Below are 576,716 nucleotides of genomic sequence, written 5' to 3'. Positions count from 1 at the left end.
GTGAAGTAGAGAACAAGGTGTAAACACATGGCTAGGAGCCCAGAAAAATATGATAAAGGAGACATTCGGGTAGCTGTTGACTATGATCTTCCAATTGCAAAGGAAGATCATTCAGTAAATGGAATGTAAAAAAAAGAGTTTATGTTAAGCTTAAAAGCAAGCTAGGTAGACTAATGGATAAATCCTGGAATTAAACAAAAGGCTGCTTATGTTCAATTTTGTGACACATTTACAGTATTATGCTATGTCAGATTATGCATTAAAGTGAGAAAGACATAGCCTTTGGATACAGAAGAACCATGTCTTAGTCTCTTACTGACGTTGAAGTTAATTATCTTCTTGGAGACTTTGTTAGCTTATTTATCAAATAGGGAAATTCCCCACTCATGAAGTTATAATAAAAAGCAAATGATATCATGCATGTTAAAACACTTCCTAAAATGTTGAGCACATATTAATTATTATCTTTTGGAAATAATCCAAAGATTTTCTAATTTTTACAATTGAGAAAACATATATTTAATGAATCTATTGAGCATTTTGGACTCAGAATTGTATACAGATCTAAAAGTACACATTTATTTTAACACACACAAAAAAGTGTTTCTTAGGGAAATGCAAGACTTATTCAATAATATCCTCATCAAACCAGATGACAATTTTGAATACTGAAGAAAGCGTTAATTAGGAATAATATAGCATATTTCAACAATTTGTTTAAAATTTTAGAATTCTTAAATTTAATTTAAAAAACGTTGAGTGATCATCATGTTTAAAGAATTGTTTTTTCCCTTAAGAAGAAAGATGCAAATTTATTTAATACTATGATCGTGGAGGTTGGGCTGCTTTTTAATACTCTTTCCTGATGTATTACATAATTTAGGCAGAACTTATTTACCAAGCAGTTACTGATTGCTATAATGAAAGAATTCATTTTCGTTGTGTTTTTAGGGTAACAAATGTAACGGATATATCTTACCTCACCTTGGAGTATATAGCATTTGAATTGAATGACTGTGAGCACCAAGTCTACCCATAAGAGAATGTCCAACCTTTGTTCCAGGGTTCTTCTTCTAGTGATAACTCTGAGATCCATCCTGGGAGTTTTACACAGTCCAATGGGATTGTGCTACTTACTGTTGTTCCAAGGAGAGAACAGGAGACCTCAGGAGTCCTATTTCTATGACTGCTACGGAAACTCAGATATTTTGATCTTTCCAGTGATATCCTCATTGCTTACTGAAGAAAAATCCTTCAGTGGTGGTTAGTCATCACTACCATGGCTAGCTCACTCATGGCTTCTCTAGCTTTAAGGGAAATTTAGGAAATCTGGCTCCCCTGTGCTACTCTCACCTGCTCTAACTTCACACTCACATGGTCATTGTCTCTTGGGCAGACCTAGGAGGCCAAGAACACTGGGTCTGAAGGGCTATCCAGCCTCCGTGACATGTTGTGTCAGTGCTCTCTCAAACCTTCACATCCCAGCACCAGAATGAGTGGCATTTACTACAGAAGAAAAACTCGATTTTGTCACACAGAATAGAGAAGACACTTAATTTCTTAAAGGCAATTTGGAAGACATTTAATATTATGCAGTATACTTTAAAGCTAAAATAACTGCCCCGTCTTGTTTACAATGAACAAAACTTGTGCTATACAAACTATTATTCTTTATTGCTACTCATCTTTCCTTACTCTCTGCAACTGTGACCATATAGTTGGGACAGCTTGGTTACACGAAAATGATAACAGATTCAATGAAGAAACTCAGAAACGGAAAACTGACAAATAGAATAAACAAGTTTATCATATTTCCAAAGGGAGAACATGAAGAGTTTGCCAAGGGGACTGTAGTTTTACTAACTTTAGGCTCTGTGAATGTGTAAAATATCTTTTAGGAATTTTGGTCATTTCCTCATATAACACTGCTAAGTTACAGAGGAATCAGACAAATAAACAAAATATCTACAAATAACTCAGAACACATTTATGGGCCTTTGGTTTTCTCCACCATCTTCATGATTGCCCCTCACCTCAATTTGTTCTTTATTTCCTAACAAAAGTCTATTATATCTGTTCGTTATTGAAATCAAGTAGATTTTCTCTAAAGACTATATTCTCATGTATCTTCATTGACATATACTGTTTTATTTCAAAAACTGCCAAAACTAAACACAAGTGAATGGATGTAAAAGATATTAATCACATTATTTATATCTTAGACTCTCTTGCATGAACTGTCTCTGTGTAAAAACTTATTTTGATTCTAACTAAATTTGGTATAGTTACAACTGCATTACAACTCTTTGAGAAGCCCCCCCAAAGCTCAAAAAACATAGTACTGAGGTTTAAGCTGGAGTTCCTTAAATTGTTCTAAGTGCATTTTCTTTTTAACAATAATGTCGACAGCTGGAAATAAAATAGTGCTCCGTTAGTGCAACTTTCCTCATAATTGAGAAACTAAAATTATGAGAAATAAAAATCTAAGGAACTGGTGTCACTGTCAAAGAAGTTGTTTCATTTATCTATTTCATATCCCTAGTCAATTCTATACAGAAAGAGAAAAATATTTCTCCTACAGATAATGTATTTGGTTTATCTTACCTTGCTTTGAACATATAGAATACAATTATACTCTGTTATTATTTGTATTATCAGTCTACCTTTTCATGAGATAAGAAGGAACAAGTTTTCTATGCACATGATACAGATGAATGAATTGAGACCTATGGTTACACAAAGCACATCTCAGTTTTGAACAATAATTCAAAGATTTTCTTTAACAATCATGCTTTTTGTGTGTGTGCGTGTGGGGGGGTGGTGGTTGTGGGGAGGGAGTGGATAGTCTGTATCCAGGATTGGCCATGAGCAATAGAAGGAAGTAGGAAAAGTGATCTTAATGAAGACTTCTGCATTTCCCAGTGTGTTTGCTTTCCTCATCTTTGAGAAAGCAAATTTATATCATCTCTCCTGTCACAGAAATTTCAACTCCACCTTCCCATTCTGCACTATCAGCTGGTGACCTCACTTATTATTTCACTAAGTAAATAGAAGCATTCAGAAGAGAATGACTTCATCTTCCCATAACCAAATTGACCAACCTTTACATATGCTTGTACATCAACTTCCCTCTTGTTACAATGATGAGCTTTGTGCCCCTGTAAGGTCTCTGGTCCATCCCTTCTCCAGCAACTATCATCTCCTCTCTCCAGAACCATTATTTTATCTCTCTCAACTAGATTATACCCACAGACTTCAAGGATTATAGCCCTCATCTTAAATAAGAACCTTTCCTTGACCCCACACAAATTCTAGTCCATTTTTTTGTTCTTTTTAAGAAAAACCTTTGGAATAATTTGTGTATGCTCGATATATCCTTACTACTTTGATATTTTCATGTCCACCACTCCACAGAAACTGCTCTTGTCAATGGAACCACTGGCTTCCAACTTGCCAAGCAAATGGTCAGTTCTCTGCACTACTCCCTCTACCCTCCTTGCTTGTGCTTTAACCAGCATTTGACACTGTCGATGGCTCTGTCCTAGGAATATTTGTTTTTTTCACACCCGAATATTTGCAACCTCACTGCTATTTTTTGTCTACTAGCTTTTCTTCCCCAGCCGGACATCTACATGGTGGCCTGTCTTAGGTTTCAAGCCTTGGCCCTCTTCTTATTTCTATTTACACACTTTTCCTGGCTAATCTTATTTCGTATAATCATTTAAAACATCTTCAGTATGCTCGAATTTATGTTCTTCATACAACTTCTCTCCTGAGATTCTGACTTGTATATGTAACTGGGTGTTTTAAGTTTCCACTTGGATGTCTTATAGGCATCTCAAATGTAACATGTTCGAAATAGATTTTTTTTCTTTTCCCACCTGAAACAAATCTTATCCCAAGCTTCTCCAACTGAATAAGCGGTACTGTATTTTGCTCAGTTCCTCAAACTAGGAATCATGATAGATTATATATTCCTCCCACTCAATACCCAAACCATTAGCAAGTGCTGCTGGGTCTGCCTTCCTAATATATCTTGAATTTGACCACTTCTCAACATTGTCACTGCTCCCACATTTTCTGGAACAGCTGACTGTCACACCATGTCTGGACTCCCATAGGACTCCCATAATAGCTTTTTAACTGGGCTTCCTGCCTCCTCTGTGCTACCCCTACAAGTTAATTTCCCATCGGTCCCCATTTGGAATAAAATCTAATATTCTATATTATTTAGCCCTTGTAAAACTTTTCTACCACTTTTTCCCTGACTCCTTCCATTCGAGCCATACTTGGCTTCTTGACATTATTCAAACCATCTGAGCCTTGGCCCAGCTAATCCCTCAGTGTGGAATGCTCTTCTCTCACTCTTCATATAATCCAGGACACTGCTCAGATATCACCCCTTCAAAGAGCACTTCTCTGACCGCATGATTAAAAATATCCACATTCTTCTGTCATTCTCTTTACCCTTACTGGTTTTATTTTCTTCACAACCCTTAGCAACATTTGACCTTATGTTATTTATTTAATTTTGGTTGTTTATTTCTTGACTCTTTTAATAAAATGTTCATTCATTGTTATGCTTCAGTACTGTCTCTTTTTTAAAACACATTCTTTTTTTGGCATCTGGGACATCACTCTCGGTATTTCTTACTTCTTCCTCAACTTGATTTCAGATCCTATTGAATAACTTTAACAGGGTGGCACCGGGCCAGGAAAAAGGAAGATGCTAGGCTGGAAGGACTGGGAGAATATTTAGGCTGCTCAGGGGAAGTCTGGGTACATATCAGAAAAGCTCAAGTTATGGACAGCTAGTCTGGAGCCAACTGTAGATAAGAGTTGCTGTTGAGAATTCTGCTAGGGGAAATAACAAAACTGGATGTTCAGTGCTGACTTTAAAATGGAGTGGCTCAGGCTTTCCCAGCTGTGCTCCAGAACAATCTTTCTTGATCTTAAAAGCAACTTGCTGTAGTGCTAGATGAGGTTCTAAGATGAAGCCCGGCACTTTTATTTACCTATCTCTTCTACCACTTTCTCCCATTCTGTTTTCTGTCTTTTTATTTTATAAGGTTTAATCTTAGTAAATAGTGGCAGTAATACATCAGGTACCTACAGATAAAGAAAGAGGAGCTTAGTCTGCATAGGACCAGGAGTATTGGGTGGGATTCCAAGGGCTCTCTATACAGCAGTGTTGAGAATTTCCCTTTTTATAAAGGAGCAGCCCTTATCAGGGAAGATCTTATTGAAGGTTCTTTATACCCTAAATATAAATAGGAGTTTGTCTTCATTGTTGCTTCCCTCTCTCCTCTGAAGCCATCACCATCTTCAGCCATTTAAGATTGTTCTGACTTGGAAAACATACAGTAAGGTGGCTATACAAAATTGGGATTATCTTGGAACTTCAACTTTTGATAGATTCAAAAGCAAGGGTAATTCAGCAAGGACATGGCCCCACACACCTGGTTCACAAAGGCTTTCCTGGGGTGATTCACCAGGTGGGCTTTATCCCAGTGCAATAAGATAACATCCTCTAAGACTGAACTGTGGCCCCACAACAATTGTTAAATCCTTCTATTTAAGGATTTCGAACACATCTCTCTCTTTCTCTCTCTTTCTCTCTCTCTCTCTCTCTCTGTGTGTGTGTGTGTGTGTGTGTGTGTGTGTGTGTGTGAGTGTGTGTGTGTGTTTAGCCAAAGGGAGTGCCTGTACTGCAACTTAATAGAAAGGTCATAAATTTTGAAATAACCAGAATTGAAAACTTGTGCATTTAAGCTCTGATTCTCTTTGATGGGTGTTGGGGAGTCCTGCTCTCTTATGGGGTCCAGGGAGCAGCCATAAATTCTCCATCCAGTAATGCTAGTGTTGAGCAAGTAGCCTGCATTGGACAGTAATTGCCTGATAGGTGCTTCTGGTAAAGGATACCACCTATATGATGGGATTGGAGTGGAAGAAAGAGATAAGGAGGTTGTTGCTAATGATGAACCAATAATGGGAATAAAGTTTTTCTTTCCCCAGATAAACAGGCTCTTATGGAGAAACTTGGAGATGAATGGTATGGCAAGTAGACAGGAAACAGATTCCCAAAACATGATGGAATCATGGTAAAATATTGGGGAAGTCATGTGAGTAGTGAAGGAAGCGCTGAAGCACAGCCAAGAGGAATAGCTGGTGTCTTTTGTTTGTAGGCAAGGTGCCTCAGCACAGCCTGCTCCAGAATCAGATTTCTTTGTTTAACCAAATGGCTCAGCATTTCCCAGGCAGCTTCTTGGATATTTCTGCACTTGGTTTTAAATGGGCCATTTCTTGGAGGACTCAAGGTTCTCCAGCTCTTGAGACCTCTGAAATTGATGCAAAAGGAGCTGCCTAGAGCAAGAAACACTCTTGGACGTATACTTAAGGAACTGAAGAGAGAGGTGAGAAAGCAAACTGCAAGCTACTGAAACTCCATCTAAAGCAAGTTAAAAGGTTTTAGGCTTTGAAGGAAGGGAGAGGAGAGGAAGAATGTAAGTTTAAAGTGAAAAGAATAAAGAATCAACATTTGTAATACTAAAGGTTAGTCAGTTAGGTGCTTATATAGAATTCTTTGAATTGTGATATACAAAATCCGTTTTCAATGAAAAATGGATTTAATTTTTTTTAAAGCTTTACTTTTTAGTAAAATCATGTTTCCAACAAGAAAACATAACTTGAGGGAAAAGAGGTCATTTTCTGTGTCACTTACGGAAAATTCTATTTGTTTGGAGCAAAATCACTTAGGCACCACCATCTACTTGGTGGCAATGTGCCTTAATTTCGTAACAACCTGCCTTTTTAAGGAAGCAAACCTGGAAATGGTGTTTTTCAACTTTCAATATACCCACTCCCTTTTGTTGAAACTCTTTTGCCCGCATGGTTAGCTAGATCATTTTTGGGGCCTGCTGTACAATGAAAATGCCTGGCTCCTTGTTCATACAACAATAACAAAATATTTTCTTTTTTTCCCACGGTCTCTCTCAATCTGTCATGTTTTCTTTGTTATTTAACACGAGCTTCATCACACTGGAATACTCACTGAACAAATGCAGACCCTTCGAGGCATTCAAGGCCCTGCCTTCTCAGCTTCTTTTGTGGTGAGGGTGGCTGCAGATGCTGGGCAGAAGGACACAGGTAGCTGACAGCTCTTCCTGGGGAGGAACAGGTGGGAGGAAGCAGGATTACCTGGAAGCAGAGGCTCTAAACCTCGGGCTTATCCTCCATTGTCCCATTGGACTTCATTTACAAAACACAACTTCAAAAATGAAATTAATAAGATAGCAACTACAGAGCCTTGAGCCCTAAGTGTGTCAAGGCAGGGCGGGGGGTCCCTTCTGAGCCAGCCCTGTGCAACTGCGCTGGTCAAATGCTCATGAAGTTGACCCTGCCTCTCATGCCATCCAAAATTCTGATACATTCTCCTTAGTTGAGAATTACTTTGTCATAAACCAGTGTAGTGTCTTTAATGGGTTGATCATCAAAACCGTCTCTGAAATTTTTTACAAGTAAAGATTCCTGGGTTACCGTACAAAAATGTCTGCTGGTTTACTTATTCATTTCTTCACATATTTACTGAATACTTGCTAGCTTTGAGGCCTTGGGGAGGGGTAATGAACAGAATGGAGAAGATAACAGTCAACATCTCTGTCCACATAGGCCTCAAAGTCCAGTGGGGAAGATTGGACTTAAAGAAATAGCAAACAAAAGTCTAACTACAGATTGTGGAAACGGTGGTGAAGAAATTAATAAAGTGAGAGTCACTGGGGAGGGTCCAGCCTGGAGTAAAGGACAGATGATATTTAAAGTCTAGAGGAAGATTCATTCCAGATTTATTTTTAAGAACTTCCTCAGGTAATTAAGATTTTTAATCAGATTTGAATTTAACTAAAAATCTAACTGCTGTCTATCCTCATCATGCTAGAGGAACTTGGCAAAGTCACCTTTTGTAGTTCGTATTATGATAGAAATATGAAATGATATAATAATAAATAATAATAATGAATAATTATAAATGTTTTTCTATATTATAAATTCCCCCTAGAGATTTTTCCGTCTTATCTCTTAGTTGTGAGTCTGCAGCTATAGCCTTCCAAATACAAGGATGGCACATTTCACGGGCACCAAGAAAGTATATTATAGGCCCAAGCAAGGTTGTAGTATGTGACAGAAACATGACCTAAAAAGCCACATCTCTTATATCTCAGTCTGTGACAGACCACAGATGTCATCACATGTCCCTAACACTTAATACTGAACAAGAAGCATCCTTGTTTCCTCCATAAGATCACTTAAATCTGTCACAGTATAATTAATGGTGATTGTACAAATCGGTCAGTTTGAGAGTAGTGATTTTTTTTCTTTTAATACAAAAAAGCTGTGGGAGACAGTGTAGTTCTTTAAAATGTCTGCCAAAACCTAAACACATGTCTCAATTGATTTTTTCTTCTGTTTTATGACTTTTCTCATTACAGGTCCATGACTGGACTAGAACATGAGTAATCAGGCCGAAAGCTTTCACCCATGAAAGCTAGGGTTGATGGACTTGCTGTTCCACGGTAAGAAAGAAGAATATTTCAGGGCTACGACAATGTTTTCCTTCTTCAGAGAGGATTTACGTTTGTTTCTCCAGATTAGCTAGGCTAGGCACTTACCATCTAAAACCACTGCAATTTAAGCATATGAATTTAGATAATTTTAAGCTATAGTAGAAAGTCAGCTTGCACACATTTCCTCCAAGGGGATAGGCCCTGATAGTTCTAATGCCAGATCTCAAGGATTTACCAGTGTTCTCCCTATTTAGTAACCCCGAACTTCAATTTTTTATACCACATTCTGTGAATTTGTTAAGACATCTGTTCTGCTCCTGAGACTTCTTTGGTTGTCTCATGTCAGTTTTCTAATGTTCCTAGAGCAACACTTAAGTTCTGGGCTCTACTCTCTGAGTTTCTTTTTTCTTTTCTTTTCTTTTTTTTAATAGTAGAGATTGAATTAGTAAAATAAAAGATAGATTGGAAGAAATAACCTAGACAAAATACTCATAGGAAATATAAAGTTTGCTTAAAATTCTTGGAATATAGGAGAGGAAGTTCTAACAGATGTCTTATTAGAGTTCCAGAAATAGAGAGAATGGCAGAAAGGCAATATTCAAGCAGAACGCACTCAGAAATTTCCTAAGTTAATGAAAGATGTGCATCATTAAAGTATTCCCAGAAGGATACATCAAAAATAAATCCAACATCTAGATATGTTGTGTTGGAGCACTGAAGCAAAGAGAAAAAAATTAATCAGACCAAAAGATAGCACACACATACAAAAAAAACTATATTGTAAACTCCAGAGATGTAGCACAAAATGAAATTGTAGAAATAAATTCAGATTTGTCTGCAATAGTAATTACTGTAAATTCAATAGATTTGACAGTTAAGTTATATATTACAAAATGGATTAAACAGAAACACCCAGAATATGAGTACATAAAAAGGTCAAAAGTAAAAAAAAAAATAAAATAAAAATAAGAAAACATATACTAAGCCAATAACTACCAAAATAATGGTAGATGATAGATAGATAGACAGACAGACAGATAATATGCCAGTCAAATAGTTTTGAGGTAAAAAAAAGTTGTCAGATATAAAGAGAATTGCTACATGACTATAAAAATTTAATTCGCCAGATATACTCTGTGTAAACTTTGTAACAGAACCTCAAAATGTGTAGGCAATAATGGAAAAATCTACAATAAGAGTATAAGAATTGAAAAACTTCTCTCACTATCTGATTAGCTGAGCAACAAAATTTTTTTGTAAGTATATGAAAAATTTGGATAACATCATTAATAAGCTTGACATAAAAGGTAAATAACCCCAAATAAGAGATTACATCTTATTCTCAATTCCACAAAGAACAATTGTCAAAACTGACACTGTCCTAAGACATAATTTCATCTAAACCATGTTCTAATAAGTTAGTAATTAATAACAAATAGATATGCAGAAAGTCACATCTTTGAAAATTAATCTTTAAAAGGCTTTCTAAATGACTCATAATTAAAGATGAATAATAAGAAATATATGTCCAAATTGTGAGATATAATTGAAGCTTACTTTATAGTGAATTTATAGCTTTAAATGCTTATACTAGAAAAGAAGAAAGCTGAAAATAAATGAGCTAAGCAACTTAAGAAGTTAGAAGAACAACAAAATAAACAAAAAGTAGAAGGAAGGAAACTATAAAGATAAGAGTGGAAATTAATCAAATGGAAAACAAATATACAGTAGAGAGAAACAACTAAGGCAAAAGTTCATTTTGGAAAAAAACTAATAAAGTAGACATTTTTAGGCTCTAAGAAAAAATGAAACAGTACAAATAAACAATATCCTAAAAGAAAATGAAGACATCTATAATACTGCTGAGACTAAAAAGATAAAACTATGAAATAAATGTTTTCAAAACACAAAAATTTACATAAAATGGAAATTTCTTAGAGAATAAACCACAATTTAACTTATTTAAAAAGAATTTTCTCTTATCCATTAAATAAATTAATCAAGATTAGAAATTTACTCAAAAAAAGTGAGTTCTTAATGGTCATAGTGGTAATTTAATTGAATCAAGACACATAATTTTATTTTTATTTCAATTTTTCTGGAGAATCAAATAGGAACACCTTCCAACTGTTTTATTATGAAACTAGTTTAACCATGTTACTTAAATAAGACAAGAAAAATATTAGAAAGGAAAATTATGGGCTAATTTTACTTATGATCATAGATGTAAAATACTAAGTAAAATAAATTAAAAATTAGATTGTTTAGACTTGGTTTTCACAGGAATAAAGGATTATTGACATTAAAGAATCTCAATTTAATTCCTCATATTAAAAAATAAAAGAACACCTCAAAAGACTTAGAAGTTTTCAAATATTAATGATAAAAATGGGAACAACTTTTGAATCACTGAGGCTAGAAGGTGTCCTAGTTTGGTTTCCTCTAGCAGCGGACACTGAGGCAGAGATGCCAGTGAAGGACATTTGGAAGTGATCCTAGGAAACATGGATGAATTCCACGAGCAAAAGGTTTAGCAAAACAAACATTTATCTATCTATCTATCTATCTATCTATCTATCTATCTATCTATCTATCATCTATCATCTATCTATATTATCTATCTATCTATCATCTATCACCTATCTATCACCTACCAATCATCTATCTTTTTGCATATGTGCCAATTATACAAACTTAACAAGAAGACAAAACAGCACTATATGGTGCTTAGGAATATCTGCATATATAGTAATAGTATAAAACAATGCAAGGGAATGATGCACCATGATATTCAGAATAGTATTTAGCTCTAGTTTTGGGTGCATAGGCGATATTCTTAAGGAGGAATAAATCAGGGTCTGAACTCTAATTAGTAAAGCTTACTTTCTTAAGCTAGGTGGTAATATAAACTTGTTCACATTATTATTCTTCATGCTTTCCAAAATAATGCCTTTAAAAAGTAAACAAGAAAGAAAAATACATTAAAGATACATGTCAATATCAAGGAAATAGTGAACAAGACTATCAATAAACAACAGAGTAATATACCTAATATAACCAAAAGATTACTAAAATAGGCAAGAGTGGGAAAAATATTGGACATGTTATTAAATACAGAACAAATAACTAAAGATAAACGTGAAAATATAATTGAGAAGTTATAAACATGATACACTTATAAATTTGAAAAGTTGTAGAAATATTAAATGCCAAAATTGACACTGGAGGACATTTTTAATAACGTGAATACATTAATAACCATTAAAGAAACCAAAGTAGTAGAAAAATATTCAGCAATCCCCAATTATAAGCCCCATACCCAGAAAGTTTCTAGGTGAGATTTACTAAACTTCTCAAGTTGTTCTAGAAAACAGAAAAATAGCTGCCTTTTGAAATGAGATTAATATACACCAACTTAAAAATTGGAATGGTAGGATAGTGCATAAAAGGTAAATTATAGGCCTATGAAGTTATGAACATGGATATAAAGTTTCTGATTAAAATATTAGGTAACCAAATCCAAGAAAGTTTTTAAAACAATACATTATAATCAAGTGGGAGCTGTCATTGGAATGAAAGAAGAATTTAATATTAGCAAAGCTATAATTTGCTCATCAATCATTTGATTACATCAAAATTAAAAGTTGCTTTATGCCAAAAGGTAAGAAGTTACAATGGAGAATATATTTGTAATGTATATAGTAGAAAAGGATAATTATGCAGACCATTATAAGGACTAAAGAAAAAAAGTTGAAATAAAAAAAACAGTAAATACTAATATGTAATATCTTGAATTCAGACATTTTATTTAGTAATTAAAATAAATAACATTGGTCTATATATACCAGTATGACAAACTCAAAACGTAATGTCGCATAACAAAGAAATTATTCAAATGATAATAGGTATGTTATCAGTATGATGAAATAAATCACAAGCATAAAATTCCAGAGTGCGCTAAAAGGACACACACTAAAGTCATAATACTGTGGCGGAGGATCTTGGGAGGTGGGCTGACGATTGTGGTCAAAGGGCCCTTTAATTTTATCTATAATTCTTCAACATTATCTCTTTCATTCATTTTGGCTTTTTTCTGGCACCACCACCTACTTGTCTTTTTCCCTCCTTTTTTCTTCCCTCTTCTCTTTTGCCTTTCTTTTTTTCCTTCTTCCCCTTTCTCAAATCCTTTGAGGATATAAACACAACTTTAATTTTTATTTATTAATAGCTAAAGTTTCCTGTCTTAGATCCCCTGTGAACAAGAGTGAATATGAACAAATTAAGTAATTCAATTTATCATGAATATATGTGCTCCTTTCCCAAATAGAAGTAGAGTGTTTTGAAGGAAAGAATCATATCTTTGACATCTTACAATATCCTACAGTGCACATAGTAGTTAGTGGTTTGATACACTACAAATTCTGTCATTTGGCAACCCCAAACAAATTGTATTTAATTGTTTTAGTGATAAAACATATTGGTCTTAAATCAGTACTTTCCTGTATTATGCTTCATAAAAAAATGTGTGATCTATTTCTAAATATTTCTATCAGGCATTACTATTTTTTTCCTTCTAGGGTTTAAACTTGTGTTTTTATCTCCAACATAGTCTTTCATTATCCTGGACACAGGCTTTAGGATACTACAGGTAAAAAGTAAAATAAAAATAAATATATGTTAAACTTTAGCCCTGCATTTGAGGTAGAGAAGCAGTGTCAAAATCCAAACAATGATTTTTATTACTCAGTTTAAGTGGTATTGTGAAAACACTTAACTGTATAAATATGTGCTTGATATTATGGCAAACACTAGTCAGAGCTAATATAGATACCGTTTTCAGACACTTTTCACTTGAATAATGGTCTTTATCTGGCTACATGTCACTTCATATTAGTAGAAGGCAAATTATGAGGAAACTCTGGGTCAAATATACAAATCTGTTTGAGTTTAAAGGGAATGAAAATGTAACTTGTTTATGAACCAATTTAATAGCTAAAAAAGGTAGTTTTATATCGTGTATGGGCTTGAGAGGTCTTCAATGTGCTCATATTTTTAAATTAAGTATAAACCGTTAAGATTTGCCAAGATTGAAAATTCAGAGTCTTGTAAGGCCCTGGACATTTGAATGTTTTTCTCACCCTGTCTGAGTCATGCTAGTTCACATATCCAAGTTTGAAATAGCTTTGAATTACTGACTTTCCCCCACTCTCTTTCAGACTTTAGTTTAGTCCAAATTGGCTTAAAATCTAACTTGGTGCAGTTGAAAAACAGATTTAAAAATAAATTCTACAGAGATAAAATATATTTTGTACTTTCAATAATTTTTTAAGCACTGAAATGTAAACTTTGAGTTTTGAATTTTTTTAATTTGAATTTTGAGTTTAGACATCCAAATTTTGACATGAATGTCTACATATAGTCTCTAATTTCTTTCATGAACAGTTCATAATAGAAGAAAATCCATAATAAGTGTTAAAAACATATTTCAATGAAAATAATTGACCTAAATTTTTCCATTAAAAATACATTCAAGAGCATGAAGAGAACATTAATCTTAAATAAGGAAAAAGACCTGTGACAGGTGATTTTAGCATGTTTTAAATGCATTTGAAGAGCTGTCATTTCGATGAATGGTATGCCTTGATAGCAAGACCTCATATTGCAAAGCTGAAAACCAAGGTGTGACAATGAATACATCACTGAATACTGACTGAAGATTATAGGCTATTGATATATTATTAATATAATTTCACTGCTAACAATTTTAAATTTTTCGTGGACCAGTAATTCAGAAAGGGCTTGGAGGGGTACGTCTTGCTTGGGATCTCTCATGAGGTCACTACCAGATATCAGCTGGGGATATAGTATAGTAGTCTGAAAGCTCAAATGGGTGGGATGTTCAAGATGCCTCACTCACGTGGCTGGCAACTGATGTCGCCTGTTTCACAGGGAGGGCATCTGGGGCTTTTAACTTATATGGCCTTTCCAGCATGGCAGTTGTAGGATAGTCAGACTTATTTCATGGTGTCCGGCTTCTTCCAGAGAGTGTCCCAAGAGGACGAGACAGAAGCTATGCAGCTTTTTCTGATTTAGCTTTGGAGGTGATATCACTGTACCTTACTCTATTGGCTGGAGGAACCATATAATTCTTTCTAGTTTGAAGGAGATATTACATAGACTCTACCTTTTGATAGGGCTGTTCGGGAATTTTGGGACCATATGTTAAATCGACCACACTAGGGTAAACATATCAACAAATTACCTTGGCAATTTGTTTATTTACTAATTTGACAGCAGAATAAACAGCTCCTTGAACAATGTCTTTCATGCTAGGTTGATTACATTATTTCTGCAGCTAGTCCAAATGTGGTCGATACAGCTGACCATCTTTTCTTACAACCATATGACTGCTGAAAAAGCTGGCTGTAAAATATTAGATTCGGCATCTTGGCAAAAGAAAACAGGGCTCTCAACAAGGCATATCTAATGACAACAACAATTTTCAGAACTTTATCTTTCAATTTAGACATGTGGTTTACCCAATCACTTTTTTTCTTAGTTTATTGAATAACCACAAAAGACACACCTAGACTCTGCCAGCTTTTCTTGTGCAGTGATGATGGGGTTTCAGGCGGCTCCTACAGGATAATGTATTGACTTGACTAGCAAGTAACAGCTCTATAAGTGTTTTACAAAGATAAGCAGCTAAATCAGAAGAATGCAGATTTGAGTTTTTCTTGCTGGGAAAAATGACTGGAGTCTACCATAAACAGCTATCTGTGTAACATATCAAGACTGTCGTTAAATCTAGAGGTGACACTTGACAAGCTTACAGGGGAACTAGTGGCTTTCAACCTGAATGAAAAAAATGTTTGCAATTTTGCAGCAACTATATGTGCTTTCTTATTAGGGTGGTTGGCATCACTGTTGCTTAGATTGGCATAGTGCCTTCGCATACAGGGTAGAATTGCAGAACATCTAGAGTATTAAATTATGAAGTTAATGTGATATCAGAGAGGAATTTGAAGTGCTGAAAATTATTTCGCTTAAGATAAAGATAAAAAGAAATCAGAGTCCCCTCATCATTAATCCTCCCATATTCTTATCTCTATCTAGGTCGGTCTCGTCCTTTCCTGGTGGTCTGGTGACTTCTCCCTCCTCTGCCTGCTGGCTTTCCTCCCAATCATTTTCATTGGGAGACTAGATATCCTAATTCTTCCCCACTTTGTTAAACTTTCTATGGCACTCCCCTCGCCTTCTCAACTTAACTGAAACATTAATTTGCTCTGTTGACTCTCCTTTCTTCAAACCCATCAGGAGGGGAGACTACATTCCCTCTCTCCCCTAATCTCCCCTAGCCCTGGGGTTAAAAGATTGAACTAGATTTCTCCTAGCTCTCTTACCTAATTTCTCTACAATATTGGCATACATACTTAATTCCTTCTTCTTGAAACTCTCTGTTCTCTTGGCTCCCAATGCATTATTCTCTCTGATTATACCACCCTTCCTCCACCCCTTTTTTTTCCCACAGACTTTATATACTGTTTTTTTTCGCCTTGTTCTACTCTCTTGGAGGTGTAGTATTCTAAGTTTTTTTCTTGTCTAAAACCATGTCCATAAGCTCCATCTTTCTACATCTCTTCACTCCTGTTTCCCCACTACACTTACTGTTTTTCTATAATCCTTATTTTAATTATAGGTTTATCTATCCACTTGGCCACCAAACTGAAAACCTCAGGTCAACCTTCATTCTAAGGTTGTTAACGACCACATAAGGAAGATGGTGCCTCTGATATATTTCTTGATTCAGCCTCCGTCACTCAACGACTGCCATTGTTAGAGTTCAGATATCACCTTCTCTAATCTATCTGATCTCAGGAGTCCCTTATTCGATTTCACTTTCTTCAGGCACTTGTACCATCAACCCATTCTCCATATTGAAGCTAGACCGATTTTTCTACTACATGAGTAGAATAGTGCTATTTTCTTTTTCTAAACTCCCTGTCAGTTCTCTGTTTTCTGCAGGATTAAATCTATCACACCAGCCTAGCTTTCTGTTTTCACTACTTTAAAATAGAACACGATGTGCTCTTTTACGCTGCCCATGTGCAGACTGTATATTCACAATATCCGGAATATTTTCCATGTTTCTTCCTCTGGGTACAACCCTTTTCATAACGTGGTTCAAACATTATCTCTTCTGTGACTTTTTTTCTACTGTCATACCTGAGGAACAGAATGGAATAGAAAGTATTTATCAAGTGGTAGGTATTACCAAAACATTTTGCCAAGGATTTAAAAATTGTTATTTCATTTCATTCTCAAAATAGCTTATGTGGTAATCACCGTTACTATAGATGAAGAAACTAGGCCTCATAGGGGATAGGAATCTGAGTTTGCTGAGGCAGGGATTGTGTCCATTTAGTTCTGCGGTCTTCAGCACTTAACTCACTGGCCAAAAACACTGAACATTTGCTAAATATTTATTGAAGGAAGAAGAATGGAAGGCTATTCCATAGAGCATGAGCTAAAAGTCTGTAGTCGAAATTCTTAGAATAATGGGACTTACTGTAACATGGGATGGAAAACAGGAATAGAGACAGAGAGGAGAGGAAATTTTTTTCCAAAAGGAAATGCAATATTTTGATAGAGCCCAACGCAATAACACTTTAATGATGATATCCATGGGAATATATGTTCATAAAGATTAGAAAAGGATTGCTCTCTGCATATAATAATTTGTGGAATGTGACATCTGATAATGTACCACATGAGATCTAGATAAAAATGAAAACAATAAGATACTTAACAATTTATATTTTTTCAAGCTGACATTATTTCTCAGTATATTAAAAAATAAAATTCTATGATTTTTTTTGCCTCTTTAGTTTGCCTTACCACATTTCTCACAACTCAGTCAAACTCTTCAAAGTCTTATTAATAGGAATATTTATTCTAATGTATTTCTGTAAATTAAAAATTTAAAAGGAATTTCAAAGCTCTAAAGTTTTAAAGATTTTTAGGTAGGTTTATATTAACATTCACTCAACTAAGTTTGGGGTTTATGTAATTTTGCTTTGTATTACATCGTAACATTTACAAAATTCCAAGTGGATCAACATTTAAAAAAATAGAATATAAAAGCATTAAAATATAGGTGAATACATTTTTAAAATGCAAAGTAAACATGAAACTTGAAGGCAAACCAGTAATATTTGTCATGTAGGACAAATTATATTTTTTATAGGATACTTCCAAAATAAGTTAAGAACTCTTGGAATTTTAGAGAGAGGTTTTGAGAACATTCTCGGACCAACCCCTATTTGTTAAGTGAACAAGTAAGACAGAGAAGGGTAAGTCATTAACTACAGTCAAGGACAAAGCAAAATTAGAGCCAGTGACTATTGCTCGACACATTTTCAAGTCCTTGATTTCTCTTTACTTTCACTATTGTCTATAAAATGAAATGAATGGTTGATTTTCAATGGAGGAACGAAACCATCTAACTGATAAACTCAGAGTATTGGGAGCTGGTGCGGTTTGTTAAAGGAGAAGGGATTCATTTAAATCGTATCTCTATTACTTTCCTTAGAACAGGCCCCTTGAGGTCTAACACTGTAGAATTTGAGGCATAAAATGTGATAAATACCCTAAAAATATAGTTTGAACCTCTAACATGAGGAGTTACAAGAAACATAACTTAGAAAGAGGCAATTAGGAAGGATGTGCTTATCTTAGGCTTTCCCAGATTATATATAACCTTGCATTTTAGTATAAAACTGCCAAAGCCAGTAATAGTTTGGTTTATTCTAGGGGGTAGGGAGGGTGAACATTCAGAAAAGTTAATTAACGAAGAAATTCTTGTTTAAGAATTATCTTTATGACTCGTAATTGTAAACCGTTCTCTATTTTCTATTTATTAACTAAAAATTATTATTCATGGACTATTCACTCCTTTTCATGCTCCAGCCTTAAGTTTTACTCCAAAGGGTGGAAGAATCTGCTTTAACTCAGAAGATTTTTGAAGATTTCCAGAGCCAGGGTCCTTGCATTTCTCCCACTAGCACTTACCCAAAGTTGAGGTATCCGGCTCAGGGCTTTTTGAGAGAAAGCCCTTTGATTGTCCTGCATTTGGCCAGCTTCCAGCTTTGCTGCATGATGATTAAGTGTGCTTTTACCCAAAAAAGTTCAGAAAAGCTTAAATTATTCTCGAAAAACAGAAAGTGTTATCAGACTTTATATACAATTGAAAGCCCAGATAATGAGCAGCTTTTCTTACCTCTCCATAGACGCTGCTGCAAAGCGACCAATCACTCAAAGCACGCAAAAGATACAGATCTAAAACACAGACATGCAGCATGCATTACTGATACTTCGGCAGGTACTATTGCACCCCTTTATCTAGTGTCATTTCCTGCCCTTCCTCGGACATTTCCATATACCTAGATATTTATTTGAATTTTCATTAAGCCAAATCTGGGGCCTTATACTTTTCTTAGAAAGGGAAGGTAGCTACGGTGCATTTGTTATTGCTGTCCACTTTATTCAAACCAGGACAAGGACGCTGATAAACATCGGGAAAGATTAGCACAGTGAAAAAATTAAATAAAGTTCAGGTGCAAAGTAGAGAATAGAGAAAAAAGAGACTATTTCAATTTAGGAGATGATAAAAGTAGGTTATTATACTTCTTTGAAATACATTTTATTTTACAAAGTAAATTAGAAGTTGCTATCTATTGTAATAGGATGTGCCATATTTTAGGTATTTTCATACAGTAGGAAACTAAAAACCAATTCTGATATTTCTTCAATCTGCCAAATCAGATTATTTCTCTGATGCTTTCTTGACTCTCTTACCCCAGCTTGGCCCAACCACTTTTTATTTATTTTTATTATTATTTTTTTAGAACTCTTACATTCTGGACCCCAACTGTGAAGAGAACGTTCCCCAGTTCTGAATGGACACTCAGTTTCTTGGCTTCCACTAAACTACTCAGCCAGATTTAGGCAGACACAACACCTGAGAAGCCCCAAGCCTCATTTTGCTAGGAATTTGCATGATCAATACTTACTAAACCTAGGCTGCCCTAGTGGTTTGCTCACGTAGAGGGTAGCTGAACCCCATTTGAGTCATTCACTGTTTTGTACGAGCCATTTATCCCCTTTCTGTATTGGTTCAGAGTCAGTAAGACTCATTCCGTCATTCATTTACTGGCCTAATATACACTTTCTGCTAAGAGACATAAAATTAATGCAATGGAATGCGGTCCTGCTCTTTGGAACCAAAGGTCTTTTTGGGAATACGGATAAGTAAACAGATGATTATGCCTCTCTAAGTGCTGGGAAAGAGAAAAAACAGGTGGTCACCAACAAAGGATGCTGAATCCGGCTGTGATGATCAGGGAAGACTTCCCAGAAAAGGTGGCGTGTAAGTAATGATACACAGGATGACTTGGATTAAGCCAAGTGAAACTTGGAACAAGTGCTTTTGAAAGAGAAAATTGCAGGGATAAAAGTCTGGAGAAGAGAAGACATGATGTAGCTCAGGAGAGGAAAGTAATTTGACATTAGTGAATCATAGAGTGTGTTTTATAGGGGGCAATGGAGCTGGGAGGAGGTGTAGGACTCAATAAGTAGAGGCTAAGGGGGCTTTGTGAAGGACAAGAATCAGTATGAACTTTGCCTAAAGGGTATTGAGAACCCCCTGGAAGAGTGACATGCTTGGATTTGTGTTTCTAAATGAGGCGTGGTAAGGGGGCTGTTGCAGCAGCCCAGGAAAGAGAGCACAGAGACCTGTCCTGGGTAAGTCAGCATTGAGGGTGCAGAGAAATGAGTGGATAAAAGAGAGGTTTGGGAGGCAGAACTGATGAACTTAGTGACTGAAGAAATGCAGGGAATGAGGGACTGGAAGGAGGCATACAAGATACCACAGTTTCTGGGTTGAAACACTGGATGAACTATGATGCCCTTTTCCGAGCTAGAAAAGGAGAAGCATTTGGTTTTCCCAGTTCTCTATGATCAGTCATAATTTTATAACAATTCTCTTTGCCCAAACAGATCTTGTCTTTCTCCCATTTCCTTATATTCCTGAGGGCTATGGTCAAGATTTCCTTAAATAGCTCCAGGTTTGTTCTATTTTAGAGGTGCTTAACATTTTCCATACAGAAAACCTGGCCTCATAAAGTTAACGCATTTGTACCTACCTTCTTCTCTGTCAGAAATGTCCCCTGCCCTTTGTTTTTAGGCGAGCTTTGCCAATCTATTTAGGCCTAGCTCAGTGAAGCCATTCCCAGCTCCCACAGGTGGCCTGTGAGGCTCCACCCCTGTTCCTCCACATTCGTATCTCCATAATGGGACTTAGCACCCATTCGGGTTGTCTGTTTCCTTCCTCTTCTCCTTCCCACCATCCTATCACCTCACACAGGATTATTATTAGTTCCTTGAAGGCAGCTAATTACATCTCTTATTTATATTCCTATTATTATCATCAAAGGGCGAGACTTATAATAATTGATGTTTAATAAGAGTTTCATGACAAAATATGAATGAACAATCCATAAGCTTTTCTTTATAAGTTGCTTCCAAGGCCCATTTCCTTCAAAAAAATTTCTCAGGTAATCCTAATCCTATTTATTAGCCAATTTGCCAATACATACTTGTGTCTTTCTTGTAATAATTGTCATTTTATATGTTTTATATGAATAATTAAGATGACTCTATGGCATTCCTGAGTCTATTTGAAACACTAAGTTCCCTAGGAACTGACTCGTGTTGTATACGTACAATGCTGACCACAATTCTCTAACATGTTACCAAAGGTTTTAGGAACAGGGGGTTAGTGTGACATCTTAAACAGATTTCTTAAACCTTTTTAAGTCTTGGTTTCCTCAGATATAAAATGGTAACAAATTTCTATTCCATTAATTTGTTGCAAGAATTAGTTGCGCAAATGCGCTTAGAGCACTTAGCACAGTACTGGGAATAGTAAAAATGCTCAGCAAATGCCATCTATTCTTAATCTCGATTCTCCCTATAATTATTTAAACTTTATATGTTTGTATAACTTCTGATTATTTTTTAAAAATTTATTCTAATGGACTGTGTGTGTGTGCACATGCATGTGTGCATGTGTGAATTTTGACAGATGTCGATAAATTCATTTTTAAAGAAAGCAATGTGTATTAAAGACGTGACACCGATCAAGAGATCTCTCACGGTCTGTACATTTGCCGTTAGAAATAATCTTGTGAAATCTCTTATTTTGCTTCCAATTTGTCAACTACTCTAATGATTCATATATTTCTTCTTGCTCCAGTGAGAATCACATCTTTCATTTCTTTGGATCTGTAGCGTGCCGACTACTATGTTTTGTGCTTGTTAGACATTCTGTAAATACCTGAGCAACTCTGGCCTTGCCTCCTTGACATGGAAATATTGGAGAAACTGTTCAATCTCTTTAGTTGTGCCGACAAAGAGGTATGAAACTCTGGAGGGAGAGAGAAAGAGGTCAGAACGATTATTTCCCATCAATGCAGAAAGGTTTGAGAATCTATGCTGTTTCTCTGAAGTCGGAGGGAGTTCTTTTTCCTCTCCAGTGTTCACGAACTAAGAGAAAGTGGAAGCTGATATGAGGTTTCTACGCTAACCTCTGTAGCTGCAGGATTCAGAGATCAAACATCTGGATTCAGAATTTGTGAAGTGATTTAGAGAGCCATATGGTTAAAGGCACTGGGTTGTGTTCCCTAGTCTTGCAATCCACAGCCTCCTTTATGAGTACCAATTCTAAAAGGCAAAGCCTGTTCCCTCCCCAGTTCTCTCTCTCTCTCTTCTTTCCTTCCTTCCTTTCTACTTTTCTTCCTTCCTTCAGTTCTTTTTTCTCTTTAAGAATGTTTTCACTGTTTTTATAAAAATGAAGCATTACAAAATGGCATTTATTGATCTGTTGGTCTTACTCTTTTGGTCTTATTACAAAAATTCAAGCAGCGTGGTAAAAATATATATTTATTTTTATTACTTTTCTGAATTTCATTAGGATCACTCTTTGATGACTAGATTGTGAGATCTTATGTTTGTTGTTCTTGCATGCAAAATAATTGATAGCACTTCTAACAGACAGTGTGGTTCAGGCTGATTTCAGAGGCTTCTTCATGCCACTGGGTATCCATGATGATTCTTCGAGGTACCCTGCTGAGATCTTCATGACTTTTATTATCTCAAGATCTTTTCCTTTCTTCATTGAAAAAAATTTACCTAGATGTGAGATGACATTTATCATGGCATTTATTGATCTGTTGGTCTTACTCTTTCTCTGTCTTGTCTCTGTGTGTGTGTCTTTGAGTCCTTGTGCTGGTAAGACTTTCTTGGGAAGAGCACAAGTCACCATTCCAGATTATATGCGTGGACGTGGTCCCCCTGCCTCAATTCTTAAGCCAACTTGAAAAAACTACTTCTAGGAAAGCACATAAATTCTATCTTTTCTTTTCTTTTAAAATCTACATACCTATCCTAACTCAAAGAAACAGCTCTCTGATTTAATAACACAAGATATCCACGTGACCCTTAGAATTTGGATCTTAAAGTATTGTTTATCTTTTCTTGGTTGGTATGGATTATGTCTCACTAAGTGTTATCAAAGAGACATTCTGGGGAAGCTTTTAAGTTTTTCATCGCATTAGGTTTATATATATATATATATTTTGTCCAGATGGAATAGTGAGAAATGTAATACAGCACAGCACATAGTAGGCGAACAACAAATATTGATGCCGGACGTTGGAACAAGGCTAGCACTAAGCATTTTAGAAACCGGGTGACTTGGATAGCCTGTTCCCTTATAGACTCTTAATATCATACAGTTTCAAGATCAGGAAGATTTTTGAAATTTTCAGTAATCCCTTTACAGTTTATAGGTATCCCCCGCTTTTGGAAACTTTGCATTATGCTACTTCTCTTTTATGAAAGACCTACATCAGTACTGGGTTTCAAAAGAAATCTGAAGAGAATTTTAGCTTTTACAAAAAAAAAAAGGTGAAAAGCGCAAATAGCGTTCAGTGTTTGTTTTGTAGCGAGGCAGTGGCACTCCAACAGCGAGAGTGGTGTCGCCAAGCTCATCCATTGATCATCCATTAGCAAGATTTGCTCTAAGACCAGAAAAGCCTAAGAGAGCTTGCAAGGGTATAGAACTGAATATAATTAAGCATATTTCATATGAATTGGTAGGATACTTTTTGGTTTTGGGAACACTCAACAAATTTTCATGTAAATTAATGATAATTGCTCTATTTTATGCCATTTTCATTTACGAAAGTTTCATAGGAACCTCTACTTTGTGATAGTGGAGGAAACCTGTTCTTTACAGAGAAGCATCACTGAGCACGTGCAGGGTCGATTAAAGGTTACTTGAGTCTTCAGGAGAAAGCAGTGTGCTCTAAAAGTTCAGATGTTCAGTGAGAGGCAGCAAAGTTCAGTGAATATTAGTATGATTATTAGATTAATTTAGGGACATTAAGCTATTAACCCCATTATACATTTAACATATTTTACTAGAACAGTCCCATTGTCATTAGGAAATTGAAGAAATAAAACTCAGAATAAGTCTTTCACAGAACTTTCCTTATAGTGTATGCTTACTAAACATTTGATGATTGAATAAATTTGCCCTACTGTATATGTATCTCTTAAGATATCTGTTAATTTATTCCAAGGTTCCATACATGTTTTTCTCAGTGGTTATTTGCAAATTAGAATAGGATATGTGTACTTCTGGGGAAGGTTATGGTAACCATTATATTTTCCTGTTATTATTACTATTTTACAGTATCTAATGAGCAATGAAATTAAATCCTATGAGACCAAAGTCAAGCAAGCCTATTTTGAAAAATGTTAACCATAAACACTAATATTTTAAGAGCTTTTTATTTTCTGCTTAAATGACATATATAAAAGAGACATTTTTAAAATGATTCACCCGTTTTACAGATAAAAAAAAGAGGTTTGGTGACTTTTCCGGGTTCTGCATAGAAAGTCAGTGTTAGATGAAGGCTAGAAACTCAGGAATTTATTTCTTCATCCTGTGCTTAACTAATTGGAGACAGGTCGTCTCCAGACTATATTTTCTTTTTAATGGCTGGAAAGTGAATGAACTCAAAGCACAGTCTAGCATCTTGCTGAGATTGATATGAAAAAGGACAGGAGAAGAAAAGATTTCTCATTAATGGATTTATATTCTAGTGATAGGACTAGAAGGTCGGAAAGGTCATTTTGGAAAGTAAAGTGAAATATAGAGCATGCAGAAAAATTATCTTCTTATCTGACTTAGAGACATGAGGCTGCACGTTATCCTCTGTTCGTTTATTTTTTCTCCTAGTTCTCCTTTTATTTTTAGATAAATGTGAGTCAGACAGATGAGACAAGAGTAATTTTTAGAAACTCTTTTCCTTTGCAAGCTTTTGGGAGGAGAGTTTTGCTTTTTCTTTGTGGTCTGATTGGAAGTGCTATTTGATTATAAAGGAAGGACATAGAGAAGCAGGCATTAAATCAAAATTTGGGGATAAGTTGGCAAAAGGACTAAAATATCTTATTTAAAATTGAGTATATTATGCCATAATTAGACAAAATTTAAAATTTAATTTGAAAATTGAAATTGAAGTTCTATTCAGATAATCAAGAAAGAAAAGGAAAGATATTGGACCTCTGAAGGGATTTCTTAGTTCAATAAGGAGAGTGGGATTAGAAGGTAACTTGTTGGATGATCTTATTCTTGGTGACAGGTCCCTTATATATAAACGATTTCATTTAATTTTCAACAGTAATGTGGCCAGAAATGTTTTATTTAAAAACATTACGTAGATCAGAATCTTTAAGCCCCGAGGGTCTAAATATTTTGTCCACAGTTTGTTACCAAGTGGCAGAGGCCAGGATTCAAATCCAGTGTTCTCTAGCTCCAACCCCTCTGCTTGCACCCCTACCTGGAAATTCTCCTGTGGTTTCTGCCATCTTCTTGCACTGAGGATGCAGATGAGCTCACAACCAGACATATACAAACGGTGAGATACAGATTATGGCTCAGTTACATTAGACTATGTACGAGGAGCAGTCTCAGAACGAAAAAGAGAATCATCAGCTCTGCTGGGTTTGAGGTGGTATAGGTCAGCCAAGATTTTATGAAGGAGGAGAAAAAACTGGTTGAGCTGGATCTTCCATGTTGACAAGGCACAGGAGGTCATCTGAGATAGAGGGGGAAAATCTGCACAAAATTGTTTGAAACAATGGCCTAAAAGATGTGTTTGTAGGATTGCCAGATGAAATACAGGATACCCCATTAAAATGAATTTGAGATAAACAACAATGTGTTAGTATAAATGTACCTCATGCAATATTTGGAACATACACTAACACAGTCTTTGTTGAAATTCAAGTTGGCCTGGGTATTCTGTAAGACTGTTTGCTAAATCAGGCCATGCTATGCATTTGGTCCTCTTCAGAGTGTAGTGTGTAAGGCTGGGAGCATTAGCAGGGATGCTGAGAGTTAGGATGAGGCTTTAAAACGAGGTTTTGGTCTGTACCATTAATGGGATGAATGGGATGAAAAACAGGACTCTTTTACTAATGAATACCTGTTTATCTTATGATTAACCATAAGATGAGGTGATTTATGTCACTTAGTTAAAAATAAGCAATTGCACAAATCATTGTCTCTAATAAAAAATACTTTTTTTATTCATTCATATAATAAAATGACTTCCAACAAAGTTTCAGATAAACTACCAGTACCTGATTATTTTTTTCCTACAGAAATGAAAAGAGAAAATGAGGAAACATTTGAATTAGAGGGGAGAAAATAAGATAAAACCAGCAGATACATTTATATACATATATGGCATATAGGTGTTTTCCATTTAATTATTAAGTGGGGGGAAAAAGCAGATGAAATTGTATTATCTCTGTGCAACTTCTGTCTAAACTAAACCAAAGGTATTCTACTCTGACTCAATAGCATAGAATTCTTCCCAGAGTCACAGAATGAGTCATATCCTTGAGGACAGCTGGAAATCACCCAGTGGATGACAAGTGGCATTTTACATTTATTTAAAAACTTTAAAACTTAAGTGTAATAGATTGTTTAAAAACCGATTTCACTACTGTACTTTTGCTCAACAGTATCCAATGTGTCTGTGGTATTGGATGATGTAGTGTATCTTCTTCATTGATGGTGTCAGCTGAAAGGAGGCATCTAAATATTTTAATATAACATTTAGAAAATAAAATGGTTTCTGAGAGCAGTGACTGCATACCAATTTAGATTTTTCTCTCCCTCCTCATTAAATATGTGACTGTGTCTTTTATTTACATTTCTTTTTGCCCCAGCAAGGATTTAAAGCAGCTCATAAATATGTGCAAAACCTATCACTCCTACACATGTGGCTGCTCAAGCATTTCAATGATTGTATATTTTAAAGTTAAATGCAAAAGCTTCTTTCTCTATGATTAGTGTTTATATGCTTCTGAGGGAAGTATGGTAATCATTGCATTTTACCAATAATGCTTTATTCCTTTTATTATTTCATAGCATCTAATGAACAATGGCATAAATCTTGTGGGAACCATAGTTAAGCAAGCATTTTTTGAAAATGGTTAAATATAAAATTTCTATTTGACTTAGAGAATTTGCATTGGTTTAATTTTTATTTAATAAATATTTCACTATCCTTTGCTTAAGCTTATCTTCTCTTTAAATAAAGTTAAAGAAAGACAGAAATCTAACTGTAATAAACACAATCTGAGTTTCATTATCAACAATTTCATATAAAGACCAGATAAATAACCAAAAGTAGATGTTGGTCATAATGAATGACTTTGATTGACTGCATTTACCTAGATTCCTTTTACTTTGGTAGACATGTTATTCTTGTTTAAAAATAATTAAGGATATGAATTGATAAACAGTCTATTTTTAAAATTTTGGCCTATTTGAGATGTTGCTTTACCTGGGAAAGGATTTAAACTTTAGCAAGAATAGTTTAGGGTCTAGAGTTTAACATATCGAAAGGGGTTGCCTTCTGGATGTGGTTTGACAGGGATCTTGTCAAATGAACTGGGGTTTTACCAAATCTGATGGTGATAACACCAGGTTCTAAGTAAGCTTGACAATGTGGTTACATGCTGAATTTCATAGAATAAAGTTTAATAGGAATAAACAATAAATAGATAGCCCTGTACCTGCATTCAGAAAACTGACTGGAGAAATAGTTTATATTGAAAATGGTGGGGGGAAAAATGGCCTAGGGCTTTTAGGTAATAGTGAATTCAATATAAGTCAGTAGACTTATATTGACTTATATTGTAGTGATTCGTTTTGCCTGTTTATATTGAGAATCACATTGAAAAAGCATGTATGTAGGTATGGTGGGGCTACCATAAGTATAGTAAGATTTAAGTCAATTTTGGAGCAAATTTTATGGGCTAAGGAGGATGTGATAACCTCACTCAACATTCCACAGTGATCACAACTTTAAAAAAAATCCTGAGTTTATATCTAGGCACCACACTTTAAGAGAGCATGCTTTCAAAAATAAAAGATGTAGTGGTGAGAGGATAGATATAAAACCATGTTTAAAGAAGAAAAATTATAGAAACATAAGATGTTTTATATGAAGGAAAGAGCTTTATTGTTACAGAGGAAAAAGTTTATTCTGTCTGTTGTCAAATGTATACGAGAACCAATTAGAAGTTTCTATATCGAAATGGACTGCTTATAGTCAATCCTGTGTAGGTAAAATGGGCTGCATTCGGGGCTAGCACCTTTGACTTGCTGGGGAAGTTGCAAAGAGATGATTTACACATTGGAGCTAGATCTAGACCTTTGTCGTCACTTCCTAGTATGATATTCAACAATTTTAAGCATGTTTAGAATATTTACATATGTTTTTCTGATAGGCATACCTTCTGAAACAGTTTGTTTGGAAAACTTAGTGACATTAAAAAACAAAAAACAAAAGCATCAAACTAAGTTTTTTTTTATCACATAGACAACACAACTAGTTGATTGACTGGAAAATTAAATTTTGATGCTCAGGTATCTAGAAGATATGATTTGTTTTTCTAGTTATTAAGTCATCTTACCTCCATACATGGTTTTTCAATGTGATTCTCAATATAAACAGGCAAAATGAATCACTACGAATACACATAAAATACTGATCAAAAGAATTTATAAAGTACATTAGCTGTAAAATTCCATTACAATTGGAAATTTTGTGTTGGTTGCATTTATGTACCATTGTGTCTTTCCAATCTTTTGTCCTTTGACATTCAATGAAAAATCTCTAGATGACAAATGCTTGTGATGTCTCAGCCAATGGTTCACTTGTTTCCAAGAATATTTGATATTATAAAATACACACATGACAAAGTAAGTCAGTCCTTTAGAGTTTGTTTCAATAAAACTCATAAAATCAATTCCATGATCCTTTTCCTCTCTATCAATATCCCCCACTCCCAGTTCATATTTGTTAGCCACCAGCTGGCTTTTTTCCCCCACCACAAATGAATTTAAACTGCAAGATAATTATACAAAAAGAGATTCTCTCCAAAAATTACATGGAGCCAAGTATGTCAGCAATGGGAAGAACTAGTACATTTTGTTTTGAAAATAAAAAAGGTCTAGATCTGGCAATTAGCCTTCTTAATCCCCAAATACTCTTGACTCCAGACTTCTAAGTGAAGACACTTACTTTTTATTTTTTATTTTTTTCATTTATTTCCAAAACTTCAGGCATCTTTAAATAACATTCCTTGTAATGGTAAATTACATGAAAATGTAAAATGTAGAATGTTAAATTATAGTAAAATAGTGTATATATTTAGTCATCTAAATAAGATGGTTAGATGGTGTTGAACTTTTTATAACTAGGAGTCGAGATCATGAATTTTGATATATTCCTTAGTTAAAAGTTTTTAGTGTTAAATGTCATCAATATTCTGCTTTCTTTCCTTTCATGATGTCTTAATATTATTACAAGATACACTTAGATACAGAATTTAGAAATCAATTACATAAGACTCAAACCAGATTTTGCATGCCAGGGGCTTTTAAGCAGGAAAGAAGGTGATATACTGCCTTCGCTCTCTTATTTCCTCAATAAATATAAGCCCATGCAATTCACTGCTTTCCAGGTAAAATACCTTGTAAGAGTCGAATGTCTGAGGATAACTGTAGTAACCTTATGCCTTAAGATATGAACTCAGGGACTTAGCAAATTCATGAGAATTGGAAAATCAGTTTGAAAAAATGTTAGACTTTTAGCTCTCCAGGAGGCTAAAAGAGAGTCTGCCTTATTATCCTGTGTTCTGATAAACTCCTATGATAGTAAGGGCTCACTCGAAAGCATTTCAGTATGTACTATGCTATCTAATCAAAGAGCAAATTTGTACATTCAAAACATACAATTTTGCAAAATGAAGCATTGCTCAAATATGAGGTCTCATGGTTACATATTATTTTAATAGAGCATGCACTAAACACCATAACTTTTAATTCATGAAAGAGCTTTGAGCCTGCATGTTGAATAGGATTGAGTTCCATCCTAATTACTTTCTCAGAAAAGCCAGTGGGAAATTAGTTGCATCCCACCAGGCAATAAATATATCAAACCAAACAAAATTTAAACTAGCACACAATCAGCCCCTTTTCTTTGTTCTTTCAAAGGATAAGCGGATTAGACCTTTAAAAAAAAGATCAAGAGCATTTTATGGGAAATTCAGAAAGCAAACTATTTGGACTAAAATCAAAATGTTATGAATAGTACTTTCTAAGTAATGACACATATCAGCAGTATTTGTAACCATAAGAACAATGCGATAAATTTTAATCACTTGGGACTCCAACTCTGTGGGAAGTGTTCACTACACAGACATCATTTATAGGTTTCCAGTTATGACCTACGTCTAAAAGACATTTTAATGATAACTGGAGAAAGTAGATAGATTGTCTTCCTAGAGTGTTGAAGTTCCTGCTTGTTGTCATCCTCAGCTCTATTAAAGAGCAGAGGCTTTCAAAGGTACTCTTTAGTCTAGCAATCAGGATGCAAGACCAAAGGAATGGAACTATCTAAGATAAAATATACCAGAAACGTACACTCCTCAGGATTTCCTGTGGGAGTCTGACTGAAATAAAGCAATATTAATAAATATAAATTCTGGAACACTGCTATTAACAGAAACAGGGTCTTGAAATATACCCTTGAAATTCTTCTAGTTTCCTCAAGCAGGTCAATTATTTCAACGAAACTGCAAAATGTTAGACCTCCCTACAGGGACAATTGCTTTAAATTATATCAAAGACTCAAAGACCGCAACAGACATGCTAAAAAGAGGAGTTTAATTTGTTAAATGCTCTAAATCATTGAGCTCACTCAGGGTCTTTTGTCCCTTGACCTTGAAAACATTTTGAGACAAGCGTGTGTGTGTGTGTGTGTGTGTGTGTGTGTGTGTAGTATCAAATATATATATATATATATATATATATATATATAGAGAGAGAGAGAGAGAGAGAGAGAGAGAGAGAGAGAGAGAGAGAGAGAGAATCAAAGCACCTCAGCATCAAATAATATGCAATTGGTCAATTTGGGCTTTTAAAAAAAATTATCTTTTCCCTTGTATTTACTGCATTTTTTGAGAGAAAGGAAGCTCAGGTGATGCAGATAGAATAAAAGAGAAAAGGACTAAGGAAGTTAAGACTCGTGTTCTTAAGCCGTGAAGAATCATCAGTCTCAGTCAGATCTCAGTGCAATAATTTGAAAAAATCCCTTTGAATGTGGCTTAAACGCAAGTAAGATTTCTTGGTCCAAGTTTTCTCATGAGACAAGACCTTACAGAACTCTCTGGGCTTCCATGCCACCCTGAGCAAGTGAATCATCTCTGTGGGAAGACATTGCTTTTACCTATTCTCTCCTTACAACATTTGGCCACCAACAATGTGGGGGAAAGAAATGGCTGCTGGCTCTTTCCTTTCTTATTGCATTCTGATTTCTAAGTAGTTTTTACTCACAAAATATAATTTTCCTTAGTAAAGTTAAAATGGCCATTATCTATAACACTCCATTCAAAACTAGCAATTTGACAAGCAGTTGACAAAAAAGCTTGTTTTACAAGGTTATTTGCCCAGTAGAACTAATCATGAATGTGCTTGACTTCTACAGCTTTTGGCAAAATTAGTAGCTAGTAAAATTGAAATCACTCCTCTTGCCTTAAAAAGTAAAAAGGTACAATAAATCTGAAGAAACTTCTATTTTCTAGTTGACAAAATTATAAAGTTTACTCTTTCAAAAATTAACTTCTTTAGAGCTTTGAATCATCAAAGTGAGAGCATATCAAAGTTAATCATCAAATGAAATCGCCAAACATACTACTACAGCCATATTTTAGACCTTCAAGGACTGTCAAATATTACTGTCTTTTTTAATGTTTCCATATTAAAACATAAGACCTAGCGTTAAGCTGACAAAATAAAGTCCTCAGAATCCAGGTTTGTTAGTGGACATGCTGCAGCACCAGGATTCACGCTATTTGTTCTTTGTTACTTCTGAAGAGGAGGCTGGGGTGCAGCTGTTTTGATTATCCCATGCTTGGCTCTGGCTCAGTGCACTAAACAACTGCTCTCAAGAAAACAAGGCCCTTCCTCAGCCAGCCTGAGCTGCAGGCATCAGTGATAACCTGGCCCCAAATGAAGGGACTTAAGTTAATCCAAGATGTTTAAGTCATAAAACTTTCCAGTTTTAATCGTAACAATCTAGAGACTTTCCCACTCCTCCCATCCCACCAATGAGTGGTTCACTGAGCTGCTTAGTCTTCCAACCCAGGTCTCCAGATTCATTAGTTTATATTTGTTCTTTTACTGTTAGAGACCCACAATCATGGCTGATTTTTATTGTTGTTATTGTTGTTTCTTTTTCTATTTTTTTCTCTGTTTTCAATTAAAAAAAAAAACTCTTTATCTTAATGGAAAGTCAGGTCAGTGGAAATGTTTTTCTAAATGCTTTTTATTTTCTTTCAATCAACTCTTTCAAGGATACTTATCTTCTGAGAAAAGACCCTATCATGAACTGAGTATCTGTAGAGCTGTTGAAAGTACTGAATAATTACAATACAGCAGAAGAATGATATCTAACACCAACTTCTTGGTTAGGTTAACTGATTACGCTTACTGTGATTAGTAAACTACCCTATGGATTAGCAGTGAGAACTAGTTCACTGTAGCCGTGGTTTCGCATTGATGTGGTAGGCTATCTACTCAAGTGTTTTGCACTATAGAATACTTTTAGTGTTTTGGTTTAAATAGAAACAGAACACTAGTTTTTTTTCTGTTCCCTATTTTATGGCTGTGGATAAAGTTTAGACAAAGGAGCACTTCAATTATGTGTTTAATTCAAAGTCTGTGAAGCAGGCAAATTCCTGTGCATGACAGATTGTGCTATTTCAGTTCACAAGACCTTTATTGCAGACCCTGGAGTTCAGGCTAACAGAGATATAACGATAATAATCAGCTATCATACAGGGTAAGAGGAAATGAGTGGAAGGAAGAAGGTATATTATAGTTTATGGATAAATGATATCTCGTAAATGATTTGTATTCGATCTTTAGAACTAGCATATTTATCAATTACTTTTGACTTTTTCATTCACAGGGATGTTTATTGTTGAACAGTCAATCTAAACTGAACTGTACTTTTGAACTTCCCATTCTAATGGGAAGGCCTTATCAGAGAGAAATTGGAATTTGCACAGATTTGAGAAGTGATGTAAGATAAGATACCGTATTCTATGTTTTACAGCCTTTGAAGCTCAAACCCTCCCCTCATATAGCACACACATCATTCCAACACTCACGAAGCTTAACTGTGATGAACAGCTCCACTGAGACTGAAATTATTTAACCAGTGTCCCAGCCCCTGCCTCACCAAAAGCCTCCTCCGTGAACAGGCCATTTTGAGGACCTCTGTGTTCAGGGAGAGATGTGGCCACATCAAGGGTCAGGAATCTATCTGATCATCTACATTATGACTGACTGGGAGCTGGACCTCCAAGTCCTGCTAAGTCCATCAGAGCACAGTGATCAGTTTTCATAAATTCATCTTTAATTAAGGGGCTTCTTTGTTTTAGTTTTCTGACTTGGTTAGGGTTCTGTGTAGCATAGATTTTCATGTGAAATAAAATTTATATTATTAAAAAAAACCCAGAAATGATCCATAAAATTTCCATCCCCAGATTTATTCAGACTGTCAAAACCAGCATGGCTTAACCAAGACTGTACAGGATTCCGCTTCAGAAATAATGTCTTTGCTTCTTCAGTATAAGGATGCCTTACTTTGTTGGCTGCTATCCTAATTTTGCATGAAGTAGACACTAACTGACCACTGATTTCAGTTTTAAAAGAATATATTAGAACATGAAGGGTCTTTCTTATTGTCAGAGTAGAAAGATTGCTATATCGAAGCACAAAATTTTGTTGTCAATTAAGACAGTTTTAGCTCTCTGTTAATGATGGGAATTTAAAACAATAACAACAACAATAAACCGCTCAAATATTTTTTCCAAGACTCACAATCTGCATCCTTCCCATTCTGCCAAACCTCCCACTAGACAAGTAGGAAAGATAAACAAAGCAACAGACCCCTGGGTTGTCCACACTGATGAGACTGCAGGCCCTGGGATTAGAATGTTTCTTCCCCATATCCAATGTCTCCCAGAAGGACATCTAGTAGGAGGAAAGAGGAAGCATGAGGTTAAGAACTTAGAAAGATTGGGCAGATAGTCAAAGTGCTGGATAGATGAGGCAGTCTGTAACTCATTAGCAGAGCATCTCCCAGAGGCCCCTGCAAACATCCTACAGTGGCAAAGAAAGCAGAAGTTTTCCGACAGTAAAGGCTTGCATCATGTCTGCACCCACGGCCGGCCAGGGTCTTGTTTAAGGTGTGCTGGGGAGAGTCCAGGACATGCTAAAAGTGTAAAAGCCTTAAATCAACATTTGCTAAACTGAAGACATAGTGAAAAATATCATTTCCATGACTTCTTTTGCACAAGAGGCAGAATTAGAATGGGAAGTGCAGGAAATATGTATTATGACATTTCAAATGTTGTTTAGATTGCTCAGATGAGTAAGTGATTGCTTAGGAGGTATAGGGTACCAGCAGCGTGCTTCAGGACAGTAAAGGGAAAAGTCCTCTGTTTCTGGTGAGAACTTTACTGAAAAATCCTAACGATTTCTTGCTTATATTTATCCCAGGGGTAGATATCTTAAGGAAAAATAGAATTCTGTTAGTAAAAGATGAATTCGTTCTGATTGCTCTTTCGCTCCATTAGGGAACCATTTGCCAATTCATGGCTATATTTGTTAAAAAAATAATAATAATGCACCGTGCTTCTGAGAGCTCACTGGACACATCTGAGCCCCAGATTCTCTGACACCAGTAGGATAACAGAAGGTTTGATTTGGAAGAGCCTTCGAGATCATCTCACGAAATAAAAGTCACAGGTAGTTTTTCTACCTGCACATATCTTTTTAAAAACTGTAACAAATACTCTATCATAAGGAGGATAATAAAATAAAAAGTAGTTTATAACAAAACAATGTGCCTTTCAAAATGTGATAATTTAGGTACGACTATATTGGAGAATGAATGAGTTTGGATGGAAATAAGGAAATATTCAAGTGCATTGACCGGCATTTTGAAATATGGACTAAATAATTACATTCTCATAAGTACTTAGACTCACCACGAACATGGCAATGTAAAATGTTGCGATACAGGTATATTTTATTGGCAACTGAAATGCCAGAAGAGTTTTATATTTCTAGGGAAAGGAATTATATTAAAATTTGATTAATATACTTTATATTTTCATGCAAAACATTATTTAGGTTCAAATAATAATATATAGGTTATTCACCTACATGTGGTGGTTATTTTCAGGTGAGACTGTTCCATGGGTAACACAGTATCAGGTATCCTTGACTAGGTCCATTAGATGCCAGGGTCACTCTTCTATCTAAAACATCTGTGGAATTCATAGCTAATCCTTCATAATTTTCCAAATATTCCTGCAGCCAGGTGTTAGGAATTGTTTTTCTATTTTAGTCTTCTCAATATGCAAATGTGAAAGTTGAGGCTCTGAGAAGTTAAATCCTTTGTTTAGTATCACACAGCTGGTTTGTGCCAGAATCGGGACTACTCATTATGCTTGTGGAATGATTGCTCCTTAATCTCATTATTTTCAAAACCTCTATGAAATCTGTATAATGATTTGAACCCGTACACCCAGGCTCCATCCTACTTTGTTTTCTAATATCCAGTGGTCTCTTCCTTGAGCCCAAACTGTATACTCGCTATGCCCAAAACATGTTGGCAATTTTTTAAATGTGCTCTATTCCATGAAGAATTCTCTCACACTCAACTTTTATATCGTGAACTTTATGGAATTCCTTGTCCGGCCGTTATCCTGTCACTCACAGACTTGCTCCACTCGGACAGTGCGATTACACAGTGCGCACCTTGACGGCAGAGTGTGGGTCTCATACATTTTTGTGTTCTGCTCACCACTTATCTCAGCAGACTAAGACAGAATAGGTGCTTAGAATCGGTTCTCAATTTTCATCGTTGAATCATCGTAGTGCACACAATCCTCAATCAAAGGAAAATTTATCATTCAAGTTAACTTATCTTGTTCATCCCTGAATGAACAAGGCAAAGCACAATGTTAAGCAACATGGCCACGCTGGGGAACATCTGGGAAAGAACAACAGAGACATCAGTCTGGCTTGCAGTGGTCAGGAAATGAAGTGGTTCATTCCTAGCAACGGCCCATTTTGTATTTTGGAGGCAGAGATATAAACAATGGCAGGCTCTGTTAAAAGCAGCTGCAGTCACGAGTTTCCCAACAAGCTTCATATGTGCAAACTACAGGAAGGAGTTCTGGTACCATATTGGACTTCTCAGTCACACACGGGGAATGGGGCAATCACTGTCAGTAGTGTCATCTTTAAATACGAAGCAGGACAACACATTCATATCCCACTTGCCATGTGAGTGAAGGTGGAAGAGAAATGGGGTAGGGTCACTGACACCAGCTGGCCATTTCTTAGGTCGTTTATTAACCCTGTACAAAATCTGAACAGACATTTCATACTTGAACAACAAAAAACTAAATATAAGTAGAAAATAGCCCTCAAATTAAATCTTCGCCCATTTTATAGGTTATATCTTACTTCAGGTTTTATTTTTCCAAGTGCCTGCTGATTCGTTGTCAGGTTGTTTGTATTATCCCCTTCTCATCTGAATGTTTTATTGTGAAAGTGCAAAACGTGAGATCTAACATGATGTATTAGGCATATAAGTAATCAAGGAAAAATGTGGCAAAGCCCATGTATTCTTTGAAAATATGAATAAATATTTACAAATTAGAAAGTTAAATCCAACTTTTTTTGGTATATGAAATATATCCTAATTTTTTTCGTAAATGAGAAACATTAAACTCTGGAAAGCAGTTGGGCTGCAAAGCAGAAACACTGGGAAAATTATTTTACAACCCCCAACAAAACAATTGCATATAAATTTCATAAATTTATCTCATTTTAATACCTTTATAGACTTACACATCTGAAATGTGGTTTTTTTTTTTGCACTTACATGCAATTTTGATTAGAATTTTGATGATTAGCTGTGAATCTGCAAGAAAGGCAATTTCAGGTCGATGTTTTCTTACATGTTAAAGACACTATTCATCATATTTCTGGCTCCTTGGGCTCGTGATTCATGGTTCATGATACCCAATTTCCAAGTAGTTTAATTTTTGACCTATTTTTTTCTTTTACTCTTTCTAGAATTTGCCTAAATATACAGAAATTAAAGTAGAGCTTGTCTATCTATTGGCAGTATTGGCAATGACAGACCTGGCAGAAGTGACCCTTTCTGGACTAGACTAGTAGTCAGAATGCTTTTATTATTCACTGCTTTGCGTGGTTTGGTTAAACATCGAATTCTATTGGAAAGATATATTTTTAATTTAGAAGAGATATATTTAAAATAATTGTATGTGTCTATTGCATAGCTGTAGTAGTGTTTTGCGTTAACTGATCAGTCATCTAAAATAGAGGTCTTCAAGCTTTTTGGCATCAGAGTCCTGCACTCCCATGAGAATCTAATGCCTGATGATCTGAGGTGGAGCTGAGGTGGTGATGCTAGTGCTGGGGAGCTGCTGAAAACACAGACGAAGCTTCGCTCACAACCACTGCTCACCTCCTGCTGTGAGGCCCAGTTCCTACAAGGCCATGGACCAATACCAGTCTGTGGCCAGAGGGTTGGGAACCCCTGATTTAAAACACTAGAGAGAGTGATACAGAAGATGAGTAAACTTAGGTTGGAGAGGGTGGGAAGAAGAAACATTATTTCAGAAGTGTAAAGGGTGATCAATATAAATAATAATAATAAAAAATGATTGTTTTGTGTTATTCTTAATAAGAAGCCAGAGTTTAAACATTATTGTTAATAGTGTTTTCCATTTTATCAGTAGACTTAGAGAAATTATTCTGAAGGGCTCATTTCTACTCTTGTGTCAGTTAGCTGGAGCGTTACACATTTAGCATTCAACGACAATTCTGTGCAGTAGTAACAAACCACCACACTTGTCTTGTAGCACAGAGCTTCCTGTAAAGTGGCGAGCACACAATGGTTTTTCTCGATGAATGGTTAAGTATTCTTTTCCAAGGTAGGTATGAACTTGTTGGATAATTTTGGTTAAATCAATTGGTTCCATGAAAACAGGCAGACGGTTATTAAAAAAAATATTTTTGACCTAAAACAATTGGTCATTTTAATGAAGAGGGGTAAATCATACATGTATGTAGACAAAGACTCATTGAACTAGCAGGGTGGGTTTTGGAGGGAGCACGTACGGGGGTGGGTGGAGATGGGTTCCCGTGGTTCTGGAGCAATATGATTTGTCTCAAGGCAGTTCAGTCCTGGACCCCTAGGTCTGGGTTTACTTTCAAGAGTGACATGTACACATTACAGATAAAAGTAACTTATAAGAATATTATGTAGAATGAAAAAAAAAGTGTCAGTTCTCACTTATTTACCAATAATGTTAGCCAGAGCAAAGGAATTTGGTAGTGCATACTCATTTGACCTAGATTATAAAAATCCATCTTCGAAAATGATTTCCGTGGCCAGAAAATATATTGAGAAGGCTTAGTGATAAGACTTTTATATTCATAAACAAATTGCCTGGGTCAATCTCTGTGACCATCTAATGTATGGAACTGTACCAAGAATTCCAGGCTCAGAGCCCTTAACAGTGCTCCAGGCACATGATCAATAATTAAAGGTCAAAGACACATTTCCCAGGCTTTGTGCCAGGTGAAATACCAATGCGTGAAGTATCCCTGTTGATAGATTTAGATTCCTCATTAGGACGCAGAGAGCTACCTACTGTTTCTGAGCCCAATCTACCTTTCAGCTTCATGTCTAACACACAATTCTACACCTGTCCCTTAGATTGAACTCATCTCTTCTCCCATGCACCCTCTGGCATTTTCTGCCTGCCCAACTCTTTCATTCATAATTCTACTCATCAACCCTACTTCTAGGTAGTTATCAAATGAGATCCAAAACACTAATTTGAAAAGATATATGCATCCCCTGGTACATTGCAGCATTATTTACAAAAGCCAAGCTATAGAAGTGACCTGTGTCCATCAGTAGACAATTAGATAAAGAAGTGGTGGATATATACAATGGAATATTTCTTGGCCATAAAAAAAGAATGAAATCTAACCATTTGTGACAACATGGATGGACTTAGAATGTTATGCTAAGTAAAATAAGTCAGACAGAGAAATACAAATGCCTTGTGATGCCAATTATATATGGAATCTAAAAAAGAAAAAATAACACAGAAATAAACTAATAGATACAGAAAACAAATTGAGGGTTGCCAGAAAGTAGGGGATTGGGGGCTGGGTAAAAAAACTGAAGGGATTAAGGCAAGTTGCCAGTTATAAAAACAGTTACATGAATATAAAGTACAGCATAGGAAATGTAATCAATAATATTGTAATAACTAAGTATGATGTCAGGTGGGTATTAGACTTATCAAGGGGATCACCTCATGAGTTATATAAATGTCTGAACACTATGCCTAAAACTAATATAATATCAAATGTCAACTATAATTGAAAAAAAATCAAACAAAAAACACATCTCAAATGTCATCTCTTTCAGGTAAACTAATAAGCATTGGATCTGTTTTTTGATAAAATTTTATAGTTGATGCCAACCAGAGTTTTTTATAGAAGGTTGGACCAATTAGTGGTTGTAATTAAAGCCAAATATAATTAACTAGCTAATATTTAGATTTTCTAATCATTTCCACTTAAATTGTGTGATGAAATCAATTTTATAAAATGGATATCATGAAACAGTGATGAAAGAGAAATATGCTTAAATGGTAACTGTAGCTGAATTTCTCCCAGGTGAGTAAAGAACTTGGTGCCTGGTCCTCCAGGGTCTGGGAGCCAAGTTATCATGCAAGAGAAGGTAAGATTGGTTCAACCTCTCTGAGGGTGAAAGGCAGAGAACTGATTTAGGATTTCTGGAGATCTAGCCGTGTGTGTGTGTGTGTGTGTGTGTGTGTGTGTGTGTGTGTGGTGTGGTATGAGTGTTGACAGTGAACAGGGGCTTGTTTTGAGTTAACTGCAAAATAGTAGATCATATTACTTGTTTCTCCTTCTCTTTCCTTTCGCTCTTTCCATGTTATGTTGCAGTCAGTGTAGGAGCAGTTTGGGTGGTAATTAGGCCATCCCTCCCTACCCACATTAAGAACTGCTATAGGGAGACCTAGCTATCGTATAACCTTTGTTTAGATCTCCCCAATGTGGGATTTGATGCTAAGCCTTCTAATAGACAAATAGTAAACTCTCTGAGGAAGTGACCTTTTTTTCCTGACACTTCTACAGCTTGAGGAGTGATTTTCATTCTGTCCTCCAAAAATGTTTGTACTCAGACACCCTCCATATTCAAAGCCATAGCTTATTGGGCTTGACCTTTATCATAAAAAAAGAATGAAAATTTTTTATCGAAGCACTTTTTCCTGCCCAAAGGCATCAATCCATGCCAAGTCGTAGTCTCGGTGTTTTTTTACTCTTAGCTTCTCTCAGCCTCAGATGATCTAGAGATGAGCAGGATTTCTTTGCATTTACTGACCAAAAGAACTTAAGAATAAATGTATTAGAGAAAATTTGGTAGGTAATTCAATTCCCTTAAATACTTAACCTATACTCATTGGTTTTGAAAACAAAATGGGTGAAATTTATTTAAAAAATATTTTAAAAATAGATTGGAAAATTATGCAAGAAAATTCTCCTGTGAGTTTGTTTTATAAAAATTGTGAAAGGCCATGTCTTGCCCTAAGTACCATTGTCAACTGGGCAAAGATTAGTACCCAAGAGTTTGGTGGCAGGAGTTAGTCCATATACTCGTATGGCATATAATTAAGTTCTTACAACACCAAAATTAGAGTTATTTTTCTCGTCTGTTTTCGTCTCACCTCCAGGAGTTTTATAGTGACCCGTGGCTTCTTCTTATCATAAAAGAAAGAAATGGAAAAAGTGATTAGAAGGTGCTGATAGGCCATGGAAATGGTTGACTGACAAATGTTAAGGTTCAGAAATTGAGGAGAGGTCAGTGTGAGACTTGTAAGGGACAGGGGCTTTTTCAGTGCTTTAAATTTGAAAGTGTGGATTGCTGCCTGCACGTGGGGCCTGCTTTGGTAATAGTAGTTCCCCATCATCTATAGTTTTGCTTTCTGTGTTTTCAGTTATCTGTGGTCAGCTGTGGTCTGAAAATATTAAAAGAAAAATTCCAGAAATAAACAATTCGTAAGTTTTAAACTGAGTGATGTTATGAGTACCATGTTGAAATCTTGCACAATTATCTCACTTCATCCCATCCCGGGCGTGAATCATCCCTCTGTCTAGTTCATCTACTCTGTAGAAACCCCTGTCCGTTAGTCACTTAGCTGTCTTGGTTTCAGATTGCACTGTTTGTGTCCAAGTAATCCTCGTTTTACTTAATGATGTTACGAAATTCAAGAGTCGTGATGCTGGCAATTTGGATATACCAAAGAGAAGCCATAAAGTGCTTCACTTAAGTGAAATTGCCTAATTCATAAATTCAATTTTTTCATAGGTATGTATGTATAGGAAAAAACATAGTATAGATAGGGTTCACTACTATCCAAAGTTTTAGGTATCCCCTGGGGGTCTTAGATACCCGCCATGGATATGTGAAGAGACTACTGTATTGAAATAAGAAATAAGAGATTAGCATTTTCTTCCATAATTATGGCACACAATTCTCATCAAGTTTTATTTTTATTTTATATTTTATATTAGTTTCAGGTATACATCACAATGGTTAGGCATTTATAAAATTTATAAAGTGATCCCCCCTATTACTCTAGCACCCCTCAGCCACTACACATAGTTATTACAACATTATTGACTATATTCTCTATGCTCTACTCCACATGCCTGAGACTATAACTACTGATTTGAACTTCTTAATCTCTTTACCTTCTTCATCCAGCCCCTCAATACCCCTCGCCTCTGGCTATCGCCAGTTTGTTCTCTGTATCTGTGAGTCTGTTTTTGTTTAGTTTGTTCATTTCTTTCGTTCCTTAGATTCTGCACATAAATGCAATTGTATGGTCTTTCTCTGTCTGACTTATTTCACTCAGCGTAATACCCTAAAGGTCCATCCATGTCACTATAAATGATAAGATTTCATTTTTTTATGGCCAAACAATATTCCATTGTATGTATGTACCATAACTTCTTTATCCAACAGTTTATTGCTGGGCACTTAGGTTGCTTGCATATCTTGGCTATTGTAAATGGCACTGCAGTGAACATAGGAGTGCATAAAACTTTATGAATCAGTGTTGTTTGTTTGTTTTGTTTTTTGTTTTTTGTTTGTTTGTTTGTTTTTGTTTTTGTTTTTGGCTAAATACCCAGAAATGGAATTGTTGGGTCAAAGTTTAGTTCTGACTTTTGTTATATTTTAGAAGTCGGTTTGTTATTACTGCTGTTCTAATCATAATAGGCATCTCAGTAAAGCCGAGCATGGAAATCGGGTCCCCATGAAAGCACCAAGTACTAGTGTGCACACCCAGCTGATGCCTGCTCATGCTCACATAACTTCGACTCCTTAAGGAGGATAAGTCAAGAAAGATCGCAGGAATAACCTGAATAGTGACCTTCAAGCAAGGGAGTCAAGGGGCCTCAACTTAAAATCACAAAGTGTCAGATCTGTAACAATTTGCTTTAAAAAGTTTGACAGATGCCCTTAGACTGCATTTCCAGTGCTCGCATGACAGAGAAGTAGAGTCCTTTGAAGAAGACAGAAATCAATATTTTCTTGCTGGAAAACCTCAGTACTTTTGCAAATGCTTATGAGAAACCATTGGGGATACCTCTCTTATTTTTTTGCATTCTTTTTTCTTTTACTTATCATTTGGATATTTCAAAATTCTAATACATGACCCCTAAACATTTTAATGTCCATTGATTAGTTCACAATGCTCATATTCAGACAAATTGAATAAAATCGTCCAATAAAAGCGCTATAGACTGAATGTTTGGGGTAAAACTGAGTTTTCAGTACAATCAGTTTTCACAGCCAGGAAATATTTTCCCTTAAAAATAATCTCATAAATAAATTATTTTTAACTTTAAATCGATGAATAGCTTAACTAAAAATGAAGCCATTTTTATTCAATGTAGAAATACCTGCAGTAGTATTTTATATTGATGAAGCAGAATTTAACTCCTCTGCACATGGTTCTAACATCAGAAAAATTCTAGAGTATTTTTAGTCCAGTCACAGTAAAGCATAAGAATGTCAATTCCCTTGGAAAGGAAGAATGCAAATATTAATAATTATTTAACAACTTCATGAAGAACAGAATCTAAAAAAGTGTTCTGGAAAAAAGGGAAAAGAGAGGAAGCCAAGTAGTAATATAGTGCAAAGAAAGATAAGGGTAGCCAGATGCAGGATGCATGCACATTCTAAGATTTGTGAAAGACAATAAAGAAAGAGTGAGCAGGGGAAGTAAGGTGGTAAATGAGGAGGAAAAAGGAAACTTCAGAGAAGTATATCCACTAAAAAAACACAGTTCAATCAAATTAACGACATTTGCAAAATAATTTTAAAACTAAAGTCATTTCCAAGGGAGTGGAAAATGATTCAAATGACTGAGAAGCAGAACAGAAACCTAGCTGATGCGGAGCCTCAAGTACTATGTAAAAGTAAAAAGAACACTGATGTGCTCGTTCCCTTTAATTTGCTTGTGCAGGAATGAAGATTCGGAAAACTAGAAATATAAAAATTGATTTAAAAAAGTATGTACTATTTATTACCCCAAAAGAAATTATATTCTTATTACAGTTGACATTTTTAGAATTTAAGAAAATATTCTAACATATGAAAGATCTTGGTTAACAAGCATTAATACACATTCGGATTATTCTTGGCTTTACTAAGTGTTCATCCTAACATATAGTAGGGGGCTTGTCACTGGATCCTGTTGATGCCTAACAGAGTCACATAGGTAACCACAATAAGCTTACTTTTTCTGATATTTTGAGAGAAATAAAATAGTAGCAAGCAAAAAGTTGTAAGAAAAATAAAAGTGTAGTTTAACTCTAGAAAGAACACAGTTTCCTAAATTAAAAATATATGAATATGAATTAAATATATGTTTTTAGATATTGAGAGATGTTCAGTTTTATTTTAAGCTTTTTAGACTCATGAGACTAATCAAAATTAATATACAGAGACTAACAATTAATCAATAACTAGCAAGAATCAAAAAAATGTGATATATAAGCAGAAATATATAAGTAGTTTAGGAGAGAATATAACAAAGAAGGAGAAAGTTATAGAGATCAAGAAAATACTATATTATGATGTTATGACATGTTTGGAGAGAAAATAAAAATATTTCATTGAGTTATGAATTAGAGAAACAAATGGCATTAACTGAAAGCATTTAATAAAAGTATATCTGAATTTAAACAAAACTTTAAAACATAAAAATTAAAGACCAATAATTGCTTTACTAAAATATTTTTCTCTTAATGAAATTTTATCATAGAACTTCTTAAAATACTCAAATTTCTTCTAGAGTATGTGAAGCAGCTTTCAATTTTTTACAAAATAACTTACTTATAATTATGTAATTAAAACTTACAATTATCAATAAAATATAGCTAAAATTAAGAAAAAAATGATGAGGTCAAAACATTAAGAAAAAATTATTTGTTCATCATTAAGTAGTCAGGAACCATCACATATATTATTTTATTTAATCATTTTAATAAATCTGTAGCCTAGGTATTATTGACACATTTTATAGAAGAGAAATTTCAAATTAGTAAGCTTAACTACCTTAACCTAATTCATCAAAACTAGTAAGTGGTAGAGTTATGATTCAAATATGAGTCTTGCTGACTCTATTAGACTTATATTCATTAGACTATAATCTATTGTCTATAACTACAATGAATTGGTTCACAAAAGAGCCAATAATTTTTCATGTAAGGAAAATACATCTGATAGTCTCTCTTTAATGCATATTCCTTAAGAGCTCCAAAATTTAGAGAAGATTCAAAAACAATTAAGAAGCATAAAAATTAACTGGCTTAACTAATGAATGAGACGAGATGCTTGTATGCCAGTATCAAATTTTAAATTACTCTAGTTTTGGAATATGTTTTAAAATCAGGAAATGTGTCTTCCAACTTTGTTCTTCTTTTTCAAAATTGTTTTGGCTATTTGGTGTTTCTTGAGATTCCGTAATAATTTTAAGATAGATGTTTCTATTTCTGAAAAAATAAAAAGTAAAAACAAACAAAAAAACCTACTATTGGTTTTTCATTGCAATTGCATTGAATCTATAGATAGCTTTGCTTAGTATTAGCATCTTAATAGTATTGTCTTCCCATTTTTGAACATGAGATGTCTTTTTCAATTTTCTTCAGCTACGTTTTGTAGTTTTTCATGCACAACATTTTCACCTCCTTGATTAAATTTGTTCCTAAATATTTTATTCTTTTCGAAGCTATTGCAAATGGAATTTTTTCCTTACCCTCTTTTTTGAGTTTTCATAGTTGGTATATAAAAATGCAACTGATTTTTGCATGTGGATTTTGTATCCTGACATTTTGCTGAATTTATTCATTAGTTATAAAAGTTTTTGTGAAATCTAGGATTTTATACATATAAGTTAATGTTATCTGGGAATGGATAATTTTATTTCTTCCTTTCCAATTTAGATGATGCTTATTTCTTTTTATTTTACCTAATTATTCTGGTTTGGACTTCCAATACTATGTTGAATAGAAATGGTAAAAGCAGGTGTCCTCATTTCCTTGCTGATCTTAGAAGAAAAGCTTTCAGTCTTTCACTATTGAGTATGATGTTATCTGTAAATCTTTTATATATATATATATATGTATGTATGTATAGCCTTCATTATGTTGAAGTACATTTCCTCTATTCCTAATTTGTTGAGGTTTTTTTTTAACGTAAAAGGGTGTTAAATATTATAAAATGCTTTTTCTGCATCAAACCTATTGAGATAATCATATGGTTTTTGTCCTTCATTCTGTTACTATAAAGTATTACGTTGATTGATTCTCATATGTTGAACTATTCTTACATTACAGAAATAAATCCCACTTGGTTAAGGTGTGCTTAATTTTAAATGTACTGTGAGATTCTATTTGCTAATATTTTGCAGAAGATTTCACATCAATATTTATTAGAGACATGGGTCTGTAGCCCTCTTTTCTTGTAGCATCTTTGTCTGGTTTTGGCATCAAGGCAATGCTGGCCTCAGAAAGAATTTGAAGTACTCCTTTCTATTTGATTTTTTTTTGAGAAGAGTTTGAGGAGGACTGGTAATTCATCTTTATATATCTGACAGAATTCTCCAGTGAAGCCATCAGGTCCCAGGCTTTTTCTTTTTTGGCATGTTTTAATTTACTGATTCAATCACCTTATTAATTATTGGTCTGGTCAAGAATAATTTTTTAAATGTACTTCGGGGGGATATAATTTACATGCAATAAAATGTACCTGAAGTTCAATGAATTTACTGACACTAGTGTTCTGTTTACTATACCTTTTTGAAAACTATTCTCTTTATTAAGGGTATCTTATTCCATTGGACCTCACTAAGAGGAAATCAGCAGAATGAGTATAACCTAATGATGTAAACCACAAGATAAGGTAGGCTCTTAAATCAAGCCCATGATGTAGAGAATTTACCTTAGAAATTGAAAAATACATCTTAATACTTTACAATTTCTGTAAAAAACAGAGAACTGAAAGAACATCGATAAACTCTTAATAAATTCAATTGAGTAAATTTAAGTTTGACAACCATTTATCAAATATTTACCATGTCTGAGGCATGATGTTAGGTGTTGGCAGGATCCAAGTAGAAGAAATTGTCTCTATTTTGAAGAAGCTTAAGTGGAAAGTGGGAGACAAGCATGTGAACAGTCAGCTATAATGCAAGAGAGAATATTCACTAAAGGAGAAACAGTGGGCAATGGTGGGGAAGAGGACTGATTAACCATGTCTGTCTGCATGCGTGCATGTGTGTGTTTGTGTATGTGTGTGTAAGTGTAAGGAGGTGAGGATTTGTCTCTCGGTGACATCTCTTTTAAGGGCACTATAACTAATAAACTTTTTAAAATGGTTGAATCTTCCTCCTTGGTAGCAACCTTGAGGCAAGTAATTCTGCTGTTAGGTTATAAAAGTAAGGCCCATAGGGATGTGATTTTAGGATAATGCAGAAGATAAGTTGCAGTAGAAGATAAATGGAGTGTCTGAACAGTGGGACTGTTTGCTTGATGTTGCCGATTTCTTCTACTTATAAGGTCTTTTTCAACCTGTACATTTAAGACTCTATAGTATTGAATTCTCATGAAAAGAAGAAAATCAAGGGAGGCGGAACAGAAGGAGGGAAAACAATTGACAAAAGAAAGGATTTATTTATTTGTTTATTGTAGCCATAGGTGAGATCATTGTAAATGTCTGATGCTGAGAAGTTGCACACACGTTTTAGTGTTTGCGAATGTAACTGCGAAGCAAGCAGTTAGCACTGAAATCTCTGAGATGATTAAACAGTTCACAGAGAAGTATTAAAAACAGCTTACAATTGTCTCTTGGTATCTGTGAGGGATTAGTTCCAGGGACCCTGTGAGTACCAAAATCCATGGATACTCAAGTCCTTTATACAAAATGGTGTAGTATTTGCATATAACCTGTGCACATCTTCCCTTGTATTTTAATTCATCTCTAGATCATTTATAATGCCTAATATAATGTAAAGCTATGTAAATAGTTATTATACTGTATTGTTTAGGGAATAATGACAAGGAAAAAAAAGTCTGCATGTTCAGCATAGATGCAACCATTGTGGGTCTAACTACATAGTATATATTAACAACAATATAACATTTTAAAAAACATTTTCAATCCACATTTAGTTGAATCTCTTGTTGGGAAACTCTCAGATACAGAGGCCTGATTGTATTTCTTTTCTATAAGGAAAAATCTGGTACTCTGCAATCCAAGGCAGCTATTTTTCTATGACTGTTACTAAATTTAAAGAATATTCTATATTTTATTTGTCCTCTCAGTAGCATTCAGCGTTGTTGAACACTTCTTTGTTCCCACAAATGCTCCTTTTTTTTGCTTCCATGATAAGACCATTTCCTGCTTTTCTGTTTCTTTTGACATTTCTTAGTCTCCTTTGTCAGATCATCTCTTTCTCCTCATCTCTGAAATGTCATTTTACATCAGGTATCTATTTTGGGCTCTTTTTTATGGTATATATTCTTTCTGATAGGTTCCATCTATTTCTACACTTTCTCTCTCATTCATTCATCCATCCATCCATCCATCCACCCACCCACCCACCTATCCATTCATCCATTTATCATTTATTCATTTAGTCCCTAATCCACATTCTGAATTATGTATTTAACATTTCCACTTAGATGGCCGCAGATTCTGCAAACGAACATGCCTAAAATGATCCCATTATTTCTACTCCCCTATTTCAAACCTATCTTTACTTTTTCTTCATTCCATAAATGATATATTGTTTACCAATCCAAAACATCATTTTCAGCATTATGCTTCACACATCCTTCTTCTGAACTCCCAACATTCGATCAAACATCAAATCCTGGTTTCTTTATATTCTTGGTACCTCTCAAATCTGTCTACTTTCCTGTATCCTCGCTGCTTCTACTCTAAGTAAAACCATAAACCTCTCTCCAATGGCTCATTGTAAGAGTGTTCTAAGCCCCTTGCCTCAGCCTTGCCCCATCTCCATCTATTCTCCACACTGTGATGGTTCTAAAATGAAAATCTGACCATGCCTCTTCTGCTCCTCACTATTCTTAAGACAAAAACTCTCCATAACATGGTCTACAAGACTCTTTGCTAACTGAGCCCTGCTCACCTCTCCACCCATGTTTCTCACCATGTTATCCTCACATCTCCTCTTTATGCTGCATCCTTCTACACTCTTCCCTGTGTTTCTAAAACATCATTTTGGTGAAGTGTTCCTTGAATACCCTTCCTCTCAGTTTAGGCTGAGGCTCCTCCTATCTACTTCCATGGTACAGAACCGTTTCCTCTCCCTGGCATCATGTTGTATTGAGACAGTGTGTTCACTTGCTTGCATCTCCCACAGATATCCAAGCTTCAAGAGGATAGAGGCCCTATTGTATCAACCATTATTTCCTAGTACCTATCATATAATAGCACTCCATATAAATTTATTCAGTCAATGAATAAAGTGCAACGTGTTCTAGAAATGTCAGAGAAAACACTCTGTCCAAAAAGACAGTGGCCATCAGGCATGCACATACTTTATTGCCTAATTCTCTTAAATCTACTGCAAGTTTTTCTTACTGTCTCTGTCTTCTATTTTCAAAACTGGCATTGAACTAGACCAGAACATGTAGCATGTATTGGTTTGCAAAGGGATGGAAATCTAGTTCTCTTAATACTTTCACATACTCAGGAAATAGCCAAGCCTCTTTGAGACTCCATCTTTGTCTACTACTTTACCATGTATTTACTTTTAATTTATTCTTTCTTCAACTTATTTATGAAAGAGGAGCAGACAGAGTAGGAATTTCTGCTTCTTGTACATCATTTCCAGAATAATTCGACTTGTCTTCCCATTTTCATAAGCATTTCATAAAAGTGACAAATTACACATATCACTATATATTAGTAATTTTATAATTCAGAATTAAGACTCGACTACTAAGCCAGGAGGCTGAGATTTTTTTTTTTTTAAATTTGTGAGGTTAGTAGTGCTTTTAGCCGTTTGCCCTCTCTATTACATCTCTGTGCCACTTTATAATAATAAACTGCCTTAGCCTGTGTGAGGGTCCTAGACGCATGTTTAGATTTGTAAGGTAATAAGTTCAAGGAAAACTTAGCTGAGGTCTTTACACTCAAACCACTCTGCCTCAATGTTTATACTTTATACTAAACATGTCTATAATCTCATACATTTTATACTTTTACATTTTTACAAGGTTTTAATGACAAGGAATGCCACATCTGTACATGTGAAAATGGCACTTACTTCCTCACATGTAGGATAAGTAAACTTTTTATGACATCTTCACGTATTTAATTAGTTTTGGCACATCAAAATTCATCTTTCTTAATTGAACATGTAACTATTTGGAGACTGTGGGTCAAACAGTGATTCTAATTCTAATATTTTTTGTAATAAAACCTTTCCAACAAGAATAAAGAGATGTCAACCTCAGTTTATAAGCCAGGTAAATATTAACTGCTAGAAGTCTATAATGTTACAAAGCATTGCCATTATATTAGAAAAAAATATTGCATACTGCATATTTATTTTACATTTATGGTTCTCTGCATTGGCATTGATTTTCCTTATTCATATATAAGTTAAGTAGAGATTACTTCATTATTTTCTGTTTTTTATGAACTAAGTAGTTCAGTTGATCTATAAGAACATGGTTCTTTTAGTTTACATGTACAATCTAGACTGAAATGCAACAAATCTCATCTGGATTTATTATCATAAAGAGTAGCTTTTAAGGTAGCCTTCAGGTAATAGTAAGTGTTTTCCAGGGCACTGCCTCCCAACTTCTCCGGACTGGAGCTTGTAAACAATTCTGGGATGCCCTCCTTGTCCCATTATGCCGTCAGCCCCTCGAAGATTCCTTTTTTGATTTGTAGAACTGTCCCTCACAGGTGACCATTGTTGCTACTAACACTCAAGCATGGAAGTGGGTGGAGTAGGAGAGATGGCTTTTTTAAAAAATAGTATTTTATAGTTAATGATCTCAGATTTCTACTTCTAGTATGACCAAGTGATTGCCTTTATACTAAACTATAATCTATCTGGCTTTAGCCTGGACCCAATCTTCTCACAGATAGCAAATTTTAAACTCTGAACAAACTACATTCAACAAGAAGAACAATAACCCGAAGGCCCTGATGAGTAATCAAAAGTAGAAACATTCTGGAGGGGAGTCCACACTAGAAAGAAGAGAACAGCATGAGGTGAGTTGCCCACTTTCTATGGCTTTTAGCCTGAAGGCAGACCAAAGTTAGTATACTAGGTGGCTAAAATTCCAATACATGAAACTTAAAAGCTTCTGCATAGCAAAGAAAATAATCAATAGAGTGAAAAAGCAACCTAAGGGAAAGGAGAAAATCTTTGCAAACCATACATCTGATAAAGTGTTAGTTTCCAAAAATATATAAAGAACTCCTACAATTCAGTAGTTAAAAAAAAAAAAAAACCCTAGTAGTTTGATTTAAAAAATGGACAAAGGACTTGACTAGACATTTCTCTAAAAAAGACAGATGGTCAATAGATTAAGGAAAAGATGTTCAACATCACTAATTATCAGGAAAATGCAAATCAAAACTACAATGAAATACCAGCTCACACCTGTTAGGATGGCTGCTACCAAAAAAACAAAAGACAAGTATTGGTGAGAATGTGGAGAAATTTGAACACTGTACAAACTTAGTGGGAATGCAAAATCATGAAACTGCTATAAAAAAACAATAGCAATTCTTTAAAAAATAAAAATATAACTACCATATGATTTAGCAATCCCACTTCTGGGTATCTATTCAAAAGAATTGAATCAGGATCTTGAAGAAATTTAGTTCATTGCAGAACTGTTCACAATTGCCAAGATGTGGAAATGATCTAAAGTTCATCAGTGGCTGAATGGATAAAGAAAATGTAGTACATACATAACAATAAAACATTATTTAGCCTTAAAGAAAAAAGAAATCTTGCAACATGTGACCACATGGATGAACCTTGAGAATATTATGCTAAATTAAATAAGGCAGTAACAAAAGGACAAATACCACATGATTCAAACTCATAGAAACATAGAGTAGAATGTGGAAGGAGGGGGAAATGGGGAGTTGCTGGTCAAGTGAGTTTGAAGGTTTAGTTATGTGAGATAAAAAAAAGTTCTAGAGACGTGCCATACAATATTGTGTTCATAACAGTGTCGTTTTGTACGTTTAAAAATTTGTTGAGAGGTGGATCTCATGTTAAGTGTTCTTAATACACACACACACACACACACACACACACACACACACACACGCATGCACACAAAACTCCAACAGAAAACCCATAAGTCTGTTATAGTTTCCTGGTATAGCTCAGCCCTTGAATAACTGTGTGTATCTTTAAGTAGAAGGAAATATTATTTCACACATTCCTTTAATTCTTTTATGGTGAAGGAAACTCTTCATCTTCTGAAATCTACTCCAACTTAGCAGAACCACCTTCACCCATTCATCTCTGTGTCCTTAGAAAATAGCAGAAGTACATTCATTAGAAACACTTAATTTTTTTTTCTTTTAGTTCTCAAGGAGTAGATAATTGCATTAAACGTATTTCTCAGTTCATGGCACGCTCTCAATTTCAGGTCATGTGAGTTTCTATGTTAATTTATTTCATTTTTCCTTTTCCATAGACTAGCAATTTGTGTATGAAATATACCTTTGGATGGATATGTATGTATGTATGTATGTGTGTATGTATGTACATGTTCTTATAAAACATATTCTTTTAGTATGCATGAGTTGAACTTATTTATTTTTTTCAGAATAGTTTCAACACAATATTTTTAAAGATCTATCCATATGTCATATATACATTTAGTGACAATATTTCTAATTGCTGCATAACATTACACAGTATACATGTACAAATCTACGATATTTACTTTTAATTTCCTTAGCTATGAACACTTAGGATGCTCCTGAATAGCATTTAATGAATGTTTTGGTTCAGTTCTTTTAGTTGTGTACCCCAGAGGGGCATTCTTGGGTCATGACTTCAACGAGAATTGTTCTCAGGTAGGTGCTCACCAGTGGTCCATGAAATTTCCAGTTTCCAAATTTTGAAATTTTATAATCGGTTGGCATAAAATGGTTATTATTATTTTGATTTACTCATTATTATTTTGATTTACTTTTCTCTGATATCTAATGAGGTTAAGGATCTCTACCTACTGAATGTTTATCTTTTCCCTCTGTGAATTGCCAGTTTATATCATTTGTTTATTCATTTTTTTTTTTTTTTGCGTTTGTTTCTTTTTTTTTAACTTCTTTGTAGGGGTTCCTTGTATATTCTGGATACTAATCCCTTTTAAGTTTTAGATATTTGCAAATATTTTCTACTAACTTGTCATTTACATATTAAAACTTTGCACAAGGTATGTTTTGTTGAATTGAAAAAATTACAATGAATTTGATAAATGTTTTTTTTTTTAGCTTAGAGTCTATGTGTTTTGAGTCTTTTTAAATAAGTTCAAATATCAAAGTTACAAAGATATTATCTATTTTTTAGATCACCTCCAAATCAAGTCCTAATCCCTGGGACCTTAAATGTTACCTTATTTGGCAGAAGAGCCTTTGGAGATGTGATTAAGTTAAGAACTTGAAAATGGGGTGATTATCCTGGATTATCCTGATGGACCAAATATAATCTCAAGGATCCTTATAAAGAAAAGAAGGCAAAGATCAGAGAAAGAGATATGGCTATAAAAGTAGAATTTGGAGGGATACAATTGTTGGCTTTTTAAGACAAAAGGGGGGCATGAGTAGAGAAATGTAGGCAGCCTCTAGAAGCTAGAAAAGGCAAGGAACTGATTTTTCCCTAAAGCCTCCAAAAGGAATAAAGGCTTGCCACCAACATATTGATGTTGGCCTAGTAAGAATTCTGACCTCAAGAACTGTCAGATAATAAGTTTGGATTAATATTGTGATTTGTGGAATTTATTATCTAAGTTTGTGGTACTTTGTTATAGCAGCAATAAGAACTTAATACATATGAGCTTTGTGATTGTTTTTAATAAATGATAATTCTTATTGTCTCTTCAAAATTACAAAAGAGAGGTTAATAATTATCTACCTTATCGAATAGTTTTGAGAATTAAGGGAAGTCATAAATAAGGAAAAAATAGCCCACAGCCTAATGCCTGCTACACAGTAACTGTTCTGCAAATATGGATTCCCTTTGCTCTCCTCACATGTTGAAATATAGCATCTTCAGGGAGTTCTAATTGAACAATACCTTATAACAATAAACCTTGCACCAGGCACAGAGGGTGAGCAACCAGGAGCTGCAGCAATTATCTGGGTATGGACTAGGGGGATAACAATGAGAATAGAAAGAAAAGAAAAAGTCCAAGATATATTTCAGAGAAGTTGGTGAAATATTGTATGTGGAGTAAGTTACAAAGGAGAGGCAAGAGCCAAAGATTACTCTTAGCAAATTTGTACCTGCCAAGGTAAAATTCAAAAGCCTTTTTTAAAACTTTAGTATCTAGGAAGTAGATTAGCACTAGTTAAACCCACTGCATTCTCTGATTCTGAAATAATGAATGAAGTCAGTATTGCTGGTGCTCTGGAATATCATCCTCTAAATTGCTCCATTGTTCTCTGATAAACTCTTGACTGTATTAATGAATTTTAGATATGGTACAGGACAGTGTTTTCCAAACTATAATCCATGACCTATTAGATGCCTTGAAATCAACTTGGTCATGTAAATACAGCATTTTAAAAATGTAATAGAACAGGATAAAAGAATGTAAAAAATATAAAATGTATACTATGTGTATATCATGTGGTAATGGTAGAAATTCTTGTGTGTGTGTGTGTGTGTGTGTGTGTGTGTGTGTGGTGGACTGCAATTCAAACTATATTTCTTGTGGGTCACTGTCAAACATGTTTGAAAAATCTAACGTTAGAGGCATCAATCCATTCATACCTTTTTCAAGCCGGGAAGGTCAGACTCCAGGGCAATTGTGGAGGGCAATTCCTTCCATTCTCCACTGCCAGAGATTGATGTCAGGCTGGAAGAAGAGTAATAATCATTTAAACTTACCATTAATTGACTTTTATAAGCCATATTCACTAAGATTATGTGTTTATGAGGTAAGCCCTCAGATAACCTATCAGTCACTTCGTAAATAACCAGTTATTTAATACCCATGGATAATTTGGTTAGTTCATCTTTTATGGTGTCTCAAGCTTTTCACATACATCTTTAAATCACTAGTAATCCCCAAATTAACAAATTCTGACAGTATCCAAACTTCAGACATGGTTTTACGGTGGGTAGTCTAGACTTCACTTATGATGAACTTTGATAAAGACCTCAATAACCAAAATCACAAGAATTTTGGTAAGGCTTTTAATTCATTAAAGGGTAGAAAATTTCTATGAGTCATTAAGAATTAACACCCAAAATAAGCATTTGGAGGGATAAAATATTTGTAAAGTATACTAAGCTTCAGAGTGCTTAATATCTACACAAATCATTTGTTCTTTGTGGAAAGAGATAAAGTTATTTGAAATTAACAACTAAAGATGTTAATTAAAATCATTTGAGAAATTAATGATAGTATAAAGATTTATTTTATAAATTGAGGCCAAATAATATAAAATTAAAATTGAAATGAGTAGTTGATAATATGCTATTTGAATAAGGATTGGAACATTTTGGGGGTGCTCACAAACAAAATGATTGATGAAGTGTTAAATTTAGTTTCTAAAGCAGCAAGATAAATCTTAATAAGATAAAATAAGATCTCAATTAAAAATTTGTCACTACTTATTCAAACAAACTGCAAATAATCTTGATAGTAAAACAATGCTAGGTGATCCTCTGATCAACTTTTATTTATTTTACATTCATATTTCTGAATAAGATCCAGGAGATAATTTGTTACTTTATAAATTATGTTTCCCTTGTACCTAGAGAGAATTTTCCTGTGGAAGACATTGGGTAAACTCTTGGTCATACATGTTGTGGGATTGTACTCATTTTATAGGACTTAGTGTTACCAGTCTCTAACTTTTCAGTTTTGAACAGATTTCAAAACAAATCAATAGACACATTGAAACTCTGGGTATTTTGGGCTAATGTCAGGTAAATAAATATTCTAGGAGATTGTGACATTGTGCCAAATGTCTTTAAGTCTAAGTTGTAGAATCATGTTTTTTTATGAAACTTTGAGATTTGCCAAGAGGTCTCTTTTTATGTCGTTACCCATTACTGTATTCAAAGGGCTTGTCTACAGAGAGGTTTGATAGAGGGCAGTCAAGTCTTTTGCACTGCATAAATTTTATCATTAGGTGTCTGAATATGAATTGAATTGTTCTCAGACCTGAAAACTAAACACAGCTGAGAGCTAAATCCCATGACAAATGAAAGTTCTGAGCAAAGATCACAGGCAGCATATAGCGAATGGAATTTCTGAAAACCACACTGTTCTCTAATATACACCTGATAAATGGCCATCTAAAGCTGTGTTTTGGGGAAAAGAATAAGAATTTAATGTTACTTTTTTAGGATAGTAAAAATCAAAGAAGAAAATTTAACATATTATTAGAAGCAGAAAAGATTAATGCATACAATTTAGCATTTAGTATAAATAAATTTGGGGCGAGGGGGATAAATGATGAAACCAGATTAAAGTTAATGCATTAGGCTATTCCTCTCGAGATTTTTGTTGGGAAAAAAAAAAGACCTTTTTGTATTATATGAGATAACATATTTAATACTACCTTTAAGGTAAAACCAAATTGCCGTGGATTAAATATGGAGAAGTCCAACCGTAGTGCTCCTTTACTTCTCTTACCCTCCAAAAGGTACTTGCAATTCTATTTTTTAAAAATAATGTATTTTAGAATAATAATAATTTCTATTATACAAATAGTATATTAAATAAGATTTACATTTTTGAGTGGTAATTTATATAAACCATGCTGGTCTATTTTAAAGACATCATTATGACTAACTGCTAAAAAATTAAATCAGTGATCCAGCTGAAATGGTATTGTTATTAGGTAGTTTATTAGTCCACAGTCCGTTTTTCTGCTGCAGAGTGTGAAGAGAATCTGTTTTCCTTTCTCTTCGCCCTGCCCCAAGGCCACCACCGGATGTGAAACTATACAGTTGTAGAAATAGGAATGTCAATTTCCATCAGAAATCCCTTCTCTAGATAAAAGAGACTGAGAAAACAATCTTCTGTTCTGATTCTAAAATTTACATGGAAAAGGAGAGAAACTAGAATAGCCAAAACGATTTTGAATAAAAAGGAAAAACATGAGAGAACTCAAAATTCCTGATTTTAAAATTTACCATTAAGTGACAATAAGGAAGGCAGTGCGAAGTTTATAAAACAATATACACATCACTCGATGAAGCAGAATAAAAGTAAAAAGTCCAGAAATAACCCATATAAATAACTCACATAAGTGATGGATCAATTTTGAATGCCAAGCTGGGAGATTCGAACTTAGAAGTCTGGAGGTTTTGAGCCCAGCTGAAAAGTACCTGACTATACTATGTGATCTGAGATGAATTATTTATCTTTCGGGACCTCAATTTCATCACTGTAAAAATAATTATCTTTAAGAGTCGCTTTTCAGTCTATGATAAAACTAAAGTTCCAGGATGATTTTTCTGTGGCAGGGGGAACAGGAGACATAAGCAGACAGTTCAGTTTGGAGGCATTGTAATTATTTGTTTTAGAGGCCCAGGAGAAAATATCAGGCATTTGTTTTGTGGAAGAAATGAAAGATAAAAGTAACATATAACACAAAAGTTCTCAAACTCATTGGTTTCAGGACATCTTTACAATTTTGCTTCTAATTGTTGAGGATCTAATAGAACTTTTGTTTATTTGGGTCATATCGATCAATACTTACTGTATTAAAATAAAGCACAAATGTACACAGTCCCACATAATTTTGCATTTCATTTCAGAGGACTCTTGGACTCCCCTTGTGGCTCATCCACAGATTACAGGTTGAAAACCTCCGATAATATAAAGTGAGGTTAGAATAAATGTGCAAGGCTAATCTGATTTTGCCAGGATAAATTGGGTCGGTTCTAAGAAACAAAATACATAAAGGTTTTATGTTGCCAAGCCAAAACTTTTTGGTGTAAATCATTTTATTGTACTAGATGACCTTTAAAATCCCTTCAAACCAGGATTATATTATTCTATGATTCATCTTTACTGGCTAGTTAGACTGTCCTGATTTCATTTCTCTGTCGTACCACCCTTACTTCACTAGAGTTATGTCCAATTGACCTCATGCTTATTCCCCAGAAAATAGTCATAAATTTATCTTCCAATTTCCTTTGCTTAATTTGGAAAATGTCTAATGAATTAAAAAGTCCATTTTCAGAGAATAAAAAGCAATGGCAAATAGCTTATTTATTATACACAAAAATACTTCTCATGACAAGAAACAAAGGAGGAAGTGTTCTTTGGCCAAAGCATTGCATTTTGACAATCCGGAATCTTTTTTAGCTAGTAAATTCCATTATTTTCTCTTACACCACTTTTACAATAGAAAAAGAGTTCCATTAAAAAAAAAAAAAAAGACATCTTTATCCAAGCGTACATACCAATTGAGCAAGGTCCTCTCTACTTGGGAAGGGCTACTATGCCATGAATCAGCATGCATAGATACTTTCAACAATGCCAAAAGCAAATTGCGACCTTGAACATATCATGCATTTTCCAGGACTTTAGAAAAATAATTATGTTTATGTAACACAAAATATCCAGCTGATCACTAAAAAATGCAGTCTTAAATGTGGATTTTCCAAATATAGAAATGTTTGAAATTGGAAAGAAAAAGTTCAGACTTTATTTTAAAATTCAAAGTTTATTATAGAGACAGAATCCAAATAACTGAAGAGGGTGAAAGGTAAAGTTTGTAGGTTTGCTGGGAAGAAAATTAAATTCATATAAATGCATAACAGAGCTGAATATCTGCCTAAACTTTCCCCAAATGAGAGTTAATTTAACCTCAAGCTTAAGTTAACTAACTGGCATGTTACCATCTTTCCAGCTGCCCTTCTGTCTTGTCATCTTTCCCACTTTGCTTGCAATTTTCACCATGTGAAATTCCTGGTGCAGTACCCCTTTATAACCTAGACTGGAATGCTAGCCCTCTCTCCTTAATGCAGAGTACATGAGGGCGTTAGTGCATCAATGCCCTGTTTCCGAAGGTAACACACATACTTGAATGCCCGTAAGAAGAGAGAGTCAGAACCTATATTATTCCATCTCCTCTTCCACACATACTCTACCTCTGCTCACAAAAAGCAAGCCTGAATGCTTCAAGTGGGAGAATTAGGCTCAGGAGCATTTAGCATGGAGCTATCATCAACATCCGAGCACGGGGGATGCTCAGGACAGACATTACCTTCTTTTTATGTCTTTTCTGTCACCAGTGTAAGGGGTGAGGAGCCCAAGAATCACTGTCTGTCTTCCACAGAAAGGGAGTCCTGGTTTGGAACATGGGAGAAGGAGACCCATGTTCTCTGTGACTGAGGTTATTTGTGCTTTCTTCTCTGAAGGGCGTTGTCAGCCCTACTCCTAAGCAATGGCTGAACTGACAGATATGAATAAAGCATATTAAAGGAACAGGAGTGATGTACTCAGAAGTGTGAGTCTGGTAGCTAAGAGCATCTTTCCCATCTTAGATGTCATTACTTAGCTCATCTACTCAAATTAGGGAAAATTCTTCTCTCACACGAAATAAGGCTTCTGAGAAGTTAAATAGACCAAATGTTGAGAGAATGTGGATCGATGGAAACTCATAATTGCTATAAAGTAGAACAATGGCTTTGGAAAAACAATTTGACACTGTCATGTGAGGTGAAACATGCTAACAACCAATAATTTAATTCTAAGGTCGTCATGCTAGATGAAGTGTTGCCCCAGTGCTCCAGAAGCCACAGGCAAGAATGTTCAGAGCAGCTTCATTCAGACTTCTATAAAGCTGGAAACAACCCAAATGTCAGCAGGAATACAAATAGACACTCTCGTCCAGTCATTCAAAGGCCTAGTATATAGCAGGAATCTTACTCCACAGAGCAGCGTGAATGAACCTTAGGAACATGATATTAAGTGAAAAAAAAAAGGTAAGTTCTAGAAAACTATATAGTATGATATCATTTTTTATAATACTCATAAACTAAACACTATGTTGTTTAATTGTATAAGCATATGTGATAGAATTATTTTCAAAAGCAAGGAAACGATAAACAAAATTCTGGATGCTGCTTAAATTGGGGCACAGTGGGGAAGGCAGAACTGCAAGACTAGAAAGAGCCCACAAGTAGAGGCCAATTAGTCGTCATGTCGCAATTCTTGAATTTCAGATGCTTCATAAATTACGAAGAGTTAAAGGAGAAAGAAAGAACGTAAGGGATATCTTCTCCCATTTCTTCCTGCTCCTAACCAAGGAAAAATAAATAAATAACAAAGAGGTCCAGAGAAATTCTGATTTTTAGAGAAATTGTGGTAGGTCACTCTTGAACCTCTTGCTCTCTCCGACAATGCTTTCTTCGTGAGACGTGTCCATGGTCAAGCTTACTATCAGCTCCAAACTTGAAGCCTGTATACAAGGGCACATGGGAGGCTTTTCGGCTGCCATGAGCTACCCCCCAGAGAATCCGGTCACTCTGTGTGCTTGTCGACTGTCATAGCTCAGCTCGAGCCTCAACAAGATAAGCTCTTTGAGGCAGAACATTTCCAGCTGTTGTGGTCAGACAGCAGCAGGTTCTTATCTGAGGACAGCAGGGCCATGTGGCACACCGCAGCCGGGGCTGTGTCGGGAAGCATGTGGTCTCTGTACACAGTAGCAAGGTCCAATAGACAGCAATTAGCACCATGAGAATGAAGATGAACGGGACATATACATAACCTTCATAAAAATGTCACAGGAAAAAGACTCACAAACCATATGGATCCACGCTGGACTCTCCCAGGGATGGCCTTTTATAGTTCACTAGGCCAAGTGATGGCTTTTAAAAAGAGATGTCTTTTCACTGCTGTCTTTCTGGCCAGCCTTACCGAAGGAGGTGAAAAAATAGGCTGCCTATGTGATGTTGGATGAAATGGGAAGAGCACCTACTTCAGTCTTGACATTTCATGGCTTTCTCTGCTCTGAGTTTCTGGATGAGTTGTCTCATCTCAGATGCTGATAGCTAATTAAGTGAGCTGCCTCCTCTTGCAATATAGTCTCTTCTACTTTTAGCAATGGTGTTCTAACCTATGGGTATTCCAGAAATTTTCTCATCCATTTTCAAAAGACCAATTCTACGTGTTCTTCATTCTTAGCAAAGAAATAAGCTCCCTCTGGCTGATTTAAGGGGAAAAATTATTCAAAGGATTTTGCATCGCTTACAAGATCACTGAGGTGACTGCAGTGATCAGTTCCAAGAAATAGGGAGGCACTAAGGAAAAGATTGAGTAAAATCTCAGCCAAACTCCAGCCGCCCTATGGTCAGGAGGGCAGTACTGATACTGCAAGTGGCAATAAGATCACAGGGTGCTGGGCATGCTGGCTTTACTGCTGCCTTATATGTCTCCTCTTGGGACACCGTGCATGGGGCTAACACCACCTCAACCAGGATGAAAAATTATTTTGACTCTACTTTAGAGACATTAACTTCTGATTCAAAAACCAGAGATCATTGCTCAGTTAATATATTCTGAACACTCAAAATGTGCCTGGTGCCACTCTAGGTGTTTGGGATATCTCCCTGAAGAAACAAACAAATGCCTCTATCTAAGAGGATATCCGATTTGGGGGAGAATGGGGCACTGGGACACTGACCATAAACAATAGATAAAGTACACAAGTAAATTATGTAAAATGATGGTAGGTGATAAGTGCTTTAGGTAAGAAAGAGAGCAGAGTAAGGAGGATAAGGAGTGTGGAGGGGGAACTTGCAGGCGGCATTTTAAAAATATAGTGGTCTGGGAAAGAGTGAAACTCTAGCAAAGATTACAGGAGCATAAGGATGGGAGATCTTGTGGTCATTGTGGAAAATACAATCTGCCACATGGACCATAGTTTCAGTGGACGCAGACACAAAGAAATGGCTTGTGAGACTGGAGAGGGTGGAGGAGGGAGACAGTACAGGAGTGTGTTGAGCCTTCTGGGGAATAAAAGCAGGAGATAAGATGCTGACTGAAAGCCAGGGGGCTTTTTGTGGTTATTGATATAAACAGGAATGGGCTAAATGAGAGTGTTTTCTGGGTGAATTCAAGGAAGAGACTGTGTATTAGGAAACTGAGAGGGGGTACCTGCAGCTCCTTCTCAGCAGAGGTAAGAACATTTGGGGTAACCGGTCTTAGTGGCAGGTCGTATGCCATTTGCGGCTCCTGAAAATGGTAGTAGAAGGCCTGGGGGAGAAGTGGTCACAGACCTACTGCATTTATTGAAAGAGATGGAAAATTATATTAGGTGTTTGGTCTCTGCCTTGACACCTGTTAACTGAGCTGCTGTTGACTGTATCTGTATGTGCACCACCTCCCAGTATTCATAAGTTAAATCCTAACACTCTAAGTGACATTATTTGGAGGAGGGGCCTTTGGGAGGTGATTAGGTCATGAGGGTGGAGCCCTCGTGAATAGAATTAATGTCTTTATAGGAGAAAACCCAGAGACATGGCTGTCTGTAAACCAGGAAGTAAGCTCTCATCAAACATTGACTCTTCTGGCACCTTGATCTTGGACTTCCCAGCTTCCAGAACTGTGAGAAATAAAAAGTTTGCTATTTATAAGCCACCTTCTCTATGGTATTTTGTCATAGCATCTTGCACAGACTAAGAGAGGAACTGAGCTTTTGAAGAAGCTGGTGGTTACTTCCAGTATGTGAGCGTTGTCTCAGCTCTTGATGATGGGGTAGAAAATGATGTGAACTTTGCGGAGTCATCTGATCAGCTGCACTGAGGCCAGGTACCTACCCCTATTCACAAAGAAGGTTGGTAAATAGAATATCTGACTCATATGATGGACCATTTGCTCTGTAGTTTCTATCCTCTAGATTTTGCTGACTGCACACTTTGGTCCTTTCAACATGTTCTTCTGTTCTCTACATTTCCTGCAAACTGGGAGTGTTTCTGTATTAGAAAGCAAATGATGTCTAGTTATCTCTTTTGGGGAGATATTAACTGCTATTGATGCTAAATGCCTAGTTCAGTTAATTCATTCAGGTTGGAAAAAGAAAATTTTTAAAATTCCAAAATCTGTTTTGTATATATTACTTTTTAATAGTTTTTTTTTTAGTAAATTTTATTTTTTAGAATAGTTTTAGATTTACAGAAAAGCTGAACGGACAGTACACAGTATTCACAAGTGCTCCTCTCCCCAGTGTTTCTTGTTATCATCTCACACTGGTATGCAATGGTACATGTACAATTAGTGTGTATGGGACATTTTTATGATTAATTAACTAACATTGATACATTATTATTAGAGTCCATACATTAATCAGATATCCTGAGCTTGTATCTACTGTCCTTTTTCTCTTCTAGGATCCTCTGTAATGTACTACATTACATTGAGTCATCCATCATGTCTCCTTAAGCACCACTTGGCTGTGAGAATTTCTCACTTTCCTTGTTTTTAGTGACTTTGACGGTTTTGGAGAGCACTGGTTAGGTATTTTGTAAAATGCCCCTCCTTAGGGTTAGGCCTAATGTATTCTTCATGGTGAGACTGAGGTTACAGGTTTAGGGGAGGAGATCAATTTTTCCCTCTGCCCTCCATAGTGTTGTGTGTAGGGGTGGTCTTTCTCACATATTCACCATGAGAACTCAGTAGGGTTTCTTCAGCTAGGATCCATGAGAGTGTGGGGTTCTCATAGGATTGCAGCTCCTGGGAGTTTCTCAGTCTCAAGCTAGTGTACACCCAGCCTCCAGCAATCTGTCAATATTACCATTTAATGGTTCATATCAGTTTGTAGCTCCGTTGGCCTCTGCTTCATGTGAACAGATCTTGTCTGGCACTCTGGATCAATACACATGTTCTGACTATTGTAAATTATGCTGCGGTTAGCATAGGGGTGCATATATCTTTTGAATTAATGTTTTCATTTTCTTTGGATAAATACCCAAAAGTGGAATTGCTCAATCATGTGGCTGTTCTATTTTTAATGTTTTGAGGCACCTCCATACTGTTTTCCATGGTGGCTGCACCAATTTACATTCCTATCAAAAATGCACAAGAGTCCCTTTCTCTCTACATCCTCACCAACACTTGTTATTTATTAATTATTTTTTATAATAGTCATCCCAACAGGTTTGAGGCAATATTTCATTTCTTATGTGATCCTTTAAGTATGGAGCTAGAGAAAGTTAGCTGTCTGAAAGAGATGAGGTCATTATTACCCTCCAGATGACTGAAAATACAGTGAGGTTCTAGTGGTCTACACATCTCAGTCCACTTCTCATGGACCCCCTCAAGCCGTTGTTTTTGTAGTTACATTACATAGAAACTATATCTGTAGCCAGACTAAATCTTATGCTCACCTTATCAACATTATAAAACAGTTTCCCCTGTATTTGACAAGCATAATATCAATAAATCAATTTTAGTGTTTTAACATTAAAACCTTGTTTCTTCTTTTGCTGGCTCTGAAAGTGATAGCACATCATTTATAATGCACCCTGAACCAAGAATGCCCTCTTATAAAAGTCCTCAGTTTGTTTTCCCTCCGTAGAACAATGTCCCTATAAACTGCAGATAATCCATTGGTGAAACATGGAAACTGTCTTTGATGATTTTAACTACGCTAAGTAATATAGTAATTTTGGTCCAAATGTAAGAGAAAACTCTATACTCTCCAATTTCTGTCTGTCTCATTAAAAAAAGGGTCTGAGTATTAATTTAGAAAATCATCAACTTTAAATGATAAAGGAGATGAGTGTTTAGGTAACAATAATTCCTAAATCTGTCTTGAATATGTCAGCAATTGATAAAAAGAAAGAATGATGAAGCTATTAATAATTATACTTTTCTGTTACCAAAAATTGTTTTAAACCAAGGCGGTGTTTGGGGGTTTAATTTAAATTAATCTAAGAGAAAGATAGTTCCTTAAGAAGGATTGGAAAATCCACTTGACTCTGTAATCTCTCTACACCCTCCTCCATCACCTAGGTCCACTTAAAAAGTATGTAAAGACCAAAGATATGCAACATGTCAGCTTTACCATACAAACTCAATTCTAAAGAATTTCTTCACTTAAAAATACAACCGAGCCTAATGTGACTAGGTCTGTTATTTTTTTAGTCACAAAAATGTTAATCAAATTTTCCACTTGGAGGTAATTAACAATTGTACATCAACCAGAATTAGTCTGGAAAATTTTTAGATGAAGGGGAAAGATGTTTTGAAAATATAAGACAATGAGAAACATAGAAAATTTCATAATTTATATGAGAAAAATTGTTCTTATATATGATTGTTGTGAGAATTGAAAGTGAACTTTGAATCCTAAGTCAACCAAATAAGCCAACACGCATAGGCTGATTATATTTTCTAGATAAAAAATCAAAATAATGATTTTTTTATGAGTTTTATGTGTGAAAAGTAGTCTGAAAGATATTGATGTTTCTGAAATATATTGATAGTTTACAGAAAACAGAAAGAGTAATTTATATCAAAATTACCCCAAAAATACATATCATACAGTCATTGCATTTAAAAAGAAAATTTAGATACCATTAATAACTTTTAAAAACATTAAAAACACAGATATTATTGAATATCTAACACTAAATACTGTTAATATTTTGCCACATTTGATATATTTGTGAGAATTTTTTCCGTGGATATGCTATACTTTTTCTATATATATATTCAATTCAGTCATAAAAATACGTTATTTTTATTTTTTGAATATTATGCAAATAACATCACATTGTATGTATTCTTTCTGAAAAATTCTTTTACTCAGCTTTATATTCTTGAGATTTTCCCATATTAAAATTTGGTTTTAATAGTAGTGAAGTTTCCATTGCATGTTGTTTTTCGTTAAGTTTGTTTGTTGTTTTAACAATCAATCAGTGCTGCAGTGAACATCCCAGGACATGTCTCTTTATGCATACGGCTAGAACAGCTGGGCCAGGGGTATACATCTTTAAGTTTATTAGGTGCAGAGAAGTGGTGCATCATACATTAGATATGTCATTTGTGTGAGTTCAAATCTTGACTCTGTCATTTCCTCTGTATGTAACCTCACCTTCTTTGATTTCTAATCTCTTAAATGATGATAGCAGTAATAACTGCCTATGACAGACTGCTTGTTGTACTCCAATAGCTTTTGTACTCCCTTTTGCCAATAGAAGAGTTTCAGGTGCATACATGACCAGATGCAGGTTATATTTCTCACATTCTTTCAGCTGTGTGTGGCCATGTGACTACTTAATGGAATGTCATGGGGGCGAGGTATACCCACCTCTGCTGTGTTTGTCTGGCTCTCTCTTCTTCCTTCTATCTAGGCAGTGGTGGGAGATAGAGCAGCCTTATTCCTAGAAATAAAATCTCCATACTGAACCTGGTGAAGTTGCTCTGTTAATTATCTGCTGCTAGACTGTTAGTAGTCTAGTCCATACTGTAAGAATATGCAATTTGTAGCAGTATCATATTAAATGACAACTTTTAGAACAGTGGTCAACAAGTATTGATTATTATTTTATTCAATATTACGACAATTGCCAAATTGTTCTTGGGTGTTTCGCTAGTTTAAAAACTTACCAATGATGTTAAAATTTCACACTTCAATGCTTATTTTATATTTTGGCAATCTGATGAATGTAAATATCTTTTTGCTAATTCACAGTTTCTTATTAAACTTTTAAAAAAATGAAGAACAACAAACATTTAGAAAGTTATGCAGGTCATCAGTGTATAGCTTAATGACTATTAATAAAGAGAGCATATGTATATTATTAGAACCCAGAACACCAGAACTCTTCATGTCTCCTCCCAATTATTACTACCATCCTCCTCAAAGGTAACCGCTAACCTGAATTTTATCCACGTAAAAATATTATGGGCTAAATTGTGCTTCCCAACAATTCATATGTTGGAATCCTAACACCTTGGTAATTCAGAATATGACCATATTTAAAGATAGGGTCTTTAAAAAGGCAATTAAGTTAAAATAAGATCATGAGGGTTCACCCTAATTCAATCCGACCTGTGTTCTTATAAGAAGAGGAGATTAGAACACAGACATGTTCAGAGGGAAGACAATGTGAAAACACAAGGAAAAAATGGCCATCTACAAACAAAAGAAAGAGGCCTCAGAAGAAATCAACATGGCTGACACCTTGATCTTGAACTTCTAGCCTTTAGAATTATAAGAAAATAAATGTCTGTTATTTAAATCATGTAGTCTGTCATACTTTGTTATGAAACACCTGAAAAACATTGTAGGTTAGTTTTGCCCTCAATGATTCAGTATTAGAATTGACATCAGATCCAGCATCTTTTGTTAGATTCTTTCATTCAACATTATTTTTATTGAGATTTACTGTATTTTTAAACATGGCAGTAGTTTGTCCATTCTTGCTGCTCTATGGCATTGCATTACGTGATTATATGATAATTTATTTGTCATTTAATGTTGATAATAATCATTTAAGTCATTTCTGGCATTTGTCTTCAAGGTCCATTTATGTTGTCCACAAATGGCAAAAATCTTTCTTTTTTATGGCTGAATGGTATTCCATTGTACACATAGACCACACAATTTCTTTATCCATTCATCAATTGATGGACACTTAGGGTTGCTTCTATGTTTTGGCTATAGTAATGCTGCAATAAATGTAGGGGTACATATATATTTTCAAATTAGTGTTTTTGTTTCCTTTGGCTAAATACCCAGAAGTGGAATTGCTGAGTCATATGGTAGTTTTATTTTAGTTTTTTCCATAGCAGTTGTACCAATTTATATTCTCACTGACAGTGCACAAGTGTTTCTTTTTCTTTATATCCTCAATAACACTTATTCCTTGTCTTTTTGATAGCCATTCTAGCAGATGTGAGGTAATATCTCATTGTAGTATTGATTTGCTTTTCTCTGAAGATTTCTGGTTGAGCACCTTTTTATGTTCCTGTTCACTATCTATATGTCTTCTTTGGAAATGTTTGCTATTAAGTTGTACGATTTCTTTATATATTCTAGATATTAATCCCTTATCAGATAAATAATTTGCAAATATTTTTCCTCATTCAGTAGGTTGTCTTTTTCATTTTCTTGAGGATTTCCTTTGCTGTTCAGAGTTTTTTCGGTGTGATGTAGTCCTTATTTACAGCACTTCCTTTTCAGCACTAGGTATTTTCTGTATTTCTCATTTTGGCCATTCTGATGAGTAAAAACGGAAATTTATTGTGATTTTAATTTGTATTCCCCTAATTACTCATGGGATTGAGCACTTGCTTTAAGGACTAGCATGCAGCCAATTTTCAAACATGTTCCAAGTATACTTAAAAATATATGTTTTCTATAACAGTTTATACAGTATACTATATTATTTTAATTCAGTAATACTGGTTATTTATGATGCCGAAATCTTTCATATCCATATCAATTTTTGTAATTAAATGTCCTAATGATAGTAGGTTTGTCAATTTTTCCTTAAGATTCTGCCAAATATTGATTTGAGGCTTTATGAATTGTTATATGTGCCAGGTAGTTTAGAATTGTTCTGCTTTAAGTCTAATAATATTTCTTGCAGTAAAGCCTAGTCTTTCTAATAGAATTATATCAATTTTAGGGGGTTAATATTTGTGAGTATACATATGTATATATATATTTCTTTTCCATTTTTACATTTCTACAACCTTATATTTAAATTTAAGATATATTTCTTGTATATCATACATGACTGACTTTACCAACTCCAATTTTGCAAACATTATCCTTTAATCACAATAAATATTCAGGCTGCTTACATTTAATTAAGTGGATAATAAACTTGGATTTAAATCTACTATCTTACTACTTACTTTCTATTTTTTTTCTTTTATTACTTCTTGTCTCCATTAGATTAATTAAATAATTTTTATTATTTCCTACCGACTCATTGTTGCTTTGTTATTCATTATTTTACAATTCTTTTACTTATTACATCGAAGGTTAAAACATGAATCCTTGATTTATTACACTTTAATATAAACTACTACTTTTAGCATTTCCCCAAAAGTACGCATACTCTTTTCCCACCTTTCGTTGTTATGTGTTTTACTTTTTAAAATATTTTAAACCACTCATGTGCTAGACAATATATTAGGCATTTATTCATATGTACTTTTATATATTTATCCTTTTTGGTGTTCTTTTTTCCTTCCTAAATTTCTATGTAGTCTCATTTTTTTTTTTTTTACCTGAAGAACTTAATTTTTTTAGTTTTTTTTTCAAAAACTGTGTGTCTGCATGTGACCAACTGACAGTTTTTATATATCTTAAAACATATTTATTTTACCATAGATCTGATGGTTATTTTTGCTATGTGTAGAATTTGATATTGGCAGTATTTTCTTTCAGCAATTAAAAAGTCATGCCATTTTCTTCTAGTTTCTAATGTTTGTGTTGAGCAGTTAACCATTAGTTTTTTTCTTGCTTTTTTGAAAGTAGCATACTTTCTCTCTGATGCATTTGATATTTTCTCCGTATCTGTATCTGTATTTCTGAATCTTTGGTGTCAATTGTTTTGCTATGATATATGTCTGTGTAAATTTACTTTGTATTTATCTTTCGTGGTTCATAAAACTACTTGAGTGTGTGGCTTGATATTTTCTACAGATTTATGAAAACTCTTAGTCATATTTCTTCAAATATTGTTTCTGTCCTACATTGTACTTTCTCTCTTTTTACACACATTAGACCTTTTTACATGCTAGACATTTTTATAATCAATATTTTTCTTATATTCTGTACTTTCCTTCTTTTTTATCACTGTGCTTTATTCAAGCTATTTCCTATGAAATAGCTTTCCTATTTATCTTTCAGCTTACTAATTCTCTCTTTAGCAATGTCAAGTCTTCTGTTAAACCAATCTACTGAGTTCTTAATTTTGATTTTTATATCTTTCCAAATTAAAAATTTTATTTGATTTTTTTCTCGGAATTCTAGTTCTCTATTAAAGGTCTCTGTCTTGTTATGCATTTTTTCTTGACGATATTAACCATTGTAATTTTAAAATTCATATCTGATAATGCTAATATTTGGCTCTTTTAGGGATCTGTTTCTATTTTTCCCATTTCTATTTTTATTTTAAGTATTTGTTTCTGTTTCTGGTATAACTAGTCATTTTTAATGGATCTCAGTCATTGCATGTGAAAAAGTTTAAAGATAATTTGAGCCTCATAATGTGAATTTTCTACAGAGAAGACTTAATTTTGCTTCTGACAGACAGAAGTAGGTCATTTTAATCTATCATGGGTTGAACCAATTTCAGATATTTTTCAGTAATAGTGAGAGGTAGTCTAATTTCCTTAGTCCAAGACTGTAGCTTTCCTGGGTCTCAACTGAATGTCTGGGACATTTTACCAGGACCTTCTATGATGAGGCTTGAACTCTAGTTTTCATCTCCTTAGCCCTAGGGACTGCTAGAAACTTTGAAGATACAAATTTCTTAGCTATCTGTTTTCATTTGGCTTTTAGTCTCTTGGCTAAAAGTAACATATTGGCAAATATTTCAACAGGACAGGCAACAGTGAATGTTGAGCTTACTTTTCGGTCTTCCTTTCTCTTTGGAATCTTGGCTCCACAAGTCCTAATTGTTTTGATTGCTTTCTGAAATTTTAAACAGATTTTTAATCTTCCAGATTTTTTTGTTTTATATTAAAAGATTCGGTCTCATGCAGTAGCCAGAAACACACACCCTCTGCCTATTTTAATTTGTATACACATATATCATAGTGGGATTAAGGATATTTTATATATTTACTGGTCATTGTGTTTTCTTCTTTGTGAATCCTTTGCTCACTTTTTATTGGGTTGTCTTTTTGTTTACAACACATGAAGAACTCCAGATACTATTTGAAGGAAAGGAGATTTTAGCATGTTTGCAAATATCTCCCTCTAATCTGTGACTTGTCTTAATATTTTTATCTTTTGGCACACAGAAATTTTAAATTTTAATAGATACATTTCAAACATTTTTTCCCTTTATAGTTTGTGGGTTTTGTGTCTAGTTTAATAAATTCTTCTGTATCCTGATGTCATAAAGATATCCTCTCAGGTTTTCTCCCCAAATTTTGCAGTTCTAATTTTCATATCGAGGTCTTTACCAGACATTTACCTTTTCTTTGTTATGTTATGTAGGGGTAACTAAATGTTGTAGCTCTATGTATCAGAAATCATTCCTCAACCATTTGATAACATTACCATCAATGTTTTCTTTTAAAAATTAATTTCTGTACTTTGTATATATTAATATTATTAATGTATTTCTGTTCACATCACTATTTAATGACAGTGATCACGTATTTCTTTGACTCTCAGCTTTTCAATGTTCATAAAAATTAAACACAAGAAAATGTTTGTTAATAGACACATTGATCTAGCTAGATTGGTTAATGCTATTTATTGATAGATAATTTTCTATCTAGCACAGAATTTAACCTCATGATTTCTATCGTATCTCAGAAAAAAATCAACATGTACAACAAAGTCTTAACTTTTGGTGACTTTAAATTGAAGTTCTAGAAAAATAATAGCAGTATTAGCTAACATTTATTGATTACTAATTATATACTTGGCGATGTTCTAAGAACTTTATATGTGTTTGTTAACTCATTTATAAGAAACTATGAGTCAGGTTACTACTATTATGAATGTTTTTCAGATGAGAAAAGTAAAGCACACTGTAGTAAATTATTACTTAAGTTTATAAAGATAGGCAATACAGAACTACTTTAAGTTCCTTTTATTTTAACTCATAAAATAAATGAAGTATTGCTATTATATAACTGTCAGGTAAACATTAAATTATGAATTTATATCTAAAGGTATTTATACTCTTTTCTATGATCTATGCCCACATTTATATTCATTTATGAATGCTGTTATAATCATTAATAATCATTTATTAGAAGCTTACCAGGTTTGAAGAGTTGTACAAGGTGTTCAAATTAACTATAATTGGCTTTAATCTACATGAAACATTTGGTATGCCTGACTTTCACTATTTGCTTGATAATGGCTGCATTTCAAGGGACAATGTGCTTTATGTGCTGCTCTGGTGCTTAAAAACACATTTCATATAAATGAAGTAAAGACCATTTAATGAACTAAACTCTTTGCATGTGAAAGCCAACAGCAATATTAGAAATAGTGTTTATTTTATAGTGCAGAAACTGAATTTTAAATGCCAGTATATGTTTATATGACAGTTCTATTAAATATAAAAGAGTCCCATTACAAGGGAAGTCCTTTACATAGGCTTTTTATATGGTCTAAATAGCGTACACAGACCTGCAACTCCTCATGTGAGACATTTTTAGATCCTTATTTATGTTAAAGCCATAACAAGCTAGCAACTAGAAAACTATAATGGGCACAAACGGCTAATAAAAATGAGATTGTTGAAAATACTTCTTAATAGCAACTTAGAAAGAATCCTGATAAAACAAAGTCCAGCCTCGGTGTCTCTGGAAGCCTGCCACCCCAGGAATCACGGACTACAGGTACTCCCCCTTTTCCATCTTTGTTGCTTTCTTGGCTGGAAACTAGACAGCCAATGCAAGTTAAGGTTGGTATTTGCCCCATTTTTTATTCCAGTGCCTACTGAACAAGAGATGCCATGAAAAATATCCTGGGATTAGTCTCCCTCCCTACAGTGATTATTTACTGGATGATTCCTCGGGAGAAGTAGGGCAGAAGCTCTGAAATTGGTCAAATGTCATGTGTGTGCACACAAGTGCATATGTGTGTAAACATGTACATGTGTGTTATATACATGAGGTCTGGACACTTGAAATCTGGATCACTTCTCTGCTAAACTTCTATGTTTGGACAAGCTGGTTAAAATGAACAGGTCAAACTTTATTTATAGAGTAAAAACTATTTGATCTGGGGTAGATATCAGTTCTACAGTCAAACATGTGGGCCAAAGTAATTTTTATTGCTGCATCTTGCAGAATTCTGAAATGGTTTGTGTGGCCATCTGTGTCAGCAAAGGAAAAATGGAAGAGTGGGCTAGTGAAATGCTGCTTGAGTCACCCAAAATCTAGTATGTGTTTATATAAGTGACAGTGTAACACAATGGAGGAAGAAAGACTTTAATTTCTGAACTGGTAGGAACCTACTAACAAATTTTCTCATGCAGGCTTTTGTGGTACACTTTTAAGGCAATCGCTCAGATAGACACCAAAACAATACTATTCCTTTCTGTACATAAGGATGATAGAACTCTGTGGTATATAGTTTGAAAACTATTCACATGCTGTAGTTATTTATGCCATATGATGAATGGTTCAAAAACCATCAGTTTTTGGAGTTGGATGCTACTTTTGAAGTCAGTGACATTTGCCTGTCACCCAGTGTAGAAATTCACTCCCCAACACCCCCTGAAGAAGGGCCTCCAGTCTAGTCTCAAATTCAGTGTTGGGAAGCTCATGACCTTAAAATTTGTCCAGCTTTACTTGTAAGGAAATTCTTTATAAGACAGTTCCCTTCCCATGTATGCTTAATTTATGTAAGCTTGTCACTTAAATGAAAATGGCCACCCAAGAACAGCTGGCTCATCTTATAAGTTCCCACTGCCATTCGTGGAATTTCCCTTTGTGACAGGGAAAAATTATACATGTACATATGTATATAAATATATACTGTATTTGCAGCTTGTGTCATCCTGCTCAACTTCTGAGTTTTTCTTGTGCTGAGCAAAAGAAAGTGCCTTAAAGATAACTTCTCAAAGTCGTTCCAGGGCCCTGAATATAATGTGTGTAGACTTGGAATATGAATAAAATTAAAGGAATTAAAATATTCTCTTATTTTTTTATTTTCCATCTCAAGCTTTCATTTTCTCTTATCCATGTTGGATCTTCCAGTTTTGAATCTGTTCTCCTTAATAGGGTTCTTTTCATAATACAATCTCTAGATATGGGATAGCAAGACACTGATATATGGATAACATTAATTTGTATGCTTCTAGTTCCTTTCTAAATTTTATTTTTGATTAAGCGTTCTAGCATCATAATTTCTTTTTTGGGGGGGCGCTATGTTAAATTTTGACTTTTGTAGATTTTAAGATCTGAGTCTACTAAAATATTTAAAATAACCTTGAAAGCAGAAAATAAAGTTAAAGGACTAAAACTATATAATTTTAAGACTCATTATAAAGCTATAGAAATTAAGAGTGTGATATTGTTACTAGAATAGGAAAATAAAAGAATGAAAAAAATAGTTTAGAAAATGACCTACATATAATAGACAACTAATTTTCAACAAAGTGAAAAGTTAATTCAATGGTGAAAAGAGTCTTTTCAAAACATGCTTAGGCAATTGGATAACTAGATATAAAAATAAATAAACAAAACTTCGATCCATGCTACATGCTATGTGCAAAAAGTAGCTCAAAATATGCTATAAACCTAAATGTAAAACCTAAAACTATACAATTTCTAGAAGAAAACAGGAAGAATCCTTCATGATCTTAGGTCAGGCAAAGATTTCTTTGATGCAATACTAAAAACTCTATCCATAAAAGGACAAATTAGTAAACTGGACTTCATAAAAATTAAAATTGTTTTTTGAAAATTGTTAAAAAAATGGAAAGGTAAACCAAGACTGAGAGAAAATTTTTGCTAAGTATACATCTAATAAAAGGCCAGTGCCTAGAATATATAAAAACACTCATAACTCAATAATAGAAAACGAATAATTTATTTTTAGTTAAAATTGTTGGGATGACATTGGTTAATAAAATCAAATAATTTTCAAGTGTACAATTCAATAATACCTCATATGTTTATTACACTGTGTTCACCACCCAAAGTTAAATTTCCTTCCATAACCAAATATTTGACCCTCTTTCCTCATATCTACCTTTCCCTCCCCACCTCTCTCTGTTAACCACTAATCTATGTCCATGTCTATGAGTCTCTATTTGTCATGTTTGTTGCTTTCAGTTTGTTGCTTTAAGAGTCCACATATAAGTGAAATCAATGGTTCCCACTTTTTCTGTCTGACTTATTTTAATTAGCATGTTAATCTCAAGATCCATCCATGTTGTTGTAAAGGGCAGTATTTCATCTTTTCTTATGGCTAAATAATATTTCACTGTATATATGTACCACATCTTCTTTATCCAATCATCTATCGAAGAATACCTCAGTTGTTTCTATGTTTTGGTCACTGTGAATAATGAGGCAAGAATCTATTTTTTAAATAAACAAAAGTTTTGTACAGACACTTCACTTAAGAAGATACATGAATGGCGAATAAACACAAAAAAAGATATTCAATATTATTAGAGAAATGCAAATTAAAACTCCAATGCAACAAGGCAGAGCTTCTTCACCAAATATCACTGTAGCTTTCTGTTTCAAGAGTTATTCCATGGAACCCAGCTCTCCCCCAATCCCAAACCCCATTCAAGCTGGTCAGCCCTCTGACACCATCTCATAGACCCCTCAGCCTGTCCCTAGGCCCCTGGTGCCTGCCACGATGATGAGCCCCACCATGCAGATGCAACAGAATTACCACAAAAACTCAAAGGTCACCATCAGCTGCTAGATTGACCTGGTGATGGTGATGCATATGTTCATCTTGCAGGAGTGATTCAAATTCTAAACTTTTAATGTGTGCGGTTTGTATATGTCAACTATACCTCAATAAATCTATTCAAAAAAAATCTCCAAATAGCATAAACAGTACAGGTTTATCTTTAAATACATATTTTCAATGAGGCTTTAAAGTATTAGGTCTAGCCCAAGGGTGCAAACATTGTAAGCAGAAGTGACTGCCACTCTTACTTGCCCATTCAAGTCAGCGTCCCTTTCGGTGTCTGGCTGCTCTCTCTAGGCTGTGCGGGGTTCCTACTGCTATTGGTGTGTTCTTTTACTACATAACTTTTTTCTCCCTGGAATATTTTTCTCAGGGCTTAGATTCTCAGTGAGTTCCCTTAAAAAAATATGTGTAAAACTGGTAAACACTCTTACTTGTTTCCTCCTTAAAAACCTACACAATTTCTTAGAGTAGATAGCATGTTTTTTTTTTTTTTTTTTGTCTTTAGATTTTGTTTTTTCTTTGGGAGGGTCAAATAAAAGTATTAACTTGGCTTTCCATTTGACATTTTAGAAATGAGATAATTAGCAGATGTTAGCATTCTTTCTAATGCAAATTGGTGCAAGTAGATAGAGTTTGTTAATTTGACCAAACAGAAGGTGGGAGGGCTGGTCCGTTGATCCCCCATCTAGTTCGTGACTAAAGTTTAGGCCACAGTCAAGCAGCCCCGAGTGACAAGGCCGGTTGTCATTTCTGGGGAAAGCATTCATTAGATTCATAGGTTTCAAGGTCCAAAAAATCAAAGACCACAAAATGAAGGTATTTCTCCGTGAAAATCTGTCCTGTTTCTGTTTCTGTGTTAGTGGCCGTGTCTCTTCCTTCATAGGGCCCCTTTCTTTATCTCTTTCCGTGTGACTGTGTGTGGTCTCCTTGCATGTCTATTTCTCCTCCCTCATCTTTGACTCTCTTAACGATATCATGAAGTTAAAATTTATTTTTATTATTTTGTTTATTGAGTGAGATGTGTGAATTGCCTTCTTTAAAAGTAGATGGGTGGTATATTTTATTCTTTTCTAAAACTACCCCAATTACAGTGAACCAAATAAGATTTAGTTGCTTTATGTTTCTTATTTATATGGCCTATAATTTGCTTTATTCTCAGCTAGGGGCACTACTCTACCCCATCCTCTTCCCTGACAGCTATAATGCTCTTGTCAAGTAACAATTTAGTGAATTATTGTGGTTCATAGACTTATTCATAGGCTGTGTCACAAAAGTACATTACCATAAGGTTGACAGTATATTACAGTATTTCTTATTTTTCCTTTTAAGATTTTTTTTGCCTATTTTGATTGCTAATAAAATATGAACATTAAAATAAAACCAATGAAGTATGTGGGTTTTTAAAAAAACTTGTTTATTTAACAAAATTGTTGTAAGTTTCTAAAAATAACTTGGCAAAATTTTGAATTCAGTAATTCTAAATGAGAAACAGCAATTTTCTTCCGTTGGCTTTGGCCACTTTCCTCGCCTTTGGATGAAAGGGCGGTTGCAACCACACCATATGCACTGAGAGAACATTAAAGACATTGGCTGTAGATTTTCAGTTTTACACAATATAAGACCCCTAAATTTCTAAGAAAGTTTATTTTATAAAATTACCCTTGAGTCTGGTATCCTACCAAATAAAACATAAAGTCATGAATAATGGACTTTATCAACAATTAAAGTGCAACATGAAATAATAATAGAGCATTACAAAAGAGTTTTGGAAACTAAGCAAAAATTATTCTCAATTGATTTAATTGATTCAGCAAAGAGATTAGGGAGAGAGAAAACACTGGTTGGAATCCTGTGGCTCTGATTCTATGTTACATTTTATTATTTTAATCACAGAAAATAAACAGTACAAGACAGGGGAAGTTCTTTTGAAATACAAGTTGGAGAGAACTTCTTTTGCAGTTCCTTTATTGTATCATCATCTCTTTCCAACTCTGCTCTTACTCTGTGACTTCCTGATAAAGAACAGTTATAAAATTTCCAGAATTACACCCACCTGCAGCAGCAAGATTTAAAGATGGGAGTATTTCCAGAAGGAGAGTTCAGCCACATTCCCACTGCCCTGTGGAGACATAAAACAGTCTCTTAGTGACAAAGAGAAGCAAGGATCATGGTCAACTATGTAGACGGAACTCTCACTTGCAAACCTTCTTAACCCATGGGCTTTCCTGTCCGTGTGAGAAAACAATGTTTTTTTGAGCAATTAACACTCCTCTATGAACAGAACAAGTGGCCAATAACATGTTACATCAAATTTGGAACAAGAAGTGGTCACCAGTAACATAAGGAAAAATCACAACACTTCAAGTCGGAACAGATGTTGGCCTTGGTGGTTTCCCAACTATAGCACACATGCAATCTGCTTGGCAGGAATGGCCAACAGGCATGGCACGCTTTGCCTTCAGTAGCAGTGGGCTCTCCAAGTGAAACTCATTCCTCACGCCTTCCTGGGAAGGGGACTTGGAGGCTGCAAGCTAACCCGGGATTCTTAAAAGACAACCCCTGGCAACCGGGGCTGATGTGTTTCTCTTCTTTTGCTGCCTAAAGTCAGCACTAGGCTGAGGAGGCTGGTGCAGAAACATCCAGGCCTTGCACTCTTCGGTTGAGAATCAGCTCCAGAATTATCTTCTGTATAGTCTTGTTTGTCTTTATAAAGTTAAGGGAGCAGCCCCTACCTGTGGTACTATTATCTGTTCTGCCCCACCCTCAGTAAAGGTCAACTGCAAACAGGAAATATCCTTGCCAACCCCATTTCCTGGGAATGGTCTGAGCTCATGGTCAAATGGTCACCAATCTAGGAAGATACAGGGATCAGATGATCTGGAAGGAGGAGCTGGTATTAAGAGTAAGTACTGATTTATATACCAGGTGGATCACGCTGAGGATTAAGATGGCTGGGGTTGAGACAATCATGGCATCATTGGGTGATAACAATTCATTAGGTCGTGTTCGGGCTTAAAGTGTCATCCAAGATTAAAGAAGGAAGAAAGACTCAAGGCTAGGGGGCTCTAATACTATATTTGTTATCAGTTGAAAGCTTTCTATATTCCATACTAGGTAGATAGCAGGTGGATATGTATTCATTCTCAATATATATAGAGAGACCTACTCTGTGCTAGGTTAAATGCTTAATTATATATAGCTGAGAACAAATCAGAAATAATCCTTGCCCTCTTGGAACTACATTCCATCCAAACATTTTCTTCATGTTTAACCAGTGCTCAGAGATTTTAAGTAACATACTCCCAAAACACACAGCTTATAAATAGTGGAACTGGGGAATTCACCCTCTGACTAAAATATCTTTTTTTTAAGATTCATACTAACAATTTTAAACTTTTTTTCCTATAATACGCATCATATTTGGGATCCACTGTATAAAATATGCTTCCAAAGACTGGGCAATGTCACTGATGAAACAGACTTTAGTTTGTCTCTCTCATTCATCTTTAGGACAATGAAGGAGAAAGTGAATGTTAGGAACAATTGAGAATCTATTTTCATTTATTTTATTTTAAATAAATCTTTCAAAAACATCATTGATTTAATAACCACCATTACACGTCTCTCATTTGTGTTAGACACCAATTATTCCACAGTTGATGAGCTATTTGTTAAGCCTTGGGTCTGTGAGACCAGCCTATGCTCTGCCTAGTGGATCAGGCATGGGGCACAGAGAAGATATGACTGCTGGCCCCAGATGAGGGCTCTTCACCTTATAATTACAGAGCTATTTGGCATTCTGGCAACCTCTTTTGCTCTATGTCTGGCAACTTATGGTGTCAGATTTGCTAGAATCCATTTGACTTGTTTCTCATTTCAGAGCCCTGGAGAAATTCCACATTTTATGATTGAGGAGAAGCTTCAGTATGGAAGGTCCACTTGTGATACATTCATGTCAGTGTCTAATTGAGTCAATGAGGCCTCCTCCACTGGACACGGCAGTGCTGGGGGCAGAGTCACAGGTATAGGATCACGAGATTCTTATCTCAGATGATAGAACTGAATATTTTGGGTTTGGTTGTATTTTCTTAGAAAATTTTTATTCTGAACCCAAAGTTCTTAGCAGGACCTTCTCAGAAAAAAATATTGAAACATGCACCCAAAAGTGATTTGACAGAGAATGCCTTTTTACATAACAAATAAGGGGAGTAAATTATTATATATGTACTTATTTACTCATTTCTGCTAACAGAAATAGTTACAATGTAAATAAAACCAAGTTGAAATTTTTTAGGTAGGAAAATGTTGCATAAGTCAGGTTTTGGTAAAGGAGAAAAACGCCAGTGTAGACAGTTCTAGTATGTGGGGTTTAGCACATGGAACTAGGTGTTTAATCTGATGTGTCAAGTTTTTATAAAAATGTCTTGAATCAGAAGCAGCCTAGTTTTATTTGCACTATTAACCAAACACTGCTATCAACAATTAAAAAATAAAATGAGAACACTGGAATTGCCTTGAAAAATTAGCTTTGGGAGTCAAAAGAATATTCATTATAGAGATGAATTATATGCATTGTGGACTTTTTATTGGCTGTCAATGTTCTTTCAGTGACCCAGCAAGACTCACTGCATAAAATCAAGTTATACCATGAGTGACAATGAAGAAACAGCATTATCACTAAAGAACTTTACCATCCAAACCATACCCACGATTTCTCCAGACCGAATATTGAATCTAGTTGAACTGGTATGCTCAGTGTTTCCCAGCACATCATGGACCTCTGGTTTCCCATATCAACATCCCCATGGCCCACCCCTGAAGTTAGCCACCGCTGCACTATACAGTTCCAGGCAGCTTCAGGCTCACCTCAGCTGACAATATCCTATTTCTAGGTATATGCTCTCTGCTTATGGCCTTCTACACTCAAGGGTAGTCCATGTATATGGGGGTATTTCAGGGCCAAGAGGCTATCCTCAAACAAAGAGGGATAGGAATTGGTGAGTAAATGCTCCACTTTCCTCCCATCCTTCAGAGGAACAATTCTATAATGCATTCTGCACATTTCCAGATAGTTCCAAAGGAATTAAGCCTGTAGCCCAAAGCAACAGCCTCAGTGATATACCCCTAGGTTGATTTTCCTCTTTTCTTGTCTAATTTCCTCTCCCTCATCTCTCCCAGGGACTATTCTCCAAATTAGCTGTAGCCAAGTTCTTGGCTCAAATTTCTTTTTCCTTGACCAACACATTTCTGATTATCATTACTATTATAATTAACATTATGCTATTAATCTCTTCTCAAAAAATGACTCATCTCCAAATCCATCCTGCATAAACTTGGAAAATGGTATGTTTGTGTGTATACTTGGGTCTATTTGTGGACTCTGTTTTATTTCACCAATAAATTTACATATTGTTCAGAATTGTGTTTGCATTATGATACATGAATATATGTTAAAGTATGTTTTATCTATCATCATTCCTGATTTTCAAAATAATTATGGCTCTTCTCAATAATTTATTTTCATGAGAATTTTAAATTAATTTAATCCAGGTCTAAGATAAACCATATTATAATTGCAGTAGATTATTTCTGGAACTGCATCAAATTTGCATACTAATTTAGAAAGAATTGCATTTCAAATATTATGTTTCATTGGGAGATAAAATATATTTCCCTAAGTGTCTTAGTCCTTTTACGCTGTTATAACAAAATATCATGGACTGGGTGGCTTATAAACAACAAGAATTTATTTCTCACGTTCTAGAAGCTGAAAAGGCCAAAATCAAGGGCGCACGAGGTTTAGTGTCTGGTGAGGGCTCACTTCTTGATTTATAGATGTTCATCTTTCTCCTGTAACCTTACCTAGTAGAAGAGACTAGAGAGTCTTGTGTTTTCTCCTTCATAAGGGCACTAATGCTGTTCATGAGAGCTGAGCCCTCAAAAGCTAATCACCTCTCAAAGGGCCACCACCTAATATCATTACATTGAGGATTAGGTCTCAATACATGGATTTTAGGGAGACACAACATTCAGTCTATAGTACCATGTGTTCAGATATTACTATTATATAATTTTCTTTAAGTTCTGTGCCTTTCTTACATATTTCTAGGTATTTTTTTGTTTGAGTTGCTATCATTAATTGTTATTTGTTTTTCACTTTGGATATCTTAATTAGCTGCTAATATAAAGAAAGTCTGCTTTTGTGATTTTTTTCCCCCTCTTTATCTGGTTACTTAACTAAATTTTGTATAGTCCTCTATGTATTCTGGGCATATAATCATCCATAGAGATATATAGATAACTACCTCTTCTTCTTTAAATTAGTTATTTCTATTTATTTTCTCATTGCATTTGCTAAAGCCTTCCAAATGATATCGAATTATAATAGTAGAAGCAGGCATCTCTTCCATAATTCTGTTTTTTAGTGAAAATTTTCTCAGTATTTATTTCATATGCTAGTTTTTGTAACTAGTTTTTATCCTACTTAAGAAGTTATCTTCTATTTCTGTTTTATGTATTTATTATGAGATTTAACAAATTCTAGGAATTGAATGAATGCAATATATTGAGGAGAGAATTTCTCATGTTTGTAAGAAAAGAGAAAGGAGCCACTAAAGTGGAAGAACTTGATAGAAATAAAAGAGATAAATTATTTAGCAAGGTTGTGCATATGGAGAATTATATATGAAGCTTATAGGCAGAGAGAGATTGGCCAGAGGAATAGAAAGAGCCATCCTTTCCCAAGGCAGAAGAGAAGAAAGACAAGACTCTTGAAGACACAGATAAACTATGACTTGGAGGAGGGTGTGGTTCTTTGTAAACTCTCTCATTCTCTTTTATGAAAGAGACTGGATATAAACTAAAATAGACAGACATAGAGAGCTTATCTTAGGTTTGAGGTTGACAGGTGTGAATGACAGGATTATGTCAGAAGGATATATAAATCAAAACAGTGAATATGGACTGGGATACAGGGAAACTTGAAAGAAAAAAGAAGTGCAGGCTAATGAGAGTGAGTTCGAGGGAGCTGATGGAAGTAAAGAGGTTATGCTCATAGGAGGTGATATCAAAATTCTACTTGAAGCAGAGTGTCCTAAGTGCTGAAAGAGGATATGATTTAGGAGAGTAATTGTGAGTAGAATTAAAATCAGAAGACTCCAAGACAAAGGTTATGAAAGTGCCATTAACATAGAGGTTGAATTAAATCTAAATTGAAGATAAAGATTTTTGAAAGAAAGAGCAAAAATAGAGCAGGGCCTGAACCAAAGCTGAGATCTGAAGATGGCAGTAATAAGTTTGCTCACAGTAATGCCGGTGATAAGCTCGACTAAATGCCAATAGTGGCCTTGACTAAAGTGGTAGGAAGAAAGGGATACTTTGAGAATGCTGGAAGATTAGAAAGAGAATCCAATGGGCTGATAAATGCACAGGTAGATAGTAGGGTATTGCTGAATAAAGGATGTTCAGGAGTCTGCACATGGGCAAAGCAAGAGAGGATGAGAAGAAAGAGGAAGTAGAAAATCACGTTAGTTTGGAGTCGCATGTTATTTGTGTGGTAGAGAGCTTGTAATTATGCTATATCTTATCAATGGAGGACTGTGTAGAACATTCAGACCCAAAAGTTCAATTAGAACTTCGTGGTGAGTAGCTTTCCAGAACCTTTTTTTAACAGTAGGCATAATGGGTTAAAAGATTCTTTTACTTATTGTGTGTGTGTGTGTGTATGTGTGTGTGTGTGTCTAGGTGTGTTAGGGTTGCTATAATATAAAATACAGACCATCCAGCTAAATTTAAATTTCATAAAATGGATTAATTTTTTTTTTTTAGTTTAAATATCTCTTATGCAATTGAGCGTATTTCACAGCAAATACGCTAACTTCTCTTTTTTGTTGTTATTTTTCTGACATTTTAATTTGAGTGATGTGTGTGTGTCTATGTGCATTCATGAGCAGGTTTCAAGGATATGAACTGATGAGATATTCTTTCATACTTAATTTTTTAAAAAGAGCAACTCATAGTATGCCATAAGAAATCTTATTACTGTTTTCCTAATTATTATAATTTTAAAATGCAATGGAATTTATACATTTGGAGACCACTTCAATTTTTAATGAAGGTTTCCAAGGTTTTATCTAAAATAGAGGAATTTGCTCTTTAATAAAAGCGTACATAATTAATGCTTTTATGTACTTTCTCACCTTTTTAAGCTAAAGAATTATTCACTTAGATTCTACTTTTTAAAACATCGAAGCAGTCAAAAATGATGTGGGCCTTGACTTTGCTTTGTGGCAATAATTTCTGGTTCCTTTACAAGATACTAATCATCTCTACTCAAAAAAGAATGTGGCTATGATGGGCATAGTAGACTGGGGTATCTTCTGGAGCTAGTTTTAGCATTCCCAACATGTGAGTAGCTGAGGTTAAATCCAGTGGTGCTAAGAACTGGGTTTTGTATATTTACAAAGAATTTCCCAGTGACATTCATCTTTCTCACACTGGATAGACTTGCCTATTGAGGTAGCATCTCTGTATCACGAGATCTAATAGTCTTTACTGGAGGCGTTCTCTGTTACAAGGTCCTGCCTTGTCTCCGCAGCCCCCTCTCTTCAGAGATGATCCACTTGGTATCTATATGTATCACCACCTTCACTCAATGATTTCCCCTTCCTATGGAGACCTAGAGTATGTCCTAACTCCAACCGTAAGCAAGAAAGTGACAGGCACTCAAGCTTAGTACTTTGCGTTGCTGCAACTAGGCAGCCTGCAGACAATTTATCTTCAGCATCTACTACATGAGTGTAAAGTTCTTTATGGTTTCACGTCTATTAAAAAATGACACAAAACCTCCCAAGGTAAATGATATCATTCACAGATTACAGGTAAGAGGACTGAAAATAAGAAAAGAGAAGACAAAGGAGGTAACATTTACTGAACATCTGCTTTGTGCCTAGCACTGTCAAACATTTTACATTGTCTCATTTAATTCTGACCACATACCTAAGAATTAGATTTTATAAGAGGGAGGAGTTATAAACATATTTACCGATGAAGACACAAGCACAGAAAAGTTAAGAAACTTAGAAGAATTTAAATGAGGCCTTACCTTTCGAAAGCCTGTGTGTGTCCCATGTCACAATGGTTCTCCATTGATATTGGTTACCTTGTCTAAGTTTACCCAGCTAGAAAATGGGAAATAGAGGGTTCAAACTTAGGTACATCTGACTCCAAAGCACATGGAAATTAACATTTAATGGGGCTGATTAGACCATTCCAAAACTTGGATGTCTATGGCATGTTCCGAAAGCACCACAGCTCTTCTCATAAATAAGTTTTAATAATCTGTGTGTTTTGGCCTTTAAAAAGATGTTGTAAGATCTAGAAGTATGGTCTACCACTAGCCTATTCCTTCCCCCAGACTTAGTGCTGAAAGTTCTTCCCCTATTTACTTCATCCTGGCCTTGAGCGCACAGCCAATGGCATGTGCCTTGCCTTCTTTTATCATCTCCCTTGGATCTGCAACTTCACAGGCAGTTTTTCATCTACAGATTTTCCTAATGGTCTCTTGCTTGCTTCTTATGGTCCCTCTAAACCCATCTGTCCTGGGCTTCATCCTGGGTCCCATATGGCCTTAGTATCACAGTGGTTCTAGCCCTGAGGTAAGACTATCTGGGTTTTTAATCTTGGCCTTATCATCTCTTAGCTGTGTGACATTACATTTATGTGCTCTGGTTTTCTTATCTGGAAAATAAGGATGATGATGGTACTTACCTCATTAGCATGTTGTGTGCCCTAAATGCATCAAGGTAAAACAAATTGGGACAGTGCTTAGAATATAGTAAATGAACAATTATATAAAAGATAGGATTGAATACTTCTTAGGTGACTAATATAATCTATGAATTAGTACTAATGTACTCGTGGATGTCTATCACTATACATTTTTCTTATCAAATGTGCTTTTTCTTATTTTTGTATATTAATTAAATGAATGGCTTCATGGAAATTCCTAGCACTGTGGCTTATTATTGAGGCAGATGTTTTGGGTAAGTATTCTTTCAGCAGTCCTCATATCACACCCCATAAGCTCCCTCTGAATCATGGAGCTGGCACGCTGAGTGCACAGTTGACAGTACTGGGCAGAAAGCTGCCCACGCTTGCCAGCACTCCTGACAAGAGTGATCAAGAATTACTATAATAACCACCAGAGCCACATTTTTAATCGCTCCCTTTAAACGGTGTTGGAGTGGTAACTAGACGCATTCTCTCTCTCTCTCTCTCCCTTTCTCACACACACACACACACACACACACACACACACACACACACACACACTATTAGAGTCTTTACTAGGCTCTTGTCTGAACGAGCTATGAAAGCATCATAGGGCATCTATAATGCAAGTAATTTCCCCTGTATCAATCTTCAATATCCATCTGTTGGACTCTACACTGCACTTTATGTTTTCATTGACTTGAAATGGAGGGTAAAAAACTGTAGACTGGTGTAATTTTTTGCTCTCAAATCATATTCTGTATTTCAGAAATGTATTATATAACTGTTCAATGGAATTGCCACCCAAGTGTGAGGGGAAAGCCTGGATTTCTTTTTCAACTGTCATAGATTTCCTTTTTTATAAAATTTTAGGACAATGTTTTTTTTCTGGTTAGGATCAGAAAATCACAGTGAATGCAAACAAAGGAAATAAATAGAAAAACAAATTAAAAGGAATTAATATTTTACCAATGTCTTGCTTTGTTCCATTAAGTTTGACATTCAGAAATTTGTAAAAAGTTTGGCATTATGTCTACAATAATTTTTCTACATGACACAGGCATTTCCTACTGAGTCCATTTGGCATCTTTAAGCAACATTACCCAGTGAGTGCCAATTCCAGTGTGATTAAGCTCAGCCTTCTTAATAGTTTGGTTGAATAACCAACAGAGATTTTTATTATAAAATCCAGCCAGTCAGGAATTGGTTTCAAAAGAAACCATGTACTTTGTTGATTAGAATTTTTTTTTTAATAAAAAACTTACAATAAATATTTTGAAAATCAAAATAAGAGAAGGTCGTATGAAGTCACCAAGAACAGCTGCAATGTGTAGTAGATTTGGACAAGTATTGGGAGCTATCTGGTGTTGCTTTTCCTTACAAGCTTGGTATTCTGTATTATCCTTTTACCAAAGGCAAAAGGTCCTAGCTAATATTGTTTTGTGAACTGAATGAATGACTAGAACCTCTATGAATCTTCATTAGGCTACTAACCATGAACATAACCACATCTCTTCTACAATAGAAAAAATCTCCTCATTATTTACACACATTTGCCAGGTATTTCTCTATTCTATTTTCTTTGACATATATACATATATTTTTGTATCCTTTACTTACTTACAATAATCATCTCTTTTAAACAACCTCAAGAACAAAAAGCACAAGGTAAGATATCTACATTTGAAAAGAGACATTAAAACATCAACTTCAATAAGCACAAGAAAAAAAACAGTATATTTTTATTTATTTCCAAAACAAAGAAAGTAAGACATTCTTTCATAATTTTTATTTGTTTTTCAAACCACATTGTCTTCAACTTTTGAAATAGTAATCTTCCTTGACAGTCATTTAATAATTGTGAATGATCTATGACTTTATTATAAAGTTCTCATCTAATGATCTATTTCCTTTAACCCAGAGGCCAAGTACAAAGCTAGGGAATTATCTCGGTGATACTTTTAATAACTTCCTGTGGGATTGTAAACCCTAACCGAAGCAGACTCTGCAAAGGAGTTAATCATGTAATTTCACAGATTAGACACCACAGGGTTACTAATGAGAAACTTCAGTTTAGTGATAAACTTTTTTTCCAGGAATATTTTGAGAGGCCTGTAACCTTTGGCTGACACCCAGCAAGGCTATTAGTTTAACCATGGGATGTACTACCAAATGCATAAGAGTCAGCAGAACTTTTTTTTTTTTTTGGAAAGTTGATTGTAAGAATAGTTTTGTTAAAGAGACTTTAGAAACAGATGGAATAGGCAAAGGGAGAGAAAAAAAAAGATAAGCGAAAGAAAACTATCAACTTCTGTTGGCTGGCATAATTTCAGCTTCTAGTGTCTTTTCAACCATATGTTCAAGATGGAAACCACAGTTCACATTTAAATGTCATGCTGCCCTCTGTTCCATAAACATGTATCATCCATCACTAAATATTTAGATCTGAATTGTTGGAACTGAGTTCTGTGCCAGGGGTAAGGGGATTAATTCCTTTCAAGGTCCTCACATGATGGATTTTCCACTGAAGTAAACATCCGAGAAGAGCTCACACTAAAGTCATAAAATATATAAATAAAGTTTAAAGTTTAATTAAGTCAACATTATTTAAAGTGGTTGTCATATTTTATGGCAAACTTTTCATGTTTATTTTGTATGACTCCTAATAAATAGCCCCTCCTTATTAGACAAAAAACTCAGCTAAACTTAGGGCCGGAAGAAGAATATTCCCGAATTGAAAATAATGAAACCTTCCTCATTATGCTTTTGTTTCAAAAACTAGCCTGGACACTGAGTCAATATCCAACATAGCAGAACCTTTGAAAATATTTTAAGGCCTTATCAACTGGGCTTTAGGGGGACAATATACCTACTTTGGTAGGAACACAGAATAACAGATGAAAGAGATTATTGTGATAAAATAACTTTCATTTTAATTTTTAGTTCTTATAATAATAGAAAGCATAAAAAGGAAAATAACTAATCCACATTAAGTTCACAATGGATTGTTATCTTTTTAAAATAATTTTTCTTAAAAGGTAAATCATTTAAATGAGTGTAACCCTTCCCTCCTCCCATAAATCAGTACCTAGGGCACCTGATTTTCTCTCTTAACACTAAATAAGGAAATTAATACTCATACACTCTTTTAAGTCTGATGGATATAGTATTTAAGGAGAAAGAGCAAGCAAAGAACAGAGACCAGATAAAGTGAATTCCTTATTGCAAAGAGTTGAAGCACAGTTGCCACTCAGTATAGACTTTCTCTTTTTGAAGCTAAGTCTTCCTTAATAATGACAATAAGAGTCCTAGTTCCACTTACACACTCATGTGCATGCGCGCACGCGCACACACACACACACATGCATGCACACACACAAAACAAACAAACAAACAAGAAAAAACTCTGTCCAAAGAAGTGTTTAAGCCTGTAAGGAAATGTTTAGAGTTGTCAAAAAACTTTAGCATGCTTGTCCAACCTGATGTTTTGTGAGGAAAAAAACAAAGCTAGAGAAGTTAATTGTCCTGTTCACATAGCGAACTGGTGGCCAAGTAGATCTAGATAGAACACGTCTTCCAATGTCCACCTTCCTTCTTTCCTATTCAGCATCCTGATATAATATTGCGGATATCTGCAGAGGAAAAGCATGGTAAGTATAAGTGATAGTTTTTGTTTGAGAAGATGAAGATTATAGTCATACCTTCAATGGTTCTCGAATTACATATTTTCAGGAACCAGGTGATTTGATCCAAAATACTAACCACTGAGTTTCTATTTCCTTGTGTGTGAAATGCAACTACTGTGAGGATTAGAGATACTATTTGTAACAGCACATCCTGCATATACACAGTAAACACCCCATCAGTGGTATTAATTTTTATTGGTTTCAGAAGCTACATATTCAGTTCATAATGTCTTTCTAAATTACCAAATTCTTGATGTAGCTAAGGATGATTTTGCTTCTTTCCCATGGTCTTACATCTATATTTTGACAAGCCCCAATCTTTCATGGATAGAAAAAAAGAATTTAGAAAGATATTTTTCCCCTGGAATAAAAATATTTATCAAGTGAAAGAATACATACTATCAAAGTAGCTTATAATCATTTGGACTAGAGTTTGCGGTTTTAATGAACTGAAAAAATTTTTTAAACATGACTGAAATTCGACAAGCAAAATACTAAGTTAATCTCATTCTTTTCTGCTGAAGGAATGTCTCTTTATAAGGTCGCACATAGCATATTTAAATGTGATGTTTAATCATACAGAAATGAATTAAGAAATAGGCAAACATTCAGTTACATATGTATATTTTAGTTAAGTCCTCAAAGAAGATTAAAGGAAAAAAATACCTACCAATATTATAAACCTAAGGTGATTTCAAGGATTGAAACTACTATCTACAAATTCTTTACCCTTTTTTGATTTTATTTAGATTTTCTCAAATCCATACATTATTTTTATGTAAATTTTTTGTTCCAGGTCATTTTCTCTCCATATTTCTATAGTTCTCTTTGTTACACACAATGAAACCATTGTATTTTATCCTTGAATATATCATAGTCTGCTAAATCGTTCCTCTGGACATTGTTCCAAGAAATAAATATGTGATTGAAGGGAAAAGAAATGGAAATGAAATTTTACTTTTTCACTAAAAGAGAACTTCTGATTGATTGTTATTACAGAACACAAACCATTATGCCAAATACAATCAATTTTGTAAGAAGCTGGCATGCAAAAAATAACCTTAATGGAGTTGCTCACTATTTAATCGTGCATAAGAGACCTATTTAAAATTCACTACAGTGAAAATGGTAAAGTAAAACTACTCACCTAATGGATGCTATAATGTTTATCTCATGTAAAAAATAATTTTGTTGAATGATTTTAATGGTTAAAAGTTTGTTATTAATTCTCACATTCTAAAATTATATTTGAATGTTTCTGCTGACTTTGAGTAATATATATGTAAAAACATACCTATATGTCCAGACTGAAAAATTATTGCTATTTATTAGTGGTATGTTGAAGAAATCAACTTGGATGAGGTAAATTTGTAGATATTAGTATTTTCAATATGTAGCTGACCAAACTGTATATATAAAGAAAATATAAAGCCAAACTCCAAATACTGCTTTCTTTTCATTGTTTTGCTTTGTAAAACTTCTCTCTGAATCACGCCTAATTGCACCAAACTAGTCCTTCAGGAGCACGGCTTCCGATGTTCATAAACTGGCGACTCAGAAGGCACACCAGAGTGTAAGTGTATTTCAGTAACGTACTCTTAGGGTAAGCACACGTGCAGCTGGTGTTTTCAAACCATTTATTTTGCCAGAACATTTCCCCTCCCCGAGTTATTTATACACTGTGTAGTAGAACTAGAGTGCGCGCCAGATGAAAACCTTTCTAGATATCTCTCTGGTAGTTTCCATTAGGTGAGTAATTTTACTTCTTCAGCAAGTAGAAGGTCCATGCTGAAGGAAAGGCTTTTCGAAGAGAATAATTTAGATAATGAAGACGTACACTTTTAAGTGTTAGCTGTTTGTTTTCCAAAATATATGAATTTTTTCCATAATATTTGTTGAGTACCTTTTCTACACTGTTGACTACTTCCTGTGCAGTGAATGAGACTTAACTGAAAAGTGGGCTTTCTTTACCTTCAACCTGGGATGAAAAATCACTTTAGGATTCCTGCATTTCTATCAATTAAAACCAAGTGCGTACATGTACACATACAGATTTTTTTTTAAATGTGTGTTGTGCACGTGTCTAAATATATATGCACATATTTAGTCTTAATATAAGATTTATATTATGTTTTTATAAATTACACACATATTTGCAGTCTATACAAACACATATCATTCCATGTCTTTTGGCATTATTCTAATTTTAAAAAGTGGTGAATTAAAGTAAATTCATAAAACCTAATTAATCCAGAAATGTCATCGACTTCCCAAGTTTACATATGCTATCCAAAGATAGGGGTTTTGTTTTAGATAGGGCTGAATGAATGAGGATGGTAAGAGATTACCTTTCTTTCCTTTAATTGGGATGCCTCACACAGAAAGTCCAAGGGAAAGTCTGTAAAGTAATATAAATAAGGATGTCATTTGATATATATCACACAATCAGTGACTTAATAGCCTACTCTCAGGTAGTACAGGCATTATTCATTTCATATATGTTCCATTGAAACTATAAATTATGAATTTCTATCTCATTATAATGTAAACATCAGTAGAAAGCCACTATGTTTCCTGATAAAATACCTTTTAACTTAGTTGTGTTTTGACATTACTTTCACATTTAGTATATAATTTCTATTTAACTTTACTATTAATAAACTCATACCCCATGTGATAACAAAGTCCAAGGCCTTCATTCAGGTGTCATGTTGAAAGCTTGGTGATGTCCTAAGGCTATATATTGTTTAAATATAAAACAAGCAAATGCATTTTGATATGAGTCAAGTAGAAAACATGAAGGTGGAAATTTTGTCTTTTAAGATTTTGAAACAAGGAGGCAATTACTTAGAATATGAATCTATCCATTGAAAAATTAAGAAAATAACTTGAGGTAATAAGTCATTAATATTATGAAAGTGGAAAAGATTAAATAAAAAATAAGTTTAACTGAAAAAGTACAGTCATTCAACTTGAAAGAGATAGGCATGACATTTTCATCAGTAACTCCAAAAATGAAAAGAAAAAAAACCTGACTGAAGTCCAAAATATGAATATAAGAAATAAAGTTTCAAATTTTAGTAGCTAGTATGACATTACAGTATGATTGGTTAGATTTAATTATAAAACATCCCTTTAAAGTTGTATTGGTTTTTAGAAGATGCCCTCATTCTACTTCAGAATTGTCTGAACATTAACAATGAGAGAAGTAATGTCACCAGAACATATAATCGTTAAAAATATAAAATTCACACAAGTACATGAAAATGAAGATAAGATGTGGAGAGTTTATTTGTACACAGAATGTACACCATAGTTGTTCGTTGAATTAGTTTTATTTAATTAGCGACTTACCAGCTATAATCATTATTATTCCAATAGTGACAACTATTAGGTACCTACCAATACTTGTTAGACTTCTCTCCCATTCTCCAACAATCCTGAGTGGGAGGTTTATTGTCTGTTTCACAGAGGAGATCGATGCCCAGAGTGAATAAGCAACTTTCTCATGGTCATACAGTATGTAGCAAAGCTATAATATGAACTCAGATAGGTCTGATACATAATATGTTTATTTTATCATACTATTCTGTAAATACTGAAAATATAATATAAAACATGGTTTTAAAGAAAATATTGGGTTAGTTTGTATTGTATCTCCATTTCCTCCCATTCCAGAAACCAAACTAAGCTTTAGCTTAAACTGTAAAACTAATATGAACATAAAAATTCAAAAAGAAGAGGACATTGCAGAAGTATCAATAGGAGGATTTTGAAGGAAAAGGTGTGGTAGATTGGAAAATATGGCCACGGATTCCTCGCATCCCTGTATGCATGCTCCTTACAAAGTGACTTTGTGGTTATTCCCACCAAGAAGCAAAGTTTATTTTTCCATTCTTTGAATTTGTTCTTGAAAATGTGACTTGCTTTGGCTATGGACTTGGTAAATGTGACAGAAGCAGAGTTTGCTTCCACCATGGCGGCCCCGTCTAGCTGGCAGGAGAGGCTACTTTGGAGAAGACCCAAGTGCCCCATCTCACAGCTTGATGATGACCAGTGTGAGTGAAGACTGTTGCCCCAGCCAATGGGCCAATTGACTGCAGTGAGCTCAAGTGACACCAGCAAAAGTCCTGCCCTGCTGTAGTGCTACTCAAATTCCTGACCTGAAGAATTGTAAGCTAAGAAATGTTGGTTTTTCTTCAAACCCCAGAGTTTCATATTGTTTGTTTACATAGTAAATGCTACAAAAAGTTAATTTTAAAATACATGGAATTCCTAATCATTTTCCCAAGTAATGTCAGTGAGTTTACACTGAACCATATAAGTTTTTTCATGTCCACTCTCACTTTGTGACAAATAATGGTAGATGGCTTGGATGCTATGCAATATTTTTTTCTCTGAAGAAAGTTAACTGAATTATTTAGTCATGAAACCCAAGATTCTAGCTTTATTAGCATCCTACTTCTGCAACTGAGAGGCTTGGCTCAGATACTGTCTTCAAAAGTGTCTCTATAGCCAACTGAATGGAGCACAGATATAAAGGCCATACTATGGTTTTCAAGAGCCCTGCCCCTTTGCCCTTCTAGACTGCTTCTTCTAAAAAAAGTAGATAATTGCAGTGTATTACTGCATTGGTATAAAGATGAATGTATTACATAATATGTTAAAATATTTCCTTTGATCTAAAGGCTCATTGTTTTCTTCTGATTTTAACAGAAACTAAAATAATGTTGTGCATTCCTAAAACTATTGTGGGTCCTTGGCACTATCTTCATCAGACTTAATGAATAAGTCCCCCTACATAGACATTATAAAGACTAAACTTAATTTATTTTCTTCTTCCTTCTCGTTCTCTGGAACTATTTTATAACCAGGATTGAGACATGTGTTGTGTGTTGTGTGTGTGTGTGTGTGTGTGTGTGTGTAAGTGTAAGAACATTTAGCCTCCTTTTATGACTAAAGTAGGTAAGCTACCTCTCCATCCTCTTCCACATCCATGTCGCAAGCTAAGGGTACCCTGCCTAGAAGCAACTACATACGGATTGCAGAGGACATAACCATTCATATCCTACAGTGACCAAAAGAAAAAAAAAAAAGAAAAAAGAAAGAAAACCAACACTAGGGAATCTTCAATATAAACATTAATAGTTTCCCACATCTTTGTTTAGAGAATAGCCTGAGGATTTCTAAACTTTTAGATCTTATTCATTCCAGAAGAACTGTTTCACTTATGGCCACATAAATCTTGGCCTTTTAGAAGTTCCAAGATTAAGACTCTATGAAAACTGGAGTCACAGAGAACTCACAGGTGATCTGTACAGAGCGAATATGATTCAGGCCAGTCAGGAGACATAACATTTGCTGACAATTTGAGTCTAGCTCTGACATCAGTTATAGAGAACAGAGGCTTGGTAATGAAACACGGGAAGGAGAGTTTAGTAGCAATGATAGAGTTCTTGTGTTTTAAACAGGTCATATTGTTTTTTATGATTACAAAAGAAAGATACATTAAATGTGGAAAATTTAAAGAACATTTCCCTTTCAAAAAAATTAAAAATGGACACCATGATAAGTTGTATCCAGGGCTGCCTGGTCAGATATCACTGAGATAATTATGGTTTTGTTTATATATTTTTCTCTACCGGTAAGAATAATTTACTGATATTTCATTTTTAAAAAATTATTTCATTTTGACTCTAGTTATTTAAAAATTCCACCCACCAAAATATTCCAAAGTGAAAAAGTAGCTGTTTAAAAGAAAGTTAAAACGAGAGCTCTGGAAGCCTATGACTTACACTTACTTCAAAGCTTCGGATCTCCATATCCTCTCACATTTACACAGCATTTTTCCATCACCTCATCTTTGCTCAAACACTGGTTCCTTGGGGCTGCAAAAATGTTGCTCCAACATGCAAAGCTGAGAAGTTGGAAGGAGAGTAGCGGCAGGAACCACTTTTGACCATATGACCTCTCTCTCTCTTCCCCTGGAGTACTTGGGACAGAGAACTTGGGAAAATCCCATACAAATAGAAGGGCGGGGCAGGCTTAATTTTATATATTGTGTTTTATTGTGCCTAGAAGCTATAAAAATGTCCTAGAAATTAAAAAAATATATATATTACATCCAAACTATATGTTCAAGACTTTTCTTTCTACGTGGGAGTAGCTCAAAACTCCAATAGGTTTGGGAAGTATCACCAAGCTGCTGTACAAGCTGGCATGTGTGAGGCCTCTGGGCGGAGAGGGACTGGGCTGCTTGGGATGCTTTCCAGTTGCTATAGCAAAGCAGGATCAATCTGATAATACAGAGAATAGCCTCATCTCACCGCTCATAGTGCGAGCTCAGGAATTTCACATATTCAATTATATAGTCTTCATGTCTTCTGAGTTCTTATATATAGGTTGTCCCAAGGGCTAAAAAAGGCATCATTATTGTTTTTCCAGGCAGGTGTAGATGGTTTTGTAATTGGACAAGGTGAAACAACAAAGAAGGTATGGCTTGTGGCTGTGGTTCCCAGTTTAATATAATGGTGTAAACTAGGCTCTGAGTTCAGCAATGTATCTCGCTGGTATTCTTTTCCTGGTGCACATTGTTATTTTACGTTCTGTTGAAACTGATTTATCAGGCTTGCTCGTTAGTAGTTTTGTTTATCATTTCCAAATCATTTCTCCAACTACTTTATAAACTCTAAGGCATTGTGTCAGGGTGGCCTTCTCAACTCACATCACTTTAACTTCCACCTGGATACTGATCATTTATACATATGTCTAAATGTAGGTTGGTTATCAGTACATGGATGTCCCACAGGAACTTCAAATTCAATGTCCGGAACAAAACTCACCATTTCTTCTAATCTTGAGGCCCTGGCTCCACTCCTCTATTTACCATCTTAGGGAATGGCATTTGATACAGAATTCTGACAGCCATGTTAACACTTTCTCACTCGTCACAGCCTAATTCACTGAAATTCTGATTGTTCTAAAAATCTTTGACTTACCCCCTCTTTCTACTCCTACTGGTAGAACTAAGGAACTCATCTTGTCTAGGTTATTGCAGCAGCCTCCCAACTGCTTTTCTTGTCCCTAGTCTTCTTTCCCAAATCATACAACACATCATTGCCAGTTTAGTTTTCTAAAGCAGAAATTTATTCATGCAACAGTCTTGCTTAAAATAATTCAATGATTTCTTATTTACCTACATCTAAAATTTATAGACAGGAAGCTCCAGAGGGAATATCACACATCTTCCTGAATATTAATTTATTGAAGATGGAAAAATTCGAGGTATATTAAAATTAATATAGAGTAGATTATAAAATTCATATTTGTTTTTAAACAAGGGACCTTGGAGAATTTTAACGTGAGCAACAACCATTTCAGATTATGCTATTATATCCCTGGAGAATAAATACCTGCTCGCTTTTGATGTTATGTGTACTTGCCAAAAAAAAAAAAAAAAAAAAAAAGTTGAGGAGGGTGGAGAATTAAGGATAAAATGTAAATTCCTTAGTATGGTCTGGCCCTCTTTACCTCTTCACCCTAGGTCCCAATAATCTCCTAACAGTCTAAGTTCATAAATGCTTTTCATTATGTATTCTATGTGATCACTTTGTGGCATTTGACATCATTACTGATCTCTTTTTATTGGAAACTCTTTCCCCTTGGTTTGAGTGGTTTATTGTCTTTCTTCTAATTCTGACTGCTCTTCAGGGTCTTTCTTCCTTGTGCACTTTACCCCACTGTGTGCTTTCCAAGCTTCCTTCCTCCACTATTTTTATCCCATTAATCACATTCCCTCAGCAATCCTTCTACTCTGAAGAATTTAACTGCTGTCAATGTATACGTGTTTGTTTGATCTGGGTACTCTTGATATTAGGCTTCTTAGACATCTTGACCTAGAAGTCTCATGGAGATTTCAAACTCAAGAAGAAACTAACTTTATATTATCTCCTCTCCTCTAACTCTCTTCAGTTGCTCTTCCTCTGTTTTCTCTCTGCATTTGTTGGTAATACCATCAAATTGCCCAAGTCAGAAACCTGAGAATCACTATTTTCTTCTCCTTCATGACAATGAAGTGATGAACAGCTCTTGACCATTTTTCCTCCAAACTGAAACTCAGTTTATCCCATCCTTTCTAATCCAATTGCCAACACTCTTCTCACCTTCATTAGCTCACATGTGCTGCCATACAAGAGGCTCTATCTTTGCCCATCTTCGGCCTCATCTTTTCCCAAACCACATTTCTCATGGCTGCAAGAATTGATTCTCTGAGACTGGCTAGACATGCTTTCCTGGAGAACCACTGACACCACCATCGCCTCCACAGGCAGAGGTAGCTGCCTCCTCGTGTATACACTTAAGGCCTTGCACAGCCTAAAGTCCATCTATAGTTCTTGTACACTGTTGTGTTAATTTTCTGTTTCCCTTTCCTTTTATTTTTATCTTTCAACAAATTGCGAGTTTTTTGATAGAGGAGCTATGTCTTTTTCAGCAGCTCAATAAACATTGTCTTTCCAACTAAATAAATATTTGCAAGGACAAAATGTTTATTGAATAAATTCTTCCAATTCTTTACTCTTTACCACTTCATTTTGCCATTATTGGTTTTTATTGAGAGGTAGTAAATAGAGGACAGCATTTAAAACTGCAGGTTCTAACCTGAGACTGACTGAATTCGAATCCCAGTTTCACCACTAAGAATCTGTTCTTATTGTGCAAGATACTTCATTTTTCTATATTCAAATTCCTTATCTAAAAATGGAGATAATAATAATACTTATTTGCAGGATAGTATTAAGACTAAATGAATTAATATGCAATCATCTAGAGTCTAGACTATTGCCTAACAGACATTAAGCGCTTAATAAATGTTAATCATTATTGTCATCTTCTTCCTTTCCTTTCTCTCTCCCTCTCTCTCTTTCTCTCTCTCTCCTTCCTTCCTTCCTTCCTTCCTTCCTTCCTTCCTTCCTTCCTTCCTTCCTTCCTTCCTTCCTTCCTTCTTCTTCTTTATTCTTTTTGTTTGTTTGGGATCCAATTTTCTCCTTTCCTCTTCTGTTACTTTCATATTTACTAACAACTCATAATGTCCTAGCCACAGAAAAAGCCCTGCTCTGAAGAGTCATACAAACAAATACCTCCTGTCTAAGGTCATGTTGATGTGACATTTTGAGATGGAGTAAACAGTTACAGTGTGGCAGTGGTCATGCTCTGGAATTTGGCTGCAACATAGCCCTCTACAGCATGGAATGCAGAATAATGATCTCTAGAATCTCATCCAAGGGTGGGTAGAGTAGTTCTAGGATATCGTTTGTATTATGACTTTGAATACGGCACTACTGCAGGTTTCAAGGTAGCTCTTCATGGTCAGTATCTTCTGACAGAGACCCATTTCAAAATCTTTCCTGAGCTAGTTTTGTTTTTGTTTTGTTTGTTTGTTTGTTTTGTTTTGTTTTTGTTTGTTTTTTTTTTTTTCCAGAGAAAAGAGGATTCCACACTGAATTTTAGGAGCATATGATTTAAATCTTAAAAGTTAGACTTTTTCAGAATTTTGACTGCTACCCCTCCTTCCAACATTTTGAGAAAGATAAAAATGAGAAGGCTATAACACTGGCTCTTATGCAAATGTTTGATTGCTTATGGCCAATGCTGTAACATAGGCATCCAAAATAGTCTGTCAGTGCGTGTTTGAGTTCACTTTCAGTCATATGAATTTCTAAGTAAAAGTGAAGTAGGAGCATGTATGTGTGTGTGTGTGCACGCGTGTGTGTGTGGTAAGAGGCCTTGACACACAATGAATACTTACATACAGTACATCATTGGTAACTATTTGAGGAATGAGTAGATGAGTGAGCAAATGAATTCATGAATATGAATGATGTGTTGTAAAACATAGAATTGGCTGAATATTTTCTAGAGGAAGATACCTGTGAGTATATCAGCCAAAGGAATTGGAATAAAAGAAAATAAAAAATGTAAAAGTCTAGGATAAAAAATACTTAAAGAAAAAAGTAGTTGTGGTTATACAAGCTTAGAAATTTTAGTTCAGTTACTATTGGTCTAGTGACACATGAAAACCATTTGCAAGACTATTTTTTGGTGACAATTGGTGGAGACAAAGAATAACTTGCAAAATGGAAACATGCTAGGAATTTAATAGAACTCTAGGCATGAAATACATACTTGTCCTCCACAGTCACATTCTCTCCAAGATGAAGTCCTTCATAATCATTCAAAAGCAGAAAGCAAGATAAAATTGAAAAATAAGATTTTTTTCTTATCTATTTCTATTTCTCATCAACTGGTTGTAGGAATTTCCCATAAGGCATAGGTACATGCAAGGAGAGAGAAGGCAACGTAGCAGAAACAGGAGCCATGGCATTTGGGACACTTCATGTAACTTACTTGTACCTTCAGAGCCTGCTCGGACCCAGTTGCATATATATCACCTCCATTTGAAAATAGGGTTTTTCCGTGCATGCCCACCTTTATGGCTCCATGAGTCAGACAATCCCCATTTCATGGTAGGCGCTTAGGTCTCATGGTAACTTGGTGACTTACGGTAAAGTGTTCAGTCTTTACAAAAAATCAGTAGCAAACCAAAAACTCTCTCTCAAAAGGAGAGTAAGGCTTTGCTCCAAAATCCTAAGGCATGATTCACTTATAGAAGCCTGCCAAAGGCTCCAAAAGTATCTCCTTCTGCTACTGACACTTTAAGCACCATTGGGTGTGCTGGATCATACGGTCTGAATGGTGAAGCAGTTTGCATGGCAATCTGAACACACTGAGGAATTCTCTTGTTCTACGCCCCACTCAAAACTACAGCTTTTCAAGTCGCTCAGTAAATGGGCCAGAGTAGTACACCCAAATGAAGAATATGTTTCCTCTAAAATCCAGAGAGGATGACTAGGTGTTGTGCCTCTTTTTGGTTGTAGGACGGACAAAGACATCCCTTAGAAGGGACATCTCGACTTACCCACACACTGATGCCCTGGACGTTTCATTGAGGGAGAAGGCCCCTGAATTTTTGTCAGTTTTATGTTTCACCTTCTAAGTCACAAATGTCTTACTAATATGTCTAAAATATATAAAAACTGATGAAATCTAGGGATCTCTCCTTACTGAGCTCATGTCAATAAATTCAGCCTGATCTAATTTTATGTTCCCTTTACCATTATCCTACACAGTAAGATCCATTCACACACACATGTCCTGGATTTCTGTGTGTACGAATTGGAAAAATCAAGCAGTTTTTCTGGAGTGTAGCACACCTCGTGGGTCACACTTTGTATCTTGCCTGTGAGGACTGATGGAACTTAAGATTGATTATAAGTACGAAAGCAAGGAGGCATGTTGGATGTGGTCATGAGGAGAATCGGCAATGTCTTTCAAGATAACTATCTCAGTGGAGGCTATTACAGATCCTTTACATAAAGCAGGGCTAATTTCCTTGGTCAGACATAGAAAAGCTGCTTCTACTGGCAAAGAAATTTTGACACGATTTAGGAATTCAGTGTCTTTAGCTTCATCAGGATCTACCCACATGTCTTCATTCCAATTCACAGGATTCCATTTCTTCCCAATCAATACCCTCACTTTAACACACAGAAAGATACCTGAAAATTTGGGAATTCAATATATATTATAATTCAGCCACTTACAGGATGACACTCTGGATTTGGTTTTTAGAAATGTAGGCCCTGCAATGGCAGGTGATAAGGATTGATTTCAGGGCAGGAGTAGAAGCTGTAAGTTACACAGAGCTAGAGCTGGGAATTTGAAGCCTTGAGCTCATTTTTTTGACCCCCAGCTTCCATCAGTGTATTTATAAGAACAAATAGCCAACTCCAATCATAGTCCATAGTTTGACTAGAATGTTCTGAGATATCAAATACATGGTTGTTTAGAAACTTATCTTCTATAGATATTTGATTGGGATATCCAATGGCAATATTTTGTGTATCCCAATTGTCATACCATGTCATAGACTACCAGTGCCCTGTTTACCACTAGAAATACTCATTAGTGCCATTAAATTTAATCACATTAGAAAACAGGCTTCCAAAAACCCAGAACCAATTTAGAAAACTCATCCTTAAGATCATGTCCTTGTAAAATCACCCCTCATACCAAAATTTGTATCAGTCAGTGCTCAACCACAGAAAGAGAACTACACTTTCATTACACTATAGCATCATCAAGCCACATCCTTGTCACACCACCCAACACCCCCTGAAACATGTGATTCCATCATCACCTCACATTATAATCATGTCAAACCATCTTCAGCCTATGCCCTAGTCATGCTAAACCATCATGGAAACAAATCACAGCACATCAGCTCCCCACATCACCGTCACAGTATACCATCTTCACCGGCACAGTATCATCATCTTCATGATCGTTTTTGCTGCCACGTGAGGTTAATTAAAGCATAGTAGATCATGGCTGTGCTTACCTCGAAGATTGTCATTCCGAATGAAAAGCAAAAATCAGTTCATAATTTTCTATATAACCACAATTACCACACTACTTTTGTCATTTTCATTAGTCCTAACAATATACTAAACTATTAGAGACTCAATTATTTGTACTTATATTACCCAATTTAATCCTTACAGTAATTTTCCAAGTTATTTGTTATTACCTCCGTGTCATAGACGAGGAAACCGCAGTTTACGTGGCTGGTGAATTGCAGATCCAATATTTGAATTAATGTCTTCCTCTTTCTAAATTCTATGTTTCTTAACTTATATCATGCTGTTAAATTTGTAAATACGCATTACTTTTAACAGCTTTTGACCAATAAATGGCTTTTACATCTCTGTAACCTATTGACACAAATAGGAAAATTTATACATCAAATAAATTCATCTCTACAGCTAAAGTATGTGAGATAAAACCAAAAGTATTGGTTCTGGTATACAAAAACTTTAAGATGTATTTCAAAATATTAGAATAATTGGATGACACAGTCACTCGTTTGTCCATCTAATTTGCTTTGACGTAGGACACATTGCCACATAATAAATGAATCTTGATAAAGTAAATTTATTTGTCTCAACATTCACCTATCAACACAGTACATGCAAATAAGTGGGATAGATCCTATTGGCAATTCTGAGAACAGTATTGCCCAACATGTGATAATAATCTAAGGGGCAAATGGCAAATTACAACATATTTTTATTTAACCTTCAGTAGGAAAGTAATGGAAGGAAAAATTAAACTAGACAGCTCACCATAGAAAAAGAATTTAAAAAGAGGGTAAGTAAAGTGCAATAAAATAATCTGGAAAATAACTATAAACCTTTAAAACAACTAATAATAAATAAATGTTATCTGAATTGAAATGACAGGTTTTAATGAGCCATGTATAATTTATTTTTGTCCTGATGAGGCTATAATTTTCTCCAAAGCCCATATCCAATTTTTTTTTCTTCATAATGAAGATAAAGTAGCATACATTTCTAAAATCACTTGAAAGATGCTAAATTTAATTTAAAAAGATAGTGAAGACCCATGTCCATTTTGGGGGAGTTTATATTTTATTGCAGAACATGGTTTACAACCATGTTGGCTGTGGAAAAGCAGTTTATTCCATAAGCGACCAATATATTTGCTAAAATGTTAGTTCTTTTGGTCCTAATCATATTGTAATCTTTTGGGTCTATTTCAATAACAATAATTTCAACAATTAATAATATCTAACTTGAAAAAACTCATGACAGAGTTGCACAGTAATGTTCTATAGAAACTTTATGAGGTATGTGTTCTGTGTTTTGATGTGTTTCGTGCAAAAGAGTTCACTCTCTTAATATGCTGCCTAAACAATTTGTGGGTGGTATTTAAAGACTCTTGTCAAAAGAAGATAATATCTAAGTTTCAAATACAAATCTTGCCTAATGCAAAGGAAAGGAAAATCATAAAAGATGAGAGGACAGTTTAATTTCTACACTATGTACTTCAAAAGTATGGGCCCATTGGTGACTACCTGAGCTGTACTTCCATTACAATTCATTACCACTTCAAAACAATTAGTGATATTTTATATTTGTAAATTATTCTTTTTTTTTATTCTTAACATTTTATATGCCAATAATCAAAAAGAAGAAATCTAGATGCTTTAGGTAAATGATATTTCTCCTACCTTTTTCTTGAAAAAAAATGTTAATGTGTTAATAAAATGAATGTCATTATACAAGTATTTGTGCAGGATACTTTTTCAGACACTTAAACTTCAAATATCAATCCAACGTAGTCTCTGGTATCAAAAAGCTTACTCTATTGTAGAAAAGATAAATATGCAGGTAATTAAACAAATTATAGTGTGATCAGTGCTAAAGCCGAGGCTCATGCAAGGTACAGTTATTGAACAAGAATGATAATCTCCAGAGGGAGAATGGAGATGAAAAGTTCTCTGTGCAGAACTTCCTTGAACTGGACTTAAAACATAGGTGTTCCCCAGGGAAATTAAAAGGAACAGGTATTTATTCTCAGGTAGAGAAAAGAGCTTCTATGTAGGAGCTGAGGAGGAAAACAGTGTGGCATCCCTCTTTGCAAAAGGTTTAGTCTATAAGGAGTATTGTGTTTCCTAGTTAGTCACTAGAAGATAAATATTTCTGAATAAGATGTGTCCCTAGCCATAGAATATCGGAGGATATATTACAATGTGAATGATGCTCTGACCAAGTGACATCTATGTGACACAACCTTAGAAGCTAAATCTAGTCACTTTTCAAGAGGTTACTACCTAAAAGAGGCAGAATTTTTGGAACAGATACTGATGAAGAAAAAAGATTCATGGAAGTCTCGGTTAAATTCCTGGCTTTCAATAGTGGGTTGGTAGAACTTAGTTTTGACCTGAGTTAACTAGGTAAACATTGGTTTGGAATAGAAATAAATAATGTGGAAATTTGAATGTGAGTGCTAGAATGCTTTTTCTCCTCATCATGATTATCATTACCATCATCATCATAGTTGTCATCATCATCATCACCATCATCATCACCATATCATAGCATATTCAGACCATATCATCATCAATGTTACCATTGGGGGTGATTTGAACTTTGGTGTCGCCCGAGCAGCGGAGAGGTAGATAAGGTACAGAAGTGTAATTAACATTTTTTCTCGGTTCTTCCCCACAAGTCAGTGAGATTTAGGAAAGATTTATTAAAAAGTATATTTTAGAAAGACAGAGCATGCTCCAAGGGAGAAATGAGGTGAAGAGAGCTGTAACTCCGCAGAAGTGAGAAGGTCTGTATTATATTTTGGGCCATGATGAGTGATTACAAAGGCATTCCTTGGTGATTGGCACATGAGGTTGTTTTGCTTGAATTCTAGCTGCTATATAACACTGCCTGGTGCGCATGTGCTTATCCAGAATTCAGTCTGTTATAATTAGATTCACGAACTTCCAGGCATAAGCATAGTATTATAATGATGGCATAATGAGGCTGAGTTTGTGGGCAGGTTAGTGTAGTACCTTCTGCGCACATGTCTGTGGCCAGATTAAACCAGATATAGATTGTGTCCCTTCTGCTCTTTGTTTCTGGGGATGCAGAGGGATTTTCTAATTACCAATAAAGTGTTCTCTGGGCAGTCTCTATGCTGGACCTCTATTTCTTTGTTCCGTTGCTGCTCATGTCTGACTGGTAGCTACCTCACACTCTATTCATACTATCTGCAGTAGATGGAAACAGAATTAAACTCTAGCTTCCCTCAAGAGTTGACAGGTGATCATGCTGCTGAATGAATTCCTTGAATGGCCATGGACGCGGTCATGAGAGTGGGATGCTGGAAATAACTGAATGGGACCCTGTCCCAAAAGGTTGCCTCCATTAAGATTTGTCTCAGATGTAGGGCTCCCTCTCTCTTCCCCATCTCTCTCTCTTTTTATCTCCCCTGCCTAATTATCCTTACTAGTGACTTTTTAAAAACTGACTTTTTTTTTCTTTTCGTTAGTTTACTATGCCTAAACAAAGAAGTAAAATTAAAAGAGCAGTATGAGGATTTTCATGCCAATTTGGTGATAGCGATTCAACTGATCAAAGAACATTAGATTAACAATAGGATAAAACTAGAAGAGCCCGTTAGTAATTCTTTAGTATCATTTCCTCATTTTAGGCTATTTGCTTTTCAAGAGTAATTGTGCTTTCTCAGTCAGCCATAGAATTCTGAACACTTGTTGATTTTCTTCTCCTTATTTCTCTTTTTCCAATAGAATCTTAAAGAAGTAAAACCTGCTACCAGCTGGAATGAATTTCTCTTTTTCGTTGAATACGTATAAGGTTAATTTTTACTTTAGAACAGTCTTTATTGTGTCTTAGAGTCTGGTTGGTCATTTATAAGCCTGACCTCTGTTATCCAACTGAGAAGCCTTACCTCTATATTCTTCAACTCTATCCCTAGTTAATGCATTGCATGTCATTCCACAACACTTTATTTCATATCTATTTGTAACACTAGGCACATAAATACATGAAGGGCAAGATAATGTGAGAAGTTCAACAATGAAAATATCTTCAAAACAGAGAGAAAGACCAGAGGAAGGGGAGTAATTGTGTGCATGCCTGCACTTGTGTGTGATACTTTGTTTAGTCATTTCTGTTTAAAACCGAAACTCCGGAAATTCAGAATTAACATCCTTGCCCGTGAGCTTCTTGTAGCCACCAGAAAAAGTTTCACCCTTGCGTTCCACGTTGTTCAGCTGCACCTAATCCAGATGAACCTTTATGAGCTGGCTGTCCTCCATGTTCATGTGGATTCTCTTGCTCACAATTTCACTTGGGAAAACCAAGGTCGCCAGGATTGCATGGTGCACGGCCATGAGAGTGAGGCTCCTGGGGATATTGTTGCTTGCTTGCTTGCTTGCTTGTTTGTTCGTTTGTTTGTTTGTTTGTTTTATAGCTTTTTAGAGTTGGCTTAGGCAGAATTCTTTTCTGAGCTATAAAGACAATATGCTTTCATCCCACTGAATTTTTTTTCCAAGTCAAGACAAGCTGGATTTTGATTTTCTGGATAGATTTCAGTTGAGGAACAGAAATAAAGATTAGAATAGTTTTCCATTCATCACCAACTTCAATTTCCTTGTCTGCTATTATATTCAGCTCTCATAGCTGGGCCTTGAGGTCTGAGTTCATCTGCAGCTCAAGGAGCCCCTGAGAGATGCTGGACTCAGACTTGTCCAGCTTCTCGCCATCGGGCTTCATGATTTTCCACTGGAACTGAATATGGCCTAACCCTTGTTGAGCGCTGGCCTAGGAAGAGCTACTTTTGAATTGAGATGTCTCAAGGAAGACTTCCTGAAAGAGGTGATATTAAAGGTGGGTTTTACCAGATAATACTAGATACAACAAAGGACAAGGGAAATAGTGGATAAGATGGCAAAGCACAAGCTATACAAATGCATGAAGGCCATGAAAAACCATAGGATGTTTGGCAAACAATAAGCACTTTATATTGTTGGAGCACGCATTTTTGTGGGAAGGAGAAGGGTAGAAGATGAATATGTCAGTTAAGTTACTATTTTGGTAACTTACCATAACAATTACATCTGCTACAATGAGCTTTGAGAGAAGTAACTCTTATCATAAAGGGTTTTTTTAAAATTATTATTATTATTATTATTATTATTATTATTATTATTATTATTTTACGGCAGGTTAAGGAGCTTTAATTTTACCTTGTATGGACTAAGTCCTGGTGAAAAATTTCGAGAAGTGTGATCAAAATTTTAAATTAGAATAAGCAGTGTGGCTTAATGGCTTGACAGCAGAGGCATATTAGCTCTTCCTTATAAATGTGAAAGTAGTTCAAAAGGAAGTTAATATAATGAATGATTGGGTAAATTTTGATCTTTCTGACTCTTGAGACACATATTGTCAGTAATACCATATTTGAATATGAAACATATAATCACATGCAAATGCTCACAGATGCATACATGACATACATGCACTTCCCATGCAAGTTACATATTTAGATTCTCAAATTAATTTTGTTCAGCATAGAAACTGGATTGCTATGCTCTTCCACTATTTCTAAATAATTAATTTGATCAATTTCCATATGGGCAAACACCACATTTTCCCATGGATGGCTTTGTTTCCATTCTGTTCATTTGGAAGAAGCCTTTGATTATTATACTGATTTTTAAATGAACTCTTAAAAATTAAGACTAAAATTTCCTCAGTTCCCTGGTTCAGGATAGTAGAAGCCAATCATTGCCTTGTTCCTTATTGTATTTATAATTAAAAGAAACATTTGTAACAATTACATAGGAGCAGCCTGAGTGAATAGCTTTTCTTCGTCATAGGACCAGTGAGGAAATTGGTAAGAACAAAAGGATTCTAGCATAAAATCTGGAAAAAAAAAAAAAAAGACTTTGCCTAAAACATTCTCATTTTAAAAAAATAGCCATTTCTCAGACTTAATTTCTGAAGTGTACTCATTCCACTTTCTAAAATATGAAAGAACACAGATGAGTTTAAATAGCAGAGCTGAAAACAATACACTTATTAATCAAGTGACTAGAACAGAAACAGAAAGAAAAAAAGATACTTAAATATAACTGCTTCAATCTCAAATGAAATAATTAGAATTGAAGAGTCTCTTGGAGAGTCAGAAGGTTGCCAAAAAAGGGAAAATTGAGAAAGTAGTTGGTGATGTCCCTGTAGGCATTTTCAGTAGTAGCGTTGGAGTAGGAAGGTCCTGACAAGACCACAGGCAGGTTATCTCTGCACAAAGGGTATGAGCAGAATGCGCAGCAAACTGCCAAACTGCGCAATGGGTCAAGAGGGAGTTGGACAGAGTTTTGGAAACAAAGAGAAAATACACAGCTGCTCCCAAGATTTTAAAGTTGAGGATGAGGAGTTACTGTGCAAATGAACTGATATTTCCTGGGTAAGTCTGCACTGAGTTTCTGTCTTCTCCAAGTGTCTTCTCCAAGTCCCAAGTGTTTCTATTTTGCTTTAACTCCCAAGTCTGTTTAAACCTTGTGTCTTCACTTCCTATACCTAACAATAAGTGAGGCCAAATCTTGATATTATTGAAATTTCTACTGCATTTCTTGGCTTTGTTTTCTGTGTTTCTGACCATGGTCAATCCTTGCAGAATTCTGAAGTATAATCTAGAAATAGGGATAGGAAAGGAAATTTACTTTTATTGATAGATATATCTATACCTGTATCTATATCTGTATTTTATTCTCAAAATGACAATGAGTTTATTAAGATAGCATTATCATCATCATTTGCATCTAAGCAATGATGAAACAGGTTGAGAGAGGTTAAGTAAGCCCGTGGCAAGTCTGCAGTGGAATGGATATCCTGCTTAGGACACACACTTTGTGCTAGGGAGGCTTGGCTGAGAACTGTCAATGCTTTATAGTTAGTTCTGTGATCAAGAAAGTGTTGGTTATAGATCTGCAGGAACTTAGAAAGGGTACATAGGACTTCAGTAAACCAATGATATTTAGTGAGCTCTAACTATGTGCGCAAGGAATGACTATCGATAGCTAGGGGAAGAATCAAAAGGAAAGAGAATAGAGCCCTTTCTACCCAACAGATTAATATATGAATAATGTATAAAAATATGCTTCAATAATAAAAAAAAAGGCCAAAGCTTAAACCATCTCCAAGAGAACATGGCATAGAAGAATATGCTTATAGTTCAGATGTTCTGATCATTTATGGTCCGAGGTAAATGCAAACAATGTAAGACTCTCTATAGGACTTATTTATTTATTTATTTATTTAAATTAAAAGGAATTAATAAGCTGGCATGCACAAAATCACAGAGGTGAAGGCAAAGAAATCTGGTTGGAGATGGCAAAATATCTCGAAACTCATTAGAGAGGAGACAGACTATGGGATGCTGAACTAAGAGATTAGCACAAAAGTGGACAGCTAGCCGTTAATGTGGTTGAAAAGACTGGAAATCATCTAAATAATTAAGCAAGGACTGAGGTAATAAAAACTCTTCCTATTCAAGGATGACACCTGTTGCATTGGGATGAATTCAAAGGAGGAGTTCAGAGATGGTTCCAAAGAGGAGATAACCACAGGGATTCAGGTGTGACGTGAGGAGGGCCTGAGTCATGGCAAGCCAAGTGGGGTTTTACATACAGGATTAGCAGTCTGAACAGATGATGAACTAGGGATGTCGGCAAAAGAGAGCAAAAGGTTTTAATATGTCTCAGCAACTAGGAGTCTGGTGCATCGGGTAATCGTGATGCCATGGAATGTAATAGACACTTGTAAGAGAAGGGGAGGGAGAGATGGTGATAAGAGGTGGTGAGGAGGGGACAACTCTAATGGGAAATAAAAATGAAGACATAGTTCTACTAATTCTCCTATTAACGATATAAGTTAAGCACAACATTTTTATAATCAGAATATTCAGTGTCTTACTAATCATTTAATCCTTATCTTACTGATGAGGAAACAGAGCCAGGGAGAATATGGGTTCCTTTGCCAAAGACTGTCCAGCTGATCGTTGGAGAAAAGGCACAAGAATTCAATGTCCTGACTCCGTCCATCAGGAGCCTTGCACACTGCAGCGCTATAGCTCTTGACTCCATCCCGCTGCCTCATGCTGCCTTTCCTCACTCTTTTTATTCATAAGGTTCTTTTCCCCACAGTACCAAACTTTGCATTTTATTTCTCCAGTGCATCAAAAAAAGGTTAGCTCTAAGAACCTACAATATTTAGTTTTTTTCCCCAAAAAAGGTCTATTTCACTTTTTTCATTATTTCAAAAATATTCTTTGAGTATCTACTCTGTGCCATGTAGATATAACATGTTTGTGTACTAACGGGACTTCATGTGTGTTACATGCCATTGCATTGAGTCAGCTCAAGATCCTGGCAACCCAATGAATGAGTGATTATCATGATGTCCACAATGTCCTATGCTCAACTGTCCTATGGCTTCTTTTATAGAGCTAATTCATCTCATATTCAGTCTTTCTCTTTTCCTGCTTCCTTATATTTTCCCCAGTACTATTGTCTTTTCCAAAGAATCCTGCCTTCTCATGATGTGCCTGAAATAGGACACCTTCTATTCTGTCATTTTGCCTCTAGTGATGTTTTCAGGCTTAATCTAAGACCCACTTGTTCATCTTTCTGGCAATCCAAAGTATCCTTAGAACTCTCCTCCAATATCATATTTGAAATTAATCATTTTTTTTCCTATCAGCTTTTTTTGCTGTCCAACTTTTGTATCTGTACATAGTAATTGAAAATATGAAAGTGTGGATGATCTTAGCCTGGGTTTGCAATGACACATCTTTGCTCTTAATAATCTCAATAGAGATCTCAATGACCCAAAAGAGTGATTAATTAATGATGCAGCAGAAAGGACACAGTTGCATGAGTCAGAGGGGTGAGGTGCAGGTACAAGTTCATCCATCACAGGAGGGAAACCAGACTGGGAGGAACAGCCAAGGGGCTGATAGATGTGCTGGTTTGAGCATTTGGGTGTTTTCTTCTAACCCCCTAACTGCATCTATGAAATTTTCTCAGGAAAACAAAGGAGGTCATCAGCTACATACTCTAGGAGAATGGAAGAGACTTCCCACAAATCTTTTTCCTCTTGATGTCTACCATCTTAACAAAAAGGAACCTCAGAATAGGCATAGATGACAATATGATAAGCAGTCTTTAAAATTTTAAGTGCATATATACATTTGTATAATTTTGAATAGTTTAAATTATATGGTGTGTTTATACATAGATACATATAAAATTCAGTCTTATTAAACATGATATTCATCAATTGAAAAAAATGTCAAATTCAGGAATCAAATACTCCTTAAAAATTTTTAAGAACTTATAGTTTTGGGAGTGCATGATATCTTCATGCATTTATCTTTAGATTTTTATAATTGACTACATTTTTTTCCTTTTACTCAGAGAACTTTGTAAGTTGCATCATCCAGACCAGTGGTTCTTAAATTTGAGTGTGCATCAGAATTACTCGGAGGCCTTGCCAAAACACAAATCGCTGAGTGGCTCTTCCTGAATCCTGATTTATTATGACTGGAGTTGGGCCTGAGAATCTGCATCTCTAACAAGTTCTCAGGTGATGCCGATGCTGCTGGACCAGGGACCACTCTTTGTTAGGTGCTGATTTAGAGTCACGGGGTCTTGTTGTTCTTCTGGTGTGTAAAGAGCAAAAGGGACATGGAGAGAGATTAAGGACTGGGGTAGGTCTAAACAGGGAACAAGAAAGAAAAGGACATACTTGTTATTATCTGGATGGGGACCCAAATTTTGAATAGCCTTCGATCTTCATTTTTTGCTTTATTCTCTAGGGTCTAAACTTTCTATTATTTCATAGAAGAAACAAACTCTTATTAAAGGAAACCCTAGAGACAAGATAGGATTTTATTCTGTTAGAAAATACTAAACTCTCTTAATAATAAAAACCTTTTTCTTGCTATTTGCAAGGTAGTTTCTAGCACTTATGAATGTACAGACTATTATAGAAAACGCTGTACCGTTTTAGCAGCCAACACCAGCTGCCACATGGTATATGACCTCGATTCCAGTTTCTTTACGGGGACACAGGCTGTGGTCTTACATTCCCCCACCACCTACTCTTCTCTCCTTGCTCCTGCTTGCCAACAGAGGCCTAAGAGGCCTCTCGAGGCTGTCCCATCCATTTGTCAGGCATCCATGTAGTAAATATGCCACTTAATCTCAGCCCGTTACAAGAGTTTCTGCCAAAGGGCCATCAGCACTGCAGCTCCTTGGGCTTCTTATTTAATTTCAGCTCCCTCCACATCTTTTTGTTTTATTTAGAGTCAAGTATACAGTTCTCACATAATAAATGTCTACTGATAACTTGACCAATATCTGGAGTAACACAAATAGGGATTTTTATAATTTCAACATGGAAAGTAGGACCTGAACAAAGTAGTCTATTTCATAGATAATATTAAGCATCTGTAATGTAGATCAAATCATAAAGTAGCTTATTTTATGTTTCTTACATGACAAAATTCTTAAAGATAATATATACTTATTGTATTTATCAAAGCAAAAAAGATTATAGTACCTGTACATCACTCACAAATAGATTCAGCTTTGGTTTTCAAGACTAACCTTTTTGAAACAAGTGCACACACATGCATGCACTAATGTGTGCACACATGCACAAAGGCACACATCTGTGATAAAACTAAACTTGCTTTTTTGTGAACTGTTTTTTGTTTTTTACTTAACATATTGTGAACAGCTTTCCAAATTTTAAGCGAAACAGCCTCATTTTAAATTGCTGCTGATACAGTCTTTTATCTGAATGCACCATAATTTATTTAACTGATCCTTCTATTGCTGGATATTTCCTCCGGATTTCTTACTTTTGGTTAACTCCATCTTTATTAATTTCTTTAAGATAAATTCCTAAGAATGTTATCTTAAAGTATGCATATTATCAAAGGACATTTCAAGAATCTTACATAAATTTTGTTTCCTACAGCACTGAGACTTCTCATTTCTCTAATACTTTTGTAAACTATAAGTATCATTATTTTTTCAAATACTTTTGTTCTAATTTCCATTTCTGTCTTAGTTAAGTGACACTAAGTTATTTCACCAGATATTTACTGATCTTTCATATTTTTTCTTTTGAAATTTCTTACTATTGTTCATTTTTCGACTAGTTTTTTTTCTTATTTTGAAAGCATATTTATTATACATCAATAATATTTGTTTTACATGTTGCAATTTTTTCCTGGCTTGCCCTTTACATTTTCAATTCTATTCATGAATTGCTTTTAAGCTTTAGACGTTTTAGATGTTTAGATCTGTACAAGGTCAAATATCAATGGTATTTTTTTTTGTTTTTATTTGTAGCATCACACTAAAAAAATATTTTATAACAGGGCTATCCCATAATAAAATCTAAAAAGTAGTTCGATTATTCTAAATAAACTTTTAAGGTTGTCGTTTACCGATCAGATGTTGCTCACCCCAGAGTTTACAATAGTTTTTCTCCAGCTATGGATTTTTCTCTGAGATGACCCCAGATCTTCCAAAGAAGAAATGCAAAAGACAACACACTTTTGAGTGAAGATACATATGTTAGCTCCAATTATGAGGGGGCCTTAAAACATAGGTGACCTTAAAAAATAGAGAGGACATAAAATAGAGGTTAACAGCTTAAGTTTTGAAGCCGGACAGATTAGAATTCCAAAGCTGATTCTGCTACTTACTAGTTAACATTGAGTAAACTGCGAAAGGATGATGACATTTATCTTACAGGGTTGTCGTTAGTATTCAATAAGATAATTCATGCAAAGCACCTACGGGCCTGGTAAATGGACAGAAAAATTTTTCTGAAGCTATTTCCAAATTTCAAGTGCCTTAAATATAAAAAGATCAATTCGTTTTGCCATGCCATTACACACAATGTGGAACAAAGTGAGGGTCATTCCCAGCACTTGAGTTTGAACTCTGAAAGCAGAAACTTTGTCTCATTAATATCCATCTTCCCAGCTCCTCTCACAGGGCCTGACACATAAATAGTTGTCAAATGAATTAATAAATTTAAATTGTAAATTCAAAGACCTAACTGTTCATTTATGTTTTTCTTTATGAGCTATAAATGGAATATTTTGGCTAAATATATATTTTCTTATAATTGGAAAGTTATAACCATTTGAATGGAACATTGAATCTATTATATTGAACATGGGTTGAGATATCATAGAGCCTTGGATAAAGAGATATTGAGCTACAAGCACTGTACTCAGCTACTGTTGGGAATAACAAAACAGTGAATTAGAGCACATTTAAAAGAATATCATATTGTGGGTAGTACATATTCTGTATAAATTGATTGCAGCATGGAATGATAGATTTATGGTCACAAAATGTCCAATATTAAGGATAACATGATTTTATTCTTATAAACATCAGACTGTATCTTAAGAGTCTCATTCACGTTGAGGCTAAATCAACTCTCTATCATCAATCTATCATCTATCTATCATCTATATCTATCTAACTATCTATCTATCTATCTATCATCTATCTATCTATCTATCTATCTATCTATCTATCTATCTATCTTTCTATCATATATCTATCATCTATAATCTATTTAGTACTTTAAAATTTCTCTAATATGTGATCGTTTTCTATCAGTGTCCTTATATTATGTAGAGATATAAGTTAATAGAATCTTCTCTTTCCACTGAGTGTTCAAGGTGATAGATATACGATTGATATTGCTCAAAAGAATAGGTATATCAGAGTAAATGAACTTAGATGAGAGTAATTAGTAAATATGAGATCCATATGAAATGATATCAGAATAAGAGTTCAAAAAAATAGGTCAATCATGCTGAACCACAAAATAGAAAGTTATGATAAAGTCAAAGATTAATTCAGTACTCAACATTCATCAAGACCAGCCTGTGGTCATGGCACTTGACTGAGTCCTGATGGAATATGAAGATGACTAGGAATAGGCTCCTGTATTCACAGAACTTCTAAGCCAGTAGAAAAGGAAACATTTTATAAATTGTGAACCATTTAATTACACAATTTGTTGACTAATTCTTACAGTACACAGGACATGCCTGTTCAATGTACAGACTCATGGCAAGATGAAACTTGGATTCTGAGTAAAACAGAAATAGCAAAAAAAAAAAAAAAGAAGAAAGAAAAAAAGAAAGAAAGCAAAGAAAAGAGATATTGATGGCGTAGCTGCTTTACATTGGGCGGCTGGGGGAGGTTACTCTGAGAAGGTCACTTTTCTCTTGAGCTCTGGCTCAGTTGGTGCAGATGAGATGGGGGTAATGGAAGAGAATATTTCTGGTAATAGGGAACTTAGGTATAAAATTGTGGTTTCCAAAGTGTGGCCTGAGAGTTCCAGTACATTTTAGGAGTTGCACAAGGTTACGACTATTATCAAAATAATACTAAGATATCATATAACCTTTTCACTGTCAGTATATAATGTCATTATATACCATTGTCATTGTGTTGACAATGGCACTGATGTAAAATCAAAGGTGGCAAAACCGTGAAGCCGTAGCAGTGGTAACAAACTAAACCAGTAGTCATTGTATTTTTTTTTTAACTTTAAGCATATGCAGTTTTTAAAATGCTACTTTCACTTAATGATCTTTTTTAAAGCAGGACAATGCTTAATTTTAGTATATCTCACCCCCTATAGTACACATCTTTTAAATAGTCTGAATGATGAAATGGGAAATATACATAGATCACTTCTAGTGTATATCAGATAATTGTCTTGAGGTAAAGCCGCTAACTGATCTTGTAATTTAAAAGATATAGTTTTATAAAAAAATTGCAGCTGCTATATAAGGCAGTAATGACGAAATTAGAAAATCACTATTTTGCCATCACTGATAAACTAATAAATCTAGGCATTGATCATTATCAGTGACTAACCCACAGAAAAGATATACGACCAGCTATTATGTGCAACATAAAATAAAATAAAATAAAATAAAATAAAATAAAATAAAATAAAATAAATAAAATAAAATAAAATAAAATAAAATAAAATAAAATAAAAACAAGCGCTATTGTGTATATGTACTGCATCTTCTTTATCCAATTACCTATTGAAAACCATGGTTGTTTCTGTGTCTTGGCCACCGTGAATAATGCTGCAATGAACACTGAACTGTATATATCTTTATGGATAAATGTTTTAAAATTTGGGGGGTAGATACCCAGAAGAGGGATTGTTGGGTCATGTGGTAATTCTATTTTTAACTCTTTAAGGAAACTCCATATTGTTTTCTGTAGTTCTTGTACTAATTTACATTCTCACGAGCAGTGTATGAGGATTCCTTGAGGTAATCATGCTAAGTGAAATAGGTCAGACAGAAAGAGTTGAGAAACATGTGATTTCACTCCTATGTGGGATATAAAACTGAAAGCAGCAAACAAACAAGACAAACACATAAAAACTCACAGACAACAATTCAGTGTTTATCAGAGGGAAAGAAGGGATGGAGGAGGCAGAAAAGGGTAAAAGGGGTCGAATGTATGGTGACGAAAGGAGATTTAACTTTGGGTGGTGAACACACAATGCAATATATATGGATGATGCATTATTGAATTATACACTTGAAACCTATATAATTTTATTAATCAATGTCACCCCAATAAATTTTGTAAAGTATAAAGTAGAATAAACCTTAATCTGATCAAGCTTATAGATTACACAGCCAACATAGAAGAACAACAGTGACAGAAGAACATACTAAATAATACCATGAAGATGTAATAAGCAAAACTTAGGCTATGGGAAATTCTTTAAGATGAATAATTTATTTTTTTTTTGCAATAGAAGTAGAGAATTAGAAGAGATGAAGTTTAATTAATTGTCATGTATAGATCCTTTTGGATACTACTTATTTTAAGAATTCTTTATGATATATACAAAATAATTGAAATCTGATTATTTACTGGGTAGTTGATAATGTTAAGGAATTATTTTATTATTAAACATGGTTAGTATTATTGTGGTTAGATTTTTTTTAAATAGCCTTATATTTTTTAGATATATACTAGAATTATTACGAATTGAGTAGGAGAAATAAATAAATTGAATCAAAACTAACATAGGCTTAATGGTGAAAATCTCAGCTAAATCAGAAAAAAGATAAAGGCAGTCACTATTACCATTATCATTTGATATTGTTTGAAAGTGCTAGATAATTCATTTTGACAAGAGAATTAAATAAAGAGTATAAAATTAGAAAGAGAAAGCAACATTATCATAAGTTACAAAGATATTTATAGAACGAACTGAAAACTTATTAGAAACCATTTAAAATATCAGTAAGGATACTGGTTATAATACTAATACAAAAATATTAACTTACCTCGATACAAACAACAGAAAGTTATGATACATAATGTGGGGAAGATCTCATTAAAAATAGTAACAAAATGAAAAATACATAAGCATGTGTGTAACAAGAAATGTAAAAGACTACATGAAGAAATTTTTGCAACTTTTACGAAATACTTGAAAAGGAGAAGAAATTGATATAACAAGGATATCTACTCTAAATTAATCTGTATAGCCACTCAATCTCAAACAAAAGCCAGTATTATTGGGGTAGAGAATACATTTGAAAAAAAATATGCTAAATTTCTTTTTATAAATCAACAGGTAAATATAACTAAGAAAAATGTTAATTTTTGAGTCTTCCTTTGCCACTCTTCCACTTTTTGAAAAGGAAGGAAAGCAGAAGATACTAATGATGTCCTTCCAAACGGGCTCGCTGATGGGGGCTCTGGCTCTGCGGCCCCACTGGCCCCAGCTGAGCAGGGCCGAGGACAACGTCAGCAGCTGGGAGCCCTCACACAACATCTCACTTAAAATGTCATGTGTGCTACTTGGTTTAAATTGTCACCCCTCCAGCAACCACAAACAATGCAGACACAGCAGATGTGTTTTCTATTTAGAATTAAACAGTTTATCTCAACCACTGTCATTGTTATAGGGACAAAATAAATAAATATCCATCTTAATGTAAACTTCAAAAGGTACTTTCTGGCAACAGGAGATATTTTCAAATCCAAAGTTCTCTGAGAAATCTAAGATTTGACCACAGAGTTTTTTCCCGAATCGAGATGCTGGCAGCTCCAAGAGTAGTAAAATGCAGCCTGGTCAAAAGATTTTTGGCCCGATATTGCATACAATAACTCATGTCATTGATGCTTAATGGTCTGAAACATTAAGTAAACATCATAAATGTCTTTTGTTATTAAATGTTCCATTCAAACATTTTGTTTAACTCTTGTGTAATGGAGAGAAAATAAGAAAGCTGTAGTAGAAATTGGCTCTTATGACAATCTTTGATTCACTGTTCAGAGATATTTTTAAAAATATGCCATCTTCAACATTACAGAGAGAAAATAGCATTTTTATTTCTTTGTTGTACGCATTCTATCTCTGGTAGTTAAGCTCCTTGTAAGCTTGACTTTGTTAGGTCGAGTTCAAATTACCACCCATGTATTCAGAAGGCTATAACTTTGTTTTCTCTCAAGTTGGGAAGTCAGCCTTCCTCTGTGATAACTAAAGTAGAAATATGGGTGTTTTCTTAATGAGAGGTTACAAAGACAGGGAAAATGCTACTTTTCAAAGATCATTTTGCAAGAATAACAATTTTTGTGGTAAAAGGGAAACCAAAATTAGGTTGTAAAAGAACGGCCTATCAAGACAGTGATCATCTAGTGTAGTTTACGCTCGTTCACATATCTTGACATAAGTGCATGTGTGTTTCCATAATCTGAAGATTCTGATAAGTCATTAAAACATGATTCATTTTATCCTGGATCTAAACTAAGTGTTTCTCTTGTAGTGTTTTTTGTTGTGGTTGTTGTTTCCTTGTTGATTTTTTTTTTTTAATCTGTAGCTAAAACATTAGTAAAAAATCCTACAGTGACACTAGTATTTTTCCATGGAACTTCTTTACTTTCAATTTAAGTAAAGATAGTTGCTTAGCTACTCTACTTGAATTATATATCCTCATAAACCCTAAATGCCGAAAGAGTTAGGAGGTGCTTTCTGGTTCCATTAGGGAGGAGAACATGCAAACAACATAAACCAAATGGTCATCCTTTTATATTTAATAATTTTTATGTAAAGAAAATGTAAAATCACATTTGGTATGTTGTATCCTATCCCAGTTGATTCTAACTGCATGTCTTGTAGCACGTGCAGAAAACCCTATACTTCTGGGGTAGCTATATTGTTCTAAGGTTTTCTAAATGAAATGCCTCGAGCTTCATATTTTCATAGTATATCTATGATTCATTTGTTATTCTTTTATTTACTCAATGTTTATCTAGCAATTATTAATTAAATATCTACTATGCTATAAATGAAAAAATAGTGTTCTTTCCTTAATAAAGTTAATAAAGTTGCTAGTTCGACTCCAGCTTGTCTTCCATATTTTTATTTCTGCCATAACTAATACAATTTTCTCCAGGTATAAAATTTATTCAGACTCCTTTAGAACGGTCGATCTAAATCTATTACGGAATGACCAAAGCCATTGTGTTACACTTTGAACTACATTTACATAGCATCCAGAGCCATAGGTTTTATAAATAAATGATGTACAAAGTAGCAGGGCTGCATAATTTTACAATAAGAGCAGTAACAGGAAAAGAACAGCACAAACAACAAAGATGCTGTTATATTTCTCTTCAGAGCTTGGGAAAAATGAATGTTCCTACTGATTATTCTAAGGTATTTATATTTTTACTGGCTCCTAGATTCGATATTTGAAAAGCAATTGTAGAGATGTGTTTGAAAAATACTCCATAAGCAAACATGAAGGGAATCTATAATGTGCTTTTTGTCTATCAGAAAGTCTTAAAATTTCCTGCTATTAATCAAAAATCTATTTGAGGAAAGTGGTATTTCATGGCTTACCTATCTACATCTTGATATGTCACTGCACTGTAAACGAAAGTGTGGCTAGGTTGACATTTGACATCAAAAGTCTGAAAACTATTTCAGATACTACTCATCGTGTTAAATTTTTCTCTCTGAAGAAAATGAAGAGAATAATGATGATATGCAAATAATAAAAAATAAGTTTCCTGATACTTTTTATCTACTTTTATCACAACAAAAAGTTTTTGGAGTTTTGGAAAAGAAAATATTTTAGTAATTAAATTTGTCAATCAATACCTAAAATAACTCCTTTTCCATTAAATAATAAAAATAAGTAAATAAACTGTGAAAAACGGTAAACTCCAAAAAAAAGATCGGTAAATGTTGAAGCCTGAATTCCAGAATATTAAAATCTTATATATCATCATTCTATTCTTCCTTTTTCAGTATATAAATGACATGACAGATCGAGAGAATTTTATGCATTGGCTTTATTAAAGCAGCAAAGAACATTTTTGTATTTTCTTTGGTTGAGGAGAATTTTAAAGTATAATTATCTTGAAATATTACTCTAATACTAACTGTCATAGAGCCATTAAAGCATAAAGGACTCTCTTAGAGACTTTTTCTCAGCAGTTACAGAGCATAACGTTGTATTAGAAATCCTCCAGTCTACTTCCATTAAAAAAGCACAAGATTCTTTCTATTCTTAGACTTGTTCATGATAATTGGTTGCTTCATTCACTTAGCTAAGGAGATATGCTTTGAAACAAACTTTGGGAAGCTTTGTATATTTATGTGAAAGTGTTCTTCAAAAAGAGGAAGACAATAATACAGAGGAGATTAAAAACTAAGTGGAAATAAGAGCTGCAAACCAGGCTGCCTGTGTTCAAGTCCTCAGCTGTAGCCAGCGTAGTCAATGTCTAGGGAAGACTTGTTTTCTCTACTTCTGTTTCCCTCTTTGAAGACTTAAGCGCTTTCCCTACTTACTAAACTTGGTACTTAGAATATGTAAAATATGTGAAAACTCTTTCACTGTATTCTACAAAGGAAAAAAGTAATTGCAGAAGTCTTAAGTGATGAGACTAATTATTATTTCTTCTTAATAGTACGAAGGAAGCAAACAATGGAATCAACAAACAATGCAATGAGACTTGACTTAAACTAATGATAAATATCATTATTATTAAACTAATCATTAAACTGATAATGCAATGTACTTTAGACACAATAGAACATAAAGAGCCAAGGCAGTGCCTTCATTTCAAATGGAAAGAGTAGTTAGCTATCTTAAGAATAATTCGTTCCTAAATTAACTCCAAGGTGTTTCTTTTAGCTTTCGGTGAACACTTTCAAGTATTCAGAAATAAGATATTCTTCATGACTCACAATAGTCTTGTGATTATAGGAGAATTTTAGTGTTTGTATATCTAAAGGATGGGAAGAATATGAGGCAGTGGAGAATGCTGGGCCCTCATCCTTGTGACTAATTTCTTTGCAAGAAATATCTTTTGCTGCTTTTAATGAGTAAGCCTCTATAGATAGTGGACTGGCCAGAGCTTTTTCAGTTGCAAATGACCTAAATGTAAATAAATTTGAGTTCACGTGACTAGACCAAGAAGGGTGGGGGTAGAGCGCCAAACATTCTGACAACTCACCTTAGATCCTGAATTCTGTCAGTTAATACCTCTCTGCAATCTCTCTGTCTCCCTCTCTGTCTCTCTGTCTCTCTCTTCAGTCACTATTTTCGACTTTGGGGATAGAGCAGTGAATAAATGAAGCAGATAGAATTTTTTACCTGTATGACCTTGCATTGTTTCATAAACCTTTAAGCATGAGCTTGATATAATCACTCAGAGATGGAGAAAGGACATCCCTGGCAGAAAGAAGTATGAAGTCCATATGACAGAACATTCCAGTAATAGCCAAGGATGGCTGAAGCACAGATTATGCAGACATAAAAGGGGAAATGAAAGTTAAGATGGGGTCAAATGCCAAAGGGCCTTGAGTGTTACAATAGGAGTCAACAGCTAAGACATCATTTTGAAGATTAGTCAACAGAATTTGGAAATGGTATAGGTAAAGAAGAGAGAACAGTCAAAGAAGAGTGTAGTTTCTAACTCTAGAAACTATAAAACCGCATTTAATTGATTGAATAATGCCTACCCCTTTAGGGAAAGGAATAGGCCTTATTCGGTCTATAGATTAAAATGTTAACCTCATCTGAAAATTTATTGACATACTTAGAATAATGCTTGATAAATTTCTGGCCACCCCATGGTCCATTCAAGCTAACATAAAATTAACCATCAGGTTAGGCTCAAGCACATTTTTGAGCTTTTGTTCATGGGAATTCCTCTGTTTGAAATGCTTTCTCCACCTCTTGACCCACTTCACACCCACTCCTTTTACCTACAACCATCATCTTTGGGAATATTTCCTCGTCCTTTATTAATTTCCCAAATTTCGTTATTGAAATCCTACACCTCACATAAGCAATACTGTGCGTGCTCTAGTTCACACAGCACATGCTACCAATATAACACATGTCATATTACTTTAATTATTAGCTCAAATTTCTGTCATCTAATGTTAATATGAATCCCCCAAACACATAGACCATGTTTTTTTACTATTATTTTCTAGTGTTAAAAATATATGTAAACATAAAATTTGCCATTTTAACTATATAATATAGCAATTCTACTCCTAAGTAGCTTCCCAAAATAATTGAGAAAAGGATCTAAACAGACTCTTGTATACTAATGTTTACAGCAGCACTACTCACAACAGCCTAAAGGTGAAAACAACCCAAGTGCTCATCAAAAGATGAATGGATAAACAAAATGTGGTATATTGCTACAATAGAATACTATTCGGCCATAAAAAAGACTGAAGTTCTGATATGTGCTACACCATGAATGAACTTTGAAAATATTATGTTAACTGAAGTAAGCTGACTATGTTTTATTCTTCCTTTTACATACACCATTTAATGTGGCATTTAGCATCTACCTAGTATAGTATATAGGCATAGATTTGGAGCCAGAATTCTTGGGTTCAATTTTGGAATACTTATTCCCTACTTGTTTAATCTGGACAAGTTACTTAAACTTTTATGCCTCATTTTTCTTGATCGGAGAATTGGAAGTAGTAATTGTATCTATCTTGTAGAGTTATTAGGAGGAATAAGTGAATTAATTTATAAGAAGCTTAGAACAGTATCTGAAACACACTAATACTAACAGGTATTATTATTATTATTATTGTCTATGTTATCATTTAATGAACTTATAGATCAGGTGCAGGTTGGGAAAGAATTATCAACGTTTGAGAGATAGAACCTTTAGGAAAGAACTCTTAAAGCTAAGAAGACTGATACTATTTAAAAGGGTATTTTGCATGCCATGTCACAGGGAGTGCAAGAGAATGGGCACCGAAGTTGCTTTGGCCAAATGTGAATCATGGCTTCACCACGCACTAGCTGTGTGGCCTTGAGTAAACTCTCAACTGTTGGAGCCTCGGTTTTCTAAAACTAGAAAAGGGTTACTAAAGGTCGTGATGAGGACTAAATGAAGTAATTCCAATAAAACTTTTAGCACAAATTAAGCACTCAATAAGTGTTAGTTACTATTAATAGTGTTAAAATAAGATAATCTTTATTAAGTTCTTGACATTCTTTAACTAAAAACATTAGTCTGTGATTTTTAAATATACCATTCAGTTGATGCCACTCACAACTTCCATTCAAAGACAGCCTACTTTGTATCGGAATTGGATTTTAACCAGTTTTCCAGAATGCCTACATATGCAATAATAAACATGAAATTCCTCTAAAATTAACCTCAGTCATTCATTACTGCCTAGAAATCAAGGAGCAAAAATTATCAGCTTTGTGTAATGTCGAACTCAGTGCGTGTCCTCATTTTAAAAATAAGACTGTTATGCAGATGGAGGGAACAAATGGATTGGATCAGTGAATGTTTATCATTTTTTAATATTTTGAAACCAGATGTGCTACATACACATTGCTGGTTACCTTCTAAGGGAAGCTTCATTGGTGGGTTACTAATCTTTAATAAGAAATTACAACATTTTCATCCAGCTTAAATCAACTATTTTTAATATACAATCAGACAGCCACTGCTACAATCCTTTAGAAAATAGAAAACAGATGCTTAATAGAAAGAATAGTATCAGCCAAGAAATTCCTGATGATCTTTTTATAGAATGTAAACTTACATATTTTATGGGTCTTTTAATGAACTGCTACAGAACAACTTCAGCAGTCAAAACATTTCATGAAAATAGACGTGAGCAATTTGTCACTTGTTACCTCAGTCACAGAAAATCCTTCAGTTGCAACCCTGGAAAAATGGACATATTAGTGGCTTTTACTATGTTATTAACAACATCTGTTATTTACCAGATCTGCTAAGATACATTGGAGAAAGGAGGAGTTAGGATAAACAAACCGCGATATCCCTATTTCTTTAGGTGTTTCTGCTAGACCTGGCAAAGATCTCTTGCTAGGTACAAATATTTCTGTGCTAATTGTGCTCACAGGGGAACAGCACAGTGGCATAAAGCCAAAGATTGTGTTGTTTCAGGGCTGCTTTTCGCAGAGAATTGTTCAGTGGAAACTTAGACTCTTATGAGCAGGATTGTGGCTTCGAAGAGTCTAAAGGAAGCCTTTTGTTTACCTGTTGGAGTAAAAATTTAACCAACCTTTCTTTGGCTCAGTCTAACTGTGAAATTATTGAAAAGAAGTAGCAAGCAATAGCTACCTATCTCCATTTCTGAAGTGGTCTCTGTTAGGTGTCTATTGTGCCTCTACAAGTTGGGACATAAAAGAAAGAACTGAGAGAATAGGAATTTACCCTTTCTGTATTTCTACGCTATCACCTATGCTAACCTCATGTATCTTTCACATCTTTTGTTATTTTTAATGCTGGTTTAGAGTATGAGGGAGTAGAGTGAAGAAAAGCAAAAATTAAATAAATAAACTAGGAAATCGAAAATTTAAGAAGTATAAGTACTCTGTACTTGGCATCATTCCAAAGGAGGAAGGTTTTGTTTTTTGTTTTTTTTTTTGTTTTTTTTTTTTTTTTATAAACAAAACAAAACAAAGTAATGTAGCATTTTACCTACTCTGCGATGGCCCATAGGAAAAGATGAGGGCCAATAGTCTGATGGTGCTAAAGTTAACAACATTTAGATTAGAAAGGTATTGAGACACACTTTCCTGTCCTGAAACTCTATGAAAGCTAATTCCTTTTCCTTTATTTAAGAAGCAGCATTTTGCTCTTAGGATTTTTGGTAACTAAAAAGAAAAAAAAAACATGGAAGCATTGTCACATCCAAAATTTGCTGCTGTTGAGAAAATTAGATAAATAAATATACTATCTGACCCTATAAGGAGTAAAAACATTGATTCTGAGAATATTTAGCATAAAATACAACATTTATAGCATAATGAATGTGCTAGTATGGAAAACACTTAGGATGCCCCATAAGCCTGATTACATAGCAGGAAAAGATTAAGCTCTACCTACATGGCCTTCATGAACAGTTCAAGAGTTCATGTATTAGTTCATTTATGTAACAAATATTTTCGAGTGTCCCATATGTAAAAAATCTTAGTGCTATAAAATAGTCGAGATGCACAGATAAAATTAACATGCTCTTAAGAAACTTACAGTCTCGTAGAGGTTATAAAAATAACTTAAAATGGCAGAGACTGCTATTTATCCATCAGTATTCCTTTTAGCATGCAACTGAATGTCTATATACCCCTTGCAGTTAGATGGTGCATATAATTTTTCAATTTTGGTTAATTAAATATAAGCAGAGTGCTGCTGTTGGAGACTTCTGGAAAGGCTTTCTAAGCGGAGCTTGCTCTCATCTGGGAGGTAGGCCTCTTGTCCCTTCCCTTCTCCCTTCCTCTTTCCTATTTCCTGGAAAACATATGTCTTGAGTTCAGCAGCTATCTTGAACAATCAAGTGACCTTCAGGATGGAAATATCAGACTGGGCGTATCAAAAGATAGAACAAGACCTTTTGAGCAAGGAGTCTACATACCAGACTTAAACAGCATGCTTCCCACTGATTTTACATCAGAAAACGATTAACCTCTGTCTTATTCAGATACAAGCCTAATATTAACTGACACATTAAATTACTGTAATTAATTTTGGGAAGTGATAAGTAATATTATGTATGTACAAATCAAATGCCATGGGAACAGAGATGGGGAAATGGTGATGAGAAGGTGGAATATTAGCTAGCGAGGGGTACTAGAACAAAATAGCACAGATAAGGTGGCTTAAGCAACAGAAATTTATTTTCCTACAGTTTTAGAGGGTAGAAGTTCAAGAATGAGGTACTGTCAGAGTTGGTTTCTGGTGGGAAATCTCTTCCTGGCTTGTAGAGGATTGTCTTCTTGCTGTGTTCTTGCATGGCCTTTCCTCTATGTGTAGAGAGGGAGAGAGATCTCTGTTGTCTCTTCCTCTTCTTATAAAGCCTATAGAATTAGGACCCCACCCTTATGTCCTCATTTCACCTTAATAACCTCCCTAAAGGTTCTATTCCACGTTATGGGTTGGGGCTTCAAAATATTAATTTGGAGAAGACACAATTCAGTCCATACGGGTGGTATGTGGACTAGACTTGTAAAATGGGTAGAAATTAAATATACAAAAACTGCCAGTGTTGGAAACTGCGGAACTAAATAATTAGACATAGGGATGGATATTGAGGGCATACATGTAAGACAGGAGTGGTTCCAGTTGATCAGACTCTAAGGGCCATAAAGGGAATTGAACTATAAGAACCATAAAATAGAAAGCAGAATTGGAAAGCTAGTTGGGAGATTGAATGCCCAGTTCAAGTTCAGACTTCATTGTTCAGATAATGAGGAGTCATTGAAGGTTTATGAGCTGAGTAATGACACGATCAGAGTTGAACTGCAGAAAGATCATTTGTGAGTAGTGTATGAGAGACTGGAGTGAGTGGAAACTAGAGGCAGAGAGAACAGTAAAAAAGACCATTGCAATTGTTCAGGGGAAAGACAATGACCTGAAAGTTAGATCCAATTAAGTATAATTATTAATAAGTATAAATATTAAGAATTTAAAGTACAATTCTTAATATTTTTCTTATCTCTCTTTTTCCATTTGAAATTTGGCATTTTTATCCTGCAGCTTTTGTTTTAGCATTTTGAGTTTTGAAGACTTAATCCCGCTGTTGAGAAAATCTTACAGGCAAGTACATGGAATTCACATCTAATGATTAAGGAATTTTTGGAAATTTCAAAGGGTTAAAAAAAATCACCTGTAGAGATCTGGAATATTCACTATGCAACTGGATTTGCCTACGCATAAGGAATCTTACAGTTTTGGTTTTTGAAAAACTTAAATATTTCACAATTAAAAATATAACTGTCTCTGGAAAATGCTAAACTGGGCACTTGAATTTAATTGAGCTACACAAATTGAGTACTAAATGAACACTCGTCATGTTATCCATACCATTCAAAATAAACAACAATATTTATTATGTAAATAGGAGTTAAAAACAAAATTCTCGGTAAGACCTCATATGTAGCAAAAACAACATATTTTGCTTGTGTTTTAGCTACCCAGTTGTTTAGTTTTTCATGTTTTTTTCTCAAAACAATTTCATTTCTTCTCATGCTGGAATTCAGCCCTTAGTTGTATTCAGGATAGCCAGAACTAGAGTCCATTTGGCATTGATCCAGCTGATGCTTAGTTGAAATAAATTGTTTCCAAATAGCCCCTCTCATTTTGTTGCTATTTTCTTTCCCAGACTAGAGGCTTAGTGGTTTAAAACACATCCATGTAGTTTTTCCACAATGCCAGAGTTAAAATCCACTCCTTCAGTTTGCAGGAGAGGGAAATATATCATTAATCAATAAATAGCTACTGACTTATCATCATGAGCAAGGCAGTAGGCTAGGCACTCTTGGGAATATAAATGAAAACCCTCTTTACTGACTCAGAAGACATAGTTTGAAATTAAACAAAATTTTTTCCATATTTTCTCCAACGAGAATGTTTCAGGATTTCTGGCTCATTTGAAATTACTCCGGAATAGCCTGGGTCTCCCTAGCAGGCGGCTCATGCATATTTCTTACTAGTACTTCTCCTTTACCATGTTGCCCTTCCTGTTCTACAAGCATCTTCATGCTCCTGTTCTACAGCTTGGTTGCTGAGTGATGCCTGTCACCTGTTCAGTAATTTGATGTTTCTTTTTCTCTGCTGCTAGTTTACCTTTCTCTCTTTTAATATGGTACTAGATCACAGAATCTCAGGGACTAACATGAAAGATCCTTCAGCCTACACGCTCTTATTCAACTCTTTCTTCTTTCTTTAAAATGAGTTCTTTCTGATACATTTTCTTCATCCCTCAGGCCTCCAACTCCCTAAATGTATCTGATTCCCCTGGTGAAACAGCAGAGGTAGAGAAGCTGGGATTACAACAATAAAGCAATTCTTGTAAAAGGCTCTATTTCCCTGACATTTGTAGCCTTGTACGTAGCAGGCAGTTGGTTTTGCAGCCTGTGGGAAAGTGGAGCACAGGTCAAGGTAATAGGAAAAATCCGCAACTGGAAGGAACTGGAAACAAGTTAATATATGGATTGATCACATTGTTCTAAATAATGAACTAGACTAACCTATATCTAGGAGGAGAAGAAGTCAGCAACATTCAAAAGATTATGCATTTGAACACTTCATTTTAACAATCTCAAAACAACAACAACAACAAAAAAAAACAGGGTAAATACTGCTAAAACTGATCTTTTTTTTCACAGCTGCCCTTAAGGGTAGCTGGCTTCCCTTAAACAGGACTCTAGCTTCCTCTTATCCTTTCTTCAGTCAAAGACTTCTGGACATAAATTCTGAGCTACTAGATCTTCAGCCCCAGTTCCCAACAGCTCTTGAAGCATACTCAAATCAGAATTCAACCACAGAAGTGTTTGTGTTTAAATTTTAGGGGAGATATTGTAACAATCATATTCCTAAGATAAACTCCACTTGATCATTATGCATTTTCCTTTCAGATATTACTAGATTCAATTTGCTAACATTTTGTTTCTCATAATGTTCTTGTTAAGTTTTGATACCAGAGTTATGTTGACATCATAAGCTGAGTTAGGAGGGATTTCTTCCTATTCTTTTCTCTGAAAGAGTTTCGTGTAACATTGGTCAAATGCTTCATAAAACTAACCAAAGAATCTACCTGATTGTAGAGCCTTTTTTTGTGGAAAGATTTGTGGATGAGTGGGAAAAGGATGAGTATTCAAAAAATGGTTTTGACATAATTGTTGAAGAAGGGGAAAAAATTAAAACTAAATCTCTCTCTCATACACCCATTCGCACACACACTCACACACAAATACATTCACAAACATAAAATTAAAGGTTTATGAAAAAATCTAATATAAAAAGAAAAATAATACTTAAAGACAATACATGAGAAATACATGAGAATGTGTTTATGATTTTAGGATGTAAATGTTTTTCTAAACAAAACACAATAAGCACAAATTATAGCCAAAAGAAAATTAATTGTATCAAAATTAAATTCTTTTTTTTTGTTATATAAGACCTTATAATTAGAGAAAAAAATATACACTACAGAAATGGGAAAGATAGTTTTAATGGATATATACAATAAGTATTTATATACAGAACGTACAAATTATTCTTAAAAATCAACCAATAAAGGACAAACAATTCGATGGACAAATGAACATAAATATAAACAAGTAAACTGAAAAAAGAGGGTTTATGAAATGGCCAATAAACAAATGAAAAGATACTTGCTGGAAAACTAGAATATGTAAAGGAAAATCAGAAAGATATGCAACTGCATAGTCATTGGTTGGGGAAAATAACTTTGATGCTTGATAATAAAGAAAATAAAATGGACTAAACATTGCTATGAGGGTTACTTAGAATAGCATCAGGAGGTTATTAAGGATGTGGGGCCTGTACGTCTTGGGCCTCCATTTTCAGAGCTGCTGTTAAGTTGCTACCCTGTTGATAAACGCAGGTCAAGGCTGAGCCATAAACATCTTAGAATAACTACTACATATGTGAACTTTGCTTCCTTCTTGGTAATTTTTGTCTCCTTTATTTGTATATTGGAACTAACTAATTCCTTTTAACCTAGCCATTGATCTTTTGTTTGCATGAAATAATTACATTTTGTGGTTTTTGCCTTTATAAACTGCTTTCTTATCTCTCTGGAGTGTAATCTGAGTTGCTTTCTGAATCCACGTCTCTCAGATTGCAATCCTTTTGTTCAAATAAATACCTTTTGTTCTTTGTTAGAGCCTGAATCTCTTCTTTGGTTAACATACTTATGGTCATGAAATATGTAGAACGGCATAAAAACTATACACTTCTGGTTGAAGTGTGACTTGTTAAAAACATTTTGGAGATATTTGGTAAAATATATATAGCTTAGGACTCAGAAATTCCACATGTATGTATAACCCTAAAAAAACTCTGAGACATATATATAAAGAAAATATACAAAACTGATGAAAACAGCAATATTTATGTTAAAGAAACACAGGAGGCACCTTTAAGCTGAACAACATAAGCATGACTAAAAATTGGGATATATCCATTTACTGGCTTACTATATAGCAGTGAAAATGAATGAATGAACCTTATAACTATAATGTTGAATGAAAGTAGTAAGTTGGAGAGGAATCCATACAGCAAGGCACTACTTCTATAAAGCATAAAACATACAAAAACAATACCACATATTGCTTAGAGAATGTGTGTGTGTGTGTGTGTGTGTGAGAGAGAGAGAGAGAGAGAGAGAGAAAGAGAGAGAGAGAGAGAGAGATGCATATATTCTAATTAGTAAAAGTGTAAGGAAATGATAAACCTCAAGTTAAGGTGGCAATTATCTTTGAGAAAGAGGAAAATTCAATCAAGTATATATATATAGGGCTTCAATTCTAATGCTAAATTTTTATTATGTTTGATAGTGGCCACATATATTTTTATATTTGTTTATATGCTTGAAATATTACATAATATATTTTAGGAGAAAAGGAAAATAATTTATATATTAATAGATGAAAAAGAGAAATAACATACAATTATTTCAGAGGCAAAAAAACTCTTGATATAATCCAGCTTTCATTCATTATCAAAACTCTTAGCAAAAAAGGAGTGGAAAGCAATTCCCTTAATAAGATAAAATAATAGAAAGAAACATAGTAAACATCACACACCTTGGAAATTTTTAAAGTGTTCACTTACGATTCACATTAAGACAAAGTTGCCTACTTCTATTTAACGTTATACAGTAGATCCAGCTGTCCCAACCAGCTAAGGACAAGACATAAAAACTGTGATCAGAAAAGGGGGATCAAATTGCCTCCTGTGGTTCCCCCTTCTCCTTTTTCCTTCTCCAGGTGCATGTCTCAACCTGCTCACCTCTCCATGTCAGCACTGCTCTGAGGTTCCTCTCTCCAGGAGCCCAGGCACCCAGTGGGACACAGAATCACAGCTCCCGACTTCCTAGTAATTTGCAGCTTAAATTTCTTATTGCTTTTTTCATAGAAAAAAAGAAGTAACGAAACAAACAAAAATAGAAAACAAAACTTTTGTCCTTCCTGAACTAAAATCCTATCCTTCTTTCTCAAACACTATAAAGATAGGAACTGCTCACTCCAACACACCCTCTACCTTGCACACATCTTTCTAATTTCAGATGATCTGTCTTTGCAGGAGAATTATCTAAATGGCTTTTCCTGTGTTTAGGTTCAGCCAATGTAGCACTGTGTGATGTGTGTGGATCATCCTGGGCATGATTTCTCACTGCTTACAGTTCTCATGATGTAAGAGCTTGTTTTATCAGTTATTCCCTAAATCTGTATTAAACACAATAAACCAACTGTGTCTTCACATTCCTTTGCAGAAGTCAATCTTTCTTACTCATAAAGAGAAGGAACAGAAGAAAGATTTTTCCAAGTTAAAAATCTTATTAAACCAATCCTCTTAGTATAAACACAGAAAAAAATGATGATTCAAGAAATCATTCATTATAGTAATAAAATCTTATATTTACAAAGCATTTTACAGATTTTGAAGTACTTTTTCATCCATTGGCTTGGCATTTCCATACTCATTTGATCTCAGAATATTAATAATATTAAGTAGAAGTATAATAGAAAAATATGATATATAAAGTATGCTTAGTTATCGTAAGTAGCAAAAAAAATGATATGATAGAGTAAACAATTTCCCAAAATAATCAAAATTCAATTTTAAAAAATGTATACAGAATTCTTATGAAACATTGAGAAACAGATTTTTAGAAGAATCATGTCAGACAGCAATGGCAAGTTTTATGATGTCAGTTATGGAAAAGATATTGTTTTTCTGTTATTAATGCTTTCAAATGATTATGTAAAACCACCATGACAAAAATAATGGGGAACACAATATAAAATATTGAATTCATCTAATTCTTTTATTCTGATGTTCCCTTCCAGACTTCATCCATGCATATTCGTTTTTTATATGCATGACATATTATCAATTCCTATTTCTTATTCAACAAATATATGTCGGAAACATTTTTTCTAATTTCTTATTGATAATTCTCATTTTAGTGGTTACATAGTTTTACAGAATATGGATAAGCTAAGATTTAATTACTACTTTTCCTGTTATTGGGCATTTAGATTTTGTTTAGAAAGTATCAGAGAATACACATGTGCATACATAGCTGTTTCCTTTTAATTTGAAATAATGCCAAATTGCACACAACATGAGGATAGGGCCAGGATGATACTTTAGACTAACCATTGAATTTCAGGCCAGTCCTTATATTAGGTATTGGAGGTACTCAGTGATTATTTTTTGACTCTTGTTTTTTGAACCATATTACAAAATTGCTTTTCAAAATGATTGCTGAAGTATTTATTAAAACTAAAAATGTATGACTATACTAGTTTCAACACACCCTCATTAAAACTGGATATTTTAATAATTTAAAAATATTTTGTTTCTAATATAATATGTTATAAAGTATACCTCTTTGGTAATGAAGTTGAATACATTTTTATGTTTGTTTCTTAATAATATTTGCTATTTTTCTAACTGTTGGTTCAGATTTGGAAAATGAGGTTCAGGGAAATTTGATGATAAGTAAGAAATATACACCGAATAGAAATTAGGCAAGTATCAAATCTCTAAACTTCTGATACATTAAAATATGTTCTCGATCGAAAAAAAAAAAAAAAAAAACGTAGTTAATTTTTGAAGCAGCAATTTTGATTAATTCATCTTTAGAGAGTTATATATTGATATGTTTCCCCAGGTGTAATATGTGTGCTTTGGCATCTGCAGAAACTATGAATATACTATTCTCAAATCCCAGATTGTTATAGATTTAATTTAGCTGAATCTCCAATTATTTTACTTATATTAGTAGTAACTAGTAATCACTGACTATTTGAATTTAATAAATCATTTTCTAAAATTTTAAAATGTTTTAAAATTACTTAAAATGCTTTCGGGTTTGAGAGAATTTTATATACAAGAGGTGAAAGGTTAAAAGTCTTTCACTTCTTGTATATAATAAGTCAATTATATTTTTCACATTCTCTTCACTGTTACTGTATGAAAAATCACAGAATAATTTTTTAATATTATATGTAGCTTCACAGAAAATAAAATTTTAGGGTCTGAGAAGGGAGATAATGGAAAGAAGATATTTTTCAGAGAGATTTTAAGGACATCAGGGCATCCTTCTGTGAGGAGGTAACAAAAGGCCTATAGTTAGGGAAATAAAAAAAGGTAAATGGTACTTTTCTATCCTCGTTAGTTTTATCACTGTTGAAATATCAAGGGAAAAAAATATTTTCATTACCTAATTAGATATTTGTTTTTAAGCACTTAATTTCTGATACTTGTTGACAAAATTTTATTTATGTAAAGCATAATTAAATCAGGTGTTCCAGAGTTAGGGTAGTATGACCAGGTTTTGGTGGAAGGAGAGCCAAGACGGCCGCTGGATGAGAGCTGGCTTGAAACACATTCCTCAGGACAGCCAGTGCCCCACACCCCATGTGTGACACGCACTGCAGGAGTAACTAAGGGGTGCTAAGCTTTTAGTCACTGAACTCTCATCCCCACTTCTCAGAGAAACTTCTATAAATCAATAGTCAGAGAATGGTGAAATAATAACTGTAACTTTAATATTTGAGAGAATGGTCATAGTTTTTTTTTTTTCAGGGCTCATCATTTATACAAGTCTACATAGGCACATACATATATACGCATACACATACATGTATACATATTCTTGTTTTTATATGGCAACATACGTGCTTCGTATAATTCTTTTCTCCTCGATCTTTGTAATAATATCACACTTGTCTAGTAGGTAGTTGCAGAAAAGAAATCTATTTCTGGCAGGGAAATTGAAAAGCAAACCAAAGTTTTCTAAAGCTTTAAACACTTTAGGATCTTGTGCTTTATACTTGCCCCCTTTTAGATTTCGAACAATCCTTGGTACTTGTGCAGTTTGCATGAATTTTGTGTAAAATAAAATGTTCATATCGAAGGATAATAAGTTACACCACAGCTTCTCTACAAGGCATGCTACTTCTAAATTTATTTTGTGAAGTAGTTCTTAGATAAATTTGTCCAGTCCATTGAGATTTGGTACTCTGAAATAGATGGGATTTTAGAGGGATTCCGAACAGTTAAAATGGAACGCCCTCTGGTGTCCCTTCATAGTATTGCCAGTAAAAAGACGAGTATTATTGAAAATGAGGCAAACAAAAGGTTTATGGAGTTTTCTCTTTGAACTGAATAAATTTTAAGTTATTGGGGTACTTCTAGAGAAGTACTTTCCCCCTCAAAGCTTTAGTCTGTGTCCTTTGGCCTCCAAGAACAGTAACTCCAATCAGTTAGTTAGTGAACAAAAAACTTATTAAGCTCCTACTAAGTATCACTGTGTTAATTGATAAAAGAAAGATGAAGGGGATTCTTTAAACTTTGTCACTTGCTTTCAAATCTTTTCTATCATAGTTTTGCGGATTATTTAATAAAACCTATTTTTACAGACACCACCAACTTTCAGGTAAACATAAATTAGCTTCCTCCTGCTCTTTGGGAATTTTAACCACCCTCGAATTCTTTCTCAGAATTTCTAGGAATTTTAAAAGTTGTCTCAAATGTGCTTGAGAATTATTTTCTTATACTCAGAGATTAACCAACCTTTCTTGGCAGAAATTGACTCGTGGAAGGATGAGGCATTCATTTACATGGGGATCAAAAACTGGAAAAGGAGGTTGGAGCAGTCTGGAACATTGGGCATCGTTGCACGGGAGAATGATTACGTTTGTGAAGTAGGGAGGAAACAAGCATGATGACATGGACACTTGCAATAGAAATGAGAACATGCAAAATGTAGGGAGAGATGCACAGAAAACGTGTAATAAGGCGAAAGGTAAACTCTTTGTGCGTTATAATGCCATCTAGAGCTTGGTCTAATCAGAGCAGGCGGTGACGCTGCCGTATGGTGGCATCTCCCCTTCCGCTTTGATCAGCGGTAACTCCAGGCAGGATCTTGGCAGTGGGAAATGATTAGAGTTGTGATTTTAGAGTTAATTACCAGAGGCAGTGCCCAAGAGAGGGGGGTTGGGGGATTAGCCAATATTAAAGAGCCTAAGACTAGGTTATAAATTTCAAATGGAGAAAAACAAAAGTGGGTTGAGATGTGAAACACAGTAGGTCAGGAACTGAAAGAGAAGTTACCTGAGAAATGCCTAAGAAAGTATGAACAAATTCGTGGGTCCAGGATTCCACATCTCACGTTTTATTTTTTTGTTTTGTTTTATTTTGTCTTGTTTGGAATCCTTATGGCTTATGCTACAATATAAAGAACTGACATAATGCAAACAAAAATCATGTCCCCAGTGCAAATTGGTTCAAAGCCAGAAGATCCCCAGAACTTTGGTTTGAATAATGGAGTAAAAAGTCTTTTGAAAATTAGTTTTCTTTTTTTCTGCCTACACATCCTCTTCCTCTCTGTATCTTAAAGGTCAATAAGTAGTATCTGTACAATTTCAGAATCCCGAAATTATTATTTTATAAAATTAAGATGAAGTGGGCCACAGTTGTGTTCTCTGGAACCACATCTTTTCATATCTCTACTGTTGCACTTAGCCGTTGGAGTTTCATTAATCGTTTCCATCTCAACTGTTCCCATTTGTATTAAAACCTGTAAAAGCGAAGATTATGCTTATTCATTTTCGTATTTTTAGCACCTAGCCCAGGATGTTCTTGTTTAAAAGAAAAGGCGACAGGAATATTTTGTTGAGGAAATGAAGAAATGAATGATAGAGGTACATTTTAAAAAATGGAATGTAGATAAACTGAGACCAGTTCAACCATTTATATTTGGATAAGCATATGTTGGGCCGTTAAGTTTCTGTTTGATGTGGGCTGTCAGGAGCTTAAACAAAAGAAAAATAAGAAATAAAAGCCAAATAAGCATAATAAAGTGTTTCACATTGTTTAGTTTTATATGTAAAATGGAATTCAAAAGAGGACCCCTGGCATCTCATAAAATTTAAATCATACTATGAATTTGTTTTTTTCATAAATGTGAAGTGTGACACACTTTTCAAGGAGGACCTTGGTTTGGTGGTCAGCACTGAGAATGATGATTAATTTCTGATGCCTAGTTACCCAGGTTATTAATGAGGTGAGTGAAATAGAAAATAACAGATCCCATTTGATGCCTTTTTAGGGGACCAATTCTTCTCATTTTTACTTTTAAAAATCATAATTGCACTGAACTTTGTTATCTTGAGGACATCTTTCTGATTGGGCTCACATAACAACTGTAAACTCACATTAAAAAAAAAAAGAATCTATGGTTGTTTTCTCATTTCCTTTTCTTTTTTCTCCTCCAGGAGAATTGTTTGAACATGTTTTAATTGCTTGTCTGAGTGATGGCCTCTGATCTTGCTGAGTCTGTAGCTATGGTTATTTGAAAAGAATCAATGCCAATTTTTTAAATGCACAACGTTTTACTTCCAAAAATTATAAACCATTTCTTATTGGTCACCTATTATAATTCTAAGTTGCTCTCCTTCTTGAAAAATTTGTAATCCTGGGTTTCTGAGACTAATATTTTACCTGAGGAATAAAAGAGAGTCCCATTCAGCTCTTCCACAGGGATGGTTTTTATCATCCATAATCTTCTTTGGGGGGCCCGTGAGAAACCACCCAAGACTGGTCCTTTTAAATGTTATTTTGAAATGCTTGATTCTGTGCCTGCAAATTGACCCAATATAAGCTAATATTCTTGGTAACCCGGTTACTTGGTCATGGAACCTGAACCTTGATATTACTGGAGAAGTTGCTGACAGATGAAAAAACATCCTTAAAACTGTGATAACCCTTTTAAGAAATATAAAATCAAAAGTTTTTCTCACATTTTTTTACAAAAAAATATTTGCTCTATTTTTAAAAGTTATCATTTAATAGTTGCCAAGATTTGAATATAATGACTCACTTAAACTTTTTTTAAAAAAAAATCAATGAAAAATTATAAGCATTCACAAATGTAGGATGACTAGTACAATGGAACCTTTGTATAAACATCGTCTGGATTAGACATTTTTTTTTTAACAGTTTGCTATCTTTGCTTGACTATTCCTTTTTCTTCCCTTCATTTTCTTTGCTGAAATATATCAAAACAAATCCCACATCATATTATTGTGTATATCTCAAAAAGGAACCTTCCTTGAAATGTAACCACAATACCATTATCACATCTAATGAAATTAAAAAATGTTTTTGGATCATATAATTTTCAATCCATAATCTATTTCTTCAATTGTATCAAAACATGCTTTTATTGTTGATTTGTTGTGAATGTAAGTGTCCAGAAATGTAGCTGAGTTCCCACATGATACCCACTGATTAAGAACATAATGATGACAAATCACCCACATGAACTTGGCAACACTTTTAAATGGGATTCTATTTTATTATTCTCCATATCATCTACATGTATTTGAAAAATGATAATGTCTCTGTGTGAGAGATTTTTCAGGCCACAGACAATTCTTGGTGACCATATCCATTTGCAGCATTTGTAATGATTTTGAATCTCCTTCTCAGGCTGTGAGTCCTTGATCCTTGTCGTAGTAGTTCAATGCATGTAAAATGTACTTTGATGAGAGAGACATTAGCTTTGTTTTAGAGACTATAAACACATACACACACACACACACACACACACACACACACACACACACACACGATCTTTCACAAGTTCACTTAAGGTACCAGGTATCCATCTCTTTTTCTCTTAAATTGTGGAGATTTTAGCTACATATTGCTTTACCACAGGCAGTTTCATCAATTTAACCTTCCTATTGGACATTATGTATATAAGTTAGACCTTGCTGAGTTAACAAGCCATCTTAAAATTTCATAGCTTTAAACAGCAATCATTTATTTATCTCACAAATCTGCAGATTGGTGATGTGCACTAGTCTCAGCTGGACAATCTTTCTGGTCTCAGCCAGGTTTGGCGGGTGTGTCCAAGGCCTCTCCATGTAACTCTCATCCTGCGTCAGGCTAGCTTGGGCTTGTTCGTGGTGGCTTTGTTCTAAGAGTATCAAGCTAGTGGGCCCAGTGCATAAGTAGTTTTCCTGCTTCTGCAGGAAACTGTCCCATTTGTCAAAGCAAGTCACAAGATTAGTTCAAACAAATAGACTGGAGAAAAACTTTTGATTGGAGGAGCTTCAGAGTAACTATGGATCTAAGGAAGGGAAGAATTTTTTGTGGCCAGTTTTTAAATCTGCCACAGAAATGAACCTATTGTAGATTCATAGGCAGCTGAATATATGCTAGATGTTATTTCAATATTCCCATCTTATAAGTGAGGAACTTATTCCAAAAAAAAAAAAAAAAAGTTTCCAAGATCTCAATGATAAATAATGGCACTAAAATTTGAGCCTATTTCTTCCTAACCTTGATGGTCTTACTGTTAGATTGTATTGTTTCCCAGGTGCCTTGGAGGGATAACAAGTTTGCTTTAGATTACAAAAAAACTATAACAATATACAACAGAGAAATAAATTTGCTTCTATTATTGAAGCGTTTATGACATTTTGCTCATTTAACAACTTTCTTCTGTTCAAAGTTTTAGATCATTTGCAATAGTTATTTTTTTCTGTCTTAGACTAAATTCATGTATAATTAATAAAGATTTCAAATTGTAAATGTAGTGCCATAGAATACATTCTAATTAAAATTAAAAACATGTACTAATGACTTGAATCTGTCCCAAAATCAGATGAGAGTCTATATTAGTTAACTTATGACCATAGACATAGACAATTCCTGCAATAATCAGAGCAAAATTAAACCAAAAATTTTTGAGTTTTCTATTCTTCAAAAAACAATGTGAGAGTATGAAACAAAATGTATGAAAGAGGAAGAAATAAAGAAAGGAGAGGGTGGGAGAAAAAATGAAAGGGAAATGACAGAGAACAAAAACTAGAGAAAAAGATTCAAACAAATGCAATAAAAGGTAATTCTGTCAGTGCAATTAATTAAATTCTTAGAAAGTTATTATACTTTTGCTGATTTAGAAAGATAATATTTACCTCCCCTATACGTAATAGAAATTCAGTGACTGTGTTCTGGTTTAATAGTACGCACTTCAGGTCATTTTAAAATGCTTTTTATTTTGAGATAATTTTAGATTCATATGCAATTGTCAGGAATGATACACAAATATCTCATTACTCTTTACCCAGTTTCCCCAATGGTACCATTTTGTCAGATCATTTTGAAGAGAAAAAAAAAATTATTTCATTTAAAAAATAAAGCCGTGGAATGCAAAATTTTCAACAATGAAGATCAATGTACTACATTACATTAACAGAATAAAGTACGAAAACTACATTATCATCTCAATCGATTTTAGTATATGTGCTGTGGAAGTGAGCACATCATCATCTCAACTAAAACCCTGAAGATTCCACCAAATGAGAAACCTGTTAAAAACTAATAAACAAATTCAGGAAAGCTGATTTTTCACCAACGAGCTGAAAGATTGTACATTGAAAACTATAAAAAAAAAATTGCTGAAAGCAATTTTAAAAGACACAAATGAGTGGAAAGACGTCTCATAGTCATGAATTAGAAGACCGTGTTGTTAAGATGTCAGTACTACCCCAAATTATCAATGTAACTCCTATCAAGATTCAGTAGTCTCTATCAAAATCCCAATGGTATTTTTTTTTTCAGAAATAGAAAAATCCATCCTAAAATTCATATGGAGTCTTAAGGGACCGAGAATATGCAAAAACAATTTCAAAACAATTCCCGATTTTAAAACACGTTACAAAGCTATTTCAAAATAGCATGGTACTGGCATACAGACAGACAAAATAGAATAGAGTAAGAGTAAAAGAGAACCGAATGGAACAGAGGAGAAGAGAAGAGAAGAAAAGAGAAGAGAAGAGAAGAGAAGAGAAGAGAAGAGAAGAGAAGAGAAGAGAAGAGAAGAGAAGAGAAGAGAAAGGAGTACAGCAGAATAGAGAATAGAATGGAGAGATCACAAATAAACCTTTGCATATATGGTCAAATGATTTTTTGAAGAGTGCCGAGACCATTCAGGAGGAAAAGGACAGTCTCTTCAACAATTGGGATTGGAACAACTGGATATTCACATGCAAAGGAATGAAATTGGACCCTAATCTTATACTTTCTATAAAAACTAAATCGAAATGGGTTAAAGACCTAAACATAAGACTAAAAATGATAAAAATTCTATGAGAAAACATAGAGGAACAGCTTCATGACTTGGATCTGGCAACGATTTCTTGGCTATGACACCAAAAGCCCAGACAACATAAGTAAAAATAGATGAATGAAATTATCAAATGTAAAAATGTTTTGCATCAAAGGACACAATCGACAGAGTGGAAAGGCAACTATAAAATGAGAGAAAACATTTTCAAACCATGTGTCTGGTAAGGATTAATATCCAGAATGTATTAAGGCCTACAACTCAACAACAAGAATCAAATAATCCTATTTAAAAATGGGCAAAGCACTTGAATAAACATTTCTACAAAGATGATATACAAGTGGCCAAAGAGCATATGAAAAGATGCTCATCATCGCATATTATTTGAAGAATGCAAATTGAGTTATCACTGGAGACCCATTAACATTGTTATTGTTAAATAAATAAAACAATAAAAGTTATTGACAATAAAAAGTGTTAGTGAGGATGTGGAGAGATGGGAATCCTTGTGTGTTGTTAGTGGGACTGCAAAATGGTGCAGCCACTATGGAAAACAGTATGGAGGTTCCTCAAAAAATTAAAAATAGAATTACCCTATGATTCAGCCATCCTACTTCTAGGTGTATTTCCAAAGGAATTCAAAGCAGAGCCTTGAAGAGATATTTGTACATTCGCCTTCATTGCAGCATTATTCACAATATCCAAGAGGTAGAAGCGACCTACCTTTCCATCATCAGATGAGTAGATAAAGAATATGTGATATATACATACAATGAACTATTACTTAGCTTTTAAAAAAGGAAATCATGTCACATGCTACAACATGGATAAACCTCAAGGATATTATGCTAAGGGAAATAAGCCAGTCACATGAGGAGAAATATTGCATAATTCTACTCATATAAAGTATCTGCAATAGTCCAAATCATAGAAATGTAAAGTAGACAGGTGGGTGCCAAGCTCTAGAGAAAAGGAAGTGGTGGAATTAGTATTTAATGAATATAGGGTTTCAGTTTACAAGATGAAAAAGTTCTAGAGATTTGTTGCACAACCAGATAAATAAATATATTTAACATAACTAAATCATAACATAAAAATGATAAGATGGTAAATTTAATGCTCTGTGTGTTTTTTTTTACCACAATTTAAAAAAAAAAGAGTGGTTGAAACACATTCCTTCTCTTCTCATTAATTTCCAGAGTTCAAAAGCACAGCCTTGCGCAGGGAGTTATTTAACCAATGAAGTCTCCAGTTTTACTGAAAACATTGGTGATGACAAAAATGATAGCACTTAATACCACCAAAATTTCACACTTCTCTCCATCTGCTTTTCTGAGTAAGTGAATCTTGAAGACAAATTAACATGTGACATACGAAAGAAAGGCAGGAAAATTGGGACTCTGCCCAGACCTTCAAAGACTAGCATTATCCATTCCTTTTGAAAGCAGTTTTCTTGCATATGGGCAGGTCCTTAACATTCCAGTCCAAGCTATTTCTTTAGATAAACAATCTCCTGTAGTCCGGTTCATCCCATGTTCCTCTATTATAACCATTTAGCCTCATGCCCTGCAACTTGCATGCCTGATTGCCTACCTCCTACAACACTCCTTTCAGACTGGGCTTTCACACCTGACTTATTCCTTCTGTCTGAGATATAGAATAGGTTAGTTAGAAAAAGCAATAAAATGTAAATCTTCATAGAGCCGTAGAAATTGAGTTCTTTTGTCTAGAAACCTTTAGGGCAGCAACCAAGGGCACCCTTACTTTTTAAAAACAGAATAGCTGCACTAGTAGCAGCAGGAGGACCTTGAACATGTTAGAAACGCAAATTATGCAGCCCCAGCCGAGACCTTCTGAATCAGAAATCCTGGGAGCGGGGCCCAGTGATCTGTTTTCACTACCCTGCAGGTGATTCTGATGACAGCTGGATTTGGGGAGTTGCTGCTCTAGATAGTTCACTTACTCCTATGTGACAAAGGCCAAATAAAACCTGTTTTAAAAGCAGATGTGGAAAGAGTGACAGCAGGTGGCAGTGTGTGACTATTTCTGTAAGCCTGTGTATACCATAGAACAGATCGAATTGCTAAACCTGAAAATGTATCGCAGGTTACTGGCCATTTAGTAAAACATAAATTTTGCTGCTATTTTCTTTTCCAAAAAGAAAAGACAAAACGTTTTTTTCTTTCTGAAAATACAGAACAAAAATCTAAAAAAAATAAAATGTAAAATACACATTTTTATCCTTTTGTCAACTTTTGGGAATTTTAACTTACAGGTATTTATTTTTTATTGTATTACATCAAGATAATAAAAATGCCCGTACAGGAACTTCTTAAACATATTCTCATAGAATATATTCTTTCTCCCCACCCCAGGCCATTATGTCCTATTTTTTTTTTTTTGTTTGCTATTCTATGCAGCCATGACCTTCATCTATTCAATTTACATCTGTGTCCCTCGTTTGAACACTGAATTTAAAGATAGTTTATATTTTGAAAAGGGCTCACTGTGGTGCAAGCCAGTGTTTTAATAATAGCAAACAGGATGGAGGCGGAAAAGGACAATCACTTAAGGGAAGACATGACATATACATGACTTCACAGCAAGAGAGTCAGGCCTTCCAAAACAAACGATTCCTTTTCGCACTGCTGGACTGAACACCAGCCGCTTTCCCATCATCAGTGGCTACAGAGATTCAGCCGTGATCTGCCTGGAACCTTCTCACAGCCTGGCCTCCTGACCCTTCCTAGATCAGAGACTTCGGCCCACCTCACTGAGTTTGCTCAGAGGAGCTACAAAGAGATCACGCTGAGCTCCAGCCATGGTCTAGTTCTTTTCACCACACTCTGTAAACACAAAACATTTTTCTTTTTTTCTCTTAACATTATTGTACCCTGAAGGGCTTTTCTGGAAAAACAGCCCTTTGAATGACATGTATAATTATATGCAGTATCTTCTCAAAGATAAATGACTACTGCCCTTGACAGCAAATATAGTCAAGGCTACTGCCACCTCTTCTCGAAGCTTTGTTTTCTGATGTTCTTTTACCTTCAACATCAATTTGTTCCTGTCAGCAACCGTAAGCTATGGAGGCAGATTCCATGTATGGAAGTCAGTGTTTGGGCTTCTACTGTGGTATGTTAAATGTATTTTTCCTGATGCCATGTTACATTTAATTTTGAACTGCTGGGAGAAAGAAATACATCAGTGCCTCTTCAGATCATAATTCTATCTTGTCTTGAGATCAAGTTTCATTATTCCCCAAGCCAGGAGTACATGGGGTTTGGTCTACAGCCAAATAATGTGACTGTGGGACATAGATTGAGATTACTGGAGATAGAGTGGCCTGGCCATGAGGCCTACTGTAAGAACACATGTGCTTATTCGATTGCATCCCATGTCTGCAGCAGCCGCTCTCCTGCCAAGACTGAGCACGTACCTCCTCTCAGCTCCCATGTGAGTCACAAGTTTGCTTTCACTCCAAAAGCAAAACATAACAGTGAGAGAGGCCCAGTTCTGCTTAAGATCAATAAGCTCTCAGTCTGTTCGGGGACAGAGGATGCCTTGCAGCTGATGCAGCACCCCAATAATGCCAAGTGGCGCCTTGAGCCTTCACACAGGTGCAAGCGATTTCTTCTTGAATGGATCACCAATTCTCCTGTAAGTTCTTTGTGCTGCTCACCATTGCTGACATCATAAACACTTCGTTCCAAACATCTCAGAGGAGCCTTTAGCCTAAGTATCCCTCTCCTTATATGGTAATAACCGAGTGCTGAACCACTTACAGAGCAGGGGCCTATCTTTGAAAGAAACATGGAGTCAAAGGCGTTATCAATAGTCAAAAACCTAGAGTAGCTTTTTTTTTAATGTCATTGATAAAAAATATATTTAAGGCATGTATACGGTCAACCACTTTCAAACAGAGTTATGTGTGTGGAACCACAAGGAGAAACTCATGAGCCATAGAGTCACTTCGACATTCCTGACTGAAATCCACTTGGTCCTAAGTGCAAAATCGAGGAGCCTGAAAAGATTCTTTTGTAATTTTACCCTTCCAATGTCAATCTCTCTTATACAAAGGGTCTTGTAGTTTCTTAAAGTACAGAGTTCAGGCCATCTCCATCAAAATCATCTGGAGTGAGTCTTAGCCCCCACCACAGACCTACTGAATCAGCAACACTAGAGTTTGGAACTCCAGGAATCTGCATTTTAAAGAGTTTCTGGGGTAATCTTTTTGGACACCAAATTTTGAGAACTCTTTATCCAGTCTTTTAAAAGACTTTCAGATCAGTGATAACAATGAAATTCCCTGAAGAGTTATCATGGGGTGCAGTGGGCTCCAATACCTTCCATTAAATCCTCATGCGGAATTACACAATTGGAGGTTGTTGTTCTTATTATGCATATATTGTCCACCAATATACAGATCTCTCCAGAGCAATAATTAGATCTTTTACCCCCTTTGCATTTTAGGCAGTGGCAATGACAATACTACTATAAGCAAACAAGACACATAGTCTTGTAAACTGGCACAAAGGAAAACATAGAGTTAAAAAGGCTTTAAAAATTATTTACATTTATTGTATTACATCTGAAGGCATGTCTCACTGGCATTAGGTTGGGCCCCAGAATAAGACTTCCCTGATTTCCTAACTTCACTGAAGCCCACAAGGACATGGCAAGGTTGATGAGAGGGCTTAATTGGCTGTTGGCAAAATTCTGTTAAGAGCACAGTGCTTACAAACTGAGTTGAAACCTGGATGAGCCCAAGGGGGTCTGAATGCAAGAATGTAGTAGTTGTTCAATAAGTGCTTATTGCATAAAGAAGAGAATCGTGTTTATATTGCTTCTCTCTTTTCACTAATTCCACATCTCTATGCAGTTATTTTATCCTTTCTTTCCTACATATTTGCCCTAATAATAAACTAATAAATAATAGTAGTACTTAATTTGAAATTTTTCAGTGGTATTAATTAAAAGAACTAATCAGAGTGAATTCTACCAGACAACTTCAAGCTTTAGATCTAAGCAGAAACTCTAAGGTGATCAAGTTTTAGAGACAATCAAAATGCCGGTATCTCTCTTGGAAGACTGAGAGTGTTTGCCATTTCTTCTTTCTACTCGTGGAAACTGTCTCCAATTTGTTCCTTAAAGAAAAAAAAAAAATTCACAGGCAGTTCTAATGTCTCCTTCTATGTAGAATGCAAGTTTGGTGAAAATAGGAGCTAAAAATATACTTAATAGTCTTTGTAAGCACAAATGAGTTACAGAGTTTAGGCAGCTCACAGGCAATTAATAAATACTAAATACCAGAATGAATGACAGCCAGGAGCCTGGCAAAAGAAAAAAAAAGTAACCAGGAAAAAGTGCTCATGCCAGGAGAGGGCGGCTGGATGGTGAGGAGAATACCTCTGGGAACAAGCAGCGATAAGTTCTTGCTCAAGAAAACAGATTCAGACGCGAACACTTACTTCTAAGGACTAGGCTGACTTTGGACATGCTATATTTGGAAAGGAAAAAATAAAACAAAATAAAATAAAAAACAGAACCTCTAATTGGAAACAAACAGATTTGAAGCAAAGGGATATTTACACACATTCAACCAGCTTCTCACCCTCTCTCCTATGCCTGCTGCAAGTGAATGACCCTTTCCCATCCTTCCCATGGGAAACAGGTGTCCCCTGCCAATTAGGATTTAAAAATCAACAGGGGCTTCTTGAGAGAATGATGACAAGTCTAATTGCAAGAAGCAGCTGTAGAGCCCTTGGCTACCCTGAGGCGGGGTTTATTAATCCCCGTTTTGCTTTGTGCCTGGCACAGAGCTGGGGTCAGCTCCCCTGTCACAGGGTTGAAGCTGTAAAATGTAGGGCGAGTATTTAATGATCTGAGCTCAGCAGGAGGGATTAGAGCGCCCTGCACTGATACTGGGAGTTGGGCATGTGAAAGTCAAGTGGACGCAAAGGCACTGTCCGAGCGAGCATCAGTTCAAAGGATTGCCACCATGACAGCACGTGGCCAGCGTGTGTACACAATGCTCTGTGGGTTATTCACCTTTACTGTTTTTACTGGCCTATTGTCTGGACTTCGCCCCTTGTCCAGGCTAAGAACCTGGAGGTTCTTAGAAGTGTGGCCTCAAAATGGTTAGTGACATCTGCTTTTGTAAATATTCTTATATTGCATAAACTTAGTTTGAAGAGACCAAAAAAAAAATATGGTATTATAGCACACTACAAGAATGGGATAAGCAAAGAAAACAAACAAATCTATGCATTTGAAAGGCTTGTGAAGACAGAAATATCAAAAATAAATTAACATGATGAAGTTGGAATAGCTTGCTAAGATTTCCTAGCAGCTGAGCCCTCTTAGATTCCCCAAGACCCTTCTGTGCTGTGTTTGCTAGGCAGCACGTATGCAGGTAACATGCATCAGCTATGTGCTCAGATGTCACCTCCCAGGAAGCCCTGCCCGGCCCTTCTCTGTGCTTTGGAGCACCTCCTTCATGCTGCACACCAGCTCTTCCTTCGGTGCCTTTAATAGCCGCTTGAATACCTGGCTCATTTATTATCAGAGTGCAGACTGTTTGAGGTTAGGTGTGTGTTTTAATTGTCTCTTATCCTTATTTTCTAACCCACTACCTGCCATTATAATAAGTATTCAAAAAATGTTTCTTTATACTCTCACCTCTCAGACTGGGAGGTGTGGAATCTATCTGCCAAAGCATTGCTAACAACTGCCAAGGCAAACATAATGCACTCATGCGGTTCTGTTGCCATCTAAGAAGTCATTCCTCTAAAATACCAGTGAAGACAGGAAAGTCCAAGAAACATTCCTCCGGAAACACATGCAAACATTCATTCTGGAATGCTTTGGCATTCTCTCATAAGAATAGCTCAGTGAGAGCCCAACAGAGAGGAAAATGAAACCAGAGACTAACATTTGCTCATAGAAACTTACAGACCTTAATATAGGCTGTGCTGAGAGGTCAAGGTCAAGTGATTAACAGGATGAAGAGTTTTTAGTAGGGAAATTCTGCAAGTCCTATGAACACATTAAAGTCGGCTGCAGAGGACGGGTCTCTACACCAATGAATTTTTTTTTTTTTTAACTAACATTTACTGGAATATTTCTCTATATTACCTTTTGTTGTAACCAAGGACCCAGAGAGGAATAAGATTTTGCCTTTGCCTCAGCTACTTCCAGTAGGAAAGTAAAGCACCATACAATGAGCATTAATGCGCTGGATTCTGTGCTCTGCTAACAGAATGGATTTAAAAGTATAGGGAGATGATTTCAGTATGGGTGGGATTTTGCCAGCCTGGGATACAGACATAATCATGGTGTGCAGACACACAGGAATTTAAAAAAAAAGAAGAATTAATTAGCTGGAGTAATGAGAGTCCAAGGTGTTTAGGGTAGACCAGATGAGGTCCCTGTGAGACCCAGCATCCATGTGGGCTGAGAGGAGGGTGAATTCAGAAGCACAGGTGCCATACTGTCATCATGCTAAGGAGTCTCCACTTGGTCTTTTAAGAGATCCGGGGGTCTTGTAAACAAACTTTCAAAGAGCAGAGAGTTCTATTTTTATCACCCCAGTGGGCTGGCTCACTTGGGATGTGTTAGAAGGGTGACAGCTACTTCAGGTGACAATTTTACACTGTTAATCATCTTGGCAAAAAAGAGTTGAGATCGTAATTAGAGATAGGGTCAAAGGAGTAAGGTGAGGACAGAGATTTAGAGAATATTTTAGGAATAATATTGCTAAGTCTGGAGAGGCAAGAGAAGGAAGGGTCACTACCAAGTCCACCATTTGCGGTTTGGAGAATAGGGGGGCGGGGAGGGGATGGGTATATCATAAAGAAAAATAGGGAATCCCAGCTGCATTTTGGCAGATTAAGCACAGGATTTGTAAGTAAAGATAAATTTGTAAAAAGCAGATAGTTAGATTTTTATGTAAGAGTCTAAATCTATACTTAATAAAAGATGTTTCCTAAATAAAATGTTAACACGATGGACAAGTCTGAACCAAGTGAAAAAAAAGTTAAAGATTCGCTTATAATTACAAATAATATGTATACAGTGTAGAAAAAGAAGAGACCAACACCTTTGATTCTCAAAATACAAAGTTGAATTTATTGCTTGCTTAAGGGGAGGGTAGGAGGGAGCCTTACTGAGCATGGCAAGATGGCAAGACCTTACCAAGACCTTGGGAAGAGCTTGTTTGGGGTAGCGTTGGTTACAAAAGCAAGAGAAGGTTGCTGCAGTCTTGGAAACAAGACTTTGTGTTGGCGACAGAGGCAGGAGTGAGTTGATTCAGTCTTAGAGGCACGTTCGCTTGATTGTGTGTGCCACCCAACGGCTGGATTTGACAATGTAAGGCTGAGTGGTTGAGTTTCAGAACTGTATTCACTGCAGCAAGGCCTCATTCACTGATTAGGCGAGTTTAAAGTCGACTCTGGTATTTGCTTGTTACCATGGCCCTGTAACTGAAGTTTATTTTTTAACAGGTTTAAAACTAGTTTCCAGTCTTTACTAGTTAGCAAAGCTGTAGAACACTCTTGCTTTTCCTGGGATCATAGGAACTTAAGTTTTTCTTTAATTATACTTAATAGATATGAGACCAATTCAGTAACAACCTAATAGTTTATTTCGTTGCACTAGTATTCTGAAAGTCTAAAAATAAAAAGCATCTCCAACTTTCAACTTCTTGTAACAATGGAAGAATATCAGGCAGGCAAAGATTTTCAATATTGCCAAGTGTTTTGAATTTGTGTGCTCTTATCGATTAATCTACCATCATTTGGGTAGCAACTAACATATTTTTATATTTTTCTTATTTTCATGATGTTACGTATTGTCTCACTCTAGAGATTTCAAATTCGGTACTGAAGTGAGACAGTTGAAATTCAGGATGGTTCCTTACTGAATTTAGGGCTATGTACGTCTGTGTGCTGTGAGTTTTCTTTTGTGAATTAGTGGTCGTGCCTGTCAAACTGTTTGGATACTTTGAATTCTAAGGTGATTTTTGGTAAGGCACCATTTGGTTCTCTTACAGCTGATGTCTGGAGCTAATATGTGTTTCAGCTGTGGTTCTGGTCCCGACAGGCTGACAGAATGCTTGCTAAGTAGATGTCTAAACAGATGTCTAAGCACATATGCCTTCTCTGCACCAGATTAACAGAAGGCCTGAATTTTTTGGAATCCACTACACTGTTTATATTGTGATGTAAGAATTGGAAGCTGTTTCAGTTTTTCTTTTAACATGGCTGAAAAAGGATTGCGCTTCAAAAATTATTAAACTGGAAATAGCCTTCAATTCCAAATACCATGTTATTTAGTTCTTATTACAGTACTTATCCCATTGTAGTTGTCCTTGCTCCTAACTACCCACCCCCCTCCCATCTCCAAACACTCCTTGGGGACCAGGCCTCTTGCCTTTGCTGTTTGGTCCAGTGCCTGGTAGAGAACTTGACACATAATAGTTTTTGTTGAATAAATGAATTGGTAAGTTTTTAATGTGAGATGCCAAAATATTTCTTCAATGCATATTCTTTTTATTACACATTTCAAGGAAATATAAATATTTAGTATCTCCAAACAGGTAGAATTGTTGGAAACAATCATTTCTAGTCTTCTTATTTTACTTTGAAAGTGTTCCTGAAAAATAAAGTGCAGAGGAAAAGAATTTTTTTGATGTAATTTGATGGTATTATATGAAGAGAAATAAGTCAGAGAAAGATATTGTATGATCTCAGTTACATGAGAAATTAAAAAAACAAAACAGCTAACAACAATCCAAACCAACCAACCAAACAAGCAAACAAAAACCGAACTCACAGATACAATAAACAGATTGCTGGTTGCCCGAGGTGGAGGGTGCATGGTGGATGAACTGGGTAAATGTGGTCGAGGTTCAAATTTCCAGTTATAAAATAAACAAGTCTTGAGGATACAGCATAGTGACTATGGTTAACAATAAAGTATTATATATTTGAAAGTGCTAAGAGAGTATGTCTTAAAAGTTATTATCACAAGAAAAATTTGTAACTATATGTGGTGATGCATGTTAACTAGACTTATTTTGATGATTATTTCACAATATATACAAATATCAAATCATTATGTTGCTCACCTAAAATTAATATAATATTATATGTCAATTGTTTCTCAATTTTACAAAAACTAAAACTAAGATCAGAAAACAGTTTCTCTTTTTTCTTTCTTTCTTTCTTTCTTTCTTTCTTTCTTTCTTTCTTTCTTTCTTTCTTTCTTTCTTTCTCTCTCTCTCTCTCTCTCTCTCTCTCTCTCTCTCTCTTTCTTTCTTTCTTTCTTTCTTTCTTTCTTTTTTTTAACAGCAGAAAAGAAAAGCTTTATTAGAAGGGAAAGTACACTTCTAGGTGTGGAAGCAGGCCTGAGCAAGAGAAGTGTGGCTCAAAAGGCCACACTATTATCCTATCTGGTCTTTTTTACACATATTTTTATTTTTTTTCTATCTGTCCAAATCAATTTCTAAACATCATTTTGTATCAACTTCTTTACACTAGTTAAATTTAGTCTCCTTATTTTCACTAACATCAATTCGGAGAGCAGAATTTTGTGATCAGTTCTCTGCCAATACTAAACCACTAAAATATTTCCTTAATGATTGTCTCTAGCTACTTCCAGCTACTACTCTCAACTTCTTCCCTTGTAGATATCACATAAAAGAATGTCTCCAAAAAAAGGGAATTTTAATGATAGAAAGAAAAGGGGAACAAAAGATAAATCATATAATTTAAAGTAGATTTCAGGCTTGATTGAATCTCAAGATATTTTGTAAACTCATGGTCAGATATGCTAAAGAGGCAATCTCTTGGGTTTTCTTGACTAGCTATAATCTCACATATTCATTTATTTCCTCCTTTCTCAGGTAGGAGTAAATATTACAGCTTTTGACCTAAAAACACTCTTGTCGGGGGGTGGAAAAGAGGAGAATGCCTTTAATGAGAAGGAAATAAGCTAGACAACATTGCCATATACAGACCTGACAAGGTGTTTGTGAACTGAATTGTAATTTATAGACACTGAAGAATTTCTGCTGCTAAAGAGTTGGGATAAATCTTTTTAAGTAAAAATAAAACTAAAGTACATATATAAAAATGTCCATAATACCTCTCTCTGTGTCAAAAGCAGACACTTGGCTACTGATATTAAACCAAGTGATAGACTCATGGCCTCTCTTTTTGCTTTGAAAAGGAACATTCACTCGACTTGAAAGATCTGAAGGACATCCATATTCTGTTGCTTAAACAGGCTGAATAATTGAAAATAGGCAGTGGTACTTACCTGTAGACATTAGAATCGCCCCTTCTCTGCCCAGGCTGTGCACGCTGTCCATGCCCTCTCCAGCTGGCATTCCCTTGCTTGAATGCCAAGAGCTGGTTGAGGATCCTTGTCTTTTCCAGACAGCCAGGCCCTACTTTTTCTGAGCACACACACTTCTTTCTTCAAACTTCCACCTAAGGTTAGAATCGACATGTGCCTGTCTCTTCTGCTTTCCATCTCCAGACAAGACTGGGAGCAACTTGATGTCAGGAACTGAGTTTTACCCTTTTTTATAACCCTAGTCCTCGCAGGGTCTGACACAGGGGTATTTAATAAATGCTTGGGAAGTGATTCAACAGTACTCGCAGGAAAGCCTGGCCAGTACAGCATGTAGGAGCGCTTCCTTAGTTCTCAGTAACAGAAGCGTTGCCCTTCTGGAATTATGGACACCCTCAAGCCACCCGTGGCAGCCCATGCCTGAGGATACTGTGCTCTCCAGAGTCTACAGAGGCATACTATTTTTGGATTCCTTTCTCTACCTTACCAAACTTTCCTACTGTAGAGGTTCCTCTAAAGGAAATTAACAACAGAAACAAAAAACAGACATGTTTTGTTTCTGTTGTTAATTTCCTTTAGAGGAACCTCTACAGTAGGAAAGTTCTTTAAATATTATTTCATTTAGCTCTCAAAACAACCATATGAAAAGGGTTGTTTAGAGATGGAAAATTAAAGGCTCAGGAAGGTAAGTAATTACCACAAAGTATTTAGAATTACTTTAGGATTTGGACCCATGCACATCTTACCCTGAACTGTACTCTTTTGAATTGACTATGCTGGTTTGTGTCACTTTTAAATCTGTTCTTAAGCATCAGTGCCAGCCTCTAAAATAAGCCTCCGGTGACCCCCTCACTTTCAGGTATTTACACCCTGTATAATCTCCTCTCACATTATCTCAAGGTTAATAACTGTGATGAGTACGTGGCAAAAAATTAGATGAGATTAGGTATAAAAATTGTAGCTTCCATTTCAGGAACTCTCTTGCTAGCTCATTCTATCTCTTCCTTTCGGATCTCTCACTGCGAGGCAAGCAAGCTCCCATATTGTGACTAGTTTCATGGTGAGGTTTGTGTGACACAGGGCTGAAGCCTGCAGCCAAGAGCCGGGGAAGAACTGATTCTCGTCAATGATCATTTAAGTGAGCTGAAAAGAAGATACTTCAGTTCCAGCCATGAGATGACTGTAGGCCTGCCTTACAGCTGGACTGTAATCTTGTGTGACCCTAACCAGGAGCCGCCTGGCTAGGCTGGTCCTAGATTCCCCACCTTCAGACACTATGTGAGATAATAAATGATTGATGTTTTAAGATGCTAAATTTTGGGGTAATCTGTTACACAGCAATAGATAACTAATGTACAAGATAAAAAGTCTTTCTCCATCTGCTTTTCTAGTATAATGGGATAAAGGAAATTTTAGTCTCTAAAATCTTACCATCTAGCCTACTGCCTGCCTCAGCTCATATGATATTGGATAAAGATCTTTATTAGGTTAGAGTGGTAATGTCCAAGCCTTGTTTCTAGCAGTGTATCAAATATGAAAAAAATAGACTAATAATTTTCTTTTCCACAATTTAGTAGTTGGGGAGCAAATATTCCCTCTTAAGCTCTTGACTCTTCTCAAGGCTCTGGTAGGTGGTTATTTATAGTTGATTCTGAGTTATTACTGCATAACATCCTATCATGCAGTTTGCACGGTACTTATTGAGCAGCCTTTAATGATGAATAGAGTGAGAAACACCAGGCAAAGAATATGGTAATAACAGTACATAAATTTTATTTTCATTTAGCATGAAAACACCTGATTTCCTTCAACATTGTAAACATGTCACATTATTAGGCAGTGAAAGGCTGATGAATTTAGACATTCATTTAGATATTGTTTTGAATGTAAAATGTACTTTAATTCCACTTGCCTACACTGCTGCTGATCATTTTATTTTTGCTGTATTTTACTTTTCTCTGTTTTAATTTTTTTTTTAATCCCAAGAAGACAAAGCAATGGGAAGTTTTCTGAGGATGGAATTGGTTATTTAAAAGACATTATACATTTTTTTTTCTCCTGAGAACAGAGATCAACTCAGGATAGAACACTTTAAGTCCAAAGTTGGCAAATATCTCATGTTTTGACTTAGTAAACATGATTAAAACTAAGTATGCAGAAGGAAACTGCTCTAGACCACTTTTTTAAAACAAAACACAAAAAAATGCATTAATTATGCACAATTTTGTCAGTTAAAGAAGAAATTTCAGGGAAGAGAATGTATTCCTAGACAAAACTTCAAAGAAATAAATACCTACAAGCTTGTTTCAGTAATAGCCTCATTACTTTCAAGTTCACGATGCGTTGTTTCATTAGCATAATGTGTTTTCTAGCACTAAGGTCTTTCAGTTGTTGTAATAGAAATTCCTCCTTTTAGGGCTTATCATTCAGTTGTTTTAAAAAAAAAATGCTCTGGTCCATCTAAAAGTAAAGTAAATAAGCTTTCAGTGTGGGTGCCAGTATGGATGTTTTGGGAAATAGGAAAAAAGAGAAAACCTACACACTCCTAACTACCACACTGGTTCCAATCCTACAGGATGCTGGAAACTTTATGTGACTCAGTAGTGCCCTTTTCACTGAATGCAACGCATGCCTATAAGTGGGACTGTAATGAATCAGGGCGAAAGGCCAACAATGTTTCCAAAGAAAAGCAAATTAAGGAGTGGCTACAGGATCTGGCATCTAATTGGCTAAGATAGTTCTACACTGGATTTCACAAATGATTAGGTGACGTGGTCATGAGGTGTGGATAAAGTGGGGAAGGCAGATGGAGCACTGAGATGCCAGTCCTGGAGAGCTGTGTTCTCAGGATGTACGGCCTATTTCTAGAGTCACATAGAGTGAGGTGTCAGGATTTATCCAGAGCACTGTGATTTATAGATGCAAATGCAGTCATCCCTTAGTGTCTGTGGGGGCATTGCTTCCAGGATTCCCTTGAGGATACCCAAATCCATAGATGTTCCAGCCCCTTATATAAGATGGTGCAGTATTTGCATATAACCTACACACATCTTCCTATATACTTTAAATCACCTCTAGATTACTTGCAATACCTAACACAATGCAAAAGGTATGTAAATAGTTGTTATACTGTATAATGTGGGGAATAATGAAAAGAAAATTAAGTCTGTACATTTGCAGTACGGACACACTATCATAGGCCTAACTATATAGTAGTACATGTCAGCAGCGATGTCATATTCTCCCCTGAATATTTTCAACCTGCGGTTTGTTGAATCTGTGGATGCAGAACCTGTAGATATAAACAACAGACTGTATTTGAAAGTAAAAACTTAAAACTATTATAAAATAAACTATTATAAGGCCCCTTTTTAGAAAATAAATAGTCCCATTCTTCCACACTCATGCTGACCCTGGAAAGAGCAGGAGACCTAGAGAGAGAATCAGGAGGCCCCAAACAACTCTACATGAGTGACTGACTCTAACCTCCTTTATTCTCTCAAGTATTGATGGAGGGCATGCTTTGAGCTGTTCACTCCAGGAATCGCTATATATAATGGTTATTAGTGCACACTCTCTTGACTGTAAATGATAGAAACTAAAGTCTAACAAGTTTAAGAAAAAATAGAAAATAAAAGGAAAGGGAAGAGAAGGAAAGGGAAGGAAAGAAAAAAAGAAAAGAAAAGAAGAGAAAAGAAAAGAAAAAAGAGAAAAGGAGAGAAAAAATAAAAAAAAATTGGCTAACGAAACTAAAAATCTAGGTGTAATTGTTGAGTTGAAGGTCTGGCTCTTGACATGCTGAAACTAAATGCTCCAATATCTCCAGGGCTCGATCTCTGAACTCTGTGCCCCCTGGTGTCAGCTTCATATTCAAGTTCTCTCTCAATGTGATAAGAATGATGTTCCCAGTGTTTGAAGCTGACATACCCACTGAGCTCATGATCCCAGAAAGACAGTGCTTCTCTCACAACAGCTTTGGAGGAAATCCTTGGGGTGAATTTTCAGAGGCCCAGCCTGGGTCCTATACTCATCCTCGGGCAAATAAATTATTGTGATAAACAGGATGGAATGTGCTAATTGACTAGGATTGAGCCATAGCCCTGTGGGAGAGGCTGCAGGGGCTACTGAGTACAGAAAAAAAGCTCAGGTTTACTATAGAAAAGGCAACCCACTGAATTTTAGAACACATTTGAAAATTATAAATCTGATAAGAAGTTAATACCCACAAAATATAAAAAATTCCTGCAGTTCAACAATCAAAAAAGCAAGCACCCAATTTTAAAAATGAGCAAAAGATCGAATAGAGATTTCTCCAAAGAAGACATTCAAATGCCCAATGAGCACATGCAAAGATGTTGGACATCACTAATCATCAAGGAAATGCAAATCAAAACCACAATGAGATATCACTTCGCACATGTTAAAATGGCTACAATCAAAAAACATAAAATAACCATGATGAGGATATGGAGAAATTGGAAACTTTGTGCACTGTTAATGGGAATGTAAAATGGTACAGCTGCTATGGAAAAGTGTTCCTTGAAAATTTTAAAAAGAATTACCAAATAACCCCAAAATTCTACTTCTGGATTTAGAGGAACGGAAAGCAGGGACTTACACAGGTATTTCTACACCCACGCTCTTTATCACCTTTATTTGTAAAAGCTAAAAGGTGAAGCAACTCAAGTGTTCATCAATGGATGAGTGGATGAAAAAAATGTGATGTATGCTTACAATGAAATGTAATTCAGCCTTAAAAGAAATGCCGAGACATGCTATGGCATGGATGAATCTTGAGGATGTTATGCTAAGTGAAATAAGCCGATCTCAAAAGGATAAATACTGCATGATTCCATTTATATATAGTACTGAAAATAGTCGAATTCATAGAGACAGAGAGCAGAACAGTGGTGGCCAGGGGCTGAGGGGAGGGCCACGGGGTGTTATTGTTCAATGGGTGCAGAGTTTCAGTTTTGCAAGATGTAAAGAGTTCGGTGGCTAGACGGTGATGATAGTAGTACAACATTAAGATATTCAATAAGCCTGACTGTATGCTTAAAAATGGTTAAGATGATACATGCATATGTACCACAATTTAAGAAAAGTCATGTCCAATATAGAATTTTAGAAAATACATAATATTGACCAAGTTTTTAAAAACATTTTCTCCACTTACCCTTTGGGGACTTCCTTCTGAAGATCTACCATCCAGGTACTTCTGAAATCATGCTTATTCCTCAGTGCTCTATGATACTAGGTAATTCTAGACATGTCCTAATTCTCCACTCTGGTCACATGCCTGTCCAGGGCCCTCCTCAGAGCCAGGGAGCCTATAAGTCAAGTATGCTGAGACCTAGTGATATATGTATTTTGAAAAGGAGGCACATGGAAAATATATTTTTGCCCAAATGTAAATCATTTCAACACCTTTCACTTGGTAGTTATCTCCTGGGCTTCCATATAAAACTGAATGTTCTTGTGATTGTTAAGCCAAATCATTAGCTACAGACCCTTTTAGCATTTATCTGCAAAAGTAGCATTTCCACTGCCTAAGGGCCATTTGTCACATAGGCAACACAGGATGTTACTTGGATGGCATTTATATCCAGGGGAGTGAGAAGAGTTACAGTTAACCCCATTGCTTGCAATCTCTCATGCTTGATTTTACTTTTCCTCAGATCATAACTACAAGTTCTGCACAACTCAATTACAATAAACGAACGACCAGACACAGTGCAATGGGCGTGGTCCACCTGATAGACCTAAGTTGCAGCTCTGCTCGTGCCACCTGTAAATCGTATGACCTCAGGAGGTCACTTAAACTATAGAACGGGACTAATGATACCAACTCCCAGGGATGTGATAATTAAATGAGGTAACGTCATGGCTCCTGTTTCATTTTAAGTCTCTTCAAATGTCAGTTTCCTTCTTTCTCTTTCTGGCATGCTCACTCTAGAGCTGGCTCCAAAGCTACTGATTGATCAAAGCCTGACCACTTCCTACACACGTTCCCATTCCTTACCTTGCTTCAGTGGTACCATCTGTGTCTGCTGAGCAGACACTGCTCAAATCCAATGAGTACGACTACAATACGGGTTTCCTTTCTCCTCTTTAAAACCAATTCTTGAGCTAAGCGTGGTTACAGCATATGTTGCCAAAAGTAGTAATTGTTTATGGTAGTAGATTTTGTTTAGGAAAGCAGTAGGTCATCAAAATTTGGAAAATGCACTTGTCATTTGTAAAAATTTAAATGGAAGTTTAAAAAACGACGTGTTATATACCACCTTTTTTTCAGAGCCCTCTCTAGTGTCTCCCGGATCCCACCTCTGCTGTTCCAATAACTGATGTAGAAGTAATTTAGTTTATGAGCCAAATAGGATGGTTTTATAGGTGTGTTTGGAATTAATTTTAATTTCTATTCATGTATAATTTATTACTGCATGCTCTCATGAAACAGTTTATTCCACCATAACATATATTTTAATGAAAGTCATATTTTGGGGGAATACATTAATCTGTCTAAGAATAAATGAATAAATCACCTTTCATTCTGTTGTAGAACTTTTTCTCTAATAGCTTTCATTTTTGGCAAATAAATTAGAAATGTCATTTTTGTTTCCAAGCAGACATAAGCTGACAATGACTTGTACAAGTCACTGATGAAAAGTTCATGGAAGCATTTGCATTTCTTCAGGGCTGTAAATCCAGAGACATTATTACTTTATTTTTACTGAAAATTGGGATAAGGCAGGAGATGAAGAAGCAAGATGTTAAATCGACTGGTAACCCCAAATAATTTTCTGTGGTGTTCTTTGCATATATGCATTCTACATAACGGCCATCATTCCTAGCTTTTACCCATGCTGTCTCAAAGTCACACGAATGGCTAATGCTTTTCTTGTATTATTATTATTTATTCCTACAGCACCTGGTCTTCCTAGATGGTCTCCCAACCAAGTACTAACGAGGCCCAACTCTGCTTAGCTTCTGAGATCAGATATCGGGCTTGTTCAGGGTGGCATGACGGTAGACCATGGACCACTGGGGTGCGAACCCAGGACCTTCCGCATGTAAATGCAAATGTGCTAACCGTTACACTATGGAATCACGTCCAGTAAATGCTTTTTAAATGACTTATACGAACTGATGAAATTATTTCGAATTTTATTGACTGCTCTAAGAGTAATTCAGTTATGACATGGCAAGATGTTTAACAAAGAAGTCACTACAAATTCATCTTCATACTGGACAACTCCACTTTGATATCCACCACCACTTGCAAATGAATACTTTTAAACACTGGACTCAATATCACTGCCCCTCCCCCCAATAACAAGCATCACCAACAGTAATAAAAATAGCAACTGGAATCTTTTTTTCTTTAGAGTTTCTGATTTCTGTGAGCTGATTTTATAGATATATAAATATATATATATAAATATATATATTTATATATCTATAAAATCATATATATGTGTATGTATGTGTGTGCATGTATATATCTATAAAATCATATATATGTGTATGTATGTGTGTGCATGTATATATCTATATATCGATATATAGATATATATAGAGATATATCAAATTTCTCAAGCCAGAAACCTAGAGGTTAGGCTGGATTTGACTGAGGACAGGAGGAGAAGCAGCAGCATATACTAATTCCTAATTAGTAACATCTTAATCTCTTCGAATCTGGACACTTCTCTCCATATTCATGGCCATCACCATTAGAAATCTCTTAATAACTCTCCGGGAGCCTGGGCCAGCCTCTTAGATTCCTCTTAGATTCCTGTGTGGCCAGAAGAACTGATTAAGGGCAAGTCCAGACACATAAATCCTCTGTTTACCTTTCAAACCTTTCATCTGACAACTCCTGATCCCAAGATAAAACCAAAGCTTATTAGCTTGTATTGAAAATCCTCACGATCTGGCCCTTGTTTGTTTTCTAGTCTCATTTCTTGCTAGTCCCGCTCTTTACTCTGTGCTCCAGAAACAAGATTTGCAGTTTCCTGACCACAACATTCTACTTTACTGTAGATTATTTATGTTCTCTCACATATTTTCCACTCTGTCTAGCTGGTTCCAATGACCTTTACCCTGGCCTTCTCCATTTTACCCTTGGAGTTCTAGCTTGGAAATCTTCCCTTTGAGGGCTGGTTAGGTGCCTCTTTGAGCTAGTCACCACGTGTCACGTGCTTCACATAGTATCTTCACAGTCAACCTCATCGAAGAGCAAAAGATCTGGAGGGTCAGGAGTGTGAAGAGTTCATGGTCAGCTCCACCCTGCTGTGAGACTGACTTACTTGGTGGCTCCTCTACTGCCTCCAGCATACACTCTCACTCTAGTCCATATATTTTCACTGAAGGTTCACCAGAGAGCTAGACTGACATCTTTGCAGCAGACATTGAGCCCCAAAAGCTAAGATTTCAGGACTATAAGGGACAGGCACAGTGCCTTAAAGCCACAGAGACAGTGTCCCCATAAGCCTCAAACAAAAGCATTTCATGAGGAGTGAAAATAATCATCTGGCTTTTATAGAATTATCTGCATTATCAGAGATTCCTTAGCATATTACATTTGGACATTTTTCAAATTGGGTGCTGACACAGTCCTGGCAGTTTCTCTTGATGAGGGAAAGGCACAGGAAGTCAGAACTTGGAACGCTTTCCCCTCGATGCTCTGAGGGAGCATCTTTGTTGACCACAGTCCATCCCCAGAATTGATTTTGGCCTGGTCTGATTTCAGACTGCTTTGAGTAGTGACCTGTGAATGACAATATGTGTACTTTTATACCACTACATCTAATTACTGGTTTTTAAAAATACAAACCATGCACAGATGTTAAATAATGGTTACCTTTTGCTAGCTATGGGAAATCATACACCTCTTCCTTTTTTATTATTTTTTTCTTTTTGTTTCTGGGATTCAAAATCATGAACCACAGTTAGCACACAGATCTGATTTTTGTGATATTTTGTAGCTTTAATTTAAATCGACTAAACCTACTGATGTTGCACACTCTTTTTTAAAATAAGAGTAAAAAAGGGGCATAGGTAGCAACCACTGATTCATTGTAAATTTAATTTTTTTCCAAGTAGATCATTTTCAGCTCATGTGTAACTTTTTTTTTCCCCAAATACATCTTTGCTCTTTATTTTTATAAATTATTAGGTCGGCAAACACTTCAGCTAAATTGTAAAAATTTATAATGGTCCCACTAAATTTACTTGTATGTTTTCTCCTTTTATTTTTAAAATCTAGCTCTAGCACATGAAATTCTCTTTAATTCCAGACCATGACTATATGAGTGTTTTCCCATGGTTTATGCAGTCATACAACAAATACCTACTATATGCCAGACACTTTCCTAGATACTGATGATACAGATTAGCAAAACGAAACAAACATCCCTGCCTTCATAGAGTATACGTCCTAGTGAGCGAGTCATCCAATACAAGATAAATTAAAATATGTGTCATGTTGGATACTTATAAATCTGAGTATTACATATTATTTAACAGTAAAGCAGGGAAATGATAGAAGCATTAGGGAGCATGTGAAATTTTAGAGAGAAGAGCCTACTTCAATTTGGGTGCTAACATTTAAAAAAGTTGTGAAGGAGGTTGGTCTGAAATTTGCCTTTGGTTTGCATATCCATCATATTTGCAAATAAACTAATACTATACACAGATAATAAAGGAGCTGGCGAATCTATTTCAGAAAAACGCTCTTTTATCTCTCTTGAAGGCTAGTTATAAACTGTCCCATATTCATCACAAAGGAACCTGCTTTAAATATTCTAAAAGGCAATATTTTATCATTGATAAATTGTAACTTCCTTATGCATTATACCTAAATAGTACCTTTTTGTGGAAAACTGCAAATGTCTTAATTAGTGACATTTTACTGTGTTACATGCCAGCTTGCCTTAACTGCAAATTATGCAACTTAGGCACAAAAAAGGAAAGTAGGAATACATTAAGAAACCTAAATACAAATTTCACATTATTTAGAATTGAACTTGATACACACAACAACAACGCTACAACGTGGGAGGGTGAAGAAAATGAAAACATTTCCAAAGGTATTTATTGAGAAATAGTAAAGATGTACATATTTTTACAAGCTTTTAATATTAATTTACATTTCTTTAAATTATATAGGCCCCAATAATCTATACTTTACTAATACATAACAGAAACCCTTGACTTTGACTGTGAGATCTCCATAATGCTACCAGAGTTGGGAGTCAAAATGCAACTTTGGCTCATGATGCTTAAGTCTGTTTTTAAAAGAAATACTAAATGCCATATTCACTGAGAATGTAGGCTTGTCTTAAACAAATGTGCTTAAAAAAAAATTCATACTAGAGTATGCTGTTGACACTATTTTGCATCTTAGCTTACCAGAGACTAAGGAAAAAACCTTTTGGGAGATATTATCTACTTTTTGTGCACAAACTGCATGATTCTAAAATATTTATTGTTGCCTCTGAATTTGATTCATAAACTTTCATAGGGGTATAAGTGACTTAACATTGTATGCTCTAATATTATAGCAAGGCTACATGTTTTGATGTCTTTTCAGGTGCCAATACAAGGTGATATACCATTTCTTAGTGATATACCCTGTTTGTACATAAAGTAGCCAAAAACCCATTTTAGTTGCAGAACATTTTTCATGCTGGTTTACAGTAAGGCACAATATTCTATAGGTAAATAAAATGTGGATAGTGCCAAAGGGGCTAGTTTTTTGTTTGTTGACTAATTTTTATTTTTCAGATCTGAAAAGTAAAGAGGATCTCTAAGGTGGGAAGAGACATGCTCTAGTTTGAGCGTGCTCAAAGTTGAATGATAAGCCGCGATGTGGGCTCATTGGCCTGCCCCATTGTAGTGCCAGACGAGATCTTTTCCTTAAATCTATTACTTAGGTTTTATGCTGGCAGCTTCTTCTGAACACATAAGCAGAGGAGAAGATGTGTGTGAAAAGTAGCATTGGGTGATGCAATTGGTGACCCTTCTCTTTGCCCTGTGAAGGGGTGTTCCTTTCTGCACCTGCAGTTGAGCAGCATAAGAATCCTTGCTTGTTTGATATAAAAAATAACTGCAAATTTTAGGTGTAATGTCACAACTCTGTCATTTAAAGAGACTGGCTATATAGTAAAGATAATTTTGTTTTATTTACCACAATAAATATTTAAGGGTTTAGTGCACAAAATATAATTAAGTATCGATAATCAATGCAGTTCTTTAACTTTCTAAACTGCCATTTTCATGCTAAAGGCTAACAGAAGCATAAGATGATTTTTTATTTTTATTATTGTTATTAAAAGCATTTCAACCTCAATTTGACTGCAACTGTACTTCAGGCAGAGGTAGCCAAAAGGTACAAAATTTAAAGAATAAGTTTAAGGTTTGTGTGATGAAATTTTATGTAAAATTGAATCTCAATCTCTTTCTGCCCAACATAAACATGGCCTTTGCATTTAGTAAAGAAATACAAGTTTATAGCCTGGAAACTAAAATCTTATTTCCATAGTGAATACTGTGATCATTGTGCAAAGCACTGACCACATGGGAGCCACCGAAGCCTCAGATGATGAATTATCATGCCCAGTCTCTGGTTAGGGGCACTGCCTAGTAGCTGGACTCTAGGTTCCGCATTATGACATTTTAAACACAGAACTGCAGGTGCAGACATCATTAAAACAACTCCTAGATCTTGAAGTCTTAAATTTCCACAAGGGAAATCATGTCATACAAAGTTACAGGAGAACCAGTATCATGTTCCTAACATGGGCTACACACCAAGAAAAAAAAACATGCAAACACAACAATGACAGGTTCTCCTTGCAATGAATGCAGTCCATTGTGCAATAACAGTGCAGGTAGAAACCAAGGTATGCAGGTCTGTAACGAAGAGAAACTAGATTGATGTGTTAAGACAGAGAACCAGGTACTATTTCACTGTTGTAATTTTAGTAATGCTGCCAAGATCCAGTTCACGTGATAATTTATTTTATGATAATATTCTAGGTAAAATTTTCATTGATTTACTTTTTCCTTAGAAGCCATCTGGGGCATCTACCTTACACTATTATGATATTTAATTTTTGCAATGGCATTGGGAACATACACATTTAGCTTTATTTTAAGCCATGTTTACTCAGTGTGAATTTGAAGCCATGTTCATGGCATAGTCTAAGAAAGTTTGGGCGATATTTGCTTATGATTTTCATGAGACTATTTTCCTCTAACAACTTACACTTATGCTTATCAAAATGTCAAACTCAAAAAAGTGCAAGTTGATATGAATATGGCTCTTAGTTTTCTCCAGTAAAATTGTAGAAAGGGTAATCAAGACTTCAGCGTACATTTCACTTTCTAAGTAAAGGTCCCACAGTCTTTCCCAAACCTTCTGCCTATGGTTGGATGCACAAATAGTTGCCTCATACAATTATTGGAATTATTAAGAATCCAAATAAAACACAAGCTTTCCTTTTTTTTTATTATTGTTTTCTTATTGCAACAGATACTCAGTTTCTTGCTGATGCAGTATTAAGCTTTCATAGCTTGAATTTTAAATTTGGTCATGTTAAGAATAATCACAAAGGTTTTTGTTTTTCATTATCTACAGAAATTTTAACCAAAGTTACATTGTAACACACAAACGCTGTCTTGTCTTTAAGGCACAACACATCAGTATGAACATTCTGTTTGCCAAACTTAAAAAAGAGACAATATTAGGTTCCCATTTCACCTCCCACATCCCTCCCCAGACAAATGAAAGAAAAATTGCATCCACTTTCAAAGTCAGCTGCTAATAAAGTCACAGTAAATTATTTTCATCAATAATTTACACAAATTACAGGTCTAGATAGGATTGTCCTTATACAGTCTGAGTGCATTCCAATTCAGATTTTCTGGGCTAGGTAGGCTAAAGTCAGATTCAAACCTCAGGGCTGAGAAGATCTTCCATTTTGAGGAATGTTGTTGAACACCACCTTGACAGACGAAGCGTGTGTTGGTGCTTTTCCAGGGTAAGAATTCTTTGCTAAAGCTGTTAATTCCAGTTAGGACTCATTCGGTGTGTACCAGCAACCTCCACAGATTTTTTTTTTTTTTTTAACCATTAAAGTGTTGTAAATATAAGACCATAAAGTTTTCTTTCTGTAGCACTAAAGTCTAATCCCATTCAGCAATCTGAATTCTTCATTCTGGAATTTTCATTCCAAATATGATTTCATCCTTTAAGACAATTTTATATGTGTAAAGCCAGAGGCATTGAATCACACATAAAAATTCAGTGTACTTGAAATATAAAAATCAGATCTCCAGCTAGAGAACACAGTTACAAATACTCTAATTCCAGTGCTTGATGTAGAGCCAAGAGGTCTGAGTGACTCGATATCCTCCAAAAGGGCATGTTGTGCTGTGTGGTAAAGAGCGGGAGAGATGGGAGAGAGAGGGGGAAGGAATGGAGAGAGATCATAACTATTGTCTCAGTGAAGTAGCCACACACACAAATATGTGTAGTCCACCCAAGTTCAAGGAAGGGAGTTTAAGAGAGGGATGATCATATTTAAAGACTTGGTAGCATCAATATGGCATTGTCAAAATAACAGAGAAATAGATCTGAACTGGATTTTAATGATAGGAAAAGCAAATATTGAGATTTCTTAGGTAGCTTAATATTTATTCTGGAAACTGTCATTACAAACAGCAGCATCTGGGAAAGCAAGCTGGACATCAAAATCCTATGTAGTTGATGGAAAGCAAGTTTTAATCACTACATCACTCCTGAAGGTCCATCTCTTAAGTTAAAAATAAAATTTAAAAATGATAAACTTTCCTAAACCCAAGGTCTTTTTGTCTGTTTTGAGAGAAAGGGCATGAATTCCTTTCTACATAAAAAATATTGAAGCTGGGCTACATAAGGCAGAAAATAATATGGGATATTCAACTTTCTTCCTGGTCTGGGGTCTGGGGTAACTAACTAAAGTCAGTACAGCTGACCGATTTCTTTCAGATTTAAGAGAAAGCACTCTAGTAACCACTCGCAGTGGGGGAAGATATCACATCCAAGAGCACAAAAATGTGTTCTCGTGGGGCAAAAGTTCTTAGACATTACAATGGTTTGTGGCCCTATACAAACAAACCAGTGTCTGCTCTATGTGTAGTATTAAAATTTACAGAGGGGTGTGATCAGGAAAAAAATGTCTAAAACAACCCCAGTGTAGACAATAATGAAAAAAAGAAACACTACACTAGAGTAATTAACAAAACCAAAGCATTATCTGTAAGTTTCAACTGTGGATATCTTAAAGAACATATATATATATATATATATATATAATATATACATACTTATATATATACACGCACACACGATATGTGTTCACATAATAGTCTATTTATATGCATAATGAAAATAAAACACGGAGAATGTATTTTATTAATAAAATCACTAAAATAATAATCACTGATATTATATAATTTCTTGCTGTCTAATGTGGTAGCTGCTAGTCCAATGTAGCAACTGACCACTTAAAATTTGGCTAGTCCAGTTCAAAATACATATTGAATTTCAGGCTTAGAATGTAAAAAAAATGTAAACATACTATTAATAATTTTTATATTTATTAGGTGTTGAGATAATAATATTTTGGTTATATTAGGTTAAAATATATTGCTAAAATTAATTCTGTCCCATTTTACTTGTTTTAATGTGGCTTCTAGAAACTTTAAAATGACAGATATGGCTCAAATTATATATTCCTATAGGAGAATGTGGTTATACATTCTTAACATTTGCAAAAAAATATGACTATGTTTTGAGGTAAAATTAAAGCACAGAAATTCACCTAGGTGTACATTTTTTTTTTCATTCAGCTCAGATCTATTTTTAATAACAAAATAGTACTTAATATTTATGCACATGCAATTACAGCTACATCCAAAGAAAAGCATGCATTCTGGATACTATAGACCAACCACCTGCATTTCAAAATAGAACTATAAGCCTTCACCATCACCAAAACTGTACCTACATAAACAACCATTTGGAAACAGCATTCTAACTGAGATTATTATCCTCTTGTAGTCATGCCTTTTTCTCCTAAAGTTTTAGATGTAAAGCAGAAATTATAACAACTGGCATACTAAGTCTAATTTTCATACCTTGGACAACGGGGGTAGACTTTACACATTTTAATTTTCAAAAGCATATACTGTTTCTGGTTTGGAAAAGAGAATTTTATTAGCCCTGACCCGAATATGTGTGAACTTCACGTGGGCTAAAAGACTTGGAAAACGTTTCCTGTAGTAGCTGCTTTGACTGCTATTCATTGTGTGTTATAGTTCCAAAATGAAAAATCAAAACAACAAGGACTCAAGACACTGATAAACTCCAGAAGATATTTTAATCGTGTGCAACTGGAAAGATTTCAAATAGTAGTCAGCAACAAAAGGTTTATTTCTTGAGGCTGAATCCCTGACCTCATACGAAACGTCCGAGGGGCCAGTGTGCTGTCCAGGGTCACTGACACTGCTAATTAAGACTGAGGCGCTCTGTGGGAAGCCGAGCCTGTACCAGCTCCCTTGATGTTAGAGAAAAACATAGGGAATTTCAAGTAGAGCTTCCTACATGTTACCAAACCTTCTAAAGTGGAAGCTCTTTGTCCATTTTGCTTGATTTGAATTGACTATGAACATAAATCATTTCCTTTATCTTTCTACTATAGCTTGAAACTTTTCTAGGAAACTGTTTATTTTGATTTTTTTTTTTTAAAACTAATCAGGTAAACACCCAGTACATGTATTTAGTTAAAGCTTTATTGGATAATGATTTGAAGTCTTGGGATAAAAAGAACAACTTTCTTGCTATGTTAGATGATATAAGCTGATATGTCATTGTTTCACAATACTAATTCATCATTTTGCTTTGTGTTATAAATTATATCACTTTTATCCTGGCTAGATGATATTTCGCTATCATTCAGAGGAGGAAGCGGTAACTCTCGGTGTTGTGCTGACTGATAGTCTGGTGTCTGGGCCAATCCTGATATCATTCCTCTTTTGATCTGGGACCAACCATTTAATGATTTTTAACTGCCTTGATTTCTTCTTTAAAAATGTAGGCCAGATGAAAGGCTTATTTAAATGCCTAGGGCCTGTGAGATCTTTTGAATATGTTCGAAGCCAGCTGCTTGGCTTCAATCACGTACCAATGGCTCACCAAAATAGACATCACTCTTCTAGAAGATGTGAGGCATGTTGCTTCTAAGTCTCTACCACAAATTGGCACAAAAAGATCTGCATAGTACATCCCATTCCAATAGCGTTTATTAAATTGTCTCATGACAGTTTCTCCTTCAGCTGTTAAATCTACCCTCAGCATTTAGCATCAAGGAACACACTTACTACTAGGCACTCACAGGACCATATGGTATAGAGGATGGATAAGAAAAAGGATAAGAACTGAAGTCATGATTTTCTAAGAAGCTCATTAAACTTCTTTATCTTATCAAATGTCGTGTGTTTAAATACGGTTATTTCTCCCCATTTTTCTTACAGACCATTATATCTGTGTATATTAAACACACACACACCAAACACACACCACACACAAGTAAATTTTCCTGCATTTCCTATAAAATTTCAGGTAAAAAATGCTAGACTCCAAATGGTTTATTTGAATGTAAGTATTAACCTCATGCTCTTACTGCTTTGCATTTATAAATATAAATCATTTGTCAAGCTGCCATTGGGCCAAACTACAGAAATGCAAACAAAAAAGCTTGCATTAGAAGTATCACACCAACATTGTTTGAGACAGGTTACCTTTTTTGCTGCCTGTTCTTCTTCTACACCATCCCCAATTACAACATATACTACTTTTCTGCCAAACCTTTGCATTATTCGTTCAAAGCAACTTTCTTTTCCTGGAAGATAAACAAGATAAAGTTCAGAGTGAAGTTACCTGGTTAGCGGCATGCTCCTCATCTCGGCCATCTCCAATCACAACATAAGTTATGTTAGTGCCAAATCTGGACACTATACGCTCAAAACAGCTTTCCTTGCCTGAAAAATAATGCACTGCTTATTCTTCCAGCCATTGCATTCATTAACCTAAAGATTCATAAAGTGTTAAGTTAATTTCTCTTGAACATCAATCACTTAAACTAGCTTGCAACCTCTGGGTTAATGCAATCAACAAATATTTTTGAATAATGTAAGTCTTTACTTGGGACAGATTATAAAACAAATGTGTTCCATGCTTCAAAAAAACTCTATAGGGTTATGCATTTGACCCAGAACGAATATTAGTATCTTTCACTCCACCAAAAGAATAAGCAACTTGATAAGCAACTATAAGTTCCAACATTTATTTTTAAATTCTATATATCAGTGTTATCTAGTTTATTTTAAATAGTTACACAAATCAGCTGAAAACATTTTTGCAAAAAATGGAAGGTTCACCTATAAGGAAAAAGAAGAAATACTAAGATATGGATTTACCTTGATATATAACTTTTTTCTTCAAGTGGCTGGGGGCTAGTGTGCTCAGATTAATTGTACTAAGGATGCTGTTTGATTGGACCACAGCTCTGGTGGCAGTCTTCTCTGGATACATTATGGAAATAACACTGTGGAATTTCTATAAGTTCTTTGCTGTTTTAACATTGGCATTATTCTCTGAATTTCAGTCCCAGAATTTCATGTAATCATGGCTACTTTTGCATTTATTCTTAATCTGATAGTTCCCCAAAATACTAACTTAAAAAAAAATTAAAAAAAAAATTTTTTCACATTAAACATAAAGTATAATTTGGCCAATAAGAAAAAATACTGTTGTTACCAAAAGACAAGTTTTCGCTGGTATAAACTTATTTGATTTATCAAAAAGCAAAATTGAGTTCTATATATTAATCCTGCTAGCATAAACACATATGTTTACAGGAAGACAAATGGGGTTGATATCAGGGCTTTGAACTGTAGTCCTTATGACAATACAGCATTTACTTTGTGAAAGCTTGGCTCTCTTTAACTGTCCTCCCAAAACAGCTGCGGCATCCTTTGGCCTGTGCGGGTGTCCAAACTCTGCAAGGCCCAGGGTGGGTTATTTTGGGGAGAGGATTTTAGGATTTTGAACTTCTCTTGTCAAGGTGCCAGAGCCTAAGTTTGTTGACCTTCAGGGCACATTACACAACCCATCTATTTCCCCAGGCATTTCCTTGACAGACGAATACATGAGCTGTTTTCTTTTAATTTTTTCAAGATGGCAGAAGTTGATGAAATTTTGTTTTTGAATATTTATGTGTTATGAATGTTCTAATTATGTTTTCCGATTCATTAAGTTCTTTTTTTTTTTTTCTGGAATTACAGACAAGTTCAATCCATCTGACACTCGCCTGTAATGCCAAAATAGTATTTTCATTTTAGAGCTAGATTATTGCGCATGCAAAGATGAAATGCTATATACTATACTAAATAAAATATTAAAAACCATGGCTAGAGATACTGCATATTACTCAGATAACATGTGCCATGATAAGATAGATACATTTATGTATAAGTGAAATATACATACATATATAAATATATATACATATATAAAATGTATATAAATATACACGTATAAAAATATACATACATAAATGAGTCAGAACTATCCAGAGGCTGAATTCAGAATTTTACTAGGCAGCAGTTTTCATAAAATTTGCACATATACAATGAGTTGCAGAGGCCTTTGTTATTTGAGCACTGTCCAAATTTGCTTGATAGTCTAACAGCAAAGTTGATGAAAGAAGGAATCATGCAGACACACACATTACGAAAATCCCCCAAGCACAGAAGTGAACACATTTCACACAGAGTTAGAAATAATTTTCTTACCTATTTTAGTTGCACTGTAAATATTCTCAATGGGGAAAGCACCTCCTAAACTATAGAGTAGAACCTTCGCAAGGGCTGGGATCAGCTGGGTTGTCGTTACCAAGACATTTACGCAGTTACTCCTACGACAGGGAGGAAATACACTATTTGTTTTCTAATACTAAATATCTTCTAATAGTACAGATTTTAAATTGCTGCTGTGGTCTCTCAATTCCATAATAAATAGCCCAATATGACCTAAATTTTAAATCATTTAACAGTTATTTATGGAGTGTCTACTACCTGGCAGGCACCATGACAGGTGCTAGAAATACCTCCCCAAATAGGGGAAAGAGGAGAAAATGGGCAAAAAGAAGTTGGAGATGAATGATGTTTTTCTTTCCCTCTAAATCACGAGCTAGACATGGAGAGAAACAAGTCAATATATATCTGCTAGATGAAATATCTTCTGTAATAAAGATCTTTTTAGGTCCTTGTGGGATCTCAGAGAAGAATACCTACCTCAGCCTTCAGTAATCATGGGAAGGTTATCAGAGGGGGGATGGCCTAGCTCTAAGGGTTACAAGTATCCAGAGCAGGTATTTTTAGGGTGATAGGACTCTGTGTCCCAGGGTTTTCAGAGCCTGGGAAAGTAAAGAAGGTGATAGGTTGGGTAACAGGAGTTTTTGGATTTTGTACAAGGAACAGTGCAGAGAGTCCAGTCAAGGGGCTGACAGATGAGATCCTGAAGAAGTTAAAGTGGAGAGGATCTTTATTTAGTATAGAAGGGACTGAATGTCTGAATCTCCTCTTCAGCAACAACAAAGGGCAAATTGCACTTAATTGCCCCAGTTTTAATCTGTCTATAAAGGCCCTACTATTTGAGAGTGAGACTCTCCCATTCTGCAATTTACATCTGTTGTTTTCATGATAGCACTGGGGGGAGATAAAGGAGACACCAAGAGAATGGGAATTATGAAGCAGAGATCCTAAAAGAGACTTAACCCTTCCTTCTGGATTATGGAGAAATTGATCTAACCTGTCTTGAGGGGCTCAAAACTACGCTCATGAAATTGGGAATCTGAGGGCATGTATCCATGAATCTTTATTAACTCTTTTATATCATGAGCCTTTAATACATATTCGTAAGGGCCATAAAATAGTCTCCAGAATTCTCTAGATTGATGTTCAGAAACCTGGTCTCAATGGTAACTTAGAAGAGAAACTGAATGCTAATTTTTCATGGGTATGTATATGTTTACCCCTCAGTACGCTTAATATTATGCTTTATATTCTTTAGATATATCATATGTAAGGAAAAACTATAATTTATTCAAAAACAATTATAAAACCTTTATAATTATAGCCTTTTAAAATATTTTCATTTCTAAATTATCTCCTTAGACATGATTTTATAATAGAATCTCTGGCTCCTTGAAGCTAATGATGAGGTTTATTGATTTATATGGAGTAAAGAAGTTTAATAAGTTATCATCAATACAATCCTTAACTTTACCGCTAAGGAAATAAAGACCTAGGAAGTGACTTGCTTATTACCAGACAGAAACTCCCCCAAATAAAAGCTTATTATTAATAATATACAAACTCATTACTAAATTGTGACACAGTTCTACATAATATTTTGTTAAGGTGTTATTCAATGTCACATATAGATGAAAGTTACAGAATGAAAACATGGTGGAATAAAATAAAGTACAGGCTTTTTCTTTTTAAGTTTAGTTTTTAAGTTGAGTTTTAAAATCTTGCTTCACCACTTATACAGTGTGATATTTGGAATTATTCCTTTCTTAATTACGAACATTGCATATATTTATATGCAACTTGTAATGCACGGTAATTTCTAAATTACAAACAATATATATATTTAGAAACTGCATGTATATTTGTAAAATGCAGACAAACATAAAGAAGAAAATGAAAAACATCATTTAACCATGCAGAGATGGTAGCTGTTTCCCTCATTTTGTGCATTTACTTTCATAGTTTCTGTTTGTGTACAGATTTTTTTTTACCATTAGGATCACACTATGTACATAATTTTGTATTTTCACTTTTTACATTTGCTTATATTATAAGTCTATCCATTTATGCAATATTATCTATTATTCCTCTTCTCCCAACAAAATATAATGTGTGCAATCTACTCTCTCATGTGACTGTACCATCATTTTTTAAAGTTAAGCTTGGCCACTTAAATGGTTTTAGATTTTTCAATATTACAAGTAATGCTCCCTTACATATAAATTTTTTCTGTGAATTTGATTACATCCTTTGACTATATTCACACAAGAGGATGTAGAGACAGAGGTACAAACTTTGCTAATGGCTCTGATATCTAATTAGCAATATTTTGTATAAGCATCTGTTTTTCTGCTATCGCAGACATTTTGTGAAAATCACCAATATGGTAATATATGGGGATAACTTATCAAATTTCATGGTTATGAAATCTTCAGTGCATGACTTATTTTACCCTTCATTTCTTTGTTATACTTTGTTTCCTTTAAGATTAAGTGTTTAATAATAATCTCTATGTAATACATTATATCTAATATATATAATCTTTATAATAATGTAATAACCTTTGTTTTTGAACTATCTAGGGGACCTCTTTTAGAAATAATAAAAGCTGTTGAGAACTCTTCCCCAGAGAAATTCTACTACATTCTACACACAATTCCAGGGCCTCAGGATTCCTCACTTCCCAGCTTTCTTGACCTTTGGTCTCCATGTCACCAGTTACAGAGATCACCAGGTAGGAAGTCCCATTTTAAAACAGCTTTAATTGTTAGACAATTCTTCCTTAGGTGGAGCCAGAAATTCCTTTCCTAGGATTCCTACTCATTAGTTCTAATCCTCTTCTTTACAGACACAAAGAGAAACGTAATTTATTTCTGCCTAATATCTCAAACAATTGAATCGGTAATACTGTTCCATAGACGACTCTTTAGACTAAAATCCTCAGCTCTTCTCTTCAACTGTTCCTTTTATGTGGTTTCCACAGCCTAAACCCTTCTGGCCACTTTGCTAGACACAGATGCTTCAAATATGTCATAGCCTCTGTTGGAATGTGGTACCTAGAACTGAGCAAAGTATTCTGTTCTGGCTTCCCCACCTGGACACGGGAAGCTACTACTCCCTCCCCACCCCGTTTAGGCCTTCTGCTATCAGTGCAGTTGCTGGTCATGGAGCACAGCTAGAAATCATGAGTAGAAAGATTTGACACACACCCATTTACTTCCATGTTCTGGATACTGGACTTTCCTTTTACCCTGCCGAAGTTTTTCTATAACCTGATTCAATCACAGTCCAAATAGTTTTTCTTTTAAATTCCGTGTTACCCACAAATTTGTTAAGCACGATTTTACTTACTCATCTAACTCAGAAATAAAACTAGGAATAGGATAGTGCAAAGATTCATTCCCACCCTACAAGCTATCACTTTCTAGATTTATTTTATCGATTAGGATTTATGGCACATGGTGTTCGACTAATTATAGGTCTATTCAATTCTATACACTAACAAGTCAGTGTTTCCCTTTTAGTTCAAAGAACCCAAAGGTTATAATTTTTTTCAAGAGCTTTTTAAAAACTTTTTTGATGTTTATTATCTCTAATGATCTAAACGACTTACAACATGTACTCTTTGTATAAATAGTATTGTTTTATTTTGCCATCATCTCCTTTACTTTGTCACGAACAGTGCTATCTTTTTTTTCCCCCCATTAAAAGTCACATGACCTTCCTGTAGAGATTATCAGTGGTTATGAGGAGAGAAGTTTAGAGAGATGGGATCTTCTGGTTATTTTGAGAAGCAGCAAACCCCATCTTCTACCCCAACACACACACATATGCACACATACAGATTGAAAATCACTGGACTCGGTGAATTGTTAGGTCCCTTCAAACTCTAAAATAGTCTAGGAATTAAAACATTTTTATAAATGTTGTGCTATCAGTACTATATCTTCAATACAATAAATATAGAAACTGCAACAAGACCACTTACCTCGTACTAATAATCGATAAAGATTTAAGTGCATTTGTTAGCCAGGAGTCTGTAAGACCTTCAATCTCTGCCCTTAACTGCAGCCATGCATCTCTCTTGGCAGGGCCAAGGAGTCCTGCAACACCAAAAGGCAAGGCAGAGTCAAGAGATGAACCTTTTTCAAGAATACCTAGTTTGGTCTCCCTTCTGCTGAGTATAGATAATTTTTATTCCACCCTTTATCAGAAATAGAGAGAGAGACTGATTTATATCAATACTAATACATCATTTCAGAATTGATTATCCATTTATTTCACAAATATTTATTGAACAAGTTCTAGATATCAGGTATTGGGCTAAAAACTGGGGATGTAACAATGACAAAGTGGGTCACAGTTTCTGCCTTCATTGAACCTAGAATCTGTAATTGTGGATGCCAATCCTCTGAGGAGTTTTGACCACTTCTGTGCATGGGTCCCATTCCAAGACTGTGATGCAACAACAGGCCCAGAGGAGAAGTCAGGTCTACCAGCCTCCTATGACAGTCACATACCTTACATATTTTGGCTGTCTGAAAATGTTTAGTTTCTTAAGAATCATAATTATTACCATTTTGAGAGTAATAATGGCTTTATCATATGTAGATTTTAGAGTGTTTCTAATATTAGTGCCAAAGCTATCACATATACTTTGTTTTATAAAAAGAAGTTAAAAATTGTGTTGAAAATTCTGACAGTTATAGACAATCGTTGAAAACTACTGAAGTTATGATAAGAAAAGAAGTAGGCATGCTAATTTTTTATTTCAGCCCTTGCTTATATGATAAAACAAGATTATGCAAATCTATCACAAAAGATTCTTATTTTAATCATATTTCAGAATATTGGGAGCACATATACAGCTGGATGATTTTTTAAATCAAGATTTCTAGCATCTAGCAAGTCTCATTTGTCTTTATTCAATATAGAAATGCTAACATGTCACAGAAAATCAACTCTTATGTCATTGTTTAGACATTTTAAGATATAACATCATTTATTAGTAATCTTGTTAACTTGAAATAATTTTAATACTACTTTTCAAGAGGGAAATAATAAGATACTGAATAATAAAAATTACTATTTTCCCAAAGGATATTTATTTTAAACATATTGCCTACAATTGATTTTAAGTATAATGCCTATTTGATTTTACAAAAGTGTCTTGTATAGGCCATTGAAGTAAATTAGGAAACCTGAGCTGTCGCTCCAGAACCCAGGGCAAGTCTGAAGCCTGAAGGGGCCTATTCCTCATTTGTAAATGAAGGTCTTCCATTTTAAAAGCTCTCTTTCAGTTCTAACATTATTATTGTCTATAGGTGCATATTTTTTTTTTTTTCTCTTGTAGTTACTGAGTATTTGTTGACCATTTGTTATGTGTCTTAAGGCTAGCGAGGCACTGGGCACACAAGGTGAACACACTGTCCCACCCTCATGATAAGTATGGATGTGTGTAATTTATATACTATAGGTAAACATTTTATTAACTATATTGTATTCTATGACATGTATGTGAATATACATTATGCATAGTATGCAGAAGTACATTTAGCTGTATCATTCATTTTAGATACTGGTTTATGCTCCTCAATCATCCTTTAAAAAAAAGGTAAGAAATAAACAAACAAAAATCCTGGGAGGAGAATCTTATATGATCTCATTGACTAATCTTAGGATCTTGCCCTAAAAATGATCCTAATAAGATAGATCATCAAGGTTTATTATATCAAAAAGCATATCCTGGATCTTAGCTTTGATGTTACAGGTGTTGACATCACTTGTAATATACAGATGGGTATACTACCTACAGAATATTTGAACTTTTAAAAATCATGATGATCACAGTTAACACTATGCATGGGAAAGATATACTGTGAGACAACATGCAATTTTTAAAGGTATAAAATAGACATGTTGAAGTCTTTGAAGTGACATAAAGCACTGTTTATATTTATTTCTGATAGGATTCTGAACAGGTAATGATTGCTGACAACTCTGCTTCAATGACTGGGGAGTTTATATTTTTAAACAGGTCTTCTTCCCTCTGCCCTAAACAGTTCCTCTGTCTGATTTTCACTGATAGTGTCCCAGCTGAAGGCAGGTAAACTAAACACCTTGCTGTGAATCTTGAACAAATATCTGGGGACAAAGAATTCTTGATTCTTTTGACAGAGCTGCAGATTTTATTTTGCAGTTAGATTCCCCCGCCCCCACTTTCAGACACTTAAAATTCTGGGTCAATAGAGATTGTCATGAGCTCTTGATAATTTATTTTACAGCAGGATACCCTTAATATAGAATATGGAACTACAGTTCAAGCTCTACCTCTATCTAGTGCCTGTATTCGATTTAAAAAACCGCACATACCTCCGACGTTGTTCTTGTAGGTGTTGTATAATTCTTTTACTCTTCTGTAACGAAAAGCCAACTTCCTCATCCAGTCAACCCCTCCTCTTACACCTGTTGGCAAACAAAGGTTTGCACTACTTGCAGCTGCATGGAAGCCATCAGTTGCAAAGCTGTAGGTACTGCAACACCCAAAATATATTAAAAAGAAATAAAAGAAATAATTACATGTGCAAAACTCCACAGCTGAATTTCTGTAGGAAGTAGCATACTAAAAGGCATGGCTTACCTCAAGTCCTGCCCATTATCATCAGAGGAAACATCATCTATATGAACTTGATCACACTCCTGTTAAAAACATTGGAAACGTTATTTGTTTTTCTACACCTCATCTTAGCCAAAAGGCCAGAAGTGACACGCTATTTGTTTTTCAAGTGATGCTGGTCACCCCGTTTGGTTTTTCCACCTTTCTCTTTGATCTGGCAGTAGCCAGAAGAGGGCAGCATTTGCCCGTCCATCCTCCCATCCCGCTGGGGGGAAAAAAAATAGCACCGTTTCTCCCCTGCAAGATCTAAATGCAAGAGTGCCATAAAAAGGGGCCTGAAAGCATATGGTGTGTAGATTTCTTTAGAACAATTTAAAAATAATTTTAGTCTTAAGATTATTGCTAAGACATTCTCTTTTGTATCTTTATAATAATCAATGGTGTTTACTCTTAGCCATTTCTACATTACTGTGGTGCATACCTAAGTATGGAAGCAAAACTAATCTGAAGATACACAGATACATGAAACTTGTTTGGCTGAACATCTCAGGCAGTTACTATTCCATCTTAGTTGTTGAGCAAAAACAGAAGCGCTTGATGATTATGTTGTTCTGTGAGATTTCTACGACTTCTTGCTTTTTTTGCTGTGCTAAGGACACCATGAAGGAACCATGCTGGTATTATTTTTAAAGGCCTGGTCTTTTAAAAAAGAAAAAAAAGCTAATAGCCACAGAAGCCATTGGTTTTTTATTTTATTTTATTTTTCCTCCTTTGTTCAAATTTTAAAATCTTTAAACTGAAAAGAATTCTTATAAGTAAAAGGTAAATAATGAGGATTTACCATCTCCAATGTGCTACAGACTCAGAGGAAAATAAACTTTGGGTACAAATACCCATATACTTGACAAAACTACAATGCTCAGAACAAATGCTAACTTTTCTGGACAGGAATTTAATTCTTTGCTGTTCTTAAAAGTCCTATTTTATCTTCAAATAATCTGCAAAGTTCCAGTGAAATAGAACGTAATCTGAAGGTGGAATTCGGCTAGAGTATTTAAAATACCTAGTACTTCCTAAATATGGTTTAGCCTTTGGGGCCTCTTTTCCCACTGTGAACTATTTCAGTCATTCTCACAGATTCTGACTGTGTGCATAGTCTAAACCATTAAAAACCAATTTTAAAAATCATTAACTTTGAAAGTAAAATGCCATACTAAAGAGGCTTTTCAGCTTATTCATTATAGGACTTGAAAGTATCTGGCAGTGAAATATTTAATATCTCATCTCCAGGTTTCCACATGGAGTAGATTATTAGATCCTGTCACAGGTTGAGAATGAACCAGTTGACTCAGGTGTCTTTTAAAATATAAAACTTAATGACTAGACCAATCAATAAAATTTTAGTATATAACTTGAGAATCCAGGTAAATTAATTTTAAAAGTTCGTATAACTTACATAAATTAAGTGTTTAGTAAGTTTTGAATAAGTCTCCACCTACATTCATAGGTAAGGAAGGGCACAGAAGGGGATGTTTCCGTCACCCAGATATACCCCCACCTGAGGCACAATCTGTCACAGAAATCGCTCAATGCGTCTTTGCTGAATAAATGGCAGAAGTCTAAACAAATGATAGTTCTTAACAGAATTACCACAATCATTTAAATTTTCTAATGCAAACTTATGACAAATGAAATAATATTATAGATGGTAAGGACTGTAAAAAGATATTTATATAAAGAGTGGAGAGGGTGAGAGAATTGGGTAAGAACTGGGGTCACAAGAGTCATGGCGGGACAGGTATTCAGAACGATTCTTCCCCATTTTGAGTATTTTTGAGCATTCGCTGAAAGGAGTACAGCCCGAACTTGAACCAAAGGAGGCATTATGCTTCCAGAAAAATCACAGGGAACAGTAAGTACTACAAGCAACAGTGGTAGCGGTTGGATTGGGCTCTAAAGGAAAGAGTGGAAAGATTTAACTAGTTAGCAAGAAAGTTGGAAATAAATTTCTTCTCCCAGAATATGAAGGCAGCAAAGTAGTTCTAGATGATGGGGGTTATTTCTTATTTAGAGATGGTGACATTCTTGTAAGTATGAAGAGTGAATAAATCACTACTAAAATGGCATCACATGAAGCTGCTCATTCCACTAAAGTTCTGAAATCTTTCATCATGTAAATAATTTCCATGTCTCTTACAACTAACGGTGCCTAAAAAAAAGGTGGGAGGAAATTTTTATGAAATACCCTGGTAATTAGATGTTATTTTTATTTTTAATATCCTCTCATCTTAATTTTTAGAGAAATTCCTCTAGTATTAACTCATATGATTAATTTTACCCCAAAACTCATTTTTTTTTTTTTTTATTCCTGAGGACATCAGTATATCAAACTTATTGGACCATGAGCTCCATATTTGAAGTTATGTTTGAGGTTTCTCCAAATGGAACTTCTCTTTAAATTTATGCCTAGTTAACTATGCTTATTGACTCTGGACTCCTGCCTAAGGATTACAGCCCAGTGAAAAAGCCTGAACTTCAATCACTTACATTTTTAGAAAAATCTAAATAATTGTTCTTCGATTAGTTTTCATGCAGAAGAACTTTGCAGGAATCATTTTCACCCAAATCTGAAATACTAAAAACAGTATAATGCTTTGGTTTTAACAAGTTTCAGTATAAGAACTCAAACATTTGGGATAATTCTGATACTAATCTTACATCCTTTTGTTTTGTTTCATAAGGAAACCTCAAGGTTGTCACTGATCTTTATCATTTATAACCCACAGCAGTCGTTTCTCACTTTTGCGAGCCTGAACTCCCTGGTGCCTTCTTTTTCTGGAAGTTATTCTAACTGAAATAACATTTTATTTAAACAGAGAATTCTCTTCTTTGGGGAGGAGTGTGAGCATCTGCCTTCTCTGCATTTGGGCAGGATATAGCAAAGTGTCTATCAGGAGGGTTCAAATGTGTATCTTCTAAAGAATTATGTGAAAGCAGCTGCTACTACATATGTCGCAGTATCTGTTGAAGGATTTGAGTCTCAAATTAGATTTTTAGGTTAAGAAAAGAAACCTTGAAGGATTAAATACACAAAGAAAATAGAACAATAGGCTAATGATGGAGTTATGTTCTTGAGGAAGTTCTTTGACAGAAACAGAAATAGCTTAATATTAGTTATGAAGCACATGATAATCTGTGCTTATGAGAGGTCTACTAAAATAAAAAATTGGGTGAAAATAGAGTTTCAAAATCAGATGCAGGAGGATACTGGATATGTATGTAACTGCCCTGAATGATCTTGAAAGCTATTTAGATTTTATTAGTTTTAATGTTTATCTCACTTAAGTCAATAATAAGCTTTTGAGTTTCCCTGGGCACTTCATCTGAGTGTGTGTGTGTGTGTGTGTGTGTGTGTGTGCCATGCTTGTGTGTGTGTAGATGTATGAGAATTTGATCAATTTATATGCAGAGACCCAATCATTTCTTTGATTAAGTTAGATACTAAGTTTTGTGTTTGAGTCAAATAAAATTGTTGTCACATTTGAAAACAACTAAAAAGCTATAATTATAGAAAAAGTCAATATCAATATTTTCTCAGTTGATATTTCCACCACAGATCCTGTCAGGTATTTTTTAAATTATCTTATAAAATATGTAATCCAAAATTAAAATTCTTAAAGCACCATAGCTGATCATTGTTTCTGAGATGCAAATATCCATGTCAAACTTGCTAACGGTATTTGCAAATTTATTATATATTACTTTCACCATGTCACTTTATTGTTCTGTTAAAAGTTGGGTGGTAAATTTATTCCATCTGTCTTCTAATGTGCCAGTAAAATAGCTAATAGGTCATTTATTCTATTTATTTCTAGTAAAAAATAATTAATGAAATTAAATAAAAACCGTGGAGCTTGGATAAAACCACATAAAATTTCCTTTGTCTTTTACAGGTTTAAAAAGGACTAATAATCTTAGAAGTCTCTTTAGAATGAGACTAAGCCATTTAACCAACAAAAAACCAGTGTAAGAAGTTATCACTCTACATAAAAGATTTAAGTTCCAAAAGGTTAAAAATGTGTTTCCTATTATCATGTATGTATAAAATCATTTTGTACACTAGACAGGAATAAGCAGCAAGATTAATTTAAATCAGGTTTTAGAGAGGTGATTACTACTATTATCTAAAACTAGAAAACTTGCCTGGGAATACTGATTTTTCATAATGTCCGTTAAGGAAAAAAAAATAAAACCTCTTTAAACAGACAGTAATTTTATTATCTAGTAAAAACAGTGACTCACTGAAGAGAAAAAAAAAATTACTATTACACAGATTTCCAGCACATACATTTATGGGATATGCTCAACAGCACAACTATAATGAAAAATGGATTCAAGACCTTGTCAATTAAAAAAAAAATATTGAAGACACTGACTAACTTTTCTTTCTCACACATTTGTGTTAATGTCAGCATAGTATGGGGGCTGAAATATGTGCTCTGGAGACAGAGAGATGCCAGAATTTCAAATACCAGTCTACCCACTTAGTTAGCAAGTAACTAGAAACGTGATTTCTATGCTTGTGGACTCTACCATTTCACCTGTAAAAAATAATGTGAAAAGTGTATTAATTTCAAAAGGCTGTTAATTAATAGAAAGTCCAATAGAAAATATCGAGCACAAGGTGTGGATTCAGTATAATAATCTCCCTCTTCATTCGTGATATGATTACAAACACTTTTATTTCACTACGAAACCATGAGATAAAAAATAAATTTAAATATGACATTTTTAAAAAAGAAAGAGGTATCTCTTTCATCATAGCTGCGCTTGACAGAGAAGCACTCTTGCCCAGTGCCCAAGTTACACGTTTATATCAAGTTTCATCTTCTGCACGCCTAAAAACTCAGACCATTAACACACAGATTGTATACTTTATTATAGTACGTATTCCCTATCCTGAGGCTATTTTTTCTTGGGTCTTTTCATTTTGTTGTTTTTACTTTCGCTTCATTTGAGGTTGAAAATGTAAAGATAACTTGGGGGTGGGGAGAGTGAGAGGAAATAAATGCAATCAAACCAGTCAGATGTGCTACGTAAATAGCTCCAGTACTATTTTATCTGGAAGGGGTGGAAATGAGGAATGATAATGTTGTCTAAAATTAGATGTCAGGTTCCTTGCAAAATTGAATGACCCATGTTAGCACCATGAATAGCATCTGTGACTACTGTCCAGTGATTAACCTAAATAGTATCCCGGTTAGTAATCTGGAAAAGCTAATGCTGATTCCAAAGGCTCTGAATGGGTTGTGATGGAGACATTACGAGGGCAAGAAGCAGTGTGCAGGGGTGTGCGCAGTGAGGCAGCAAGGCAGACTTGCTCCTCTTCTGAGATATTTTCGTTTTAAATATGTGCCAGTACTTATGGAAAATTCATTAACATAATTTAACTTCTGTTTACATTTGTATACACCATTTTTCCCTTGACAGGAACTTTACTATTTTCTTGAGCTAAATTTCTATCTTTCAGTTTCCTTGAGGTTATCTGCACATGTAGAAACCATCTAGGAGTTTTAAGATTTGGATATAATTATTCTTATTTTTCAAAATTCTTACCTCTAAATCATTAAAAAATAAGTGTGTATCAGCAAGATTAAAAATCATTTCCTCCATTCGGAGTCCAAGGGTTACAGCCATGGGGGGATCCTGAAAAGAAAATGCACACATAATAAGGTAAAATTTAGTACCATATTATTAATAAAAATATTTTAAATATATATTATTGTGGGGTGTTTGGATGGGGAGACTCTATGGAGTTTTACTTAAGTGTCAAAAGTTTTTTCCAATTATCTGTAAAGTGTCTTTCCAAAGGGTTATCTAAGACATACTAAATATACAGATAGATCTATGAATTTACAGGGATTTATAAGCACATAAAGATGACTTAGGATACGTTTTCACATAAAGCTATATGTTCATGAGAGGAGGAGTAAGAAAGCAAGCTATTTCATATGATCCAGTTTACATACACTCTATGGAAAGTCCTTTAGAGGACTCTATTTGGATGGGGTGGTGAAGAATGGAGCAGACTTGTTAAAAGAAAGGACATCCTTTAAGAATGATGACAAATAAAAAGTAGGAATGCGAAAAATGTAGGTCTATTGGATGTTTGCAGGACTTGAGTGGACAATGTCATCTGGAAGTGGGATAAGAGGAGCTGGTGGAGCATGATAAAAGAACCACTTAATTGTGAATTGCATTTTGATCAACAGGCAATATTTACCTGCATTTGACTAGGGATGAAGAGGGAAAGGCTGAGGATAACAAAAGGAACATTAACTCAGTAAACGTAATCTAAGTAGAAAATATTTATCTGTAGAAGTTAAATGAAAGTAAGGGATTAGTAAGGAGTCAAAGGGACTTATTTTTTGTTTACAGAAATCAAGATATTGCACAGCAGTTAGGAGTGGAGGAGAATCAAGACCAGGATTGGTACTTTACTAGGACTACAGTTGAAAGCCTGAAATAAAGAGGTATAAGACTTTAAAAAGTAAGGAGAGTTTAGGGTTAGGGAAGTAATTTACGCTCAAACATTGTGTTTAAAATGACCAAAGCTGGATGATCTCTGAGAGAACCACTATAGGTGTGACTCTGGTGATGCAGAAAGTAGAAAACCTAGAAAAAACAAATCCAGAGACTTTGAGACTAGCATAGACCTAATGTTAGTAGAGAGAAGAATATGATTTCAAATAAAGCCGACAAGTCTAGAAGGACACTATTGGTTTTGGCTGAGAAGTTATTTTGGAAGACCTCAGAGGGTGATTTGAGTTGAGTGGCTGGGCCAAGAGCCAGACTATAAGGATCCAAGGAGAGAGTACCTAACTGTGTGTTTCAATGTTCTAATAAATGGCGTTATCAAAAAATGTATTTAAACTTGGGAAAATGTAATGCTAAGTTGACTTCAATTTATGATAAGAATATGCAACCCAGGTCCAGTCCAGCAGTATTCATATACACCCTTGAACTTATTCCACTTAGCAAGTAGACGCCCCTCCTTACTCCACATCTACACTGCAATATGTCATAATACTTTGAGGAGGAAACCCTAGAGTGTAACAAGTTCGAAGTGAGTGTCAGCCTCATATTCTATAGTGATTTAAACCTAGAGAATAGGAATTGAGTGCTACACTAAGAAAAGAGGTCACTGGGGTGTGTTGAGCAAAGCTAAGACTAAAGATGAGAGAAGAGGAAGACAGGACGATAATAATATGTTGATTGTCAACATAATTTTCTAATTGTTTAAATCTCTTCTTTAGAGACTTCTGTGGATATCGCAGCTTGAGATTCTTCTCAAAAACAGATGTTTGTTGTTCACATACATGATAGTACCTGGTTTTCTGTCCTCCAGGCAGAAAGACTACTTTGATTTTGTTGCTGGGTTCATCTGTCCTCCAGTGACAGAATCATTTGGAGCAACATACCCAATCATCAACTTAATTCCATTTTATCCAATGAATAGTTTTCAAGAACAAGAACAAAAATATGAAGTGCCCATTTTGGGTCTCAAGCAGTTTTTGAACTCTTGCTCTATTTTCTTCAAGTATAAAATTCTTTTTTCTTATTTCATTTTGTTGTTATTCATGTTTTTGTTGCTATTGTTGAAAGAACATCTCCAAAAGTTGAATAAAAAAAATTTTAAATATACATTTGTCTTTTTTCTGTTAAAAAATTCCTCTCTCTCTTTGGGGGAAGGAGTTGGATAGGCTGTGGACATAGAAAACTTGTAAATATTCTGTCTAGTCATGAGACTATGAACAAAAAGTCTACAGAAATATAAAAAATCAAATGTAATTATAGCATGAAGACATATAATTCCATTAGTGACGCTCTATGCTTTTGAGGAATGTTCACTGATGCAAGACAATAAAACTGATCTCCACAGTACTCCGTATGTTTCTGATGATTACTACCCTAAAGATATGTATTTCAGATGGGGGTTCAGAAATGTCTTATTTAAAGAGTTTTCCTTCTTGAGACTAGGTCAGTTAAATCCTTATTCTTTGATTTGCCAATTTTTCTTTTTTAAGTTTTAAATAAAATCACTGACATTCTTACACTCATGCCTCATGTTCTTTGCATTTACATATCAGATTTACGGGGACGGGAGAAAACATACTGTTCCTCTTTGATAGGTACTTTCATCCATTCCAACACTTCTGAAATATATAACTCTATGCTTTCCCAACAGTGATAGGACAATCCAGGAAGAAAGTATTTTGTGCATCTGATAAGCATACAAATGAATATAATTTTTAGAAAACTAACAAGAATTCTCTAACAAGTAAGCACAGTGCATGTGTGATAAAAACTGTATTTGAGCACTCTACTGTATTGCAAGCCCAGGGCACTGGAAGGGGCTGTTCATTTGTTTTTCAAGCTGTGGGCGATTCTACATAATACACTCTACTGGAGCCAGGACTTAGGAAGCACTCTGGCAAAACGTCATTTGTGAACTGGGGTTGTTTAGGTTTGAGGTGTGCTAGAGTGTGAACAACTACATTTTACTAAGGTTTCCAAAGAGCAAGGCTTGTTGAAAGGGAGCTGTTCGTCCGCCATGCCAAAGGCTTGGCATAGATGGGCTAGGGATAGCCATTCCATGAGCCAAGGAAATCCATGCCTGTAAGAGGTAGTGATCTTGTTTCTAAGAGAATGTCTAGTGAGGGCTTACTTTCAAATATCTAATTTTACTCCCCCCACCCCCACACTCAGCTTACTAAGTCACTGGGACAGTTAATTCTAAGTAAGCAGATTACAGTATCACATTTTTCCAGCTGAAGGACCCACAGATGTAAGAATCCAGGAGAGCTCACCAGGAGTTTGGTGGGTGTGGCCTTAGCAAGGTCTCTGTAATGTTGGTCTCCCTCTGCCTTGCCAGACGACTGTGAAGGAGCTGCCAGAGCCTGCAATTTCTTGGTTTCATCATGCATTTGAGAGTTAAATATACTTCTGGATTGAACCCAAGTTTTATACAGGGATGTTTGCTCATTTTCATTAAATGTTTGTAGCATTATGGGTACCTTATGAGTTTAGTTATTGCCTTTTTTCAGTTTACCTATAGTGAGTGTTGTGTTGAGTTTAGAGTCTGAAATGAAGTGATAGTGAAAACTTGGATAGAGAAAAAAAGTAGGATAATAAAGGCGCTAACAGGGTTTTGTGGAAGCTCTGATGCATGTTTTCATATATAACAGCTCCAATAGGTTCAAAGTGTCTACAGCAGAGTTTAATATGGGGCAAACTGAACTTTTGCCAATTTACTTTATGTACTACTCTATTAAAATACTGAAACTATTCCCAGGACATGTGGTTTAAGACAGAGGGAGAGAGAGAAGAGAGAGAGAGAGAGAGAGAGAGAGAGAGAGAGAGAGAGAGAGAGAGAGAGAGAGAGAGAGAGACAAGGAAGATGAAGAAAATGAGTATCTCTTGACCTTTAAATGTGTGATTCTAAGCTGGATGTTACCAGCATATGACCAAGTCAGGTTCAAGTACAGTACTTCTCTATATCAAAAATACTAATGCCTATAAGCCATGTTAGCAGAGAACATAAATTGGAGCCAGCCTGTCTGTCTATGGGCCTCTGCCCTGTACTGAGCCATCAGCTGGAATTCCTCCTCTGGGGACACAATATAAAAATATCTCTGGAGAGACAGCCATTATGTATTTTTAAAGAAATGGGGGACAATTTTTTTTTTTTTTTAAATAACTCAAGTTCTTGGAACAGTAACTCCTTTGGGACCTGACACACATTAATAGATTTGTGCACACAAGTAGAAGACATACAAGTCCATGACAGAAGAAGGAAGACAGACTAGATCCATGAACCAAGGTGGGAATAGAGAGTGGTTTTGTTAGGATTCATGAACTCTTTTAATCAATACTAAGAGATGAAATAAAATTTGGTCATGAGTCAAAAGAGAAACTTTACAATTGAGATGTCTGTCTATGATGGATAGGCAGTGGGCTTCAGAGTTCTCAGGGGGAACTGGAGAATGGTTTCAGGAACATCCATTTATTTAGCACATATTTATTGAATGTTTACTACATGTCAGACATGTTCAAATTCTAGGTGGAGGGCAAAGAACCAAATAAGCAAAGTCTCTGCCCCAAAGGGATTTATATTATTACTGGATGAGCTATCTGATAAATAAAATACATGGACAGAAAACAAGCAAAGATAACATATTTCAGGTGGTAAAAGAAGCAGAGTCAGCAGATAGAGAAGGTTACAGGTATGAGTAGTGATGGGGCAGTGAGGGAAGACCAGCGTGTATGACCTTCTGGTTCCCCAGGAGTTAACTCTCTGGGGTACTACCAACGACTCGAACGAAGACTTGAGTCAGTCTGATAACTGAGTAGAATGGTGGCTCAATATAATTTCTTGGGAACTAGGCTTCCCTAGAAACGGCTTAAAGTTATGAGTAAGCATTCATTACCCCACCTTCACCTCCATAAGGATCACCTGTATCTTAACTTCACGGATCAAATGACCCATGGTGACTCTTTTCTTAGTCGTTTAGCCAACTCCCTGCTGGGAGCTGGTAAAGGTGAAAGACTAGGTAATTCTTGCTCTGGATTAAAAGGATCTATTCAAAATTAGCAGTTGATAGATGGTCATGGGGTTGGGAAGCATGCCATAGGGAATGCAGTTAGCATTAATGTATTGGCTAGGTAAAGAGCCAGAGGTGAGAAAGCAATCAGGAGGATGGTTTTATAAACTATATAAATGTCTAATCAATGTAGTGTATACCTGAAACCAATAATAAAATAAAATTTAGAAAAAGGATTTGTTCATAATCCAAGTGTTCATGTAACATATTTGCAATCAAACAGGAGTTCATATTAAGTAACCAGAAACCACGAAAGAGGCATTACACAACTTACCACTACCACTGCTACTGTTAGAATCAAAAGAAAACCAACTGAATAAGGCTCATCCAAATTTATCAAGCTAATAAAATAATAAATATACTTCAAGGGGAATTTTAGCAGTAATAATAGGCTATAATTATAGTTGCTATATTATTGCTATTGTTGAGCCTTTGGATTGATGGGATTTATTGAATTTTTATTATTTTTAGCCTTTCTAGCCCATCATATGTTATAAATACTTTTAAATATAAAAATAATATCATTTTTATCCTATGCAATATAAATAGTATAATATAGCAGCCAGATGGAATGGAGAGTGACCTTGGAAGGATGAGCTAGAAAGCAAAGGACTGGGAGGAGAGCTATGGCAGAGCCAGCAAACGAACACAACCAACTGGGGCAGCGTCATGAACAAAGGGGAGTGGTACATTAGAAGGCCATAGAAAAAGGTAGGTGAGACACTAATTCAGAAAAAGGAGAGTGGATGATGATTTAAGAAAATTTAAAGTAAGTTGGCTGCCCTCCCTTACCTCACAAAGATGTGACATTGATCATAAACAGAGATCATAAACTGGGACCGAAACTTCAGGGGAGCTTATAGAAAAGCCTTCTAGGAGTTTGTGTTTTCAAGAAACTCGTTTACCACTTATCTTTCTGGCGTATTAGTTTTGTTAATAAGTGTGGTACCTCTTCAAGATCCTTTCCTTTTCTAATGCATGCCCAGCAATAACTTAGTGAGGTTATTAAAGTAAAATATTTGGCCATTTATGATATCACCTGGAGCCATTATATCCAATAGAAAAAACAATTTCTCTAAAGTAAACATATACTCAGTGAAAGAGTAAAGAAGAGCTTTGAAAGAGGAGTCAGTAGGTAGCACCATCTCGCAAACTCCCTAAGATAGAGCTTGAGAAATGTTACTTAGATTTGGCTTTACTTTTATATATGTATGTACTATATTGAAGTACATACTATTTGCATATACGTGGGTGCATGCAAACACACATACTATGTACAACCTTGAAAAACACTGTAAAATGTTTGAGGCCTGTAAATTCTGTCTTCATTACTTTTTATATATCACAACCACTCTCTAGTCGCCCTGCATTTCTCTGCAACACTGAGCTGAGAATTTCACATTATGAGATAACAGATAAAAATACATGCATTTTTCTTTAGAAAATATAATTTCCTGAAAATTCAGTTTCCCAATATTTAAATTCCCTTGAAATCAAATAAAATAGGTTACACTTATAAACATTTACTCTGCGATATGCAATGTGCTGAGTTTTAATGCATTAACTCATCTAACCCTCCTAATCAAATTATTAATTGTATTATCTTCCACATTTTCTATAAAAGGTAATTTATACAAAGACTAAATAAACTATCCAAGGACACATGCATAGTAGGAGGTGGGTATGAATTTGAACTCAGGACCATTCTCCCTCTAAAGGAGAATGCTCTAACCATTGTGCTCAGAGGGGAGATTACTGTACATTGCCATTCAGGTGGCCTCAAATCTATGGCTCCAACACTCGATTAACTGTAATCACTCCCTATTAAATCATGTTGCTTTTCCTTAGTTGACATGCACTTGAGTCAGTACTTATCTTTATGACTATTCTAGAATTTAAAATTTAGCCAATGCTATTTTAGAAGTCTTCCTATATAACTGTGTATAGATTGTTTAATATAAAAGTAACCAATTGATTTATCCTGGGAAATGTACTGTTTTCCCAGCACTGCTCTCATATTAGATGTTGTCTAAAATGAGTACATAGTTTTGGGAGCTTGAATTTTAATTTCACAGTATAAGGCAACTGTTCACTTTTTCTTCCACCTTTTCGCTGGCTTGGGCTATTTTCTTTGCATCCTTATTGTGGAATAACTTTAGAGAATCATGGCTTCATAGCATTTGACATATTAATGCTCCAAAATAAATCAAATCCATAAAGCACAATTGATTTAGCTCCCTTCACCCTTTTCTTATCCAAAGAGGAATAATTGTAACTCAACAGGTAAAATAATATATACAATTAATCAGGAAATAGAAATAATCTTCGGAAACTCTAACAGATGATGGATTATTCCTGGTCTATGTCCTGGCAAATTTACAAACTCCTCTTTTATAGGTTTCAGTGCTGAAAACTCAACATGCCAACTAGTGCTCAGCTGCAAAGCCCATCATCAGCTTCATAGGCAGCAGAACTCAAATACTGACATCCCTCATTTGCCATCATGGTAAATATCCAAGAATAGTTCTGCTTGGAAAAAGAGCATGTTGTGTTGACAACTGATCAGAGTCAAAGAGTGGTAACATATTAGGAAGATCTTGGAAAACTTATGAAATTATTTATTTATAAATGGAAGTAGGATTTTCCAAAAGTTTTTTTTTTTTTAATTAAAACACAAAAAGTTCATTACACAGGGAAATGAGTAAAATGGCCTTCCTGAATTATTATGTTCCACAAATTTTATTTTACATATGGTGGGGGAAAAACTTGAGACCAAAAAAATGTAGAAATTAAAAGCATGTCAAAGAGATGTGAGTTCTGGTTGGCCGTGCCATTTACAAACTGTGCAACAAAGAACCAATCACACTGGGTGGTGGCGAAAGTTAAGGAGATAATGCATTTAACAGGGCGCCGGGAACATGGCAAGAGCTCGAAAATGGTACTTATTATTATTTAATTTATGGGGGACAGGGATGAGCAAGAGATAGGTGTGGCCATGTAAAGACATGATTTTACATCTCTGGTGCTTATATTTTCCCTTAGTAGCTCACTATATTTCAGGCCACTACACAGTACCACTTTGTGTACTGTATCTGCATCTAGGGAAGTATCTGTCTTTAGTCATTTCTCATTTGGGGAAAATAATGTATATTTTTACTTAGATTTCTCTAGCTTGGGATGTGGATGATAATTTTCAGAGCTGTGTGCTACTTTTATATATTCACATTATCTCATTTAACCCGCCCAGTAAGCCCAGGAAGGAAATGCACCATAACCATTTTTAGATGAAGAAATAGGCTAAGAGGTTAAATGGGCCTAAGGATCATTCAGGAACAGGACTTCTTTCATAAGGTCATCTAAGTTCTTTTTCATGGAATTCAATAAGGGTATTTTCATTTTAATTAGAAAAAAAATGAGCCTAAAAATATTTTCACTTTTTCTTAAATTGCCCTGAGTAAAACAATATTCAACATGGTCAAGTCTGTAGATGAAAAGAGAGGTTCTATGGAAAGTAACCTCACATGTGATCAGATCATAAATTCCTAATTGGGCAAGCTATTGTGGGTAGTCAGGTCCCAGGCATATAACTTTGTTACTAAAAAGCTTATCTTTGCCTTAAGCAAGCCCTGTCCATCTTTATGTGCATCTACATTTATACGCCTTCTAAATGCCTCTTTCAGACCTTGTTCTAAATCAGACCACTCTCAAGAGAGCACACAGTCTTAACTATCCTGTAACCTAACCCTCTCCTTGCTCTCACCTTCACGCAATCTTCCTTACAGTACTTCCTTAACCTCAGATGCATAAAAGAAACTGAAAACTGTTATTCTCCATAGTATTTAAAATTTGGCTCCCCAGTATGTCATCAGTTCGGTTCAAATGAACTCTTAACAAAAATTTCTACAGGTTTCAATGTTTCATTCATCAACAATCCCAACAGGCTCCCTTCAAGTAGCCCAGAATAGTATAAAGCACAAAGACTTGTTATTGAGACTGAACTGGTTTCTAATATGTGTATCTGTTTACTATTTTGTGACCTTGGTCAAGTTTCTTAAACCCCTGGGTTTCCTCATCCATGGAATTTAGATCATCATAAATTACAGCAGAGAAATTATGAGAATTAAGTAGGATAACATTTGTGAAAGTGATTAATAACAGTTACAATTGTTTTGAGTGCTAATTCATACCAAGTGTTCTGTTAAGTCAGTGAAACATGTTCTCTCTTTAATTCTTATGCACTATAGATAATATTGTTCCCAGTTTACAGAAATTGACTGAGGGATTAAATGATTTGCCCCATGTCAAAAAGATATACACATGAGCTCTGGGTTTTCAAAGTTAGGTTTCCCTGATTCAAAGGTTCTTGTCCTTACCATCACCCCTAATGCTTGTGAAATGCTAAACATAGGCTCCACCACACGGGAGGCGTTCTAGAATACCTTCCAAAAGTGCCCCTGATTCTTTTCCTGTGTTGCACTGATGAGGTACTGATGGTATCTGTCTGCCATACTTTAGTTCACTAAACAGTTAACATTTACCCATTGATGGAAAGTATCCCAATTGTGTGAGAGAAGATAATTAGAGTTATTCCAACTTAAAGGAGAATTCACATAATGGCCTACACAGTACCTCACTTTCTGTCCTTACTCCTTTTAGGAAAAGTCACTTATATGTCGTATTTATGGTAAATTAGTTATACCGTGTGATGTGCTGTAGTAGAAACGACAAGAGCTTTAAGGTAAAAAATCCAGGGAACCAGGACTCATCTCTGCCACCAACTAGCTGTGTGACTTTGTACCCATTTTATTCCCTCTCTGAGTATGTTTCCTATAGGTTGAGGAGAAAAAACTACCCCTTAAAATTGTGATGTTTATTGTGTGGCACATTGTGCGCATTAAATAAACATTAGTTTCCTTCTTCCCCTCACTGTGCCCTACCCTTTCAGTAAGCTCTGCCATTTCAAGCATCTGAGTGTAGAAAATGTTTCTGTTTTGTATTCAAACAACGCTTCGCACAATACTTTAAAATAATGGATCTTGTATGTGGAATAAATGCTGCATATCCAGCTGCCACACGGGGAGGCGGCAGGTTTATTTCAGTCATGCGCCACCAGGAAGTATGAGGACTTTGTTTTTGAAATTACTTGAGTCACTCCAGGGAAGCAGCTTCATTATTCAAAGATGTTTTTTATGGTTTGGTACCCCTCCTTGTTTTTAGCTTCCCTTCTTATCCCAAATGGAAGGCCATGCTCAGTTCTGGGATGAAAGAAACTTTATGGTATTTTTGACCAAAAAAAAAAAAAAAAAAAGTGATGTTTTGACTACACATACTTCTTATTTATCATTGCCTTGGATTCAGATGATCTCACTATTTCTAAAAATCAAAATTACCACAAAAGGATGAAAGGTTAAAGTCATTAACATTTTATAAATCTAAAGGTAATTCTAAAAAATTAGTTTCACCACTGATTTGGCATAATGGAAGCAAAACAGATATTTAGATAGAGCTTCTAATGGTGACTATTTTGAAGGAGACTTTATTTAGATTCATGTGTTCAAGTTAGATTGTTTATTTTAAACATTTATCTAATATGAAACTTAGCTGCACAGAATATTATAATCAGTTCAATAGGATTTGCTGTGTATTCCTCATAAACCAAAAGTATTCCAGAAGAAATGCTTTAGGTTATTGCTTGGAAACTTTTTAGATTGTGTACTCTATCGGTAATAGAATTTTGGCATGCACACCAAAAATTTCTATATAGTTAATTTACTTATGAACTGTATACATGTTTTTTAAATTATAATCATATGCATGTATTTGTAAAGTACGTCTGCTATGAAACAGGCAATAGAAACTACAAGATACAAGTGTGTGTTTGTGTATCTGTATAGGCACACATTAACATTTTCTTTCCTTATCTCAGTGGAGTATTTTGTGTGTATGTGACACATATGTATACATTCTGCTTTGAAGACCACTATTTTAGATAATGATGAATGTGACAGAGACTAAGACTTCTAAATGGTCATTGAACAAAATTGTTACTTTTCATATCTGTTTAGCAACATTCATTACTTATACTAAAAATCAAACACAGTGCAGATTCACCAAGAATGTAATTTAGGAGGGAATACATGAGAGCAATTCATCACTACTAGTCTGGAAGAAAAGCTTAACAAAATTTCTAAAAACTGCATGTTGAGCTGATATAAGACCCTATTAAATTATGTGACACAAAGAGACACTTCTGTACATGTGACATGCAAAGGAATCAAAGTGAGATTCAATTTTGAATCCAGTAATTGAAGGCAGGTTACCATGTTTTGAATTGACACTGGTTAGATTATGAGTCCTACAGAGTCAAAGACTTATACAGGAATGACCTAAACAACTGTGTTTCCAGCGGAAAAGCCTGTTGCAGTTGCATCTGTCTTCGAAACAGCACTCACACAGATATTTAGTAGCATGGTTATAAGAAGCTAACTCACTGTGAAAACAATGGCAAAAGAGAAAAGGAGTAATGAGACCATTTGTCTCTGAATTTGTGTGTGTGCACATGAGGGGGGTGCTATTTATGAGCTTACTTAAGTTACAAAAATACTTCTATTCATAAATCCAATGATCTATCAGATAAAAGATTACTTCCTTGTTTCAAATGGTATTCTATAGCAACATTTGGTACAACAGATTAATTCAAATGATTTCTTAAAGTTCCCTTATTAGAGGGTGATATATAATTTTATAATGTTTAAAGTCCATTCCAATTCACAAATTTTTTTTCCAAAATAATTATGTCAGAATAATAAGCTTGGTTTCAATGTGGAAAACTCAAATTCATGACGAAGGAAAAAGGAATCCAATTTCTAATTAGTTTTGTAAAATTCCAGTTCACATTAAAAAAACGATGGGCCACTGGAAAGAAATAATTAAGAGCAGATTTGACAAGACTACAACAAAAACACTTAAATGCATTTTTAAATGGCTTTTGATTTTTGAACAAAATCAAATTCTAACATGATTTCTTGAGGTAAAATTTCTTGATTCCTTACCTTGCCATACTTCTGGGCATAAGAACCCGTGAGCAGTGAGTGAAAAACAATGATGGTTTCATCCAAGTCCCAGACAAACACACGCTGAAGAAAAAGATAAATATCAAAGAATTATCAAGTTCTAAGGAAGCAGATATTTCTTTATAAGTAGAAAACATCTCATTTAGTTATTGGATATAATCTTAATACCATTTTAAAGAAAACTATGCTGCTCCATTAGTTCTTCCCCAAATTTGCCAGAACTAAACTCTGTAAAACCTGCAAAGAGAATGATACAGGTAACAAGCTTAAAAATCAGATGTCTTAATTTGAATGAATTCATCCAAATATTTATTTGCTGTTAATACCCATATTTGGACATATTTGGACTTCATGATACAAGTGAGCTTAAACTCTCTTTTAAAGTTTTATGCCTCAAGGATTCATGAAATTTTACATTTCATGCAAAGAATTAATTAAAAATATATTTACAAGAATCAATAAGTAATGACTAAATAAAAATTGCGAAGCGCGGATGGACTCTTGGGTCAGCTTAGGCTATCAGATGGGTTGTTTGGCCTGGACAGTGTTTTGAAAGATTTCAAATTATTGACCAGCTTTTCAAGATTAGGAGATTTCAAACAAACGTCAGGGTTCTGACTGCGGCAGAGAAACTGGAAGTGGTGGTAATGGTAGTAGACAAAGGCAGTGATGGGAAGACCGCTTTTGACTGGGTCAGTGCTCCTCCTCCTCACAGTCTCCCGTCTCCTTAACCCAGTTCACAAATTTATTATCACTCTAAGTCCTTGAAGGCATTTGAATCTGCTGCCGTTGGAAATAAATTCTTAGAAAGAGGCCCAATGACCATTACTTGACTTTATTCAATCTGGAAATGTAATTTGTTTTCTTAACTGAAGTATGCAGTTGTTTAAGAAGTAATATATTATGTCTAAAAATAGTTTCTCCTGATGCTTCATAATAAGAATCAAACTGCTTAGTATGGATAAATCTCAAAAGAGCTTTCAACACCCCCCTACCCCTCAAAAAATAGCACATGGAAACATTTACAGAATTTACAGATATAAAAATTTTAACATGTATTAAATGATTGAAAATTTTCCTATTTTTCAGAAGACAACTTTTCCTTTCCATACAGATTTTTACATTTTTAAATTAATTGACCCAATTAAACATCTTTCATTACCTTAGAACTACCAAATAGAGTGTGACTCAGAAAATTATCCCATGAATAATGACTTTATTTTTTAAATTTCTGTTTGTGTCAATTTGAACCAAAGGATGCAACTATCTCAGGCCTAGAATTTATAAAGCGTAATCATTTTTAAGTCATTATTGTCTTTAATTTGACCATTATAATAGAGGAAATCTCTAACTTTGCAGCTGCAAAATGCCTACTGCAAAGTAGATCCACTCATTTCAAGACATTTTATATATATATATACACACACACACACACACACACACACATACACACACACACATACACACACACACACATATATATATAAAGTTTGATACTTTATAGAACTGTAAGTACAGAATATGTATTCAATAAAAATAAAAGATCGTATTACACTCTTTGAGGATGAGTCAGCATACCTCTAGGTCACTGTCAGGAGGCGGGGAGGGGTTATTTTTCCGACCTCTTCCTCGGGACTTTGACCCAGAACTCCTACATGTTCTCTCATCGAGATCTTTGATGGGTGTGGAAGGGCTCTGCACAGTGTCAAACTCTCCTATAAATAACATAACTTATGTCAAGAACAGCACTTCATTTTTACATCAGCTATGAATCTTCATTGTCAATTACCTTAACAGATTCCTATATAACTGAAAGCTCCTACGACAAAAAAAAAAAAAAAAAAAAAAAAAAAAGATTTATAATCCAAATACAAAAAAATTTCGTAGGTCACACAAATCCCTTTTAGTTTCAATCTCTGTGATCCATTAAACCTGAATGTCTTTTATACTCCATATGCCTTTGACTTCCTGTTTCTACCCCCACCTACATATTTATCTAAATTTAGATCTGTTCTCACCTCCTTACATCAGAGTTCAGAGGATAAAATGTCTTCTGGATCAATCCCATGCCTCCACCTGCAAACTCGACTCCCTATCCTCACCTCTTAGGGAATATCCCTCCATTAGTCAAACCCTCTCTCATCTTCCCTCCAATCGCTTCCTTTTCTGGAGGCCACAGATAAGTTTAAAAGTCCTTCCCTTTGACCATGCACATTTGTCCAGACGCTAACTGCTTGCTATCTTCTCTTTTTACATTACACTTCTTAAAAGAATATTGCATACTAGCGCTGTCCAACAGAAATATAATGTGAGCTACAAATGTAACCACATATGTAATTTAAAAATTTCTGGCAGACTCATTAAAAAAAAAAGTAGAAAAGAAACATGTGAAAATAATTTTATTCATAAATGCTAATTGACCTAATTTATCCAAAATATTATCATTTCAGCATGCAATCAATATAAAAAGATCAGTATAAAACTATCAGTGACGTTTTACATAATCTCTTTTGTATATTGAGTCTTGTGTATAGTTTACACTTAGAACAGACCTCAATCTGTGCTAGCCACATTATGGGTGCTCAATAGTCACATGTGGCCAGCAGCATCTGACTCCACTTCCTGACATCCATTTGTCATAATTCAACTTCAGTTCACCAAAACTCTAAAACTACTCTTACCCAAAGTCTCCAGTAACCACGTAATTGTAAATGCAACAGACAGACTCAATTCTTATCTTCCTGGATCGCCTTCCTGTGTTTGATACTCTTAAACGACACCTCTTCAGAACCATATCTGGCAGCTGACACACTGTACTCTCCTAGTTCTAGAATCTCTGTCACCAGTCCTTCTCTGTCTAGGATATGTGATCTCCTTTTTCTTTTCCCATTCCTTAAGTGCTCATATTTACAAGTTCCATTTTTTATCTATGGCCATGCTACCCCAAACAAGCCCGATCCCATCTGATCTCGGAAGCTAAGCAGGGTTGAGCCTGGTTAGTATTTGGATGGGAGACCACCTAGGAAGACCAGGTGCTGTAGGTATAACAAATAAAATAAAACAAAAAAATGAGGGATTGTAAACTGATAAGGTCTTTGCAATGTGTGAGGTCAATCGAGAGTTGCTTTGCCTGAAAAAAAAAAAAAAAGTTGCATCCTTTGATAACCGTCTTTGCACTGTATCATCTGGGTGATCTAATCCTCTCATAGGTGAACCACTCTCTATCTATACCTCCACCAGGATACATCTAATTTTCGGATTTTGTACCTAATTGATTTTTACATGTCCCACAGATACTTGAAAGTCTGACATGTCTAAAGCTAGTGGCAAAGCATCTCATGAGCAATGGCCATTTCGTGGGAGGTGGTGTTAAGATAAACATGGGGCACTAAAACCCCATGAATGAGAAAAGCCAGACTTACCATATGACTATAAGCACTTTACTCAATCTCTCTGAATTTCAGTTTTCTCTTTTCTATATTTTGTATTTTAAAGTATGGGTAATAGCAGCTATCTTTTTGAATTATTGAGATAAATCTGATTTACATTTAATTTGATTTAAATCATATGCATAAAGTAAAAACTTCCATGAGAATCCAGTGGCAAACTATATTAAATTTAAATTATGCAATTTTTAAACATAAGGATGTTATGGCTATCATGCTTTATCATAAAACTAAAGTAAAATAATTATAAGGACAACTGAGCAGTTATTAACTGAATAATCAAATCTGAACAAACTAGATGATACTTACGTAATATTTTTCCTGATACATTCTAAATAAATAGTAAATTTTACATAGCTAACCTCTAATAATTTATAATGGCTGTAACATTTTCTTTGGGAAACACTGTGCATGTCAGGACAGCACCAAAAAAAAAAAAATGTCTGTGCTCCAAATATTATTTGTTCTTAAGACGCTACTAGCACCGTTCATTGCATGGGTCTCTGCTATTAACTAGGTATTTAAACACACCAACTTTTTAAAAATATCACACAAAAATTTGTCTATTTTTAGTCGTTTTTTTAAACAGTTTTCCTAAGGTTACTACATCCTACAAATCAAAAGTTCTCTTTCAAATTAAATGCTGATTTTGAATTAACCATCACTTATTAAATATGCTTATAAAAAAATTTTTGGATGACATTACATACAACCTGTCTTCCTATTCATTACAGATAAATTTGCAAATGTTAACTATCACAGGGTAGCTTTGTTCTTGAAACTCCAAGAGCCAAAAGGACAAAATCTTACTAAACCCCAAAGTTACTGCTATGTTATGGGTGGTTGACTATTGACTGAATCCATAAAGGAGTTTGGTAGGATTAACTCAGCTATTCAAATGAGCTGGGAGCCAATATTTATCACAGCAAAGAGGTGAAAAGTGCAGGAGGAGGATGGGTAAAGAAGTTGACTGGATTTCAATAAAAGTAGGACTTGATACCACTGATTCTTTCTACATTACTAGAAGATCTTAAAAGAGCTCTAAGAATTTGGACAAAATATGGACAGAAGCATTTTAAAGCAATAGCCTTTGAAAAGAACTAAGAAGAGTAGCTCCGCATTTATTAAACCCTTAGTATGTGTCACACACTGTCTTCTTTTCAACAATGTTTATTGAAATATGTGTTTGGCTTTATTCATTGCTCATTATGTCTGTGTGACTGATTCATACTGTAGCCTGGAATAGTTGTCTGTTCTTATCTTAATGTGTCTAGAACTTCATTATATATGTATACTATGCTTTATTTACCCATTCTGTTGATGGACATTTGGGTTATTCATAATTTTAGGCAATTTATAAATAAAGCTGCTATAAACAGTCCTGTTTTTCTCTTCATGGACACAAGCTCCCATTTCTCTAAGGTATATACCTAGCAGTGAAACTGCTGGGTCAGAGGGAAGGCATATGTTCATGTTCAGTAGACAATGACCACCTTTTTCCAAAGCAGTTGTATTAATCCACTCTCCTACTAGAAGTGAGAATTCCAGCTGCTGCACATCCTTGCCAATACTTGATATTGCTAGTCTTTTTTATATTAGCTATCGTGGAGGTATGTCAATATCTCATTGCAGATTTAATCAGTATTTTCTTGATGAGTAATAATGTAGAACATATTTTTATATGTCTATTTCCTATTTGGTTGGTATCTTATTTTTATGCTATAACTGTCAACATTTAAAAACTAGATTATCTTTTTATTATTGATTTGTCAGCACTCTTTATTGTGAACATTCTTTACATTATATATACACACACATTTATACACACACACACACACACATACACACACACATATAGATATACCTCACTTTGGCTCAGTGAATTTAGTCCTTCATTATCCTCCTTTAATTGCAAAACTAGAGACACGTGGCATTTAATTTACCAAGATGAAAAAGCTTGTATGTGAAATGCTCGTATAATTACAGAACTCCTGCTTTAACCACTAGGCTATACTTCCTCCTCTAAATAGTGACAGACCCTCCGGGTTACAAAGAGGTCAAATCTACATCTGTTTCTACTAATCAAAAGAGTTATATAGACTCTATACAGTTTGTGAGAATAAGGGCCAAGAAATTCATCGAAAGAATTTCATAGTAAAAGAGCAGGTCCTGAAGAAGTCAGGGCTGTATCTGGGCTCCTATAGCAACCACCTATGTGGTATTATACTGACCTCTATAACTTTTGAAGGTGCTATCCTTTTTTCCGATAAAGGGTAAAACCATGAACTTGAGCTCACTTGGTCATTAAACATTAGTTGACACTTTTCTTTTTAAAGAGAAAGTTGTCGATTCAGTGCCTCTGCCAAATTTCACTCAGGTAATTTACACTAGGGAACATTAATGCTGCAAGTAGGGAAAATGCAGATTGGCAGAGAAGTTAAATGTGCTCAGTTCTTTTTACCTAAACCCTCTTGTCAGCTTTAATGAAATGAATTAGCACTTTGCTTTTCTTCCTGTCCTTAAGTGAAATGCCATGAAGCTATGGAAAGTCTACTGAGTTCTGCCTCAGAAACTGGCTTCTTTTCAAAGAGTGAAGTGATCTTACTATATCCCTTACTTTTCTGAAGCACTTGTAAAGTTTAATTAGCTAATGCATTGTAATGTTTGCCAAGGTCTCAGAGTAAAGGATAATACTGTTACAAATCATCAATTATATCAAAATTTAAAGATGTTTAAAATATTTTAAGACAGGGAGCTATAAAAATATCTCTAATCTTAATGTGCTAATTAGTCATTGAACTTTCTGAATGAAAATCAAAAATATAATATACTTAATATAATCTTTATGTTAAAAGCAAAGAGAGATCTTTATAAAGATAATGAACTAAAATATCTGTTCTTAAAGTTTCTTTAAATACACTGTCAAAGTACCTAATAAGGTAAAGTAATAAGTGAATGCTATTTGCAATTTCCAAATAACTTCAGTCATTACCAATAACCTTATGCTTTTTCTTGGGCCAATACTGCACATGATTAAATAATTATCCTTTAATCAGTACAGTAATGAATAACTGCACCTTCTATATTTTAGATATTTAGATCCAACTTTATTTCATTAGGGTTTATCTCTAAATCATAACAATCAGCTCTCTTATGGAACATGAAGTATGTTTCTATTTTAAAAATGGGAGAAGTCAACAGTGAATGATTCATGAAAAATTGTGGATTTAACTAAATCTCTGTTTTAATTCCAGAATGGAGAGCTGGTTTGTGGGAAATAATTTTTATACCCTTAAACTAAATACTTTAGATTTCTTCAATAATAGGGAAAAATCTCACAGTTATAAACTTGTTTACTTTTTGGTTACATGCCAGATCTGAAAAGGCAAAATCAGACTTAAAGCTACCTTAACTAAAATTCTGAGGTCACAGAAGTCCTCAAAAATCCAGACATGTGTAATGTTATGATTTTGGTTGATAGAATAATATAGTTACAAGAGGAAATAATTTCTTCTTTAAATTCAACAGAAAGTCTAGTAAGAACCGAAAATTATCTACCATATCGGCAAACTCTTTTTATAATTCCAAGCCACAAAGATTTGCTCCATGTCTTCTAGAAGTTTTATAGTTTTGGTTTTCACATGCATATGATACGAGTTATGAGTCCAGATTCTGGTGTCTGTTTTTGTTATTGTTGCTGTTTGGTAGATGCATGTCCAATTTTTCTGGCACCATTTAAAAAAAATTCTCCAATTCATTTTGTACCTTTTTCAAAATCCATTTTCCAGTATATGTATATGGATATCTTTCTAGACTCGGTTCTATTCCATTGCTCCAAGTATCTGTCCTTTTGCCAATACCATATTCTTGATTACCATGCTTTATAATATGTTTTAAAATTGAGCAATGTGAATCCTCAACCTTCGTTCTTATTTTTCAAAATTATTTTGTTTATTCTTTGCCTTTCCTTGTAATTTTAGAATCATCTTGATAACTCCTCCAAAAAGTCCTGCTGGAATTTTGATTGAAATTACAATGAATCTCTACTAAACTTGATTTTAATTTTAATTTTAATTATGTGTCAGTGAATAAAATTCCAATAAAAATATAGATAAGCTTCAATGAAAAAAATTATGGATTTTAAATATGTGCTGATCAGGCAAAGATATTAGACTACCTACCAATGATCCTATGAATCCTCGGAATGTAAGAAACATTCACTAGATGGAGCTTCTGATAACTCATGCAGGTAAAGGAACTACACAATCTCTCATGCATTAAGGAAATATTATCCGTTATACCCAAAGAAGATAATACTGTAACTTTTCTATGTTGTCAAGACCTTCAGAAAATAATTAGTCTAGCAAAAGGTCCATTGACCTTTTTATATCCATTTATATTCATATATACCGTGCCATTTAAGATTAAAATTTCCTGACTGCCCCATATCTAAAAGAAGGATTTTCTGAAATGCCAAAAGAAGAACCTCATTTAATACAGTAGTATTAGCACAGATTAATTGTTTGGAAGCTTTCAGCCTTGTTTTTAAAATGTCCATTTGCTCCATATTGTTAGACACAGTAAAACATATAAAGATATTTCACCTGGATGAAGATCTGTACCTGGTTGGCTAGTCAGTCCTGGGAGAGATTCCTGCAACTGATAGGTTGATGTTGAGGATGATGTGCCGTCAGCTGTGTTATTTGATGTCATATACGCTCCATATGTCGATGCTGAGTAATACTGTGCATACTGGTTTTGGCCAAAGGCTGTGTAGGATGGATAATCCTGAAACAATAATCGAGATGTGTGTGTGTGCTTAAAAGAGAAATTACTCTGTTGTATGCTTGAAAGAAAAGCAACCACTATGCTAAAATGGAAAATCAGTATTTGGCTCCACTTGTTTCAGAGTCACAGCTTCGAGGTGATCCTGATGAACTGAAACTATTTCGCAGGTATCTTCTACACGCACATAAAAATGAACTACCCTGCTGATTTTGCAAACCTGGTCCAGTACATATATTTTAATCTGTCTAAAGGTTGCACATATTCTTCCTTTGCCTCATAATTACTTTTCCAGGGATTAGGTCTGATGCACTTGGAGAGGCGAGAGAAAGACGGAATCAGTTCATGTTCACAGCATCTGTCCCCCATCGTCTAACATCACCAGCGAGGAGGACGTGTGGTTGTCCCCTCTCAGCTTCCATGCACAGCACAGTCTGCACTATTAGGCTACCCTTGATAATTTTGTTTTCTTAGCAGGAGATAAAGAGTAAATAAAAGAAAATGAAAGACTTTCAAACATTTAATTTACCTCATGTGTTACAGAGAAAAAAAGCATTGGATCTACTCCTCTGAGCTGCTTTTCATTAAATGTTTAAATGTTTATTAAATGTTTAAAAACGCTTAAAAACCTTAAAATCTAAATAATCCTTCATAATCGTTTTACATATTTAGATAATGAAAAAGATTTGTCATAATAATTTGTGTTTAATATATCTAGCATGTTTCAGCCTAAATTGTTATCAATGATGACAAATCTTTGATCAAGATTAAAATCTCCTGATCCATGTTCCTTCCTAAGAGGAAAAAAAAACTACATTCAGTGGTTTCCAAAAAAGGAAATTTTCTGCATATATAAATATATGTATAAGCAAATATGTATATTAACAGAAAGGATTAAGCAGTATTAAGAGAGCGAAAATTCTATTTGTTCATTTTAGGATCTGATGATCCCCATTACCACCTGTGAACCAAAAGAAAATCTCTTAGCAATATTTGGACAAAGTTCCTAGCTATACAAATTTTTCAGAGTAAAAAAGTGATAGGAAACATACAGTTCTTACTTTGTATCATTAATGTTCTCAAACGTCAAATGGATTTCACCATTTGATCCTCACAAACCCTTATTCAGTATTATCATCATTCCCGTTTCACATTGAAGGGCACAAAGACACAGAGTGGTTAAGTGATTTGCCCAAGGTCAGACAGCTAGCAAGTTTCAGAGCTGGGATTAAAAGCCAGAGAGCCTGACTAGCATCTGTGTGTGGAAGCTCTCCATCAGGCCGCTAATGCCCTTAGAGGAAGATGAAATTACTTATTGGAAAGGTCCAGACTACTAGCTTCTGGTGAATGTCATTTTGTACTCAGACATATCTCAAAGATCTCTGCTTCTCTTCATTTCCACTGTTGTCACTTTGGTCCGGTCTAAGCTACCTTCACTTCCTGTCCTAGCCAATGGACGGGTTTTCTAATTTGTCTCCTCGTTTCCATTTTGGGCTTTCTTCAAAGTTCCCGAAGCCAGAGTAATCTCTTCAAAACATAAATTATATGATGCTATTCTCCCGCTCAAAATCCTTTAACAGCTTCCCACTGAGCTTGGAATAAGATTTAAATTCCCTATTATAAACCACAGGCCTGGGCCTATCTTCACAGACAGGTATGTGTTTCTGCACCAGACCCTCATGGACAAACTAAACTCTAGCCTGCTTTGAGTTCACTGGCACACCAAGTTTTTCACCCCTCAGGGGATCTGGTACATGCTGCTTTCTATGCCTGGAACACCCTTGCCCTCATTCTTCATCTAACTCCTAGAAGACATGGCCTAATTGTATTTCCATAGAAAAGCCTTCCGTGAAATCTCCGTTACTCAAATTAAATTGCTATTAATATTTGTAATAGGACCCTGTTCTCTCCCTCATGCTTTCTCTCTATTTATTTATGTGTTCACTTTCATTGACCGCTCCTCTCAGTAGTTGTAAGCTCTATGAGGCAGGAATCAGGTCCGATCCACCTCTGCCCCGCCTTCATGTCCCAGTATGCACACCAGGTCCTAATAATGAATAACTACTCAATAAGTATTTGCTAAAATAATAAACTGGTATTCATTGTATGGTCCAAAATAAAGGCTACACTGTATATTGGAGCTACTGTATTTAAATTTTCAGATAGTATTTGATTTATTTTGAAATATAAATCTTTCTTCTTCCTTATGAATCATGTTAATACACCCAAGTCGAATGGAGTAGTTCTTTCTCTCGTGCTACTACTCTGCTTAGTATATATTTCTCTTTTTATATTCATTATGTCCCACTCTCTGTCCATATTATTTTCATGTCTGTTTCTTTGAAGGATTGTATCTTTCCAGAGAGTAGGGAAATCACAAAAATGTTTTCAAAATATAATTAGGAGAGGACCAAAAGGACTTCTAGAGGCAGGTATAGTGACAAAAAGCGAAAAATTACAGCTGTCAGGAAAGTAGAAATTATTCAAAGGAATCATAAAACTACTACTACTACTACTACTACTACTACTACTACTACTACTACTACTACTAAAGCCAACAGTAGTCAAGAGGCATTTTATTTAGTAATAAATGGGATTTTGGACTAAAAATATCATATAGTCTACAGCACAATCCAATTATTGATAATAGTTCAATCTATTAATTCATAATGAAACTGTTTTATCAAGACGAATAAAATTGGTATAATTTTGTTTAGTCTTAAACTAATAGGTTTAGCTTAAGATAACAGGAACACACACATTTTGTAACTCCATGAGAAATGATTACAACGATCACAGCTTAAATGTTTAAAAGGCAAATCTTTGATAAACAGGAAACATAAACTATCCAGAATTACACATAATCCCAAAAAAGTCTGAATAGCTAATTTTTGCTACTTTGAAAAGCCATCTTAATTTTAAGAACCTTATTCTGGGAGAATATGCACTTAATTGCCTTCCTGAAACCATTCTTCAAAAATCTGAATATAGATATAAAAAGCATAAATATAAAAAATTACTATACCTGTTGTGAACCACTGAAATTCGTTGAATTGGAAACTGAATTATTTGCATAAATAGTAGATGATGGCGCAAAACTAGAACCTAGAGGTAAAAAACAAATTGAGTTTAAAAGCATTACTTATAAAAGAATAAAAATATTTCACTTTGCAGAATTTAGTGAGAGACACATATTTTTAATTGAGTTCTTAAGATAGTGAAATTTGAAGTTGAGAGATTTATAAGAAAATGTGCTTAACTCTAACCCTCTTGTAACAACAGGCAAGATTTTTCCAATAGAAAAGTCTGTTGAGCTAAACAAGAACAAGTGAGAAGAGTCTTAATAAGGGCTGCAGCTAACGTCAAAGGGCTAAGGGTCTCGAAGTGTAGACGCACTCAAAGAATAAAACATTATGCAGACGGACTACTTCCAGACTTCCGGAACTTCTAGACTACTGGAACTTTGAAATAGTCATGTCAACTGCTTTTTGCATACAATAATAACCTGAGTTAAGCATTTGGACAGGGGTAGCTTAAGAAAGAAACACACAGAACCCATTTAGACGAGGCTTGCAGCTCTGTCTTTTCATTCCCCTGTCCTTTCCTTAGAACAAACAGAGCTAGAAACTAGAAGCTAGGACTCAAACTCAATAGGGTTTATACTGTAATAATCTACAGTTTGAGGGCCTGCTAAAATTTACTGTCAGGTCAGAAATTTATTTAATGATTATTTTAAATTAGGGCAAAGACAAGTGAATTATCAATTTGCAGATGATTTTTTTAAAATATGTTTTTTTCTGGAATGTACTTGTTAAGGAGTAAAATGAAAGACTATCAAGGCAGCTGCTTATTTTATCAATGGGTTTTGAATAGCAATAGAATTATGTAATCAACCCGCAGTCACCTGATCTGGAATATCTAATATGAAAAGAACATACATAAGGGTATACATGAAAACACCTCTACGGCCTCTCACACCGTTAACTGAATCCACGTGGCTCATTATGGCTGTAGCACGTATGCAAATACGCCTCTATCTATAGTGTAGGTAAAAAGGTACTTGCCATTTCAGCTAAAAAGGTCTTAGTAATTATTTCCTTTTAGTCAATTGACTTAAATGTAAATACCAGTTGATTCAAATATGTTAATATAGCCCCAAATTTATGACTAACGATATAAGCAAAATGACAGGCAACAGCTTTTAATGTTTCTGCTATGTCACTAAGTTTTTTCTGCAAATATTACATGATGAATAAAAATAATTTTTAATTTGAGTCAAAAATAAGAGGGAAAATTTTTTTTAAATGATCGTATATGGAAGATTTGAGAGGTAGTACAAATTATATACATATTCTATTGAGATATATAGTATCAATAGGGGAGAGGTATTTTAGAAATGAACATTCAGTGATAAATGGGACTTAGAAAAGTGCTAACTTGATTTTAAATAGAATCAAACAGGATTATGTACTTAAGGAATATTAATAAGAAAATACTGAATTTTGTTGTGAATTTTCGAAATCGCTTAAGTAGATGCCAAACGTGACCGCTGGCATGGTGACTGGCTTGTAGGTTGCTTTGCTTAGACCAAGTATGCTGCCAGTCTTATGTAACTCACACTTAAGTGTTTAAATTTGATATGGGTCATGTTTCTTGATGTCTATTGAACTTTTTTTTCATCATGTTTCTTTCTAGTTATTTGCCTTTTCTGATGAAACTGTGTGAGCAGAGGTAAGGTTTAAAACTGTCTTCATGACTATATAGTCCTAGTCTGAAGCCATGGAATCACATTCAAATTCATTCTCATAACATGTCTCCTTTGTGGCTACTTACCTGGCATCTGGTAAGAATACGGTGTCTGGCCTGGCTGTGGGGTGGAGAACCCTGGGCTGTAGCTGAGGCACCCGCTCTGTAAGGGAGATTGAGTTTGTGGAAGTCCACTCTCTGTCTTGATGCCTGGCAACATCACACCCAAATCTGTTTGGAAAATGCATGTGCCAACCATTCAATTACTAAATGATCTTAATTCTGAGTTGTAAAACTTAGAAAATACAACTACTAGCCAGCAGGATTACCTGCTTATAACCAAAGAAGAGAGAAGACGTGAAATACCGTAAGTGGGCAGGCTGTAGGGCTGTCCTGTCTGTGAGTAGGCTGTGTAGACGGCTGGCTGCTGCATTCCCGAATACTGAGTCTGGCCTGCATAGGCAGACATTGTTTGAGCTGCTGGTGTAGAAAGAATGTGTGGATAGGGCCTAAATATCAGAAAAATAGCATTACTGTGGCAACAAAGACTGCATATTGGTTCAGACAGCTTAGATTCATGAAACCTTATAATTGCCAGGAAGTAATCCTCTTCTTTATCCACAATACAATTTTAATAACATAGGAAGGGACAAAAGTCTGAATGTCATGAGCCTAGGCTCTGCTACAAACCAGTCTAGTGACCTTGGACAAATCATTTAAACTGCCTAAGTCTATACTTTACCGGTAAAATAAGAAATTTGGTTTAGGTATTATATCTAAAGTCTCTTCCAGGTCTATAATTCTTACTTACATCCAAATTATATTCAAAATAACATGTTAATGAGGAAAACGGAGCACAAGCCAGTTAATATGCTCATGAGCATATCTCTAGTCACCATGAGTGACCTAATGACCTAATGCAATGACTACAAAAGTCATTAAAAGCTCTACCAAGAATTCTCTACTAATAACTAAAAATCTTAGGAAAAAAAAAAAGGAAAAGGTAGGCAGCCTCCTGAAAAGATATGGAACACCTTTCCCTTCATCATTTTACAGAATATTCCCAAGTGGACATCCATTCCCTAGCCTATACTTAAGAATAGATATTTTAGCTGATGCCCGAAAATAACATTTAAATATGTATGAATCGAGAATCCAAATTTTTGACACATCTTGCTGATTGCAACCAAATTCAGTTATACGCTCAATATAAACTTCAAATTTCTATCCCTGTTCTCAATAAGTTGGCTACATTCGTTATAAAAGCAATAGAGCATATTCTTAAAAACACATATTTATTAAAACTTGAAATCTAATAAAAATACTGTAACAATGGAACATATTATGAAGTGTTAACATTTAAATATAATATAATCTTTTTTACATTTTCTTTAAACTATCAGGACTTTGAAATTTTCACTACAAAGTCAGTATATTCTTGTTTGAACTTGATGCTCTCCTCGAGGTATATAAATATCCAGAATTAAAGGAATGGTCTAGACAAAAGTGTATCTCTGTTTCTCGATATGTATGGGATATATATCTATCTAACTAATCTCTCCAAGTATCCATACTACATTTATACATAAATATATCCCGATTTAAAGTTGTTATATTGTGTGAATACACATTAATAGAGAGAATCCTGGAAACTTATTCTAACAAGTCTGAAAGAATCTACTGACCACTTACTTGGAAGGGTAGAGCTGCGTGGAATACTGGTGTGCCGATCTGGGGCTGTAGCCACTACTTGTTATTACTGTAAGACACACACACACACAAAAACAGTGCAAAAAGGTTGCTTCATAAATATATTTCATTAGAGTTTACGAAACCAATTTGAAGAAATTACCATGTTAAAGATATGTTTCTAAAAATTCATTCATTTTCTAAAAAGGAAATGAATTCATTTTCTAAACAGAAACAGATGCTTAAATATTTTAGTCTAACTGAACTACCTCAAGTTTGTCCAAAGACAAACTTCTTGCAAATCATTCCCTTCCATCATTTGTCCATTTTCTCAAATCAGTAAAGTAGCATGCTCTCATGTATTAATATGCTATGAATAAATATCTTCGATTACAGGTAATTAACCTTTCATGATGTAAAGGTAAATTTTTTAAATTTGCAAACTTTATGTTTTAAATTCCAAATATAATGGCAATATATTGTTCTTTCTCCATATTCTAATAGAAATACAATAAAAAAATTTTTAAATGACATTACAACCTTCATTTTCAAATTGTCAAATGCTACTATTTTCTATTTTCTTTCTTTTTAACAATCAGATAAGTAGTTAAAAATATAGTAATAATAATTGGACTATACAGAGGAAGCATGGATGATAATGTGACATTTAAAACAACATAATTGTAAGCAGGAAGCATATTTACAAATATATTCTAAACTAAGAGAAATAGTAGTTTTTTTTTGAGAAAATATTAAAGGAAAAAATCAGGTCCTATTAATATTTTACTCAAACATGCAGCCCCCAATTGGAGTATATCCAAAAGTTTGGAAGTTTCTCTTTCCTTAAACCATCTGCCTTGATTAAGACAGATGTATTGCAAATATATGGACTCTAAAGTGTTGAGGCAGTCCCTTCAGAGCCAATCCATACTGGGCAAGCACACAGAGTGTCTTTATTAGGCCATCTGCTGTTCATTCACTTTTCAAAAAGATTAAAGTAGTACACAACGCAGTGCTGGAATTAGTTTCGTCTAATCAATCATAGTTATACTTCAAAGTACTATGTCCTTTCTAAGTTGTTCATAATAATTCTGGGACTAAACTTTTGGAATTGTAAAAGTGACAAATAGGTTTCGGTTGCTAACTATTTTATGAAACATGAGATTTTTCTATATCAAAATGCTATCAAGTACTCTTGTGATCTATTGCTTCATAAAAATGTAGAATTTAATGTATTTAAAATGCTATTTGGCCTGTAAGCTCTGAGTATAAAAGGTATATTACAGTTTTCATAGCAACAGTGCAGAAAGTATGTTTTCAGGAATATTATGAATTAATTTAGAAAATTATTAAATGTGACTAGAATCGTTATGTTCTAAATATTTTCAGCAACAAACTCTTAAGTGGATCACTAAATATATTAGAAAATACATAGACCAATGAACTATTAATTTCCACTTATTTATTAAAGACTTAAAGAATGTTTAAAAGTTTTAAATCAACTCAATGAGAACAGACTCCTCTACCACACCATGGGCACTAAATGTATACTATATAATAGCAATAGTGTTATTCCGCAGGAAATTCATTAATTCACAATAATGAATACTGTTTATGTAATTAAATACAATTAAATAGGCTCAATTCCATGTTTTTTTTGGTCTCTTATTTATAAAACTTCGCTTTGGCACACACAAAACTATACTAATCGGTTATTCTCAAAATTGTAAGACACAATGCTTTTCCAAAGAAACATTAAATAATGAAAAAGAACATTCACTATAGCATCTTTTATTAAATAAGCAAAAGAGCAAACTTATTTCAGAAATAAACCAACTATGTAAACACAAATCTGAATATATAGGATGCTTCTTCCCTCTGATGAATGAACCTAGACATTAGAATAATGTACCCATAACAGTATCAAGGTTCATCCTTTAAAATTTCATATTAAGGTCTACATGTGCATTTTCTAAATAGAATATAATCCTTTGGTTCAGAAAATTAGCGTGTTCACATAAAACTTGGAGAGTTTATGCTTCTTAGAACTAAAATTTATATTTTATTCTCATATGAAAACAACAAAAGTTGACTAAAGTGAGTTGAGATTATGCTGATCAAAGTAAAGACGGTTCCTACACAAGGTAGCCTAATCTCCAGAATGATTTCTGGAAAACCATGGGAGATCTTCTTTTCATTCTTCATAGTCATTTAACTAATCAAGGGACATTACCCAAAGCACTCAGCTCATTATACTCCATTATTTCTGCATACAAAAGTGAGTAAAACTGCTTGTCTTAAAAATGTCCTGAAAATTAATTAAAACAAAATTTTAAAGAAAATCAGATTTTCAGAGTGTGGTGCCAAACAATTTATTGTTTTACTATTGTGACACCTTATATCTGTGACTCTCAGTTAGGTGGGATGTCGTGGGGGTGAGTAGGAATTTTGCTTGCCAGGAGATATTTAAAATATCTAGAGATGTTTTTGGTTGTCCTAACTAGAGGGTGCTACTGTCATCTTGAGAGAGATGATAGGGATGCTGCTAAACATCTCACAGTGCAAAGGACACCTACTCCGCGATAAAAAATTAGACAATTTTTTAGAGTGCTGTTACTGAGAATTCCTGTCCTAGATCACTGTTGTCCAAAAGAACTTGGTCCATGATGTTGAAAATGTTCTATATCTAAGTTGACCAATATGGAAGCCACCAAAAAACAAAACAAAACAAAAAAAACAACAAAAAAAACAAAAACCACACACATGAAACTACTAAGCACTTGAAATGTGACTAGTGTGACTAAATAATTTCTTTTTTACTTGTATCAAGTTTTTATTAAATTAGACTTAAATAGACACATATGATTAGTGGCTACTTTATTGGACAGCACGACTCTAGATAATTCTTAAAAGAAAACTGGGAAACTATTTGTAAAGAAAATATGAGTGAATTTCAGATAAGATGATTGTTCACAGCTATTTCTTTCTCCAATTTTATATTTTACAATGGGATATTATAGAAAAGACTCCTGCACTGATCAGAACACTGCTTCCATACTACCCCAGTGGCCACCTATGAAGCTTTGACTGTATGGACTTAACTATCTTAAACTTGTCCGTGTCTCAGTGTTCTTGTCTATAAAATGGATCAGAGACCTCTAAAATTCCTTCTGGAGCTAACATTACATAATTTTGTCATTTATCTTTCAATCAACTTGTGGTATACCATTTAACTATGTCAGCATTTAATAATTCCATTCCTTCCCTTAAAATATGTTTATACATATTTACTTTCCAGACAGTTAGAAGGGTTATAGTGAGTAATAAAAAATGCTAGCATTAGTTGGTACCTATTATCTCCTGGAAGGCAAGTGAATTGCTAGAAAGTATATATATATTAGCACATATGAGTCTCTATGTAGAGTGTATAAATTATCTTTTCTTTCTGTTTGGAGTACTAATATTTATGTGAATACATGACAACTGCTCCCAGTCAATGTGAACTACTGAAACAGGATCATTTGTATCTATAAAAATTTAATATATGCTAGAATACCATTATAATCAAGGATATACCTCAACTCTTTTCACATGATGTTTACCCACACAAAGTCCTTGTACATGAGAACATGAATAAATGTAAAATAAAGTAGACTAGCAGAACCAAGATTTAATTACCACAAATGCTTTTCTAGGTTTAATGTTCATTTTTCTGTTATACACATTCCTCTTTATATTAAAAAAAAAAAAAAGAATCTTTTCACCAGATAATAAACCAAATAAAATATTGTAACATAAAAAAAAAAAATCTTTAAGTTGACTTAATGCGCGTCCTTTATGCCCACCTGGGAGTTATCAGGTACTTATATTTAAGAAGGATTGATGTTTAAAGACACGCTATTGTTCTCTTTGAAGCATCTGAATGAAAATAGTGCTTGCTCTCAGAGGCTGGGCTCTAATGCAACCAGCATGTGCTCTCCTGCAGCCCATTAACCTTTAATACTTGTCACTCAGCTGCTTACACAGGAGGATTTTTTTAAACCCAGAGAGGAAACAAGGTTATTTAGAAGGAATCAAATGGATAGTTTTACATCTCAAATGTTGGAGAGAAGGCAGTTTTTATGTCATTTTAATAGGCAAGCTGAAGGAATCAAGTCACTATTACGAACTAATTATTAAATTAAAAACTATACAATAATTATGAAGGAAGCCTGCTCTGCTAATTTCTAATAAAAAAAAAAAAGTCAGGGGATTGTTTTGCTGTCAACTGAAAATCCAGCAAAACGATTCGAAAGGTAGTTTCTAAAACTACATAGTTTTATGACAATCAGTTCTCTAAAGAGTGGATTTACTGCTAAGTTCATAAATACCCAAGTTCTAACTTGGTGTTTATGCTTCTTGTTCACTAGGAGAATTACGCATACCCCAATGTGTATGGAACAACACACGAGCTCAAGGCTTTACCTGACCCAGTAAAGGTGTCAAGCGCTCCATCTCCAGTCGTGGTTGTGGTTTCACTGCTGTTCAAAGGCTCTGTTTTGACTGCAAGGAGAGACACTACGTAGAAGAATAAGTACATGTGAGTTTTATTTCTAAATTGATATCAAAGACTGACTGTTCTACTAGTGGTTTTTCTAGCTACCATGGGCATGCAAGAAAAAACTTGAGAAGTCGATGAAGAGAGTTTTGTTAATTTAGCTTCTAAATGGACATGCATTTGTAGAGAATCTGATCTAAAAATCCTCTGGCTAAGTTGCCTTGAATCTGTCTTTTAAAGGCAGTCAACCTTGAAAAGTTGAAACAGCAGTACATATATTTGCATTTTTTAACTCACCTAAAGCACATTCTGATATTATAGCCAAAAGACAGAAAAAAAGGGATCATGAATCAGTCTTCAGCACATTTAATCCAAATCATAACCAAGAGATATACTAGCTTATATGTTAATTCTTCCCAAGAAGACATTAAAAAAAAAAAAAAGATTGCATAAGAGTACAATGGAGGCATATTCGAATACAGAAACCATGGATGTATTCATGTGATGGGTGAAAAATGAGGCACTCAATAAATTTTCTGCTCTTAAAAAAGACTAAGGAGCTATACATAAGGTGTTAGGCTTTTCATTTTAATGGCATAACAATTTTTAATGAATTATAGAGATAAGTATAGAATAACAGATGATTTCTACAGTAACATGTATATCTTTAGAAAACTCTAAGATTTATTAAACTCTTTAACATAATTATTTCTGCTTTGAAGTGGTATATTTTGGCAAGCTCCTCACTTGGCAATGATGTAGTCTGGCACACATTATTGTCATTATTAGATACAACGAGTGGGGGCGGGGTGGGCAGTGAAAAAGCCTCTACTCATTTTGTCACACCATATTTTCCCTTTGTGGGCAAAGCTCTGCTACATATATCACAGCAGCAAGGGAATAAACTAAATTATTTTCTACTTAACACCTCTTATGTTCTTGGAATGATACAATTAAATAACTTAGAAGCAAGCAGAAAACAATAAAGAAGAAAGCTGAAGACTAGCCAACCTTGAACAAATATGTAAAAAAGAATAGTGGGGTCAGAGCTTAACCACCAACCAAGCAAGTCAGCAAGGTTACTCTGTTAGAAAAGCAATTAAGTGGTGCAGAAACATGCAGTAATGATTATGCTCTCTTTCCACATGAACATAATTGACCAGACCCTCCCTCAGTGAGCTCTGGGGTTAATTTAATGTCCATCATTCAATAATGTCATGAAAATTTGCTGGAAGATTCAGACAACTGTAAAGATTGGAAAGAAGATATAAAGAAACTTGGAATACTTCTCCTAGCAAAAGGAAAATTTAAGGTTGACCTGTTTTTCGATAGCAATAATACTCTGAGAAGTAGTGTCTAATTATTTGTATAGTGATAAATAATGACACGTGATTACTACTTTTTAGTAGTGATTTGTATAGAGTCCATATTATGGTTATAGTTGACCACTAATTATATTTACCACTGCAGAATTGTTTACTATGGAGAGCTTACTGTGTGCTAGACTATTTACATTTAGCTAAACCTTAAAATAACCCTCATGTATGTGTCGCTATATCCATTTCATACGTGAGCAACCTAAGGTTTGAGTGGGCTGAGGAGCTTGCCTAAGTTCCATCACAGGAGAAGACAGAGCTAAGATCCAAACGCAGGTCTTTAGCTCTAAATCCATGATCTCTCCACCATAGTAGGCTGTTTCCAGTGATGAAAATGGCTTATGCTCATGACAGTGACTTCACAAAGGCTCAGAGAGTGATAAGAACTGGGTTACTTTCTAGACAGAATAAGTAGGCACACTTTGTTAATGATGAAAACCGCAAAATCTGGGAATAGGTTTATAAAGCATGTTTTTCATTTCTTCCTCATGACATTTTAAAAGACAATGAGAAACAGCAAGTTTGAAAGCTGATGATAATCACAGCACACACTTAAAAGGTACTTAATACATTCCAGGTGCTCTTGGTGGTCTTTACATTAATTCATTTACTCCTCATGACAAACATATGAGAGATATTATTATTATTATTCTCACTTTTCAGATGAGGAAACTGAAGCACAAAGTGGCTAAATAAGTTGCCTATAGTCACAGAGCTAATAAGAGCTAGAATTTGAGACCAGGTGGTGCAATCTCAGAATCCAGGCTCTAAATCATACTGCCTCACAGGTGGCACTCATCAAGAATTCCTTTAATCTGTGTGAAGATGATCCAGAGTGTGATTTAGATGGGTGTAAAGACTCTCTTTGATGAAACGTGTCCATTTTACTTCTGACATTTGCGACAAAGCCTTCGGCAAAACTAAGACAAGATAAAGTTTCTCAGAACATCCAAATTTTAATTGTGGCTACATTCCTACCTAAATGTGTCTAAATTTATAAAAAAAAAAAACCATGAAATATATTTAGTAATACTAATAATAATATGTATTTCACTTGTGAACTGGCGGGAGGGGAGCAGAATGGGAGCTGTGTCTAACAAAATTGCTCTACAAGCCAGACATGAAGATGAGTTTTGTTCATTCGGATCCCAACTTCGAGATTTGATTTCAAAAATGTAGTATTGATGTTGATTATAATCTCCTCAATTTGAAAGTTTCAGGTGGTCAAAAGGAGGAGGAAGAAAAGAGAAAAAAAAAGTTTGTGGTTGTATAAATTATACTGGAAATATCTCTCATTAAAATTTTAAAGGTCTGCATTTAGTCAAAGACAGACAAAGACGATTCATTTTACCAAGAAAAGGTATCCCTGGAATGTATATGAAGGAAGGCATAAATATCAAGATGTGTTCAGTGTACTAAAATGCATGCATTTTAAAGTAATAATTCAACAAATGAATGTTAACATTTGGAGGAAAAAAACTACATATTAATGCAAATTTACTTCTCATATGCAGGCAGGAATAGAACAAAAGAGAAAAGGGAAAATTAATTATGCTGCTGTAGAAAATAATTTTTTTTTCCCATTAGGTGGGCATCGATAAACATTTTTTGAGCTCCAAGTAAGATGCACAGTTATTTTGGTTTGACTTTATAAAGAAAGAAGTATTAGGTAATAATAATTGTTTCCTTTGGGAACAGAAAACTCAGGGAGAAAAGTGACATGGATGTTCTTTATATGATTAGTTGGTTTATTTAAATGGTATTAGAAAGCAAAAATATCTTAATATTTATAATTCAGGTAACTAAAATGAAGTACACATTTAATAATTACAGGTCAAATTTTAAAAAAAAAGGAAGTTATTTTCACCAAAAGTCCAAATATATTTAAAATATATTCAATTTTCTTTTGTCTTGCTTTTGTATCCATAATTTAGATATGTACTTTTAGTAGCAGAAAACTTTTTTTTAAATTAAGTGCAAGGCACTATTGTAAATATGTTCAGTAATTTAAATATGTCAGTTTTATGCATTTTACTATTTTCTAAAACTTATAAAAATCCTCATTCCAAATGATTATAAGTGTGTATTCACGGTCATGTTCAAATGTATTTTTTCTAACTGCATTTTATTTTTCTTAAATTAAAACAAGTTAAACAAGACTTTTAACTTATTTTCAGGGGAGTGTTCAACATCACTACATACTATAAAAAGGAAATGGTAACCTTCAAAAATCAAAGCATCATTTGCAAGATAAATTTACAAATGTTTTGATTTCAAAAGCAGCAATCAAATTTTAATGTCCTAGTTAATGAGTTTTGTAGTTTTACTCTTCTACATGCTCAAAATAAGAGTTTATTTCCATACAAATAAAATGAAAAAATTATATATAGCACTTCGTACAGAAGCATTACTTCAAGAAATACTTAAATTGTCTGCCCCCTACCTCCCCACTAGTTATCCATTTGTGATCTGGATGTTTTTAATGGAGTCAAATAGTTTTTTAAAGGTAAAATTAATTTTAATATATAGATGTAATTTGATTTGAGTTTTTAAAATAATCTACAGACTAAATCAAAATTGTATTATTTTCAGGTATCAGCTTTGGCTACATTAATCACTGATTTCCTCTCTTCAAATTTCAACCTTCATCCATATCCTCATACATATTTCAAAGCAAATTTAATCTTGTCCCTTCAGATTATCTTTAGAACTCAAGTACAACATTGATGTATATTTTGGAGGGAGAAATCTATTTTATTGTAACAACGACGTTCATATTTACGTGTTGCAATATCAGGCTTAATCCTTGAAAATACAAGTGACCCAAGCAATTTACATTTTATATTTCATCTTCAGAAATCTGCATTTAAACTGATGTCCACTTAAAAGAGTGTATATATATATATATATGTGTGTGTATATATATACACATATATATATATAATATATACATATTATATATATGTAATTCCAAATGCACTCCTTTCTGAACCACAAAATTACACATAGCAAGTTCTGACATTTTAGGTTCTACAAAGAATTTCAGGAGGAGTTAGATCAGGAAAAATACAATTTATAACTGTATGGGATCGAGAAGTATTGCCTGTGGGTTGGTTTTAATATTTGGTATTAGCCTATGATTTATGTTTATCTAAATCGATATATTCACTCGAAAACCAACGAGCACCAAGTATCTTTCATTCCTAGACATCCATAAAGTAGTTAATTTCTTAAAATAATTTGATGAATTTTTGGTTCTCATTCTAAAAAGCAAATTTAAAAAGTATAGAGCCACGATAGTTGGTGTCTCTACCGCATAAATATATAGCATTGAGAAAAAAAAAATATCACATGCGAGTCAACTGTCTATATATTAAATATTCTGGAAGATTCTTTTCTATGATATATAGATTTTAAATAGAGAAAACACCGTAAACCTGATCAGAATGTCTGATGTTGGTTCCCCAAATCTTCTCTTTAAAGTATTTTCATAATCTTTACATAGAATCACATATTCCCTCCCTCTACAGTGCATCCGCCTTAAACATATTAAGTATTCATTATTTTCTTGTCTCTTTCCCTCTCCTAGACTTTTGGTCCCTTACTGGCCAGTATCATGTTCTATAGGTCACTGGGTTCCCACTTCCTAGCACAGGGCCTGACATTTCATAGGAACTTGACACATTTTAAATGAAAAAATAAAAATTCAGTTTTAGATGCTATTCTAAGCACTCCCAATAGGACTCCTAATGTTCACTCTCAATATTTTTGTATATAAAGTATAGCTGATAATGAATCTTGACGCCATTAAAAAAATTAAAATATTTCCTAAATCTGAAAACAACTTTCCATATGATGGGGATGCATTTATATGTGAGAATATGAATATATATGAAGTATGTATACTTTGCATATAGCACATATATCTTTATCAGGGGTTGGCAAATTACATCCCACATGCCAAACCTGCCCTGGTCTCTTTTTTGTATAATTCATGTGCTAAGAATAGCTTTACATTTTTAAATAGTTGAAAAATATCAAAAGAAGAATAATATTTTGTGATATGCAAAAATTTTCTGAAATTCAAATTTCAGTGTTTTAGGTGAAGTTTTATTTGAAAACAGCCAAGATCATTCATTTACGTATTGTCTATGGCTGCTTTTGTGCAACAACAGAGGCCATGTGGCCAGCAAAGCCCCAAATATTTATTATTTGATCCTTTACAGAAAGTTTGTTGACCATGATTTATACTCTAAGGTATGATTGCATTTATTTTATTTTGATTAATAAATCTACATATTGATATTTCTACAATTGACAAAAATTTGAAAGAAAAAATCTAGGTTCCAATATAAATTTGCAGATGTAATTACATAATCAGGATTAAGGTGATGAAACATTTTAAAGTAACATTTAAAGACCACCAATGTACTATAGTAGAATATTAAGGTGATACTATCAACTCATTCATATTAGTAGAACTATATAATTGAAATTATCTTTCTGAAAATCTCAAAGTTAATGGAAAGATCTTGAAAAGATACTAAGTTAGCTTTTGCATTTTTTATTATAATAATTTTATAAAATGTTCTAATACCAACAATAAAACACAAGATTAAAAATAAAATATTTTACTTTCAATTAGAGAGGTCATATAACAAATGCTTAGTTTGCGCTATAAATATCTGACATAAAAAGTCATTAAAATTCATTAAAAATTCCATATCAATATGTCACCAAAGTTATATCATTAATAATAAAAGTACACATAACATTTTGTTACTAAAAGTTTGTCTTCTCTGGCCACTTTACATATTCTAAATGCAGAAGAATTTATCAGCTGACCAAACATTGGAGTCTTTTAACACAATGCATGCTTTCATTTTCCTTAAAAATTTATTTCCTAATTATAATTAAATTATTGATTAAAAAAAAAGAAATATACTGGTATCTATTACCAAGCAACTTATATACATTATCTAATTTAAGACAAAATGCCTTGCTAGGAAAGTATTATTAACCTTCTTTCATAGAAAGGATTTGAAGCTCAGACAGGTCCAGTAACTTGTCCAAAGTGACTCAGCTAGTAACTGAAATATTAAGATTCAGATCCAGGGTCTTTCTCACACGCAAGTTCTTGTTCTTCCACATGGGCACATGACTCTAACACTAAGAACCAGAAAAACTCGATGCTTAACACTCAGAAAAAGTTTCTGGTTGAGATTAGGTATAAATTATTAAATTTTCAATATAAATTTACTACTGTAAAGTTGCCTGTGTTATAGTAACTCTACTTTAGAATAGAACAACAGCCAGTGAGCTAGCAAATACTTTTTACATCTTAAATATTTTTAAAAGTGATCAAATTTAGAATATTTTGTGACATAAAATTATATGAAATTTAAATTGCAGGGCCCATAAATAAAGTTTTATTGACACCTAACAACACTAGTTCATTCATGTATTGTTTATGGTTGCTTTTGAGCTACAATATCATTGCTGAATAATAGAGACAGAGGTGTTATGTCCTATTAAGCCTAAAATAGTTACTGTACAGCTCTTTATAGAAAAAGACCTCTGAATTAGATTTAAGAGGAACTCAATTCTGACAACATATTTTTAAGTATGAAAAGTATTATTTTAGGCATGGAATTGAAAAAATGAACTTAAACTACAGTTAAAATTATGGGCGTAATGGAAGGTTCTTCATTAACTAGTTGTAAATTCTAATATAATCTTAGTTATAGCAAGGTCAAGCTAAATTGTGCCTAGTCTAACTGCTTGCTTGTAATGCACATTTCCTAGAGGTAGTGAGTTCTTATTTAATCTTAAAATTGGGTTGTTCCACCATAGTGTTACAGTTTTGTTTTTATTTTTAAATTTTGATTGTATTAACTTTTAATTTAGGAAGAATTTATTTATAGTTTTATATGTTATATATGAATACAGTAAATATCTGATGTTCAAAACATTTTGAGACAATATTAATATATAATTTTAAACATACGGCTTCAGTCATCGATAACTTTTTAAATGGTGGCATTGTACATGTTAATATTAGTTTAAATATTTTAATTGGAATATTTAACATAGTCTGTAAAATAGCAAATATCTTTTCCCATGTTAAGATGTTAATTTAAATTATGAAAAGCCTATAGGTTATAAAGATAATTGAGTTTGTATGTATGCACAATCTGGTTCAACTGCTCTGATTGACATGACTGCGGCACTCAATTAATGACTGAATAAACTGATATGCAGTTAGAGAAATAGCAGACACATCCATTGTTGTAAAATTATGAAAAATCAAAAAAAGGAATACTACTGATCCAAGGACTCTAAGATGAGAACGCCAGATGGTACAAAAAACATGGTGAACTGTTATCAAGAAACAACTCAAAGGCATGTTAATTTCTCTCTCTCTTTTTTTTATAAGTACTGAACACGGAAAAGAAAGCGTAAACAGAAATAGCAACAGAAAACAAACCAGAAGGGCAAACCCACACATCCAAACACATGCAGTGTACCATTATCTCTCATACTTGTTGCAGAAGAAGGGGTGCTGCAACTCAGCAACCAGTCTGCAGTGTTTAAAACAGTCATGTTGTCCCCTGAGAACAGGAACAGTATAGTGTTCATTGTCCGAATGCCTGCTCAGTGTACACAAATACTCTTCAATGCATGTACTGGTTTCTGACCTTTCTGCCAAAATTATAATGGCATGGCATGACATTTTAGTTTATCAGGTCTGTTTTAGTTCAGTTAAATATATATACATGATGAGATTAGTGAACTCCAAGATCTGATTCCAGAGTACATGGGTTTTCCAAAAATCTTATTTGTACCAAGCTGAAGTTTAAATATCAATGTTCCTACTCCAGAAGTCATCACTGAAAAATCTAATAAATTTGCAATCCTATAATTAATTAGCTGAAACTATAGATGCATGTTTAGAGACAAATGAATATTATAAACAAGGAAAATGTTAATCTACAAAGGGTTTGATGTAAAACATTATTAAATACAGGCAAGTCGCAATGCACACAACTTTACAAAGATAGTTTTAGACTTCACGGTTATTCTAAAATAAATGGAAAGAGGTGTATCAATTTCATAAATATTTATCGAAAAGAAATATTTACTAAAAGAAAATATGATGTGGCAAATGCTAATATCTAGTTATACGAATAGTTTATAAATTACAACAAATTTCATATTGTTTCTCACTCATTGACTAAAACAACTAGACCTACAAATCTTCAAAATGATCGCAAATGATTGAAAATTCATCTGTATGTGTATATATATGTAGCTGTGTATAGTCTGATATAAAAATCATCTCATATTTTCTGACAGCTTGAATGCATTTTATAAAAACAACAGGGCAAAATATTTGAAATAATCATTATTGTTGCCTTATTCTATGGAATAATTAAAGGTTAATCAAATGAGAAGGTATCTGGGAATATAATCTATTCCTATTTTAAAAACATGTTAGATATTATTCTCTTTGAAAAGAAAATTGCAGCAGATATGAATATTTCCTAATATTATTTTTAAGCAAAACTTTTTTAAGAAAAATTTTGGAGTAGGCTGTCTCTTAAAATTCAAAATAAAATCTCTCAAAAAGTATAATTTCGTTTCTTCTCTTCCTCTTTGTCCTCCTCTTCCTTCTCTCCTCCCCCCAGTCCTCCCCCTCATCACTACTACTTTATTATTATTATTATTATTATTAATATTATTATCTTTTTTTTAAGAAGATTCAGTGGAAATCCTTTGGCCACATTTTCTACATTTTTTAAAAGAATATTTACAAGGACAAATACAAAAAAGAAGCCTTTCTAAAGGACTCCAAAATGTTGCTCAGGGCTGTCTATTCTTTCTGAGTGTTTCCAGATCTAGAGGAAAAGCAAAATTTTCGAGAAAATAAACAGATGAATAACAATAGATTAAAAATAGATAATTAATAACAAATAATCATTAACAATATATTCATTGTATATAATGCTGATAGTTATTGCTAATAAGACTTTTATTTATTAGCAGATTTCTAACATGTGAAATTGTAGCGAACATTAAAACGTGATTCTGGGTGTCTTCGAGGTTGTACCCTTACCTCCTGTCCCATTTGTGGTGACTGACGTGCTGCTGAGATTAGCTTTCTCCAGTTTGGAGCTACCAGGAGTATCGCCACCTCCAACAAGAGGATGAGGACTTGCTAGGTCCTGCATTTCCATAGACCTGTTAGAGCATAAAGCAGCAGAGCAAAAGCTGAAAATTTAACAATAATTTCTTAATAAAGTACATGTATTATTCTGCTGAGCATGTATGTGATCTCACAATAATAAGAATTGAAACCAATAGCTGAGACTTTTTGCTTAATCAGATGAACATATCAGTCCATTAAAAATAAATAGGTTCGTAGGTATGTAGGGAGGTAGATAACTAGCTAGCTAGATAGTTGATAGTTGGATGATGATAGATGATGATATAGATAGATAGATAGATAGATAGATAGATAGATAGATAGATGATAGAAAGAAAGAAAGAAAGAAAGAAAGAAAGAAAGAAAGAAAGAAAGAAAGAAACGAAAGAGAAAGAGAAAAAGGAAGGAAGGAAGGAAGGAAGGAAGGAAGGAAGGAAGGAAGGAAGGAAGGAAGGAAGGAAGGAAGGAAGGAAGGAAGGATAGATAGATAATAGATAGATGGTAGATAGATGATAGAGAAGGCAAGCAAGCTTACACAGTTGTCAAGCCTCATAATTTGTTATTTGTAAACAAGTAAAAACTCAGATCTACAGGGAAGAATGAAGAGTGATAGAGAGATAAATATATAGGTAAATACAAAATATTTATTTTCTCTTAATTCATAAAAGACAGACAAATAAAAAAAATTAACACCATTGTTTTGTGTAATTTATAACACGGTGCAGCAGTAACATACATGACAACAGCACAATTATATTCTTTTAAGGTTCTTTCATTTGACATGAGGTGTTATAATAAACTTGGATAAGAAGCAAGTTTAAGATATATCAAGTAATAACTACCATTAATCATTAATAAGAAAAATAGAAACAAGTTTAAAAATGTTAATAGAATAATTGAAACATTTTAAAAATGTGATAAACCCAAAGAAACCAGGAAAAGGAGAGAGAGAGAGAGAGAGAGAGAGAGAGAGAGAGAGAGAGAGAGAGAGAGAACGAGCAGAAGGAAAGACCATATGTGAAAAGTGGAAACACATAGTAAGATAGCACACTCTGACCCAATGTATAAATGATTACACTAAATATTAATGGACTAAACGCTTCAGTGAAAGGCTAAAGCTTGTCATATTGAATTAAATAACCAAGACCCACTTTTTGGAGATCTACATGAGAAGGACCTTAAATATAAGCACATTGTGATACTAAGGTGTGCTGCCCAGATAGCCAACTCTAGGGCTAAAAAATTCATTCCTATAGCTGGGGGACGCATTACCACCTGACAACTCTCACCTGAATTCCTTTCCAGGATTTGCCGTCAACCAAAATGAATCACTTTAACTAAAATCACACCCTTTCTTGGAGTAGCCCTCATCTACTGACTAGTCAATGAAGGGGAAATAAAGACTTCTACCCCTACCTTCAGGGTCACCTGAGTCTACCGGCCCCATAATATCGGTGGAGACCTATTTTGCAATTACATGGAATATCAATGTCTCAGTCCAATCATGCTTCCTTCATCTTCCCAGAAGGTATTACTACTGAAAGCCAACCCAATAAACTCCTGGCACCACTTCTATCTCAGAGTCTGCTTGCTGGGAAACTAAACAGTGATAAAGACCCCCAAAATTTCAGGGTGAAGGATGTAAAATAATATAACATGCAAATAATAAACATAAGATAAATGTTTGGGCTATAATATCACACAAAATAGCCCTTAAGAAAAAGAGTATTAGCAGATATAAAGAGTGAAATAAGAAAAAAAAAAGAGAAATCCTTCAGGAAGACATAATAATCTTAAATGTGCATGAAACTACTAGCTGAACTTCAAAACACATGAAGCAAAGCTAAAAATCAAAAAAACTGACAAATCCATGACCATAGTTGGAGCTTTTATAACATGTTTCAGATAGTAACCAATAAAAAAGTAGACAAAAAATAAATTAACAAAATATATATAGAACATTGAACATTATCATTACCATGAAATATTTGACAGTAATAGTACACTAGTAGCCAATATTATTAAATACACATTATTTTCAAGCGCACACAAATGTCTATCAAAGAACTATATGATGGGACATAAAATAAGCATTATTTTAAATTAAATCTTGCAGAGTGTGGTGTCTGGGCACACTAAATTAAATTAGAAATAGAAATTAATAAGATACATAAAGTAATTCCTAATATTTAAAAATTAAACACCATACTTCTAAATCATCTATGAATCAAAGAAGAAATCAAAAGTTAATGTAGAAGATATTTAGGGCAAAATAATAATGAAAGCACATCATTATATACAGTCCATTGATTTTTTTATGAAAAAACAAAAGCAGTGGAGCAAAGATAGTCTCTAACAAATGGTGCTAGAACAACTGGACATCCACATGCAAAAAAAAAATTATATATCTAGATACGGGCCTTATAACCATAACAAAAATTAATTAGAAATTTACCATAGACCTAAATCTCAAACTCAAAATTATTAAAATCTTAACAGATAATAGGAGAAAACCAAGATGACCTTGGATATGGCCTTCAGTTTTTAGGTATGACACCAAAGACATTATTCGCAAAATAAATAATTGATAAGCTGAATTTCATTAAAATTGAAACATCTGCACTGAGAAAGACAATGTCAAGGGATTTAGAAGAAAAACCACAGATTGGAAGAAAATATTTGCAAAAGACATATGTGACAAAGAACTGTTGTCCAAAATACACAAAGAAACCTTAAAACTTAGCAATAAGAAAACAAACAACCCACTTAAAATATAGGCCAAATACCTCAACAGATACCTCACCAAAGAAGATAGGCAGATGGCAAACAAGCATATGGAGAGCTGCTCCACATCACATATCATCAGGGAAATGCAAATTAAAACAACAACGAGATACCACTGCACTACCTGTTGCAATTGCCAAAATCTGGAACATTGACAACATCGAATGCAAGGATAGGCTGTAATCTCAGCGTTGCTGGTAGGAACACAAATAGTACAGCTACTTTGGAAGGAAGTTTGACAGTTTCTTACAAAACTAAACATACTCTTAACCAGCAATCACGCTCCTCGGTATTCACCCAAAGGAGTTGAAAGCTCATATCCACACAAAACGTGCACACAGTGGTTTACAGCAGCATTATCCATAATCGTCAAAACTTTTAAGCAACCAAGATGTCTTCATAGGTAAATGAATAAATAAATTTTGGTACATCCAGGAAACAGATGGTAATTCAGTGCTAAATTGATCTATCAAGCCATGAAAAGACATGGAGGAGCCTTAAGTGCATATCACTAGGTGAAAGAAGCCAATCTGAAAAGGCTACATATTATATGATTTCAATGATATGACATCCTGGAAAAAGTAAAACTGAGGAGAAAATAAAAAGATCAGTGGACTGAGGAGGGATGAATAAGCAAAGTATAGAGAATTTTTCGGACAGTGAAAATACTCTGTAAGATATTATAATGAATGACATATGTCATTATACATTTGTCCAAATCCACAGAATGTATACCAAAAGTTAGCCCTAATGTGAACTATGAACTTTGAGATATTACAACATGTCAATGTAGGTTCATACTTGGTAGCAAATGTACCATTCAGCTGAGTGATGCTGATAACGGAAGAGATTATGCATGTGTAGGAGTAAGTGATACATGAGAATGTTCCCTTCCTCTCAATTCTGTTGTGAACCTTAAACTTTTCTAAAACTTAACAGAAAAAAATCAAAATTTGTGGTATGCAAATAAAGCAGTAGTTAGTGAGAAATTTATGCCCTTAAATCATTGTATTAGAAAAGGAGAAGGGTTTAAAATCTGTGATCTAAGTAAGTTTCCACTTTAAGAAACTAGTAAAAGAAAAGCAAATTAAACCCAAACTAAGTAGAAGGAAACAATAAGGAGATACCATTAAAATAGAAAACCTATGAATAAGAGACAATGTATAAATCCAGAAGATGATCATTAGAGAATTAAAGAGATCTAAAAAAATAATAAGGGAATATTATGAACAACATAATGCCAAATAACACAATAACTTAGATGAAATCAGTGAATTTCTTGAGACACAATTTATAAAAACTGACCCCCATAAAAAAAGAAAATCTGAAGTCCTATGTCAATTAAAGAAATTGAATTACTAATTAACACTTAAAAAACCCTCCACAGCCACATAGTTTCATTAGTGAATGCTAGAAAACATTTAAGAAAAAAATAATAATCTTTTATAAATTCTTCCAGAAAAAAATAGGAGGGAGCAATTTTCACTTCACTGTACAAGACAAGAATTACCCTGATCCAAAACCTGCCAAAGACAATATCAAGAAAAGGAAATTATGGACCGATATTTTTCAAAAGATGAAAAAAGTCAACAAAATATTATTAAAGAAAATCTAGTAATAAAAAGGATAATATATCATGACCAAGCATACTTTATCCCAAGAATGCAAGGTTAATTTAACATCTGAAAATCAATGAAGGCAATTTAACAATTAACAGAATATTTTTTCAATGCGTATACAAAAGCATTTGACAAATATATTCATTCATCATCCATTCACGGAACATTTTCAGCAAACTAGGCAAAACGTATCATTTCTCTACCTAGTAAAGCCCATTCTCGAAATATCTGCAGTTTACATAATATTTAATGACGAAATATTGATTTCTTCTAAGATTGGAACAAAAATAAGGATATCTATTTTTTCCCACTTCAATACAATATTGTACTGGCAATCTTAGTCAGTACAAGAAGACAAAAATAAGTAAATAAAAAAGGTAATGTTTAGAAAGAAAAAAATTGTATTAATTCACAGATAACACAATGATGTAAAAAATTCTGAGAAATCTTTTTAAAAAAAAAACCCTAATAGAACTAATGAGTGAATTTATCAAAGTTATAGGTACAAGGGCCTTTGCTCAGTACTAATTAAAAACATGAACCAAAAATGCCTGAAAACTTCAGTTAGTGCCTGTCTAGTTCAAACACTGAAATTTCAAAATGGTGTTTATTCTAGAGTTAGTAGGTTAGGCTATTCATAGTCCCACTATGGCTTAGTGAGTTGATATTTCTTACAATTACAAGAGGCTTTAGAGAACAGACATCTATTATTGCTATGAACTATACAGCAAGAATATTCCTGTACCTCTTTTTATATGTTTTGTAATTAATTTTGAAACATCAGATTCTTTTTTAAGTTTAGTGTATACACAATATAACATATAAAATATAAATTTTACCTTAGAGTTCAATATCAGAAAATGATTAATGGGTACCAGTTTTTACTAGTATGCATTACATGATACAGTCTATGTTTGGTGCTTCATATATATTATCACCTTTAATCTTTATAATAAACATGTTGATATGTATATTATTTTCCATATTTTATAGATGAAGAAATTGAGGCTCAGAGACATAGCACACCCAAGATCATCTAAATAGAAAGACTAGCACCAAACTTTGAACTTCTGTTTAATCTGATATCAGAGCCCAGATTCTTTCTATAATACATCGTATGTTTCCCACTTTTAAAAGTGACTTTTAGTCTTTCACTCTGTGGAACGACAATCAGGAATACATATCCCTGCAATATAACATTCTGAATGGTTTTCAAAAATTACTAAACTCAATACAAGCCACCTTACTCTGTCAAATCTATACTGGTTGTTACCATACTTAAAGGTGATCCTTCTTTCCTCCCAAGATGTCTATTCCTACTCCTTTAGACTGGTCCTTTACATCATAAGGCCATACGAATACAACATCTATTTGGACAAAAGTATAAACTTTTCCATAAACACAAAAACTCATTAAAATAAAGGGAATAAGGAAGAATTGCAGGTCACATGCAACTAGTTTCTTGGTTCCTTTCTGCAAATCATTTGTAGCACAGATGAAATTTATTTCTAACAAACTGAAATGTCCTCTTCAAACCCAAGGAAGAACAAGCTTTAGATTTGTGTGTTTAGAGACCACTCTAATTCAGAAACCATGATTCCTTCTGCACAAATCCTGGTAATGAGTCATAGCCTGTTTACTTACAGGCTGAGATTCCATCAATTCTTCATGACCCAAGAAATACAAAAGCATCCTAGAATTTCAAAGATACTCTCATGCCAGCTGTTCCTCTTTGCATAAAGTAGATGCTATGTATGCATGGCTCTCTGTCCCATGTTCTCAGAGTCCATCTAATTAGTCAATTTTCGTTTTGCCCATCAAATGAGTTTAAGGGCAAAAGTTCAGTTATTTGCTTTGCTCATGACTTCCTTTTCTCCTTAGCTGAAAAGTAGAAAAAGCACCAACTTTTACTTAAATTAGAATGTAAGCACCTATAAGGAGAGGATTATTTTTTATTTTCTTCCTTGTTCTTTCCTCTTACACTTACAGCAGCATACTTAGTGGATGCTAATAAACATGTAATAAAATAGGAATAGGAGAAATGTAGATAAAATAATTTGAGTTACTTGAAGTCAGACGTAGTCTAGAGCTTATTCTGTAACACAGATGGAATTTATTTCTAAGGAACTGAAATATCCTCTTCATTAGTGGGCTAGTGGGAGAGCAAGAAGCTAGGTGGAGAGAGAAAAGGATTAGTTCTCTGATATGAATGCATGTGGAAATGTTCCTATCTGTATGTTGTGTCAGATCTCCCTAATGAGTGAGGTAGGTAAGTATGGGGCAGGGGGAGGTGAAGAAGATGATTTATATGAGTAAAGAAAGCCATTTTGGAAAAAAAAATAATAAAGCGACTTAGTGGTCAACTTAGATAGGATGAAAGCCATGGGCATATCACTACTAAGTACCAGTTCTCACTCTCTCGAAAAAGCATGGCCTTTTTAAAACATCAGTTAACAATGCCAGGCCATCTTAAACCAATACATTTCAGATTAGGATCCAAGAAACCCTTGTCATGGACCTGAGCTAGTTTCTCCTCTGGCAGTAAGGCTGGGAGATGTGGATCTTCTCTACTGTAGAGTGTCTATGTAATGTACAGATGGACAAACAATCCCAGAAGGAGGCCCTCACTAACTCATTTCACCAAACATGGTCAGAACTGGGTTCTGCCACAGAGAAAAGAAAATGTAGGAGGAAGACCCTTGACAGCAAAAGTCAGGGAAGTGGGCCATGCCTAATGGGAGCTGTTCTTGCAATTTGCCTGTGACCTCATGCCTGCCCTGAGGCCAGCATGAATGCTTGCAGTGCAAGTGGCCCATCTGCCAGGGTGACCTCAGGTTTGGGAGTAATAGCAAATAAAGTCATGAACACACGATTCTTTGGATACTTTTAATGTCCTTTCATTCCAGGGCTTACAGTTCAACTTTAGACCCAAAACTCTGGCCTTTTCTTCTCTATAACTCAAATGATTCAAATAAAATAGTCTCCCCACTCAAGAAAGGTGAGTAAATATTTTGTTAAAAACAGAAGCATTTCTCTAAATTTAGGTTGTTAAAGCCTCTCCTTAATTTGAAAACAAAGAGAAAGACTCCAATTAATTCTCCAAGCATTAATTGAATTATCAGGACTTAAGTTTCTACACCATGGTTAATTAAGCAGGAAGTTATTTCTCTCTAGAAAGTAGTAGAGTAAGGCCACAAGGCCACAATCAAAACTTCTAATGTCATCGATTATACCAATAAATATACTGACTCTTTTTTAAAGAAAAAACTCTACCAATAAAGATGAAACATTTTACTGGAAGAATGAATGAAAATTTTTAAATACTAGAATGCTAAACTAAAATGACCAAAGAATTGACATAATGTAAATAATAAAGATGGTTCCCCATTCAATTGATGGAATTTCAGGGTCTGAAGGGACATTTGATGTCCTTAAATGCAAAAACACCATTTTGAGCTTGAGGCTATGAGTAGTCTTAAGAGCCTGGGCTCTAAACTCCTGGGCTTTAAACTCTATCTCTACCATTTATCAGTTAGTAGACCTTCGGCTCAAATATGGAAATAATAATATATATTGGAGGGCTACTGTATAAATTTGTGTTTGAAAACAGACGAATCAGGCATCTATTTCAAGAAAATCATTTTCTTAAGAGACAGGCCACTTTACTTTTAGACCACACTTATTACTAGGAAGTTTACAGTACTAACTCACACTGAAATCCAGCCAACTAAACCCTTAAGTCTTTGTCCCACGTGATGCTTTAGAGCTCTATTTCATCCCAGCTGCTATATGTTGCAATTGGCATTTGGAACCCAAGTGAACAGCTTTTTATGTGCTCCTCCAAAATATCATCTTGTTAGGCTGAGTCAATTTTTTCCGCTTTTTCTGTTAGATTCTGGTTCCACTGTTCGATGTATTCTTTTCCCGTGACATCACACCCCTACATTTTCTTAGTGTGCCCTCAATGCCAAATCATAATAGACATGTTGAATAGGTCAGTGTCAATGACAAGTGTTGAAAAGATTTATATCAACTTTTTGAGAATAGTTATTGAACTGAGAGTGGCATCATCATTTTCCATTTTTCTTTATAAATACATCAAGAGCCTTTGACACATACCTTATTGAATTCCATATCTACTAAGTATAATGCATTCTTTTGCTCCTCTCTTTTTAGTATTGCTATCACAACAGACTAAGCCTATTCTGATATGAGAATTAGCCTTCTGCTTAGAGAATTTATGCTGAATTCTTGAGATCACAGCCCTTTTTCTAATTATTTATATTTAATTACCTCAATATAATTTTTAAATTAACAATTCTAAATAAGTTCACCAGTTTATAGTTTATATATACAATGGGTATATATAAGGGAAGATCCAGTTCAAGATGGCAGTGTAGGAGACTCTGAACTCATCTCCTCCCATGAACATACTGAATATGCATATACATATAGGGCAATTTCTCCTGAGAGACAAATGAGGGCTGAGAGTGGATAACTTCTGCTATCCACTCACTTATTCCACAATAAGTGAGAGAGACCACATAGAGAAGGTGAAGGGACCACGGGAGCTCTCCGAGGACTGTTTAAGTTCCTTCTTCACCTCGATAGTGCAGGCTAGAGCTCTGTCCAGGAGCTCTGGTCGACCTGCAGGGCTACCACAACACATTCCCTACTCCACCACCCTGAGTCCATTCTAGACCTAGACAGAAAAACCTGCCAAAGCACCATCAAACAGGCATACTGAGTCACCCTACCTCAAACAGCAGAACTGCCAGGGTATCCTGCAGTCCTGTGCTCTAGGGTGCCTTGGAGCCTCATGCCCTGGGCCACCTCAGCCAGTGCCTAACTGCAGCCTTGAGCAGCTAGCATTTCAGGGGACCACACAGGCCTCCCGTGACTCCAGCCAGCCAGCACACACAGTTTACACAGAGGGTACTTCTACACAAGGCCACTTTTTCACAATTAGGAGAGATAGCTGTTTCATCCAATTCATAGAAATGAGCACAAACAAAGTAAGAAGACAGAGGAATATATTCAAAATGAAGAAACAAGGGAAAAATACCAAAATACTCCTCCTACCAGTGAAAGAGATAATTTGCCTGATAAAGAATTCAAGGTAATAGTCATAAAAATGCTTACCAGAGTTGACAGTAGAATAGAAGAACTCAGGGAGAACCTCAAGAAAGAGTTAGAAAATATAATATAGAACCAATCACAGCTGAGAATACAATAACTAAAATAAAAAAATATACTAGAGAGAATCAATATTGAAGTAGGTAACACAGAAGAATGAATTTGTGACCTGGAAGACAGAAAAGTAGAAATCACCCAATGAGACCAGCAAAAAAATAAATAAAATAAAATAAAATAGAATAGAATAAAAAATTTAAAAGAATAAAAAAATAAGCATAGTTTAATGGAGCTCTGAAATAACATTAAACACACTGACACTCTCATTATAGGGATCCTAAAAGGCAAAGAGAGAGAAAAGGAAACAAAAGGCTATTTGAAGAGATAATGGCTGAAAACTTTTCTAACCTAAAGAAGGAAACAGACATCCATATTGAGGAAACAGAGAGAGTTCCAAACATGATGAGCCCAAAGGGACCCACACCAAGACATATTGTAATTAAAACAGAAAAAGTTAAAGATTAAGGGAGTCTTGAAAGCAGCGAGAGGTAAACAACCAGTCACATACAAGAGAAACTCTATATGGCTATCAGCAGATTTCTCAGCAGAAAATTTACAGGCCTGAGAAAGTGGCAGAATATATTTCTAGTGCTAAAAGAAAGGAACAACCTAGAATATTCTAGCCAGCAGAGTTATCATTTATAATTGAAGGTGAAAGAGTTCCCCAGACAAGCAAAAACTAAAGCAGTTCATCACTACTAAACTGACTTTACAAGAAATATTAAGGAATCTTCTTCAACCAGAAAAGAAAAGGCTATAATAAGAAATAGGAAAATACATGAAAGAAAAAAAATCTCACTGGTAAAGTAAAATATATAACAAACACATTGAATCAGCTATTTATGAAGCTTATATGAAAGTTAAAACACAAAAGTAGCAAAATTAGCCACTTATAAAGCTAATGTGAAAGGTCAAAAGACGAGAGTAGCAAAATCAACTAGAATAATATTGTGTAGTTAGGGAACACACAAAACAAAAAGATCTAAAACATAACGTCAAAACAAAGTGTGTGGGGAGGAGCAAAAGTGTAGTACTTTTAGAATGTGTTCAAACTTAAAACACCTATAAGCTTAAAATACACTGCTACAGATATATATAACCTCATGGTAACCAAAAGTCAAAAGCCCACAATAGATACATGAAAAATAAACCAAAAGGAATGTAAACAAAACACTAAAGAAAAAACCCAGGAAGCCATGGGAGAACAGATTAAGAGAGGAATAGAGGAACAGGGAACTAGAAAAACAACCAAAAGTCAATTAATAAAATGGGAAAAGATCATACCTGTCAGTATTTACTTTAAATATAAATGGACTAAATGCCTAAATGGTTCAACCAAAAGACATTGGGTGGCTGAATAGATTTTTAAAAAAGCAAAAACAACAACAACAAGAAAACAAGACCTATCTATATGTTGTGTACAAGAGACTCAATTCAGTTCAGATCAAAAGACACACATACTAAAACTGAAGGGATGATAAAGATATTCCACACAAACGAAAATGAAAATGAAAAGAAAGTTGTAGCAATACTCACATCAGACAAATCAGACTTTAAAATGGAGGATAAAAAGAGACAGAGAAAGGCATTACATATTGATCGAGGAAGAGTTAATCCAAGAGTATATAATATTTGTAAATATCTATGCATCCAATATAGGATCACCTAAATATATAAGGCAAATAATAATAAACATAAAGGGAGAAATTAACACTATTACAATAAGGGTAGGGAACTTTGATGCCTCACATGCATCAATGGATAGAAAATCCAGACAAAAATTGATAAGGAAACAGTGGACTTAAACGTCATGTGAAAAGATGTTTAACATCATTAGTCATCAGGGAAAACACACATCAAAATCACAATGAAATATTGCCTCACATCTGTCAGAAAGGATATTATCAGAAAGTCAAAAAATAACAAGTGTTAATGGAGATGTGGAGAAAAGGAAACTTTCATGCACTATTGGTGGAATTATAAATTGATGGCACCACCATGGAAGAGAGTATAAAAGTTCATCAAAAAATTAAAAAAAGAACTACCACATGACTCAGAAATTCCACTTCTGGTTACTTATCTGAAGGAAAAACAAACAAACAAACAAACAAACAGTAATTCAAAAAAATATGTGCACCCCTATATTTACTGCAGCACTATTTACAATAGCCAAGATATGAACGCAACCTAGGTGTCCACCCATAGATGAATGGATAAAGAAGATGTGGTATATATACACAATGGAATATTACTTTGCCATTAAAAAAAATGCAGTCTTGCTATTTGCAACATGTATGGGCCTAAATGATATTATGTTAAGTGAAATAAGTCAGAAAAGGACAAACGCCATATAATTTCATTTATATATGGATCAAAAAAAAAAACAATTGAAGAATCAAAATGAAACAGAAACAGACTCATAGATACAGAGAACAAACTCATGGTTGCCAGAGGGGGATGGGGTGGGCAGATAGGTGAAAAAGGTGAAAGGGAACAAGAAGGACAAACTTCTAGTTATAAAATAAGCCACAGGGCTGTAGTGTACAACACAGAAAATACAGTCAACAATATCATAGTTACTATGCATGGTGATAGATGGTTAAGAGGCTTATCATGGTGATCACATTAAAAGGTATATAAATGCCAGCTTTGCTTTGGTACATTTTAAAAATATAAAAAAAATGATTTCTTTTAAAGAAATATGATAAAATACACATAAGGTGTGTGCTTTATTAGACAACAATACAGAATGGGAATCAGGGGCATGAATATATAAGTCAATGATCTACTACCTAGAAAAAAGTTAATGGGTTTGTGTGTAGATGGTTTTCCAAATACCTTCTCAGTTTACAGGACTCAGTAAATAACACTGAGAGTCTTCCATAGACAGGCATTCTGTACTCCCTTCCTTTCTATGCCAAGACATTCTGTATCTTTATGAGGTTATTCAACCCATTCACTTTGAGTGCAAGGAAGTTAGCACCTGCCACGAGGGATCAAAATGTGAAATGTGATGAGAGAGCCCTGTGATAAGTGCCTGACCTTAACAGACAAAAATAAAGCCTCCAAGAAAAAGATGAAGAAAACGCAGTGATATACAACACAGAGTACTGTGTGGCTCTTAATATAAGCAATTAAAGTTCCACTCCACAGGAAGCAGTGGTTGAAGCTGTGTGTGATTCATGAACGGCTATGTCAGGGAACTCCCCCACTGCCCCATCCTTATGACACTATAACATGATAGTCTCCATTTAAAAAAAAAAGCCAACCAGCCATCTTAGCGATAGGCACCTGGGGCCCATTTCTCATCTGGCGTAATACTTCACAGAGCAGGTCCAAACACAATGCGAGGCCCTTGAAATCAGCAGGAGCTCGGCACTCTGATCCATGCCAAAGCGCAAGACGAGAAATGGGGCTGGTATAAATATTCATTGGAAAGTTAAGGCCAACCTCCTTGTACTGTGTGTTTAGTGCAACTCAAAACGACTCCACCTGGTCCTTTCTGGCTCCCTCATGTCTACCAGGGGATGGCAGCTGGAAGGCAGGCTGAGCCTTAGAAGTCTTTTAATTGGCTGTAGCACCAGAGGAGCAGGCAGGCTGGAGGGATGACAATGCATATGCTGGGATTCAAATTACAGGGCTGTCTTTTTCCCAGGTGGGAGGCAACACTGACTGCAGAGAATTCAATGCTTATGGCTGTTAAGGGCCCTTAGGAAATAATTGGTGGTTTGCAAATACTGGGAGTGTGAAATAAGGCCCTGTGGTCAGCCCTCAGGCAGAAGTCTTGGCTAAATATCATCAAGCGAATTGAATATTTTGTTAGGCTCACATGCCATCTTTATTTTTCTCCTTTTCAAAAGTAAAAACATGCTGTAATTTCTGCCTGGATAATACAAATGGCTGCCCCTCAATTCTGAAATAAGTTGCTATTTAGCCTATAAAAATTTAGGATGAGAGAATTTTTGAGATCACTGTCCCACGAAGCTTATTGCCAAAAATGTTTCTAAATATTGCAAAAACTTAGATGTGTTCCAAACATTACCATTTAAGGGGAACACACAATGTTCTGAACTTAAAGCACTCAAACGGTTCCTAAAAGCTTGACAAAACTACTTACAATGTACACTGATTAGACTTTGAAACATTTAATTGATGATTGCAAAAAACTCTTCCTCTTAATATTTTCCCCCCTCGCTGCTATATCATTATTCTTCTTTTTAAAACCCAGAATCTTTACCCTTAAGTTAAAACTTCATATCTTCTTTCTTACCTCACAGTCACCCTATCTCCACTTCAATCAGTATCTGTGGAGCCTATCTAGAGTGACCTCCTAACTACTAATCTAATGGCCATTTTTCCTCCTTAACTCTCACTTCACTTCTCTTTAGCATTTGACAATGCTAATGACTTCTCCTCAAACTTCTCAGACTTCTCCTAGTCATCCTTAACATTTCGGTATTGGTCCTTGCTGCCTGGTTATGCGTTCTCCGTTTTCCATTTCCTTTTAACTAAAGAATCTTGATTTTTGTTCAGGTATTCATCTCTCACCAACAAAGCTCACCATCTCACTGTAAGCTAAACCCACCCTCAGCTCCAGGAAATGGAGGCCAAACCCCTCTTCTGAGTTACGGACAGTTTCAGGAATCATTAGGCAACTGTATTTGTGCCAACAGAACCCAAGGAGGACTTTGTTGGAGACATGTGGTAAGTTTTTCTTCAGTCTTTGAGGAGAGTTTTCAGATCCAACCTGCTTCTTCAGCTGGATGTGAATGAGGGAGCAAGTCGTCCCGATTTCTAGAAGTAGTCATTCTATTACCGGAGAAGAAACTGACTTAGGGCAAAACCGTGGATGGCAGAGCAAAAGGAGACAAAGGAAACTGGTTTCTTGACGAGGTTATTGAGCTCCTGAATCAAACACTCCTGATGCCATTCTATTTCTGGAATCTCAGTTATGTGAATGAATGAATTGTCTTATTGTTTAAAGCTAGGTGAGTCAGCTTCTCTATTACTAGTACTGAAACCATTTTAACTGATACAACACTCTTTCCTGGTTTCTTGACGTCACACCTGGCCATTACTTTGTACTCTGCATCATTCTTGTCCTCTTAACCTTTTGATGTCCATAATCTGTAGCTTCAGCCCTCGTCTCATCTCATCGCACTCACGTAAGCACCTTTCTGGGAATTTCCACACAGTTTTAGGTTTTCAACAACTGTTTTATTGTTGATCAATTCCAAACCCCTCCTTAGACTTCATATCTCTTCTCGGTACTAGATTTGATCTGCAATTCTATATTCATTATCTCCACAAAAAATTTTCACAGATTCTTCTGATGTTATAAGTCCACAGCTAAACTCATCATCATTTCTTTCACACCTATTCATACTCTTATCTCTAAGTGTACTCTTAAATTGGTCACACAAATCAGGGCTCAACATAAGTATTTTTAAATCAATAGAATTATTTCTCTTAAGTGCAACTATAACTATGTCACTCCCCTCCTTAAATCACCTCACATTCCTGGCAAAAATAAAAAATAAAAATTCAGTGGTTTAAGTTCAAATGTTTAACATCTACTACACTTCACATTCTAGGCTAACGGCTTTGAAAGGGTTATGACTTTCTTCCTTTAGAAATCATATAATTTAGGAAAGAGTTGGTAAATGACAGTAGCCATGGCAAAATATAGGCATTATCATACTACTCTGAATACAAGAACCTGTATATATGTTTATTCTGAACTAGAATATTCTCATATCATTTTCATGCTCCGTCTATCTAGACTTTTACTAACTTAAATTCAACTTAATTAATGCAGAAAAATTCCAGAAAACATGATTTGCTAATTGACACTGTCAGGTATAAAAATCACTACTTTTCAATAGCTGCTCTAAAATTCAGAATTTAAACACTACATTTAGATGAATGGACGCAGTGATTTGCTAGTCTTGTGATTCCACTTAAGAAATTACCCGCAAAGTTTCACACTGTTTAAAATTTAAAAATCACTCAAATCTGTTCATATTTCCTTCAAAGTTTATTTCTTGAAGAAAGGATTGTTTAAATGCTCACTATGTAGTAGACAATTTTGTACCTTTACTGATTGATTGATTGACTGATTTCGGTGCCTAAGCCCTTAATTTTCTTTTTGAACAAAACAACAAAAATTCTCTACTTTTGTGAAGCTTACATTCTAGTGTGGGATGGGAGAAAAATATACATTCCCTTATGTTGTAACCATTATTCACTTAAAAACATTTTACAAGGGGTTATTTCACCTGTTTATAAGACTATCCACATTGCAGTTAGAATCTAGACCCTATAGATGAGAAACACCAGAGGAGTCCATAGGAGAGGTGGCTCAGTCACATAGGTGCGACTTTTGCAAGACATGAATTATTACCAGAATTCAGACAGATGGAGGTGAGAGAACAGGGTAGTCTGGTGAGAGAATAAACTTGAGCCCTGGCACACAAGCTGAAATGACTATAGGTTGGCATGTGGCATGTGGAAATAATAGGCTAGTGAGAATGGAAAATGTGAGTTGAACAATAGAAAAAAGTTTGCTAATTAGAGAAGCTAGAGCTTTTTTAAAGCGAGAAAGTGGAATCTGACAAGGGAGTAATGTAATTAAAGTAGTTATTATAGAAGATTAGCTAATCTGCATTAGTATGCTTTAGAAAAGAGCGAGAAATTATTGACATATGCTGGTTAGGAAATTGATGCAACAATTCAGGCAGGAGGTTGAATAGTTTTTGACTAAGGTGATGATGACAGGATTGAAAACAAGTTAAAGACATTGAGTATATTTTAGCCGGAAAAAAATACAACTTGATCAGATATTTAAATCATATATCCATCTATTAATATGCATTGATCACCAAAATTTGAGTTATTCGTATTTATTGAGCACCCAAAATATTTACTGAGCACCTCGTTGGTAACTGCCATTTGTCTGTTACTAGATTCAAAGGTAAAAATGCTGTGGCATCCACAATCACTGACTGTGGTCACAGACTATTAAGGAAAATGTAAGACGGCGCTGTGCAAGGGCAGCGCTATGGACGTCAGTGGCACCGACGGGAAGTGACTGACTTTGCTGGATTTTGTGTGCACGTGTGTTCAGGAATAAAAGATGGTTTCAAACCTGAGTTCTCAGTCATTCGCCTCATCAGAGTTGATGAGGTATCCTGGAGGATGGGAATACAGGTTTATTAAAAGGTACACATGTGGAATCCAATATATTATGTTCGAGTATATACAAGTAGTTAACTTATTTCTGCATCACGGAGATCAAGGAACAGGTGGTGGAAAGCACAGAGCTCCTTCCGTTATGCAGAGGACTTTGAATTTGTAGCCTGCATACAGGGAGGAGCAAATGGAGAGCTGGAAGCAATGAAGAGGCATGGTCAAAATCAGGTTTTAGGAAAATATGTGATGACCGGGTGAATTAGAGAGGGGATAGCAGGAGTCAGGGAGCCAGGATGGGAGACTATGGACGCACTTCTGTAGGAGGTGAGTAGAAACTACGCGGATGCATGGAAGGGGCAATGGACGGGCAGTTACGTAGGAAGCCGAATTACCAGAACCTGGAAATTGAGATATGAAGAGAGGGAAATTCAGAGATAATGAAGGTTTTGAACTCAGTGGTTGGGAGAAAGATAGAACAAAAGAGAAACAATGGGGGGAGAGAACGTTTCCAGTGATAAATGAGCGACATGTTCTTTTGAAGGAAAGGAAAGACTTCCAAGGAAGTACTGTGGGACTTCCTGACATTTTGGTAAAAGAAAAAAATTAGTAATTTCATTTCAGTTCAACTGCTCCATGATTTTTAAATTCTTGGGTCTGATTACTGTGTATTCCTAATTAGCTTTAGATTTGCCAACAAATATCTAGTTCTTTCACCACATTATTACTGAACACATATACATGCCAGGCACTGTCCTAGGCTTTTATTAATAGGAGGGATTACTTCATGTTTATTGTTTTGCATATGAGAATACATATGTGTATGTATGTGAGTATAAGAGGTTAGATGGTCAAACAAGTCATTAACTGAAAACAACACAAATGTCCATCAGGTGGTAAATGGACTAAATGTGTTACTGCCACCCAATAGAATACTGCTCAACAATACAAAGGAGTGACCCATTGAAGATACTTACAACATGGAGGAATCTGAAAATAATTTAAAAAGGAGATCCATGGTTGTCAGGAAGTAGGGATGGGAAGAGTGCAGAGGAGAAAGAAAGAAATTATTAAGATGCAGGTGTAAACTTTTCGGGTGATGGATAAGTTGAATATCTTGATTGTGGTTATGGCTTCACCGGGATATAAATATCTCAAAACACCAAACTGAACACTTTAAATATGAATGCTAAATATACCTCAATAAAGCAATTTTTACACAAAAAAATAGGTATCTTTATGTAGTGGGTTATAGGTTCACTTTAATTCTTCTTTTGTTTTTAATTTTCACATTTTAAATATGATTACAAAAACCACTTTACTTTTGTAATAAAATTCATTTAAATATTGTAAAATAATAATAACATACTGGCCACATATTCAACTGCTCTTCTAAGAATCTAGAAACTGCAACTTTAAAGGACAATGAAATACTACTGTATCAAAGCCATCGGACTAGAGAATGTTACAAAATCAAATAAAGTCGAAAACTAGCTAGAATGTGGTAAAATGGATAATTCTCACATTTCTGTTGGGAATGTGAATTAGTACAGCCAATTAGGAAAGAAATACTGCAACAGCTAGTAAAGTTGAAGATGTGTTTATATTTCTAAAGACTGCAGAACTAGTTTTCAATTTTCCATTATTCTAGTAATTGGTGCCATTTTAAAGTTCTGGCATACATTCGTTAGTGTATATTTTGTGTAAATATTGATATTTCAGACTTCCACGGTTTAGTTCATCTCTCCTGGATTTCTCCCCAGTCCCTCTCTCCTTCCCCCTTTCCTCCTCTTTCTCCTGACAGCTTCACTGCAAACCTTACAGTCACTTTTCTATTCCTGGAAACCCCATGCCTCTTCGCCTCTCACTTTCTCTTCCCCATCTCAAATCCCACGTCCCATGCCCATTCTCCCTCCACCTCCTCCTCCCTCCTGCCTTCAAAAGGCTGAGCAGGTGCCATCTGAAGAAGAGACATCTCTTCTCTGGGATGTGGACAGTCTGACAGTGGACAAGGCGGGTAGGGAGTGTCCAAAGTATCAAATAAACACAGCCCTTACAGGGCCAGCGGGGGCAGAAGTGGCAATTCCAAGGGCATTCTGGTTGGAAGTAATTAAACACCCAGAAAGTAGCAAACCCAATATAGCAAGAGAGAGAGAGAGAGTTTACAATTTTATGATTTGCAGTTTTAACTTTTTATTGAGGTGTTAGATTAAAATTTAGTGTCACAAAATATTTTTATTGAATGCGCACATCCTAAGACTTGAAAATACCATTATTAATACTTGTATTACAAAATAAATGCCGAAGTGCTGATGTTGTCATTTGCTCTGGTATAGCACGCACCACGGACTAAGCTCTCACACTCCTCTTTTCCAGTTTCAAAGCCAGAAAAATAATTTCACAACATTGTTTGTTTGTAAGAATAGTTGAATGAATTGTTTCATCTAGAAAATGTGTAGATTACTTGGGTTATTCTGTGTATGTATAAATACAACAGAATATTATACAATGTTTATAATTAAAGACCTAGATCTCTATATATTAATATGAATAAATATAAAAAATATAAGCTTAGAGGGGAAAAAAGAGGCAGAACTATGCATACTGTTTTATATTCACATTGAGTTTAAAAATTGGCCAACAAGTATTATAAATTATTTCTGGATTCATAAATATATAGCAAAACACAATGTATTCATGGGAATGATAATTTCTAAATTCAGGATAGTACCTTTCTCAAGTACAGAGGGGACGGGTTATCTCAGAGGAATGCACAAGGATCTTCAGAAGTGTCTGTAGTGTTTATTTTTATAATATGAAGTGAACATAGATGGGAGGTGGGTACAAATGTATACAAGTAAAAAAAAAAATTAAAAAAGTTTCATTGCCTTTCAAACCAAAAGGATTAGTACCAAAACTACTGAATATTTTTTACTACAAAAAGGAGGGTAAAGACAAAAATAACCTTGTAGATATATGATACCTTAAAAACCCCACTATAATGGAAAACAGTAAACCGTTCAGTTATAACAGAAGTAATTCAGGCTGACTAGGTTTCCCCTCAGAATTCACACCCCATCTATGAATTTATGAACACTAGGAAATGTCCTGGTTAAGGTGACCGTGTAAATGTTTCAACTTTTGATGATGTGAATGTTCTTACAAGAAAATATATTCTAAAGCTTAACTGCTATTGTTCAAATTTAGCTTTAAGCAAAACAACAGTTTTCAATCCAGTCCCATAATGTGATTCTAATTTCAGGAAACTCTAAACTTTGCAATTCAATTGCTTACAATTCAATGGCACCTCAAAGTGAGGTAGAGCTCTGGGACACCCACATAAGGATCACCCCTAAATACAAAGACACTAAAGTGAAAAACCTCTACGCCACTCTTGAGAACCCATATAAAGTTAGACCTATTGTAACCATATTTTAGGTATGTGGAATAAATTAAAAACATTGTGGCTTGCCACAAGCTCATGATATTAAGTCTTATCCTAAATGAGATGTTACTTGATTTATTTAGTCTCCTTGGCATGTTTGGATTAATGTGCTGGCAGTCTGAGCGGCTCTTCTTCCTGGGTTCTTACAAGAATTCTTGGATAGAAGAGCAGAGCTAATTTGAATGACATTTCTATTGGAATATGACCCAGGTGCAATTATAATCAGCATGTGATAGGAACAGCAGTGCTTCTCTCTGCTGAGTGTCTCTGCCCAAGGGGAAAGGCAGCCGGGTCACTCTGCTGTGCCTTTTGCACGGCGGGGCCGAGTCCGGCCTTTTCTTCCCTGGAGAGGAACTATAATCTAAGAAGGAGCCAAATGGAGAGGAAAGAAAGGATGGGTGTTTTGTTTTGTTTTGTTTATTAAAGATGTTTCCCTCTTCTTTCAGCAGAGAAACTTGATTTGGAGGGCAAGCTGCAATCATTGTAGTGAGTGAGAAGAAAAGTGAGCCAGATAAAGAAGTCTGTCAAAGAGTGGCCTAATTTTGTACAAAGTGTGCAGCTCTTTCTTGACGGACTGCAGGGCCTGCTCCTTTTGCACTGAATTGAGCCTTTAAGTTTAGAGAGCTGCTTGTCAGATTGCACAGGCTTATGTCATCACTAACATTAGCTCTTGCAGATTACGCATAACTCAAAATGCAATCACGCAGCAGGGTTAGCATTTCAGCTTACAGTCACCCACAGGCACACCATGAGTTTGGCAGAGTTGATTTTTCTTGGGCTTACACAAGTGTTAAAAGTTCTCAATGTCATCAAGGTCGTCCTTCCTTCAAACATTGTTTTAACAAATGGTCAACTCAAGAACCTGCTTTGAGAGTTCGATTTTAAAAGTGTGAGTGGTCTGGCAATAAGAATGGCATGTCAGAAGGCCTGGGCTCTAGCCCTCCCCATGGGAGTGATGGTCCCTAGACTCTGCTGCTCCTCCATTTCCTCATGTATGGCATCAGGAAGACAGCTTTGTCCTGCCTAACAAGGAAGCTGGAGTAAAGACGATAGAACACAGGTTTGGGAAGATGCTTTTAAAATTGTTAGCTGTATGCAAATGCAAGGTATTATTTGTAATAAGGGAAAAAATAATCATCAGGAGACAGACCTTATACTTAAAAGCATCTCTACTTTCTATAGTCTTTACCTAATACTGGGATGTTTATCAAGATATGATCAGCTCTGCCTCTTAGGGAAGCTGAATAAATGTTCACAGACTTCATAATGAAAATAAATAATGCATCCATGAATTTATGATTTTCCCCCAAAAGAATGTCTCTTAAACTATGGCATTAGGTCTACTACTGAGTTATGAGTAATTTTTTTGGTGATGTTCCAAGGACGAGGACTACAGATTTCATTAGTTTTCTTTGCAATCACCTGCCCAAATACACCCCCACAGCTTCTCTACTATGGCAGATAATACCAGAAATGTGTTTCCCATGTTTACTACTTCTGCCCCCCCCCCAGACACAGACACCCACACTAAGCAGGACCCCAAGTAGAAATAATAACATAAACATCCCTTCTGATTTTTCAGATGTGAGGCATATCATTCATTCATATATATATATGACGCCCACTGTGTGAAGGCACTCTATATTCAAGATGGAGATGTGTTGTTTGTCCTATATAATGAGGTCACACCTACGCAGATTGTCATGGCCGATACATGGTTGGACTATCTTGCACTCTTTTCTAAATGCACAGAAATCCTTTTGGTTCTGTAGTAAGATGTTTGGGTTTGTTTAAGTCTTATTTTTCCATGGAGAAGAGTGAACTTAGAGGAAACAGTATTTTTAGTGTATCTGCATGTTGCCTTCTGTTTCAGAATTATTTTCATGCAGGATGAAATTACTTCATTCACTCACAAATATTTATCTGAAATCTATTTCATCTGAGACACATTTAGAGGATAGCATGTTTTGTGAGTGAGGTAGAATTCGCGTATATTAAGAGTTTACAGCTTAGTCACGTTGGCACACCATAACAAATACACATAAAAAAAAAATACTGGAGAGTATGTCATAAAGGTCCACTGATGACATATAGATAGTGTATGTCCTGAGGGGTCCCAAGATATAAGATCATTAATACCTTATGAAGGATAGAAATATATCACCAAACAGAAATTGCAAAAAATTTCAAATGAGTTGCAAAGGGAAATATTTGCATGCAAAATAAATATTTCCATTTTGATATATAACCAACAACTTCTGGGCAAGCATATGCCCTAACTGTCTCAGAGTGTAAAGCTGTTTGACAGACTGATTCAGAAGTTTATGTAAGTGGAAACTGAGCTACTGGACATTTCTCTCTGTCTCTATCTCTTCTCTCATTTCTGAGGCTGTGCAAAGTTTGCACTTACTGAAATCACATAACAAATTTAAAAATCTGAGGAACTGTTGGAAAGAATATCGAAATATTCTATAACAAGAGGAAAAGACCATCTCATGCCCCATGGGTGGATATAATTAGACGGCCTAACAATGGCCAAGAGATAAGAGAGAGAAAGCAGGGAAGTATATCACTCTGTACCTATCAACACAAGGTACAGAATGCCACGGCAGTAAGTCTTCAACAGTTTAAAAATTACTGTTCTTAGCTTAACTATTTTCTCTATTTTCATATACTGAAGAATGAAGTATATAATATTGTAACCTGGAAATGCCAAAATTATAAGTTTTATTAAATTATAATTTAATTTTAGATCTGTAATTATATATATTTGGTTAATCTGCTTATAGAAATATCTTAATTATCGTACTTCCCTTGCTGTAACTAATTTGTTTAAAGTAGAAAATACTCACACTGAACTAAACCTTAAGTTCATGTTTCAGACTTCACACAATTTATCTGTGTACTGTCTTATCAATTATGTGCATTCAAGATATATTAAGAATAAACATGGATAGTTTATATGTGTGTATACAATGCATGTACATATATGTATATGTGTGTATATTTATATATATATATATACACACACACACACACACACACGTATATATATATTTCGATGTTAAATGTCATTGTCAGAAAAAAAAGCCCACAGTATAATGACAATAATAGCTTCCATTAATCATGCATTCAACAAATATTGTTCTGTGATTAGTCTATGTTAGCAGTTTGCTGGGCACTGTGGGGAGAAGAGATTTATGAGACATCTAACAGTCATATACATAACAAAGCCCACAGCTGTCACATCCACGGTATGAAAAATGTGAGCAGTTACTCAAGCACCACACTGCAGGATCAAGCTCTTGCAAGCAAACTCCCAGAATGCAATCATGACATGAACTTTAAGCATTTTTGTTTGGTAGTACGTAAAGTTCAGAATATATATTGCTTTCCCTCAACTGCTGAAGGATACAAATCTAAAGTAGGAAAATTAAAGACTACAAGAAAAACTAATGCCACCTTCATGGGGTTAGTCGTCAAACACAGAGAAAAACTATAAAAGCAAAACAAATCTGGAAAATTGGGGAAGAGATGTGGGGCGTGTGTGCGCGTGCGCGCGCACACACACACACACACACACACACACACCCTTTATGCTTCAGGTAATTAAAAAGACTCCAGAAAGGTATAGATTTTAATTCTAGGAACTATTTTCTAGTCCCAGCTCAGCTACTCATATTAATTTCCAATTTTAGGCAAACATTTAACTTTCTGAAGTCTTAATTCTATCTATAAAATAGGAATAATATCTCACAATGATACTGTAAATATTAAAGAGACAAATCATTTTTGGTTGTTGTTTTGTTTGCTAGCAATATGTCTGATTATGAATATCCAATATAGAGTTTATTTCTGATATTCATGAGGGCTATGTATATACATACATTCATATGTACATAAATCCTTATTCATTCAACATTTTACTACATATATATTCTGACTGTGTACTGTGTGCAAATATGGTATATTTGCCTACTTATCACAAGTCCTATGAGTTTATCTTGAAAACAGTTCTTTTATTCTCCTTTCATCTCTTACTCCTATTTACTAACCCTAATCCACACCCTCTCAAGTCAAAATCACTACAAGTCTGTCCAGACTTTCTTGCTTCAACCTTCATTCCTGATCTACCAATAGAGCCACCTTTTTAAAAGACGTTTTTCCTTTCCATTTAGGTACCACACAGCTTACAGAGCAAAGTGGAAAGAGAAATAAAAGCCTAGTAGGCAGACAGATAAAAAGAAAATTACAATACAGTTTTTTAAGTTCTCTACAATGAGGGCAGACACACAATCATCTGGGAATATGTAAGAGCATATTCATCAACCCTTGGAGGGGACAGTTTTAAAAGAGTTTCTTAGAGAAAATCATAAGATATGTTCTAAAATCTAAACAGGCACTAAACAAAGGAAGGTTGGGCCATTCAGGCCAAGTGGGGAACACACGTAAAAGCCCAGGTGTGGGAATGAACATGGAGAGCATGAAGAATACAAGAATGAAGAAAGAGAAGGTGGTGGAGAGATCAGTGAGCCTCAGATCATGCAAAGCCCTGTATGTCTGGCTAAGAAAACTGGACTAAAACTGCAGGCAATGGAGAGACACTGATGATTTAGGCAGGGAAATTACTTAATTGTATTTGTATTTTGTATAGATCATTCTGGTGAATATGTGAAAAACAGATCGGAAGAGAATACCAGATGCAGGAAGTTATTAGCAGACTCTGCTATTTAGGTGACAGATTATGGGTACAAACTAGGATAGCAATAGCAGAGATCAATAAAAGTTAATAGATTCTAGACATTCTAGGGAGATGGATTTTTATCATAAGTTATAGTTGATTAAATATGAGGGGACAGCATGAGAAAAGAATCAAGGATGGGTAATCAGATTTCTGTAATAGAGAAGGCACTATTCACTGAGGTATGAAGCAAAGAAAGAGAAAATTTTGGAAATGCATCTGAATGTAATTTTGGACATGTTGAGATTAAGCTACCCAAGGAACATGCACGTAGGGATGTCCAGCAGTCAATAGGAAGCTTGAGGGAGAGAGCTGTGTTGGAAACAGATCTGAGATTCCTCAGCATATATGAAGTGCTCAAGATCTGTGTATGGAAGAGGTCACTCAATAAAACAGTAGTGAGAAGATAAACGTATTAAGATCCTGGGAAGCACTGTTACTTAAGGGACAGACACAAAAGAGACATCAGAAAAGAAAGAATCAAGAGATGGCAGGGAATCCAGGAGAGTATAGTCTCAGGATAGCTTTTTAAAAAATCACTGAATTAACACCAGAAGTTATTGGAAACTACCGAAATGGAAGGGCATCCAGAACATAAATAGAGGGAATTGACTTCTGACAGAATGAGGCACACTATGTCAAAAGAACAAGGGTAAGAGGCAAAGAAAGGTGAGAAAGGAACCAAAAGAAATTCCTTTGGTCTTCGTTTTTTAGTTTATCTGTGAAGTGGGAGGCAAGATCTTCACATGTGGAAATGTGAGGGTAAGATATAAAGTGGAATAAGCTTAAGGAGAGTGGAGAAGATTTTAAATAAATACTGCTAGAAATGAGAAAGAGATTTGTTTGTGAAACAGAATAATTGTCAGCCAGGATTAAGGGCCTAGTTGAGACCAAATAATAGATTGGGAAAGTTTTCCGGTATACTTCTAGTTGTCTGCCAATATTTAATGGTTCCCTTCTTTCTTCATAAAAAATGACTGTGCAGGGCCACCCAACTGTAAGTCCGCATTTCACAATCTCTCTTACATGCAGGGTTGTACACATGATTACGTTTATCTAACAGGACTGAGAATGAGAGACGTGTACCATTTCCACTTAGGGTTGTCCCCCTTGACCTTACCCGTTCCAGCTGCTGGGAGATGGTGAGAACTAGAGCAACCACTTTGGACATGGCAAAAGAAATCAAGCGAAGGAGAGAGCACAACTAGCCATCAGCCCAGATCACTTACCTATACCGACCTCTGGAGTTTGATGTGAGGAACATCTATTTTGTTTAACTTGTGTGTTTCTAGATTTCTTTGTTAGTCTGTAGTCTAATACATAAATTCTTAAAACATTCAGAAGCCTTGAGTGTATGAGCAGAGAGGGCAGACAGTTTTGATTTTGTTAAAGGGTATGATAAGTAGAAAAAGGGAAAGGAAACTAAGACTAGAGGCAGGTTAGTGGCTGAAATGATGAGCCATGAAATCTAAGCCAGATAGAAGGTGAAGATCATTCGGAGGCGACACACTGAGTCAAGAGACTGGATGCCTTAATGAGGTCTCATACAATATTATTGCTACCTAGAAATCAATGAAGACTAAAACATACACAACCATGTATAACAATACAGATAAATTTTACAATTATAAAATGAAGTCAAATACATATAATTCCACTAATACAAAGCCCAAACCAGATAACACTAACCTATGGTGTTAAAAGTCAGAAAAGAAGATTATGACTAGGAAGGGAACAGGAAAGAGGCTGCTAGGAGCTGGTCATAGTCATCATTTTTCCTGGTTGCTGATTATGTGGGTGTGTCCAGCTCCGTGAAAGCTCACAAAACTGCACATTTATAATATGTTCACATTTCTGTAGGTAGGTATATTACATTTAAAAAAACTTAAATTTAAAAATTGCCCAACTGAAAAATACATACTATTTTTACTTATAAAAAATAGCAAAAATTAGAGTTTTTTTTTAAAGGTAGTAATGCTCAATGCTGGCAAGGGTAAGACAGGAACGCCTATGCCCCGTTAGTGTGACTTTAAAATGGCAGAAACTTGGTGGGTTACTATTTGGCAAAAAGTTTCAAGAGATTTAAAATATGCATGGTCTTTGACCTAGATAGAATCCATGTCTAGAAGTTCATTATAAAAAAACTAGAAATATGAGAATAATTATACACAAATATATTCAATGAATTATTTATAAGAGGGAGAACTTTGAAAGGAACAGAAATTCCCCCAAATGGGGGAATGATCACTTAAACTGTTATATCCTGTTATGTGATAATTATGCAAATAATTTTCAATTACATGGTGAAATGTTCACAATATAATGTAGAGTTTAAAAAACAGCAAGATAGAAAAGTGAATATACAGTATTATTCCAAATATATTTTAAAAATATACCAAAGTGTATTTATCTTCGGGTAGAGTGATTTAGGTTTTCTTTTAATGAGATTTGCATTCTATAGATTTTCTAAGAAAAATATGTAATATTTTATTGATTACAGATACAAATATCATGCTGGTATTGTATCTTTATCTACTTTTTTTCATTCAGTTTCATATTTATATAATATAAGTAACAAGTGTTGTTCTGCCCCATAAAAATTGTATTAACTATTTGGCTCTGAGCTGCCTGAAGGCAGGTCAGGTATATCTTACTCATCTTAACTTTCTCCCATAGTACCTTGCAGAGAACAGAGTATATGCTCAAAAAATATTGAATCAAAGAAACATCAAGACCTTATCTGTTATCTTCTACTTATATAATCGTACTATACAATTAAATAAATATTATGTATTGCTAAACCTTATGCTGCTTGCATCAAAAAATAAAATAGTTGGAACTGCACAGTTTACGGTTTAGCCACACATGCAACTCTCTTCTGATGAGGATTTGGCTCAGGAGGGCAGAAGGGTGCTGGGGTAGGGCAGGGAAGAGGAGAAGATGGGGCCGAGGGTTCGACCTCACCTCTAATGTTCCAACTAGAGCACAGCTGCTTTGATCTTTCAACTAATTTTCCCTTCCCCCGGTGACTCAAGGCTGAAGGAGGTAAAACCCAATGCCAAGGGTGAATCAACACCTGGGGGTAATCATTTAACTGGCCCACTGGGGAACCAGAGCCCTATTTGAAGTGGACGGCAGGGAGCCCACAGAGGGGAGAAAAGCCAGGTCAACAGGCGGTACAGTCTCTGCATGAGAGAGTAGGGAGCCTTCAAGAGGAGAGGGTGAAACACATGATTGATAGAAGAAATTAAGATCTTAGCTCAGTGAAAAACTATTGAGAATTTTTTTTTCCTAGAAGAAGCTCTTTCATAGTCAAGTGGTAACCTTTGCTTTTGAACAAAGTTGCTAATTTTCATGTTAGGTACTAATTTTTTGAAAATTTATGACCCGGATAATAATTACCCGAGGTATTTAATTAAGCTGGATTTATACCAAATTAAATAATACTTTCTCAAAAGAATGCGTTTTCTCTCTCTCCTAGCCTTCATACCCTGTCATTTACTTTAAAGTTTAAATCAAATTTGGAGAAAAAGCAGCATGTAATGAATATATGTAACCAACACCAGTAATACACCTATTTTAAAAACATATATTTTATATGAGTTCATTGTACTCACATTCAATAGGAAGCTTTCTAGGATGCCAACTTTTCCATTCACTTAGGTCAAGTTCTACTATCCAAGTGACATTTCCCTATTATCTCATTAAATTAATGAAATAGATTTAACTAACAGATGTAAGTAGTGCACAGGATGCTAAGATCATGATCTAACTCTATATCCATATCCAAATTAAGTTTTGCAAATATTAGCAAATTTGCTGCTAAACTTTTAAGAGACATGCGCTGATTATAGTTGTATTTGAAGTATTTTAAAAGCTTAATAGTCCTCTTACTTTTGAAGTCCATTCAGATGATGGTGAAAGAAACGAATGTAAATTTGAATGTTTTAATTTTGGTTGGGAGAAGTAGATGCTTCCAAATGACCCTGCCAATCTACCTCTGAGTTATCTTCTTTGCCAGTCAGGATCCAAGCCTTTTCCATGTAACATGGCAGCTATGGACCCAGAACCTAAGGACCACTGACTCATTTCACTTATAATAAAATCCAGATTGGAATAGGGGTTTTGTAAGATCAAAGCATAGTTGGTGGAAGGTGAACTCCTTTTTCACTACTTAAGAAGGAATTGAAGTTACTCACCACTAAAAATGATCACACATCTCCATAAGCCCCATCAAAAATAGTCTTAAGCCACTGGACAGTTAAAGCCAAATTTAATACTAAATCTCACACAAATGAGAACCTACTTTAGTCTGATGAATACTGTAGACAGACATCACATCATGTCTAAGATTCACTGAGGGTTCAGTTTAGGTCAGTCACTGTCCCAAAAGCTTTGGGGGTTTAAACTCTTTTAATCCTCGCAGAAACATATGAGTTAGGTAATGTTGTGATCACCTCATGTTTGGATGGGAAAACTGAGGCACAAAGAGGTTAGCTAACTTATTCAAAGTCCCACAGCTAGCACTAGATAATCCCAAGTTTCAAATTAAGTCAGATTGGCTCCAGAATCTACAGTCTCTACCATTATACTAGATTACCTTTGTAAGAACAATTTAAAAAAAAAATCTTTTTTTCTGTAGTGAGATTCATTCAATCTTATGTGTAGATTCTAGAAACCAAAGTTTTTTTTTTTTTTTTTTTTTAACCTCCATACAAATCAATCAGGAGGACAAGACTGTGCAGACAGTCCATCTGCAATGTAACCACATAAAAGACTTCCGGGCAAATTCGAGCCCATTAACAAAAGCTGGCCGGGGACTGTGAGATTGCCAGGGAGCCAGATGCCGCCCTGGGAGGAGAAATATCTTCTGTAGCTGTCACCCAGACCTTCAGCTGGGCATTCACCAAGGAAAGACAGAGGAGGGATGGTCTGTTCATCACATGAAGGGCCCAACTGTAAAATGCATGATAGTTTTAGCAAGAACCCTTGAATCTTTACTAATAACTGTTCTTTGGCAAAATCCAAACTGTAGCACCAACAATAAAAGAAACTCTATAAAGGTATGCATTATAATGCTGAGAATATTTGCATAATTAAATAAATTAAAGCTTTTCTTAATCCTCTTTTCATGTTTAGCTCTTAATATAGGTCATGTTTTTGTTTTTTGGGTTTTTCATTTGTTTGTTTTTTTTTTCTCCCTACTTCAAATCCTCCAAAGAATGCTAGAGAAAATCAGGCGACCCAAACAAGTGGCTTTTGATTTTCTGGCGCTCTACCATTTGGATAATTGACTTGAACTGCATGATAGATAGTGGTCTAGGAATTTAAGAAATATGAGTGTGGTTTCAATAAGAAATACCTCTACAAGGAAGCTGAAAAATGGAAAACAGCAGCAGTGTTTCTTTTTCTTTTTTTTTCCTGAAAAAGAGAATCGGTAACAAACATAGGAGCCCTAAATTGGAGCAGAACCTACATAGAGTTCACAATTTGATTTACAAATTCCTAGTAGGCTCAACTTAATTGAATTTCGGAGACTGAAATCACTGGAGCTGAGAAGATTTACCATTGCATTTTATCTGTGGCACAGGGGGTCTTCGGATTATTCAAGAGACTGGGTTGCTGGCACCCTGTGAACTGTTTCTGTTAAGCTTGCTGTAATGTGACGCCCGTGGGGGGCTGGGGCGGGAATGCAGGCCCTTAGAGAAAGGAAGGCAGTAAGCAAAAGCAAACATCCAGTGATATGGGAGAGTTTAGGCATGTGGGTGGATCTCCTTCCACTCCCTACTGCCTCCATTCAACATCTAGACCAATCTTCTTGCAATTTAAGAAACACAAATTTCCAACAGGACTAAACAGAATGATCAAAACAAACCTCTTGTGATGAATACCTTTCTTTCAAGTGAAAAATGTGGACACTCGGTTACTTAGAAGTGTAGGTTGATAAAACCAGATGAGAACATGCAGTTAATAAAACTGAATTATCATTTAAATGATTAACTTAAATAGTCCACTTTAAGGGTTTGAATGAATCTTTTCCCTGATTAAAAAAAAAATAACAAAGTTTATTTTTCTTTCTTCCTAAATTCAAAGACATAGTGTATTGTGTATTATACTGAGATAGTATACCAACAGCTATAGGCAAAACCTACTAAAGAGAAACACAATACATCTAGAAGCTAAAAGTAAAGTCAGGGCTTTAACTTTCAACTTTTGGAAAATCCAATGACCTAGAGACAAATATTTGTCCAGTTATCTTTTCTTTATAATTGTTAGTAAGCTTAGTTTAAATTTTTCTGCTTTTCTTTCTAATTTATTTTACTCAGAAGAGTATGAAAAATACATTTCACATATTTAATTTTAAATGTGCTGAAAAAAATTCTAGAATTAAAACATCATGGGAGTGTAGCTGGAAATTATATATTTTAAGGATAAAAACAGGTTTTATTCAATTTGTTAACAGCTTTTAATTTGAAAATGTATATAGGCTATCTAGTCTAATTGATGTACACAAGCTACTTGATATATATCAAGACAACAGAAGATTTTGAAGACCAAGGCATTGAACATTACTGAGAAATATACTAGTTCAAAGGCTTTCCAAAACTAAAGCTGACCAAAGCTTTCCTTTCCAGCCTTACCTTCTACTCCTGCTTTCGCATATCTTGGACTGTGAGTTACCCAGCAGACGTTGCATATGATTCTCTGTTTGCACTGCCATTGCATGTGACGTTCTGTTTGCACTGAACACCTCTCAAGGTGCAATTAGGTACCATCTCTTCCAGAAAGCCCTGACCTTATTCTGTTTTTCCTTCTTTGATCAATTAGTAGTTATTTATTTAGGATAGTCTATAGTCTATTCTGCGTCACTATTTGTGTCTTCTCTCTCTCACTGTTTTGTAAACCTCTTTAAGGCGAGAACTACATTGAATAGATTTTAAGTTCTCTACAATACATAGAACAGAGCCTGGGCTATACCAAGTGCTGAATAACTGCCTGTTAAATTAATGAATGGAAATACTAATGAAGTTTGACAGTCTATACTACATATCTAAGATAATACTTCATATAGATAGTAACATTAGATTTCCCTTCAGTCTTTCCTCTATTTTTGTGCTATTTAATACAGTAAACATTAGCTGTATGTGGCTGCTTAAATATAAATTAATGATTTAAAATTCAATTGTTCAGTTGCACTAGCCACATCTCAAACATTCGATAGCCATATGTAACTAGTGGCTGTTACACTGGACAGCACAGATCATAGAACATTTCCATCACAGAGAGTTACATTGCATAGCACTGCTCTACGGAGAAGTCAAAATGAACCCATCAAAAACAACCCTCCAGTGGCTTTCCAGGTCAGTCAAGAGTAAAAGGTAAAACCCTTAGAATGAACCTCGATTAACTGCCTTTCTCCCTTACCCCATTCCCCATCATATCACTCTCTCTCATTCTCGCTGCTCTCCTGCTGGCTACAATGTTCCTAAAATGAAACAAACATGTTCTCACCTCAGGGCCTTTGCACATGCAGTTATCTCTGCCTGGAACTCTTCTCAGAGATCTGCATGGCCCACTCCCTCATTTCCTCTGTCTCTCACTAAGGTCTTCTCCCAGCATGCAATGAAAAGTTGTCTCTCGTCTGTCCTGACACCTTCTCTCTCTTCTTTTCCTGCTTTGTTTCTCTCCATAGCACTTGCCACCATTTAATATATTATATATTTTTATATTAGTCTTGCTTATTTTTTTGCCTCCCTCCACTACAATGTAAACCTTAAAGGGGAAACTTTTCTCTGTTTTATATCCTGATGAAGCCCAGCCTAAAATAGTACCTGACGTATTATTAGCATTCAATTAATATTTGTTGAATTTGTTAAGTAGTAAATCAAGAGTATTTACATTCTACAGATAGGCAGAATATAAAATATGAGAATGATTTTTCATGAGACCTGTGGAAAGTAGTCACCTCACTGTTACAAATGCAAGAAAATAAAATAAATTATTAGACAACCTTGAATTACTCAGAACAGTGCTTTCTAACACCAAGATAACCATTATTTTCAGTCAGAACCATTTAGACAGTGAGAAGTATATTCCATTCTGGTTTTTATTGGAGGAGAGAGGTTGCCAAAATGATGCTGATCCATTCACATCCATGTATCCAATAGATAATTTATGATACTCACTTCCATGTGCCAGCAGTTGGCTAAGATCCTAAGAACACAGATAAAAAGCACGGTCCTTACCAACTCAAAGTCCATTTAGGGTGGCAGGAAGCCAGAAGATATTCTTGCAGTGTGCTAAGGCTAGGTATGGCAGTGACAAGCATATGAGACTAAGGAAGTGAATAGAAAAAACACCCTGAACTCATGACACTAGGAAATGATTTTCAGAAAGTGGGCTCTTAGGTGAGAAAGGAAAAAGATTCTTCACAAGAAGAACCAAGAAGTATATTCAAGCAGAAAAAATGGCACATCTAAAGGCAGCTTAAGAATGATTTCACTTAAAAGTAGAAGCTAAGGAACAAAAAGAACAATCGAAAGGAAAACAGACCCACAAATATAGAAGGCACCTGGGTGATGGCCAAGGGAGAGTTTCTGGGAGAAAGTAGTGAGGGTTAAAAAGTACAAATTAATAGGCGATAGAGGGTCACAGGGATGAGGAGCACAGCATAGGGAATGTAGTCAGCAGTAAGGTAATGGCTAGGTGTAGAGCCAGAGGGAAGATAGAGTAATCAGGACATCATTTTATAAACTATATAAATGTCCAACCAATATACTATATACTTGAAACTGAAAAAAAAAACCCGCATAAATAATAATTTAGCAAAACATGTATTTTCACTATCTCACCTGCACAATATCAATACCTACTTTTTACACAAATGCACAGACACAATAGTAGTAACAGAAATAATAAAAACAGCACTCGCTGCTGCTCTAAGTGCTCAATTAGCTTACATAATTTAATCCTAATAACAACTCTAGAAGCCAAGCATTGTAATTAGCCCCATGATTAAAAGGGAAGAAACTGAGGCACTGCAAGGTTCAGAGAAGGGCCCTAGGTGGTAGAGCAAACGCCAAGGAGATGCGACTCTACCCCAGACTATCTGCAGGGTCCCTGCCCTTTACCACTGTACATTGCCATTTCTCAAGCACTCAATAAAAGGTATATGTTAGCAGTACTCTTATTTTCACAATTAGTGGAAGTAAATAAACAGTTCTAGAACTCATGCTTCTCCTTAATTCTCACTGGTCCTGTTCCTTGTTACTTTCTCTCTTTTATTTCTCTGTAGAAATAAGATTTTATTACATTTGAAAAAGGATTCATTTTATTATTTGTCGAGGTTTAAATTCTAATCTAATAAGTATCTAACATAATCCTAATTATTATTGACCAAGGTAATGCATAAAGACCGTTCTTAGTTCTTAGTGATGGCTCGGGATTTTTACACTAGGGATTAATGTAGAGGAACATCTCCTTGTCATACCTGACACATCTTTACATTGCACTGCTCCCTGAATCACTAGACCAGACAAAGAGGAAAGTGTACCATTCCCAAGTACAGTCAAAATTCCCATAGTGCTTCACTACAATGAATTTGCTCAGAGAAAAATTGACTCAGCTGTACATATTTCAACATTTGCATTAATAACTAAGTACTCTGAACTTCAGCTTCCACACACTAACTGGATTCTCACTTTGGAATTTTTTTTTTTTTAATATAATACTGTGCTATTTTGTAAATTCTACTTTTTAGAAATCCGACAGGGAATTAAAAGGATGGGTGTTATATTTGGAGAGTTAATTACTAAATAATGAGCAACTAACTAAATAATAAAGATAAGATAATAAGAGCCCACCACTCAACAATTTAACAGATGCAGGAAAGTACTTTTCCCTAATAAGGTATTTTGAAGAAGTTTTAAGAGTTGTTATTAGACAACCTTCTGTGTCATTATACAATCTGTGGTAGTACACACGTTGGGTACACAATCTCCAGTGGTATAAATAAGATGTGTGTTTGTGTCTGCGTGTGTGTGGGTGTATGCGCGCACGCGCGTGTGCGTACATACACATATGTAACCTCCTATCCCCAAAATCATGTAGACGATTTTGAAAGTAATATGTTTGGGCTGAAATTTTGGAACAAAATGGTAAAGGAACATCCTCCCATAGCCCATGAAGATGACTGCCATAATGAAGTAGTGGCAACTGTTCAGTCCTCCCTGTTTTTTGCCTTAGTTCACTGTGATTACTGCTCAAAGAATGAAAAAAGCAGTATAGTTCACCTGTGGCATTGTTGCTACCCGTCATCTTTTCTTTGCACCTGCTCAAATACTGGGTTCCTGGTAGAAAGAGGAATGCAGGAAGAGACCCTCACTTTGAGGCTGCTTATTCCTAGAAAAGCTGGACCCTGGATTCTGCCACATTTCAATCAGGTCAAGTCCTAAATCGTCAGGGTCAGTTGTGTATACCAGAGAAGGTAATAACTACCTTTCATTATAGATTTATGATGTGTCAAACATTAAATGTAGTATCGTCTAATTCAATTTTCATGAAAATAGAAGAGAAAGTTACCAGTTCTTTGGGGTAAATGGGGATATGAAACTTAGATGTTAGTAAGTAATGGAATGATATGTGAATCAGGTCTTTTTGTGCCTAAAGTCCATGTTCATTTTCGATATTCTTTTCCATGAAGAGACTGCTGGAAAAGAACTCATGCTAGAACAAAATATCCCTCATTTAATTTCAAAATGAAAGTTGCCCATATGAACCATTTCAAACTTTTTTTCTCTATTCTTATACAAATAGGTAAGAACTGATTAGAATGTATGCTAATCAAGTAAGAAAAAATGTCTACAATTTAACATAAAATAGGCGGATGCTGACTGAAGTAGATTGAAACCCAAATCACAATTTAGAACATCTCTAAGGTATTTTTAAATAATACTGTTAAAAGAGAAGGTGACTAGCAGTACTTTGTATACTATATTATTATCCTTGACACGGGTGTGATAGACTTGAACATACCAAGTCTATTTTCATGGATTTTGTGAAGTAAAAATCCTTTTATTAACACAGATTGTTTATACAAGGGAACTTGCATAAAACTTTCTAGCTTGCATCTGGATCAGTTTATATTTTAATAATGTGTATTAGGTATGTTTTATTTTTATATAAAACTCTTTAAAATAGAGAATATATAGCACACACGCAAAACTAAAAATAAGTAGAAAATATGCTGCTCTCCTGATGTGTAAATTCAGAAATCTAAAAACCAAGTAATGTCAGAGAATGAGGCAAGGAATTCTTATGAATGTTAAAAAATTTAGAAACCTTAGTTCCTATTTTTTCAACTCTAACTGCTTAATTGTTCTTTCAATGTATGTTTTTCCAGTAATTATACTAAACTTCCTCTTTGTATTTTTTCTTATTTAATTTTGGTTAAACTATGGCAGGACTTTGTACACTGACATTAAACAATTATTATCCCATCAAAATTATTTTAAAACACCTACTCTGAAAATCACATAGGCATGTTGCCAATTTATTCATGTAATGTGGAGGAGAGAAATGCTGTTAATTTTTTAAAGTTAATTTTTTTCCTACTTTTAAAGCTATAAAGATACGAAAGTACTGTCATTTAATGGGAACTTTGTTTCATGTCACAGTATAGACTCCTGCCAGAATTCAATCTCTATAACTACTTACATTTTGATTTTCAGCAGATGTAGTCAAAGTTGACAACGTTTTACTGTGAATCATTAGAAAATATTTTCACTGAAAACATATCCTTGATTTAAAACATAAGTGGCCTCATTTGATTTTTTTTATCAACCTGTTTTTAACCCCCTAACTTTTCCCACCTTTCTACACCACACACCAACTAACCCAGATAATGAATAATATTGAATATGTTTCTCATAGCAATCCTCTACTAGAAAGAGGGAGAAATATATACTAAAGTACCAGCTTAACAAAAGTAATTTCCTTCTGTCCTTAGTGCTTCATTAGAAATAATTTATATTTGCTCCAAATTAAAGGGTTTATAATCATAAAGAATAAATTATAACATAAATATGCTTGGTCTGACACTGAGAAAAATTGAGCAAGTATAAATTATGCCCAGAAAATCCAGCAGCAGAGCAAGCTGCTTCTCCTTGGACACTGACATGGCTTTAGCATGACCTGGTATGGGCAGGAGCTGACCTGACCTGGCACTGCTCTAAACAGGACAGCAAAAGACTGCTGACCTTGGAAGGCACACGTTTAGCCAAAAGATAAATAATCATGTAGTGATGTTATACCTTATACGTATTTAATCAACTTTCATCCACGTGTTTTGTGATTAATATTTAAATAAATCCAATCCTCCTGCATCATATACCAATCAGCTATAAAAACTGTTTACGTTTCTCGTCTATGTGCATTTTTCACCAGTTGCAACTGGGGACAAGATTTACTAAGTACAATTTTAACCTAAAAATGTTTTTTTTTTTTTTTTTCAAAGACGCTATATCAGGACTTTCTTCATAAAACTGGTCTTTCCCATTCTATGGTGTGGGCAATTTACCAAAGAAAATGTCTATATGTTTTGTGAAATTCTGAACTCTACTAATTTAGAATCTTTCCAAAGTTTTCAAACCAACTTTCTATAGCATGCATGCAAACGGAGCGATTTTAGGGGAGAACTTTGAAATTAGAAACACATGTTAGACTGAGAAGTCGATACTGACAGTATCGACAGAAAAGCTAACTGGGTAAAAATAACATGAAAATGTGAAGGAAAAAGTAGCCATTGAATAAATCAGACTCACTAAATAAGAAATGAAAACCTGTCTGAGTCAGTTAGGGAAAGTTCAACTAATTGATGCAGTTTCAGTGTAGATGTGAAAATTCAATTTAATAAAAGTCTATTGCATAAAATTTCCTTTCCCATAAGAAAAGGGATAAAATTATTTAGAAAGTGAAAAATACTCAAAAATACTTCAAATAAACAAGCCCTTCAGCCTTACCATACACACAGAATCAATTACATGGTTTGTAAAACCAGTTTGGTCACTCCAGGAATTGTCAAGATGGCAAACAAGCATTTTTTTTTTTTCTTGCTATTCATTTGATTCTTAGCCTGAAGACAAGGCCCACATTTTGCACCGTCCTCTCTCTCCCTCTATCTCTCTCTCTCTCTCTCTTTCTTTTTTAGCATCCATTGAGCTGCTTTAATTAAATGGATCCTCAATGCATGACCACAAGGAAAAGGACAAACAAAAGAATGCAATGTGGGAGATTTAAGAGTATATCATATATGCAAGTAAAAGAAATCTATCCCAAAGAGTTCCCAAGCCCTGTTTAGGATACGATAAATGAGAGATCTAGAAGAGCTTATCAATATTTAAAGGCCAACTATTTCTAATATTCTTCAAAGATCACTAATTCCTACTGTATGAAAAAAATTTTCCATGAATAGTTAATTTTATAAAAATTCATGTGCTGTAATATCAAGAATTCAATTGAATGTAATACATAGAGTGGAAATAAAATGGAAAGAGTGAAAAGGCATTGAACATATAGGAATTGTGGAAATGATTCTGAAACGCCACATTACTCTTCTTCCATTACCAGGAAAAGGCCCTGAATTCTGGCTATGGAGTTTGACTGTCTACATAGCACCTACAGTCAAATGATGTCATTGAGACACTGACCTTGAGTTGTACCTCTAAGGTACTGATGAGTTATGTTTTGCTGTCTACACTCTCACACTGATGTCCTTGTCCCAACGACAAGTGTCTGTGAGAGCCATTACAGGGTTCACTGTTGCCTCCCCAGCAAAGCTGAGTGGCTCAGCTTTGGACTCTGAGAAGCTTGGCTTTATTAGCATCATTTTCTAAGTCTTATTTTTCTCAGAGATTTTTTAGTTCATGAGAGACATACAAACTTTCAGGATACACAGTTGTCTCCTCTGATCATAATCAGGCATCTACTGAGTACCTTGGGAGTATGTAAAAACATGGCAGGAAGTTTGGGGTTCTTACCATTGACTGGCGCCACCACTGAGATTCAGAAGAAGTCAGATTTGAGCAGTCCTGCAATGTGTTGGCCCTGCATAACAAAGAACTAACTCTTCCGAATCTCCCTCGGAGGAACTGGAGGGTCATCCACATTTCCAGTCATGTTGTACACACACACCTCATTTTTTCTCTACACCATAGTAATCATCATTGCTCATCTTAAAGCAAACAACAAAATATAGCAAGAAAATCTAGGATAATTACACCCCAAGAGCACATATGAAACGTTATGCTTAAGGAGTTGTAAAAGTCAGTATCTGAGCTACAGCAGCCTGTTTTGTTTCCCATTTTATGTCAGACACGCTCCCTTCTAAAGCCAGCACTCTTCACCACAACAGCTGCCGCATGGAGGGTGGGGGTGTATAGCTCTTGGCGTTCTGCCAAACGACATTAATCTTATTTTTCCCAGGCATTAGCATGACATCTACCATCCCCATTAGTTGAGACTCTGGATCTTCCATCTGAAGAATAATAAAAAATGAGAGAATGAGTAACATGGAGAGGTAAATTATAAAGGATTACATCACTTCATGTATAAGACTGTGTGTGTTCTTGAAAAGATGGTATTATTTTTGAGAGGTATGAAATTTCTATAAATTAATCATATGACAACATAATAAAGGAACTTACTATTTAAGTCAAGCCTATAAAAATAGAATGATTACTTCCTCAGTGAATTTTTGTTTCAAGCAGTAGTTTCACATATTGTATTGCTTTTAAAGCAGCACCCCATTATAACAGTTGTCTTGAGAAAAAAGAGAAGATGGAGAGAAAGAGAAAGAAGAGAAGGAGAGAGGGATGGAGAAAGACAGAATGACCAAGTGTTACATTTCTGTCTCAAAAACCTTGGTAAGGGCATGATGATTTTGAACAGAGTAACCATTAAATTTATCATGCGAATTGGGATTTTTCTTGAAAGTAAAGTGTCTTTAACCAGAATGGATGCCACAATGCCAGGTATAAATTTGGAATGTACTTGGGGCAAGCTGAGATGTAGAGTCACCCTACATGGGTGGTGGTAGAGGTATCTCTTAAATTTGACCTTGTATACAAGTGACATTTAAGCCTTATTAATTATTATATGGCATATTGTAATGAGAACAGTGTAAGTAAAGACATGAAAAACCTCACGCAAAAACAAGTAAAAACTAGCTCCTTATTCATTCACTCATACATATAATAAATATTTATTGCTTTCATACAATGTGTCAAGTACTGTGCTAGATACGTAAACAATCCAGAGTTCTCTTATTAATGGGAAAAATAAATATTTCTCCAAAATCTCAGTTATCTAGAACCCTTAAGAAATGAATATTAGAATTTAGTGAATTTTTCTGTGTGGCTGAGATGTGTATTACTTTAAGCAAGAACATGTTTAAAACAGAATCATTTTGTACATAAATTATTCCAAAATGTGTTATGATGCCAAACACAATTTAACTTTTACTGAGAGAATCAAGGTAATCAACACTAATGAGAGTTATTACACTGTGGTAAAGTACGGCAATGCCCCCGGGGATCACATCGCACAGGGCTTGTGGTCTTAATGCCCAAACACCCACGTCACTAAACATTTCACATTAGTACATTTATGTTTCATTATTTTTCCATTTCCTTTTTATTCTAAGACTGTCACTTGTCAGTACTATCACTATTCCTATTTGTAATAGGGTAGCATTTAATTTCGCCTAAAATGTGACAGCTACTTCTCTAAGTGTTTCCCATGTAGTCCTCCATTTAGTCTTTCAAATAAAGGACTATGGGATAATAAAGGACATGGAATAATATAGTATTATCCCCATTTTACAGTGAGAAAATCTGGGGTACAGAGAAGTAGTTTGCACAAGGCCAAACAGCTGGGATTTGAACTCAGGTAGGCTACTGCACGAGTTCACTATGTCATATAAGCATGCCCACATCCACCTTAATAAGCTGTGAACCTGAAAACTTTAGAATTATGTGTAAGGTAAGAGAAGACACAGCATCTCAAAAAAGCAACACATGAGTTTGAGTGAATAGTGAATCAACTCTCTGACACATAGGTTTGTCATTAGGCCTTTTTCTTTCTCTGTATTTCGCAAATACATCTGTGTGGGAAAACTGTTAGAAAACTCAGTTTGTCAAGTTTGCCTTGGAAATTAGTTATAATTAAAATGAAAGCATTTTTGTAATATAAAATATAAACTTATATATTTTCCTCCAACTATTCTTATTTTGGATACTTATTAGAAATTTATTAGAAATTAGATTTTTTCTAACTTAGAAAAATTAGAGTTCAATTGTAGTTACATGGATTTTAAGAATATAAAAACAGTTATTTGGCACAGTAAGCATGCCAGAAAGACATCAAGTATCAAGTGATAGAAATTCATAAACACATGAACAAAGAATCCATTCATCCACTGGCTTATTGAAAAGCAAATGAGAATACTATGTAGGTTGTTAAGACAACTGAGATGTGACAATTTAAATGTGAGATAACGAGCATAATCTCTGTACCTTTATGAATCAAATTTTTTGACTCCTTACTAAGCCCTAATCTATATTTATAACTAAAACTTTAGGAGCACTATTTACATGCGTACATGCACACACATACACACACACACATACACACACGCACGCGCGCGTCCTGGTCTTAAAGGATGTGTGTGGTGTATCAGAGAGGTGTTCTTGGCTGGATCAACCCCATTTTGTAATAGTGATGGATGAGGTGCCTGTCAGAGGCTATTACCAATAAGTTGGAAAAAATTATTGGCAACTGAAATAATTGCTTTCTCTAGATTATTGCTATTTCAAATTTGAAACTCTGGGCTCATTCCATTTTGGCCACTGTCCTCCCTGCTGTTGCTTGAACATGCCAGGAAGACTTCCACTAAAGGGTCTGCACATTGGCTCATCCCCAAGGGAATGCACTTCCCCCAGCCCTCTTCTTGGCTTACTCCCTTATTTCCTTTAAGTCTTTGCTTAAATACCATCCAATTTAAAATCACAACCTACTCCTACTCGATACTCCTCATCTTGTTTCATTCTCTAGTATTTATCATCTCTTAACATCCTCCATCATCATGTATTTTCCTGTTTTGCTCACTGAAGTAATGCAGTCACTTAGACCGCTGCCTGATACATAGTAGTTGCCCAATAAACAGTAACTTTAACAGCGAGAGTAAGTGCACTGCTGAAAAAGTCAGTAAGATCCCTTTGTTTCATGACAAAGTAGAGTCGAGTCGATTCCTCAGGCCCTCTGGATAAAAGTCACTAAGAAATGCTACCTTAAGTAATGTGCTACTCCAACCAAATTAATTCAAAGCAGCTAAGTCTCCAGAAAGACTGTTTCATATTATTAACCATAAAGACTTCAGAGAAACTCAGTGCACTGTACAAGAGGCTGACCAGGAACATAGCCATTTTCTGGAATTCATCACTAATACATGTGGGGAAATCAAGCATTTTTCTCATCTTTAGAGAACAATGCAAGCTGTCAAAAAAAGAGGCCAGGTCCCTCACACTGCCACACTGCCACCATGCTTATTTTAAGTGATGTTTATTATGCAACACACGCGCGCACACACACACACACACACACATTTGTTCTCAATACAAAAAATATATATACAATGAAGTTATGCTGGCCAATAAAGATAAATTACCAGGAGTTCCCAATAAACTATAGAAAAAGGCTGATCAGGAATATATATGATAAGGCATTTAGGAAAACAAATAATCTATGTTAGACACTGTCTATTTAATATTCAATTATCACCAATATCAGGAATTTAGCAGATACTGTAACTATCCGAGGAAATAAGCTCAAGATATTCCAGATAATGAGGACATAATTAATAGTAACACAGAACATATCATTCACTCTTGTTCAGAATCCCAGCTGCTTCACCACCTGTAGAAATTTGTCAACGTGCACTACAGAAGGCAAAATGGATTCAGAAAACCTCCAGAGAATGCTAACCAAAATGACGAAGAGACTAGAGAGGCATTCGCATGAAGCCAGGTTTTGAAATGAGACAAAATATTCTCAAAATTGGAGGAAAAAAGATAAAGCTATGATATGACTCAGGGTAACTAAATCATTTTATATAGAGATTGAAATATCAGGGGTTTTCTCTTCAAATCCTCAAAAATGAGAATTAAATCAGACTCTTGGAATATCTACCTATTAATGACTTATCACTTTCAGGGAAAATATACCTTATAACTTGAAAAAGGTAGTTTTAAACAACTAGAAGAACTTATATTATTACTTTGTATTGTGAATAGTAACTTTCTGGTTTCTTTAGTCCAAAAGATAGCATATGCTAATAATATCACTAAGTCCAAGAAATGCTTATATAATCCCATAGACTGTACAGCTAGATTGTGTTACTGAGAGTACCTAATATTATTGGTATTACATTCTGAAATTTTCAAGTTTGAGGGCTTGCAATATGGTAGTAATAATTTTTGATGCTTCTTAGACTATTGGGCTAGATAGATCTCTGATTTGACACAGTGAAATCCTATGTATTTTCACGAAGAGGCCCTCAGCTGTCACTGGTATGAGAAAATATAATGCTTAATTTTTTGACAGATAATTATAGATAGATAAACATTTCAGAATTCTGGAAGCACTACAATAATTATTTGACTAGCAAATAAATAGGTATAACTTAATGTCAAATCTAAAATTGTTAAATCATAACTATTTCCATAAGATGACTTAGTTGCATTTTTGGAGTATTTACACATAGATGCTGAATGAACAAACTTCCTGAGGCTCACTAAAATATTAGATATTAAACTGAGATTCATTCCAATGCTTCTTGAAAAGCTGGGGAGTCATTCTGCTTCTCTCTTGATAATTTCAAAGTTAGGACAGTCTAAGACAAGAACACACAGCACATAGCCCAAACTTTGCTGATTTCAGGCAACCAGTAAGTTCTCAGCAAACCCAACTTCTTTAACCTATAAAGTGGGAAAGAGTCCACCCTCACCATTACCCAAAGAATCATTTTTTACTCTCTACATGGAAAAACTATCATTTTAGCTCGTATGCACCATACGTACTTCCTATATTTTAATATGTTCCCTTGGATTCTTTTACTGTAATCTGCTGGTGGTACAGTGGCCAGGATGAGATGAAGCAATCACAGGGAAAAAAACCAATATAATCCCTAGAAGTCACTTCGCAGCCAAATTTCGCCAAAGTTACTATTTCCGTTCACTCCTCAATTAACAGAATGAGTTTAAAACAAAACTGCCCAATTTGCGTTTTTTTCCTATGCTCTTGACCTCTCCCTGATAAAAATGCTCCATTAGTTAGTGGCTCCAAAGAAAAAGTAAAGAGTAACCAAACTTCACCAAAGACCACCAAAGAAATCATTCCAGTATCATGTGGGCTATTTTAAGATATTTTCCAAGAATGCAATTAAAGAATAAAAATTATTTTCTCACCCACTATCAGAAATAAAAAGGATTGAAAGCAGAAGAGTTTTTTTAAAATTTGAGACTTATAGAAACTTCTGCTATTAACTTCACTTGTTTAGGAGCTGCCTATTATAGTAAAATTTAAAAAAATCAATATATTTTTAGTGATGACTCAAATGAAGCACAAATCTACACAAATTCAGCATGGCTATAGAAAAAAATCAACATAAAATATTTCGGTTTATGTTTTATGATTGTCTATCTAGTAACAAACAATTTTAGGCTACAGTAAAGTCCGAAAAAATATATAGTTTAATTTTCTCATGAACTCATGTTATAGTTAACATTAGTTTTAGGAACAAAGCCCAGCGACATTATATTCAGGACATGGTAAACAATAGAGGAAAGTAAAAAAAAAAAACAATAAAAACAAGAAATGTCAATTTTTTTTCTATAAAGCACATTATATCCCTTTCTATATAACATCAAATTCAACACAGTTTATGAATCTGAGAAAATACCGTCCCTAATGTCTGACTTTTAGTATATATACGATGTTATTTCTAAGAAGTCATTTTTACTTTACTTACATTGCATGGGTTTGTAAATTCTCTTTCTCAATCTACCAGTCACATCTGCAGCCCAAGCATTTCTTTCCAAAAGAGGAATGAAGGCCAAGCAGGACAAAGAATTTGCTGATATACTTATGTCACTCCAAGAATTTTCCTGACAAAATCTCCACACCCAATTTAATTACTTCCCTACTGTAAAAATGCTTTCCATCTGCATTTATTCTAATCTTTTCGAATCCAAAACCAACACACTATAAAGCTAGCTAAATAAATGAATGACATTATCTTTAGGTTCCAAGCAAGGCAGCATTTTATAAGGCAGTGGTCTCCAACTCCTATACATTTTATGCTGATACAGCATTTCATTTGCAGCTCAGTTCTTTAGAATTGTTTAGAATGATCTAGCTCTAGGCTTTTAAATCTAAGTCTGAATCAATCTCTCTCTCTTTCTCTCATACATGCACACAGGCACATGCATGGGAGGAAGGGAGGAAGGAGAGAGAGAGGGAATATATAAATGTCATTCCAAATGAGCAAAAAATAATGTAGTTATATATGTATATGCTAAAGTAATGCCTAGTATCTAAAATATCAGCATTTTGGTGTGGGTTTTTTTTTTTTTTTTAGGTTATAAAAACTGAACCCCAGTACATGCATGTAATATTGTTTTTTGCCATTCCTTGATTCATTGACTATTCAGTAAGTTATTGTATACTTTTTTTGTCCAGAATGTTCTTTAGCATATTTTTATTGTCTTCTTGGTATTCTGTCATTGCATTAACTAAGTGCCAGTTTTGGAACTCCAATACCTAAGACCTGTGAGTAAACAGAAAATCCAAAAATAGTCACATCTTTATGTTACTGACAGAGCATGGAGATCGTCCCTTGTACCAGAAATTAGAAGAGGAGATCAGCCACTGAATAACCCAGTGGTCATTGTGAAGGTCTTTCTACCTTGGACTTTAATAAGAATTGTTTTGTTTATTTGTTTGTTTTTGATATATAAAGACTTATAGCCCTTAGAAATTGATTTGTCTAATTTACCTGTTTATATTATAGATCAGGAAACTTTTAGAAGCAGCTAATCCACAGTAACCAGCTGCTGGTTTCCAGGAAGTAAGCTATTTTTCTACTAATATATATCAATATATTATATGGATAATGTTATTAATATGATTATTTTAAATTATCTTTTTAAAATAATCATTATTTGCCTTAAATATAAAATTGTACTTTTAAGGCCAGATAAGCTGAAATTCGCTAGATAAGAGAATGAATTCTATTTTTAAAAACATTGAGCTCTAAACTCTCTGTTTTTTCTTTGACTTATTGATATCAATTGTGAATATAATGAGTTTGGTGGCTTTCTGCTTGTTTAAAATCTCTATAAGCATAACACTATCTGCGTAAAAATCCTGAGCATCCTAACGGGTAAAAATTTTTTAATGAAATTTAATAATTATGTTGATATTGTTCTGTTTTTCCTAGTAACCCTCAAGACCAGAGTTTGAAAAAAAATTATCCAATTATTTAAATAACAAGTCATAGGTACGTTATTCATAGAGGTCAGTGAAATGATTAGGAAGGACGTGACCACAAGAAATAGAAGTTGGGCCTTTCCTTCTCTCCATGCATCCTGGAATTACTCTGCTTTTTAGGAAAAAATTGAATGGTTAATCCATTTCCTAATACACCAATAAGCTAAAACTACTTGGTTCTATTTTGATACCTGATTATAAAGAAAAAACATCAAATGTCAAAAATTTTATAACATTGTATAATCTTGATGGTCCAAAAGAAAAGGCCATGTATAATCATTTTAACATGTATAGGAATATCATACTGCACAAAACAAAGGAAGAGTTACACAAACTGTAAATGGACTGCACGAATATATATTGCTGTCTAAAAAGAATATATGGTGGCCATTACCATTTTACCTACATCTATACTGTTTTATTATAGCAAGAAAATTATTACATACATCACAGGATGGAGCAAGTAGAATAAAATAGACTAAGACCCATCTCACCATTAAATAATAATGCAATAAGTTAAGGTATATCATTAATATCATATTCAGAATATGTGTTTATTATGGTAATAGTATTTATAATACTTTCTTATCCATTTAAAACGAAGCTCTGGATTTTGAACTGAAAACGTGCAGGCCTGAAAAATATATGTTGGGCGTCTGATCTAACCACAAGCAAATGAAAATTCCTGTATGTTGTGGCCTGGCTACTTTAATTCATCATTTTTATAAGCTCCAATAACTAAAAAGAGAATGTCAAGTTAATTTATATTTTCTCAGTTCGATAGCATCTGTAAAGTTTGGCAATGTTTGATTTAAAATAAAAAGAAATATTGTAGCTTTTTAAATTTTTTTTGGTAAACATGGATTTGAAAGCTATTCAGTTTGTGGCAAAATTTCATGCATGAATACATACATGATAAGAAAAGGTTAAAAAAATGAAGGCGAATATAAAATAATGAATGCTGACGGTAGACATTTTCAAGTATTTCTAGAGATGTTTCTATTATTCTTTAAAGCTGACTTTAATCATTGTCCTTTTTTATTAACATTATTACCAATGGCACCTTAGTTGTTATAATATACAGTTTCCATACAGATAAGTTCTTAAAAAAACCCAATGTTTCAAATCACAGTTGTATTTGGAATATAACATCTTACTATTGCTCTAAAATTGCAATTTTTCTTAGAAAGTCGTGGCCTCTATTTTATTGTACCTGGAATTCTGAGCTTCTGAAACATCTGATTCTGTGCACGTTTTCTTTACCTGCAAGAAAAAAGTACTAGTTATTCTCATATGAAAACACAACTTTCTCACTCAAGTTCACACACTTGTTAAACTTAAAGTGGGTACAGCTCTGCTCACCACGATCTATAAAGTACTCCCCACGCTTTACAGCAGCAGTATGCAGTACTAAATAGTGTATTTCATTATTTTCCCATGAACAGCTGCCAAACGCACTTTCCTAGACTCCATTAGTATATAAAATGTTCAGCTAAAATAGCTTGGGACTAGCTTAACTAGGAACAAAGAAACCAAAGAACCAGGTTTCCCACTTAGGAACTAGAAAGCCATACTGTTCTCAATTCACTAAGAAATGTTTTTCCAATCGATATTGCTTCTGTCTCCTACTAAAACTCATAATAATAAACACCAGGTTCTGGGGACAAAGCATAGTGTTAGCTAAAACATTCATATATTAATTTTCATTTTCTCCATCCAGTGGCTGTATGTTTTATATATTTCTCAGCATATTAATTAAGTTTCAGCATTGCTCACAGACTTCTCACATTTATTTGCAGTATATTTTGCAGACCATATATCAACTTTGTGGTTTTTAACCCACAAAAGGTAAAGAATGAAAATAACTTTTACTTCAAGGACATGTTATCCACTTCTGGACAATAGAGCGGAATACATTCTCTAAAATAAGGTAAAGCGCAAATCCATTGCCTTTCATAATTTAACTGCAAGCACAGATATTTACATTTGATTACTATGGTCTTAATGGTGTATATATGCAAAGTAGACTCAATGTCTAAAATCCCTTAGTTAATATGAAGCATTTACAAAATACATTTTCAAGTCCACTGCCATGGTCTATCTATGCAACCTACAGAATCCAAGGTGTTTTAATTTCTAATAATGTAGCTTGAAAATAAAAATAAGTATACTGAATATATATCATAGGTGTAAACTGTAATACAAGTGGCATTGCTTAAGAGTCAGTTTTAAATTTTAAAGATACAGTACTGTCTTTCTAGTGCACAAAGTAATTCTTTCCTCTTCCGACTCAGAAGAATGCTTAAAGTACAGACACATACACACAAAAATCTTATACTTTCAAAAATCTTTATCTTTTGTTATCAATTCTAAGCCCAGACATTTTTACAATCTGAGAAACCAATTATTTCCTTGATTAAATGTACTTTCTTTTACATCCTGTGTATACATTTATACAATAAGAAAATAAAACTCATTAGCAAAGAAATTATCATCTTATCCTATTTGTAACATCTTCTATGCTCTTAACATGAAACTCAGCACTATAAGATGAAAGAGTGAAGAAATATTTCCAAGAGTAATTAGTTAAAAATAAATACTTTTCTTAAAATGTCAACATAAAATTCACTACAAAACCCACAAAAGTCTTATGTCCATTAATATTTGTCCAAGAAAAATAAAAACTAAAAGAGAAGGATACCAGAATAAAATCCACTTTCCCACCAGTTTTTTCCTATGAATCATCACCAGAAACTACATGAACTGCCCAATGACTATGTAGAAATCACCTCAAAGTGAATGGTACTTTCCTTAAACTGTGATCTTTGACTTTGGGACTGAATGAAGAAACTTCACACCACACAGGTAAACTAGATATATATTACCAAGTAAGAACCAGTCAAGCTTCCTAGACAAAGCATCATTCTCCAAAAAATTACCAGAAAGTTATGATTATTTTAATTTTCTTTCAAAGTAGTAATCGTAATAGCAGAGAACACATCTATTGATTACTTACTATCTAGTACCCAGAGTCCCAGATTTATAGTTAATACACATGTGATAAAATATCGGTGTGTGAATATATATATATTCACACACCGATTATATATATATATATATATATATATATATATATATATATATTCTTTCAGATATTGTTAGAACTGTGTTATTCAAAAAGATTCTTTTTTAGAGGCTTCATTCATGTATTCATGGTTAAATGAGGGAAGAATATTATTTCAGATACTATAACTACTATAGGAGAGGGATATATAGTGTTGGGGGTGTTCAGAGGACAATCTATCCCAGCCAAAGGAAGATGGGGATGGCAACAAAGAAAGCAACTTCTGAACCAAGTCGTAAATTATATAGGCCTCAAAGACTAAATCTGGAGAAAGGGAGATATTTCAACATCACAGGGTTTGCCAGCTAAGGTCTTTATAACATGATATGAAGACCTTATAAATTGTAAAGAATTTGGAAAGTAATCTTTGGCCAATGAAGCTCATTTAAGGGTTTTAAGAACAGGCTGGGTAGAGATGGTATGGAAAATAGTGTGGAAAGAGGACAAGGTGAGGACTAAAAGACAGATAAAAGCCTAATGCAGCAGAAGAGAAAATAGAAATTCCTTAAAAACACAGATAGCATTGACCTCATACATCATTACATCCCTAGATTTACATAGGTGCTCCCTGCTATGGTCTCAAAGTTTATGTGTCCCCACAATGCATATGTTGAAATCCTAACCCCCAAAGATTAGGAAGTGGGGCCTTTGGAAGGTGCTTAGATCATGAAGGTTGAGCCTTTCCGAATGGAATTAATGCTCTTGGAAAAGAGACCCCACAGAGCTCCCTAGCCCTTCTACCGCATGAGGACACAGGGAGAAGGCCCTGGCTCTGAACCAGAAAGCTCTCACCAGACACAATCACAAAGGTGTCATGATCTTGGACTTTCCAGCCTCCAGAATTATAAGAAAAAAATTTGCATTGTTTATAAACTACCCAGTCTGTGGTATTTTATTTCAATAGCCTGAACAAACTAAGTGAACCATTCAAATCGTTGCTAAGAGATGGTAAAAACCTGAATTAAAACAAGAGCCAGGGGGGAAGAATTGAGAGGATGTTTTCGATGGATACTTATGAGACAGAATTGATAGAATATTGTTTTTGATTGAGGCATAGTATAAAGTAGAATATGACCTAAACTTTTAATCCATCCTTGCAAAGAAATTTTAGTAATACCAAAGACAAAAAAAAAATGTTAAATTATGATTTTATTTATTTATTTATTTATTTATTTATTTATTTATTTTTAGGTGGAGCAACTTTTGGTTGACCTCATAGATTGCAAGGACCTTGTCAGCTTAAAAGCCCTTATTTTTATCTTTATTTTATTTTTTTTTATGCCTATAGCACCTGGTCTTCCTAGCTGGTCTCCCATTCAAGTACTAACCAACTCTGCTTAGCTTCCAAGATCAGATGGGATCGGTCTTGTTCAGGGTAGCATGCCTGTAGACAATTTATGATTTTAACATACTTTAAAACCCTACATTATTTGTGAATTGATGGATGAAAGTTAAATGAATCATTAAGAAAATTAAATGAATCATTAAGAAAGTTATATGTTTATATATGTATTTTGAACATGGAATTAGAAGCCAAATGGAAAGTTTTACCTAAATTTGAACACACCCTCCCATTTGAGAAATCAACAACACTCCATTAAATAGTGACTGCTAAAACATATATGCTATTGAAGAAAGAACAGTATTACAAAATACATAGAAACTCCTGTCTTTAATGACTGCTAATTTAGTTGTGAATTTGTTTAGAATAAAGGTGAAACAAGCAGGCCAAGAAATGAGACAGAATTTCATGCCCACAGTTTAAATCCAAATCTTAGTTTTTATAAGACACACAAGGAGGTAGGCAAAAAATAAACCAAGAGGGAAAAGAAGATCCGATTAAATGAATTTAATTGGCTGCACTAATGTAAATTTTACCCTATTTAACGTTATGAAAACACATGTGACATCAAAGCAAAATGTAAATATTAAAAGTTTAACTATTTTAAGAAAACTATTAGTATGCAATAAACATACAAATTTCAAGACACCGATTTTTTAAAAAGATGAATGAATGAATAAATAATGCCTAATTTTTTTAAGTGTTTATCGCATGTTAGGCAAAACGCTTAGGTGAATACTATTTTTTTTTCCTCCAATTCACAGATAACAATATCTAAAACCAGAAAGATTAACTGGCAAGCAAGTTGTATAGTAAACTTCAAATCCAGATTTATGAGGACATTTTAACTAGTATATGTTAAGAACCTAAAATTCATAAACATATAAACTAAAATGTTCAAAGTGAAGATTAAAATATCTTAATATTTAAAAGTTCAATTTTTCTTACATCATAACATTAATTGCTGCCATTTATTAAGCAATTATTCTTTCCCACTCACTGCGCTGGACTATGTACCTATGTAATCTCATTTAATCTATGAAGACAGACATGATGGATGAAATACTCCATTTACAAATGAGAATACTAAGACTCAAAGAAAACTAAGGTTAAGTAGCTTGTCTAATAACCCACAGCTAGCACTAACAGGGATGGGATTAGAACTCAATGCTGTATATCAATTCTTTCTGTCCTATTCTAGATTTACCATTTGCATTTATCATGTTGTTTTAAAACTAAAATTTGAAACTAACATTCGATGGAACACTTTTAAAGAAGAAGCGACTAGATACTTCTTATAATATATTAACCATTCAACACATCTTTTAAATCGGACTACTAAAGTAACCAGGTTTTATCAAGCACTAGTCACATTGAAAGTCCACTTAAGCAAAGTGAAATGGAGTTTTGAAAAAATATCCAAATAACTCTGGCATCCACCACCACTACCACCAACACCCTGACAACTTCAGAAAAGGTCGAATGTGAAAAACGAATTTTGTTTTTTGTTGTTGTTTTATGTCTGGAATAGTAGCATCCACTCACTCAACGAGGCTTTACTGAATACCTTGAAACTACTAGGGACTATTCTAGGCATGGAGATGACCTAGACCTGAGGAGTCTAACAGAACAGCTACTAGCCAATGTGGCTACTAGACCTTGAAATGTGGCTAGTCTAAACTGAGGTGTGCTGTAAGTGCAACAGGGATATGGGATTTAGTATAAAAAAGAATGTGTGATATGTCATTTTTTTATATTAAGAAACTAAATGATATTTTAGATATACTGAGTTAAATAAAATAAATTCCCCTGTTTCTTTTTATTTTTCTAATGAAGCTACTTGAAAGTTTAAAATACATGCATGGCTTGCATCATATTTTAGTTGAATAGCACTGACCTAGACCAACAAAACCTACTTGCATGTATCATGCATTCTGGTGGAGGAAATATATCATTCATTCTTCAAGATTTTTAGGCTGTGTGCATATGAGTAACAGAAAATGCACTATTATAAATAAAATAAATAATAAAGAATGCAGGATTTAGTATTGAGAAAAATGAATACTCTCAATGCTTGAAATATATATGTAGAAGATATCATCTCTAGAATGTTTTGCATTCAGGTATATACTCATCATAACACTTTCCAAATTTTCTAACTAAGATGTGGTTTGAGCAACTCATGATCTTTTGAATGAATTAACTTTTATAAGAATTAAAACATAATTAACTCATGAAAAATCTGCAAAACAATGAGTTTCTTTTATCTTATCCTTTATCATTTTTAAAAAGCTGGAACCAATTATCCCAATTATTTTCTACTTAATCATGTTGTGTATAAATCTTGAAACATTAATGACAATAAAAAAAATATAAAGGATTGAATAAATGGAAGAAGACATTTTAAGAAGACTTCTTTTCATAACTTCATTTTGTTTTCAAATGTACTCTAATGACTAAGTCTTAGAACATAGTACACAGTGCTAATAAAAGATCAATTCTGGAACTATAAATCCAAGATAAAAATTTGAAAATGAAAGTTTGCTAATGTGATGAATAACTTATTATACATATTTATACAGGTGGCATTTAAGAAAATATTTCTTCATTGAATTGTGTAGAAAATACAATGCAAATTAAATGCGAATTAAATTTTTAAGCATTACTGTTTAAGGAAAGCAATATATAAAAAGACAGATATAAAAATAAAATTTGTTCTCCAAATGTAAATTATATTGTAAATTACTACGTGCAACACTCTTTGTAAATACAGAAAGTGATAGAATTACTGTGAACAAAAACAATTTAGAGTGTCACCTTTGAACGTATTTTAAATGTGAATATTCTAAAATGAGATTCTGATTGAATAAATAATATTTATACAGATACTGTAGCATATCAATGCCTAGTTTCTGTATCAATGTACACTTAATAAAATGTATTTTATGACTGAGTTAGGTAAAATTACTGTAAATAATTGCTTCATAATGCAGAATGGGTTACCTTTAGGTTCTTATTTAGTAAAAATAGGAGACATTTTTCATATTTTCTCTTACTTAGAAGTTGGTCATATTCTAATTTTAAATTACATAATGACCTAAAAAATATTTTCTTATAATTATTCCAGCTTTACTCTAGCAACATAAATTATGCTCTCATTTAAAATATCTCAATTAGATGGTCCTTTTACACATTTAACTTTTTTCAATTAGTTGAACTAACTGATACTCAGATACTCAGATAATCTGGGCTTCCCCAGATTATCCTATTTTCCAATCAGTAGCATTAAATAAATAAAAATTAAAATACCTCTTTTTCTATTTTACTTCAGAATGCATGTGGCATGACTAAGAATGCATAAAAGTAGCCATATAAATTAATTTAAAAATTGAGTCAAAATAATATCTAGACAGACTATCCAACAAAATATATAATTTTTATGAGGCTTTGACAAAAATTATTCCATTTATTTACTTAGAGTAGTGACAAATATATGTTAATTTTCTAAATTTATAAGTTAATAGTAGTCTAGAACCTAGCATAGGATATATACTTTAATGAGATAACTATGATTACTTGGGTAGCCAAGTAAATATAATTTATGTTGAAAAGATCAGCATAGAATTGCTATGTTGCTAGTCTCAAACAGATACAAATTTCAGGAGACACTGTCTAAACTGGCTTCAACTAAAATACCTCCACATTTCTCAACGAGAATTGTTTTACCTTTTTATATATACTATAATTCGGTTTTTGACTTCTAAAAAATGCATCAATTTTAAAAATCCTTGGAACATAAAGGTTGTCTCACAGAGTTTTCAAAATATGCCTTTGTTTTAATATGTCTAAACAAATTTGAGAAGCTTTTCAAAAATATATATAAAATGCCATTTTGCCAAACAATGGTCAAAAAACTAAACTCTTAGAGATGGACTTTGTAAAAATCTAATTAACAAATAATCTGAAACTATTTTTATAAAGTGTCATTCTTCCTTAGAAAGAAAAATTTTGCGGCTCTAAAATTCGTACATTGGTGAAATTCTTTTCATAGAGTTGGGAAAGTTTCTTTACTCCTCCCTTTTCTTAGTATATCCCTTTTCAGCCAATTTATCATTGTTTACCCAAGCTTCTCCCCCTACCACACCAAGTATCAGTTTCCAAAAGCACAAGCTACAACTTATTTATTATAAAAGTGAGAGAAGGCTATTGCGTAATGGAAGTCTGCATCTACTTCAGTTCAAAGAAAAAGTGCCATAACTCTTCTTTAACTGTTATGCAAAAATAAAGCACAAAGATACAATTGAATACTCCATTTTTGACTGCAAGAATGATGAAACAAACACATATACTGTGAACAGTAGGAGAGAGGGTTAACAAACAAAAATCCACCAATGAAAACTTAAAGGAGAAATTATTCTTCCCCCTCCAGTACTGGACTGTCACAGGCAAGATCTTACTTAATTTCTGACTGTTAATGTAGGGGCCTTCCAGGATCCAGGCTGGGGGAGGGAGGTTATACAAAATCACACACTGGGGAGAAATTATTTTTTAAATGTAAAAAATCCTATAGGCTATAACTCTTCATCAGCTACAACTGTCACTACAGCATTCACATTATTTGAAAGTTCATTGAAAGGTTGGATATATTTAAAAAGCAACTCATAACAATGACTCAGGGAAACAAAGCATAATTATTTATGTATAGCATATACCTATTAAATCAAATGTCAAACCACATAAGCTTTTCAAATTCCGAAACATATTTTCTCCTTAATTATGCCATAGTCCTTTGTCACCTGCCATAAACTCCACATATGCTATGTGAAATACTCAGGAAATTTTCAAACTCTTTCTAATGGTATGTTTTTTCATTATTACCCAAAAGGGACTATATCAAAGGTAACACAGTACTTAAAACGCCACAAAAGGAACCATAAGATGCCTTAACATATCATGTTACAGCTCATATGAAAGTCCCCCATTCACCCCGGGGTTTGGAAATGGGACGAGATTGTCCAGCTGTAATACTCTGTATAAAAATGATAGATAAGGGTTAAAAGAATTTTTTTTTTCTCACAAATGTGCACTATAAACACCTAAGAGATATTTATCCATACAGCTTGGTCTCCCTTACACTTTTTGTCGACATGTTTCTTTGCAGTCCTAGGTGTCATAAGAAAGACAGTAGTATTAAAATAACAAAAAAAGGAAAATGGAATATTTGTTTCTAAACCAAGGCCTAGTATTTAATAAGCATAATGTTAATTTGGTAGAATCCACTGCAATTAAATTCAAATTGATAATTCTATTGTACATTTTTTCACTGAACTAAGAAAGGATAATTCCACCAGTATTAAACATCAAATCTTTAGCTTTAGATTTACCTCCATTCCAGTGAGGATTTATGAGTTCATACAAATAATGCTTTAAAATAATCTTAAGAATTGAACCTATTCCTCTAAATAGATAAATCTTGCTATTATTATTATTATTATTATTATTATTATTGGCAGCATCTTTTATATCTTTCTGGGTTCCCCCTTCCCACTTTTTTTAGATATTGGAATGCTTTGGCCACAAGGTTACGAAAAACTTCCCCATTTATCATGACCTGCCAAGCACAACAGGCCCCCAGACAACACAGCCCTCCACCACTTAACAAATTTAGCTCATCTTAGTCATGAAACTTCAAAAGAATTTGGCCACAGGCATAGAGATTAGCTATCATTTGTTTTAAAGCATAAATATCAATCATTGTGTAACCTAGTCTACTGCACCTAATATCATTTGTCTACTAGGTATAATTGATAACTAACTTTTTCAATTTGAATAACAATATAGTGATATTCTGGTTTATTCATATATAATTGTTGAATTTATATGTAATAATTTTAGTGAAAGTGTCTGTTAAAACTTTTTTTAGGTTTGAATATATATGTGTATTTTAAAAGATATTTTCAACAAATATATAAAAACTTTCCTAATGTGACCAAAGGTATCACAATTACTCATAAGGAAAATTGAAAAATTCTTGAAGTTTAAAAAAAAAACTGATGAATAAATTTTAAACAATAAAATGCTAAAGGCAATTTTAAATTGAATGAACAGTATGTATCAGCATATATCTCTAAATTAATTTGAAAATTAACCTACATATGATGTAAATATTTCTAGCACAGCATGTGGATAAAAGAAGTATAGAAAGACATCTATATTTTAAATTTTATATATTTTAAGTTCTTGATCTTATATTAGAATAGCATCTTTTATAAAGAGAAAATTCTGGGGAATTGGCATCAAGTTTTTTTAATTTTAAAAATAAAACTAGATACAAGAAGAAAAATGTCTGTAGTGGAGTGTGCTGCCTTTTAATCTGATATTTTTACAATATTGTAGCAACATTTTTGAGTTTAAAAATCTATTCTAAAGTAGTTTTATATTAAATCCATCTTGCATAACCATTGTTATAAAAAGCTTATAAATCACCTTTCTTCAGGTTTTAATTTTAAAATGAAATTCTTCTTTAGCAGAGTTAATAAAACACAGATTGTAGCACAGTTACACACTAAAAAAAAACACAAATTATGAGACTCCTGTTTGAGTAGGGCATAAGACAAAAGAGCTTCATGTGAAGCATATTTCACGCATACGAATATGTAGTAAGTAGAAATAGTCCCACTAACTATGTAAGTTCTAGGAATAACTATGTAATTTATTACAAGTATTTTAAAATGCAAAATTGGTTTCTTAGATTGAAGTGAAATTTATTCAGGTAATTTCACAATTTTACAGTCTTAAATATTTGTCTATCATAAAAAATGAAGTATTCTTTGCAGTCTCAATGCAAAATGGATCCACACAGTGGTTAAACTCAAGGGTTAAAGAGTAAAGGCATTATAGATCAGGTCTATCTATAGTGAAGGTCTCATCCTAGATAAACCTAATAAATAATGGAGATATACTTACGATTTTTTCCTCTTTGACCTCAATTAAAATAGCTTTCTGAGAGAGGATTCTAAGGACAACTTATCTTGGTTTCCTCAATACACACTTATGAAGTCATCTGGCTTTTGTATTTCTCTAACAGCTGCATTACCTTCAAAATTGGCTTGCACCATTTCCCCAAAGCAAAATGTGAGAGTGACCCCAAACACACACAATCACCCTCCTTCTGCGGGTGGCTGTGAGCTCAGAAAGTCAGATCATACAATTTTGAAAATTCTAACAGTAGTTATAAAGAACTAGGAGGAGGAAAAAAAAATATCAGAGTAGAGATTTTAAAAAAACTTGATCTCTTTCTCTCCCTCTTCCTCTCTCTTCCTCTCTTTCCCTCCCTCCTTCCCTTCCTCTTCCCAAGAAATTATAACACAAAGCATTATATGGTTATTGGTATATGTTTTTGTTGCCATTTTTGATGAGTGATATTTTAGTGGCTTAGAAAACTTTTGGCAAAAGAAAGACCAAACACACAAAAAGGAAAATAAAGCAGTGTAACATCATTATTCAATTACACAGGATTCAGAAAATAGTAACTGCCACTAAGAAAAGGAGCAGGAAACTGGATAGTGCTGACTGATGCTCAGTAGACCCTGGAAACCAAACTGGAAAACGTATTGGCTGTGATATTTCATCCTCCCTTTCTTCAAACAGGTTCCCTAAACAATCTAACTCTGGCAGTAAATCAGTTTTCACAGGCATTTAGAATTAGAGGATATTTTCTCCTTCCAAATTGTGTTTTTCTCACAAGAATAATGTAATGGTATGAATAGAGCAAAGCTTTCCTCATTTATCTTGAATGAGAGAAATGTTTAAGATACTGTAATTATTGCGACAATTCACCCACATCTTAGCCCCCTGATGCAGCAAAACAGCAATTCACACTCTTTCTTCATGAGATTCAAAAAATAAAAATATATTTAAGCAATTTGCATCATAATTACCAAAGGCTTTTATTTCAAGGTTTTAAATCAAAGCACATGTTCAAGTGTATATCCGGATGATAGTAAAACCAACTAGAAATAAAAAATTTTTTTAAAGAAGTTAAAATTAAATTTGTTCTTACTATTATAGTTTTAGAAAAAAATAAAGTTATATATATATATATATATAGAAGGAAATAATTGTTCTCTCAAAAATATAGAACATCATTGAGATGACTATTTGAAATCTAATGAAAAAACTCAAATTTCATGCAAAATTTTAAAACAAAAATTATCCAAAAAAAAACACAAAGCCTTTCATTTAAGTAGCTGGTACTAATTTTTATAATCTTGCAGCATGTACTTTATGAGAAAACTACTCAAAGTCAACTATTAAAGTTTTCTAATGAAATGTAATCTATTAATGATCTATTATTTCATCACCTGCATTTCTCCAAGCATTAATATCATTTAACTCTAGTAGTTGAATGTTATGAAGTAAAGACAAAATGTATTTACAAGTTTCATCATGGGTAGATTAGAGATTTTCTCTATATTGATTTACATGCTCAATGTTTATGTGCATATTTCTTCTATCATCCTTGTGCTAAAACTGAGAAAAATCCATACAACTTATTTCAAGTAACAATTTTCTCTGAGCTAGAACTATTTTTAAAAGTACGACTTATCACATAACATAATAACAATTATAATGCTTCAACCAAAAGCTAAATACAACTTACCTCATTCGAAGTCCAAAAACCTGAAACTAATTCCAGTTTTATTTGGAAGTTGTATGTGTGCGTTTGTGTGAAGTTCAACAGCCAATAAATTCCACTCTCCAGTGTGAGTAGATGAAACCCGGTTAGAGAATTATGGAATACTCTGAGAGTTTTTTTGTCTCTAACCAACATCCAGGTAGCCTTAAAAACACCTTGCTCTGACAAGAACCTCCTCGCTCCAGAAGCAGTGCAGTTATTTAGGTTAATGAGGAGGAGACTTGGAGAGTAAACACTCTTGGCTCCAACCAATGGCTTTCCACGCCCTTCTGTTTATAGTAAGATGACTTGCCATCAGAGGTCACCCCCATCAACAGCTCCTGTCTTTCAGTGGAATCTAAGGTACACGTTTATCCTGATTCACAGGCTGTCAGCCTGCTGTCCCGCTGACACATTCACAAACCATTGGTGTAGCTACTCAGAGTTAAATCCTTGCATCAAACATTCTAACAGCAAATTTTACTTCAATTTCTTTTAAAGCGAAACATTTCTGTAGAAGAAAACTCTCGTGCCGAGTTAAGGACTGGTACTTATTTAATTAAATAAGGATATATAATAAAGATCACTTAAAGTCCACAACCAACATTTTATGCTTTTTGTTTGTTCATTTTTTTTTTTTATGAAGGAGAAGGCCTGTAAGAGTTTACTTTCATTATTATATCTCTCCATTAAGTACAAAATTTTCTTCTTCCCCTAAGCACATGTGCATATGCTGACAAAGTGGCATTATGGTTATGTATTTCTACATGAGATAGAAAAAAGGATGGACACACACAATTATAAATGCTCACCCAGCAGTTATCAGTATCATTTTATATAGAATCTTTTCTGAAATGAAGGCTTTTATGTTTACAAAAGAAAAAATACATTACATTCTAATGAAATGAAAAGTAAACAGGAGCTAAATGTAAGAGGAAGAATAACGAATATAAGTCTATTCTCTGGCATTGAGGTTCCTTTTATTTCTAATGGTTTATAAAAAAGAATCATTTTCATTAGAGAAAAATATAAGATGCAACTTTTCCAATACATCCCTTTAAAAATGTGTCTCTGAGATCTCAAAAGAAAAACTAAGCTAATTTCACAAGTTCCTCCTACAATATTTCAATTTAGCATTTACGAGCATTGTGGGAATTACTGCCTCCAAATTGTCTACATAATTCTGGGATGACTGTTATTTTCTTCCATTTTTCTTGATCTTTACAGTGTGGCCCTAAATGATACAGTGAGGCAAAAGTTCAAACGAAAGACCTACAGAGCCAAGGAGTAAATACCTCATTCTGAGTAGTTAGTAGCACAAGTGTTTCTTGGAGTCGTTTTCATTTTCAAGAGAGGAACTGAGTGAAAAGCCATTACCTGTTTCGGGTTTAGGCAGTGCTACAGAAAGCTCAGGGCCCTTAAGAATTAAAGACAACTGCTATTGCTGCTGTTGCTGTTGCTGCTGGTGCTACGAGACTGGATAAAATCGAACATTCTCAAAGAGAGCCACAAAAGTCTATTTATATGAAATGTCCAGAATAGGCAAATCCGCAGAACATGTTCAGCCCAGGTTTTGACGTCACTGCAATATAGCTGCCTGGCTCTATTAGACTTAATAAAACGTGTCAATCAATTATTTTAGAGATTCTGCTTTAACAGATTCAGTTCTTTGTTCCTATTATGGTTAGAATCAGTCTAATATCTTTGTAGCCAAATCTCCTCAAGCAGTTAAGAGCTCTTGAGTATTGTGGTATAAAATAGTTTGTAAATTCAACAGAATTTTCAACAGCTTCTGAAATGGCTACTTTCTTAAAGGATTATAAGTCATTCAATATTTTCTAAACTCTTAAGAGCTCAAGAAACATTCATTAAAGCAACATCTATGTCTGTTCCTATAGAGACCCAACGAACCATAGCTAATACCCTGAAGAGTACAAAATAAATTCTTCACAGAGTAAAGAGGGATGACTGGATAGTAATTTTCCTTCCCAATTTTGGAGTGTGAGTGTGTGTTGGGGTGGGAGAGTGTGGAGATGCAAAAAAGTAACAGGTGGTGAAAACTTTGTAAATAAGGAAAATATAAACATGAAAACAAATGTCATTGGTAATTTCAACACTTAATGAGTACAAATAACCACATCTTTTCTGATGAGAAATATAACCTTTTCCTCAGCTACGTCAGGGCATCAAAGTGTTGCTTAAATCATAAAGTAAATGGTACACTTTTACTTTAGACTTTTATAACTCAGGAGGAAAATTTACATTGATTTTTTTTAATAACAGTTTATGAACCGAGATAGTCAGGATGCCCTTCTAGCCCCAGCATCCCACCACCAATTAATTACATGACCTGGAACAAACAGATAAATTATTCTTTCTAATCCATATCCTCACTTGTGAAATAAAGAATTCCATCCCAGAGTGTCAGTGGTATAGTATTTATTTTTACAACATGAACTACCTATTCTCAAAGACTCTACCAAATTTATTTAACAATAATTGTTTTTATTGCCCATACTTAAAATCAGGCATATAGCTGTCAATCAATGCTGCTAATTATTATGAAATAGCCTGTAGGTACAAATGAGTTAATAAAATAGCCAAAATCAAAGAAACTAGATGTTTTTAAAAACCAAGCCTTATTACAGGTAAATGCTTGATTTCCCTTAAGTTTTAAAATATTGGAAATGGAACTTTGACCTCCAAAAACTATATCGTTCCTTCAATTCTACCCTTCAGGATTTAAGTGCAATCAATGACGGCCTGCCCCACATTCTGATAAAAGTGAAGCTATTATGAACTGCTGACAGCCAATACATTACAGCGGTGACTTGCCCGGTGCTGGTGCTGCGCTGGTATTTGTTAAGGGCATGAATATATCTTTCAAAGTGATATACAAAAAGAGATTAATTTAGTCAATCATGACAATTCTTAGGTTTGGTAGAAATCACATGCTTCGTTTTTTAATCGAGAAAAGTCAGTTACTGCAGTTTCATAGGGTGCAGCTTTCACACTCGCCTCGGCTACTTACTCTCCATGAACTCTTACCACAAAGTTGGTGCTTTTGTACTTCACCCTCTTTTCTTCCTGTTCGCTGGCATTGATTTTTGTATATTGTCTAATGATCCATCAAGCACCCTACTTCTCCAAAGTTATAAAATAATTTCAGGCTTTTATATATAGCATTTCCTGCTACTCTTCATTATTGGCTAATTATAAGCTAGCTTTCTGAAAAATCCCAATGAAAGGCATTAGAAATTAAGAGATAAAACAGAACCAACATGAGAGAACAAAAAGTACAAGTATATAATTCTGACAATTGAAAAAAAAATACAGAATGGAGAGAAAAATAATTTAAAATTTCTGAATGTATAATAAGCTCCCGAATGCTGGTTTGAAAAAACTATATGAAATCAAAACTAAACAGCTACCGCCAACTATAACTGCCTTCTTAGACAGGTTATCAATGGGTTATCTGCATTAGAATATAAAATCCGTAACCTAAAATCCTATTTCTAAATAAACATTTAGGAAATTATGTCCATGCCATTGTATAATAAACCATATAGTAATCAAGGCAGTAATTATATTTGCCATTGGTGTAATCTTCTTCCTTCGTTTCCTGTCAAGGCTGACAACCTCAATTACATTAAGGAGTCAAGTGGGTAATTTGAAGGAGTGAAGCCAGTCAAGTGGAAGTGGGGCTATTAGCAAAATGTATGCTCCGTCCCAAACCATTCAAATTCTGCACTTTCTCCCTAGATAATTCATCTGTTCTCATGCCTGGAATACCATCTATATGCTGTAAATTTACAAATTCTTATCACCTCCTGACATTCATCCTCTGAGCTCTAAACTCTCAGGTTCTCCTAAGTAATTTATATCTCTATATAAATATCTCACAGCCATATCAAACTTTAACATGTCCAGCCTCTATTACTTCTCTACCAATCCTATCTCTTCTGTCCAATATTTTCCTCATAAATAAAGCCAAAAACCACAGTCACTGGGTGCTCCCTTTTGTCCAACTCTATATCTAAATTCATCTGAGCAGCAGGATTAGACCAACCTGAAGAACCAAGCTGAACCATGCCCCTACAGTACTAGACCAAAACAGCTCAACAAGTCTTGTAAATCATCAAAGTCGACCTTTACAGAGCCAGGTGGTTTTGTCCTCAAGTTTCTTCTGTATTGGCCTTTCTAACTGGCTGTAGATACCACTATGTCCCACGAAGAAGAACTCTAGGGAGATCTGTCATTCATAACAGCCCTGGACAGTGAATAGAACCGGAGCTGAATAAATTCCAGAGCAAGGTGGTATCATTGATCACTTCAGCCAAAATCGGGAATAAATTTTATATCCCCATTATTAATAGAAAAAAGAGATAATAACCCACAAGGTGCATAAATGAATCAGTCACCCTTCCACGAAACTACTCTGATTGACCAATGGTAGCTTTATTTAGGACAGAGCTCCCCATTTGATGAGTGTATGATCCATAATACTTAAATAAATGGAGTCTCTTATGACATCCTAACAAAAAAAAGTCTAACAGACAAGTACAGTTCCAAGATGCACACAGAATTCCCCAAAAGAAAGCACTTTTCATAATTGTTGGGGCTCCACAAATGGAATCAACATTAGTTGGAAAGGCACAGGGGGATGGTGCCTCCCACATGGCTTCTGGGTCAGTTGGTAGGAATTAAAATTCCTGGTTCCAAAAACTGAATCTAGAATCATTTTGGGGAGCAGCCAATTCAATCTCTGTTTGTCCACATCAGTAACCAGTGGCATTTATTGCCCCATGGAATGAATGAATAACAGGTACAGGAATGATGGGAAAGGCATTTAAAGGTGTTCATAGGCTTTTTGTGTGAGGGTAAAGGAGATAGGCCACCTTCTGCTTTTGTCGATAGAAATCTCAGTAAGATGAAGGGAAATGGTGTTCAAATCATGTCAGAGCTGTCTGGCAGTAGGCCAGCAGAGCCAGAAGTCAATTAAATTTAAGGTGCTTCTAACAGAATAGATGAGTCATCACTGGGGCATTTTCATTCAAGAATAAGTTCTAAGTGTGACTCTGAAGGACAAAAAAAAAAAAAAAATCATTAATGTCCTTCCAACCACTGTACCTCTGAAATCTAATGTTTTCTATCCTCAGATTCAGAGTTGTTGCTCTCTCCCCCTCCATCACCACAAAATCATGTGTCGTTTCTAGTAGCTACAGTTTCACCTAGTTCCAACATCCCCTTCTGGCACACAGACCTTTTATCCAGAAAGGTCAGTAGCAAGAGGGCCATGGCCATTTTTATAAACCTTACAGAGGCCGATAGTTCCCCACTTTGGCCCTTCAGGACCCGATCTAGGGGTACTCAGAGAGCAGTTTATCCAATCAATTGATCAATATCATTATAATCTAGGATGATTCAGTCCAACAAGAAAATTCAAGTGGCTGAACTAGAGTAAGTCTGAATCCTCTGTTCCCCATTTTGTCTATGCTGCCACCCAGAGGATGTACCAAACAGACTGGTCTGGGTTAGCTAGTAGGGAAAAGACAGACTCATCATGTCTAGAAACGGTCAGGATATTTCAAATTTTCAAAATATAAAATTTTGATATATCTTCTGACCCCTTTCATCCTTATCATAACCCAGAAGTGGCTGGGAGATGATTACTAACTGAGGCCAGTAACTAAACTGCCTTACTAATGTATGTGGACTAGAATGTGATTGAGTAGGGAGAATTATAAATCTTTTGAGTTGAAGCTGTTCCAATGCTCAATAAGACAAAATGCTTGTGGATGACAGGGAGCAAGAAAGGGCCACTGGATACCTTGTCTATTGGCCCTGGCTTTTGTGATAGAAGCCACACCACTGCCAGATTTATGTAGATTAATTTCAAGGGCCACAATGATGTGGCTGAAGTTAGTGAAATGGGCCAGCAAAACCATAACCTGAAAAAGTGTCAACAGCAGTGCGGCACCACCTATAGTCCCAAGAGGGAGGTCCAATACAGTCAAGCTGTCAGAAATGGCAGATATAAACACCTGTGAAACATGTCTTTTCTCGCTAAGACAAACAGGTCAGCTGTTCGCAGGAGTCACCAATCTTCTACGCCAGCCACCCCTACATCAGAAACACAGAATGCTTTGTGCCTAGTCGGTGACTATAAGTGTGCTGCGAGGCCAGGACAATAATGATTCTAGGCAGCCATGGCGGCAATCTGGTTGGCATAAGCTGAACCGGCAGCTTGATTCCAGTTGGTTCTCATCATAGAATAGGCATTTACCAAAAGCGTTTTCATGAATGACCCTGACAGCTTAACCATTTCCACAGCTTGTGGCCCCCAAGAGGGATGTTTTTAATCTGCCAGTTGGTAGTTTTTCAAGTGGCAGGCCAAACAACTAGGTCACTGGCAACAGTCCCAGAGACAGTAAATATATAACAAGATTCATTAAGAGAAGTATTGGCTAGCACGATGAGAACTGCCTTGAACTCTACACACTGAGCAGAGACAATATCTATTTTCTGCACAGCTGATGGTGAGGCTGAACAACCACAGCAGCCCAGTGGATACCATTAGGTTTAAATTTAGCCAGCCCATCAATGAACCAGGCCCAGGCACTTAACAGAACCTCCTGTGAATCAGAAGGATAAAGTTTTCCCAGAAGAGAGAGTTGCCACTTTTTCATATGAAATCAAGATGCTGTTGATATCAGCCCAGCTGCATTCATGACCATAGCCTTTTCTGTTTGGCAATCAAAGCTTGTTACACACTGAGTATGAGCTAATCACTCTAAAGTGTGACTATCAGGCTCAAGGGTTATCAGCCCTCCATTGGCCAGGTGTTCACTTTGACTCAAAATGAGCATACCTGGTATTCATGTAAGAGAAGAGATGAGTCCAAACCCCAAGTGGTACCTCTGGGTGGCGGCTGCCTCCTTTTGCCAGAGGCTCCAATCAAGGAAGTCATAGAGACTTGAAGGTCAAAAGAGGTCATTAGAGTTGTAGGCCACAAACGTGTTAGCACTCCTCTACATGTAGCCCTTCCAGATCAAGAGACTCCCTGCTGGATTTTATAAACATGTACAGTATAATCATGTAAAATTCAGTGGAAGCTATAAAGAGATACATTGAATTGGCCCAATGGGCCCCACCCACAAGGTGTGCTAGCTTCCTTCCCCACTGCAAATCCTGCAAGTCACATTCACTAAATTCGGGTATCCCCTGTTTCCATGGCATGAGTAGGATGGTGAACTGAGCAGTTGAATTTAACATAGTCATGGAAGTTTAGGTCCCTCCCCTCTCCAGGACTTTCTCAGCATATTACATATTTCTTACCTACCATTTGAATGGGTGAATAAGAATTTTGGTCCTCTGTCAGGACAAAGAGACCTCAGCCTCATTCCCAACCATCTTCCTTCTTAAAGGAGCTGAAGTCGGGGTAGAGAGGGAGGGAGAGATCTAGGGTTACAAAGGGAGAAAACAGCTCCTTGTTAGTAAAAAGGGGTGCATTTACTTTCAGTTTTGATTGACAGCCGGCTCAGAATTCAACCGAATGTTTTCCATCCATGCAAACCTCTGTATTGAGCAGCAAGATCATCATCACTGACATCATCTATTTCAGTTTGGGGAACCTTAGACTTAATAGCCATGACAACTCTGGCTATGGCTATTGTATTCACTCCTTTTAGTTGACTAGAGCTTGATTTGCACAGCAGTAATTGTTTTAAAGATTCTGTTTTAATTGAGAGCATTTATTGCCCTATTATTATAGCATCTCTAAAGTTCTATCCCTATTTCAATATAATAATTATAGGAGTTTTCCAAGGCAAGGGAGATGACTCCTAGAATTTGCATAGATTTCTTTGGGTCAGTTTCTCATTTTCCAACATATCATCTTCATTAGTATCCCAGAGCAGTAATAGCCCAAAGGTGTCAATACCCCGTCTATAGTGTCCACAGTAGCTTTTGGTTTCAGAAAATCTCCCCAGGAAGGCCAGAACTCCTTTACAAAGCCCAGGCCCACTGCAAAAGTTCTAAAACCTTTTACTGTCTCCTCATGGATATGAGGTTGGTATGACAGACTACAGGAGGGGTGAGTCATAAAATTGACTGGCTATTGCCATTCTTCTTTAGCAACTATTATACATCCCTCACCTTCACTTTTCAAGTGAGTTAGTCAAAGTTCTAACTACTTGTTTGGCTCTTACCTATAATGGTTTCAAATTTTCCGTGTTTCATGCTTAGCACCTGAAATTATAACTGTTTTCTGGAGAGGATCAGAACCTTCCTACAGACTAGAATAAGTCATTCTACTACTTATCACAATGGGGTAGATCTAAAGTGAGGAAGTCTCCATGCCTAGAATAGAGTTGGCTACAAGAGTATCTTTCAGGCAGCCAAGTTTGAACTTATTTCTCGGTACTTAAGTTATGTCTACTTCCCCAATTCATTCTCACTAACTGGCAAGAAAATGGAGGACCATTTATTCCTCAACTGACTTAATCACTTGGTCAACATGTTTGCGAATGATGTCCATGAATATCCCTCATCTCTCATTAAGTATCCATGAGGTCTTCATCATTCCACAGGGTGATATAAGATATGCAATGGCAATGGGATGCATTATAGCAAAACAGCCTTGAGCTTAAGGAACCCAGATATTTTATAATGGGCAGTAAGTATGCTGCTCTTTGCTACAGAGGAATATATTGTATTTTATGGGCAAAAATTTCCATGTAAAATCAATTTTACGGTTAAGAATAATTATACATCACTACCAGGTCTATTCAGACAACAAAATAAAGTTTCACTCCCAAATACAAGCAATGCCTCAGCTATCTAAATCCTGAATCCTCACAACTTCTATCAGGAAAAGAATTAAAGACCAAAAAACTTTGCTTTAGAACAGGCAGAAAAAGTATCTAAGTCTACAAACCAGAGTTCATGGGCTATATTAATAGAATAGTCCAATGGACTCTTACTCAGAGACTATTTATTATTACTTTACACATATCCAAGGAACTAAATATGCTAATTACCATTTGCAGTTCCTCAAAAAAGAAAAGAGCAGAGCTGACATCAAGTGACAGAGTTACCCAACAGCAGAGAAAGCAGAAAACTAGGACTCAGATACAAGAACCCAAAAGACCTGTATTAAATTAAGTGATTGCGCCAATGATGACCTTGGGCATTAGGAAAATATAAAAATGTCCATCCAGGAGATTTTCACAGGAGAAAGAGCCGAGGACTAGGTGTTAGAGACTGGAGCTCTAATCTAAGCTACTGGTAAGGTAACCTTGAGCAAGTCATCTGCCTTAACCCTTCTTGTTCATATTTGTCAAACAAAAACACAATGTCTTATGTATCTCAACTGGTTGCCTTAAGCTTTATAACCTGTATAAGGCTCTAAATTATGTTAGACAATTCTTCTCCATGTTACTGTGTTCCAGTCATCGTGCATTTCTGTCGGTTTCTTAAAAACAAACACGGCTTCTCATCCATGTTTCCAGTGCCCAGAATGCTCTCCCTCGAATTCTGTATGTCTGGTTGTCTCTCATCCTTTAGATCTCAGTTTAAATTTCACTTTCTCAAAGAGGCCTTTCCTGATCACTCACTCTAATGTAGTGTTTCCCTGTTCTCTCTTGTAGTGTTTTCTTATTTTCATTCTTAACACTTATTACAACCTGTATGTATTTATTTGATTTTTGTTTTTACCTAATGCACGTTTCCTTACTAGTTCATATACTTTGTGAAAACTGGACCTATGTTTGTTTTTCCATGAGTTTATATACAGGGTCTAGCAGAGTACATGACATAGAATAGCACTCAATAAATTTTTGTTAATGATTGATTGAAGGAATATATAAACATAAAGAAATACTATCCATGCATTTTAAAAAGGAAATATACGTGAAATAATTTTTAGAAAAATGCTCAGTCAAAATAGTTCAACTAGAAAAAAATTTGGTACTTTAAATGGGTAAAACCCATTTGGTACTTTAAATGGGTAAAACTTCCTTACGGTCACAAAAGTGATAGTTGATAGTCAAGACTGAAATTTAGCTCCTCTGATATAAGTCCAGTGACCTCCAGGACACTATACTACCTCTACTTTTAAGAGAAAGCTCTGATCACAGAGTTGAGGAAGAGCATTTTTGTTTTTTACTATCAAAATAATTTCAGACCAGTGAGTTTTGCTGTGTTAAAGCAAGAATTTCAACAAAATTAACAGTGAGTCAACAGAAGCTACAAAGTTATCAGTGAGGTTCACTTCAGGGTTTATTTTACCTTTAACGTTGGCTTTAATCCAAACCATATTGAAAGAAAAATATGTAGAAGCAGGACTTAGCAGTACTTCAAGTAAATCGGCCTTAATGATATACAAAATATATTCAATTACTGTTCCTAAATATATAACTATATAAATAAACATATAATATAAACATACTTACATAAATATTACAAATATAATTAGTGTTCCCAAGTGGCAATAAGCATTATCATAATATGAAATCTGTGCCCCAAGCAAAACCATCAAAAAGATTCCTTTACTCTCCCCCTTAATTACAAACTAACAACCCAGTGAAGAAGGGCCCATTCTGTGTGAATGCATCCTAAGAGAAATAAGTGTTAATAAGAAAAGAGGTGGTTCTGGATAAAGGGCTCCCGTGTCTTTGAAAACCACTGCAAAACAGTTTAGATTTTTTTGACATGACCTGGAAATGGAAGTGTTTAGATTTATATCAAAGTGTGAAATGTATGGTGTGAGAGTGGAAAGATACTTTAGGAATTTTTCCAAATGATTTCTTCAGTTCAAAAATTATCTTATAATCAGATCTGGTACTATCATTTAACTAGCTTGGAAGAAAGTTGCCTCTGCAAAATTCATTTCGTTACTTTAACAACATTCAGATATTTCTTTGCTAGGAAATGAACCCTCAGGTCAGAGAGGCTCATTTGCAGATATTTCTGCAAAATTCATTTTGCTACTTTAACAACATTCAGATATTTCTTTGCTAGGAAATGAACCCCGAGGTCAGAAAGGTTCATTTTAATCAAAAGAGAAAAAAGGAATTAAAGATTTCTAAAGAGCTAGTAAACAAAAGCCGTTAAATATACTGTAACTGTAAATATATAGAAAAATTATCTACTTAACTTTAAATATATATAAGTATTTTAATCAAATTTAACATAAATGAAAAATAGCAACTTGAGCCTGATTCATGGTTTAAACAAACAATCAAATTTGATTGACAGAATTGCCTGAATCTAATTAAAAGTTTGGAATAAATTTTTTCTCCACTACACATTAGTTATTTAAGGTCATTACTATTTATGTATTTACTATATTTTTATTATATATTTTCCTATTAGTTATCATGATGCCATGATATGGTAGTTCTTGCATTTAAAAATCTCACTAAATTAACCAATGTTCTTCATTCCCTTTTTAAAATATACTAAATAACGCTTTGACATGAATGCTCATGAACATCACTCTAATCTTTTGTAAGCTCATTATCAAAACTCTTTCATATTCATTATACTTTTGGTCTTGATAATATCAAAATAGCTAGATTCATAATAATAGCTATCATTTCTAAATTTGAAACTGAGTAAACATCAGTATCACCTCAGCAGAAGTCAATTTCTGCTATCTTTTGAATAACTTTCATTGTGATATCATAAACCATAGGTAATAATCTCAGAAATAAAAAAAGTTTTAGAACAAATACCATAGAGAGTTCTGGCCAAGCACTGATTCCTCTAACATTATCATCATAACCATCAAAATATGTATTAATACAATTTGAGTAAAATACGTCAATTTTAATAATTCAAATGTTATTCCATTTGAGTTAAAAACTATAAATAACTGACATGACCTTTGACTTTAAAGTTGATGATATGTTATGGACTGAATGTATCCCTCCAAAATTCATATGCTGAAGCCTTAACTTCCAATGTGATAGTATCTGGAGATGGGGCTTTGATGATGAGGTCATGAGGGTGGGGCCTTCATGATGGAATTAAGACCCTTACAAAAGGAGATACCGGAGAGCTTGTGGTCTACCTTTCCAGCTTGTGAGGACATAGGGAGAAGGTCGACAAGCCAGGAAGAGAGCTCTCACCAGAATGCTGGACCTTGATTTTGGACTTTCCAGCCTCCAGAACTGTGAGAAAGATTTATGTTGTTTAAGCCACTCAGTCTATAATATTTTGTTACAGCAGCTTGAGCTAAGCCAGTATACAACTGTATAAGTAACTCTACTGATAACTATTTTTCTCATAAAAGCATGCCTTTTTTAAATTTTTTTGCATTTAAGATCTTGAATTCTTGATGAATATAATATAAAAAATATTTTTCAATATAAGAAGTTTAATTTTTGAACATAATGATACAAAGCTATTAAAAGACCTTGTCAAAGATACTTATATAACAATCACTGAGGAAAAGCTATACTAGGTAAGATTAGGACTGGGGTTTATCCCCACGAAATTGCATTCACTAAAGAACTATTTTTAACTGTTTATTTGAACCTTTATTATGATGCTTATGGACCCAAAGGTAGATTTGTTATTCTACTGTCTTAAGACCATGTCAGTAATTTTAATGAAAAGGCCCTGTTTCTGTGATTTCTCATAAAACTTTATGTGAAAAAAAAAGTACATCTTAACCTATTTTCGATGGATCTGAAGCATATCTTCATTCAGAAGCTAAATGCCTTTATAAATAAAAATGAAGTTTTCCACATTATTCCCCTTGGCATAACTTTTAATAAACTGAAAAACTCCAGATGCTTTCTTTCCCTATAAACTGTTCTTTCTCTATAAACTATTCTTGTTCCAGAAGTCCTAACAGAAATGCATCTAAAAAATTTTATTGGCATCCTTATAAAAATTTGACCAAAAAAAGAAGCATTATAATGACATGTTTTAGAATCACGAAGTAGAGAATTTGTGTCCCATTTTTGCTGCTCACAAGTTATGTGAAATTTCTCATCAGAAAAATTAAGATCGGGAGCATTTGAGACCTTGCTCCCCAGTGTATGTCATCAGTTTTGACTCAAATAAGTTCTCACAAAAATTCTCCAAAAAATTAAGATAAAATAGCAGTACCTGAATCATTGTGGTGAATAAGGCAATAAACCTAAAGCGTATAGTACAAAGTAAATACTCAAAACATTGGCTGGTCTTTATCTTCTTCCTCCATTATGACTACTATGATTGCTATGACTCTTCAATCCACCACTACCACTACTACCCATAACAATAATAGTATCTATTAATATTACTGGTAGTATGTTCAGACCTGATAGTAAAAGACTAAAACTTCACCTCTCTGGAATCAGAGTTATACAAGTTTCACTCAAGGATTCAGGTGACATTTTGTCACAGAAGCTGTAAACAAGGATTTATAAATCATATAAACCTTGCCCTTAATATTACAAACATATATGCTATTATGTCTGCATTTTTCTTTAAAATATTATAGCATATACAACGTATTATTATGTGTGGGTTACTTAGATTAAACTATAATTTAGGGGTCGTAACTATTCTATTTTTAAGAATGCAACAACAGAGGGGTGGCATGATCATCAGAAAACCCACATTTTCTAGGATAACTACTAAAAGTCTTCTGGTATGTATATTTCCATCACAAACTAACTAATATTTAATGTCAAAATGGGTTTTCATTGGTGAAAAAACAGTGGCCTTTAGACTAGCACTAGTGAATGTTAGAAACAGTCTCACACAGATAAAAGTAAAAATATTCAAGGTAAGAGGATCGCTGAAATATTTTAGCAATACTTCCCACCCTTGAATAAATCAAGTATAAAAATCAGAGACGACTACAGACTTTACTTTTGAGATGTATGACTAACTCTTTAAATAATCCTAGTCATGAACTATAGAAGATTCTGATGCTGACAGTAACCATAAAGTGAGAGAATCCGGCCTTTGGTGTTTTGACATTTGTATCAACTGAAACTTTCAGGCAAGGTGGGGATCACAACACTTAAAAGGACACAGCTAAAACTTCCTTGAACCTACAAAACAAACTATAGGGGTATTTCTTTGTGTGTGCTTGCTTGCTTACAAATGTTTACACATTTTTATATAGAAGGCAGAATTTGGTTGAAACTTCTTTCATTTTTACCTAGGAGTAAGGTTTGGAAGGGAAAGTAAATAACCTTCACTTAGCTCAATGTTACTTAACAGAATTTAAGAACTGTCATTTTATAACACACACACACACACACACACACACACACACACAGAGGCACTATTTACTAGCAAGATATTAAAAATGGAATATTGATTACCAGATCATTGAAAAGAATTTATTGGAACTTGAAATAAAGGAGTGACTCAATAACAATCAATCATAATATATTATTCAGGAAAATATTCTCCATTGTTAGAGAAATAAACATTCTCAGTACAATGTATAGTCTTAAGTTTTAAAAATGCATGTGAAATTTATGCCAAAGTACAGAAAATACTATTCACACTAGAATTTTTATTGCAATATAGGCTTGCTTTCATTGATAACAAGCTATGAATTTACGATCATCCATACTTGTACATTCACATCCAAAATGTCATTCATATCGGGAAAAGAAAATTATTACCTTTCCACAATTGCTAACCATACTATTTGAGGTAAGATATGTGTAGCTTCATGAGTGGTATTAAATTTGTTGGTTTAGCTATGGGTAATTGATTTCCCAACTTTTATTCTATCTTACAAGACTCTTTTGTTAAAGTTGGCTTCAACTTTAGGTTTCTTTCTTTCTCCTTTCAGTGCATCTGCAAATTCTGGCTTCGTTATCATTATGTTTTGTAAATTAAGACAACTGATTTTGTTCATTAATCACATGCCTTAAATTACTTCCTTTTTCTATTTATTTCAATTTGTATTTATTGATGAAACAACACTAACAGAATTTTAAAAGAAAAAAGTGCCCACTAATCCAGCAGAAAAATTATTCACATTATCTATTTTTTTTCTAGATTCCTTTTAAGACATCCACTGCATTTTCTATGTTACTTTTATATGTATGTATATGAGATTTTAACCATTTATGTACAAGTGTATAATAAACAAAACAAATTATAACATGTACACATTATATAGTTTCACTTAATATTAAGTATTATATTGAAACATTTCTCTGTTGTTGATTTCTATCTTTTTAAACTTGACTACTCACCATAGTAAAAAAAAAAAAAAATGTCATTACAAACTTCATTTTGAACAAGAGATTATGAGTAATTCTCATGGCAGCCATTAAATTGTGAGAATATTATATTTTAGCAATTTTAATCAAATTACATAACATTTTGTACACAAGGCGATGCTTAAGGTACATAACAATTGAAATTATTAGGCTAATTGTAATTCTTTCTAGCAACAAAAATGTAGACGCAATTCAAATGTGTATATAAAAAGTATCTGGCTTTGGGTGATAATGATGTGTCAATGCAGGTTCATCAATATTTACCAAATGTACCACTTTGATGTGGATAATACGACAGGCTGTGTATGCACAGGGGCAGGGAGAGCATGGGAACTCTGTATCTTCCACTCAATTTTTCTGTAAACCTGTTCTAAAAACTATTCTAAAAAATGAAGTTTATGAATTTGAAAAATATTTGGCAACTTCAAAAAGTTTAAATTAAGATGTAAGTTTTCTAAGATAAAAAAATTTATATTTATAGTTCAAGAATGAATGAATACTAAATTTAAAAAAAGTAGAGATTCAGTAAATACTTTTTCTCTTCTGTTATTTTTGTCTTTAATACAGCATTTAGTCTTCCCATTTTGGCTTTAAATTCTTCCCCAAGATTTATTTAAAAATAATCTAAGATGGAAGGAAGCTAGGAAGAGGGTATAGGTGAACAAGTTTAGTATTCTGTCGTTAACTATTATAGACCGACCATAGGTATAAGAGTTCATTAGGGCCCTTTCTCTACTTTGGCATATTTGAAATTTTCCATAATAAAATATAGGGAAAAAAAATCTCACGCAGGCATTTGTTCCTAATCATAGGACGTGTAAAAACTCTTCCCACTCCTTGTAATAAAACAACAAGAAATGCGGATAAAATATGCGAAATGGTTGATTTTAAATATAAGACAAGGTCACCAGAGTAATTCACGAAAGAAGAGAAATAAAGGTGAGCACTACAATGATAATCTTCTACAGTCACTTCTGGATTGTGATGCAGGGAGGAGATACCTTTAGATAAAAAGTCAGATATCTGATGAGTTCTGGAAGGTTACGGAGCCTGAAATACACAGGCAGTATACTGGATATAACAGAGCTACACAGACAAAGAGATCCAGAAATCTGTATGGGGGTGCCTTTATGTAGTTGCTAATACTAAACGGTATACACATAGGTTGAAATGCCACAGGACAGGTCAAAAAAAAAAAAATGACCTACTGATGAACTCTCATCTTAACATGTGTAGTTTACAGACAGCTAGAAGACATTTGTGTTTCATCCGGCTGGAGAGGAAAGACCTTACTGAATAGCCGGCTCATTATTGAGACCCTAGATTCAACCTTAATAGTAAGGTAAAACTAACATTAGATTAAGGGCAACATTGGACTCGCCCTAACACTTAAAAACAAGCCTCTAAAATTCAAGCTGATTCGAATGTTACTTAATAGATTTCTAAAATAAGCTTTAACACTACACAAGGAAAGACAATAAAATCCAGACACTCGACAACCTAACATTCGTTATGTGCGGCATCTCATAAAATATACCGGCTATGCAAAGAAGATATAACCAGAAGTACCAGTCATTAGAAATATACACAGAAGTAACAGAGACAATAGAATTTGAACAAATGGATATCAAAACTATTACCATAAATGTTCGACAAATGGAAAGATGAATATAGTAAAAAGAAGTGAAATGTCTAAAAAATAAAATGGAACTTCTCAAGCTATTATTAAGAATATTTAAAATTAAGTCACTGGATTGGTTTAAAAACAGACTTGACAGTGAAACAGGAAAGATCAGCGAACTCTGGGACATAGGAAACTGAAATACAGAAAGGAATAAGAATGAGATAAAGTAAACTGATAGAACCGCAGGAACCTGTGGGACAATATTAAGCCTACAAATGTGTACTCAAGACGAGGGGGGAGCAGAAAAGTTTTTGAATAAAAATGTCCAAAAATTTTCCAAATTTGGTGAAAACAAAATTTTAGAAGCATCTGCTCTGTAAATATACTTTTAGTCACAATCTGAGAGAAAATATTACCAATAGATGCAATGGATGAAAAACTTGCATCCAGAATATGTAAAAAATTCCTACTATTCAAAAATAAGAAGATAAGACTTCTAATGCTAAATGAGCAAAAGAGATACCCATACCCAGACACTTCACGCACACAAAACATATATAATCGTTAATACCACATAAAATAATGCTCAGCCTCATTATTAACAGGAAATTACAAATGAAAAATACAAGGAGATATCACTACACACCCACTAGAAAAGTTAAAATTTGAAAGACAATAAATATCAAATATTGTTGGAATGTGGAACATTGAACTCTTGGACATTGTTGATGAGAATGTAATAGTTTAGCAGATTCTTACAAATTTAAACAGATATTTGTCACATGACCCATTGATTCTACTCATATTTACTCAAGAAAAATGAAATCATAAATTCTCACAAAGACTTGTCTATAAATGTTCATAGCTTATCTGTAGTAGCAACCCCGCCTCCCCCACCCCCCGCCACACACACACACACACAAACCCTGAAAATAACCCAAATGTTCGGCGACAACCGAGTGGTTAACAGATTGTGGTTTAGTTACAATACAATTGTGCTGCATACATAGCCCTAACGTGTAGTAATACAAAGTATATATTACTGAGGCCCACAAGAATTTGTGAAGCTCCAAAGCATCATGCTGAGAAAGAAGCCAAACAAAAAGATACCACACTATAGAAATGCATTCAGATAAAACTCTAGAAAAAGCACAACTAATCTATAGTTACAAAAATGGTTGCTGAGGTCTAGGAACAGGGGATTTACTGATTTCAAAGACAAATGAGTAACTTTTGGAGTGACAGAAATGTTCTATGTCCTGATTATGCTAGTAGTTAGATGAATGTATACATACGCCAAGACACATCAAATGTTTAAAATGGGTGCATTTTATTGTAGGTAACTTGTATCTCAATAAATTCGATTTTTAAAAATCTCCCTCAGGTTCAACCCCCCTTCTCCATTACACTTCTATCTGCATGATGACAATCCTAGTCCAAGACAACATTATTTCCTTCCTTTGCTGTTGCAGAAGGCTTCTTAGTGTTCTCCCTGGTTCCATTTTTGATTTACCACAATTCATTTATACACCAGAATGCTTTTAAACATACTGTTCTTCAAACTGCAGGGTATGACTCCTTACCAAGTCATAAATTTGAAACCAGAAATTTTAAATGCAATGAAGGAGAAAAGAAAATATCAGAGTGCCTAATAAAGTTAGTGTATTTTTATAAAATATGAAGGGTGAGAGAGAGAGGATGAGAGAGAGAGAGAGAATTGGCTAAAATATGTAAAAACTTTCTATTGAGTCTAAACCAAAAAAGATATGATGGTCTCTGCTTCAAATTATAAACTAGATTATGCTTAAAATGCTCCAATGCCTTCTCATTGGTTATATTTCATGTAAAATCCACACTCCACACCCTGAGCTCTGAGCTCATCTTTATAATTTAGTTATAATATGGTCTCTGCCCACTTTCCCAGCCTCGCCCAGCTCTCTCCTTCTCTCACTGTGCTCCAGCCCCTTTGTCCTGCTTGCTGTCCCCAAACACAGAAAGGTCTTTTCTGTTTTCTGGTTTCTTCCCTTAATATTCCCATTGTCTAGGAGCTCTGCCCCAGATCTTTGAATGGTTGTTTTTCTTGTTAGTTTTGTCTCTGCTCAAATGTCACCATCTCAAAGACACCTTCATGAACTACTCTGTGAATCAGCCACTGCCCGAACCCCAACACTGTCTATCAGAACACTTTGTTTTATGTCTTTGTAAAATTAGCTTTTTCACTAGTTAACCTGATGACTCTGTCACATTCTCCCCCACAAATGGATTAGAAGTTTTATTCGAGGAGTTACCCTTTTTGTCTTCAACCGTGTAACTTTGCACTTAAAACAATGTGTGGCATGTAATAGGCCCTCAATAAATTTTGTTTTCTTCTCTGTTCAAATATACTGTGATCACAGATGAGGCCCCTGTCACCCTGGATAGCAATCAGGAGAAATGGTAAATGGAATCGGAAATACTTCAAAAAGTTATAAGAATTATTTTTCATCAAATATTCTTGATTCGATTGGTATTTAATGTCATACATATTTTCCATTGAAGTTATTTTGCAAACTTTTCTGTGATATTTTATACATATAAGGTTTGCTAAAACAGGTACATTTCAGATGATCGTTTATGCTTCTTTGATCAGAGCTTTGAAATTGACAGCCCACGAATTGAATCTGGCTCAAAGATATATTTTGTTTGACCAATATAAAATTTTGAATTTGAAGTTAACATTTACAACTTGTTAAATCTCAGATAAAAATATGGATTTCCGGCTGCTTCTTCTAAGTCAAATGGTGGCATACCATTTGCCCATTACGGCAGTGAGGTGTAGCCCCCGGATGAAGGCCTGAAGTTCTGGTTTGACGGAGCCCCCACACCTCTGTATCACATCTTCCCAAAGCATTCCACATGTTTACATTACCTGCCTGGGCCTCAATGTATCTCTCATCGGCATCTCATACACTCCTAGGTCTTAGTTACCAGAATACGAGAAAAGCGCTAACTTGTAGTTATTTTCAAACGAAGATACCTAATAAAACTTAGATGTGTTCACTCACTCATTCATTCGTTCATTCTTCAACACATTGGTGTATTAACCTAATGAATGTTTACTAAGTGCCTAATATATGTCAAGTAATTTTCTAGGTGGTGAGTATATACTATTGAAACACACACATTCAAAATCTGTATTTTCATAAAGATTACATATTAATGATGGAAATAGAAAAAAGCAACCAAACAGAGAAGTAAAATTAGCTGCGCAGAGCTTTTTAGTTTGATATAGTCCCATTCATTTATTTTTGCTTTTACTTTCCTTACCTTTGAGATTAAATTAAAAAAATCCTTCTAAGACCAACTTTCCTGTTTAATACCAATGTTTTCTTCTTTGCAATTCAGGTCTTATATTTAGATCTTTGATCCATTTTAAGTTAATTTTTTGTGTATGGTGAAAATAGCAATCTAGTTTCATTCTTTTGCATGTGCCTTTCCAATTTTCCCAGAACTATTTTTTAAAGAGGCTTTCCTTCTCCACTATATGTTTTTAGCTACTGTGAGGAAAATTATTTTTGTATCAACAAAACAAAGAGGCAACCAACTGAATGGGAGAAGTTATTTGCAAACACCATCTCAAATAAGGGATTACTATCCAAGACATATAAAGAATTCATACAACTTGACAACAATAAAAAATAATAACAATTCAATTAAAAATGAGGAGAGGACCTGAACAGACACTTGGCCCAATAAGATATAAAAATGGCCAAAAGACATATGAAAAGATGCTCAATTTCACTAGTTATTAGGGAAATGCTAGTCAAAAACACAATATACCACCTCATGCCTTTTATAGAATGGCTATTATCAACAAGACAAGTAATAGCAAGTATTAAAGAGGAACTCTCATACATTGCTAGTGGGAATGTAAATTGGTATAGCTGCTATAGAAAACAGTATGTAGATGCCTCAAAAAATTAAGAATAGAATTACCATATGACTCAGCAATCCCTCTTCTGTGTATCTACCTAAAAAATTTGAAAATATTTATCCATAAATATATATACATCCTTTTGTTCACTATAGCATTATTTATGAAGGCCAAGATATAGAAACAACCAAGGTGCCCTTTGATAGATGATTGGATAAAGAAGATGTGGTATGTATATATAATGGGATATAAGAAAAGATAAAATACTGCCATTGGCAACAACATGGATGGATCTTGAGATAACCATACTAAGCAAAATAAGTCAGACAGAAAAAGCTGAGAATCATACAACTTCACTTATATGTGAGATATAAAACCGAAAGTAACAAACAAACAAACAAATAAAAACTTATAGACCTAGACAACAGTTTAGTGGTTACCAGAGGGAAAGGGAGGGGGAAGAAAAGGGTAAAAGAGGTCAAATATGTGGTGACGGAAGCAGATTTGACGTCGGGTGGTGAGTACACAGGTAATATACAGATGATGTATGATAGAACTGTACACTTGGTAGAACCGTATGATAGAACTGTATACTATATAATTTTAGTCTATGGCCATGCCACCCTGAGCAAGCCCGATCTTGTCTGATCTTGGAAGCTTAGCTGGGTCGGGCCTGGTTAGTACATGGATGGGAGACCACCTAGGAAGACCAGATGCGGTAGATGTTAAAAATAAAGAATAAGGGATTATAAATTGACTAGGTCCTTGCAATCTGTGAGGTCAATCAAAGGTTGCCTTACCTAAAAAATAAAGAAAAGAAATTTATGTAATTTTATTAACCAATGGCACCCCAATAAATTTAATTATAAAAAGAAAGGCAAAATTTACTATGTTAGATGATGTTCATTACCATCGGCAAAATAAAGCCAGTAAGGAATGAGGGCGACAGTAGAAGCAATTATAAAATAGGTAGTCAGGGAAAGCTTCGTTCAAAATATATTTTAGCAAAGACTTAAAGGGAATTCAGGAGGTAATTCATGGAGACATTTGACCAATAAGTATTTTAAGCAGGGGTTAAAGTTCAAAGGCTCTGAGTCAAGTGTATGTCTCATGTATTCAAAGACCACAACCTGCTAATTTGGCTAGAGCAGATTACTAAGGAGGACAGAAATAAGAATGTCGAATATATAACTGAGGACCTGACCATATATAGGCTTGTAGGCCACTGTCAAGACTGTGACTTTTACTCAATAGATTGGCAGCCAGTGGAAGGTTTGAGTGGATGGGTGACAGAATCTGACTTATGTTTTAAAAGGCTCATCTTGGGCTGTGCAGAGAATATACCATAGGAAGACATACTAGGGGGTAACTGCACTCATCCAGATGTAGACGGAGCCCCTTCCTAAGTCAGTCATAGTACAAATAAAGGTACTGGAAATTGATCAAATTCTTGTTATATTTTAAGGGTAGAGACAACAGAATTGCTAATGGATTAGACGTCCGCAGATCATGAGAAAGGTCTAGGCTGGATTTTAAAAAATGTGTGAATCTTCATTATAAAATGGTATTTAATACTCAGAGACTATAATACCATGAAGAGAATATCCAACATGAAAAGATGAACGAAAGGAAGAAAAGAGTGTCTGTTACATGGGTTAGAAGGTTTCAACTTCCATCATGTTTAAGCAAGAATGATACTAGAAGAACCTTGTATCATCAAATGTCAAAGGTACAAGACTCCTCAAATATTATCTATCATATGAGAAAACTGAAGGCTGGAGTGAAGCTTTGCAAAAGTCACTCATTAGTTATGTTAGAGCCCAGACTTGAACAGGGCACACCTAACTGTCTCAGCTACTCCCCAACCTACATAATCGGCCTCTATAGATTACATTTAAACAACATTATCATCATAGAGAAAAAGAATTCCCTAACCTGGAGTAGGAAATACAAAGTTGTGATCAATTCATAAATTATAGATTTCTCTCCAAAGCAAGAACCCCCAGTGAATGGAGAAGACAGGCTCTAGAAACAGATGTCCTCAGTTAATGTTTTTCTTCTGCCACTAAGCACATGACCCTGTATTACAGTTTCATCATCTCTAAAATAAGCATAACAATAGTTAACTATGCGTAGCATTGTGAGGATTAAGAATTCTATGACAAACATTGACAATACTGCTTGGCACACAGTAATTCATAATAAAGGTTAGCAATTATTATTTCTCGACACTATGCTAAATCTGAGCAACTGCCTTGCCCTTTTCAATATTTACTATTAGATATGATAACTATAAAATAATAGAGGAGGATTTAGGGAAGCGTGCATAATCACCATTTCGCATGACATACTATATTGTCATTCTCCATTTTAAATGTATAGTTTATACATTTTACTCTCAGAAGTTAGAAAAGGAAAGAGTAGAATGCAATTATATTTTGAGAAAAAGGGTGAAAAAAACAGAATAATCAATATCTTTCCTCAAGAATTTTATAAAGTATAAAAACATTTTATACAATGCAATATATATATAAACATATATATATATATATATGTGACTTACTGTTTAATTGTACAGTTGAAACTTACTGGATTTTTTTAAAATCAATGTTACCATTAAAAAATGGTAAAAAAAAAAAAGAAGAAAGAAAAAATCTATTATTTTTGAAAATTAGGTTTTAATGTTTTTCATCAAAATGAAAATAATTCTTACTTTATAATTAAAATCAAAATATTCATTAAAAAGATTTTAAATAGTCATAAGGAGAAACTGAAAAGCATATGAAAACCAGCTATGATTAAACTGTAGAGAAATGCACAATTTGGAATACTACAAAGATCAGAAATTCGTTTGAACTGAGATATAAAAAGAATATTATGAAATGCTGAACAAAGCTGCCAGGAGGTCATACAAAAGAATGGAGTATTTTGCTCCCACTTAATCGCAAGCATCCAGTCTTCTACAAAGCCCTCCTCATGACAGAGTTGCCACTTCCTTCTCTGACCCGTGTAATAACACACTGCAATTATTTGTTAAACTGTCTCTGCAGTAACCATGAGCTCCTCAGAGGAGGAACTGGATCTACATCTTTACAATACCATATTACCAAAGACCTTTTAAATGTAACTTGGGCATACCTTATCACTAAAACAATGCTTCTATTCTATAAGATATACATACAACTGTAGCAAAGCAAAGCCCTGCTGTATCATGAGTAAAGTATGTGTCCTGAGACTCAGAGCCTGGAGTCAGCCTGACAGGATGAAAATCCCCAGTCTACGGCCATGCTACCCTGAACAAACCTGATCCTGTCTGATCTCAGAAACTAAGCAGGGCCGGGCCTGGTTAGTACTTGGATGAGAGACTACCTAGGAAGATCAGGTGCTATAGGCATGAAAATTTTTTTAAAAATGAAGGGATCGTAAACTGACAAGGTCCTTGCGATCTGTGAGATCAACCAAGGGTTTTACCTCTCCTAAAAAAAAAAAAAAAAAAAAAAAGTGAAAAAAAAGAAAATCCCCACTCCACAATTCTATGTGATCCAGGGCAAACCATTGCCCTATCACTGTAAAATGGACATACCTGCCAGATAAAGCTGCTAGAAAACAGAATGAAATAATGAATTATGAAAAACATTTAGTGTCTAGTGACATAAACACACAATAAATATTAGCCATTATTTTGTAAAAAAGGATAATAAAGAAGTGCACAAATAAACAGAAAAGAGAATAATTCTAGAATATCCTAAGACTGTAACTTTGAGTCCCCAGGGCTTCTAACCATAAGATTTTTAAATATAATAAACTGTATATCTCAGAGGAAAACCATTTTCAATTGTTAATTCTATCTAAAATTTTTAGAACAGGTATAAGATGGTTTACTGATCTGAATAAGCCTGCCTCTGATTACTTTAAAGCTAATGTCAATTATTTATTTATATTCTTTTTCAAGCCCCTGAAACTATATTCTAAGTACATGTTAAGAAAGATTATATAACTATTTCCTGTGTGTGTGGGGGGGGGGGGGGAGGGACTTTATATTAAATTTTAGCCCAAAGTTTGACCAAAATTAAAATTATTTAAACCTATAATTAAAAAAAATAAACAAACTATCATATCTCTGGAGCGCATTGGAGACAGAACCTAGAAAGCTCAAAAGACTAATGGATAAACCAGTCACTTCAATTAACAAGCAGTCATTGCCCCTAAGCAGTCTCCTGTCATAACTACTAAGCATGACTCAGTCTTCACGCATGGGCTACTGTGAGTGCACTTAATTGAGGAAGGAGTGAACAAGTGAATTGTCTGTTACCCTGCAATCTCCACCTTCACACTCTCTGATTGAGGGTCTATGTACTATTAAGTCTTCCATTCCAGGTAACCAGCGTTGGAGTAACTCTGAATTAGAAACACTCTTTCTTTAGGATGTCTTTATCTTCTCTTACACATTACATATTATACATAAATAAACAGTAAAATATGTCTCAGATTGCCTGGAAAATTGAAGGAGAATCCAATGAATAGACTATTTTTATTCTTTGTGCCTTTTCCACAGAATCGCTTTTCTTACAGCTTACTGAATTAACAAATTCACAATTTAGTTACTATTGTTCTCAATATCAATTTTTAATATGCAGCTAAAATATGACTTTATAATGTGAGCATGTACTGTTACTTATTACTAAAACATATAAAAGAGAAATGCCTGGCCAATAATCTCTTTAAATATGTTGTTCTCATTCCATATCCATTTGTTTTATAACAACATGAATGGTGTAAAACTTTGAAGGTGTTTATATGTTATTTCATATATCAATATCATCAGAGCTGAAAAATTTACTGGCTTATCTCTTTAAAATGACATTAATGAAAAATAAGATTGATAATTGACAAATTCGATAACATATCTTTGAAGGTTAAAAGTTGATTATGTAGGTTTGAGATTTACATTTTTAATTAAAATACTTGAGTAAATTTTTAATTATATGTGTGTCTGTGCAAAGACCAAAGTATCCATATCCTTCATAAGATTATGGGAAAGTTTAGTCTATTAAGAGAGATTGGCTACCGTAAAATAGAACTCTTCATAAGACAGAAGTAGCAGATACCACATCTCATTATCTTTGCCACTTCACTTCTATGTAACAGCCGCAGTATCTAATTAGCATATTATATAGAAAGAAAGTGGTTAATGATTTTCTTTCTTTCATAGAATAACTTTACATATTTTTCTTTTAAACTGCTTAACTTCATTATTCATTTTTAAAAGCTACATAATATCATAGTTCCTTATATACACACAATTATAAATACAGCGTGTCAAGAACTAACAATTTCACCTAATTAAAGAAACATGAAGGATTAACTAGTCTCTTTTTAGAAGTGAGAATCTTTCTTTCTAAATGGAAGGCATCTATCTAATCAGATTAAGAAAAGAGAGGGAAAAACCAAGGCATTAATGGCATTTTTAGGAGATAAGCCAGCAACTTTCTCAGTTCTGATGATATCGATGATGGAGAAATATTATGACAATGCCATAAAGTTTTATATAATCAATGTTGTTATAAAACAAAAATGAAATGAGTAAACAAAAAGATGTAACTTTGATATGATATTTGTCAGAATCCACAATCTGAGTTATGTATACATACATACTTGTATGCAATATTATATTGAAATGTTTCATTTATATAATCTATAAATGTATAATAGGTAATATATATAATATTTATATCAAGGTGATCATTTCAAATGTCATCTCATTTTAAAATACCAGCTTTTTCTTACCTAATTGGTTTATTAACCTAAAATGGATAAAGTCAAAGTATAAATGGAAACAAATCGAACTGCAAAAGTGACCTAAAACCTTGTCCAAACAGGTAAGATTGAAATAGTTTAATAAATCTTATAAGCAAAATAAAAATTCTGAAAAAACTGAAACATTGTTTTGGACTCCTTAATTTTCAAAACTACATTTTTGAAAAATCAAAAAACACCAAAAATCTTTTTAAAGGAAAAGGGATATGGTCATTCCTTTTTACATATACTTGAAAACACAAGGTCTTAGATCTTCTCCAGTATACTTCACACGTGGAAACTGAAGACCTGTGATAAGTCACATATGTTATGTCATCAAGGGCCTGAGTCTTCTGACTTCCAGGTCAATGCCCTTAGCATACAACTGTGCCCGATATTCAAGAATGCACAGCACATGCTTATCTCTTTTTCTACAATTCTCTGCTTTGATACCTTCATCTGTACCCATACTTAATAATCTTCCGCTCTCTCTCCTCACCTCAAAACAAGAGATTACTTTTATATCAGAGTATAACAAAGCCAAAGTAATGATTTCTTTAATAATATATATAATTTATTGATAAATAAGGGCTATCAAATTATAAGACTTTTATGGCGATATTTTTCTGATGAGCAAAAAATACCTTGCACATATGAGTCTATAATCTTTTATTTCCCATTCTATCACAAGAAAATATTTATAAATAACATGTAAACCTTCTTACTCATATGTAAATATGTATAAATATTTATGAAAAAATATACTTCCCTTTAACTCAGACCACAATCTTCCTTTTCTATTTTGAAACAGCAATCACTATTTCAAATAAGAAAAATGAATGTGTAAACACTTGTAGATGACAAACTAGTGACATTTGTTATCATTAGTCATTGCCAAGTCTATTAAAGCATGGACATTGGAATACAGTTTGCCAGTGAATGTACACGGAGAGGGTAGTGGTGCTAGTGATGGTGGCGGAGGTGGGGGGACTGTTGTACTAGAGTGGGGCTCGTTGCTAGGGAATGAGACCATTATTGTCCTAGGACATCAGCTGAAATAATCCAAATGTAGGACCAAGGCCTATGCCAAGAATGAGAAAATGGAAGAAGAGGGCTGAGACTCAGAAACAACAGATTAGAGACAGAGTAAAAGAGTGTCTCAGTAAGAAATGAAAACCAATAATAAATCTTAAAGCAGGTCAAGACCCATGCCAATAAACTCTGCTGAGGAGTCACATGCAGAAACCGTATCTGCTAATGCATAGAATTTTGTTGTGCTGTATCTCTTCATAATTGAACTTCTGTTGGGTTGGCCTAAAGTTAAGCTTTTCTTAAAGAGGTTACTCCTTCATTTCCCTGGATATCTGTACATATTCTATAAGTCTATAAAATATTTTAAAGAATATCAATTTACTCTCCACCTCCTGAGCAGAAATCCATAAAGCTAATAAATCAACTAGCATAAAATAACCATTAATCTGTAAATTTTCATATTTGTGGCATATTTTCATATTTATATTTAACCTACAACATAAACAAAAATTCATTCTATCAAAATCACAAATATCAATAAACTCAATATAGTTAACAGTGTTCAGAATACGGAACTACTGCAGTGTGTGCAACTAGGAACCAAATCTGCACCATATTCAAGAAATATTAGCATCAAAACACGGGGAAATTTGTCCTTAAAATAAATTAGTGTTGTTTAGCTTATATCAAGCCTACTTGATGGTTCAGGTATACACTGAATAAATATTTCAGAAATCCCAGAACTTACTTTCCATAAGTTCAATGTATGCCTTAAGCCAAGTTCAGTTAAGTTCATAAAAATATTAGAAATCGTATGTATTACAGTGGGTGCCTTAAACTGGACAGAAGCAATATACCTTGTTATCAGGTAATCCTGGGTAATAAAGGACCTAAATGTAGATGCTAATGCTAGAACAGCCTCCCCTTCTTTCTGTCCCTTGATTTACCTGCTGATCTGTATCTGTTTCACTCTCCCCCAGATGGGCCTTTACAACTGTCTTGGAATTCAGCCCATTTGGCTAGACCTTGAAAATAAGTCCAGGCTTCATGAAGCCCTTCTGGGAATTGGAGCTGCTCGTGCATCAAACTTACCTATTGACTAGAATTCATCTTTAGATCTACGTTAGCCCAGATCCAAAATGACTTCATGGTACCACCCACCTGACCCCACCCTGCCAGAGAAAAAAACCCCAGGTGTTGGTTCCAATCTAGACTGGTCTCAATTTCGACTCACTTTCTGAGATTTTATTATCTAAATTTGGGGCTCAGTCCTAGTCAGTCAATTGCCCTAAATTATGATCATTGTGGGTAAACGATCATATGTCAGTCAGCACTTTTATAATCCTGCATGTTTCAAATGACCCGTCAAGATATTCTGGAGAAAATTCAGTAGCATTAGACCACATACTGTCATATAAATAATCTGGAATTTGACTACAAGAAGACATGTTACAAAAGTAAACAGGTTGAAAAAATGTATTCAGTCACTTGGGGAGACTGCCGAAAATCAAATTTCAATAGACACTATCTATTCCACATTATCTCACTTGTTGAATGGTAAGCTTATTTTTCCCCCTTAAGTGGTAGTTGGCTTAAAGCCACCATCCCCATTAGCTACATACTTGGTGAGAAACAGTGGAAATTTTTTGTCCTGCTTATCTAGAAATCTTGCTCTCCTTTAGTCATTTGTGAGTCAATGTTTTCTTTTTTTAATTCAACTATTGCAAAAGTCCTTTGTTACAAGACTAGAAAAAATTTTCTAAGTTCTGTTCAATGCTACACCTTTAAACTAGAATTTATTACGACTATTTTCACTTGGAAGTCCTTAAAGCTAAATCCAACTGGAATATAAATTTTACTGTTACAGTATACTCTACAAAGGACTCAACTGTTAATGTTTCATCAGTATCTCTCAGGAAAGGATCCAGATTAGTTCACATGGTAAAGTAGAAAGAACAGTGGCTTTGACCAAAAGGTGGCATGCGTGTCGATCCTGGCTTTACAACTTACTTTTATAATTTAAATTACCATATAGGTTAATTTCATCCATGTGTCCATCTAATCATTTTTCACTCAATTAACATTCAATGAATACCTACCTCGTTTCGGGTATTTCGTAGGCATCCAGGGATAAAGTATATACAGAACGGACAAAAACTTCTGCTTTTTTGGTGCTTGCATTCTAGCGGAGTCAGACAGACAGTAAATAAGTGCACAAGTAAAATATATGGCATGTCAGATGGTGTTAAGGGCTTTGAGAAAACGTAACTGGAAAGGAGATTAAAGATCATTGGGGTGGGGGAAACAAACCTCATTAATAAGGTGAAATTCGTACGGAGACCTCATAGACGTGAGAGAAGGAAATCTAAGTGTAAATGGGAGACGAACATTCCAGGAGATGGATGTGTAGAGTCCCAAGGCAGAACTGTGCATTGAGTGTCTGAAAACAGCAAGGAGGCCAAGTGGCTGCAGAGGAGTGAGAGAAAAGGGGCTTGAAATTGAGGTCAGAGGGAGTGGTGAAACTGATGATTATCGAGCCCTGGAGGCCAATAAAGATGTGGTCTTTTCCTGTAAGTCATACGGGAAGCCACCGGAGGTTAGAGCAGAAGAGTGGCATATGATGTAAGTTTTCAAAGGACTCACTCAAGCTGCTGTGTGAAGAAAGAAATCCAGAGAGTTGAGGGAACACACAGGAAGTCTGTGCCACTAATCAGCCTAAAATTAGAGGGGCTGATAAAGAGGGGTTAGAGTGCAGATGGTTAAGATTTGGACAACACGGGTTGCAGATGCACTAGATTTTAAATGGAAATTGCTTATCATAGAGCCCAAAATTTAGGAACTAATGAAGTCTAACTCCTCTTACATTTATACTTGTGGTATAGACCCTGGACACGAATTCTGGATTTGAGCACTCTGAAAACACATTTTAAGAGAAGGTGTTCCAATCTTCCAAAGAAGGTTTTGCAAAATGAAGCACTAGATGATAAACACACCAAACGGGCTACCTGAAAGAGCTGCATCATGGAAATGTGAAGAAGGGAATTAGAGTGACCTTGAAAGCACTCTAGGTCAAACATCCCCAAGCCCTTTCGAATGGCACGAGTCCTGAGAGAGATGTACATGTGCAAATGGTAAAAGCAGAAGAGGAACCATGTTTGTACCCAGAGGGGTGGTCCAAAAACAATTTGCTAAAGTATGGGACACGAGATTATATAAACTGTTGTTCTGCTTCTACATTCTGTTTTTGTCTATAACCACAATCCCTCCAGTAAACAGAAAGGGTGTGGAATGAACTTTTGACCATGCATTAACTCATTAAGCCTATGTACATTTTTAACATTGGTGACACATTATTTTTTTTAACCAACTTCAATGGATATAACAAATTCTGATATTGTGACTTAATATCTCATTCTAAGTCTTTCCCACCACCTTATACTAACCTCTAACCACACTGGTTGCTAAATTTTACCAATCCCATGATCAATCTTCCAAACTTGCCTGTTGGTTTCGTCAACTATTTTACACACCTCTGTAATCCATCCTTGGCTATCATCCCTGATGATTCAACACCATGTTACTGACTTTTTCTGCTTCTGGACACACAGTACTTCACAGTCTCACAGTGACCTTCCAGTTCTTTTCCACTTTAGCTACCTATAAACCCCTATCATCAAAGCTCGAACTCTTAGTAGGCCCTCTCTAAATACAAGCTCTCTCCTATCACTTCAGAAAGCATATTTCCACTGAACATTTTGTCCTAACTACAGACTATCGAACTCTTCTGGATGTTGTGTTTCATTAGGCGGCCAAGAATCCATGATCATCCTTTCAAAGGATAATCTTACCAATAAGCAAGAATGACTTTTCTTCCTCATTCTTTTTGTATATCTCTGTTTCCTCTCCAGGAATGACCTCTGCTTTGCAGACACATGTAATCATATTTCCCCCAATTCTTAAAAAAAAAAGATATTCTTCCACTGATGTTTCTGTTTCTGTGCCCCCTCTGGTCATTTAAACCAGTCTGACCTACTTGCGGCCATCATACAGACACCTGCTGGTCCTTAAAGGTAGGTAGCAAACACGCTCATGTTCACAGAGACTGCTTAGATCCTCTGAAGCTACAGCTCCACTCATTCCACCAGCAATTTGGACTCAGTATCAGAACTTGTCTCCTTTGGAGACCTAAAAAATTGCAACTGGGTCTAACCTGATGGACCTCAATACCTTGTGCTGCTTCAGCAGAAGTCCAAAAAAACTATCCCTTTTCCTGGCCATTTATAGCCAGTTCCTTAAATAGACTATCCAAACTTACCAAATGATAATTTTGTCAACAAAGATTTGTGCAAAGACATGTGACAGATCTGTGGTTCAGTTTGCATAAAACCTATGTCTTTTGATACCCAGCACAATGCTTTTCTTACCACATCCTGCATTCCCAGAATTGATTTCACAACCTAATAAAGTCTTCTGATGGTGGAAAAAAAAATGGCTTTCAATTTACAAAAGAGACAAATGATGCTCAGAAGACATCTTCTTCACGGGATAAGCATGATTCTTAATAATTTGTATTTTTAGCACATAATACATCTGCCTATGTCTGAGATGACAAAAAGAGGTAATTGGTGATCACTTTCTAAGTTTTACTGTGGGTGTGTGCATGTGCACATGCGCTTGCATGGACACACACAATACTGTATGGTTTCAGCAAGGACTAAAATTGTTACCTCTCCTGCAATCATCGTGCCATAGCTAAGCACTACCTAGTGCGTGACTGCTGTTTCCTCAGGTGAAAATACGGTAGTGCGCAAAAATATAACATAACCAAAGGGCTGTATCAGGAGCTGTGGTCTTACGACACATTATCCATCATTTGTTTATAGATACAGCTGTAATAGAGGCCAAATAGTTATGACATTTAACTTACTTTTAGAGGTAAAAATAAAAGACATTTTTTAAATAAATTTCTGTCAATGTGAATTAATTATAGACTTTATGGGAAGAGCTCCCCTAGAATATAAATACATATTCAGGTGAAATGAAAGAAACCTCTTGTAGAATAAGTATGGCAAAATATATGTGGACAGTGCAAAATCGCTGCACAAAAGGCACAAATGTAAGTTAAGTCTAAAATACTCATGAATTATCAATATCAAAGGCTAGTGAAATTACAAATGACATATGTTTTTCTTAACTTATTAGATTTTTTCTAACATTTCCAAAATGAGTAGGTATTACTTGTGGCAGTAACATTTTGGTTTTATTTTTCCTAATAATACATTCAGCCAATAAAGTAAGCTCTAAAGTAAGCATTAGGCTTTTTCTAATCCCTAGAGAGAATTAATGTTAACTTTTATATTTGGAGAAATTCTGAAAAAAAATAGCTTATATAATATTTTATATAATATAGGTTCATAAAGAATAAATGGTACAAAAATCCTTTAAAAATTTTTACCACTGGATTTCATTTAATTGTCTGGAAACTGTTTTAAGGAAGAGCAATTAGGGAAGTACACCAAATCAGTGCTATTTTGTGCAGTATTTTCTAAAGGTTTGTTTTTCCAGCCAAACTACACTTAATAACCCGATATAATCAAATGATACATTCCCACCTTAATTTCTCAAAATATCTGAAACCCATTATGTCTAAAACCAACCCTGAGATCTCTCTTCTCAAACTTGCCCACTTTCAGAGTCCCGACCCTCACATCTAACACTAACATTCTTCCAGTTATGCAAGTCAGACATCCAGCAGTCATCCATTACACTCTTCTCTGTGTCGCTTCCCGTTAACAATATGATACTACCGCCTAAAGTTTATTTATTTTTTCAGATTTTATGCTTCTCTCATTGCTACCATCCTGGTACAAAGCTGTCATATTATCTTCTATCTGGTGTACTGCAAAGAGCCTCCTAATTGATATTCCACAAGCCATTCCTTCTGCATTAAACACAGACAGTATTCGTTGCAGGCACAATCAACCCTAAGTCTCAGACTCGCAGTGGGGGTGTGTAGGGTTTCAGATTCATACCACAAAACACACATTTACACTGCTGACGTGATTACATTCCAGGTGTTCAAGACCGGGAGGACTTGGCAGCTTTGGGCTTGTAGGTATTAGGCTGACTTTCTGAACAAGTAAAAGATCGGCCCACCAGCTATACTTTCTCATGTACCAGGGACCCTGTGACCAGATGTACAGACTGAGTCAAGTAACTTACCCAGCCTACCAATCCACTCTCTCCCTCCAAGTTTTTGTTATAAAAAATTTCATATACACACACACAAAAATGGAAAGAATAGTGCAATGAACACTTAGATATTCTCTTCCTGGTTTTTAGTCAGCATGTGTCACCAGGGCTGAAAATAGTCCCCTTTATCCTTACCTACCTCCTCGATACCTTTCTCTCTGGTAACCACTAAACTGTTGTCTGTGTCTATGAGTTGTTATTTGTCTCTTTTGTTCGCTGCTTTTACTTTTATATCCCAGATATGAGTAAAACCATATATAGTTCTCAACTTTTTCTGTCTGACTTATTTCACTTAGCATGATAACCTCAAAATTCATCCATGTTGTTGTAAATAGCAATACTTCATCTTTTCTTATGGCTGAGTAATATTTTAGTGCATATATGTACCACATCCTCTTTATTTAATTATCTATTGAAGGACACTTCAGGTGTTTCCATGTCCTGACTACCATGAATAGTGCTGCAATGAACACCAGGGTGCATATATCTTTATAGGTAAATGTTTTCAAAATTTGGGGGGTAGATACCCAGAAGAGGGATTGCTGAGTCATATGGTAATTCTATTCTTAATATTTTGAGGAACATTTTGTTCAAGTTTTTAATTTTATGTCTTTTTAGTGATCTAGATCAATGGAGTGCCTTTAAAAAAAAAGCAAACAAATGTAGAAAGGCCTCTACCAGTTCTAGTCATGTCTAAAAATAACTTTCTTTTTTTAGTGGAATAAAGAATTCTCTCTTATAACAAACATACTGTGTCAAAGCAAAAGTGATGTAAAATGGTCCATTAGAGCTTTGATGATATTTGTACCCCTAAAATTAGCTGAAGACTACTATTTATTGGCTAGATCCATATGTAGCTCAGTTACTGGCTGGATTTTGAAATTTCAGCAATGAAAGAAATTCTCAACAAAAGTTAAACAGATGCTAAAATATTATTTTTTATAGATACTACTTCTAATATTTTTATTAATATTTATAACTTTCAAAGCACATAATAGAGTCTTAATAAAATGAACCTTAATAAAATAGACTATTTTATAAAGAATTCGGTGGAGGTCACTAGGGTGTATTTTTTCCTTGCTAAGAGCGATCAAATAGATACATTGGCAAATGCACACTCATGTAGGAAAAGTACTGAAACACAATACAACTTCTAGTTGGTGCTAAAATGTTTAGCCCTGGTGACATGCCAACTAAAAATATGGTAGCAGGAAAATATATTCGGGCACAGCCTGCAAATCACAATTACTAACAGGATTTCCAGATAAACTCAAGGAAAAAAATCCTGCTCTGAAAGTCTGACTACAACTACCAACATGCAAGCAGACATCATGCTGAAAGGAATCTTCCATTCTGGATTGGACTATTTTAAAGCCCTAATGGCAAACACTGAAGGTATACATCTGCTAGACACAAGGAGTGAGTAGCTACTTACATGAATCCTGTTCCTAAGTGCCTTGGAAACATACCATGGACAATTTAGGCTTGTGAAACTAGAATAAAAGTAAAAATAAAAAGTGCTTTGTTTTTAGCATAGGTGTCTGCTAATTCAAACTTCTGTCAGATTATACGCTGAAAGCTATAATGTGGGATAGGAAATAGGCTTCCCTAAAATTGACCGACTCATTATAAAACAGCAAACTGGGCTGGGGAACTATTCCGAGGCTTGACGCTTCTTCTGCTCTACCTTTTTAATTACACTAAGTGGTCAAGATTGAGAGATAGCTGAGAGCAGTGGAATTTTACCAATGAAAAAGAAAGACTCCCTTGGTGCATATACATAACCCACCAGCAAATTCCTAACCATAAACACATTTTTTTTTCAGAAGGCAAGATCATTTTATTATCTTTAAAAGTTTTGTCATTATATAGTAATAACACTCAAAATGTATATAGTACAACCTAATCAGATTATAGAATATATTACTACAGTTATCATGTTATTTTTTTCCTTTCTACGTATTCATTGCTATTCTAATATATTAGGACAGAAAATTAAGATATTTCTAACACAGTTGGTAGAAAATAAAAGAAAAATAAAGTCACAGGTGATAATTTCGTGTTAGGAACTACTATGGCTAAAATACCGAGCCAGTTGTCTCAGTTTTCACACAGTATTCTTACTAAATATTAAAGACTAAATTAGAAAAATGTTCAATTTCTTCTATGAAGCAAATATTGAGAGACTATCACCAAGAAGTAATAATGTCTTAGTCAATCAGTAAGCAACTCTTTATTATTTCCTAGATGTTAGAACCACCCCCACATAAAATTCAAGTAAAGGTTTACTGTTATCTATTTCTATTTCCTTTTTAATGCTTAAATCCCCTTCCGGGAGGCAAACTCTAACAAACAGCTGTCTACCGTCTTTTTAAACATTTCCATGAATGGAAAGTGTACTACCTCTTAAGGAAGCTCATTCTAATGTCTGATAGATTAAATTGTTAAGAAGTTCTCATGTTTCATGTTCTTGTTTATCAAATATTCGTTAAGGAAATCCTATGTTCCAGGTACTGGATCAGGGTTTCGGCATGTTCCCTGCCTTCTTGAGGCTTACAGTCTAGTAGGAGAGACAAATATATAATCATAGAAAATGATTGTATAATGACACATTTTAGTAAGTTATCTGCAGAAAAGCAAAAACTGCTTGGTATATGGTAAATCCAAAATAATTTCGAATGATTCAATAGAGATGTGATGAGAGACTATATCACAAATAGAGGACAATGATTTAGACTGATAAATCTGGGAAGACTTCTTAAAAGAAGTGACATTTAATCTAAGACCTGAAAGAAGACTAAGAGCATATCTAGAAAAGATCCAGGAGAAGGTAACAGAAATTGCATTATGAAAGCCTTGAAGCAGGAAAAATCGTGGCATCTTCCAGTTTCTAAAATAATATTACTGAGACTGTAGCAGAAAGAGTGTATGTTTGAGAGGTGGTATTGATGACTAAAAGAAATCTGAAGTTGCAGAAGCCTTGTAGGTCTTATTAAAGATATTAGGTTTTAGTCTAAATGAAATTAGGACTCTACTGAAGAGCTTTAATCAAGGAGAATGAGATGATCAGTTTTTTAAAAAGACTTTTCAGCCTAGTTTTCTGTCAATTTGAGCTTCACCCTGATTTCTATGGCTACAAGGAGTAGGTCTCATTCCAATTTTTTATGACTGTCCTCCATTCAGGCAGCCAAAGGAAGGGAAAACCGTAAGAGCTGAGTCAATATGGCCAGGGTCTTGGGGAAGGCTTCTGTTTGGTGACTATGTAGAGGTCCAGTACTCCTGGACATTGCTGAGTCCCCATTAAACTGTGACTCGGTCTCCTGATCCTCACAGTGTCCTGTCAAGATGAGTGTAAGCCTGGTTGGAGGCCGGTGTCACACCATCCCCCTGACCCTTTCCTGTTGTCAGATTTGTCAAAAACTGACAGACCATTCATAAGAGAGCATGATTACATACCTGTAGTTGATACCAAATTGTGATTACAATAACTATTTTTGGCCATTAAAGGTGACACTTTCCAAAGTGTAGAAACTTCCAGTTATAACATTAATAAGTTTTAGGGATCTAATACACGGCATGGTGACTATAGTTAACAATACAGTATTATGTATTGAAAGTTGCTAAGAAAGTAACTCTCAAATGGTTTCACCACAACAACAACAAAAAATTATAATTATGTGAGATGATGAATATGTTAACTAACCATACTATGGTAATCATTTTGCAATATATACATACATATCAGATCATAACACTGTACACCTTAACCTCACATATTATATTTCAACTACATCTCAAAGTTCTGAAATAAAAGTGAAATTTTCATAGCTGAATTAGAAATTTAACTCAGATTACTTTTTAAAAGTATTTTCTATCTTTGACATCTTTGAAATACTTTAAAAACAAAATTACTTTAACTAAAAAATCAACATGTACACTAAAAATGCATAAATTTGGAATTCAGATCTAAAAGTATTGATCAATTGTCCTCTCTCCAGGTTCTGAAATAAAAATCAAGCCAGCTTCTTGGATGATCACATTGCGAGGACTCAGCAGGGCTCTTTATAAAAGCACTGTTGCAGTAAAGTAGGTCCTTTCTTAGAAATGGAACAGACAAAGCCTCTCATTTATTATTCATAGTGTCTTGTGCCCATGTCAACTCTTGATTAATAATTAAAATTAATCTCATTACAGAAGATTTCATTACAGGATAATTTAATTAAATGATGAATTGGCTCCCAGATGTTACCCTCTGTGCCATCTTTTAAATAATGCTGATGATGACACAGGGATTCGCTAGGTATCAGTAGGGCCTTAAGATAGTGAATTATTTATAGGGTTCTGCCATTCTGTCGACAATAAATGATACTGATCACACCTATGCATTATCCTTCTCCAAGGTCACATTTTCCCAAGATTTCTGATGTTGTCACAAAATTCTTAAGGTCCATTGCAAATTCAGAGCCATCATTTTGTCAGTCATAAAAACGTATCCATTTGGTGAAAATTTTAATTCATAGAACCTATTCATTTTATAGGATAAGTATACGAAGGGTCTCAGAATTAAAAATCTGAAATTTCAATTTCCACCTTTGAGAGGAATGTATTAATCATTAATTTTTACAATTCTGGTATCAAAAAAATAAGTGTGATTAAACAAAATAACCAAATAGGATAAGGAATAAGACTTTAGAATTTTGTTTGATTTCCTTATATAAAGTAACCAGTAAAAAGAGTCTTACAAAGCCAGTGTATTTTATTTAATTTGCCATGAACCAAGATAAATCACAATTTTTAAGCACTTCCAGTTACCACATACTTCACTGTTATAAAAATACTGCTCTTACTGCACTCTGTATAAGATATACAGCCTGATAAATCAACATAAGAAAAATTGAAACCCACTAAACCAGACTTGTAGGGATGAAAATAGTTAAGAAACATTTTTTTAATTTACTTGGGAAAATCTAGGCTTTTTAAAATCCCATAGTGTATTACAAAACCAAGGCCATTCCAAAAAGTATCAGCCAAACATACAGGTTTTAATTATTCTACTTAGTTTCTTTAAAGGATTCTGAATCCCCCAAAATATACTTATATATTAAAATCTCAGTCTAAGACTGTAGTTTTGATTTCTGTTATTTTTATAACAGAGGGCAGATTTTTCTGAAATGGGATTTGGAAAATCAAGTTAGAAAATGTGACATAATCTTCCTATAAAGAAATGTCTTGCTTCAGTAATTTTTTTAACACTCATTGTAGTTAATTAGGGGGTAATTTATTTTTACGGAGCAATCAACTATATTGTCATATCTTTCACACACTATATTCTTTGGGCAACATAAATCATAGAATCACAGCATCTCAGAGGTGGAACATATCTTGGAAGGTTTCTAGTCTATCTTCTAGCCAATATATGAGCTCCTCAAACACCTAACAGGGAGACACTCCTGGCTTGAGTATTTCTACCAGTGCAACATATAACTTTCTGGGCAGCTTGTTTCATTTTCAGTCAGCCGATAGCATTAGAATGTTCCTATATTGGCCCTTTCTGAATCACTTGAGATTTTCCATTCTCATTCTTCCATTTTTCTTCTCCTGCTCACCATATATATTTTTTATTCAATGGGCAAGTTCCCAACTCTAGCCGAGCTAATCCACCTTCCTCGGATATCTCGTTCATTCCCTTGTATTCATGGCTCCTTCTCGGCCAAATCATGTCTTTTCTTCTTTAGAGTTGAACCCAAACATGCCACTTCAGAATTTTTTGACATCATGTCATCAGCCATTTCCACAAAGAATCCTTATTAGCACTTATCTCCTTGCCTATGCACCATGTGGATTTATATGCAGGCGTACACTGTACTACAATGGCAGGTATCAAGCAAATAAGACATGGAGAATTTGTGGGGAAACACCAGCATATTGAGAAGTACCAACTGTTTAATTCTATCAGTATGAACTAGGAACAGTTTAAAAAGAAGACATGACTACATATGCCATGTAAACCCAGCCACGAGCATACATCATTCCCACAGAAATAATTAACAAGTTAAGCAAGACTAGATAGATGTTCCTGAGATTTTTCCATTAATTGATATTTATGACTTGTTCTTTTATACTAGACAGGCTAAGTTTTTTTCAAAACTATAAAAAATAATTTTCTGTGAATTGAGAAAAAAATATCATTTGATTTCAAATTCCCTAGCTAGAATTTCAGCTTTTTCATATGATGTTACATCACTGTTTTTCTTTTTTTTGTATTTACCTTTAGTGTCTGTAAATATTTTATAGTAGTTACTGTGTATAGATTCTAGACTAGGGATGAACTTAATAGCACATAACACTATTAGAGTGGCAATTATTAATATTTGGAAAATAAACTCAAACAAATTTTAAAACTTTGAAAAGTTTGCATGGTATAAAAACAGGTCTAACAATCAAGTCACGATATAATAGACTTGTCACCACTCCAAGAATGAGGAGAGATTGCTGCTTAAAAATATTTTTAAAAGATTTAAACAAATAAATAAAAAATACTTTGAAAACAGACTGAATAATTTTCTTACATGTGAGTAGCCTGTTATTCATTGAACTCAATTCAATCTCCAAGTTTTGAAGTCGATATCAGATGAGAATTTTGTATAAATATCCAGTGCCATTTTTATAAGCTAAATGTTTACCTGTAATGGTCCAGTGTCTTCTACAAACCAGTGGATTTATCAAAACAATCTCTCTTCAAGATCTTAAAATTTATCAATATTGGGTCTTGAGAGACAACTCTATATACCTGTCTGGTAGTGATTACATTTTAAAAATACTTTTCAGGGGAGGAAAACTATAAACTAATTTTAAATAAATGACAGAGGAGATAAGTTTATTTCTCTATATATTTCATTTTCTCCCTAAAGGCAATCAGATTATTTAAACCAGATATTTTATCTCCACAGAGAATGCCAATGAGTGCTATCATTTATTGAGCACTTACTATGTATTTAAAAATTACTTATATCTGGATAAATACCTATGACCATTTTTAAAATAGGTAATATTCGTCCCACAGTAAATATAAAAATATTTAAACAAAGGTGATTTACTTAATCTGTCTTCAGTCATATAGCCAGTAAATGGTGGAACAGGAATTAAAATCCATGTCTATCTGACTCCATATAACAATAACATTTTTTAATGTTCTAAGTGTCTTACATGTGTTATCTCATAAAATCCTTGCATAACCAACTCTATGAAATTGGTTACTCATAATAGCCCTATTTTAAGGACAAGGAAATAGGCATAGAGAGGTAAAATAAACTTCCCACTGCTTAGGTGCAGAACTAGGCTATAACGTCAGGCAGTCCAACCCTTTCGTATTGTTCTTAACTTCTACTCCGGCATCGCCTTCCTAAAGCCTCTAAACTTACCAGCCCTTTACCCTAAAGGGTTAAGTTGGTTATGTGAATGATTTTTTTTTTTTAAATCTACTAGCATGACCTATATGGAAAGTGACACTAACCAGTTTCCAGTCTCTAGAAATTTTTTCCATTTCACGTTTCCCATCCCACCCAACCTGTCATCTGGACAATTGCAGTGGCCTCATAACTGGTCTTTAAACATCTAGTTTTTCTTTTCTTTGGTATATATATAAAATAGTTTCTATAGACCAATTTTGTAATAGAAGGATTACTATTACTCAATATCATTTCTAGAAATGTTCTGATACAAAAGGTAAAGAATCACTAGTCTCTTGCACATGCTCACTTACTGAATCATATTTTGTACATTTTGTATACTTTGACTAGAATTTTAAAAGACAATTTAGAAGCAAAAAGCCTCCTAGTCCATCCTTATCACTAAGGAAAACAAATACTTTCAGCCTTGTTTTTATCACTGTAAATCTTGAATTGTTCCCTGTGTACCATAAGCAATATGACATATTACTGATCTTTTCTCTGGTTTTAATATATTTTTAATATCTTTGAATACTGATTTTAAGGTTCCTTGAAAAATCCTCTTAAAATTGATATTAGTGTTTTATTTGTATTTATCTAACAGTAACTGTAAAATATAGGGCTTTGAATAAAAGATAAAATTACATATCACTACACTAAGAAGAAGCAACAAAACCTCTACTTTGATAGAAATTATGCTGGGCCAAAGATGAGGCACAAGTCTTCAGCGACAGATGCCATTAAGAAGCCAAGAAGCAAGGACAGGGAGGATGAGAGCCAACAAGAAAGCCCAAAGAGTCTTGGTTCAGGCAAGAATTGAGAAGCCAGAAAGACCAACTAAAAGAACCAGGCAGAACCGCAAGAAACCAGGATGCCACCAGTACTCAAAGAATAGACAAGTTAGCTAAGGGCTAGCTGGCCACTGATTAAGAGCAGCACTTCAGCCACAGCAAAGCTATGAGGAAGATAATTTCGAGTTCTGAAGAAGAGCGAATCACCCTGTTCAGTCAAGCAAGCTAGGTCCCCTTTGCAGCAGGGCAAGAGAATCATGTGATCATGAGAGGGTTCTAGTTCTATACCCACGCTGCCCCACCCAGTGTTTGCTCAGCCCTATCAGGCACCAGTCACAGCAGAACTCATCCCACATATGCTGGCTAATGGGGCTGAGGTCTCCAGCACATGTCAAGCTCAAGACTGGCTCTGGAACCAGGCTACTCTGGACATTGCTGCCTCTACATGTGAAAGAACAGAAAAGAAGGGCAGAGGCTGCACCATCTTCTCAAATATGGACCTATGGAAGTCCCCTCACAGTCTTCCTAGGAGAGGGTCTATAAAACATAAGAGATAGAGAGACATAAAATCAAACAGGAGTTTGTAGGTACAGTATTACAACAGAGGCAACCATAAAAGAGATGAGTAATGATAAGAAAAGTTCACTTTATCTCTTGCAGCAAGCTAATGGCTGGATGGAGATGGAGCGTAGGGTTGAGGTCAGAAAATTAAAGCCTGTTTTCCTAACAGAAAGTGACCAGCCATATCCTTTTGTTTACCCATTGTTGTCTGCTTTCTTGCTACAATGGCAAAGCTGAATAATTGTAATCTGGTTCATATGGCCACAAAGCCTAAAACATTTACTATCTGCTCTTTACATAAAAGGTCTACTGATCTTTACTTTACTTATCAGTCTTTCTAGATGCAAATTTGTACATGGAAATAAGTGCAAACGATGAAAATTTAGAATTGTAAGATTTGAAAGAACAGACCAAAAAAATATCATAAAGTCAATCTCCACAGCTACTCCACGCTAATCAGATGGAGCACACAGGTATACGTATAAACAGTAGCAATGTCGATACTAACAAAATGGTTCACATCAATAAGACATATTTCAGTACGTTTTCACTCTCACTCTCACTGTCTGTATGTATACAGATAATGTTTGTTTGTTTTTCTCTCACTCTGATCAATCAACATGTTTACTTTCCACAAGATCATATTGGCCCTTTCTCCTTGGAATCACAACCACCTTCCTGTACAGCTCCCATTCTCACCTGTCTAAATGCACATGCTGCATTGATCATTTTATGAATGGATTCTTGGTTGCCATAAAGGATACTTTACTGGATGAGCTAACCTGGTATCCTAGAAATGTACCAGCTGGCTTCCAGAGATAAGACAGCCCCTGTCAAAATAATTATTGAAATATATTGTATAAGTTTCCGGGGAAAAACTAACAAAACTTGAAAGAAAGGACTAGATTTATTAATTTGATTTTAAAAAATATTGGCTTATTTTCTAATAAAAAACTTTCTTTTAAATTATTATCTTTAAGATCCATATTCAGCAAAATTTATGTAATCTTTCATTTAACAAGTATTTACTGAGGACCCACTATGTGCCCAGAGCTATGTGGGGAACCAGTTTGGACCAGAAAAATAAACTGGTATGATTTCTCTCTCTCTCTTTTAACTTTCATAGGCATCCTCTATTTTACTAACACTTCGGACACACAGTGAAATAATTTTACACATTTATTTTAAATAAAAAGAAATAATAAAACCAAAAAAAACAATCAGCATATATTCCATAAGAAAGAAATATTTTTTAAATTGAATACTTGAAACTAGAAAGTTGGTGACGCTTCACTCACACATGTGTAAACACACACACAATTTAAACATCTTCGAAGAATTTAAATATTTTGTTTCCTTCAAAATTGCATTATTCATTTCAGAAGCTGGAATGTTATAAGTAAAACTTCTAATTACAGACAGTTATAGGGAGGGACAGAATACATTATAAATTTCCTGTCATAATAAAGAGATGCACAACAAAGAATCCATTCATATAATTAATGCACTCTTCCGAGTTTAAGAACTTTTGTTTCTAATATAAAGCTACAGAAAGATAGTTTTGACAATAGTGTAGAGGTTATGTGCATTATATATGAACTGGTATCCAATTTTTAAGTTGTCTTTGAAAACCTGAAGGGTTGATTTTCTAAAGAAGAAGAAATCAATAATATTTGAACTTGTTCAGATGAAGGTGGGAATTTTTAAAAAAATTAATGGAGAATGAGTTTTAATCCCCAAAAGTTCTTTCATTATCTGAGAAATGAAAGTGGCCACCAAGATATGCAGATACCACATTATGTAGCTTCTTATGGATCTATATTAAGAAACTTGCATTTGTACCCCCTCATTCTGATGTGTGCCTTACAACCTCAGAGGATATTATAAAGTGTTTGTAAGATTAAAAAAAAATAGCTAATAATTCCTTTATCATTTTTATCTACATGATCAATAAAACACAGTGAATTGAAAACAAGTTTTGAAAGTAGTGACTTTATTCCCTCTATTCCTGACATATTCTCTCTATTCCTTTCCCTCTCCCTCCCTTGGTCCCTTCCCTTACACACACACACACACACACACACACACACACACACACACAGTAGAACCACATTATTAACTATTAAGTTATTACCTATAAGCAAAAAGAAAATACATATTTGTATTGAGACATTTGGTGATTCTAATAATTCTTAATTTTAGTAAGAAAACCTTGTATATGGATTTTATAACTTCCTAGTAACGAAAGTTTACAAAATTTTTCAGTCTTTAATTTGGATTAAAATGTCAACGCATTGCATCTTATAATTTTGAAAGAGGACATTTTCACTTTTGTTGAAATTCAAACTCAGAAACCTAGGCAACACTCTACAGTTCAGTCTCAGAGCTCTTCCTGGAGTCACTTTAATTCTTAATGTCTTAATTACTTGCACTTATTAAATAATTGAAAATCTCTAACAAACAAAAGATGAGATGGCTCTCCTTCTATCTGACCAACATGATGGCAGGAGCTTATTCTAAATAAGAGAAAAATAAAAATTATGTTGGCTTGGGGAGATATGCTAGTGAGTAGAAAAATATAAAACCTGCATTCATTGTGAGTTTTTTATCCTTATACACTCACAAATACACACACATACACATACACACATACACACACACACAGGGATTTTATATTGACATATTTATATATATATATATATATATATATATATATAGAGAGAGAGAGAGAGAGAGAGAGAGAGAGAGAGAGAGAGAGAGAGAGAGAGAGAAAGATAGAAAGAATGGAAATGAATTTTGTTCTGAGAAATGATAACACTTACATTTACAAACAACCATTAGAATTGTAGTTCCTCAAAGATAGTAGGGTAATATAGGTCATGTTGTATCTCACCAGTAGCAGGCAAATGCAGTATACACATTTCAATTTGTGACGCACAGAAAATCTAAAATGTGTTTGCAACATATCCTTTCATGCCGTTAGTTTTAATTAAAATTCTGCAAATTGGTTCATTCAGTACTTGCAAGGTATACTGCTTCTGAATTTCTCATATATGTCTATTTACAAGATTCATTGGCAATTACAGTGTTAAAATAATCAGGATATAGTCTTACCATATGCATCTAAAAGTGAGCACACCAACTTACCTCAGAATCACTCCTACTATTGCCATTCCTGTGTCTGTTCCTTAGGCTCAATTATCATAAAATGCCAAACTATGAATATTTTAAAGAGGAAATTATAAATATTTGCTAAATAAGTTAATGAATAAAATTAGCTTTAGATTTACTTATACATCACACTTTCTTCTCAACAGCCTTATAGTTCACATTTTCAAAGTCTGCTGGCCTTTATATTTATATCATAATCATGTGTTTCTTGTAGGAAAAGATAACTGGTAACTGGTGGAATACAAAAATCAATGGAAAGATCATCTATGATACTGATTCACATATATTCATATACAAAAATTAAAGGAGAGCAGTCTATTACAGCACAATAATTACACAACTCTATTTTCCTGTAGTGGCTTTGGTTCATTTATTGTCCTATATAACTACTAATAGTGCCTTCTTTCAATCTCAAAAGTGTCTGTTTGCATGTTAAATGCTATAGGCACTTGATCTAAATAACCAGTGCTCACCCTTTTACTTTTTCTTATTAACTATTCCCCAAATCTAGTCTCAACTTCCAGCCAAAATGTCTCTGTACATTCAGTCACTGACATATCTCCTCTAGCTCAAAACCCATAGCAATGATAAAAATAATAAAAAATAAAGTCATAAAGCTCTAACTGAGATTTTAAAAATGTGGTATCTTTACATGAGAAATTGAAAAGTGGTAACGGAGGCAGAAGCCATGTACATTCTGGCTTCTATGTCCAGAATTGGGTAAAAATTTGGGTCCTGAGCAACACAAGCTGAAATATGCTCGGCACAAAGGGACTACACCTAGGATCGATAACTGAAACTGTGAGGAATGACCGTGCTTAGCTGCGCCCTTCACATCCAATTTCATCAAACTGCGAAAGGATGCTGGGAAAACAAAACAAAACAAAACAAAATCCTCCTACTCAAAATAAACTTGCATATCAAAATTCCAAAATGCATCAAAAGAAATCCTAATTCCAAGACGCACACAAAAAAATAAAATCAAATCAACCAACCTGAACATTAATTTTTCTTCATGTAAAAATACTTTTATAGAAGTTAATGTAGGATTTCCAAATAAGAGGAATAAGATAAATAAGATAAAGAAGAGGACAAGTTCCCTGCTCTCCCCTCTCAAAAATAAAACTTTAGCTGTAAACGACAATGGACAGAACTTTTAAAAGAACAGAAGATCTAAATATTACAGATTTAAAATGCTGAAAAGGAAATTAAAATTTTCTGTCGAAATAGACATTGCAGAGCAACTGAGAGGCTCCACCAGGAGCTGCAGAAAGAATGTAGATGAAGACCATATATCTGACAGGAGTTACTAAAAGAAATTATTGAGACCTTTTATAGATAATGATATATAGACGGTGGATAAGATAAATATAAATAAATAATATTTGGAGTTAAGAATTTTCAGAAAGTGATATAACTCCTCAGATCAATAATTTACTTTGGATATCATATATGATAAAGCTAAATGTATACCTAGATACAACATAATAAAACTGCAAATAACAAGATAAAAAGCTGCTACAGAGAAAGAGAAAGGCCAGATTACCAGCAAAAAACCAACCATTAGATTGACAAGGGATTTTTATCACCAACAATATATGTCATTTATTTATTCGAAAAGTATTTTTTGTTACTTGTGTTCTAGGCAAGAGAGAATAGGATAACAACTTTAAAGTGCTAAAAAGAAAATAAATGTTAATTTAGAGTTTTATATCTAGCTAAATTATTATTCAAAATAAAATTAAAATAAAGCCACCCTTTGACCATCACTGAATTAATTATTTAAGGATTTACTTCAGTAAATGAATCCATACAGATGCAACAGGATAAAAAAAGATAAGTCATTGTAAATTTAATTAACTGTTTAGTATAAGATAACAACTAATTATATTGCAGTGAAGAAAAGATAAAACTGAAACTTCAGTCAATATTAACAATGAGAATTATTCATTGAGTATTCATAGCATGCTAAAGTATGTTCAGGAAGAGGATATGAATACAGATTAACTTTAGACTTCAAAATGCATAGTAATTTACATATATTTAAAAGTAAAAATGACCCCTAAAGAAACAGAAATACAATGTATAGCTTTCAAATAAACAGAGAAAAATAAAATAAAATACAGAAAGCTTTAACAATACAATAGAAAGCAGGAAACGTGGAAAAGGAGCAAAAAACGAAAGCATGGTAATAGAAAACTCAAAAGAGGTAATAGAAATAAATATGAATGTATCTGCAAACACAACAAATGTAGACAATACACTCTCTATTTAAAGACAGAATTACCGGAGCTACTTTAAAAATAAAGATAGCAAGCTTATTCTGCTTTTGGAAGACACACTCCTAAAATAAAACCATTCAAAACAATTGCTTTTAAAATGAGATCAGTATAATGGAAAGAGGAATATTTAACAAACTCCAATGAAAATAAAGCTGATATAGCAATGTTGATGTAAAACAAGAAAATATAAGTAAAAATAAAAAGGATTAATGGGGGTTAAAAGGGGCATTGCCCAGTAACATAAGGACATAAGGGAAAATCCACCAATAAGATATAAAATCATAAAAAAAAATAAAATTATTAACTTCGATGAATACATAGTATATCATCCAAAATATACAAAGTAAAAAGAAATAACAAATGTGTGATCTTACAGGGAGATTTTTATTCATCTAGTTTCAAGTCAATTGATTATATCTAAATTCTGATTGCTGAATCTAAGCTCAGAGACTTGTGTCTAGTCTTGAAAGTCTCAAGGTGTCACCATGTGGAAATTCACAAAGATTTAAGCAAATCCAAGGTGAAGAACTCTGAAAGAGCTGTGAAGAGAGGCTTTTCTGGGGTCTAAAATGTGGTAGGGGAGAAGGAGAAGGCAAGAGAAGACTGGGTTTTATTATTCACTGGACCGTGTCAGAAGGTATAGCCATTGAGCAGACTGCCGCCAAGTGTGATAAGTGAAAATGCTGTAAATATGGCCTCCAATAAGTAGATTCACTGCTTGCACACAATTCACAGATGCATGCGGGTTTTAAATAAATCTAATATTTTATGCTCAGATGATCATTACATTAATACAATATCGACTACATAAAAATGGGAATGGTGCCAAAGGAAGTCAAAAAGAAGAAAGTAGAAAAAGTAGTCCAGGACTTAGAAGGATTATCTGAAATTAGAAACACTTAGGTACGAATGAGAGTATTAGGTAAAAATAAGCACTACGGACATCTGTAACTGGTGCCTTTAGAGGCACAGAAGACGTTTAGTTGTGCAGGGTGTTTAAAAGGGCCATTAAAGCTGCTGAAGTGACTAAATTATTTCAGGAGACACTGGATGATGAAAAATATCATTTAATATTTGAACTAGAAGGATATGGAGAACAGAATAAAAAGAGCATCTGGAAATACAATAAACCAAGCCCAAGTTTTATCAGGTGGAAAGAGAAGACATGAAATGAATATATAGGCACCACAGTAACTAGGATGTGAAAATAAGTAGGACAAGCAAAGAGCAGCATTTGTTTTTGCTTATCTCCACAGATAAACCACAGTTTTCCTTAACGGTTTATTCGCTGCCAGAAAAACCTTTAAATCCTAAGCCATCACCAATGCCCATTCAGCTCTAAATTTGTGATTCTTAATTTGTGATAATCCTTTCACATTTTCCCCATTTAGTTATAACCTCAGTGGAACCAACAAAAAAAAATAACCAGTCACACCCACATGTGTCCACCACCTATCACAAATCGGAAACTGAAATCGCTCACAGATTGTCATGCTTCAAGAAAAAAATTCCAATTCAGTTACTGCATGCTAAGAAATAAAGCCCTCGTACCTCAATCTTATGAATTATAGATCAATGAACAAATACGATTAAGTTCTACAAAATATATATTTGTCTTCAAAACAGCATGAAAAAAGCAAGTATCATTAAAAGGTAAATAGTATGGTAGCACTTGTATAAGAGGTAGGTAATAGATGGATGGATGGACAGAGAAATGGACAGACGGATGGATGGATGATTCAAAGTAAGGTGGAGAATAGTTATATAAAAATTCAAATGAATACACTGGATACACACCAAACTATTACGTGGCTATTAGGGAATAGGAGTGACATAATGAGATAACATTCTCATTTATTTCATATACTTAAGAAGAGTTTCACTCCAGAACATTGGATATATATTATTTTATAACTGCTTTTGTTTATTAATCTAAGCACATTAATTTTAAATAGTGATTTGACAATAAATATAAGCTTAGAATTCTGTTAAATTAGAATAATTCTAACATACAGCCAGAGGGAGACCAGAAATACACCATTAATAATACTTATACAAATTGTTAATAACAAACCCATAATTACTTTGGTCTCAGTGCTTGCCCAGGAGAACTGATGACTGGATTGGCAATAGCAAACACAATTTGGGCACTGCTTGCTTGCAGCGAAATTAACCTTTAGCCCTCTACCTATGTGGGTGATTATGATAGCATTCTTTAAATGAAGTTGGGATCCTCTGGAGCATCATGAAGGTCTGCAGACATTTGTTACTTGGTAGTTACAGGTGTGTACTAGGAGCTATTGAAATGAGCTGTCTACAAGTATTTCCACTTTTTAATGTCCCAGAGCCTGGATCTTCTGATATGTCAAGAGAATGAAAGGAGCTTTAGATTTGAGCAGCTGCTTGATGATGATAATTTAGTATAGATCCTGTCCCTCAACCTCCTAATTCTGTCTCTGTCATTTTCTTTCTTATTCCAAAATGAATGATAAATTTGAACAAGGCCCCAGTGATCCAACCTGAATAAGGCAAGCCTAGGCTTTTATGCAGGCTGAAAGAAGATGCTGTAAGCCACTCAGGCACAGGAAGGCACCAGAGGGCCTGAATGTTGCACGAACAGCAAGGTCATCAGGGAGCAGTTATGAGTGGTCAGAGCTCTAGCTCCTGCTGGCAGGCACCTCGAACTAATATGTACAAGGCAAAGGAAGGCTGTGACAGCCAGATCAAAAGAGTGATCTGAGAGGAAAACACTGAGACAGATACTCTAAGAACCTGTTGGTGTGGGACGAGTGAGAGACAAAACACAGTATCAACGAGTAGCCATATAGAAGTAAATTCCAAAATGGAGTAGAGTAGAAAATCTATAGAAACTAAATAAATAACGTGACTATGGAAGAATTGGAAGGCTAACATAATATTTCAATTAAGCACTTGAATATTACATTTCTAAATTATAAAATTATTCGAAAAAGAGCATCTATCAAAATCAAAGAAAAAACTTCACTACTCAGAAAATCTCTTCTAGCACATATATTTACCTTAACTAATACCCTGGCTAACATCTGTTTAAGTAGCCGATTATAGAACTCCATTGGTAATGGTTGTGAACTTAAGGCTATAAGATTTTTTTACCTTAAGGCCTATAGTACTTGTGTGCTGGAAAGGCTGTATCTAAAATTTAAGGAAACAAATAAATGCAGCTTATTTATTTTTTATATGTTCATCTATACATTTTAAAGAAATCTCGATATGTCTTCACTAATGTCACCGATTTGCTGAGTAAAAAGTAAAGCTGCCAGGCTTCTGAGAGAATTAGGGAGTTTTCAGTTTTTTCAAGTGAGTATAAGCAGAGAGCCTCTTTCACAGGAATGCAAATCACAAACCCACCTACGCAGTGACATCAGCTGAAAGGCGTTCCTGGAGCCTCCCACTTTGCAGGGCGTCCTATGGGAAAGCAGAAGTGCCTTCTGGAGTGTGTGCTGCAGAGTCTCACAGCTTGCTCCGGTTAGCCAGATCTTTCCGCTGACACTTCAAAACACACTCTGTTCCTGTTGATTTTACATCTCCTCCGTTTTAGAAATTATCACACTTTATTCCAATGTGAATTTTTATTAGGAGATGCAAAACGTCTTTTCAATAATACAAATCTTAGTAGTGGAAAAAAGAAAATTGCTTGTAAAATGAATTAATATAAGAATATACTTCCTGGACATTCCTGTAGGATACATTTCTAAAAGTAATTCAATTCTACAGGTTTCTGTTTGTGTCAAGATATAGTTTAAATATTTAAAGGCCTTGTGAATTTGCTTCAGTCACCTAATCGCTTCTGTTCCTAAAACTCATTTAGCATCTTTTCTCTTTTCCATCGATGGTACTTTTATCAATCTTTTTTTATCTTTTTTTTTTTTTTGAGGACTTTCAGCAAATTTTCCAAATTTAGAAATATTTGATAACTAAACCTCAAATAAAAATAGATTTTCCTTCTTGCTCAATCATGTTCCACAAAATTATTTTAATGTAATTTTATTAGAAATATATTTGTCATATGATTAAAGAAATATTGCACCTTAAAGTTGAAATCACCCTAACAGGAAAGAAGATTTTTCAACTTTCCCTATAAACGCTCAGTTTTAACACTGGATGGTTTTCCAAAAGCACTGGGAAAATACTCTATAAAAAAAGAGACTGCGATTGCTGTCCTGAATAATATCTGCAGCCTCTCCTGACTATACAGCTGTGCAGGCCAAGCATGATTTAGTGGCCTGAGCACTGAAATTCTGTGTCGCTTCGGTAATCACAGACCCTTATCGTCCAGGGGCTTTACTAACTACATTCCAAGAGACTGGCTCCTTTCCCTGCAAAATCCTTTCCATGGATTCCCTTCAGCTTAGACATGTCCCTTTCACTGAGGAGAGCTGGGGAGATGCAATGTTTCATATAGACTGTCCTTTTAGAGTTCTGTTAGAAAACCAGCCACCACCCAAAATTACACACCCCTACTAGTAGATGAGTAGGGAAAACAGGGGCAACTCCTGACACTGGTTCATGATGGCTTCCAATTTCAGCTAGAAATTTCTGTTGGTTTAGAGTTCCCATAACCAACTACTAAAAGGAGAAAGCTTTAGATTATTTTACCATATTAAATGTTTACAGGCTAAAAATGTTTTAACAGTTAAGGATGATGAAGAAAGTAGTATCAAAATAAAAATGATCATGTATAATGTTAGCTTTTGATTAATATGATAATGGTATTGCTTTGTTAACTAAATTTTAGTTGAGAAATATGGTTTGAGAAGCAGAAATTTTTCATGTGAAAGGCGAGTTATATCTGTGTGCCTGGAAGAAAACTAGTGCTTTATTACCACATGAGAGAATTAGCCAAATTGCTAAAGTAGAATAATTAAAATAAAAATAAAAATGACATTTTTCTAAAAGTTAAAATTTATCGTTAGGTTTCATTTACGTATATTTCTAAATCAGTAAAATGCACATTAATGGTGAAAACTGAAAATGGTTAAATAATGTAAGTTTTACAGAAGTTAGCAAGTTTTGCATATAATATAGAAATTTCTGTATACATAGTCACACACAAGAACACGCTGTGCTACTTATCATGTTCTGATCTATACTTCTCTCCTGGCCTAACACTTACTGGTACTGCTCGATTTATCATTGAACTTTTGAAGTACAACTCAGAAGTCACAAGTACTTTTTAGCAAATGAATGATTTGGCCATATTTACATTTTTGTGTTTCTCATCTCCTCTATCAATAGCTTTACTCAGATACTAATGTAGAACCTGCAAACTTTCTACAACTTAAAATAATTTTTTTTACATATAGAAAGAGTTTTTTTTTTTTTTAATGCAGCCTCATACTAGGGTTTAGCAATTTTCAATTCCATAAAAGTTATTTGAAATTTTGAAAAATTATTGTTCTAACCAAAGTTAGCACAGAGCCTCCCTCAGAAAAAATACGTCAGAAAGATCCTCATGGAAAAAAGAAAAATAACTTACATAAATTCTCCAACATGATTCCTCTGTAGTCAGCTTAAATATAATTTACAAAAATGAATGAAGGTAACAGAAAACAAAGTCCTGATCCAACAATTACATAAGGAAAAGAAGCCAGAGAATTATTGCAGATATTTCTCTAACAAAGAATAAAAGAGGAAAATTACAAAAGTAAAACAAAAATAAATTACATAAATTATATAGATTCAAATTTTTCTAAATACCTGAATCTTGGTTATTATATTGTGGCCCTGAATAAGCAAGCGAGTCTGGTTTGACTTTTTATTATGGAATAGTAACAACTAACCTCATACAGATTTTATATTCCATTAAATTATTGTAATCAGCATATAAATCTATTTTCTCTTAGAAATTCTAATAGATCAACTGGGGTAGGAAGAGAAAATTTAAAAGTGAGAATTTTTCAATCTAAATGATTTTTCTCCAAAATAAAGACAATAAGTGTTAAGTATAAATTGGGGTAAGAAGAACATGATATGCATAGATCCTCAATCTCCACCTGAGATAACTCTTTCTGGGCAATCTGGAGAGCAGATTCAGGCAGAGGACCAGTTCTCATTCCCCAGGATGGAGATAGGCTTGGCTTGGCATAAACTTCCCTTCTCCACAGGGAGAGGGACAATGACCTCCCATCTTAAAAGGAAGGAAGTGTCTCCTTCTCCTAAAACCAAAATGTACCAGAAAGAGCCTTCCCACACCCATGCACACTCATACACACATATTTATACATACTAAACATACATACTGTACACACTTATGTATACTATAAATCCAATACGTAACTTCTATCTTTAAAAATGCAATAAATGTTATAGCCACGAGCTTTAAATGAGGTTTTGGCAAGAAAATCTAGCTGATAAAAGAAAATGAGAATAAAGACAAAAATGAATGGAAGTAGAGGATGGAAGTAGAGAAATTATTAAAGAGAATGAGTTGCAGTGAAACAATTTGGATGAGGATGAAGGTGTGAGCAAATGCTACCAGTATGGTGAGGAAGAACACATAACAGTCCAGCTGGAATATAGCCAGAAACTAATATCAAAGAATAAAGGAAAATATTGGAGAAATAGTAATAATTATGTTTATACCAATTTATGGTTTGTAAAGTATTTTCACTATTTGGCTTTCACCATATCAAGTATTTTTTATTATGTCTATTTTACAAATAAGATGGAGAATCTGAAATTCAGAAGGTTAAGTGATTTGCCTAAGGTAGTCTGGTGGCGCTCTCTCTCCCTAGTCCTCTCTCTCACCCTCCCTCTCTTTTCTCCTCTCCTCTCCCCTCCTCTCCTCCCCGCCCCCACAGAACAAGTAAGTAGTACCACCAACACTTAAACCTAGGTCTCCAAGTGTTTAATTATGTCTGCTAACACCCACCCCCTAAGTGCTTAACTAAAAACCCATCAATTTCCCCCTTTCCTCACCCATCCTCACATTCAATCCATTATAAAATCCTTATATGATCCCCACAATAGTCTGCAGAAACGGTCGCTTCTCATGCCCTCAGCTTCTGCCACCACAGGCTTTTGAAGGACGACTTCTTTCTTCTGGAAAACTGTCTCCCTGCACCTCCTCACCCTTCCTCCCTCACCTCACAAACTTCCCATCCTTCCACTCAACATAATCAACTCCTAATCATCACCTCAATCACGACTATCTCAGTTACATAAAACCACCAACCTATTCTCCATAACATCCATCAGCATTGTACTTTCATAGAGTTTTTGTTGTATGATTATTTAATTAACATTTACCCTACCACCAGACTGTAAGTTGTCTGTATACACAGTTCACATATGTTCCTTTTTTTCTTTTTCTTCTCTCATTCTTATTTATTCATTAATCGATTGCTGTGTCCCTAGTATATACGTTTTATAAACATTCCTGAATGAGAATGAATGTTTCCATGGAGTTTATATCCTAGAGACAGCAGATCATACAATCACTGTAGACCATGGAAAAAAGTTTGGATTTCTAGTTGAAAGTAAAGGGAAAGCTACTGAAGGACTTTAGGGGTGAGAAGAATGTAATTTTATTAAAAAAAATTTTTAAACATACTTCTTCCATGGTGTAAAGAATAGACAGGACAAAGGAAAGAGGGGAAGCAAGGGTTACCTGCTAGAAGCAAATGGTTCAAAACAGGAATTATCACAGCCCGGTGGGACAAACGTGAAAGCAGCAGAGCTAGAAAGATGTGAACAGGCTGGGCACATATCGAGCATGAAACGAACAGGCCTTGAAAACGGTAACGGTCTGTATACATAGGGAATGAGCAAGAAGAAAACAGGAAAACCTAGTTTTAGGTTTGAAGTGCTAAAAAGAAAACTAAATAATGAAACTTCAAATACAGAAATAGAAAAAAAGTCTGAGCTCTTATGACAGTCATCAAAAGAAAGATTCTAAAAAAATAGAAAATTTAAAAGAATAAAATATGACCTAGAAATCTAATATAAAGGAAAAGTCGAAAGATAAAAATTAAAGTTGTTTCCTACAGAATTAATGCTAGCCATATAGCTTTTAAATTGTCTTAACATTTTAATATCCAAGACTCTATTTTTGGATTTTGAATTTGACTAAACACTAAACATCTAAATCACAGTTTTGTTATTATCTGTGATTCTTGCATTTTTCAGGGATTTTCATATTTTTTCCAAGAACTCCTCCAAATATATATGTAGTTACTAAAGTCTTGTATTCAATAGAAATACTGTTAACTAAATCTTAGTGCCATATCCAAGTTCACAGATCCTCAGAAAATTATTACCAAGTACTTGATAATCATTTCCTATGTCAGTTACATGCTACATTTTTACTTTATAGTGGCAATTAATGGTTCACACAAAGCTGGAAGAAAACATTAAATTCAAACTAACCAAATTTATATCCTAGCAGACTGTATTAAAATTATACGTTAAACAACTAATGGATTGGTGGAGGGAGCAAAAGATATATATTGATAGGGGATAAATAAAGAATTGTTCAGAATCATAAATATTTACATATAGTGAAGTTAAATTATTTCTAAGTTAGAGTGAAACAACAAATATATAATTGAAAAATAAGGCACTAATATCCTTAGTCAATAAATGATCTAAGAAAAAAAGCTTTTTCCCTTCTGGATGTAAAATCATTGAAGATCCTATAAAGCAGGAATTATCAAAATCATATCACAGTGTTCTCACACAGGCCTTTTAGTTCGAATCACCAAATAAGTAAAATGTACCTCCTCACTTTCCAAGCTGTTACCACTGAGGGTACTAGAGTGAATACAATACTCCCTCACCCCATCATCATAAAACCTTACACAGGAAGAAGAGCCTCTGTTAATACTTGCCAATTATCAGTGAATCATGGAGACTTTCTATCTACTTCCCTACACATCTCAGAACCTTCTCACAGCTACTTTCTTCATCAACAGAGGATACTGTCTCATAATCAAAAGAATAAGACGGAGCTCCACATCCCGCATTACCATGAGGTCGGACAGTGCAGTCTTCTCTCCTCAGGCCAACCTCACTTGGCTTCCTTATGTCAGAGAACTCTCAGACTGACAAGTTTCAAACCAGGAAAAGAGATCTGGTTTCAAAGCAAATAGGCAGGTTAGCATGTTATCTTATTATAGTAAATGCTTTTATTCATCTTCTGGTTCAGACGGATGAAAGAGGAAAGAATACCGAGCTGGTAAGGTCAATAGGAAATTAATAAAAATCACTTTTAAGTATTCTGCAGTAGTACTATCTTAATTAGAATAGAAAAATTTTCCATAAAACAGAAATTTTTTATGGAAAAAAACTATATTTTTCTATCACATCTTTATATAAAGACATAATTAATAAGTTAAAATCTGAATATTTAAAAAATATTTATTATTACAATGCCATTGCCTAGTTTATTTAAAAATCTCTTTTTCAATTTCAAGGCTTTGGTCTGTCTAAAAGTACTATACTTCTGGATCGTCATAAAATCATTATCAGACTCCACTTAAACACTAAAATATAGAAATTTGTTCCCTGAAAACAAGTGTAGTATCTCTATTATCAATGTAAATACCTTTGATTTCCACAGAATGGTGATCTTTTCATTGCCTACAGAAGAATATTATATTGTTTTAATTAAGAAAAAAATTTGCACAACTACTAAAGAAATCTATATTATCTTAGATATGTTTGTCTCTTCAAACATAATACTGAAAACGCTTTTGCATGGATCTTATTTTTTGCTATGTTTTGTTTTAAAGGGTGAACATAACATTCCAGTGCAACCGGAAAGTTTAGTAGCCACAGAAAATTATATCCACAATTACAATTTTGCATCTTCTCTGATTCAATTTAGATTAAAAACTGTAATATCTTGTCTGACTAGAAGATTATTTTTAAATCATATATGAAACTTATTTTAAATATTACATAGGTGTGTGAAAGTTTATATGTACAAAAATGTAAAATTATTGAAAATAAGACATGTTTTAGTTTAAAATTATTCAATTTGGAATCATAAGCCCTGGATTCAACTCCTTCCTTTTCCATGTATTAAATATATGACTTAGGAGAGTTGCTTAACTTCTCCGATCCCAGTTACAGCACATGTAAAAACAGAGATAATGTCTGCATTGTGAGGAACAAATTAGAAGGCTAGCACTTACTAGCTGCATGATCTTGGATAGGTCCTCAGTTTCCTAATAGTAAAAGTAAAGGTGATGTACATGTATCTGTCTCATAAGATTTTTGTTATGGATAAATGAGATAATTTGTAAAAGTACTTAGAACCACACTGTATTGTATAGTAACTATTGCTATACTGTTGTCATTACATGGAAAAATGCAACGAACGCAGTGTCCTGAAGGGAAAACACTCAGGCTGCAGAGCCAGTCAGAGCTGGATTAGGATGTGAGATTAGAATTAAGGTCTGAAATGCCTCTGGTCCATAGCGCTTAATGAGTACTTGATTAAATACCTACCTGTTATTATGTCAGCAGGTTCTCAATTCAGGTGACTTAACTCTAAAGGAAAACTATACCTTTCAAAATGTCAAATCCCAGTAAGAAATTTTCTCATTAGATAGGACTTTCTGCTGGAGCTTTTAAAAGACACGAGCCTGAACTTTATCTCTCGAGACGAAAAGGAAATCTAAATAAATAACATTTAACTTCATTGATGTAGTTCTTTATGAAGCAAGAAAAAAAATGTCATGATCTATTAAAAATATTCAAAACCTTTGGGAGCTAGGACAGATGTTGGAATTCTTTCAATCCTTGGAAAAAACGATCCAGGATACAGAGACGTGCTAGAAGCTCCTAATGAAACTCAGCTCACATTCATCACGTGCTGGATCCTGGAACAGCTTTTGCTTTGTCCCAGATGGTAGTTTAAATACATTTCAAACTATTGTTGGTTTATATGGTACATGACAGAAGATAATTTAAACACAATGTCCCAACTGTATATTTGTTTTGGTTATAACACTTACTGTATGTGCAATAAATGCCCTACTACAAAAAAAGTAAAAAATGTTTTTCTTGTACATAAATCGTTCCCTGCTTTGTTTTAGTGACTGGAAAGTGTGGATTAAATACATGTGATTTTCTTTTTTTATTAAAGTTCCTACTGAGGATCTCTGTCTAGTTCAGTTCTTTTATGATTTAAATTTATGTGGGTTATAAATAGGAATATTTTGTCTCTTTTATTTGATCGATACAAATAACTAATTAAACATGGTAACAGTGTCAGTTTTTTAAAATGTTTAGTATTAGCAACAGACAAGAAAGATTCTGAATATGCTAATTTTTCAACATAACCAAAAGGTACAAGTCTGGTTTTCAAATTAAAGGTTCCATTTTTAATACATCTCCACAATAAAACTAGGTTGCTCAGAAACTTTTGAGTGAATAAGAGAAGTATTGGTTTTTCTCTGTAGAGAATATCCTTTTCACCTGGAAAAACAGCTGATCGAAGGAAAGCTGTTCAGGGTAATGGAGGTGAAAAGCACAGATTACAGTACTGGCTCTAGCAGTTGCTGGCTACAGCAAGTCATTCTGCTATCAGAGCCCTAACTTCCTTTACAGGCAAAATGAGGACCTCTGTCTATAAGGTCCCTTCTGACACCATATGCCTTTGACTATACCATCCAGTGCTCTAGTCCGTAAGAATACAGGCTCTGGTGCCAATCTGTTCAGTTCTTATCGAAACTCTTTCATTTCCCTAGACAAGTATCTTCACCATGGCACTTAACCTCTCTCTGCTTTTGTAACTCGTGATAATAATCACGCAATATGAATGCATTGTCTACCTGGGAGAGAAAAGGACCTAGAAACATCACAGAAGTTTGCAACATCATTAAAAGTGCTAGGAAAAGGTTAAGTTTGGGCCAATGTTTACTCTGATTATATCAATCAGACAATGCCATCTAGAAGAATAAATACACACACACAATTATTAAGCACATATATGATCATTATTACTCAAATGTTATGAATGGCAGAAATATAACATGGATGTCTTTCATATGTTTATTTACATATTTTATTCTTTTGTATAATCTAATTGAAATTTTGAATAGGTGTGAGGCAATTTAACCTGGCTGAAAAAGACAGTCCTGGATTCCAAACACAAGTCTGCCATTAACCAATTCTATGGTCTTGAATAGAGTATTTAACTTCCTCAGCAGCCTCACCCGGAGCATAGATGCCGGTATAACAATAACTACCATGTTGGGTTGCTCAGAAGCTTTAAAGAGAAAACATGTTAAGGAGCCTGCACAATGCTGGCTTATGATGAGTATTCACTAAATGGCAGCAACCATCTTCATGGCGGCTAAGCTTGTCGAGTTTGAGCTGATAATGGAATAGGCATTTTCTCACTCACCTTCAAAAAAGACATATTCATTATGTTCATCAATGAATGGAAGGCGCTGTGCTCAGCAATGAAAAGTCAAATAAGAATACGTGTTGAATGCTCTTTGCTGAACGTCATTAGAAGTTTTAACAACCAAATAACAGCTAACATTTACTATTGGCTCACCATGTGCCAGGCACTGTTTGAAGCGATTTACAAGTTGTTTAATCCTTACAAAGACCACTTTTTACCACTCCTTTCTATCACACTGGCCTCTTAACTGATCTTCCTTCTTCTGACCTTGCCCTACCTAGTCTATTTTCAAAACAGTAGCCAAAATGTTTTGTTAAACAGTCAGATCATGTTACTGCTTGCCCAAAAAACCTCCAATGCTTCATCTCATTCAGTGTCATAACAATAACCACCAAACACCCACAAACCCTGGCCACACTACCACTCTGGCTTCCTCTCCTACTGCTCACTCGCCCAGCTCTCGCCATTGTGACTCGTTCTGTTCCTCAAACATGTCAAGCACGTTCCATCTAGGGGTCTTGCATTTGCTGTCCCCTCCACCAGGAATGCTCTCCCCCTAGACAACCTCAGCGACTGGACCCCTACCTTCTTCAGGCATTTATTCAACTGTCCTGTTCTCAAAGAGGTCTTTCCTGGCAACTTTATTTAAAATTGCAACCTTTCCTAACCTAGCCCCAGGAATCCCTATCCTTCTTGCAGCATTCAACATATTATACATTTTACTTACATTGCATATCTCCCCATTCCAATCCACCCAGAATATAAACTCCTCAGGATATAGGTTTTTTGTTTGTGTGTTTGTTTAGTGCTGAATTCTCAGCACCTAGAAAGTCCTGGAACACAGTTAAGTATTCATAAATTAACTCTAAAATGAATGAACGAACCCTAGAAGATATATCGTTTGTATCCCCACTTTACAGGTGAGAAAAATGGAGAGGGTGTCTAAGCTTTCGGTAAGATGCAGAGGCAGGATTAAAACTCCCACGCTAGAATGCACGCTTGATCACTGTGTTATTCTGCCTCCCAAGATAAAGTTCACGGTCCCTCACCATGATGTACATAACCCTCCATAATCTGGCCCTGCTTATTTCTCCACACTCATCTCTCAGTGCTCCAACAACACAAAGCTGCTTGTAGTTCCCAGTGCATGCCACAATGTCTCGCACACCTCTGTGTTTGCTGCAGCTCGTATTTCAGCCTAAACGTTCTTTTCTTCTTCCAGTTATTCCCCTAGTTTACCTGTATTCACATTTCAAGATCTGGCAGGGAATGTAAAAGAAGAAAAGAATGCACATCTTCCTGAAGGAGATTCTTGTATACGGTGCCCTCCTCTGGACTACCAGAGAACTCTGCACATACTCCCTGAGATGCACATCCTACATTTTATTAAAATAATACATTAATGTTTGCCTTCCCCACTAAATAATTAACTAAATAATAAACTGATTGGCTAATTATATGTATCTCCAGAATCCAAAATAAGATGTAGCATAGGACTGATGCTCAAATTAAGTTTGAACTGAATGATGGCCACAGAAACCCACTAGAAATGTGTTTATGATGTGGCTGAAAATGAGTGCGACAATTCTTGTTCCTTCAAGGAATATCCATGAATTCATTTATTCAGCCAAACATTTTATTTATATATATATACCTTCTATAAAAAAAGAAAATGTTACGTTGCTGCTCACGTGCACCGTGTAGTCAAGCCTACAATGGTCTCATAGTTGCATCTGTACTGAACATGTATAGACTTTTTTCTTGTCATTATACCCTAAACAACACAGTATAGCAACTATTGATATAGTATTTACATTGTGTTAGGTATTGCAAGTAATCTACAGATGATTTAAAGTATATGGGAAGATATGCATAGGTTATATGCAAAAACTATGCTGTTTTATATAAAGGACGAGAGCATCCACAAATTTTGGTATCCAAGGGGATCCTGGAACCAATCCCCCATGGATGCCAAGGAATGACCTTACTGTGTTGGGTAGAGTCCGTGGACACCATGTAGATGGAAATAAGTCTTCCCCTACGTGAGTCCTGAACCCACTCACACGTCACCTCTGACCAGGAGCTAATAATCTCATAGTAAACTTAGTGCTGAATAAATTTCACATAAACGATATAAACAAAGTACTACCAGAACTGTGACACACGAAATATCACTTCAAGAAGGGGGTGATAAGAAAAGATAGTATGAAGGAAGTGACATTTGTTTTTAACTAAAAATATTGGTTGTATTGTAAATTTCTATTTTGTATTAAAGAAAACAAATATTCCTCTTACACCAAATCGTAAAAAATAGAATAAAGTAAAATGTCTTATTTTCCATCCAATTATAGGGAGTCAAATAATTTAATAATTCTAAGCAAAATTGTTGCTGTGCACTGATCAAAATCTCTACAACTAACCCCAGGAATGGAGGAAGGCAGAAAGGACAGGAAGAGCAGAGTCTGGTCACGGTCACCATCTTGGGGACAGTAGAAAGAAAGCCTATAAACATCAGCCTCTCCAGGTTTAAAACCCTGGCTGGAAAATTCAGCTCCGGCACCTGCCTCCAGTTGGACTTTTGATGGTGCTGTCTCTCTGTTTAAATGAGTATCTGAAATAATTAAAATGAACAAACCACAGTCAAATCACCATGAAGAACTGCTTCACTAGTTTCAAACAGAAAAGAATATAAAAATGAAAGCAAAAAACTAAGATATCTAGATCTATGAAATATAAAACAAATCTAAGTTGCTAAGGAAAAAAAAAGTCAACGAGAAAACACTGAACACCAATATGCTTACACTAAGCATGCTCTGAGACTGAAGAGAATGTTGTTTGGTGCAAGTCTGCATCTTGTAATAAAATTAAGAATCAAGAACAAGCAAACAGAGTCAGTAAACAATGGCTTGTGGGCCATTTCTGTCCTGCCACTTGTTTTTGTAAAATAAATTATTATTGAAACATGGCCACATTCATTTATTGACATATTGGCTTCCACCCAGCAATGGAAGAGTGAAGTCTTTGCAACACAGACTGTATGGATCTTCAAAGCCTGAAATACTTACTAACTGGCAGAACAGGTCTATAGTCCCCTGGATTAAGCTAATAATATAAATCTTCCATTAGTGACTAGTGTAGTTGATTTAATATTTCTTGACTATAGAAACTTTTTAATTCTACTAACTTTTCAAAAAGCTTTTCATTTAATAAAAATTTATTATCATCATGTGGTGATAATGCTGTCATTTGTTCACATAGATTTAAGATATCATTGCAGAAGCTAACAACTAAGTTAAAAATTAAAACAAGCATAACTGACAATCTGTTATGAACAATTTGTTTCTAGAATGTCAAGGTTTCTAGTTGAATAAATTCAAAAATTCATTCATTTGTGGAACAATCATTTAATGAATATGTTGTAAAAAAATGTTATTAATTTGGTGCTTGAGAATTTATCATCTCAACTCCGAAAACCAACTCAATGTGCTACCACTCCAGTATTAAACTGAAATCTCAGGCACTCAGATATTTTTACCTCTGCTCTATTCCAAAAAGAACTTGAGCCATGGAGTCCTGACAGCCTTTGGTCTGATCTTCCTAACCGCAAACTCCCTACCACAACAAAACTTCCACGTGGATACTAGAGAAATCTGTTTTTAAAAAGCAAATCTAAGTCTATTAATGGTTCTCCACAGTTCACACAATGAAAATCAAAACTTCGTCACAGGGCATCTAAGACCTTTCAAAATCTGGCCTCTGTGTCATTTGCAAACCTACCAATTTTGCATATGTTATCCTCACTTCCTGGAATATCCTCCTCCACTTCTATACCAGCTAAGACTAAACCTTTTTCTTTTAAAAGTTAACTTGAAGCTTCCCTGTCTTCATTCCCAAGCAGATTTAGTCATGTTCTTTTGTATTTCCAAAGTTCCCTGGACTCAGCTCAATGACTGTAACCCAGTAGACTTGAGCTCCTTCAATACAATGGACATGCCATAATCGTCTTTTCACTTCTGAAGCTCAGCACATTTCCTCATCCAAAGTGCAGTGACCAAAAAGCTGTTGCATAAATGACTGTAACAATGATAACAAACACAATAAGTCAGGTATAACAGAGTAGATAAAAACCTGAATCCTGAAGGCAGGTCCAAATTCCAGCTCCACCACTTACTGACTTTCATATTATGCAAGTTATTAAACATCTCCAAGTCCCACTTTTCTTCATATATAAAACAGAGATCTATGGGAGGCGAACACACAATGTGTGTGTGTGTGCGCGTGTGTGTGTGTGCGTGTATATATATTGCATTACACATGAAACTTACTGAATTTCATTAACCAAGGTCACCATAAAAAATTAAAAATTAATAAATAAAACAGAGATGAAAATAGCATCTACTTTATATGGTTGTATGAAGATTAAATAAAATCATGCACATAGAATGCTTAGCAAAGTGCCTAATGTGTACAGTTATTTTCATTTATTTTATATTAGGATATTGCTTTTTCACCAAATAAAAAAAAAAAAGACCCCAAAAGGCATCCAGAATTCTACTAAAATCTTAATAATCATAAAAATTATATTGGTGCACCAAGGGAAAACCTGAAAATTTAGAATGAACAGAAAGGAAAAAACTCACCAGCCAAAGCAAACGATGGTTAGCATTTTCATCATGTGTTAATAATACAATAGTGTAATGTTTAAAAGGTAAATATTCATTCATCATGTTTTCCTTAAGGAATTTCTCTCTAAAGCGTTTTTAATGAATAGTTTACATATTTAAAGTTTCTTATCAAGATGGTTTAATCGCCTTTTATGATTATAATAATTACACATGCTCCAGACCCTCATACAGAGAATAAACGCAACCAAACACATCCTATTCATCAGCGTGACTCACATGGATATGCCAGTTCCATTATAGTCAAAAGTGTATCAAATATGAAACATATGGTATGAAAATTCAAGTCCCAGCTAGAGTTGGCCTTCAGCAAGATGAAGTTTCTTAGAATTTTGCAAAAACTTTGCTTTTAATTTTATAGGCACTGGAAAAATAATTGGACATTCAGAACACTTAGAAGGCAAGCAGTGCAATGTGGTAATGATCTAACTATTGTATTCATTAGAATTTTAAAGGCTATTTCGTGAGAAGGTACTTATTTATAATATGACTCCATTCTAACACTTCTGTCAATTCAAGCTCATCTAAAAATGATAGAGGCCAGTATAAGAATATATCACTCCTAAAATAAAAATACAGGTTACAACATATTTTGTACAAATATTTGTAATTAATATCGAGATTAACAAAATATTGGCCAATAAAGACATTAGTTTATAAAGAAAGATAAGCTATCTTTAGCTACATATATGTGCTAATTCTATTATTCTTATTCATTAATATTTAATAAGAGATGATAAAAGAATCAGAGAGTAAACTATTAACATCATCATATAAATTTCCATTTGCAGAGCAATTGTGAAGGATTACCATATGTTAGTTTAATGTCAAGTGTTTAATGGTACCATTTCAATGACAGAAAAATATCACTATGGGATTGGGCTTGCGTCACACATAACGAATAGATAAATGTTTTAAAAAGAGTCAAAAAAGGAATAAATAAGATTCTAATGTATACATTTTGTCACACTATGGAAACAGGTTTACGATTATTAGAATTTTTGTTTGCATAATTGCACATAACTGCACGTGGTTTGTTTTTCAAATTCATTCCCTAGGAATGTCCCGGAGGAATTCCCATCTTGGTCTGGGGTTGCCAATCTAAAATCCCACCTTTCTCATTTCTCCAGACTTCTAGACTTTGTTTCCTGCCCCCAACTGACTCATGATAACCTCAGAAGAGTCCCGCCTCAGCATCCCATTACACAAAAGTATTATAAAGAAATCTTATTGCTAGCTCTATCACCTATTTCTCAACTCCTGGTCATGGACTTTTTCACATAGCTCTGTTTACTGCAGATCATGGTGCCCGGCCCCTAACGGGCACTCAGTGAATGAAGGTGTTCATACATTTACTGGATTGAGCCACATGAAATTTTCATTTTTGTAGGTCAAAATGGTCAAATAGTTGTAGTTTCGAAAGTTATAACCTAATATTTTTAGCAAATGATTATACAGTGCACACTTTAAGCCAAGGGCAGTTCTAACCAATTTATGTATATCAATACACTTCTCATAACAATCTCCTAACATAGGTACTTCTATTACTCCAGTTTTTATAGATGTGGAAACAAAGACATTGTGCAGTAAACTGTCCAAGCTCAAACAGCAAGTACATTTCAGAATGGGGATTATTAACCACTCTGCTATCATTTCTGATGTTTATTTTGTTTAGAGCAAATAAATTATATGTTTAAAATATCAGTGTAAACTTATGATTTTAAAATTAGATTTTCTAGTTGTTTCCACTGAACTAGCCTAAATGCAATGACATTCTAATAGCAATGAGCACATCTAGGACTCTGATCTTAGTTTATAAATGCCATTTCCCGCCCAAAGAAGTAGGGTTCCTTGGGAAAATTGGCTGATTCAAGATCTAGAGAAGGGACAATACAAAGCAATCCTGAAACATCTTTTTGCTCCGAAAAGCAAAGACAGACACAAAGCTTTAAGTGTGGTAGTCAAAAGGACACAGGAGTTGGTTTGAGGGGCTCCTACTTAACAAATTCGGGATAGTTTGAGTATCAAAAATAATGATGGCAAAAGGTTAGAATGTATTTAATTAAAAATAATCCATGAGACCACAATAAAAGCAAAAAGGTAGATATGTCAAGCTTTTCTTTACAGAAAATTGGCAAATAATACATGTACAAGAAATGATAGATCTTGAAAATCAGTCAATAATTGTTAGTGGATGCTAAAACCACCAAGTGAAAGGTTGTTGGAGAAAAAGACAGTCATACAGCCTGGAGGTATTTACCCAGCAAAGCTGGTAAGCAAAAACCACAATGCTGGGCTTGGCCTTAAATTTTCCCGTGTTTATAATCTTGCCACCAAAAACTACTGTGGACCAGATGCTCAGAGAAACCCTACCTGGCAATGCAGATTTAAAAATGCTATATAAAAATTAAATATCTTTTAAAGCATGGATGAGACGGCAGGAAAGTAAGGGAATTCCTCAGAGAACTAAAGTTAAAAGACTGAAGAGTTAATGAGCACTAGCTGGGGTTTGTCTTGGTGTAAATTCCCCGTAGATTCAAACAACTCTTAAGGACCCAAAACCTGGAGTCCAAACTGGATGAGAAATTAAAATCTGGAATATTCACGTTGAGGTGGGATCACTGAATGGCTGAACCCTCGGTGATGAAGTAGAAAAAAAGCCCCATCTTGCAGGGGATGATGAAGAAGCCATACGCCTGTCCTAACCTTGGCCTGGATGGGAAAATAAGAAAACACTTTCCTGAGAATTCCTAACCACAAGCCCACAATCGCGCAATTTGTGATTCAAAATCCATGCTACACGGGTTGTCAAAAAGCCTAAATCAAAATTTAGTTCAAATGAACCCCAGACTACAGGGCTTCCAAGTGTCTGGCAGTAGCCAACTCAAATTCTCTATGGAGGAACATACTTTAAATCCAGATCCTAAAGTAGTCCTACAGATAAAGTTCAAAACAACATGAGCTCAAAAACAAGAACACAGATACTAACCAAAATAACAATGGTTGTAGTCAGATTAATTTTTTTAAAAAGCACATAGACCCTAGAGTAAAGGGCATTTGCTAAAGATATTAACATAAAAGTTAATTTACCAGGAAGAATTAATAATTCTACATCTGCATGAACTCAGCAACATAACTTTAATATGCATAAAACCAAAATGTCCTCATAAGATAAAATGATAAATCCATCATCACAAAGATATATTTTAACAGATCTACTCAGTAATCAATAGATTCTGTGACACCTTTCCCTGCCCTACCCCCCAAAATTGATAGGCTAAGAAATAAAACATAGCAATGCTGAAGCTTTGAATAACACAATTATGTATACTTTAGTGGACATAAATAGATTTCTGATAAATGATAAACAAAAAAATAGATGATAAATGAAAAAGAATAAAGGCCTATAAATGTGCTAGGAATATAAGCATTTAGAGAAAAAAAAATCTACTCCACATTAAACAAACACTGACCTCTTGATTTCCTTCCCAATCCTCCCTCCTGAAGATTTCTCATTGTAGTACTTAGGGTAAAAAATATTATAGTCATTACTGACCCTCTCTTTTCCTTCCACCCAACATCCAATCCATTAGCTTATCTTGTTGGCTTTACCTTTGAAATAGATCTTGAACCCTAGCACTTCTCATCACTTCCATAGTTACTACCCTAGCCCAAGTTACCATTATCTCATATCCGAACAACTTCTATCTCTCCTAACTGGTCCCTCAGATCCTTCTTTGCTGTCCTATGGTTTGTTCTCCATCTAAAATATGTCAAACCACGTTTAAAAAAACATATGTCTTAATATTTCCAATGACTTCCCACTTTCCTCTGAGTAAAAACCAAAGTCCTAACGAAGGCCTCTACAAGTGTAGCCCTACACCACTTCTCTAATCTCTTATCCTATCTTCTCCCCTATACTCAATGTACTTCACATACATTAGGCTCATTTTCATTCCATGATTATGCCAAGTAAGTTCCATTGTTCCCTCTGCCCGAAAGCTATTCTCGCGTATATTTCCATGGATCATCCTTTCTCTTCCTTTTGGCCTTTGGTCAAATATCTTTATAAAAGGAGCCTCTCTGACCATCAAGCTGTAGAAAAACAGCAGTACACACATCTCTTCTTCCATCATTTCCTATCGTATTATACATCTTTGCTCTTTTCCACAGAACTTACCACCACAGGAAAAAACTGTATGCATTTTGCTCCTTTCTTTCTCATGAGAAAATATTTGAAAGCGAGAACTTGGTGTTTTTTTCCACTGTAGTATTTTCGCACCTATAACAGTGCCTGGTACAAAGTAAGTATTCAATTAATGTTTATTTCTAGATTCATCAATAAATAATAAATATAATATAGTGGAGTATACAAGAACCCTGGAATCAGACAGACTTGGATTTGGAATCTATATTTTCCACTTGATAAGTGAATTTGGGCAAAATCTTAGCCTAAGATTCCATTGTCTCACCTTTAAAAAGGGAATGTAAATACCTAAATTGCAATTGTAATTTTTGCAAGGATAAAAACTGCATATATATATGTACATTTAATATGTGTGAAGAATCATATATCATAGATAAATCACTGTGATTTATAATTAGTAGGTGCTCAATTAGTAATAGGTATCATTATTTTTTATTTTTGGAGACACCTTCTTGCTATACCACTCTCTGTAAGGATCAAGCCCAATCTCAATGCAAGGCCCTATAATATTGCATGAGAAAGACAGTTGCCCTGATGAGGCTAAATAAGTCTTTGAATACAGCTTCAAATTATTTTTTCTAAGTGAGTTTAGAGTCCTAGCGTTAGCCAATGATCCCACTTACCACCACTGTAAGGAAGCACCTGTATATATGATTAGATAAAGAACATATTTATAGGGCCAATCTTTAAAGAATCCTTTTGAAACATTAATTTTGCATAACTCAGAAAAAACTACATTGATCACAAGCAAGCTTTCCCTGCATAACAGTTTACAACTCAAAATATTAACTTTTACCTAACGCTAAGAAAACTAAAAAACAGATTGAAAAATGAGCCAAAGACTTTAACGGACACCTCACCAAAGAAGTTATACAAATGGAAAACAAATATCTGTCATCAGGGAAACTGAAATTAAAACAACAGTGAGATACCACTACACGCCTATTAGAATGGCCAAAATCAGAAACACTGACAACACTAAATGCTGATGAGGATGTAGAGCAATAGGAACTCTCTCATTCATTGGTGGTAAGAATGTAAAATGGTACAGCCAGTATGGAAAATAATTTGGCAGCATTTTATAAAACTAAACATACTCTTACCATATATTCTAGCAATCTTGAAAACTTATGTTCATGCAAAAACCTGCTCACAGATGTCTACGGCAGCTTTATTCATAATTGCCAAATCTTGGAAGAAACCACAATGTCTGTCAGTATGTGAATGGTTAAATGTACTGTAGTAACTCCAGACAATGGAATACTACTCAGTGATAAAAATAAATGAGTTATCAAGCCATAAAAAGATATGGAGGAAACTTAAATGCATATTTGTAAGTAAAAGAAGTCAATTTGAAAAGGCTACCTGCTGTATCATTCCAACTACATGACATTTTGGAAAATGTCAAACTATGGCAACAGTAAAAAAAGAAAATTAGTGGTTGCCAGAGGTTGGGAACAGGAGGGAGGAAATGGTGAAATAGGTGAAGTATAATGGATTTCTAGGGCAGTGAAAATATTCTATATGATATTATAATGATAAATACATGTCGCTATACATTTGTCCAAACCCACAGAATGTAAAACAGTAAGAGTGAATGAACTATAACGACCCAAAACTATGGACTTTGGGTAACTATGAAGTATCAGTGTGGGTTCAACAATTGTAACAAATGTACCACTTTAGTGGTGGGTGTTGATAATGTGGAAGGCTCTGTATGTGCCAAGTTAGGGGGTATGTGACAACCTCTATACCTTCTCCTCAATTTTGTCATGAATCTAAGTCATTATTCTAAAAAATAAAATTATAATAAAATAAATGCGTAAAAATATTAACTTTGAAACCATTAATAACCTTTAAATATATTTAGACTTATACCTATTATCTCACAGGAGATAAACGTTCACTCTCATTGGTTCAGAGTCTGGCTATATTATACTAGAGCAGAATAAATTTACTTGATATTCAAGTGAGAGAAAGCTAAAAAATGTCTAACCAATGCAATGTTGAATAGTTCTTTGAAAATGGCAAGACTGACCTCTATTTTTTAATAATATGCAATTTATTTTGATGTTGAATTACAACATAAAAGTCAAGAGACAAAAAAATATCTTTTTTGTGTTCTTTATTCGGTGGACTAAAGCATAGTCTGGGTCCTACATAGTCAATTCAATTACATATAAATCACTTGCAAGGATAAGCTTGTGAATAGCCTACCTATGAAAATTTTGCCAGAAAAAAAAAAAAAACCTTTTAGTTTAGATGATGAAGATAATGATCATCATTATTACAATGATATAATGGTTATATTTATAATGAAGTCTCTGGTTTAGAAAGTACAGTCTCACTTTGACCCCACTGGGACAGGCAAAGATGAAAGTTACAGGAGAGGAAAGAGGCACAGGAGAGTTAAATTGCTGCAGTCAAAGTGACAGGGTAATTAAATGACTGCGATGAGGGCTGGAAAACATTTTTCTGACCCTAAGTATAATATCCCTCCCAGAATATAGTGTTGCCCTTTCTTATTCTTTCATAAATTATAACTACAGTATTCCATCATCAAGTATTTCTGAGATTCCTCATAACAAAAAGTTTACTTATTTCCCATGTATTTTTACATATAAAAAATGAAAATTAAAGTTCATAAAATGCATGTATATAAAAGTATATATACCCTATTAAGTCAATATGCATATCTATGCATTAATTGTAGTAGAAAGAAAAATATTAGTGCTACAGGTGATATAGCCTCATAGAAAATGACATAATCCCTTTTCAGGGCATTTATTTTTAATTAAAACTTTGATATCTTTTAATGAATATCTGAATAAAAAAGGACAGTTCTCTGGATATAGATTGGATTGTGAGGCCACAACAAAGACAGAACTGAATTTCTGCTCAATAAACTAAGAGAAATTGTGGATCCTGAGGACAAAGAGGAGAAATTCAGAACACCTAGAGAAGATGAGGAAATCCAAAAGGGATAAGAGAAAGCAAGACCATGGGAATCTAATGCAAGACAAAAGAGACCTCTGGGGACCGATGACCAGTGAGCAATAAATGCATTTCTATAAATTGTGATATGTGGCAGTGAGTTTCAAGTTCTTTCTTATATTTCTCTGTACTTACTCGACACTCTCCCCCAGAAGTTCCTGAGTGTTAACAACAGTAACTGCCTTGTGTTCATGGAATAGGGCAGCAGTAACCCGAGAAGGTTGTGGGCAGTGTAGGCAAAGCAGTTCGGAGAGAGGACAGCACCCTCCAGTTCTGCGAACCATGAAAAGGTTCTAAGGGAGAGCAGAAAAGCAAGCAGCAAGATGGACTCACTCAAGAGAGTAGAAGCTCCTACCTGCTTCTCTTAGAAAGCTGGAAGATAGGAGCACAAGAGGGCATAGCGGATAGAAACATCGGGGTGCCACAGTGTTGTCTCATCCATCCTGTTCCTGCTCACTGTCCTAGATCTCTGTTTCTCAGACTTAAGACCTTTAAAAATATATCTGTGGAGTCTGATTTGAGAAATACTAAGAAATTAGATTAGCTACATAAATGATGACACTGTGTGATTAGTTTAAGCCAATAATATGTAATTAAAAATGAAAACTACGGTACCAAAATTTCATAGTGCCATGGGTCATACACATGACCCAAAAATGTGCAAAAAAATTTTGTGCTCGAATATACAATATCTTAGAAGTTTTTTTTTTTTTTTTTTAATGACTTGAACTCTACCCCCTTAAGAAAAATACCTTTAGATCCCTGAGTAGACAGATCTCAGTATGAGAAACACTTCCGTATCATTTCTCAATCATAATGGATATACGGTCTACTTCCATTTCATAGGCGTCCTATCCTCCAATCCAATCCAGCCCCAACATCACACACACTTCCATTTCTTCTGATCTGATTTCTAACCACTCAATTATAATCACACTCATATTTATTTCCAGTGTTCCCTACATCTGCAAGTTGAGTAAGCTTCTTGTGAAAGTCATTCCATAAAATCTATATAAGACACTGTCCTGTAGGCTATGGTGGATAAAAGGAAAAATGAGGTGTGATCTTGCCTTGAAGAAACTTACAATCTGGTTGTTGAAGCCCAAAATAAATTAATAATATGGCCTGCAATATAACTAAGTATAGTATTCTACTTATAACTTGCACTTGTTTTACCTCGCTTTGTATTTTTAGATGTATTTTATGTTACTCATAATGTATTATGTTATATTGCTACTCAAATTATGTTTAAATAAATATGCTATAGAAAATATAAGGTTAAATATCTCACATCTTCTTAGAGCACTACTTTCATCAATGTTTGAGGTTGGGGAGAGACAGTACTACAGTGAGATAATTTAATTATTAAGTTTTTAGGTTTTTTTTTATATTTTAAAACATAAAACCAATCATGAGCCTTCTAAGAAGTTTCATGTGAGACTCTCTATGGCCAACTACAGATTCCAACCCCGATTTGATGTAAAGAGGTATAAAGGAAGTGTGTTCTCTCAGTGGCTATTCAACACTGTACCAAAGGTTCTAGACTCTGTGTAGGGCAATAAAGAAAAATAAAAGGCATTCGGATTGAGGTACAAAAAAGTAAATCTGTCTTTATTCACCAGCAGTATGATTATTTATACAGAAAACCTAAAATAGTAGAATGAATAATTAACTGGCAAGGTTGCATAACAAAAGATAAATATACCAAAAAACAACTTATTTTCACATATAAAGAATGAACAATTGAAAACTAAAATAAAAAGACATTTGCAACAGCATCGAAATATGAAAGACTAAGGCATGAATCTCACAAGCTGTGCAAAACCAGCATGCTGAAAACTACAAAACATTGCTGAGAGCAATTAAAGGAGACATAAATAAATGGGTCATAAGATTTGATATTAATAAGCTACTATGACCATGAAAAGCCATGGGAAAAAATATCTCCAAAGTATATATTTGATAAAAGATTTGTATCCAGAATACACACACACACAGTTTCTTGTATATAAGTTATATCTCAATAAAAATTTAAAGAGTGAAACAAATTAAATAAGGCAATCCTTAGTTTCACAAGGACCTTGATCTCATTTTAAAAAGTGAGTTATATGATCCTGAAGATCAGGTACTAAAATTTCTATTTTTTTTTCTTTTCTTTCCACCAGAGACTAAAAAACACTCACACATCTTAACATATATAACAAAATATCTCAATTCAGAAATATAATTATCTCACAAGCAAGAAGTCTGGAAGGAGGATGTGCCAGGTTTGGCAGCTCAATCATTTCACCAATGATACAAGTTCTCTCTGTCCTTCTACTTGGCCATCCTTAGCATGTTGGCTTTTCATTCTTAGGCTTATCACCTCATTGTCAGAGAATGGCTAACGCATCACATTCTTCTGCAACAGCCTCCAAAGCAGTAAACAGTGACGGATAAGAGAAAGGAATCCTGCGTCCTGCAGCACTCTATTTAGATGAATCTTTCCCAGAAGCCCCTTGGGTCACTTGCCCAACACTAGACTAAGCACTTTCAAAGAAGACTAAGATTACCATAAACCTGGTTTTAACCAATTCAACATCTAGGACAGAGGGTGGTCCTCAACAAAATCAGGACTCTGTTAACAAAGAAGTAAAGAGGTAGGTGACTGGCAGGCAACTGAAAATGTCTTCTGTACTTGTTGGCTAGTAATTTAAGTAGAAACCCTGAACAGAGTTTTATATTACTGATGTACTCAACTCTCTACCCTCCAGGTTCTAGAAAAGCAGCATGAATATGAACGTTTAATTATTTATTCATAGAGTCTCACTAGTTTCTTAAAAAAGCATTTCTGGTGGCTTATAATACAATATGCTTTGAAATAAGGGTTAAATATCCAAAGTCAAGTTGAAAGAAAAAGAAAGGATAGGTCATAGGTGTTGGCAATTGTGCAGTGTACCCAAATACAGGGTTTGAAAATCCACTGCTGTCACCGAGCACATACATAGTGATTTCTGAATCTCAAAGAAATAGAAAATAAAAAGATGACTAACTGAACAGTTCTTGATGTAGACAACAAAGAATATGAAATAGTAACTTTCTTTGCAATGCTTATATAATTGCTCAAGATCATTTCATTTTTACTAATGATATTTTCATGAGAAACAATTAAAATTAGTTCACATTCTCTGTGCCATAGGGTACTACAGTTAGGTTCAGTGCAAGAAGCCTCAGATTATTCTATTGAGGTTAAGAGATTGTGGCTGAGAATCATCAACATGTTATGGAATATTGGAAATCGAATATGATGGATGTTAATATGAATTCAAATCAATCTGAAATTGTCAGTAAAGGTTTATACCCTAAGTGAATTCAAAAAATTCAACAATGAAAGTTCTCTAGACTCAAAATTTCAACAAGTGTCATAGCTGCAAGCTCTGGGACATGAAAAAAACAAGCATGCTGGAACTGTAAAAATATAGCCTGGGATTCAAAAACCCTGAATCCTGACTGTCCTACCCACTGCCTGTGTGATTCTGAACTACCTCTTCATCTCGCAGGTTCTTAGTTTACTCAAATTACATTTGTGAAATGACAAGAATTGGACAGCCTGGTCTCTCCTATCTTCAAGAGTTAACATTGAAAGACGCTGCCAAAGGGATGACATTTAGAAAAAGAATAAAACTAAACAGACATAAATTTCTGGGAGCTTTTTCAAATACATCCAGATGCCAACAGATAATGCTTAAAAATATTTTAAAGTCTGAAAAAAATTAATAACACAAATTTTCTTTTTCTGTTATCTCTAAATTTGTTACTTGTCCCAAAGATAGAGAAAGCCAGGTACTGGGAGTATATTTTTTCCCCAGTTCCTTGTATAAAAAGGTTGATGCACTCAGTCTAATAGCATCAAACAGCAAAGCAACTTCCAGCCTAAGATCTCAACATCAATATTCAATCCATATAATAAACACCAATATCCTCAAGGCCTTCAATTAACTCTCTTAAATCTCAAGCTTGACTTTAAGGTCTCAAGAATGAAAACAGTGTACATACAATTCCAATTACAGTGTAAGAAATAATAAAGGGGGGAAATTAGTCTAGCATTAATATATTAAAACTATTAAATCAGAAACATTCAGTATAAAATTTATTCCCTTGCAAATTAGCATATTCTTTCAACATTCTAAAATAATTATGCATACCTGAATCTATTATTAATGATTCCTGATTTACTTCTGCAGAGTAACTTACAAACAATAGAATGTATCTGAATCATCTAAAGGTAAGCAGATACCATTACAGCAAGTACCATATAAATGTTCAGCAGGACTCCAGAAAGACCTGTTCTCCAACCATCAGTAACAAGTTACTTAAACTTTCCAACACCTCTTGTGACTTTTCAGAAAGGGCTTCAATCACGATTTATCTTCCTAGAATAATATGCAAGTCTTTTAATTCTGAATGACTTTCAAAATCTAAGATATTAAACAAACAAACAAAATGAGAAGAAAGCATCAGCCTAGCTGGGATCCTAGCCAATGCAAACTTTACTTCCTGGAAAAAAAAATAAAAATTCCACAATGTCACAGTGAAAATGGAAGCAATCACCCAAACATGAATCAGTGTGGATATTATTATGTAAATCACAGCATACTGAGGAAAGGGGGAAGTGTCAGTCTTGAGGTGAGTGAGCAGAGGTGACTAGTCGACTACCTTTAAAAGAGTCTAATGAAGGATACATGCACTGCTAGACAGCTGGAGTTGGTAGTACTCTGATATTATCTCCTATATTTCATGAATATGCTTTTCAAACTGAAGTCATAAAGGCTTTTTACTTTGAGTTTACCGAACTTCAGGTTTACTTTCCTTAATATTAATATGTGAAGCATTGTTATGACCTATGACATCTACTCTAGATTTTTTTTATTACTGAATCCTATAACTAAACTATGGTCATATATAGTTAAGCAGTATACAAAGGCGTATAATGTATATCAATTTGTCAAAGTTATGCATTTGAAAAACATCATATGGAGTAGTTATCAAATGTCTATATTTTATAAGATTTGTGAAATAAACAGAAAACTTTGAGGCAGGGGCTATTCAGACAAGAGTTAGCTAAAATAAGAGTATAAATTTATAAATTATAAAGACAGCCTGAGCAATGTGAAAAACAGCCATTATATACTTTTAAATCTTTGCTGAATAAATATTTTAACTTCCTTTGCAAACTTTAATCCACTGTTTAATTCCGGGTCAAAATGAAGTAACCCAAATATGCACTCTGTTATATAAAAGGCCCAGAGGATGAAATTACATCTCTAATAAGGTCCTTTGAAATTCTATACTAGAGTAAGGTAGCAGCCAAATTATTTTTTTTTCTGTTAATGCTGATTAAGCAGTAAATAATAAGTAGGAGAAAAACAAACATATAAAATGAAGTGTTTCACACCTTTGCTTGAGCTTTCTTAAATGACCCTGATCTACCAACAACTTTAGTACAAGCTCAAATAAAATTATTTCCTCAACCTCTAAATAAAGCAATAATTCAACGTAGTTTTTCGGAAACTGATTTGAATTTCCAGATGTTAAAAAGCTGTATATAAAAGTATTCAAATTTTAGTGCTGGGGCTGAAATGAATCAAAAAGTCTTATTTCAAAAACACTATGCTGTTGTAATGGTCTTAGCGTGATAAGGTGCTTAAGCTCTCTCAGCCTCCATTTTTGCATCTGTAAAATAAAGGGTTTAGATAGCGCAATCTCTAAAGGTCTCTATCACCTGTAAAGCAAGTCCTCTAGGCCTTCTTATCAAGCATGATAATATGAAAAGGAGACAAACTGAGCAAGAAATTTAATGTAAAAGAAATGTGAGTGTGCTTTTAAATCTTCCTAAAAATCCTGGTGTGAAAAAACCAGCATAGACTCCAAATGCTACCTAAGTCTCTTTGTTAATCAGTAGATTGAAAAATAAATACTATCTATTTTACAGTCCTTGGTCTACCTACCCCTTTTACACCATTTCTGGTGTGATAGATCTGCAAATTAAAAAAAAAAAAAATTATAATAGAAAAAAAAGGATCAAATTTGTTTTCTTATGTATAAAAACTCAAACCATTTTGAATCTTTGTATTGAAGGTATGAATCAAGGTGGAGGGCTAAAAAATAAAAGACAATTTCCCAGTAGAGTCCCCTGGCAATTAATATTGTCAGCTCAGGAGCCAGAATGCCTGGATTAAAATCCTGCTCCCCGATCCACTAGCTGGGTAACCCCTCACCTACAAACCGGGGGATAATATTAGTGCCCATTTCATCAAACTGTTGTGAGAATTAAATGACTTAATTAACATACATAAAGCATTTAGGAAGCCCAAGTGAGGACTCTATAAGTGTTAGCTGTGAGTATCTGGGGCTCACGATCTAGTTATGATCCACTGTCCACATATGTCATCCACAGCAATTTGGGCAAAATAATGAAAGCTAAACAAAGTAAGTAGGCAGTGTTTGTCCTTTGTTTTTTTACTTCCAGTTTGCTTTTTTTTTTTTTTTTTGCAGACCTTCTACTCTGTTATCCAGGCTCTTGCCAAGAGAGCTAACGTGAACTTCTTAACATATTAACCCTTACAAGGGTATTTGCATCCCGAAGAAGTCTGAGCAGAAAAATCAATCTTTAATACAAGAAGATATGAAATGATAGAAGTTTGTGTACTTTAAGAGAATTACTTTTCCAGTCTATTGCTAAATTTGACCCAATCACATCTAGATAAATAGACTCTTCTTTTTGCCGGATATACTGATATACATAAAAAACAGAACAAGCAATTTCTTTCAAAGATGAAAGGCATTTTCATTAACCACAAAAGTGTGTATTTTTCTCTTATCTCTTCTTAATGGTTCTAATGCCAGAAAGAAAGAAAGAAAGAAAGAAAGAAAGAAAGAAAGAAAGAAAGAAAGAAAGAGAAAAAAGAAAAAGAAAAGAAAAACTTTTGATGCTAACACAGTCTTAAATCTTACTCAGTGTGACCTACTTTGCTAAAAGAAAACAAAATGTCTCTGAATACTCCACGTATTGAGTTCTAGGAGCTCATTTACCATTTAAAAAAAAATAATGCCCATTGTTAATCTTTATATTACTTAAAGCCTTAATCCTACCCTGCTTCTATGTCCACTTCCTGACCTTGTGTGAACAAATGCACTTCCTCTGTTACTAAAAAAAAAAAAAAAAAGATATCAAATGGAGAGCACCTTGAAATATTCAAGGATATACACATTCCCTAACATTTTCAGAGTCAGAGTGTTCTCACTTCTTCATCCTAACATTATCTTCTTCATTCTGACCTTCATGGAGCCCCATTATCCCTTCTGCAACAATGTGATTCTGTTGTCCAGAGTCTTCCTCGTTATCAACCACACATAAGCCTTCTTTTGTTCGAAAAAGGTACTCCCCTCAATTATTGTTCCGTTTCTTTTCTTTAAACACACAAACTTCCTCTTACTTCCTCATCATCTTCTCTGTATTGAACCTCTGAGATGTCTCTTCTTGCCACAACTCTAATGGTACTGTATTCTGAAGTGCTACTAATGATCTTATAATCAATAAACAAAAAAGTCTTTTTCTCAGACACCATTATGGCTGACCTTTTGAAATCTCAGGTAGTGATGACCATTTCCTCCTGAAAGTTATCTTGGTCACCAGCTCTGAAGACAGTATTATCCTGATCTTCCCTTTGTTTCCCTGTCTCTTTGTCTCTCTTGATCCATCTTCCTCCTTGTACTTCAGAACTCTTTTCCGTCTGGTCTCAGGACTTCTCAGTGAGATTTCCCACCACTCTAAATCTTTAAATCCACAGAGCTTCTGATTCAGTAATTCTAATCCATCCATAGTTCCTGGGCAGGCCTTATTGCCTTATATTTTGCACTTTTGAGTCTTCATTTCTGCTCTTCGCCAGGCCAGGATAGGTCCTGTTGTGTCAATACAATGTCATCCTCTCTTTCAAGACCTAGTTAAGAAATGACCTAGCCTACCTATAATTCCCTTCTTGACCTTTCCTGAGCAGACTTGCCCTGCTTATAGCACAGGACTCATTATTCTATACTGTGAACTTGGCAATGTTATTTTGCTTTCTTGCTGAAACTTTGTATTACCATGTGTGTGTTTTTTCAATAATTTAATTTAGCATATTATATTAAATGTGCAGGTAAACCTCCTCAGATGTTTTGCAGAGAATAAATATATAAACAACTAACTCATTGAAAGCAGATATAATATAGATCAGTGATACCTCCCTCTCCGCCAGAAGATATTTATTTATGTCTAGGGACATTTTTGATTGTTAGTAAAGAGAAAGAGTCAGGGAGGGAAGGAAGCGCTACTGACATCTAGTGGGTAGATACCAGAAATGCTTCTAACTATCATATAAGGCACAGGACGGCCCCCAACTACAAAGAAATATTTGGCCCAAAATGTCAATTCCTTGTTGAGTTGGAATGCTAGAAACATCATATCTACAAACAGCAATGAGGAAATAATAAATATTTATTGAATATTTTCTTCTAAATATTTATACCTTTTGTTACTTTGATGAAAATGCAAAGAAGTTAATAATGTCTCAATATTTAATCAGGCGTATGCTGGCTCTTTCTCTCCTGACAGAGGTGAACCCAGTAACCAGTAACCTATATATAATGTGATCATTGGAATGTCTGAGCACATTAAAAGAGAATTCCCTGAGTATGCTGGGGCCTTTTAATTGATCTCTCTCTAGACTTATTCTCTTGAGTGACCTCAACCAATAATGTTTCTTTAAATATCATTGATACCCTGAGCTTCCCAAATTTATATTTCAAGAACAGCTTCTCTCCTGAGTTCCAAGTCATTATATATTACTGACTACCCATTATTCCCACCAAATGTTTCATATCAGGTAAAAATATACCTCTATTAAATCAGTTGCTTAATACTCTCTCCAGGAATTTGTCTACCACACAGCGCTTCAGGAATCTCGGCCTGGAAATAATATGCACGTCACTTCCTCTCATATTTTATGTACCAAAAACTAGTTATGGGGTCCTGTCTAAATGAAGGGGACTAGGAAGTGTAGTCCTTCATGCATCAGATTTAAAAATAAATAAATAAATAAAGAGTATGAAACAAGACTGGTGAAAAAATGGCAATGTCCCTGCCACCATGTCTAAAACTTAATTACTGATCTCCACCTTCTGTGTCATCTCATCTCAGTAAAAGCCAGCTGCGTTCTTCCCATTGTATTGGACAAATACCCTGAAGTCATCTTTGACTCCTTCGTTTTTCTCACAATGCGTAGCCAATTTATCAGCAAGTCTTCTTGGCCCTTCATTCAAAATGTATCCTCAATCCAACCACTTCTCACCACCTCCACTTCTATCTTGTTCTTTGCACATCCGGATACTTACAATAGCCTGGTTTCTGCTCTTGTCACCATATAGGTTGTTTTCAACATAGTAACATAGCAGATGGGGTGACCTTTAAAAAACTTGTCCCATCACATCATCCCTAAGCTTCTCCGATTGCTTCACATGTCATTCAGAGAAAAGCTTAAGATCTTATAATGGCCTAAAAACTCTATACAACACATGCTACTCCATCTCCACATCCTGATTACTCCTTATCTCTGCCTTGTTTTCTCTACCACCGCCACCACGAACACTGGCCTCCTCTTCATTCCTTGAGCATACAGGCATGCTGCCACCTCATAGGTTTTGCAGCTTCTGTTTCTTTTAACCAAAATTCATTTTTCCCCTGAAACTCACATGACTAGCTTTTTCACTTCTTTCAAATCTTTGCACAAATGCTGTCTTCTCAGTAAGATCCCCCTGACTACTCTCCAAAAACTGCTGTTTGCCCCACTCGTCCCCTCCCCTTGCCTCCAGAACTTCCTCTCCTCCTCCCTGCTTCATTTGATTATCCTACCTAAAATCCTATATTTGCTTACTGTTTGTCTCTCCCCGCCCCGCTCACTACAATATAAGCTCCATGAGAATAATATTTATCCATTTCGTCCTCTAAGTATTTCCAACATCAAAAACGATGCCTCGCATACAGTAGTTCTTCACAAATATCTACTGAATAAATTAGTAGCGACCAGCCAATCTCATTTTAAACTAACTTTAGAACTTGACATAACATCTTATGACCTTATTCTAAACTAAAGTTTTGGGGAATACAGAAATTGCATTATATTTATCTTTTAATTCTTAGTTTAACAAAGTTCTGGACAGAGAGTGAGAAACCTAAATATTTGTTCAATTTAATTTGTTGAACTGTCATTCAATTTTCATACATTCTCTTATCTTATAATGGTTTGTTCAAAATATTTACTAGTAAAGATTATGCAGCTGGTTCGTCATGATGACATAACTGACATTTCTCAACAAGACCTATGATATTTAAACATTTGCTCTTTTTTAAAGAAGTTGAGATCAAGTTGAGTTTTAATAGATACTTTTAAAATATCAAATGTATTGAAGGGTCTGAAAATCATTTAAGTTGATCAAAGCAAGTAAGATAATGCATTGAACACAATGGATTCTGGAATAAGACTACATGACCTCCGCACAGCTTTCTACGTATCACGGCCTTAAATAAGATCTCTAAGCTCAGCATCGGTGTGCTCTTCTTTAGACTGGGGTTATGACAGAGCCCAGCACACAGGGCTGTTGTAAGGTTCCAGGAGCTGAATCACATAAAGCATTCAGTGTAGTGTCTATCAATGAATGCAGCTCTTATCAGTGAACACTTTCCATTTGCTATGTACCTTATAACAAAAGTTTGATTATACCCATTTTCCCATTTTTTAAGATTATTAACGTATGAAATAGATATTTCTACCATAACAGTTATGTTCATTTTAATTTATATGGAAGAATTATTGAACAATCAATATACCATATATAAGTTATAAATTCAGATAAGAGACTTTAGGTACCCAGAGATATTATAGCTTTTATTTGCATCTATACTATTTGAAGTGCTCAAAGCTGCTGAGAGCTCTCCAGGCCAGGATGAGCAGGTATAAGGTTCTGGTGCCACCCCTTCTCTTCCCCAAGTCCATGACAGATTGCTCTAAATTGATAATGTTATTCTTCCCATGAGCCAGGGGGCAGAATTAGGTTCCTTTATGCAGCTGCTACCAACTGATTACAGCTGAGAATAAAAACCTAATATTTACTTTCTAGATCTTGGCCAATGGTATACAATCACAATCCATATTCTATACAATATGGAGTTCTCTCTGTATATATATTCAAGTGTTCCAAAACTTGTGAAAGTTTTACTAAATTAAATTATAGTTTTAGAAGGTCATAGGATATAATGATTCATAGACTCTTATGATTCCTTACAAACTCATGAACAAATATAAAAATTCAAAGTTAAAATTTATTTAAAATGAAAAAGTCTTAATGACTTATAAAAATTAAAATATATTTAATGTATCAACTTGTAATTTCATAGTTTAGGTACTCTATTATATAACTGCAAAGTAAAACTATAACTGGCCATTGGGAATTACAACAGTTCTGAAAATAATTTGGCTTTAAGCAGAATTCCACTGAACTCTGAAGTATATTATCCATGTGGATGGTTTAAAAAAAAAAAATGCTATAAACATGATTCTTTTGACTTGTTTAATGGTCAAGTTCTTCAAACAGCTTTGTAGCCTCAAAAAGGATATCTGTTTTGATTAAATTTAAATAAAATAATTTTAATAAAAGTACACATGCTGTTCAAATTGATTTAGAATACCTGAGGAAAATGATAATAGAATAACAGGATTTCAGGATTTTGATAGCACCACATTTATCAAAAATTAAAAAAAAGTAAGTTTTAACTGAACCCAAAATAATTATTTTTTAGCATAGTTTTAGAACACTGCCAGGAATTGGTGATTCCGAAGTCCTGCATCAAGATAAGTTGGATGGTATGTTCAATTCTGTACAACAGCTAGAAACCTGTCCAAATGTTTCAGATGCTGTTAAACTAGTGTTACATGTTTTTTGCAGTTAAAAAAAAAATGATGTAAAACATGAATTTATGAGTCAGTAATCCATTCTGAGAATAACATTTTGGCTTTCTAAAATTTGTCAGGCTGTTCATTAACATATCTTACTAACAGTATATAAATATTTTTAACAAAAACATTTATTGAATGTCATCAAGAATTGTGCTAAGTAAGGATATAAGATGAACAAGACCCGCTATTATTCTTAAGTAGTTTATAATATAGTAGAGAGGCAAATAAGCAGGTAAGATTTCATTTCTGTGGGATAAATCCTGGGATAGAAGTAAATGATAATGGAAGCACATTGTAAATGCCCCTGACCCAGCATGAGGAAGAAGAGGCAATGTGAGAGGCTTGCTCAGAGGGAGTGAAACCCATACTGAGTCTTCAAGATTTACAAGTTATCTGGGTTGGAAGGAGACCCACTAGCACAAACAAAGGCATAGAAACCTCAGAGAACCTGTGAGAGTCAGAGAACCAAAAGAAACCAGAAATAAAACTGAAGAGGTACAGGTAAGCAATTAAGTCTGTGTGCTTTACTGTACACTTGGGACTTTCTCTTAAAATTAAGGGCCTAGGAAGAATATTAAGTAGGACAGTGATATGATCAGGTGTGTATTTTAGAAAGACCATTCTAGAAGTAACTTAAAGCAGAAAAAGACAGTCAAGAAATAGAATAAAGATCCAACATAAGGAGCTGGAGCAAAGGAAACAGCTTCGAGAGATATGAAAAGTTAAGAATGGACAGGATGACTTTCAGATGGGGATAAAGGAAAAAAGATGACTACCTGTTTTTTGACTTAACTTACTCAATAGCTGATGATGCTATCTACTGAGATGGGAAATACTGAAGCAGAGGAGAATGGAAGGAAAATTGGAAGAAAGAAATGCTGATGAGTTCAGTTTTCATCTGCTGATTCTGTAGACCTACATACTTCTAGGCAGAGATGTCGCTAGAAGACAGGTGTGTGAGAATGAATATACCCATTAAACACCATCTGAATTTGTCAGGTAATTATAAGAGCAGCTAATATTTACTGAGCTTTTACTCAAAGAAAGGCATGTGATAAGCCTTTCATATAACTTTTTTTTATGACTCTCCCCCACTCTACAAATGAGGAAGAATTTAAGTAATTTCCCAATGGTAATAAAGTGTTTAAGTGTCAAGGATGGCTGATTTTAGAGTTCAAGTCCTTACCTACTATACTATGTTGTATCATGTAAAATCCATTACAGATTTTGGAACCAGATAAAAGTGGGTTCAATTCTAATCTCTGCTATGTAATAGTTTTGTGATCTTGATACTCTCTAAGCCATATTTTTCTTATCTGTAAAATGGTAACTATAACAATTGTATTGCAAAGATGTTGTAAGAATTGGAGACTATCTGAAAAATCCTAGGGGGGATGTATATGTGCAGTAAATGACACCTCTTGTTATATCTATGCCTAGAGAAAGAATTCTTCTTAAATTAAAATAGCTGTGATCTGAGTAAATTCCCTGGCATCTTAATATGAACCTTCTTTTACTTCCACCTTATTTGTTCTATATCTTAATAAACACTAAGTATCATTTTTCAAAAAGTTTTGAGGCATTAATATATTCTGGAAGATTTAAAATCATTTAAAGATTTCTTTCAGATAGAAATCATTTCAGTGTTAGGAGGTCAAGTCTGACTTGTTTGACATTTCTGTGGTGACGACTGTCAAAATAAGAAAACCCAAAAGCAACGAGGCACGTTGACATTATGAAGAGAGCTTTGGACTTGGAGTCAGAAGACCTGTTGAAGTCCCAACTCTGATGCTTATTAGCCCTGCCAATGTGGGCCAGTCATTTCACAGTCCCAAGCATCCCTTTGCACATGTACGAGATGAAGAGACTGGCCTATATGGTCTTCTATGTCTAAGGATGTTGAAGAAAAAGGAAGGATTTACAATATTTATAAAATTTAAGCCATTAATCCATTGACACTTGACACAAATGTCAAGCTTCCTGTGGTTTAAACCAGAAGCATCGATTCTATATAGCCTATCAAACTACACCACAGATCAGCAACTTCCAATTTGACTGACCAGATCATAACCCTCAAGTGGAGAGTTCAATATAGAAGAAGCAGAAGAGAAAAGGCCAGTGAAGAGCATTATTTTCTTCTCTCAAAATCTCTTCCATTCTGATTACAAATTCAGCAGCTGGATTCAAGCTGAGAGGCCATAAAGTCACCCTAGATTTCTGGTTCTCAAACCTTGATGTACATTAGCCAGGAACTTATTTATTTTTTAATACTGAGTTCCACAACTCTAAAATATCACTGAGAGGAAACTATATATGATTTATAAGAGCTGAGTTTCATTTTGCAAAAGGTGGTAGGAAGCTTCTCAGGTAATAACCTTACTCTAATGTTAAACATAAAAACATACTGTCTTTGACCTCTATTACACTGAAAATGAAATTCCTGTTTGAGTATACACACACCCTATGGTGATTTACTGGATTGACCATGCTGGTTTATGGAGACTCTACCTGCTTTAGCTCTGAAAGTTCCATGTCCTGGCAAACCCCTGGGTCTCTGGAAAACAGAGACAGTGGATCAATCTAACACACACACACACACACACACACACACACACACACACACACACTCCTACGCACAAATGCACACAAACTTTTAAGTAACACCCAGTATGTTAAAACAAGTATAAATCAAACAGTAGCCCTCTCCTGAAGCAGTACCACTAACATGACATTATCGTTCACTCAGATGGTCACTTACAGACCCCTGACACTGTGGGGATCCATAAACATGCAATAGCATGGATATTATATCATCATGCTGACTCTTGTCCATTTTTTTAGAGTCCACGCTATGAATAATTAAGTTTGATAACCAGCATTAAGGAGAAAAAAAAAAACAAAAAACTACTTTGAAGCCGCTGCCTCCCAACTGCCATTTGTCTACTTTTCTTAAGGACAGGCAATTTTTGAGGAATAACATCTCTATCATTAGACAGATTTTTTAAAAATAGTTTTAAGGCTTTTTAATTTTTGTTACATTTTTCCTGTAACGATCCCATGTGAAATTACACACTAACATAATATATAATTAAATCAGACAACAGTCAGATCTGTATGTAAAGGCATCATTATCATTTCTCTTCAATGAAATAGTAGAAAAAATTAAATTAATTTGAAATAGAATGTATACACCAGAACACATGTCCCTCTGTATTATAATATTGGATTTATCAGAGAATTCTAGGACCACATTATTACACACAAACACACTGCGCTCTGTCGCCTGACAGAAACATTAGGCTAAGATAAAAGCATAATTACGCATGCTAATGAAGAATAGTATCAGTCTGCATAACACACACTTGGTAAGTACACACATCCCCTCACTTGTGGCATCACTAGTTACCTATGGACAGAAACTGGCAGTAGTGTGGGAGTGTGGGGGAAGACCTTCCATTGATTCCAGTTCCGTAAACCAAAGAACTAATGTCCTGGGGACACTACTAATGAGTTAGGAGGAAAGGCCACACAAATCTTTTCCCTTTGAGAAATCAAAATCTTAGAATAATTGCCACCAATCTTGTGCATTCTTCACTCTGCAAAGAGCTTAGTAAAATAAGGAAAACCTTTGAGGATGTGGTTGCCATCCCTGAAATGAACAATATGCATGCTAGCTATATACTTTCTCTTTTGATGCTTCTGACTTTCAACAGTTTTATATCAAATGTGCTTAGATATGAACTATCTAAGCACATTTGATATAGAACTAATAAGAGGTGTGTAAAATTTTGGACACTGTCTAAAACACTTAGCATGATTTCAATGCCCTGGTCTTTCTACCAGTGGCTTTACAAGTAGACAATCAAGGGAGACCTTAAAACACGGTATCATTAAGCAGGAGCAGTATAAATTTCCAAAGGTCTGTTTTACGGTCTTGAAAGAGAATTCCAAAATCAACCAAAAATACATTTTTTTAAACTGGCTTTTTACAACATATTTTTTTTAGCACGATTTTGAGTCATACCACAACTTTTTTCAGCAAACTTGAGATTGAATTAAGACTTACTGATTGTTCATTTAAATCCTGGGAGTCTTCCATGTGGTTTTCTCACTTCTCCTGCTACTCCCAAGTAGAAGCAGCTTCCTTCAATTAAAAATGAATTACCTAAAAGAAAAAAGATGAAAACAAGGGGAAAACGAAAATGTCATCCTTTTTATGTAATTGTAAAATTATCAAAACATGCTGTAATTTACATGATTGTTAGTAATCTATAGTACAAAATTAATTTTGTCCCCATATCTAACAAAAATAATGATCTTGAAAATCACATCAGAATAAAGTTGGGATATGAGAACAGTACTCAGGAATCCTACAGATAAAATCATCTGAGGATGACTTTGGAGGCACAGCCAGAATTAACACTTAGTACACTATTTTGCTGAGCGATGTCTATCATTAAACAATTGATGAATTAAAAATTAAAAGTATGCATTACCTGTTCACTTTCTAAAGTACATAAAATTTTTAAAAAATACAGCGTGTATTTTAACATGACAGCTTTCTATTAAAAGAAAAACTGAATTAACAGACTATCATTATTCACTTCTAAATCTAATGTTATAAAATACATTTTCAATTTTTAAAAAAAGAATGAAAATAAGACTATTATGATAAATAAAGTATCACAAATATGTATGAGAAAGACAACTGGTCAATTAACTACGGTGAGGCAATAAGTTAACTATTCAAAGAAAGTTAATATTTACTCCGTACCATACATTAAAAATTTTCCCAGTAAATTTAAGTTTAAAAAAACCTCTAAGAAAAATAGGCATATATTTATTTTTTTCATTCTCAGATAGAGGATTTTATAACAGGAGCAATGGAATATAACACACACAAAAAGCCAAACACCTCCTTGAATACACACACACACACACACACACACACACACAAATTAATAATAATCAAAATTAAGAGATACATAAAAATATCCCCTGGTAACAAGGACCACTATGGCTCAGGTTTGCAATGGATATGATACAGACCACGGTAAGTGCAGACCACCTCTCCAAAAGATGCTCACCTGCTAACACTCCACATCTGCCTGCCCACAAGCCTTTCCTCTATCCTCCAGGATGGAATTGTGGCCAATCATCTCCTTTAGAGCCATTTTCTCCTCACTACCTAGATAACAAATTAGCTAAATTCTCTCTTGAAGAGGGAAATCTGATGTTCCTTTTTATTCTAACAGATAAATGGGTAAAATGAATAGTAAAAACGCTGTACCTGATTACAAAGGAAAGGGACAATAGATTCAGCTACATAAGAACACCACAAAAACTTTGCTTTTGTGAATAGAGAAAAATAATCCCAAAAGTAAAAGAACACACAGATTACAAAAAATATCTTCAATAAATATTAAATGTGATTCTGAGGAAAAATAAATTGGTAAGAAAAATTTAAGGGCCTATTACATGATTAAGCAAGGATATGAAAACACAAATCATTATAAGAAAATGTAAATAGTAAACAAACATGCGAAAAAGTGTTCACTCTCTCGTGTGCCAAAATATGTAAACTTAAGCAATGAATAAACATTTTGGAATACTATGCAAATATTCAATAATCAAACCATTTTAAATTTTGATTATAAACATTGTAGAAAAGGATACAGTGAAAATGGTGTCCTTATTCAATTGCCAATTATAATGTCAAGTTTTCTAATACTTTTAGAAAGCAATCTGTCACTGCATTTCAAAAGCTATAAATGTGTTTAAACTCTATTATCCAATAGTGACTTTCCCAAGAAGTAAACTTCCTCCCACAAAAGTCACGCAAGGTATTCACTACAGTTTTATTCATGATAACAAAAACTAGAAACAGCCTTATTTCTGTAGTGGACTGATTAAACAAATTATGGTCAACCAATTTCACATATTATTTAATGATCAAAAGAGTAATTATTTTTTAAAAAGTGAAAATTATTGTGTATTAATTGAACAAATCAGAACCAAAAATTTTATCTCTGCTAACATTAATGTACATGAATTTGGATATTACTTAATAGGCAAATTAAAAATAAAAATAATGATAAAGAATAATACTTTTGCTTTTACATACTTTGTTGCTTATCTTATTTTGTCTGTGCAACAAAATTTTTTTTTCTATAATACAGGAAGCACATAGTAAGTAAAATTGAATGATGCCAAAATGATTTTACGAGATCAGTTAAAGCTATAGATATTATAGTGAAGATGAATCTTCTAGATAGACTCATTCTCCAAGTGGCCTCTGTAGCTTCTTCTACATGGATTAAATTGCAAAGCCAGAGTAATCTTTTTAAAGGCAAGTACTCTTTATCTTATTTACTAGTGTTATCTATAGCACCTAGCTCAATGCCTGGCAAGCATTAGAAGTTTAATATTAATTGAACGAATGACACAATTAATGGTGGATGAAATCATACATAATATATCTGAAGATGTGAAGGGAAAAAGTAAACAGCAAGATAATTCAACTTTTGAAAAGTCTGTCTCAAACATGTGGTTATTTTAAGAATAATTCTGTTTGTTCCATATTTTTCAGGTATATGACTTTCGTTTTAACTTTTACTTTTTATTAGAAGTTATGAATAAAAACTTTGGGGGAAACTTTCTTCGCTAAATAAGAATATTGCAACTTTTCAGAAAATTCAATATTGAAAAGTAGTCTACCAGATATTTTCCTACTCACCTGACCTAATAATAAAATATACCGATAATAAAATTACTAATGATACCATTCTAACCAATTATTTACTTTCAACACAGCATGTTCTATTTTTCTGGGACTGTTGTAAGAAAGTACCATAAACTTAGAACAATCGAATTTTATTCTCTCACATTTCTGAAGGTACAAAGTCCTAAATTAAACTGTTGGCAGGTCCATGCTCTCTCTGGAGGCTGTAGAAAAGAATGCTTCTTTGTTTCTTCCTAATTTCTGGTGTTGGCTGACCATCCTTGTATCCCTTGGCTTGCGGGCGAATCACTTCAATCTCTGCCTCCATTGTCACATGGTTTTCTCCCTACCTACATGGCCTTATTCTGTGTGTGGGTGTCTCAGTGTCCAAATTTCCCTCTTCTTACAAGCGCAGGTCATTGATTTAGTTCCCTAATCCACCCTCATCTTAATTTGATTACATCTGCAAATACCCTATTTTAAAATAAAGTCACATGCACAGGTAAGAGGGTTACAACTGGAGTACATCGTTTAGGAGAGACAATTCAACTCACAACACATATACAGTTATCATATTAAAATGCTTTGTAAGATGAGATCTAGATTTCAATGTAATATTTCCAGAAAGGATATATAAGAATTAAATCAAGGATATTGATCATTAGGAAACAAGTGATCATTTTCCTGAAGGGCCACCAGGGTACTAGTGATAACTCAAGTAAAATTAAAATTAAGACTTTAGGATAAATATTTGAGAATAGGAGAATTAAGCAAAAGCTAGCCTCTTGGTTAACCACCAGTTCAGAATCTATTTAATGTTCCAGTTGGGGAGCTATTTGCATCAATGTTCCATGTTACAACTTAATACTTTGCTTTATATTTCCTTAAAATTGAAATTAATTGTTACTTAGCTTAACGTTTTTATGGTAACATGAATTTCCTTCTTTGCCAAACATGCTAAGGCACTAAAATATTATGAGTCCAGTGATTTTATATTATTGAACCAAGTAAAACTACCTTGGCTAATTGCAGACACAGTATTATTTTACATCATAATTTAGCAATGGTTGTTATGCTAAATCTTTTAACATTTATTTCTCACAAATATATGAGAAAAAGACGAGAACACTCTTTGACTCAAGTAAGAGAAGAATTACCTCATAATAAAGATATAAAATTAAGGAATAACAGTAACCTCATGCTGTTTTATGAGGCAATAATCTAGTTCCCAACTCTATTTCAAGTCCATTCACTCAGAAAAGTGAATTTAAAACAGGAATAATAGCAAATTCACCCATTCTGTGTTAGATTATTTCTTCTGCAGTTAAGTTTTCAGTATACAGAAAACCAATCATATCCTTTTCTTTAACTCTGCTCTGGAAGTGAGCTGTAAACTTCTCTCTCTTACAAAATTAGAAAATCAATAATTCTTCTAATTTAAATATATAATGATTTTATATATCTAATTTTAAAAACAATTCTCAGAAATGGAAGGAGGTACTTAGGCTGAGCCTAGGTGGTAGAGATCACAAAGGACCCTGTGCCTTAAAGAAAGAGAAGTCGTTTGTAGAGTCTGTGTGATATAGCCTAATTCTCTGCCTGTCCAATCACACTTTCAATAAAAAGACTTTCCAGGCATGCTTTACTCTGGCTGAATAAACACAAATGTGAAAGGGGAGGCTCTCTATGCCAGGGCTGGCACGGGACGAGGACAGAAGCTGCACGTGGAATATTACACCTCTCTCTGTGGATTAGGCACACAAATGGCTCAGCCTTCCACTGGTTGTTAAAGCCAGACACCTGGGCTTTGTTACTGACTCTTTGCTCATTCCTCTCCACATTCAATAAATAACTGAGTCTTATCAATACCTCATAAGAGTTCGTTCAAATCTCTCCATGTCTCTCCCCGCTGCTACTACAGTAGTTCAAGCCATCACTGTTCCCTGCCTAGATTGGAGAGACAGCCTCCTCAAGGTCACCTTTCCTCCAGTCCTGCTCCTTAGACCTCATTTTTCACAGTGCAGCTAGAGCTATAGTCTTAAAATACAGATCTGACTGTATTCTCTTAAAGCAATTCAGAGGTTCACCCCATCCTTAGGATAAACCAGAAATTCTTTAATCGGTCCTACTTGTAGCTGAGGCAGCGCCTAGCAGAGTACCCCTCTGCCAAAATGTCCCACCCAGGGCTATCGGTAGTCAGGTGTTTTGCTCCCTGGGGCCACTGTCCAAAGTGGGAGTTCTGAGGGAGAGCTTTGCCTTCCTCCTCCCTCAGGCCCTGTTCCACTGTCCTCATCATTCCGTGCTCTTTCACAACCATGAGAGTGCCCTGCAGCTAAAGGCTGGGAGCTGCACAGGAGTCTCCTGTGAGGGTATGTGTACAGGAGAGGCTAGGCTTGCCTCTTGCCGTAGTGCAAAGAAAAAAGGAGCGGGAAAGACATGTTTCCCCCACTCATATTCCAAATGTCTAGTATCCCTATAAAGAATGATGTAAAGATTACATGGTGCCCAAACTTTCATTCTAGCCCCTGTGCAGACCTAGGATGGGGAGAAAGGTGTATGGATGGTCCTACCCATAACTTTTGACACAGCCCCCTTTCAACCTAGGCCGGGGCTCTGAAGAACCTATGTACAGGTACAGAATTGCCTGGGCAAAGGATTGCCTTACACTTTACCATTCAGAAAAGCTAACCTATTGTTTGATTTTCAGGTTTACGCACTGCAAGTAAATTTTCAGAAACATATTGTGTACAAAATTAAGGTTTGCTTGCATGAGCATATATTATACACTTATAATATTTATCTATTACACTGATGCACATTCAGTATATAACCCATTAAATTTTCCAAATCTTTTCCAGTTACACCAAATTCCTTCTATCTAATGACTCATCACAATTCTTTCCTATTGCCTAGATATGGGCCTGGGAAAGTATGAGGCAAGTTCTCCTCCTGTGGCAAAATCCCTAAGATATAAAACTTGGGAGTGTTTTATATACAGCCACAAAGAAACAGCTGCTCTGCTAGGGAGACAGAAAAGAGCTGACCCAGAAAGAGGAGCAAAAGCGAGATGGCAAGAAAGTCCTGGCAGAATGTAAGGACCTGGATCTTGTTACGCCTGAAGTCTCCCTGTTTCTATACTCTTCCTGTTCCTTGGTTGTTCAATTCTTCTTTGGGCTCTGTGAGCTATATTCATAGTCTTCAATTAACTCTCTCAGTCATTAAGCATATTGCCTGATATAAAACCTCAAGTGTATAGGAAGTCTAACAACTTATATTCCAGTTGCGTTATCGAGAAATTATAGCTGCGGTCAGCTGGCAAGAAAGGTATTGCTTTCAAGTCCTGTGCACCAAGTTACCTACACTGCCCTCCAAATTTCCTTAATGGGTCTCTGAAGCTGGGTCAGGCACTGGCTGGTTCCAACAGCTCAGGCAGCGTGCCAGAGAGGGAAGCCAACACCACAAAGAACACCTAGCTCCAATTCTATGGCCAACTGTTCAGAGAGGTGGGCATGGACATTCTTTGACCATGCATGTGACTCTCTTTCCTAATTGAACAAAAGAAAAAGAGCAAAGGTATCCAAGAAACAGATCTGGGTGAACAGTAATGAGCATTTTGCCTGACTTCCAACTCCCTAAGTGGAGCCAAGCTACAAACTAGACGCTGAGCTATTTTTGAACTGTTTATGAAGATAGTCCATTTAACACAAAATGTTCACTAATGATGGGGTCAATTTCTCATGCTAAAAAATTACAACAAGCTCAATTTCATGATAATCATTTTTCCACTAGTGACAGCTTCATTTGATGGCAATAATCTTCCTGGAATTATAAAATTATGATCACTTGATTTTTTACAAGCCAAGGTTTTCTATTTTGTTTGTGTTTGCTAATTCTTGATGGTTGGGTAGTCATCCTAGAAAACACAGACACAGTTATAAATGGACCATCTCAAAGAAACATCTGAAAGGCTTCTCAGCTTGGGCAACTTTTTTTGCTACCGCAGATACTCAGGCAGACTGCAGACCAACTTCCCTTCTCACCTGCTGCTCCTGTTGCCCTTCCCAACGTGTACTTCACAATTACTCTGCTGAGCTTACTGTATATGCTGTAATGGTTCACCTGGCTGGCTCTCCTGTAGCCTGGCAGACGAGAACTATTTGAGCCCTTTCTTCTAAGCAGTCTACTTTTTTTCTTACCCATAAACCTTTCTTCCACACTAGGAACCTTTTCTCATTAATATATATGTCCTTCTTGAGGAAAATTTGTTGCACTCTGAAAGAATTTAAGAATACATTTCTTAAGTCCAACTTGAAACCCTAGAGATCCACAGGAGTGTTGCTAGAGGGAATATAAATGTAATAATTTCAAGTAAAGATTTTTGGAATAAAGCAATTTCTATGTGAGCCCTTGCTTTACCATTGGATAATTATATGACCTTGGACTACTTAATTAACACATCTAAATATCATTCTCTTCATCCATAAAACAGGGATAATACCTATATTTTATTAGGATTCAATGAAATCATGTATTTCAAAAATATAAGTCATCTGATTACTAGTGACAGAATGGTAGAGAGTATCTGCTTTTACATTTGGCTCTTCACATACTGAATTAAAAAATTTTACACTGTACAGTGGAACAGAATCTATGCCATTTCTTGTGGAAATGCAATGATTTTTAACTCCGCTCAACTAAGAATATTATATTAACCATTGATTTTCAGGAGCTGCATTAACAATCTATATTTAGATAGTAATCAAAATTTCCCAATCTCTTAATAATTCTCTGAACTCACTTAAGTTTGTAAAAAGGAACAATATCTTGATTAAGTCATTCGCATTTACTCATTTTTAGTTTTCCATTCTACATCACATCAAAATTGTGACTGGTTTCATTACAATTGAGAGACTAAGGCTACCAATAACAGAATTATAGATGGGTATGTGAAGGAGAAGAGACCATATTTTTGGAGAAGAAAGCATGAGAGAGGAATGAGCCATGGGGATGCTAAAGAGATGTGGCAAAACAGGAGTAAAGTGCTAAATATTAGCTAAAAAATAAAATTGGTTATTACTATATTTTGATAGCCTTAAAACGCAAAGGATGGCATATGTGATATAACTGCAACAACACTTGTAGTTCAGAGTTTTGAAAAACAAGATTAATAGTAACTGGAGCTGTGGGGCAACTTGAAGGATATTATGATGATCCAGATAATAAGTCAAGAGAACTTAGACTGATGTGGTGGCTAAAAGAAGCCTGGACAAAAGGTGGATATAAGAGATAACATGAAAGAGAAATCAATAAGACAGAGAAAATATATTAATATAACTGATAAAGTACATATAACTTTTAGGTGTCACACCTTGATTCTTGAGAAATTGATAATAGGGAAAAGCTGAGAAGAAAAGTTGTTTGTGTTTGTGTTATTGTTTTTGTTGTCATTATCCCTATTTATGCAGATGGGCAGAAAACGAAGGCAAGAAGCAAAGCATAAAGAGTCTAAAGAGAGTGTCCTTTTCATGGAAGGAGGGCTAGGAAAACTCAACTTACCTCTGACTCAGTAAGGAAACCTGTTGTATAATAGATCCTTTGTGAAGAGAATAAAAGAAAATATTTTCTTAAGATAAATCAAAATCTTAGATTTGTACAAATAAATGTAAATTCTAAATTGCTACTATAACTGTGGCATCAAAACCTCAGGTCAAAAAATTAAAATCCAAAAGATCCAGGCTTGAAATCCTCAGACTCAAGAGGAAGCAAATGCGAAATTGTTTTATAGGGCACAAAGGATTCTTAGAGAAAAATTCTTCAAAAATGATAAGCTACCCAAGGAAATAAAATACCATCGAGACAGCAGATGCAACAACAGGGGAGCTAGAATCCAAAAATTTGTGATTATAGGACAATCTGAAAAATACTATATAATAACTAAAATTCAAACAATGAAAGAGACAGAACTAGAAACAAAATTGAAGGAACCATACATCGTGAAAAAACAAATAAACATATATGAAAAAGAACCATAAAAATATTTGAAAAATTTTTTTAAATATGCATTGAAATTTTGAAAAAAATAAATTAAATAGCAGATTAGATTCAGCTAAAGAAACAATTTTTAAAGAACAAGATAAGACTCAGGAAGTGGCCATCTCCATAAATGAAATTAATGATAATAGAAACAATAACAAAAACACAAACATATCTTTTCAAGCTCTCAAATTTTCTATATCACCAACTTCTCAGTAATTAAAGTGTGACATCTGAAAGTCATTGATTTTTATTATGGGGGTGGAAAGACCAATATATAACAAAGTAAACATGAGAGATATAAAATACAACAGTAAATCTGACTTACCTAAAGCCAAGTTTTTTACTTGAATTGTGCCTATAGTAAATATTAGTTAGGGATTTAATTAGATATGATGTAATTTGTCTTCTTAAAATTTGAGATAAAGAGAATTTTACTCTTCCAGATATCTAGTTGAAGCATATAGAAAAGTTTGAATACATTCTTTCCTCTCTATAAATTTCCCTGTAGCATCAGAGTATAAAAGCATTCCACTGACTTTGTAACTGCATTCAAAATAGGATCACATTTACCAAAAAAAAAACTGCCATTATATCTTCTAAAAAATCCAAAGAACTTTCTGAAGGCTAAAGTTATAAGAATTCAGAAAAGAATATCTCAAATTAATTTGGCGTTGTAGTTCAATTCTATGTTATGCTGTATGTTTTGACTTTAAAGGCAAACTGAGAGAGAGAGGCAGAGACACAGAGACAGAAGGAGACAGAGAGAATATGAATGGAATCCAGAGAGTCTTATTTCTTTGTGTTGGGATCATGAGGCACATAGAAATGAGTGAGGTTTATTTCCAGACCAATCACATGAGTCTCTAGATATAATACTTGAAGCTTCTTAGGTCCAGGAGATAGAACCACCTCCTTCTCCTCTTTTCTTCTTTCAATTCTTCCTTATATATAAGTTTTAAAATCTAATTTTCAGAACTTTTACTCTGGTCTACTCACCAGAGCCACAAAGCACAAAATGAATCCTGCTTTCACATGTATGACGGGCTGTTAGATATTAAGAGAGTGTTATCATTCGTGTCACCCCCAAATCTTCTTTTCCTCAAGTTAAATACTCCTAGTTAATAAGACCACATCTTTATTTTAAAAGTCTTTGTTTCCCACCAGGAGTTAGGGGGAATTTAATCAGCCACAAAAGTATAATTGCCTAGGAAACACACTACATGGAAGGTAGATATGAACTAGGTCACAATGCATCGTTATTTTTAAACCACTCAATTGTAAATTGGCATTAAGTTAATATAGATCAGCATTAATGTATACCAAATAACACATTTATGTGCAGATGAAAAAAAAATGAAAAGGAAATCCAATTAGCTGAAATGGAAATTAATGACAAAAAATTTTCAAAGCAGTAAGAATGTTCCTTTGATAAAGATTCTGGGGTTTTGTTTGTTTCCTGGTTTTTTGAAGACTGAATTATTCTTTGGTAAAACTAAAAAAATTAAAAAGACTAATGTTTAAGCTACAGGAAGGTCTGGTTTGCCTAGGACTTGGACATGCTGGGGCTTGTTTATACAATTGAGGGCTCGGACTCCCAGGGCTCTAAGTTCTTGTTGGGCCTGAGTAGCTTCCCCGGAAAAAAAAAAAAAAAAAACCCTTTCAAGAGGAGAGCTGGTGAGCCCCAGAGCCTGGGCCAAGTCTGAGTGCTAAGTGTCAAGGCGGCAGGAAAAGAACAAAACAAGAAACAAACCAATAACAATTGTTCATTAAACTCTCTGGAGCAGAAGTTAGGGGGGATGGCATCCCTATACTCTCAGGATTCCCTGTTATAAGGCACTCTGCTGGGGGAAGGTGCTAGATAACTTTCTTCATATGAAGTTACCTGTGGCACCAGTTGGTCAATCAAGAAGTGCGGTCTGACACATACTATTTGCTGAGAGGAAAAAATCAAGAGGATAAAAAAAGTTAGCTATAAGAAAAAGATCAAAATGAATAAGAATTTAAAACATGAGAACTGAAACTCAAAAAGACGACAGAGAAGCAGAATAATTGCCTCCTCCTGACTAAATCAAATACAAAGACACCCCATTATAGAGATGCATATATTAGTTCTTGCCATACTCTTGATGAGTGCTGTAGTTTCTCCTGGTTACCACTCTATGCTTCAGAGCTATCAAAGGCTTCAGCCAAGTTCTTGTTCAAGCACTTGGACAAACTTTATTAGTTCCTAAAGAAGCTTCAGGTGCTTCTGACACTGCTGTGCCCTATACCTAGACAATCTCACTTGTTTTTTAATGCCTTAAATTCTTTTTCATCATCAAGAAAAAAATACAATGAGGTTCTTTTAAAAAAAAAAGAAAAAACTAAGATAAATTTAAAATGTTATTCATAGTCCCTGTATCAAGAATATATCTTGCAAAAAACATTAATTCCTTTAAATGTATGAATAAATGAGTGAATCAATAAGTAAATAAATAAACACAACTAAGGCGCATGTCAGGAAATAGATAACTTTAATTTCATGAATTTTCACATTAAATCAAGCAAAAAGAATCATAGATTTTCATGTCTGCCACAGCTTAACGTATGGCTTTGGGAAAACCTTGTAATTTCTCCATACTTCAGTTTCTCACCCTATAAAAGGAGTATATTGCTTGAAATTTAATTCCCTCACAGCCGTAAGAGTTTTGATTCAACATTTATAAAATGCTTTTTAGCTTCCCTGATTAATAGGCAAAACACTGTGATTGCTATAGAATAATACACTCTCCAAAAAGTATAAAAGTATCTGGTCAAATATGATATCGAAAAATACTTTAATTGAAAAAAAAAATGCCGGTTATATTTATTACTTCTCCATTCCATTTGCTAAGTAATAAAAATTACTTCTAACAAAAAAAGTAGCAAATTAATATTCAAGCTAGTTGAAGCGTTATCAGAGGCGTATCTATGTTTGGGGGAAGGGGAGTTGTTTTGTTTTTCCAGGCTGCCCTGCGTGTTTATATGGTGAAGTCAGGAATGCTGGGCATGGTTTTGAAGGCCTCTAGCGTATTCATTGGTTTCTGGCATTCTAACGCACTCTACTCTTATAACCATAAAAGTACTCTTGAGTGCTTCTGGAAATATATAACAAATCCTTAATCAATTTAAGAGTGTTTTAACTGCATACATGAAATTTCTTGGGAGGAATATGTTAGCTCTTCTACACACATTCAGTACTTAAGTTAGCAAGAGAGTTCCTTCTCAAAGGCACAAAGCTGTTTCCCCATAGTAATATAATTTTCAGTTTTATGTGCATAAGTCCTATTGAATCCCTTAGAATAACAGGAAATTCTGTAAAAAAAGAGAAAAAAAAAGCCCACAAAAATTGATAGCCATATTTATCCAATGCTGGAAGAATAAGTTAGCTATTTTGAGTTGGATTACTCTACTAAAGCAGTAGATAACTATTAAAGGTTAGCCAGAATCTTAATTAACCAGAAACTATAAGTACTGAATATTCTGGACACAGAATTTTCTACAAAAATGCCCTAACAATAAAGCCAAATGATTAATACACTTCATTTTAAACTTTAAGTGTCACGTTACTTTAGCCAGGACTTGAGCAGCAATTTACAGAATTTTGATGCATTTATTTTAATTTTCAAATTAAACAGACTAACATTTTGCAGACTTACAAATTATTACATTGATATAACACAGTTGATATTTTGGTATATGGTAATATTTGTCAACACATTCAGAATGGAATAATCTCACATGTAATGATATAATGTCCATACCTTTCATCTATGTGTTTAAAAACTGTAAGAAAATATGTAAGGTGCTTAGTTAGAACTGTGTCTGGAACATAGTTGGCTTTTAATAGAATAACAATAAATAATTCCTCGTAAATTCTCATCAACATCAGAGTTAGAGCCATTTCTCCTAATAATTTTTATAACTATTTTATGGTGCTAAGTGAAAACATGTCATAAATATGATATACACAGATTTTTTTTCTTTCCTACAAATTAGTTTAAGAACTATGAATATAAATAATTATTCATGCAACTGAGTAGTAACAATCCTTGAGTGAGATGTTAACAATATATAACAGAAATTTGTTACACATGCGGTTAACATAATTATTTGCACTTATCAGTGAATTAGTGTATGAGTCTCAAGAAATTTACTATTACAAAGCTTCCTATTAACCAGAGCACAGTTAATTACAATGTTCAAGTAAGCAGGAAACTTTGCCCTGTGCTTTTATGAGAAAGACACAAGCATTGCCATAGCAATGCAAAGTGTCATAACCTTTTTGAAAAGTATTTTGGCACCATCTTTGAAATTTGCATATGCTCTTTCACCTGCTAATCCTACATCTAGAGTTTTACCTACAGGAATTTTTGGCAAATACACACAGAGATATATAAAAATCATCACTGCAATGTGCCTTGTAATTGTAAAAATCTGGAATCAGCCTAAATACATACCAAGAAGGGAACGGTTAAATTATAAAACTTAAGTATACATTAAATAGAAGTACCCCAAACTATGTGTATTAATGTGGAGAAGTGTTCAAATACAGCAAATCAAAGGTAAGTTTCAAGACAACTGATGATCCATTTAAAAATGTAAAATAAAAATAAATTACATCCTCATATAGTTCTAACTTTTACACACAGTGGGGAAAAAATGTGTGACAGGAATGACACTAAAGTACAACAATTTACCCTGATGGTGGAAGAGACAAATAAAGTGGGGACATCCGCTTTTTTCTTTAAATATATCGGTATTTTTTAGCTTTTTAGTGAAGTATAATATTCACCCAGTAAAATATGCAAATCACTAGTACACAGTTGATGAATTTTTCTTAAATAAACACCAGCATGTCACCAGAAATCAGATCAAGATAAAGAGCATTATCGGCATTCCAGAAGCCTCCCTCCGTCTGTTACCCAGTCTCTCCCTTCAAAGCTAATCCCTGTTACATCTGTTTTAATGTGTTACAGAACTCATGGATTACTTTTGTTTAAAAAAAAAAAATTGATTTAAAAAAACCTATGCTTCAGCAGCATGAGCATCCCTTTTTTGAATAATAAATACACTAGCAGTGTATTCAAAAATCAATTCAAAATATATACCAAGTGTTCTCAGTGCCTTCAGTGTCTTTCCTGTATGAGCTCAGTGATTCCCTACAACTCCATGAGGCAGGTACTATTATCAGTATTATCCTCCCCAGTTTATACACGTGGGAACTATGACTTTCAGCAGTTCAGCAAATAACTTCCCAAAGGTTTACATGCTAATGTGAGGAGGTGGCAGGGCCTGTACATACACAAAGGCAGTCTGATTCCAGTATCTGCAACTCTTTATCAAACACAAAGAAAAATTAAGGCAGCAAGAAGTAAGGTTAAAAGCACTTAGGGTGTTTCCGGTAAAGGTTCTCCTTTTAGCTTCCTTTCGAATAAATCACCTAATGTCTTTAATCCAGCATCTATCTGCAAAAGGAAAGGTTAGGCTCAATTCCTCTTCTGATGTGATTCTCTGATGACTAATGTGACCTACTAAAATATAGAGCAAATATGCTTCATCATGATGTAGTACAATCATGTACTGCATTCAGAAATGACTCACACAAGGAAATAAAACCACAATTTTCAAAACTATTGGAAAAAATAATTTTAATTTAATGTTATTTTTTACCATAGGAGGGGTTTTCTTTCTCCCTAAATAAGCAAGTTGGTGGTTTTGAAGGGTCTTGCTCATCTTTTTTTTTGTGGAAAATGCCTAAAAACAAACCACTAGAAACTAAACAAAAATTTTTCCTTTGTCAATTGTGCCTTAAAAAAAAGACGTAATTTTTTTCACCAAAAAGCTACATATATACTTTTAACATACGCATCTGAGATTTTTGATCCCCACATTTTGAAACACTAATATAAACAAATACAAAACATTCTTCCTCTCAGATAAAGCCCATAATTCTAAGAATTAAAAATTCTTCAAAATAACATGAAATTTATGTCAGCAGAAAGCAACTAGAAGGAGCCAAACTTTGTTTCTGGAGAAAACTATAAATAGAAATACTGTAAACCTCAACTAGAATCTGACTTTTTAAGTTCAGTTTATTCAAAATACCAGTTCATGCTGGATATAGTGTTTCTTATGCTAGAAAATCAGTAATAGTTTGGTACAAATAAAGCTTTAAATGAGTTAGAATAGAAAATAACCAATAAACTTGTTTCGACGAATGTAAGCAAAAGAGAATCAGTTTCCAAAATGTAAATGGGATTCCTTCTTTGTAGTTATCTGGCTTTGGACATATGTCCTTTGAAGGCATGCATGGAATAGGGCAGGTAATTTCCATCAACATGCCCAGACATTGGGACTACTGAGTGAAGAAGGTATGATCTTTCTCCTCAGTGAGTTCCGAATCTCACTAGAAGACAGGCTCACATATAATTAGCTCAAGCACAATGTGCTGTTATAGTAATAGCCCAAATAAGGTGTCTATTGGTATTACAGAGAGGAAAGAATAAATTCTGCCTGAACCTAAGGGAAGGCTTCCCAGAGGAGGTGACATTTGAGCTAAGCCTTGAAAGATGAGTAGAGTTTTTGTCCCGTAGGTAGCAAAAGAATAAGAGGCAAGTAGGTTAAGGGAGTTAGGGCAGCAGAGGACAATGGTGGTTAGAATATCCCAGGGAAAGGAAAGGAAGTGCCTATTGTATTTTATGCCATAAAGTCATTCATAAATACGGTTAAATATTACATTAGGATCCACCATACAAAGAATCAGCCTGAGAAAGTAGGTATGTGACTTGAATTCTCTGGAGGAGAAAAGGGGGTCTCTGATTTACGAACCTAAGAAGAAATCATTTGGAAAAATGGGACCTCCGGTTTGCTGGTTATTCTCCAATGACTAAAGGGCTACCAGGCTTTCTGTTCAATGTCAGGCATAAAGGACCTGGGTAGACTTGAGGTTTGCTAGACCTTCTTTTTACCTCCTGTCAATGCAAGGAGCTGGACTCTCCTCCATTGTCTGCAAACTCGTGATTTAAGCACCGCCCCCTATTCACGCCCCTGGACTGGTCCCCAGCTGTCATTGGGTTGCCCAGCACCCACTTCATCTCTCTGCTAACAAGTAGCTGTGCCAGGTCCTTCTCTTAGAAAACAGAAAGACATTTTGGTCACACATAGTGTGCTATTTGCAGCCACTTTGCCCCCTTAAGAGTACATTTCAAAAATTAAAGTGTAAATCAAAGGAAAGGTAAGAGAGAGAGAGTGAAAGAGAGAGAAAGGAGGAAGAAAGAGAGTTTATTTTTAAGTACCTCTGCTCTGCCTGCTTCAGCATCAATTAGTAAATGATGTGAAATCCCCAGATCAGCCTGACGACTTCCAGATAACACGATTACCTACCTAATATAATTAAAGTAAAACCACTAAATTAGACGATATATACGTGTGGAATTTCAAGTATCTTTGCAATTACTAATGAGATTTAAAAAGGAGTTCTGTACCGTTTAGATGTCATATAGGTATTAATTTAATCATACATTTAAAATATTGTTTCATATTTCAAAATAATTTTCACATTCAACCCAAAATTCTTGTAGGCAAAGTTATCTTCTCTCATTTATGCTAACATTGCATGTTCCCACTGTGTTTATTTCAGTGATTTTTGAAACATCTTTCACATATACCTGAACTAGGCAGAGGTCAGAGGTAGTACTCAGACTGCACATTTACTTGCAGCCAACTGCACATCAATTCATGGATAAAATGTATATGTCAAGATTAAACCTATAGAATTAGAACATAAGTTTGGAATTACTTTCTCCAGACTGTACCAATGTTATTAAACTCAAGCTCCTGATTTTTGTGGTACAAAGCATACTTCATTTGAAAATTGTTCATTACAAATAAACAAATGATTTCATTCATTAAGTATTTTAGTCTTAGTTATAATGACAGTTAACTTTACTCTTTCTGACACCACAAACTAAATAAATTAAGTTTCTCATTACTGAATGTTTATCTACTGAGGGGACAATTATAATTATGAAAAATGAATAAAAAATATCCACTGATAAATAAAAATATCCACTGAAAAATAATAGAAAGAATAGCCATGTAATTGATTCAAGTATCCTCCTCCTACATACTTACCCAGGTATTCTGCTCCCCCCATTCCTATATTATTTCCCAAAAAGGAAAATATCCTGAAGATAAGTCATCTGTGTAAAGTTTATCTGTAAATCCTCTCTCTGTAAAGTTTATCTATCAACACAGACCTATCAGAGTTGTCTGACTTTGTGTTTAATTTGGAAAGAATGATGATCCACACTTGACAGAAAACAGAACCATCCTCTTGTACAGATCTTGGAAATCTTTAGACAATAACAAGTGATCTTAAATCTACTTTGATAATGGGTTCTCAGCTAGGGGTGATTTTATTTCCAGAGGACATCGGACAATGTCTGGAGACACCATCAAACTCGGGGGAGGGTGCTGCTGGCATCTAGTGGGCAGAGACCAGGGATGCCACTTGACACCCTCAGTGCACAGGAGAAGCACACACATCCCCAACAAAGAATTATCCAGCTCAAAAGGCCAATAACTATAGTTTGAGAAATGCCGTTCTAAATATATTGACAATTCAGGCACAATACCATCTTTTTTTTTTTTTTTTTTTTTTTACAGATGCATCTGGCGACACTTCCAGATAAGCAGTAAAAAAACAAAAACCAAACAAATAAAAAAAAAACCTTGACAATTAACATTTTAGCTTTCCTTCCTCCCTCAGCCCCACTCTACCACAGAATCATTACAACTGAATCCAAGGACGAGTGATAAATTCTGAAACAGAAGTACTAATAACCTTCTGCAATGATAAGAATCAGCAATATTTAAAATTTATCTTTTTAAAAGTTTATGCTGAGTTCATCAATCCCACTGTCAATTGAAAATTATACAAATTCTTGAAATTGGTGCCTTCAGGATGAAAAAAAAAAGCAACTGAGGAAACAAATATTGGCTGTAAAATGAGTACCATTATAGAGTGTGCTTATAATTATTTAAAGTAGTTAAGGAACCATATAGAGCCCTAAATAATCGAAATCACTGTATGTGGAAGTATTTGTTAAAAAAAAAATAGTGTGCAACATAAATGGCCAAAGCTGAGTTCTGCGTACCTCTAATGTCTTCTCTTAGAGCTCCAAGTACAGCCTTCGATTTGGCAAGATCACCCCAGAATACAAAATTGTACTTGGAACACTGATGACTCAATTTAAAGTCCCCTGTCTATGTCCCCAAAACGAATTTCGGTTCTAAAAATCTCTGGAATATTTTGGGTAATCTAATGGAGGGTACACAATTATAATAAAAACTACAACTCATGTATTTAGACACTATTCTAAATATACACATACATTTACCTGTTGAATTTTCATAAAAACACCATGAAGTGTCTTCTATTACACATAAAAAAACCTGAAGCATCAGTTTAAATAACATGCTCATCATTATAGAGTTGTTAGTGTCAGAGATGGAGTTGAACACAAGCAGCCTGGCTCCATAGTCTTTGCACTTAACCACTACACTATAAAAAAAAATTGGGGCCTTCAGATTTCATGCGCTATGAACTACCCATATCTCCAGAGATTGTCAAGATCCATGGTTTATCCACTAGATCACTGACTTCCCAGTCGCCACACGCTTCTACATCAATACACGCATATGTATAAGCTTGGCCTGAATTCAGAACTGCAAGTCTACTGGGTAAATACCAAATATGTTCTTAAGGCTGTTCTGCCTTGTAATGGTCACAGCTATTACCACTGATCCTAATCTCATAGCAGAGGATGTCCGGGACTACCACCACTGCTCTCATCCCATTTCCTTTACGTACTGATAGTCGTTGGTGCCATTTCAATGCCAACAGGAATCCCTAATTGGGGATGCAGTGAAGGAAGAGACTTTATTCAGTGCAAAGAGCTCATGATATATAACTCAATAATGTTACAGCTCTACTATGAAACGGCATGGCTGTGGAACAGCACGGCTGCCAGGAGGCCCTGGGGTGAGGCCCCCTCTGGCTAGACAGCTCCGTAATATGGCCCTCCAGTAGGCTCCACTCTGCTTGGCATGATGTCTTCAGTGTTTCAGCTCCTGCCAGGGAAATGAGGTTGTCAGTTTGGGATGGAAATGGAAAGTACACTCTAAGAGCAAAAGAGAGCTGACTTATATAGAGAGAAGTCCTTGCTCCTGGTCCCTGTTTGGTCTGTTCTTATGCAAATGAGGGCTCCACATCTTCACAGTTTGATTGGTCCAAATAGCACTGTCCTGATTGGTTAGAATGGAGCCATTGTGAGTGGTTGGTGAAGATGCTAATGAGGATATAGCATCACGTTCCAACTGAATGGAGAAAATCTCAGTCCTATCGGTTGAAATACAATTCCAGGAACTCCTTTATAAAGGCTGCTCAGATGGCAGGAACACAGTGCATTTAAGCAGCATAGTGCAGGCTTCTCCCTGCAGCGTGGCTTATGTGAGAGGCCCCTGTTTAGAAATGGCTGCTAGACTCTGCTTTTAAATTTGAGCCCAGCTAGCCACAGGAGCCTTTTTTGGTAGGTTATCTTCTTTCTCGGGGTCGGTAGCATTCACTCAACAGGAATTTACTGGCTCTGACTTAACGTAGATATAGAGATGACAAATATTGGTAATCACTTCAGTAAATTCTCAGCCTACAGCAGGCTTTACACCCATGTAACCTGTTACATTCAATGTGACAAGTGCTATGCTAAAGGTAGAAACTATGTGCTTTGGTGGTAAAGATAAAAGAAATATCCAATTCAACCTTTGGAGGTCAGAAGAACTGACCAGAAGAAGTAGCATTTTGTGCCTTGAGTCTTGAAAAAGAAGTAGAAAAGGAAGTTTCAGGGGCAAAGAAAGGTATCTTCCAGATGGAAAGAATCACATGCACAAAGAAATCAAGTGAAAATGACCAGGGTGTATTTGAAAACTGCAGTGTTCCATACAGCTGAGTGGATGGTGAGATATGAGAATGGCAACCTGAGCATGGTTCTAGGCATGAAGAAGCCTTGTACTCCCTGCTAATAATTTTGGAATTTGTCCTATAGGCAGCAGAAAAAAATTTTGAAGGATTTTAAATCAAAGAAGAACATGAACAAATGTGAGTGAACACCCTAGGGAGGGGGAGGAGAGCCTTAGAGACAGATCCAGCATAGTCCATAGTGGTCCCCCAGGAAAGGCAGTCAAGATAAGAATTTTTTTTTTTTTTTTATGACAAAGACAATATGAGAAGTGCATAGAGGACAAGTGTCTGCCTAAAGCTAACATAATAATCTGAGGATTAAATCTGTGACCTTCGTTACCATGGTCAATTTACTTACTATGTTAACCATTCCTTGTGAATAGTATATGCCAAGAAAAACTAAGACATAATATAATAAGAAACTAAAGGCTCTAAAGTCTTCAAAATCATGCGGAGTTGAAAAATCTATTCATCTCACTCTAAGTTTTGCATGTCTTCAGCAACAGTGATAATAAAAAGGCATTTAAAAAGCATTTACATGTACACAGAACTTTGCTAGGTATTTTTTTGAATGAAGACTTTAAAAACTAAAGAGACAAAACATTTGAGACAGGACAGACCTAAATTAAAAATCTTCTTGGGTCAACTAAGAAAAATAAAACAACAGCATTGTCTTAACATCTAAAAGATCATATAAAACATTCTGGTAGCACTGCTCATCTTGACAGTATTAAGGTTTGCATTCTTAAGTGACCTACTAGAAGCACAGTTTGAGATTACTGAAAACCTGGGAAATGAAATTTGAACATGACTCACCCACCTTGTGATTAAATTTGGCTAGAATTACTAGAGCATAATCATACATGAATATACATCTGCATTAAAATATAAAATTTTAAATAAAAAGAATTAGCTAATTCAGAGACCTGCTGACTCTCCATCATGATCTCTTTCAACATGCTGGACACATTAAGGTAGACATATTCACTCTCTTAGTCAGAACATTCAGGTATATTCAAATTCTTTAAACATTAGGGAGTTCCGAGTCAAGGGCGAAATGTAGTGAATAGATCACTCCACTGGGTATATGCAGAGGCCTGTAAGTTGCGTATGTGACCTTGCAGAGAATAAGCTCTCCCAGTAAGTAGTACACTTACTTTATTAAGGACAGAATTTCAAATTTAATGCTATCGTTTTTGTGAGTAGAATCAAATTTAATGGCATATGAATGTAAATTTTATTATTTAATTGTCGTCTTTCACAAGAAATGTCCCTTTCATTTTATAAAGAAAGGATGAAAGAATAACAGACATGGTAGCAATAATTTACATGAAAAGCTAAGGCCACTTAAATTTATATGCCACTGCTGATGTTTCTTCACAAAGTCTTTAAAGGAAAAAAAGGTGCCCTAATAAAACAAATCTTTGCATGTACAAATTCTGTGTGCCTCATTCGGACCTGTAACCCTCTGTGGGAGACATTTTGACTATTTTCATTTTCTCAGTACTAAACTGAAATAAAGTTGCAAAGTGGTTAATAAAGATATTCAAGTTATATGAGCGTAGACAGATGTATCTATTGCCTATGCATTAAACTAGAGATATCTTGTGGTATTTGAGAGCTGCTTTTTGTTTTTGTTTTTGTTTTGGATGACACACTAACACACTAGAACTGGTACCCCAAATTGTCCACTTTCATCAGATTTTTTCCTTTTTTGCAGTGATTTTCACTCGAAGACCCTTACAGAGACTTTGGGTTGGAGGAGAGTGTTGGCGAGTGATTCACAGGCCACTCACATCCTGCTTCACTCAGAGCAGTGGATATTTCTCTAGTGGGCACAGTGTCAGTTTTTACTCGAATAAAGGGACCTGTGGTTAAATACATAAATAAGTAAAGAATGAAAACCACTGCTTCAGTTAAAAAAAAAAAAGGCATTAAAGTTATAAGAGATTATGAACAGCAAAATAAAAATGTTCACCTAGAGAAAAGCTTAAAAATGCACTCTGATATCCCTGTAAGTTGAAAATATTTCCAAAATAAAGATGATCCCATCGAAATTTAAACTTGTCTCTAGATGTAGTCCTTATTAGTTGGTTCAACATAAATGTGTAGATTTGAGATTCATAACCAGCATTCAGGCTTAAAACAAACAAACAAGCAAATGAAACAAAACAAAACAAAACGAACCCTGTAAAACTGATAACTTCTAACAATGGATAAGTCTTAAAAAGTAAAGGAAAATTCTACATTGAATTAAGTGTTAAAAAGATCTAGTCATAACATTTGGGAAGCATTCCAGAGTATCAGTTTCTCCAAATTAGTCATTTGCCACCAACTTCCATGATTTTGGCTATTTTAGCCAAACATACATTCACTGTTTTTTAAACACATTTCTTTAAAATAGGTTCTGGTGCTTTTTAAAATTATTTTTACTTCAATACTATTTTGGCCTTGTCTTAAACAATATTATCCATGAACATATAGGTTTCAAGTGAAATTTAGTATATTTTCTCTAATATCCTTAGAAATGAATACATAACTAATAATATAAAAATAAAATGTTTGGGGGGGAGGATGCTTCCTAAATGAATTCAGATATAACTGGTGCAAGCAACTGTCTAATACAACTCTGAAGGATAAGGGATCTGGGGTCAGACTGCAGAGTTGGGATCCTGGCTCTACTGCATGACTGGGTGTCAGTTTCCTCATGTGTAAAATGGGAATAATAAAAGTACCTAATGCATGGCATAGTTGAGAAGATGCAAGTCAACTAATTCACATGAATACTTTAAAGAGTTTGTCGTAAAGTAAATCCTCAGTAAATGTCAGCTATGATGTTATGATGATGACAAGGACTGATGACAATGATGATTACTTAGGAAAATTACAATTATAAAAAAACTACACTGGCAATTTTTATTTCCAAATATACTTTAAGATACAAAATATGTAATAAAATATACTTCAGATATTAAATTTCAAGATGGCTATTCTCTATTGGTTGAATTAAACTTCACTTTTAAAGTATTTAAATGTGATCAGAGTAATCGGATTTTACCTAAAAATTCCAATCTGAAAAAAATCTACTTGTGAAAAATGATAATAAAAATCCTAATATGATAATATAAGTCTTTCTCTCATGGCCCAGAAGTATACTAAAATAAATTTACTTACTGTATATAAATAAAAGCTTTAAAATAGTACTATACTGTATTAACATGTTTCATATGAGAAAAAAATTAGAATTCCTTGCATTTTAATGCAGTGTTAGTCTTTATCAGCCATGCACTAAAATCTCAGGGTGAGGAAAGGGCCAGACCAATGCTGAAAGGTTTCAAATATCAAACTATACTATTATGTCAGTTCCCTGAGATCAATTAGCACCTTTCAATGACAGAAAAGGTTACAGTGAGACTCAGAGGTGCACTCCCTGAAACTGTTTTAAACCATCACACAAATGTGGTTTTGATAACCCAAAACGGTTTCTATTTTTAAATTAATCTGTTTCATCTCTTTTTCCAAAAGATGAAAAAGAAGTTAGGGAAGTCAGGCTAGCAGTATTCATTCTCAATACCTCTCTACTAGTAAAAAACATTGATGGGGACCTGATAAGAGCCACAAACTTTCAAGAGCAAATCTGTGTATCACCAAGGCATATATTAATGTGCAGTGCCACGAGCAATAGTAAGTGACAGTAATGTTTACGAAGCCTTCAAACTTAAAAGCAATCGAAGGTGCTTGTACTGCTTTTGAATGTGATTCTTGTATATTTTCTTCCACTCAAATTCAAGCTAAATGACGCCAAGTTCAGCTCCATGTAAAATATAATGAATATTCAGTGTTTGCCACATTAAAACACATCTAACTGCAAAATGAAGTATTACACATACTCCAATTAAATATACATTCCATCTCACCCACCTCTAGTATAAAGGCCTAAAAGAGCATGTCATTTCTTAGCTCACTGGGAAAAATTCATGAGAGAAGCAGGTATAATGCAACCTCATCCTATTCCTCCTTGGTGTTGATTTCATTCACCTAGTAACCATTGTAATAAAATCCCCCAACTGTATTTCTGAATACAGTTACTTTAAGATACTCTACAGGGAGACACATAAGAGTTTAGAGTATGTAAGAATAATATACATGTGTAAAAGAAACTGTCATGATTATATTCTCACTGAAAAAATAACAAGGTGTTCGATAGAGGTTCGTTCAGCTCTTCAATGAAAAGATTCTACTTTTGATAGCATGCTTTTCTGTTTGTTTCTTAAATGAGTGATCTGAAATATTTACAACCAGACAGTACCTAATTTTAGGGTTTAAGTGCTTTAACAGCTCCATGAAATATGATCAGCAGCTGCAATACAGAACTATGGTGAATAAACTCCTTATTAAGGGGGGCCTGTTTCTACTGAATGTTCAGTGTCCCTGCATTTACCTAATAGAAAAAAAAAAAGATAATGAAAAACATAATAAATACTTGCACTCTTAAATTACTTAACATTTCACTAAGTCTTGAAAAGGATTATCTCCCCTTTTCTTGAATTCTGCATAAAAAGTTCCTTTGGGTGAAAAACAATTAATTTTATTATTTCAGAGTTAGAATGTGAACTTTCCAACATTCTAACTTTTCATAACAATAGTTACGGTTTTTCTAACATTCTATTTTTCTAAAAATTCTGGATAATTCAATCACAGTGCACAAATTTTTAAAAATGAAATACCAAGCCACACAAATATATTTTTAGACATGGCATCAGTCATTTAGAGCTTGCAACAGAGATTGAAAACATGAAACTGGACACTCTATTTCCCGTGGCTATGTAAAATTTATTTACACCCCAAATCACAATATAAATAAAAAGGAAACTCAGAAATGGAGAACTTTTTTTTTTTTAAGTCAAGGAGGTTTTTTAAAAGAAAAAATATAGCAAAATGACACACTACTCATCTGTTAGCAGCTCCTCAAAAAGGAAACTTTAGTGCAAAGATAATTTTTTTTCCAATAGCTTCTACGAATCCTCTAAAATGCAGTATCTGTATTTTTTAATAACAATAATGATTGTCTTGAACAATTTATTTTTATACAAATCTGAGTATTTTTAATTTTTGAATTTGAACGTATTTGAAATAAATATTAGCTATGAATATATACATATATGTAAAACTTTTCATTTTGTCAAGGAAAAATTAAGTTTCTAGTATCCAATAAAATAAATACTTACTAGTAAATAAAATAATCAAGTAATTTTTTTTATGTTACATCTGTGAAATAATCTCTAATTATGATGGCCTTAAAATGCTGAAGGATACAATTTTCAGGAAATTGACAAAAGAAAACAGGCTTTTGAAAACCACATTGATTTTAGACCTTCACTTATTATAAAAGACAAAGATACATCCCTAATAATCAGGGGGGGAAAGGAACAGTTTCCAGGTAATCTAATTATGTTACTTTCCCAGCTGTAACAGTCAAAGGTTTTAACTTTCTAGTAGTCATTTCCAAAAATTGGTTTAACTCTGAATGACTTACAACTTTTAATCAGGTGGAACAAACTATTTCTATGGTTTACAATAACAATAAAAATGGATGTAATAATATCTGCACTTGATATTGTTGCCATAAAAATTATACTCTGGCAATCTAGCTCGACACAAAAGTTTGTCTCTTGTTACTACTGCTACTTATTTCTTGGGGTAATGCTACTTTTTTAAATACACAAATGCCATTAAATGCACATTAATACGTATCAAATATTTTGTTTTAGGATCCTCTCCATGTCCCTTTTCCCAGTTTTTGGTTTTTGGGCTAAGACCTGGCCAGAAAAATATTTTAAAGGAAAAAGGAGGGGACTATATTTCTGCTTAAGAAGTTCCACCCGGGAAAGGTTATAAAGCACAATCCTTGTTCTATTAAAAATAAAAACCAAAAGAACCCATCAAACAAACAAAAAAAAAATCATCGTCGACTTTCAATACTGTCAGTCACCTAGTGTAAATGAAACTTCAGAAGCTGTTGAAGGGGATCCCGCGGTTGTTAAACTCTCCTTAGACTCCCACCCAAGTCCCGGAGGAGCTCCGCACTGAAAATGACAAACGCCCGGAGGGTGCAAAAAGCGGCCGCTGAAGAGAAGAGGACCAAAACGCTACGTTGGAGAAGATATGTTTCGCTCCATCAGTTACGTTGATCCCAGGGTGCCAAGCCAAAAGGGGTAAGGGAGAAAGAAAACTGTTAAGTATGAGCTCTTAATGTGAAACCTAACCTGTTGGTTCTCTTAGGTATCAGATTTTGGAAGTGTCTGTAATGACAGCCAGGAAAGCAAATTAATGGCCAACGGCCCACTGGGTTTGAACACGAGACTCCTGTTACCTCCTCACAGATCAAGTACACAACACACACGCACACGGAGGAACTCCACGTGGAACTGCTCTGAAACCAAAACACACGCCTCGTCTCTCTACTGCACCTTGGCAGAAAGGGCCTAGGGACCTGCACCTTCCCCCATTGCCCTCAGGTTAGGATTCATGAATGATTCTGACGGCTCGGTAGTGCAGGCGAGAGGCTCATGGGCAAAGGGAGAGAAGAGCGTCTCCAAACAACACCCTCCCACACACACAGTCACCCAAAGAACAAACCCCATTGCCTTCAAGGGAAAGGGAAAGAGAGGTGGGCGGCGAGGGGAGACACCACAACCCCAACTAGGGAAGAGATGACAAAATTAAAGTGCGCTCTCCAGTTTTGCCACCACTCTGCCAAGGGACGCCGTCGGCAAATTCCCTACTAGCTCCAAGCTGTTCCGAATTACGCATACAAAGAAAGAAATATTTTTAAAAAGCTGGTAAACGAAAGTTCTGGTTGCTGTGTGGCGTAAAATAAAGCAAGCACACACACGGTCTACTTCCAAACCCTGCTTAACGACGCTAAAACAGCGAGCCGCTTGCAGTCCCACAATCACCCCTCGACCCAGCAAGCTCTGAAACGAGAGAAAACCTGCTCCCCCGGCCAGGTCCCTCCGTTCGGAGAAGTTATAATCCCTCCATGGCATCCGTGTCCCGAGCCAATGAACGCGACTCCTCTGACAAGGCGCCTCTAATTTCACGGACCCTGGCATACTGCAGGAAACGTTCAACCACGCCACATAAAAACTATTAAAGTGGGATGGCCGCAGTTTAAGAGCCCAGTTCGTTCGTGCCCGGAGATCAGAGCACAAGCACTGAACGTACACACGCTCCCAGCATCGTGAAAACCTCAGCCGCCCGGGGCCCTCCACCGGACCCCAGTCAGCATCCTTGCGCCTGGCTTACCGAGGGGGTCATCACAAAGTAATAAATGTCACAGGAAGGATGGAGGGGAGACCCCGGGACACGCTCCTCTGCGAGACAGGGGCGGAGTGCAGGTAGGGAGCCGCGCACCGGGCTTTGCGCCTGCTCCACCGCGGGCCCACGAGCCGCACGCAGGCTCCGAGCGGACCTTCCGGACGCCGGGGCGTCCTCCAGCGCACAGGGCACCTCTGCTGTCCTAGCGGCCCGAGCCCTTGGGCGTGAGGCACTCCGCTTGCGAGCGCCCGCGGGGACCCAGGCGCCCACGCACTGTCCCGCTAGGCACCCCCTGTCCTCAGGTCTCGGGGCCCCTCGCTGAGCCGCTCGCACTTTCCCGGGGAGCTTACGGGCCCCTTAAACCTAAACCCCGTAGGCTGGCCCCAGAACGGGTGTCGGAAAAGGGGGCACTCACCTCCTGCTGTCCCAACCACCTCGGGATCCCGAAGTTCAAGTGTCTGTCCCAGCAGCGGATCCGTACGTCCGTATTTAGGTATTTACTCCCGTTCCTTCCAGTGTCGAAGTTTCCCCTTCGTGCCGTGCCTCTGGTGAAAACAGGACATCCCCTTCGGTTACCCCCCAACAAATAGCGTACACAAGTCGGGGAGAAACGGGGCGGGGGGACAAGCCGGCTCCGAGGGGGAGGAGGAAAGGAGAGGAGCCAAAACTGTGGACTGACGTTGGGGAGGTGGAGGGGGGGTAAGTGGAAGAAAAGAAAAAGCGCGCGCCTAGCCACCGCAGTCGTCTCTCCCCGGCTTGTCCCAAAGCTCTGCGCCCCTCCGAAAGGGGAGAGACAACTTCACGTGGACGGGCTCGAAGTTTTGCGCGGAAGCCGGGAGCGGCGGAGCGTGCGCCCCTCCGCGGGCAGCCTCGCACTTGCGCGCGGGGCTGGGGGCGGGGGCCGCCGCCGCCCGCGGCCACCGGAGGCCGCCGGGGGGCCCGGGGGCAGGCAGCGAGGGGCGGTGGCGCGCAGGGAACACACTCCTTTACATTTGACCTCGGGTGACTGCCTGTTGTCATCGTTCGCGGTCCTGCGTGGGGAACGCTCGGGGCCCTGGGTGTCCCGGGTGGCGCCGCGGTAATCTCCGCGCCCTCAGCGCCGTCCCCACCCCGCCCCCACCGGCCTGGCGCCTGCCGAGCGACCTCCGGGTTGAGGGGAGGGACTCGTGGCTACACTCCCCTCCCCTGACAAGGGAACCGCTGTCTGTCCCCACCTGCTTCTTCGTTCGGGAGAGCCCCAGAGTCGTCTCTAATTCTGCCGCTAACCGTCTCCGGGTGTAGGCCACTGCGGACGTCCTGATGGACTCCTGTCCACTTACCCCAAGGGAGGAGACAGAAGGGACTTCGCCTACTTGCAACAACGTAAAATAAAAACCAACCCACGCCAGACTGGGAGCTTTCTCTGGAGGGAGAAAATACTCTTTTCCGTGAAAACGTATGCTAGGAACGAGTAAGCAAGTCTGGGGATAGGCTGTGCTGGGAAGGGCCTGGGCCCCTTCCAGCGCTGGGCGCAGGTATAGGCATCCCTCCCAGACGCCCAAAGGTCAGGCAACGACGACTGACTTCCAAGGCAGCGTCAGAGCTTCCCCAGGCACATTGCTGAAGTGACATTTCATGTCTAAGCCTTCTGCACATGCATTATGTACCCACATAGAATTGCACACGTCTATATCGCAACTAGCGGCTGAAGCAAAGTAGACAATCAACAAAGTATAAATTTTGCATCCGTTTAATCACTTCTTGCTAAAACCTATTGTCTATTTCAGGAGCATCTTCGTAACACCAATTATAAGTGTTTTAATTTATGCCCATATAAGAGCTAAGTAACCTGAGGCCGAAGAAACCTAACTTCCAAAGACAAACCGTTCAGCGGTCTCTAACCACAAAGCCTATGATTCAACAAATAGCCCCCAACACTGCCTTAAATGTGGCCTGAGAGATTATAAATTAACTCATATAAATTACTCCCATTCAAAGAAGATTTACTTGGAATATATTGTCGACTAAATTATATCCTGTTAAAGGTTCAGAAAATGAATATCCTCTCTACTTCAGCTTGGCCTTATGCAACTGGTACAAATACTGTCAAGTTCAAAAGCAAAACCGATATTGAATACTTTGTTACAATTTATTTTTTAATTAGTGGGGCATTACCTGCAATTATTAACAGGGAATGGAAAGGTAAGGTTGTAAATTTTAACTGATAAAGGTATTCATCGCTGCTCTCACCACTTTCCAGGTGTTCTTTCCTGCAGATTAATTCGGGGGGAGGAGGGATTTAGGCACTTGCTAGGCATAATGTTCCCTTTCCTGGTTCTCAAGGAAGAAAGGGTTCTTTTGGGTTTGGCACATAGAGGATTTGGAGCATGGTCTCGAGAACATTCTGGCCTGAAGAGGATGCCAGTTAATAGGCACTTAAGACAGAAATATCAATGGGCAGATTTAAACAAAGTTGCAGATCTTATTTTCCCCCATTTACAGTAAGGAAAACTAAGGGCTCATATAATGTTTAGCAATTTCCTAATAAATGGCCAATCTAAGGTTTAAATTAGCCACTGTTTAACCCCAAAGACCACTTTTAGCTAGTATGAAGTAGTAGTAGTAGTAGGGGTAACAGTAGTCAGAAAATTAGTAATTATTTTTAGTACAGTGTAAATGTTACAGACAAAATATGCAATTTAAATGTTTTGTGAATCATTTAGTCTCTAGGACTGCTCGGTGGCTATATAGCAAATAAGAAAAAATTAATTACAATGCTGAATTTAATACTCTCCTTGTAAGGCCACAAAATTTTGAATTTCATTTGGGTATAGAATGTTATGCTAAATCGATCTCCAAATAAAGGTAGGGAGATACATAATTCGGATAAAACAAAATTCATATTTTAATATATGTTCACACAAATATAGTTGCTTAGCACGTTTCTTTACTCCCTTTTAAAATCAGATTTTCAGCAATACTGACCTTGTTTTCAAGTTACTTTACTCCCACATAATTTTTATACATCTACGTAAGAATATGTTTACAGAGGTTATCAAAAAAAACTAGAATTATAGTACAATATTAGTTATTCAACTTCTTATCATTACCTTCTAATCCATCTAGTTTTAAATATACATATATTAAATGCAAACCACTAGGAGTGTTATACAGTGTCACGTTTTGTGTCCACATTGGAAGTAAGAAGCACATTAGAAACAAAGAATAGTACGGTTATATGGGAAAAGGTGTATTGTTTGATTAGCAAGGCATTATGTCAGGATTTCTATCAAATACCACTTTTATAATTATTGCCTTAATGTCTGTAATATTATTGACTAAATATTTGTCTTTAAATAAGCTATTAAATGTTTATCTGATAAAGGAAAATTTTATCATCACCATAAGTGGAAAACCAATATAATTAGCCATGAATAAAGGGTGACCTTGCAAATGAATCTATATTGTGGACTTACAAATCATCTGTCCTGTACCACCTAAAATTATCTCACATATCAGTTCACGAAAAACTGGTTTAAAGAATTACATTCCTTATGTCCCTCAGGTTGTCCAAGACATATTTTAAAGCCTTCCCTTTCCATTACTATAGAGAAATGTTGAGTCCAACATTCCAGTATTTTTAGGTACTATTTTTAAAATTTGGTTATTATTCAATTTTTGATCTTCTTGCCTAAAATATACTTGAAGCACCTGAAGTTGAAGGGTCTTTTTAAAATTAATTTATTTTGTATTGTTTTCTTACTATCTTACTTGTGGTAAAATTCAAATAATTCATAAGCACACAATTAAAAAACAAATTACTCTTCTAAGAGACTTTACCAGTTCACCTTTACCCTCTCTTGCCTTCCACTTCCCCCTAAACACACACTTCATCTCAGGCCCCAACTACTGAAAAAGAAACTCGCACTGTTAATATCATAAAGTGGCAGCATCTGTCGGCCTGGTATGGTACTGCAACAAAGTTCTACAAGGCAAAAAACACAGAGGGAAAAGTAGATCAATGGGAGAAGCTCAGAGCCTGAAAGGACATGTAGGGAAATTCTGAAGTTCAAAATTAGCTGGAAAAATCTGAAAGTAATTCAAAGACAATAGCAGGCCCTACAGGACCTGAATCAGTCTATCGAACATCCATAAATGTTCGACTTAATCTGAGAAAACACATTTGTGGGAGGAGAGAAAATGTGACTTGAGAGTGAAAATCAGTGGAAATATAAGATTCACTTATTACCACTCCCCTAACCAACCCCTCAGGGGCAGGATGCTTCTGCAGTTATCGCTATTGTTTGTTGTTTTTTTTTTTTTTAAGAGTGCATAGCACTGTTTTGGCATTGGGTTTTATATAAGTCAAATTAAACAAACAAAGCTCTCTAAGACCTCATAATCCAAAACATCATTTTGATTTCATTTTAAAGTAACCTTAAGGGAAAACAATTCCATCACTTTAGCAAGAATAAACTTTAGGCTAAAAAAAAAAAAAAAAAAGGAATGAGATACTACATTCATCAAAAAAAAAAAAAAAGAAAAGAAAAGAAAACAGAAGACCAGAAGACTGGACGCTTATAGAAATAATCCCAAAATAAATCTCTTGAGTTACTCCCTGTTGGTGTACCAGCTGGAAGTATACACAATTCTTAAAAAATAAAGTAATTCAATTGCTTCTTAGTAAATTCTAAGCAAATCCTTTGAGCTTTGGGAGAATAGACTTCTAGAGGCCAGCATCAGTATGAGCTAGGTTTAACATTGTTTTACTATACTGCTCTACCAATGACAGAACAAATGAGTCTACATGATTGCCAAGGAATCTAAAATGCTGTGCTGCTAATTTTCTAAAATCTGTAAATAAACACACTTTCTGAGTAATTTTGTGCAAACGGATCAAGCTTAAGAAGGTTACTACTGGTTTGTGAAAGTGAAGAAATCAGATCTGCAGGGGACCTGTTAGGTCATTCTCTTCTGCAGGGCTCTCTGCTACACTTCCTCATTCTTGGCAGAGTCTCTAAAGAAAAGGAAATGCGCACTCTATGGGAGATAGCTTCATTATATTTACTTTTAAATTCTCTTTTGAAATTTTTTCCCAAGTTACATCCCTTTTGTACCATATTATACAATTCTACTCTAGCTTTTGTGTTTACACCCAACCTTCAGATGTTTATAAACAGATATCATGCCCACTTTTAGTCATCTGTTAGCCATGCTAAACAAATGAAAGGCCTTTTAATCTTGTTTCATTTCAGTTTCTCCAAGCCCTTAATCTTTCTTATTGCTTGTCTCTGAACTATTTCCAGTTTCCTAGATATTCATTTTTTTTTTTTTTTTTCCTTTTGGAAGTGTCCCACGTTAAATGCATTGTTCTAGGTGTGGTCTCATCAAACTGCTAGAATGAATCCATTTTTTTTTTTTTTCTTCTGTGGCATTAGGTTTTGGCATCACTTCAAATTCCCACCATCTCATAATACTTTCATAGTCTAACAAACTTACATGTGATTTTTTCCTCTATTTTCACATAGTGATTTCTCAGGTACTTCAAATGTACAGACTTAAATGATAACAACAGTCAGAATATGAATAATATCACTTTGTTGTCCTTTTGATTTCTTTGGTTTATCACTACCTACATTTCAACATAGGAAAGATATAATCAATCTTTTTTTATACAACTCTTTATTGTATATCCTTATGATGTTTATATGCTTATGAAAAATGTCTGCTGTTTATAATTCAAAAATCCCCAAATACACAATTCCATGATCAGTAGAAGGAGGGATTTTACTTTATAGATGGCAAATAAATTGATTTGGCAATTTTAAAGTAACACATTTGGCGCGGTTAACTCCAGCATCCGTTTATTTTATAAAATCTTGAAGTTAGGAAGATTGCTAAATTGCAACAATCCATTTAGATTGAATATTTTTGAATGAAAACATTATAATATCACAAAAAATGGTAGTGAATGCTTTGTTATGTCCATTCTTTCCACTATATTTTAGAGCACATTTAGAAACAATTCCTTTACCCACTGTTTTTCAATTGTAAGCATATAGTCTCAGTATCCCCTTCAACAGACATTAAAGTGATTTTCCTAATCACCTAATTTTTTTATTCTGCTACCAATCCTCTCAAATAGTGGTCATCTACTTCTAAACTCTGCTGAATCCTAGAAATCTGGTTTCTGCTCTCATTTCTTTACTGAGACAGCTCTCTTTAAGATCATCAATGGTCTCCTAATGATCATTTCTTTGTCTTCATCATTCTTGGCTTCCAGGAAGCATTTTGTGTTACTAACAGTGGCCTTCTGATAACTCCACTTTCAACTTCCATGATTCTGTCTTTATCCTCTGATCGCTCTTTCTCTAATTCCTGTAGAGCTTCTTCTTTTCTCCTGATTATACTCAAAAATAGACCTAGACATAGGTTCTCTTCTCTTTCTTTGCTATATTCTCTCCTTTTACAACTTTATTCACTTTTATAATCTCTTCTTTTCCCTCTAAATGAGTGATTTAAGGATGTAAATCTCTTTCCCAGAAGGCTGGGCATTCTCAACTTCAGGTCCTGTTGGCATCTCACACTGAACATGCTCAAAGCTAAATATCATTTCTGTCTCCCTGCCCCTCCCACCAGCTCTTCTTGACTTAATTTTGTTAGTGGTACCACCTTCATCTAGGCTCCACACTTTGAATACATCCTCCCTTCTTCCTCCTTCTCTGTCATACACAGTAAGTAAAGAGGGCAAGTTTATTTGGTGTTGGCAGCATCTCCTCATCTGTCTTTCTATTCTTTATCATTGCTGCCTTCCCAGGCACAGTTCCACAACTGCCTCTCTGTTCATAATTGGCATCCCCATCCACTGGGTTTTTCTATGCCAATTCATTAGACAGAAATGAGTTTTTCTTTCTCTACAGTTCTTCCCTCAGTTAGAAATATCCTATAGGTTCCTAATGTCTATTTAGTAAAGTGAAAATGCTGTAACCCATCAGTGACAACTGCCTAGAGTAGATGTGGCAAACCAGAACCCTGCATCTTCCTTTCCCTCCCATGCACAACACTTTCTATCTGGCACTTGATAAATATTTACTAAAATTAATTAATTAATTAATTAATTAATTAATTAATGCTTAAATAAAGGATGATCAAATACTCTAGTTGATAAGCTGACTGCAACAGAGCAGAGACCGTGCAGTGTGATAAGGATCCTCCTCCTATTTATTTAATTTGGTCAATATAGGGAATGCCAATTCACAGAGCATCCCCGTTGGGCAATTTGATTTACCTTCTAAGCCCAAAATACCTTTCCTCTTTTGAATTCTACTTTTCGCTATTCCATATTAGCAGAGACAAAATGTTCTGCATGTGTCCTATAGTTCAGGATCTGGGTGAACTATCCCAGCTTCATGCTAAATTTTCCAAAGCCATCTATGAGTTCAAAAAAACAGAGATTGGGGCTTGTGGCTAAGGAGGGCGGTTGGGGCAGGGGGAGGGGGAGTGAGGGCAGCCCCCTGAGACAGGATACTTTACATCCACAGGGGTTGGGGGGGCTGGGTTAGAAAAAGGCAGAAGAGGAAGGATTCTGATGATGCCTTTTATTCCCCTCTCTATTTGCAGTGCCTCAGGTAGTGCTAGGAATGTAATCAGCACTCGCTTTTATTGCTCTGAACTAAATGAACTGATCTGGGTGCTGTTGCTCTATTAACTTGATTTTAACTTAAAGTGAGCCATAGGTAACTCAGCTGACACAGAGGGATGAGCCCACAAACCTTTATTTCAAGATGATATGAGTTAGTGAACATGTGAGACACCTCAGGGAGGCCTTTGTGGTGTTGCTCCTCAATTTTGCCTTATTTGAATATTTCAGTACTGAAAACGCTGGAGCATTCTTTTCATTACTCTTCAAATAAGAGGCAATCTAAATTATGAAAATTGACCCCTTGTTCCCAGGGGAGGCAATAAAGAAGTTACTTTAATTTTGGATGAAGAAAAAGTAAAAAACCCATAAGCACTTCATCTGTCCACTCGAATTGGCCCTGTTGCCAAGAATCATTTATGACTGCCAGGACTGAAGCCACCTAGGACATCAACCCAGAGGAACTCAGGGGCCTTGAGTGGCATTGCCTAGTTTCATCCTTGGTTTCAGAATATCAAATTTCTAAAACTCTCTTCTTTCACTGTCAAATCCTTTTCTTAGTTCTATTTTCTGACCTGTCCTTTGGCGAATGACTCCACTGACAAGCTTCTTGCTGAAACTTTCTTGTCCCCTGGCTTCTGTGGGTCAATGCTGGCCTCCACCTCTCTGAACACTCCTTAGTTGTCCTTTCTTTGAATTCCCTCTAGCTACTTAAATGTGGACGTTCCTTAGCATAGGCTCCTAGCATTCAAGCATGCATACTTAGTATAAGGAGGTGCAGAGATGAACCAGACATGGTCCTTTCCTCCAGAAAATTTCAGTCTAGAGCAGAAAATAGGGCATTTAAAAACAGTTATTACATGAGAGAGAAAGTGTGAAGCTCCTTAAAAGGAACACTGATGGACTATTTTAGTTCAGAGCAGAGACAGTTTGCTTCCAACTAACAGAGTGAAAGAGGTGACATTTGGATCTGGCCTTAGAGCGTGAAGTGTTTATGCTTTGGAATATGTAGCATTCAATGCAATGAAAAGAGAAGCTGCTGTCTCTCCCTTTAAGCCTCCCCCAAGCACCATATACCTCTCCCCATGTTGCCTTACCTATTAATGGCAACAATGCGTTCCCATTGGTAGAAATGAGCCCCTTCGTTCCTTAGCCATGTTCATCCAATCAGTTACTAAGTCCGGTAGTTTCCATTTCTGCCATAAGCTTTGCTTTCTCCCCTCCTTTTTTTTTTTTTTTTTTTTTTTTTTTTTAATACTAACTTACTCTGGGACTCATTTACTTTTGCACAGACTATTTAAGTAGCCGTATAATTGGTTTTTCCATTTCTAATGACTTTCCCCACTTCTATCAGATTATTCACTTCACAACACAACTCTGTTCCTGTCATTCTTTATTTTTGTCTAGTGGGGTGGAGGGACTTTTCGCCCACATTCCAGAGCCTCCAATTTCAGTTCTCATCCCATCTTTCCAACACTATCTGCTTCACTGTCAGCCACCCAGACATGGGTGATCTTTGGTCTTTCTTATGAACATTCTCCATTGTCTATGTGTCTTAGGAGTGGATAATAATCTCCTTAGTAGATGATTGCTTATAGCACATTGCAGGCAGGCTACATTTTATGCACCTTTGAATCCTCTATAGTGCTTAACGTAGAATCACACACATACTAGGCACTCATGAAAACATGTTAAAAAGTCAACGATAACTCTTTAATAGATATACTATCTGCATAGTTTCTGAGCCTCCTTGTATTGCCTGGGCCTCACTGAAATATACCTTCGGATTATTGGTAAAGCTAGAATAAAAATAAATGAATAAATAAACAGACAAACAAACAAACAAATAAATAAATAATAAAAACAAGAAATAAGAGTGAGAACAAGCCGATGGAAGGAGTTATTGCATCTATTTCATAGACTATTGTTGAGAATGAGTTCATAGCATTACATACTCTCTTTTTTGTGTGAAAACGAAGAAGTCAGTATCATCAGAATTACACGCTGCTTATATCTTGATGGCCCTGAGAATTGTGTAACTAACCAAGCTTATCTTTTTGACTTGCTGCTCAGAAGTTTAGAACCACATTTAGGATTCATCCGGAGCAAAGATATCAGCTGCTGTGCTTTGTCTTTTTGTGTTAGCCTCAACCCTATTTTAAAGCCCCATCCTACTTCTCTTCTTTCTCATGTGCTTTTCATTTGTTCTCTAATCATATTTTATCCAGATAAGCTGCCTATAAATAAATAGCTTTTAAAAGTGTTCACACTATTTTGAATGATTATGTAACAAAAAATAGGACAAAGGTCATCAAAGCAGATCCAGGGCTAGAATTTTAGGAATCTTGCATCTTAAAAAAATATATCATTCGTTTTTATAAAGTAATTCCTTCTACTGTTCCCCTAACTTGTTTATTCCACTCTTGTCAGCAACCCGCCAATAAGTTCCAGATAATTTATTTCTTTTCTCTTTTTTTTAATAACAAGTTAATAATTGTCATCGAATAACTGATTTTATAAACTTATAAATAAATTGGGCTATAATCTGGTCCAAACTTCTCATTCTCTAGCTACAAAACTGTAGTTGCAGAAAATTTCAGTGATTTGCTCATTAATTATTGGGGAAATAGAAGTACAATACAGGTCTCTCAAATCTTCCAGTGCTGGTTGAAGTTACATAGCACATAACATGCAAGTGTTATTGTGCCTGCGGATGACAAATTTTTAATAGGTATTCTCTGAATATAATATTATTTTTACAAAAATATGCAACTAATTGAGCAGTAACATAACTGGCAAACTCACCCTTTTTATGTCTCCCTTTTTTCTAACTGTTTTTCAGGTCAGTTCTTTGTAGCACCTTATATTTTCTGTTTAAAATCGGAAACTCGTAAAACAATTCTTTAGAATAGGTTTCCTGTTGTATATAATTCAGAATATTATTACAAAGATGGAATGAATTAAATTCATTTACCATGGTTATCAAATTTCAGGAATCAGGAGAGTACAACCTACCTTCTTTACTAATATTACATATAGAAGTTGGATATCAATTCAGTAGCAAGTTATAACTAACAAATAAGAATAAACCAAAGTATTATGTGTGTAAAGCTGTTCTTTTAGTTTAAAATTTATTTTAACTCTTTTTAGAATAAAGCTGCACTTGAATTTAGTTTTATTTTTAGTATCGAAATACAATTTAAATATATTTGTATTTGATAATGTGAATGCTTTATCAATATTATATTACATTTCTCAAAGCAATGCTCATTTTGAGCACATCATTGTAATATTTAACTTAAAAAGACTATCAAAGTGAAAACAAAGCATGATGCACATGCAGCACATAAGGACTGGCCATGTGGGCTGTGGACACAATCGTGCATGGACTTAGGTATTCCTTACCAACAACTGAAAGTATTTCATTTGTATTTTTAATATCAAAGCATTTAAAATATTTTTATTCGGTATTTTGTCATAAAACTTCATAACCTATGACATAAAACTTTTAAAACAATCACTTTCATGCTATTGTTTAAATTCTTATTAAGAAAAGGATCAAGCTTTGAGTTAGTTTGGGCAGTCTACATATTTTATGTTTGTCGGTCCTCAAATGGATATGTAAAATTAAAAGTAGTTTTCTATTTCCAAATAGCAAACATCACAGCTCATCAAGGCTTACACTCATTTCACAAATTAAACCCACAATGGCATTGTTTATGCATTTAGTTCAATACACAAACAATACTTCATTGAGGGTTGTATTTCAAAACAAAACAAAACAAAAAAACCTTACTTAAGTTCCTTTTGATTTCATTGTAACTTTGAAGTGTGTGCTTATATGAAACAGTTAGCTTCTCATGGACATCGATGGTCTGTGTACCATGAGTAACTTACTAGCTAGATTAACTCTTAGTTTAACTCTACTGCTTGTTATGGATTCTACAAATTGTACCTTGGTGCCGTCCTGGATCAAACATAAAAGACAATGTTTTGTCTCTTCATTGTTTCAATCCGTATTTCACTTAGATCCCTGAAATCATTAAATAGAAAATCTTTTATTTTAATATCATTAGCATTTCTGTTAAACTAATGGTGATGAATAATTTTCCATATTAAAACTCATAAAGGATTATTCAACTCAGTACTTATGGAATTTTGTACTTTCAAGGACTGTACACTAGTTTGAAAATGAGTGTCTGGCTTTCTGTTTTTAAAATTTACATATAACCTGAGATTTGAGGTGGCCTTATAAACAAAAGTCATCTCTGTTTGTTAAATTGAACCCCTAAATTCCAGTTTTTATTAACCATTGTTACTTATGAGTTAATACTACATTAAAAAAAAAAGAAACATTTTTTGCAAATACTTTTTTCTTGTTTCAATATTGTTATGTGCGTCTTCAAAACTTCATGACATGATGGACTTCTATTATAAGACCTCTAGAATTTTCTTGTGAGGAAACTGAAGAGCCCTAATCATCTTATAAAATGAAGAAATGAACACAAATAAAACTCAACTGCAATTGCTTTTTGTTTGGACTTTCCCAAATCCCATCAGATTTTTCATGGAATATAGTCACCAAAATTGTAATCCCATTCCAGGTACATATGACATAATTGGGAAAAGTTACAACAACTACTTTTTTTATGTTTCTAACATATTTCTAAAAATTTTCAAGAATGTAACAAAGTATTTTGCAAAAATCTCACCAGTACTTGGACCAATTTCTTTAGAAAGTAACCTAATTATAACAGTTATCCCTTTGGGATTGTAACCTATAATTTAGAAGTCATCATCCCAAAGCACTGTTTGTGGTACTTTCTGCTAAGACAATTGCCTGGCAACCCATATCCTGAAATTTACCTCCTTAAAGCTTTTCATATACATAGGCTTAAAACATTCTTCTAAATGCTTACTTGACATTTTACAAACTAGAATGGCTTAATATCACCTAAAATATTAGATATTTAACTGAACATTTCTCCTTCTAGATTACTTTCATAAACATTATATGTCTATTTTCTATTTAGTACCCAGCTTGATACTAACTTTAAAAGTGCCATTTATCCTATTCTGTTTATCAGCTGAAAATCAGTAATTATCTATGCTAAAATGAAATCTATTGTTTAAAATGTAGTCTTTGATACAGAAAGAATTTAATTCCTAAAACAAATAAAGATGGTTTGTATTTTAACATTTATTAATCTTACCTGTAATTTCATATGCTATTTAAATGCTATTTTGTTTACATAATATGAAGTTGAGATTTATCAGTCTACTACAGATTAGACTGTCACCTATGGAAACTTAATAAATTGACAGTCCTACTGGAAGTTTACCAGATACCAAGTGCCTTAATTGTTTGTATTGATGGATCATGCATTGTGCTTAATAATTGTATGATTTTATCATTAAGTTCCTTTAAATATCTCTATTGAATTCTATGTGGTCCTGGTAATTTATTTTTATGGGTGAATATCAAGGGAAGGAGGAGTTGGAGAAGAGACTGTCTAATTGATAGAATGGAGAAGGGAAAGAGGCAGGGTTAGATAAAGGAGTTGATCCTAGTTGCAGTCATAGCTAAGTATGCCCACTTCCTGCTGTCAACAATAATTCCTTTGACATCACCCATAACCCATAGTCTTTTAGCACCATCTCAGGACCTAGTACATAGTAGGTTTGATACTAATGACATTTCCCTTTGTTTCCTTAAAACCACCTTTCCTGAGATCTTGGGCAGTCACGATGGGTGCATGAGTTTTGAGATTTCTACATCACGGAACAAGAAAATTGCTGTTTCTTTACCCTTTATGTTCAGCACAATCTTTGCCTGAATACCTCCCTCTGAAAGTCAATGAAAGGTTTGGAAATAAATAAAATAAACACATTTGTAGTATTTTGTAATATTAACAAAAGAAAACTGTGATTATGCCTCAATCTAAATGGTAATGTATTCTTCAGGATCTCTCTCTTCTCTCTCTCTCTCTCCCCTTTTATGTTACTTTAAGGCAAATTTTAAATTTAACTAATATCACTTAATTTATGTCACATAGATAATGAGAGAGAGAGCAAGATTATTATAGAATATTCACAAAATAGTCAAAGTCTTAATGATATTTTTGGGTTTTTATTAAAACACACCATTTTAAATGTGCTGATTTGGCAAAGAGTGACCTTTTGGCTCTGAAAATTATTTTTCCTGTAATGTTAAATGAGTGTCAAGAAATTAATCCTCCCAGCACACTTATAGAAACAATAATAGTATGAGTTGGTTATGAGCTGCTTTGATAGGGTACTGTAAAGCCCTTTCGTCTTTTAAAGAGTCCTGGCATTAGGTAACTTTAATTGTTGGTTTCAGATGTCAGTCTCCATCAGGAACACAGCTGGAGATTGATAGGTGTCACTTGGGAAAAAGCATTTCGGATTACTTTGAAGTCAATTGGACTGAACATGAAAATTTCATAGTTAGTGGCACATTTCCTTTTAAGATATATTTAAGCAAAGTATTACTTAAACCAATTACATTAAAAACTATCCAGAATAAGAAACCTCAAAGGAAAATTCGCCTCAGTGGCAAAGTGTTAATCAAATAAACCAAGAAAACATTTTTCCCAAACCCATAATTTCCATGCTTTGGGTTGGTCTTATTTGCATGCAGCCTATTCTAACTCTTTCCATTTTATTTTTTGAGCTTCTTCTGTTTCGAAATATTTGTTTTAAAAAGTCATAGAAATGGTAGCACACACAGGACATGAGCAAATGGTGTGATGGTTAGGTATAGTGAGAGCACTGTGGGAATTTCATCTGTGCCTGGCTGTGACTGATCCCTCATGTTTCATTGGAAAATGTGAGCCTCCCTGGAGGATGCGAGACCAGTGCCTTCTGGTCCTCAGAGTTGTCTTATTTATATAGAGAAGGGCATAAGAGTGACGATTTATTCTCTCATGGGTGCAAGAGGACAACCAGGGTATTTTCTCTCAAGGATTAGAATGTTTCAGTTTCTTTTCCTACTAGAAGGTTTGCATAAATCAGTTTTTAATTGATTCATGATTTATAGCAGAATTTTAACACCCTTGAATCAAAATCAAAGGTAACATCACCTTAAAGTCCATAAACTTCAAATTAGTGAGCGGGCAGGATTCAACAGGTGCCAAATTAAGTATTTTCTACTGGTATTAGGCAACGAATTGCTACTGTACCAAACCAAAAAAAAAAAAAAAAAAATTTAAAAGGCAGAATAAAGAAAAGAAGAAATTATATTTAACATATAAGTTGGATGACTTCAATGTTTCATCCAAAGTTATTTTTACCATGTTCTCAGGTTTTCCAGCTCTTATTTAACTCCTAGCTCACTATGAATAAGCTAGTATTAATACCAGACTAATCATGTCATGCTTTACTCCCTCAATTTTCTCACTCTTGGCAATTCCTATAATACAATTGGACAGCTTCTTCCATTATTTATTTAAACCACTGGAGAAACTTTTGTTCTGAACACTTCACACATTATATATAAAGAGCAGAGTGGCTCTGGGGGTGACGACTCCGTTACAGGCATATCTGCCACCAGAGAAAATTTAGTTTGATCTCACCACCCAGTTGTTGAGCCAGCTGCAAACAAATTTGCCATTCATTTCAGAATGAGAGATACAATGATTAAATATATAAATGGAAACTCCGTAAGAGTGGAAGCTATCATAAACATTGCACGGTCACAGGGTTAGAAGAGTGAAATGTATTTTAAGGCGTTTATTGATGGGATATGCAGCTCTTTCTAACAAGAAGTGATAAAAATTATTACAGCTTCAGCATCATATTGTGCTTTAATCGTCTTGTTTCTTCCCTTTGATACACAGACCAGAGATCATAGTGGAAGAAGCCCTACACCAGGAGTCCAGACCCTTGGGTCCATTTCTGCCACCATTTATTGTCATTTAGCATCTCTGTATTCAGTTTCCTAATCTGCAGAAAAAAAGGATCCAGCGCAGTGATTATCTCTAAGACCTGCTCCCGCATTAATATTGATTCTGGCCCCACCTCCGATTTTATGTTGCTTATTTGCCAACCAATGAATAAGCATTTAATTGTTACCTATTATGTATCTAGTTTGGATGTATTTCTTAGTGACTAAATAAATCTCTTTCCCAACTGAGGCCAGGTCTATAAATGGCAAGTAAATTAAACCAATAGCAAAGGACTGCTCTACTCAGATTTCTTCAGGTTTTCTGTGAAGAGTAACCGAGGGTCAAGGAGCAACTACGTGCATGGGTCTGGCTGCTAATTTAGTATCAGAAGACCTGTGATAATCCAGGGTAATTACTTTTCAGGTCCAGCTTCTCATGGGTGTGTGAATATGGCCATTATTCAAATGGTGTACTGTAACAATGTTCAAGTGATGGGAGGAGGGGAAGATATGAGTCAGATGAGTAGACACAATTACATGTAGTGAAAAAAGTATTGGGAGAGTTCAGTTAAAGCCACACAAATATACACACAGTGGATGCTTTAAATCAGGACTGGGATTGCCCACAGGACTATATAGTTATTGGTAGGTGACTGATTTGATCTGTTAAGAAAATCTGTCTTGCACACGGCTTGGTAAATAATTCCCAATGTTCCATCATTGAAAATTGATCCTTCTAGTGAAACTAAAATCCACTCGTACATATGGACATAGCTTGGATAGGTAGTCCCATAACACTTTTAAGCTATCTTAGTGGGACTTTTCTTTTACCAATATGATAGCAAAGCAGGCCACACTGTAAGAGTGTACCCCACAATAAAGATGCTTTGACATGGGTTGAGGAGATAATAGTGAGTGAGTGACTGGGGAAGCATAGGTCTGGGAGAAGTGTCACAGTGGAGATAAATGGAAACCAGAAAAGTTCAGAAGGAGAGCCTCAGGTCCCAGGAGTAAAAAGTGAACATAAAAGGAAGACAGGAGATTAACAAAAGATACACCTAGTTAACATTCAGCTCTATTTAGAGCCTATTGCTGCCTTATGTTTACGTCTTGGGTATTTTTGATAAAATGTTCCTCCTTATTTTATCTGAGTACTTAAAGCATTTTATTTACATTTATACCACTTGGGAACTTGCTTGAAGAAAAGTTTTCTTGTTAATACTGTTCACTCATAAATTAAGATAACCACAGGTCAATTTATTGACTTCTCTAAATCTACATATAGAGATAAAGTTACTTTTTCTAATTTCTGATTCTAGAAAGCTCAATGGCTATAGGGCAGGTAAGTACAGAAGAATCATTACCAAAATACTAACGAAGTTAAAAAATACTAGAGATAAATGCTGTATGTTAAATATCTATACAGTAATCTTTATATAGTAAAATATATAGCAATATTAGCCAATTTTATTGTGTGCTCATCTAACATATTACATGGGTAATCTCTTTTAATCCTGACGACTCTAAAAAAGTAGGTAAAGTTGAGCCCATTTTACAGATGAGAAAACAAAGGCTTAGAAAGGTCAAGTTACTTAGTAAAGTTCACTCAGCTAAGTAGGAACAAAACAGAGATTGAAATCCAGGTTCGCGAGCCCCTGGAGATGGCGTGGTAAACAACTTTGGGGGATAGTTCACTATGGTTGTCAGGTACTGGTTGGTTCATACCCCTGGGGGCAGGGGGACGGGAGGACAGACAAAAACCAAAACAAAAGATCATTATTTGCTGTGACTCTTATGGAATCATGTAAAAATACATAGATTTGTAGATTTTGAATCTGAGGTTAAATTGAATCAAGCTGAACTGAAATTGTCCTTAACCAGCATTACTGCAGCACTTTTTCAAGCAGACCGATGGGCTCACCATTAAGCAAATTGAAGTAAGAAGTCATTGCCAAACATAGGAACTTATAGTAGGCCCAGGACTAAGTAAGAAATTTCAGAAAAATGGAAATTACGGCTGACAGTATTAGTAATTCGGCATTGTTGTTATTCTCTACATCACTGCTTGCATTCTTTTAGTAGGAGCACTGATGGGAAAATTCCTTAGACTGGTTCAAATGTTGTGGGCTAATTCATTCCGGGTGCCTTTCAATGAGCCTGTGCTTTTGGTTACTGTGACCACACATGTAGGATAGCATTACTATAGTGGCATCCGTGGCCGAGAGACACAACAACTAAGGCTAGGGTGTTTATTCCATCCCGCCCTCACTTGTTCTAGTTCTCTGCATTTTTTTTTCCATTGGGGTTTTGATATTTGATGTCAACTCAGCAGAATCTCAACTTCAAACCAGATTTTTCTCAACCCCAATTTAAGATGCAAAATAACATAAGTGTTTAACTTAGATGATCAATGTCATCCATTTTCTAACGTAGGTTTAAATGGTTTACGTGGCTAAAGACAAGAGTTGTTTTCCTGTGTTATCTAGAATTACACTCAGAGGATTGAGACAAATAGAAACAACACTATATCTCTACGTCGTTCCCAGGATTTCTACACTTCGCTTATCTCCTGCTCCCATGGTTAGAGTTCCTTTCTCAGAAAGAAAAAGACAATCATAGAAAACCAGACAAAGTTCTTTAATATGTACTTTGCAAAAGAAGGTATATAGAAAACCAATAAACACATTGAAGAGACGCTCAATTTCATCGTCGTCAACAAGACACAAATTTAAATTATAGTGAAACATTTTACATACACACAAATATAACTAAAACAAAAAGGCAAAAATACCAAGCATTAGAGAGAATGTGGGAAAAAACCAAACTCTCATATTCTGCCACAGGGAGTATACATCAGTTAACCAATTTGTCAAGCTTTTTGAAAACTTTTTGGAGAACTAAAGCCAAACATATATGTATTCTATGACCCAAAAACTCCATTCCTAGGTATATTTCCACCAGAAATGCAAAGTTATGTTCACCAAAAACCAAAATCAACAAAAACACCTGAAGACTATTCATGACACTTTTACTAATATCCTAAACTAAAAACTACCCAAATGCAAATCAACAATAAAATGAATAAGTAAATTGTGCCATATTCATACAGTGAAATATCATATACAAAATGAGAATGATTCACAAACACATACACCATATAGAGGAATTTCATAAGCATAATGCTGAATGAAAGAAGCCAGACACAAAACAGTATGTATGGTATGATTCAATTCAAGTACAAAATGGACAATATTTTTGCTTTTAGAAGTTATAATGGTACAGATTTGGGGGGATATAGTACTTGGAAAAGGGCTTTTGGGCTGTTGGAAATGTTCTATTTCTTCATCTGGGTACTGGCTACATGTGTAACCGCCATTGAGTTGCACACTAATGACTATGCACTTTTTCTGAATGTTTGTACTCCTTCAAAAAATTATTTTGTAAAAGAGGAGAAGAAATGCATTAATCTAAGTATCTCATCAGTGAGGATGCATTTATCATATTAGTTAGCAATCTCCTTAAAAAGCAGACAGTGGGGTCTTAACAGGATAGAACTCAGGATAAGAAAATTTTTATATGCATGTGAAGAAGACAGAAAATCTAACAAGCTCTGTGCCCAGGGCGGTTCAGATTAGGCCCATCTACAAAGCAGCTTGTGAATATCTTAAAGGGCCTGGATCCAGGTAGAGGTAAGCAAGCAATGAAAGAGAGGAAGAGATGCTAGGATATAAAATAGAAAGCTGAAGGATAGGACCTTAAAACAGACTTCTCTTATTTCAAAATTTACTCAGGACTAGGTGTACTCAAAAATAATGTTGATGTTATTCCGAGTGATATAGAGTTAATTAAACTTCTCCCTGCAAGGTGATCTTATACAGTTTATTTCTGAGTCTTTCATTAATAATTCACTAGGAGAGGGGCTGAGAATTTTTTTAAGGAAAACTATTTCATATATTTATGCATTCACTTATTTCGTAAATACTTGATGAATTCTCATCATATGCCACTCTTAAGTATTGCTTTTCAAATCTCTAAAAACTATGAATTACCATGAACTATAGAAATAGTCCTCAGCATAAATGCATGAAAGAATTTGAAATTATGACTATAATATAAATTATAAAAATTTTAAATGAAAGAGTGGAAAGCATCCAAAATAGAATGTGATCTTTAGACTCCTTATAATCAGTTTGAAAATATGGCATAGAATTGAGAAATAAATAAAATAGTATAAAATGTCCTGCTCTTTAAATTCCGTTGAATATGTTTCTAATATCATTTAAAAATGTTTACTTTTTCTTGTATGCTTGACTGTTATTACCATGCCAGCATTGAGTCCTGGAAATAAAACTCTTAAGGTGTTTATTTATATCTATGTGTTGAAATGGCACTATTTCTACAGGCAAAATATTGTCATAGAATACCCACTTGTTTCCATCTCATTTTTCTGGGACTTGTTACTCTCTTGGATTGCAACAAAGACCATAGTTCCCATAGCCGATTTCAATCTCACTGTATTCCTTTCTCTCTTTTGGTCAAGGATAGCAAAAATGGCCTCAAACCAAGATCTGCAAAGTTGAATTAACTAGAGACATTCTACCTCTTTCTTCCATCTCTGAGTTTTCGGTAGTAAAGACTTTGCTTTTGTCTTTCAACAGAAATGTAGCTTAATCTCTGCAGAGTTTCAATCCTGTAATTCCCTTCTCCTTCCTACAGTCAATTTCCCCATTTAAAACACACACACACACACACACACACACACACACACACACACACACACACAATACCTGACTCCTCATGGTTTGAAATAGAAATATTCATCTTTAAATAAACAGGCTGTTTTGAACCTAGGAAGTAAAGCCCAATCAATTGATGTTTGTCTGAGAGATTCATATTTTTTAGAAAAGGGCTTGCTGACCTTTCCTGGGCTAACCTGGCCCTGAGTTTCAGAAGCATTCTTCTAAGACACTCTGCCCTCCTCACAGGAAACTCTATGTACGTATCTGCAGTTGCAATGAACAGAGCTATGGGACAGAATTCTAAGTGAGACATAAAATTATGCTTTAAAAGTTATGGATTATTTTGGGTCTGTTTTTTATCGGCCATTGAGTCATTTTCCTTTTGAGGTTTGTCATAGCTAACTTCCTTAGCTAAACTAACTTCATCTCCCCCATGACAAATCAAAAAAGACTTATGGATAATGACTAATTTCCAGTGTTAATCAAATATTGTAATAGCTTAATGATACCTAATGTGATATGTTACATTAATGCTGTAGGGGGATAATGCTGTTTAAGTCTAGACCTGTGAAGAGAACTTTCTTTTATTTATAGCTATAGCCAATGCCTTGAGAAGATTACTAAACTTTCACATTTTCCTCATCAATAAAATTAAAATAATTTTTCATTATGTCATTTGGGCAATGTTTCAAATAATTGGAATGTTATTATAGACGTTATTGAAAAATAACATTTTCAATGAATTTTCTGTTTCCCTGAAATTAATCATGAGAAAGTTCTTTTTTTTAAAAGAAAGAATTTCACAGTTATTAAATTTCCTCTAATTTACAAATGGAGAAAACAACTTTTGGGGCAATCTGCCACTTTCAATGTCACAAGAAACTCAATCAGATACTTAATAATTGTTCCCCTCAAAGGATTTTTCTTTACACATTGTAAAATAAGAGACAATTCAATATTTCTAAAATGGAACAAATTTAACACAGAAATTGTGAAACATGCCAATAGTTAAATGGATCAGAGACGGTTATAATAATTACAACTTATTATTATTGTCATCATCATTATTATTAAAGAACAAAATGAAAATAACCAAGAAATATATTAAAGATTGAATGCATAAAATCAAATAGAATGGAATGCAACGTGATAAAAGTAATTGATCATTTAAGAAATATTGTTAATAACCCAGTGTCTGAATTCAGTCTACTGGGGAAAAAATATCCCAGTCTCATGGGAAGATCTGTTAATATCCTTAAAGCCTCAGGTACGGCGTCTAAAGAGAAGGTGAATAATGATAGCTACCTCGTGAATTAAATAGGATAATGGAAATTAAACAAGCTAATGCCTGTAATGGTTTAGCACAGTGCCTGGTACATAGTTAACACAGTAAATTTTAGCTATTTTTATATTATCATTATTATCACTTTACATACAGAGGACTCTGGTTATTTGCTATAATTGTATTCTAAAAAGTCCCTTCAAACACTGTATTAACAAATACTGAATCATTGCCCCTAGGGGAAATACAGGATTAAGCTCCTGCAAGACTGTGGTCATGATATTTTCATCTACTGAAGAATATATAACCTTGTTTTATGTGTGTTTCTGTTTTAAAACACCTTATTTAATATATATTGTTGAGTCATTAATATTGAACTCAACCAAAAGTACTACAATTCATGTCTAAATAAAGCAGTCTAATACAAATATCTTCTTTAGAGGGCATATCTTGGCCTTCTTGCACTTAGGAACACTAGACAGTATTTTAATACTATAGTTGGGGGGCATCTTAAACAGCAAAATCACCTACAAAAAGCACAAAAAATGCCAAAAACATCACACTAAATAGTCCATGAAAAGGACACTTGTTCAACCTTGCTGGGCACATGCACTTCAGGTGACTAATTTTTTTTACCAGTCTGTGCATTTATGCATCTGCAAATGACTGCAAAAACCCTGTGAGCATTGATTTTGAGATTAGAAATAAATATTAAACAATAGGTGAATTTGCAAATGTAGAATTCATAAATAATGTGGATCAACTATATTGAGCTTTTGAAAAACTAAAATAAATTCAGTTTGCCTAGATAAAAGCATTCGGGAGTAAAGCAATGGTAAAAGAAATTGTAGATGTATAGTTATGCCTGGAAAGGAAGGCTCTGTACGTCCTGTTAAGAAGTTAATCCTTTTTTTTAATTATGATGAGACAGTATCACTAATTTTAATTGTAAGAATATCATATTTAGATTTATGTTTTAGAAATAGTACTGACACCTAGAAGTACCCCTGAAAATGGCACCTTGTATATTGTGTACATTCAATATTTATTGAATAAATTCTATATTTACTAAATAATTGGGTACACTGTAGATATTCAACAATGTATTGGAAGTCTTAAATAATTATTAAGGCTTATTGATAGTGTCAATCCACAAAACTTTAAGAAAAATAAAAATGTAAGCTCTTAGATACCTTCTAATGTCCATATCCAAAAGACCCATTAACTGTGTGGAACATCACTGTAAAGTAAAAATGATAAGGAAGGTACAGGCTAAGCATTTGGTGAAATTTATTTATCTTGGCAGATTATTTTTTATGGAGCAATAGGCTGAGAGAGGAGGAGTAATAGGGAGAAGGGAAAGAAATTCTAAGATAATTTATACTGAATAAATTATTCTCTAGAAGAGAATTCTTCCAGAAATATATTTTCCCAACAAGATCAATTTTATTAATCCATTTACCTAGATACAATCCTTGCTTAGAGTCAAACTAGGTACAGTTATATTAAAAGCACTACTCGATTTTAGAATAAGGGATTAACGTTATGAAGGTGTGAATCAACCAGTTAATATCCCACCCTTATGTCCTTTGCATTTTAGTAAAGGCTACATCTGTCAATTCCAAACATTTATTCACCTATTGGCTGAATGAAAAGGCCAATTGAAAATGAGGTCAGGAAAAACACAAGCCTGGTCTTATCACATTAACAAGTGATTTTAAAAATTGTTTTAACCTTGTAGTACGTGGTTAGTCATCACCATTTGCACCACTAACTCAAACTAGATACTTGTTCTTTTGCCAAATAATGTCACTTTAAATGTGTGCAAATATCAATATCACAGTGAAATTCAGGACCTAAATTCTGACAAGGTGTGACCACATTCATGGTAATGAAATTTCATCTGTTCACTTAAAATCTCTCCTCTAAAGATGCTTTATTTTAGGAGAAATGTAGCCCACTTAAGTTTAAAATATCCATTCAAGACAGCTATGAAAAAATAAACTGTTCTGAAAAAATTCTAACTCTAAGTATATATGAATTTGTTATTCACTGTAACTCATTGGTAATGTTTTCTAAAGGACTAAATTTTTTAATACATTATGTATGAGAAAGTAAAGTTTCACTGTGTTGTATATTAGGTTAAACCCTTTAAAATAAATACTAGACAGTGAAATTCATCACAATATGCCTCCATTTAACATTTTCCTGCAGCTAATGTTCATTTTTTAAAGGACTGGCTAGAGGCCCAAAAAGGATCATGTAACATTGAAAAAAAAAATCCCAGATCCCTGGAAAACATTATAGAGACATTCCAGTGTATTTAATTTTTTTAAATGATATTTGTCAGATTGTTAGCCATCTATTAGACTGTGCACTATGTGAATATGCCACCATTTTAAAGTGTTGATAATGCATCTTATTGGCCTTCCCACTAGCCATGAGTTCCTGGTAAAATATTTTCCTGCCACATAAGCCACTAGTCATCAACCATGTCAAACAACATTTTCAATTTGGATAATGAAATTCTACTTTACTATACTCTATAAATAACCAAGAGATATATAATGTTAACCATATTATATTTTAAGCATATTTAAATCAACCTATATAACATAGAGGAATTTAAGGCAAAACATTTATATTGATCTCATATACATAAATCTGTTAACTACTATGTTTTACAAATGTATAATTTTTAACCCAGCCTTATCCAGAATGGAATTCAATATATATATTTAAAGATTAGGAATGGAAATCTACTTTTAAAATATCAAATAAATCAACTTTAGCTCTATTCTCTTTGATAGCTAGATAAATATATAAAATATACACAATATAAAATTTGCCATTTTACTTATTTAAAGTCTATAGTTCAGAGGCATTAAGTACACTCACATTGTTGTGCAACCATCACAACCATCCATCTCCAAAACATTTTTTTTATCTTCCTAAACTGAAACTCTGTATCTGTGAGACAATATCTCCTCGTTACCCACTCCTGCCAGTACTAGAAAGTACATTCTACTTTCTGTGTTTATGAATTTGACTAATCTAGATACCTCATATAAGTGGAATCATACAATATAATCTAGATACCTCATATAAGTGGAATCATACAATTATACTTATTTCACTGAGTATGTCTTTAAGGTTCATCTATATTGTAGCATGTGTCATAATTTTCTTCCTTTTTAAGGCTGGATAATTCATATATCACATTTTTTTTTGTTCATTTATTCACCAATGGACACTTGTGTTGCTTCCATCTTTTGGCTATTTTAAATAATACTGCTCTGAACATGGGTGTAGAAATACCTATTCGAGTCCCTGCTTTCAATTATTTTGGCCATATACCCACAAGTAACATTTCTAAGTTCTTTGCAATATATTTTTAGTAAGTTTTTGATCTACTCATGGGGTTATTTCATATTTTAAAGGTGATGTTTCCTGTTTTGAGGAATACAGTGTCGCCCTATCCTTCCCTAGAATCTTTCTGATCACATTTCCTTTTTATATCTCCTTGCTCTGGAAGGGTTGGTAAGATTTCTTAAAAAAAAAAAAAAAATGGAAATAGTTGTTTTTTTTTAATGTTCTACCATTCTTGATCTATTTATAAATTCTGAATATTCATTTTGCTTAAGGAGACTTAAATTTTAGCCTTTAAAGAATCAAAGCTGAAAGAAACTTGGAAAAAAATAGCAAAACATACTGTTGATTCACCAGCTTTCATGTACAGCCTCATCTTGGTTCAATGTAACTCTTCAGATCTTTAGAAGACAAGATTTCAAAACTTTCTTCATTGATCTCTTCCTATGTACAAGCCACTCTCAAGAAGATTCTTCATATCAAACGAAATCTAACTTTGCTATTACTCCTTACTCTGCTCCTTTCACAGCCCTTCTATCCAATTCTTTCCATCCCGAATTCCACATCATTCTTAAAATGTGTACATGGATCTTTGGAAATTCAGCATTAATGTCCTCTCTTCTTGGAAGTCCTTCCTGATCTGCCAGGATGAAAAATGGAGGGAAATTTTTCTCTCTCCATTGGTTTGTTGTGAGAACTCAATGTAAAAAGATATGCTTAAGCACTATGTAACACACATGGTAATTTCTCAATTAGTATTGGTTTTTGTTACTATGAAAATTTAAAAGGGGATGAAAACAGTTGCTTTATATCTTTATATCAGGGTTGTCTACATAATTTACCATATTACATTGTATTCAATTGGCTATGCATTATTCTTTGCTACTCAAGAGGTCCTCCAAAAAGTGCATGCAAATAATCACCCATCCCTATTTTTTTACTTGAACAGATTCAGTAGCTGTAAGTTTTGCTGTGCTGTGTATCATCAGCAACCAGTTGAATGACATCAATACCCCAGAGGAATAGACATTTAGAATTGTTAGAGGCTCAAGGTATCATCGAGTAGGAACTTGGCAACATGAATGAAAATTAAAGGAGCTTGCTTCCAGTCGACTGATAGACTGACAGGAAGGAAGAAAAAGAGTGATCGAGCTACAAATACTGAGAGAACATCTAATTTCACCTGCTTATTCTATAAATGAAAACATAAAGTAAGTGAATACTCTTAGATTAGGACTGGAGACATGATTGGGGGGTGGGATGGGGATTAGTCATTTGAGATTCAAGAAACCTGAATTCCACACTTAAATTTGCCATTAATATTGGGCAAGACAGTTTTTCTGTGTCTCAGTTGTCACAAATGTTAAATGAGAGGGTTGGGTTTGAATTCCATGATGCTAGTCTTTAGGCTGTTTTCATTCTGAGGTCAATACTATTTCTGAATATTTATATACTAAATATGAGCATAGCAAGTGGTGGTCTTTGCCATCAAGTTACTATCTGGAAGTCCTGGTTATAATAATAATTGTGATAATTATTATTCAATATTAACTACGATAGGATAGATAATATGATCTGTCCTTTAAAATATATTAGATTTAAGTTATACTTTTTAAAGTTATTAAACAAATTTTATTTTTTCATTATTTTAACAATAGGCATAATTATTTATTTTTAAAAATGTAGTAAGCACTTACTATCACTCACATTTGTGGATCCTGGAGATACAGCAGTAAACAATATAGAAAAGGATCCTGTTCTTGAGGATAGAGCGCTGAGAATATATAAATAAAAAATAAAGGTAATCTTAGAGTGTGATCATTTAAAAAAAAGATAGTGATCTTTCTAGAAAATATTGGGTAATGTAGCTGTGGGTAGGAAAATGTTGCTATAGATTGAATGGTCACTTCTAAAAGTGAGAAACTTGGCTAAGTCACACATCATGAGAATAAGTCAGTCCTGCTGAGAGGCACAGAGATAGAAAGGTGTAAAATACTGTAGGAATGAGCTTACCCTACAAGAAACAGAAAGGCCAGTGTAGCATGATATGGGATGAGGCCCGAGGCTCAGGCAAGGGCCAACCTGGAGAACAAGTTAAGACTTTCCATTGAAATATATTTCTACAGCAACGAAGAGCCTTTAAACATTAATATAAATCTATTAAATGGGAATTTCTGCTTAAAACCCAAGCTGACTGTAGACATTCCTACCTTCTATGGGATGTGAATATTGGGAGAGTATCATTCACTGGCATGTGTAAGTTTATGTCCATTTGAGCACATGGTTTAGACGTGAAAATTTTTTAAAAGTGGAGTAAAACTTTTCTATGCTCCTCACTTTCCCTTGTAGAGAATGGCAAAAGAGAGAGAATGGGTAGTACCTGAATTGGATGTTTAGAAATATACTTACTAAGTCTTTGAATGTGCCTTGAAAACTCAGAACTGAGTTCAGGGTTGTTGAGAGTAAGTAGAATTATAAAGAAGAAGGTGTTTAGTTCATGTGATATATGGCTGGGAGCCAATATATTTTAAGTAGATAAATGACCAAAATTCAAAATTTGGTGTAATTGCTATATAAATTACATTAGTCTCATCAAACTTTCAGTAAAGTCAGCTACACTTAAAGGAATTTTTTGTGAGAAAATTTGTCTTGTTGTGTTTTGTTTTTTGAGAGAATCAAAGAAAAGATCTGAGTTGCAAAGAAGAAAGAATGGAACTGATACAGAAGTGAGATTCAGAATCCTATGAAATCTGGACCTTGAGGCCAGAAGAGACTGTAGAAATATGTATGCCCCAGGAATGCACAGAAATCTTAGGAAGAAGATGGGATGGGTGGCTAGGGCTGGCATGTGAGTGTTTATTTGTGCATTCGTTGTCAGTATTTCATCACTATGAAGTCTCTTAAAGAAAAAGAAAGTAATTGGAGGAAGAAGGGAAAGATAGAGACTGACTGCTTTCTTAGAAACTATAAGCATCCATGATGCCAAAACATTCAATTGGTGAGAAAAAAAAAGGCAAATCAGTTGTTTAATGCAGAGCAGTCCAAATAATTGTCTAATTGGGTAAGTTTTTCATTTCCCAAACACTTGCTTTGGCATAATATAGATGTAGCTCAAAAATTAATAAAAGTAGAACCACATTCACTTTATTCCAAATTCTGAGAAATTCATAAACATGTTTTCAGTTTTATCAGCAAGAATCCATATGAATGACTTGTCCATTTGCTCTGGGATTCTGGAATTTATAGTGGGCCAGAGTTTTGAAGTGTTGAAAGATATTATAAAGCACTTACAAGTATTCGGCTAGTCAGACTGCTCAATTAGCTGAACATTTATAACCTCAAAATTTTGACAGAGCATGATTCATGTCAGAACAACTCCTTGGACAACAGATGGCTTTATTGTAGGTATGCTTAAGAGAAAGCATACAAAGTAATGTGATTTAAAGGAAATAAAAAATGGAACCTGTAGAGAAAGTAAAATTGAACTTAAGAGATGGATTGTACTCTTAAGAAAAGGAAATTATTGAAAAATTTAGCTGATATATTTTTAATGATAGGGTGTTTGATTTTTGTTTTTTGTTTTTTTTTTAATTTTTATTCAGGAATAGTCAAGACATTCATGGGACATACCACAAAAACAAAATAGACCATAACTAATATCTAGTTACTATCTAGACAACCCATACTAACTCATATTACAAATCTAAATTAAGTATTTAGAAAAAAAATGAGAATAACAGGGTTTGGGGAGTAAGAACCAAAATGTCAGCTAAAGACCTAAATTCATAGCATTTTAGCTTCTTATTTTCTTTTCTTTTTTTTTCTTTCTTTTTCTTTTTTCTTTTTTCTTTTTTTACTGTAACTATGGACTGCTTATATTTTAAGAGTATTCTGGAGAAGTATTAATTTAAAGGTATATCTTAGAATAACATTTTCACCACTAAATTTATATAAAATTTTAATTAAGAAGGCTTATCAGTTTGTAAAGGAGAAACAAAAGGTGATGCATCCATTTAACTGAAAATATATACTTTTAGGCATGTCCGAATTTGTTTTGTAAAACTGAATACTCCATAGAAATTCACTTTGGAGAAAGAAATATCAGATTCTAAAATATGCTTTACATGAATCTATAGAACAAACAAAATTTCCTTCTCCTTTGGAGCTTATTATGTACGTATTATATTGGTGCAACTCCTTTTCCTTTCTTTCTTTCTTTTAACTTCCTAAGAGCATAAAGCTACTCACATTACCTGGGGAGGGGGGGAGTACGGGGTGGGGCGGGGGGGGGGGGGGACATAGAACAAGAAACAAGTAAACAATTTCTCCCAGAGAAGGAGGGAAAAAAAAGAAAGAAAGAAAGAAGCGATATTATATTATAGCAATGTCTCTACAAGGAGCGGCTGCAAACACGTCTGGAGGATCCTGTTAAACAGCCTCACGACATCCTGCGAGGTCTAAAGAACAGATATTGGTATCCCTGCGCCTTGAAATGTTTACGGGAGAGTAGATGTCACACGCCAGGGAGGAGTGCTGCCAGGGAGTAAGTTTCCTTCTTCCCCACATCTCAGTCATGAAGAAGTGATCGCAGCTGCAATCAGGATCAGCTCTTAGGGTGTCCAGTTCCCAGTCTGAGACTTGGCCCCTGACCCCGCAGGGCCCACTCCAATTCCCTCTGGACTCCACAGGAAGGTGAGCTAATGCCTCTGCCAGTGCTCACCTCAGAGGAATCCTACCCACTTAGAAGAGCGTGCCCAGGAGCAGTATATGTGGGTGATTAGATTTTCCACTCTTAATGCTCCCATTTTATAGCTGCACAACCAGAGTTATCTGGGATTCTGGAATTTATAGTGGGAATACAAGGGCTTTTAACTATATCGAATTAGCAATAGGGGAAAACAGAGCACAGTCCTTTAAATTAGTATTCATTACCTCCTCACAATTGCTGCTTAATTATTAAAGGCATAAAAAAGTAGTATTTTTGCTTATCGACTAATCTAGAATAAATATTTTAAAAATTAACAATGTAAAAACCAGTAAGGAAACAAAAATGAATTAGTTTATACTTTTTCCCGCTTAACTTAGTCATTTCCTGCTTAACACTGTTAAGCAAGAAGGAGTTTTTATAGACTAGAATAGTACTAATTCTTGACTAATTGTTTACACAAACTGTAAATGTACACTTTAATATTCTTGTGCTTGATAGCCTTATATTCTCATTATGACTCTTGAGTCAATTATGTTTATTATCCTCATTTTACAGAGAAACCCGAAGTTCAAAGAAAATAATTTATCAAAAAAATCAAACCTTTGATAAACAAGTCAATATTTAAATATAGAACTTCTGATTCTAGATTACATTTTATTTTCTTTAATTATGCACCTGTAACTCTAACGAATTTAAATAAATGTTTTTCTAAAAAATAATTTATTTCAAAACCTGTTATCAACCCCATAGGGACACATTCTAAAGGCATAATTCTTGAGTACTTTCCAGAGAGATCTTATAAAAACAGCAATGCTCTGAAGGTCATTATTTACACACGAAACATACATTTGTTTAATGTTCATAATTTGAATGACACGATAAATCCAAAAAAGAATATCATAGTTCACTATCTTAAGCATTTACTATTAATTCCTTAAATTTTTTCTTTACATATTCTTTTTCTTTTTATAGTTTGAACAATGAGAAAACCCGTTAGGAAATTTAGCTGTTATAAGTAAAAATTAAAAGAAGAAAAGAAATCAAGATCGAGATAGATAGAGAAAGAGAGAGAGAGAGAGAGAGAGAGAGAAATCTGAAAATGATACTAGGGTTTTCTTTTATAATTATGATCATTTACTTGAGAAAAATAAATAAATACTGTGTTCTATGCGTGTACGAAGTATTTATGTATACAAGAATGAGTTAAAATTGGCATTGGCTATAAACATTGCCCATAAATGAACTTTTAAAGACAAACACAAAGGCAACAGCATACATTATTACTGATAGAAAATACAATTAAAATGCAGAAAAGTTCATTAGCAAACATGGAATATTCCACAAATTACTTACAAGGACAAGTTAAGTCCTATCAAGGCTTCTGCTGTCTGCTTCTATGTGAGATATTCCTTGTCACTGTATAAACTTCTTTGCCCTCTGCTAAATGCTCCATGACTTTCTTGGCAAAACTGAATATAAGTTATTCTCATCAAATATCAGAACTGTCATAATTATGATTTTTAGGATCATCCAAATTAATTGCAACTTAAAGTAGTGACACAGACTAAAATAGAAAGAGCTGCTGGTGATCTAAAACTACTCACAGCGTGTCCCAGCCAGTACTTGGACAGGAGGAGCACATGTCGCTTAAAAAAAGCACATAACTCTTTAGACCCAACAGTCAATTAAGGCGTTGGTAGAAATGTCAGCCATAAGTATGAAAAGACCTTTCAATTTATTTACATATAATTTTCTTCTAATTAGTGAGAACTGATTTTAATTTTTTCCCTCTTGTTTTCTCAAATAGGCCATATGGGATCAAATTTAGAGGGCAGTTGTTTCATTAAAGAAAGAGAGAGAAACTTAGAGCAGGAGTGAGAGAGAAAGAGAGTGAGAGCGAGAGAGCGAGAGAGAGAAAGAGGAAGGGAGAGACAGTTTTTATTATCATCAGACCTCATGATTCTTATAGAATGGGGTGGTAAATGGCTATCCACATAGTGGTCTTGAAAGATTTGTAAGGAAATTTGCCAGAGGCTGTGCGGATGACATAAAACAATGAGACATTTTCAGAAGTATCTGGCAAAGTATAAAAACAATCAGTCTGGTGTCCCAAGCTACTGATACCTAGGTTTACAAGTGTGATTTTCTACCCTGCCTTGGACTGTTGTGTTGCTTATCAAGTAACTATACATAAGGCTTTTAAAATATATTAATTTAAATACACTATAGTTAAAATAATATCTTTAAATTACTTTTATAAAGCAATTTTAAAGGATTTTGAAATATTTGAATAGAATTCTCTCTGGAATAATTTTAAGTACTATCCAGTCTCTAATATCATTCTGGGGTTGGGCATGGTTTGGGAAAACTTTCACGAAAGTACAAGCATTTTATTTTTTTATTCCATGGAATTGATAATAGCAATACAATAAAATTACATTTTGCTGAAATTATTTTATTTCTAGATTTGAGAATATCGGTCTCTGGAGAAAAGTATGTACTGGGTCTTTCTAACTACATTATCTCTTTAACATAGTTTTTAAAAGTCTTTTTAAATCATCTATGTATGAGGATAGACTTGGATTAATTTATACATTTAAAAGTAGAATTAAAAACCATACTACCTCTAAGAGATTTATTTGTATTTATTCATTTAAAATGTTAACTTGGAATTTGAACATAGAAATTTCCAAATAAGGTTGCAGGCAAATGATATTTCTCTAGCAGTTTTTACATTATGCTAACAATAACGAAGAAAGATAGACATAAAATACAACATTAAGTATTCAGTTTTGTTTCTATTATCCTGACATTGTTATTTAAGACAAACTACCTAAACTTTCTTAAAATCCAAACATTTCGTACGAGTCCAACAGTGCCCCAAATCTTCCACATGTGGCTTTAATTCAAATAAGAAGCGATTCACAAGCTGAATAAAGGTAACTGTTCCAAGAAATTCCCCCTGAATTCCCTGATATCATAGAATGAAAAAAGGCTAAACCCCAAAAACAGAACACCCAAAACCCAAACCAAAATAGCCAGGTAAAGTCAGAACTCACATAGAACAGCTTCTGCTAATGTATAGAATTCCTTCTGTTCTAATAGGATGGAACAAAGAATTCAGTTGATTCAGTTGTCTGGGCCACAATGCAGGCTCTTTAGGACCAAGGAGCATGTGCAGCTTTTGTGAAAATGGCAATGACTTCTTCTTCCTACTCTCCTGCATCTTCAGATTGAGCTGCCATGCAGAAGTGTGAAAACCCTGTAGAAGAGCTCAATCCAGAAGTGGAGCAGAGAGGGACTAGACTTGCAAAACTCATATCCCAAGGGATACCTAGTGTTTTTCAATACGACAGGCCCCAGCGCCACTTCCAAGCTTGTGTAACATCAAGAGGGGCCATATCTGCCAGCTGACTGTGCAAACCAAGCCTATTGGCCCAGACATCCTGCGCTCTGTCATATGCCTCTGTCTTCTTTCTGCCATCAGCCACTTCTAGTAGGGAGATATTTTTTTCCCAGTCCTGAAGCTGTCCACTAAATAATTCTTGAACCCCCAATCCCTACCACATAAGTGAAATAAAGGGATCATAGTGTCATTTAGTACTAGAGTCTTGGGCAACTATCATTTTACAAAGGGTTGTGAGAATGGTTTCCTTTTAACTAGTCTCCATGATTTATTCCAGATTTCTCCAATTTAAGTCCACAGTGTATGCCAGAAAGACTTTCCTAAAATAAAACATTTTCTATTTTTTTCAATTTCCTTTCTTATTTTAAATCTTCTATGACTCCTCACTCACTACCTGTATTTGTAAGAGTGATTCTAAACACAGCGTACACTCCAAAACGTCATAAAATACACTTCGACTTCAACATTCTACTAGACTTGCTATCTCTAAAACACCTCCTGAAGAATGTTTACTAGAGTAGGCATCTTTCTGTCAAACCACTCCAACCCATTTTTGCAGGTAGAGATAAAATGAAAAAATTGTCAACCAGGATGTGAAGAACCTGATTCTGGGATGAAGAGCAAAAAAGATAAAAAGGGGAGAACTATGGGAATGGAGAAGGAAAGAAAGGCAGGATTTCTCTGCCAGTTCTGAAGAAATGGCCTAGTAGGTGCCTAATACCAATGAGGATAATGGGGATGGGGAGAGGGGGTGTACAGTCGGGGAGAAAGATAAAGCAGAATGACCACTTTACAGGACTCACTTTCTGGTTAAGCCATCTGTGCAGCCGCATAGGGTCCCACAGTCAGAAGGGCCTCACACTTGATTTAATATTGTGAGGTCACCCATGTGAAATTCTTTATAATTTTATTTTTGCACTTGTGTTTTGCAACTTAAATCCGACGACACAATTGAGCATTTAAGAGTAGGATACACATATCCTCAATATGTGTATCCACTGTTCCTTGTCTTCCTGCGAGCACAGAATTTCAGTGGATTCACAATGTATGGGAGTTCATTAAGACTCTGAGTATAAGCTGAGCATGTTATGTCTACAGCTGAGTGGGCAGGGGTGCTGACAGCTCCGAGAGGCCAATCTTTCGCTGAGAACCAGAACATGCTTTGAACATAGAAAAAAATATAATGATGTTCTAAGAAACACTATGTTGAAAGAACCTTCTCATGTCCTTTCTTATCTTACCTTCCTATATTAGCCAATCACTTAGGCTAAAAATTATGACATAGAAAGGAAGAAAAAACAAGGCAACCTAGAGGTTCTTTTTCCTTTTAGTCTTTCCTTATCCATCATTAAGCCAATGTCAGAGACTGATGGTTAAACTGTGTGAGCATCAAAAAGTGAAATAAAAACAGTTGTTTTGTGCAGTACTTCCCCTGTTCCAGTAGGAATGAAATACATATGCATGTACACACTCTGGAAATATGAGTTGTATAATTTTGGTGATTTCACATACAAGTCAAATGCTCGCATATTTTCATTTTAAATAGGCACTGTACCACATAAAGATGAATGGCAAATTCATGTTAATTTAAAATTTTAATTATTCTTAGAACAATAAAAGCAAATAAAAAACTACGGCAAGTTGAGAGACCACAGATAAAAGGAAAAAGCTGGTAGTTTTGGACCTTTAACAGCCTTTTTTCTTGCTTTTTGAACAAGGGACCTCGCATCCCGATTTTGCACTAGGACCCACAAATTACGGACCTGGCACCACCACTTCATTACTCCAGTTCTCAGATTGGGTTCCATAGTTGGAGTGAGTTCACTACTCAAACCTTGAGTAAAGGGATACTTGAAAGGTTCTTCTCTACCTATGGCCTGACAAATTGTTATAGGGCCACTCGAGGTGCGGACAAAATGTTCTCTCTTTCCACTGCAATTGGGATGTAGTCAGAATCGTGGCTGGGGGGAGCTGAAAGAGTAGTTCAACTCCTGAGAGTAATTCTCCTACTTTATCATCTTTTCAACAATTTTTAAAGGTAATATATTTATATGACAGTAGTAAGGACCATGGATAAAAGTTGCCTGAGGACCCCCTGTAAAACACTCGATTGATATATCAATGTTAAAAATGTGAGATATATGGATGCAGGGCCGGGCTTCATTTCTGTCCCTGCGTTTTCTTGAGTACAGAGATGCCAGCATCCAACACAGTGGCCAGCATGGAGTAAACTCACTGAAGAAGACATGAGAAAGAAATCCAGAGTCTTTTCTTGGTTGTATAATTTGTGGCAGATAAAACTATAAAAATACTGTCCTCCTCACTTAGCTATCACCTAACTTTATTCACTGATAGCAAAAATGACAGAAAAGTAGGTAAAACAACAGAATTGTGAAGATGTGATAGGAAAAGAAACTATCCTCCCTTTTAAAATTGGCACCTTTTGCCTTCATAAGAACCAGGAGTGATTAGCAAGTTGGGGGCTTGAGCAGAATTGTTCTGCCTGATTGGAGGGAGGAGAGGATAGAAGAGGGGACGAGAAGAGGAAGGGAGACTGAGCTGATGCAGTAGGGAAGGGGAAGGAAAGGGGAAATTTCCTCTGCAGTTCAGTAGAGACATTGTAAAAATGCCTAAAAGCGATATTTGTAATGGTGGTTGCTGGTTTTATGACAAAATTCTCTCTTTGCTTTATCTTAAAATAAATCTACAGTTTCTTGATAATGTTTTGATGGAAGTAGGTTTGCATATGTATTGAAGGCTAAGGATGGGGTAAAGATTAAAATGCTGGGGGGCGGGACATGGAAGCAAGCTCCAAGCAAAGGAATAGGCAACAGCTAGCTGATGCCAGTTTGAGTTAAACAGATTTTAAAAAATTGTCTTTAGCATTTGAGAAGATAGAAAAATTAGCTAATTTCTCATTTAATATTCTCTGTCTTCCCAATAATGTTTATCTCTTCAAGTTGACTTCTTTCTGGGCACAGAATCAATTTCCCTCATTCCTTGGTCCTTCTCCAAAGGAAACAGCTAACTCCAGTGTCTCCGATTTTACCATCTATCATTTTGTCCAGCAAGTGGACTTCTTGGAAAGATGATAAAGGAGAAATGTTGATAGCGATATGTGGCGAAGGCAGAGAACATTTTCATAATAAAAGGAAAGCCTGTTTCCCTGGCCACCCTCAATGGCCTATTTCCTCTACTCTAAGTATAGAACACCAGGGCTTTCCTCACACCTGACCCTGATGCTTCCAGCTCTGGGAGATTAAGTCTCTATTCCAATTTAAGCTCTACATATAAACAATATGTCTCAGCCATTCTTTCAGTATTGACATGTTCTTCTTTTAAAAATTATGCTAATAATATATTGCTGATGTAAAGTATTTGGTACTCCTTGTAAACTGCTAACTTTAAGCCGCATTTTTCATCATTATTAATAAGTATAAAGCAAAAGGTTTTCTTGGACTGCCTCTGTGTTTGGAACCCCAGCGTAGAGTGTTTGAGGTTTGAGAATCTTACTTTCTGGAATGAGTAGCCACTAGCAGTTGGTCAGTTGCCTCAAGGAGATGAATCACTTTGACTCCAAATGGAAATCATAGGCAATTACTCACAATACCTGCCTTATGTTGATTCATGGTACAGTGCAGCCTCACCTGTCCCTGTGGCCTGAAGAACCCATTTGTGGTTTTGATCACATGTGATTCTCCTCTGCTTCCAGCTTCCCTTTTCTGGTCAATCCATCACACGCAGACAAAGTCAGCTTTCTACAACATATATTATATTGTGTTATTCCCTGCTTAAAAATATTCCACCATTCCCCACTGATTTCAGAAGAATTCAAACCCCTTAGCATACTAGTCAAGGCACTTCGCAATCAGAACTCAGTCCTCCTATCTGGTACCTTCCCTTTCTGCCCTCTTCTCCCCTGTTCATCCATGCCCCTTCTTTAAATTATATATATTTAAATATTATATTAAATATAGAATGTTTACACTTAATATTCTAGTAATTGTAGTTAGATCTTACTCATGGGATCAGCAACACTCATTTACTCATTTATTTAGCATTGGACATTAAGACTTACTTCATTAGCTTTGTATTGCTATAAGGAGAATAGGTTGGTTAAATAATATCTATTCAGCCAAATGTTGTTTATCCAATTTTCATTTGGGACATTGATAAAAATACAGATTTTTTAGTAGTGCCCTATACCTAAATCAGAATCATTGGAAATGGGATATGAGGATCTGAAGGTTAAGCAAGTTATTCACATCTATCTGATATACCCTAGAGTTTGAATACTCTATGTATTTGACATTAAAAGTCAAATACATAGAGTATTCAAACTCTAGGGTATATCAGCACTTATCTTATTAATAGTATTATCATTTACCTCTATCATCTCTATGCCATTAAAACATTAATAGCTTGCCAATGCCTACTTGTACTATGTATCCTGCGTATAACATACATTGTCAAGAGTAGACATAATTCTCCAAGGCAAAAAAAAAAAAAAAAAAAAGGCTGAAACATACCTAAAAATATTTATTCCAAAAGATAAAGGAAATGTGCCAGAATGCTGAGGTTTTGTGAGGATTAGTGCTGGAAGTGTTTGATCTTGGAAGCCTTTGGGGATATAGACTGTTTTGAGGGGAAAAAAAATTATTCCAACTTTCAGAAATGCACAAAAGCAAAGCATATGGAAGATTCATGAACCCTGATCAAGTTAAGAGTTCATCTTAGTATGTGATGAGAAAAGTTAGATTTGGAGAAAAAAATGAGAAGCACACAATTAGATTATTTTTATAGGTAATTCATTCAACGATTATTTATGAGATCTGAAATGAGCAGTAAAATTGTTCTAAGAAATATTAAGTCATCCAGTGACAATAACTAATGTTCACTCAACAATTTTCGATTGGCTTGTACATGCCAGTCAGTGTTTTAGGCACCAGGCATTCAGCAATGAAGAAAACAGACTCTTCCCCTTATGAAGATAGATAGTAAACATTGACACTGACTCTCAGCATCACTTCCCCCCTTGTTTCACTGAGTAGTAGCGATACAATGTGAGGAATTTTCTTCCACTCAAGGGCTAGGCCAATCTAGCCCTATTATCTCTTGCCAATGGTTACTTGAGGAAAGGGCTTATAACCCAATTTTGGATAATGAGATGAGAGAAAATGTTTACTGAAGACTAATAGAGATACAAGGAACTAATTTCTACTTCTGGTTGGACAAGAGGAAGAAGCATGCACACGACCTCCATTTTTGATATGAAGGGATCTACCTTTGGATGAAACCAACATTATTGTTAGAGAAAAAGAAATAGAAAAAGAACCTGCTGACTCCACCACCCCAGAAGCCCACACTATCTCTTGTATTTTACTTAGATGAAGTTTTTTTTTTTTTCTGTTTAGCTTGAAGTTTTACTTACAACAAAATACATCTTAACTGATATACATGCATAACAATTTTTATATATCTCATTTGATCTTCAACAACATTGCTCAGGATGAATATTCCCTGCTCATGAAAAGAGAAAAGAAAAAAACTTAGAAATGAAAAAAATATCTGAAAATTTTTACCATAGTCCAAGCATGAAGTTTGGATTTAGCAATATACAATATAAAAGCAAGCTAACAGTCATTGAGCATATTCTATATGCTGATCCCTCTGTTAAGCGCTACACAGGTTCTATAATTTTAATTTTTATAACAAGTCTATGAGTTTATTATTATCCTTATTTTACAGATGAATAAACTGAAGCTCAGAAAGTTTAAGGCATTCACCCTAGGACACAATATGCTGCAAACATGAATTCAAACTTGGATTTTTGGTCAGATTAGTCTATTCTCTTTTCACTATACCACAAGATATTTCTTGTAAGAAAGAATTTCCTCTGAATGAGGTCTTATAGAGGCATAATTATCAGAGCTTGGTAATGTGAGAATTTAAATCAGAGAAGTTAAATCAGAGTAAAATGTATGAGTCTTTATCACTGAGATGATTATGTAGAAATGGAGAACGCAATGACACATTGAGAATAAAGCTCTGATAAAGAGTAACTAAATGGTATTAGTGGAAATTTCAAAGGCATCATTAAAGTGAATATTTTGAATTTATTAGCATATTGCACAAGGATAACAAATGAATCTTTTGGGAAGCTCAGTGAAGGATATGAGACTAGGAGGAAACAGCAAAACAGGGAATAAAATATATAAAAAATATTGGTACAGCTATAAGCACAATCATATGCTAGGTTCCTGAAAAAAGAGTTTAGGAAGAATATGAAGCCTATCAAAATGAAAAATGAACTAATTCATCATTATATTTTGGATTCTCATATTGGAGATATAGAGTGGCAAAATATTTGAACCAGGTCTATTTGCCTTTTCATTCGAGAAAAGAATTGCTTAGGAAAATATCCCAAATTTAAAAAGTCAGCAGAGATTAGACCTTTAATTCTCTTGCCTTCCCAAGAGAATTAAAGGCAATTTATTGGGTTCCCGTTTGGGGGTAAACTTCACCAAAAACTTCATATGTAATTCTCGATCCATTCTGTTGCATGGATCGCAAAATAAAGCTTCATCATAAAAGTTGCTGAGAATCATGGACATTTAATCTTCAGAATAACCATGTGTTATTGTGTTAGCTTCTGTTTTATAATCGAAGAAGGGAGGCTCAGAAGCATTGTCAGTAGTCTTCGGTTATGCCACTTGAGATAGTGAAATCAGGATTAGAACACAGGTTTGCATGACCCCAAAGTTCTGGATTTATCCAGTTCTTTTAGATTTTTCACCCAAACTTTATTTTAAATGGTCCTTCCATGAGAATAAAAAAAAGAAAAGTAAAAAATTTAGTGGCAATAAATGCCAGATATTTATTCATAAAAGTAAATTCATTTAGCTAAATCATTATACTCCTTATAGTACTTTCTAATTAGTGTTCACAAGTACAACACCATAGGTACTTTACTGGCTTTTGCAGAGTAACTGAGATTAAATTTACTCGTCTACCTTAAACAACTAGAAAATAAGACTAAATCTCTAAAACTATTGTTTTTAGGCTCTTGACAACAGATAGCACAGGTCAGTGATTACTGAGAGAAGGGAAACTAATAAATTGGGCTCCAGTGAGGTATCAAGGCACGGCATAGGGAGGGAGAGCCCAAACAGAACTCGGCGGTTTTGTTGAGTTGAAGAGACAGAATTGGAAGTTTGGAGAGGCTAAGGTGGCTAGAATTTCAGGGGCAAAATTAGAGAAAATGGATCTGGACAGAAAGAGAACTCCAGAGATCTACAGAGGACCTCCCTTAAATCTCTGGCTGAATACTATGGGCATATTAAAAGAAAATACTTGAATCCAGAGAAAGAACCACTGGAAAAAAAAATATCTGGAGAAATCTCCCCAAAGCTCATACAAGACTGGGAATAGGTTGTGTTTTCAGCAAGAATCCCAAGACCTTGTATATGGGACATAGAATCCTTAGAAGGTATTACATCAGTACTGAAAATAAATTAGCCCTAGACTAAAGGCTGTTCTGGACCTACCTTAATGAAGTTTAAAAGAAAATCTTGAAATTGACCCCAAAGAATTTATTCATATGATAGAACAAACACTAAAATTATTTAAAAATTCAATTTAAAAGTTCCAGTCAAGGTAGTGAGCAGGTAAACACTGCGCTCACCTCATCTCATGACAATATCAAAATTACAACTACAGAACAACCACCATTGAGAAACCTTTGAAATCTAGCTGAACAGAAGCCCTATAACTAAGGACATACAGAAGAAACCGCATCGAGACTTGTAGGATAGGTAGAGACACAGATTAGACTCATCTCACACCTACATGTGGCAGTTAAAAATTGGAAGGGATATCTTGGCTCTGGAGGTTCTCCCAGAGGAGCAAGGGGTCCCAGCCCCACATCAGGCTCTCCAGCTCAGGGCTCCAGTGCTGAGGAGAGAAGTCCCCAGAAATTCTGGCACTGAAAACCTGTGGAGGTTGGGCCTGAGTGAACTGGAGGAGTGCTGAAGCCCTAGGCATTTCTCTTAAGTGGCCCACATACAAACTTACTTGCTGATGAACTCACTTGCTCTGAATTTCAGCACCAGGGCAGCAACTTGAAAGGTTCCAGGGACATACGGGGAGACTGAATTGTCTGGCTTCAGGATGAGGGCTAGAGGGGCAGCTTTCTCCCAGACAGAAGTACTGGGAGAAGCCATTGTTCTTTTGTTAAGCCTTTCTCTAGCCCAGCATGCAGACACAGGTGGCCACCATATCTGTGTCTCCATCAATCTGGCAAACACCATTTGCCCTGCCTTGGTGATTCCCTGAGACCCTTCACACCTAACTTGTGGGCTTACCTAACCCACTTCCAGTGGCTTTTCCTTACAAATGGCCTATCTTGGCTCAGGCTGAGGACTTTCCTAAAATCTCTCAAAGATTCGCAACCCCCAAACAAGCAGCATCTGGCCTCTGTGCCCCATAAGTCTTGCTAAGTAATTCCAAGAACAGCACTAGCAGCAGCTGGCCTCAGTTCACAGTTGAGCCTTTCCCAGGCACTTCCAAGCCCAGCAAAAGTGGCAACCATCTGCATATCACACTGTAGCTCATACCAGTGGATCCGGGAAGGACATAGGCAGCAGCTGATCTTGACCTTGCCCAGAGCTCCTCCTAAGAGGCCCCAGAACCATCATACCCTTGGCTAGCTTCAGACCCCACCACAGTTGCCACTCAACTATCTCCACAAATTGCATACCCAAAGGGCATACTCAGCTGGCACCAGAGCTCTATTAAAGTGAATCCTGCTCCATAGAGTCAGCCCCTGTGCAACAGCTCCTCCACTGTAGTCACAGCCAGTCCTCACAGCCAAACAGCATGAGGATAAATCCCTCCCACTTTTGTGTAAACAGCCACCAAAGCTCAACTATAATAGGAGGGCACACACAACCCCCAAAAAGGATACACCTGCAGCACCCAGCTAGGGGACAAGGGAGACTGCACCACTGGGCCCTATAGAACATCTACTAAGACTAGTCCTTTAAGACCAAGAGACATAGCAGTTCTTCTTAATACATAGAAAAACACACACACACACACACACACACACACACACACACACACACACACACGGAGACAGCCAAAACGAGGAAACAAAGAAACATGTCCCAAAGAGAAGAAAAGAACAAAACTCCAGAAAAGAACTAAATAAAATGGAAACAAGCAATCTACCAGATGCAGAGTTCAAAACACTGGTTATAAGGATTCTCAATGATCTCAGTGAGACCTTCAACAAAGAGATAGAAAACACAAAAACACAGATAGAAAACATAAAAAAAGTCAGAAATAAAAAAATTGAGTAACTGCCATAAAGGATACATTAGAGAGAATCAACAGTAGATTAAATGGAATAAAGAATGGAATCTGAAACTTAGAAAATGAGGTAGCAGAAAATACTCAATTAGAACAGCAAAAAGAAAAAAGAATCCAAAAAAATGAGGGTAGTTAAGGGGCCTCTGTGACTACATCAAGAGTACTAACATTCACACCATAGGGGCACCAGAACGAAAGGAGAGAGAGCAAGGAGTTGAAAACCTACTTCAAGAAATAATGATAGAAACCTTCTCTAACCTGGTGAAAGAAATAGACATACAAACACAGAAAGTGCAAAGAGTCCCAAACAAGATGAACCCAAAGAGGCCCACACCAAGACATATCTCTAAAATACCAGATGTTACAGACAAAGAGAGACTGTTAAAAACAGCAAGAGAAAACCAGTCAGTTACCTACAAGGGAGCTCCCATAAGACTGTCAGATGATTTCTCAATAGAAACTTTGAAGGCCAGAGGGTTGGCACAGAATATTCAAAGTGATGAAAAGCAAGGACCTGTAATCAAGATTACTCTACCCAGAAAAACTATCATTTAGAATCAAAGGACAGAAAAAAGCTTCCCAGACAAGAAAAAGCTAAAGGAGTTCATCACCACCAAACCAGTATTACAAGAAATGTTAGAGGGACTACTTTAACAACAAAAAGAAAAAAAAATCAAAAATTTAAATAAGATGACAATAACTACATATCTATCAAGAATTGCTTTAAAAATAAATGGATTAAATGCTCCAATCAAAAGACGTAGGGTGGCTAAATGGATAAGAAAACAAAACTTTACATTTTCTGCCTACACGATTGAAGATTATTTCAGAATGAAAGACATACAGATTAAAAGTAAAGGGATGGGAAAAGATGTTTTATGAAAATGGAAATGAGAAAAACAAAGCTGGGGCAGCGATGCTTATACCAGGCAAAAGAGACTTTAAAACAAAGGCTATAACAAGAGACAAAGAAGGACTCAGTAATCCTACTTCTAAGTATTTATCCAAAAAATCCCAAATCACTACTTCAAAGGAATGTATACATTCATATATTTATTGCAGCATTATTTACAATAGCAAGATAGGAGGCAAATTGGGTGTCTGTCAATGGATGACTAGATAAAGAAGAGGTGGTATCTATATACAATAGAATATTACTCAGTCATAAAAAATAAAATCTCGCCATCTGCAACAACATGGATGGACCCAGAGATATTGTGCTGAGTGAAATAAGTCAGACAGAGAAGGACAAATGACATATACTTTCACTTTTATGTAGACTCTAGAGAACAGCGTAAATGAACAAACAAAACAGAAACAAGCTCATAGATACAGAAAGCACTTTTCCAGGTACTGGATTTGGGAGGGAAGATGGGTGAAAGGGAAGAGGATTAAGAGATACAAATTTGTAGTTACAAGATAGTTATGGGAAGGTAAAGTATAGCATGGGGAATATAGTCAGTAGTATTGTAATACATATGTATGATGTTAGATGGCTACCAGATTTATCAGAGTGATCTTTTCATAAGTTATATAAATGTATAATCACTGTGCTGTTCAACTGAAACTAACATATTATACATCAACTGTAATTGAAAAATTAAAGAAACTCCTTAAAAAAATTAAATTTAATACAGAAATATCTAACACCAAAAAACATAAAATTCACAGTATTTGGCATCCAATTAAAATTTACCAGCCAGGCAAAGAATCAGGATAATACAACCTCTAATGAGGATGAAAATTAAACCCTAGAAACAGAACTAGCAATGAAAGGTGATAGAATTAATACATATGAACTTTAAAATGATTGTTATAAATTAAAAGAACAATGTATTAGTGAATGAGGGATAATGTCAAGTGTAATATGTGTAATTGGAGTTCAACTTTAAAAATGCAAAACTAAATTAATTTTAAGAATTATTAATTATGCTTAGTATAGTTTTAATGTAAAAAGTAATGAATATGCACATATGATCAGTTACTATGTGTCAAGTATCATAATAAATTCATGCTATAAATGAAGAGTAAAGTGGCTACTACCCCTAAGGATTTCACATTCTCTTCAGGGACAAAAAGTGATTAGAAGGTTTGTTGTTTGTCTGATACAAGGCTGAATATATGAATATATATAACACCATAATGAAAAATAAAATTTAAGAGCCAGGCTCAGAGACATGCTTTATGAAGGAGGGGATACTTCAGCTGGGTATTTGAGAATAAGTAGAAATCTGAGTCACAGTTACGAGATAGAAAAAAATATTCTAGATGTAAGAAATGATTAAGAATAAAGGTAAGAAAGCAAGAGGATTAAGAACATGTTTTAAGAGTAATAAGTACTGTAGTGCCTTTCCTCAATATGAAATGGAGGCATATCGGTTTAGAATGTCAGAAAGGGAACTGGTGTAGGTGCAATTCTATTACTTCCCTACTAATTCTCACTGCCTTTTACTAACTATTTTTGAACTTTCAGGGGAGAAAAATGGAAACAGTCTTTATGGTGTAGTGGTTGGTTTATTAGTTTGCTAGAGCTGCAATTACAAAGCACCAAACATAATCTGAGTAGTAAATAGCAGACGTGTATTGCCTCACATTTCTGGGGGCTAGAAGTCCAAGATCTAGGTTTTGACAAGATTGCTTTCTTCCTAAGACTGTTCCATGCATTTTTGTAGCTTCTGTGCTTTGCTGACAATCGTTGGCTTTCTTTGGCTTGTGGACTCATCACCTAGCCTCTGCCTTCATCTTCACACGTTGCACTCCCTGGGTTTGTCTGTCTATGTGTCAAAATCTTCCCTTTTTATAAGAACACAGTCATATTGTATTAGGGGCCCTCTCTATTACAGCATGACCTCTTATTAACTCACTGTATTTCCAAACAAGATCTTGTTCTGAGGTACCAGGAGTTGGGAGTTCAACATTTGAATTTGGAGGCACAAAGTCAACTCTTAATGTTGGGGAAATGTTGGTGGCTTTATAGTAAGGAAGGATCTTGATCAGAATTGTCCTTTAGGAAGAATAATTTGGCAGTCTCTGAAAATCTCTAGCGACATCATCTTCACGCTGCCCTACAGCCAAACACACAAATGCTGTAACTGAGCAGTCTCCTAGGTCCATCATATCTTTTCCCCTTTGCCCTTATCTAAGCTGTTGCCACATAAATCTACTCAATTTATGAATAATTCCTACTCTTCCTTCAACTCTTATCTCCTCAAATGTTTTAATCACATTCATAATACATAGGATGTCTAGCACATTTGAGGAAGTCTTTCCTAAATAGGCTGCATCCTTTCTGAATTGCATAGCTCACAGTCCCACTGTCATGACCCTGCCTTTTAAAAAAAAAAATTAATACCCATGTGTTATCACAGACATTATATTTTCTTATAATTTTTGTGTTTACTTTTTTCTCTGTGAAACCATGACACAGTTCGAGTTGGATACAGTGTTTAATTCATCTCGAATCTCTTGAAACTAGCTCTGCATCTGGTGTTAAATAAAGAGCCTAGAGGTAAGGATGAAGCTAATTTTCTCCTATTGTTTAAGTCTTAATTTTGAAAAAAATAGTGTACTTTATAAAAAGTAACATCTGCATTAGGCTTGCTGTATGCATGACCCTGTTCTATATAATATGTTCTGTGTAATATATATTTACTCATTTAATTTTTGCAAAAACCCTGTAGGTTGGGTAGTATTATCTCATTTTCTAGATGATGAATCTGAGGTATAAAAAGGCTCAGTAACTCTTCTGAGATTACATAGCACCTGAGGGACAGATTCTATAATCTTGTCCTTAATCACTTTGCCAAAATGCTTCCCAAATACATTTGCTCACCCAACCGGACAGAGTCTTATATTCTGGAACCATGTCAAACCTGGCCACTAGCTAGCTACATGATTTCAGGCAAGTTAACTAACTTCCTCGAACTCTAATTTTTTTTTCCATTTTAATGCTAGTACCATCCTCATAGAATTAATACATGTCTAGCACTGAGTAAGCCCACCCCCCCCACACACACACACATTAAATAGCTGAGAATTTATTGTATACTATGTAGCTAATTGAAGCCATACTGCCTCCTGCTGATGATTAATAGTGTCTGGCTTCTGAAGAAGTACGGTATTGGCAGATTTTTTTGCCTTTTTATGAAGGATGGGACTGGGCTGTCACTTTCTATGAAAATGAGAAAGAGGAGGTCAGAGGTGTTTTTGATAGCAACACAAAGGACCTTTATATGGCTTTAAAAAGAATTGCAGTGTTAGGAGTCTGACAACCTGGGCTTCCATTGGCTTATAGCAGTCATCTTGACCTCTCCCCCCTCCTTGTAAAAGGGCATTGGGAAGGTACCAGGGAAGAAGGAAGAAAAATTTAGAAAATATTTTTAAAAAAACAACCTTGAAAGGAAATTAAAAAATCAGAATTCTGCACAATAAGAAAATCCTGTTCATTGAACCTATTGAATAGTTATCAACAATTCTTTAGAAAACTCTAGCAGTTTACATGTGGAGCCAGTTGCTTTCTAATTGCTACAGCAGGCTACCACTGGGAAGAACAAAGGAAATATTTAGCACATCGTAAATTCTTCTGCAGCCCTGTGGAGTGGCTGGAGTTCAGATTACACGATTGTAACTAGCATTTGAGAGCAATTTCTACTTCACTTTGAGAAAGTTGTTGGGGAAGCCGTTCCGCACCATTCTGGAGAAATACAGATCAAGTGTTTAAATTCAACAATCCAGCTCGTTTGTGTTGGGATTCAATGAAGCTTGGAAAGATGTAACAATAAAATACATCTTCCCTTCCAGAATTTGCTCTTTAATGGGAAGTAGATTTCTCAGTGGATGGAAACGTGTACCTCAGATACACTTGTGGAGTGCTCTGATAACTCTCTGAACTGAAGAGTGGTCTTTTCATAGGCCAAGACTGAGACAGTCTAAAGAATAGGCAGAATATAAAAATAGATTCAGCTCACACCACCAAGGAGAACACGCAAGAGAGAGGCAAGAAGCACGTTTCACGTCACCAAGGACAGTCTGGAGAAGCTGCACCACATAGATGTAGAAGAAAGCATCACAATTCACAAGTCAGCTAAGATGGCTCTTGAAGCTATTATATTTACCAAGCAGCTGATGAATGTGTATGGTACAGCTGATAAATGTATATTTCTACAGTGTCTAATTTATCTTTACCTTTGAAGAAGATGTTTCAGTTCTCTGAATTTTGGTGGGTACATTTTCTTAGCAAACAGAAATACATTGGGAAATGATTGGCTGATAGTTATTATTTATGAGTTGTCTCTGGCTTTAGGTCCTTGTGCAAGGCATAGACATAGGGATTACCTTGTAATTCTTCACTCACACAATTGATAAAATTTCGGAGGCCATTTCTCTCACAATAGTAAATGAATGTCTCTCCCTAGCATGTGGTAGAACAGGCTGAGGTTCAGGTCTTTCCAGTGATAGAAAAATGAATGCTTTTCTGAATTTACGGCATCTAAATTTCCTATCCTCCCCCAAAAGAATTGATAATCTTCCACTACTGTGTAATGGTTCATATTTGTGAGGCATTTTCCTCAAAAAAATAAAAACAAATCTAGGTGACCTTCCTATTTATTGAGACTAGTTCCAAGATAAAATCTTTATAAATTTAAACTACAGAACAAATATTTTCAGACACTTTCAGAAGGAGCATAAACTGTAACCTCACAATCTTCTCTGTGGTCAGATTTAGGATTGCAGTGTCTTTTTGTTTTAAGAGTAAAACATTAGTGAGGAGCAGATGCAATGTTAGTCCCTACTTTAGGTTTTGGTTTTGCTATATAATTAGATAATCTGATTAAATTAAATAAAGCAGCTATTTAGTTATTACATTCGTTAATTTAATACTTACAGTTTCTTTTCCAACGTCTTGCATAATTTTACTCAACTATTGGCCCTTCGACATACTGAATTTCTCTATTATGTCATATATATAACCTGAACCTCAGTAGGAAAGAATTAGTCAACTAATCTCTTTGGTTACTCAGTGTATATTCTGAGCATAATCTTGTTAGGTAGTAAAGTTGTTTTTTCTTTTTTTAAATCTGACATGATCAAAAATGCTAAAGGCAAATTAAAAATGAGTTTAAGCCATTAAAATACACGATTTGTCTTCAGCATCAACCTGATACCCACATGATGTGCAAGAATTATTTCCCCTGTGCATTCTGTGGCTTAAAAACAAAAATAACATTAGCTATTCCTATGTAAAGTATATATATATTTCAATATTTTTCAATATTTTTTAAAGAAAATGACTAGAAAGGAGTGAAATGTATAAAGTGAGGAATCAAGTAAGAAAATTAATTAAAAGCATGTGAAGTAATAAATATTTATTAGTATACACTGTCAATTGATTTTCACAACAAAGTAAAATTTCTACAGAATCCAAAGATTTCTGCACTCTAGCCAATGACTCTCTTATTTCAAGCAATATATGATACAAACAGAATCCATAACTATCACTCCCTTGGATTTCATTATGATGTGATCTATTCTGTATTCATATATATAAATATAGATCTAGAATAACCAATGTCTTTGGAAATTTTAATGAATAATTAATTGCTATACATAACCACAGATTTGTTCAGACATGTTAGTAACTACACAGATTCAAGTATTTAAAAAAACAAGCATGAGCTAAGAACGACCCTAATAAACATAATTCTAAGAGAGAATCTTTCATTGTTGTGAAGCTTATGAAATCGAAGGTCTCATGTTTTGAGATGAAAAAAGGAATTCCTTCTCTGCTGTGGAATAAATGGACTATCTCACCCATGAATAATGATTAACGTTCTTTCACTCAGAGAAAAGGTTTGTAGAGGTTCACACCTGCAGTATTCATGAATTACAGGCCTCATTCTCTTGAAAGAAACTTAATAATCACTATTCACAGGTGAAGTGTGCTTCAGTTGGATATAAAAAAGTTGAGATAAAGCCAGTTTGCTTTGTTTCCAGTGCTGTTTTTTTTCCACCAGCATTCCATCCCTTCCAGTCACTGCAAAAATACTTGAGCAGCTTTAAAATTATCCAAAGGTGGTGCTGTAAATACCTTTTCTTCTCAGCTTAGTTCTGTGTTTATCAGAGATTCAGAGGTGGTTTTAAAGGTCAGAAAAACAAGCTGCCTGAAATCTTGGATTCCAATCCAAGTAATAAGGTCGGCATTTTTACAATTGTACTCTTCTTGTTGCCATCCAGGTCTAAACTGACCTTAAGTTTCCTCATTCTGAGCCCTAACTTGTCAAATAGGGCCATATAAATATGAATACAAATATAAATATATGTATCCATTTAAATGAAAGTATAACTATAAAGTATAAATTAACATATAAGCTTGCATATAAATTTAAATAATATAAACAAATATACATAAAATATACATATAAATATATTTTCCAACTTGTTAGAAGGGCGGTTGGTTATTTTTTTTTTTTGCTGTTTTAATTCAAAAAAGATGTTCATAATATCTTATTTCTACTTAGAAGCCACATTGATGGCCTATGTGCCATTTATGGCTTGTTTACATATTTTCTTACAAGGTGGATGTTTGTTGAGACATAATTTAAAAACTAGAATATTTTACTTTTAAAAGTCTAAGTTTCTCAACTACTTGAAAAGTCTTAAGCTCTCATAACATCGTACCTTCATTCTCTCACAGTGAAAACTGATAGAATCCGAAGGCTAGGTTGCTTTCAGAACTAACTTAGTTACCATTTCCTGCCTGAACCTCGAGTATGCAATCCTAAAACAACCAAGTTGTCATTCCTTCATCAGCCCTCATATCTCTTCATATGGTTAGCTTTTTACTAGTAGAAATGACTGAAACCGCTTCAGGGTCTGCCCTTGTAAGTACTTAGGCCTTTAGGTGGAAAGTGTAGTTTGAACTGTGCATTCTTTTAGTCCTTGACTTTTTATCAAGCATTTTATGAAACACCAGGGATGTAAAGATGATAAGACAATGTACCTTCAAGATTACAATTTAGTGGGACACACTAAACACATAAGTAAAACTCAAGCGCAATGATATAGATATTGGTAGGGGAATTAGAGCATGCAGAAGAGAGTTACCTGACCTAGGCAGGATGTGGAAGGGAGAGAGAGAGAGTTCAGATCTGTTCAAAAGGCTTCTCTCCTGGGCCTTAAGTTGGGGAAGGAGTTAGGGCAGCCAAGAGCAAGAGTGAGGGTGAGGGACAGGGTATGTTTTAGCGTTATTTATGATAACCTACTCTTTGACTTCCGCAATGATTATGATTTAAGTAAGCAAAAGAGTGCTCAATATACAGATATATGCATATTTAAATTAAATATCAGCTATTTTACCAAAAGTTTTTTCTCTCGCTCTGAATTCAGCATTATATCTAATGTGACAATGCTTTTAGAAACATTGATCAAAAACAAACTTTACCAATGTAAACGATGTATTTTCCAAATATATTTTCATCTTCTCCACTTCAGAAATAATCCTCAGATTTTTATCTTTGACCAAATCTGGAGATATTTGATAAAACATATGAGAAAAAAAATCATACTATGACTATTTAGTAAAATGAGCACCTCCCACCCTCTGCCAAGAAACCTTATACAGAAACTTAATGTATTAGAAACTAATGTTATTAGCTATTATTGAGATTCAGCAAAATTGACCTCAGACATTGAAAGGAAGAGAAACTTTTTTTTCTACTGTTTAGAAATTGAGTTTTAAGTTTGGCCGGATCTAATATTTCAGTTTGACAGAGACAAATTGTTCATTAGCATTTCAAGTCTTAAAATTCCAATTGATTAAATTTATGATTACCAAAAAAGAAAAAAGAATAACAAAATACTAGTAGTAAAACATTCTAATGTAACTGCAGGACATAGAATTGTTTCATAAATAATTCATTTATAAAATGTAATTTTGGTTCCTGATTTAAAACAAACAAAAAATAAATAAGTGGAGTTCTTATGAGGTTGGCATTGGCATGTATTAAAAGTTAGTAATTTTTTCACATAACAGAAATGTAGTTTGTGAAGAATGAAACATGTTAATGTTTGAGTATTAGGATTAGTTTTTAAGTAATGCTATATTTTATTTGCAAAGAATTATCAAGTTATGAAACACAATAAAGTGTTTAAGTCTCTCACACGCATGCTCTTTTTCAGCGAAATAATAGTCATCATCAGGCATTTCAAGTGCAATCCATACAATAATAGTTAACCAGATAAGTTCAAGTTGGCAGTTCTTGCAGTGTGTTCAGCTTCCAATTGTATTACCAGTTCTCATCTCTTTGTTAGTTGAAGTAATAAGCCTGCCAGGTTTTTCTTTCAAAAGCTTATAAAATTCATAGTTAAGAGGCTGGTCTATGAAAACTTAAAAACAAAGGGGAGAATGAATTCAAAAGCAGCTGCTTATACAGTTTGATTGCATTATTTCACTGTAAATTATAATGTCTTCGCAGCAGCTTCATACTTAAAAGATTCTGAAAGTTGATTGATTGTTCCCAAACTGCTACATAGTTTTATTTGATTAACCACGTATATTTTTGCCAATATGTCTGGCTACCTATTTAAAGTTTAGTGTATTGCTGGCAGTATTACAAAAACAGATTTTAAGGATTGGAATCAGATTTGGCAGTAAAGGATTTGGTTCCAAACTCATAGGTGATCTTAAAATTTCATTTGACATAAAAAGAAAAACCTTTGCAGCCAAAAACAAAAGGCTATACTTTCATTGAAAAAAACTCTTGGCTGCCAAACTTGTTTACTTTTCCTATGTTTTTGCTCTATCATTGATTCCTTTGAAGAAATATCTTGGAGTGATACTATTTTAAAATATATATGCATATACATTTAATCAAGATCTTTATTTAGATGTGAAGTAAAATCTTACTCCTTTAAAGTAAAAAACAAAAAAGATATATTTTCAAAAGTTCATTGAATACAAGAATCTTTTGTCCTTCCTCTTGGCATTTTAAGGTTTTAACGAGTTGTTTATATATCTCAATGGTTTGAAAAGACAGATGTATTTTATGTAATCTTCCATGTAAGCTTTTTTCATTTCCCTTATAAATTACTTTTCCATATTTTAAAATGTAGTTATGTTTTCAGGGAAAAATGGCCAAAAAATATGAGCCGTTATTTGTTGGCCACCACGAACCTTTAGATAAAGTAGGTATAAATCACAGTAAGCAATAAAATTCCATCCTAAAAATAAACCACAACTTTATTGAAGAAATATCTATTAAAATTGTGTTGTCTCGTTTTCATTTTACCTGAACATTAATGTATGGGTTTCATTTGAAAGCTAACAGTTCACAACCCATGTTTCATATTCTAATTAACATAAAAGAGATCTGTTTCAATTAAAGAAAGCTAACTTCCTAAAGATTCAATGATGAATGCTTTTATATTCTGTGAGCTAGGGCAGTAAATTATATATAACACACGCTGAGGAAAAAAACAATAAAGAACACAGAATCCAACCCTGAAATATATAATTGAATAATAATAATTTAAGTACACATGTCAGGTTGTGTATGTAGCAAGTTCAACCCACGGAAGTGCAGACCTAACAAAATGGTTTCTTGGTTTTTAATCTTCATAAACCTTTCCTGCTGTTTTTAGCTCTTGTAAGTTTGAATACAAATCAAAGGTAGACCTTAACTTCATCTGGAGCTGGAGTCCAGAAGACAAACAGAAAACAAAACAACCGAAATGGTTTAACAGACTAACAAACATGTTCTTTGATGGATGATTACAGAGCTCTCAAAGTCGAAGGGGGACAGCTGAGTAGATGGCCTACCTTAATACTGCTCTTGTGGGTAAGGAGATTCCTCAATTTTGTAAATACCTGATTGTAATGAAATAATCTACCCCAATCTTTGCAATTAAGGTAATGTAAATTCTATTATTTGTGGGATACATTAAAAAGGCAATGTGAGAGCTCCCCCTGTTGACTCACAATAATGCACAGTGTACCCTGAAATATCCGTCTGAATATTCACGATCAATACAAAATTTCAGAAGTCTAAGGGGTATTAAAAATACTGAGTTCATAATTTTATAATTGTAGGAATTGAGACCTAATGACATTCTCATGAAATAAATTTATAGCAGAGTTGGGACTGGAACCCAGAGTCTATCTCTGAGTCCTGGTTTCTCTGCATTATAGCATCTCCTGATGTCCAGCAGGTTATATAATTTGAGGTGAGAAGGGCTAGTGAGACTTTGTTGATCTAATTCCAACTTCTTCTAATCAAAGAGACTCAGAGAAGCTAAGGGACCTACATAGATCACACAGGAATTAGGAGTTTAGAAGTGAAATCCCAGTTATGTGAGTTATATGCTCCATCTCTCTTCTATTTCTACTCTGACAGTGTGTTCTGCTTTGTTTTGGGCCCCAAACCTTTGTTGCTTTGCAATTATAGTGGTTGTGAGAATTAAATGAGATGAGGCATGTAAAATACCAGGCAGGCAGTCCGTTGAACTATCATTTTCAGATAAAATCATACTAAGGATGAGGACAAAAGAATTGGAAAGGAGTGACTAAAGGGTTCCAAAAGATATTTGCTACCAAAATACAATGATCATTTTAATATAGATATCCATTTCTAAAATACTTCAGAGTAGTAAGTCAAAAGAGAAAACCTACATTAGTTTTGATAAATTCTGAAAAAAATTATAACATTTTATGTTCGCCTTAGATAAAAAAATAATGCAATTAAAATGTGCATACTTATTGGTGAAACAAAGTATTGACATTAATTCAGAAATAAAGCAAGAAGGTTTGTTTTCTCTGACAGTATTTATCCAGCTTTATTGAGATATGATTGACATATAAGCTTGTGTGAGTTTAAAGCGTACAATATGATGATTTGATGCAAGTATAAATTGTGAAATTATCACAGTAAGGTTAGTTAACACATTCATCACCTCACATAATTCTGTTTTTTTCCTGATATTATTTAATATTGGTCTTGAGGAATATTAATCTAATTGGACAAAAATATGAAATATTAATAAGAGTTTGTGTATGTATGTATATACACACACAGAGAATATGGTACTAATCTGAAAAATCCAACATAGTCAACTGAAAAATTAGTAATGATTAAAAAAACTCATTAAAAAATAATCAACTAAAAAATTAGTAATGATTAAAAGAAGAAAATAATCTTATTTTTAGAATACCTTCTTAATCCAAGCACTTTATTAAAGATTGAATATATGGGTTATAAAGGAAAATTTACTTTTAGTTACTGAAAATTATTGTGCCTAAGTGGAGAATAGACAAGACCAAAAGAGAAAAGAACAAAAATTAACTACGAAGGTCAACACATCTGTAATAATTCTTTTTAAAAAATCCCAGATAGAAGATAAGAAAACACAAATTGAATCTTTACCTCTTCCAATATTATTCATAGGAATTAATTTTTTGCAGCCTCTTAAGGTACATATTTCAAGTCATTTTTCTACATTTTCACAGATGATTAAAAAGTTACAAGGATAATATGCTATTAACTATGGATTTTAAAATTTAATTCCTATTAGGGAAGTATCCAAGTTGTGAGAAGTATCTACTTAGATTTTCCAGCCAAAATCATAAAAATCAAGTATCGCAATACATTTATTTCCATTTTTGGAAGATTAAAATGCATTTATTTATCATTTAAGTATTTTTTTTTTTGATGAAATAACAAGACATAGTAAAAATACCCTGAGGTAGTAGGTATAAGTAACTGCAAAGTATACTTGATAACTTCAGATCAGTTTGACTGACAGAACAATTTTCTTATTATAAATGGGAGAAATGAAACTCAGGTGAAAAAAGTGTGTTCTCTACTACCCTATCTTTTTGACTACTGCCCTGCTGCCCTATTCTTAGTCCTAAACTTTGGGAAGTATTGAATTTCCATTTCAGTAATTTTCATTACCTTTGGCTCAAGACTTTATTTATTTATTCATTTATTACTTAGGAAATATAGTCAATTCTGATTCACTGTACAGATTTGGGATGTATGATTGCAATACATGTGTAGTTTGAGGTTGGAAATTCCTCCAAAAGAGAATTATCGGGTAGAGTTTCAATGGAAATAATAATTTATACCAAAAAAAAAAAAAAAAGTGAATGTTTTATTTCTACTCAAAAGTTTGGGAATAATGTCCTTAGAGTGACTTGAAACCTGTAGCTTTGAATGGCTAATGGTTATTAACTGCTGCCATCGCCCCCAGTACCACATTTCCACAAAACCAACTAACCATATATAGAAAAGTTTAGACCGAAAGATAAAAATTTTCATGAATGGACGGTAAAATGAGTTGATTTTCATGATTAGATAATATGTTCTTATAACATAGTTAAATATATGGAAATTAGAACATATAATAGCTTTAATTTTGAGTTCAGAATACATATCTGAAAAAACAAATATTTACATAAGCAAAAATATTTACAATATAATAAACTTTAAACATGAAAAAAGTGAACCTTCAAATTTATGATTTAAGTAACATAACACAAGTGAAAACCCGATTTAGGAATCTTTCTCTTATTTCTTGAAATTATAATATAAAATTGTCTTTAGATATTTTTAAGAAAAAATACAGCTTTATTAAATTATCTACATGGATAATTTCTGATTTTGTTTCTGACGATATGCAGATCATATTTTTTTAAAGAAACTCCCTTTGTACAAAAATCCTAAAAATTCTGAATACATTTAAAAAAAACATATTTTTAAATGCTTAACTATTTTGGCAAGAAATAAAGGAGGCAAATTCATAGAGGCCAAAAAGAACAAGCAAGCATAAATCCAGAGATCTATCACAGCACTAAATTGGACAGCTGCCCAGGGGGACATCTACCAGGCCCTGGTGGCCCAAAGCTTGCTTTCAACAGGCCAAGTGAGTGAAGTATAAGTAACAAAGCCTATGGACTAATAAAGGTGGAACACATTTAAATATAAATATCTCTATGATGCCAGACCTTCAAAAGGCAACATCTTTAGTAAAGAATGAACTAAAAAAAGTACCATACCAAAAGCAAAAACTAAAAAATTTGGCTGTGGATGGAAGAAGAAAAAAGCCTTTCCTAAGAATTTGTAACCACAAGCAAGACATTACTGAAATTCTGGGCCAGAATTCATTCTATTTGTGTGGTCTAAAACCCCATGATGAAAACTTAGTTAAATTGATCCTGGATTGCTAGTGCCTCTGGCCACCTGGCAGAAGCAACATTTATCTTCTGTGGGGGAATACATGTTAAATAAGGGCCATAAAAATACCCCTAAAAATTATTACAAATACGAGGCTTCAATTCAAAAATTAGAAAATACACAAAGACTACAGATTTATTTATTATAAAATATATTTGGTCAATGAATTTGTAAAAAAGAAAATGGTAGAAAGAGCATGACAAAGGAATAAGAAACTATTTAAAATGTTCAAGAATATTCTGGGGAAAAACACTAATAGAACTTCTATAAATAAAAAATAAAATAATTGCTGTGAAAACTCAATGGATGGACTAAATAAAAGATTTGACATAGCTGAAGAGAGATGTAGGAGATTGGAAGATGTATAAGAAATTATCTAGTTTGTAGAACAAGAGACACAGATCAGAAACATTAAAATAGACTAAGAAACATGTGAAGTGGACTAAGAAAGTGAAACATATGACTATTTGGAATTCTAAAATGAGAGAGTAGAGAAAATGTGGAAAAGGCAATATGTGAAGAGGTAACGTCCGAGAACTTTCCATAATTGATTTAAAAATTCAGAGTAAAACGATTTAATGCATCTCAAGCAAGTTGTATAAAAAGGAATCCACACTTGGACAAATTGTAGTAAAAAATAGAACTTCAAGACAAAAAGACATGAAGAAAAAGATGTTACTTCTGAAAGAATGAAAACTAAGCTGATCTCTCAATAGGAAGAAAAATATCTAGAGACAGCATGATAGATCTTTAGAATCTGGAGTGAATATTACCTACAAAATGAGAATTATATGAAAGAGTTAATGAAAATATTTTACACTGAAACTAAAAATGTTTACTACCAACTCACTCTCTCTAAAGGATCATCTAAACAATAAACTTCAAGAACAAAATGTTCCCAAAAGAAAAGTTTGAGGTGCAAATAGAAATGATGAGCAAAGCATATAATAAATGTGAAAGTGATCTACAAAGATTTTGATTATGTAAAGTGATAATTGTCTGATCTGTGAAATTAGCAAGACAGAACTAAGCAATGGATAAGAGTAACATATAAATTGGAGATGTGTGTTTAGAATGCTTTCTAAATTTCTAGAATTGCTTGAGAGAAGTAAATAAATGGGTTAAATGTGGACTTTATTAAGGTAATTCTTAAATTAAAATTTCTTGAATAAATGCTAATAGATTAGAAATTGAGAATGTGGAACTTTTAAACTACTAGACAGAAGATATATACATGCATATATGCATAAATACATAAATAAACTGGAGAACCACAAACAAAATTATTAACTAAAAGGCTTTAACTGTAACCCTGATTAAAAAGATGAGACTCTTAAGTAGGTAAGTTTGAAATCCTCAATGAAGTGAAATCTCTAAGAAAATATAACTAGCTAAAACTGACTTTAAAAAATCTGAAGTCCTATTGTACTAGAAACTTAATCAGTCATTTAAAATCCTCCCACAACAACACAATGGAACCAGGTGATTTTAATCATGTGTTTTATAAAATATTTAAAGAAGAGGGAATTCCCATTTCCATCAACTTTCCAGAGACCAAACAAACAAGAGAATGTTCCCTAACTTGTTTGTTGTATGAAGTATAAGAAGATTATAGGACATTCATACTCATTTTCATATGTGAAGTTAGCCATGTATAAAAGGATTCTATATTATGCCCAATTTGATTTATCTCAGGAAAAGATATTAATATGTTAGAAAATGATTGAATGTAATTCATCACTTTAATAGATCAAAAGAAAAACATATGCTTCTCTCACATCAGAAGCAACATTCAACAAAATTCAATATTCATTCATATTTTAAAGAAAAAGATAAAACGAACTAAAATCTCTTGGCAAACTTTCTCAATCTGATAAATATAATATCTAAAAATATCCTAAAGTAAGATCTTTAGTGGTGAAGTGCTAAATATTCTCTATAAAGAACAAAACAAAAATGCCTTCTATGATCTTTTTTATTCAATATTGAACCATAAGTCCTCATCAACATAATAATGTGAAAAACATAAATAAGATACCAAAGACTGGAAAAGAAATAGTAAACTTTCCTATAATATAATCATCTACATCTAAAATTCCAAATATTTATAGATATATTAGCAGAAGCAATAATTTTTTAGTTTGTTGGCTAATAAAAGATCAATAATCAAATTAAATTTCATTTCATTAGCAACAAAATATGGAAAACATTTAAAGAATTATTATTTACCATAATATAAAATGTAACTAGGAATAAATCTAACAAATGATGTGTAAGGCATTTATGAAGAAAATTACAAACTTTAATTAAGGCATTAAAGAAAATTAATAGGGGAACGTACCATATTTATGAGTAGGAAGACAATATTTGGAAGATATCAATGTCCCCCTAATAATCAAGATATTTAACTTAATTCCAATTAAAACTCCAAGCTTTTTAAAATACACATGGAAGAGCAAAAGCCAAGTACCATCAAGATTCTCCTCAAGAAAAAGTAATAGATATTATGATTTATAATAAAGTAACTATAGCAAGCGCAATATGGTGCAAGGATAAACAAACTGCCTAATGGCACAGAACAGAGACCTCAATGTAATCATAGATACGCGGGAACTTCATATATGACTGAGATGGATGATAAATCATTGAGGAAAGGGTTCAATAAATGGAATGAGTCCTGTTGGTTGTACAGATGTTAACAAAAACTAAATAAAATCCCTAACTATGCCATAAATAAAAACAAACTTCAGCTGAATAATGAACATATGTGAAAGACACAACTTTTAAGATTTTTAGGAGATAATAATAGTGTATAACTTTGTAACCTTGACAAAGGGTAAAATTTCTTAAACAAGACACGTTAAGCCCCAAACTAAAAAGGAAAAGATTCATAAATTCAACAATATTAAAACAGAATTCTATTATCAAAAGACACCATTGGGAAATGGACAAACGAGCCGCAAACTGGTAGAAAAAATTTGCGATATCTTTATTTGCCAAAGTATTAGTATCCCAAAATATAAAGAAATCCTATAAATTGATTTTTAACAGGGGGAAAGACTTGAATAAATATTTCATAGGAAAAAAAGAACTCAGAAGACTGATAAATTGGAAGAGATATACACATCATTAATAGTCAGGAAATCCAGTTGAGTTATAAATCTACATCTATCAGAATGGCAAAAATTTTAAAATATCTGACTACCGAGGGTTAGTGAAGCAATGGCAATGCATAAACTGCTGGAAGGAAAATAAATGCAACAACTTTGGAAACAGTTGGGTGTTTTTTAATAGAATTTTAAATATATGTACTTCGGGAGCATTTCCACTCCTAGATAAATACTTTCACATGTACACAGGAATCGTGTACACAAAATTCTTATCTACATTGTTTATAGTTATAAAATACTGAAAACCACCCAAATTTAAAAGAAAGATGAGCTAAATACATAAATATTTACAGGTAATATTTTGGGAGAGGATGCACACATCTGTGGTAAAACCATAAAAGAACACAGAGTGATACATTTAAAATTCAAGGACAATAACAGTAAAATCTTCCAGGGGTAAATATGGAGCTTTAAAGTATTGGTAATATTCTACATCATAAGAGTGGCAGATGTTAACATGCACATATGCTTCATACATAATTTTCCTATGTAAAAATTTTATAACTAATATATTTTTTGTAGAAAGTTTCTGAGCGTTTGTTGGGTTTCACAAAGAATAGCTATACGCTGTTTCCAAAAGCAACTGTGATTTTGGTATTAATTTACCCGGGTGTGGGAACCTGGCTAAGTAAATACAGGTATTCTCCGATTTCCGAAAGTTTGCATCCTGCCACTACGTTACATTAGGAAAGTAACGGCTTTTTTCATAAAAGCAAAAATTCTCTTCAGAATTCTTTTGGTTAGCAAAAACAGATATTAATGTAGGTTTTTCATAAAAGCTAAGCAGCAAAATGTGAAATTTCAGGTAGTGGGAATACTATTCGCTGTATGCCATTTTATCTTAGGAGAGATTTTATAGGAACGGTCTACTTTTTGATTGCAGGGAAAACCTGAACTCAAAAAAAGAATTATCTGACATTGTAAAGTGGAGTCAATCTTATTTTATGCATTCTATAATTCTAAAAGGTTTACACTTATTATTTTTTTGTAAAAGTTTTAGGGAATGAATAAATTCCCTACTCTAAAAAAAACGTTAAATAAAACCACAAATGTCATTGTGTGTATGTAATACTATATAGATATTTGGAGGCAGTCACTGCATAATTCTAATGATGATGAACCACACAGTGTGGAATTGTCTAATTATTAGTAAGGATTTGCAATTGGACGTTGCTTGTATCCTGCCTCTGGAGATATAGGTTTGGATTGTCCCATTCATATGCTATTTTAAGTGTTGATTTTGTATTTCCATAGGTATTTCTCTTATTGAACTTTAACACATGAAATGTGGAAACTGCATTGTCTTAATGAAATGTTTCTACTACTATCAATCTGAAATTCTGGAGAGGTGTTTTATTTTGTTTTTTAACTATAAGAATAATATGAAGTAATTGGTTTTCACTTATGCATAATAGAATATAAATACAATGCGTTTGTTCAGTAGAATAGGTGAAAAGCTAATAGTTCTTATTCAAGCTAAACAAGGATTCTCAGTCAATACATTAAGCTAGTTTAGTTGTTTATATAGCCAAGCACAGAGGGAGAATGTGCCTGAGGCATAGAATCTCCAATACACTAAAACACATCTAGCAAAAATCCTCTCTAAGGATTTTAAAACTCTTAGTACATGTCAAAGTAGGACCAGGCTCTTTACACTGGCATTCTGTTAGAGTCTTGAAAAAGAAAATGCTTTTTGATAAGTAATTAGATATATCATTACACACCTGTTAGAAGAAAACTACTGTATGCGGACTGCTATAAAGAGTAGAAAATGGGAACTGGATGCTTCGGGAGATTTGGTAATATAAAAGAAAGAGATTCCTTAACTCAGAGGGCAGAAGCTGATTTATTCTAGACAATATTGGAACTGAAACTCATTCGTACCTAATAACTAACAGGGGCCATATACAGCCCATCAGATGGTATCAGTTTAGAATCTGATGGAAAGTTCTTCTCACAGTTAAAGTTGGTATGAAGTATCATGATACATCCATCATAAGCAGCCTCAGCTCAGAATTTTTTGGTCATCTCCAAAACCAGAAATTAATCCAGATCTTAGTTCTGTTCCAGCTTAAAAAAAAATATGTGGATTTTATTTCTCCCTATTTAGAGTTGCCAGATCTACCAAACAAAAATACAGCAAGCCCACTTAAATTTGAGTTCTAGATAAATAATGAATATGTTTTTAGTATAAGTATGTCACCTGAAATATTGGGGACATATTAATACTAAAAAAATTATTTGTTTATTTTTATTGTAGCATCCTGTATTTTAGCTGGCAGCCTTTACCCTGTATTCTTCCTAAAGTTCCAAGTTTTTTGTCATAGTCTGTCAATGGTGAATTTTTAAAACTAATATGGAGCGATGACTCTGTATTTAGCTTGGACTTGGGAAAGTAATTCTAAACATCTGAAAGAGTTAGATCATGTAGGTTCATTTATTAAAGATCTGGGTTCTATTTATGCCAAAAGAAAATGAAATCTCTAGGCTAGTCAACATGGGTGGTGAATCTTTGGATCTTTGCCTGGTGGTGGTGCCTCATTGGTTCTTCTTGGCTTGATTTGCTTAGGAATAAAGGATAATGGTGAAAGGTAATTGCTTTTGCCAGATACTTAGATTCTCTCTTACACAGTGTGACCAAAAGCAGCTGATCTTCCTAAAAAACACTTTTTTTTTTTTCAGAGAAAGCCAACAGTAAGAGGTAACTGCTAAAAGTTTAAGCTATAGATTGAAAAGCCATGTCCCCTTAGAATTTTTTGTGCCATTTTAAATCATCTCTAACAAATAGTATAATCTAAATAAATGTTATCTGAATTGTCCTTAGATCTCAAAAATGCAATAAACCCTATTTGCCACAATTATCCTACCTATAATCATTGACAGGTGTTAAAAATCTTAAAGGAAAAAAAGTAAATGTGTAACACATTGTGCTGGCCCCCTTCCACATACATTATATAATGTTATAGAAGAGTTATAATAATTTAATAAAAGGGGTGTGGGGATAGTCATCAAGGTATAATGTAGTGGAAGTTTCGCAGACTTTGTAATTGTACCATTACACTACACTGACTTTGAATTCCCTTGAGAGATGACCTTGCTCTTTCATACAGCTGTATTTTCCTCCTAACCGCCTAAGCATGCAACAAGAAGCCTCTTAATATTTCTCTCCACTTGCATCACCCCATGTATGGGATAGTATCTGAGCACATGGTGCTTCTTCTGTGGTATAAGCTCTCAGCCCACTTTGAGAACTACCAGAGAATTTCTCAGACCTTATCTGGGGCACAGTAACTCCCCAAATGTCTTCTTCAGTGACTTCTCCCAAGAGGCCCTTTGACGAACAGAAGTCATGGCAGCTTTATTTGGGGAAAAAAAAGCTTTACAGTTGGGCATGAAGATGTACATCTGCAAGCATTTTTGCTACAGAAAAGATAATGTTAACTAGGAATAAGGAAACCCAGCAAGCACACACTTTTCATTTCATCTCCTGTCAAGACCAATGACTGACTGGAGATTAGAGCTATAGAGTCACAACAGAACCAGAGCAAAGAGGTGGAAATTTGCCCACCTATAAATGCGTCAACCTTAACAAAATGATTTTCTGGATTTGATTCCATTTAGTAGCCATTTTTCAATGACTTAACAATTTTGTCTAGGGTGGGTTCTTCTCAAAATAGTACTCTCTGAAGTCCAATGATACTTCCAATTAAGGATACTCAGAATATAATTCAACCTGATGAGTGAAGAAAAACATGTTACCTCTTTCAGGCAATTCTCTGGGTTCAAAGTAAACATTCCATGTTCCATTAAAGTACCCTGCCCTGACTGCTTCTTCTGTTGCTGGCAATGTTAAATAGACTTCCTATATACCCCTCCCCCAAAAAACAGTAGCTGCTGAATTTTCATACAAGAAACTGAACCTAGTCATTGTTTCTTAGTATTTATTTACTGCAAACACAAACAATGGCATGTGTCCTTACACATTTGATCGTCACTTTGGCACTTTTACAATAGGCACTGACTTATTAAGAAGAAAAAAACAGATTCTTTTTAAGGCAAAGGAACATTATAAGACATGAGAATTATATGAACAGAAATGTCAATCTGTTGATTCATTTTATATCGCCACTTGTAATGCTGCAATGAAACTTCCCTGAGACCAAATTTTTTATATGCAGTCTTTGACCTAATTGAAAATTCACTCTCTGTGACATTGTAGCACTTGCCATCTTCCAGGGAAGCTCCATATTTTTCTATTTGATTCGAATCAATTAAAGGGATGCTCTAAGCATGGCCAGTGCCATCTTCACTCCATTATGCCCACTCTAGGCTATACCGGTATTTCCAAATCTGACTGTATAATCAAAATCTCTGGTGTTAGGGCCCAAGACCTCCATCCCTAGGAGATTCTGATGCCCCTATCCATTGACCAGTATTTATAGACTTTATGTAATTAGTCTGAGTTAGCCCCCTTTTTAAATTCTTTCTCAACTTCACTGTCAGTTATGCCAATACTACCAAAATTCTTGTCTTGACTTTTTACAGTTCCAGTACCTAAACTGCTATCGTCTGCTTTTTCAAATTCAGTTATAGACCTTAAGATATTGGAGAAATATGAACAATGAGGAGATTTGGTTTTCTACAAGAGTTTAAAGCTAAATCCCAACATTTTTTTTACCCCTACTGATTGATTTTCCAATTGGACTAATGGCAGCCCTTCTAGGCCTTATCTCTCTCCATGTTCCAATAACACCTGGTCTTTACCACCATGTTCAGCAGATGTCCTTGGACCTTCTTCTAACTGAGAAATTTAGAAATGCCAGATATTAGCTTAAAGTGGCCCATTACTTACTGTCTTAAGCATTACTTTTATTGCTCACACCCTTCCTTCCCGATTCCCAAGCTTCTATGTTGGTTCCTTTCCCTCTAAAACTGTCTTTCTCCCTTTTCCCTTTGAAACTCAGCACCCCTTTGACAAGATATCAAGGTCTTACCAAGATAAGTCCCATAATATTCACAAGGTGGTATTTCCCTTCTACTTGTCATTAGGTGTCCTGTGCTTGAAGAGCTTGCAGTCTTCTTAAGGGCAGGGTCAGGGTTTCATACATTTCTGAATCTACTACCTCATACTGTCCCTGGGACATTAAGCATATTCAAGGGACAATTGAATGAATAACTTCACCCTGCTCACCTTATTTGGAATTTCCCCTCCTCACATTCACACTGGTTACTGAATTCATCCTTTAAAGCACAGGTGTCTCATTCCTGATCACTTTCACAGTAACTGATTGTTCTCATCTTTAAATTCTTTCAAGGGTAAACTTTGTTAAACAATTTAATATTTAATTATTCACTACCAAGTGTTACCCCTTTTATTATGTAAATCCTATTTCTACATCTTTAAAAAATAAGTGCATCTAATATTTTGTAAAATTGCATCGCAAATGAAGTGTTCAATAACCATTTTAAAGGTTAATTATTGAACATAATTAAAAGAAAATCTGCATGGTGGACTTTTAGGAGAACTGGGCTAAGAGCTGTGAAATCCGAGTTCTAGTTCCACCTCTGCCATTAATTAGATATGGAATCCTAGAGAAACTATTGACTTATTGAAGCCTTAGTTTCTTTACCTGTAAAAAAGTGGTTGAGAAATATGATTGCTAATGGTTTAGTCAAACTTAAAGTCCATTATCTGCAGACATTCCAGCTGCCTTAGGAAACTGTTGGGGCGGAATATTTATTCCACCTGTTTTTCTCTGCCTGGAACTGCTCTTCCAGATGTCTGCTTGGCTCACTCATTCATTCCTTCAAATCTCTGCCCACTTCTCACCTTCTCAATGAGACACCCCGTCCATCCACCCTACTGAGGATTCCAATCCATCCTTCTTCCTCATCCTCTCCCCTACCATAGCATACCCAACATCTTTTGTGCTGTTTAACATTTTAATTTTTTTCACAGCCCTTATCACCTTCTCATTTATTATATTCTGTCATCTGTCTCTCTTAACAAGACTGTTAAATATCACTTATTATGTTCTGTTGTCTATCTCATTTATTATGTAATTTTCTCATTTATTATGTTCTGTTTATCTCTCCCCATAAGACTGTAAGTCTCAGAGGCCATGGACCTTAGACTGCAGTGTTCACTGATGTATCATGAGCACACAGAGGAGGACCTGGCAGTCAATGCTCGACAAATATTTGCTGAATGAATTAATTTGTTTATAATGGAAAGAACTTTAGATTTTTAGAATTGAAAATCTCCATAACCTAAATAATAAACATCATCATTTTTACTTTACCTGTTTAAACTGACTGAAAAATATAAGCTGCAGGGCAGAAATAGAGGTGTAATTCTAATAGTAATATATATTACATTGATAAATTATTTATTAGAAGTAGGTCAGAAAAGATTCTTCCAAACGGTATCTCTGACAAGATCCACATCTAATAAAACTGTAACTCTTTGGCATCATTGGGAAATGAAACATTCTAGGTATAGATTTCAATCTTTGTTCTTGAAATATTTATTAAATGTGGTATCACACAGTCATAAAAACTACAATCTGAATATTAATGATTTTTATTTAATGTACACATATTTTATAACAACTCGGTGTTCTTAATAGCCAATATTTATCTTGCTATGACTATAAAAAAGATAAAAGAAATGTAGAAATTTAGGATAAATTTAGTGTCCAAGTACCTACCAGGAAAGTCACATCTGTGAGCATCTTAAAACTCTTATGATTTCCTTGTTTCTCTCGAAAGTAGTTTAAAGAAAATGAATTTGATTGATTGAGGATTGCAATTTGTATCCTTTTAGTCAAGATCTCCTTGTAGAATAAATTTTATTTTTTCTTCTTTCTATGTCCAATTTTTCATTTTAGTTTATTAGCATCTTGGCACCTCATCATTCTCCCAAGATGAAGAAAAAATAGACAAAACAATGAAGAAATTGGTGCTATAGTGTTTCAGGGGAAGATTGAAGAAGTAGAAACAAAGGTGAGCACTGAGCAGGGCCAATGTGTCTGAGGCTACATGATGGGCAGAAAGAGAGAGCTACAGTAGCCTACCACCTTGGTTAATCAGCATATGAGAAGTCCTGTCCTCTGGAGGCCATAGAGAATTACTTTCCAATTCTCCTGAAAATATAGCTTATACTATGATCCTGTAGTGGAATCAGTTCTCCCTCACTGTATGCCAAGAGGGACAAATTCCACTGCAGTACAGTTATTAAAGGTTTCGCACTCAAAACATTCCAAAGCCTTGAGCAGCTCCATAGTGATTCCCAGGTGTTTTAAGGACTTAGGAGACCACGCTTGTGTGTTTATTCCTCTGGTCACATTTACTCTTGATTCATCCATTTTGTACAGAATTTTACTGCAAATGACTTGGGGATTTTGATCTCTTTCCAAGACCATTGAATATTGTTAGTTGAAACCCACATTCTAGCTATCAGGTATCTCTATGCTATTAGAAAGACTTTCCTCCTCTGCGCTCAATCTGGTCCAACGGAAACTCACTTTTTGTTGGAAAAGCATTTCTTTCAGGTCATGTTTATGGATGTGAATATTTTCTAAAACTTCTACTGGAACTCTGAGCACCTGTGGAGAAATTATCAATATGAAAACAGCCCATCTTGGACATTACTGTATAGGCCATAAACATACATGTAGTAGAACTTATCTTACTATATGTAGCTCTCTATTGAGTTATTTACTGCTTCTACTAGACTTGAGCTTCACAGTGGCACAGGACATAATTATATTTCCATCTATAATGTGCTTGGACTATGGTAGAAATTTAATAAATATTTGTTGAGTAAGCTAGTGAAAGTCTCAATGAATTAATACTAAACAAACTGTTTACTTAGGTACAAAATCCCTTATAATTCAATTTCCTCTTGCTTGTGTTTTACAACTATACCTGAAAAGCAAGAATCTCTCCACCATTGTTAAGCATAATGTAGTATTGGAATGTACATAAAATTAATATAAGGTACTTAAAATGAGAAAAAAAAACATGAAAATGAGAAAAGTTTTTGTAGAATAATTCTTAGTTGGATTTATGATCTAAATTTCTTATAAGTAAAACTAAAAGTAAGTAAATGTAAATATACACTTGGAGGTTTACAGTCTATAAAATGTAAAATATCATATGAACCTAGTATATAACATATAGTATATAATATATAACTGTTCTAAATCTATGAAAAATTATATTAACTTGGTTAGCTTTTGAATATAGTTAGCTGTAAAACTGTGTTTAATATACTCGCTAAAGTCTTAGAGAGTTTATATGGATGCTAAATATCTCTGCCAGAACAATTTTCCAAATAAGGTAGTTTGCTTTGATTGATGACAATGGCCATTATAAGGGAAGATTAATTGGCAAGACTATATTTTGTAGTTCTTCTGCCTCAATGATAATTGAATGAATGCACCTATATTTGAGTCTGTATTTTTTAGATATGTTGGATTTTTTTTTTTGCAAGCCTACATTTAACTTATTCTTATAAATCACATTCTGAATTTTTAAAACTTTATCCTATATATTTTCTTATTGACAGAAACGCATAAATATATTCAACTTCAAAAGCATGGAACATGCAGTGTTAAAGTTTCATATTTATTATTAATTTTTCAAGTTAAAGATTTTGGATCACTAATATACCAAAGAGCGTGTTTCCAGCTTTTGGGTATCAGACATTTCCAAAGTGCCTCAGTGAGATTTTTAAGTAATTTTAATAATTTTTTTAATGGATTTTTTTCAATACCAAAAAGAAAAAAAAAACCCTACTTTTGTGTTTCATAAGTTTGGTATACCTATTCTAAATCTATTTAAAAAGTGGCATAAATTATAAATTTGTCCTTTCAATATTTATTTTGCTATCAATACAATAACTAATGAGGTAAAATTTAATTACTCTCACTAATAGGCTAGAACTACCCCAAAATCCCTTGTATATATGTGTGTATGTTCTTTAAATTATTATTGTGTAGAATGTTTCTAATCAAGCTATCCAAAATACAAATTGAACCCCAAAATTATTTGGATTGATGTAAATGGACAGAGATTCATGTGGTTTTTTGTGGTAATGTTAGCCAACTCTCAGTGATCGATGAGGTGAAAAGTCTATGACTGATGCCTTCAGATGTCCACATAGAGTGTGGTATACTTACTGCCCCCATTGTGCAGACATACAGCATTCTGCACAGAGGCTTATCCAGAGAGAGTATTTCCTGTTTCTCCTTCAGAAGGCTGCACAATGCCCTCTTGAAATACCAATGAAATCTTTCTTATATGATCTGGCTTATTCTCTAGGCTAGTGAGCCCCTAGCTGTGGCCATAATACCCTGTGGTCCTGAAAGCTATTGCAATGAGAGTTTACATATTCATTTTCCAACAAAGTTGAGCATGGCTCTTGAGTGAATGAGCAATATATAATAAGGAATATATTTTGTATATTTATACAATATCAATTTTCACATATAATTAACTTCTATTGTGATTAACAAAATATTAACAATTGAAAACACCACTGAATTCATTTATGTCTTTTTCATTATATACTTTCCTAATTAAAGGGTGCTAAGAGTTTCACGGATTACGCTATGTGAAAATTTATGGAATCTTTGACATTTAAAATAAGATCTTCATATAAAAAAGTTTGAGACTCTAGGCTTTAAACCAGTACATTGATAAGTACAAGTGTAAAATGTGTGACATTAATATAAAAACTATAAGTTTTAACTATGAATTAATTTTTCATTAAGAAGTTCTTTAAATAAGATAGCTTTGAAAAATAACATTTGTTGCTATTTATGCATATTCTGTGGGAAAAGAAGATCAATGTTATCATCATATAGTGAATTTCACTTTACAAAATCACAGCTTTATAAAAATCTGCTGCTAATTTGACTTAAGATGGGACAACAAAATCGCTTGGATAGTAATCCCTGACAAAATTTTGGATTCTTAGACATGACACATGGTAAGAGCCTTGCAGATAATAGTACAAATTCAGGGGAAATTGATTTGCCTATGTTCCACTAATGTCCTCACAGATCCTGTCCTTCGAAGAATATAAAATATAAAAAAGAATATAAAAAACTGTTTAAGTCTATGGCCATGCCACCCTAAACAAGCTTGATCCCATCTGATCTTGGAAGCTAAGCAGGGTCGGGCCTGCGTAGTACTTGGATGGGCGATCTCCCATCCAAGTACTAACACACATCCAAGAAAGTCCAGGTGCTGTAGGCATAAAAAATAGAACATAAGGGATTGTAAGCTGACATGGTCCTTGCAGTCTGTGAGGTAAACAAACAAACAAAAAACTGTTTAAGAAAATTCTCAAAATTTATTGTAGTTATCCACTGCACACACTAGTGACTTCTTTGATATCCTCTAGAGAACTAATCTCTCATGTAATGAAGGCTTAAAACTAAAATCAGTGGCATGTGCAAATAAACTGTTTAATAGAAACCCTTGCCCATTTTCTGTAATCAACAAGTTATTAATCACAACGAATACTTATTGAGCATATCCTACCTAACATTATTTCTGATGAATTAATAATAGCGAAAGGGGCTATCACATGGAAGTGCTTTGTAATGACTTCCTCCTCTCCCAGCCATTCCTGTGTGTTTGGTTCACTGCACCCAAAAGACCCTTCCTAGGTCGTGTGTTTCAGAGAAAAAAGGTTCAGATCCATTCGTCCACAAGGGTCTTGAACAAGAATTTTAGTACCTGATCTTTGTTGTGACCTGCGTGTTGTTATGGCCTTTTAGAGGCTCATTTATTAATTCAACATATGTTTATTAAAAACTATAGCATTCAAGGCTCTATGATATATATTGATTGAGCTGGAGATAAAAAGGACTGAAGAGGGGGAATAAATAGGTAGAGCACAGAGGATTTTTAAGACAGTAAAATGTTCTGTATGACAGTATAATGATAGCTACATGCCATTATCTATTTGTCCAAATCCATATAATGTACAACACCAAGAGTGAACTCTAAACTATGGTCCTTCGGGTGATTATAATGTGTCAATGTAGGTTCATTGATTATAGCAAATGTTGATAATGAGGGAAACTATGTATATGAGGAAGCAGGTAGTATATGAGAAATCTCTGTACCTTTCAATTTTGCTGTGAATATAGAAATGCTCTAAAAAATAAAATCACTCCATGTCACTAAAATGCACTTCCCTGTTTATAAAAATATAAAGAATCATGGTTTTAAAACTGGACCTTGAGCACCGCCCCCACGGCAGGGGGGAGATGTAAAGTACAAATAGACTATTTGTTCCCCTTTTCAGCATTTGAAAATAAGACCCTATGTGGGGAGCTCTGGGATAGCCTCTTGCTATTCTGCAGGGCTGTTTTGCATAGATTCTTCAGTTATAGGAACAGCCAAGGTCCTCCAGAGAGAAAGGGGAAATCAGGCTCATTGTGCCCTGTCTAGTAAAAAAGGCAAATCCATGTTTAAATCAGCCTGAAGGTTAATAGAAAAAAGAATCATATAAATGCATTCCTTTTCCCCAAGGCTAGGCTACTGTCAACAGAAGATGATTGAGTTAGCAAAGGCATTTCCTCTTTTTTTCTAAAATTTTCAGCATCATGAATTCCACCCATGCATGCTGCCCCCATTCCTCACTGCCCCTCGCTCCCAACTTTAAAGAGAGCATCTAAGTCTGCCAACTATGTAAACCTCCCCAGTGAACGTTGCCAGATTTCTCATCACAAACACATAGCATGATAGGGGAAATAGCTGAAATTGGTTTAAATGGTTTAAAATAGCCATTCCATTGTACTGGTGAGGAAGGAAAATCAGAAATGTAAACAGACTAAGTAATTATGGTCTGTTTGCGTTTATAAAAAAATGGTGATGACAACTTACGCAGACTTTAGTTTTTATTGTTCCACTTTAATATCCTTAAAACAATTGCTCTATGTCCCCTACTGATAGTGATAGATGCAAAGGGACCACAAATGAAAGTATCCTTCCAAATACTATGTAATGCATTTGACTCTCGTTCACTGGCCCAAGAATTTATATATTACATAGATACTACAGATTTATTTTATTTGTTTTAAATACTTAGTAATCACGCCATCATATATTTAAAAACTTTTAGATTTATTTCTGTAAGAGTTTTTAGAAAACAGAAATGACTATTTTGTATGGATGACTTTGTAATAAAGATTTTGTTGTCCTTTAATTCTTTTTTTTCCCTCTGTCTGTGTACTGTTCCATTTAAAAACATCCTACTACTTTTCTGCCTTCTGTCATTGGCCTGAACAGTGTTAGAACTTCTATTACATCCTTAATGTTCTATCTTATTATTACTTTTTGCCCCATTACTAATACTCACAAATAGGATTTTAACACGTGCAAAAACCATCTGGTATGCTCCAGACCATGAGATCCAGGAGACCTATGCTACCTGAATAGGACTTGATTCATTTAGCACTGCTCATTTAAAATATTTTCTTTGGTTGGTCTAGTGCTTGTTTTAAATACTTGAGTGCTCCAGTAAGATTTATTATGCCCATTAGTATTGCTTTGTTGAAACTCTAGTATGCATTCTAACAAGTATCTACAATTTATGATGTTAAGTTCAAAGTTGTGTAATTATTGTAGTAATTTCCAACTCATTCACTTGTCATTTTTTATTTCCAGACCTTCCCACAAAAATTTCCAAAATTAAAGAGGCTCTTGTCCAACTTGGTCTTTGTTCAAAAGTTAATACTTTTAGCTTTTGGCAAAGCAAAAGTTTGCCTCGAAATATATCAACCATTTTTTTTTCATATTTAGCAGATCCCATCAAACCTCAGAAAAATTGGAAAAAGTGACCCGAACACTCAAATGACTGGTTGCTGGAGGTCATTTTTCCAGAATGTAATCTTTTGGAATAACGTTTTAGATATAATGTAGTAAACTTCTTTCCAAGATGTTTTTGAAATCTCAGTTTAAAAGACCTTGCCAGATCACACAGAGAAATGAAGCTTAGTCTTTCTGCCCCTCGGATTCATCCAGTCACATGGAGAAAACCACTGCAGTTAAGATGTGCTCTTTGAGCAGCACTGCCATACACACATCCATGTAGATACCCTGGTCTTCTGCCATTGCCTGTGGTGCCATCTTCATTCCTCTATCATTTTACAGCCAGTACTATGACTTCATAGATGTGCTCGTATACCCAACTTTGGGCCTAGTAAAGCACTCCGTTTTAGATTTTTAAAGATATGTCTCATCCTATGTAATAAAATTGTTGCTTATTCAATAGAACAACAACAACAAAAAGTTGTGATCAACTGATAATTAGAATATAAAAAGATGGTTTCTCATCAATGTGGAAATGTGGATTCATAGCCCCAGCGGTTCAGCTTTTCTTTTGCTGCTCAAGATGTTGCTGAGGCAACTTAAACGAGTTAAAGGATCCGAAAAGCAAAGCTTAAAAACCATTCTTCAAAGGGTTTATTTTCAGTCTGTTAGCTGTAAATGTTCTGAGTTAATAGGCATGAAGCAGATCACTTTTCAACTTCACAAAAGGGAGGTAGCATCTGCATTTTTCACTCTAGATCCTGTCTGGATCCAACCGGGGCACTGTCATCCCAAAGCCTGCTCCCCACTATTACTGATTCTCTCTGTGGCCACACCTAACAGCTACCTACTTTTGTTACTCTTGGTCATTCCAATATGCTCTTGTTTCTAGTCTGAAAGCCTTCTGGATGGCACATTTATATCACAGCACATCCTAAATCTGATAAGTATTCACCCTTCGAGTTCTCAGGTTCATCAGATTCTTCCTAGTAATCGGTTCAAGTGCCATCTAGGACATGGTCTTCTGAAATCTATAACAATAGATTATAAATTTATAATAATAAATTTTGTAATACCAAAATACCTGAAACGGACAATGAAGAAAAATCACTATAATTTCCTATAAGAGAAAAGGTGAGCTTTTCCATTAAAGCCTTATTATAGGCTAGTATTTCTGAAAGTGCTTAATTCTAGATTAAAACTTTTTGTGTTTTAATATTCTGTAAAGTAATGAAGTCAAGACAGAATTTATTATACTTTTTGTTCAATTTGGTGGCATTGGACATGCATGCCACAGCTTCATGTGTTTTGTCTGCTGTGTATATTCCAGTGTAAAAAGACTTTATAGATCCAGAGTTCGTTTTTATATGGGCTGCCAAAATGTGTAAAACACCATGCAGGTGTCAAATATTATTACTTAAACAAACACTTCTTTCATGGAATGTAGCAGCAAAAGAAAAATATTCTGAAGTCAAATATGGCTTGTCACTGATGGACTTTTCTAAGTTAGTGAGCTTCTATCTCTGAGCTTGATTGTCTTGAAAAATATGCAGGTTTAATTATTCGATTTATGCCGATTTAGTGATCTTATGTCTCTGAGCTTGAATGACTTTGAGAATATATAGATACATAGGCTTAAGTATTAGATTTATTCAGAGGTTAACTCTAATTACAAAGAATTTTCTCTAGTGGGTTTTGCATTTGTATTTTTGTATGTTATCAGCTGCTGTCATCATTCAGAAAAACAAAATAAAATGATAATTAAACCAATTCAGCAATTCTGCCAGAACTGAGATTTTGTGTTTTGGGAAGGAAAGGTGTAAAATGAAAATGAAAAAGAAAAATTAATTTTGTTCAAGGAGGAATTAAATTTAAACAGGCAAATTAATTGCTTAATTACTTGTCACACTTTTAAGCTCTTCTATAATATGTGTCTATGGTCATTCCAATTTGAATGTATGTGCACCATCACCATGAGTTAGGACACACTCCTAACATTAGTTTGTGATACATCTTTTGAATAGGTTTTCCTGTGTGTGAGACTGTATTACTCCTCACAACAGTGATTGCAGTTATTTGAGGGGAAGTGTGTCTGGAAAAAGGAGTTATGCAAAGAATATAAATAAGGGATATGAAGTATTTTCAATGTAATGAAAATCTATTGCAGCTATTTGGTCTTGTTTTCTAGAGGATCTGAAAGTTTCAGCTTCATATCTATTAAGATAGGATAAATATCAAAGTCAGAACCCTGAATAAAAGTATGGTGCTCTTAGGAAATCCTCTGTGGTCAATGATATGCAATAAAATGATTTATTATCAGCTCTGCCTCTTCTAGCAAACAAAAGTTTTGGATGACTGTTGTAAGATTATTTAAAATATGATTTTCATATCACAAAATAGTTAAGATGCAGCTTTCCAAATGCATATTATTCATATCATGCATGGATAAATCGGTGTCCAGTGTGTTCAGAAGAGTAACATTGAAATATGTTCTCCAGAAAGTTGCTTGGACACCACTACCCCCTGGGTCTTGTATCAGAAAACCCAATTAGTGCTCTAATTCCTGAGTCACTTCTTGATAGTGTAGCATGTTCACGAGGAAGAACCAGCTGCACAGGATAATGCTCATAATCTCTCAGGCTGAAACCCGGGAACTCTTCTGCAACTCTTAATATATGGCAACAGATAGTTCAGATTATATGTTGGGCTGCAACAATATTTAAATTTAAATTGGAATTCATCAAAGTATTATTAGGCCCTTGCTGCTTATAAAACACTGGGTAGATGAGTGGGTGGGAATATGAAATTAAATATGAATCCAATTCCAAAATATACCATATTTTGATTCAGGGGTCAATGGAAAAGATTTTAAGAAGTCTATCATTTCCATAAAACAAGAATTAGAGTGAAATACATACATACATACATACATACATACATACATACGTACGACTTGGAATTAATTGAATTATTTCATGAGATGATTCTTTTTAAGGAAATCTTCTTTCTCCATGGCTATGCCTTAAGTCATGTCATTTGGTTCTGCCTACTGTTTTGTAGTCTTGCCTACACAGTCTTGCTGCAACCCTACCTCTGCTGAGTCTGTCTTGATTCTTTGCCTGTTGTGCCCATCTCCTCCACCCTTCCAAACACACCCCCTCCCTTAGGAAGTGATGCTTTGGACAGTCCTGTGGTTATGAATGCTCTGCAGCCAACCACCATTCCAGCCCAGTCTTATACCTAGGCTTAGATTCTTAATGCAGATAAGACCAGAAATCTCAACCTCCCTACTCACATGGGAAGTATTTGGACAACTGGTTTCATCTCACACATTAGCAGTGCTCGATAATTAGTAATTGAATAAAGGGATGAATGCAATAATATCTATATCTTGTGGTATTCCTCTTCCAGATTTAAACCATTTCACATCTTTCTGAGTTTCTTGAATTACTACATGGTTTATTTTTTATTTTGCTTTTTGCTTTTGTTTATGAGTTCACATAGTGTAAAATGACTTCTCGCCTTGTGGGAAAAGATGATTAGCTATTTATAGGTGGGAGAAGTTTTTTTATAGAATGGAAACTGTACCTAAGTTTGAAGTTCTTGATGGCCCTGAAGCCCAATTCTTCATTACTGAGACCATTCTCCTTCAGACTTTGAAATGAAACACTGCTGCCCTGATCCTCTGGCTATATCAGATCTTGGTTTCTTTGCATTGTTCGTATTAGATGTTTTGTGGGTACCAGACCTCAAAGAAGCATTATCATGGGATTTACCACATTGGATCTCAACATGGTTCATATTTTGAATGTGGCATGGAGGGCAGAGGTAGTAAACGTTCATGCTTACAGCTATGCATAATTTTCTATGTAAATGAGACTGCACACATCCAATTAAAATATCTGATTTTTGTTTACTTGCTATGTAACTCAATACCTTTTTTCATGGCTTTGTATGTTTTAAATTTATCTAAAGCTTCTAGCACATAACAACAACTCACAGTGGTTTTCCTGGGAGTCTCACTTAAGATAATCATTTAGCTTCTTCAGTATATCAACCAGAAAAGAAAGTTGTCTCTTTCTGCCCAGAAAGGGAATGGTAACAAATAATTTCTTGTACATATAAAACTTGATTTTACTTCATTTTTCCTATAGTCCACATATGTGAAAGACTTTTCATCTTTAATTCAAGGTACCTTGAGTAAGATTACACTTTCTTAAATTCATGAGGTTGAAAGTCAACTGATTTCTGTATTTATCTTTTTAAAAATACACTTGATTCCAACCTCAAATTTCCCTTGAAAAGTTCCAGGCTATCTTTTAATGCACAAATAAGGTATATTTCAGGGATTCATTGCTCTGACAGAATTTTATGGTGAATAACACGGGCCACGTACTGTTGAAATAAATATTTTCCCCATTGGTGCATTATGTAAAAAGCTGCAACCTTACAGTGAACATCTGCACTATGAAAACACCACGTGTAGAATTCTGAGGTCAAATTATGTTAAATCTATATTCTCCAAAGTCAAAGTCTCTTTTATAATAAATGACATACAAATGTCAACTTTATTATGTACCTAACAGCTACACATCTATTATTATTTTGACCCTACAATAAAATTTCCTTATGACAATGCCATTATTTTAACTGTATAATTTATCCAGTATGTTGAAGGTCAAAGAGCAGACTGCCTCTTTTCTTCTCTCCTTTTCAGCATTTTGCAGACAACCATTTCCTTTATTTTGCTGGCTTTGGGCTTGGTTTGTTCTCCTTTTTCCAGTTCCTTAAGGTGTGAAGTTAGATTATCGACTTGAGAAATTTTTTTTATTTTTTAATGTAGGAACTTATAGCTATCAATTTCCCTCTGATCACCGCTTTTGCTGCATCACGTACATTTTGGTGTATTGTGTTTTCGTTTTCATTTATCTCAAAGCATTTTTTAATTTCCTTTGTGATTTCATCTTTGATCCACCGGTTGTTTAAGTGTGTTGTTTAATTTCCACATGTTTGTGAATTTTCCAGATAACCTTCTGTTATTGATTTATAGTTTCATTCTATTGTGGTCGTAGAAGATATTTTACATGATTTAAATTTTTACAAATTTATTGGGACATGTTTTGTGGCCTAATGTATAAGCTATTATAAAGAGTGTTCCATATGCACTTGAGAAAAATGTGTATCATGATGATGTTGTTGGGTGGTGTTCTATAGATGTCTGTTAGATTGGAATATTAATTTTTGACAAAGGTACAATGCAATTTAGTAGATAAGAGAAAATAATTTCAACAAATAGTGTTGAATCAATAACATTACTGTATGTGAAAAGAGAGAAAGTGAGAGAGAGAAACCTCTTTCCACATCTAAAACAGCATGCAAAAATTAACTCAAAATGGATAACATACATAATGTGAAACCTAAACTTATAAACTTCCAGGGGAAAAAGTAGAAGAGAATTTTTGTGACCTTAAGTTAGGCAATGATTTCTTAGAAATGATATCAAAAGCATGATTCATAAAAGAACAAATTGATAAATTAGATTTTATAAAAATTAAAGACATCTATTCTTCACAAAAAAAGCCATATCACTGGAGAAAATATTTGCAAATCACATATCTGACAAAGGTCTTGTATCCAGAATATCCAAGGAACTCTAAAATGTAATAGTAAGGAAACTTAAAAATCTAATTAAAAAACAAACAAAAGATTTGAATAGATACTTCATCCAAGAAGATATATAGGTAGCAGATAAGCACATAAAAAGATATTCAATATCTGTAGTCATTAGGAAAATGTATATTTAACCACAATGAATAACACTGCACATCTATTAAAATTTACAAGTCTGAGCACACTGACTGTTGGTGAGGATCTGGAGATACTAGAACTTTAAAAACTGTTGATACAAATGTAAAATTGTAAAACCAATTTGGAAAACTATTTGAAAACTATTTGGAAAACTATTTTAAAAAGCTAAACATGACCTATCATATGACTTAGCCATTCCACTTCTAGATATTTATCCAAGACAATGAAAGCATATGTTTTTACAAAAACCTAGGCATGAATATACACAGCAGCTTTATTTGTAATAGTCAAAAACTGGACAACCAAGATGTTTATCAAAGATAAGTAGACAAAAAAATTGTGATATGTCCATATAATTGAATACTACTCAGCAATAAAGTAAATCAGTGATACATACAATATTGATAAATTTCAAGATAATTATGCTGAATGAAAGAAGCCAGACTAATAAGTACATGCTATCTGATTCCATTTATTTAAAAGTCTATAAAATGTTAATCTGTACTGACTGAAAGGTGAGTGGTTCAGTGGTTCCATGGGTTTGGTTGTGGGAAGGAAGAGAGAGGGAAGGATAATCAAAGGGCCCAAGGAAACTTTGGAGAGTGATAGATATGTTCATTACCTTGACTGTGATTATAATATATACTATTCCATGTTTAAAAAAAAGTTTATTGTATTTCAATAAAACTTCAATAAAGCTGTTTAAAAAATAATAAAACACTTTTCCTGCAAAATTCTTCAGAGCCTCCATAGCCTCAGTTAGAAGCCAGCTCCCTGGCTTCTGTGTTTTTGATATTATCGTCTTCTGTAATTCCTCCACACGTACCTTGTGTTCCAACATGCATAACAACTTGGAGTTCTCCTAGGAAACCATAATTTTTGAAACTCTGTATTGAGTACACACAGCTTTTTCCTTGGTTTAAAGCTTCTACTTCTGTTACATGTCAGATAGACATGTGCTTGGAGACTCAATTTAAATCACTTTCGCTAAGTTTTCTCCCCAATTCATCAAGGAGTTAGGCCCTGCGTCTTCTGTAATCCCACAGCACCCTGTTCAAGTTGCTATGAGTACCTTCTTGATGGGTCAAAATTATTTATTTTTAATCACTTTTCCATTAGACTGTGAGCTTTCAAGGGCAGAGATTCTGTTTTATTTGACTTTCTCCCCAGCAAGTAGCAGAGTTTAATAAATTCTTGTTAAATAAATGTATGAACTCAAGACCAATAAGGTAAAACTATAAATAGCTTATATAAAATTATGGTATACAAATGCCAAGTATTGTTACTGTTCTAAATAAGTCCTGATGGTAAAAATTATCCCAGGAACCATCCATGCATCTCTCAGAGAAAGGAGAAACAAGTTTACGTCATACTTTCTACCAATAAATTATTCTGCAGACTACATCATCTAGATTTATATCTCTCTCTGAGCCCAGTAAGATCTTGATATTCATACATCTCAAGTATCCTAGCTCTCACATTATTGAAGCTATTCAGTTATAACACTGCTCAAATTTTTAAGTATAAAATATCCATAAAACTGTTAATAAGGGAATAAAACTGACTTAAAATCACCTTTCTACTCTTGCAGTAATAGTATAATTAAATTTCAATTAATTTTGTTATTTTTTTTTTTAGGTAATCTTAAAACAACACAATGCTTTCAAAATATTTCCTGTTTCCTGGTTTTTCCACTTTGATTTTGTATAATGGTTGCTCTTTCTTAATTAAAAAGGCTGCTGGAGGATAAAGGGGTGGTAATACAATCAGGCAAAACTTTTCTTTATTGCTTTCTACCTTAATGAAAACATTCTCACACTAAGCCATGGTGATATAAAGAACAACATAGCACTGCATTTAGTATTATAGTATAAATCAAAGAAAACAATTTTTTGGCTCTCTAAAGAATCTGAAAGCAAGATAAGTCTATAATTTTTGATGTTTGGTTTTGGCAAAGAAATATTATTCTTACAATTAACTGTGCTATTAATTGTATTATAATTATTTTCACCTATTGAATAATAGGTTAGCAATGCACTTTCTCTTCACTTGAGCTTGAAAGGCTAAATGACTGGTGACTGGAAAAATTCAGAAGAGACAAAGTTACAAAACCAGCTTCAGAAGAGGGACTCCTAATCCAATTGATTATGCCTTAGAGAGTCTGTGAGTTCCTTTTCCATAGCTGAACAATCCTTGTCTGCTCAGCTTTAAATAACTATGAAATCCAGACCAGTGGAACCATTCCAATCTGCAGACAGTGTGATTAATTCAGAGAGCTTGGCATAGTAACAAAGTCAAGTGTTTCTCACTGTGAGAAATCCTCAACTTATTTTGTGGATAAGATTGAACAGGTCTGGAAGAATATGCTTCTATAGGAATAGCATCAGGGAGTGATGAATGGTAAAAAAAAAAAAAAAAAAAAAAAAAAAAAAAAAAAGAGGCTAGAAAAACATTATCTTTGCTGGTGGTTTCTCAAAGCGTTTCACGGAGAGATTTGAGGTCTTGAGAAATTGTAACCACCCAGTGGGGGATAAACCCTCAAAGTTCATTATGCTAAGGAAAGATAACTCTTATTAATCATGCATCAATGTCGGCCCAGTTATTCACTGCACACTGAGCATCTGTTATATGCAGTGTACCGAGGTATAGAGCAGAGTGAGAAAGGCGCAGATTTCTCTGAGAGAATGCTTCTCAAAGTGTGATTCTAGGATCAACTACAGCAGAGCTGCTCTTTGTGTATGTCAATAGCCTGGAAACCATCCAGGTTATTGAATAAGAATTTTGAATGGTTTGGCCTTCTTCCTAGAAATTTTTATGCAGTGTACAGTGTCAGAATTACTATTCTTGAACTTTTATTCAATGAAGAAATAAAAATAAAGAAACTACTATGATATACAGCATAATGAGATTTTTTGGTAACAGAAGAGTTAGAAACTGTTATTTAGATTTTTAAGAGAGAACTTATTCCTAGCAATAAGAATTTGGAATATCTAAGAAAGAAGTGTTGAGATAGACTTTCTGGGAGAATATGCAATATTTCCATAGTTAGCCTTTGGAGGAGTCATGCTCTGCATGAAGGGAAAACATGAGTAAAAGCAGAATGTGTTGATGAAATACTGATTTCTGATTTGTAATATTTCTCAATCTTGACACTATAACACTGGGAGATCTTTTTAAAATGCTAATGATCGGCTCAACCCTCAGAATTCTTATTTCATTTGTCTCTTGCAGGATTTGACATTAGATTTTTAAAAATTATTAAACTGAATTATTATTACCATTTAAAGTATTTTTTAAAGGAAAATCAAGAAGATGAACTATTTGGCAAGGGGAAAGAGATGGATTTGGTGAGTGAATAAATGATTATTTTTAATTTGAGAAGTTATTAGAATATTCAGGTAGCTAGTTGTAGCTGGTTATAGAAGATGCAAGTTGGAGTTCTGGAAAGAAGCCGGAGTGGATGTTGACTTGGAAGGGTGTTTTTAAAACTTTGTAGATAAGGAGAAATATGCAATGAGAATTTAAGAAAGCAGGAGATGCAACAGACATGTAAGTGTTCAGAATTATAACAGAAGAACCAAAGCATAACCAAAGGAAGAAAGAGTTTCAGGAGAGTTCAGGTGATCATTATTATAACCAGCTGTAATAGTAATTCTCAATGTTAGCTTCACATCAGAATCCCCAGGTGTGTGGTCATGTTTAAGGACCACCAACTACAGAGAAGTTAAGAAGGATGAAGTTAAAGGAAAGGCCTTGAAATTTGGTGATTAGGAGGTCACTGGTGATTCCCGAGAGCAATTTCAATTTGATATTTGGGGTTGAAAATCAATAGCAAAGAAGTTAAAGAATTAAAGGTAGTAAAGAAGAAACTCTGGTTAGACCACACTGTTTTAGAAAAACATTTTGAAACTAAACCAAGCCAATATTTTATACTTCCTCAAAACGACTTTTAGAGAAAATAGCTATATTCAGAAGACAGCATTGAAAAAAATCAGACAAATCCGTGATCCACTTAGTTTCTGAGACCGTAATTATTACAGGAGGCAGGGCATGAATACAGCAAGAAACTTGGAATAATATGTCAAATTTTGGAAATTCCTTAGGATGAAAATGGTCCCAAAAAGTCCTCCATGGTGTTCTTCACTTTTTACCTCTGTATAAAACTTTTTCTCCTGTCCATTTTCTTGTTTTGTTGCCTTGTTGCTCTCTTGCATTGTAAAACAAAATGATCTAGTAAGCTGGAGAATTTAAGACTGGGAAGTAATTTAATTAGAAATACCTCCTACCTCTAATTTTGTCCTTTATTGGATCAGATCTTTTTTTTGTCAAGGACATCTTCATTTTGATGGGGAAAAGAAAATGACATTAAAATTTATCTTTATTTTCTGGCAAGTATCTGCGTAAAATATATATTTGAGGTTTGGTGCCTAAGCATATTTCGGTGTACTAGGGTCACACCCCCAGTTTTTTTCTTCTTTTGTTCTTTTATGCTTAAATTTAAGACCCAAATAAGTCAGAAAATAATGACTCTTTAATTTAAGTGAGAATATCATTGATGTTATCTATGGAAGCTTCATGACTATTGATGCTTCTAGTATTTAATGACCATAGATTCTGAATTTACTTCGTATTGCTCCCTCTCTCCTAGCTTACTCAAATAGATTTTGCTTTGTCTTTTCTTTTCTTTTTTCCTTTCTTTTAGTTTCTTCTTTCTTCTTTCCTCTTTTTCCTTCTCAACTTACTGACTTTTTTCCATCCAAACACCACATTTATATCTCTCATAGTCTCGACTATGGTTTCTGTTTTGGCTTTCAAAGATGAGTATTTCAAGTAGAGGGATTAAGGAGACACACAAAAATACCACTATCTTTTTTGAATTGAGAAACTTCCATACCATTTTCTACAGTGGTTATACCATTTTATATTTCTACTAACCATATACAAGAGTTTCAACTTCTTCATATCTTCTCCAATACTTGTTATCATTATTTTTTTATAATACCCATCCTAAAAGGTCTGAGGTGTTATCTCATTGTGGTTTTAATTGCATTTCACTAATGATTGGTGGTATTGAACAACTTTTCATATACCTATTTGCCATTTGCATGTCTTCTTTGGAATAATATCTATTCAAGTATAATGCCCATTTTTAAATCAGGTTATTTGCCACACAAGTGAAAATAGAACTACTGTATGATCCAGAATTCATGCTCCTGGGTATATAACCAAAGGAATTAAAATCAAGATCACTAAGAGATACCTTCACTTCCATATTCATTGTAACAGTATTTATAATAGCCAAGATATGGAAATAATCTAAGTGTCCATTGATGGGTGGTATATATGTGGTGTACATTTACAATGGAATATTATTCAACTTTACAAAAGAATCAAATCCTGCCATATGTGATAACAGGGGTGAAACTGGAGGACATTATGCTAAGTGAAATAAGCCTGTGATAGTAGGACAAATACTGCATTAATCCATTGATTGAGGGATCTAAAATAGTCAAACTCATAGAAACAGAGACTAAAATAGTTGCTGGGGGCTGGGGAGAGGGGTAAATTGGGAGTTGTTCAATAGGAATAAAGTGTCAGTTATACAAGATGAATAGCTTCTAGAGATGTATTATAAAACATTGTACTTACAATTAATAACACTATATTGTGCACTTAAAATCTTTTGAGGATAGAACTCATATTGTGTTCGTATCACAATAACAAGAAAAAGAACATCAACCAAAAGTAGTTAGAGAAATGTCAACATAATCTTATTCAAAACTATATTTTAACTTGCAGTTTTAATATAAACTCATTATGAAGTTGTTATAGAAATAGCAAATCTCTCTTTCCGAACTATGTTTTTAGCCTTTCTGGCCACTCAGTAGAGCCAGGAATGGTCATATAACCCAGTTTGATTCTTTCTCTTTATTGCTCCCTCACTTCCCCCTGATGTAGGTGAGAAAGCACTTGCTTTTGGAATTATGGGGAGCCTGAGAAAGTATGAAGTGGGCTTTTGGGAGATAAAACAAATAGATAAATAACTATACTTCCTCTAGAATTGCTTCGGTCGCATGAAAAAATAAATAATCTTTTGTTTTTCAGGCCAGTTTGTGTGGAAATTTATATAGTTACAACCAAAACATTCTTCCAGAATAAAAGAAAAATCAATGGATTAAGAGTCCAGAGGCAAAGTGTAGTGTGTATCACATGGTATACAGGAAATATTAGCAATATGAATAGGTTTTTAAATTTTCCATTACTTCCTTATGTAAACTTAGGCAAATCATATCTTTTAATGGCTTTGATTACAAAATAAAATGTTAATAACATCTTCTAAGATTACGTCCCACTAAAAGTAATGGTATATTTTCAATGACGGTAACAGTCAATATTAGCTGCTATTATTATTATTACTAATGTCAGTTTCATATTAGACTGTTTCCTTGCATGTTTCTATTTTTCAACTCTCTTCTCATTGTTTCAGTGAACATCAGCATTTTACACCAAATTATCCATAATAAAAGCAATAAGTATTATATTTTTTAGAAAATAGCTTCACTGTAGTATATTTTTAACATCACTTTTTTATACTCTTAAAAACACAAAATATTTATTATAAAATGGTTTAATGAGGAGACATTTAATATTAAGTCGCAATAGAAATCTTATTGCTTTACTGTGTACTGAACTACAGATCAGTTTTCTGCAAGTGATTCAAATATATTGCAACATGTGACTATTATGTGAATGTAGAAACATCTACTGCTTATCAGTAGCATTTGACTTCTAGGCTTATTGGAATAGTTGGAATATTTTTATTATTTATTTATTACACTAAAGTGCTAAAATTACATATAATTGTTGTATTACATAACCAAGTTTAAAACTAAAAATTCTACTTCAAAGCTTTTATGTGAAAGTTTAATAATTATATCTTATTAATTCACTCAGGGAAATTAGTTAACGGTTTATGTAAAGAAAAGAGAATGATAACTTGAATGACAAGGGTTGAGAAACAGGAATAAAACTGTTTATAAAACTGCAGCCATATTGGGATTTCTACAAATATCAAACAAATTTGTGTGGGATATCATTGAGGATGTGTGATGATTTACAGTTTGTAGTAGTTGCTATCAGGTTTAAGTTGGAAATTGGTTAAACTCCCTAAAGTGGTGGAAGAGTCTATTACTTAAATGAGATGGTAAACCCTACTTTGTACCCTCTTATTGCCTTAAAGATTTCAGGACCATCTCTATAAAAATGCGACGTCGAATCCTAATATCTGTTCCAATTTTATTTGAACTCTGTCATCATTTTTTCCTTCAAAATGATGACTCTAGTTCAGTCCTTAAATATTGTAATTTGTGGCATTCAAACAAAAACTGTGAGTCAATCTGAGCCAACTCTGAGCTTTTTGCCTTTGTGTTATAGGAAGGCTTCCAAAATAATACTATATTCAGAGAAAAACACTAATAATATTTGTCAGGGAATTAAAGAACCACAATAAAAAGGCAACTACCATTCTTCTGTGGTCAGATTCAGTCAAATGGAAGTTGATTACACATGTAGTAAATATAAAATGGATGTTTAAAAGTCACCATTTATCTCCTGAAACTTAGAATTTTGGTGTAAAATATTCCTTCATATCTACCAAAATACTATGAACATAGAGATTCAACAACTATAACAAATGCAGAACATGGCTTTAAAAGACATGTAATTCTTTACCTCTTGCCAAAAATAAATCATCAGAGAGAAGCGATGGTTTTAAAGCAGGCCATGCCATATGATGTGTTCTTTTCACTGCTTATTCCTGAAGAACCTGTTTTCAATTGCTCTAAGTAACAGATTTTTGTTTTTTGTTTTTTGTTTTTTGTGTTTTTTTGGGGGGGTGGGTTATAACATAATGATATAACCCATTCAGTGATCTTCTTTGTGTTTTATAGCCTAATTTCATAAAAGTAAGGACAGCACAAGTAGAAGGCATCCTAAGATCTAAGTTTCCTGAGGCTTTATTCTTATTTTTAAAAAAACAAAAACAAAAACAAAAACAAAAAACACTGCTAAACTTTCAGGGAATCCAACGCAACTTACATAATATTTTTCTAAATTATTATCCAATTGAGAAATAATATTAAAACTTTAACAATATTTTAGGTTCTTTAAAATGTATAGAAAAGACCATGACTGAATTGTAGCTTGGAAGAAGTAAAAATCACTTAATTTTTTTTTTTTTATTTCACTGGCTAATATAGCTTAAGAGGCATTTGCATAATTATTTTTAAAGACAGTTCTATTTCAGAGCTCTGAAATAGATGAAAGATCAATTTTGGTGTAGTATGTGCTTAATAGAGATCTCATCAGGACTCCAGCCAAAGCAGACACCCTGTGCCACCTGCAGTTCTAACTGAACATAGTTCGAGGGATAAAAGAGAGGAAAATTAAGATGACAGCATCGGAATAGTGGTTACTTTTTGCTGAGGGCAATGACTGGGATGGAGCTTCAATGGGGCTTGTGGGTCCAGGCGATGTCACGTAACTTGATCTGAGTACAAGTTACCTAGGTATGTTCACTTTGTAAAAAATAATGAAACAGTTTATTTAGGACTTGGGTACTTTGCTGTATGTTTTATTTCAAGAACAAAGTTTACCAAAGATATGAAGGGACACTCTAAAAAGCAACTGACCTGAACTTTTTAAAAAGTCATCAAAACAAAACAATACAAAACAAAACAAAACAAAAACAACCAGATGCAGTGTGTGAATCTGACTGGATCTTGGGTTAGGAGAAAAATAACTATAAAAGTCTACTGGGGATAATTGGAGATATGTGAATATGGAATGGATAGTAGATTATATAAAATTATTGTTAATTTTCTTAGCTATGCTAAAAGTATTGTTATATGGTTCTTCGGAAATTTTCACTGTTGTACTTAGAGATAAAATGTCAGGATATCTGCAACTTACTTTCAAATGCTCAAAAAAACTACATGGGTATATACATTTGTGTATGTGTGAGAGTGTGAATGTCAGTTAGCATGTGTGTGTGAGAATATGTATAATAATGTGTAAATTATGTGTTAGTATAATAGTGTGAGTAAACAAATTACAGCAAATGAGATGAAATTTTAACAATAGCTAAATCATAGTCTATAATTTTCTATTGACATTTTTATATTTTGAAAAATTTCCCAAATAAAAATGAGACTTTAAAAAAAGGTAAGGGAGAAAAGGGAAAAAATGGCCCCTTTGACCCAAATTTTACATCTTGAGATTCCTGCTGAACTGTTCTGAGGACCAAGATGAAACTGAGTGCGGTGGAAGAATGTGGAAATAATAGGCCATACACACGGGATGAGTTATATTCTTATATACAAAACTCCTGAACACTCACTGTCCTAAATTTTATTTTTATATGGCACACATTTAGAAAATTTAGGAGTGCCCTGGAAAGTTGTAACAGCTGGTCTGCGAGTGTTCAGCCCCGGGGCTGGGGCTGGTTGAATGTCTGAGGAATTCCGTGGCCTCTGAGAGAAGCATGTTTCAGAGAAAGGCCCCAAACTGCCTGGGAGCCCACAGTGTGAGAAACAAGCCACTGGACGGGCCCTGACAGATGTTATGAAAGGGTGGTGTTAAGTGCCTTTTTCAGGATATTAAACCAGCATCCTAACTGGCAAAAAAATGAATTGTCACTGACATTATGTCGGCCCATTGGAGACTCTCTATGCTCCTTTCCGTGATCTGGGAACCATTATACACGGGAGATCGATATGCTCCCGGGCAGGAATTTAAATAATGATTTCTAATAAAATCTGTTTTCAACTGTTTGAGCCAGAGGATGGAAACAAGTCACAAAACATAATGTGTTTAAAGTGGCTCTCCCTCCCTTTCTCTCTTTTTTAAAGACCTGAATAATGGAAGAGAGATTTGGTGATAAGGAACAAAAAAGGCCTTTAGGTCCTGGCCAATCTGCTTAGCTAATGGCTGTAAACTGACACCCCTAATGAAATAAAAATGTCTCAGTTCAAGTGCATAGCTGCACAATTGTTAACAACCCTGAACTCTGGCTGCGATCCTGGTGATGGGTACTAAGTAATGCACTGACAATTTCCCATGACTTCCTTCCTCTCAGCCCCTGCTCATTGAAAAGCAAATAAAAGAATCCTGCACAAAATTAAAGGACGGTAACATCAGAGATTTAGGCCAGGGAAACAGTGGGGTTTATCATTTTTATCTCTCCTCTGAGCTTGTGAAAGTGGACTGCTTGCTTTCCCTGTGGGGTTCTGAGGCCTGTGATGGGTAATTGCTTGGCTGCGGGCTTGTTAAAAAGGTGCAGGTGAGATAGAGACATAGAGGGGTGTAGCTTTGAAGCTGTCACAGACCCTCACTCTGCCTTTGGCTCCACGTTGCCAAGCCCCTCTGAGTTCTGTGGTGCAGACGGCAGGCCGAGGAAAAGCCCTGTCCAAATGTGCTAAGACTGGATGGCTGTGGTTAAAATGGTTTCCCCTGGCTTCCCTCACAGTTTGCAGTTGTCTGATTTCAATCAGTGGCAGTTCCCTCCACATGTCCAGCCATCAATCTTCTGCCGCCCCTGGATGAGTGTGTCACAGCACGGGGCATGTTCCAGTTAAAAAATAGCCTTTGCCGCAGCTTTCCCTCCTCAGCCACTGATAAGTATGCCTTTGATATTTTTATTAAAAAAGAAAGAAAACACATTGGGAAATATGTTTCATTTCTTACAGCACAGACCAAAGTCCCTGAGGTTGAGGAGGATTGAGGTCTGTTGAGAGGGAAAAATGGGAGGGGGGCTGAGTTCCACCTTTGAAATTCCAGAGGTTTGCCAGGTGGAAAGGCCCACTCCTACACAACTGACTCTCTGCAGCCTCTACGAGAAGGTTCCCATTGCAATGATGTGCCTTGGCATTTTCCGCAAGAAGCAAACTAACATCACAATTTTCCTCCAACGAGGAACACACGTTTTAGGGGAAAACATGGTTTTGAAAGACAGAATTTGAAAACAAACTGTGGTGGTCTCTGCCTTTAGCTTTTTGTGGTTTTGATAGCACCTCTGATAGACTAGCTGTATCTCCCGCTTCCATGTGTACTCAGTGTCAGCAAAGCAAGCAAGTGTGGGAGGCAGGGACGTGTCACTTCTAGGCAGGGCTCTCCTGGCGAGGCTCCTGGAGATGCCTGCCCACTTAGTCACCTCCAGGAGATGACACAGTAAACATTCTGTATCTAGGTTCCCAGTGCTTATTTTAAAGCAGGCTGTTCCAATCTACGTATCATCAGGGATCCACCTACCTTCCCGGCAGAGTCACTAGAGAACCCTCTGGAAGTGCAGCGACGTAGCCACCCTATGCTGGCCTCTCCACTCCTCTAGCCTTTTGTTCATCTGTAAGGTTAAAGAGAGGCTGGTTTGGGTCAGATGTATGTCAATTTGAAGTCAGTTGTCCATTCCTGGGAGGGACGTTCAAGTTATTAAGCCTTGTACATGGCAACAGAGAAATGGAATTTATGGTATAAGAGTATATTCCACCTTCTCATGCCTAATATTCTTTGGGCATTGCAAAATTATCTGCCATCATTATGGTGTATAAGGCTTTCTAGTAATGGCTCAAGAGTCTAAGAACATATGTGGGAACACTGGGTAGAGGGAAGGGAGGGTTTCTAAATGGCCTGGTGTCAGAATTTGAGCTGAACAAAGCTGAGGGTCAAGGCGCAATTCTATTTTGGAAAATCTTAGAATTAGAAATAACAAAGAACCCAGAATTTGAAAAAGCTTCCAAACCTTGTTCTTGGCATTTGGTACTAGATATTTTTGGAGTAAGGGTTCAAGGAGGTGACAAGCTTTTTGCCCTGTGCAAAATTATATGCAAAATTTATAGAAGGTAGAATCCCCATTTTGGAGAACTGATTCATGTTAGAAAGGAGAAGGTGAGTTATAACAGTTCCAAAAGAACATGAAGTAAACAATTTCTCTTTTAAATATTGCTTTAAACCACTTAAATTGTTGTCCATCTGGTTAAGCCTTTCACCATGGACTGACTGAATTCAATGACTTCCCTTACTTGCTGGCCTGCCATAGTTCATAAAATTTTACTAGTTCTGAAATTTAAATTATTGAATAAATACAATTTCTGTTTTTGTTGGTACTGATGATTATGACCCCTATGGTTTAAGACATGAAGACTAGAACAGAATCGAAAAATTATTGGCTCAACAAATATTTTTGGAGAACCTTTCATGTGTTAGGCACTTTTCTCGCAAGTAGAAATATAGCAGATAAGAAGATAAAGTCCTTCATAGAGTTTACATACTAGAGGAGGAGACATACAATAAGTAATTAAATGGAAAAATAAAAGATACAATATCAGATAATAGTAAAGTCTATTAATAATAATACAGGTGATTTAAAGGCACTTTCTGAAAACTTTTTTTTTTTTTTTTTTTTTTAAATAGAGAACTGAGAAAGAGCGAGCCACAGAAGCATCTGGGAGAAGCATGTTCCATACAGAGACACCAGCCTGCATGTGTGAGAAAAAGAAAGCAAGCCTGTGGTGGAGTGACCATCCGCCCTTGATTGCCCAGAACTGAGGGGGTTCCAAGGACACAAGACCTTCAGTGCTAACACAAGGAAAGACCAGGGAAAGCTGGGAAAATGGGCTCTCCTATGTTTCCTGAAAACACCAAATGAGAGCCTGTGCTAAAAGATGAGTTTGTAGAGGCAGATAGGGAAGAGATCACGCGGGATCCAAGGGGCCACAGTTTGGAGTTATTTTATTCCGATTTTGATGAGAGGCTTTTACAGGATGTTCTGTAGGTTTCAGGCTCTTCTAGAAAGGCTGAAATTGACATTGAAGGGAATCGACACAGAATGATTTAGTATTGAACGAATATCAGGTTAGATTAGCAATGTTCCCACAGTCATTTTTCCAAAATGAAAATTATGACAGAATTAGAGATAGAATGATCAGGCTCTGTAATTGTCTGAAGTTGCTACACAGGCTTCAGTGATGGAATGAGAGGAGCGGGCAGGAAGATGGCCTTTGTATGAAGACTTTATTTTAATATTGCAGACTTTCATTTCTCAGTGGGATCAAGAAAAGGAAGATTCATTTTGGGAGAGTAAAGTTTATTTGTGGGAAATTATGGGATTTGATTCATTGTAGGGACTTTTGTGAGAGTTTGATGAGTTAAATTTTATAGGGTAGTAAGAAACATCAGACACTTGATGTTGGCATTGAGTTGCTTGGGCTGTAGTCTGGTGCTCATTGCATAACCCTTTATGGTGAATTTTGATTAAATTAGAACACTTTTCAAAATGGAAAATAGAATGGAAGGTAACAGTTGAAGATGCTGTACGATGTTACATTTGGGGAATATTCATAGCCTGTACTAACCCCTATCAGAAGCTTCTGGACCTAACATTAAACAGGCATTCATAAAAGGCTTTGAAGACTGAACTAACCTTTTCATTGGTCCACTGTGGCTACATGGTAGCCAATAATTAGGGAAATAGTCCCAGTGATACTTGAGGGATATCTCTGACACTGCTAAATTTGTCTCTGAAGGGAGACAGTCCCACTTATAGTTGGATGCTGCATTGTTAGTTCATACCCACGTCCTCTTTTAAACAAATGCAGGAATATCCTCCTTATTGGTCTTTTTAATTCCATTCTTGTCCTCCTAGAATCTGTTCTCAGCAGAAGAGTCAGAGTGATCACACTCTGCTTAGAAGTCTGCCAGGAGCTTCCCATTATAGTAAGAATAAAATTCAAGCTCTTTTGCATGGCCTACAAGCTCTATGTCATCTGGCCACTGTCTTTCCTCCAGGCTCGTCTTATATCCTTCTTCTCTTTCCTCAGCCCACTCCAGCCACACAAAACTTCTCGCTCTTTCTAAAACACTCCAGTTTGCTTTTATATTAAGACCTTACCCTATGTTGTCCCATTCCCTGGAACACTCTTCTCCATATCTCGCTGGAGTTACTCATTCTTGTGAAGTAGGTATTTACTTAAATGTCACTTGCATGTACTTAAATATCATCAACATCTAAAATAGCCACTGCCTCCCTGTCACTTTCTTTCACCTTAGCCTATTTTTTTTCTTCATAGCTTTGAGTAGACATCAGTTTCATTTACTCAACCAGAACGATAAGAAATCCAGGACAGCTCTGAGCAGCTCTGGTCACTTTCATTTCATTCCCTTGGGGATATTTATTCCTCTATGGTGCAGTTGAGCTCAGAACTCCTGTCCTTGTCCAAAAAGTTCTCTCTTGGTTACTCACTCTCCCCTTTTCTCTAGTATTGATGGATATGCTTTGTATTTATCTCATTGTACAGAATGGTGGTAAGATCTGAGTCTCGTGTTTGGTCTTTAGAGTCAAAGTGGACAAAGCTCACATATGTCCTGCTTTGGTTTTAAGCAAGTTGGGTCTATCCGTAAGAAGGAAAGGACTACTGTACATTACCCTTTCTAACTCACTGACATGCTTCATAGAAGGCTAGCTAAAAATAAAAAAAGCATTAATCATTACTTTTGCTAACCATTGTCTTGCACATTGTCTCTCCCAGCGACCTCCCACTGAGGGGTTAATGGTCTGGCAGATGATTCAGACATTCCTAGGTTTCTTGCCTAACACAATATTAATATCATCTCTTCAGAATACTCCATTTATCATTCCCAACATTTAGGTTTGCCAGAAGTGCCTGAAATACTATTAATGACATCAAAAGATTTTTTTTTTAACTAGAGCAAAAGAAAAACTCTATCTTAAAACACATTTAAGGCAATAATGTTATTTTCATCTTTCTTGCACTTAATCTTTTCAGTTTTGAAATGACCAATGGCATGCTGATGATTAAAACACAAATAAACATCTCCACCACAGAGGAATGCAAAAAGTTTTAAAAAATGTTTTTTTTTAAAGTTGAAAGTTTATATTAAATAAACTATAAACTAAGGTAAGTTTAGCACATGTTTAATTTTTATGTTAAAACTCTCCCTAAATTATTTAATTTGGTTAGATTTGTGGTATTTAAATTTAATAAGAAACACTTTGTATATTGCTTTAAGATGTTTTTCAGTTTTTATGTTTATTTACCATGGAAACTATTTTTGTACTGGGTTCAAACAAATCACTAAGTGGATATGAATTTGACCTGTCTGGTAACTTATTGCATGGCTTGGTTTCTGAAAATCTATCTCAGTTTGATTCGATGGACTTTAAATTATTTATATTTCAAAGTGTAAAATTTACTCTCGATTTAGAGTGTAAAAAATAATGTTTTAATCTTTTTATCTTCTCTATTCATTTCTGCTTCCTCTGAGCCTGCGTCTGTCTTAATACATTCAGGATTTTGAGAGAGGGAGAGAGGGCAAGAGGGAGGGGGAGGGAGAGGGGGAGAGACAAAAGAGGGGAAGGGGAAGGGGAAAGAGGAGAGGAAAGAAGGAAGGGGAGGAACAGGTGAGGTGAAGAGGAAGGAGAGGGGAGAGACAGAGAGAGAGAGAGAGAGAGAGAGAGAGAGAGAGAGAGAGAGATTTTTAGCCCTTTCCCTTCTAGCTTCTTAGTAATTCGTTCTTGCTCCCTGATAGCTTGTCTTGATTTTAGGGATCAATCTTCCTTCTCTCAAATATTCCTACCCTCAAATTTTCCTTCAATTCCTGTTCTTCTCAAAACACTTTAATATGTAAGAATCAAACATCACATTGAAGAAGGCAGAACGCAGCAATTAAAAGCCTGCACTCTGAAGTCAAAATACCTGAGTTTGAATTCCCAATCAGCTACTTACTAGTCGTGTAAAGTTGGGCAATTTGTTCTAGCTCTTGGTTCCTTTTTTGTAAAATGGGAAGAATATCAGTGTTCATCTTATAAGCACCATTATTTAATGATGGTATTTTAATGCAATAGTACATGTAAAATGCTGCTTGTTAGTAAGCACTCAATAAAAATTTGCTCTTATAGTAATCTTTCTTCCAAATCCTGCACCATGAATATCATTATTCAAAAACATACAGGACAACCCTGGGCTACACTAGAGGTCCTGTGTATGACCTATGCCCTCTGCTCCAATATGTTTATCAGTTCAAATTAGGTTAAAACCAACACAGAACAGCTTGGAAGAAGAAAACTAATCACAATAGTAGTATCTACAGTGTGTCTGGAAGAAGGGGAAGGACATGTATATTCATCGACCGTGAAGATGAGAAAGGAAGAAGGAATTCAAAACTAACTTGGTGGCTGAAAGCCTCAGCTTCCTTTTATTATTGTCTTATGGGCCCACCTTCCCCACATCCCAATTTGTTCCTCCTGAGACATATCTCAGATGCAGCATTCCAGACCCAGTGAGCTGTGGATTCAGGACAATCATTCTCAGTCAATGAACTCTTGGGAGAGCTTATCTTCCTAGAATTTAGCATCCCCACTGAGCCCCAGTCTTTTGTTTTAGGTAATGTGTAATTATTAATTTTTACTTATATTTGTGAAAAATTGAATTTTTTAAAATAAATAATAGATTATTTATCTGTTTCCATGATAATTTGTTTCAGTATTTCAGATTTCTAAAGAATAGGAAATTTATGTTTGTTATATATGCATACTATATTATTAAATGTTTTTAAATGATAATTTCTATCTAAGGATTTGTATCTAATATAGTAAGAGGGTTTAAGCATATAGTCATATAGTCAGTACCAAAAAATCTTATATTAAAAATATTGACCAAATTCTATTTTAATTCATACATAATTTTTTTTTTATTAAAGTATGTAGAAATTGTGTAAAAGCCGGTGTACTTACCAAAGAGTCACTTGTCAATATGAGTGCAATTCTTTACTGGTGGGATACCTAATGATGACAATAGAAGTAAGATTAATCTAAGACCTGTCTGATTTTGAAGTACAATTTTGCCTGCATTGGCCATAGAAAAGTGTTTGCTTCATAGCCAAAAGCCAGATTCATAAATTGTAAGTCTTGCTTTTCAGTAAGGAACACTGCTTCTACACAAGTCTCTTTTCATTCTTAGACACTAAAAAACCACACTTCCCACCAAGTAGTCGTTGGAGGTGAAGTGACCTCCAGTATCCATAATTGCTCAGGTCTTCTGTGGCATAGAGAGTTGCAAATATTTCCACCTGGCTCTAGCATCACAGGAAAATAACCACTGGTCTGGTCTGGCATTACACATCTACTAAAAGCAAGTTTGCCTCCTAGGAATTCAAGACTGTGCAATGGTCTTCTTTCTAAAAGTAATGATGTCACCTAGCTATATTTCATTTAATAGAAAATTATTGGATGTACATTTTGAAACTCAGAGCTACATCTGAAGGAACACATCAAAGGAATTCAGAATAGTGGGCAGGTTATCTGACATTCTTAAGAAAATCTCATAAATGTTTGCAGTCTTAACATAGTAAAGTTTCTTTTAAGCAGTGATAATTAATATGTAGAAATCTAAGACTGACTTTTAATGATGTAATATGAGAAAATAAATTCTAAAATAAATTGTATACACATGAAAGTATAATTAAATTAAACATTAAAATCCCTTATAATCACATTTATGGATCAAAATAGCACAAAAATGTTTTGAATTTTAGGGAAAAAAATCTCTAAGTCAATAACTAGTCTGGAAATCTTAAAGACCCCAGAATCATCCATGTTTGTATGGGCTGCAAGAGACAAAACCCCAATTCAAAGTAGTTTAAGCAAAAGAGAGTCTCTATTGGGTCATATAACAATACAGGCATAGTTGGATACAGGCACCCAGAAATCGTCATCAGTAATTGTCCTTTCTCCTCTCTTTTCTTCACTTTCAGGTAAGCCTTTTCCTATGTGAAGTAAAACATAACCACAAAGAGCACCAGGCTTACAGGGTTTATATAGCCCAAAATCTGGAATAAAGAAAGATCATATCCCTTCACTCTATCATAATCTCCCCAAAGAGCTCTGATTGATGTTGCTTGGGTCATGTGCCTAAACTGAGCTAAGCACTTCGCCTTAAGGGATAAAATCATGTGCCTACCCTTGTATTCAGAAAAAATAGAAATGAAATTGATGTCCCCATCATAATCACAGTATGAGGGGGAAGAAACAGGACAGAAAAAAATTTTTAAAAATTAAAAATAAAACCAGATGTTTGCCACAGCACAGTAAATATATAGTTACACCGTAGAGGTGATTATCAGTCACTCAAGGAGTATTTACTGATTTCTGGTATGGACATGGCAATCAATATTCATAATTCTCTTATTTTATTCTTGGGTACTATCAAAAGGAATGTAAGCAAAGTAAAAACAAAAAAGTACAAATTTCATTTTTAACAGTTGGAGTTACAAAATTTCTGAAAGTTGCTAAAAAGCAGTTGAGTTCATACAGAAGCTGCACAGAAGGAAATGGGGGACCATGGTGAGTAAGAACATGATGGTAGCAGATTACTGAGGGCATGATCAAAAGACACTTTGTGATGGGGAGAGTTACACTTGAGGGTCAAAATGATTCTTTATATTTTCAAAAGGGTTTGCAAAAACAGGAATGAGCTAGTTGAAAGCAAAAGACATCATCCCTCACCTCTAACCAAATGGAATGATTAAATCAAAAAGAGAAGGATTTACTGGAAAAAAAAAAAAAGGAAAAAAATAATACAGAAAGCCATATCTGCATGAAGCCATCTAAGTTTGTGGTAATTGAGGATAAGGCAGGGTTTCTTACCACAAAAACAAAAACAAAACAAAACCAGCTACTATAGATCACTACCTTGTCCAATTCCCACTTTAGGAAACTCTTATTATTACAGGTACACAAACACTCAATTCATATAATAATAAACCATAAGAAGAAATTAATACATATCTATTCAGAGACGCCCTAAGAATGAAAGATGATACAAGCAGCAAAATTTATTAACAAAATCACTTATCAGGTTTAAAAAATGCACCATGAAACAAACTAAAATGAAGAAGCAATTGGAAGGAGCTCAAAAGTGAATAAACATTGTGGAAAAAACAGTAATGAACACAGATGAGAGAAATGACAAAAATAAGCAAAATACAATTAAGATAAATAATTCAAAAGAATTAGAAAATGTTGATAATAGAAAACAGGACATGGAGACATACCAAATGTGTAATTGGAGTCTGTGAAAGAGGAAAAGTAGAATAGATAAAATATTTAAATATACAATTTAAGAAAACATTCCTAAACTAAAAAGCACTTGAGTCTAAATAGAAAAGGCAAGTCATAGGTTACAGATATTCAACATCTGAACAATTTTAGTAAAGTTACTGGACTTAAAAAATAAATCCTTTAAGCAGCTGGGGCAAGGTATCACTTCTACAGAAGAAAACAGTCTTCCCTCATATATCTTTTCAGCAATATTTAATGTCAGAAGTCAAGTGACATGTATCTAGAACTGGACCTTAAAAATAGAAAATACATTTTATTTTCAAGTGTTCATAAACCTTGCATAGATATCAATTATACCGGGTGAGAAACAAAATCTCAGTGTACTCCGAAGAGTAAAATTAATACAGAAAATATTGTCTGATCACAATGCAGTCAAACTGAAATTAACAAAAGCAACAAAATGCCCCCACTTCCTATAAGTTAGAAAATTCTTAACAACTTGATAAAAGAAAAAATTTAATCTCAAATTATAAAATGTCTAAAAAGGATGATAATTCAAACACTTCATATTAGAACTTATGAGATATAGCTAATACAGTGTTCAGAGAAAATATTGTAGTCTTAAATATTTTATAAATACCAAAGATTAAAAACAAACAGAATATGCATATATCTAAAGTGTAAGAAGAGAAATAAAAATGAACATTAAAAAAGAATTAATAAAGATATAATTAATTAGAAAATAAACAAACCACTAAATAACTAAATGAAAACAATAAAACACAAAATTGTGTTGGTTGGAAAAAATAGATTAAAGAACACACTAGCCTACATTTTTAAGTTCAGAAATGAAGGAAATTAAGAGAATTTTAAGAGAGTATTTTGCCCAATTCAATACCGATAAATAAAAAATCTGGATAAAAAGATTATTTTTATTTGGAAATATAGTTTACCAAAACTGACTCCAGAAGAAATAGAAAAATCTAACTACATAGGAGAAATAGAGAAAACTCTCAAAGAATTTCCTCTCTAAAATCACAAGATGAAAAAGTTAACAGAGTTTCTACCAAACTTTTGGAAGAGTATAAATAAACAAGAAAAGCTTCTAAATCTTTTCTAGAAAACATAAGATACCCTGATTCCATATCCTAATAAGAATTGTCCCCATATTAGTTTATGTGCTGCAAAATAAATTACCACAAATTTAGCACCTAATACATTTACGATTCTATATTTTCCATGGGTCAGAAGTCCAAGCACTGTTTACCTGGATCTTCTTCCATAAACATATCAGCTGGGTTGCATTCTCATCTGGAAGCCTGATTAGAGAAATATTTGTTTCTAAGCTCACTTGTTATTAGCAGAATTCATTCATTTGTGGTTGTAGAATATATGACAGTTTGATTTTTCAAACTACCAATGAAATGAAAGACTCAAGAGAAAGTTTACTAGCCAAACGGAAATTTATATAATGTAATGTAAATATGAGAGTTATATCCCATAACCTTTGCCATATTCTGTTGGTTAAAATCAAGTCATAGATCCAACCCACACTCAAGTCAAGTTGATTATATAAGGGCGTAAATGCTGCAAGTTCACTTTAAATTCCTTCTACCACAGCCCCTGACAGAAAATTATATGGACCTCTCATTTACGTATATCAATACAAAACTTTACAGTAAAATATTGGCAAAAAGAATATAGCGACACCTTAAAAAATAGAATGTAATCTAGTGCAGGTAACTCTAGAAATGCAAGGATGGTTCAATATTGTAAATCTATCATTGTAATCCATTGCATCCACAGGTCTAAAAGAAAAAAATATAATCATTTCCATAGATGCTGAAAAGACATTTATTAAAATTCAACATCTATGTTTACTTTACGAAAACACTTAAGTACTTAACTAACACTTAATAAAATGGCTCTTTAACATAATAAAATATATCTTATCTCAATGGCCAGCTACATGATTTCCTGTAAATTAGAAACAAGAAAAATACCCAATATCACTACTATTATTAAAAATTGTGTTGGAAGTGTCAGTCGGTGTCATTAATATAGAGAAAAAGAAACTATAGAGATAAAAATTAGAAAGGAAGGAGTAAATTATTGCCTTTCATAAGAGATTTAAATATGTACCTGGAACATCTAAGAGGACCCATTAAAAGCTATTACAAAAAGTAATAGAATTCAGTTAGTTAAGAGGGTAGAAATTATAAACCAAGATCAAGCCAATGTACATAAATAAGATGAATATAACCCCTTTCTGTTCCTGTGTTGAAAGACTCAAACTACCAATATTCTACTCTCTCAAGGCACCAACTTCTCAATCTTACTTGATGAGTTTAAAAACTTTAGTTTGATCCCTACACTTGTGCTAGTTGTCATAATGCTGCATGTTTATGACACCATATCTCTCTGTTCTCTCAAGACCTGCAATTCGATTCCTTCGGAAAGACATCTCTGGTTATACTCAGCACATTTTCTGCATGCAGTTACTCTGCATATCCTTTGCACTTATGGCAGCAGTTTGTCTTGTCCTAATTTGTGTTTCCTTATATGTTGCAGTTTATTAAGTGTTAAGTGGCATACGTTTTGTTTGCCCAAAGAAAAATTATGAGAAACTTACCTTTTCTATCCTCTCCACCTATATAGCTGGAGGAGTCTATACCTAAGTATTCATTAAATGCTTCTTTTAGTTTTTTAATAAATTTTCAATATAGAAAACATATTTCCATGGTTCAGACATTAAAAAAGAAATAATGACATATAGTAAAGAGTCTTTCTCCCATCCTATTTCATATCTTCTCAGTTTCCATCATCTCACAGGTAACTCCCATTGTTATTTTCTTGTTTTTCTGTCCAGAAAAATTATACATAGATAGATAGATTCAATTGCAATGAAATGATATATTGATAGCCTAGAACTACCCTGATCTTGTAAGGTAACTTTTTATGTTTATGTTATAATCATGATGTGTTCCTGGGAAAAGTCTCATTAAAGGCCATCTCCCATATTCCCTGTCCCTGCTTACACCATAATTGCAATAGGAAGCCAATCATTCCTAACACCGATGAGACTCAGTCAGGGGAAGGACCAGCTTTACTCCTTAATTCAGGATTATAAAAATAGATAAGGTGACTGATTTCATCTCTTCCTATAAAAACTTCTTCGGTGAGTATGATATTGCTGGATATATAGGCAGATGTTTTATGTGCACAGAGGTAGTCAAAATGACTACAATTGTGGGCCATATAACGCCACATTTGGTAAGAACCTGGACTTTGAAACCAGATTACTGCCTGTGACTTTGGGCAACTTACTAATTTATTAGCATCACAGAAGAGTGCATCTTAAAATGTAAATAATAACAGTACCTACCCAGTGTCCGATGAGTAACATTATATGAGTTAGTTATTATTATTGCTTTTTTTAGTAAATATTACTTAATATGTTCTCATTATTCATAATAAAAACAAAATGCTTACATTCTGCTTTCAGCCTCACAGAAGACAGTTGAGGCCGACTCAGTTTGCTCTTGCTGATGCCTAGAACTATCAACCTTTATTAGGCCCTGTGGAACTATTTGGTTCTCCTCACCAGCCAGAAAGTAACATTTGTACCAGTGGATTTACACATCTTCCATTTCTATATGCAGGCATAGGCTGATGCTTGCATTTATGAATTGTCCTAGACTTTGATTGTTATATTTGCACATGTGATCTGCAACTGTTCTTGTTTCACTGTAATTCTCTCTACATAAATGAACACTTAAGCCGTGGTATAACTTCAGCACAGTGAGTGATGAAGTAAAGAGTCACCAAGAACTATTAAGTTGAATTGAAGTCATGGTTTAAAATAACAGCAACAAGAGAATCCAGGTAAAGTGAAAAAAAAAAAAATTCCCTCATTGTACTGAGAAAGGTCTATTGCAGCCTCCCACCCCAAATAACAGTCTACAATATGACCAATCTTGCCTGAGAGATTGGGGATAAAATTAGAGACAAGAATGAGGCCACCGTTGTTGGTAATGATAAGGATCACATGTTAATGTTGATTTATGCCATTGATTGGTTACTACCCATTGATTTATATTATACTTTGAAAACTGACTGTGAGACATAAAAGGGAGTTTAAAAGCTGTTAATGAAAGACTGAATAAAGCTCCAAAGCATAGGATTCTAACACGCACAGTTTTCCCTTTCTTATATTTCCAAAAGAAAAAAATTCTATAAAGAAAATAAAAATGCCCTACCTCACTCCAAGTTGGGTTGTCTATGGCCGTCTTGAGACCATCTTTTTATTCTTCTTTGTTCTTTCCTCTATGGCAGCAGCTGAAGGGCTGAGAACCACATTTCCTGATGTCTTTGCCATCATAGTCCAGTTTAAGGTTTTCAAATCAGAGGTCTCTGTGTGAGATTTGCCTGGTGGAAGAGAGGAAGGGCCATTACTGCTCCAGTAGTGGCAGGAAGACATGTGGGTGTCAACAGAGGACAATGTGATAGTTTTGCCAGCATTTCCTGGAAACCACCTACTTGAGGGCTATGGACAGTGAGGTAATCAGTGGTAGCTCCCTGAGAATCCTGCCCTTCCTGGTTTCCTGAACATTGGCAGCAGCTTCCTTGATCTTGGTGCAATCTGTTCTTTCAAGAGTTACTAATTCCCATATTAAACACTTTCCTGCTTGAACATCCTACAGCAATTTCTATTTACCCCTCTAAATTCTCACTGAGCCAATGGTTGGCACTAAAAGTGAAAGCCACAGTGTAGTCTCTTCCTGACTTTGGACTGTGGCAGACATTTCTAGACTCTTCTGAGGCACCACCTTCCAATCAGGTGCAGCCTTGCATCCAAGAGCTGGCCAGTGGAATGGGGACATTGACCAGGTACACCCCTCCAGCCTGGTTCTTAGGAACATCCCAAAGGTGGTTCTCTTTTCTTTCCCCACCAACCAGCTGAATGAAGCCAGCTCCTGGAAGAGGGCAGAGCCCTTGACAAAGAAGTGGAGTCCTTCTATTTTGCTTTCCCTGAGCCATGCAAGCCTCACTGAAATAGCAAAAGTAACATTTCATTGTGAGAAGCCACTGAAAGGTTGAGATTGTTATAGCAGTTAGCCTTCCCCAGTTAGTGCGCGGTCTTTGAAAGCAGGAACTATATTCTACAACTTCTATTTTTCCCATGAGTCAAACATATATCTATGTAGAGAATAGAAAGTCAATAATGCTTACTTTATGGATGAAGGGAAAAAACAGATGAGGATAAATACATTTAAATGAGGCTAATTTAATAAGTATGTGATAACTGGAGGAGGTTAGCTGTACTATATAGCAGTGATCTTTATGCCACGAGTCTTAGAATGAGAAAAATGTACTAGCCTTCTAGAGTGATATAATGTCTGAGGGAAAAAATTAGTTAATCTAAAGATAAAAAACAAAACAAAACAAAACAACAACAAAAAAAAACATGGATGCTGGGTTCAAACTTGCTCTGCCACTTACTAGCTGGTTATTTAAAAAAAAAAAAAAAACGCTTAAACTGTCAGGGTTTCAGTTTCCTCGTCCATTCATTTCATCTGGAGTTCGTAATCATAGTGCAACTATCGCATAAAATTGTTGGGTGGGTTCCACGGTTTCACATTTATAGGCTACTGTGAAGAGTGCCTGGCACATCATCTTGTATTTGTTAGTATTGAATATAAAATATTGAAAAGCAACTTAGCCTTTCTTGCCTTTGGCAACAAAGCCATCTTTGATTCTTCAATGCTCCTTTCTCCTACATTGATTTTATTTTGGCTGCTTTCCTTTTGAAGGAATTCATAGAAAAATTTGGGCTTTTCCTCATCTTTACAATTTCCAGATTTATTCTGGTTTGAAAGAATCCTTGATTTGCTTCCATATCAACTTATTATCTCAGACTTGCCATTTTTGCTACATTAATGTCCCAATTAACAGTAAGTGTTCCTTTTCTTTCTCTACGGCTTTAAAACTTAGGTTTTAAATTTAGTATGATTTTTAAGGACCTTATGGAAATATTTAAAAATTTTCTAGTTTTATACCCCCCCGTAACCAAGACTTGTGCCACAAATCCTTCTTTCCCTTTGTATTTTGTCACATGATGCACTGCTTATCTCTCTGCTTGTTATTACTCTTTTCTCTTAATTACATGTTGTGACATTTGATATCTATAAGCTTATGCCCACTGCTACGTTATGCATCACACCCCCAGTTTTCTGTTTGGGGCCTAGTCCTCCTTAAGTAATTTTGGATGTCCAGGTACTGACTTTTAATGTCATTCAATTCCTCTGTGCTCGCCCTGTCTTGCACAGCTGTGGTTTCCTTTCTCCTGTCACATTCCCTTTTTTGCTGAAATCAGCCATGTGTCCTCCATAAAGCTTTCATATTCCCTCCAAAAGAACTTTCTGTGTGGTGTTCAGTCTTTTGTCACTGCAACAGACAGCACTCATGAAATGCTGCTTTTAATTTGTGCTGCAGAGCTCAAATTCATGTTTCTCTTTAAATTAGAGATAATGAACAGATCTGCTACTCAATCTTTTGACAACGAACTTAAAAGGCCCCAAACAAAGGCCACTGTGAGGATGACTCTGACCTCTGTAACATTTTAACATCGCTGCAATTTGTTTTCCAATCTCTCCCTGTCATCCCTTTGGCAAAGCTTTTTGCCCTGTATCTCATCATTTCCTGATTCTCCCCTACTTCCACTGGCCTCCCAGCAAGCTCCTTGCCTGTGCCCTGTCCTGGCTGGTTCTCAAGGCCACATCTTCTAAGGCCTTCTTCCCTCACTTCCCACCATTTCATACATCACACTTTCTTATCCTCTTAGCTTCTTACTCAATTATTAGTTCATTGAAAGACAGAACTAGATCTAATATATATTTTCTTCCTGTCATAAAGAACAGATATCATACAGAGATATAACACAGTACAGAGGTTAAATATTCCTATGTAGGAGAAATGAATTTTGACCATGTCCCTCAAGATCTTGCTAGTTTACAGGCTGACTAATAAAGTGTTCATGGGTAGACGTGCAACAACTCTTTAGCCCTCTTAGGAAATATTTAAAATTTGTTTTGATGAAAGTAATCATGCTCATTTTGAAAACTTTAGCAAAGCAGAATTACACAAAGTTGAGGTCTCTTTTTCTTTTTACCTTCTAGCACACTGCCCAGGAAGATCTGTTATTGACGTGTATCCTTCTGAATCTGTTCTATGCATATACAATTACACAAGCACATTTATAATATATGAGTTGTTTTATAATATATATGTAATAAAGATATAGATATATCTTTATTTTAACAACTGTGAAAAATGCATGACAGTCTTGCTCACATCCCTCAAACTTGACATTATCTTGTGACTCAGGCTTATCTACATGAACACCAACACCAATAATTAGAGCTTATAGCTTCCTGAAAACCTATGATGCCCTCCCAAACTGCCGAGTTTGTAAAAGTTCTTCTGGTAATGACAGAGAGCACTGTATTTTTCCTATTCCTGGTTTTAGCATGTCTCTGACTTCTGCTTATCTCTTGCTTATTGCTTTTAGCTGCTCTCAGTCTGCTTGTATCTTTCCTCTGAATTTGCTGTCTCTAATTTATTATATGTTTGAAAATTAGATTACCAGGCTTACTAGCAATGTGTATAAAGTGAGGGAGAAGAAGTTCTAAGAGAAAGCTTCAGAGGATTCTCTCTATATGAGATGCATGTACCTTTAGTCCTGGGCTCTGTGATTTGAGAGTTACCTGCAGAAGAGTTCCATGGCAGGCTGCTGACAGCTGAGACCAGCCGATACAACTGAAACCATGTCTACATAAATGTCCCTACTAGCACAGGGCTCGGCTCCAAATTGGAGGGTGTCTCTGGTTGGCAGAGACTTCAAGAATTCAACTCTGACCTAAAAAAAAAACGTACAAAAACAACAACAAAAATAAACTGTCTAACAGCTACATGGTTGCTTAAATGTGGAAGTTGCATGAGTTGTGAAAGTAACTAAGAACTTTCAGTTTCAACATTCAGACATATTGAAGGCAAAAGAAAATAAATGGGTGGGTGCAGGGGAGAAAGCCCTGTCAGTAGCTTTGAGTTGCCTCATTTTTTTAAATGGAAAAATTGTTACAAATGGGTTCTTCAGCATATGTTATTAATTTCATTATTCTGGCTTCTTGCCAGCTAAGCATCAAGCCCTCGTTTTTGTGATTTCAGTTGCAACTACTAAAACTCATGTGGGCATTAACAGAAACAGACAAGAGAATGTTTTTTTTCAAATCAACTCCAAGTGACTATTTGAAAGGCTTTTATTTCATAAAACTAGTTGGAACATTTGTTTTTGTTGATGAGAAAATTATGCTTTCCTAAAATATGGTATTTCCAGCCTTATTGAAAGATTGTGAATGAATTATTTGTGCTTACAGGCAAAAAAATATTTAAGTTATGTTTTTAAATGTATGAAACTTCAGAAATTTTTATTTTTTACTGTACTACATAGTTTTTTGATAATAATGATGATAAAAACAAATTTTTTTTTCTCCTAGTTGAAGAAATTGTGATAAAGCTCTACAAACAGGATGGCAAATTTACTATTAAAATTGAAGGGTTCTTTATTATATCTTTTGAGATAATATAATAATATTATGAAAAGTCATCATCCAAGTCCCCCTTCTGAAAACATTCAGGGATCAGCATCTCCTCTTGTCTTTAAGCTGGCATTTATAGAATGCTAATTATAAGCTAGGCACCTTAATAATACCATTTGCTGTTTATACAGCACCCTATGTACCAGGCAATGCATATATATATATATAAAATCCTTTTTAAGAAATGCCTACAAACCTTTGATCCAGATAACGCCATCTTCTATTACAAATGAGAAACTAAAATCAAAGTGATTATGTTTTGGCCAAGGTCCTATTACTACTAAATGTGAATGGGGAATTCAAATCCATGGGGACATCTGACTCTAAAAGACAAGGTGACCAACTCTCCCAGTTTGCCAGAGGCTGAGAATTGTAGAAAATAAGAGATTTGGGCTCCTAAAACTGAAAAATTCCTAAGTAACGAGATAAGTTGGTCACCAAATAGAACCTGCCATTGTACCTGCTGTGCCAGTCCCTTATTTCATGCCGCCCTGCCCCTCATGATCTCTTACTTCAAAGCCCATCTATTGCCTGAATTTTGAAATTTTCATTTCTCTTAATCCTGAGCAATAATCCTCATACTACTCTATATTTTTAATTTTTAAAATCTTCCTACGAACACAAGAACTTGAAATGGATATATCTATTTTACAAATGCATCCCTTCATTTATTCAATAAGTATTCATTGAATGCCCTCCAGGTACCAGGCACAGGGGTTACAAAGGTAGACGAGGCAAAGCCTTAATGTTGTGGAGTTTATATTGACATGAGAGGAGACAGGTAAGAAACAAACAAGTATATTTTACATCTGCCGGTGATTGAGTATTGTGAAGCAGGGCAAGGAAATTAAAGATTGGTCATATTGTGTTATTTCAAAAGTTGTAGTTAGGGAAGGTGTGAGCAGCTTGGCATGAAGGTCATGGTGCTGGAGCTGAGAAAGTGAAGGAGTGTTAGATCAAATAGGGCCTCAGAGGCTGTGATAAGAAAATTGTTGGGGAAGCAGTTGAGTATGAATGTGAGGTCCCGCTTGTTTTTCTCTCTCCTTTCTCCATCGAGAAAACAGAAGAGTAGACTGCACAAATTCGAAAATGCCTCCCTAAAATCCCTTACTTTGCAATTTGGCCCTGATGGCTAGGATCAAGTTAAGAGTCAGGACTGGGCGAATAGAAAGAACTATAGGGTGATGAAAAAGATTTATGTCTAATGTCTCATGTTCCTTATTTCTATCATGACTCTCAATGTATGGCTTGGGATTGATAAAACTCATTATACAACTTGAAGATATCTTGAGCTACTAAATCAAATTAAACATCTAATAATATTAAGTTCTCTCAGGTTTCGGGGGTCCTATGCTTTTAGGTGAGTGAATGTAGCAATAATAATGACAGTAACCAAATGAAAGCCTTACATTTGAATAGTGATTTACAATTCTCAATGCCTTTTTCTTAGCATTATCATTTATTCCTCACAAAACTGAATGGGGTAGACAGGGAGCATATTAACAATACCGTTTTATATGCGATGATATTGAGGTTCGCAAAAGCAAAAGGAGATTTTTAGAAGACGGTGAAGCCAGGTTTAGACCATGGACTTTATTCTTAGTTCAATCATTCCAATGTATGGTCTGCATGTCATTTTGAAGTGATGACACTATTGGAAAGTGTACACTGAGGGAAAAGTGTCGAATTTATAAGACCTGTCTCCTTTGGCAATGTTAAGCACCATTTCACTGCAAAGTCCTGCTTCAGGTTGAGTTCTATGCTCATCTTGGAAATTCTTTTAGTGGTCCGAAAGGTCAGAGGGCAAGTCAGGGTTCTAAATCTCCATCTCCCCTCTGATCGTCTTTAGGAACTCATTAAAATTAGCTCTTTTTTTCCTCCTACTTTCACATAGAAAAAATAAAAAAAACATTAACTATTTCAAACACATTGGCTCAAAATTAGAAAATTATATTATTCTGTGTTCCCCCACTCCAGTAATTCTCTCTTTAGCTACATGTTCACATCTCACTTATTCTTAAAAAATCTATTTGATTCTAATGCTTCTTCAAATTCCTAACCAATCTCCCTGATTTTCATACCCAATTAAAAAATTATTCTTTATTTTTTTTTCTTCCTCACCCAGTTCTCCCTTTGATCAGTCATTAAATATTGTTATTTCTGCTCATCAACCAGCTTTACTCTTCTCCATCCTTTGAGACCGCCCAAGTTTCAGCCCTTCTTATTTCTTGCACTGAGCTCAGCCTCTCACTGGGGCTCCTGCCACCAGTTTCTTCCTCATATAACCTGTCCTCAGGTTGCTTCAGAATGTTCTTTCCAGTCCGAACTGATTATGAGAGTCTCCAATGAAAGGAAACCTCTGTTGACTTCCCATGACCTGCAATATGTAATCCAAATTCCTTAGCTTGGCAAACAAGACTCATCACAAACTGATCCAAACATCCTTTTCAAGTTTTATTTCTTGCTTCAATTATTCTTCCTCTTTTCATACCTCCATGCAGGTGCAAATATTATTTCCTATGCTCGGTCCATGTGCATTCATCCTCTAACACCCAGCTCAAGGGGCACCTTTCCCATTACCCTGTGTGATTCCGAAGTATTTTGATTATACCTCTTTTCAGCGGTTCTTGCCTTATGACAACACTGTTTTTCTCTTTATGTGTTCTTCTCCCTGATTATGCTATGTTAGGCACTGACTGGCACACAGTAGGTTCTCCATAAATTTTTTAGTAAATATTGATATAAATAAGGATACACATGAATGGAGTAAATGAACTGGGTAACTTTATTACATAAGTATCAACACATATGTCCCTTTTTCACCACAAGGGAAAAAATAAGTTCAACTTATAATAAACAAGGAACTTAAATAAAAGTGTGTGTGTGTATGTGTGTGTGTGTGTACATTCACTTTAGTAACTATTCCCTAAGAGTATTCAGCTACTGTCATTTTAACAGCTGTCATATATGTAAATATTCCAATAAATTTAAGGTTGCAGTTTATAATGTGAAAGTGAAAATGCAAAATTCCCATGAAACACTAGATTGCAGCAGTATCAGAGTCTAAACATTATAGATCATATCATAAGATTTAAAACCACATAAAGTAGTGAACTTTTTTTGACCTTTGACAAAAATGCACCATTATGGGCCTAATAATACATAGTTTTTATAATTAAAAGACAGAAGTATGTCACAAACTATAAATTTTAGTCAATTCTCTATTAAAGTAGGATCAGTAAACAAAATATCCAGTAATATGTGAATTATTTCCCTGCATTCTTTTGCATTGTCTATTTTGTCTGCGAAATGCATATATTATTATAATAATGGGAAAACAAAGTAAAAATAGCATACTTCTATAACTGCAGGCTCTTTAGGTTAAAGAAAAGTGAAATTAATGGCTAGATGTAATTGTTAAGTGCTTACATTGTTTATTCTAATTTTATCAGTAAATAAATTTAGTCTTCGCATTCTTTTTAAAATAAGACTGTTTCTCTTAGGTTTTTTAAAAATAAACTTTTTATTATAGAATAGTTTTAAAGTCAAAGCAAAACTGAGCAGAAGGTAAAGAGTTCCCATATGTTCCCTGCCCCCACACAAGCATAGCTGCCCCCATTATCAGCATCCCTCAACAGAGGGATGTTATCATTGATGAACCTACATTGCCACATCATAACAACCGAGAGTTCATGGTTTACATTAGGGCTCACTCCTGGTGTGTATTCCGTTGGTTTAGACAAAGTTATAGTGACTATATCCACCATAACAGTATCATACAGAATAGTTTCACTGCCCTAAAAATTCCTCTATGCTCCTTCTATTCATCCTTCTTCCCCCTAACTTAGCCATTGATTTTTTTGCTGTCTCCATAGTTTTGCCTTTTCTCAAATGCCCTACGGTTGAAACCATACAATATGCAAGCTTTTCAAATTGGCTTCTTTCATGTAGTAATATGTATTTAAGATTCTTCCATGGTTTTTCATGGCTTAATAGCTCATTTCTGTTTAGTGCTGAATAATATTCCATTGTCTGGATGTACCACAGTTTATTTACCCATTCACCTACCAAAGGAAGTCTTGGTTGCTTTTAAGTTTTCGGCAATTATGAATAAAGCTGCTATAAACATGCATTCAGGTTTTTATGTAAACATGTTTTCAACTGCTTTGGATAAATACCAAGGAATGAAAAATTGCTGGGTAATATGGTAAGATTATGTTTAATTTTATAATAAATAGCCAAACTTGTCTTCCAAAGTGGCTGTAGTTTTCCCTGATCTTTCTATCATTCTTATACTAGGGTCTCAGAGGAAGATTGGGTGAGGATGCCCCTTCTAGTAAATGGTGTGTGAGGGTCTGGGATAATCTATTGTACCTCTTCTCCCCACCACCCTACTAATCTGAGGGTCATGGTGCTATCTTATTTTAAGTTGACATGTCCTTATTTGGTAGTGAGGGTAAACTTGTTTTATTATATTTATTAGTCACATATATATTACTGGTTACTGAACTCTATTTACACATCCTTGGCCCATTTTTCTACTGGCAAACTTACTGATTGCATGAACTCCATTTAATGACATAATCCTTTGTTATTTTTCTGAAAATGCTTATTCAAGTTTATTGCTGACCCCTTCATCTTGTTTATGATAGGTTTTGATATATTGCAGTTTGCTTTTTATGCCCTCAAATATAAATATACTGACTTTTTTCCCTCCTTTGGTGCTTACTTCCTCTTTTTCTAGAATCTAGGCTTATATTACTATTCATACAAGTACATTTTTTGTTGTTTTATTTTTGACGCTAATTTTTAATGTATCTGAAACATACTTGGTTGTAACATTAAGATTTAGTTTATTTAATCCACTGTCACAACACAGATCATTAAATTTCTTTCTGTGCAGTATATTAGATTTTTTTAATTTTAGTTTTATTAAATTATATTATTTAGTTAGATTTTTTATTTTCATTTTTTTTTTTTTTTGTCATGGCAACTTTATCATGTAGAAAAAGCTTATTATAATTATTAAGATTTGTTTCTAGAATTCCTTTTCTATTTGTTCGATCTGCCTTTTAAATCTTGAACCTAGGTCACTCTGTCTTGCTATCTTTCTGTATTATTATGTTTTTAATAACCAGTAAAACAAGTCTCCCAACATCCTTCTTTTTTCAAAAATTTCTTTGATTTCTTGCCTTTTTATTCTTAGGGATGCTTGTGATTTCAAGAAAATCTTATTAGGGTTTCCACTATTATAATAGTATATGATCTAATCTGAGAAAAATTGTCATCTTTACAACATTAGGGTGCTTATCTATCAGCATAGAAAGATTATTATTCTTTACTAAAATTAAAAATTATGGTAAAGAGATTAAAAGACAAGAATGATTAGGTCAAGACTACAGGGGAGACTTTAGGTAAATGCCTGATTTTTGGATCCAAGAGCAAAATGCCAGTCTCTCCGTTGCCTACCCCTGTACAACTGGACATTATTTTTTACTTCACACATAATTTTCATGATGAAAAAGAGTTTGTTTTCTTTCAACTCTTAGTTGTGCATGCTGTAGATTCAGATCACCTTATGTAAATTTTTGACTTTGCATCTATAACATAATGTGCCTGGAAAATTCATTTTGACTTTCATTTGCGAGGCAAAGGAAGCATCATATATCTTATAGTACATGAGGGAGATTACCAAAGGGAAAAGGAAAATGTTCAAATTAAGCTAATCTCATAACTTTCTTCTTTAAACAGAGAGGTAAACTAAAGCAAAAAGCATTCGATGCATGATTTAACTCTCCTCCTGATTCTGGATAGTTAAAGGTTGCTTATGCCTCACATAAAGCTTGCTTCTCAAAGGAAACCACAGTGAATCTATTATGTGAGAGCTCTTATTTCAGGATGTTGCTGCAAGAATTCCTTAGAGTTTTCCCTGCAACCTTGAGCAATCCCTCTAGACATCTTTCAGCAGTCATACACAACTATGTATAATCATACGTAACAAAGAGTAAAGGTCTTTTTAATCTTCAAGTTTGGTTATAAAACAGTATTTTTTCAAAAATATTTTTAGTGATTCTTCCCTTAAAGTTTATAGTTACTGTTTTTATTTATGATTGTATGGAACAACAACTCTTAAATTAAGAGAAATTTTCAGTGAACTTCGGCTCTGGCCATTCTGCTGAAGTCCTAGCCTAAATACTTGATTGTTGTTTGACTGTAAAGGGCTGGACTGTAGGCTCTGAGTTTTCCCTTGTCTTGTTTTTTTCTTTTTCCATTTTTAAATGAGATGTTTTGGAAATATTATATGAACAAAAAATGGAATATAGAAATTGGGAAAAATATATCTGATAAAAATATGGGAATTTTAAATCTTACTATTCCCCAAATATGAGCTATTAAAACCAATTTCCTTCTCACTTAGAAAAAAATCCTTCTTTTTACTAACAAAAGAGTCAATATTTGGAAATGCTTCACAGAGACAAAGATACAAAAATTTTTTCAGAATTCTTTCTCAAAAGCGATTAAAATTATATTCATTTATTGGATAATAATAATTATTTTGTATAGTTTTATAATAGCATAACAATTCAACTCTTTCCATCTAGGAAATGATTGCATCTACTTGTTTCATCATGTTTTGTGATTATATCATATAATCTCTGTGCCTGCCTGTCAAGTACAGTATATTGAGTTGAGAATAATTAATTTTGAAAAAAAGTAATATATAATACTGCTAACTTTTCCTTTGAATATTATATTAAAATCTTTAGAGCATCTTAGAGGTAATTGCTATCAGCAAGGAATTCCGACATTAGCATATATACACATTTACAATTTTAATAAAGTAAGATCATAAAGCTCATACTGTATACTGAATGTATAAATTGTGTTGAAAACCTCTGTTAGTGATACTGGATCAAATCAATATTGTCAAAAATGAAAATGAATCTGGTACAATCAAATTACTTTTTGAAGGTAGCATGTTATGACATTTTATCATCATGCTCTGTGCTTTGACTGAAAGTGTTTCTACAGTTTTGGACCTAAGGTAGAATTGGAGGAACTTGCAAATAATTAATGAAAGCATTTGAAAAAGAGGCATGTAAATATGCTCACAGTCTACCTCTGTCATTGCCAGGGCCATAAAATAATTTAGACAATAGAAATTATTCATGAAGAAAGTACATTCTGAAAAAACAGTTCAAATCATGTTTAAAGTATTTGTGTTTATACATCAAAAAGAAAAATAAGATTTAAAACATAAGATAATCAACTGACTTTGTGTTACATGGTTACATGTTACTTGTAATGAAGGAGAATAAGGCCACTGTAGCATTTTAAAATGAATAAACATATTTTTATGAAACACAAGAAAAATCTTGTAACCAATAACAAGGAGATCTAGTGTGTACAGCATCATTCATTTGCACATTTTTATTACTAATTTAATATATACCAGATTATGGTAACAAATTTCAATGGTTCCTATTGTCTACTAGATCTGTGGTTCTCAGCTGTAGCTGATTCACCTAGAAAGCTTCTTAAAAATATTTGTGCTTGAGCATCTCTCCTGAATAATGAAATCAGCATCTTTGGAGGAAGAACCCAGGTAATGGTGCTATTATAAAAGTTCCCTAAGTGAATCTAATATGTAGCAAAAGTCGAGAATAAGTATCAAATACTTGGATCTGTCATCCAAGGCCTTTATTGTCTAAGCTTTGGCTCCTATTATTTTCCTATATAAACTTTTGTTTTAGTCAAAATGACTTAATAATTATAATTATATTATAGTTTCCAAACCCTCTATACATCTTTGTTAATACTTTTTCCTCTATGGACTTCCCTTATCTCCTATCAAAGTCTAATCACTTTTAAGGTCTTTATATGAAACAAATAATTATTGAGCACTTTCCTGCTCAATCTTATCATTCTTTTAGAAAGATCATGTCTGTGGAGAAAAAAGGAATTGGAGGCAGACTGGAGACAGAGAAACCAATAAGAAAGTTATTGCACTAATCTAGATGGGACATTATGGTGTCTTGAATTAGGGCAGTGCCAGTGATTTGGACTGTGGCACTGTCCCACACACAGGATTGCTCTTCATAAGGAACTCTCTAGAAAAAGGAAGATAAACTTTTCAAACTCATCTACCATGGAAGAAAACAGTTTCCAATGGAAAATAATTAGTAGAGTCCTAAGAACAGAACCATAGGAGCACTGACTTTTAAGAGAAAGGTCGGGAAGAGGCATGAGATCAAGATCAGGCAAAGCACTGAAGGCAACCAAATGTTGACTAAGGGACCAAATGTCAACATTTCGACTAAGACAAACTTTACAGAATTCTCCTCGACAAACTTGCCTGCTGGTAGCACAGGCATCTTTTCTTGCCTTATATTGTCTATCTGTAAATTCTTCATGAAATTGGAGTATAGACATTTAATTTTTCACATCCTGCCCTAAACAGGCACAAAAAGACAAATTTGGTGTAATTATATCTTACAGTATAATTAGAAAAAGAAGAAACTGAAGATAGGTAATTTAAAAATAATAATTAAAAAGAGGGGATGCACAAAGAGATAATAGCAGAAAAATGTATACTCTCAACAACTGATTGAGATGAGGAAGAGTAAACATATTCTTAAAAATGTTTTTTAAGATGGCAGCTGTGAAGAGCTTTCCCCTACCTCTCAGACACTCTATGATTTCTCTTTTTAGCACTCTTCAAAATTATAATTAAATGCAATTATGTAATTGATTAAGTAAAGTCCACATCCTTCTCATTCTAGAATATAAGCATCTGGAGGTCAAAGACTGAAACTGTATTTTCAATTATTAGAGTAATATCTGATATGTGAAACAAGCTCATGAAATAGTTATTGACTGAAAGAGGAAGGGAACAGAGATCCAGATGAGAAGTGCTGAAATAGGCAATCGAAGGTAAGGCAAGCTGGGATTCAAAGAGATGGGTAATGTGGCCCAGAATGCAGGAGTCAACTGTCAAAACTCAATAAGCACTAATCGCAGGGTGGCCATGTGTCCCAGTTTGCTAGGACAGTACTAGATGACACCTGTTATCCCAGTGTAATTGCTAAAAGTCCCCCATTGTGTTCTCCAAAGTGTTTCAGTTTGTGTGTTAAATACTATGAACACCTTAACTAGATATTTAGGTGGAACATCAGATTAAAAATGTATCCACATGTATGTATGTATATTAAAATAATACTACTCTACATGTATTACATGTATTTCATTTAGGACAACAGTTTGTGTTAAGTAAAATAGGATAAACAGAAATTAGCATAACATACCAATTATTTACAAAATTGAAGATGTGTTCCACTTCATTGATAATCTATTTATTTGGTTAATTACTATCACCATTGTTTATTTTCAAGAATATGAAATTGTTCATAAAGTTCTGATTTTATTTTCCCGAATCTTGTTTTCCCCATGATACAATGGAATTTTTAGGAGGCTAACTCTGCGTTTAATGGAAGGCACGGACACACGATTCTGCTATTTCAAACAGCTGTGTGTAAACTCCATTCTTGAACATCAACCCCCTAAATTTGCAAAGCCTTTGGAATCCTTTGGATCAAAACATCTTTTAAGTGAACATTTCTATTATTAATTTGGATGTGAATTTAGAAGTTTGCCCGTGGGTGGAATTGAATTGCACTGCTGATTTTATTAAGCTGATCAAACTTCATTATCTTGTAGTAATTCTTTTCTATTTACTGTTCAGGATAAACAGATGCTCAAACTAATCCCAGAAAATGCCAAGTAATAACTTTTGATTTCAGTGGTGGCCATGACAGGCACAGGTGAGGAGAGTTAAGCAGTTGCAGGCTGTCCTGTTGTTCAAAGCAGCCAGCAATCTCTCTAGAATCTTGTCATTAGTACTACAGCAGATGCCCCAGTTTGGTGAATAGTTGGAATTTTTCCTTGCCTGAGATGCCATAAATTCGTTTTATTCATTTTGTATGCACAATACCTGGTATATCGTAGTTGCTCATTATAAAACATTAAATAATGATAAACAGAAAATTATTTACCATTGTTTTCAGTTCTGTTTAGCAAGTTTATTACACAATTTAACAAAATTTATATAGCATGGCATAGAGTATTTTAAAATATTTATTGAACTGAAAAAATTGTCATCCAACTATTTCCCTGAAAAGGATTTGAAGACTCATAGTGAAAGTCATTTAGCAGTTGTTTTAAGAATTAGACGAAAATTGTTTTTGCTTTGACAGATTATAATATTTATCACTATTATTATTATTATTATCCTTATCATATAGTCATTATTCCAACATTTAAAAATGAAAAGCCACATAGTGAAGGAGTTATGCAGAAGTCATTGTACCAACTGAGTTATTACCAAGGAATAACTCAGCTCCATCCTCAAACTCTTGGCCCTAACATTATTACCTGGGCCCTTGTTTACTGAGTATGATGCCTGAAATTATTGCAGTTCGTGGTTCTCTCCTTTCTGTTTCTGATTCTATTAACTCACTAATTGTGTGAATACAGAGAAATCACAACTTACTGAGTGTCATTTTTTAAATCTATAAAATGCTATGATTTTCTGTTCCTCGGTGCTCTCACAGAACCTTATAGTTACCTCTGTTATCAGTGTTAAGATGTGTCCGGGACTGTTCTAAACATTTCACATCTATTAACTGATTTAATCTTCACAAAAATTTTGTGTAATTTTTCTCCATTTCCTCCCTCCTCTCTTTCTTTCTTCCTCCTCTCCTTTTCTTCTTTCTATATCAAATTTGTGCCCTTTTCCCAAGTCATACATTTACTAAGAAACAAAGTCAGATTTTGAAATTAAAGCAATTGGATGCTAGAATCCAAACTCTCATCACTATTTCCTATCTTTTTATTTTATTTTAATTAAATGGGTACATGTCTCACTTCACCACTAGAATGACCACATACTGTATTTTACTAATCTTTTATCTTCTTCATCCTCAAGGATTTTGTTGGTACTTGGCAAAGAGTAGATATGCCATTACTATTTGTCAAATGCATGAATGAACATTTGCCCTGATATCTCAAAGGGATAATTCTCCTATCCCCAACTCTACTTTGAACATCAAGTGTGGGAATTGTATGTGGCACCCATCATCATTGGTCTGTACAAGTTTCTCTCCTGTTGCATTTTTTTTTTCTCTTTATTACATTTCCCTACTACATTTCCCCTCCCCGCCCCCACTGGCACCCTCTTTAATGTTTTGATACAGGTATGTATTTTTTTTTGGCCATGTAATGATCCTCATAAAACAGTGTTATTGAGCTATTTTATGTGTGTACCCTTACTTTATATAAATGGTATCATATTATAGTTCTTGTATTTCTAATTTTATTCTCTCAAGTGTATGATTTTAAGATCTAGCTACATTGGTACTGTTAATTTATTTCTTACTGCTACTGAATATTGCTAAAAACACACCTATGACTTATCTATTTCCCTAGATTTTGGAACTCAGATAACTTTGAACTTGCTTCTCTCACCCACAATACTGTAGCAAACATCCTCAAACATGTCTGCATGTGGACATGGGCTAGAGAAATACTCAGGAGTGGAATTGACAGAACTCAGGGAATGTATTGTTTATACTGAGTGCTGTCAGTTTGCCCTCTAGAATGTCTAGTTTACATTCCAACTAGCAGTGCATGAAAAGTTTCTACTTCTGCATATTCTTACAAAAACTTGGTGCTGTATAATTTTCTGTTTTTGTTCATTTGAAGAGTGTGAAATCTTCTCATTAATCATTTGAGTTTCCCCTTCTGTGATGTGCTAATTTATAAATTTATTTACTTTGCCTATTTCCTTTCTTTCCCTTCCTTTCCCTTTCCTTCCATCCTTCCTTCCTTCCTTCCTTCCTTCCTTCCTTCCTTCCTTCCTTCCTTCCTTTCTTCCAGATAGATCTCCGGTCAATGCAAAGGTACAAAAACTATTCCTTCTAAGTGTAACACAAAATATGTTTGCTAAAAAATCGTAGAGTCCCATCATTTCTTTTCATTTATTAATGTGGTTTTCAAATTTATACATGTTAATAAAATTATTTTGAAATATATACAATAACTAAACAACAACAACTTTTCAATCTAAGTTTTCTGCTTCCTTCTATTGTTAATTTGACATAATACGCCTGTTTTTATCATTCCCTTTGGTTGTTTTTGTAGGTTCTGGAAATACTGAATTTTCATTTCCCCCTTAAATATTTCCCCATGATTTTTAGGCCATCTTTGGCCACTTTCCTTTAGCTCAGTAAAGACTCAAGAACAGTGTCTGCCTAATCCCCTATCACCATATAAAGGGAGCAGTAAAGGATTTATAGCAAGATCAAATCGTATGGGGAAAATATTTAAAAGATCATTAAAGTAATTATTCCCTAGAAGCCAACGTAATTGTTTTAAAATCAGATTTCTAGGATCATGTGGCTATTGAACGAGCATAAAGTTGAGAGAGTTAAGCACAAGGTATATCTCTGGCATTGCATTCAACAGTCTTTCAAAAAGATTGTTTAGATATTATTGTGAAATCATACTGATGAAATGGCATACATGATGTTATTGAGTTTATTGCTGAGCTGAAAATAGATAGAGAAAGATAAAATTCTCCCTTGGTTTGCCTGACTTACTCTGAGTTGTCAACTCAACCTTCTTGATGTCTAGGTCTTCTGGTTTATACTATACTTGGCATCCGCTTAAGGAAGCTCTAAGTGATGGAAGCCAACATGATGCACTGGGGCTACTCAGTAACCATATACTTCCCGCCCAAGCTTTATGTATACAAACTTCAGACAGCTCATTTGGGTCCTTGTCAGCCAGGACTTTTGTGACACTGTGGATGGCCCCAAGCAGCTCTCACCATTGTAAATGATCCTTCCTGCTACAAATGGGAAGAGTCTGGCTAAAAAGAAATACTAAGCAGCCACATCGTCAAGTGCTCACTATTTTCATATCAGGTAAGCACTTAATAAAGAATGTTAAAGCACTTAGGAAATACAAGAGAATACATAAGTGCCAAATTACCTGAAAGATTTCTTACTGACAAAATATAAATGTCAATACATAAAACCCCAGGATATAATAATTTATATATTTATTGCTAACAAAAACATGACTAAAAACCTAGTGTTGACTGATTACATTGCATTGGAAGGTGTATTTGTTTTCTATTGCTCCTGTAACCAATTACCACAAAGTTAGTGGCTTAAAACACAAACTTATTATCTTGACTGATTTTTCTGCTCTGGTTCTCACAAGGTCAAAATCAAGGTGTCTGCCAGCCTGGTTTTTACCTGGAGACTCTAGAGAAGACACTTCCAGGTTATTGGCTAGATTCAGGATTCATACAGTTTTAAAGTCCCCATTTCCTTACTGGCTCTTGTGGATCATTTTCAGTTTCCAGAGGCTGCTCATATTCCTTGGTTCATGGCCTCCTTAATCTTCAAGCAACTGGGGGAATTCTTTTTACTGTTCAAATCTCTTTGACGTCCCCTTCTGCTTCATTTGCCTTGTTTCTAGTGGGACAAAATTCTCTGCTTTTAAAGATGCATCTGGATAATTCAGGATAATCTCTCTCCTTGATTACATCTAAAAATCCCATTTGCTATTTAACATCACATAGATCACAGGCTCTAAGCATTAGGGCGTGGGCATCTTTGGCGATCATTCAGCCTACAATAGAAAGTAAATTTTACAAGGGATAAGACAAGTCATTCCACTGAATCTTGTTTGTGTGCATGCCTAAGAAGAGACAACACACTTGGAGAAGAAATTCATCATACGGTGTTTCCAATGGATGCCTCATCTATGAATCACTTTCCATTTGAGAGCAGAATTCAGTACACCATATACTCTCTTTATTCCCAATGGACCCGTTGGAGCTTAGGATCTTTCAAAAATGCATGAAATGAAAGAATGTGCTAATTTAGTAGATTCTGAGGTTTTTAGTCTCTGAAGCACCTCCATGTTATTATTCAAAACTCAATATTCCAATCTCTGTCCTTGGTGTCCATACTGATGTAAAATCGTTTCCCTAAAATGAATCTTTAACTAATAACTTTTAAAGTAAAATGAAAGTTGGCAGCTATCCAGGCAGAATTTTAAGCTTACTATATGACCTTCGTTCAAACAGTGTTTTCCAGATTAGATCTTTTGTGTCTTAAGTCTCTTGGACTCACAGTTGCTGAAAAGCTAATAAACTTTTTATTATTTAAAGTAACTTGGGGGATAGAAATAAAGAATTCACTATAAGGTAAGTTCCCCAAGGACAAAGATGGAGCAATTTATCCACTAATATATTCTAAACTCTTAGCATAGTCCCTGACACAGCATAAGCATTCAGGTACCTCCCCTGTCCCTACTGGTAGTGTTTCTTAAAAACTATTAATTAAGGTGGTACAAGAAGCAAAAGGACAATTTCGGGCATTACAGAACTGAGATTCAAACTACAAAAAGAAATAAATCAAGCTTTTATATGACAATAAAATCCTCTTAATAGCTTTCATATTCTTTCATATTAATTTTTATTAATGTTTCATATATTCTGTTGTCCAAAAGGAAAAAACAGTTATTTTACAAGTAAAGAAAAGTTTATTCAGGAACAACAAAAAATTGCAATTCGGGACGTGCAAACTATGGCAAAACCATAGGCAAGTCTGGGGCTAAAAAGGAGAGGAATTGTTCTTTTATAAAGGAAAGTGGATGCTGGGAGCTGTTACAAAGAGTCCACTGAAGGAAACTGGGGGTTCGAAGTGCAGTGGCTTTTCAATGCCTGAGTTATGACAGTGTCTGATTGGCTGAGCTGTTGCCGAGCAAGGAGAAAATCTTCCTTCTTCCTGCTTGGGTAGTAAAGTAGAAAAAAATCTTCCTGTTGGTGATGCAAGGTATGTCTCTTCCTGTTTGGGGTCATTAAGGATGAGTGATAAGTTGTGAGAGTCCCCTTTGGCCTCCTGACTCCATTTTGTGAGGTTCTCCTTTACTAATTTTCACAATTCACAACAGTTGCAAATTGAATGAAAATAAGGACAAAATAAAAATTAGGAATGATTTTGAGGACTAGTATGTCTTAAGTTCTATGAGTCTGACATATTCATACAAAACAGGACAAGAAAACATTTACAAGGCAGGAGTCTGGCAAATTTCCATTCACTCTACTCTCCTCCCTTGTATGTGGTAAATTGAAAAAAAAATTACCTTACATTTTTCCAGGGGAATATTTATTTTCCTAGGCGTATTCCACTATGGGAGTCTGAATGAATAGAAAATAATTATCAGAAAATCAAAGATTTTAAAGTTTACAAAATCTTATAGTTCTCACCAATACAGATTAAAGTTTCCATCCTTCAAGAGTAAAGAGAGTTTGAGAATTTGGATTGTAAATCAGTTTCATTCTATAAGTTGGAGTGTGTGGCTGGATTCTATTCAAAATAAATTACCTGAAGCTGAAAGAAAGGGTGAGAGAGCATCACCTTCTTCCAGGGATTCATCAGCTCCACACAGCTGTTATATCAACAGGAAAAAGTGTCAGTCTCTGAAAGGCACAGCCACTAAAGAAAGAATGTAATCCACACTTCCTTATATGCAATTGCTTGGAGCTTTTAAAATAATGAAGTGGGCAGGTTATAGGTTATAGTTCATTCTGTTTTGAAAGAACTATTCTGAAAACTAAGAAATGCACACAGAAAAAAAAAAAAGAAACCACCAAACCATTCAAAAATATGACCTGTATGTATTTAATTTGTATATATGCTTTTCTCATAATCGTTAAAGAATTTGAAAGAATGTTTACATCGTAGCTTCTAGGCATACATTTTTTTCCAGGAGTCTTTAAACAGAAAAGAATATTCTAAAAAAAAATAAAACTGTGAATATAATTTGATATGGGATGCATTTAACAGCTGGAAGGATTTCACACTTACAGCCCAATTTACAAAACTTTAGAGTTGGCATTGTTTCAACTATAGTCCTGGAAGTCATAATTTCCCAAAGATTGTTTTCTGGATTTGGAAATTATTTGTGTATGGCACATATATCATTTCAAAAACGAAGTTATCATAGCTGAACCTGTCCAGGCATAAATGAATGACTTCAGAAGAAATGTCTGAAAGCATTTTCCACTCCTGCTCCCATTGAAATAGGATGGCCAGTTCCTTTCTTTACTATCAAAATTCTCTCTTTGCAAGCCAACTTTTACATTCCATATACTTAATCAGCAGAAGAAACTTTATGCTTTGTTTAAAATAATAAAATACAAAATTCTATTATGATAAGTCATAATAGTAAAGAAGAGAAAAAAACAATTTTGTTCTAAATTTGTGTGCATGTGTGTGTGTCTTTTATTGGCGGTGATGTGGGGGAGACGGTTAGAAGATGAAGAGACTCTAAAAGATTGAAGCAGGTTTGTTTTAACTTATAAGAATAAGAAAGGAAAAGAATGGTTGCCCAAGAGACTAACAGCAAGGAATTGAATAAACTCCACGTTGCTGTTGTTACTTGATTTGATCCGTACCATGTCCCGTGCTTCCAGAGCACTGGAACATTGGTGGACAGTGGAGAAAAGGGGCGCTGGATTCTTCCCCTCGTGGGTTGTCCTCAGTGAGGTCTGCATTCCAGAGCTTCCTTTTGTGCATTCAGATTTCTCTAGATTCAAGAAAATGGATCAAATCTTGGACTCTGTTTTCAAATTGTAATTTGATGCAACACCAAAGAAAAATTTACAAAATTGCCATTCATACAACCATCATCATTAGCCATCAAGTTGTCTCAGCTTTGCCTGTACTCATTGAATTTTGAGCACAATGATCCTTCTTACATTGGATCTATGAACCATCCCCTTAAACACTACTTAGAATTCCTTTTTGAATCTTACATTATTACTTAAATTTAACTTGCTATCATTTGTTTTAGCAACTATATTTAAATGTTTGGTTAAAAAAATTTTTGAAGTTTTTAATCTTCCACCTGACGTAGTGGAAATGGTAGGTATCTGAGAGTGAGACAACATGTTTCTGTCTTATTGGTGCAATTTATTAGTTGTATGACTCTGAACAAATTATTATAACTCTCTTAAATTCAATGTACTCATTTGCAATGTATTGTACTAGATTATGGTAAAGATATCATTATATATCTAATATATATTTTATATATACATACATATAAAATAGCACCTGGAATAATGCACAAAAGATAATGAGAGTGCTATAAACCAGTATTTCTGATCCTATGTTATGTCAAATGCTGTATCAAGCTTTCAAGTTTTGGAAGTGTCTACAGAATTATAAAAATAATTTTAGAATTTATTTGTAACTCTTAAAAACTAGTTGTATATATTAGTGTATCTCTTCTGTCTAAAAGAAATAATGCAATGGAATGAAAATAAACACATAAACATGAATATTCTGCCAATGGTTGAAAGTATTGATTTATAAAATGAGTAGTCTCAAAGATAAGTTTCTCAAGGAACACTCAAGATGGGAGTACTGAAGGTCTGTTCAACTGTAGGTTTTTTATACTTGAAGTCTGGCTCCATTTACAAATTATGTTGAATTATCATGAAACATATGATTATTTTTAAATCCTGAACCAGCCCTGATGCCACTGGTGCAAAGCTAAAGATCTAGAATACTCTGAAATATTATTTTCTATCACTACACCACTCACTCCAAACAGATCTTTGGCCACAGGTCTAACTAAATAAATGGAAATGTGTTGTGTCCCTAGTAATGTTCTACTTACTTCTTAGCTGGCCACTATGACCTGTGCCATGAAAACAAGTTGAACAGCTTCTGCTTGGCTCAGAACACACAAGATTACAAAATCTGCTTATCCCTGTTTTGTTTTAACACCTGTGAAAAAAAATACAAGACTGTCATGTGGCACACAAAAGGCTCAGGTGTCTCCCTGTTTAGAAGCTGACAGTCTTGAACAGCAAGAGGAAATAAGATTGTAGTATTAATAAACACCTGCCAGCACTATTATACTCATTGGCTCCATCCCAGTTAAATAGTTAATCAACTAAACCTAACAAAACAACTGTCTAAATCCGAAGGCAGTATATATAACCACATGGCTTTGAGTCCACCCTGTGATAAAATATGAGAAGCCCTTGTACTGTACCGTTTTGTAAAGTAAGAGAGCAGAGGGTATCTCTGAGTGCAAAGTTAAAAATAACAACATAATAATAGCATAGTTTCTATGTGCCAGGCACTGTTGTAGGTGGATATTACAGTGAATGAGAAAATAAAGTTCTTTGCTCCCATGGAGGTCACATTCCATTGGGAGAGTCAGATGACAAATAATAAGCCTAGTGATTCCCTTTTCTCTAGGATCACTCCCCTTACTCTGGGATCACTATCCTCATTTCTCTCATAGTATTTATCAGTGAGAAGGAGACTCGTGGGTGTGGTTAGAGGACTGAGGGACAGAAGGCTACTTCAGACAGAGGAGAATTGACTGAAAGAGAGACAATTTGAATAGGCATCTGAAAGAGGAGAGGGACCCAGTACTGAGTAGAACTGGAAAAGGACTTCTCCACAATAAATGCAGATGCTCAGCAAAGTGACCCAAAAAAGTAGAGTAAGTCATATTCACACCTATTTCTGACCAAATACAAATATGTTCTTTCCATGACACCAGGCAGAATCACCGCTTTGGAGTAAAGGCAACTTGGATAATGTTGTGGACATTCAGGATAATATATTCCTTTCATTTCTTAGCAGTGTTAGCATTTTATTAGGCCTCGAAAAGATGTGTGATCATCTCATAATCCACTCCTCAAAAAGGCTATGAAACATCATAGCAATGTTTTTACAAAAATATTCTTTACTAAAATGTTTTTTTTTCTGCTTTATGTTTGCAGGATCTATTACAAGTTAGGCCTCGATTCTTGAAGTATTAAGGGTTTGGTATTTAAACATGTAATACGTAAATCCCATTTCCACACACAGATCAAATAGCTTAGAGGAAACAAAACACATCCAACTGTGGGGAAGAAAAAGGATAGGAAACCACAACATTAGAAAAAAATATGTTACTACCAAATATATTTTACTAATTCTATATCAAATTAGATAAAATAAGAAGACAAAATAGAAAAGAGTTGCACATGCTATTAGGTAAAAGCAGCTTGAAGGCAGGTTCTATGGCCATTTTATCTGTTTCCCAGACTGTGTCTTGCACAAAGAAAGATTTCAACAAGCATTTGTTTAAAAAATGAAAATGAATGCTAACCAAGAAATTGGCCCACAAATGAATTCTAAGGAAAGAAAATGTTAATAAAATATTTCTATTATTTGGACAAAGAGCACACAAAGAAATGCATTAATATCAAGTATAGGAGCCACAGAACAATTAAACAAGAATATTGCTTTTTCTTAGAAGAAAAGATAGCAAATACTAAATGAAAATGCCAGAAAATAACATTTTATACATCAAATAGTTGGGTTATAATTCTTTTTTCTTAAAATAGGTAAACCTGCCCCTTAAAGAACATCATTACTTTGCCCATATGAAGATAGTGGGGATAAAAATAAGTGTTTAAAATATCATTACTTACCTACCCATGGCTTTTAGCTCTGAGCAGCTGAAGAGTTAGAAGCTATGCAAATAGGAGAAGCTGGAGACACGCTACAAACCTGGTTTCTTTTATATTTCCCAGTTGAACTATTAGAACTGAATTAAAGAACTTTGCTGAATTATTCTGTTGGCCTAAGTGAGTCTGGCCAGAGGTTCAGAAACAGAAACACATGGCAGAGGGCACAGGGGAATCTCAAACAGAGGACTATGGCTTCACTCACACGCACCCACACAGTCTCAAACAGAAACACACAGACAACTTTCCCACTGATGAATCAAAAGAACATGTTCAAACTTTTAAAATTAGAAATGGCATGCATGAGCACTTTAAAACAGAAATATTTCAAGATTATTATAAGAATACATAAGCCATTTGTCTATTTCGATGCTTATTTAATGGCACCATGACTTACCATTACGTAAACATTATTGGAAGTGAACCACAATTCTAGTCAATTATAGCAACACTACATGCTACCGCTCTATACTGAATCGAACAGATTAACACCTGAACTTGTTATCTTAATGATTATTTCAATTTATTAGTAATAATGCCGGCAGTGTACAATTCTATTATTTTAACATGCAGCAAAATAGTATTAAAGGAGAGTTATCACTTACTCAAATAGTTACTTGAAACACTCAGATCTTAGAAAACTAAATCAGAGTTCAAAAAACCATCGATTCCATTATAAATAAAATGTACAAGTATGCATATGTTAGGAAACTACTAAAAATTAAATCCTAGCTCCTTAAATGTTCATCCATACACATTTGCCATATAATTTATGAGCTTTTATTAACATGATTATTATTCTTTTTTATGTAGCATGCCATTGTTCGCCGCCAACTCAATGGCCATTTTTCTCATCTTGCTTATCAACACAATCATGACTTTTTTTCCCAGATATTGGGTGATAGCACACTTAGGGAATATAAGCCCCATGTTCAAATCCAGTGAATAAACTGTGACCGTTCGAAGGCAATCCTTGCTACTGTCTTTTGTCAGTAAATGTTTATCAGTGAATATGTGACCCATTTCTGACTGAGACACAAGGGTAAATACGTCATAGGGTTTCCAGGAAAGTGTTTCTCCCTTATGAGCAGAGAGATGTACAAGAAATATCATATTTTTTTTTTTATTCTTACCTCTGGGTGTTATACAAAGGAAATTTTGTTTGAAGCTGCTGCAGCCAAATTATGACCATGAGAAGAATCCAAACACTCCTCCAGCACTTTGATCTTATTAAGATACTAAATTTACCAACCACAAAACCATCTACTTCCTGACTTCTTGTTTTGTGAGATATATAAAAACTTTATTTGACCTTTATTTGAGCATTCTATTATTTGCACCCCAAAACATCTTAACTGATATACCATGAATACTTCATATATATCGTTTAAGGGACTAAGATTGATGCAATTAATTTATTAAATTATATCTTGATTAGCAGCATTTTGTTTATTTTCAAAATTGTTAGTAGTAATGGCAACTGTGAATAATGCTTAATATTCTTAAGACTTTCTGTGTGTGAATTTTTATAAAGCAGGCAATATCATCTCCATTTTACTGATGCCGAAAAAAAAAAAAAGGCTTACAGAACAATCATAAGAAAATTATATAGCTAGTGAATAACAAATCTGAGATTGGATTCTCAATGTAAATATTTAATCTTGAAAACTGTGCTCTTAGCTACTGTGCTACTGTGCTATACTGCCTCCCTCATGGGCCATGATACTGTACAGTAGCCTCTCATCATTCTAAGTCTTTGTGTTCTTAACTCATTTCTCTTAGTTATAACTTTTTGTTTTCCTAATTTCACTTGCCTATGTTATTAAAAAAATTGTCAAACATATAGCCAAATTGAACAAATTTTATAATGAAAAGAACATTGTCAAACATATAGCAAAATTGAAATAATTTTATGAAAATTGAAATAATTTGATAATAAATAATTTTATTCTTGCCACCTATATTCTACCATTAATATGTTATTGTACTTGATTACGTGCCATGTTTTATCACCACTAATTATGCCTTTATTTTCTCTTCTTTATTTTATCTTCTTTTACATCACCTCCTAAGGGAAGAATTTTTTTAAAAGTTATTCTTTGTATGTCTCTTTGCTCATCAGGGAAAAGTATTTTCCTAGAAACCCTATGACATATTTACCCTTGTATCTCAGTCAGAAATAGGTCACGCATTCACCTGTGAAAGTTCACTGACAAAAAAAGAAGGAATAACAAGGATTGTTTTCGAACAGTCATGGTTTAGTCCCTGGATTTGAACATGGGGCCTACATTCCCTAAGTGTGGTATCGCCAAATATCTGGAAGAAGAAAATCAGGATTGTGTTGATAAGCAAGATGAGAAAAGTGGCCATTGAGTTGGCGACCAACAATAGTATGCTACATAAAGAAGAACAATAATCATGTTAACAAAAACTCATAAATTACATGCTGATTATAATAATTATGCGGTATAAAATAACAAGAATCTCTGTGACATAAGAAAATTTTTAAAGCTGCTAGTACTATTTCTGTAGCAAGGGCTCTACCAAAGTATTCCATAATGAAGTTGGTTACTTAGTGAATCTATGCTATGTGCACCTTTAACTAAAAAGGATGTAAATTTTCAGGACATGAGAGCTACTTCTAAAGAACAAATTATTCCTCTGTCAAAACATCTGATAAACCAGGATGTATGTATGTATGTATGTATGTATGTATGTATGTATGTATGTCTCTCTGTATGTATGTACGTGTGTGTGTGTGTGTGTGTGTGTGTGTGTGTACACACACACACACACACACACACACACATATATATGCTTTTACTTTCCCTTTGTTTCTTCAGGGTAAATCTAAAATAAATTAATAGATTGATCCTTATTATAGAATAAAGGCTTACAAATGCCTGCTGTTATAAAAAATATTTTGATTGAATACATGCATTCATTAGTTATGAATAGTTATACCACAAAACTGGAAAGGTATTCCATATATAGAATGTGATATTCTGGACCATGTTTAGTGCATGTACAAATACAGTTTACTAATATTTACGGGGCTATTTTAAGGAGTTGTTAGAATTGTTTTAACTAAGACTAAAATTTAGGTAGATTGCTCTGTCATTAGATGCTAGAAAGGACGCTAGAATAGAGCCATGTACATGTGAAGCTTTTGGATAAACAAAGTTTTCCATGAATAAGGAACCAGCAGCCCTTTGGAAAACATGCCCTAGGTCCCCAGCTGATAGTATTTTGTGAGCCCTGTATTCAGGCCAAAAACCTTTGAAAGTCCTTAGGGAGCTACAGTACCTACGTTTCAGCTCATTTAGCATCGTTTAAATGGGGCCGTACGCTATATCTTAGGGTCTGGATTTTTTTATTTCCAATTATTTAATGGATTTATTGAAAACCAGTTTTATTTTTAAAATCTTATTAAAAAGACCCATGTGAGTTTCTCTTTTTTTCTATACTGAAAATACATGTTATTGCTTTGACTTAAATTCATTTCAAGTAAATGAATACTGAGTTCTTATCATTTGTAAACCCCATGTTAAGCCATCTGAAAGAGCAACAGCTTAAAACATAACCCTGGATTTCTGGGGTTTCAAGTAACTAGAATCGAGTTTTAAATATTCTAAAAAAAACCTTTCCCTGAGATGTTTTGTCAGTTGAAGACTCTTTTGGAGTGATATATCTTTGAATTAAAGAAAATAAAGTAGATGAAGGCAAGTAGAATAAAGGAGGGGCATTGCAGGGGCATGTCACTGTTTTGAAACACATCTACATTACTCAAAAACGTGGTTGAACAAAATGAGTTGGGTTTCCTTGTAATAAAGTAATAAACATTTATTTTCACCTCAATATTTTTTGTAACACTAATGATCATTAATCCACAGTCATAAACATCATGGAAGTTATAGTGTATACATTGTAAACAGCCTTCAACATGGCTTCCAATGATTTTGACCACCTCACCATATTCTTACCCTTGTGTGTTTCCCTCTCACACTGTATCAGGATTGGTCCATACGGACAACAGAATATGGCCGAAGGGAAATATGTTACATTTGAGATTAGGAGATGAAAGACTGAGGTTTTCCTCTCAAGATTCTCTTTCTACCTCTATTTTTGTCTCTGTTGTTCCCTCTCTCTTATTTATTGTTGTGAGGGAAGCTAGCTGCCATAGAGGAAGGGCACTTAGGCAGCCCTATGGAGAGATAGGGTTCATATGATGAGGAATTAAATCCTGTCAGCCACCAGAGAGCTTAAAAGCAGATCTTACAGCCCTAGTTGAACATTTAAATGATTGTGAACTCATCCAACCTCACGAAGAGCTACCTGATTCAGAACCACTAGCAAAGGTCAGAAGCTGAGTGAAATAATAAATGTTGGTTCTTTTAAGCTGCTTAGTTTTGGGTAATTTGTAATGTAGCAATAGATAACTAATGCAATGTACGGTGTCATAGGCTGACTGATAATCCATAACAGTGTCAGGTATTGGATAGTTTATTCAACAAAGAGCTATTGATCACCTGCTATTTTCTAAGCTAGGGTGTTTAGATTTCCTACCTTAAAATTTTGTTCTAATAAATTCATTATTCCTCAAAGCCTAGGATGTTTAGTGTATATTTTTTGTCTCCACTATTAACAAGAGCTAAAAAATTATTAAAAGAAATTATTTTATATATGCGATATAATTTGCATCTTTCCAATAACTTCTTTGATTGATAGATATATATGTTTGTTTAGTTATTTTAAACTCTCTCTATTTGTTATATAATTCTAGCTAAAATAACAAACTCCCAAATCTCAGTGGCTTAAATTCATCAAACTATTTTTCACTCAGGTAAGTTCACAAATGTATCCTGGTATGTGGGAGGCTCTTTGTATGTCTTCAAGTACTGTGAATTCTTCTATTTAATGGATTCTTGGTTGATCATTTGCATCTAACCAGTAGACCATAGTAGAAAGAGTACTGAGGATCAAGTAGGATGTTTTTATGTACCAGACTTGGAATTGGGAAGCATCACTCCAAACACATTCTGTTTTATTGGATCTTATTATGCTTCCCAATCTTAGGACTCTTTATCAAGACTAAGGCTCAGGAAATGGACTCTTTTCTAATCTTTAAAGTCAGACTATTGAGACTTACAAAATACATTTTCTCATTCAATTGTCTGTTTTAAAAATCATAAAACTACCAACTTTTTGCCCCTTATTTTTCTTATATAAAAAGTTGAATGTATTCTTGTTTTATTGTTGCTGTTTATTTATTTTTAAATCCAAATAGCTCCCCAAGAGCTTAGGAAAATTGATAGGAATACTAAATTTTTGACATTATTTTTAAAACATAGACAAAACCAATACCATAATGATAATCCTTTAAAATTTAATTTTTACTAAGTTTATTTTGATTTGTATTTGAATGAATTCAGAATACTTAGGTTGACTGGTAGATATAAAAATGAAAAATTTTCTTCTGTATAACCGTTTATGTATAAAACAATCGTTTCATATATAAATCCAAATTATATGAATATTTGTTTTGGAAATATTTCTGTGATTTACAGATAGTTTAAATTATAATTGCATTATTAGTAGCTAGTCATATATGTGTATTCACATACATTACATGTGTTTTCATACTGCACACTCTTGCACTGATTCATAGACCATATGTTTCATGTCATTCCAACATTATTCTGCTATTCCATGAAATGCCATCAGAACAAAAAGCAAAGATTATAAAATTTTCATAATTTTTTAGAATGACTATTACTGCTACCCAGGAGCTATTAGTTATTCAACTATAGATAACCTTCTAAACTTTTCTCCTTGAAATAAAATATATTTTTGATGTAAAAGAGGCAGGAAGTAATCAAATCTCCCATTTCTGGGTCAACTTTGCAGTTTCATAATCTGATTTCAAAAGTACCACAGAGGAAGGAAAAAATGATAAATCATGAAATAGAAAATTACACAGAACTATGAATCTTACATGTTTTTTCTTCTAAAGAAATAATTCAATTGATTTAGAATGATTATGGTTTACATGAGAAAAGAACAAAAAAGCCCCAAAATCTGGATAAGCATTTTGTGATGATACTAAAGATGACCTAATTCAGAATTATAAAATGACACCCAATGTGATATTTATATTAATATTGTGATCAAGCACATGGCATTGAGATAAAGCTTTTTGAATTACCCTGAAAAATCTTTAGATCGGTTTATTTCCTTTTAGTGTGAAGACTAAGCTTCATTAAACTCTGAACAAATTCTTATGTTAGAGGTAATTTCTTCTATATTTTTTTTTGTTTTGGAGATTCAATAATGACTATAATAATCTCTAGAATTCAGTTGTTTAAGGACAAAATAGAGAAATATACAAGAATCTGAGATTCAGTTCTTCCTAGTTTTATGTATTTGCTTAAGTTCTTACCAGAAGCAAGCTAATGCCTCTTTTATCCACATGTAACGAAGTATAAAAACAGCCTGTAAACCCTCCCACCTCCAATACCTAGAAATTCAAGATAAAATAAAACATTTGTTTTAAATACATAACTGAAATATGTGAAATATAGAATAAGTTTTCCTAAGTACTAAAAATAAAATAAGAACTGAATGATTGTTAGCGCATGAGCTGATGTTGTAGCTGCCATAGTCTAGAATTTATCATTTGAAATTATAAAATATTCAGAGATGTAATTTCCCATGAACAAGATTCAGATGGCATAGCAAACAGCAGATTTAGATCCCAACAACATGAATAATAGAGATAATTGGACAGAGCATAAGAAGTATATTTTTTAATGATTAAAAATATAAAAAGGAAATGAAACCTATATGAGAATCTAAAGGCATTACAAAAGGAAATTTTGCAAACTTGAAAAAGAATCAAATAATATAAACTTTGATAAACTGAAAAATAGATATATTTATTTTTAAAAACAGAGAAATAATAAATTGACCCAAATATTGCAGAGATAAGAATTAAGAACTGGAAAATCTGTACGAGATTAAGAGACATGTAAGACAGAAGGAGAAATTACAACATATTCATAAATTCCGGATGAAAAGAAAAAAAGAGACTAGGAAAAAGGTAATATTTAAAGGTAACACTACTAAGTTGATGAAGACTTGAATCCTCAAAGACATGAGTTCCAGGGATGACAAATAAAAATAACTCCACACCTAACCAAACAATAGTGAATTTACAGAACATCACAGATAAAATAAAATTATCATTAAAGAAAAAAAAAGGAAAAAAAATACATCACCTATGATTAGATTAACAGTGGATTCCTAGAGCAACAATAAAGTCAAAAGAAAATGCAATGATAATTTCATTGCACTGAGTGAAAATGACTGCAAACAAACACAAAGTAAACTAATGTTAAACCAAAACAGAGGGCTTAAAGGCACATTAAAACAAAGACTATCATTTACAAGAATGTCACCAAATAAAACTCTTTAAAAATGTATTTTAAGAAGGAAATTAAACCCAGAAAGAATACAAAGAACACAAGAAGCAATGGTGTGAAATAAAGTTGGTCAACAGGTGAGTAATTCTAAATTACCTTGAGCTGTATGTTTTTTAATGATCAATTTTGGAATATAAAAATGAGCTGTAAGTAAAATACTTGATAACCCTTACCATTAGGAGACACATTGGAGTAAATGTGCTCTAACAATTCTTTATAGGCTAAGAGTAAGGTTAAAATTTCTAAGAACTTCAGATCATGTTAAGAGCACTGTTTATACTAAATTTTAAGATTGATCTTTAATAAAGTAGAAATAGACTATAAGGCTTCCAAACTATATACAAGGGGATAAAAGGAATAAAGAAAACTTGATCAATGTAATAGAAGGAAAGGAAAAGAATAAAATGGGTTAAGTAAAATAAGGTTTTCTATATATATATCTATATATATAGAGAGAGAGAGACTGTTTAATATTATTTTCTCAAGGATTATCAAATGGAGAAGAAACAACCTATATTAACCTATATTATTATATTCATAATAAGTTAGCTGAAACTAAATTATAACCTTAGATGAATGTTAAATAAACAAATGTTATTGTCACCAAACAGTTTAAAATTTAAATTAAGATGAATTAAGCTCTCAAATAATTAGACAACATTTTTTGAGATGGTTTGCCAATCACTTCTTTGACAGAGAATATCTGGCATGTTAAACAAGCACAAAAGATTTTAGGAATGCCCAGTTGTACTTGAACAGATGTGGTGACTGAATAAAATAGTTCTTTCTGATGTGGTTTCTACTTCCATCTTCTACCCAAGTGAAGTGTTATCATCTTATATATTTAATGATACAAGGAACTAAAAAATAAAAGAAGATATGCTAGTGTTATTTTTTGCAGTTGGCTCTAGTTCATTTAGATACCTACACAGGATTTGTTCCAGTCAAATTACTAAGTTTACGTTTGGGGCCCTGGCATCTCGACATCCCATCCTCAGTCACCCATGTGCTCATTCAGCCCCTCCCTTCAGCTGTCTAGAGGGTGACCTAACTCTGCCTTTGCAAGCCAGTGCTATAAATGGCAAAATTTTCCAACAGCCCTCTTACAATAAATGTACCTGTCCTGTGTTCTGTTCCATACAGGATTTTATCTTTTCAGCATTCCAATGTAATAGCAATAATACTATCAAAAGTGTAGGTGGAATTGAATTTCTTTGACCTTCCTCCACTCAGGTAATTTGTGAATTTTAATTGTAGCCTTATCATGGAATCTAAGGTTTGTGTGTTCAAGGTCAAGGTAAATCTTTAACTAGCAGTGAAACTTATGAGAAATAACAAAATCTTGTGGAGCCTTAGTTTCTTAATTTGTAAAATGGGAAAATAGTGCCTGATCTGTTCACCTCAAAAGATTATTGTGAACACTCAATGAAAAGAATGTGTCAAAGTAATTTAAAATTGTAAATTTCTATGTTATATTTTTAAAATTTTATTCAAATGGTTGATTTAACTAGTGACAATTTTTAATATGGTGACTCTTAGGCTGAATATTTTTAAGTTGGTAGTCCATTCAAAATATATGAGGACAGTTCTCTATTTTTTCTTCAAATATTTTTGAAAGGCATCTTGAAATTAATTCGGTATTTCTCATTGAGAAATCTAATTACTGCCAAATAATATATATTGATGTACTCTCTGAATTCTCCTCATCCAGGTTCAAGAAGGCCAAAAAATGAAAATTAAAAAAAGTCATGTACTATTGAGAAATTAGCCACAGACATTTATCCTGTTCAGGAGCTAGTGATGTCATCTTTTAAAACAAGATTCAGGATATAAAATCAGCCTTCAGAAATATTTTATGAATTGAGTAAATATATGACAATTGAGACCATAAGAGCCTTTTTATTAGCTATTCTGCAAGTCCATCAAGGGAACCAACTAGAGAGGTAAATGTAAAGAAATAGTCCTCCTTTTATAAAGGAATGACTTTCCTTTGCTAACTCTAGTACACTATAAAGTCAATGACAGATTCTTTTAACTGAAATAATATTACAAATGTTCTCAAAATATGCTGAAGTAGATTTAATAGATCTAGTAACTTGTCAGAAAAAATAAGGAGAGAACAGGTCAGTCTCAAAATAAGGCTATGCACACAAGACACACAGACACACACTAATGCATACTCGCACAGACACATACACACACTATTTCCTATTACTGCTTATTTTTCCCAAATAATAGTAGGCTAAATCAAATTGGTTTTTATACACATTTTTAAAAATATTTTTTTTCATAGGTAATAGAAAAGAAACATCAACATTTTCAGCTGGGACTGGTCAACATAACTTAGAAGAAGGAAAAGCAGTGTGACATTTCACTGGTATCTCACAAGTAAGAATACCTCTCTGTGTGTGCCCTCTCTTTATACAAAATCATTGTGAATTCTGCTCCCCAAACAACAATGCCTACTCTGCAAGTCCTAACTTTAGGTACCATAGAAGTATGAAAATTGTTAAGGTGGTTTTAGCCTTCAAGGAGATTTAGATGGCAGCTATGTTTACTATAAATTAAATGCATCTTTACTTTCTTACTACCTCCTGAGGTCCATGGACAGGCCTCGAGATGGAGAAAATCTTGTATCCATGTGCCAACATTTAATAAAAAAGTCCAATTTCTATAAGATTTCTATAAGATTTTATAATGCACTAGGCTAGTCCACCGGTGGTCTTTTCCATAAAATGGTTTTGAAAATAAATATTTCAAAATGTCAGAGGAAAGGCAAAATGCCCTCTTAACAGATGAAAAGTCTCAGCTTTGAAATGTATCTTCATTACATGAGAGACAAATCTTTCAAGGTATGCCTGTGTAATAAAACACTATATCAACATTATAGGTAAGTACCAACATCCTGGTGACTTATTTGAGGAACACCGGGTGTTTAGTGGAATAACAGTGGTCTCAGGCACTTAGAATTTTAAAAGCAGAAATTAATTGCCATTGATCCTTCAATTGAGATTTATGAAAACAATACAGAGTGAGAGTGAAGTCGGTTTTGTTGGTTTAACCTGAGCCTGTGATATTTTCACCCGAGCCATTGCATTGGCACTCACTCTGTAGGTTCCACCTTCCCATTTTGAAACACAGCAAACATTTCTCAGTCAGATTTTTCTAGTTGTTTTTAAAAAAGGTTTATGATCACAGCTGCAGTAGTTATGGGTCAGTTTATAGTACAGTGCCCATAGATGGGCCCATATGTCCAACAGAGTTTGTTTGATACCATACCTTCCACAGACATGGGGCAGTTCTTGAGGTGTGCCTATAAACCCGCCGTTAAATGGACCAGCTGTACTCATAAACTTACATTAGCAGCCTCAATCCACCCGCCTTACAAAAGTCATTGGCAATAAATCCATGTTCAGTCTATATATGCACTTTTAAGTATTTTTTTACACGTCAGAAAAGAAAATATAAAATATATCCAAGTCTTCTGTGATCCTGACTGAAATAAGAGCTGATTTCTTTGGGGTATATAAGTAATGTCTTCAGAGGCCTCCTTTTTTTCTTTTTTTTCTCAAGATGTCCACCCTCCTTGACAGCCTTTTATATTCAGCAAAGAAAAGGAGTGAATGATAAATTATATTCTTTTTTTTTTTTCCCCTTCTCCTGAAATCCTTTGATAAAAACTTTGAGGACTGGGGCATGAATCCATCTATAGTCACTACCTTATTCATTCAGTGTGGTGCATCACCATGGAATCCACGAGCAAGCAAGCGTGACACAGTGACCCACACTGACTTGACTGTGAGAGTGTGCTTCTTCAGTGTAGTCACCTAGGATGAAACTTCTTCACTCTCTTCATTTGCCATCAAAGGCTAGCCCCTTCCAGGAAGGGCACCATTAGAAGAAGCTACTTTTCCATCTGCAAATGTTCTTAATCAAATGTATTTTATGGCATTGTATTTTTATGAAGATTTTTATGACTTGTTTTATCTCTTTTGCTGGTTGTTTGTTATGGCTTTTTATTAGAAAAAGCCTTTCATTTGAAGTCAAAAATTCTAAGCAGAAATTCCAGGTCTACAATTTATTAAGTAAGTGTTTGGAGGCAGGTTATTTCATCTTCTACAAAACAGAGAAAACACGGCAGGTGTAACAGTACCACATAAACAATCTCAAATCTCAAATCTATACTTCGATGTTGACTCAGTCACAGCATCATTTCAATTTTTCTACCTATTTCCAGAAAACATTATTATTTTCTTCTTTCATCTCCCAATCTAGATGCCTGGAACAGAAATATTTCCTATCCGGACTATTGTAACAGCTTCTGATCTAGTATCTTACTTCCCAGGTTCTTTTTCCAGATAATCACTCTATTAGATTCTCATGATCCAGTCATTCTCTTGTTCAAATCACTTTAATTCCACATGCATGCATATATTTAAAGTTTTTTTTTTCTTAAATTGTAAGACATTTCTGCCAATTTTAATGAGTCAAAGATAAACGTTTTGTTAAAACCAATTTTGGAAAGAGTTTTAAAGTACTTTGAGAATGTAAATTGACTTTCCAAACGAAGCAAGTTTTAAGTCTTTTCTTTGCCTGAAAGTTCTCATCTTGAAATGGTTGTGTGTTTGATAAATTAACAACAGTTAATTTATTCAATCAGTTCTGCAAATATAATCAACACAGATTTATTTTAGATAATATAAGTGATCCTTGGATAAATGTATTACACATTGTATTACTAATGTAAGCACTATCTCTGTAAAATGATCCAGTGGTAACAAAATTGGAACTTGTCGTGGAGGAAATAGGTATGAGAGAGCTCTTATTAAGGTCTCCTTGGGTAACATTTATTCAGAAATGGGTTAGATTCTCGCTCTCTCTCTCTCTCTCTCTCTCTCTCTCTCTCTCTCTCATATTTTTAAATATTAAGAAAAAGGAAATCATATCTCTACCTCATTTTTTGTGGCAAGATGGTAGGCAGTGAGAAATTCTTTTTCCTTCCTTCTCTGGCTCAGCATGAAATATTTCAGATGACCATGCAAAAACATTCAACATCATTGAGCCATTCCTTTCTTGTGTTATTATTTTCCTTGGTTTCTAGATATATCACTCTCCTCCTTCCTTTCTCTTCATTCTCACCTTATGAAATATATTTTCTTCTACTTGGCCAATAAACGTTGTTTCTGCATGGTGCTCAATCACTGGCCCTTTTCTCTTCTCACTTTATATTTCTCCACAAGCAGTTTCATTTATACTCACAACTTCAATCACCCCCTAATTGCAGATGAGCCACAGATCTATCTCTGTAGCTGAGACCTTCCTTTGAGTTACAGATATTTATATCCAACAGCTGATTCCACATGTCTACCAACCATTCTCAAATGTATGATTCATTTACTACATCATGATATTCTCCTCTTAACTTTGACTGTTTTCCGTTGCTGTGAATGGAATGTTTAAGTTACGTAAACCAGGAATCTGAATTCGCCTTTGAGACCCACCTTTCCTTCATCAGTCTCATTGCCACATCTGATCCATCACCAAATAATACTACTTTATCTCCTGAATAAATTCTGAAATTTGTTCTTATTTCTGAATATTTATCACCAAGTCTGTAGTCTAAGCTACCACCATATCTTGGCTGGCCTACAAGAAAGTCTTTTACTTGGTCCACCCCAATTCACTTGGGCCCCTCCAGTCCAAGTCCACATTCTGTCCAGATGCTCTTTCCCATTGTTCCCTCACCCTAATTACTCCCCGGTTAAAATTTCTCATTGGTTTGCTGTTACTCTCAGAATAAAGACAAAATATCCAATATGATTTTTGATGCCCTGATTAGTCATGTGCTTTCTCACCTCCATCTTGTACTATGATCCCTTTTCGCTCTCTGTTTAATCTTTGCTGGCCATCATTAGTTCTTTTCAATCACCTTATATTTCCCCTCTTGGTCTTTTGGAACTTGAATTTTTTTTTCCAGTTCCAAAGTCTAAATCCACTTACCTTTCAGATTTTAGAGATCCTGACACCTTGACTAGATTGAATCTATTATAAGCTCTATAGCACCATGTATATCTTTTTCCTGGTACTATTAGAATTTTAATTTTACCCTTATTTTGTGGCATTTTTATTACTATCTTTTGAATACACTTTAAACTTCATGAGGACATGGTCTAATTTTACTCAGTGTATGGGACATAGTGTAATGGTTGATAGTATGTGCAAGAATAACCTGCTGAATGAACTTGTCTAAAATGAAATATCCCACTTTTTCCAAGTGGTCATAATGAAGGTGTTCTCTCTGCAAAAAGCAATGTGGTGGGGAAGAGGAAACATGGACCTTGGAGTCAAACAAATATGGGTATAAAACCCTTGTTCTACCTCTTAGAGAGCATATCAACTGACCCTCCCTGATCATCAATTTTTTCCTCATCTATAGTGATGCTAATGAGGCCTTGCTCAGAGCTGTTACAAGGTAAGGGACATGGAGTAGGCACTTACTGGATAAATAACAAATATATTCATTCAAACAATTTTAATCACCTAATATGTAGCAGGCAGGATCATCATTTCTGTTCCTCAGTATGGATACATATTCATTTAAATCAGTACCAGTTATGTCACTTGACATCAGATGTGACTTTTATACTTAATTTTTTAAGAGTGTATATGTTTCATTTCCCCAAGAAGATTATGGTACAGCTATAAGGCACAAATTTTTTTTTCTCTTATGTGACTTCTTCTTATTGAATAAATTGCACATACTAAGTGGCAACTAATATTTTATTTATTTAATAACTTCTAATACCAAGTGTACAACTAATCACCAGGAAGGATGTTTAAAAAAAAAAAAAAAAAAGCAGAAAAGGAATCCATAATTCTTGCTCTTAGAAAATTTTAAAATCAAATTATATGAAGTAAATAAATACCAGCTCACATAAGGAGTATTTTGAAGTGGAAGTATTGCAGCATATGTCAAGAACTTTGTCATTATAATAGGGTTTCAATATATGAAATGTAAACTTAGAACAAATTACTAGTTGCCCATAAACACCTTTAAAAAATTTATAGCTCTAGCTCTTTTCCCTGTCCAAACCAACTTTTAGGAGACACTCTGAAAATTAGAAACATTTCCTCAAATATCCTTTAATGTTTTGTGGGAAACATAATGGTAGTGAATATGGAAAATATTCTATTTTATTTTGAAAAAATCCTCAGTGGAATTTATTTGATGCCAAGATCAAGCTGTGAGTTTGTACTCAACAGTCTTAACTATAATTTAAATGCAAAAGTTAGGATGACTTAACAAAAATAGAGGAATTTAAAAATAAACTGTTCTTAATTTTAATTTTCATTTATTAAATTTGAAGTACCTGTAAATGTTGTATATTCTTCCTGGAATAAAGTAAATTATAGACCTTGATCTTGGCTAAAGATTCAACATCCAGGGCTATAAATATATAAAATAAAATTTGTATTTTTCGTACATATGATATTTACTCTTAAATATACATTCTAAAATTATAGAAACAATGCCAGTTTATATGGGAATTTAGAGAAATTTAACAAACATAGAGAAGGAAAAAAGTCCACTCTACTCCATGAGTTTATGATACAAAAAATAGGGGGTTGTCTAAACTCGACTTAAAGGCAAATCATAGGCTGGAGTCTTTGGGATTCATCTCAGGTTATTTGCAAGAAGCCTGAGAGAAAATACCAGCAAAGTGAGACTGACCTCTAAGAAAGACTTAGTTGTTGCTATTCCAGATTCTGAGTGTCACATGGGATCCGACGCCAGGATTTCTCTCTCAGGCCAGTTCTTTATTAAAATCATACCTTAGCCCAAAAGAAAGCTGGAGATTTACAAAAACTGTTTCAATAAAATTTAGTAAACTCCTGGGGAGTAAAAAAGATGGTGCAGTTATTCTTCCAATGAAAGATATCACGAAAGGGAAACAGCCATATCTCCCTTTCATCCAAGAAGATCCAAGGAGGTATCTAGTGTCTGGAAGTTCTCAGTTTCTCCACTGGGGTGGGAGAAAATGGTTCCCAGCAAAAGCTGAGAGGCAGCTATGCCCAGCCTGACCTAGGGCAACAGCAGAAGGGGAGGTGAGTCCTAGAACAAACTTGCAAATGCAAGAAAGATATCTCCTGGCATGTGAACATGACTGGCAAGAAATGATGTCTTGTTTTAATTAGCATGTCTTTGATTATTAAAGAATTTAAAAATCGATTTCTAATTTTGTTGGTCCTGTATCCTCGTGACCTGCCTGTTTATTTCTCTTTTTCTAGTGCAATGTTCATTCTTTTTACTAAAAATGAAGCCTTCATAAATCTGAAGATATTAACAATCTTTAGTAATACATTACACTTTTTTTATAGTTTGTAATTTATTCTTTGATTTTATTTATGTTTTCAACCCAAATCGATCTATATTTTCCTTTGTTTTCAGCCTTTGCACTTCAAGATCAACTAGACATTCATCTATAAATTATTGCATTTAACTCTATAAAGCACAGGAATAAAATTTGCTAATACCTATCTAATTCATTTTTGCATATTTTAACCAATTAGCTTATTAACATAACTTGCATAAGCCATTGCTTCCCGATTTGAAATTCCATCTTTATTGCATTTATTTTATACATATCTATTAATTTATGTATTTATCGTCTATCTAATCTGTTTCCAATGATCTACTATAAATTCTCATGGCAGTACCACACTGTTCAAACTAATATGATTTATAATTTATTTTAATATCTGCTAATGTAAGTGGGCCTCATTATTCTTCTTTTAAAAACAAATGTCACAGGGGATTATGTGGTTGAAAACTTAATTAAAACATTTATTATTTTAACAAATATATCTTGCTTCTGTTCTTTCATTTATTTTTCTACGTGAATTTTAGAATAAATGGTCAAATTTCTAAGTAAAAACTTATAGACATTGGATTAGAATTTCATTAAATATATACATTAATATGGGAGAGAAATGACAACTTTACAGTGTTGAAAATCCTCATCTCAGAACAAGATATATTTCTCCACTTGTTGTTTCATATTTTCCTTTTCAATAAAGCTTTTCATTAGTTTTCTTTTCATTAGGCTTTGTATTTTTCTTGTTAAGTTTATTCTAAATTACTATATATTTTTGTATATTTTGTTTATCTTAAGAGGGATCTTTTTAATTTTTATATTTTGCTAAATGATCTTTTCTGTTATATAAAAAATAATCTCTGTATATTAATAGAAAATTCTTGAATAATATCTTTTTATACATAGTATCTACTCCAAATGCTTTAGAGTTGATGACATTCTAAGTTTTCAGTAAAAAGAAAAACCTACAGACTTTAGCATCAAAGATACCTGCAGTTGCATCTTGGTTTGACTATTTCTTACTTCATAAAATTGGATATTATGTATTTTCTGAACCTCAGCACCCTCATCTACTGAAGAGGATTGATTTTTTCCCTTGACATGGTCAATGTGAGACAAAGTGAAAGAAGTTTTGTAAAGTACAGAGCTCAACTGAGGCATACAGTAGGAATGGAAAAAATATATATTAGTTCCTTCCTCTTCATCCTGTTCCTTTTAGAGAATACAACTTGGGAATTTAACTTAAGATATATAAACTAAAAAAAAAAAAATAAATAACTTTATATAAACATATACACATATAGCCAGTAAATGCATTTGTGTTATTTATTCAGATAACTTTTCTCCTGGTCCAATTGGTGGCATAATGCACACTGCCGCATGTATGTGAATATGTGCTTTAGAGTATTTATTGATGACATACCAGTGACTATAATTTTAAAGTTAATGAATTAAGTCACAGGATCAAGCTACAGAATAGATCAGCCTTTCACATCAGCAAGATTAATGAGCACTCTGCCACTAACCATAGCCTTCAGTCACAGCCTTTATTTGTTAATGGCTCAAATATTCACTGACTGAGCACCTACTACCAGGCACAGTGCTGGGCACTGAGGATCTGAAGGAGGCAACCTCTACCCACTGAGATGTGTGGGATTCCCGATTATATCAAGTAATCAGCTGGGTGACTATTTTCAAGCAGTGACTTCCCTACCTGTATCTTCAGATAATGTGTGCGATCATCCATTTCTTTCTCCTGAGCAGCTGCTCTCCTCTCTCTTTCTCACTTCTACTAGTTTAATAAACGGTTCTCAGCCCGAGAGGACTAAAGCAAACTATTGGGTATTCCATTTTCATTTCTGAAGTTACTGCCCAAATCTTTATTTCATTTTATGTTGATGTCTCAGGATAAACCTAGGATAAATGGACGCTACCAACTGCCAACTGCGCAGTCAGCTGCATGGTCAGGTCAAAGGTACTGGCTGAGCTTGCAAATTCTGAGGGTTTGCCAGCAGTGAAGGTATTTGCCTTAGAGGGAAATGGTGCGCTCCACATACCTCATCCCACAGTTATTCTGAAGACATCAATTTCAGGCAATACCCAATTTGGAGAAAAGAAGTAGAATGAAAGATGTTTCCTTGATGCCCCCAGAATACATAAAACCACCTATATTTTTATGATCACCCTAACCTTTGCCTCAGGCACAGCCTTATGCATTAGCTGTAGAGAAGAAGCAAGTTTGTTTCCTCTGAGTACTAGGAAGTGGCATGACAGCTGGCTTTCATGAGCAGAACACATATCCCAACAAGGCAAACAAAACAAAATGAAACAAAACTCTGCAACATTGTTTAATATGTTAAACCAAAGAGAATCTTATTAAACTCTCTACATTTAACACATTTATCTGAATTCTCCTCATATTGAATCTTTGTCAAGAAAAGGTTATTCTTGCATTTTAAAAAATTTACATTTAATTAAACATAATTTAAATGGTGAATTTCTAATTTTAAAAAAGAATAGTGGTTAACATCTAGAAAAAAAAAAATCTACTGATAAAATCGTTTGACGAATGGGGTCAAGCCTGAATTCAGCCGTAGCAATCAAAGTCCTACCAATGTGAAAGTAGAAGTTGCAATAAAGAATTTCTTTTTTTTTTTTCTTGAAAGACGCGCCCTCTGACCCATATTATGGCACATAGTGAAGAGCTCAGAAACTATAAAATTTACTGATGACTCTCACCCCTGGTTAAACTCTGAGTTTTTCAAAATACTGCTGTATTGTATGGAATATCTGCTGAAGTGTAGCCAACTGTGCCTAGTGAACAGTGCAAGAGACCTCAGAAGGAGCAAAATTTGGAAATGAAATGGCAGCCTTTAAATAGCCTATGGATATCATGATATGACTTTAGTAGTCCTCCAGTCATTACTGACAGGCTGTAAGGGAAAAAAACTTTTAATTTAATTTAATCTAAAAGCAAATACCTTTTTTAAATTACCACTACATTACCACTAGTATAATCACTATGCTATTCTTCCAGATCTATTCTTTCTCCCCTTTTTTTTGTTCATTTTCTGTCTTCCCTTCCTCTAGGAAATTGTCTAAAATTTAGGCTCCCAATGATTTTCCATTTGAACCATTTGATCACTAGAATCATTACTTTAAGCATAATTTCAAAACTTTTAAAGGAAAAAAAGGCATAAGTATTTTTAGAAGTTTTAAGGGTTGAAGATATAAACCAAATTTAATAATTTTTCACTAAAAAAATTTTGAGGCATTGGATGAATTAAGTTCTGTTCATATGAAAGAATGAGCATGTAACTATGGAAAAGGAATTAATATTTTACTAGTTTCCTAATATGTGTCAAGCACTATGCTAAGCATTTTACATATGTTTTCTCATTTATTCTTTTTAATAGCCTGAAGAAATATGCATTATTGTCCCCAATCTAAAGTGCAGGAAACTGGAAACTCACAAAAAGTAAACTATTAAAGTACTCAAGTTTAGAAATAAACTGCTTTTAAGTGACAGAACCTGGATTAAAATTCAGATCTCCTGGATTAAAATCTAGGTCTGGTGACCCCAGAGCTCTTTCTCTTTCTATTATATCCTCCAGGATCTTTCATTTAATGAAAAATTGAAAAGATAAAAATTATAATTTAAATATACTTTCCCTCAATACACAAACGCAACGAAAAAACTAAAAAATTAACATATTTAGTTAATATTGACATGTTTATAAAAAAAGATTTTTTTCATATAGTAATAAAAACTTTCCTCATTTAATAGTAAACTATGTGTGGGAAGTTTGTCTTCATTAAAAATTAAATGTATATTGGGCTCATATCATAAATGTATGCAGGTTTGCCATATTTAATGTAGAACATACCTTCTCTTTATTTTTTTTAATTCTTAGTGATCAAGAGAAAACAAAAGTTCTTTCCTATATCTTCTCAACCTAGCCACCAATGTTTAACGTCCTCAACTTCCAAATACATTTTGTGCTATTGATTGTCTATATTTAAAAAGGAAATACAAAACCATATTAAGTTTTTTTTTTTTTAATTTGTTAATGTTTGAATGGTGGAAACATTGATACAAGTGAGGGTGGAGCACCTCACCTCTCCTCTCTCTCTTCACCTATGGTTGGTGGTGTTGCTGTTTCTTCCCAAGTTAAAAATACCTCTGAATAAGGTACATAAATCCCATCCTCCCTTGATAAGCTATGGTCTGGGTGCTGTTGGAAATGGCCCCATTAAGAACACAAACCCATTAGAAAGCCAAGTCAGAGGATATTCTCTTGATGAAAAATGGCATTCAGCCCTCTAGTAAATCAGTTTAGAGCCAATGTTTATTTTTCCTTCTACCAAGGTAATGTGCTTGGAGAGATAGGGGGAACAAAATCTCAGGCACTTAATTCTCCTTAATTTTATTCTCCAAGGCCTCCGTTTTAATGGCAAGTTTACTCTTCATAGCCAGGCTGTCCAATCTGGTAGCCACAAGCGATTTGGCCAGTATTATTGAGGAAACAACATTTTAATTTCACTTAATTTAAATTAATTTAAAATTTTAAATAGAAGTGACATAAAATATATTTCTTTTAAACACAAATATATTGTTTTGGTAAGTCTTATATGTCACTTTAGTTGTGGCATTATGTAAGATATTATTACTTAAGTTAAATTTCATTCTTTACTTTTTAAGTGTAGCTACTAGGAAATTTGAAATTACATATATGGCCAATATTATATATTTCTATTGGACAGTATTGTTCTAGAGGAGTAGGGTAAGGATTCTTATGTCAGAATGCATGGGATCAAAGCCTGTGCCTTTATCTACTACCTGTTTGGCCATGGGCAATTTACTCAGCTTGTCCATACTTTGGTCTTCTCATCTATAAAATGGGCATGATAATATAAGTACCTACTTCATAGTATTATGAGAATTAAATGCATTAAGATTTATAAAGCACTTAAAATAGTGTCTGGCATAGAATAAGCATTACATATACATTGTAAATTAAAAATCAAAGCAAATTATTCCTCTCTAGAAGTAGATCAACATTTTTCCAATGAATGCTCAATGAGAGTAGATTGACTATCATTTATCTGAGGCTCTCAATTGAATATCTATAATAAATGATGAATTAGAATATCTAGACCATTTTTTTTATTAAGTCCCACACAAAGGATGCTCACAACAGAGATGAACCAAAATATACAGTCTTACAAAAGCTTAATACCACCTTGAAATATATGTTTAAACTCTTTGCCAAAGGCCAACAAAGACCTAGAGATACTGTCCTTGTTTCTGTGGTGCGCTCTTCTCTTTTCCAGAACTGTTGTAACTGTCAGAACGTGGAAGGAACAGTTCTCTTTGGATATCACTTGTTGTGGATGATAATTAGCCACAACCATTTAAGAGATTTAATATTAATAGTGCACTATTTTACTGTAATCAATAACCAGTTATGTCACTTAGGCACATAATTAAACTATCTAAAAAATAGTCACTATAATATATGTAAAAGCTTAGGTAAAGAAATAAAGTATAAGTAAAAAATTGCTTTTAAAATTTTACCTAGACAGGGGAAAGAATAGATAAATCTTCTCATCTATAAAATTGTGTATGTCTTTAATATCTTTAATTCATTAGTCAGACATTTATTGAATGCCTGCTGTGTGCATAGCCCTGCAAAACAAGACATAATCCCTATGTGCAGAAAACTTATGTATTCTGTAGAGTCAAAATTAAGGCAAAAGTGAACAATTTGCAATTGTAGATTTTTCTTTTCTTTTCTTTTTTTTTTTTTTTTTTTTACAAAACTAAAGGTCCATTTTGAGTGATCTGTGATTTAAAATATGCTCATATTTTTGAGTTTCTTTTCTTGGGCTATAATTAAAACTGTAATTTCTAATTTGAAAGGGTAGTTATTTCCATGTTTCATTAAGCTTTATTTATTTAGTGTGGCCACAGATAAACATGTATGACCATAAATAAATAACTGGTCAATATTCTATAAAATACCATTATGTTTTGTTTCCCTAGAAGGTGAAAATACACACACACAAGCATGCACGCACGCACACACAAGATACTCTTGAAAGTGAAAATCAACCCCCCCAAATCAAGCTTAAGAAACTCAAAAAGTAATATGTTGAGCAAAATTAAGAATAGATTGTGCTTGCCATGCTATTTTCAGAATGTAGTACTCCCCTTACCTCCCCCTCGTCTGTGAAACACATCTGTGATTTCTTTACTAACCATTTTCCAGCCTCTTTCATAAAATAACGGTTGTGTTCTGGTGTTTTTCATTTTGAATACTTAGAGCATGTCTCCCATCTCATCCACTGCCACATTGTTAAATCTAAAGTAGAAAGAGAGAGTGATCGCTCTGGTGTCTCCAGTTGGCAGCAGAAAATGTGTTGTTTTCAATTACTGTGTATAAAAGCTCAGCCAAAGGGAAAGAAACTTTTCAGGATGATACGCCTAGAGAAAGAGCTACCACAAATGTAGACTGAAAATGACAGCTCCAAAATTAAGCCTTAATCAGGGATTCTCAAAAGTGACACTAGCTAAGAATGACAACTCTTCCCACAGTTTTGCCAAATCCCATAAAAGAAAACTATTTGTCTTCTAGGTTAAATGACACAGGCAGACGTGGCCTGGATCCCTCCAGAGTGGTGTTTGACAAAGGAAGTTCATTCGCTAAGCCTTTTGCTCCAAAGGATGTCTGCTCCCCACAATAGTAAAAGTTAACACAATACAGAAGTCTTGCTAATATAAAGGATTTGGGATTAACACTCTACATCACTTTTGATTTTCCATATTTTTTTTTTAGTAGAACCAGGTTTGCTAATAAATTGCCAGCTGTTAAAGTCACTAAGCTTATTTTCATCACAACCACCACATAACAGGACCCCTGCAAATACCTGAGGCCTGCTTTTCTCTCACTGTATACTTTATATTGTTTCAGATGAAACATACCCTCCCGCCAACATTTCTGGGGCTTTGTTAATGACTTAAAATACAGTTACAAGGTATGGGTGGTAAGTTGGCATACTTGTAGGCATGGTGGCATCCCAGCCAGTTTCTTTCCTTTTTAAGGACGGGAGATGATTTCAAAAGAGAAAGAAAGAGAAAAAAGAAAAAGACAGATAAATAAACAGAAATCAGAAGAGCCACCAAAAACTTTGACCAATTACTACTTTACCAAAAATTTCAGATTTTCAAAATAATGCTTCATCAGAAGATGGAAAAAAGGAAAACAAGGAGTAATTGATTAAAAAAAAATGATGGACAGAAGGAAATTAGTGCTCTCTCAATCAAATTCTGTACCACCCTGTCATAAATAAGGATAATATAAAGTTTAGATCTTGACTTATGATCAATAAATAATATCTATTCTTCATAAGGCATAGATCTTCTGTCATTGCTCTTCCCTGACAACCCCCTCCAAAAGAAAGCAAACAATTTATTAGAGAAAGAACTTTATAAATAATAATAATAATGTTATATAAAGATCGTGACTATTTGGAGGAGATACCATCAAAATCACGTGCTAACAGCTCTAACTTCCCAAGAGAAAACCTTATTGCCCCTGAGAAAACCTTATTTTCATCAGCCACTGCTCTAGCTAAAATGCTGGTTTTGACAAGCTATGTTCCTAGTAAAATGTTAGTGTTGGCAAATGTGGATGGTGGGGAGACAGCATTGGGAGGTTCCCTCCTCAGTGGAGATGTGCAAATTGACTACAGCACCTGTGGGAGAGTTGGGTACCTCTGACCCAGATTCATTCTGTTTTCTAGCACCCTGTCCCTTTGTTCTGTAATGAGAGCCAAATGTTCCCGTTCCACAGTCCCTCCGGCTCTGTAATGTGACGCTGCCCTCATCAGCCTCCAATGGGCCCCCTCACCCTTCCCCACTCCTGGGCTCTATTGCTACCATTGGCCTGAAATGGAAAAGAGCTTTAAAATCTCGCTGTCCTCATAGGTGTCATGCTAACCCTCTCTGCTCTCTGACTTCTGAAATAGCTGTGCCCTGCTGACTTTCTTTTTCACAGTAAACCAGAGTGGTAGCAGGTCAGATATGGAACCTAAACTATTATTTATTTATTTATCTTTATTGGCAGGAGAGTCATCACATTTTTTCAGGCAGGAGACACTCCTCTCTCAAATGCAAAGTCCAGTGAATTTTATTCCACTACATAGGACCCATAGGAGGAAATTCCTATGCCTAACCAAAATCATTGATGCTGCAGTTTAAGCACATGTTTTTCTGACTGCCTTCTCTCTGTCCCTCCTCATCTCAGTAAAGACACAGGGAAGTGAAGCCCTAGCAATGTGCCAGAGCAGTTTGTGCCGTGCCCCAAATTATATCCGAAAATGTCAGGACATGGCCTGGTTTGATTTTGGTTTATTCTTTACCTAAGTTCGTCTCCCCATCTGACCAAAAGCTGTGCCCGCACAGAGATTAGTCCACCACACTTCTGCTCAGTAGACAAACAGGAGTCAGCCCCCAAAATCAAAACCAGTCTTGGGAAGATTTCAGAAAAAAATTTAGGAGTCACAGATGCTGGGTACGAAAAACTTTTGTTAAGGGTGTCTAATACCCCCCTACACAGACACACACCCCAGAACCCGCCTTCAATCTGAGTTAAATTGTCCTGAAGCGTTCAAGAAGACCATTACTTCTGTCACTTTTAAGTAAGACCACAAGAAATGTGGTCTCAAATTGTCAGGTCAGGTCCTGCTTTTCTAGGCTTTTCCACCTTCCATTTCCGTGTACCTCCATGTAAATTTTATTATTGCAATGCCATGTATTTTTGAAAGACTACCTCTTTACCAGGGCAAAGAGACAAAAGTTAAAGAAACCAGTATTCCAGGGGAAGAGAAAGAGTTAAATTCAAGAGCTATTTGCAAGAAAGATTTTTACTACAGCTACAATTTATTAAATACTAGGCATTAAGTTAAGCGCTTTATACATGAATTATCTCATTCAATCTGCACCACAATTTTATGATAGAAATACTATTGTTGCCCCACTTTGAAGAAGAGGAAACTGAAGTGTAAGGAAAGATAACTTCCTTATGCTCAGGCATGGCTGAGCCAAGATTTCGCATTGAAATTTGTCCGTTTTCAAAGCTCAGATTTTTAATAGAAATGCTAAACAGGATTTGCTGATTGAACAGATGCTGAGAAGAGAGACAGGCCTTGGGATGAGGGTGATGATGCTATATTGAGCCTAGAAATGTGAATTAAAATTCACAATAATACGCAGTTAAACCTGAAAGGTACTTTAGCAATCTGGATCAACTCCATTGGTTTACAGATGAGGAAACTGAGGGTCAGAGGTGACTCAATCTATGCAGGGTCACATAATATAACATTGGCATAACTCAAGCTGGAAGTCAGCTCCTCTAAGTCCCAGACAGTGTTTTTTCACTTTCTCATTTATTTCGTGAGTACTTGTGAACATCTCTATTTTCAGTACGAGGTCTATTAATTTCTTTTCGAAGGTTTTGACTAAAAACAGAATATTGTCCACAAACACATCTTTATAGCACAGGAACTTCTAAATCTGCTATAGGTATGTATTACTGATCATCATACCTCTGCTTTCATGCCATTTTCAAGTGCTATTTATAAGGTAAGATAGAGGGAAATATTAAAGTATTAAACGCTGAAGTCCCTGAAACAAATGAGCTGACTGACCAGTCTACTTAGAACGTTTTCTTCAGAATCTCCAGAAAATTGAAGTGAAGCAAAAGAGAACTAAAAATTTGTTATCCATTTTCCAATGTAAGTTTAGGGTTCTTTGGGGTACATGGTGAACATTCTCTGTGCCTTTCAGATTTGTTAGAGGTAACTGTATTATCTCTTGACCTTCATTTTCCTGACTTATTTTTGACAAATTAGCCAACCATGCTCTTCCTCTGATTAAACCATTCAAATTTCTAATTAAAGGACAATAAGCACCATTTGTTTGCAATTTTTTAAATGTTAATTTTTCCAGCCTATTTTGGGGTGCCATGTTCTGGGCAATGTGCTTTACATGTGTTCATTTATTTAATTTCACTACTATTCTTATATCCATTTTTCAGATAAGGAGACTGAAGATAAGAAAATTATTTTGTTCAAGTTCACACCACTAATAAGTAGAATATCTAGATGTCAGTTCACCTGCTCCTGCCAAAGCTCCCCATCCTCCCTCCACCACATGCCCTCTTCCATTTGCAATTATTTAAAGGTTCCTCATTGCCTGCAGTACAAAGTACAAACTGCTGAGGTGGACACATGACTCTCTCATGCCCTGGCCAGCATTTATACCTCCTGCCTCCTTTCTCTCTCCATCCTCTAGAGACAAACATCCTACGTGAAGCCACAGGGGACTCCGCAGTTTCCCTCATCCTCCCAGTTTCGGGCCAGCCATTGATAACATTTTCCCTTTTCTTGAAAGACTCTCCTCACCAAACTTATAGTTATCTTACACATCATTGAGGAAATGGAAAACGTAATGTATGTTTAATCTAGATCAGTCTCCTTCACTTCTAGAAGACACTGTGTTTTCTCACTATCTTATTTTTCTTGGTCTCTGATTTACTAGGAAACTATGTGATTACATGTGAATACATTTTTAGGTACACACTTTTTTAAAAAAATCCAGTAGCCTTTGGAACAGACTGAGCACTTGGGTCTGCTGCTGCTTCAACATCACTTCTCCAGCTGTGCCTCTCTGTGATGGCATAATTCAGGCATCCTGGCCCACATTGTGCACAGAGAAAACCACCCTTGGCTGGCAAACTCTATCCACAAATATGATGGAAGCTAATTCTACATTCTGTCTAGTCCTGCCAAAGCTGACAGGAGGGGCCCAAAGTACATACATTTGACCCAAGAGGGAAATTTAAGTTCACTGTATGCTGGACAAACATATAAAATCATACACAGCATCTTGGTGTCCCCGGGAGTGTACAAGAAGACTTCATGGGCTAAAGAAGAATGCATCTTGCCTCAGGAGGTAGCGTGCATGAGGAAGTAAAAAGAAATATCTAAAAGCAGATCTCAAGAGACAATGCACCTAGAAAGCTGTAAAAAAAAAAAATAAAGAAAACTAATAATAAGAAGACTCCAGCACAACAACAGCATCATGTCTTGGGAGTCACAAGCCTAGATGATGCTTTATCATGTCTTCCTTCTCCCCAACATGGAGATGCTTTCCATCCTTCTTGTCATCCTTGTTTTAACCCCATTAAGAATAACATAAGGTTGTACCTGTTTTCAAGGACACATAGCAGCTTTTAGCACGTGGAGATATGAACAATGTCTTTTCACAAACATGACTTTGGCCCTTAATACATAGGTATTCACTCTAAGAAAATCAACTCGTAGAAAATCCAAAACATTGTACAGCTTCTCGGGATTTCAGATACCACTGTGGGACTAAACCTGATTATGTCGTTTTATTGTAAAGTCTTATATGAAGGCATTTGGGGAAAATTTGATTATATCTCAATTGACCTACATGACCTAGCTATAAAAGGAGTCCTGCTGAGAATAATTTTGGAGGAAGGGGTACTTATTGATACATGTTTCTAGGTTCTGTTTTTACTCATACTTTTCTTTGGTCATGAGAGAGACCTTCTTTTCCAAATAGAGTAGAGACCTAAGATGTTCATATCATACTACTTCTAGAATTCCAAATCGTCTTCTCCTCTTGAGAGGTCTCTCCTATTTTTTCTAGGTGGCACAAAAAGTAAAGTGGAATTTGAGATAAGTATTCTCTCAACCATAGCAAGTATAGAAATGTACAAAGAGAATTTATAAACTCAAAGGGCAAGTGAAGAAAGCAGGAGCTGGAAGGCAAAAGCAGGAGAAATTTGAGGAACTCAAGGTTTGTGGAGATATTAGAAAAAAAATAAGTATATGTAGACTGATACTAGTGCCAAGGCATGACATAAAATAAATACTAAAAAGTTTAACGCAGACCTTCAACTATCAAACAATATATGGAATTTCCTTTAAAGTCTACTGGAATTTTCACTAAAAGCAGATCAACAGGCATAAACAGCAGTTTATTAAGGATAGGGCAGCCCTAATGATTCACATTTATTCAACTTATTCAGCCTATAATATGCCAAGTCAAATGAAAAACTAATCATAGAGACCCTCTTCACAAAAGGTTCACAGTCCAAAAGGGAAAACAAATATTTAAACGAACAACAGGGGGTTACAGAGGAAGTAGAATACACAATAATCAAAGCACACACAAGGCACAGAGGAGATAGCAGCTAATTTTCCTAAGAGTGGTCAGAGAAAGCTTCCCAGAGATGATTCACAAGTGGATCTTGATGCATGAGTAGGAGGACCAACATTTAAAAATGACAACAAAGCCATCATGTACCACAGTGAAACTTGCTCATGGGGACCAGTTTCAGGTATGAAAACTGGAGGAGCCATTCAATTCCCCTAAACAGGCATGTATCCTTAGCACTATGTTGAGTTTCTGTGGATATTAAGAATATATATATATATATATATATATATATATATATACACACACACACACATACATATATATATATATATATATATATATATATATATATATATGCCTCTGCCTGCAATAATTTATAATCATAACAGGGAAAACAAGGCTTACAAAGATAAACTAATAAGAGAGTAATATAAAACAGTACAATCAAATTCCAAAGTTTGTGTATAGACACTAAGCTATAAGAAGTCAACTTTTGAAGTCTTATGGTTTATAATATTATTAGGCAAGACAGTGGAGCATCTATTTTTAACAATATAATGGGTGGGAAACTGGTAATTACAGCTCATCCAATTAACATTTGTTTCAGATAGGTCATCTGAATCAATCATTGAAAATGAAATGCTTGATCGTTTAGAGAAAAATTGTTAATGAAACTAAACTTATCGAGAGATTATTTGCCAAACAAAACTTAGTGTTCTTCCTTTCAACCTCTAATGGAGTAGATTATAAAGTGCCTTTTGCTTTTTCCCATGATCTAGCTGAACTTGGAGAAAGATTTTGGGATCACAGGGTCAGCTTCTCGTTAATCCTGATTGAGTATACTTAAGCAATTATTGAGATTGAGAATTGAATATCAAATGGAAAATTAAGAATAGGATTTCATTGAACCACAACAACCAGGTATGGAGCTATTTTCCTGATCCCTGAGCAGGGAGGCCAGGCATTGTCAAGCCATGAGACTCCCTGGGAATAAGTGACCACAACAAAAGAGCAAGTCAGTGGAGACAAGGCCGTATAATTGGCCATCTATAGTCCACTGATGACCGAGAGGGAAATGGAGGTAATGAAGAGGAGAAAAAAGAAAGTCTACAGGATAGCCAACATATTGCTACATAATTGCATAAATGAACAAGTACTTACCTGGAGTTCTATAAATATAAGAAACATCTTAATATCTATCAGACCTTCCTTTTAATAGACTAGCTCTAACAAATCACTATAAAAGTCTTTAATTAATCTTCTAAAATGGATGAACTAATTATTACTTTCTAAAAAAAGTATAGTATGTCAATATGTCAAAACATTGACTCCTTAGCTAAAGAGGGTGGAAGATAATAACAGAGTCTTTGGTGGTATTCGGGTGGGTAAACATTGCTTAGTGTCATCAATGACAGTGAAGCTGTAGTGCCAAACATAGCTGGTTATAAACACGTCATTATCCTTTAGAAATAAAAAATAGGCAGTGCCAAGGTATAGGCTTTACTCCAAAGGAGACCCAAAAATACAAACCCAGTGCACACATTCAAAATTCTCTCTGTATATTTTTGCCATCTAATTCTACTGCTCTCAAATTTGATCTACACTGTGGTATTTCTCTTTCCTCTGTCCTCTCTCTTCTCTCTCTCTGTCTTTCTCGAATTTGGATTTTTGTGTTCTTCCAAGAATAATTTACTCACATTATCTTCCTAGGGATCAGATCTCATGGTTGTGGTTAACCACATCACTCTACCTATAAAGAGACCTTGATAGGTACCCCTTCTTAGGATGAACCTTACCTTCTTCAAGAAGTCCATAGTCAATCTGCCCTCCATTACTTCATCTTTTTCATGCCTTCCTGGCCTGTGACTTTTCTCTCTCTTCTAGTTCCACACTATGTGTACCTTCTCTCAGAATTCAACTTTAAGGTATAAATAACTTGGGAGGTTTCCATCTATTCTCACTCCCTTCCCCATGAGGAAGATAAGGACAGTATTTGTCACCCCCCCACACACACACACACAAAAGAAAGTCTTTAGCCGTAGAGATGAGGCAGTAGTGGTAAAATTTTAATCACTAGTCAACAAATAACAAAAGGATTTAGCTAAACTGAAGAGCCTTTTATAGTACTGATGAAGTTATCCCATACTGTAATTGACTTTTCTCACTGAGAGCTACTGACCTTGCCCTCACCTCCAAAAAGATGATTTTCCTACCAAGTGACAAAAAAAAAAAAAAAAAAAAAAAAAAAAAACCACTGAATGGCAGACAGATGAGAGAAAAACAGTCTTTCAAGATTTCCTTAATATATATAACTGTCCTATATTCCTAAGTAGAATATAGACTCAGAAGTCAGCTTAGTCATCAGATACATATATAAAATACATATAATTATTATATAGTATAATTAATATCTGTTACATAATTATATTAATTATTATATAAATATAATTATAGGTTATAATATATTTATTACATAATATGTAAATATATATTAACATCTCAGATTTATTACTGCTCATATTGACTGAGGACCCAGTGACCAGCCTTTTCTCTACCAAACATATAAGGATCAAACCTGAGGTCCTACTGATTTAACCCCTCCTGATACTCCTTAGGTACTTTCAATGCAGCTTGTAGTTTAGACCACAAAGGAAATTGGAATAATATGTAGCAGACCATATAGACTTGAGTAACCATTACAATTAATCCTGTAGACTCTCATGTACTTTAAAAGCATGGAGATTTTCCCTCTCACTCTCCCCATCTTTTCAAATCGGCATTTACTGACATAAAAGAGGAAATGAAATGATATAAACCACTCTCATGAAATATTGTTGGTCTGGCTTACATTTCCAGTCATCTATATGTATATTCATTTTTATAGCTTAAAATATTATGATTATACCTAACATTTTTAAGATAAAATGGATTTAAAAAAATAAGAAAAACTAGAGGCAAAAAACAAAATATTGGGATTATGGATCAACTTTTCAATTCAAAATGTTTTTCAGGGTATCTGTTCTCAGGGCTAGCGAATCAGACACTCAGTCTCACACGGAGGCTGTGAGATGTCACTGAGTTCCAAAAAGGATGAAAATCCTCCCAGTTTGGCTTTTCAAGTTTTTGTGGGTTTAAACAAGACCCTTCCTGCTATTTGGGCTTGGGTTTTGTGGTTAATATATGATAAAGGGGTTATTACACAGTGATCCTTGTGCATTCAGGTCAGCTGTGGCCATCAATCAAGAGACACTTCTTTTTTGGCAACACACACTTCCATTAAAAATTTCTCTGGCAGACTAAAGTTAGTTAGTAATGACAGAGTAACCTCTATGTCAAGTAATATACTTGATAAATTTTGCATGTGCTATTGACTGACAGAAGCTCTGGTGTTCTGGTGAATAGCAATATAAGCTTCAAAGAGCACAGACACTGTCTTCCTTCCAAACTAAAGTTGGTTAAATTAAACACATTATATCCATGAAAGTTAAAAAAAAAATACTTCAGGAATAAGTTCACATTTTTGGTTCTTATTCTCTCATAGTTCCTTTTATTTTATTATAAGCAATCTCCCCAAAACATCTTTTCCATTAAGATCATTTCTATTTCTGAATGATTCCATTCCATTCAACAAAAATTTCCTGACTTCCTAATGTACACTTGGTGTGGTGCTAGGGGTAATGAGAAGATAAGATGAAGGAGACACTATCCAGGATGCCATAAGATCTTACATTTCATTCATATTCGATTATATGGTTGTTTTAATCTTTCAGGAGCAACAAGTTCAAAGGGATGGTCAAAGGGGTGGGGAGGATACTCTTTTTATTTGGTTTTTGGTTTATCTTGGTTTGTTTGTGTTTTCCACTAATAAGATACTGGCATACGTATGGTGATTCTGCTTCTCCATCTTCTGGAAAAAAAAAAAAAAAAAAAAAAGACCAGGGAGCAGTAAGACTGCAGCTAAATAACCCTTACATTTGCTTTACTCAGTCATTTCAAGTAAGACATAGATTATTCTAATTTTGACAAGAGTAGGAGAATTTATTATGACCTACAATGTTCTTCTATGTCAGTTCTGTTCTTGGAAACAAATGGAGAGAAAAACACCTAATTTGACCAAAAATAAATGCTCATGGCTTGATAAAGAAAGAACGTTTAAAAAGTGAGACTAACACATTTTCTGTACTCATTCAATAATTCTTCTTTCATTAACTAAACCTGTTAAGAAGAGAAAACTCAATGCTCAAGTATAGGTAGAGTGCCCACTGACTTCTATGCAATACCTATGCATACTTCAGAATAGAGTTTAGCTTTAAAAAAAAATTATTTCCTAAGAATATTCTAAGGGAAATGTGACAAAGATTCTATGTATGGGAATGGTTATATGTAATAGCACTATCTAATAAAAATATAATGCAAATCACATGTGTAATTTTAGATTTTCTAGATGCCAGTGTACAATAGAAATACAAGTTGTAATACACATCTAATTTTTAATTTTCTAATAGCCATATTACAAAAAAAGTAAAAAGAAACAAGAGATTACTTTAATATCATGTTTAACACAGTATTTTAAGAAAATTATCACTTCAAAATGCAATCAACATTAAAAAGTTGATGAGCTATTCTATGTCCTTTTATCAACTAAGTCTTTGAAATCAAGTATGTATTTTTCACTTACACTTTATCTCAATTTGGATCAGCCACATTTCAAGTGTTCACTAGTCATGTACAGGTAGTGGCTATCTTATTGGGCAGCATGGATCTACAGGATTCTTAACACAGCAAGAAATGCCACCACCAGGTTACACAAGACTATTAGTGTTGACCTCTGGATCGAAGAACCAATTATAGGGAGAAATATTATATCATTTAAATAAGATTCAAATAGTACAAAGTCAAAAACAAAAACAAAAAAAAGCCAAAAACCCACTTTTTGAGATAATAGTTAATATAATCCAGATGACAGATAATTTAAGTCTTATACTATACTGATCTGAGAAAAACTTTCAAATAAGCTTGACAAATAACTAAATTATTTTAATGTTCAACAGTATTCCCCTACTAGTTACCTAATAACATGATATGATTTTGTCATAAAAGTATTTTCAACTTCAGATAATATTTGCCACTCCACAAAACCCAAAAGTTCCACCAAACAGTTCTCTTGGTGAAATGCAGTCACTTTTATCAATCCAAATGAACATGTTCATAAAGAAAATAAGGAATTTTAAACTAACATTTATGTTATGGTGGTAAAGTCAAACTTCTCATTAGCAATAACAACAGTTCCTAGTGTAGTTTGGCAGGAGGAGAACTTGCAATGCAATTCACCACGGACTTCCAAAGATCAAAACCAACCAGATCTATAATCGTGTTCATACACTCTCATTTTGAAAAGATAGAGCTTATTTGTTTCTGAAACAGCTAATTTGGTATTCACATAAATATGTCCTTAACTTCCCTTCTAACACAAGTATGAATTCCTCAAAGACCACAAGAGCCAAGTTTATACTTAACTATAGTGGAAAAGTTTGTCAAAATGATATTTTTCTATTACTGAACTTTTATTTTTGTTTGTTTAAAATCTTTTATATTTTTAAGAAAAATGAAAAATGATTATACAGGCGATCCTGTAGTAACTGTGCTCCCACTCTTCATGAAAACTGTCGATAAGATGTTTTTATTTTTAAAAAAATCTCTTCCAAAAGGATTTTAAATTTTTCATCATGAATTTCATGTTTTAAGGTGATACCTTCTCTTGCGCTACCTGGTCGTAATAACAAATGTTAAGAAATCATTGAAGCAGAGGCAGTGGACAGTGATGGACCCCAGTGCAGAAATCCAAAAACTGGTCTCAGGAACTGTCCCAGGCCTGCCACTGACCAGCTGCAAGACCAAAATGCATTTCAAATCTGTGAGTCTCAATTTCCTCATCTATAAAAATTAGAAATAAGAATAACACAATCCCAATGCTTCTTACATTATGTAAATAGGTAGGGAAAATATGGTAAATTTTAAAAGATTAGTCACTTGCTAAAATGAGCAAAGAAGCTTTGACTTTTCAAAGAGCCTAATTGTGGAAAAGTCACCCAGGTCAAGTTTTTATTTAATTAGCTTTGTCTATATAAGGGTTAACAATTGCCTGGTTCTGACACTTCCATTAAGCTTCTAATGGATTTAATTCGACTCTGTCTCACTTTTTCCAAAGCTAACATACAAAACTAAATAACAGCAAGATAGATTATTCAAACATATAAATGGATGTTCGTTGACTAATATGTCCATCCTGCCATCTAACATAGACATAGTAGAAAAGCCACGAGTGCTATCAGTGAACATATATTTTGGCTACATCCTCTCGGGAGACAGGAGCAAACTGTTGAGATTATGTGGCCTGAACAAATTAATATATTTCTAAAAGTTGAATACTATACTCCTTACCAAAACATAAAATTTTCCTATTTAGTGTGTCATATTGTGAGAATTGAAAAGACAATACAATTATGCTTGTTTGTTATGTCTGAGATAAGAGTCAAAGATTAAATTTAATACCTTTGCTATGTATGTTTATGAAGAAGTTTCCAATTCCTATGGCATAAAATTTCAGTATGGATAGTCATTCTGCTTCTAATATTCTAAAAACAACTACCCTCCAAAACAAGAGATAAATAGATGATAAGTAGGTAGGTAGATAGATGATAGATAAATGATAGATAGATGATAGATAGGTAGGTAGGTAGATAGATACAGATAGACAGATAGATAGATAGATAGATGATACATACATACATACATACATACATACATACATACATACATACAGAGAGAGATGATAGGTAGATAGATAATAGACAGACTGACAGATAATACACACATACACATATAATATTTCTAACTTCCTTATAAGACTTTGGTTTTGCCTATGACTTCATAGACATGAGATTTAATGAGAAACTGGCCTAAGGACCAGCTTAAAATGGAGCAGAGACAGGAATGGAAGTCCCTTGCTTCATCTTCTAATGCAAGGCACTACCTTAATTACAATTTGTTTACAAACAATGGTTTATGTAAAATCCAATCTCTTGTTTGTATATGAAATGTCTAGCTTATTTGAATGACCTATGGATCCACTGATTCCCCTTTCCTGTTTCATTTCATTTGATAATTTTTTACGTAGTAATTAATGTCCTAATTACATGATAATAGCTCTTGTTCTAAAAATAAATTCTTAATTTTTATTTTGGCATACTTGGATATATAGCCATCTTTTTATACATTACCACAAATTTTAAATTCAAGCTAATGTGTTCTACTTGACAACAAAATCATTTTGTAATATATATTATATATTTTTGTATATATGCATTTAAACCATTTTTTTATTTATAATAAAAATGTGGTAGAAATATAATTTTAAATAGAATGAAAGATTAAGCAAACTAAAAATAATGAAAAGTCAAAATATGCACACTGTGCAAAAACATGGTCACATAGATTTTGCCTTGTGTAAACTTCATCCTGTCTATGTGGGTTTTAACATATTTCCATGGCTTTAAATAGGAAAACATCTTAAAGCTCAGCCCATGGGAAACCCAAGCTTGATTAGTTTTCCCTTTTACTGCAGCCTGCAGAGTGTAAAACACAGCACATCAGAATTGAATTTGTCATCCGCAGACCTCACAGGAATTTTAGGAACTAAATAGTTAGGAAGCCATCCTGGTACTTCTCTTTGCTTTAATCAAAGTCGAAGTTTCAATTTAAACATTCAGGAAATCTCCCTTATTTAAAGCAATCAACTCATTGCTGACAGGGTCTGGCCTTACTGTGTTTAATTTTTTGGCATCAAGCAAAACTTGATTGGTCACAGCCAGTGTATGAGGCGTCCTCCCCTTCCCTCAAAGAGAGAAGGATTCCAGATTTTTGCTGTGTCCAACACAAGTCTAGAGATACTGATGCATTTTCAAATCAGCAATGTACTGGCATAAACCTAGACTGGAAAATAGAGCTCATGTTTAAGACCTATGAGAGATTTAATTTTTTTTTTATTTTTTTACTAAGTTTATTGGGGTATTATTGGTTAATACAATTATATAATTTTCAAGTGTACATTATAATTTGACACCTATGTATTCTATTGTGTGTTTACCACCCAAAGTCCATTTCTTTCAGATGTCATATGTTTGATCCCCTTTACTCACTTCACCCTCCCCCTACTCCCCTATATTTGACCCCCTTTACCATGTCTACTTCCTACCCTCTAGTAACCACTAGTCTATAGTCCATGTCCATGAGTCTCTATTTGTCCTGTTCATTTGTTGCTTTTAGGTTTATATCACACATATAAGTGATATCATGTGATTTTCAACCTTTTTTGTCTGGCGTTTTTTGCTTAGCATGATTATCTTGAGGTAGAGTCAAATAATTGTCTCAACTGTGAGCTGCTCAGCTGGATATAAAAGAATATTCTGAGAATTTCCTATAGATCAAGTAGAAAACAGATTTAGTGAGATGGGGAGAGAGGAGTTGTACAATCCTCAAAAGCTAGGTACCAGAACCTCCCAGAAAAGTATGATGCAGACATAGAGGTGGAGGTAGATGCAGATGTAGGGGCCGGGTAGATGTTGAGATGGAGATAGAGATAGACGTGTCCTAGCTACTCTTAACTAATTTGGAGTGAAAAAAAAAAAATAGCTAATAAAACTAAACCAACTGCACTAAGATTGAAGAGAATTATTAAAGCTTTGAGAAATAAATCAAGCACTGAAGAGTTGAAAATGGTCACATCTAATCTTGGAGCCCTCAATAGCTCATTTCCTTATATTAAATCCTCAAAGGTAGGAAAAATGATGTGGAGGCTCTTTAGTTTGATTATCTCATGGAGAAATACTCAAAGCATTACTAAAAATATTTTACACTAAATTCATATCTGACCTTTGTAACTCTCTATTATAGTTTTCTAATAATCTATTTTTCCTAATAAAAAGCTAAGAGATCTAAGGAATTATGTGGTGAATTTTCTATTTCCTAAATGAAGATTATCTGGAAAGTACTATAAATACTTTGAACTTTTAAGAAGGCAAATTTAAAAAAATAATAAGTAGTAAAAATATTTCCTGTTTTCAAAGTGTTTAAAATGCACAAAAATGTAGGGCGCCCCTAAAGTTAGATTCTCTAAAAGACTGTTATTCTCAGAATAGTTATTTGTCCAATGTATTGATCTGCGTGAAGTGCCATAACAAAATACCACAGCCTGGGTGGCTTTAACATCTAAAATGTATTTTCTCACAGTTTTGGATGCTGGAAGTTTCAGACCAAGGTCCAGAGGGTCAGTTTCTGGTGAAGCTCTCTCCCTGGCTTATAAACAGATGTGTGCTTACCTGGCCTTTTCTCCCTCTAGGGAGAGGGAGGGGGAGAAAGGGTAGGTAGAGAGTGTGGGGGGAGGGAGGAAGGTTTCTGGTGCCTCTTTATATAAGGACACAAATTCAACCATATCAGGACCACACCCTTATGACTCTAACCCTAGTCACCACCTTATAGGCCCTGTATCTCAATATAGTCATATTGGGGGTCAGGGCTTCAACACTGAGATAGGGGGAGGGGGCAGGGCACAATTCCATCTACAGTAGCCTATTAACAAGATCTCAAATATTTGTGTTGTTTGCCTACCAGCAAAAGAAAGATTCTGTTTTCCACTATAAATTCACAAAATCTATATATACCTTCTTCCTCTAAATACACACAAGTATATCATCAGATAAAACCACATTCTTAGAAATTACTCTGTACATTTGTGTGTTGCATTGTGGAATTCTGATATGATTCATTGCTACTGATGAAAAAATGACCAATTTAACAAACAATTCCACTCATGTTAGTCAAAATCAGGCGCCAAAGAACAAAAATGTTGAAAGATTCAGACTTTCTAAAACTAGACTATTATTTCTAAAATGGTCAATGATAATTGTATTAAATGATTTCATGCCTTTTCTCTTAAGCAATAAGGGAAGAAAATTGTACAGAAATTGCTCCCACAAAATATGAGGAAAGGTGGTACACATTTTTTTTGTACAGTGAAATGCCTATTATACTTTCATTTTTCAGCCATGGCATACCACAGCTCAAAACCCAAGGGCAAAGAACTCACTTAACTAAGATGCATCCCATACATCACAAAAATGTGGCTGCCTTTACTGAAAGATGATGTAATATTCAAAGCGAGTATATTATGTTACTAGGTTTTCTGTATTTTTTCCTTGTAACTGTCACCATTTGGATATGATAAGTGAGGACAACTATTTGATATACTGTATTTTATTTCCTAGTCATGCATCATATGAGCCAGAGTTTCTCCCAAGTGTGGTCCAGAGAGCCCTGGGGGCCCTTGGTTAGTCTATAATGCTTCACAGGGAGGAAAAACCTGACTGGAGCTGAGGCATTGAGTAGAGAGTGATCACTGCAGAAAGCAACTGAAGTTGTGGTAATTTTTACCCACAAAAGGAGGCCAAAGAGCAGAAGCCTGACAAGTCTAAAATGCGAAGATTTATCACCCAAGCCTCGTGGATAGAGGGCAAACAGGAGACGACTAACCCAAGGATCACTTCTCTATCCTAGGGCTGAATTTCCTTTCTTTAACAAACCGTAGGACCCCAACTTACTCTCCTTTCTCCAATTCGATGGTGTCTTCTCCACTATTACCATCCTTACCCAAGACTTGCCACAGAGCAAGCAAAGTCCTCCAAGCATTCCCTTACATATTGTCACCAAGGATGAGATACCTCTTTAACCTGATTTGTTGCCTTTGACTAGGAGGGAAAGTAGAGAACAAAGAGGTAGCAAACAGAAAGTTACAGATATCTCAGAATTCTTATGCTTCTCTGAGATGATAATTGGACTTCTGTTCCCTCTTTTTATTTCCAAGAACAGAACTCTCTGCTTGCCTCTTTCTCTCTGCCAGGACAGCGAATCCTTTCCTCCAAGGGAGCACCTTTTAGCTGAGGGGACATTTGGCATAGATCATTGGAGTTTTTATCTCACAAGTGGGTACTTTGCATTTCTATGCACTAGTGATGGGTGAAACTATATTAAATGATCTCTGTCCTGCATGAGAATGTTCCTCTCAAACCATTTCTTCATATAGCATTTTAAAAATTTTTTCATATGATTCTTTTAAACATATTATAGCAGTCTTATGGTATTTTAAATGCCAAGTAAAAAACCCAAACATGGAAATGTGATATATAGTTAAAAATTTACCCATCCCCTTTACCTCAGTGCCCCGATATGCCCTACTTCTACGTCAGGATGTCCGTTGGGACGACCAGTTTAGATTGTCTCTATATATGAGGTATCTTATACATATATATGAACCAATACATTTATGAGGATTTATGTATGTACTTATGTATATGTATCTAGGTATATCTATCATCTGTCTATCATCAATCATCATCTTTTTGTTTCTTAATATAATAAAGCGTTCTCTGCATTGGTCCTTAAATCTTGCTATAATTTTAAGCTTTAATAATTTTAGAAGCATAAATGTTGCAAACTTTCACAAAAAATTTCAAATGTTAATCATTTAAAGTTTATTTATATTTATTTGGTCTTTTAAATTTTGAGTAGTATATATTTAATTTTAATCCTTTCCTCAATATTTGCCATCTTCAATTTGAGGGATTAAAATATATATGTTATTATGCTCCTTGTTTTTTTCTACTTCCTGTGTCTTGGTAATTGTTCCATCCCATTATGTATAGATCTCTACCATTCTTTTCCAGAGCTATATTTTAGTCCATTGTATGAATGGATGATAAATGACTTAACTAGCTAGCTTTCACTTGACATAAATTTAGTTGCTTATATTGTGGCACATATAGACAATGGAATATTACTCAGCCATAAGAAGAGACAAAATACTGCCATTTGTGACAACATGGATGGACCTCGAGATAATCATGCTAAGCGAAATGTCAGACTGAAAAAGTAGAAAATCATATGACATCACTTGTATGTGGGATATAAACCTAAAAACAACAAATGAACAGGACAAACAGAAACTCAAGGACATGAACAATGAACTAGTGGTTACCAGAGGGTAGGGGGTGGAGGAGGAAGGGAGAGGTAGACAGGGTAAAGGGGGTCAAATATATGGTAGCTGAAGGAAATGGATTTGGGGTGGTAAATACACAATAAAATATACAGATGTCAAATTATAATGTACACTTGAAAATTATATAATTATATTAACCAATGTTACCCCAATAAACTTAATTAAATAAATAAATAAAATAAGTTGCTCATAACAACATTCTAAAGACTATTCTTATGCATAAATTTTTGCTCATTTATAGTGGCATATCACTTAAGGATGCTTTCAACTAGGCAACAAAAGCAATAATATCCTGACAAAGATGGGCAACTTCACAGGTTCTAGGCTCAAGCCACATTAGAAATAAGACAAAGGGAAAGTTTTGATCACTTCATCTCCCTTCACCTCCACCTCCACATTCATCTCCCCTTAAAGTTTGTCCTCTATTTGGCATAGAGGTCTCAGCCTCAGCATGAAAGCAGTCAGTCCATCCTTACCCAGAGAAAGTAGTGAAATTACTTTCTAAAGGTCTCTTCTTGACAATGCTATAGAATTTTCCAATCTGATTTATGCTTGCAATGCCTCATCATCTTCATAATTAAGAAAAGTCTTGAATTAGTTTTTTAAAGTTTGAATAGATGCTTCTTAATATACTATAAAAATGGTAAATAAAACTTTAGCTTGGCTTTTTCTGGTGAGTCAAAAAAAAAACAAGTTTGAGATTACTAGCAATCTATTAGTTCCATTTGATGCTGAGTTAGTCAGGAAGCTGGAAAAGTCACAATCAACTTTTAGTTGACCAGTTGGGGAAATTTTATAGGCGTAAAAACATTCTAAAGAAGAGTTTCAGGATTCTAGTGACAATAACTCTCTCAAGTCGTGCTGCAGTCTACTGCTGAAAGGCTTTATTGGGACTTATGAACACATATTCATGTAGCAGTAAATTCTACCAGATATTTGTGCCCTTACATCATTGAGCATCTCCAGCAGAGTATCTTTCAAAAAGAAAACAGTAGCTAACAGTGACTTGCGTTGCCCATCATTAGGAGAAGAGTTTGCAGAGCTAAACTGCAGTAGAGTGAGACACAAAGGCCTCGATCTAAGAGTGTAACCAGCTTGCTTCCAGGCAGTGTGCTCCCATATCTGGCTGGTAATCTCTTCAACTTAAAATGAACACACACAAGTGGAAAATCTCTTTCCCCTAAGAAGCTTTCACTCAGCTACATTCCATATTCCAACCACACTTTGCTGAAGTCTGCATGAGCTCAGCCCTCCCTAGTGCCTTGACCTCCTGTCATATCACACGGAAAGGGGAGCAGTGAGCAGAGTCTCTGTCACCCTCTAGGTTTTACCCTGGGACATTGAGTTTTAGACATTGCCAACTAAAGAAAGGAAAGCAAAATAACACGTTAATTTTGGTGTTATGAATCTGCTAGAAAATAGGGGGCCTGGAATAGCTGTATGCTAAAAAATACTGGTCAAAACCACGATGAGACTTTTTTAAAAAAATAAGAGGTTACTCAAAGTTCTGGCTCCTCTTGCTTCCCAGCTGCTGTCTCACAGACCCCTGCACTATTCTAAGGGCCGGAAAGGCTTCTATACACAGGCTCATTTGTGGTCAACATAAAGTAGACTGTAGCTTTGTACCCACTCTTTTTGTTTTGTTAAAAATAACATTAATATACATTCATTGTAAAAAATTTGGAAAATACAGAAAAGATTAAAAAAATAATAAAAATTACCTATAGGTCTACCATTCCAATCACCTTCTTAACTATTGATCTACAAGCAAACACAGAGATCAAAAGAGAAGATAAATGCTCCAAAGTTTTATGGTTTCTCTTACATAGTTTATACCCAAATATTTATTTAGCTCAGGAATTGGCAGCAAAATGACTAAGCAAAAAACAAAAACAAAACAAAACAAAAAAACAGCCTCATAATCACAGCATCTAAGAGGCAGAATAGATAGACAAACTGAAATCCTACCCAGGAGACTCCTCCATGCTACCTTTGAGAAAGTGTAAGCCAGCATAAGGTCAGTGCTCCAAAAATACCTTTATACATAACTCACTCAACTCTGTGAAGTTCTGTTTGCTAAAAAGTTCTACCTACCTGATGTATTTCTTACCCATGGGTCCTAATCAGTACTCTGGAGCAACATAGAACAAGTTTTACTTTCTCTTCTGTTATATTAGCTGTCAACTACTGAATTCTCCCAAATCTTTTTAATTCAAGAGTAAATTATTCTGGACATTCTACTCTAGATAAATATTACTTACTTTGATCAAATTATGGGTGCAGAACTGAATAAAGAACTCTAATTTTGTTAAATAACATGGAGGATGTCATGTCAACTTCTGTGATATTAACACTGAATATCTATTAATATCAACCTAATAGTCAAAATGCGGTTTAAAAACATTCCCTGAATATAATAATAATTGATTCAACCTCATAGGCCACACCTTGCACTGCAGATGTTGGCAGTAATATTGGCTATATTTGCTCTATTCCATCAGCCCTGAAAGGATATTTTAGACAATTTTAGTGCTTCCACATATACCGTGATGTTTAATTTTATGTGTCAACTAAGTTATGGTGTCCGTTCGTTTGTTCAAACATCAGTCTAGACGTTATCTATAATTAACATTTAAATCAGTAGATTCGAGTAAAGCATTTACCTTCCATACTGTGGACGGGCTTCATACAATCAGCTTAAGAAAAAAGACTGAAGTTCCTAGAAGAGGAAAATATTCTGCCTCCAAACTGCATTTATGCTTAAAACTACAACATCAACTCTTGCCAGAATTTCCAGTCTGCTGGCATGTCCTTCAAATTTTGTTCTTGTCAACACCATAATTACATGAGCCAATTTTTTACAATAGTCACGCTTGCACTCTCTCTATCTCTCTCTCTGGAGATCTCAGACCAATACAAATGCATAAAACATTCTTCCCCTCTTCCTTTCCTTTCCTTCTTTGCTATTCCTTACTCTTTTTTTTTCCTTACTCTTGATGTACTTGATCAAACATGTTCCCTGAACTGAGTTTGACCTCAACTCATTCTTCGTTCTCTAGACAAACATCTTCATTTCTATAGATGAAAAATTATTTTCTTGACCCTATCTTTAAATGAATATTTTTTGGCATTTCCACTTAATAAAATGACTTGGTACTTGCAGCCTTATGAACCACAGTTCTTCACTCAAAACACTAACTAGAATCATCTCTATAGGAAGCCTTAAGCTCATATAGCTCTAGTCACTGACACCGCCAGCAACTCTCATAAAACACATCTCACTGTCATATGCCTACTTCTATTCTAGATCCTTGTTTATGTAATTTTTGGTGTTTTTTTTTTCCATGTTCTTTTCTTTTGGTTTCATCTGTTTTTATTTACTTATTTACATTAAAGTCTACTAAAGGGTATGGGACATGTCATATTATTTAGTCTTGTCTAGAACTATGTTCAGCACACAGGAGCTCCTTAATAGATATCCTTTACTCTAACTTATTCAAATAACTTGAGGTTTTCTAGTATTGATGAAGGAAATAAATAGGCACAAAATTAACTAGAGTTTCCATAAATCTATCCTCATTTGGATATTATTTTAAGGCCACTGAGAGAGTTATGCTATTGCTATTTATCAAGCTTCTTTTAAGATTTATTTTCTAAAGGTCATGCTTAAATGTTTCTAGGTCCTCCCAACACACACATGCTGAGAAGTCATAAACAATGATGCATTACTTTTCAAACTTCAGTGTGAATGAGACTCACCTGGAGAACTTGTCAAAATACAGATTCTGATTCAGAAGATCTGTGTTGGGCCTGAGATGCTGCATCCCTAACAACTTATCAGGAGGTGCTGATGGTGCTGGCAAAGGACTACACTTTGAGTAACATGGATCTAGTAGAGAGGACATAAGCAGAAGTCAAAGCTGAACCCAAATCGTGACTCTCTCACTGACTAGCTCTGAAGAATACCTAGAACAATAGAATATTGGCGAGAGTAAATAAGCAAATGCATATGAAAGCACCTAAAATAGTGTTCAGTAATTTTAATTTCTTTCTTATCATATGAATGACTATTCCTGTCTGCTGTGCTATAGCTCTCATAATATCTGACTCTGTTAACTTTGTCAGCTTCTAATGATGGTATTTTATCTCAAAAAAAACCTGTTCCTGCTTTGAAAGTAGCTCACACACCAAAAAGTTACTAATCCTGGCAAAAATATAAGGGAAGGAACCCGGAGAGTATGCGTGAAAGTCATTTTTACAGGTATAGGACTAAAAGGGGTAGAATATAAAGGAAAGTAGATTGTAAGTTGGTCAGAAACATTTATTAAAATGAGAGCATTCTCCCATGACTAAGGGTCCAATGTTGTACCAGTCTGTTGCCACAACATAATCTCAGTGGCATTCCACAATAAACATTTATTTCTCACATTGCTGAGGTTGGCTTATATAGTCTAGGTTTGGCTGGAGTTGCTCCAAGCCGTGAACTGAGTTCAGATCCACAATTTGTGCTTCATCTTCTTTGGACCAATAGTTATTGAAGGCATGGTCCTCTCATGGCTAAAGATAGGAGTTTCAGAAGACCAGCCCAATCACGATTCATATTTTAAGCCTCCATTCCCATTCTGTTTGATAATATCCCAACAGATAAAACAAATCATGTGGCCAAGTTCAAAGTTCTAAGTATATGAAAGGGAAAAAAAAATCATATTTTTTGCATATGACATGATTGTCTACCTAGAAAACGTGTAGACAGAATATTAGAAAAGTGACTGTAGTAAAGTGGCTAGATACAAAATCAATATACAGAGAGAATTGCATTATAATTTGCTAGAAAATAATATTATAAAACATGATATATAAAAGATACCATTTATAGTTGAAACAAAAAGGAAAATGTACAAAGATACAAATTTAACAAAAGATGCAAAAGACATGCATAGAGAAAATGTTGCAATTCATTGAAAGACATTAAAGAAGAATTAAATGTTTAAAAATATAATTCATGTTCAAGGTTAGGAGGACTCAAAATCACAAGGATATAAATTATCTCCAGTAAATTCTAAATTAAATTTAAAAACTTAAGTGGTTTTTTTTTACAGTGATTTGACAAATAATTCTAAAATTTATATGGAAGAACAAAGATCTAAGAAGAGTCAAGACATTAAAGAAACCAAACAAAAGAGTAAGGGAAAATGTGTTCCTATCAGATATCAAAATTCATTATAAAACTAAATTAATTAGCATGGCAGTATTAGAACTGAGATAGATAAATTTATCCATTGAACAGAAAGCAGAGCCCAGATTAAGACTCGTGTTGGGGGCTGGGGGTCATTCATAGCAAAAAAAAAAAAAAAAAATTGGATCTCTATGCTACAGCCATCTCCTCACCAAATAATAATTTCAGTACATTAAAGAGTTAAATGTAGAAGACAAAACTATAAATTTTAGAAGACAGTATAAAAGGAGATCATTACAAACTTTAGAAATGGGAAGTTTTTATGAAATAAGATGTAGAAATAAAATAACTATGAAAAAAATTAGTAAATTTGACTACTAATTATCTCCTTCAAATTATCCCCTTTAGTCAAGAGGGTACCATGAGCATGAATTCCCCCAAGTGGTACATACATGAGCAACAAGACAGTTCATATGCTGTGATGTCAGAGAAGTCTCAAGAAAAGAAGGAAGAAGTAGAAACCATAAGATCTGAGGCAACAAACTAACAGGGTACACCTGCACAAGGTGATTACAACTCATATAAAACTGATTATTGTATTAAAGCTTGGAGAAGAGGTAGGCCTGAAAGAATGTGAAATGGTACATGAACCACCACGTGACAATTTGTTAATGTTAGGCATAATTCATTTTTGCTTTTTTAAAGGTTTTACCTGGTTAGTTTATGTTTATTTGACAATTTTTTATATTACAAGTTGTTTGTGGTTTCTACTAACACTTACTCACAGTGTTTAATTTTTTTTTTTTTATGTGCCTACTGATTGTTAATTATGAGCTGTTTGGTTTATCTTTAGCCATGAAAATTAGAGGTGGGTTAAATTGGGGACACTTATCTTTGGAGAAGAATTCTGTTTGTTTCTATTACAAACAAAAAGGTACTACTGGCCTTGGACAACTTTATACCCTTGGAAAGTTTTAAGTTAACTATAGAGCCTTTGATTCATTTCCCCACCTTGCCCTTGTCCCAAGATGTAGTTTTCCAATTATAGCACTAATATAGGTTTGTATCTTTAAGGCAAAGTTACTTTTAGGTTACGATTTCGTTTGCAGCACATATTTTTTGTTTTTGTTCCCAGGTGACAGCTTCTTTAGAGTTTTCCTTTATTTTCTGAAAGCCTAGAAATCCAATTACAACATGTTTTATGCAGATCTCATTTTTTCTTTCCAGGAGAAGACCCCTTCCCAGTATCTGGTCTGCCATACTGACAGAAACCAAAGCCCTGAGTAATATAATTTTGGACAGAGCCTGGCAGCTTGGGGTTGGCTGCTCTCAAACTACATCAGTACCTACTTACCTTTGTCTAAAACATGCAATATTTGCTGACAGCCATGCTTTGCTCCTTCTGATGACTGCAGTTACTTTATCCTTTAGGTGTAGAATTTTTTAAAAATCTTAAAAATGCTCCAAGACAAAGTATGAAAGATTGCCAGTCAGTGATTTTCTAACACTTCTCCTGAAACTACAGCTCTTTCTCTGCTGTTGTTATTCTAAAAGCAAAAGGGAAATGAACCTAGTCATCATAACTTGTGCCTTGATCTAACTAAATCATGTCACAAGATAAGGACACAGAGAAAGCTAACTACAATGTCAATGTGAAACAATTGAGAATTACTGAGAAAACTAAAATAGTTAACAATTCTGTTTTCACTTTGCCATGCTGGCCTGCAGCCAGACAAGAAAATGAAAGTGATTTTGCTATTTGAATACATATCTATTTTAAATCACATATTGAACAACTTCGGTAGACTACTATGATTTTCTTTCTTTGCTCTACTTCTAGAATATAAAATATTCTCTCTGCTTCTCTTCTCTTACATCTAAACCACGACTTTTGTTTTTCTTCAGAAAATGGGGCAATTAGTTCATACTTAGAAAAACCGCACTGTTCCAAACAGAGGTAATTCCAAGCAACCCTCCAACATAAAGAAAACCAAAAAATTAGACACAATATTTTTAGGGATATGCTTAAAGAAAAGGGAATGTACCAAGATAGTGAAGAATTATTAGGGCCAAATGTGGGAAAGAATAGGAGTCTAGAAAGTTATCTGAAATCTGAGGCCATTATCTCCCTGGGAATATTTTCTAATTCAGGATAGGTTAGCTGTGAAGCTGAGCTATATTTTCAGCAAACTAGCAGGACCAAGGATCAGCAACTGGGGTCAGGGCGTGTGAAAACAGTGGGGTCCTGGTAATTCTTTTGCTTTGCCTTGACTATGCCTTAAGAATAAACTAGATGTAAAGAAATATTTGAAATTGGACTGAATGCATCCCAGATTGTCAATACTGCCCAGACACCTGGCAAAAACAAATATAAATGCTCTCTGGAGAAAAATAACACCACCAAGCCTCAAATTATTTCTGTATATATTTTTGGAAAATCCATTTCTGGCACACAATGAAAAATAACCAGTCACACTAGGAGAAAATAATACATGTAAGGAAATCATCAGAAACAAAAGCAAGGAACAAATTCAGAAGGTCTCCACATATTAGTGCTATACGGAGATATGACATAGACTGCAAAATAGCTATGCTTTCTATGGTCAAAGAAATAACAGACAACATTGAAAATTGGAACTGGAATTTAAAAGAAAGAACCAATTAAAAACTTTGAAATTTAAATAACATTTAGCAAGATTAGAAGATCATGCATTATACACAGTGGCCAGGACATGAAAGCAACCAAAGTGTCCTACAATAGATGATTGACTAAAGAGGCTATGGTACATATGTACAATGGAATATTACTCAGCGGTAAGAAGAGATGAAATACTGCCATTTACAACAACATGGATGGACCTTGAAATAATCATACTAAGTGAAATAAGCCAGACAGTAAAAGTTGAAAATCACATGATATCACTTATATGTGGGATATAACCTAAAAAGCAACAAATAAATAAGGCAAACAAACAGAGACTCATGGACATGGACAATGGACTAGTGGTTACCAGAGGGTGGAGGGAGAAGGGGGAGATAGATGGGAGGAAAAATTTAAATCATTTCTTCAATTAAAAAAATAAATTATAGTGGTTATAGAAGATAAGGGTGAGGGAGGAGGGGGTAGGTAGATGGTTAAAAGGGGTCAAATATAGAGGCATATGTGGAGAGTGAAGCGGGTAAAGGGGATCAAATATATGATAGTTGAAGGAAACTGGACTTTGGGCAGTAAACTCACAATAGAATATACAGATGTCAAATTATAATGTACACCTGAAAATTATATAATTGTATTAACCAATGTTACCCCAATAAACTTAATAAAAAATTTTAATAAATTTATTAATTAATTTTTTAATTATAAAAAAAGAAGAAAAGAAACTCCCTCTTCCCCATCCAAATACAAGGAATTCTATTGTCTTGCAAAATCAGAAAGATAAAAAAGAAAAAAAAAATCAATGCATAGATAGAATAGCAGATTTGATCAGTCTAAACACAGAATTAGTATCTATAAAATCAGAGAAAGATAATAGAAGGGAGAGAGAGAGAAAGAGAGTGAGAGAGAGAGAGAGGAGAATGAGAATTCAGAATAGTGGATACAATAGTTAGAGGAAACAATAAAGATTCGAATATATAAGTGTTTGAAACATTAGACATAGGGAAAGAAAATGTGGACAGAAGAAATATTTGAAGAGAGAATTGTTGAGAACTTTCCAAAATTGATGAAAAATATTAAACTACAGATTTAAGAATCCCTAAAAACCCTAAGCAAGATAAAAGAAATTCATACCTACATGTATTACAGTAGACCCATTGAACTCACTACCTCCCTCTAAAAAAGAAAAAGAAAGAAATAAGACAAACGCTCTTCAGAAGAGTAATAATTATACAGATAACCATCTTCCCAATAGACAAAAAAAAAATAGAAATGAGAAAGTGGAATAATATATCTATGGGACTGAGAATAATAACTGCTAACCCAGAATTTTATACCCTACAAAAATATACTTCAAGAATGAAGGGGAAGTAAATATTTTTCAAACAAAAATTGAGAGAATTCTTCCCCTGAGGACCGATACTAAAGGATACTCATTAGGGAAAAGAAAATCAGTTCAGATGGAAATTCGTGACTCAGGCAGAAGAAAAATAAGTTTAGGTGGAAGAATGGAACATAATATAAAAGGCAAATATGTGGGGAAATCTAAATGACTATTGGCTTTCTAGAACAATGATAATAATGTGTATTGAAAATAGTAAGTTATTGATTTGAGAATTAGAATGGGAACCACACAAACAGATCTATGCATATATAGATTGTTGATTTATGAAAAAGAGTTTTGCAGAACAGTGGGGAGTAGAATATGCTGAAACAAATGAATATCAATATAAAACATGGAAGCTATTCTCTACCTCATATATACATGAAAAATAAATTCCAAGTAGATTTTAGGTCTAAATGTGAAAAACAAATAGCAATGAACATTCTGGAAGATACTTTAAGAGAATATCTTCATGACCTTAGAATGAGGAAAAGATTTTCATAAGGCAGAAAATGCAACAACCATAAAGGAAAAGATTGACAAAATGTAGTATGTTAAAACCAAGAACCTCTCTTTATCAAAAGACACTATGAAGAAAGTAAAGAGGCAAGCCACACACTGGAAGATTGTATACATGTAATAAATGTACATGACAAAGGTCTCACACACTGAATCTATAAGAAGATGTCTATGGATCAATAAGAAAAACACATTGCAATGGGCAAGAGATTTAAATAGGCACTTCAAAGAAGAGAAAATCTAGGGTGGTTAATAAACATGAAAAAGGACTTAACTGAATTAGTAATCAGGAAAATACAAATAAAACCAAAATGGATAACCTTACATAACCACGAATGCTATTAAAAAAAAAAAAATACAGCTGGCAGTCACAAAAGCTGGCAAAGAGGTGGGGCAAATAGAACTGTCATAATCTGATATTTTAAGTATAAATTGGTATAACCTCTTGGAAAACTGTATGGTATTAATAACTAAAATTGAACTTACACATTATCTATTTGATTACAATTCCATTCCTATGTACATATCCAGTGGAAATGAACGCCTACACAAAAACAAGAATGTTATAGTAGCATTGTTTCTAATAACCCCAAACTGGAAACAAGCCAAAAGCCCATCAAAAGTGGAATCGATAAATAAATGCTGGTATATCCATTCAACAACACTGTGGATGAATCTTGCAAATATAACGTGGAATGAAAGACCTCAGACTAAAAGAATGTATACTGTATGGTTCCATTTGCATAAATTTCAAAACTCTGGCACTAAGCTATAGTTTTAAAAGATACATATGTATGTGGTATAACCATAAAAATATGCATGAATGTGGTTATCATAAAAATTATAGTAGCAGCAATCTGAGAAAGAATTAAGGGATAGTGACAAGTACATGAGGAGTGCTTCTGGGTCTTGGCAGTTTTCTATTTCTTCTTTGCTCATGATTACAAGATGTTCATTTGATAATAAATTATTGAACTTAACACTTTTGTTTACATTTCTTTTCTGTATGTGTGTTTGTACTCACAATAAAAATTTAAAAACTAAAAAAAATCTAAAATAAATAAAGGAAATTCTAGTTTGATGGTCAAATTTTTGTAGTAATCACCTTTTGCTATTTTCCTTTTCAGACTGTAAATAGTAGGGAGTAATATATAAAGTCATGTGCTTGTTTTGTTTTTGCTTTTAGCAGTTCATTAAGAGATTGGGAAACAATATGTTGTGATCAGAAATGTTTTTGTGAAGGAGGCTACTTTGTATCTCCTCCTTTTTTTATAATTAGAGAGCATGTACTAAAGAAAAAACCAAACTACTGCAAAGAATACATTGCTATACAAAAGCAACCAAAATTCTATTTAAGAATGTACTGACCCCTCCCTTTTCCCTTGTCAATTAATCCACTGTAGATTTGGGCCAAGAGTCACTCCTGTCCTCCTTGCTCGAGAGCACTTAGATTATGATCATTAGAAGCCTGTAGGGATAAGAATCATACACTTTCATGCATGTCTTCTGCCCAGTCCACTATACTCAAAGACAAGACCGTTTTTTCAATTACTTTGAACATGGAGTCAGTTTTTACCGGTGTGGCAGTGCTACACATGCTCCCTTTTCTGGAGTTTAGATATCTTGATAACTTTCCGAATAAAACTTCTATTGAAGTCAAAGAAAATCCAGTGGAAGTCTTGCCAATTTTTTAATACATTAAGTAATGTA

General features: G+C 34.7%; 1 protein-coding gene, 2 long non-coding RNA genes and 4 pseudogenes across 7 annotated transcripts; 3 read left to right on the top strand and 4 right to left on the bottom strand.

The window, feature by feature from the left end:
- Positions 1–105,773: 105,773 nt before the first annotated feature.
- Positions 105,774–109,852, bottom strand: LOC107499938 (annotated as a pseudogene).
- A 39,232-nt stretch (positions 109,853–149,084) lies between these two features.
- LOC118603063 lies at positions 149,085–152,289 on the bottom strand. The gene is made up of 2 exons (XR_004951126.1): positions 151,851–152,289; positions 149,085–150,182 (listed from the first exon to the last, which is right to left on the bottom strand). It is a non-coding gene; the product is annotated as an uncharacterized LOC118603063 (long non-coding RNA).
- A 12,082-nt stretch (positions 152,290–164,371) lies between these two features.
- EYA4 (EYA transcriptional coactivator and phosphatase 4) lies at positions 164,372–430,394 on the bottom strand. 5 transcript variants are annotated; one of them, XM_036221944.1, is made up of 20 exons: positions 430,185–430,394; positions 399,625–399,754; positions 372,158–372,256; positions 271,732–271,781; positions 223,856–223,980; positions 214,291–214,383; positions 209,830–209,896; positions 208,504–208,646; positions 208,225–208,368; positions 206,417–206,496; positions 203,211–203,394; positions 196,739–196,875; positions 195,140–195,223; positions 183,040–183,129; positions 177,448–177,506; positions 177,180–177,340; positions 174,796–174,910; positions 170,787–170,908; positions 168,871–168,971; positions 164,372–165,321 (listed from the first exon to the last, which is right to left on the bottom strand). In XM_036221944.1, exons 3-20 carry the CDS (start codon positions 372,188–372,190, stop codon positions 165,241–165,243), a joined length of 1,869 nt encoding a protein of 622 aa, XP_036077837.1. In that variant the 5' UTR covers positions 372,191–372,256; positions 399,625–399,754; positions 430,185–430,394; the 3' UTR covers positions 164,372–165,240. The 5 variants fall into 5 exon arrangements, with proteins under 5 accessions (XP_036077837.1, XP_036077833.1, XP_036077827.1 ...); XM_036221940.1 differs by lacking the exon at positions 430,185–430,394 and adding an exon at positions 400,424–400,522; XM_036221934.1 differs by lacking the exon at positions 430,185–430,394 and adding an exon at positions 400,200–400,326.
- LOC118602862 lies at positions 178,980–179,531 on the top strand (annotated as a pseudogene).
- Positions 198,086–198,204, top strand: LOC118606414 (annotated as a pseudogene).
- Positions 307,725–307,843, top strand: LOC118606737 (annotated as a pseudogene).
- A 58,568-nt stretch (positions 430,395–488,962) lies between the features above and the next one.
- LOC118603052 lies at positions 488,963–501,181 on the bottom strand. The gene is made up of 3 exons (XR_004951125.1): positions 501,038–501,181; positions 494,454–494,501; positions 488,963–489,047 (listed from the first exon to the last, which is right to left on the bottom strand). It is a non-coding gene; the product is annotated as an uncharacterized LOC118603052 (long non-coding RNA).
- Between the last annotated feature and the right edge of the window lie 75,535 nt (positions 501,182–576,716).

The sequence above is a fragment of the Rousettus aegyptiacus genome, unplaced genomic scaffold (assembly GCF_014176215.1).
Source record: "Rousettus aegyptiacus isolate mRouAeg1 unplaced genomic scaffold, mRouAeg1.p scaffold_m13_p_1, whole genome shotgun sequence".
NCBI lineage: Eukaryota > Metazoa > Chordata > Mammalia > Chiroptera > Pteropodidae > Rousettus > Rousettus aegyptiacus.
This window is presented reverse-complemented; position numbering and strand designations above follow the sequence as displayed.

What these genes read in the sequence shown, in the direction of transcription:
- EYA4 (XM_036221930.1), bottom strand. Translation starts at nt 400,229, where the DNA reads ATGACAACAGGCAGTCACCCGAG. An exon ending in CACCACAAATGGGACAGGAG is followed by an intron (nt 214,384 to 223,855) that starts GTAAGGGTACAA and finishes TCTTCTACGTAG; the next exon opens with TGTCTCTCCTTGCAGTCAAA. An exon ending in GTATTCTTACCAGATGCCAG is followed by an intron (nt 206,497 to 208,224) that starts GTAAGTAGCCAC and finishes TTTTACCTCTAG; the next exon opens with GTTCTAGTTTTGCGCCATCA.